Source organism: Wyeomyia smithii, chromosome 3 (assembly GCF_029784165.1).
Source record: "Wyeomyia smithii strain HCP4-BCI-WySm-NY-G18 chromosome 3, ASM2978416v1, whole genome shotgun sequence".
Taxonomy (NCBI): domain Eukaryota; kingdom Metazoa; phylum Arthropoda; class Insecta; order Diptera; family Culicidae; genus Wyeomyia; species Wyeomyia smithii.
Window position 1 is genome coordinate 113,628,836 of NC_073696.1, and position 404,558 is coordinate 114,033,393.

Below are 404,558 nucleotides of genomic sequence, written 5' to 3' on the forward strand. Positions count from 1 at the left end.
TATTCACAGTCGATTTCGGTAGTTTGAGAGCTTTGGAGATCATTCCTCCCGACCATGTTGGGTTTCCAAACTACACGGTTTGAATGTTATATTTTGGCAGTAAAATATGCCATACTTGCTAGCTTTGAACACTAAAAACCTCCTTTTCATCCCTATATTGATGCGTTTTTTATAAGCGTATAATATTGTCATCGAGAATCTATCAAAATATTTGTCGTTTTCCTCAATCAGCGTAAGTAGCACGCTCCTCATTCATAAGGTTTCTATGTAATATTATCACTAATTCTTGTGCAAAAAATAGCTCATACACAAAGACCAAGGTAAGTTCTTCACGATTCATCAAAATGTTGATTTTTGATACGATTCTTCTGTAAAAATTATTTCTTAAGTGCTCCATAATAGGGACCGAGACAAGATAGTTTTTCACAATTATAGATCACTCCGATTCAAGTGTGAATTTCACCAATTAAAATGCCCTCTCATCTTCTATTGAGCTCTAAACGGAAACTAATGTAAGTCGGCACAACGTTATGGTGTATCATATACAACGGTTCATCGCGACAGACCTGGACTCTCGATCTTACTGTAATCTCGAGAGCTACTAAAAAATGTGGCCAGGCTATGCGAGATCTTTAATACGATTTGCAACATGTCATTTCTTCATATTACATGATTTGAAAAAGGTTAATTGAATGAATTCATTGCCACAAACTGTTCTATTATATCAATCCATAATATGATGCAAATTGTTTCATAATTGGGACTGCTCTCAGAAGTGATCCGTAATTGTGTATTTGATGAGTTATAAAATAAATATACAACATCTAAGAAACATTCACAAAACATGAAAACAAATACTTGATCAATTGAAAGAGATCACATTTCTGTGACGGAAAACATTTATAGATTACTTATAAACAATAAATTGGCCAGAAATGATTTTTTGAATTCATACATCTTCTTAAGGGATTTAGAATTGTAGGGGAACTGTAGGTGTGCACAATTTTTTCTCGTCTCTCGTGTTAGGTCCCTCTGTTTCTGATGCCGGTGGGCCTTCAAGCAGCGCACCGAATTTACCGTACTGTCGTCCGGCATCCTCGCGGCACGCCCGGCCCAGCATACGCTCCCAACCTTCGTCAGTTGCACAATCGGAATCTCTCCAAGTAGTGTCTGCAGCTCGTATTTTTTATATGCCCGCGCCACTCGGTGCTTTCGGTTTATACTCCACCAAATATTGTACTCAACACTCTCTTCAAATACGGCCTAACCTGATAAAGGTTTTTATACATCGTCAGTTTCGTGGGGCGCCGTTTGCTCCTGGATCGAAGCGTCCTGCGAAGGCCAAAGTAGGTTCGATTTCCAGCTTGAATACGTCATTGGATCTATTTACTTGTGTTATTGTCATAGATCCCAAGTATACGAACTCATCTACCACTTCGATTTCATCGGTATCCCTTTCATATACTTGGTTTTCGAAGTAATAACCAAAGTAATAAGTCGATAGGATTGTAGCGCTAGCCCCGCAATTGTGCTGTACACTAAATAGTTGGCTGAGAAGGCTGTGTATATTGTGGCACCAGCACTAAATTGGAGTTCGGAAGTCGGACTTACAACTTCTTCTCTCTCTTGGTAGCCTGTCCTTACCTGCGGCGATTGTTATTTAGTTCAAGGATTTCGGAAACCGGGACGCTGTTATCGTTTGTAGGAAATTCAAGGTTAACCTTCATCGCACCCTTGTGTGGAAAACCACACAAATGAATTTTGTTTCGATTTTTCCTCGAAAGCTTCTCGATCGATTGTAACGAAATTTCTTGACAATTCCTAAACCACCAATCTAACACAAAAAAAGGGAAAAATATTTTTGGTTGATGAGATATTTAATAACTTATGTTGTCTACCCTGGTGTATGGTTTCCCACACATACAACATTTAAATTTATTTTGGACAAAAAACAACTTAATTTTGCCCCAAACAATTTTTTTTCATTGACGCACGCATAATATCATTCAATTAGTTACCTCTCAGATACTGCAATGTTCTAGGCGTTTCCACAAGTTTTTTTTTCAACATATCTTTTGAAAATATCATTTAATTTTACGTAAATTTTTGAATAAAAACATATCTAGCACCAAAAGGACTCAAATCAGTCAAACCACTGAAACAAAATCGGATAGTATGTCAGTTTCCGTATAAACTGATTAAATTGTGTTACGTAACTTTCGAACGAGCCTTCGGATCAAATTGATATTTCCTATCAACTAGCTAGACTCTAAGCTCTTTCAAACCTGACTAAGAACATTCGAGTCGGTTCAGCCGATGCTGAGAAAATCAAGATATATTGATCGTAAGAATGAAAATAAACACACATACACATACTTGCGCACGCATACATACCTTATTCGATTTTCGAAACAGGATTATTTGGTATCTATAGTTTCAGGTATGTATGCACTCAATGAAAAAAATATGTTTGACACAAAATTAAGTTGTTTCTTGTCCAAAATAAATTCAAATGTTGTATGTGTGGAAAATCACACACCAGGGTTGTAGACAACGTAAGTTTTTTTCAGGACGCGATGAAGGTTTCCCTTCCGCCTCCTCCCGTTTCTCCGCTATTGGGGTGCTTGTGATCAGGCTTTCCTTCTCATCCCTACACAGGTGTGTAGCATTGGTTCGCCTTTTCAAAAAAGAAATGTCGTATTTTGTCAATAGATGGCAACATTAAAGCGTATCTTGTGTTACACTTATCGCGTAGGGTCATACTTTACGGTTGTTTAGAGACGACAATCTGTGCTACAAGTGACGTTTTGACAGTGTTGTGATCGTACGTTTCAGTCTCAAGTTATAGCGCCAAAGATGGAGTCTAACAAACAAGAAATTCGTCATGTTTTACGTTTTTACTACCAGAGAGCAGGCATGTCCAAACCCACCACACCACTCGCGTGTGTGTTTTAGGCGATGCAACGGAGGGTATTTTCATTGCCCTTCAGTGCTTATACAAAACGGAAACCCATAGTGATCTAAATGAAACAGCCCTTCAGAAGCTTCGGCAAACACATGCCCGAGTGTTCCCGAATTCGTGAGCCCTCGGAAGCCCGCTTGTTAACACGTATTTTCTCAAACGCATCATGTTTACAAAAGTACATATGAAAAAAATATTGCCGGTGGTTGTATGCGATGACTACCGTTAAGTTTTCCAATATCATACCATTGTCGATCTCGTCGTGGCGACCAATGCTTGTGTGTTCCCCGAAACTGCGAGCCCTCGGTTGCCTCATGTGCCGAAGTTTAAAAACCCTTGGCTCGCGCGTTCACGAATGGCTCTCCAGTGTATTGTCTTTAGCTAGCGACGGAGGGTAATACGAATAGCCCTGCGTGGTGTGTTTGTTAGCAGATGGGCCCCACGCGCTTTGGTGTGCTGTGATTTCCCCATGCCTGCCTGATAGGTAAAAATGCAACGAAGGCGGCCAAAAAAATTTGTGAAGTTTATGGGCCCGACACTGTAACGATTCGCACAGCACAGCGTTGGTTTGTTCGATTTCATTCTGGTGTAGGGCTGTCGAAGATACATCCCGTACTGGTAGGCCAATCGTCATAAAAACCGATAAAAATGTGGAAATCATCCAAGTAAACCGGCATGTGAGCATTTGCTCGATTGGCCAGGAGCTGGGTATAGACCATAAAACTGTTTGGAACTATTTGCAGAAGATTGGATTCCAAAAAAAGCTGGATGATTGGGTGCCACACGAGTTGACGCAAAAAAAACTCTTAGACCGAATCAGCGCCTGCGATTCACTGCTGAAACGGAACGAAATCGACCCATTTTTGAAGCGGATGGTGACTGGTGATGAAAAGTGGATCACGTACGACAACCTCAAGCGAAAAAAATCGTGGTGAAGTGCGGTGAACCGGTTTCAACTATGGCCAGACCCTCAATTCGGTTCTCTATTGTGAGCAGCTCGACCGTTCGAAGCAGGCGATTGACCATAAGCGGCCAGAAATGGCCAAAATGAATGGTGTTGTTTTCCACCAGGACAACGCTCGGCCTCACACATCTTTGATGACCCGCCAGAAGCTGCGATAGTTCGGATGGGATGTCCTATCGCACCCACCGTATAGTCCGGACCTGGCACCGAGTGATTACCATCTCTTCCGGTCCATGCAAAACGCTCTTGGTAATATTAAGTTGGCCTCAAAAGAGGCTTGCGAAAACTGGCTGTCTGAGTTTTTTGCTAAAAAGGAGGGGGGGGGGGGTTATAAGGGATGAAAAATGAAGTTGCCTTCTAAATGGCATCAAGTTTGCGAACAAAATGGCGCTCAAATCAAATAATTCTAAGTATGTTAAATATAGCATCAAATTTCGATCAGAAATACGACATTTCTTTTTCTCTAACCCAATATATCCCTCACTGCGGAGCGTGGTTTGAACATGGCTGGCTTCAGCTCTTCATGACCTCTGTCGTCCTTTTGGCGTTTCTTTCTCCTGAAAATTGTGGTCAACTCGTTTCGAGCTCGTCGTTAGTAGCCGCGTTCTCTCTTGTGGCGATTCTTATATAGCTTTTCCAACCTATTTTTATGCTAACAATAAAAAATATCATGAACAGGTAATTTTCATTTTATTAAAAGTTTTGCAAATTGGCATGCATTAAAAAACAAGTTTAAAAACAAATAAAAAATATATGCATGAACGACCCACTCCGAATGAAAACATAAACACGCAATGTCAAACTGTACACAGTTGAAATGATCAATCTGTAATGAACCCGTGCCACAATGTCATTATGATTAAGTATTGAATGTTGGCACTCACACTTTGTCTGGCACCGACAATACCAGCGCTCACGTGCCGGAAATATTCCCCCTGTGGATTGTTGCGTAAATTACTTCCCCGCTAATGATCCAACATATAGCCGATAAACACCCATCAAATTGTGAGAAACTTTCAAACTTCCGCAAGTCGAGCACATAAATCAAAACATTCGCTTATAGAACATTAACGGATGTTTCCAGTGTTCTCGGATGGAGATGACACAAAGGAGAGGGTCCTGTTTGTGTTGAATATGATCTCTTGTTACACAAGGATAACCCTTTTCCGACCGGGTGAAAATAAATCTGCTCTTGTCAGTTTTGTTTGAAAACACACATATTTTTCCACTCTACCGGTTGTTTTGTTTAACGATAATTTAGGGAGTGAACGTGATGTGTCCGTATTTCAAGGTCTCCGGAGATGATAACATCCTGCATCTATCATGCATTTAAAAAGACAAAGTCCTTGTACGGCTGCAAAAAATCTGCATACATTATCGTAACCATCAACCATGTTGACATTACATCGTTTCGTGCCATGTCCTGATTGTAGCAGATACTCACAGTCAAGGTGTAAGTCAATGATTCACAGTAAAGTGAGAAAGTTTAATAAATTAATTGGTAACTTGAGCAATTTGTGAACAATCACGAACGTTTAATACTAAGGTACTACAAGATCATAAAATATATGTTGGTAAGTGTGTAATCATATGGAATCTTATAACTTATAAAAATGAAAAAAGGACTAAGCCAATATTTCAAGAAAAAGTGTTGTAGCAATCGATTCGCAATACTGTATTGTAATTCGAATCTGGTGGACGCAGCTTAAAACTCGCAGTTTATATCTATTTCACATATGTACTTTTTATTTTACCGTCTAATTACCAATAAAAAGGTAAGCACTTTCTCACGCCTTACCAAATTGGCTACAGCCACGCAAGCTTTCCTAAGCCGCATTATTCTCACCCATTGTTTTATGTAAAGCGTGAAGCCCCTAATCATCTTTAGTGGCGTGCGGACAATTTATCTTTTTTCTCTTGAAACCAGTAAACACAAGTAAATCCTCTAAATGAGGGAGGAAAATTAACTTTTCGCCGATGTTCTTCTCATCCTATACCGCACAAGCTTGGTCTGCAACCGCACATAGGACTCTCTCCCAGAGGCCTGCTTCAGTTTTGGCTCCTAATAGAATAATGATAGGATAGAATTTCGAGAAAAAAGTAGAGCAACAATAGACGAACACGGACAGTATAACACGAGATAGGAGAAGGATAGAATGCTCAAGATTCGCCTCTTTTTGCCTGTGCTCTCCCTTCATCAGACTTCATCCGAACGTAGACAGGTCTGGGTTGCCGATAATAAACATCAATGAGCATAAATCATTCTTCCCCTCCAAGCTGTGCAGCGCAATACGTAGATCGATGCCTGAGGACGACCGTGGTGATATGCGGCACAACGGCTGGAAGCTTCTCGTAACGGTGGCTTTTGACAGGAGAATATGCTTTTTTATTTATCATTTACAATTTAGTTATTGAGGCCGAATTAGGGAAGGTTCGGTACTGTTTGTGGTGAGAAAATATTTTGGTTGGTGTCTCTAATTACGAAAAATTGCTTTTCAATTTTCAACATTTTTAACTTTTGCGAACGAATTCTTTTTTTCTCGTGTTCGAATTGTATTTGTTGCTTGCCCGACGCAAAACGCTGCGCTGATTAATGTGATTAATGATTGCAAGATTAGATTCGTGGTTCGGAAAACAAACGCTTCTTCAGTGGTATTAATCCGACTTCGTAACTATGAATTTGATTGATGAATTTTCTCCTGGTGTATGTTTGCAATGAAGAAGTTTGCGATTGTGTAATTTCGCAATATATCTACGCAGGAGGAAATGATACAGAGTACGCCTTTCAAGCAAAATAAAAAAACCTAAATTAATCCACCTAGCGGTCAGACCCAGCCTTTCTCATTTAAACTTATTATTTGTAAAAATAGATTTACATGAACGCTGCAATCCAATAAAGGAATATTCACTCTTTGGGTACTAAAATATTGATGTTGTAACTAAAGTATAAAATTTGAAATTTGAATTAAATTCAATCATCAGCAATATCAGAAACGTTTTAATTGAACGATAACATATTTAAATTATGTTGAGGTCACATATATTGACCAAAGCAGGTATAGTTTTGAATAGTCTCTTAATTTCTTTACTTTTCATAACTTCTGAACCACATATCAAATTGTTATGAAGTTTATCATTTGTAAGTTTGAGAGATGACTCGTTCGTATGACACAAGTTATGTTACTTATTGGAACGTAATTGGAATGTAATCTTTGAGATAATAGACTTTCGTTGTTTTATTAACAATTTAATACATAACGGTTGCTTAAGTTCGATTATAATCAAATGAAAAGGGAACGTATAAAGCAGCCAAACTTTGAAACCACGTGTTCAATCATAATTCATCAGTTAACCCTTAACTAGCCCGTTCATCTGATATCAATATTGTTCAAATCGGTTGTGTAGTTTCTAAGATAATGAAGTTTCGTGATTTTCACATTTCGATACATTACAGACGAAGTTACAATCCGATTACAGCGAAATGCAATAGGGTGTTACGAGGCAGCTAGACCTTTCATTTGATACTAATTCTGTGGGAATCGGGTCAACCATCTCTGAGAAAAGTGAGTGAGTCCAGGTAGTCTTCGGAATATGTTTCTTCCAATAGCTAGATTTCACATTTTTAAACATAACAGGCAAAGTAATAATCCGTTTGCAAAAAAAAATCATTAGGGTCTTATGGGGCAACAAGACCTTCCATATGACACTGATTTTATGCAAGTCTGTCCAGTCATCTCTGAGAAACATGAGTGAGATTAAATAGTATCCAGAACACGTTTCTTTCCATAACTTCTGAACCACAAAATTCAAAAGTTAAGGGTTTTTAGGTAGCCCGTTCATTTGAAACCAATTTTGTTCAAATCGGTTGTGCAGTTTCTGAGATATTGATGTTTCGTGATTTTTACATTTTGATACATAACCTCTAAACTAGAAATCTGATTACAATAAAATTCAATAGGATCTTATAAGGCAACTAGACCTTTCATTTGCAATTAATTTCATTGAAATCGGTTCAGCCATCGCTGAGAAAAGTGAGTGAGAAAAAAAGTTTCCAGTGATCGTTAGGAGAAAGTCAATATGTTTACTTTCATTATGTGATTTAACATTTTTATGAACAACGGACAAAGTTACTATCCGATTGCAATAACATTCAATAGCAACCTATGGGGCAACTAGACCTTTCATTTGACACTAATTTTGTGAAAATCGGTTCAACTATCTCTGAGAAAAATGAGTGAGTTTAAACAACCTTAGGATAACTTTTCTTTACATAACTTTTGAACCATATGTTCAACCATAACGAAATTTGAAAATTAAGGATTCTGGAGACAGCCCGATCATTTGAAACCAGTTTCATTGAAATCGGTTGTGTGGTTTCTGAGATATTGATGTTTCGTGATTTTTACATTTTGATACATAACCTCTAAACTAAAAATCCGATTACAATGAAATTCAATAGCAACCTATGGCGCAACTAGACCTCTCATTTGCAATTAATTTCATGAAAATCGGTCCAGCCATCTCTGAGAAAAGTGAGTGAGAAAAAAAAGTTGCACATACATACACACACACACACATACACACATACATACATACATACAGAAAATGCTCAGTTCGTCGAAAGGGGTCGACTGGTATATGACATTCGGCCATTGGGACCACTTTTATACCTTTGGTTTTTCCAGTGATTGCTATACCTTTCTAGAAGAAAGGCAAAAACATTTAGCAGTGCTAATTACTGCCGAGGGATTTTCATCTGTTCACTTCAACAGAAATAGCTTTCTTCAAATCGTCAAAACATTGGATTTCGCACTCTATTATGCAGATTCCTGACGAATTTATTTTTGAGTAACAAATATTTGGACGTTCTTTTTCTTCAGAAAAATATTGTACTGCTAGTGATAGGGAAATAAATTGCATTCCTTACATGGGATTTATAAGACAACTGACAGCGTAGTAGAGCACAAGAAAAATATGGTTGTTGTGTGTATAAAAGATACTGGTATATTCTAATACTATTCTTTTTTGAACATTCAGCACTTAGATTATAGTAAAGAACTGAGAGATAATCATGAACCCGTCAAATTGTGAGCCAATATTTAAAGGTATTCCTATTGCTTCTTCTAAACTAACCTAGATTCCAAAAAAATAGAAGGTTCTTTCACTGTTCAAAATTGATTACCTCGTCATGAGAATATCACGAGGTGCAGTAATTTTGAAACCAATAATTTTCATATACAGTGTTGGAACAGCCAACTCACTGTAAAGGTTTTTTAATGGTCCTAAATTATTATATTTGAAAACTAAATAAATATAAAAAAATCTATTACTCAGTAGTCTAATGGCAGATGTTTAGTAAAACAGATTAACGTGAAAGACAGATGATTCAAAAAAAATAAAACTAAAAAATAAAACTAAAAAAACTATAGAGAAGAATAAATTCAGGAGCTGCGTTGAATAACAAGGGTGTCTAGTGCCTAGAACAATTAAAAAGGAATTAAAATATGAGAAAATTTATTTCATTTATTAAAATCATAGAGAGTTAAGAAATTTTTGTGGCCTCCAAAAATCTTACCATAAGAATCCAAATTTGCAATTGCTTGTGTTACTTTATCAGATATTTTCCCTCGTTATATTCGATACTCCAAGGCCTACATAGAAACGTAACCAAATGCGGCAAACAAATAAACACCAAAAAAGAGGACAAAAAAGGGCATAACGACATATAACGAAAATAGAAAATAAAGTGATAGTTTAATGGATTTAGTTTCAAATTATTAGTTAAAACCCGTACGGTATTATATCGTGCCAAGTGTGCAACCTGCATCCAGCGATGTTTTCGAGTAACAACAAAATAAAAGGACAACAATGAATTTTTGGTTTTATCTCTTAATTGTCTTCCCATTAAAGGATCAGTTTTCCTTAATAGCCAGCCAGTACCCCACAGGCGCACGACTGGCAGCTCACAAAAGGCTGAGTAATGTTCATCGCAGGGTAAACGACGTTTGCTCTGCTATAACAAGGATTAAGGAAAAGATTCTACAGCTGGACGAACACGCGATTCCTTGTGCTCGCATTCAGAACCTCTTTATGAAGTGGAATCATCGTAGAATGGGCAGTTTTATTTTTATTAAGACACGACCTACGTGATAGAGGCGATAAATTTACCGACGATTTGTTTAAACGATTATCACCAGCTAGCAGTGAGTTCTTTTGTACATGAGCATGCATCCTTTCGAGAGAGAAAAAAAGTTTAACAATACATTGCTCAATCGAGTGATTCGTGGAACACACAATGAGTCTAGTTTGGTTTCGATTTTCGAAATTGAATAGCGACGCTGTTTTGGCTAGCACGTGTTAATCCTTTCTTTTTATAGATGTGGAAAGCAATATGCGTTTTAAATCGTAAGTCATTCATTTTCTAAAACCGCTTTTTTTCCTAATATCTCCCTAACGATTTTTTGTAAGCTGAAATGTCAGCAACCATACTATAAATGCGGAAAATCACACTCATCGCTTTGTCGCAACAAACACTATCTACCCTACGATATTTTTCTGCACGGAAGCTACGAATAAATTAAGTTTTAAAGTGGCATCCAGCGGGTACGGCAGTACGACGAAAAAAACCCATAACAGTAGGAATTCAATATGTTTCACTGGGAACAATTGCGTAAGTACCCACTTGAGAATTGAGAGTCCTGTGTTGCAGTTTTTTGCTTTGTCAAACCTATGTATCAAGATTGAATTTATGATTATGAGAGGCTCTAGACGGAGTGATGTCGTGCAGTATTCCAGACAAATTTTCTCACGATTGAAATATATCAAGCAACGGGTTGATTTTAGAATAGTGTACTTATGCAATGTAACAAATATTGGAGTAAGTCATTTAATTTGCCGTTTTAGAGAAAATAAATCTAGAATTCAATCGTTTGTATTTATAAAACAACGTTTTCGTGATTATGCAGATATTTTCTTAACTTCATTAATAGTTTCATTCATCCCAACGATAAGGTACAATAGACAGATGACAGGATAACAACATCACACAAGAACCCTGCCCCTTTTCTACCATTCCGTTAATCTCACTGTTATTGGCACGCTTCTCCCAAATGCGGTGGATGATGATGCTGCTGCTGTCTGAAGTTGATGATGACGAGCGCCAATGTGATACCACACATTGAAACGATGAAAAGTTGATATCTTTCCCTTTTCCCAACAATTTTCGTGTTCGTATACGAACGCAAAACCGTTTGAATTTTTAAGGACTCTCCTCGACGTCGGTCGTTTCTACTTTCCGCACCAACAATCGTCTCTGGCATATTTCATTCCATTATCAAAAAGGTATATCTTTTTACAGAGCCTCTCGAAACAATGCCGAGCGTTTGGCCCTGCGGTGTGTGCTCCTGGCAGGGGGTCCTCATGTGTGTACGCGCAGCAGCGAATATCAAATGGTCCATATCTCTCTCGTCTGCCAGGATTGGACGTGAAGGCTACAAGCTGTAATGAAAACTGGTACTGAGTGCGAAACTTTGATCTTTTATGTCGCTTGTTTTACGTTGAACCGAACTCACTAACGACCAACCGGTTTGTGGATACTTGAATTAACGTTTGCACACGGTAAATTGCTCGAAATTTAAAATAATGTATACGGCAGAGTCTTTCAAAATGCAAAGTGTTTCTAATCATGAGAGGTAGTATAATATGTGGTGCGTTACCTTAATTAAGCAAAATTGTCAGCGGTAACTATTGGTTATAATGCATTTCATTTTTGGTCAGTTTTTGGACTGTTGGAGTACCTTTCAAGAATCCTGTTTCCTGACACTGCATCTTTGCCTGTCGTATGATGTTTCAGCCGGCAATATCTTCTCAGATAAACATTTCCAGCACGAATGTGCTTATAGAAATTCAATCTAGCTTTAGAAATAAGTTGAGTACATTAGGAATGACACTTTGAACATTATTTCGACAAAACATTTTATAGTTTAAAAAAAATTTGATCACGCTTTCGGTATAGCAGATATAGTATTTTCTCAGACGGAAACTCTTTTAGTTAGGGTACCGGCTCTATCATCGTCAGGTTTTACCTATTGTCGTCAGGAGGGGAAATGATATCCAAGATCGTTATTTTCTTGCATGATGGTTCTTCATATTGCAGAGTGCCTCTCTGCAAAATATTAGTTCTGTATGACTTTATTAACCCCTGGAAAATAGCAGGTAAAACCTGACGATAATAGCCCCGATACCCCAATTAATTATACTAATTAATGAGGAATCGCAATACATTTTCAACATAAACAAATTTTCATGGAGTTAGAAATAATTAGATATGTTATTGTACTTATATATACCGTTTTGCTTAATAAAAATGGGGAAAGTTTGGATTTTTAAAAGGTGTGTAACATTGCATTTGAGTTCAAGTATTCTAATAGTGCAGTTTTCCAACAACAAAAAATAAATATTTGGTTTTAAGAAAATTTATTTTTACCGAAGTTATGACCGTTTTGAAGTGAGGTTTGAAGTTATAACGTTGAAGGCTCAGCATGTCAACTGAAATCATGAAACCGATAAAATTTCATTAGTTTAGTGTTGTTCCGTGTCCTTGATCGATCAATTTAATACGTATTTCGTTTTTACTGTAAATGGGGAAGTTTTTTTGCAACAAAGCTATGTTTTGAGCGCTAAAAATTGAAAGAGTCGTTCAAACAATCTAGTATAAATTTTCAAGTTAAGCTTCTGGGTCTTGGCACTTCAAATCGTTTGAATAAATAGTGTCGAGGGTCGATTCCATGATTCCGAAAATATCTATTTACTTTTCTTTGCTGTTGTGGCGACAGATCATTTACGACCAACTGCCGAATCTAAAATACGTCTCCACATTACTCGATCTTGGATTAGTCTTCTCCAATCGCTTTCAGGCCCGGGTTTAGGGGGGCGAAGAGGGCAAATGCCCCGGACCTTTCTATACGAGGGGCCTCCTAGTCCCTGGGTCAGATGTGAAGACAAAGTGGAAGCCTTTTTTTGCTCGTCTCCTTCCAATCATTTGAAAATTAAAAATTTTCATACCTCTAATTTTTTCTTAAGAAGAGAGGGCCCGGGAAAAAATGAGCCCTGGGCCCCCCAGCACCTAAATCCGGCCATGATCGCCTTTAACACCCGTAGATCGGGCGTCCTCATCCACAACACACATTCAAGTAGTACCGAGTCTACGAAGCCGCAGAGTTCTATCGCGTTCTGTCGAATACTATCTTCGCTCCTCCAACATTTGTGTCACGTGCTTAGCCCTTTGTAGCTTGCCGCGTTATATCAGCTTGATGATATTCGCATGTGGGTTTGCTTGGTACACCTCGTGGTTCATGCGCCTGCCCACACTTTATTTTCCAGTTTACCGCCAAGAATCCTAGGCAGTTCTCGAAGACTTCGAGTGCTCGCCGGTCGGTCTCCTTCATCGACCAACACTCATGGCCGTAGAGTATTACCGGGAGAATCAGCGTCTTGTAGAGCGCAAACTTCTTGTGGACAAGCAGGCTGCGGTATCTCAGCTGGTTACGTAAACCGTAAACGGCCCCGTTTGCGGTTGCTATCCGTCTTTTCACTTCGTAGTTAACATCGTTGTCATGCGTCACGTAAGTACCAATGTACACAAATTCGTCGACTACTTTTTATGCTCTATACCGGCCATCATGTACTTTGTATTGATAAAGTTGATGAAAGTCCAATTCCTGGTGCTTCTCTCTTAAATAGCATGCCTCTTCCACTGCTTTGCGGGTAATACCGACGATACCAATATCATCCGCAACACCAAGGATCGTATGAAAATTCGAGATAACCGTACTGCTTCTTTGCGCACCAGCTCTCCGTATTGCACCCTCCAAGGCAATGTTGGGTAACAGATTCAAGAGCTCGTCACCTTGGTCCAAAAATACGCCCACTATCCTGACGCATGATGACAAACCTTCAAAGGTGACATGAATCCGTTCTAACTCGTTGCGCTTAACTGAATCGTATGCAGCCTTGAAGTTTATGAACTGATTATGAGTCTGCAAATGTACTTCTCTGAACTTGTCAAGCCACGCAAGGTGACGACAAAGGCTTCATGAAACGGCCTTAGTCTTTGAATCAGGATGCAGAAGAGAATCTTGTAAGCAGAATTGAACAGAGTTATGCCTCGCTAATTACTGCTATTGAATCGGTGGTTCTTTTTATAGACTTGTTAGTTCGTTTTCTTCAGACAAGATCGACAAGTCATTCAGAAAAGCCTGCGCCATTGCCGAATTTTTAACTGCTTTTTTCGGTTCGTCCTGCATCCTTCAAAGCGTGTACCCGGGTGCGATCCACACCCTCCGCCCTTCCCAGTTGATGCCACTGGCCACCAGTGTCTCATCGGTTTTTAGGTTCTCTTCCCTGTCGATACAGTCCGGTTTCTGAATCCGTTCGCCATTTTAGAGAAACTTCTCGTCCGCAGTGCTCGCGTTTATTGCGTTGATGGAGACTCTTTTCGGCTATTCTAGATTTTCGATGACAAGTCCGTTTTTCTTGTCCGTCACCTCTTGACACTCCGAATCGATGTTGACCGTATCGTGAATGTGCCTTTACAGTTCGTTCAGGTCTCCAACCGGTTCACCAATCCACTCATCCACTTTCCGAGTGTACTCAACAGCAGCTCTGTCAGCTGACAACTTCTGGATGTCCAACCGTTGACCAGCAGGGCGCTAATCATTCCTACCACGAGATGGTGGTCTGAGTCGACGTTTGGGCCTCGCGAGGACCGCACATGGATAAAATCTGAGAAATGCCGACCCTCAATCAGAATGTGGCGTCCCACCCGGCGCAGAATCCAATGTTCCGTCTCGTTGCATTAATCAGACGGTATTTAAGAGCTAGTTCGCGAGAACCGCAACCGGCTTTTTGAGGGACGTTGTTGATGCTCTCCGATTTGGCTTAAATTTTCAGCGTTTGTTTATCTATTCAAGGTAGAAAGTTTTGCAAAATTTTAAATTTTTTCATTAAGGTTAAGTGGGGTAAAACGGCCCTTGAAATTGATATGTCCAAAAACGTTGAAATTCTAAAAAGTGCAATAACTCCTGATAGACTTGATGGATTTTTATAAAAATTTGTAGCATTATTCTACACTAAGAGTACTTCAAAACGCATGGTCACAATATATGGCAGAGGCAACATGACAAAAAAATTCATTTTTTGTTCAAAAATTGTCAATTTTCAGGGTCACCCTACTCTTTTCAACATCGCTAGAAAAAATATCTGAATATAGCGTTTTATAGAGCAACTCAAGAACTTTAATTTCATGTATAAGCAAAGTGTGCCAAATGGGGTAAAACGGCTCTAGAAGGTTTTTTTTCAAAAAACCGTCAAAATCACTTAAATTACTAAATTTCCTGCTAGACTTAATAGATTTTGCTAAAAACTTGGTTAATCACTATACCTTACCAGAACTACCTACTTTACCAGAAGATACGCCATTTGGGGTAAAACGTGCCTTGAAGTTTTTTTTCATAATACTGTCAAAATCACTAAAACAGTAAGAGCTTTGGTTTGATTTGATAGATTTGATGAAAATTGAGATTATTACTCTACCTAAAAAAGAATTCTTAAAGGCATGGTGACAAAAGTTACATAAAAAATTTCAAGACAAATAAATATTTTTATGGATAAGAATTGGCGATTTTCGGTGCTGTGTTCTCTACTAAACTAAGTCCAAAATTTGAATGTAGCATGTTATAAACTAATACCGGAGTTTTTATTTAAAATGAAATCCAGATGCAACATTTGGAAACTGACTAGAACGAACTACAGCTTTTCTTGATTCATTCTCTAAGTTTCGAGTTTTTTTCTGAATTAAAAAAACATCAAACAAGGAAAAAGATATAATCGATATAACGGTTACTGAAAGACTACAATACTTTGAGTTTTATTAAAGCAAATTGGAGTAAGTTATCGTTTCAGTCTCATGTTAACCCTTCATTTCGAACTTATTTATAAATTGTTGTCATCGTAGGACCATTCATCGTATTCCTCGCTAATTTTTTCCAGATTGCTGGTCAAAAAGTCATGTTGCTCTTGATGCTCTTGTATCTATAAAAATTCACAATTAATAAAAAAAATCACGACTTTGAAAACTAATGCTTGCCAGTTTATACTCATCATGTTCTTCAACGTTCGTCAAAGCCCCATTTCCGTTTACGTTAAGGAGTTCCAGCTTATTTTGCCTATAAAGTGTGGAAAATCGTGCAAATAATGATTTTATTTGCTCCACAGATAAGTAGGAATCGGGTTGAAATTCTTTTTCTCCAGTTTTTGGGTTCTTCTTTGCCCTCATTGCTTTGTGAGCATCTTCTGGAGAAATTTTTTTTCCAGTTTTTTCTCCCAGGGAAAATAGCTCCATCAAGAATTTTTTCAAATTAGCATCGAAGCGAACGAATTCTCGCGTTTTAATCCCCCAACCTCTTTGAAAATATGAGACGAATTCCTTATTTGCAGTGATTTTCATAAGGTCATCCTCCATTGTTGTTTTGTCCGTTAGGTTTATCATTTTAGACGTAATGATGTTCGACGCGAAATCATATATTGCATCCGTTATCGAGCTTACGTCAATAAAGGACTTTTTTGCAGCATCGCTTCTTTTGGCTGTGGAAGATGTTCCGAGTCCAGTATGCGAATTGGCGGTTTTTTCATACGGGGAAATCACTTCGGTATCGAATTTTACCTGGATATTATGCATTGTATGGTTGATTCCAACTCCAACATCATAATATTTCCAAAATGACATTTTTGGAAAAGCAAATGAAATAGAATGGATTTCCTGAATACCTTCTCTGTTTTTAATTCCCGACATAACACTGTTGCGAAGGTTCAATACTCCGACATACGTATTCCGTGGACCTCCTTGAAACATGATTCCTTTTTTCAGATCTGATGCAGATGTCGCATTGTTAGAAGCATTGACGTACGCCCGGATGTAAGATTTACATACGGCTGCCTCTCTGTCGCACTGGTCTTTTCCCTTCTGAGGTTCGTTGTGATCCAAACGCATGAGCATGAATCCAGATTTTTCACACAGTTGATACGTTGACTCCGCAACTCCATTAGCTGTACCAAACCACGAAGATCATTAGCTAAATTATCACCACACACACATACACAAACACATACACATACACATACACATACACATACACATACACATACACATACACATACACATACACATACACATACACATACACATACACATACACATACACACACACGTACACACACATACATATATACACCTTGTTTGTCTTGCGGTTTACCAGTGTAACAACCAGCGTTGGCCATTCTAAGAAATAATGAACGCACTTGTGGGTGAGCGCTTCGAAATTTTTCCAGTACTCCGGGAATCAATGCTAGCGTTTCAACAGCATTCTGCTTACAGTTGTTAAAAAGGGTTACGAAGACTGCTTTACTTAGTTTTTTGTTTCTAAGTCGACGAAAATGAATACGTCAAAATATATACTCATTCCCTTTTTGCCAAAATATGATGATTGTTCTTCACGGTATTTCATGGGCAACACTTTTTGTCCCCAGTCTCTAATCCAAACGGCTTTACTGGGGTCAGTTTGAATATCAGCAAAAGCGTCCACTTTAGCTAGATTTTGTTGAGCGTGCCTCAAAATATGTAGCTGCCATTTCAGAACGACTTTTTTTCGAATGCTCGTAATCATACATCATTTCCGCTTTCGTGTTGGGGTCTTCTTCGATATTTATTCTATCCGATATGACTTGAAATACTTCAAACATCTTAGCGCAACAACCACAAACTTCAGTGTGCTCATGAACACATGACTGAAAAAATTTATTATTTTTCGGATCCAATAGTCCGAAGATTGTACAATGACTTGCGACTTTAGAGTTTTTACTGCAGTATGCTACAAATGGGCCTTTCAAGTAGCGTTGAATGGTTTTTAGATCCGACAGAATATTATTATCAATATCGAGCAACTTTTCGCACGAACGGTTCAGAACTTCTAAACCTTCTGTTCCAGCTACCATGTGGTTATCTAAACCGGCGAGACTGTGTCTTTGAGATGGCTTCAACAAATTTAGAACTTTGAAAGCTCATGCGACTCAATGTTTCAGTTTCAGATTGTAGGCAGTAATCAAGATAATTTGAAATTGCGTGAGTTTCTAGTCCGGTTAAAATTGGTTTCGGTATGTGTGTTTTGTCCCCAGGGCTGTAGCGTACCAAAGTGGTTCCATAAGCTAAATCTCCCAATGAACCACTTTTATACAGCCATGTCAAAAAATGTTGGCATTTTTCGAGGTCCAAACGCATTGTTGATCTTTGTGTGTTAGCAGTACTACATGAAGCACCCTCTGTTGCAATTTTTCGTGCCTTTGATATGCTAGAAAAGGAGCAATCAAGTTGCTCTCGAATCTTTTGGCGCGTGAATCTTTCCGCATCTATACAAGAAAGTATCTTTAGCTTTCCTTTGTAAGACTCTTCCAACTCGTACATTTGTTTGAAAGCTAAAAGCTGTCTCTGCTTGATGAAATTGTTATCCTCATCAGGAAACAGAAGGTTCTTCAGTCTTTCCTCCTGTCCTGACGCAATAGACCCAAAAAGATCCTTCAGTTTTGCTACAGCAAAAAAGAATTTTTGTCGTTTGGCTTCTAATAACTTTTTTGATAAATTTTCCACTGGGAAATTGATAGTAGATCGAATATTTGTTATGCCTAAGAAATTTAGCACACAATTCAACAGCTCGAAATTTGTGGTCTGTTCAACTGTGGAAAAAGTATCATCATGATGTTCGGTTTCGTAGGTCGCAAGTGTCGCAAAAAGGGGATAATGGGGGTGAAGCTTACTTATATGTTTATACTGATCGGTTGAAGCTTGACGTAGACTTGCTATTTTAATTTTTTTGCCATTTGGCCCATTTTGTAAATGCTCTGGGTGATAGCATCTTTTCAATGGCTTCCAATTTTCTGCGTATGTACACATATCTGTGTTTTGAGCAAATGAAATCATTGTCTCTCAACTGAATTTCACAACGCTGCTCAATCAACCATTTTTCCGAAAAATTCTCGAAAAAGGCATCATTAGCAAGTTTAGGAAATATATCGATGACTTTGTAGGACTCCAGCTTTTGAACTGCATAATAGCTTTTGTCACTTTTTGGCAGATATTTTCCACAATCAGAGGTAACTTCTAATGCGCATTTAGTAGCCATCTTTATTTTCTACGGGCACACTCTGCTGATGGAAAACAGAACTGTTGTATGAGGAGAAAAGTAGTTATAAAAAACAACCTTGCTCACCTGCTGAGGAGAGGACAATGTTTGAGACGGACTCGCTGACAAATTTATAGTCTAGACGCTATTGAAGCAGAAGCGGCGATAATCTTACAGGTGGTGAGAGAATACGATGGAACAGTTTAGTCATCCCTTGAGTTACATATGTTCGAAGTAGTAATAGACTGCGAATCGAAAGTTTACTCACCTGTTCACAAAATAGTGGAAAGCCTAGTTTGCTAGAAACAATGGATGGAAAAAAATATCGTTTTTCATCACCTTTAAAAAAAAAAACAATGGATGGAATTCGTTTACAACCCGAAAATGTTCACAACTGCTAAAAAAGCGGAAGAGGCACTAGTATAGTGGCTAAAACGTTTGACATATTTTTAACCATTACACTATGTCAAACAGCGAACAAAAAGTTCTTTCCGCTAACAATGAAAACTATCTCACTAACACTAATGCATCGCACTCGAAATGAAAGCAGATGGAGATGACTCTTGACTACGATTTTCGGGGCGTGTCAGCTACTTTCAACGCATTTTGTTTAAAAATCTGTAAGTAGTTCCTTGAGGTCACTGTGTTGTGTAATGTACCCTTATTGCTACAGTTCAAACAAGTGTTGGAGACCAAAAAGAGGGAAAGAAAAGGTCGGGTTGGTTTCGTCGACATACCACGACGTGTTATCCAATATTTTTGCATTCAAAGGAAGACTGTTTCTTTTTTTTTTGTTCCGAAAAAAATAATTATAACCTTTATGAAAAATAATCTTCAAGCACCATTTTAGGATAGATGGTGTAGGTATTTACCAAAAACAACAAACGAAAGCCCTAAATTTTCTTTGCGAACATTGTATTCAGGATTTGGAGATACATAGTTCTGTCGGAAAGCACATAAAAAGCCAACAAACTTGCATTTTTATAAACAAAAAAAATATTCGTAATGTAACTCCGCTTGCAAACATTTGTAACCGTGCTTTCTGAAGTTTTGGGAGAGTAGAGCGATTATGAAATTTTCAACAAAATCTATTAAGTCTAGCCGAAGTTATTGTCATTTTAGTGATTTCGACGGTTGTTGGGAAAAACCCTCTCAAGGGCCGTTTTAACCCATTTGGCACAGTTGACTTATACATGAAATTAAAGCTCTTGAGTTGCTCTATAAAACGCTATATTCAGATATTTTTTCTAGCGATGTTGAAAAGAGTAGGGTGACCCTGAAAATTGACAATTTTTAAACAAAAAATGCATTTTTTTCGTCATGTTGCCTCTTTGCCATATATTGTGACAATGCGTTTTGAAGTACTCTTAGTGTAGAATAATGCTACAATTTTTTATAAAAATCCATCAAGTGTAGCAGGAGTTATTGCACTTTTTAGAATTTCGACATTTTTGGACATATTATTTTCAAGGGCCGTTTTACCCCACTTAACCTCAATGAAAAAAATTTAAATTTTGCAAAACTTTCTGCCTTGAATAGAAAAACAAACCCTGAAAATTTCAGCCAAATCGGAGAGCATCAAATTAATGTGTAAATAAAAAACCTAAATCTTCTGCTAAAGTCTCGAGTAGTTAATATCGTGTGCGTAGCACACGTAGAGGATTTTTCGAAAGTCCAGGTAGGGAAGTCCCCACAAGAATATGGTCGATCCGAGAGCAGACTTCTCCATTGGAGTGTTGCCATGTGTGTTTCCGGGTATCTTTTCGTTCAAAGTATGCGCTACAGACTGCTATTCCTCTGGCTCAGGCCAATCTCATTACTGTTAGCCAAGAGTCTATCAATAATGGGACTGAAAAACTACTCTTGTCCAACCTGTGCGTTTGCGTCCCCAACGACGATCTTTGTATCATGTTTTGGACACTCTTCATATGTCTTACCGAGATCATGAACTCCTCCGTCACATCATCGGGTTTATCGTTTATCTGTGCGTTGATCGGCTGTAATTGAGAATATGTCCTTGATTCCCAACACGCATAAACGGTCATTGATAGGCCTTCACATAATGATCCGTCATATCTGTTTCTTTGTATGACGAAACCGACTCCTCATTCACCTCTGTCACCGCAACTGTAGTAGTTGCGGTTTTCAGACGTCGTTCCCACAATGAAATCTACCGCTCAGAGATCATGGTCACCTGTCCTTGGCCACCGCACTTCCTGGATGGCTGCGCTTTCCATTTTATTTTTCAGTAGTCCTAAGACACCCACTCGTATCAGTTCGAATGAAGTTCTGAGGTTCCAAGTATCGAGTTTCCAATCATGTTCTTTTTTAATTCGTATGGGTCGATACCAATAATTCCAATTCGATGTAATTTCTGAATTGTTCGTATTAGGGGTACTTTCAGCATACTGCCTCACTAGGACCACGATGCTAAGTCTCGCGACGGGGCTACCGTCTTGGGTGTAGCTGACGAGACACCGCATTTCATAGTTCAGCCGACCGCTCTGGATCAGTCGCTGTTCGAACAGCCCCTGACGTGGAGAACAGACGCTCAGACAAACTACTCTCTAAGGAGAACAACTCATCCTTCCCTGTCAGAATACGACCAAGTCGCAAAAATACTTAGATTTAGTGGAATTTAGACATTCTACACCTTAGATACGAAATAAACAATATTAATAAGTTGACACACCCTCAGAATTTAAAGACAAATCTCGATCATGTATTGCCAAACCACTGAATGCTCGGTTAAAAAAAACAAGTACCTAACTCCTCTAATACAACCCTCAGTTATAGATTTCAGTTGACATTACCTTTTCCATGACTTCTCTATCACCAGAAAAGCGCAAAAATTAAAGGCTACTATAACAAGTACTGGTGCTATATGAAGTATTATATTACTTCATGAAAGCAAACCAACTTGTTAGACTGAAGCTGCAAAATACTTCTTAAGTACCAATACGGTAAGAAAACGTTCAAAACAGGGTATTTTCAAGTTGTAATTGCTAACTAATTGAAACATCGTTGCATAAAACTTCAAAATAAAAATATTGTAGAATGGCGCTGATTTATATTAGGAACAATAAAAAAATAAAGATTAAGGCGTTTCGAATAATCACCGAAAAATAAGAAACAATATTAGATCAACGTTTCGATGCTTGTACCCTGCTGGATCGTAATCCGTACACCTAAGCACATGATAATCTTCGACGGTCAATATAAAATCAAGAAATCACATATTGCTTCAAACTGACATGTTTAGTTATAGGTCTACTTATATTTTATCACTATTTTCCAGCAAAATGATTAAAATCACTCCGAAACTCGAAAAAATCATGTTTAAATAGAACATGTTTGGAATCGAAATCCGTACACAGTTTTTTGTCTGAATCAAAACCCGTACACTTTTGAATCGAAATCCGCACACACGCGATATAAACTGGATCAAAGTCCATACAACAATAAATCAAACTCCGTACAGATGAAGAAGTACAAAAATGAACATCTTTTATTTATAATTTTTCTTTAAATTACCGAATAAGTATATTTTGAGGATCAACTGGCTCCTAAAGTTTCACACGGTTTTCTAATTTCTGATATCAGCTGAAATAGTGCAATTTTCGTAGCGTTTCGTAGTAACCGGAACGCCGGAACCTCTCGAAGCTTCCCGGTACGACTTTCCCTTGCGCACCTCAGTCACAGCTCGTTTAAAATTGTTTGCCGTATATTTATACTTGTTTTCTTCCATTATATGCTGAAAACAAGAAGAAAGTTCAACAATATATGCATAATACACACGTTGTACGGATTTCGATTCAAGCAAATAAAAAGAATCAAAATCCGTACGGCACAGTTTTTGTTGAATAAATACAACTTACACTATTTATTAGACAGTATACAGCTCGAAAATGACAAAGACTTACCTTTTCCATCAATTTTAAAAAGATTCACAAAGTAAAACACTTATATCCCACTTGAAAATCGTTTTTATCTGAAGAACGTTTCCTTAGTAAATTCTCTAACGATACAACGAAATGACAACTGAAACCGATACACGATTGATTTTTCATTTTTAATATTTTTATTTCATGGCCTACTGGCGCATAGTTTAATTTAACAGAAGGCCAACAACTCAACGGATATGTACATGTAACTATCATATGAATTTTCACTTATGTAATGCTTAAAATTGAAGAAAAACATCAAGGTGTACGGATTTCGATACTGTACGGGTTTCGATCCAGCACGGTAATACAAAGTTCTACGTGCGCTTTTTTTTTGTTCACACAACATTTATTTGACACGGCACAATACAAATTAATGTTTTACGGAGCCAATTAAATCTAATGCCTTATGGTCTAAAATATCTTATAAGCTAAAGGCAAATTCTTTACCATCGCTGCCGACTACGAGCTGAAACTAAATCTAATACTAAAACTAACATGTTTTTTTTTGTTTCGCTGTTAAATTGGCACCTTGATGCTCTTCAAGTAGCTATAAACATGTAGCATGTATGGCAAGTTTCGCTGAGCGAGAATATCACGAGCTGGCTCCTAAAGTTTCACACGGTTTTCTAATTTCTGATATCAGCTGAAATAGTGCAATTTTCGTAGCGTTTCGTAGTAACCGGAACGCCGGAACCTCTCGAAGCTTCCCGGTACGACTTTCCCTTGCGCACCTCAGTCACAGCTCGTTTAAAATTGTTTGCCGTATATTTATACTTGTTTTCTTCCATTATATGCTGAAAACAAGAAGAAAGTTCAACAATATATGCATAATACACACGTTGTACGGATTTCGATTCAAGCAAATAAAAAGAATCAAAATCCGTACGGCACAGTTTTTGTTGAATAAATACAACTTACACTATTTATTAGACAGTATACAGCTCGAAAATGACAAAGACTTACCTTTTCCATCAATTTTAAAAAGATTCACAAAGTAAAACACTTATATCCCACTTGAAAATCGTTTTTATCTGAAGAACGTTTCCTTAGTAAATTCTCTAACGATACAACGAAATGACAACTGAAACCGATACACGATTGATTTTTCATTTTTAATATTTTTATTTCATGGCCTACTGGCGCATAGTTTAATTTAACAGAAGGCCAACAACTCAACGGATATGTACATGTAACTATCATATGAATTTTCACTTATGTAATGCTTAAAATTGAAGAAAAACATCAAGGTGTACGGATTTCGATACTGTACGGGTTTCGATCCAGCACGGTAATACAAAGTTCTACGTGCGCTTTTTTTTTGTTCACACAACATTTATTTGACACGGCACAATACAAATTAATGTTTTACGGAGCCAATTAAATCTAATGCCTTATGGTCTAAAATATCTTATAAGCTAAAGGCAAATTCTTTACCATCGCTGCCGACTACGAGCTGAAACTAAATCTAATACTAAAACTAACATGTTTTTTTTTGTTTCGCTGTTAAATTGGCACCTTGATGCTCTTCAAGTAGCTATAAACATGTAGCATGTATGGCAAGTTTCGCTGAGCGAGAATATCACGAGCTGGCACATAGGGCTGTATTCCTCGGGCCCTGAGGGTATCCAAAAGTAGAGATCTGGCGTCGCGGTATTCAGCACACACCCAAACCACGTGTTCAATGTCTTGGTACCCCAATCCACAAACGCAATGATTACTGCTCGCCAGCCCAATACGCAGGAGATGTGCATCTAACCCGTAGTGGTTGGACATAATCCGAGACATCATGCGAATGAAATCTCGTCCTACATCCAACACACGAAACCAAGGTTTGGTGGAAACCTTGGGGATGATGCTGTGTAGCCACCTCCCCAGTTCTCCCTTATTCCACGAGGCCTGCCAGTTGATAAGTGTATTCTGACGTGAAAATTTTAAAAATTAATTGTAGGCAATTGGTCTGTTGTAAATATCACCGTTTGTTGCGCCCACCTTAGCCAAAGTGTCCGCTTTCTCATTGCCCGGAATGGAACAATGAGAAGGGACCCACACTAAGGTAGTCTTTTAAGGTCTCTTGGGTGGGCGCCCCACCATGATCCAGTAATTGTCCGGAGAAAATTCACTCTTTGTTGACATTTTTTCATCAAATACCGAACGTGACATCCCCAGGTGCCTTTCGAATCGAACCAGACACCAAGATATTTAGACACCAAAACCTGAGAAATCGTTTCACCCATTAACTGTAAGTGGAGCTGAGCAGGCTCACGCTTCCTAGAAAAAACTACTGTCTCAGTCTTCTCCGGAGAGAATTCGATACCTAGCTGTAAAGCCCAAGCAGACAAATTGTCCAAGGTATCTTGCAATGGTCCTTGCAAATCGGCAGCTTTGGCTCCTGTAACAGAGACCACGCTGTCGTCTGCAAGTTGCCTTACCGTGCATAAATTTACCAGACATGCGTCAATGTCATTCACATAAAAATTGTAAAAAAGGGGGCTTAAGCATGAGCCCTGGGAAAGACCCATGGAGCTAATACGAAAAGTTGCCAAATCGCCATGCGCAAAATGCATATGCTTTTCGGACAACAAATTATGCAAAAAATTGTTTAAAATTGGAGAAAATCCTTGTCGGTGAAGTTTGCCCGAAAGAATGTCAATAGAAACGGAATCAAAAGCCCCCTTAATGTCCAAGAACACAGATGCCATTTGTTCTTTGCGAGCATAGGCTAGCTGAATATCTGTAGAAAGCAACGCAAGACAGTCATTCGTTCCTTTGGCACGGCGGAAGCCAAATTGAGTATCTGATAGTAGACCATTTGATTCGACCCAATGGTCTAAACGACGGAGTATCATTTTCTCCATCAATTTCCGGATACAGGATAGCATTGCAATCGGCCTATAAGAGTTGTGATCAGAAGCTGATTTTCCCGGTTTTTGGATGGCGATCACCTTCACTTGCCTCCAATCCTGCGGTACAATGTTTTGCTCCAGGAACTTATTGAACAAGTTCAACAAGCGCCTCTTGGCATTGCCGGGTAAATTCTTCAACAAGTTGAATTTGATTCTATCTAACCCAGGCGCGTTATTGTTACAGGACAGGAGGGCAACTGAAAATTCTGCCATCGTAAAAGGTGATTCTATCGCGTCGTGACCCGGAGACGTATCGCGAACAAAGTTTTGCGCAGGAACAGAGTCCGGACATACTTTCCTGGCAAAATCAAATATCCACCGACTTGAAAACTCCTCGCTTTCGTTGACCGTTATGCGATTTCGCATTCTTCGGGCTGTGTTCCAAAGAGTGCTCATCGATGTCTCCCTTGACGTTTCGTTTACGAACCGGCGCCAATATCCACGTTTCTTTGCTCGGACCAAGCTTTTAAACTTGGTCTCAAGCTCCAAATACCGCTTAAAGTCGTCGGGTTGACCTTTCACCCAAAAGAAGGCCTTAAACGCGTCGGATTTTTCCGTGTAGACATCGGAGCACTCTTTGTCCCACCACGGAGTGGGAGGCCGTTCTTTGATCGTCACGCCGGGATATTTCTTTGTTTGGGCTTGCAACGCGGCGTCGAGAATCAAGCCCGCGAGGAGGTTGTATTCTTCAAGTGGTGGGTGATGTTGAATCGACTCGACAGCTTCTTATATCATTTCCTCGTATAATTTCCAATCGATCTTCCGTGTGAGGTCATACGGAATATCAACTGATCGCGTGCGAGTTGAACCATTATCAATTGAAATTTGAATAGGAAAATGATCGCTACCGTGGGGATCAAGGACTACCTTCCATATGAAATCCAACCGTAGCGATGTTGAACATAAAGATAAATCTAAAGCACTGGGGCGCGCTGGAGGTTTCGGAACGCGTGTCATATCCCCGTTGTTTAATATTGTCATGTCGAAGTCGTCGCAGAGGTTATAGATCAAAGAGGAACGGTTATCATTAGAAGGGGAACCCCAAGCCACGCCGTGAGAGTTAAAATCTCCCAAAATCAAACGTGGCGAGGGAAGAAGTTCTATTAAATCAAAGAGCAGCCGTTGCCCAACCTGTGCTCTGGGAGGAATATATATTGAGGCAATACAAAGCTCTTTACCTTGTATTGTCATTTGACACGCGACAGCTTCGACGCCTGGGACCGTGGGGAGGTTAATACGATAGAAGGAATAGAACTTCTTAATCCCTAGAAGTACTCCTCCGTAAGGGGTGTCTCGGTCGAGGCGAATTATATTAAAATCATGGAAGCTAAGATCTACATTTGAAGTGAGCCAAGTTTCACAGAGGGAAAATGCATCGCATTTATGCTTATTAATCAAAACTTTAAATGAATCAATTTTGGGGATGATACTTCTACAATTCCACTGTAAAATAGAGATAGAATCCTTCATCTCAGCCGATGAATTAGCCATCGAAGGATACGATCGCTGCAAGGAGGGGCCATTTAGCAGTCAACTGCTTCAAAAACGTTCTAACTGTTGGTAGAAATGCCAGCAGAAGACTTTTAAGAGGATCAGTTATGTTGAAATTTTCAAAAATCCAGTCCACAATATCTGAAAACTTCAGCAGTCCAGATTCTGGCTGAATCTTGGACGAAAAAGAAGGAACAGTTGGGTTTTTTGATGTTCCTGGAAGTGCCGGAAACTCCTTACTTGAATTCAATTTTGCCAATCCCGGAGGAGTTTGCTTCGGGTTTTCTACAGCACTTTTTTGTTTCTTAGTATCAGTCACTTCAGATGGAGACCTTTTCTGTCCTTTCCTAGGATGTCTAGGGGAAGAAAGGTTTTTCCTCTTCCTAGACTTCCCGGGTTCAACAAAAGAAGGTTCTCCAACTGAATAGTCAGAATCAGACTCATCGGATAACAAGACCTCAAAAAGATTCGGGGAAACCAGTTTGGTGGCAGCGGCCTCTTTGAGCATTTCTGCGAAAGTGCGCTTAGAGCGCTCTTTCAGAGACCGCTTGATCTTTTCTTGGCGCTGTTTGTACGCGGGACATGCAGACAGTTCATGCGGAGTCTGCCCACAATAAAGGCACTTTTCAGCACCCTTATTACAGGCGTCATCCGCATGTTGCTCTCCGCACTTGCCACAACGTGCTTTATTGCCACAGTGGGAGGCCGTATGGCCCAACTGTTTGCACTTGAGGCAATTCATTACCCGCGGTACAAACAAGCGCACGGGTAGACGCACCTTATCCTAGAAGCTAGAATCCTTGAAAAGGCCTTTTCCAGCCTTCAACAGGTCCTCGACAGTCAGACTCGATTCGCTGACCACACCGTCAATCTCAACTACGCGAGCTGGAATGTACACGTGGTACTCCCGCGTGAAGAGCTCACAAGCAGCAATCTCGTTTGCTTGCTTGAGGTCGGACACCAAAACACGCAGTTTATTCGGGCGTACTTTGGTTATTTCAGTCACGGCTGTAAACCGTGCCAGATCTCTACATATTTGTATTATATTCAATGCGTTCGTCGTCCATGTTGGACGCGTAAGCCACACACGCAAAATGCCAATCAACAAATAATATTGTAGAAAAAAAACCAAGAAAAAAAAACTACTTAGCTTCTGCAGCCGCTCTCCACCGCAATCAGCGCACAGGCGATGCCAATCTCCAGTCCTTCACACAAGAGTCCGGTAGTAAAAGCTGCAGCCGCTCCAGCCACACAGCAGCACCAGTACAGCCAAGCAGCCGTGCGCCGGGTACTGGATTTCTCCTAGTAGCGACACAACGCACGGGCTATTGTTGACTTTTTCTTCCTTGTTCTTGCTGTCTCCAATAGCGACGATGGCAACGAGCAGCAGTGCACACGCAATACAATGCACGGTGACCTTGAAGGCGATTAACTGGTCGGCACTATCCAGATCGAAATGAAATTGCGACCGAACACGACGAGAGCACAACTCGGAATGGTCTACGTGCGCTTGACGCGCACGTGTTTTACTTCTGAAAAAATCATGCACCATTCATTGGATACCGTTTTCTATTTGTCAATCAGTGGAAAAAATACATTACAGAATGTTCGCTGATTTGATAATCGCGAAAAGTCAATTTAGCCCACCACCGCATGGGCTTAGTTCGTAAACAACTATCTGGCATATCTTTCTTAAATGCGTAGTAAATCGCAATGTCGTTTCTTTTTTCTTGGGTAGATCTGCATTGACCCAGTGGAATAAATAAATTCGCGCATTCGTGGGTCAGAATCCGCCACAACAAAGCGCATGGGCAAATGCGTTGCTATGACAACATTTACCCAGCGCATGCGCAAATGTGTTGTTATGCGCAGTGCAACTAGATCGACAATCGTCTCATCAATGGCACTTCCAATTAATTTTAAATTGATTATGAAAAGTAATGTACAACCCTTCCAAATGGATTGTTTCTGCAGCTAAAATATTAAAATTGTTTTCGCATAGTTTCAATGTTATATAGACCTAGAATATAACAAACCTAGAAAACATTGTTAGATATTCGGTAACAAAAAATAGAGTGATATTGGTTGCACTGCAAGCGTTATGTTTATCTTTTCATGGCACATTTTCACCCACCACGAATAGTTTTATTTGAATCCGTTCCAATATTTTAATAACAATTTGATCAAGTAATTTTGCGTTGGCTGCCGAATCATAAGAAAAGCACTTTGTAGGTACGTAGTATTATTAGTGTAATATTGAACAGGCGCGGCTGCCCCGGCATTTTATACACAGTTTTTTCAATAGTGCAAACATCTGGAAGACAACTTGAAAACAAATGCCATTCATGTAATAGTTATTGTTCGTTTAACCCATGCTATTGAAAAACATCTGCAAAGCCAGGCAAAAACGAGCTTGTTTTCGAAATGAATTACTGGTGAAAAACAACTTCTCGGAAATGATGTATTTTTAGTTGTTTTCTGTGCAGTTTTAATAACATCATAAACACAAGTTACGGACAAGCAGCGGCAGTTTATGTTCAATATTCTAAGAGACACACACACAATTATGCTATAAAAGAACTTCTCGAGAACAAGATATAACAACACAAGTTTGCAATTGCGCTTATAGTACTCTTAGATGACAACTGTCATTTTGAGTTCTTTTCTAACATGTTTTGTGTGTTACTTGGGAAGAAAGCTGTCACTTTTTGTGTAAATCTCTGTTTAACCTAACTGGAAGGTTGGCACCAAATATGGAAAATCTCGGTAATAATGGAAACAATTGGCTTTCTGTATGCATTATTGCTGAATCATGATTTTCGATATTTTTTGTCTGAATTTTCAGCAAATTGAGGTTAAACCTTGATAGCTTTTGTTGTTATAAGCTTAGAACAAAAAGCTGATGGAAATGAGTAGAGGAGTTGTATCAGTCATGGCAAAACCTAAAAAATGTACTTCCTACCCTAGTAATAATTATAGCCTTTTGTTTATTAATAATTCAGTTTTTTCACTCTTTAACAATTTTTGAATTCAACGAAAAAACAGCTATTTCTCCCACTAACTATTGTATTGTTTTAGACTAACAACGTTCCTCCGAAACAAGTGGCTAATTATTTCAAAAAGACCAGAAGTTCATTATTCACAGAAAATTACATTCAAGTCCACTTATTACTTCGATAAACCTATTTCTTTGAATTTTTAGGAATATGATACGTATTCATGAACTGTCTATCGTTGGTTACGCCTGTATATATTCAATTGCTCTAATTTTAAATAACTTCACTAGTATTTCTGGAAAACTTTTGTAATTGTGAAATTGTTTTTCCCACTGCAATTGAACAATGTTCCGCACTGCATTTTTACTGGTGACAGCCATTGACCGATCGCCCTACACCGGGGGATGATATTTCGAGTGCAACTGCAAAAAATATGCGGGACACGTCACACATCAACGTCACGAATATTTCCTATCGTTGCAGAACCGAAAAGGATAAAGTTTTATCGATTCTCATATTTCATTTTGAATCACCAGTTTTGTCCTGTAACAGTTTCTAGCAACGGTCTATAGGAGTACGCAAATTTTGTCACTTTCGACTATGAGTGAGTGTGTGAAAACTTACGATTATTGCAGCTCTGCTGGTGGTCCCATGTAAGCAATCATAAATCTACCACCAGTGCGAAATTTGTTTCGCTTACCAATCGTTACAAACCACGTCAACCAACAAAAGGATTTAACCAAACATCATAAATATTCATTTGAATGAAGCATTATGGTTTCGGTTTTAATTGTTATAGTCAACTGGCACTCGGAGCCGAGTACGTAAGCTGTGATGACTTTCTGATTTGCTATGTCACTTGATTTGGTTTTATGCTTATGCAACAAACTTTAGTATAATATCCACTTTCAGCTTCTTTCTGGAGCTCCGACCGCAGGCTCGCAACAAAAATGGTAACAATGCCCTTCATAATCGTAAAATTTTTGCCTATAATCTTCATTCTGCTATTCTGAATAACTCTGTAGGATACTCCGTACGAAGGATCCGCAACACGTTCTGCTTGCAGCTTCACTATTAATGTATCACTTTTATCACCTCTTCCATATCGACGGAGACAGAATTTATTGCAACAAATTTATTGTGGAAAATACCTGCGCAAAGGGTTACCGCATATTGCAGTTGCTCGTTGCATATAATTCTCAGCTGCTGTTTTTCGACCATGAGAGGGTACCTCATGAATGCACGTTCTAGCTTTCAATGTAGAATTCTTAAAGTGATTCGATTATTAGAACTACCCTAAAGCTTATAATGCTTATGTTACTCAACAGTGGGTAAGGCTGTACACAAAGTTTTGTGGTTGAGATGCGTTGAATCTAGCCAAAGCTGTGTGAAGAAAACGAACAAGAAAAATGCGACCGAACGGCCTTTTGACCTACCAAGCGGTCGTTCGCGAGTGAAGTGGAATCGAACGTAATAATCAGGATATTCAGTTCGTCCGTGAACAAATCAATTATTCAAACTTTCACTGTCGTGACCTCGGTTGGAGTTGGGAAACTGTTTCGTTTAGGCTAATTGAAACATCATCGTTTGTTTTTTTTCTGTGTCTGCCTCGCCATTTGTGGCTGCTATTTTAGAAATAATTAATAGTAGGCGAAAATAGATGGAACTGTTTACCTTTGCATGCAGCAGCTCGCGTAGAGTTCATGCTGTTCCAATTTGAACATGAAGTATTATGGAAATGATTGATTAGTCTCCAGGTTTACTGACAGTTTCCCACGTGCTCTAGTGCGGTTTGTCGTGACTAAATAACTCATCGGACTCAAAATTTTGGTGGAATTTTACAATTGACTCAGTGCAGTGATAGTTCAAAAATCAGTATCAATACAAACACAGTTTGACGGATTAAAACTGATAAAATCATAAACACTCACACGAAACGTAACAATACCAAGTTTCGATCAATTGTGTTTAATCAACTCGTTTGATCGGAAATAGGATTTTATGATATGAAAAATGATGCTATTTTGTTGTTTCAGTGATAAGCACAATTATTTACAAATCTATCCAGAGCCCACATCAAATCCCTTCATGTGGTCATTGTACCATCACAAGAGAGAGAGAGCGGGCCAGTGATGCGCAATAATTTCAATCTCTGTAATTTCTGATATCGAAATTAGAAGAGCAATTAGTGTTGAGTTCACAATGCCATTCATTGTGGTGTGGAGTCTGTTTAGGCATTGAGTAGGGTAGTGAGACTAGTGGGAATGTCGACTGGGTTCCAAACAATGCTTAGGGATTTCCCCATATGCTAGCTTGCACGAACCAGTGAATCGATGATGATTCTTTTATGTTTCACCAGCACTCTAATTAGGTATTTTATCTGATGAAACAATTTGGATCAACACAAATTCTCGTCTGCTTGCGTGTTCGGCAGGACGACACTCCAAATAGCATATGTTCTATTCGATGATTGCGGCACCGAGTATGGGTGGGATTATTCGGATGCTGTGCCACTTGTTCCGTTCGTTGTTTGCAAACCAACAAAGAGCTACTGCTGTCGGGTTTTACATCTAGGATTATGGGTCTACTCGATGCGAAAGACCGTAACTGTGCGATAAGAAAGTTTTCCAGCAGGGGATGATGATGAACACTGCGATGAGTTTTGCTGTAAATAAAAACATGTAAATAGATTTTCGAAACAAGCAAACGGTCTAAGAATAATCACGAAGTCGTATGAATCGTTCTTTGTTCTTGAACTGAAAGATGCTTATCTAGGTTTAATAGAATAAGTTAGAGTCTGAAGATGACGTACCTGCGACGGATTCGATCTGCGTAGAAAAAAACACGTAGAAAATTGCACAAATTTCAAAATTCGCGGAAATTGTTTAATGCATCAGGAATTTTAGAAATAGCTTATAAAGTTTTATAACAAAAAAAAAACGGAAACAGCTTATATAGTTTTAAAACAAAATCTCAATGAAAAACGGTACCGAACCAGCTTCCTGGATACGTTCGATAATTACTAGGCTCGATTTCGTAATCGTTCAATTAGATTGAACTATTACTGGTTAGTAACAAGGAACTCCGGTGCGCATTACTTTCTAGCCGAATCTCCAATTAAGGTTGCCCGGTATGTTTTGGTTGGGTGAATGGCCTTGGAATAGATTCTATTCATGGTTGAACACTGCAAAGAGAGAATATGAAAATACTTGAACATATTTTTAAAATGAATAGAAAGTGAAAGTTTACTTGAAAAGTAATTTCTAATTTTTCATATGATGCATAGTGAATGATTGTGTTAGATTAGACTGTTACTTGTGACTGGATTGTTACTTTGCATATAAAATAAACCGAGAGTAAATATATAAATATATGAAAAGTTCAAATGAAAGTCGTAAATTCTATTAAATAAAAATAGTAAAATTTTCCATCCGTTTGCTAACAATGTAAATCCTTTAGCCCCTGCAAAACTGGTATTGTGATATTTACTGAACCCTACAGCACGTCGTCGAACAAAATAGGATATTTTAATGATCAATGGTAATTAATGAATTGATGCGGGTGCTGAAGAAGTTCCATCGTGGACCAAGCTGCGCACCAGTGCTGCATTTTATATGACACTCGCATGCGCTCTGTGCAGTGCGAAAACGGTCGAGCATAACTGCATAGCATAGGAATAACATTGCAACTGAACTTAGGTTATTTAAACCACGCATGCATATCCGCGCCCAAACTATGGAAATAATATGACTTCCTTCCTATTGCTTTGATAGGACTGTTAATTTTCTAGAAACAACGACACAATCCACTCTGTTGTCATTCAACGCCGGATGTTCTTTGTCCACGGCTGCTTTTTCCAGGTGTTCTGACCAGTTACCCGTTGGCTACTAGCTCAAGAGTACACTAACCGAATGTCTAAAGACGCATTTGTTTAACGGAAAAGCTGCCACCAGCATCTTATGCGGATACGCAGTTGATATTTTGCGATAAAGAACCTACACCGAAATCGTTCAATTGAGACGCGGTCTGTGACAGTAGGAATATTTAATGTTAAACATAAGGCTTTGTTTGTCCTTCCATGAGACAAGCTGTAAGTTTATCTTATAAACTTTTATAAATTTTGTAGTTCCTTATTTCCTCGATTATGTAGAAATTTGATAAAATAATTCCTCATTTTTTATTTTGTAAAATGTTGTATCACGATCCCTGAAACAGAATGCTTCGAATAGAAGTAATAACGCATGCATTACAGTTCTGCCAAAACTGTCTACTGTTAAAATGTTTGATTCATTGCTTAGAGCGAAAGAAGGGTCCGATAAAGTGCGGCATTCTTCTTCAATTAATTTTCATTAGGGAACCCCATTTTAATATACGTAAAATATTCAATATGAATACGAACAGTACTAGCGTGTTGTGATGATTGGTCCCTCTGCAGAAGTTATTTATGCTTCTCAATGGGTAGGATTCATTAAAGCATCACTACTGTCGGTCGGGCGCGGTGTTATCGCTGCCTGTCAATTAGAAGATTTTCCGAATGCTATTTAACATACGACAAACAGTGACGAGTCCAAGGGAGGACATAACGTTTAGACACCAATGAATAGATCCGAACAATTTTGGAAGGAATCTTTATTGTTGGATGTAAATTGGTGATATCTTTCAAAAAGTGAGCTAAAATGTTGAATCAGTTAAAAGATTTGTATGTTGCAGACATTTTCAACCGATTGGTTTATTCGAAAATATTTTAGTATATTTATAACCACGAGGTGAACAACATAACGGAAAAGATAAATATAGGCTAGTCCAATATTCAACAAACTCCAGTTTTGATCAAAATTTACGTTAAATATTACTGAATTGACGATAAAGAATGATATAATATATTTCAAAAGATGTTACAATAATATTTTATTATATAACATTAATTTATCAAAAGAATAAAAAAGAAATCAAGGTAAAAACGTGCCCGATGATTAAAAAATTTATTCTTGAACTGCTATAAAAGTTCTTGAAATTTTTGCAATTTTTATCCGATGTCGATACTTAGCCCCGGACCATTTTGGGAACATATCACCAAAATGTTATAGGGGAATTGTTAAATTGGGCTGTTAAGAGAGGTGTTTTTTTTTTCATTCAGTGTTCGGTTGGATACAACTAAAAACTGTTGAACTCTTATCAGTAACGCAGTTCTTTCGACAAACTTTCAAATGCATATAATTTGATTAGCAACTATTTCCAACCTTCCGTGAAATTTTGACTCAAAATATGGCCATTTTCAACGAAAAACTAGAAATATCTTGTCAACAATTGTTTCGACGATTACAGAAAAAGTTATGAACAAAAACTAATTTCGAGGGGTGTTCCTCGAAAAACTCTATTTCGTCATATCAAACGTACAGATAGAAGTTTGCAGTGTTCAGTTTTTTTTTCTTATAGGTTTTTCTATAACTTTACTGAAGAAAGTATTGTAGTATTTTGAAAATAAGAAAAAATAACTTTCATATCTAACTGCTAGGGGGATTGGTCATAAAACCGAAAACGTCAAAAGAAAGGTCTTGTTTCATGTAACAAACTTGTTGAAGACACGGGGTACATAAAATCAATATTCACAGTCAAATCTAAAACGATCACGATTTTATGAGTTTAGACCACTCTGCAGTGTACTTCTGAGACTTCTAGCGATTTTCCGCTTCGCGTGCTGGACTTTACTTGCATGGTGCTTGATTTGGGCTTGATAAACTAGATAGGGTAAGGAACGGCTTAAACAGTAGCGCCTATTTTAATCAGTCGCAGAAAACAAGCCTCATACTCTTGCTTTTTGATCAATATCGATAATTTCAATGATGGAAACGAAAACTTTGATTGTATAGCTGTCTTACGAATATACGAAATACCGTTAATCACAAAGAAATTTATGAACAAACACAATCGAAACAAATCGACCTATATTGCAGCCATTCAGGAGCCATTCGGGTGTTGCAAAAAAACGCCTGCAAAACGGATGGAAACTGCCTAAAATAGGTTCGGGGTGATTAGAATAGTGTCACGGTGTTTCTGGTAGAAGAAACTTATCCGAAAAAAATTAGTATCGCTCTTATACTCATCATTCGAAAGCTCAAGGTGTCCCCATTAATATGCTACGAAAATTGAAATGTTCTATCGGCGGGTCCGGAACAATTTTTTTTCAGACATTTTTTTTGTAATTGAAAAGCTGGTGGAATGGGAACTATGTATACTTATCAAGGGATTTAGGTGCTGGGGGACCGATCAGATAGTGTTGAAACCTTCAAGTTTTGTTTTTTTCATATAATGAAACAATATTTGGCATAATCTTAGATTTTTTGAAAGGGTTAAGTGGGTGTTGTGGCGAAATATAGCGACCCTCCCAGACTCCCAGGTCAGATCAGAAAAATAAGGGCGAATAGAAGTCAAACTTCTATTCTCTTCACTTTGATACAATATTATTTATTGTTCTTGCTTTTAGAAGATTTAGGCTATAAGAGAACACGAAATTTAAAAAGATCAGTTCAGTTAAAATAAATCATTCGAAATTTTTTATCGCATTTCGCCCGTTCACTGTCGCTCTGTTGGAACCCACAGTAACAGTGGGGTAAAAAAGACTCGAAAATTTTGAGTCCAAAAACTGCTGAAAAGACAAAAAAAGCTATAACTTTTTGTGCGCTTAATCGATTTCTCTGAAAATCGATATGGTAATTCTATCCTATAAAAATATACAATGTCGGTTATTGAAAGTTGGTGTCGAGGTAACATAATCAGATGTTTACATTTTTCATCAAAAACATGGTGATTTTTGGAGTTTTTTTGTCATCAGAATTATATCCTACAATCAAACAATACGTTTTATATATCAGCTCAAGAGCTTTTATTGGACGCATTGAAAAAGTGCACCGTTTAGAAATAAATCGTTTTTTCATAAGTGCCCCGGGCCTTTCGACACGAGGGCCCCCCCTGGTCCTAGGCGAGACGTGGATACAAGTTGGAGACCTTATTTTTCTTTTGCTCGTCACCTTTCAGCGAAGCGTTAAATCATTTCAATTATTTTTTTGAGAAAAGAGGCCCCACGACATTTCTGTCCCGGGCTCCCAACACCTGAATCCCGCTCTGCATTTCACCCCACTAACTCTTTTCCCACGAAACTTATATGTACAAATTATTTCATGGATAAACAAACCCTGGAAATTTAAGCTTGATTGGGGGACATCGATACAAAACAGAGTTGCGCTCCTGGCACAATAGGTTTAAATAATGATTTAAAACATGTATGAAAAATGAAATTATCTCGGTCGTAACTAAAACGGCGCATTTTTCAAAAACATCAAATTAAAGCTCTTGAGTTGCTCTATAAAACGTATAGCTTAGATACAGGGTCCAGTTTTGTTGACAAGCAAAAAAGAGCTGTAATAATCACCATTTTTTGAAGAAAAATGCAAATATCCAATAATGAAACCACGACAGCAACTCTTAACAACCGGCATTTTATATTTTTTTATAGGATAGAATGTCGATTTTTGAAGAAATCAATCAAATCAATCATCAATCAAAATCAATGTATTCAAAGCCCTAACATTTTATTTGTTTTCAGCTAACTTTCGACTCCAAATTTTCAAGGGTCTTTTTTACCCCACTTAACCCTTTTCAAAATATCTGATATTATGTAAAGCTTTGTTTTGTTATATAAATAAAAACAACCATGAATATTTCAATACGATCAGAGAACCCTGATAACTTTTTGTATTTCTGAACCATATTATTTATTTCCATTTCACTAGTTTTTCAATTACAAATATATGTCCGAAAACAAATTGTTCTAGACCCCCCGATAGAACATTTCAATTTTGGTAGGATATTAAAGGGGACAGCTCAAACTTTTGAATGATGAGTATTATAGCGATACTAATTTTTTTTGAATAAGTTCTTCAACCAGAGACACCGTGGTGTCCTTCGATTGGTAACTTTAATTTATTATTGCTAAAGTTTGCTAACTTAGTTTTACAATCTGAAAACAAGTTCTGACAGAGAAAACGATAAAGAACAGATTGATATACTACTGTTTGAGTTTCACCCAACACATTTCGAGTATTTTGTCTGAATACACAAGCGGTTCCTAAAGCTGTTTAGACTATGTTCCCTACCCTATTTCTGAATACTTTTTCGTTGTCCTGAAAATATTTTATTTACATACATTTACAGATTATTTCGAAAACTTTATGAATTATATTTGAGACTCAAATACCGCAAGTTTGCTTATTTAACTTCTGGGTGCTTTTTCGGCTGCCACTTCGTTTTGTCGATAACTCACTCCACAAGTACAGCTATGAGAAACAATGTATAACAAAATTGTAGTCCCTAAGTAGTACTACAAGTTTGCTGAGTAGTGCAATGCTCTAACTTTTATGCCTGAAGCGTGAGAGCCCGTCTTCAGAGCGATATGCAGCCAATATTCCTTCAATTTAAAACCAACCGTTCTCTTGAAAACGTTATACTTTCATAGCATTTTAACTACTTGTAGAAATATCTCGCGAAATCGCTACTATGCGATTTCAATTTGGCTATCTCTTTACGAAAGCACTATCTGTCATTTTTGAAAACTGATTTGTTTGTCGTTATCGCATCTGTTTGATAATGTTATTAAAAAGAATAAAAGCTATTATATCATTCTTTTCAAAACTTCTACCAAAGCTTAAGGTACATTGAAGCAAGTTATCGTAGAAACCTTAGTGTTATTCATCATTGAGATTGATATCTACGACCGTTTATTTTAAGCTAAGACTTGCTTGAGATGCACCGATGGAAGCTATGACAACCTGGAGTAGATTGGACGAAAATACGCGGGAAAATGTGTTTCTTAAATGAGGATGACACTGAGTTTTTCCTATTTGAAGCATAGTGAGCCGTTTGTAGTGAAGTTTTAAAGGGTTTTGCTTTACTTTGCGAAACTTCCGTCGTTTTCGAGAGGTTCCATTCTATAGAAAATAATCTTCATCATTTATATTCTGTTCCAATGAATTAAACGTGAAATCCTACATTGGGCATATCAAGCATAAGTAAAGTGGAGCGGTGATGTCTCAGAAGTAAGTGATCCGATCACGATACAAAACAGGCCTTCGAGTTTCACCAATAGTTCCAACTTTAAAGCAAATATTTCGTATAAAAAGTGTTCTTACATTGAATTTGAATGTTACATAAGGATATTACTGGAAAACATGCTGCAATCTTTAAATATTTGTTTCTGAAATCGCTGTCTCGAAAATAATTCTTTTTTCAAATTTTTTTTTCAATAATAGTATATAATACTTAAGCAATCTGAATGAAACCTTGTAAAAATCATCAAAAGAAGTTGTTTGGTTACGCTGCTACATTAGAGTGTACCGAAATAATGTTTTGTCAGATAGTCTGGGGTCTCAACCGGAAAATGATTGGTTGTGGTGTAACAAAAAAATCTTTATATGGCTACCAACTCTAGAAAATGTTTAGTCGACGTGCTAATTCGAGATTTAAGAAGAAAAAAAATCAAATTAGGGTTTTTTTTTGTTACAAAATATACAGAGTCTACTGACAGAATCAATGTGTTTGCTCAGCGACTGTACGTATTTTTATTTTCAGCCTCCCCTGGAAATCAATTTTTGTAATATATTCAACAACACTCGAAGTAATATCGTTCATACTTGGCGATATTCTGCCTGTAGTACGTTTTATTCAAACAACATGTATTTGACAAGAAATCACCTGTTCACCTATATAGGCATTTGTTTTTTTTTGTTTTAAAATTGCTTTCGTTTAAAATTCGACCTTTAGGCCCTCTGCGCCACCTCTAGACCTTAATGAAATTCAACCATTTTTTTATAAGTTGCTTATTGAGCCCCAAGGAGGTCTTTTCGCCTGGAAAAACTGGTCCCGCGAACATTTTTGAAAATAAGCCCCACCCTAATGTGGCAAACACGGGCAAAAAGCAATCATGATGTCAAATAAATTTGACCATTATGTCAGAAGTGAAATATTTGACCATTGGTCAAAGAGTGTACTAGAGGCTTTCTAATTTCATGAACTACTACCTATGCATTTGTTTACCGGTCAAAAAATGAAACTTTGACCTTTACGAGACTCTACTTCTCGAAGTTCAATCGAGCTCAAATTTTGTATAGCACTAAAAGAAATTATAGCCCCAATGTTAAAAATCGATGGAATTGCTCTCTCCCGCCTGCCCCTCTCTGTCAATGCTATTACACGAAATCAATATCAGAATCTCGTTGCCGTAGAACCAAAAAATATTAATGGTAGGTAATGTTTGCAAAACTAAGAAGCGAAACAATACAGCTAGCTCTGAGGTAACATTACTCATCCTATAATGCCGAAGAATTTCTTACTTGTATGTTGATAACACCGATAACTTATGGTGATTACACTTTGTCAACACAGGCTTTACCCTAGAGCTTAATCTGAAAATGAATCAAAGATTATAGATTTTTAACCAGTCCTGTGAATTTGGTGCCTTTAGCAAGCCTCAAAAGAAATATTTGACCATTATTGCTCCAAATATACTATGGTTTGAAGGAACCTTTCTATCTATGGTATTGATGCCCTCAAAGATGACTTTAAGAATACATAAAAAATATTATATATAATTCTTATTTATTTGTAAAGTAGAAATCCAGAAATGCCATAATATATGAGAAACATTGTTTCGGTTTTATTGACAATAGTACTAATTATTCTCACCGTAACATAATTCTGAATATACAGGAACCAGATGTGGTAGCAGGTTTCTGTCGGTCCCGGTTGCTTAAAATAAACAAATTTTTTAATCTCCGGACGGGTCGAGGTCCAAAATCGATCATTGAATGAAAAAGTTAGAACCATTTCATAAAAGTGGGTACCCGAGTACCCTGCCGAGCAGTTATGGGGTAAAAATCGGAGTCCCTTTCTTCGACACTCATGCTGCTATAAACAGTATGATAATGGAAAACGGTTTATTTCCACTGCACTTGTTACAATCATTCAATGATTTTTAGTTGGCTGAGTTGAGCTTAAGAGTGTTTTTAAAGCAATAGTCTGAAAATAATTGTAATTTATCTATTATTTTTCTTCTTATCATATCATTTATTTGACACGGCACAAATACAATTTAATGTTTAACGGTTTATATCTTATGACTTAAAAACTTAAAGCAAATTTTTTATCCTCGATAACTTTTATTTGTTTTACTCGGTATCCTATTTTGTAACGACACATAAAGCTCCAGTAGTGCTGTTTTTTTAACATTTATTTACTTAGCATCATCGGACAACAGGGTCTACATGTTGTCCGACCAAATGTAAATCAATGATAAAATATATATTTTATTGCTCCTAGGCATCAGTATTATGATCAATTTTCTAAAATTTTGCTTGATTTTATTTTGACAGTTCTCAGGCTACGTTAAAAGGAAATTATTCCCCTTTTTTTTCGAAAGCCAATTGCGAATTTTTGACTCCAAACATACACAACTTGATAACATTGCTAAGTATAAGAATGTGAATTTCAATTACAGTTTTGTAATGATTTTCTTGTGATTTATTCTCTATTATTTCTGTTTTAAGTTATTTGAAGTCATGTATGAAATTGATCATGATCTGGTTAGTACCAATTAGTACAATGGAAAAGCCTGCATTTTTTCGTGTTCCAACATACACCGAAGGGCCGGTTTAAAAATACTCCCACGGTTCTTAGTTGTATTCCTCCGCAAAAGAAGCACACCTGTGTCGAAAGCTGTCCATTTTAATCGATACTAGGTCAAAAGATCGTGCCCATTCGTATATCATTGCAACAATCTAACCCCCATTTAAAAAAAATTTGAATGCAGGTCCTCGAAGACGGTCATTCAGATTTACGACCTTTTCCTATACGCGTCATTTCCTTCCTTTCTCCGATCTGCAATCTACTTCGAACATGTTCATGTACCGGATGAAAAAAAAAAACATTTCTTAATTGTATTTTATGGAGTAGATTTCCTAATCGGATAAAAATTAGACTCATTCATCCCCGACGTATTTGAGATCTTTCTTCCGCTGTGCTGTCTAGTGAGGGAAAGGAATGTTTCATTTATTGAAACTAACGAGCAGTCGCAAATCATCACTTATTCCCACCGATTGCAAACCACTTCGAAATTCAGCGTAACAGCATGCATTGCATCGATATCCGTTCCCTCTGATTGATGAATTGCTAACTTCTCTATTGGTGGTGGTAAGACCTACGTGTCTTGTGGAGTGGAAAATCGTAGTTTTTCGATAAACCAGCAGAGATAAGGAAAAACAAACGGCCGAAAACACGCAGAGTTACAACCTTACTTTCCCCATTTCGTTCCGTCACATGATATGGAATAAGCTAGAATCGTTTATCTATGTATGCAACTACACCCTATGCATTGCAATTCTTTTGCTTCGTATGACAACAGTAAGCAGCCCGAGCCGCTCGTTATACTGATCGGAAGTGCTGATATCGTGGCAGCGTGAACTCACTTTGGAATACAGTGAGAGAACGATTATCAGATCGCGCCAGCCTCTCGGCAGTGACTTTTTGGCCGCAAACCACAGAGTGTACAATTTTTGGTGCGAATTTACTAGTAACGGGTAAGTTCGATTTTTGCTTTCAAAAATTTAATCTTATCACCATGCATGAAAGAACAATCAATAGGTTTTCGTTTGTTGAAGAAAAGGAACATAACCTATTGCATCCAATACCTATATGTAGCTTTGTCGTCCGTTGGCTTGATTTCCCAAAGTCAACAATCATGTCGTTGAAATATTCAAACCACAACATAAAAGTCGTTAGACGCAACTTGTTCACAAAAAGCCGCAACCATTACAGTCCCTCTGTCCTGTCACAGTCGGTAATTCAAACGTCATCATGTTATGCCTTCTTTACTGTTTTGAAGTTTATATCCGTGAAAAAGGTAAATGCACAAGGTGCTTGTGAAAAGTGTGCGCCCATAATGCGCAGATGTGTTTATTTGTGGTTCAGCTTGCATGGGATGATCCTATCGGAGAATTAACACTCGGAATCAAAAGGAATAAAGCAAAAACCATTCTCTTGTATTCATCCGACAGAACAATATTGTCTGCTAGAGTCGTTTAAACGTGCGGTTAAATACATATTAATTCACCAGGATTTACATCTGCCTTTTATGGATGTTTCTATTTCTTTTTTTCTATCTTGATCATTCATAGCTATCGGGTGGTTCTTCGAAGGATATGCAGTTCATGCCCTTGCTTTCGATTGTATTCGTTGGGAAATTCCATTTTCGGCAGTGGAATCTAATCATATTGAAGCGAGGTAGAGTATCCTCGCCCTGCGTCAGACCTTCAAAATATAATCCTTTGGGGTTCATTAGGACTTGTGGAACTGAATCGACCGCACAAAGGGTCGTTTATTGACTCCTTGTATACGCTGCTTTACAAATATTGAGTGCTGCTATCGGCGTGGAAGTGGTCGGGTGACATTCGCTGGTGGGGGAGGAATTTGTGTAGTTTGTTGGGGTGATTGACAATGGGCACCTACTTGAGTTAATTCGATTACAAATAATCGGAGCAAATGGGTGTTAAATATATAACGAATGATTCTTGACCGAGAGAAATAAATATACAAGCAAGGAACTGCTATTGAGAAAATAAGCTATTAGATGAAGAAGCATAGATAATTCCGGATTTGTTACAAATATGATTAAATACAGTCAAACATCGATTCTAAAAATGTTGAGAACAATTCGAATTTTGTCTTGTTATGTGTTGAATTTTGTCTTGTTGTGTCGAACTTCTCCACAAACAATATTGGAGTTGTAGTTACGCCTTTTGTCATTTGGTCAAATGTGAATTTCCAGCAGAAAGTACTCCTTTTAATAAATTTTTCAATGCATGAATTCTCACGTTATGGAAGCGACACTTTTCAATCTGTAACTGCTAACACACTTGCCGAATGTGAATTTTAAAACTTTAACTTCTTTTTTATTCGTCGCTCTGCCGATCGAACGAATCGAACAAGGTATAAAATTTTTATTCTGGAATTTGTCCGGAAAAAGCCTCCCAGGATTTCTTTCGTTTGTTGACTGCTAAATAGGGTGATACAAATATTAGGTTTTTTCAAATAAAGCATGTTAAACATTTACTTGTTGCCAAAACCTTTTTTTAGTTTTTCCATTTGTTACTATTCAAAAAGAATACGTCATAGATAAATAAAAATGAATGAGAACAATAAGAATAATAATAAGAATTTCAGAACTCAAAAATATTGCCTAATGAATAAGAAAGTAATGTTCGTACAGAAATATTTCTTTGTATCTTTTGTTTTAACCTAATAATCCTTGAAAAATCGACAACGCTTGTATCATAACAAGATTGGACCTACTTTCCATCGGTAAAAATAATGAGACTTAGCCACATAGAATAAAGAAAAACTCAAGCAATAATAGAAATACATATATAATAGCTGGTTCTGAGGTATGAGCCGGAATACAAACATATGACGACTGACTCGCTGGCCTAACAAGTCAGTCGTTGTAGAATCGAATTCCGGCTCGGGAGAGACTCTTAGTGTTAGTAGGATCTTAGCGTTAGTTCCGCAATAGGGTGTTTCATCACATCCGACGTTTCGGCCGTTGGTTGCGGCCTTTTTCAAAGGAATTCTAAAGTAGATGGGTAAAATTATTCTACAATATTCTTTAATAATTGTTGTCTATCGTTCACTTCCAAAGGTATTGTTTTTTGTTTGCCACACAAGCTTTGCAGATTTGTATACAGTCATACCTCGATATAAGGCAACCTCGATACAAGGCAACCTCGATTTAACGTAACTCGATATAACTTAACTTTTACCTAGATATAACGTAACTTTCTAAAATGTATTGAAATTGAAAATAAATGATACAGCAACTGTTTTTGGGCTATAAATTGCTTCAAAAAAATGTTTGTAGTAAGTTTTGAAACCAATGCGAAAATTGTCCAAAATGGGCATAAGAAAGGTTTAAAAATACTGATAGGTGTTGAAAACAGCTTTTCGCGCATCTGTGAGTAACCACCAACAGTCTTGCATCAATTAAAAAATATTTGCTCGTTGAAAATTGTAGTAAACGGGCATAAGAATGATTTAAAAATACTGATAGGTGATGGGAAATAGGTTCTCGCGCATCTTTGAGTATGTTAAGGTGAAACAGTGTTGAATCCAAAGATGGCCGCCTTTGAACCACCGCTTCGAATTTTCAAAAGCACAAGACTCGGAAACAGTAAATGTGTCACCTGTGAAAACGCTATTTTATGTTTGCTGCGGTGAAGCAAATATAAAATAGCGTTTTCACAGGGAACGCTATAACTGTTTCCGAGTCTTGTGTTTTTGAAAATTCAAAGTGGTGGCTAGAAGTCGGCCATCTTTGGATTCAACACTGTTTCACCTTAACATTCTTGCATAAATTGAAAAAAGTTAAAGAGTATGTGCTTGAGTGCACAAACGTAGGCTTGACGTGGGACTATTGTGGGTGTAAAGATTTAATTCTGCCATAGCCATAGTATATAACACACACCGAACGTGAAATACCATACACAACAATCCATGAACAAAAAAAAACACACACACGCTACTCTCTCTCACACACACTCACACACACACACACACATACACACGATACTCACATACACACACACGCAACTCACACACACACACACACGCAACTCTCTCACACACACACGCTACTCTCACACACACACGCTACTCACACACGCACACGCTACGCACACACACACACACGCCACTTACACACACACACGCTACTCACACACACACACACACACACGCTACTCACACACACACGCTACTTACACACACACACACACACACACACACACACACACACACACACGCTACTCACACACACGCTACACACACACACACACCCACACTACTCACACACACACACCCACGTTACTCACACACACACCCACGCTACTCACACACACACCCTCGCTACTCACACACACACCCACGCTACTCACACACACACCCACGCTACCCACACACACACCCACGCTACTCACACACACACACCCACGCTACTCACACACACACACACCCACGCTACTCACACACACACATGCTACTCACACACACACACATGCTACTCACACACACACACATGCTACTCACACACACACACATGCTACTCACACACACATACACGCTACTCACACACACCCACGCTACTCACACACCCACACACACACCCACACACACACACGCTACTCACACACACACACACACGCTAACGCTACTCAGCCACACACACTTGGTATACGACACACTATACCCACACTATACACAAATTACTATCGGCAGCATCCAAACGGCTTCCAAGTCTTCCAATGGTCTCTTCCAACGGCTTCCAATGGTCCCCAGTACCGATCACGTCCAGTTTCGGGCTGTATTCCAACAACGATTTCTGAATTAGATTACCACTGGTGGGGTCCAACTCAGATCGAAGGGATGCCGAACTGTTCGCTTAGACGGTCGACCAGGGAATGAGCTTCTCTCAACACGGAATGTCCTTTTATAGCGTCACTCAGTGTGGGGAACTTGGGTAATTGGGGGAAGGACCAATCACGTGGAAGCATCTCTGCTTTCTTTCTTCGTCGCTTACGTTGGGTGATGAATGCGATGCCAATTGGCTGGCATTGTTAGCCAATGACTGAATGCGTGAAATCATTTCGTCTATGTTTTTGAAGTCTGCGTTAGGGAAATATATCAATCGTATGAAAAATGTATGTGGATATTCGACCTTCAAACTTTCCCGCAATTTTCACGGAGTAATAAGAAAATGGTAACTAAAATTATCATGTTATACAAATCTTGTATGTTTTAGCTTTCCAACGGTATATTAACTATTGAAATCGGAACAGTTGTTTGAGCGCTAATAGCATCTAAAATCTTCCATTCCGCCAACCAAAAACGTTACATGTTCAATCCAGTTTTTCCAGAAGGTACCTTAGTATATCGAAGAAAGACGTAGTCACACGTCAAAAAAATTTGTTTGCTTCGATATAACGTAACTCGATATAACGTAACGAAAATAAAAATAAAGTTGCCTTATATCGAGGTATGACTGTAGTCAGAAATAATAAACTAGGGTATTTTAAGCTGAAGGGAAAGGGGGATTTTTGTTTTAATTGTTTGTAATTTGTTGTGTATTCACTCCTACCATTAGCAATTTTTCATCGATTTCCGGTATCCCTTCTTTATGTTTGATCTCGTTCACTGACTGTATTGTTTGGCCCTTGTGTGTGAGCTTTAACTTAAACCAGTAAAGCTTTGGTGAGAATAGCGGAGCAAAGATTTTTCTCGGAGAGTTTTTGGTGAGCCTATTGGTTGAGACTTTGGTTATTAATGGTGTTTGTGTGTGTGGTTGTGTTTGGCTGTAAGGTGTTGATGGATTGTCTCCGTTCACGTATTGCTTTCACTTGGTGTAAAAGTCCTGCATATGTGCAATTGATTCCATCCACGTCTGTTCGGTGGTTAACACATGGTCCACATCAACAACACCACACATTCCGTTAACCACCGAACAGACGTCGATGGAATCAATTGCCCATATGCAGGACTTGTGAAGTGAACGATAGACCACAATTATTTTAGAATATTGTGAAAAAAACCGATCTATTTTAGAATTCCTTTGAAAAAGGCCGCAATCAACGGCCGAAACATCGGATGTGAAGAAAATATTTGTTTAGATCCTTTACAGAGACTACAAAGCCGAAAATCCAAACCTTTTTAATTTGAACAGCAGAACTACTAAAAAAATTGAATTCAAATTTCATCAACTGTAAGTGATTTTAAGACCAACCCTGCCGTCAAGAAATCATGACACAAATGTCTTCACATTCCACGAAACAGTGTTTTGACACATAGGAAATCTGTAAACACGATCCCCATTGAAAGTTAACGAAAATCCCAGTAAACACATCGGGTGCGGTTAATCAATCGACTATTAGGCTTCAATGTTTTCGAAGTTAAGGAATGTCTTTACATCTGGCATCCCTGTCATGACACGTAAATCACGGTTATATTCCCCACAAGCCAGCAACATCAATGTCACTTTGTGCACTACTTTTTTTTTTTATTCTCGCTTATTTTCCGTCGGTCTAGTTCCGCCACTGTTGTGGCCAATCACCGACGCCCAGGGAGGCGACGCCTCACCCAGGACCCTAACTCACGACCCGTTTATTAACGAACCGGCGCCAACGGCTTTACTTCCTCATGCGATGGAAGGCGAGATCCCAGAGATTTTTCGCCTCAGAAAATCTCCTGGTGTCGGCTAGGATTGAATCTAGACCCGTTGGGTTGGTTGTGAGTGGATCACGCCACCTCACAACCATCGACACCTATGTCGGCGGTGGGATTCGAACCCAGGCGTCGAGTGTGGTTGGTGGAGACGTTACCGGTGGTGCAGGCACGCTTGAATCTCACCGAATTGCTTCGCAAATGGTGATAGTCAACGGAAGAGTGTTTTGGAGCGTACTTTGTAGGCGGCTTTCAGCAGAGTTACTGCCCGGTAATTGCAGCACTTCAGCTTGTCGCCCTGTTTGTAAATGGGACACACAATACCTTTTATCCACTCCTCCGGAAATCGTTCTGCTTCCCAAATCTAGCAGTGTTTCCTCATCATATTTAAATAGCTCACTGAGAAGCTGGTCCAGTCCAACAGCTTTATTGTTTTTCAGCCGCCCGATCTCCTCCTCCACCTCCAGCAGATCGGGGCCTTTCGATCACCGAACACTCGTCTGTAAGAAAATTGCCGTCAAAGCTCCTGCATATATCAGCTTGCGATACGTCTTTGCCGAAGCTGTTCAGCATCTCGTAGAACTTCCGAGTGTCGTTAGCTTGGAACAGTTCTTCCATCGCTACGCGATCTCGGTCTTCTTGATGGCGCTTCTGCCTTCAGAGAACTAGGTTTGGATGCTCTGTGAATGTTGGTATCATTCCACGTTCGCTCTCGTACGGTTTTGCAGCATTTTCGCCTGTGCTGCGTTCTTCTCGTCGACTAACTGTTTGCATTCGTCGGCAAACCAAGCGTTTCCATGATCCGGGGTCCCTGTACTTAATAGCGCTATAGCTACTTGGTTATCGAGAGTTTTTAAGCGCATGCATACAGCTACTAAGTAGTGGTTCGAATCTATTTTGCATCGCTGTGCTAACGTTGATGACTTCGGAGAAGAATCTGCCATCGATTAGAACGTGGTCGATTCTCTGTTTGTTGGTCGGATGATTCCCAGGAGGTTAAGTGGATATCTTTACGGCGGATGAAGGTACTTCGGACTTCCGCGTGCAGGCTATCTGGTCCGATTACCGGTCTGTACATTGCCTCTCGTTCTACCTGAGTCTTCATGTCCCTAATGACGATTTTCACGTCCCATCGCCGGCCGCTGTCGTAGACTTACTCCAGGTACGCGTAGAACGCTTCCTTCTGATCGAGGGTCTTTCTTCATGAGAACAATGCACGTTGACGATGCTGCAGTTGGAGAACCAGCCCTTTATCCTTAACTGGCACATCCTCGCGTTGATCGGTTGTCATTCCATCACGCGTTGGCGCATCTTGCCCAATACTATGGAGCTGGTCCCCAGCATACTGCTGGTGTCAAAACGCTAGTAGTAAACAGCTACCCGGCTCCAGCTTTTCCATACCTTCTGTCCTGTCCAAAAAAGTTCCTTCGAAGTTGTGTGGATTATCCTGTCGCGTCCGGGAAAACAGAGCGATTTGCAGTTCCATGTCCCAAGTTTCCATTTATAGTCCTTATTTTGTTGCCTAGTTCCATGCCAATTGTTCCGATTCGTATTATCTCATACGTTGTTTGTAACATATTGTTTTCCGGAACGGTTCGTTGGGTCTTCCCTAACCCCTTGTCTCGCCAGGGGACCCTCGTGTCAGCTCTCTTTGGGGTACCACGCTTAAGCAGAGATTAGACGAAGCAAATATTTGCTATTTTTAATACGGATATTATTTTGTGCAAATGAAAATCGTACTAGAAATAGCAAAAATTTGCTTCGTCTAATACCTGCTCTACACTAGAACGATGATTAGCGGCTCCTAACATGAAGATTAGAAGCTGTGTTGAGCCGCTCCATGTTGGTGAATAGTCGTTGGGATGACAACATAGCCTAAGCAACACCATCCAGTTGTGTACATGTTTCAGCTGGCAGTCTATTGTAATCATATGACTCGGGGAGGTATGAAATAGGAACTTGTGAGGGCCGGAGCGATGTTTGACGCTTCTTCCATTTCCTGTCTACTCACCATTTCAAGCCCTCAGATCATTTAAGTTCAAGTTTTTTAGATAGTTCAGTTGCCCAAAACATGTTTTAACAATTCAAATTGGTTACTATAGAGCAAGATCGCGCCAAATGACCTATGATCGAATATCAACCATTTTTGATTTGAATGAAACTTTGCACACATATTTGGCTTAGCAAACTACGCATTTTCACAGATGGAGAGATTTTTTACACCCATGAGTTACATTCTAAAAGGGCGTATGCCTTTTGGCATAGGTTTTATTCGAAGCATTGTAGCCCAGAAACCGTTGGTTGTATAGAAAAACTGTCTGAGAATGAGTTGTAGGGAATTAGAAATGCACCATAAAAAAATATACACTGCACTTGACCAAAAAAAATTAAAAATAAACATTAAATTTCAATTTAGAAAAAAAAGAGTTGATTTTTTTTTTTTTTTAATGAAACTTAACGTTAATACGCAACTTTTAAAAAAAAGTCCAGGATGGAGAAATGAGAAATATTTTTTTTATGGTAGATTAATTTTTTTATGAAAATTCTAATTTCAAAAAGTTTTCAAAATATTTGTATTCTGATGAATCAAATAGCTCTTGGTAGTAAACATTCTAAAGACATCGGTTTTCGAGTTATTTTTAATTTAAGCTCGAAAAATTATTAATATTTCGGAAAATACACGTTTTTCTTAATTTGTTCATGGTTCTCCAGCAAAAACAATACATTCATTGGGATGCTTGATCAAAAATATACAATTCATTCTTTGACAACAAAACGATTGGATAAATAACTCAAGCGCTAAACCTTAGCCTACCTACACGTTCCCCTTTGCTGAATGTTTTATAAAAAAATAAGTTTGTCGTGCAACACTACCTATAATATCTGTTTTCGAATGTAAATATAATATCTGTTTTCGTATACAAATACGATTGCACTACTCCAGCTGTGTTAGTAACAGTTCGCATTTTGTGAAGATGAATAAAGTGAAAATGGAATACACCAAGCCCAAATGCTGTAAACCCTTTCTTGATCATCGGTGCTCATCAAGCTTACGCAAATTTAACGAAAACGTTATTGCAAAATTAAAAATATTGAACAGTCAAGCTCATTTTAATACGTCTTTATCAGTTTGTGATTCGTGTAGTTATTGGAATGATAGTCAAGCCACCATTCATCCCTTTGTTGTTTACTATTCAGAATCTGGAACACACACTCAGCTTCATCATAATATCGGAAGTACTCCATCATGATACTGTTGCGGTTCAGGTGTTCATTGCCAAATTAATAAGTTTTTTGAAAACAACAATAGAGTTTAAAAAACCGATATTAATGTCTGATGGAGCTGCCTCACAATAGAAAAAACTTTGCAAGTCTTTGCAAGTTCGAAACAAAATATAACGTCGATGCAGAGTGTCATTTTTTGCGACTTCTCATGGTAAAGGCCCATGCGATGCAATTGGTGGCATATTAAAACGAATGGCAGGAAATGCAAGTTTAGCCAAAGAACATGAACATCCCATAATAAGCGCAAAAGAATTGTATGATTGGTCTAATCAGAAAAGTAATAAAAATTCATCAAAAATGTCAGTAAGTTGGGTATCATATGAAGAATATGAACAAGGAGTAACAGAATGGAGCAATATTTTCAAAAAATCTATAATAATAGCTGCCACACAAAAGTATTACTCTTTTGTTCCGATTTCAGAAAATAAGATACAAACGAAGCTGTTTTCAAAAGATGACGAATCATTTACTTATGATGTATATAAAATATAAGGTGAAACTACTTCTGTAAAGTATCTATGTCATGAAAAAGTATGTTCCTAAGATAATAAAACTCGAAAATAAATATTTGATTCTTATATATATTTATATCACTTAGAACATTTAACTCTTCTCTTGAGAACCGTTCGCCCAATCGTTTTGTTGTCAATGAATGTATTGTATATTTTTGATCAAGCTTTCCAATGAACGTATGGTTTTTGCTGGAGAACCATGGACAAATTAAGAAAAACGTGTATTTTCCTAAATAATTATAATATTTCGAGCTTAAATTAAAAATAACTCGAAAACCAATACCTTTGGAATGTTTATTACCAAGAGCTTTTTGATTCAAAATAACTCTCTGCATCTTTTAAAATCATCAGAATACAAATATTTTGAAAATTGTTTGAATTAGAATTTTCATAAAAAAATTAATCTACCATAAAAAATTATTTTTCATTTCTCTATCCTGGACTTTTTTTTAAAAGTTGCGTATTAACGTCAAGTTTCTTTAAAAAAAAGAAAAAGAAAATTCAACTCTTTTTTTTTAAATTGAAATTTTATGTTTATTTTTAATTTTTTTTTGGTCAAAAAAATTTTTTTTTGTACAGTGTATATTTTTTATGATGCATTTTCGATTCGCTACAACTCATTCTCAGACAGTTTTTCTATACAACCAACGGTTTCTGGGCTACAATGCTTCGAATAAAACCTATGCCAAAAGGCATACGCCCTTTTAGAATGTAACTCATGGGTGTAAAAAATCTCTCCACCTGTGAAAAATGCTCAGTTTGCTAAGCCAAATACGTGTGCAAAAGTTTCATTCAAATCAAGAATGGTCGATTAAATTTTCGCGTATTTCCAGGCGATTTGAAATGATTTTGTTCTATACTAAACTTAATTTTACACTGTTTCGTCTATTTTACTTCTAAACGACCATCCTTCTCCATGGTATGCAAAACTCTACAATTATTCGATAAAATGTACTTTGTCAAACCTGCATTAAAAATTTGCATTTTTTACTTACGGGACTTTGTACTATATGCTATATTTACTTTGTTCGTAGAGAACTCGAGGAATTTCAATAGCATTTCCATTATAAGTCGAGCAGAAGAAAATATATCAAACACACGACACATATTACGCATTGGTTCATGACGGTCATAATCAGTCCTTGCCCGAGAGATTCTCAGGAACGGGTGCGATCGGAAGTTGCGGCGGCGTATGTTGATGTTCAAAGAGCTAAGTTGTGAAGAGCAGTCAATATTGTCCTGGAGGAGGTCAGCTAGAAAGCACGCTCTAGCCAAGTTGCGTCTATCTTCCAACAGTTCTAACCTAAACAGCAAGCAACGACTTTCATGACGCCACCTACGTGGACTTGCCCATCTGAGATGACGTAAAGCGAAGCTGACGAATCTGCGTTGAACAGCCTTAGCACGGTTCTTCACATCCTGATTATAGGGTGCCCAAACTTCAGACGCATATTCCAACAACGGCCGAACAATTGCACAGTATAAAGCTCTCAGGCAGTAAACGTTTCTAAACTCCTTGGCAAGGCTTTCAAAACGATGCATGCAACATGATTTTTTAAGTTCAGTTTGGTATCGAGCAGGATTCCCAGGTCCTTCACCGTCGATTCGCGCTTCAACTGTATACCTGCCAAAGCGTAGTTGAAATTGATTTTGGAGCGTCTGCGACTAAACGAAATGACCGAGCATTTGGATACGTTCAACGACATCCGGTTGAGTTGACACTAGTCAGCGAAGGTTTCCAACTGCTGTTGCAGGGACAACGCGTCTTTTGGCTGTTTAATCGTGTAATATTACTTCGAGTCATAGGCGTAGGAAAGTTCAAAGCACTTGAGGGTAAGGTTGACATCGTTCTTGTACAGCAAGAATAGAAATGGTCCAAGATGACTTCCCTGAGAAACACCGGATCAAACGGGAAAAGGTGAGGAAATGTGGTCACCGATTTTGACGCACGTATTTCTGCCAGTTAGATACGATTCGAGCCAGACAAGCAAATTATCGTTCATGCCAAGTTTGTCAAATTTGGCTATGGCAATCTGATGATTTATTCTACCAAACGCTGCAGATAAATCGGTGTAAATAGCACCAACTTGCTGGCCATTTTCTACATGACGAGTTACAAACGATGTGAAGCAGGTTAAGTTAGTCGTTGTCGAACGTTTAGACATAAAACCGTGCTGATTCGGTAATATATACTGTACATATCTCTGAGCTAGCATGCGAAGCACTGTCAACTCAAACAGCTTAGAGGTACCACTCAACGTGGCTATAGCGCGATAATTCGAGACGATTCGCTTATAGCCTTTTTTCGGTTTAGCTTATAGATGTTCGTGTAAACAGATGGAGAAATGGGGTCTCTGAAGTACATTGAAGTTTGTCGTCTCGTGATTAGGTGTGCGATTCAACTCTCATAGGCAAATCAAGATTTTATAATCGAAAATAAAATATTTATGTTTTTTAAATTTAATTTTAAAATTGATATCGTCATAAGCTACTTACTTTAATTTGAGAGATGCTCCTAGAAACTAAAAATACTTTTGATTTTCAGGACAAACTGAAAATGATGCTCATAATTATTAAGGTTACTGTACCACTCGATACAGAATCGGAAGCTCAGTCAATTAAGCAGTTGCGTTCTATTGAATTTGTTTTATAATATTAAATTAATAAGTATGGTTTCTACTAACTCTGCAATTTTACTTTGGTACGCCGAGTTATAATGATAACTCTACATTGGTTCATATTGCTATTAATGATAATAATTCATTCTTGCGATTGCTTCAATTGCGTTAGAAAAAGATTTATTAAGGTAACAATTGGTGAAGAAACGTGTTGTATGAACAATCGAGAATTACATTTCATATTCTGGTCTTCGTCGAGGTGAAGAAAAATGTGTTGTACTAATTGCCTGTTAAGTATTTGAAATCTTGACAAATGGTTTCCATATTGTGTCGAAACTAATAGAAATTGTATTTTGATTTTTACTCATCGTATCAATTGATAGTAATTTTGACCTTAACAGAGGCATTCTTAACACGTAATACTGTTCCCTCTTACGGCATGTAAGTAAATTGTTTCTATTAAATCTGAAGAATAGTCTCCAATCAAGTTCAAAAGCCTAACTGCACTAAACCGCTTCCAAGATTTGTCAGAAATTCTGCTGGTCTCGGGCATCAATGTCGCGACATTAACCATCGGGGTCTAGTCGTTACGTTCGGGTGGACAAGGCTAATCATTGGGGAAGGTCCATTAGCGGCCATTGCGACTGATCCGTTCACACCGCACTTTGATCGCACTGACTATTGAGACATTGAAGATCAGTCGAATTGACGCGTCGAGATTCCTAATGGTCTGCGAGTGCTTCTGTTTGGTGAACCTTTGCACTCACAATGTGTGTCCGGAAATCTTTAGTGCTATCGTTCCGACACAAGCTTAATGCATTTATCCTCTGATCGATAATTTAATTGTAGCCCGGTTCACACTGACAGCGGTGAATAGAGAGACCGACGGATTCCTCCAATGGGTAGCAAGCATGGAACGATGAATGCGCGGTTACTATTGGCGGTTGGGTAATTGTGGGCGGAGCCTTTCAGGCAACTGTTATACATTGCACTGTAAGCGACTAGCGGCTGAAGTGACGATGATTGTGATGATGAAAATAATGATTCTATGCTCTTATGCTGCTGCTAGGGGGTGAGAGCGCGAGAGTCGTGTCTACGTTTAGGAGAGGATGTTGAACGAGGCTTTCGTTTTCATGTTTAGTTTAGTTTTCGTTGCGCAGCTCGTCAGATTGGACGTGTTTTTCTGAACGTTCCCACTAAAACGCGAATAAAAAGTGGTACAGAAGTTTTAAAGTGTTGTTGTTTTTCGAGCCAAGATTGCCTGTTGAAGAATGAATTTGCGACAGACTCTAATGTATGCGCGGCAATAGCAAGTGATGGTGTGATGATACGAAGGCCAAGAAGATCAATTAAAATAAAAAACAGCAGTTGAAAAGTGAGACCATCCGCAACGAAGCGAGGGAAATGGAATCAATTCGTGTAGTGTTCTGAGTAAACATTCAATCGAATAAAACGGAATAGCGAAAAAAAACAATACGTTTGATGGTGAAATTGAATTAAATATTAAAATTAAATTAAACTGTGCTGAACTTTGCTGGGTACGCGAGAGTACGGTTTGAGTGGAAAATATATCAATTAGCATTGTGACAATAAAGTGAAAAACATGGTGATTGTGTAAGTATATTCAAGAAATTTTGTGATTACTGTAGCGTGTTGTTTACCGATGGTCGCCAATAGGCTCAAATTGTTTTTTTTTTCGAAGCTCTATATTTTGCGAGCCTTGACTGATGACGTTTCATGTTGAATTGGATAAATTAGTGGCATGAAATTTATCTAAGTTAAATTTCGTATACACAAAACTGTTATTTGTGGCTATTTGGAAAATTCTTGACAATCAAAGTTCGGTTTAACATGTAATGGCCGTTTCGAACTAAATTCAGCACATATTGACAATGATTGAATTTTCGTAAACCTGATTTGGTTAGGACTCTAATGAAAATGTATATTAATAATGGATCAGGCCAACCGGTAGATACTCCTGGTGCAATAGTTTTTACACTTGTGTTACACATATGATTCAGTTGTTTTTAATGTTCGTTCTAATTGTTGCTACTAAATAATTCAAACAACGCATCTTATTTATGCATTTACTATTTATACTTCTATTATCAAACTATTTTTGATCTTCAGATCGATATTTTCATAAATGGTTTTGTATGATTTGTTCGCTCCCACGAATTTTAATTTGGGGACAAGAGTAAAAATCTTATACTTTCAGGATAGAAACAGTTAGTTTAAAATTTTGAAACAACATTTGGCGATAATTCCACTTCTAAACAGACCTTATCTCGTTCTTCAGGCAATCGAACATTATCACATCCAATAGTCGTATTGGACTCGAATGGGACATCAATGATCCAAACGTGCCGCTGGTCTGCGAGACGGATTTGGATGATTTCAACGAGTGGAGCGATGGTCATTGTCGCTACATATACCGTGCAATGGATGAGCAGGCCAAACGGCACTCATCCGGATGGGCTATGAGGAATACCAATAATCACAACGTTAGTATCTTGAAGAAAAGCTGTCTGGGTGTGTTGGTTTGCTCGGCACGATGCGTCCTTCCAAATGGGGACAAAATAACGCTCCGACCAGCAATTTGCGACAAAGCCCGTCGGAAGCAACAGGGTAAAGCTTGCCCGAATCGATTATGCGTCGGAGGTGTTTTGGAAATATTACCCTGCCGGGGACATTGTGGTTACCCGGTCACTCACTTCTGGCGCCACACAGCAAATGCCATCTTCTTTCAAGCCAAAGGAGTTCATGATCATCCTCGGCCGGAGTCGAAATCATCCGGAGAAACACGCAAAATTCTGGGAATCGGTCGACGCGAACGTGTTCTAAAAGCAATACAATCAAAAGTTACAAAGGTAAATTCTAAAAAAAACTGACAAAATTATTTAAATTTCAACCAAATATTTTTTCTTAAAACAGATTACAGGCGGTAAACAAACCAAAAAAGCAACAAGGCAGCTACTTGAATCATGCAAAGCTGTACCCGCTAGTCAACCCAGTGTCAATCAGTTGAACCGTCTTAGTGCGGAAAATAGTTACAACTTAACATTCCAAAGCAACTACAAATCAAACAACCACTACGGAGTTGGACTTGCGCCCACCAATCACTCGAGTCACGTTCACCCGACCAATCAAGAGTACAACTATTCGTACTACTACGACAATTCCAGCTTCATTCACCCGGAAGAAATATTCCAGCTGGATCAGCCGATTCGACCAATCAACAAACACCCAAGTTGTTCCAACACTAGTCTGCATACGTTGGGAGTTTCACCGCCCACGGTTCTAGACATGGAAAGTGGCAACATCTATAAGAACAACAGCTTGACCAGCCCCAATGATTACGGCAGTCGGTATCTCGACTGTATCAAGTACGAAACTAACAGCACCGATACGGACACCGCTAGTCTGACCAGCGGTTCCAGCATGTTCGACGACTTCTCCTATTACTCTAGCCCGCAAGCCGATTATCATGGCGCACACACAAATAACAACAACGCCACTTTGCCCGATATGAACAAGATGAACCTGCGTTTGAGCGATGACATTAATTCGTTCTTTATTGGCCAAACGAGTTGCGGGTCGCAAAGCAAGCTTACTGCTGATACTGCTTCGAACGCTTCTACCAATCACTTACTGGAGAACTTTTGCTACGAAAATTATAGTAATTCTGCATCGCCAAATGCATCGACAACAGCGGCGTCGATGATTCAGCCATTCAGCGCAGGATACAGTAGTGAAGGACCTAACGGAGACGCCCTCGTACCAAATAGTGGTACTGTAGAGCACTCCACGCTTCATGTTGCTGACAATTGGTGGACCGGAGTTGGAGGGGGCAGCAGTGGAAACAACACCAATTACTGGCATCAAACCGATACCGTCGCTTCTGGCAATCAACAGCAGTACTATCTGATGGAACAGTCGGAATATTTGAGTTAAATATGAAAGGTAGTAGTAATGAAGCATAATGATTGACAAATTGTTGCTGGCATGCGACAACAGCAAGAAGATCTCTAAAGAAGAAAAGAAGGTAGGAACAAAAAGCTGTTGAAATATTGAGTTTGTTGTTGAGAGTTAACTCACAAGTTAATAGAATCATTAAACTCGATAAGGTTCATTAAGTTTCGACGTGAATTATTCAACTGCACCAGTGTAGAAATCTTACGTTTATTTTTACAACACTTAGATATTATTTCTCTGCCTCAGTACTGATTACAACTTATATCATAGAAAAAAGTGAAGTGTTTCCAAATGTAATTAGGGTTACGAAGATAATGTTTTTGTTAAAACAGCTCTAGTCATATGTATTTTATTAGTGAATAAAGATGTCATTACCATTATTTCGAGTCCAGTGTTTGATAGTTCAAATCCCGAAATAGTAGTTTTCTGATTGTGTGTAATGTTGTGTTGTTATGCAAGAAATCGTGTGGCATCGTAATTAAGTTTGATCGAACAATTCTTCTACTTCCCATATGTAGGTATTTTAATTTGATCAGAATCCTTTATTCAGCATTCTGATCGAAAATGTACGTTAAATTTATATTTTGATTAGAACGTAAAAAGCTGTATTATAGATTCGATACAAAGATACGAACCGTTAAATGCTTATAATCACTAGGTATATGCTAACGAGGTTGCTTAAAACCTTGAATAAAATGAAGCGATATGTATATGAGATCGTGATGTGGCAAGGATATCTAGTAGCGATATCAGTGCCTTTCAGTTCAGGAATTCAACCTCTAGGGTTATACAGGGATTGAAATCTCCTAGAGATCACAAGAAAATTACTCTCGTTTTTTTTTTAAATTTCAGGTAGGTAGAGAAGAAAACAACATACACGGCGTGTAAAAAGAACAACTTTATTTTAAAAAAATGGGCATCGCCAAAATCTTCACCATTTGAAAATACAGCTTTTTACCTTTCATTTGAGACCCTCCGGAAAATCACCCATCGCGGGCTTTCGAACAACTTTTTTCTCTTGAAAAAGTATTCTGACAGCAAAGCGTCTTACTACCGGGAACTACAAACAAAAATAAAAAAGCAAGAACTTTTGAAATGACACAGTGAAGGTGGTAAGTTAGTCGAATGCAACTTTCGCTCATACTAGAAATTTTCCAAACACCCCGAAAATTTGAAGTTCTGATCAAAATGCCGGTATTTTGACCTCTGCGCATGAAAATTATTTTTAACTCATTTGTTTTCCAACCGATTTTGAATGTTTTAGCCGTTTTAGGAAGGGGAAAAATAGAGTTTTCAAAATATATACAGGTTTGTACAAACTTTATTAAAATATGTGAGTTATTCGAGCGTAATATGTTTCTTAAGAAAATCAGAATTTTTCACTCTCATCGAACAATAATAATCTTTGGACTGTTTATTTTACGGTGCTATAAATGGAAAAAATGCAAGCACTTCTGATGTGACCAAGTGTAGGTTGTAGCTCTAGTCGTGAGTAACTTACGCCCAAACTTGAAGTTTTCCAAATACTTTTAAAATTTAAAGTTATTGTCAAAACTCCGCCTTTGGACCGTCGGAACATCCATAAATGACGTAGCTTTCTTTGACCCCCCCCCTCATCGTAGCAGTTTTCTTAGTTTCATATTTGCTACGTAGCGTAGCTTGGCTTGACCCCCCCCCCCTCTCCCCCCGTCACATTTCGTCACAAAACTGCAAACCCCCCTCCCCGTTTGAAAACTCTATTTTTCCCCTTCCCAAAACGGCTAAAACATTCAAAATCGGTTGAAAAACAAATGAATTAAAAATAATTTTCATGCGCTGAGGTCAAAATACCGGCATTTCGACCATAACCTCAAATTTTAGGGGTGTTTGGAAAATTTCTAGTATGAGCGAAAGTTGCTCTCGACTAAATTACAACCTTCACTGTGTCACTTCAAAAGTTCTTGCAGTTTTATTTTTATTTGTAGCACCGTACTATCCTATCGGTATTTAGACGCTTTGCTGTCAGAATACTTTTTAATAAAAAAAGAAAAAGTTGTTCGAAAGCCCGGGATGAATGATTTTCCGGAGGGTCCCAAATGAAAGGTAAAAAGCTATATTTTCGAATTCTGAAGATTTTGGCAATGCCCATTTTTTTTTTAAATAAAGTTGTTCTACGATACACACCGTGACATTAGAAATACTCTTATTCTCACTGCACTGAGAGAACGGTGTATTTGTCTTTTTTGATCATGGGATTTAATGACCGTGTCCATTAATTGTTAGATAATTTATGAAAACAATAGAAGTCAAGTAACCAAATTTAGTTGTACTGTGATGCAGCATACTATAACTAATTTTGTAACACACTCGATTCTAGGATTCTTAAAGTTAAATACGTAAAATTTTACCGCTCTTCACGAATCTTCATGCTCACAGAAGAGGGTAAATTATTATTATCCCCTGAATTAAATGGAAATTTTCTTTTCAATATTTGAATCTAACAGTGTTTTTGGTTTGTTTCACACATCACATTTAGGGTATCTGACAGCTTCGTCAGGTCATATGTATTGAAGGCCGGGTACAGTTTGTCTAGCTCTGCTGCTTTTATTTCACTCAGACACTAAACATAAACTATAACTTTAACATTTAAGGTTTCCTGCCAGTATGGATGAGTCACTTCGTTTTTAAACTTAACATGTTCATTTTTTTAACCAAAAATCGATTTCAACTTCAGAAATTTCACACACCCGAAAGAGAAACATATCTTCACACAATAAATTTGTTCACCTTCGAATAACCCCAGTTCCGTCGCACTAAAAGAAGCATGCACTTTGAACACTTATGATCAATAAGGGTTACGGGATAAATAATAAATAAAAATTGAATAATTTTAAAAATTTTCGGTTTTCTTCGACATAGCATATTGGATATTAAAGGTGTTTTTGTTTTAGTTTTTTACCGAATACTTATTTTTCCGATACTTATTTAAAATAAGTACTGTTATGTACCCAAGAAACTGGTAAACCGGGAATTTTCTGAGGTATTATGAAGATGATTTTGGGTGAAATTGATGATTCATAAAATCCATGCATTCTGTGAGGAATGTGCTATTGCACCTAGTAAATGATAATTTGTTACTATAGACTATAAATTGAAGGCCTTTGAAAACGAAAATAACGACACCTCTAATCATTGTGGCTCACACGATTACTAAATTTGTTTTTATTTGATCATTGTTCGACCGATTTTTATTCGGTTTGTTGCACAAAATCAAAAATTAGCTTAGGAATTCAAGTATCTGTAATTTTCAGAAGAATGATCAGTATTACATTAATAGTGTGGTACTTTGAACAAACTTTACCGAGTTTTCTAAGTTCAAGCTAATTTACCTTGAATTGAATTTACTTTGAATAAATTCAATAAACGTTTGCATTTTGATCAATCAAATTTGATTGAGTTATGACAAAGTCACACATTCTCGTGAAATTACCCAGGGATTCAAGGGTTAATTTTGACATGTACGTGATTCTCGGAAACATTATATTCGAGGATACTCAAACATAATGTAGTGTTTAAAACAAGTGTATTTGATTGATATTTTTTGTTCCGAATTTTCGGGAAATCAATTTCACCCCACAGATCAATTCCACTCCATTCCACGGTCTGATTTCCAAAGCTTATATTTTACTATGTAGTGAATCATAGATCAATGTGCTGAAAACCGTCAAAACGATTTTTATTGATCGATAAGTGCTATATGAGTCGGAATGATTAATAGAAAAATATGGTGTAAATGATAAATAAAGTCGTGCACAGATTAAAAGGAAAAGAAGGTGCAATTTTGTTGCACAATTCTGCAAAAATGTTTTATTGAAAGTGATGAAAAGATGGTACTCATTTAGAGTGAAGTGTTATCAAATCAAATCGAATTTTAGAGTCATTTGTCAGCTGTATTTGTGATAAATTTGGCTTCTAAAATATATTTCTTTTTTAATCATTTTCTACCGTTAGCAGAGGTCTTCCGGGCACTTTCAACTAAGCTCAATTTGGAATTAGTTTTGTCGTAAGTCGCATCCATCTATAAATTCACTTTTCGCTTAATTTGGAATCATTTTCTGCTTTGCCCTTTTCTTACAGAACGCTTCTGTTCTCAACCATTTGACTGAATTTAAATCATTTTCTTTTTGACCTTTTACTTCCCATAGAATTATTTGAACCATTTCATTCTAGGACCGTTCTTAAGCATTTCAAGTTACTTTGGAATACATAATTGGTTTTATCCTATTTTAAATTCTTTTTTCACATTATTTTAAACGATTTTTTTTATTCTGTTTCTTCTTTACCCGCGAAACATTTTACAACCCTTTTTGGTTGATTTATGATCATAAAGCAAAGCAAAGCCTTGGTGCTACATTCGGATTCGGAACTTGACCTTCTGTTTTATTATACACAGACTTCGCAGCCAACTGTTAAATGTACAGGACAATTGCGGAGCTAGCGCTACGATCCTATTGACACTACTAACAGTCTCTCCCGAGTCACAGTCACTCGAACCTACGACGACTGGCTTGTTCGGCCAGCATCTTACCTCGAGACCAGCTGGGACTTTATGATTTCTGTCTAAATAGAGCGTCATTAATTATTATTTTCATTGTTGGCTTTTTCTAGATAGGGACCATTAATTAATGATGTCACACGTTTAGGGGGGAGAAGGGGTTTCAAATATTGTGACATTTTGTGACTTATGGGGGAGGGGGGGTTAACTTAAGTGTGACATCACATTTCAACTCAGAAAAAAAAATAAATAAAAAAGTCACATACCTAACCACAGAGATCAACTCAGAACTATTTATGATATTTGCATCATTCATTTATAGTTCTACGATCCCTTTTTTGCTTAAGATTTGCTTTAGATAAAATAAATGACAATTTTTTTCTCGCTAAAAAAGCATAATGTTCGTTAATTCTGTTTTACCGTGCATGTTCATTTATGGATGACAGCGCAATTTCATTAATTTTTAGTGTCTCTCAATCCAATCAATACAAAAATTGTGACAAAACGTAAAAAAAAAATGCTTGGCTATTGTAACATGTGGAGAAGATTTGGATTGCGAATTGATTGAAGAAGAGGAACTAAATATTGATGGTCTTTCAAAAATCAGCACTGATGCTGCAGTTACTGTCTCGGCTTTCCATGTCGTCGACTCCATCAACAGCATCCTTGGACTTAGAACTTAACGCTTTCTAGTTAGCTTCTATAATCTTCTTTTACTTTTAGTTTCAATTTTTCTTTCAGTAGAAACGTTCTTATTAAGAAAAATGCATTTCTAACAAATTTCTCGATTTTCATTAAATTATTACCAAAAAAAGGGGGAGGGTGGGGGATTTTTTAAAAACGTGACGTAATTAAGGGGGGGGGGTCAAGGAAGTTGTGACAGCTTGTGAGAAGGGGGAGGGGGGAGTTAATTTTTTCCAAATTTTGCGTGACATCATTAATGGATTGTCCCATAACAGTGATGTTTTTTGGTCATTTTGAACTTAACTCAGTAATCGTCTTTTCTATATGAAAGAAGCGTTCTCCGATATTTCGAGTTACATTTACTAGTTTCCATGCATTTAGAAATATATACTTGATCTAGGTTTTCCTTAAGTTTCTTATTTTCTGGTTAACAGCTGCTATTTTAAGTTATTAGATTTAAGTTATCGGGAAAAATACCGTTTTGATTCAAACTTCGAACAGTCTCAAACTTCAAACACTTCAGAATAAAAAGTGTAATCAAAAAAATTATTATAATACACTAAGGTCGCTTTTTACGCGTTTTTTTACGCGGATTCCGGAGTTTACGCGTTTTTTACGCGGCACGTATCCCCCGCGTAAAAAGCGACTTTAGTGTATACCATCCCGTTCCTTGGAATGTCCTTTACCCAGTGCTGTATAGCTCTTTACTGTAGGACCACTTCCAGGGAACCAGCAGGCGTTGAAAAAATTGACAGTCAGTGTTGAGACGGTTTGCCTATCTATCTCTTTGTGATTACATCGAAGTGTTCGGAATTTAATTTAAACCCGAGTTCTGAATTCTCGGTAATTCCACAATCAAAACATGTTTGAATCTATATAAATGGCACTTAATTGCAACAACAATAGAATAACCAAAATGTTAAACCGTTAAGATCGACGATGAAATTCATTTATCGTTGGTTTTTCAGTGCAAGAAATTACATCATAGCTTATGTGTTCGAAAGTTGATGCAGTACGGTTCATTTTGATGCAGTACGGTTCATTTCATTTCCAAGTCATTTGGCGCGATTTTGCTCAATACATATTCGTATTATTATTTGAAGTTACAGCAAGCAGCAGATTTGTAAGAAATAATATTAGTTTTAAAAGCTTTCTTTATCCGTGAAAGCAATAAATGGCCATCCATTAAATCACCTAGGCACATACCAAAATCTGTCATTCAATGCACATAAAAATCCTCTTCATCTGGATAATTATTTAAACTGACAACTTGGTCTTGGTCTTGGTTATTGGTCATCCACATCATCTTCGAATACACACTGCCTTGCGAGAGTCAACGATGTACTGGTACATCTATGGCCTTCGTGTGATCGAGATTTTCTGTCGGCGTTTTCCCACCGAACACTTTGTCGTAAAAATAACTCAAACTACCTAACAAAACATAAAATACGAAATTTTCAAAAATAATAGCTTGAAATTGTCAAAAAATTTAAAAACATGAAGAACGTAAACCTAACCAGAGGAATAAATTTAATAATTGTGGTAAACGCTTTGGTTAAACGGAATGAAATTTTGCCTTACAATAGATTGCCCTATGTTGGAAATTAAATAAATTTGCTCGATGGGACAATTGGTGTTTGGATAGAAATAACATAAGCACCTTTTCCGCAAGTTTTTGTTTTTCTGTACATTCGTTCATATCAATTGCCTCATAGAGGAAATCTATAATTACCCCGCATTTAACCATTGTTATTTATTTGTTCTCAGTCTGCCGCCTGAAATGAAATGCTGTTGCGTGAAACTCGAGAGCACATACTCCAACTTTGACCACATCTCTGCAACATGTCATGACACTTAGGGCCCTTCCGAATTGAACAAGCTCATAATCCCAAAACTGGCGTTCTGCTCTCCATGCTAACAATAGCTTTATAGCATACCGACTCTGTCACCATCCACTCCGGTTGGTAAAGGGAGTGATCCTGGCAGCGGAAATCAAGAAGTGAGAAGAATGCGAGGGAATCTTAATTTGCTACTTTCGAGAGGGTATACATCGTATTATATTGTCCTTAAAAACGGAAAGTTTGTCCAGCGACCCGGGATTGGTTGCGCATGGTCTTGTGATGTGGTGTGACGCTGCTGGCCGGGCGGATGTTGGTGCATTGTGAGGTGCGGTGTGTGTGTGTGTGTGTGTGTGTGTGTGTGTGTGTGGAAAACAAAGCAGGAGAAAACCCCGAAACCGAGCAGAAGTCAGCGAGGATTTGTTTCTTTGGTTACTGTCGAAGCGAACATGCCGCAAACAGAAGGAACCGGGCATAACGTCTTTTCTATACGCTTTGGGACTAGTCAAAACCTAGGAGATTTTTATTGGAGATAATAATTTGTTGATATTAATGCATTATTTAGCCCAAAAGAAAAAGACGTTGCATTGGAATGGTACAAAGATTTCAGTTCGGAATGATTTGAAGCAGATGTAACCTCAGTAGTGGATGTAGTTACTAGTAGCGGTCTTTATCTGTTTTTCATGCACAAAAGACAAACTATAAATTCAGTTGAAGAAGGTTTGAAAATAATGTTTTCTGTCACTGTGCACTTTTTCGGTTAGAATTGATTTGGTGAACCGGAATTTACGAATCAAAATTTGCTTCTACATTATAGAAATCAGAACACACAGAAAAAAATAAATTATTGACAAAGATTCACCACATTTTACTTTACTAGAGTAGGTGTTGCGTTCAGTATAACTTTTTGGAACGTCTTGTTTTCAATTAAAGTTTTACTCATTACATTGCATCCATGGTGTGACACAGCGAGAGCGTTGCAAATCAAAAATCTTTGGGTTTACCCGATTGTACTAACCATAACTAGAATTCTGTCAAATTTTCGTGACATGTTGTTAATTTGGATTCAAATTATTGCTTCCTATTTTGGTTACCATGGAAAAAAGTGAAATTCATGTTTGGTGTGTCAACCATATAGTTTTAATTTACTAAATTTTGACGGAGCCATATCTTTCTAACCAATGCTCCGCTTTTTTTAACAATTCATAACAATTGATATCGTAGACCAGTGAATGAATAAAAATGCCAACGCAGGATTTTTAGCGGCTATTCGTGACTACGGTTGAAGTCGGTAAAGTAATAATTATTGCCTAGTTAGAGTCGTCCTAAGTACCCTTAAACGCAATAACCAGCCTGTAAAGTGTTGGCCAATTTTTCAAGAATCGCTAGACATAATAATCATCCACTACCTTGAACATGGAAGAAAAAAAAAGAATAAACAATAAACAGATCTAATAGACGTTGTAATCTAGGCGAACAAACATAGAAAAGTTGTTCCTTCACCAAGGCGACGCTTCCGCTCATTCTGCTCGCTATACGACTAAAATTTAATTGAGGGCATTGCACTTCAAACAGGTTCACCACTCTCCGCATTCGCCATATTCAGCTTTAAGTGGCTGTTTTAGGTTTCTAGGGTTGAAAATATGGCTTCTTTGCTGTTGTACTAGCCTCTTACAAATCGTTCTTGCAAAGTTTTTCATCTCTTGATGTTAGTGTTAGAACCAAGAAACACTAAAAATTATTAAATTGTTAATACGTATTATTAAAATATAAAATTTAACGTTTGCGGTAAAAAAATGGACAAAAATTGCCGATTTTTCATGAGTTTACATTTAATCGCACTGACGAAACTACTCATGCATCATCAATCATAGTAACCCAAGAGTTAGCAAAAAAAAATTTGACAGCTCTATCAGTCAAACTCTAACTGTGATGGCGAAAAAAGTGAAGCTACTTCGTTCAGAAGTGTGCGCGTTCAAAGAACGGTACCCCGCCGCACAGTGCAACGTTCCATAGACAAAAATCAAAAAAAGTTGATTTCTTATTGAACCAATTCTATATGCTGATATGTTTTATACATGTTTGAGACGTACTGTAATGATATTATTACCCTCGTAAGTTCACCCATACGATTATGAAACGCATCTACTGTGGAGCGGTTTCGACTATTCAAAAGATACGTTATTTTTGAAAAATTCTCATAGTTTTCAAATTAATTTTTTAATATACTCTATATCTTTTCAAGTTAAAACCAATATGTTAATGAAAGAAGCATGAAACCACTACATTTTACATGTTACTATTGGGACACAACGTAGCGCATTTGGGAGTAAAAGGCTTCTTGGTCATGCTCCTTTATGCTTGAAGAAAACAGACACTTTTGATTTAAAATCGATCGTCAAAAAAGTACCCCAAAGTACCTCTCTGAATTTCACTTTTTCCCCTTATTTGGAATATCCTTCAAACTTTGGAAGTGATTCCCATTGCTCAAGTTTGCTCTTTCAACCGGAATTCGCGTTTTCGAATGATACCTCTGGAACCAAGAGTGAGTCGTACATATGTCCCTTATTTTTATGTATAACACGTAATTTATGTGCAAAACACATAAACGATTCCTGGAATTATGATGTCTAAATGTTTTGCAACAGTAATCCGAATATAAACATAATCAAAAGTGTATTAAATAAAAATATTGATAAAAACTAATTGTGATGGCGTTTAGGTCACTTTTTCATCGCCTGTAAATTGAATGAATATGCTTTTCAAGCCTTTTATCTCGTAATGGATAGTATTCATGGAAAATTATCATTTTATGCCTATGTACAAAAAATGGCGTTTGAGACATTTTTGCGATTACGTATTTGACATTCGCCAATTATGCAAATAGCAGCTCTCATCTGTACTAAACATTTTTCGTGTCACACCAATTGAAAAAAAACTAGAATGGCTGTTTTGATTTTTGTCCCGCGTTCCCATACATTCAACGCACTGTGCGCCGCGTCAAAAACGGACATCGTGCGGCACTTTGTGGACGCCGGGTATGCCCGTTCCGGCATCAACAACATCTTGACACTATTGGAAAATGATCAGAGCATCGAAAGAAAGCCCGGTTCCGGACGGCCAAAGACCCTGAGCGACAAGAAGCTTCAAAGGATGCTGAAGAGGAAGACCGAAGGAAAAGTGGCTTATCGCTGCGTGCACTTGGCTGGGAGGTTGGTGCATGCGGTAAAACAGTGAAAAAGTATCTGGAGAACATGGACATACATGTCAGAAGGGGCAGTCCCGTCCACTAGTCTCGAAGCTGCATGCAATGACGCAGTGACAGCGGTTGAATAAGCTGGTCAAGTCGATTCTCCCGGCGAATCGCGACGTGGCTGTGGTGATGGACGACGAGACCTATCTCACCCTGGATGGCAACGATTAGCAGGGCACTTCGTATTTACCTCTCCCACGAAGGAAGTGAGCACCGAGGTGAAGTTTATTTCACAGACCAAGTTCTCCGAGAAGGTGCGGCTGTGGCTGACAATCAGCGAAAAAGGGATGTCAAAGTTGCTCTTCTTTCGCTCCGGGCTGGCCGTGAACGGGGAAATTCATAGTACGAAGTGCCTGCCAGAAGTTGCGTCGTTCATCAAGAAATACCATAAGGGCGAAGACACGGTGATTCGGCCAGATTTGGCGTCGGCCCACTACTCGAAGCGATCATTGGAGGAGATGGAGCGGCTGAATATCGATGTGATACCGAAGTCGGTGAATCCGCCCAACGTCCCCCAGCTGCGTCCCATCGAAAATTTCTGGGCAAGCTTGAATCGCAAGATCTATTCCAACAATTTTGTTGCGAAAACGGAGGAGGAATTAATAAAAAAAGCGAAGAAAAAGCTTAAAGCATGCCTACACGCATGTTTTCGTCCGCCATGGCGAATGTTCCGGTTAACTGCAAATAAGATAATATAATTACCATTAATGGGAAATTAATCCAACTCAATTATCTGTCTTAGGTTTTTTTCAGCACCATCTGAAAAAAGTCCATTTTTTACCGCAAACGTTACTACTGTAACATTGTAGTTATTATTTCACACAAATAGGGTAACCGCTCCATTATTCATTTCAACTGCTAGGTGCACCTATATTCATTTTATTTCTCTCATTTGTTCAATTTACCGACAAATTTCTACCAATTTTTGAAAGTAAATTTATTTGCTTCTCGATTTTGTGAAGTGGTTGAAAGTTTTAAGTTGAAATTTGACGATAATTAATCAAAAAGGCGTGGCATCGGAATGAACAAGTTGTTAAAAAAGTGAAATAATCAAAAACGATTTGGCGCTTTAAGATACTATAATTTTAGAAACAATCTTTCCCAGTTCAATCTGCAACCCTCCATCTTTTCACGGAAAAATGCTATAATGTGTGCATTTAAGGCTAATGCACCCGTGGATAAACTAAGTGTTGAAAGTGAAAATGTCGATGAACCTCTCAAAATTATAAACGCATACGGTAAAGGTGCTCTTGTCCTCTTTGTGCAGGGTATTTTTTTTTTCAACCAGAAGAGGATTCAAAATTTTAGGTGTCCTCTCGGTGTTTGTATATACGATGGGTTCGTGTGCTACAAACTCGTGCCATTTGCTGAGTATCCAGAGACCCTTTGCGCTTATTACAAACTATCAAAGTGTCCAATTAGATATCATTGTGCTGTCAGTGATTTGATCGATAGCAACTCTACGGTGGGTACAAACCTCTGTTTGCGATTGTGGCCTTTTGGCTTTTGAAGTGGGCTTGGGAGGTGAGAGTCTTTATGGTTGATGTGTTAACGACAATTTTTGGAAAGTCTTTCACTATACATATAACTTCGCACAGTGATTTTTTGAAGTATGAAGAAATTATTGTAATCTTTGCCAAAAAATCCAATTTAGTAAGTTGCTTGAAGCGCATACAACAGGTAAGACCACAACTTTGAAACTTTTACGATCAATTAAGAAATGTATATGAAATTTTCAAAAACTATTCTATATCAATAATGATATTTTATTTATATTATATATCTTTTGTATAGTTATATATGTATTACTTATCATAAATTAATTTAAAATAACCAACTGGATATAAATGCAACCGCCAATATTTGTTTGAGTTCATTATTCGATTAGATTAAAGAACCAGAAGTTATTCCTTTTACTCATTGTTTCAAAAGAGTGTCTTAGCAGTAAGGGACGCTAGGATCAGATATCAGATTTCGTTCACTCTTTTTTTTTTCTTTGAAGCGCAAACACACTACCGGGAATCTAATGTTATTTGCACAGCTTTCCGTGTAGAACATCGATAGAGTTTGCTGGACCAATATTTGTATTTGCTCTTGTACTTTTGTCGCTTTATGTAATCAAACAGTTTGTTTGAGTGTGGGATTAGGGAGGAATTAGGCTGCCGAACTAATTACTACATCGACTGATATTGTTTCCCAGACAGTAAGAGTTGTGGTGTCATTGAAAATCGCTCATAGAAGCTGCGACATTCAGCACGAGGAAATACTAGCGAAGCGGAACAAAGTGTATTGAGATTTCGTCACGTATCATTTCTTATAATCTTAATGTTTTCTTGCGACCCTTTCAGTCTTTTAAGATATTTTTTCGAGGGGGCCTGTTCTCACCGCAGGAGGGTCCCTAAGATTTTAATAAACGTGAAAAAGACGCAACAATAACGTTGCAAATGAACCCATCATTAAACGTACTCGAGGATGTATATACCACAATAAGTCCAATGTCTCAGAACGTTTTTCACCCCAGCAGTGAGTAGGAAAATCGCATTTGTTGCAATATTAAAAGCAAAAGGGGTGAGCTTAAATATGCTACTCTAACCGAAGTGCTACTATTAAATATGCTTTCGTTGTTCATAAAATGTTCACAGTACTATGAGAGGATCAGAATAATCGAATCTATCGGCGTCTGACTGGTTGCTGTTGGTGACAGGAGATGAGTAGCGGTGGCGAACTGGAAGAACGATGCGACAAACGTGCCCAAAGTGTTAATTCGATAAGCAAACCAGGGTGTGTGCGTGAGAGACAGAGGGAGAGGAACGGTGGTGGATTATTATTATGAAGCTTTATCGATGGAAAATTGGTGCGACGAATCTGCAGTATGGTTATGCGGCGCAACGGAAAATCGACGGGTTATCCTGTGACGCGGCAATTTTCTGGTGCGAGGTTGACGCGAACAGTAATAATTAAGTTGATGGTAATCTGACGTTTTAAAACGATTTTGCAATTGCTTTGAAATGGTTGATTTTATTTATTCGGTGTGGACGGCGACATTTGGACATCAGAGTAGAATCATATATTTTTATTGTTGGTGAAAAGGCGCGATTTTCGTGTTTTTGCTCACCCAGCGTAGAATGGAAATAATCCACTCCGCTCTAACTTATCTTTGATTGCTCCTCAGTATTTTCTTGGGAGTCGCGATACTCATATGTCTTCTTCGACTTTGAGCAACGCACGTTGAGCCCACGTTGAGGCCGGATCCCGAAACATGTAGGCGCAAGGAGTCGGATGTTAGGCATGGTGTGGTAGGAATACAGACCTACGGTATTGAGCATAACAGATACAAAGCATGTTTCCACATGGCATAACGGATGTCAGGTCAAATGGACACGAGGCGGGACACAGCATTATATAATTGCAACAAGTCGTTTGAATACAGAGTTATAGAGTATTGTATTTGAAAGTTACTTAATCAACTTTTGTTAGTTCCATATTACAAAAAAAACCGTTGTGCAGGTTTTGCAAGAGATAATACATCACCAAAACATTTCCTTACAAAATAATAGCATGTTTTGTTTTTTTTTTTTTTTGAAAATTTAAAGAACGCATTGGGTGAAAAGAAGTAAGGTGAGGCACGATGGTAATACTTTTTCTTGTAGCTTACTCAAGTACAAACTGTTATGGATTTTATTTGTCTCATTTCACCTATATTAGGGTACGACGATCTTAAGTTGTAGTAGTGTATGTTTTGTATACCCCAAAAATTTCATAGAATAATATTTTCTTGTAGAAATCTTTGTGTCGTACTTACCTTACCAGTCAGCTCCAGGCCGAAGTGTCCCTTGCTGTTCGAAGAAGTCGTCTCCATTCAACTCGGTCCATGGCTGCAGCACGCCAGCCATGTCGTCTGCGGAGGCCCCGCAGGACGTCTTCCAATTGATCTAGCTACCTTGCTCGCTGCGCGCCCCGTCGCCTTGTTCTAGTCGGGTTGTTATCAAAGAACCATTTTCACCGGGTTGTCGTCCGACATCCTAACGACATTCCCAGCCCACCGTAGTCTCCCGATGTTCGCCGTTTGAACGATGAGTGGTTTTCCCAGCAGCTGATGCAACTCGTGGTTCATCCGCCTCCGCCATGATCCATCTTCCATCTGCACTCCACCACAGATGATACGCAACACCTTTCGTTTGAAAACCCCAAGGACGCGTTGGTCCTTCACGAGCATAGTCCAGGTTTCGTGGCCGTATAGGACTACCGGTCTGATCAGTGTTTTGTAGATGGGTAACTTCGTGCGGCGGCGGATTTTATTCGAGCGGAGCGTCTTCCGGAGTCCAAAGTAGGCACGAATTCCTGCCATAAAGTGTCTACGAATTTCTCTGCTGGTGTCGTTGTCAGCAGTCACCAGTGAGCCCAGGTACACGAACTCGTCTACCACCTCGATTTTATCACCGCTAATATGAATTCGTGGAGGTAAACACTGTCTTCTCTGGAACCTCTTCCTCTCATGTACTTGGTCTTCGAAGCGTTTATGGCCAGTCCAATTCTTCCGGCTTCAGCCTTCAGTCTCCGTCATCTTTTCAAGGGTTCGTGCTACAATGTCAATGTCATCGGCGAAGCCAAAGAGCTGAACAGACCTTCTAAAAATCGCGCCACTCGTGTCGATACCAGCCTTACGTATCACACCTTCCAAAGCGATGTTGAATAGCAAGCATAATAATCCATCACCTTGCCGTAACCCTCTTCGAGATTCGAAGGGACTCGAGAGTGTCCCCGAAACTCGAACTACGCACATCACCCGATCCATCGTCGACTTGACCAACCGTGTCAGTTTATCCGGAAAGCCGTAATCGTGCATAATCTGCCATAGTTGGTCTCGAACGATTGTGTCGTATGCCGATTTACAATCGATGAACAAGTGATGTGTGGGCACGTTATACTCATGGCACTTCTGTAGGACCTGCCGTACCGCGAATGTTTGGTCCGTGGTGGCGCGGGCACCCATAAATCCCGCTTGGTATTGCCCCACGAATTTCCTTGCAAACGGTGATAGTCGACGGCACAGAATTTGAGAGAGTACCATATAGGCGGCGTTCAGCAACGTGATTGCACGGTAGTTGCAGCAATCCAACTTGTCGCTTTTTTTGTAGATGGGGCACACTGTACCCGCCATCCCCTCCTCCGATACTACCTCCTCCTCCCAAATCTTGGCAATAACCCAGTGTAGCGCCTTAGCCAGTGATTCACCACCGTGTTTTAACAGCTCACTGGGAAGTTGGTCAGCTCCAGCGGCTTTATTGTTTTTCAGCCGGCCGATCTCCTCTCAATCTTTGCTTCGATTGTTGAATAATCGACATATGTCGTCAACTGAGGCGCTCCGCTTCAGAAAGTGCTGCAGGATCTAAAAGGCGATCGTAGCGACGTGGAGGAACTATTTGGTAAGTGGAATAATTATTTTTTCTTGTTATTTAGCTTCTTGTTCAGTGGAGTGAGATGGCATATATTTTTCAGTGCTCCTCGGTCATCAGATGGACTTCGATGGTACAATATATGAGTTAGGGTGGCAGCGGAAAGGTTATGTGAAATTTCGAAAACCGAGATTTTCGAGGGTGGAAAAATCACAAAGGGTTCTGAACCGGCCGGTAATTGACAATTTTGAAAGGCTAGTCACAAACCCGTTTTATGACATTCTATTTCAATCACATGTCCCAAAAATCCCGGATCATTTACGAGTGCTGCAGATCCCCAGAATTATTTATAATAAATATTGAAACATTAACTGCGATAATATGTCCTACACTGATGGATCACTTCTCGATGGGTCCACTGGCTTTGGTATCTTCAATAACAATTTAATCGTCTCCCATAAGCTCGATAATCCTGCTTCTGTTTACGTCGCAGAATTAGCTGCAATTCAGTATACCCTAAGGATTATCAAAAAAATGTCCACAGACCATTACTTCATCTTAACGGACAGCCTCAGTTCTAAGCACTTAAGCACTCTTTGTATTTCTTGGGGAAAGTACGGGAATATCTGAGTACTTTATCAAAAAAAAAAAAAAAATAGTTTCAGATTACTTTAGTATGGGTCCCTTCTCACTGTTTGATACTGGGCAATGAGGAAGCGGACTCCTTGGCTAAGGTGGGTGCAACAAACGGTGAACTTTTTGAAAGACCAATTGTTTTTAATGAATTTTTCGCATTTGTAAGTCTGAATACGCTCATCAGTTTGCAAAATTTATTGACCAAAGGGGAACTGGGAACTGGTTACATTCCATTATACCCAAAGTATCGAAGAATCCGTTGTTCATGGGATTGGATGTAGGTCGAGATTTTATTTGCATGATGTCTCGGCTTATGTCCAATTACTATAGATTTAACGCGCATCTACGTCATATTGCACTCAGCCAAAGCGGTATTTGTGCCTGTGGTGAAGGTTATCACGACATAGTTTATATCGTGACGCCAGGTCTAAATTGATAGATTCCCTTCGAGCTGGAGGTAGGCTACCAGCTGCTCCTGTTCGTGATGTCTTGGCGAGCCGTGACCTACCCTACAAGTCCCTCATATACATTTCCTTGAAATCCATTCATGCCTAAGTCTAGTCTCACTCCCTTCCGCTTACATTCAACAAAACGACAATAACACGTTTGGACCTCGATTTTGGAATCAGCATCAGAACCCCACACGAATCCGTCAGGACTGAGGACACGAGGCCTCTCGTGATATCCAGGCTCAGTGGCACTCACCATATGGTTACTTGAACCACAATGAACAATAACATAGAACCACTGATTAGAAACAACATGTTAGTTTTAATTAGATTTAATTTAAGCTCGTAGTCAGCAGTGAGAATAAAAAGTTTGCTCTTAGTTCATAAGATACTTTATAAAGTAAGACACTAGAAATAATTGGCTCCGTAAAACATAAACATGTATTGTTGGGTGTCAAATGAATGCTATTTGAGTAAAAAAATGCATCGAAAAGAGTCCCACCCCGAATTCAAGTTGGTGGTGATCTAATCGAGGTGGTCGACGAGTTTGTGTATCGGGCTATCAGCAGAGGAATTCATCGGCATATTATGGCGGGAAATCGTGCTTACTTTGGAGGACGCTCCGATCGAGTATGGCCGCCGCACGTGGAAAATGAGAATGAATCACGAACTACAAAAGCTGCTTGGGAAGCCAACTATCGTCCACACCGTTAAGATTGGCTGGTTGCGGTGGGCTGGACATATCGTAAGGATGTCGGATGGCAGCTCGGTAAAGATGGTTGGTTGTTGAAACCAATTCGTCAGGGATGAGACTGAGAGCTACAAGATGGATCGATCAAGTGGAAGATGACCCACGGATCCTACGCAGACTGCAGGGATGGCGAACTGCAGCCATGGACCAAGTGGAATGGAGACGACTTTTAGGTACAGCAAATGGGATTGTTTGGTAAGGTTAGGTACCGACGCACATGGTAACGCCTTGCTGACATTTGTTGTTTGTTTACGGCGCCTGATGAAAGATTATCACGACGTCGTAGTGAAGTTGTTTGCTGCACGCAGGTCAGGAGTTCGTGTTCTCAGATGAAAAATTCTTTATCTGGCAACAGCCGTACAATGTCCAAAATGATCAGCTGTACGAGCCGACATTGGTTAGCATCTCCCCGTCTCGCATAAACTTTCCGCGGTTCCAGAGCATCCAGGGCGTCGGTGATGGGTTGGAGGTAGTATCCAGTCGTGGTGGTGATCTGACTGGTGTTTATCGAGAAAAACGTGGAAATCAACGAAATCGACCAATTTAAAAAGCTTACTCCCAAGCCCCATCTCCCAGATGGTCTCGAGGTACGATGCTGGCCGAACAAGCCAGTCATCGTAGGTTCGAGTCTCGGCTCGGGAGAGACTGTTAGTGTCAGTAGGATCGTAGCGCTAGCCCCGCAATTGTCCTGTACACTTTAACAGTTGGCTGCGAAGTCTGCGTATAATAAACAGAATGTCGAGTTCCGAATCGGAACATAGCACCGAGGCCTTGCTTTGCTTTACTTCCAAGCCCTGGAACGAAATGCCGATGGACCAGGTGCGTGCAGCGTGCGATTTTTTTGTTTAAGAACGTCTCAAGCCCGTCATATAGCACGAAGGGGGTGTGTTCCCAGTTAATATGTCGTAAAGGTTCACAATAAAAACTGTTCCAAGAAAAAAAAAATCAGGATCTATATATATCTTGTATTTTCATAATTTAACACATTTTTTTAGTGTATTTGAACTTATTGAACACCCTGTAATTAAGATTATTAAAAACCTTTCTCATTAAAACGACTTAAATGCTGCACTGAACATAAACAATAGAGAGTTAGATTGATGAAAGAAAACTAAAATAAATAACTAACTCAAACGAATCAGAGTTACAAACTGAATTGAATTTTGAAATCCCACGGAATTAAACCGTACTTAGGGGTTAAACTTTGATTAATTCGACACTCACGCCTCTGCAATCAAACAAATAGAGTGAAAAACCCACACTGAACAGCAAACATACGCTAAACGAAGGACATTTTATGAAAGGCGAATCTAATTTGTGGAACGACCGAGAGGGGTTGATATATTCGGTTGATGTTCATTTTCCTCTCACCCCAGCTCTGTCCTACAGGAGTGCACGATCCGGAGGGATGCTAGTCTTTTGACTGGTGACTTCTCACTCCCGCTCTACTGCCCTACCTTTTTTGCCTGAAAACTGATGCAGAAAAATCCTCCTCGACTGGTATCCTATTGCATGTGTTGGTTTCATGGGACCAGATGAACGTTAAAATATGTCATTTATCAAAACAATATTTATATTTCTTTCATGAAGTAAACTTTTTACCACCCCTTCAAATTTTACATGCCAAAAGAAATAAACGCTTTTTGTAACATGACTCGGAAGCGTGCCACCCGTCTGCCATTCGGGACGGAAGAGAACAGCAAAAAATTATGAATACAAATCTATTTTTTGTCGGTGCACAATATTATTACAGATTAAGAACCTCTCGAGTTGAAATTAAATAAATATCCTATTAATCATTGTGATTTGCATATATTATCGGTTTCTACCTTATTGGCTTCATGTTGAAAAGTAGTCTAAAGAATGCCTCAAATATGAGATGGATCAGGGAAACGTACGTAGGTATACAAATAGTAAAAACCAGGATTCGGATATTGCATTTCATTGTTGAATGGGAAAGGGCATTCGTGATTGAAAATACAAATATATCATCTAGCTGTCAATGGGTGACTTACATGTGTTATGCAAATTAACATTTTTGTGTACATACACACCGGATGGCGCAATCTTTTTGCAACTGGCGATGTTCGGGCTGTAAATCATTTTATTGGCAGTTTTATATGCGATCATTCGTGATTACGAAATTTTGTTAGTCTTGATGAACGTATAATTTGCAGTCATGTGAAATTTTCCTGAGTTATACGATGATTTGAGGCTGCAGATTAATGCAAATATAGATACTAATACATTGAATGTACTTATTTTGTTGAATTTTTGCACATGTTGGCATGTTTTCATGATGCTGCATATTAAATAATAAGCATTTGGTTTCATTATTTTTACAGTGTTTTAATAACTGTACAATTTTGAGAAGCAAAATTAGTGATTGTATGAACAATTCTAGGAAGGGCTACAAAAATCCTAGAGAGGGCTATAGCCCCCTCTAGCCTCTCCGTAGTTACGTCAATGGTTATAGAAGAATTGGATTAGTTTTATCAAAGTTACAGTTATTTTAGAGTGTCACAAAATTTTCTGGATTGTTTATTTTATATTTAATCATGAGTCATGAGAAGTGAACTTTTGGGGGGCTCTGGATCCATGGCCTCTCTAAACCCTCCCTCCCCCCTTCTAGTCCGGCTCGGTAAGTAACACCAATATAGTAAAATTCTATACAATGTTCACTTTTCCCTATTTTTCTCTCTAAAACTATGTCGAGTAGACCAGTTGTTTCTTAGCTATATAGCAATTTCAGGATTTAAGGAAATATTTTTTTTTTAAATTACACTAAAGTCGCTTTTTACGCGGGGGATACGTGCCGCGTGAAAAAAACCGCGTAAATTTCGAAATCCGCGTAAATTCCGGAATTCGCGTAAAAAAACCATCGTTAATTTTGCATTCCGAGTGAAGGGGAACCGAAATCCAGGCAAAAAAAATACCGCGTAAATTCCGGGATCCGCGTAAAAAAAAACGCGTAAATTCCAGAATCCGCGTAAAAAACCGCGTAAATTCCGGAATCCGCGTAAAAAAAAACGCGTAAATTCCGGAATCCGCGTAAAAAGCGACCTTAGTGTAATCGGATTTCGCACCATGAAAACAGTAAAAATAATAAATACAGTGCTAATGCCTAATTGTATCAACGAAACCAAGATCGGAACACTCACACGGCTAACATAGCGCTTGGCACTTCTCAATGGAGCCGTTTAAAAATCCAATCAATCATAATTTCGTTAAATTAGCCAAAGTAAATACCAAGCTTAAAAATTGTGCGGCTACCAACAAATCGCGGCTTCTCCCGGCAAACGGTGAATCCATCAGTGGCTGCATGTTTTTGGCCGTCAACTAAATTGGTGATAATTGCACGGTTTGGCGGTGCTTGTTCCATGTGTATTATGTGCTGCAGCCAGTGCATATATAATTTGCCTCTCATTTTACTCTCGTTTTCCCTGTTTCCCAATAACGGTTTATTTGTGTTTCCACCTCAGGCTGGCGAGGCTTCAGGATACAAGCTCGTGTCTAAATTATAGTACGCCTCGGGTAAAACCTTCTTAAAGTGCATTGTTATCGAAGACGACCTTTCAGCTGATAAGTAAGTGCCTTTTGTGTTGAAAACGGTGCAAAAATAAACACATACAGAGTATATTCATCTTTAGCTACTCAATGCGTTAAGGTGCCATTTTGTTCCAATTTAATTTTAAAGTATTTTTGACAAAAAAGCAAACAGATGAAGCCTTGTTAAATAAGAAAATATTCTGAGAGTATAAACGAATGACAAGCTGTTAACTCGACACGGACCAGGTAAGATCTGTACCGACAATGTTCTCAAAAGAGGTATGTTTCAAGCGGTTTGACAACATGAGTAAAATTACTCGCGAGAAAAATGAAGTGATTATGTCGTCAATTATGAGACAAGCAATTTTACCCTGTTTGGGATTGACTCAATTTGATCGTTATAAAGTTGGATTTAGTAATGATAATATTGAAACCTTCATATTATAAGGCTCCTTCAGAGTGAGTGTGAAGAAAATCAGAATAAGTCTGTGTGACTAGCAGCGGCATCCTTGGCACCAATGACAGATCTTAGAAATTGGGTGACATTGTTGTGTATATCTTATATAAAATGACGCACATAAACAAAACTCGTTCTGCAAATGTTCATGTTTTCTTCGGAGTTTGGAACATTTTTGGTGATTTTTCGTCTTATATTGACTTAAATCAGTTTTTTCATTGGCTAGTGAATCTTCAGTTGAAGCACACTAGAAATTGACATTTTTTTAGATTTAGTGTGAAAAGATGCGAGAATATGTCTAATTACAAAACGTAAAAATGCTATATTTTCATTAGTCTGAGCACAAGACTTCTGGTAATACAAGTGGTTTAAACTAACAAACGAAATAAGCATAAAGTGCGAAAAGGCGTCGTACACAAATTGCGTAGCGCATGAAGGTGGGTAGGGGAAAATAGTTTGCATTACTTATTGTTACATAGGGAAAGGATGGGGAGGGGTAGGTTGAGAAAGTTACGTAACTGTGATGTTTGCTCAAAACTAAAAATTTGAATTAGGAGGGGACGCGGGTTGTTCAGCGTAAAGTAATTTTAGGGAGGAGGAGAGAGGGGTATATGGAACGTTACTTATTAAAAATTTGATGTAGGAGGGGACGTGGGTTGTTCAGCGTAAAGTGATTTTAGGGAGGAGGAGAGAGGGGTATATGGAACGTTACTTATTGTTACACAGAGGGGACCTGAAATCTGGATTTATCAGCTGAGAGTTATTAGCTAGCAATACTCAGAGGGAGAGATAGTGAAAGGGAACATTCATTTGAGGGGGGAGGGAGGGGTTTGCAGTTTTGTGACGAAATGTGACGAGGGGGAGGGTGAGAATTCAAGCCAAGCTACGTAGCAAACATGAAACTAAGAAAAAAAATTTGGATATTTTCTAGTTGTTCTTTTTTATCACTGTTTTGTCTGTTTAGGGTCATTTTTATTACTTTCGTGTCTTTTCTTGTTCATTTATGACTCAAGGTATGTTTCGGATAATAAAATTTGCCAAAAAAAAAATTATCATATGGGGAGGTGGTATGGATAAGGTCGTATGCTAAGGGTAAGACACTATTGATATATTGCGAAATATTTCCAATATTCAGTATCGAAAAGCATTTACCGTTCCATTTTCGAGCACCCCTATATCTATATCATAGCTCATTTCCGTTACATCAAGCGTTACATTATCGTTGGAGGATGTCAATTGACAGATAAACGATAAATATCAAAATATATCAACCAATATCGTGCAATATTATCGAAATATTTTTCATAAAAATAAAGGTGTCTAGCCCCTAGGTCGTATGTCTAAACGTAAACAAAACGAGTGAGAGATGATTTGTGCTTGTGTAGTACAAGGAATATAACTCTCATTCGTTTTGTTTACGTTTAGACATACGACTTTATCACAAAGTAGTCGAGAGAACAGACATTCATGTTCATAAAAAGGAATTTGAAAATCGTGTGTAAAAATTTGAATCCAAATAGGTACATTAATACACTAACGACATTTGTTTTGTGGTGCCCCAGTTGCACTGCATAAATATCGCTGTATCGATATTTTATCGATATCTGTGCTTAGTTTTTGCAGCTAGCTGGCATCCCGCCATGTTTCGTGTACTAACATTGTAACCCTTGGTTCCAAATCCAAAGTGTTGACTCTGCCAACAATAATAAAAGCTAACGCTGCTCAGATATACCTTTCACTCCCTTAGTACGACTCTGCAAAAAGCCCCCTAAGTGAGTGATATCACTCCAAGTCTGGCGCTTTGCGTCTTGGACGGAGGGGTCACTCACGGAGGCAAGCTTTTCTTCACAACCACGACTACTCCACTCTGTATGGGTGATATCCCTCCAAGTCTGACGCTTCGCGTCTGGGACGGAGGGGTCGCTCATACCGGTCTGCGAGCAGATGCACTTTGGCAGATTTTGCCACAAGGGTTTCGGGCTATCCTAAGTAACAACCGGGAAGTGTTGCCAAGAGAGAGAAAGACGTCAAAATGCGGGAAACCTGAGAGGGTTTATAAGGCTCAGCTAAAGCTGTGAACGCTCTTTTTACGTTGAACAAGTAGCGAAGTTAGAAGTGCGCGCGAAGTCAGTTTTAATCTAGAAGACGAAACGAAAAGCCAGGGTGTAAATCCGTGTAAATTAAGAAGAAAAGTACAAAAGGAAAAGTCAGGACATAAAAGCTAATTGTGTGAAAAAACAAAAAGACACGATTTAAAAGTTAATTGTGTGAAAACCTAAAGAAAAGGTCATTTCAGTAAAAAGTTATTGTATGTAAAAGTTGATTGTGTAAAACAAAGCGATGTCTAAATCTAATCTAAATTCTATTTGAAATGAATATAGTGTACTAGCAACGAATACAAAGAAGAGAGAAGCGCTGAAGAGGGTGTTTTAAAAGTTAAAGAAAAGTCATTTATGTACAAGAAAAAGGTAAATTTTCATATTTATATACTAGAACGCCTGTGTAACGTAGTTTTAAGAGAGCCTGAAATCATTGCTAATTGTCCCCGAACAGGTCCTTGGAGGGGCCTTTTTGTGTTTTGTTCTGGTTTTACCCCAGATATTTTTCCCGACAGTTGCTCGTCGCCAGGTCGCCATTCGATTTGGCCCAATATTCCCCACCCCGCAGGAGCGGTGCTATACAATACGCCACAGTCGTGCGGAGTACACCCGAACGTGATCCCGCCCAGGTTAATCGGCAGAGATACCCTGATACGAGTAGCTGCCAACGCCGGTGTACCCAACCGGTGGTCCGAAGCCGGTGAGCCAAAGCAGGGGAACAGCAAGCAGAAAAAACCGTACAGCGAGGTCGACCCGCGGAAAATTGAAAAGAGTACAATGAGAGTTACACAGGCAGAAAAGCGCAAGTAAACCTAGGTTAAGAGCAATATTGTATCGAATCGGGATGAATATATTATAAGTTAAATGTATGTACGCAAGTTTTATAATCCACACTAATTTACACCCGCCACTTACTCCGGTATTCGTAACTCGAAAGGAGTTTCCACCCCTCGTCGCTACTGATTTAACGGGAAGGTGCTCTGAACAGAAGCTTTTGAGCAAGTAATAGTTAGCAAGTACATGTTTGGCAAAGCTTTCCACCATGGTCGAGGTCCGCTAGGTGGTTCACTTTCCCTTAGTTCCTGCTCGCAAGAATAAGAGTTGCGTGGTTGGTATAGAAGCAGCTTGAGGCTTGCATTCACTCCCCCATCCGTCATATTTCCTCCCAACCCCTGAGCAGCAAGGCTAACAATTGGCGCCCAACTAAAAATTTAAAGTTTGAAAAGTTCCCCTAGAGGGAGGGAAAAAAACAGTACCCTGTTTAAAGGCATTCGTTCTCCTAACGAATATTTTTTTTGCAACTCGTTTTAGTGAGAGTAGCAACATGGATATAGAATTTGATATTCAGTACAAGCATTTATTAGTTCTTGTTGGTAATACTCGAACAGAAAGAAAAGACCGGTTTGTAAATGACAGATTTATTTAATCTGTATCTTGGAGCGGTTGAAAATGAACTAACTAGTCCTGGATGAAAATTTCAGTTTTTTATACCCTTCCAGGATGTTTATATGTTACCAAAGTAACGACGCTTATGTACTACAGTAGAAGCCGCCAGCCCGGTTGTTATCTATTAGATATCCTTGACAACTCCGATCCTGGCTTTGGTAAAACAACGGGTTGCTGTTTTCACATTAGTGCATCACCTGGTAAGGGAAGAATTAGAATACGAACTTGCCATTCGCGATATTGAATTCACGGAAGGAGAAGCACGTGCAGCTCTCGCTAGGCGGTTGAAAGGGAGAATTAAAGAGGAGAGAGAGCAAAACAATGTGGATATTAATATCGTACGATTAAATACGACAGCAGAAACAAAAATCGAACTTATTGATACTAAGCTGAAGGAGATTCAAGATTTTCTGGCGAAGCGCAAACAGTGGGAAGGCACGCGAGAGAGTCTCAAAACCAGACTGGTACATTATTTTACGCGGGTAAAACGAATGTATGAAGCTACAGATAATGAAGATGATTTGAGGGATATTGATGCATTAGAATCTAGCATTCGAGGCACCTTTAATTCATATTTTTCTTGTTTCTCAGCCACGGGTCAACAAGACATTTTTAATAAAATAAACCAATCTTTTTCAAATATGGCTTTAGGTAATTCGAAACCAGCTAGTCAAGAACCCTCAGTTTCAAGCGTGGAGGAAGAAGTATACGTCACGCCGGGAAAACACGTTAAACGAAAACTTAAGTCGGTCGAAGATACAGGGGATCAGCTAGAGACTCAGCAAAATGCGTTAATGGCATTCATGAGGTCGCAGGGAGCGTTTCCTTGGATGCTTTACCCACAATATCCACCACCGTGGTGGACACAACTATTAAATAAGCAGCTCGAAACCACAGCCGAACCTTCAGGGTGTACTAAAAACATGCACAGCGGAAATTGCAAGAATAGAAAAAAAATAGAATTCGAACCTAGAAAATCAAAATCAAAGGCAGAAACTACTAGTGGTTCGGAGACCGAATCGGGCTGGTCATCAGACCAGTCGAGGAAAAGTTCACGAAAACAGAATAGACGTAGAATGGAAAGGTGTAAACCAGTATCAGACTGGCGGTTGAAGTACGACGGAGCAGATAACGGTCAATTTTTGATGAAGTTCATTAGAGAAGTTGATTTCTATGCAAAATCAGAAAATATGTCACAGAAAGAATTATTCAGACAAGCTATCCACTTGTTCAGTGGAACTGCGAAGACTTGGTTCATGTCAGGAATAGAAAACGAAGACTTTAAAACATGGAAAGAGCTGAAAGAGGAATTAAAACGAGAATTCTTAAGCCCAGACCATGACCACAATAATAAAAGCCGAGCTATTGCCAGAAAACAAGGGGCAAGGGAAAAGTTTCAGGATTACTTGTTGGAAATGCAGAAAATATTTAACTCTTTAACAAAACCACTTACCGAACGAAAGAAATTTGAAATTGTGTTTAGGAACATGCGCGCCGATTACAAAGGGCATGCGGTGTCATCGTATATAGATAACTTGGCCGATTTAAAAATATTTGGTAGACGTTTAGACGCTGCGTATTGGTTTAAATACCAAACACCAGTGAATGAGCCGAGCCTGCGAGGCAAACAGGTGCAGGCCAATGAAATATTTACCGGTGCTAAGCCGAAGAGAAATTTTGAAAACGAATCTAACAATTATAAATCGCGCAGCTTTACTAATTCTCGCTTCCATGCAAATGCGTCGGAGGGAGAAGAACATCTTCAAAATTCGGACATTGATGATACCCATAACCAAAATCATCCTCAAGGATTACAAATCCTCGTGGACAATTATAAACCCCCAAAAGAAGGATGTTGTTTTAACTGTCGATTAATGGGACATCATGCTCGAGATTGTAGCCGACCCAAACACAAATATTGCTTGCGGTGCGGTTTTCATAATGTAGACACAGCAAACTGCCCCTCCTGTCGAAAAAACGCCAAAAAGACTGTCTACGAGGGCAGACAAGTCGAGCGTATGTGAAGCCCCTCGAAAGCAGGGACGACATTGCGGTCTCCCTGGCAAAATTGGGATTTGAGAAAGTGAAACCTAACGAATATCATCAGTTTCCCTTAGTAGAAACCAATGAAGCAATTATAAATTTATTGAACGACGAAAGGCCCTATGCCAAAGTCACCATACTAGGAAACTCGATAGTGGCTCTTCTAGATAGTGGGGCACATCTCAGCATTTTGGGGGTGGGAGCATTAGGGTTATTAAAGCAATACGGATTGAAGATATTTCCTTCCGAAGTGTGCCTGAAGACCGCGAACGGGGAAAAACTGGAGGTTTACGGTGTGGCGTACCTGCCCATTACATTTGAAAGTGAAACTAAAATCATTGAAACTTTAGTCGCACCCGCGTTGAAAAGAAGACTGCTTCTGGGAATGAATTTCTGGAACGCGTTTGAAATCCGACCCACAGTCAGTAACACTGAAATAGAGGAAGTGAATGCTTATGAAAACTACGAAGAATATTCAAAAAATATTATTGCTAATTCGAATAATAAAATAAATCTTACGCCAGAACAGCAGTCGGCACTTGAAAAAATTAAGGATCAATTCAAAGTGGCCGGGGAGGGAATCTTAGACACCACCGATTGGATAAGTCACCGCGTCGAGCTAACGGACGAAGCTAAAAAGCTACCAGCAGTGCGCCTAAACCCATTCCCAACGTCGCCTACTAGACAGGAACAGATTAACACTGAATTAAATAAAATGCTAGAAAGTAAAATTATCGAAAAGTCCTATAGTGACTGGGCCTTACGGCTAGTTCCAGTGGACAAACCAGATGGGACAGTACGTTTATGTCTCGACGCACGAAAATTGAACGAGCGCACGTTAAGGGACTGCTACCCGCTGCCCCATGCGGACCGAATATTAAGTAGGTTGGGAGCAGCTGAATTTATTACCACAATCGACCTGTCAAAGGCTTTTCTACAAGTTCCGTTGCATCCTAAGTCACGGAAGTATACCGCGTTTTCAGTTTTAGGCCGTGGGTTGTTTCAGTTCACGCGCATGCCGTTTGGCTTAATCAACAGTCCAGCCACTTTGTCGTGATTAATGGACCGGGTATTAGGTGGGGGTGAACTAGAGCCCAACGTCTTCGTGTATCTAGATGACATCATTGTCATTAGTGATACCTTCGACGAGCATATCTCCTTACTACAACGAGTCGCAGAAAGACTGAAGGCCGCTAATCTATCTATAAATATAGAGAAATCGCATTTTTGTGTGCCAGAAGTGGCCTATTTGGGATACATATTGGGTCGAGGGGGACTTAAGCCTAATCCAGACCGTATCTCAGCCATTGTAAATTACGAACGTCCTAGCTCTCTCAAAGCTTTGAGAAGATTTTTAGGGATGAGCAATTACTATCGTAGGTTCCTAACCAACTATAGTGCCGTGACTAAACCGCTTACGGATCTTCTCAGAAGCAAGCCAAAAACGCTGCTTTGGAATGCCAACGCAGAAAAAGCGTTTCTGGAGGTTAAGGAGCGACTGATTTCAGCCCCAATCCTGATAAACCCAGATTTTACCATTCCGTTTGCCATTCATTGCGACGCGAGTGACATAGCCATCGCGGGCGTGTTGACCCAAATTCGTGATGGAACCGAAAATCCAATCGCATACTTTTCTCAGAAGCTGAGTCCAACCCAACAACGTTATTGCGCAACAGAAAAGGAAGGGTTAGCCGTCCTTAAAGCCATTGATAAATTTAGATGCTACGTGGAAGGCACTAAATTTACGGTATTCACGGACGCTTCTGCGTTGGCGTACATAATTAGAAGTAGCTGGCGAACGTCATCTAGACTGTGTCGATGGAGCATTGAGTTACAAGGCCATGACATGCAAATTGTTCACCGGAGAGGGGTAGACAATGTCGTGGCTGACGCATTGTCCCGAGCCGTCGAGGAAGTGGGGGTAAGCCCACCGAATCAAGAGTGGTATGCCCAACAATTGATAAGGGTGCGGGACAACCCAGAAAAATATAAAGACTTTCGCATTGATAGGGGGATTTTGAAAAAACTTACGGCTGCTCACGACGAAAGGCTGGACTACCGATTCGCATGGAAAACATGCCTTCCAGAGTCCATGAGGGAAAAAATCTTAGTGGAGGAACATGATGACCGGATGCACCTAGGTAGAGAGAAAACATTAGCGAGAATAAAGAAAAAATATTTCTGGCCAAAGATGGCCGAGGACGTAGCAAGTCATATTAAAAAATGTTCCATTTGTCTGCAATCCAAACCTACAAATCGATCCCAAATGCCCGAGCCAGGGAACCAAAGAATAACTAGCAAACCATTCCAAATAATTGCTTTAGATTTTATACAGTCATTACCGCGTAGTAAAGAGGGTCATGCACACCTATTGGTTATTTCAGACCTGTTTTCGAAGTGGTGTTTACTTATACCAGTTAAACGAATAACAGTGTCGCTAGTTGTAAAGTTATTGGAACAATCGTGGTTTCGCCGGTACTCGGTTCCAGAATTCATAATTTCCGACAACGCGTCCACGTTTTTATCTCGTGAATTTAAAGATTTTCTCGCGAAATACCAGGTAGGGCACTGGACTAATCCGAGGCATCACAGCCAGTCCAACCCCGTCGAAAGATTGAATCGAACAATAAACGCGTGTATTAGAACCTACGTAAAGGGAAATCAACAACTTTGGGACACCCGGGTGTCAGAGATCGAGTTCTGTTTGAACAACACGCCTCACAGTGCCACGGGATTCTCACCATATCGTGTGCTTTTCGGACATGAGATAGTAGAAACGGGAGAGGAACATAGAATAGATAGGGAAAGCGAAGAGGTATCTCATCGCGAAAGGCTAGAAAGGAAGGGGAAAATAGATGAACATATTTATTCACTAGTGGTGAAAAATCTTAAGCGGACCTATGAGAAAGGCATACGATCTTACAATTTAAGGGCAAAAAATTATGCTCCAGTATATAAAGTAGGTCAACAGGTTTTCCGCAGAAACTTTCGGCAGTCCTCAGCCGGGGTTGGTTTCAACGCAAAACTAGACTCGCTCTACGTTCCGTGCGTGGTCCTGGCGAGGGTAGGTACGAGTGCGTACGAACTGGCGAACGACAAAGGAAAATCCATCGGGATCTTTTCCGTCACCGACTTGAAACCAGGCGCCCAGTAGATGATGGCCGTTCTCATAGAGACAACATGTAGAAAAACAGACCGAGGCGAACATAAGATAGTAGGGGGATAACCTCATTTCCACAGAGGCTCCAATTAGGTAGTTTCTTTCCACATCACTTTGATTGCCACCAACACCTGAAACCACAAAACGATTAAAACACCTTTTTTTTTCCTACGGTATTATCACCAGAGGAACAAAATTAATACGATTATATCCAAAAAACTCACATTTAGGCAGAAGGACACGAACATTTGAGCTAAAAAAAAACGTGAGTCTGCAAACGTAAAAGGTAAACAACTGAAATCGGAAACATTTGAAAGGTATCTCATTGCGACAGTTGCTATATGTTGGTATGGGTATGAGCTCCTCTGCTTCTTTACTAAAGTAAAGCAGAGAGGAAAAAGCGCAAACGAACTAATCAGGGCCCTACTGCCCAGGAATTATAATGTTTTATGAAATAATTAAAATATTTCACAATTCAGACGGGGAGTTAAAGTAGGTAGAAACAAACAAAAGTAGTTAAGATTCTAGGAGGGTGGACGATGGGGTATTGTAACCCTTGGTTCCAAATCCAAAGTGTTGACTCTGCTAACAATAATAAAAGCTAACGCTGCTCAGATATACCTTTCACTCCCTTAGTACGACTCTGCAAAAAGCCCCCTAAGTGAGTGATATCACTCCAAGTCTGGCGCTTTGCGTCTTGGACGGAGGGGTCACTCACGGAGGCAAGCTTTTCTTCACAACCACGACTACTCCACTCTGTATGGGTGATATCCCTCCAAGTCTGACGCTTCGCGTCTGGGACGGAGGGGTCGCTCATACCGGTCTGCGAGCAGATGCACTTTGGCAGATTTTGCCACAAGGGTTTCGGGCTATCCTAAGTAACAACCGGGAAGTGTTGCCAAGAGAGAGAAAGACGTCAAAATGCGGGAAACCTGAGAGGGTTGAACGCTCTTTTTACGTTGAACAAGTAGCGAAGTTAGAAGTGCGCGCGAAGTCAGTTTTAATCTAGAAGACGAAACGAAAAGCCAGGGTGTAAATCCGTGTAAATTAAGAAGAAAAGTACAAAAGGAAAAGTCAGGACATAAAAGCTAATTGTGTGAAAAAACAAAAAGACACGATTTAAAAGTTAATTGTGTGAAAACCTAAAGAAAAGGTCATTTCAGTAAAAAGTTATTGTATGTAAAAGTTGATTGTGTAAAACAAAGCGATGTCTAAATCTAATCTAAATTCTATTTGAAATGAATATAGTGTACTAGCAACGAATACAAAGAAGAGAGAAGCGCTGAAGAGGGTGTTTTAAAAGTTAAAGAAAAGTCATTTATGTACAAGAAAAAGGTAAAATTTCATATTTATATACTAGAACGCCTGTGTAACGTAGTTTTAAGAGAGCCTGAAATCATTGCTAATTGTCCCCGAACAGGTCCTTGGAGGGGCCTTTTTGTGTTTTGTTCTGGTTTTACCCCAGATATTTTTCCCGACAGTTGCTCGTCGCCAGGTCGCCATTCGATTTGGCCCAATATTCCCCACCCCGCAGGAGCGGTGCTATACAATACGCCACAGTCGTGCGGAGTACACCCGAACGTGATCCCGCCCAGGTTAATCGGCAGAGATACCCTGATACGAGTAGCTGCCAACGCCGGTGTACCCAACCGGTGGTCCGAAGCCGGTGAGCCAAAGCAGGGGAACAGCAAGCAGAAAAAAACCGTACAGCGAGGTCGACCCGCGGAAAATTGAAAAGAGTACAATGAGAGTTACACAGGCAGAAAAGCGCAAGTAAACCTAGGTTAAGAGCAATATTGTATCGAATCGGGATGAATATATTATAAGTTAAATGTATGTACGCAAGTTTTATAATCCACACTAATTTACACCCGCCACTTACTCCGGTATTCGTAACTCGAAAGGAGTTTCCACCCCTCGTCGCTACTGATTTAACGGGAAGGTGCTCTGAACAGAAGCTTTTGAGCAAGTAATAGTTAGCAAGTACATGTTTGGCAAAGCTTTCCACCATGGTCGAGGTCCGCTAGGTGGTTCACTTTCCCTTAGTTCCTGCTCGCAAGAATAAGAGTTGCGTGGTTGGTATAGAAGCAGCTTGAGGCTTGCATTCACTCCCCCATCCGTCATATTTCCTCCCAACCCCTGAGCAGCAAGGCTAACAACATCTCAGCGTGTGTGTAAACGAGACAGCATATCACCGCCACTTTTCATACGCATAACATAGCATCTGCCAATGGGGCCCGCAAATCGCGGATCCGCTGCGATGTTAGCTGCGATGAAACAAAGTAAATAAGATAGAGATGCCAGCTAGCTGAGTTCTTGAGTGATGCGAGCGTCACATAGCGGGAGCATTACCACTTAATGTTAAATAACAGCAAGTTATTACACATCTTTTGAAAATAAGATGAACGTCTGTTCTCTGTGGCTCAAACCGGAAGAAATGAAAAAATACAGTTATTCGACCATTCCTATGAATTTTGGTGCCTCTATAGATAGCCATTTATAACACCAAACGAGAATCATTCGAAAAAGCTCCTAGAGCTCAACAAAAGAGCTCTTTGTACATACGTTGGCGTAGTAACGGGGCACTGTCCGAGTAGATATCATTTATAGAACATTGGCCGGGTTCAGGATGATTTCTGTCGCTTTTGTAATATGGAAAGCGAGACATCGGAACATCTGCTGTGAAGTTGTGGTGCATTATTTAAACGCAGATCAAGGATTCTTGGCAGTGGCTGTTTACAGCCCAAAGATATTTGATCTTTCCACGATTGGTGATTCGCTTCATAAACCGTATTTTAACTGACTGGGAGCAAAGATAATTAGAACAAGACACCTAACTTCCATATTTTTCATACATTTCGAATACGACTGATTTCCGACGGTTAGTGCTGTCATCTGATGACTTAAATTCTCATAAAATTGTCACTATGAGCAAAACCGATTTATCGTGCATAGAGTGCCTGTAAATATATAGAGTGGCGACACTGTCAAAATTGGAATAAAAATTATCTGTCAGTGTCATTCCAATTGAGCAAACAACCTATATATAAAACACATGTGGGGAAAAAAGAAAGGATGTTCAGTGTTACCAGCGTTACTTCGGATGACACGGCGCCACTCTAGTTATATATAGGCACTCTAATCGTGCATAGTGCGTCATTGATCGTTGAGCTGTTCATGATTGTATATGAAAAAGGTGTAGCAGTTTGGTCAGCTCGACGCTTAAGATAACATGCAGATTGATGATATTGACATTTTTTGCACTTAATGCTATTGCCATATTTTTTGCACTTCAAAGAACAAAAGAAAAGTGTGAATTTGACTGTCAGAGTTTATATTAAGGGGTTATATTTATTTTCAGGTCCCATTCTACCAACATTAAAAGTTTGATATGTCGCAAGCCAGGTTTCAGCACCATTGTGCATATGGTCAGGTTCACCGGGGCACCCAATTTTTGCTTTATTAACCCCGGCAAGAGTGGAAAACTTGACTGTAGAGCGTGCTATAAGCACAGGTTATCAGGAAGTTCTGATGGTACGCTCAATTATAAACGATGCGCCGATTTTTCTTGATTCTTCCGGAGAGTTTGATGTTTGAGAACTAAACATTCGTACACATTATTAACAGTTTTCGGATGGCAGCACCGTACAGTCGTCCACATAGATACTGAAAAAATTGTTTCACCTTTCAGCAGTCATGTCTTGGCCTTGTCGCCAGTTGATTTTGACGTTAAGTATACATTATATTAACTATGTATAAATTAGTTCGACTTTTGCTCACGCGCAGCGACAATCATGTCCGATGAATTCTGCAAGAGTTAGGTATCTTGTTCTAGTCATCTTTGCTGGAAGCGTATCGGTGCAGATACCTGATCACTCAACAATAGTGGTCATTGTATTTTGCAAGGGGACATGTATAGCAATTGACGGGGATATATTACAAAAGTTCACATCAATGGACAACGTCTCAAAATATTTTTCACGTTATAATTACCGGAAAAGTTATGTGAATATTTTCCACTGTCATTTTCACGTAGATTTTACGTGATTGTCATTCGAGTTCATCATGAACTGGTGAGATGATTTATCCTGTGAATCTTATTCAGTAGACATATGCATTTCATGTGAGTTCCACGTAGAATTTAACTACCGGTAAATTGAAAAGCATTTGCTTGTCTGATAGCTTCTACGTTTTATACAATGTATAATTTTCAATTGTGGTTTCCCAAATTCTTGAGAGACTAGGAATAGTTTTCATAAATTATCCAAATATGTTGCTTAATAAGTCGCACGGGCATGCAAAATCGCTAACTCGTAAATGAATTAAGCGACACATAAAATGGCAAAATGATATTGCGACATCCGCTGGCGATAATCACTGTTAGCTGCAACTGTTTATGTCCAGGGAATTCCTCGCAATTTGAACTGAATCTGTGTGGAATCTCGATGCCGGATTCTTATGATTTTTCTAATGCTCACTTATTGGGGAGTCATCAAGGAATTCCTATCATGTTCAAAGACAACATCAGACAACACCTTCGCCATTTTGATTTTTGTGTATTTTCGCACGGAGAGTTCACGCAATACTTCATTCTGTTTGACGTTGCCAAGTTGACGTAGATGCTACGTGATAAAATATAGTATGCATGTGATTTTCACGTAGATGTTATGTTTGTCACATAAATCATGCAAAATGACAGAAAATGAATAAGTACAGGAAATTTCACGTAACAATAACGTGAAAAATATTTTGAAGTTTCTCAAGAATTTGGGAAACCACAATTGAAAATTATACGTTTCATAAAACGTAGAACCGCAGACAGACGTCCAAGCTGAGTTCCAAACGTGTGTAAAGTTTTTTGTAGTAGCAATTCGTAACCAGATAGCGCTACCCGATCAACCACTCTTTATGCACCTTTATGAAACGACAACAACTGAAATCAATCGATATAGGTTCAAAACTAATCGATAGCGATCGTTCTCGTTTCATGAAAAAACTTAAAGAGTGGTTGGTCGGGTACCAGTGACACCAGCCTCGTACAGCGAAAAAAAATGTATTGTATCGATAAGGTCAACAGGCGGCACTAGTGTACAAGTGATTTACAACGTAATTCTCTTTGAAAATTTACACATAATTTTCGATCAATGTTGTTCTTGCTTGGACGTCTGTCTGTGGTAGAATCTATCAGACAGTCAAATGCTTTTCAATTTACCGGTAGTTAAATTCTACGTGAAACTCATATGAAATACATATGTCTACTGAATAAGATTCACAAGATAAATCATCCCACCAGCTCATGATGAACTCAAATGACAATCACGTAAAATTTACATGAAAATGACAGTGGCAAATATTCAGATAACTTTTACGGTAATTATAACGTGAAAAATATTTTGAGTGTACCTCATCGATTGCCATCCCCATGCTGAGTAACAGCACTCAAGTTGACGTAGATGCTACGTGATAAAACATAGTATGCATGTGATTTTCACGTAGATGTCACATAAATCATACAAAATGACAGAAAATGAATAAGTACAGGAAATTTCTCGTAACAATAACGTGAAAAATATTTTGAGTGAGTGAATGACAATTAACTCATGTCCTGGACTAAAACAACTCAAACTCATTTGTGCCCGCTGTCAGTTGTCAGACAAAAGCTAATGAAAAGTGGCGATGATATGCTATCTCGTTTACACACACGCTGAGATTTTAGCCCTTGAAACATGGCGCGAGGCCATAAGGATCGATTTCTAGTATTGCCCCTGCATGACTATTTAGACTTCTGTGATAATCATTCATTGCCCAACTTCTTATTTCGCTCTATCAAATTAAAAAAAAAAAACCTAATATTGCTGTAATTGTACATAGCTATACCATAATTTAACTATGTTTTTCATTGTAGATACATCAATTTTACATTGAATATCATTGTCCAGAACAACAAAAAACATCGTTTTTGCCATTTTTACCATGAAAAAAGGGGGTCGTTATGTATCTTAACAGCATTTTTTCAGGAATTTTTCCCATACATTTAGAAGTCACTGACAATGTTTTTCATGGTAAAATTATTGTCGGTGGTAGATTCAACAACAAAAAACGTTGTTGAAACATGTTTATCGTTTACATTGTAACCATAAAAAACACGGTATTTTTACTGTAAGCTTGTTCTGTATTGTTCTGGACAACGATATTTAATGTAAAATTGATGTATTTACAATGAAAAACATAGTTAAGTTATGGTATAGCTATGTACAATTACAGCAATTTTTAAGGTTTTTTAAATGTTTTTTTAATGTTATTTTTTTCCGGGTGGGTGATACTGAGTATCGATACTTTCTCAATTGTCATTGTATCGATACTAGACCTCACGGTTTCAAGTATACTAGATCAATCTCGGCAAACTTCCCAACAGCTGATTGAGCTCGGCTATGTTTTTAACGAATGTCAGCAATATATTTCGACGAACATTCAGCAAATATTTCGATTTACCGTAAACCAGCAAGTATTGACGTTTCGTTTGCCGAAGTTCTTAAAAATTCTGCCGAGAACTTGTAGAACTTTTCGCTGAGTTTATCAGCTGTTGAGTTCTCGGCAATAAAATCTAAGTGTGTAGCAGTCATGATAGAGTATCTCTGTCTGTATTATGAAATATTTCTGTCCAGCGTTTCGATATCGCTAGTATCGATACCTATCACCCAAACTGCAAAATCATGTATTTCGGGGTAGTCCAATTTGGCGTAGAATTGAATACCACAATTTTAGTTACTTTGGTTATAAATGTCATAATATAAAGACATTTGACAGTGCTTTCGTCGATCTTTTTGGGAAATCGATCAATCGACGAATATCAGCTGTCAGCTGTTTGTGTTTCGCTTACCCGCTAGATGTTTTTCTTTGTCTTTCTTTGTTCGCTACTTGCTTCTCCGCTAGTCAGCAGCCTCATAACAATTTATTTTTCTTGTTATCCATTTTGTAAAGCAAAAGTCTCTCGAGTTGTGTTACTCGTAAAACAACGGAAAATTTTCTAGAAAAGGTGAGCGGGTTCGGTTCAATTTTCTTCTTAAACGATAGTTAAAGTTCTGAAGAGTATTTTACATCAATTGATTCATGAAAGGCAGTGTGTTTTTGAACGAAAATCATTCAGTGAAAAATATTTTATTTGTGGAACAATTCTGCTGTACTGTGATGGATGGTGGATGGTATTGCTTCCTGCTTCCTTCGCCGTTTTGCGTGTTACCTCCTCAGTGTAGCCGTCTCGCTTGCACTACCGTTAGTCGACTGACTTCATTCACTTCCAAATACTGCTCCACTGCATTGTCGGGTAGTGGCGAAACGCTATATGCGTCTTTGCTTGCAATTAGTTGAATTCTAGTATTGTAGAATGAATAGACATTTATTGGCTAAGAGTTATTAATACTTTTTTATCTTTCGTGATAAACAAACCACTCCATTTGAGCAAGTTCCAACAGTGTAAATTTGATTTTATTCTTGTTCCAACGAAACGGTGGCGACTAAACTTGCAAAATGTGAGGTAAAAGGCAAAAAACATTTCAGGTAAAATGGAGCACTAGCTTTTAACAGTAAACCAGTGCTAAAGTAATACAAAACATTAACTTTGTACTGGGTTTTGCAATGAAAAGGAAGATTACGGACGGGCTGTCGCCTTGAGTGCAATTAATTCTTAAAGCATAGATTAAACAATTCATTTTATTCAAGTTAATAGTTTAGTAATGGGCTGCAATTTAAATTGTCCAAGAAAAGGCAGAAGAAGTGATCAAATATTGCCTTTTCTATGTATGTTTTAAAATGTAGAAGAAAATGGTAGCTTCGATTTAGGAACTGCGCGGTTGTGTCTGTGTTTCTGTACTCGTTTACGTGCAGGGAATGGGAGCATCGCGTCATTAATGATATGATGTTTACAAATAAATATTTTCATCGTTCGTAGTCTCGGTTTTGCAGCATTTGTCATCATCTTCCCAAACGGTTGACCTGTCTCCTTCGTCATCAAGCGTTGAGGCAGTCAGCGCGGAATGGAACAAAGCGAGATATACGTTTTTTTTTTGAATATTCGAAACTGTGGCTTATTGAGTATTTTACGAACTTTTCAATGAATGAGATATGAATATCGTAACGCTGAAGTGTAGTGTATTACCATATTGGAAACGAATACTTTTTATTAAGACTAATACAGCTTTCAGACTGTTATTTGCTCTTTGTCGATTTTTGTTGTAGGAACAGTATGCCTATTAGATTACTGAGTAGAAAAAAGCGGTGATAGTTTTGATAACGTCCGATAGCAATGTTGTTTACAACCAACATGCAACACTGGAAGAAGGAAACTGTAGTTGAAGTTCGCATTAATCTTCTGTTTGTTATTGATAAGCGTTCCTTCTCACATTATCCATTATTGAGTATCATCATCTATGGAGTGTTTAGTCTAGCAAATTCTTTGTTTATTTCAGCAATACTTCAGCAACCGGACTGTTGCAAACGCGGCTAGATGCATTGTCAGTTATTGTTTGTTTGATGTTGATAAGAGTCCACGTCGCTTGTCGCACGTTGAATATTTTTTATGCCAGACTACGTTTTTTTTACTGCACTGAAAAACAATCTGTGGAAACACCAGATTTCGAATACCAAAAGTTTTTATACAACTGTACGGGAAAATATGCTAGTTTTCACTATAATTTTATTTTGTAAAAATTTATAAAAAAAAACTCAAGGTCGAATTTTTGCGTACAATCACAGAGTACAATGAACCAATTGGGTTGTTTAGCTATATCAGTTTTTTATATCATCTAAAAGAGCTGTATTTTCCAAGCAAAATGTGATACCCGAACATTTTCTAACGTTGTCCTTCAGTTTTTAAATCACGAATTAAAACTGCTCGAAATCGCTACAATGACAGTTGGCTGATTTAGAGCGATTTTTATTCTTCAGTTAAAAATCGAAGGACAATGATATAAAATTTTTAAAAGACACGTTTTGCTCAGAAAATTACACTCTTTCAGCTGATATATGGTCGGCGTGCGACCAGACCGAACCAAGCGCCAGAAACATTATTTCGAGTAATCGGCGATCAAAGTTTACTCACCCCGTATGCTTCCTGCAAGCTGCTGCAGAGAAACTTCGTTATACTATTATAAACTGTTCAAATGATTTCGTTTTTTATGAAAGATAGATTATCAATTTAAACATCCACTAGTGTTAAAAACTCAATTTTCAAAAAAATGGCGCTTGGTACGGTCTGGTCGCAAGCCGACCTTTTAAAAATTAGAAATCTGTGAATAGATAAACAACCCAATCATGTACGGTTAATGGGTCCTTACATAAGGCTAGATTCTGAAGGTAAAAAATACTTCGTGGCAATTTAATTTTTCAATGAATTAGTTGCAAGAATTTATAGCAGTATACATTTAAGATAAACGTGCTTTAGAAAATTGGAAATTTCTGTCTTCCTCATTTCACCTTTCTTTTGGGAAAAAATCTGTGGGTTAACACATGTCTTTGAGAAATAATAATAGGCCGAACGAATAAATATCTTATACAGTCAAACGAGCTCTGCGCGATTGGAGATCTTTGTTCAAACCAGCAATGTTATATGCAATTCCCATATAGACAATCTGCCGAAGATGCCTCAAAGTATTCAGCAAATAATTTCGAAGCATCTTCTCTGGTTTAAGACAACGAACGTCATATGTTTACCAATGTGGAAACACCAACAACTCGTTGCAACCCTCAATTTTAATAATTAGTTTTTGTATACGAAAGCGAAAGGTTTGAGAAGATTTTTGTTTTTCACTCGTCAAATGGATTTATGTTTTCCTACAAATTTTCATTGACACTGATGTAAAGGTTGACGAAACAGACGATTTGTGTCTACTCTTGGCGTCTGTGCAAGGCGTGCACGTGATTGGTTCATTCTATGTCAAAATTCGACCTTTTCATAACTTTCACCGTTGAGCAACAAAGTATATACAGGGTGTTAGGGAGCTCACTTAAAATCCTTTAAGGGGTGATAGAGGACCTTATTGAATGAAAAAAATCCTTCTAAAATTTACCTACTGCGGAGTTATTCACTTGTTGCAGTTTTCAATTATGTTTGCGTCGAAGCGCAGTATTCTGAAGGCCCAAAAACAATGGATACGTTTGCGTTGCGTTGACGTTAATGGGGTCCTAAAGTTTTAAACGGTTTTCTGATTCTTATATATCAGCTGGAAGAGTGCAATTTTCTGAGCAAAACGTAATTTTTAAAAAATGTTTATCGTTTTCCTTCGATTTTTAAATGAAGGATAAAAAACTGCTCGAAATGCCTTAAATGACAGTTCTCTCATATACCGTACATGGGCGAGACGTCATCTAAGACATTTCGAGCAGTTTTTTATTCTACATTTAAAAATCGAAAGAAAACGATAAACATTTTTCAAAAATCACGTTTTGCTCAGAAAACGCGGCTTTTTCAAATGGTATATAAAAACTGGTATAGCTTTAGGACCCAATTTGACAGAAAATGTATGGGCTAGCTGCCGAATTGCCGCAAATGCAGCCGCAACGTATCCATTGTGTTTAGACCTTAAGTTCGAGCAATATACAATGCAGTGCTTTCAGACAATAGATGTCGTTGAAATTTTTGCCGATACGCATAATAAATCCCAAGTTTCTGCTAGCCTTGTCGATGGTGAATGTCATGTGTTGTTTGAAAGTTAGTTTTGAGTCAAGCAGTCCTCCCAAGTCCATGAGACAGTTTGTGCGTCGCAGCGATGTATTTGACAAGCTGTAGTTTAAAGTCAGTGGACTACGCTTTCCGCAGAATGTTTTTATCTCCCATTTGTGAACGTGCAATTGCATTCGGTTGTACGCACACCGTTCTGCGAAAACCCCTAACTTGTCCTGAAGCGCTTTTAGGTCATCAGCGAATGACAGTCGACGTCGTTCAAGTAGATTAGAAATATCGAAAGGCCGAGATGGCTGCCTTGCGGAATGATGGAGTGAGCGAAGGAAGATGTCGAAAAGACTCCATCGATGTTCACTACTAAACGCCGATCAGACAAATGCGACTGAAACTAGTAAAGCAGTGAGCCCCCAATGCCAAGCTTCTCGAGCTCTACCACGGCGATTCGGTGGTTCAGTATATCAAAAGCAGTGGATAGGTCTGTGTAAATGACGTCCCTCTGAGGTTGGTCGTCAAAGCTGTCCATTACGTAGGACGTGAGCGCCAGGAGATTTGTGGCTGTTGATCGCTTAGGCATGAACCCGTGTTGTTCGTCTGCGATGTACTGCTTGAAGAACGAGGAAGGTTCAAAAACGACGAGCTCGAAGAGTTTCGGTATGGAGCAAAGAGCGGAGATTCCACGGTAGTTGTTGTTTCTTGTGTACTGGGAACATCTACGCCGATTTCCAGACCGAGGAAAAGACGCCAGAACAGATTGAGTGAAGCCCTTGAGGTTTTCTAACGGAAGGTGCTGCGTACCATCTGTGGTGGAGTGCAGATGGAAGATGGATCACAGCGGAGGCGGATGAACCACGAGTTGCATCAGGTGGAGAACCACTCATCGTTCAAACGGCGGAAATCGGGAGACTACGGTGGGCTGGGCTTGTCGTTAGGATGTCGGACGGCAATCTGGTGAAAATGGTTCTTGATGACGACCCACCTGGAACGAGGTGACGGGGCGCGCAGCGAGCAAGGTGGCTCGATGAAGTGGAAGACGACTTGCAGCCATGGACCGAATTGAATGGAGACGACTTTTTCGAACAGCAAGGGACACTTCGGCCTGGAGCTGACTGCCAGCCCTGGGGAAGCCAGGCTACCAATGCATTTTTTCAGGAAAACGGAGGGTATGCCATCTGGTCAGCGCACATGAAAGACCTGAGTTTCGAGGCGGCTAACGTTACCGCGCTATGACAATGTTCGTCCACAAAGACTACGGAAAATTTCCGCGAAAACAAATGGCAGATTTGTTCGACAGAGTTCGCAATTTCACCGTCTAAGTGCATTCTCGAAGGAAAGCCGTCAGCTCTATTCTGCTCGCGAACATGTTTCCAATACGATTCGAATTTACGTTTAATATATATTTTCTATCCAATCATATATTGCTTATTGTGATTCATCATATGGTTACACAGTTATTACTGCTTGAAATCTGATCTAACATTTTGCCGGTTTCACTTTCACTTTCAGAGAATGTACTCCAGTATAAAAAACAAAGACGTAGTTCTACGTTGAAACGTTTGCTTTACTCCTTCAGCGGGATACTGCCGTGAGAAGTAGAGTAAATCTTTTTTTCACGACCTAATATCCGGCGAACAGCAGTAATTAAGCTGTTTCATCGAAGCAAGGATGTATGCAGTGGTATTCCAAGCATTGAGATATCAAATCATCATTTCTGAATGATGAAGTTGGAACCAAACATTTCAACCAACCGTAGTCCTATGTCAAACATGTGGCCATTTCTTGAAAACTGCTTTCTAAGTTTGTTTAATTTCTTGATACGCGAGACTGTGGCTTGACTATAATAGGTGCTATGGCAGCAATGTGAATACACGATGGAAGTCAGCGGAAATGAGACATTTTCACTGTTCTCGCATTAACCAGACTTGTACTGAGATAACGCTTCGTAAGTTTATTATCAGAGGTTTTCGTCCTCAACTCGCCTAACGGGATCTAAGATTCTACATTATCACAGAACAAAAATTTGGCTGGTATTTCCTCATTTGTTGATTCGCAATGATATTGACAATTACTTTTTTGGTTTGAAATTTGAAAAAATGGTGCATTACTCTGTTTAATTAAAGCAACGTCTACCTATCATTGGGTAAAGGAACTGTGTAGTTCCAAGCAAACAAAAGTACACAGATTTTGGAAAAATATACATTCTCAAGAGTTGAGCAGAAGTCATTGTAAATTGATTAACAGTTATTAACCCGCACTGGTCTAATTGTATCGTTCAACAGGATTCTAACAAAGAAAATCATCGCATTGAGCGTGAACTTTGATGAAACTAAAACATCTTCCCACGCGCACACTCTGCATCTAACAACTAACAAGTGAAGAGAATAAGCAAAAACAAAAATGAAAAAATCCTGCGCGTGCAAAGCATATGATTTTTGTTGTCTATACGCGGCGCGGAATTGATTCATCATTAGCGCTACCACTACATCTGAACCGCATACATTACAGTCCGGGGAGGTGATTGACGTCTTCGCAGCGTTGGACTGCACGGTACGTGTTTAGCAGGAAGCAGCCTCGAACGAGGTCGAACGCGGATTGCCGCAGGTTTTGTTAGCAAAGTGTGCGAATGTGGATGAAACGTGTCTCAAGCGGCCGTATGCGAAATAGTCTGATGAACGGGTGTGTTTGACGTTCCGGGTGTGTTTGACGTTCTACACATATATAGGACCTAGTAGCAACGACCGATCGGGTTCCATTTTTAATTAGGTCACTCTGCTTGACAGTAATTGATGATAAACACATGTTTTTACTAATCGCGAATAATTTGTAGATACGCCGCTGATATCAGAATTTGTAGGTATTCCAGAGTATGAAACCATGGGCCTTCATATTATGACTGTCATAATGTAAACATATAAAATTGTTTGTTTATCAATTATTCGTATAATCTATTAAAAGTTAAATTCTAAATTCCATGTGTCCATGGCAGTAAAAGCCACGATGTTTCTAACGTTGATGGTAATTTTCATCATCTATCGTGTTCGTTGGGAAGGTGTTCTATCCGCAAATATAGATGCTATTTTGTCAAAACACCAATGACTCACATTTTATTTCATTTCTTTTAGGTAGCACCCGAGCACCAACATAAATAAAAAAGAGAGACTTGTATATACATACAAACACATTCGTTGTGTTTCTCGATGACTGCTTCTGTACATATGTATAGTGATAATGTACGACCTATAGCGAAAGGTAAGGAGTAAAGAGTTATCTACACATCAGTCAGAGAAAAAGTGAAAGAGGAAAAGATAACATTAAATCGTACAAGCAAACTTTTCGTCACCGAATGAAAACCACCGCGATTAGTTTCATTTTGCACTAAGGAGCCTTAAGGGCACCCGACCATCCTGCGTTATTGCGAACATAGTCTGTGCGACTCAATGTGCACGACCGTTGGAATTTTCTATCAGATTATACTGTAACTACAACATCTGTAGCAAACAAGCTTTTTAAATGCCTCACAACGCTTCCTGGTAGTTGTTACTAGTTGAAGGCCTATTGATCAATTGGGACAGGCAGAAGGAAAAAATCGAACTGCAATCATGCTATACGTTTTTCACGTTGATACCGGGCGAATGCTGAAGTTCGAGATGAGCAAGGCTCTTGAGAAGTAAGTAAAGCCTTTCTTATGATTATTCTGTAAAATAATCCTATTCGTTCAAATTTTACAGCGTTCGCTCGTTGAAAGAAACTATTGAACGGCATCACGGGATACCGGCTGGCAGTATTGTGCTGCTGGTCAGCGGAGGCGAAATGTTGCAGGACGCCAATCGAGTGTGCAATTATATAGCCGGTACTGACACCAACCCGATATATATGTTTAGCACGAGTTTGTTGGATGCCAAGAATCAACCGCCACCATGGCCTAGCATAGAATCCGGTGAGTTGACTTTTATTGTTATTCTACAGTTAATAACAGTAAATAACATGAATTTAATAATTGTTCTACTTTCGCCTGCTTTCAGATAATGATCTAAAACTTCAGGTGGATAAGTGCCTCGAGTTGCCGGCTACATATGGAACGGTTGTGACCCGGGCCCAATTAGCACAGCAGATCTGCGAGATGGCCAAGGAGGAAGCCAAATCATGTGAAACCTTGGTGCACGAGCAACACCTTCAACAGCAAGGATGGGCAGCCGTTGTTGCCAACATGGAAGACGTGGTGGCCGAGTTTCAGGAACGCGTTGGTGATTTCTTCAGGCGGTACGACGAGCACCGACTGCGTTACGTGGAAAACAAGGAAATTTTATCGGAGTAATTTCACTTATTTTATCTTTTATTCAATGAATTGTTACTAAGTTCGTTGTTTTACAGCTTCGACAGAGACTTGAAGCAGCTTTCGGATATTCCTATTTTACCAACACTGATGGAGAATGCCGATTCACGTCCGTATGGTGCTTTTGATGAAGTTTACGCAGACGCAAGTAATATTGCAGCAAGCACATCTACCGGAAGCAGTAAAACTGCTAGTAATCATGAGCACACAAACAACAGTGTCGGTAGTGCTACAGGGACATCGGCCCCGCTACAGGAAGTAACCGGACCTGCGGAGAGTGAAACTGCCTCAGAAAAATCGTCCAAACCTTTGGAAGATGTAACGACGACTGAGCTTGATGCGGTAATATCTGAAAAATACAGAGCGAACTGTATTTCGCTGCTCGATTGGATATCTGCTTCTGAGGGGCAGAAAACGTTAAAGCGTATGGCTGACGAGTGTCTCCGCGGGTTGGAGCAGTTTGAAAAGGCCACTATGGCGTCATTGAAAGAGAATATAGAGAAGGCAGTTGATTTATCTCAAAGGGTAAGTTAATATTATGAATGTGTTTACAATACGATTTATTGTCGTATTTTTCTCACAGGAAGATATGAAAGAAATCAAAGGCCTAGAGGAACGTCTCTGCGGGCTGGAGCGACTAATGTTTGACGCAAAGAAGGTCGTTCAGGATCAGAATGAGCTAGCGCAATCTTTTCAACAAAATCAAAATCGAGCGAATACGTTGGGTGACACATCGATCCTTCCTGATCTGTGCGCATCGCACCGAAGCCAATTGTTGGTGATGCTGAAAAATCACAATCACCTAAGGGACATTCGACGTCGATGCGCGAAAGCGAAAGATGAACTAGGAGGCAATCTGTTTCAGCGATTGCGGTAATGCTTTCATGTTCTGCCTTATATCATCAAATGTGAAACTAATACTGGTATTGTTTCAACAGGTACATCATTCACGTAGAGACACGAGTGTACGAACTTGACAATAGCCTGTTGTTCTATCACACTTGCTTGAAGCGTTTGCAAAAACATTTGGGAATCATCGAGCAGATTCACATGGCACCGTGTATGTACGTTACTGCCGTTACAGAAGTGGTTCGCCGGAGGATGTTTTCGAATTCCTTCCTAAAAGTAAGCTCTTTTATTGATCCTTAATATTGAAATTTCACTGAGTGCTATTTTTTTTGTCAGTGGGCTTCTGACTTAGCATGCCGGCTGATGACGATCCACAATGAGGAAGTAATGCGAAGACACGAATTTACCTCGCAGTTTGAGGGTCACTTTTTGAGTACTCTTTTCCCTGGCATGGACGACATGCCGCCATCATATGGTATCCAGACTCCGGCTATTTTCGATGCTAGTCTACCGGGTTTAAATAAGCAAGGTATGCGTTGTTCATAAAACTATGCTGTAGAAACGCAACCATTATTTTTAATTTTTCCGTAAATTTAAGATTTAGAAGAGCTTGCCCGGTTCCTGCCTGAACTAACCGAAAAGATCCAGCTACCGAACATTGATTCTGTGATAGATTTTTTCTCATCTAAATCGGTAGGGACTAATGAAAGCAAAAGTAATCTTACGCAGGAACCTAAAACTGATGACTCTGAGGAAAAGATTACCGAGATACTAGAAGCGTCCGCAGGGGAAATGAAAATTCCGGAGGCTGAGAACGTAATACAACTGCAAACGAAGGACGATGAAAAGTATGTATTTGTGTTGTTTGCTAGCTAATTTTTGAGCTCTAAACAAATAAATTTAAAATGCCGTTTCAGAGTGTGTGAGTCTGAAACCGACACGGAGGAGTTTGAGAAAGTAGGACAAAGCCCAATCGATCGGCGTCGCAGAATCCGACAGAAGGTGGACACATGCAGTATAGCCACCTCGACTGAACGAATACTGCAAGCAAGCGCAGAAACATTAACAGAGGTGCGATCAAACGAAAATACTACCACTACTAACACTAATTTTAATGTTGATGAGAATGTTCCAAATGTTGGAATTACTGCTTCTATTGAAAAATTTGATGGCGAGCAAATCTTGTCCAGCCAAGCTCAGGAAGAAGTATTGCATGGCAGTCAATCATTAAAGCATGAATTAGCTAATGATAGAGACTGCGTTAGAGAGTATTTCGGTAATGCAGATCAGCTTTGTTCAACTGATAAGCCAAAAGAATCTATGACACGAGATTTGTACAAAGGCAGTGGTAGTGTTTTGCCATCGCTGCCTCGTTCTACCAGTAGTCAAAGCGCTGTTCGAATCCGTTCCTCGACAATTATGACCTTTCAAGTGTCAGCGACTCATGGCACTACGACTAAACGACGATCACACTCGCAGGATCGGCTACTGGGGCTCGGTTCGGCTGAGGACGATGAGTTTGTCGATTCGGAGTTTTACATCGATGAATCGTTGCCGTCCAGCGCCACTAGCGCCGCCGCCGGATTGTACCAGCGGCATCTGTTGACACAACAGCTGGAGATCCGACAGACTATAGCTGATTGTTTGACAAAGAACAACCCGGGGGGAAAATATGATGAAGAAACGGTGATTTTGCTGCTGCAGGTACTTTCGAATTTTGTTTTCGCTCTGGTATAGTTCCTTTTTCTTTTCTGTTATTCTCGCCTGAATTTTGGTTCTTGCAAGTATGTACATACTGCATATTTTGCGAAGCCCGTACTTTATCCATTTATGTAATTCGGATGATATTGGATCACCACGTCTGAAAAATATTTCAAGCTGGATTTTGGTTTCAATTGAAAAGGATTTGGTCGTCACACAAATAAAAAACAAATGAATATAAGGTAGCGGTCATGTGGCAAGATATCAGATATTTTGAGATAGATCCCAGAACCAGAAAATTGGGAAATCTATCCGGATAAGGTTGAAATTGTCAACACAGTTTTGATAGCCGAATGACTTATTGCGAAGAGTTTCTGTTTAAAGTGTCAAAGGGTGCTTTCTGTCTATCTCGCTTATTGGCTTGGGCTTAAAACTTTCGATAAATTTTAAAAATGTGAGTACAACCCCCCGTTACTGCTGAAATTTATTCAAAATTTAAGAAAAAAAAGTTAAATGTTCAGAAACTGATTTTAACTACTCTTTGTCTCCTTGACTAACAAAACACTGGTAAACACAGGTTTTGCCCTAGAGCTCAAACATAAACATTATCTTCACTAGAGGCACCAAAACTCACAGGAATAAATCAAAAGCTATAATCTTTTTAGAACAACTATTTAGAGCTATAGGACAACTTATTTTTCGCTTTTGTCGGCCTGTTGATCAGGGATATTAGTCATTCCCACTCTATTTGTTGAGATAACCCATTTTTGTAATGCACAAATTAATTTTTATTCAGAAATGCCTGAAATTCCTGCAAAAACTGTTTTAGTTTTTTTCGCCGGTTCATTTGAATTTCAGCGGTTGTGCACAGTTTACAAATTGAACCTGGAAGGTTGTTCTGATGTTTTTCTGAGTATCATTCTTCCTTTCTTATCGATTAATAAAAAGATGATTCAAGACAGATTAAAATAAACGATTAAATAATTCAAACTCAAACGAATTAATTCCATTTGCGGCATAATTGATTGTTGTATAGCTCTAGAACATAGAATTACCGCTTACGGCAATTTTATAGGGATGCAAAATAAAAAACCGAAAACATTGAGAGCATCACGGCAATAATCCACTTTATCTTCAGCCAGTGTTCAACGGATTTCCTTCATTTTTACAGCAATCGATAAGGAAATGAGCTATGCATTCATCGATATGCGAAAAACTGTAATTTTGTGATTATGCTATTGATAAATGTAGAGCCTTGTTTCGAAGGCAAATTTCGACTAATCAGAGTTGAAAACAAGGCCAAATATCGACAATATGCGTATGTATTTTTAAACCCCGCATGATATCAAGTACCCGGAAATAGACCCTAGACACCATTTAGAATTTCAAGATGGTGACTAACGGCTTAGAGTAGACTGGCTTAAATGGTCGAATACCACCTAATATGGATATTTTCCTAACAACTTTAGACGCCATTTTGAAGTTCAAGATGATGACTTCCGCTGCCTCGAAAACAGCGGATGTTTCCGGAATCGAGATGAATTCCAGGGCCGTAATTAAACATCAGACGCTATTTAAAAATCCATAATTGCACTTATTTGTTTTTCGGAAATCTGTATAAAATAACGAATTATCACCCATTGTGGATATTCTCGGAATCAGAGTGATGTCCGGAGTCCCCAAATCGACTCCAGACGTTATTTCGGAAACAGCCCAATGTGGCCGAATACCACCAGTAACCAGTCATACAAAAACGGTTGAAAGAGAAAGAGGACTAAAACTCCCTCTTTATATTATCAAATTGAGTAATCATAATGGAATGTTTCCCTAACCTATCATCAGAAATACATTGACATGAGACAGGCTCTCGTAATTCTATACGTTAGTCTTGCGGTCGTACCTTATATACAACCTCTTCTACATTTTATCCAATAAAAATATGGGAAAGGTTGTGAAAGTAGGTTAGGCTTGCAAGATATTATACTGCGCAAATTCTCACAAGAACTAAGTTTTTATAATCATCCTATTCGACTATCAATTTAGTGCGCATTAATCATTACATTTTACATTCTTTTCGTGTTTTAGGAAAATCTCGGTGCAACACGCATTGAAGTGGAAAGACTGAAGGGTATTCTGCGCGAAGTCTGCCACCTATTACAATCGTCAATCTGTGTTCTTCGCATGCAGCTATCTGAGTTCAAAGCGAAACATCTGGAAAATGAAGCCGCATTCAAGGCGCAACTTGAAGCGATTAGCCGGTCCTGGATCGATATCCAGGAAGCAGCGCGTAACAGAGAGCGAGAAACGGTACAACAGTTGACGGTTGACCATGAGCTCGAAATGAACGATCTTCGAAAAAGCATCCATCAAAAGGATGACGAAATTCAATCGCTGCGGTCCGACAACTCCACAATGAAGGCAAGCCTCATCGAGACAGTGTCAAAATATGAAAGCGAAAAACAGGAGCTAAACAATAAAATCGAAGAAATGAAAGAGGTTGTGGGCAAGCTGGAAAGGCAGCTAGCGGACGTAAACGTCGACCGAAATAAGGCCATACAAGAAGCCATTGAACAGCTCGAACATAAGCACAAAACCGACATCGAATCGCTCCGATGCAGGTACAAATTGATGACAAGCATGGACCGTTCGCCATCAGACACGAGCTTGGAGAAGATCGAAAAGCCTGACATGATCGATATAGCAAGTCACGAACAACTACTGGCTCAAGCACGAGAGGATTTCAACCGAGAGAAAGAACGTGCAATTAAAACCGCCATCGAAGAAGAACGACAACGATGGGAGCTATCCCAGCAGCAAAAATCACTTGCTCAGCCGCAACGATCGATGGGAAGTTCCCCGGGAACTCCAACCGGTAGTCACGATGTGTACAAACGGATATTAGAAGAAAAGGAACGACAATTGGACGAGCTGCGGGATAAAGAAGTACATTTGTTGAGAGAAAATCAGCGGTACAAGGAAACAATCCAATCACTAACGGACCCGGAGCTCTGTTCCAACCAAATCATTTTCAAACAACAGGTTGAGCTCTTGGAGCGTGAAAAACTTCAACTGGCAAATGAACTGGAAGTCCAACTGAATCGATTTTCTGGAGCTGCCTCAATACAGTCCTGCTCGAAAGGAGACACTGTGCTAGTAATATACAATAGCACCTATAATCAGTACACTATCGTTCAGGTAATGTCGTGTATGTCACCTGTATGATTATCTTAATGTAAAAATGGTTTGTTTTTTTTTTTTTTTTTTTTTTTTTTTTAGAATGGCCCCGTGTTGTATTTTTTGCATGCGGAAAGCTATGCGGCCTTCAATTTAACACCGTTGGTAATGGGCGAAGTGCCGAAAATTGTTTACTGTGTTGGGACAGTTGTTGATAAGGATTACTGTCACGCACGTAAAGACGAAAACCGATACAAGGTGTCTCGAGGCACTAGGTTTTATCGGGTGAAAGTTAGACCGTTGCCCAGAAATAGTAGTGGCAGTGGTGGCGGTAGTAGCACTGCCGGTAGCAGCACATCGAAGACCGTAGATTCGGACAAGCACTCCAACAAGAAAGAAAAAAGTAAGTTTTCAATAGTTCCATGGTCTCTTGAAGCGTTTTCAACAGTATTCCACTAATTTGAGTAATTTCTCTTCGTTTTAGGTAAATCAAGTACGCTTAGCCGTTCGTCGTCCACAATCACGGATCAGAGCGTTACTGCAGGTACCCCTGGGTTACTCATCGATTCGTTTGCACAAACCGAACAAATGACTTCTCCGCTTATGGAAGACTCTTCCATCAAAACTAGCACTAGCCGGGATATGATTGACTCCGGCGTTGTGGAGCAGCTAAAAAGTACCTACAAGGAACGCAACATTAGCATAACGGACGAGGAGGATGTCACGTACAGTGGAAGCGCCAGTGGTAGTGTTGATTTTGCAGATCAGGACCGACTGCGTTATCAAAGCGTGTGCGAGGAAGATGAAGAAAGGCAACAACCTGACAGCATCAATAGTAATACGACGGTAAATTTCTATTTGTGATAAGTACCTATAGGCAGTCACATCCTTTGTTCATATATAATGCATTTTCACACCTGCATCGGGTTGGGCAGTGGCACTCCAGTGTTAGGTACGCTTTTATTCGAAATATTGTTCATACGGTCTCTATTGGCTTGCTTAACGGTGCTCTAAAACAATAATGGACTCGCTTAATTCTCATCATTCATCTACCTATCATTGTCATCTGCACGTGCTTTCCACTTGGGAATGTGTCCATTTTAAAGCTAACATTTTTGTAGATTGCACTAGAAACGCTTTTATTGATAAGCTTCAAGGGCTGCAGATTTTTTAACGATATTTACATACATTTTTATATAGACCCAAGATGTACAACTTTCCAAGTATAGCTTGAAAGTGAAACACAGAAATCAAAAATCGCTTTTTGGCTTCACGATTTTTCTTCTCTTTCTTTGTTCTTTTTTTGGCGCGCGCCTTGCTCGATGCCACCTACAAACCATCCCAAAAACACATGACATGCAAATACGAATAAAAACTAAAAAACCCCGGCAGCTGATGCTGCTGAGAGCTTTCCTTCTTCTCAACGATGACGAGTGATATTGCTGGTGGATATGCAGCTTATGTTGTGTTTCTTTTGCTAACGTATAGAACATTGAGATGTAGGGCTGATAGAGCAAAAGCTGATACAAAAATAATATAGTGAGACACAGACACGAATTATTAAGGGAAAGGACTTAATCATTTTATGTTACATTTAGACAAAATTAATGAGAAAACAACAAAACGCAAAAGAAAGTAACGAAAACTGGAGCAAAAATTGAGCAAATAAAGTTTTGACTGTTTAGAAAAACAACACTAATGGCTGTATTTTTTCATTGTAAAAGTCCTTTTGCTTAATGCCATCCATTCAACATTCGCTGCATGGCTTTCATGTAATATTTGTTCTGTTGTCGCGTGTATTGTTTCTTGCTGGGTTCTGTGTTTGTTCGTTCTATCGTTTGCAATTTTGCATGAGTCGGTTGCGCAGTTTGTACTACTGTTAAATTCGCCTAGGGTTGTTAGACAAAACTCAACGGAAACTAGCTTTGCGCTTACACTGGCAGTGAACTAGCAAAAATGGAAAGTTTGGCATGATTTTTTTATGAGTAACGGCATCGTTTGTTGTCAGGCTTTAGATTTGTTATTGAATTTTAACTCTTCAGAGATTTCTTGTTAAAATAAGTGAAAAATCAGCTGAGCGAGCGTTCAATGTCAGAGAGCATTATTTTAAGTAAACTTGTGTGGATTTGGAAAAGAAAGTGCAAAAACCTTTTAAAAATTACCTTCAACTTTTGATTTTCTATCTATTAAACATTCAATGCAAAATTTTCAACAAACTTGTAGATGCAAATTTTTTTCTAAGATTTATTACAGGTGTTGAAACTGGAAATTGAAGATTATTTTTTTTTAAATCAATACGCATTACTACTATTTTCACTGTTGTCGAGCTTCGTAGCCACAAGGTTACAGAGTCTGCTTTGACAAGCGAATGGTGATAGGTTTGAATCTTAGTAGAACCAAACCATTCGTTCGCAAAAAGGACTTTAAGTATGGGTTTATTCTCAGGCTCTTCCACACAAAATCTTCTCTCCAGATTTAATAACCTCTCGTCTAAAGCTTCGATAATATCATATAGACTATAGCACGTTATATGCTTTTAGAGTGATAGCCTGCAGGAGGATATAAATAAGGTCGATAAGGAAGGTAGTAGGTTACTGAGTCTGAAGGAGAAGACAGCACTATAACACGGAGCAGGTTACTTCTCAATAAGTAGCACTGCAAAATGGTAAAAAAAAACAGAAATGTGCAAACAGCAAACACGTCCGGACAAAGCCACAATAGATCAAACAACTACTGGTCGCAGTGGGGTCCACAAAAAAAAATTTTTTTTTCACTGTTTTCTATAATCTAGCAATTAGTGTTCAATTTGTGGAGTGAAGAGACTTTTCATTTGCTGATCGTCCGTTCTTTTCTGAGAAAGCCGAGTTAGAATGATCTTACATTTTAACTTATAACATTTAAATCGTTCTCTAGAATGAGACTTGGTCATTCTAACTTTTAGTCAACAGTATATAACGATTTTTAGTGAAATAATACCGATATTATATTCATACAATACTTTTGATAGCGTTGCACATTTAATCGGTTTTTTATGTAACCGTTTCCGAGTTCAGTAGATATCAAAACCTGAAGTGAATAATGATAATAATCATAGTAGGTACACTCTTCCAAAACCTTTCACTCGAGTTTTCTACTTTTTTTTTGTTACAAAACTGAAATAACTTGAAACAATTTATGAAAGTGGGTTATGCTCACCAGCGAAACTTAAAGAAAATAATATATAAAACTAACAATTCTATTTAACCTTACTAAAATTATAAATCAAAATAACCGATTATATACCGTTTTGATTCAAACTTCGAACATTCTCTAACTTCGAACACTTTACAATAAAAATCGAATTATTATAGCTAGTGTAACAAAAAGAATGATTATTAGGATACCATTTCGTTTCTTGGAATGCTCTTCACCCAATGATGTATATCTCTTTACTGTAGGGTCACTTCCGGGGAATCAGCAGGCGTTGAAAAAAGTGACAGTCAGTATTCAGACGGTTTACCTATCTATTTCTAAGTGATTACGCAGAAGTGCTCGAAATTTGAATCAAAGCCGATTTCTGGATTCTCTTTGTTTTCATGTACAACACGTGTTCAATCTATTCTAATAGCACTTAATTGCATCAACAATAAAATAACCAACATGCTGAACTTTGAGATCCATGCGAAAGTTCATTTTTCGTTGATTTTTCAGTGTAAGAAGTTACATCATAACTTCAGTGTTCGAAATTTGATGACATATGAAGATTTCCCGGATTTTTCTAACGAACCTGGCTGTGGTTATATTATTACAATTGTCGAATATTGTAATTTTATGAATGAACGTCGCATATTTTCATCTACTTGTTGGAATTTACAAAAAAGTTTAGCTGTTTTTGTATTTTTTTTTCTTTTTTTTTAACTAAGTAGATTCTGTTTTTGGCATAATGTTCTTTTTTTGAAACTAAGTAGATTTTGTTTTTCGCATAACACTTTAATGATTTGTGCACTTTGGCAATGTTATAAAATTGAATAAGTGATTCTTTCGAAAAGTTACCAGCATAAAAACCACGATTGAAAAATTATCCAATATATTAGAAAACAATTACAGCCATACCAGCCGATTATTTATTTGACATTGATTTGGTAGGAAAACAATATTAAAAAGTAAGATTGTATTAGGTATGAGGATATGGGACCTCTCAAATGAGACCATCAGCCAGCATATCGGTTATCATCTTTAGGATTAGGACCCTGTTTTTAGATAGTAGGTTATTGTACCATGTTGCTGCTTACACTGGTCGACAAAAGCGAAAAATGCCCTAGAAAGATTATAGCTTTTTATCCTTTTCCGTGAGTTTTGGTGCCCCTAGTGAATGCAGGAGTGCGTCAAAAAGCCGCAGAGTAATTGCTCGCCAGGTTCGTTGCTTAAGTCTCTAAAAAAGTTATCTTTGTTAGGGGCACCAGAATTCACAGGAATGAATAAAAAGTTATAATCTATTTAATTTTTTCCAGTTTGAGCTTCAGGGCAAAACCTGTGTTGATGTTGACTAGTGTTATTTTGCTCCTTTTGTAGGAATTCGAAGATTAACCCTGTGCTTGAGTTGGCGGAGTTCGTGTGCAGTATAAACATAATTTCTCATTCCCCGGAACATATCTATCGTATTTTAGAGCATATACAATAATTGACTAAAGAAATCGAGGTGTTATCAGTTATAGATTTTTTTATTACATAAACTCTTCGAACCTAATCTATTCATAATTGTTACACATGAGCTAATATCTCGTAATAAGGATCCAGACATGCTATGAATTAGACTCGGTTTATGTCACCATCAGTTATATCTATAACGAAACTGAAATATTATTCAGTACACATATAGTCTCAGATTGGGTTGGTGGCGCGGAGTTGAACACGTTGTTTAATAAAACATAATCTCTATCAATGAGATAAAACTAACACCTTTCATTGCTTGATCGTTAGGAAAGCTAATAAATCATTCACAAAACTAATGCTTCAATACACTGCCCTTCGACAGACACCACTGCCAGTAGTCTCCGCACCAACCATCGAACCACGATCCCAACTCTCATCTCTGAATGTGGCAAGCACATCTACTCTAGGACCTTGCACAAACACCAGCAGCAGTATAGTGGATTCCACCATTGTAATCGATACCGTTGACGCTGATACTCCCGTCGCTGATGTACATATGCAAACCCTGGCGGTGGAATTATCTGGTGATAATGACAAAATATCGGACGATGTGAGCGATTCCGCCGAATCGGATTACCGCTCGCTCGAGACCAAGGATGATGATAGTGACGCGCTAAACTGCTGCCTCGAATAAAAATTGATCTTTTTAATTGACGACTGATTTTTAGTTTCTAAACAGCTTTTTATCTGTCTGTGAAAGTGTTAGTTTTAGCTACTAACCACACTGTGAGATTCATAGAATCGTTCTTCACGTTCGCATAACAATTAGCAATTTCTCATGATACTGAAAAACTTAGGGGTGCCAATTAATATAAGAAACAATACACAAAGACTAGCGAATTTTGAAAATTTTGAAAGGACCTAAATTCAAAGTTTTTTATTCATTCAATATCTGTGTCCGAACATTCATTTTATTCGCACGAAACATTTCTCATTAGCATTAGTTTGCTTTGTAAATAAATTGAATTCGTTATTACCTTTAGGTTTCTCCGTTGTCCATTGGAGCTCTTGTACTGCACTATTTGATGCTTCCAAAGTGTAAGTTAGTCGCTCTAAGTTGTTGTTCGTCACTGACACATGCATGTTGCAATTCATTTGAATTTTTAAAGTGTTAATCCTCAACAATAAACGAAAGATGTTTTATCATTAACTTCGAAAATTAATTTCTTGTGATCGCAACATAAATTATGGTGTGCAGTCTTTAAAGCTGTTATTACTGATTTTAATATTTTTTCGAGTTTGCTGCTCAAGAATCTCTGTGGAATGTTTTGAATGTTTTAATGTACTTTCATTTCGTTTAATGAATATTAACATTTTTCTTAAAGGCCCTATTCTCACAGTCAGCTGACATAGTTTATCATTTTACTCACCAGAACGATTCTTATGGTCACTTGGGAGATTATCTATGTCTTATGATCCAGCACTGACAAGAGCCAATAGGTAACAGTGAGAATCGCTAATTTATTTCTCACTTAGAGAATAGAGCCCTGGACATTAATTTTATGTGTGCGAATGATGCCGCTGATTTTTTTTGCGCCAACCAAAAATTCTTACTTTTCAGTAAAGAATCATTATCGTACCTAAAAAATGTGAATAATCTCTGTTAGCCCCGTAACCAAACTTGGATATTACTCGGATGAAGCAGTTGAAATTTCAGGAGCTCTGTCATCTTGGGTCATAATGATTAGCGAATTTGTTGTCAGAAGCACATTCAGTTAAAAATAACGACAAAAAAATCGAACGGTTACGGGGCTGATTTCAATCTTCCAATATCACACCAATAATTCCAAAAACTTTTCTAACGCTAAATTGAAAACCGGCGTGTCTGAGTTTGATCCAAACTTTTTGAAACTCATCCCTAATTGAAACATTTTGTTTATTTCAGCTCACTGAAAATCACTTCTAATCAGTAACATGAGCACACGGATTAATTTTAATTTAGAGAGGCCTAATTATAGCTGAAATGGTAACAGCAAAAGATAAATCTAATTCCTTTAGTTACTGAACTGTTTACGCCAGATAATAGCAACTCCTTTGTAAAAAAGCCTATCTCTTCAGATATTTTATTCAATTGCAACCAGTTTAAAGCAGCTTGAGGTCGACAAAATCCAATAGCCGGCAAATCGCACTCGGTGATCATTTAAGAAGAGGTAGATACGAAAAGCTTTAACAAAAAAAAAACGAAACAAGCACTGACGAAACAAACCAGCTAAACTATTGCTTTTTTTCTTATTTGATTAAGAAATTGAGCGTAGGAATAAATTCGAATATTCATAAGACGCTAGTATTTATAAAGCAACAAATACCTAGATATAGTTAGTTCCACATTGAATAAACAAACACTTAAGTAGGTTTACGGCAGTAACGTTGTTGGTTGAAAGAAACCTCGAAAATCCTTGAAAGAGAGGAGGGAAAATTTAAGTAAAGGTGATAATTGTTGTTAAATCAAATTTTCGACCAATTTAAAGAGTATTCATGTCGCCTTGGTCGTTTTGGATATAATTAGAGAGTTCACTTCTACTAACTACCTATCGAAAACAACACAACTGAATATTTTTGTACATTGTAAACTAAATGATAGACTCAACATTCGGTAAGCGCTCTGTTTGTAAAGCGGAAGGGCAGCGAGTTTGGTTGGATTAAAGAAAAAAAAAGTCTAGTTTCTGCTTCTTGCATCTAGTTTCAATCGCCATCTTGTACATAGCCAGTATGTGACAGCGACAGCGGCAACAGTGAACAGTTTCATGACTAATTGAATGTAAATTGGCGTTTCCATGTATTACGCTGCATACGTAGATAATAAAGAATATCTATTTCAAAACTATTTTAATCACATCTATCTCGATTGAAAAGAAAATCATTGCTATTATGAAACTTGACAAAATGCGAATAGTTAGGATCTTATTACGATGTAAAGTAAGATGATTGACGACGAATGGGTGGCGCACATCCCATTTTGTAGCTTACCACCCAGCGCTGATCGATCGGCTTTCTTTCAAGTTCACGATTCATGTCTGTAGAGAACCACCGGAAGGATCAGTGTCCTACAGAGCGCAAATGTCGCTCGGGTCTGTAAAGACTCGCCCACTGTCCTGACGCTTGATGTGAAGCCGTCGAAGTTGGCACTTCATACTCTGCTACAGTTCGATGTGTTTCACTGAACAATTCGCCTTCTTGAAGTTTATAAACAGATGATGTGTCTGTGAGATTGACGGTGAAGTGAAATTGAGAAAATGGCAAGTGAAATGAGAATGTTTCCGAGCTCAAAAATTTCTGAGTCCCGGAAAGTCGTTTTTTCCGTTTTTTTAGATAACACCAGATCTTGACGTTTTCTGCATTTCTAAGACATTTGGCATAAAAAAATTTTTTTTTTTCCGGTATCGAAAATTTCATAAACTACTGTGCATGTTTTTCAACGGTCAAAAAGTTGAAACTTTGACCGCTTTGAGGCGCGGATCGAACTCTGATTCGTTTCGTTACTGAAAAATAAATCCTATATTTATCATTAGATTACAAATTAATCAATTTTCAAGACTTATCCCATCTTTGTGGATTCATTTCACCGTTCAAAATGGTTGTGAAATAATTTCACGCAAAACGTCGCTTATTCCGTTTCCACATCAGTAATATGACATTCTCATTAACCCAGATTTCACGGCAGATGTCACTTTGCGACGTTTTTCTCACTTAGGCGAGTCCCGTAATAGGACTGTATTCACTTCACTCTGATTTCACCGTAAAGTGACTCCCGTAATAAGCACCTATGTCTTACCTCTTACCTTACCTTATAGATAGGGCATATGAGTCCTTCAAATCAGTCCGTAGGTAGTTTATCCTCAGACCATACCCTTGAAATAATCTGATGAATTGCAATATACAGCCGCTCGCTTCCAGGTTGGTAAATGGTTGGACACGTGTCACCTGAGACCCTGTTGTGGTCATTCACCTCTGTCCAGCAACTCCTATCCCAACCTCCACGAGGTGCCGACCGGAATACGAGTAACCTTAGCGGAGATCGGGTAACCAACCCCCGGTGGAAACTTTGGTCGTATGCTGACTGGGAAGGGGGAACGTACGCGGCTGTTTCCCCATGTTAGGGGCGGTGTACAACAGCGTCTTACCCGGAGCGGGCGGCTAAATCATGAAACGCGGTGTCTCGCCAGTTAAATCTAAGACGGCAGCCCCGTCGCGAGACTAGCCATCGCCATCCTAGTAAGGAAGCATAGCAAAAACACTTTACTACGAATATCAATCGGCAACAACCTTGGCGACGAAAAAAGGACACTGATTGGAAACTCGGAACATGGAACTGTAGATCGCTGAACATCCCGGGTGGCGACAGGGTCCTACTGGATCAGTTGGAACCCCGTCACTTCGGCATCGTAGCGCTGCAGGAACTTTGTCGGAAAGGAGAAACTGTACGGAGGATGTGTGGCTGCAGGGCCCAGTACTACCAGAGCGGCGGCACAACAAATGAGCGGGGTAAGATGCAAAGTCGTGTGATCAAGTGGCAGGCGATCAGCGACAGGATGTGTGCATTGAGAATTAAAGGCCGGCTCTACAATTACTTCATCATCAATGTGCACTGCCCGCATGAAGGAAGACCCGATGTCGAAAAGGAAGTCTTCTACGCGCAGCTGGAGGACGTCTACGACGGCTGCTCGCAGCGGGACATCAAGATCGTCATCGGGTATATGAACGCTCAAATCGGAAGGGAAGACTTGTGTAAACCGGTTATCGGACACGAAAGTCTGCACACCGAAACGAACAACAACGGCCAAAGATGTGTCAACTTTGCAGCTTCCCGAGGAATGGTAGTCCGAAGTACAATCACCTGACCAACAAACAACGAACCAAATTGACCATGTGCTCATCGAAGGACGATTTTTCTTGGACATCACCAACATACGCACCTACCGAGGTGCGGACATTGACTCGGACCACTACTTAGTGGCGGTTTGTATGCGCTCAAAACTGTCAACTGTCTACCAGTCACGACAGAGCCGATCCCCGCGGCTCAACATCAAGCAGCTACGGGACCCGCAAGCTGCCGAAGTCTACGCACAACAGCTTGAAGCGGCACTACCCACGGCAGAGGAGCTCGGCGCAGCTTCTCTCGAGGATGGCTGAACCATGATCCGCACGGCCATTAGGGAATCCGCGACAACGACACTTGGAACAGAGGCGCCGAGTGGCAGAAACGACTGGTATGATGGGGAATGCCAGGCAGCGGTATCAGAGTAAAACCGGACCTGGGTAAACTACCTGAGGGTAAGGACGAGAGAGAACCTGGTCAAATACAGACGAGCAAGGAACGGCATGACCACGATCCTGAGACGTGAAAAGCGCCAGCAAGAGGATCGTGATTATGAAGAGCTAGAAAAGCTGTTCACTGCTAATGAGAAGCGAAAGTTCTACGAAAAGGTTAACCAATCCCGTAAAGGCTATGTGCCGCGAGCCGAAATTTGCAAGGATATGGAAGGTAACCTCATCACGAACGGCAGCGAGGTTGTCGACAGGTGGAAACAGCACTTCGATGAACATCTGAATGGCGATGCAACAAACAGAAGCGGAACTGGAACGGACCTGGGAGTGCCAGCAGTAGATGACCGAGTATTAGCCCCCGATCTCCATGAAATACAGCGGGAGATTGGGAGGCTGAAGAACAACACAGCCACCGGCAAAGACGGCCTGCCTGGTGAGCTCTACAAACATGGTAAAGTAACGCTTGCTAGAGCACTACACTGGGTCATTTCCAAGATCTGGGAAGAGGAAAAACTGCCGGAAGAGTGGATGGAGGGAGTCGTCTGCCCCATCTATAAGAAGGGTGACAAGCTGGAGTGCTGCAATTATCGTGGTATTACGCTTGTCAACGCTGCATATAAAATACTCTCCCAAGTTCTATTCCAACGTCTAACACCTTTAACAAGGAGGTTCGTGGGGCAGTACCAGGCGGGTTTCATGGAAGCCCGCGCAGTCACGGACCAATTTTTTTCAATCCGACAGATTTTGCAAAAATGTCGTGAGTACAACGTGTCCACGCATCACATTTTTATCGACTACAAGGCAGCCTATGATACAGTTGATCGAGAACAGCTATCATGCACGATAACGAGGATAAACTGACGCGGCTGATTACGTGCGTGTCTCGGGGATGCTCTCGAGTCATGCCGAGGATTGAGACAAGGTGATGGACTCTCTTGTTTGCTTTTTAACATCGCCCTCGAAAGTGTTATACGAAGAGCGGGCATCGACACGAGTGGTACGATTTTTACGAAACGGGTTCAGCTTAACGGCTTCGCTGATGACTTCGACATCATAGCACGAAACTTTGCGACGGTGGAGGAAACCTACACCAGACTAAATGCGGAAGCTAAGCGTATTGGACTGCTGATCAATGCGTCGAAAACTAAGTATATGAAGGGAAGAGGCAATGTTAGCCACCCACCCCGGATCACCGTAGACGGCGATGAGCTTGAGGTGGTAGACGAGTTCGTGTACTTAGCGATCTACGCCAGCGATTCTCAACCTGGGGTACGCGTACCCCTGGGGGTACTCGAAAGCCTTCAGGGGGTACGCGGAAGAAAAATCAGTAATGGCGGTCAAAGCAATTTTGCTCTAAAATACTTCATTTGTTTTTCAATCTTGCTCTTAAAACATGATTGTGGCAAACAGATAAACCATAGTTCAATTTGAAACCTAAACAAGACTACCACAACATGATCTACCACTACTCTCTCCCACTCTGCGTAAACATTCCAAGCCAGGGGGTACAATCGATTTGAAAAATATCGCCAAGGGGTACGCGAACAAAAAAAGGTTGAGAACCGTTGGTCTACGCCATTCTCCGTCTGTAGTCTGTACTCCACCGTAGATGGTTTGCAGCACCTTCCGTTCGAAAACTCCAAGGGCTTTGAGGTCCTCTGAGAGCAGTGTTGTCGCCTCTAGCCCATAGAGGACTACCGGTCTAACTAGTGTTTTGTACAGCTTCAACTTTGTACGGCGGCGCACTCGATTGGATCTCATTGTCTAACGAAGTGCAAAGTAGGCACGATTTCCCGCTTGAATGCGTCTCCGGATCTTCTTGCTGGTGTTGTTGTCAGCGGTCACCAGCATTGTCTAACGAAGTGCAAAGTAGGCACGATTTCCCGCTTGAATGCGTCTCCGGATCTTCTTGCTGGTGTTGTTGTCAGCGGTCACCAGCGAAATGTGGAAGGCCCCTAATTTGCCATAGCTGGTCTCGATCGATTGTGTAGTATGCCGATTTGAAAGCGATGAATAGATGATGTGTGGGTACGTACTGCCGAACTGCGACTATCTGACCCGTGATGGCGTGGGCACCCATAAATTTCGCATCGTAGTGCCCCACGAACTGCTTCGCATCGGTTCTTTTGCTAGTGCTTCTTTCTTCGAAGAACTGAGTTTCAGCTGTTCCGTACTTGTCGGTATCGTTCCACGTTCGCTTTCGGTGTTGCAGCGTTCTCACCCGTACTGCAATCTTTGTCCCTACTAACAGTTCACATGGTGACTTCCGGTGTCTGGCAAACAGCCGGAAATGACCAAATACCACCCAATATGAGTATCTCCGGAACCAGAATGTTGCAAGAAGCTAAATATTAACCTCAGACACCATTATGAATTGTAGGATGGCAACTTCTGGTTTCTGGAAAAGAGCCAAAAATGGCCGATTTCCGTCTAACATGAGTATCTTCGCATCTAGAATGATACACAGCAGCTGAAATTGACCACAGACCCCATTTTGGATTCTAGGTTGGCGAATCCCAGTTTCTGGGAAACAGCCGAAAATGATCGAATAACACCCAATATGACGCTCAGAGGCCAGAAATTATCTTAATTACCATTTTGAAATCCAAGAGGGCGACTTCCGGTTTGTGAAAAACAGCCTAAAATAATCAAATACCATCCAATATGAGTATCTCTGGAACCATAATGATGCAATGAGCTAACAATTGACCTCAGGCACCATTTTAAATTGCTAAATGACAACTTCTAGGAAACAGTCGAAAATGACCGAATAATACTCAATATGGATATTTCCTTAATCGAGATGATGCATAGAAACCAAACATTGACCCTGGACACCATTTCGAATTTAAAGACGACCACTTTTAGTTTCTGCAAAACAACCAAAATAACTAAATACCTCCCAAAATGGGTATTTTCGGTGTCAGATTGATGCCAGAAAATCTGCTGAAAATTATTGAATACCACCCAATATGAAAATATTCAGAATTAAGGCGATGTACAGAAGCCAAAAGCCGAGGATGTTGTCATTTCGAAAAAACCAATCATTTTAAACGATTTGTTACTTGACTTTGATCATATCCTATGGCCGATTCGTCGTGCATTTGCAGACTTTAAACACATCGCAAGGAATCAATGAATTTGAAACGTTCAAATAGTACGATACCACATTTAAATTATGTTGAGGCCACATATATCGATCAAAGCAGGTATAGTTTTAAATAGTCTTTGAATTTCTTTTCTTTCCATAACTTTTGAGCAACATTATCTAATTGTTATGAAGTTTGTTATTTGTAAGTTTGAGAGATGACTCGTTCGTATGACAATAGTTATGTTCGAATAAGTCATGTAATCTTTGATATAATAGACTTTCGTTGTTTTATTAACAATTTAATAGATAACGGTTGCTTAAGTTCGATTATAATCAAATGAAATGGGAACAAAACTTTGAAACCACGTGTTCAATCATAATTCATCAGTTGACCATTCACTAGCCCGCTCATCTGATAATATTGATCAAATCGGTTGTGTAGTTTCTGAGATAATGAAGTTTCGTGATTTTCACACTTCGGTACATTACAGACGAAGTTACAGTTCGATTACAGTAAAATTCAATAGGGTGTTATGAGGCAGCTAGGCTTGTTAATTGACACCCAAGTAGTCTTCGGAATATGTTCCTTTTCATAGCTGGATTTCACATTTTTTAACATAACAGGCAAAGAAATAGTCCGTTTGCAAAACAAATCAATAGGGTCTTATGGAGCAACTAGACCTTCCATTTGACACTAATTTTATGAAAATCGGTCCAGCCATCTCTGAGAAACATGAGTGAGATTAAACAGTCTTCAGAACACGTTTCTTTTCATAGCTTCTGAACTACAAGTTCAATCTTTATAAAATTTAAAAGTTAAGGGTATTTCAGGTAGCCCGTTCATTTGAAATTAATTTGTTCAAATCGGTTGTGTAGTTTTCGGAATAATGATGTTTCGTGATTTTTACATTTTGATACATAACCTCTAAACTATAAATCCGATTACAATAAAATTTAATAGGATCTTATGGGACAATAAGACCTTTCATTTGCAATTAATTTCATGAAAATCGGTCCAGCCATCTCTGAGAAAAGTGAGTGAGAATAAAAATCTGCACATACACACACATACACACACACATACAGAAAATGCTCAGCTCGTCGAGCTGAGTCGAGTGATATATGTCATTCGGCATTTTGGAGCACTTTTATACCTTCGGTTTTGCAAGTGATTGCTATACCTTTCTAGGAGAAAGGCAAAAAATTTAGGCTTGAAGTTCTGCAATCTATTTCTGGTGATTACACTTGGTAATCAAGGTTTAATCAACGACAAACCTGTGCCGAAAGTTTACTGATCACAACAGTCGTGTAATTAGTAAAATAAACTTACTGATTGTATCGCGGGTGGATAGATATGTAATACAGATTTTTTCAATGCTATTTAGGTGTCATATATTCTCGCAAATTTGCGAGATGAACCAACAATGGTCATAGCCGTCAAATGGACAAACAAACAAAAATATTCTTACTAATGTTCAATGAAATTCTCTTTCAAAGCATTCGCTCATGCTCAGTGATTACGTCTTCGGAGAGAATCAAAGAGACGATCGACATGAGATCACTCTCTCGGAAAAATCCATTTTGGTTTGCTAAGAGGATCAAGGCGGTTCTGCATGAAACAGCTTTTGTAAACACGGGTAAGTGAAGCACCTGTGCAACATTTGAGAGTGAGTTACTTGCCGAGCGCGTTGGCTGTTCCGTTTGAGTGACTGTACGCTTCAGACGATCGCTGGCCCTCGATCATGGCGGTAGGATAATTTGATTCGAGCGTAAGTATAGAACATTTAATTTGAACGCCTGTGTCGTTGTTTCTTTATAGTCGCTTCCACAGAACTTACGCTGTTTTTTGTTGTTGTTGATGGTTGAAGGGGTCAAGATAAGGTCCTTGCCTTGTTTTAGTACCATATACCATGTCTGGCTACAGTGCCAGTTACGTTCCAATTCGAAGGTACGATCCGGGGAGAGGGGAAAATCGAAAATGGCAAATCAAGATATATGGACAGAATGTGAGTGAAACAAGTGGAAAATTTAATATAAAGCGTGGATGAGAAATAAAAATGAAGTTCAACGAAAGCGTTTGTTGGGGGAAGAGGCGTTAATCGTGATAAGGGCTTAAGGTTTTGCGGGAAAGTTAAGTGTCGGAAAGGAATAAAAAAGTTATCAGGAGGAACAATTTATCGGTGCGTGGTATGCTGAAATTTTTGAGGTAATTCACGTTTGGTAGAATATATTCGTGGTTTGTATTCTAACTCGATGGTCTCATATGAGTTTTGTACAATTCGATAATATATTATAATCGATGTAAATACTATTTTAAAAGGGAAAGTTTTTTGTTTTAATTTTACTGTCATTATATCACAGGCTATCAATTATGTTCCAGTTTTCTACAGCTGCTTCGAACACTTTACTCGTGATATCCGTAAAGTAGTGCCAGTATTATTTCATTACCTAAGTACTAAGTTAGCAGCGCATATAAAGTGTCTATCCTATCCTTCACCGACGGTGTCTACCGGACTGGGGGACGGAGGCTGATTAATAGCTGCATCGTTTACTTTCGTCTTGCCAGGTACTCGAGAATCACGAATGCACGTTACATTTTGATGCTCAGGTAAGATGGGTAGAAAGAAAATATCACGCGGAGAATGTACCGGCTTTCGAGAAGCACACGCATGCTGGAAGCGATGTACCTTTGTCGGGTGTTAATGATAGGGTTATTTTCTGTTGCATTCTCGTTATTTCACGGCAAGCGATTCACTCCTTGTTGCTGATGGTAAGCATCCTATTAATCATAACGAAATTAATTTGCGACGCGTGTGCTCCCATGCGGATTTTCCTTTGCGAATAATAAAACGGTGTATTCAGCATAGGATGAAAAAAGTGCTGTTAAAACAATTTTGAATTTCTGAATTTTATAGAATTGTCGTTTAGGAATTATAAGGGGAATATTAAAAAAACTGTATCGGAAATTTGCTCTGAAAATTATAAGCACTTTTTACCATTCAGTTAAAATGATGATGTTTAATCCTTTGTTTTATTGAAAACGAAGATAATGCCGAGATCTATTCATATAACGTCATTTGTGTAGAAATAATTGGGATTTACGCAGCAGTAAAAAGGTTGATTAATTTAACAACAATCGAGTAATAGTTTTAAATATCTATTATCTATATCAGCTATGATATAAATAGCAATATCCAATTTTTTATTTCAAAAAATCCCGCGGTGATATAAAATAGGATTTGTCGGTTTGATGGATAAAATTTTTCAGAAGAAATATAATTTTGTATGAATATCAAGTTCGAAAGTTGAAAATTTCAATTATTTTAAGCGAAAAACCTATAAGTTTATTCTAAGCAATTTATGACGCCTTTAATGATAATTTACTAATAGTCGTTCATGGGCAAATTACTACACTTTCCAATTAACCTTTTTGCCGACACGATGGAAAACTCCCCGTTCACCGCGAATGCAGATTTAACATCTTGTTTTCCGGAGGGCTATGATTTATAGTCGGTAAACATGTAAACATATTTTTTCATGTAGTCGTTTTTTTGCTGCAAGAGCGCCGATTGAGCACGATAACTCAGGTAGCGTCATACCCCTCATTCATATAAAAACTATATAAAAAATTGCATTTTTGCATGAGAACTAGGCATACCATGTATGTCAAATTCTATTAAATGAAACTTTTATTATATAAATTCGTACTTGCTTATATTGAACCATGTGTTCATGTAATGTTGAGAACATTGATTTGTAAAGGATACAAAAACAGGAAACGTTGGTCACAATTTGAAAAAATAATAGAATTGGGATAATTCGATACTGATTTGATTTATTTGAAAGTATTCATTTGATTGAATACTTGAAAGTATTCATTTGATTTTGAAGTATTCAAAAACATGTATAGTCATTTTTGTTTTAAGAAGTAATAAATGTAGCGATGAAGCTAGAAAATTGAATTAACTGAAAAATATGATAGTAGAAATTTCGAAAACTATCGTTCAGCAAGTGGGATTTTATGTTTTTTCCAATGGTCAAAAAGTGAAACTTTTTGCTTTGAGGCACGACTTCCGGAAGTTCAACTGCAAAGGCTAAGGTAATCTTTTAGATTTTTAGATTCGGGCTTAACTCCCCCCTTTTCTAGCTTTTACATTCTTGGCTTTGTCCTGTAACCTATAGTTACCTAGAAAAAACTCGAGCACTACTCTTTTGTTACTACGTATTTCGCTATCATGCAGCCGTCGTAGTTTTTGCCGCGGGAAACAAGGTGTCTAGTGTCAGCACTTTATTCTGGCGACATTTCGTTTTCTTCTTCATTCATTTACTCTCCTCAACAGTTTCAAATACTGTTTCTCTAAGAATTTTAAAGTTATTCAGTAATGTAAAACTAAGTTTGGCGATGTGACAGAAAATTTAAATAAAAATCTGCATGTTGTTTTGGTTATAAATATGAGTGTCGAACTTAATCATATCACTGGATTCCTTCACTGAAGTTTTCCGAACACTGTTAAATTTATCCAGTGTTGTAACTAGATCATATAGCACAAAAGATCAAAACAATGGTCGCAGTGGTCCAAAACATACAAAAAAACCTGGATCGTGATGAAGCATAGGTACTCATAAATGCAAAACATAATTATGCAGCGACACGTCCATAGGTGCAACCTGAGACGTTGAGCAAAAAATAAATTCCAAATCCAAATTTATGTATACATTCAATTATTTTTCGGTTTTATTATTAAATACAGAGAGAATGACTTGTGTTTTTTCGCGGACAAGATTGCCATTACTTCCCCAAACTATGAATTTCAGAACTTCGTACCTAGTTGAACAAAAGTAGGCTCAAAACCACGAGTCGCCCCTAGTTTGTATTAATTCGAAAAAAAATAAAAATACCGTTTTTTATCGGTTTTACCGGTTTTCATTTTCATGAATACCGAAATACCGGTTTTTCGAAAAGTCCCTAATACCGACCACCCTATTCAGGACGGAATAATCGGAATGGACCTAGGCGATCGAAAAGAGGAGCAGCAAGGTCAGAGGCAAAGCAAAAACATCATATCAAGAAGACTGGGAGCTCTGCCTGAGATTGAGCGACAGTTTTGGCAGTGCAGTCTGTTGAGTAAAAGTGGAACTGACGCATGCTAGTGTGTGTGCTGGCGATGCGAGCGCAAGCCAAACCCGCGGACTGGACCACCACTTACGCACACTCTGTCTTCGCAGCGATATAATTACCAGCACTTTCATAGCAACCTTCCACCTTTAATAGATGAAGTGCGCTGTTTGATTTGACGCTTGTCATTTATATGGGATAGATCCAGAGATGCCAGTCTTCTTGATATGATGTTTTTGGGCAAAGGCAAAATCTTTAATTATAGCCCTATCAATGTGTACACGCAAAAGTTGGATAGTGTAAAACCAGTACAAAATTGTTCGTTTTTAGCGCAATTGTTGATGTGATTTGATACCAGTACAATGATTGCGTGTTGGGCATAACGCAATTAATGCTCAAGCGTTTTTTTAATGTATTTGGCAGCCCCAAACTACCACACTTAAACAATTTCAACTGATATGAAGCAGCATTGCAAAGCGAGCGAAAAGCAAAACCGTTCTCCTTCTTTCTGCTTGAGAACGAGACACACACAGAAAAATAAAAATACCCAAATATGCGTATTTTTTACGCAAATCAGCCCTTCTGTGCGGGAAGGTACTTTTAGGTAAAACCTGAGTACCTGCACGGAAGTCATCATTTAGGTAAAATCACATACCTCAAATCAACAATATTAATATCAAAAACTCCATACAAATTTTTACCCAAAATTGAGTATTCGAATTTTATAAAGCTGTTGCGTTGTTTTCACCAATTTTTATGCGTATTATTAACCTAAACCAATGAAAACATTCAGGTTTACGTAAATTTTTGTTGTTTTTACGTGTTAACTTGGTAATATTTTCTTTTTATGTATGCTACATTTTTCCAGTCTACTGCACACACGCTTTCAAGATACTCTTTCTTCCTCATGCATTACCCCGAGTAGCAGCAAGCACGCACCGACAGCATGAGTGAGACTAACAAAACTGGTATATCAAGTATGTACTGCACTAGTGTCTCGCTCATTTCGTAAAGCGACGTGACATCGCCTTGCGCGTCGCAATCCGAACCGAAAGAGAAGCGAAAGAGCAACCTGCAAATTGTATGTGATGTGTCTAGTCTCGTCGAACGTACATGGAAATCATACGAGCGAGAGAAAAATTTCTCCGTCGCTTGAAAAAAAAAGCGCGTGCACAGGATGACAAATAATAATTATTCACAATTTACAAGTGTTGCCATAATAAAATCGGCAACGCTTTTGTGCTTTTGTGGAATGGAGGGTTTTGCTAGTTTTGCGGTGAAGCTAGCGTTGATTACAAAATGTTTTGAACAGAACTTTGTTTCGTTTTTTTTGCAAATCATTCAATGGTACTTTTCAATGACCAAATCCATCGAGATAAATCGATCGAGTATTATAGCTATTTAAATCTCGTGAGTTCACAAGTTGTTATTTGCTGCTTGCACTGCTCCATGAGTAGCAGTCACTAATACACTCGACGTGAGAAATAAAGTGTCGGTATATGATACATATTCTGATTTCATTCTATATCAATGTATTCGCAGTACAACTATTGCGTTATGCGTTTCACACATTTATTGTGCGATTTCTGTGCAACATTTGTGCGAATCGGGAAGACACAATTATTGTACAAGACTTCATATTTTGCGTGTACGCTCCAACAAACGATAAATTAGAGAATGTAACTGCCCACACGAAGGAAGAGCCGACGATAAGAAAGAAGTGTTGTATACGCAGCTGGAGCAGGTGTATAATAGCTGTTCGCAACGGGACGTTAAGATCGTCATCGGTGATATGAACGCTCCGGTAGGACTGGAGGTAATGTACAGACCGGTGATCGAACCGAATAGCCTGCACGCCGCATCGAATGATAACGGCCAACGATGTGTGAACTTTGCAGCCTCCCGCGGTATGGTAGTCAGTAGTACCTTCTTCCCCCGCAAAGTCATCCACAAAGCCAACTGGAGATCACCTGACTTACAAGTGGAGAACCAAATCGACCACGTTCTAATCGATGGTAAATTCTAGAGAGCCTATATACCAGATAGACGCAGAGACATTCACCGTTAAGGCAACTGTCAACATCAAAACGGATAACATCAATGCAAAATTATACAGCTCGCCCGTTTTGATGTTCCAGTTACAGTTTCCGTAACGGTGAGTGTCTTGTCATTTCTCTAATATACAGGTTCACTAGTAAATTCTTCTCAGACGTCATCAACGTTCGTACCTACCGCTGTGCGAATATTAATTCGGAGCATTACCTTGTTGCAGTATGCATGCTCTCAAAACTTTCGATGGCATCAAAGTCGCCCACCGCGACCAAATATCGGACAACTACGGGACGCCGACGCACGGGAGTATACGCAGCAGCTGGAAGCAGCATTACCAACGGAAGAACTCTTAAAGATAGCTGGAGGGACATTCAATCAGCCATAGGTAGTACTGCTGAAGCGGCACTTGATACTCTGGCTCCGAACAAGAGAAACGACTGGTTTGACGACGAGTGCAAACAGTAAGTGGTGAATCACTGGCTAAGGCGCTACACTGGGTTATTACCAAGATTTGGGAAGAGGAGGTAGTATTGGAGGAGTGGATGGAGGCTAAAGTGCGCCCCATCTACAAAAAATGGGACAAGTTGGATTACTGCAACTACCGTGCAACCGTGTGCCGTGACTATCACCGTTCGCGAGGGAATTCATGGGGTAATACCAAGCGGGCGACACCACGGACCAAATAATCGTGGTACGGCAGGTCCTACAGGAGTGCCGTGAGTATAAAGTGCCTAAACATCATTTGTCCATCGATTTTAAATCGGCATACGACACAAACGATTGAGATCAGCTATGGCAGATTATGAACGATTACGGTTTTCCGGATAAACTGACACGGTTGGTCGAGTCGACGATGGATCGGGCGATGTGCGTAGTTCGAGTTTCAAGGACACTCTCGAGTCCCTTCAAATCTCGAAGAGGGATACTGCAAGGTGATGGATTGTCGTGCTTGCTGTTCAACATCGCTTTAAAAGGTATGGTACGTAGGGCTGGTATCGACGCGAGTGGCACGATTTTTAGAAGGTCTGTTCAGCTCTTTGGCTCCGTCGATGACATTGATATTGTAGCACGAACCCTTGAGAAGATGACGGAGACGTACATCAGACTGAAGGCTGAAGCCAGACGAATTGGACTGGCTATAAGCGCTTCGAAAACTAAGTACATTAGAGGGGGAAATTACAGAGAAGAGAGTATAAACCATTTGCCATGAATTCTTATTAGCGGTGATGAAATCGAGGTGGTAGACGAGTGCGTGTAGAGGAAATCGTGTCTACTTTGGACTCCGGAGGACGCACTGCTCGAATAAAACCTGCCGCCGCACGAAGTTAACCATCTACAAAACACTGATCAGACCGGTAGTCCTCTACGGCCGCGGAACCTGGACCATGCTCATGGAGGGCCAACGCGCCATCTGTGGTGGAGTGCAGATGGAAGATGGATCATGGCGGAGGCGGATGAACCACGAGTTGCATCAGCTGCTGGGAGCACCACTCATCGTTCAAACGGCGAAAATCGGGAAACTACGGTGAGCTGGGCATCGTTGGGATGTCGGACGACAACCCGGTGAAAATAGTTCTTGATAATGACCCGACTGGAACGAGGCGACGCACAGAGGAGTAACTCGAGTGAAAACCTGGCCAAAATTATTTTCGCTGCTATTTAGCAATATTTTGGGAAATATCTAAGTGAGAAGTGGAAGTGGCTGGTTCGAGTATTATATCAAAAAGTAACTCTAAATATCACACACACAACTTAATGATTACATTTACATAGCCTATGTGTCTTCATTAATGTTAGTGAGCAGATGAAGTAATACGCTCGAATGATTTGTTTTCGCAAAACGGGCAGCGAAACAAATTTAAGGATTTACCAGAAAAATGATGTAGTAAAATATCTTCATTTAGACCTATCAATTTGATGCTCACAAATTATATGATGCCTCGTGGAACCTACGTAGGTTGGAAAAAGCCTTTTGTACGGAGTGTTATTTACCTGGATTATTGATTCTGTGCATCAAATTATTTTTGAGTTAACTTAAATTAGTAGAAATTCCTTCACTAAATTAATCTCATTTCATCTTTGTTGAGCTGAAACACTGTTTTAAGCGTGAGGCAGGCACCCATCAGGCTTTTTTTTTAATTTCCCGTGTATGCGTGAACACTTAGCGTCAAATTCGTCAAAAACAACATTTTTCAAACGGGTCGCAAATGCCAATCCGGACGTTACCGGTTGAGATATTTGCGAGAATGTGTTCGTGATGTTATGAACTTCCATTCCTCCGATGATTATATGATCGGATTCTGCGAGATTTGATAACTTTTTTAATATTGAAAATGCTCGAAAATACGTAAAAATCACTAATGTCTAAAACTTCTTAAGAGTAACTATAATTTTGAAATTTCGGAATTTCTATCAACCGGTTTATTAGCATTGAACATACAGAACTCATTTGCTGCAAAATATTGATCAATAGTCATTTTTTTGATGCCTGGCACAACTTGTTACTATAAATGGTTCGATTCCCAAAAAAAAAATGCTTGAAAATTTGTCAATGTTTACAGCGCTCCCAGCATATGATGATACCGTTTAACGTTCATCGAGTGATGGCATTTTGTGGAGCATTTATTTAAGCTGCAGGAAAAAATATAGCGGCACCAAAAAGCGACAAAAAACTTTTTTCTTATTTTGGCCAGCTTTTTGTTCTAGGTACTCCTCTGTGCGACGGGGCGCGCAGCGACCAAGGTGGCTCGATCAAATGGAAGGCGACCTGCGGGGCCTCCACAGATGACATGGCTGCAGCTGCAGCCATGGACCGTATTGAATGGAGACGAATTCTTCGGACAGCAAGAGACACCTCGGCCTGGAACTGACTGGTAAGGTAAGTAACTGGTAGACTCACCGGCACCATAGACTTCAGGGCAAAGTATGATTTAGTTAAGAGAAATGAGTTATGGCGGATTATGCACGAACATGGTTTCTTAACAAAACTGATAAGACTGATAAATGTCACTCTTGATGGTTCCATATCACGCAGCAGGCTAACCGGGTGAGATATCGGACGCTTTCGTGTCGTTAAATGATACGGAACTTGGTGACGAGCATCAACAGGCCTTTGAGTCTGTCAAGAGGGAAGCTGCGTGTTTATCATGAACTCTGCCAAAACGAAGTACATGGCGGCTGGCAGAGAGTGTGGTGGTTGGATGTTGGTGCTGCGGTGGTGATAGATGAGGAATCATTTGAAGCAGTCGACGAAATTAATTACCTGAGTACATTAGTGACGTGCGACAAGGAGGGTAGCCGTGAGATAAGCTGGTGGATAATTGCCTTTTATGGATAGCGTAACTAGCTGAGGCTGAAATCCCGTGCAGTTTTGCAATTTATAAAACAGTGGTTTTCATTATGGCCCTTTTTGCGGCTGATCAGCAAGGTCGTCGACTTCAGAGTAGACCTGCTCTCGTTGGATGTGTGCTATCGACGTGGATGCCCGTGTAATAGGTGTTAGAGAAAACTAGAGAATTGCAGCCCTGGAGCATTCGGCACTGGATGTAAATTGAAGTAGAATAAGTAAGTAAAAATGAGAAAGTCAGAAAAATTAAGGCTATGCAGTTCGCTCTTTACCTCGTTTGTCCCATGCAATGTCCTTCGTGATATTTTAGCAAACAAATACTCCCAAATCGTATCTCTTAGAGATCTATATGAAAGACGTGAGAATCGAATCATTGGCGTTAGGTGCTAGTTTTGCAAACAAAACTATGTTAGTAAAAAAAATTGTATTGAAGCACGAGATGTACCAATTTTTAAATAAAGCGATATGAAAAGGCGAACCGGAAAAACAAAATAGTTTTTCTAGTAACTAAAGAAATTACCAGTATTCAACGAGGAGTTATACTTATCATCATTGAAGATTTAATAGTAACTGCTTCTTGACGAAGATAGGTGAAACACAATTTGGTTTTTGTCGCACATTTTCAGCAGCATCGTCAATCATTTGTAGTATATTTAAGTCATTGAAAAACATCTGGGCAATATTTGTTTTTTTTTTTTATAAATGTCATTAACAATTGATATAAAGAAGTCTAAATAAACCATTGGTCACGTACGTGTTCAAAATCCTTACTTTCTAGTCCGAGGGTAGTTTTTACATATAAGTCATTGTCGTTTTCGCAAATTGAGGTACTTGTAGTCATTCTTAGTTTTGCCGCTTTTTATTTTGGCAACTCAAGAGTAATTATTTGGTAAATAAGCATCTCTTAAATAATTACCGGGCGCTAATGACATTTACCCACCCATTGTTTTATGGCCCAATGATTGTTTCAGCCAAATCTATTACACCATGACAAAACATTTACTAATTGACTTGAAAACACCTAAAAGCAGTAATGATAGGTAAGTAAATGCGCTATTTTATAGGTAAACTTTTCTTTCTCACATATAATGAACAGCAATTCAAGCCGGCAACATCATTGTGTAGTAATTGCTTATTAGAATATTGTGCTTAATGTTGTTTATTAGGTTTTCACAACAACAAATCAGTGTAAAATGAATCGGAACCATTACCACATGTTCAAGCTGCTTATACTAGGCGACAGTGGCGTCGGAAAGTCCTCCTTGTTGGTACGTTTCGCTGACAACGAATTTTCACCATCGTTCCTGACAACCGTTGGAGTAGATCTGAAAATACGAAATATGACTATCGACGGAGAACGAGTGAAGGTGCAAATCTGGGATACGGCAGGCCAGGAACGCTTTCGAACTATCACCAACACGTACTATCGGGGAGCTCATGGAGTTATTATTGTGTATGACGTGACCAACGGAGAATCATTTGCAAACGTCAAGCGGTGGATCAGTGAGATTGATTCTAATTGTGACACGGTCACCAAAGTGCTGGTGGGTAACAAAAACGACGATCTAAGCCGGAAGGTAGTTCTCACTGAAGATGCTGAACGCTTCGCTAAGCAAATGAACATTACACTGTTCGAGACATCCGCTAAGCATGATGTAAATATAGGCACAATGTTTACTGCTATCACTCAAGAGGTACTGGAACACAAGAAGCGTATGCTGCAGAAGTTATCGTCGGAAGCAGATGTTGGGTCTCTTCAGCTGCAGGAACCTAAGATAAAACATAAAACAAAGTGTTGCTAGCATTTAATTATTTAGATATGGTATAATAAGTCTGATTGTCTTGCTAAATTGTGAATATAATCTTTTTTCAAATTAAGTAAAGATTGTTTTTGCTTTATGAGTTTCATCAGAAAATGTTTTCGATTTTTGTTAGTAGCTTGATTTCAAATCAAAAAGTTGAATGTATTTTTTCTAATAAAATCTATGAATTACCAACGGTTGTGTCGAAAACTACATTCACATCTATAAATGAAACGAAATGTGTTTATTGTATTCTCATGTAAATTATACGCGAAGGAAAGTGCTGCGTTTAATCCATTTGAACAGATATTACCGGAAGGGAATTGTGATCAGATCAAACCCAATATATATATAGCCAGGCGTTTACTGCAGCAGAGCTCTCGAAAGAAGTCGTTTTGCGGATGCATCGGACCAGAGAAATATCGCATGCAGCGGAACGGTTGGCGATTTTATCGGTGCCATCTACATGAGAAATACATACATTTTAAATATATTGTCATTATGCTGTATCGTCATCTGTTATGTCACAATGGTGTTTTTCAGTTTGCTTCAGTTCTGGGTAGCTTTTTTTCCCACTGTTCATTTCGGAACACCTCTGAAATTGACTGCGACTGAAGCGAAGTTTTTACCACTGGATGTAATTTTTTTTATGTTACTCCTCGGGGTAACGCAAGAAAGTAATCTTCCGTAATTTTATATTGAGAAATATAATTTTACCATAAAAGTGACAGAATGCAAACTCATAAAAATATAATATTTTAAGAACAAATAAATGAATAATGTCTCATCACACAATTTATTGTCAAATCTATTTTGTAACATTTCATTAAGACAATAATCTGCGATCAATCTTACGATGATCTGTTCAATGCGGGGAAGGTTTCCCCATTACTACTCATCGGGGACAAATCGCTTTGGCATGAGTTTCGTGTTGTTGACTTTGAAGTTGATAGATCCATCACACGCGTCCAGCAACTCAAAAGACGACGTTTGATTCAACAGATTGATTACATTCAATTCCGTGCGGTCTGTGTTCCCACCATGCATGCTCCCGTTCAGTTTATAGTTTGATTGACATATGTATGTGTACGTTTAAGCTCTTTAGATCTATTCAAAACACGGCGGCATGTGCGGGAGAGTTGTATTGCTTGGGAATGTTTTGTAAAGTTCACGCTGATATACAACTTCCGAACATGTCGCGATGCTTTACTGTTTTCAGGTCCATTGAACGAAAATCAAGAGCTTAAAAACACAATTGTGGTAATTCTTTTGTAATCGTTTCAACGGATCATGTATGTATCATTATTTGCTTTTTCACCAGTCTTCCGCAAAACATGCCAACATGTGCACGCCGTGTAAAAATCCTACGTTTTTGTTGAACGAGCGCGCGATTTCCATCGTAGTTCACCGTTTCCTACTAACATGCCCGAATATAAAATTTGTGCACATCCTAGATTTTAAAATTTGTAAAACAGAACGGTGCCTGTCGGTGCTATATTGGCAGGTGCTTTTTTTTCGTTGCATCGTACGTCTCGCCTGGTATGAAGCCATCGGACTGTAAGGAAATCACAGTGTACTATGTCTTCACTGTTTTGTCACACGTGATACGTTAGCATGTGGCTGAAGATTCTGTTCCAGTTGCATTGACAAAAACCGCCAAAAATATCCTTTGCGTTGAAGACAAAGAACGATGGAAGGTGATTTTGAGATGATCGGCGTGCAACCAGACCAAACCAAATGCCATTTTTTTCAACCCATTCCCGGCGGGTGATGCCAGTATGGTTAGAGAAGAGATTGATCTTTAAATTGCAATCAAGTTTGTGTCAACTGTGCATATAGACTAATAAGATTTTGGAGTTCATTTTTTGTGGTAAAAATTGATTTCTCTCCACCGGAAAATTATCAGAATTGATAATCTATTTTTCAAGAAGAAACGAAATCATTTGAAAAGTTAATAATGATATAATAACATAAATTCTCAGTAGCAGCTTCCAGAAAACATGGGTACGGAGTGGTTAAACTTTGAACGCTTTACTTGAAATATTTTTTTTATAGGGGGGGAATGTTTGTAATGATTTATTTATGTACTAATAACAATTCAGAGTTAATATTGTGTGTTTTGCCACAAATGGTGACATATCAACACTATAAATATATATATATATATATATATATATATATATATATATATATATATATATATATATATATATATATATATATATATATATATAAATATATATGTATATATATATATATATATATATATATATATATATATATATATATATATATATATATATATATATATATATACACATATATACATATATATATATATATATATATATATATATATATATATATATATATATATATATATATATATATATATATATATATATATATATATATATATATATATATATATATATATATATATATATATATATATATATATATATATATATATATATACATATATATATATATATATATATATATATATATATATCTATATATATTTGTACGTTTTTTTATATTATTGAATGTTATTAGCTTTCGCTGTTAAGTTAATGTAATTGTAGGAAAATTATTAAACCTACTTGTCAAGGAAAAAAAAGGAATAAAACAAAACATAAAATAAACTTAAAACTATCTTACTGACTATAAAGTGAGCTAATCGTTGCAATTGAGGATTGCAACGATTTTTGTCGGAACTTATTGATAATTTGGTTTGACATATTTTCTAATGTCTCTACATTAGTGAGCCTATTTTTTTTTTCTTCATCTATGTTAGTGAGCCTATGTAGCTCGTTCGTGCTAAACCAGGGAGGACGCTTCAAAATCATTTTCAAAAGTTTATTCTGAATCCTTTGAAGTGTCTTCTTCCTGGTTGCACAACAGCTTGTCCAGATGGGAACTGCATAGGTATAACTTTTCTGGCCTAAAAATTTGTTTGTAAAATAACAGTTTATTCTTGAGACAGAGTCTAGAATTCCTGCTGATAAGAGGATATAAACATTTGATATACTTCTTGCACTTCGACTGGATATTTTCAATGTGCTCCTTGAAAGTAAGATTCTTATCTAGCATATTTATTTCGTCAATCATATATGTAGACTGGTTACAATAATTTCTAAACTATACACGAACATAAAACAAATTAATTTTGTGTCCTCAGCCTCAAGGACTTGAAATACTGTTTTAGTTTATACCGGGACATCGTAAAGTCAATGGCTTCGCAGTGTTGATTATAAGAATTCATCATACTATTTATTGGTCCATTTTTTGCGTATTCCGTACGATGATGGTTAAGACCAAATAAACTACGGTGTCGAAGTTGTCGAATGGGTGCATAAAAATTCAATTTAGAAAGTAGTACTGCTGAGTCAACGTTCTGCGAAACGATATCGTTTACAAATGAAGCCATCGCGTACTCTCGCCGTTCTTTTAATGTTTGAATGTCAATCAACATGCAGCGTGCTTCATATGACGGAAGACGATGTGCGGTCCAACCTAGCTTACGAAGAGCATATGGTAGAAATTGCTTTTGTACTGATTCTATTCTTTCTTCATGTACGCCAGGACGAGGAGACCACACAATGCTACAGTATTCCAGTATTGACCTCACATAGGCAATATACAAAGTTTTGATAGTGTACGGGTCTTGAAAATTGTAGCAGAAGCGTTTGATGAACCCTAACATGTTGTTTGCCTTGTGTATGATAGTGTTATAGTGGTCGATGAAATTAAGTTTAGAATCTAAGATTATTCCTAAATCCCTAGCTTTATCACATTTCTTCACATTCTGATCCCCTAATGCAATTACAATTTTGGGCGTTGTTAGTTTTCTGCTAAAGGATATTACATTGCATTTTTTTACATTTAATTCAAGTAGGCTTTTCTTACACCAGATGTAAAATGTGTGGATTTCATTCTGAAATACATTGATTTCTTCTTGATTTTTTATTTCCAAAAACAGCTTCATGTCGTCGGCATATATTAGAACTTTAATATTTTTGGGGATGAAGGAAATGTCGTTTACGTACAAAATAAAAAGAAGTGGTCCTAAGTGGGAGCCTTGGGGAACACCTGAAGTAACTTGAATGGGATTTGACTTTTTTCCATTAAATTTTATTATTTGTTGCCTGTTTGTTAAATATGATTCAAGCCACTTCAGGAGACCAGACTCAATTCCAATTTATTGCAGTTTAAAAAGTAGCATTGGTATGTCAATACGATCAAATGCTTTGCTAAAGTCTGTATAAAGAGCTTCAACATGGTTCCCATTATCCATTGCATTCAATGAGTAATCTACGAATTCAAGTAAATTTGTGGATGTAGAGCGGCCTTTGAAGAAGCCGTGTTGTTTGTCAGTCATCCGATTTTTGACTTGAGCAAATATCTTTTCATTGACAATTGCCTCAAAGAGTTTAGGTATGCAAGAGATAATAGCGATTCCACGATAATTACGTATGTCAGATTTACGCCCAGATTTGAAAATAGGCACTAAAAATGAGCTTTTCCATATATTTGGGAAGACTCCAGTTTCCAACGACATATTGAACAGCAAAATAATCGCGGTCGCGATTTTCTTCGGAAAATGTGGTATAGATTTCCTGGAAAAATTTTGCAAAGAGATTGCAATTTTTCTCCGAGTTATCACCAACATGTTCATCGAGTTGCATTATTGATGGAAAATTGTTTGATTTTAGTTTTGTTTTGACGTAATTGAAGAAGTTCTTTGGACAAGACTTAATTTCTAGTTCAGTTTTTGCATTGAATTCTTCAAATGCATCACTGATTGCAAAGTTCAGTTGATCACATATTTCCAAGTAAATTGCTAGATTTTCACTGCTATTGTGTTTTTTGAAAACTTGTGGGCTTTTTGTTTGCGGTTTTTTAAATTTTTTATTTGTTTGTTAAACCAGACTGGATGTTTAGTGTTAGCGTGGCGTCGTTTTTTCTTCAATGGAATCTCTTGAGAGATGATGTTGTACAGAATTTTGTAAAAGACGCTAACAGATGATTCGACATTTCCTTCATCTCTAGAAATTTGTTGCCAATTGACACAGTTTAATTTGTTTTTAATATTTGCATAGTTCGCGAGTTTGAAATCAAGGACTTCCTCATACTCACAGTCGTTGGGTCTTTGATATTCATGTAGAAATAAAGAATATTCAATTGCTGTGTGAAAATTTTCGTTTTTCCACAGTGGGTTAACTGATTCGGTCACACAGAAATCTTCATGGATATTCGTTAAGAGTAGGTCCGAATAGCAATTTTCACGGTTTCTTACATGGTTAATCTGGTTCAAACCTAGTTTAGCAATTTCGTCAAATATGAAGTGCAAAGTGATGTTATCTCCAACGACTGGGAGTAGGATGCTTTCGTTTTCAGGGTCCAAGATGAAGTCAGCGGTGTCTTGATTGAAGTCCCCATAGATGTGAACTTTCACTTCTGGAGGTAGTTCAAATAAAATTTTTTCTGCGCAATTAAAAAACTTTTCATACGTAATTTTATTAGCGTTATGTGGAGGAAAGTACACAGAGGCGAATACGTGTGTTTCACCTGCTATGTGCGATTTTATCCAAATGTGCTCGAATTCTTTGAATTTAGGTGCAGCAACAGTTTCTGAATTAAAATTCACAGAGACCGCTATGAGGACTCCTCCGCCTGACTTCTTTTCGGATTCTTGAAGATTCCTGTCATTCCTGAATACATTAAACATATTTCCAGACATTTCTTCACTTTTGACACTTTCATCCCAGTTTGTTTCAGTCGCCAATATGACTGAAAAGGATGAGCCTAAAAGATTGTTGTAAATTTGTTTCATTTTGGCTGGGCGTTTCATGCGATTGAAATTTTGACAATAAACCAAAATTTCAGTCGCATTTTGTGTTGGTGAAGAAATTTTTGGGGATATGGTGGTTGACGATGTTTGAGGGTTGGTGAGTGTTACCTGTAAGTCTTCTTCTTTCTCATCGAAAGGGGTCGTTATTTCCGAAAACTCGGTTTGTAAAATTTGTCGGTGCTTTCTCTTAGTTGTTGTAGGCGGTGTGTTCGTTCACTGGATAACGATGTCCGATGAGACTGCAGGTCTGCTAAAGCGTCATCGCGTCATATTCCCAGTTCTTCATGTACGTCCAGGAAAATTTCACGTAGCAGGTTTAAGTCAGTTGGTAGTCCTTCAGCTGCCAGCATCACCGATGCACTAATTTTGGTGATTCCTCGAATGCATACCGCTATTGGCTGATCATGCAGGAAAGCAAGGAAAGTTCGTACCGTATCCATAATTTTGTGATCACGCTACCGTGCTTTCAGATAGCGTTTGTCACCAGCAGTGGATTGCTCCGTTAGTCTGACAATCGGTGGACGCATAGGATCTAGCAGCGGAGCAGTATTTTCCGGTCCTGACTGTGAAGTAGTGCTCTGTGTTGTACCTTTTTCAGATCGATACGGGTTGATAGTTTCTTCTTTCCTGAAGTTTATGAGTTTTGGAGCAGAAAGTGCATAAATATCATAAATATCTTATCATAAATAAGCCCTAAGTATTTAACTTGATCAGACCAATTTAAGACCACACCGTTCATCTTAATAACGTGGTTATTGGTTACTTGAAATAATGTTTTTGGTCTTAGTTCGGGTAGGCTCCACGCCGACCTGATGTAAAAGGGATGTTATATCAAAAATTAGGTAGTGAATTTCGGTATGAAGTCTTTTCAATTTCTAATTATTGAACACGGAGTTGCCTTTTGTCCTGCAAATTGGCTGAATGTATTGCTGTTACACAACTTGAATTAAAATTATAATTTGGAATCATTTAAACAGTTAATAACGACAGTAAAACAAAAATTCTCTTTAGCCGCTTGCAAAAGCATACGAGGTGGTCAAACTTTGAATGATATTTATTCGGAATAATGAGTTTAAGTGCTTGGTTCGGTTTAACCGCACGCCAAACAAATAGAAGAAAAACCCTAAATTAATCCACCTAGCGGTTAGACCCAGCCTTTCTAATTCAAACTTATTATTTTAGAAAATAGATTGACATGAACGCTTCAATCCAATAAATGTGTATCCACTTTTTGGGTTCTAAAATAATGATGTTGTAATTTAAGTATAAAATATGAAATTTGACGTAATGTAAATGCTCAAGAAATAGCGAAACAATAGAAATTACTCTTAATTTCGAACAATTCAATCACGAGCGATACCGGGAACATTCAAATGATACGAGACCACATTTAAATTATATTGAGGCCACATATATTGATCAAAGCAGGTATAGTTTTGAATAGCCTTTGAATTTCTTTTTTACCATAACTTTTGAACCACATATCAAATTGTTATGAAGTTTGTTATTTGTAAGTTTGAAAGATGACTCGGTTGTATGACACTAGTTATGTTCAAATAAGTCGTGTAATCTTTGAGATAATAGACTTTTTTTTATAAACAATTTAATACATAACGGTTGCTTAGTTCGATTGTAATCAAATGAAATGGGAACGTATAGGGCAGCTAAACTTTGAAACCACGTGTTAAATAATAATTCATCAGTTAACCCTTAACTAGCCCATTCATCTGATAATACTATTGATCAAATCGGTTGTGTACTCTCTGAGATAATGAAGTTTCGTGATTTTCATATTTTGATACATTACAGACAAAGTAACAGACCGATTACATTGAAATTCAATAGGGTGTTATGAGGCAGCTAGACCTTTCATGTGACACTAATTTCGTGAAAATTGGTTCAGCCATCTCTGAGAAAAGTGAGTGAGTTTAAGTAGCCTTCGGAATATGTTTCTTTTAATAGCTGGATTTCACATCTTTAAACATAACAGGCAAAGTAATAGTCCGATTGCAAAAAAAATCAATAGGGTCTTATGGGGCAACTAGACCTTCCAAATGACACTGATTTTGTGGAAATCGGTTCTGCCATCTCTGAGAAACATGAGTGAGATTAAACAATCTCCAGAACACGTTTCTTTAAATAACTTCTGAACCACACGTCCAATCTTCATGAAACTCAAAAGTTAAGGGTTTTTCAAGTAGTTAGTTCATTTAAAACCAATTTTGTCAAAATCGGTTGAGTATTTTCTGAGATATTGATGTTACGTGATTTTCACATTTTTGAACATAACATCTAAACTAAAAATTCGATGGCAATGAAATTCAATAGGGTCTTATGGGGCAACTAGACCTCTCATTTGCAATTAATTTTATGAAGATCGGTCCAGCCATCTCTGAGAAAATCGAGTGAGATTGGGAGAGCGTTCCATACACACACATACACACACACATACAGAAAATGCTCAGCTCGTCAAACTAAATCGATTGATATACGAGATTCGATCCTTTGGAGCACTTTTATACCTTTGGTTTTTCCAGTGATTGCTATACCTTTCTAGGAGAAAGGCAAAAACTTGTGCAATAATAAAATCATTGACTACCCAAAATACTGCGGCTCGCTTGAGAACGTCGTAATAAAACATAGTTAGTATTACAAATCATGATGTTCTACACATCATGGTACCTACAAATTCGACTTCGAGGCAGACCGCGCACGCGCTGGATGTGTGCTGTCGACGAGGATGCCAGAGCAGCGGGTGTAAGGGGAGACTGGAGAGCAGGCATGGGGAAACCACAGCACTCCAAAGCGCATGTGGCCCATCTGCTAACATACACACCACGCAGGACATTTCGTATTACCCATCGTTGCGAGCTCAAGACAAAACACTGGAGAGCCATTTGTAAACACGTCAAACGAGGATTTTTAACTTCGGCACATGAGGCAACCGAGGGCTTGCAGTTTCGGGGAACACACCAAACATTAGTCGCCACGAAGAGATTGACAATGGAATAATAATGGATAGTTGGATGTTAGCCATCGCATACAACCACCTGCAATATTTTTTTCATATGTACTTTTGAAAAAATGAAGCGTTTGAGAAAACACGTGTAGGCATGCGGGCTCCCGAAGGCTCACGAAGTTGAGAACACTCGGGTTTGTGTTTGCCGAATCTTTCGAAGGGCTGTTTTATCTAGAACACTGCGGGTTTTTCATTTTGTATACGCACTGATGGGTAATCTAAATACCCTCCGTGGAATCGCTTGAAACACACACGCGGTGGTGTGGTGGGTTTAGACATGCCTGCTGGAGAGTAGCAGCCCAAGACCGAGTTTTGTGGAGACGTATTCTGGATTCGGCATAGGATCTTAATGATCTGTCGCCATAAAAGTAAGTAAGGTACCTACAAATGATTCGAAATGCAACGCCGCTTGCACGGCCAAAACTTAGAACCAAGCACACTAGATTGTTACTTGCTCAGAAAAAAACATTAGCTAGAAAAATGTTCACAAATTTGTGCAAACATACAGCGCGGGAAATGTATGTTTGCATCCAAACATGAGAATCAGAGACACAGCGAAAACGTGTTTTTCTCGCACACTTTGTTCGACGTGCAACAACGAAGACTGTTTTTCACACACGCACGTTTAAACTAAGAAAAACGTCTCTATCCGCTAAATTGAGGTAAACGCCGTGAAAATGGAAATTATTATGTACCTAATTTTGATCAAGGAACATTGCAAATGAGAACTGCCTTCATAATACCGAGGGAAATGCAATAATTGAATGGCTCGTTGGATAGATATTTGCGCACAAACTGTAGAACATTTAGAACTTGGAAACAGTTCCTTCAATTTGGAGGTTATTTAAGCTCTTTGACCACACTATATACTAGTCACCACCAAAGTTCCTTCTGAAAATACTGTTCGTTTGGAGAACATTTTTACAGATAGTAAACAAGGTATAAACGTTTGTAAACAAAATATTACACTTTTCGGATTATGTAAGTTTTATCAAAACTTGATATCAGGAGCTTTAGTCATTTTAGCCCATTTCATATGATGACGAGTACTATCTGATGGAATAGTCCCAATCCCTTCCGCCTACATCTAATTTAACCGCAAGTACACGTTTGGACCCCCCAGCAATTGGACCCCGCACGATACCAGCAACCAGAGACTTGAGAAACCCCATTTCCCAGTTCGTGTCTTGGTTTAGCAGAACATAATACATAAGCTGCTCGTTGTTTTTGGCTGTTTGAAGAACGTGATGTCCCCCCCTCAACAATAAATCACCAATTTTAAAACGCATTTTAGTTTTAATCTTAGATTTAATTTCAACTCGTAGTTGGCAGCGAGGATAAAAAATTTATCTTTAGTTTTTAATATACTTTTTCAAGTAAGATTCTAGCTATTATTTGCTCCGTAAAACATTAACTTGTATTGTGCCGTGTCAAATAAACGTTGATTGAACAAAAAAAAAACCCGTCTCGCTCGCTGCCAGTCACTGACAAAGCGAGCGAAATGTAGTACCAGAGAACGCGAGTGAACCTTGGCTGGTGACAGCTGAGCCACGAATGAGTCGAGCAGTTTACTCAGAGGAGTCAATCTTTAAAAATTCATCCGACTCACCATCTTTTATATAATTTTTTTTTCACAAACACAAAATTATTATCTACAACTTTGCCGAAAACGTCACACTGATGAAACAAACCGTTTTGGCTCTGAAAATATTTGTAATCATCAGTACCTCCCCAACATAGCATTTTTCAATAGCTTCTCAAAAATAAATCGTGTTTATTAAAATACTGATGAAATTTTGTTCACTTTTTTATGTCCTAATGTTGTTTACTGTGCGTAATGGTAATGAGTTTTATTGGTGACAACATATATACGACCATGCTCCCTTCTACAACTATTTACCATGTGAAGGCATTCAAACAGGTCGGCCACACATTCACACAGTTTACTTCTTCACCAAAGCTCGTTGACAACCACGAGCGTTATCGGCAAAAAATGGCAAAAGGTTGGAACAACAAGATGCGACGATTCACAGCTTCAGGGAAACAAAAACTACTTCATACGGCTACACATGTTTGCCAGTATGTGTAGGGGAAATGCAACACTTGTTTATCGAGCAAACGCATGAGAAATGTATGACGATGACGATCAATGAAATCGACGATCACTACAAAAATCCAGATAATGCAATCCACACTGCAACATCTACTCCTACACTGTCAGTAGGTAAGATTTTTTTTTTTTATTATTTTCGCTTATTTTCCGTCGGTCTAGCTCCGCCACTGTTGTGGCCAATCACCGACGCCCAGGGAGGCGACTCCACACCCAGGACCCTAACTCACGACCCGTTTATTAACGGACCGGCGCCAACGGCTTTACTTCCTCATGCGATGGAAGGCGTGATCCCAGTGATTTTTCGCCTCAGAAAATCTCCCGGTGTCGGCTAGGATTGAATCTAGACCAGTTGGGTTGGTTGTGAGTGGATCACGCCACCTCACAACCATCGACACCTATGTCGGCGGTGGGATTCGAACCCAGGCGTCGAGCGTGGTTGGCGGAGACGTTACCAACCACACTAGGCCCCCGCTCTTCAGTAGGTAAGATAGAACGTCGAATATTACTAGGTATGTGCTCGAATGTCAGCACATTACATATTTGAAACAGTACTTACCGTACTGAATCTATTGCACTCGTTGCATATTCGTTCGTTTCGACAGGCAACAGCAAATATTAACACGAAACTCTGGTTTGAGTAAAAAAAAACTGGTGAAAACACTAAAATGCAAACTTTCAGTAAGCAGACAATTCACACGCACACAGCATTAGCTGTACTGCCTGAGCCTCTTCTTTCACAGCTATACAAAGCAACACTGTAGCTTCAGTTTTTGATCAAAATCTGGTTTAGAGGTCTTACAGAGAAATTACATTTTACTTAATGCAATTTAAAATGAAATGAATCAAAGTCTTGGGATCGATTACCTCCATGTTTCACTTTTAAATATAAAACGACAAGTAACTCGTCAACAGACGAGCGGGGGCCTAGTGTGGTTGGTAACGTCTCCGTCAACCACGCTCGACGCCTGGGTTCGAATCCCACCGCCGACATAGGTGTCGATGGTTGTGAGGTGGCGTGATCCACTCACAACCAACCCAACTGGTCTAGATTCAATCCTAGCCGACACCGGGAGATTTTCTGAGGCGAAAAATCTCTGGGATCACGCCTTCCATCGCATGAGGAAGTAAAGCCGTTGGCGCCGGTCCGTTAATAAACGGGTCGTGAGATAGGGTCCTGGGTGTGGAGTCGCCTCCCTGGGCGTCGGTGATTGGCCACAACAGTGGCGGAACTAGACCGACGGAAAATAAACGAGAATAAAAAAAAAAAAAAAAAAACTCGTCAACAGAGGTTTCCCCACTTGATACATGGGAATGATATCAGAATACCAAACTCAGTATCTATATGAAATGAGGGATCTGGAATACAATCACGAAGATTATTCTTACGAACGGAAGAATCTTTCAAAAGATCTCATGTTAATCAAATTATCTCGTAAGAAAAGAGGGAAGATAATTATGATAAAAAAATTAATGAATGGCAACCAACATTGGGTGATTCAGTGCTAGTGAAAGCAGGTTCAACAGGTAAAGGTCGAAAATTGCAATCACTATCCACATTGAGTAGCTTAACAATCGCTTTGGTATAATGATTGAGATTATTTCGGTGGATTTCATCGGTTCATTACCTCACAGTCGTCACGGTAATCAACGTGTATTAGTAGGGGAGGGGTGATGAACCACGCCATTAAAAACGTCAGCAGCGCATCGATGTGTACAGTCTTGAGAGATCAATGGTTCCTTCGGGATGGAGTCCAGGGGTCCGGTTAGTCCGGTTCAAAACCACGTAGTCAGGCCAGTCGCGTGGAACTAGTGAACCGTAAAATTCTCGACAAACATTTCAAAAGGTCCTATCTGCTTTCATCGTTTTTCCGAAGCGTAATTTCATTTTGGTAATGGCTCAGCTTTAGTAACTCTCCCAAGTGTGGTTTTAGTTCAGAAGGCTAGAGTGATCCCTCCGCTATCAACTTGTGCAAATAACGTGCCGGAAAAGGTGTTTATTAAGTTGTGGTAATTGAATGAAAGTGATCGATCAAAAAATCTGTAAAAGCAGATAGGACCTTTTGAAATGTTTCTCTAGAATTGATATCACTATTCGCACCTACTAAATATTGGGGAAACAATTGAGTGGTTTATAAACCAGAGGTTTCTCTACAAAAATTTTTATTCTAAAAATTCCCTGTTTAGAATAAATTAACTTCATCTTTGCAGTTTATTCTAGCACTTATGCACAAGAATCCTGATGGGGACGGGACACGAGGCATATAGGCGCTAAGCATATGGATGTTAAGCATGCAGACGCGAGGCATAATGGATACGAGGCATATTGCCACAAGGCATAACGGACGCGAGGCCGAATGGACTAGAGGCCGAATGGACGCGAGGCCGAATGGATGCGAGGCCGAATGGACGCGAGGCCAAATGGACGTGAGACTGAATAGAAGCAAGGCCGAATGGATGCGAGGCCGAATACGATGTTGTATGATCGCATAAGATCCAATTTTCGTGACTATGTGTCTCGGATTTGCATAATCCATTTTTCATCAGAATGTCTATTGAAAAATATGTTGTACGTTTGATGATTGACGAAAAGCGTCATTCGATGAATTGTATATTTAACTCAGCATTTGCTTGAACAGCGTGTCAGCGCGAAGGCAGAGAGTGTATTGTTTTTCAAATGACACTCTGAAGCGAAACACAAGTTATATAAAGAGGGCTGTGATGACGATGACTATGCCTCGCGTCTGTATGCTTAACGGGGTGTCGTCAATTCTGATAGTAGAAGTGATCAATTATATTCATAGCCTATGGACCATGAACATGGTCAAACATTCATATCTCCATCGAGATGGATAAATATTTTTTCTAATCCTTTTGTAATAGCCCTCCATCGCTCCGTTTGCAAAGCAGAGGTCCTTTTTTCGATTCTTTGGAACTCTGAACTGTCCAAAGACTTAGTTGAAATAAAAAACCATTGAGACATAGGTGCATAATATGGGAGTCACTTCACGGTGAAATTAGAGTGAAGTTAATGAAGCCCTATTACGGGAACCACCTAAGTGAGAATAACGTCGCAAAGTGACATCTGCCGTGAAATCTGGGTTATTATGAGTGTCATATCACTGAAGTGAAAGCAGAAAAAGCGACGTTTCGCATGAAATTATTTCACGACCATTTTGAACGGTGGAATGATTCCACGAAGATGGTATAAGTCTTGAAAATTAATTAATTTGTGATCTTATGACAAATAACGAATTTAGTTTTCGGTAACGAAACGAATCGGAATTCGATCCGTGCCAAAGCGGCCAAAGTTTCAACTTTTAGATCGATGAAAAAATGCACATTTAATGAAACTGTAGACACCGAAAAAAATTTTTTTTGGTACCAATGTCTTAAAAATGTAGAAAACGTCAAGATATGGTGTCATCTAAAAAAACGAAAAAAATCGACAGACTCAGATATTTTTGAGCTGAGAAACACTCTCATTTCACTTGTCCTATTCCCAATTTCACTTCACTGTCAACCTCACTTCACGGAGGTTTGTCACCTCACTTGTGGTGGAATCTGGAATAGGTCTCGAAAAGTGAAGTGAGCGTGAGAGTGGAATATATTTCCCCGGGAAGTGACTCCCGTTATAAGTACCCTAGTGAAAAAAAAATTGCTCCGAAAACAACAACAGAACACATTTGACAAAACCATTACGCATTAGAGCGCAAACAATAATAAAGTTTTATAATAAAGCAGTGAGGTATATCGAAACAGTATAAATGACTTATTATTCAAAGTTCGTTGTCGGGATTCTGGTCAAAAAGAAGTAATTCCATAAATCGCGGTTAGTGAAACCGACATCGTCATTATTCGATTCATTATTGGTTATTCCAGATATTCTTCTAACCTTCGGATTATTCCAGTCATACATTTTTCATAATTTGTTTAAGTTCTTCCTGGTCAGTCCCTTAATAGGTCACGTGGTTTATGGTCAGCTCCATACTTACTATTTCATTATGATATTCAGGCGTATTATTCGTTCGTTGATTCGTTAAGAAATTTTTCAAACGGTCTTATGTATTATGTATTTTCAGAACAACATAAAAATGTTGTGAAACATGAGACATCAAATTGAAGAAAATAAAATCTGGATCACTATAATTCCAAACCAAAATGACAATATGATTCATAACTTCAAAAGTGTTATTGCAAGCAGGTTGAAAAAATCCTACCTACTTGAACCAATACACCCGTTTGAAAAATAACGCTTGAGTCAGAATATTCTGAATACCTTTGAAAAAGTCATTCGCTTAGAATTACTGTAATTCAAGTTGACGGGTTACACTTTAATATAGTAATTTTGTAAGTAGTACACGTACATCGATTATTCTAACTGCGCTACCAACCAATTGGACATACTTTATTTTATTATACCTTTACCCTACCGGGTGCCGTAGAAATGTGTAACCACAAATTGTCTATGTTAATGTCCATCACTGATGACAAAGTAGTAATTCTCCAGATTTATAACCCACCGCATGAAACGTTGTTGTCATGTGAAGCATTTTTGGCTTACTAGTCTCATTAACCCAGGAAAACGGGATGTAGTCGAACCTTGGCAGCAAACCTTAAGGCACGTAATTGATGGAAGTGTTTAACTCCGGCGCACCGAAGTGGTCACCTGCGAAGATGACGGTAATTATAAATCCACAATCTTTGGGCGCGAACCGCGTCACGGGAATTGGGCTGTGTTCTGAGTTTATAAACAACTTAATCTACGCACATTGTGACGAGTGACAGGAGGCGTCTTAGTGCGCTCGCTGTGGAACATAGATTGTTATGCTCGACCTACCACAGGTTGGCAAGCAATGAATCGCCGTTCATCAGAGCGGAAGTGAATCACTTGATTTAGGCGAAATAACAGCATTCTGCTTCAACACCTTCCCAGGCGGCATGGCTTTGTGTTTTCTCTTTTTTAGAATTTCATATTTTTCCATAATAATTAGAACAGTTGGTCGACAACACTTTGAGTAAAGCTTTCAATACGTTGCATATCAAATGGTATTATAAAGAAAAACTGACCACTAATGCTTTTATAATCCTTCTAAAGCCAGTAACTGAGAAACGAGCAACGAGTAATTTCAAGCAATGTTAAGTAATTTACAGCATCTTCGACAGATGGGATTATACGCATTTATTCTGAGCGGCTTATGTGTCCAAATGTTGATCTCTATTACCAATGCTCCAGATTTGGTTCAAAATTGCGTTGAACGCTTTAGGTAGGAATTTCTTCTATAACGGCCTGTGCGGAACGCCTTTTTGACAGATATGAATTATGGCAATAATGAGGTGCGTAATTCGGTAATAAATTATTTTCAATGATATCGCATATTCTTTATAAATTTTTCGCTGTCTGCGCTTCATACGGCATAACATATTCCGCGTCTGTAGATGGTGGTTCTTTTCGTCGGCTGATATCTTAACGTGCTGCTGGGATTCCGCAGACTGACCCACCATTCAACTTTTTATCAAACTCAATTCATTTGGGTGTTCGAGCACCAGTTCAGTTCGCAGATACTTTTGTTGTATTTGTGTTTACGAAGATCTCATGAATAATCTCATCGTCTGTTGCCGCGGACTGAAAGGTAGATGAGAGAAATATGATCGTTATGTCTACACTTTTATTTTGTTTGTTGGGTCTATAGTAGCTGAGATTAAAATTAGATTAGCACGTACAGTTTCATCTTTTTCCAGTGATGATGTTCGTTCGAGCCGGCGTAAATCATGATAATATATTAAGCATGTCAAGAAACAATTTCGAGCTAATTTAAAGAATAATTGACACTCAAAATAAACAATAGTTTCAGTGTAAATTATACAGTCATGATACGAAAATATCAAAATGAGAAAACGAACCTTATGCCATTCTAAGAAACATGAAACATAATCATTGGAAAAATTTAAAAAATGAAAAAATATATAAAATGTTAGAAATGTTAAAAAAATCCAAAATACAAAACTACAAAAAAAATCCACAAGCGATAGGAAGTTTTAATAGTTCGGTTCAGTACCAAAGATAGTTTCGCAGTTCGAAATTAAAGCTTTCTCGAATAAGTATTGAAGATATCTATCATCTCTTATTTCACACGGTTTAAAATGACATTCTAATACCCAGTATATCGAAAACTGGACAATTCAGGCAGTGTCGTTATTTTTATTCGACGATTAGATATCTTATCTCTTTTACCGAGAACATTTTCTTAACTGTCAAGAATCACGTGCTACCGGTTACCGGCCGCAGTTGGTAATGTTTTGTTTTCGTTTACAGCAAGGCGAGAGAGGATCGTTTCAAGTTTAGTCTGAACGATTGAGCTGTTGTGTAGCCGAAGAGCGGCTATTTAGCTGAGAATGAGTTCCGTAGTTCAACAGCTCAACCGTGAGAGGAGCACGGCTGGTCAAAAAAGGAGCAGCTCAAAGAAAAGTCATCGAGTTTCTGTTCCTTAGATAGTCGCAAGACGTTAACCAATCTGGACGGTTGATTTAGTTTTGAAAGCCGTTTTGTTTATTTTCGTAACTTTGCGAACAATCCTGTCTGAACAATGCTAGAGTGTGGTCCGCTTGTAGTGTGCATTTGCTGTGTTTTTACGGATTTCGGGAATCTACACCGACTTTTTTGAGCGGCGGGAGCAATGCGCGGAAATCGCAAATTGGAGGAAACGTAAGCTGAGTTTTCTTCTAGATCAAGTGAGGGAGTGATAAGTGTGGAAGATCAAAGGTGAAGCATATGAACATGCTCAATAAAAGTGTATCAGGCGAAGCATCAGGTATTTACGTGGCTGGTAAATTCAAGAGTGTATTTTACATCTAGAAAACGAGGTGGTTCGATAAAAAAAAAAAGAATTCGCTCGAGGGAGGCCTCAAGAGTTGAAACGTGAAGTGATTTTACCAACGGATTCCATCCACTGCAGAGGCTGCGTGAGAGGTCATATCGCGGAACGAGATAAAGCACTGAAAGTGAACCGCGTGCAAGTGCAGCGTATTTTTTTCGTTATAGAATAACTGCAAACACGGCGTGGATGACGAAAAAGTATAAAAGACACGATTCGGATGAAATTAAAAGTTGATTTGATACGGTGGTATTGCATGACGTTTAGAGTAAGTACTTTTCTCTTCACTTGCCATACTGCCAAATGCAACCGAAAAATTTGTCGGTATTTTAGTGATAAGTTGTAATTGACAAAAGAAAACATCGATTATGTTAAAATGATACATAAACGTTTCGGCTTAATGTACATAGTTTATGAAAATCACTCAATTGTGAATCAATTGTGAAGGAAGGCCGAAAACCTTTGAAGACGCTCAAATGGAGGAATTACTCGATGAGAATCCATGCCAAATACAGGAATAGCTTATTTCGGTATTAGAAGTTACCCGTCAAGCTATATCTGAACGACTGTATGCTTTGAGAATGCTTAAAAAACAATAAACATTCTTATGACTTGAAGCCAAGGGACGTTGAGCTTCAAATGGTAAAAAAGAAAGGTTTCTTTATCGCGGTGAAACAGGTGATGAAAATAGATTGATTAACGTGAAGGGTCGATCACAATATATAGAGTTTGATAACGCTAAGTCTGACATGTCTGATGTAACAAGCGGCGTCCCGCAAGGATCAATTCTGGGACCGCTATTATTTTCGATATTTAAAACGGTCTTCCAGACAATCACAAAACGAGAAGTTTCCACTGCATGGCTCGGTCTCATACTGCCACAGTTATAACGGTCTCATATTGCCACAGTCAAACTAGAAAACAAATTCGAGAACATCCGTAAGGATCAATTTTTCTTACTCTTCACAATCGTTATATTGAAAATGTCAGCAAATAAGGTAATGTATCATGATCGGGACAATTTAGACTATTTTCATGGTATATAGAGATAATTGACTTTTCACCTAAGCACACTAGTAAACGTGTACAGTAGGCTGTCCCAAAAAAATCGATGTTGAAAAGTCAAGGTGCTCATCCCTAAATTGAAAGATTATGTTATTTAGAGCATTTTTGTAGAACATTTCGGCTTTCTAAAAAATCGTTTTCAGGTTGCCCAAACGTGATTTATGAAAAAAAGCCTTTTGCAAGCTACAAAACCACTCTTCTGCACTTTTTTCAAATCTGTTCGATTCCTAAACTTCTCCATATATTTTTTTATTTTTGTGGGGTTGTTTTTGAATATTTTGCATGATTTGATTCAGTATCGCATTCAATTATTTGACTCACAGAGCCCATTGAACATTACAAAATAGAGAATTTATCTCATAATTTTTAGATAAAATCCTTCAAAACACATATAAAAAAATTTTTTGATCAAGACTGCTAAGCGGGATTCAAGACTTAAATTTTCATGAAAAAAGATCCTTGATATCTTATTGGAGGGCTGAGATATTGGCGTTTTTACATGTGATGGAAAACTATGCATTTTGTCAAAAATGCCACAATGAAGATATTGCATTGCACGGTGTTTTATTTCGCCGTTTGTGCGTATAATTTCCCAAATAGTGATTCAAATGTTGATTATAGCCATTAAGTATGTTCGGAGAAGTTTCAAGATATTCAAAAATGCATATATTAATGTAGAAAGATGGGTGATCAATCCACCAATGAGTGAGATAAAAAATTTACTTTTTAGTCAGAATAAGATAGACGCAAGGCGTCTTCGACAAAGTTTTAGGTTATCTTAAAATAAGAAGTTTTACCGAAGACATCATGTTTCTATCTCTTACGTATTACGAGCAACATTGAGTTTTCTATTAGAAGGCACTAAAAACGACAATTTTCTTTCTAACTTTTTTCGCAGATTTTTCCGAATTTTCAAACCTTCTACTGAATTATCAGCCATCCAAAAATGCATTTGTTTTCTGAAAATTGTTATTTTTTATTTCCCAAAATAAAACAGTTATTTAACATACTTTGTAAAATGCATAGTTTTCCATCACATATAAAAATTCCAATATCTCAGCTCCCCGATAAGATATCAAGTATCTTTTTTCATGTTAATTTTCATCGTAAATACCACTTTGCAATGAAAACTTCAGTTCTTGATTAAATTTTTTTTTCAATGTGTGTTTTGAAGGGCTTTATCTAAAAAATATCAGAAAAATTAATTTTTTTGTGATGTTTAATGGGCTCTGGGAGTCAAAAAACTGAATGCAATGCCCAACTGAACCATGAAAAATATTCAAAAGCAACCCCACAAAAAAAAATATGGAAAAATTTAGGAATCGAACAGAATTGAAAAAAGTGCAATAGAATGGGTTTGTAGCTTAAAAAAGTCATTTTTTCATAAATCACGTTTGGGCAACCTGAAACACTTTTTTGGAAAGTCGAAATGCTCTACAAAAATGCTATAAATAACATTATATTTCAATTTAGGGCTGAGTCCCTTGACTTTTTCAACATCGATTTTTTTGGGACACCCTAGTGTACAGCCGTGTCAATGAGATATACAAAGGTGAGGAAGAAGAAGAGTATTAGTAACGAAAAAAGGTAAACAGAAGCACGTGTTGGAGTTGTGACGTAGATCTTCAAAAACATAAAAATGCCATTTGGAATTGTGTTCCGCATTGTTTAACGACGCAGGTAGGCATTTTCAGCCGTAAACTGTCATAACTTGTGAAAATTTCTTGAAAACCTAAATTAATCCACCTAGCGGTCAGACTCAGCCTTTCTCATTCAAACTAATTATTTGTAAAAATAGATTTACATGAATGCTTAAATCCAAAAAGGTATATTCACTCTTTGGGTTCTAAAATATTGATGTTGTAATTTAAGTATAAAATATGAATTTGACGTAATGTTAGTGCTTCAGACTCTTAATTTCGAACAATTTAATCACGAGCGATACCGGGAACGTTCAAATAGTACGATACCACATTTAAATCATTTTGAGGCCATATATATTGATCAAAGCAGCTATAGTGTTGAATAGCCTTTGAATTTCTTTTCTTTACAAAACTTTTGAATAGTATATCAAATTTTTATGAAGTTTGTTATTTGTAAGTTTGAGAGATGACTCGTTTGTATGACACTAGTTATGTTCAAATAAGTCGTGTAATACTTGAGATAATAAACTTTCGTTGTTTTACAAATTAAAACATAACTGTTGCTTAAGTTTGATTACAATCAAATGAAAAGGGAACGTATGGGGGAGCCAAACTTTGAAACCACGTGTTCAATCATAATTCATCAGTTAACCCTTAACTAGCCCATTCATCTGATAATACTATTGATCAAATCGGTTGTGTACTCTCTGAGATAATGAAGTTTCGTGATTTTCATATTTTGATACATTACAGACAAAGTAACAGACCGATTACATTGAAATTCAATAGGGTGTTATGAGGCAGCTAGACCTTTCATTTGATACTAATTCTGTGGGAATCGGGTCAACCATCTCTGAGAAAAGTGAGTGAGCCCAAGTAGTCATCAGAATATGTTTCTTTTCGTAGCTGGATTTCACATTTCTAAACATAACAGGAAAAGTAATAATCCGTTCGCGAAAAAAATCATTGAGGTCTTATGGGGCAATAAGACTTTTCATATGACACTGATTTTATGAAAATCGGTCCAGCCATCTCTGAGAAACATGAGTGAGATTAAACAGTCCCCAGAACTCGTTTCTTTCTGTAACTTCTGAACCATATGTTCAATCTTCATAAAATTCAAAAGTAGAGGGTTTTTAGGTAGCCCGTTCATTTGAAACCAATTTTATTCAAATCGGTTGTGTAGTTTCTGAGATATTGATGTTTCGTGATTTTCACATTTTGATACATAACCTCTGAACTAGAAATCAGATTACAATAAAATTCAATAGGGTCTTATGGGGCAACTAGACCTTTCATTTGCAATTGATTTCATTGAAATAGATTCAGCCATCTCTGAGAAAATCGAGTGAGATCGGGAGAGCGTTACACACACACATGCAGAAAATGCTCAGCTCGTCGAACTGAGTCGAGTGGTATACGACATTTTGAGCACTTTTATACCTTGAGCACTTTTATACCTTTAAGCACTTTTATACCTTTAGTTTTTGCAGTGATTGCTATACCTTCCTAGGAGAAAGGCATATAGTGAAATGATGGAAATGACTTTTAATTTCAACTTCAATCCCGAGCAAGGCCGCAAATATTGAAATAGTACAATATTAAATTTAAATGATGTTGAGGCCACATATTTTGATTGTAGCTATAGTTTTAAACAGTCTGCGGATTTCGTTTCTTTCTAAAACTTTCAAACCACATGTTTAAACATTATGAAATTCATTGTTTAAGGGTTTGAAAGCCCATTTATTTGAATTTAACTATGTTCATAGCTTCTGAGATATAAGAGCGTTTTTCACATTCTGACGCAGCGCCAAAACTAAAAGTTTGATTACAATGAAATTCAATAGCAACCTAAGCGGCAAATAGACCCTTCATTTGACACCAAGATAGAAAGAATCGGTCAGACCATCTCTGAGAAAAGTGAGTGCGAAAGAAAGGTGCACATACACACGTACACACCCACACACAAATATATACACCTATACATGCATATATGCAGAAAATGCTCGATTCGTCGAACTGAGTTGAGTAGTATATGACATTCGGCCATTTCAATCATTTTTCTACCTTTTATTTAGCCAGTGATTGTTAGGAGAAAGTCAATATGTTTACTTTCATTATGTCATTTCACATTTTAATGAACAACGGACACAGTTACAATCCGATTGCAATGAAATTCAATAGCAACCTATGGGGCAACTAGACCTTTCATTTGACACTAATTTTGTGAAAATCGGCTCAGCCATCACTGAGAAAAATGGGTGAGTTTAAACAACCTCAGGATAACTCTTCTTTACATAACTTTTGAACCATATGTTCAATCATAACGAAATTCAAAAGCTAAGGGTTCTGGGGACAGTCCAATTATTTGAAACCAGTTTTATTGAAATCGGTTGTGTGGTTTCTGAGATATTGATATTTCGTGATTTTTACATTTTGATACATAACCTCTAAACTAAAAGTCCGATGACAATGAAATTCAATAGCAACCTATGCACATTGTTTTATTTTGCCGTTTTCGTGCGATTAATTAAATAGCGTTTCAAATGTTGATTATAGCCATAATGTATGTTCGGAGAAGTTTCAAGATATTCAAAAATACATCTTTAGATGAAAGAAGACGAGTGATCAATCCACCTAAAAGTGAGATAGAAAATTTACTTTTTTATCAGATTGAGATAGACGCATGGTGTCTACAGCTAAATTTTAGGTGATCTCAAAACAATAAACTTTGCCGAAGACATCATGTTTCTATCTCTTATATATTACGAGCAACATGAAGTTTTCTATGAAGAGGTACAGAAAATCATAATTTTCGTTATAACTTTTTTCTCATATTTTTTCGAATTTACAAACCTTCTACAAAGTTATCAGTCTTCTAAATACGCATGTTTATGCTGAACATTGTTATTTTTTATCTCCTAAAGTAAAAAAATTATGAAATTTTTGGGGATATTTTCCCCTCAACTATCTCAAAATTACGCAATTTTACGCACGTGGCAGTTTCATATGATGAAACAACTATCTTCAGACTTTCAATTAAAGGTACACACTTTAGTATGTAAGAGTATGTAAGCAGCCTTTTCGATTGATTTATAGTAGTATGTAATTTTAAAAATACTCAGCGCAATAGTCTTTATAATATCTACGCAAACTAAATTTTAATTGCAGAATAGTAGACTGTTGCATGCTTTTTACTGCAAAAAAATATTCAATCGTGCTCTCTGTGCTGAGAGGTTACAGTTATCGTTAGCTGGACAGAAGTCAAGAAATATTCTCGGATACATTTGTAAGCATTGAAAAATGGCGGAATCATTAGCAACAGCTACAGGTAAACCTTTGTCAATAATTCAAGCACTTAGTACTTCGCTGAGAGTTACCAATAATTTATGTAGATCAATCATGGTTCGGCAGTAATGAAGCTCTTCTTGGTCCCCATAGGGCATTTTTTCTGAAGAGGCTCAGAAGGCTAAAACCAAAGAAGGGAAGCGGTGAATATTTCGGTTTGATTTCCATTTCTCTGTATATGTACATTTTTTTATCTTCAGATATCGAGAATATCATACTAGGAAGATATCCCGCAAAAGCGCTAACGAGGATCTTCTGCATTGGTTGCTCGTTTCATCAGATCCTGTTATCACAGAAGCACGTGGGTGGCCAGAAGCGGACATTAAAACTTTTTCGGAAGACGCGAAATCTCTGCTCGCCCCTTTTTAAATCGGGGAAAAAGAATAAATTGAATTTGAAAAAAGCTACTATTTGCATCCACGCTTACAATACTGAGTATATAACTTAATTAAGAAAAAACTCAATTTTAGTTAATCTATTTCTAACATTTTCTTCATTTCTTGTAACCTTATCAAAGCATGCATGCATGTTTAGCTCAATATCGTTTAGGGCCACCTTCGAAATTCAAAACTGTTTTATTTTTAAATATTTGTATACAAAAATCGGCACAAAATAGCTTTGAAACACAGGCAAAAAGGCTGCTTACATACTTTTACATACTTGAGTGTGTACCTTAAATTGAAAGTCTGAAGATAGTTATTTCATCGTATGAAACTGCCACGTGCGTAAAATTGCGTAATTTTGAGATGGTTGAGGTGAAAATATCCCCAAAAATATCGAAATATGTCATATAACTTTTTTACTTTAGGAGATAAAAAATAACTATGTTCAGCATAAACATGCGTATTTGGATGACTGATAACTTTGTAGAAGGTTTGAAAATTCGGAAAAATCTGAGAAAAAAGTTATAACGAAAATTGTGATTTTCAGTACCTCTTCATAGAAAACTTTATGTTGCTCGTAATATATAAGAGATAGAAACATTATGTTTTCGGCAAAGTTTATTGTTTTGAAATAACCTAAAATTTTGCCGAAGACACCATGCGTCTATCTCAATCTGATAAAAAAGTAAATTTTCTATCTCACTTATAGGTGGATTGATCACTCGTCTTCTTTCATCTAAAGATGTATTTTTGAATATCTTGAAACTTCTCCGAGCATACATTATGGCTATAATCAACATTTGAAACGCTATTTAATTAATCGCACGAAAACGGCAAAATAAAACACTGTGCTTTGGCGCGACTAGACCTTTCATTTGCAATTAATTTCATGAAAATCGGTCCAGCCATCTCTGAGAAAAGTGAGTGAGAAAAAAAAGTTACACATACACACACACACACATACACACATACACACATACATACATACATACAGAAAATGCTCAGTTCGTCGAAAGAAGTCGAGTGGTATATGACATTCGGCCATTGGGACCACTTTTATACCTTCGGTTTTTCCAGTGATTGCTATTCCTTTCTAGGAGAAAGGCAAAAAATGTACCGAACATTTATTTTTGGGTATTGTTTTTTGACTTCTACGTCATCACTGTTAACAAAAGAGAAGCCCTTTAAATCCGGGACTCAAACCATCTCCGTAATTTTCTATATTCCATTGCAGTCGTGTAAAGTAGCTTTTGTTTCCTCCAAATTGTAAATCATCGCATCTCGTTGTTTCAACTTTTTGTATTTTTTTGACATTTTTTGCCGATTACGTTACCAGGCTCTTCAGATTCCTGGTCACGGATAAAAAGTATGTTCAGAACCGAGTTTGAAACATACAATAAGTGATCAACTTAATATTTCCAACTGCTCGAAATGTAGCATTGCAAACAAAACAGCAGCTTGTTTATTTTTTTCTCAACGGGTGGCACTAACACACTCGTACGTAAATAGGTCTATAGATTTTCATGTCACACTTACACTATTTATATCGCATGAAAGCATAAACAAATTACGTTTATCGAAACAATATAACTGCCTAGTTTACAGAAACAATAATTTGTAGCAAATTCGACGTGAATTCATTCAAATATATCGTTTAATCTGACCATAGAACCTGTACCATGATCGGAACAGGGTAAAATGTATCATATTCGGAACAGTAACTTTATTTCAGATCCATTTGAATTCATGTTTTTTTTTATTTTAGGTAGCAAATTTGATTGCCTAAAACCTTTCTTAACACTTCAAAACGGATATCCTCAAAAAAAAAAAAAATCTAACAAAAACTTTTCCATGAATTGTACCTGCGTGGAATACATCACTAAATCAAGCAAGGGCGAAATGAAGCGGTGAAGCCTCAGAAATAAGCTGCTTCGAACATGATTCATTGTTGTTCCGATCATGATACAAAACAGGCCTTCGCATTCCACCAATAATTCCAACTTAAAAGTAAATACTTCGCACGAGAAGAGTTCCTGTATGAAATTAATACGTATAGAAGCATTCCACTGAAAAATATACTGTATTTTTCGAATATTTGATTCCATTATCACTGCCTGGAAATAGAGCATAGAGCTGTAATCGTAAGGGCAAATTGTGCTCTAAAATGCATCATTTTTAAAAACATTTTTACTAATAGTATTACTTAAAAAATCCTAATGAAACTTCCTAAACATCATCATTCTTTTGGTTCATTGCAGCAATACGATGGATGAAAATGCCATTTTTATTCTTTTGAAATGGAAACTCGATTCATAAAAAAATATACTCTATTAGTGAGCGTCGGAATTGCCAAATTGGTTACGCGAACAACGTTTTCCAAGTGTTAATGAGATCATAGTGAAAACTAACTCCACTAATTTTGATTGGTTAATTTTCAACTCTGCAATAAAATGACGCCGCAACTTGTTAGTAGCTGCGAAATTGTCGAAATAATTAGCTACTTAATAATTGCAAATTAAACAGCGCTGTCTGAGTAAATTCGAGGTGAGAGCAGGCAAAAAGGTGATATCACAGCTGCTATTACTTCGTCTATTTCATGACTGAAGTGAACAGCATTTTTTTTTCGCTCCCAATAGAAATAGAGGAGCAATCTTTGTTTTTCACTTGTTTTGCTAAAATGGCACCATTATCTCATCTAAATATAATTTGATTTTTTTAAATATCAAGACCAGAAGTATTTTTTTTTTTGAATTTTTGTTCAAGTCAAGTCTATGGAAAGCTTTACTATAGTTAGTTTGAAGATATTTTATATAGTGCCGTGTCGAATAAATGTTGTGTGAACAAAAAAAGGAGCTTGCTAATCATATTGTTCATTCCGATTATAAAGAAAATACAAATTCAAGAAAGTTCGTAGTTGCAAAGGCTTTGAAAATTTGTTTTTCTGGTAATTTTAAGTTTTGTGTTTTATTTGGCTTGAAATTTTTTTACTGATGGTTGATTAAAAAGGCATTGAAATGTACGAGATTACAGAAATTTCATTCAAATAAGCTACGTTTATTAATATTTTTTTGCCAAATTAATGAATTACGAAATTGGGGAGAAGTTTTTCCCTTTCACCAGATGCTTACTGGACTCAAAAAATATAGTGAATAGTTAAAAAAAAGCGTCTGTCTTCAATCGATAAATTTTTTTTATGACGGTTAGATTTCCGAAAGAGAATTAAGATTAAGATAAAAGATATTCCAAGTTGTTAGCTATTTTGCTTTTTTCTTCTCGTGAGTGAAACCTGATCTTGAATGATCTCTATCACATTTTCTTTAAACCCTTACCCTATTTCGAACCTTATATGTTGGCTTCTGAGTGGATTAACTTACTATTTTTAATTTATCTATTTATTCAAAAATTAATTACTATTTGTTCGAGGTCTGTGATACTTCGGAAATTGGTTGACTTTGATTTCACGATTAATTTTTCGCCGATTGATAAATTGTGCATCAATGAATCAACAGAATGAATCTATGAATTTAAATATATAAAAATGAAGTTCTGTCTGTCTGATCCTTGTAGACTTAAAAATTACTGAACTGGTTGGCTGTGAAAACTTATATGCAGAGATTTTTGGACCGGGAAAGGTTTTAATGGTGATTCGAGATCCCTGCTCTCTGGGAAAAAGAATAAAAATGAAACATAAATTTCTGCATAACTCGAGAGGAATGTTTCTATGGTAGTTCTGAATTCCTCACTTGTCTGTCAAACAAATGGAAATAATAATTTGCATAACTCGAGAAGCAAATGGAGCTATATTTTTCATATGAGAAATTTTGGGTACGATAAATGTTTTTATGATGGTTAGATATACCTCACTTCTCTGAAAGAAGGCGACCCCACACAAATCAAATAAAATTCTGCATAACTCGAGAATTTATAGAGCAAAATGGAACTCTGATTGGAGTGTGAGGATCTTAGCACACAATAAATATTTCTATGATGGTTCAACACCCTTCCCTTCTTTTGAAGGGGGAGGTGGAGTCCATCTACATGAAACACACATTTTCTACCAAGTTTTCCGAAAACAGCTTAAAATAATCGGGATGATGTGCAGAAGCTTAATATCGACTTCAGACGCTATTTTTGAATCCGAAATGGGTATTTTCGGAATAAGAATGATGCCAAGAGGTCGAAAATTGACTTCAGGATCCATTTTGAAATCCAAGATGGAGACTTCCTGTTTCTGGAAAACAACCTGAAATGACCGATTAGCACCCAATATGGGTATATCCGAAATCGGGATGATGCTTACTGGTCGAAAATTGACTCCAGAGACTATTTAAGAACAGCCTAAAAAGACCGAATACCCAATATAACAAATTCCCTAATAACAAAATTAGTTATATGAAAAATTCATAGTGCATAATACAACCGAAACAAGCACTATATAACTATGATATCACCAATTTTGTTAATTGGGTTTAGTGTTAATGAAACCCTGTTTGTTTATAGTGAAATTTACCTCTGTACTCACATAACTTTGTGATCGTAGTCTTTCTTTGAAAACATCTCTCACGAAGCGGCGTTCATTTATAACGCAAGGTTAAGGTTTGAGTTCACGTCTATCGAATGAATGGAATCTGTCGTCGTTCATCGGCGCCTTACAGGCAGAATCTTTCGTTAGTGGCGTTTGGGAGGGTTTCACTAAATACAGAAATTGCAACGTAGTGCGGGCTTCTCACTCTAACTCGAATGGCAGTTGAACACGGTCGCAAGATTTATGGCCCATTCCGTGGATTTGCCCCGTTCATAACCGGGCCTCTTTCCCGATCCGAATGCTGTTGCTGTTGTAGAGGGTGATGGCTGGGTGTTCAAGTAATTTCATTTATTATTTTCCCATCATAAATCTACCACCACTCGTTCGGCTGGTAGAGAGGAATCGCCCAATTGCAGAGCTGCACTGCTAGCGGTTAACAGCGTCATTTACAGCATGTTGGCTGACGATCATATTCGAACTCGATTATTTCGATATATACCTACACTAGGTCCAGCAGCAATATGTTTTCGAACACATCTCTCTACCTTCTCGTGTCGTATTTAAGGAATTCATAAATCACCAGACATACGGCATACGATCGTTTTGCACGCTTCTCTTTCGAAAAATTGCTGGTTTTCCTTCGGGGGGTTTCCGCCCACCTTGCCGTAAATGTTTGAATGTTTCGCCGTCTAGATCGGTGTTCTGATGCTGGAGATTTCTGTTTCGTCTCTCACATATCACGAATCGCCACAAAATATCACGGTCTGGTTTGATTTCTTCCTTGTGGCTATCACTAATGTAAGAAGAAACGGCTTTAAATTATGGGGTTGAGCAAACCGTATAGAAAATGATTGCGATGCCGGCAATGTTGCTGAACTAGGAACTTACCCTTTGAACTCCATCGTTACGGTGTTTTTCAACAAGTGACAAAAAATAAAGCAAAAAATGTTAAACTGAGCTCAGTCAAGTTGTGGATTAAAGCTATTCGAATAACGGCTTAACATGTTTAAAGCATTCGTGGGTGCTGTCCAAACGTTAGCAAATTTATCGAAAAACAAATACGGTACGTCATCGACCCTGACAGGATGCCAATTATGGTAAAATCTGACGGTTTAGTTCGTACCGCTTGATGCGATTAAGTTTCTCCACAAGAGGAGGGCGTAGAGACTCTCTAAGTCCGTGTAGCGGGCCACCGTTAATTTATCACTGATGTCTCAATACCCGACAGTCAAACATTTTCCAGCGACAGCTTGCCATACTTTTGCCATAAACCGGTAGTCGGTTCGATCGCCGGACCGCCTAGTGACAGATTTCGAACTGCAAACTGCCAACGATGCTCGATCTGTTGAATGATCGATCAGTTAAGTCCCCGGCAAAAATAGGACCGAACGGGAAACAGGTTGATCGAGCAATTGGTCGAAACTTGCACCAATGAATTGATTAAATCCGACCTCCACTCGAATCTGACTGGCTGCGTTCATGTTACTGCCCACCAACGGGTGCACTTTTTTAAAGCAGTTTCAAATTGATTATATTTCGCGCGCGACCTGAGCCCGGTAAAAGGGTTTTGTAGTAATGAGCTTTAGCCAGGTACTTTTATCGCTCAATTACTATTCGTATTTAATTATAATCATTTTTCAACACTTCGGTGGTCACCAGCAGTGATTGCTGGCCGGCAGTGAAGGTTAGCAACCGACTGCATGCATGGGATCGAATAATGCCAGAGTACTGTGATTTAGGGTAGGTTTTCTCGGCGTATGCTGCATGTATTTGCAGCTTGGTTCGGCGCGATAGCTAATGTTGCAAGTGATAGTAGACTGAAATGCCACACGCAATATTTGAGATCAACTGATAAACAGTGCCCCCACAAGGCATTTTACACGATTCTTGTGAATTAAAATGCTAATGAAGCCTGTTAAACGGCGTTTGAAAAATTGGCTTGTATCTTGTAATAACGGACACGTAATATAAATTCATTAAGCACTTCAGCTACGAGTTTAAGTGAGACGTTTTATTGGTTAGCAAACACTTTTTATGGTGGTTATGAAATTGTTTAGCAGGTGCCAATCGGTAATGAAACTACCCGCAGTTTTATGTGCTAGTCGTTTTCCGCCAATCTTTGCTTATAAGATGTTCGAGTTCAGCAACGCTTTCCTAACGTTAATAAGTTAGGTTGATGTTGAGCAGCATTCCACAAAAAGAGATAAACACGTGACAGGAATACCTTGAATTTTGATGAATCACTTCCCATCGTATCGATTTCAAAAGTTAAATTATGGTTTAAAATTTCACTAGCTTGTGTTGTTTGTTAAATGAATATCATCAATCATGCAAATGCAGACAGTTGTTTTCCTTTACGACAATTATTGAAATTAACTTGCAGCCACGTTAATTCAGTTTCCTAGCATTCAGCTTAGATTCAGCAATGCAGCAAGTTTCGTAGCAAAATTTTACAACGTAATCAGATCTGCTTCTAGAAAACTGATCGTTCAGTTTTTTGTCGCTTCATTCCATATAAATCTTCGATAATGTCCGATACTACTATGTATTACAACATTGATTGACACGCGAGGAAACAAGGGTAAAAATGTTTTGTATAAAAATCTATTCGCTGGTCTCCATGTGTATTTGGTACCAGTTTTTTTCTTCCTCTTGCTGTCGGCTTCAACAGCAAGCGATGCTACGAAGCAGACAAACAAGTCGTGAGATGAATCGGACACAATCGTCAAATCTGTCACATGATTTAATAAGACCTGACAGTAAACATATTCGCGCGTATCGAAATCCCCCAGCGACGTGGGATTACGGAACGGGCCTGTTGAAAGGAGGCAGACAGTTGAGTTTGTGTAGGAGAATCGTTCGCTTGGGTTCATGTTATACTGGTGAACTTTTTGAACAAATCCATACTTTGTAAGCTTTTGTAGCGATAATGCTTAAACTGCTCTTGCTTTGCTTTCTACTCTACATTCTATGGTTGGAATTCTTTTGACTTGCATAAGAACAACAAAGTTATGGTTACAGCCTATTCTCCCCTATCCAATTTGTGAAACAAGTTGCGTGGAAAGTGAAAAATACCAACTGGACAAAGTATGTATGGAACAAAAAGCTGTCAAAATTTTAACGCAGTGTTGATTTGTCTAGCTAACGTATGCAAATTAGGATCTTCGACGTTTCTGGATAGTATATTCAATTTAACTGAGCTGTCACGCTGCAAATCAATCGAATCGAACTTAGATATCGGTTTCGTTATTCGAAAACTTGTGATGACGAGAAATCAACTGATAGAAAAATATGTTAACGAAAAATACATGGGTAATTCAAGGGGTTCAAGGTGTTGTTCGTGACATGGATAATAGGAACCAGGTTGAAGCTCACTTAACGGCCCTCAGCAAGGCATTTGGCCGTATCTAAATATCAATGCTGAATTGAGTCTGGACTCTTGAAGTAGTTTGATCATATTATTAAATTTCATGGCAGGAAATTATAATTCCATTCAAATTTCGCCCTCAAGGCTGCCATTTAGGATCACTTTTTTATTGTGTGCGTAAATAAAAGGAAGCTCTTTTTGACAATCAGAATTGAAGAAGAGATTATTGCATTCCATAACGAAATTCCCTTCTCCCACATCTGGTGTAATGCAAGCTTACTGCAATTGAATCTAGGAAATGCAATGCAAGATCTTTCAGTAGCAAATAAACAATGCTTCACATTATAATTGCTTTAGGAAATAACAATGTAAAAGAACGTGAAAAGTGAGGAACTGACGAAAATCTTTTGGTGATTTTTCAGAGACATCAAACCAGTTGGAAAACTCATTGTGAGGTAAAAATACGTAGAAACCGCGGTGAAAAATATGCACTAAACTTCTACAGCCGTCAAAAAAAAAAGTGAAACCTTTGCCCTGTGTACTGCGCAAAAGTTAGCATTTGAGGTTTTTTTCTCATAATAGAAGCAAAAACAGAAGTAATAATTTTAACTAACAGTTCAACGCTTCCATCATTTAAAGCTTTTTGTTAGAATTAGTATTTTGTAGTGTATCCGTTATTTTTTATCACAGCTGCAAATCTTCACGGCATTGAATCTACAAGCTTCTGGCACCTTGTGATGGGTATTTCTGACCACGCACGCTGAGCTACAGTCCGAAATTGCTCCGTATTTGTTGGCATATCTTCATAAACTTTCCGTTTAACGTCGCCCCACAAGTTTTCAATAGAGTTTAGATCAAGTGACTAAGCTGGCCAAATTTTGTTATCCTGAAACCATATCACAAACAACACCTAGAGAGTACCGAAGTGGCACAAGGGTACGCGCAGTAGCTGGCACGGCACTCACAATGAAATAGCAGCTTGGCGCAGCTATTCTTGAAGAAGGCTGGAGGGACATTTGATCAGTCATAGGTAATACTATTGAAGCGGCACTGGGTACAAGGGCTCCAAACAGGAGAAACGACTGGTTTGACGATGAGTGTAAACCGTTAGTGGAAGAGAAGAATGTAGCACGAGTGAGAATGTTGCATCATCCAACGAGGGGGAATGTGGAGTGCTATCAACGCGCACGCAACAAGCAAAACTCGGTCTGTCGGAAGAAGAAGTGCCAGCAGAAAGATTGAGATCGCGAGGCGATGGAGGATCTGAACCGTGCAAATGACACATTAAAGTCCTACGAGAAGCTGAACAGTTCTCGAAAATATAGTCCAAATATAAAGTTGCGTGCCACAAGACATATACAAGGGACCTGGACGGCAACCTTCTCACGAACAAGTGTGAGGTGATTAAAATGTGAAAGCAGAAAGTACTAAGACGAACACATTAACGGCAGATGACGACGACGAAGTTGGCTTCAGTTTAACCTCCAGGAGGTTCAAGAGGAAATTGGCTGGCTGAAAAACATTAAAGCTGCGGAAGCTGAAAACTCACTAGCGAGCTATTGACACACTGGCTTATGCACTACGCTAGGTTATTGACAAGATCTGAAAAGAGGAGGTAGTACCGGAGGAATGAATAGAGGGTGCCTTGTGCCCCATCTACCACAAGGGTGACAAACTGAATTGCTGTAACTACTGTGCAATCTTGTTGCTGAACGCCGCCTACAAGGTACTCTTTCAAATTCTATGCTGTCAACTATCACTGTTTGCGAGGGAGTTCGTGGGGTAACATCAGGCGGGATTCTGAGGTACCCGTGCTACCATGGACCAAAGTTTGCTCAAGTCGACGATAGATCGGGTAATGTAATGATCGGGTAATGGGGTAACTCTCGCGTCTATTCGAAACTCGAAGGGAATCACGGCAATATGAGGGACTATCATGCTTGTTTCAATATCATTTTGGAAGTTGTAATTCGGCACGACTAGCACGATATTCAGAAGATCTGTTCAGCTCTTTTGGCTTACCCGATGACGAGATGACGGTGCCGTACATAAAACTGAAGACTGAAGCCGAACGATTGGGCGATAAACACTCCGCATAATAAGAATATGAAAGTAAGAGGTTCCAGAGAAGACAGTATCAGCTTCCCGCCCCGAATTCAGATTAGTGGTAATGAAATCGAGGTGGTAGACGAGTTCGTATGCCTAGACCACTGGTGATAACGACACCCTCAGAGAAATTCATCGACGCCTTATAGTACAAAATCGTGCCTAGTTCCGGCTCCAGAAACCGTATCGTTCGTATATAATTTACTGCCGTACAATGTCGGTCACCTACAATACATTGTTTTTTTTTAATATGGGGGGGGGGGGGGGGAATGTTTGTAATGATTTATTTATGTACTAATATCTATTCAGAATTAATATTGTGTGTTCTGCCACAAATGGTGACATTTCAATACTATGATATATATATGTATATATATATATATATATATATATATATATATATATATATATATATATATATATATATATATATATATATATATATATATATATATATATATATATATATATATATATATATATATATATATATATATATATATATATATATATATATATATTTATATATATATATATATATATATATATATATATATATATATATATATATATATATATATATATATATATATATATATATATATATATATATATATATATATATATATATATATTTGACCACTTTTTTACATTATTGAATGTTATAATGTTATTAGCTTTCGCAGTTAAGTTAATGTAATTGTAGGACAATTATTAAACCTACTTGTCAAGGAGAAAAAGGAATAAAACAAAACTTAAAGCAAACTTAAAACTATCTTACTGACTATAAAGTGAGCTAATCGTTGCAATTGAGGATTGCAACGATTTTTGTCGGAATTTGTGGATAATTTGGCTTGACATATTTTCTAATGTTTCTACATTAGTGAGCCTATGTAGCTCGTTCGTGCTAAACCAGGGAGGACGCTTCAAAATCATTTTCAAAAGTTTATTCTGAATCCTTTGAAGTGTCTTCTTCCTGGTTGCACAACAAGTTGTCCAGATGGGAGCTGCATATAACATTGCTGGCCTGAAAATTTGTTTGTAAATTAACAATTTATTCTTGAGACAAAGTCTAGAATTCCTGTTGATAAGAGGATATAAACATTTGATATACTTATTGCACTTTGACTGGATATTTTCGATGTGCTCCTTGAAAGTAAGATTCTTATCATAAATTCGCCCTAAGTATTTAACTTTATCAGACCAATTTAAGACCACACCGTTCATCTTAATAACGTGGTTATGGGTGGGTTTGAGAAATGAAACTCTTGGCTTATGAGGAAAAATAATTAACTGTGTTTTAGAAGCATTAGTGGAAATCTTCCATTTCTGCAAGTATAAAGAAACTATATCTAAACTTTTTTGTAGCCGACTGCATATAACACGAAGGCTTTTTCCTTTTGCGGAAATGCTTGTATCGTCACAAAACAGAGATTTCTCACAACCTGGTGGTAAATCAGGAAGATCAGAAGTAAAAATGTTATATAATATTGGGCCCAAGATACTCCCCTGAGGCCCACCAGCTCTAACAGGCAATCTATTAGATTTACCAGATAGTTAACCTGAAGAGTGCGGTCAGTTAAACAATACATTGATCAGATCGGTGAATCACGCTCGTGGAGGACCAACGCGAATGGAAGGTGCTGTGGAGTTCAAATGGAAGATGAATCATGGGGGAGGCGGATGAACCACGAGTAGCATCGGCTGCTCGGCACCTATCATTTAAACAGTGGAAATCAAGAGGCGACGCTGAGCAGTGCATAAGGTAAAAAGAACTGTCAATAACGACCCGACAGAAACGAAGCCACCGACATGCGCAGCGAGCAAGATGGCTCTATCGGAGCTTTCGCAGACGACATGGCTGATGAACAGCAGTCATTGACCGACTTGAATAAAGACTTTGAATTTTCTTTGAATAAAAATAAAAACCTTTGATGAATTTATATTCGCTACTCTCAAGCTTGAAATCTCATGATATCTTCAACGCTGGTACATGAATTGTACTTCAAACTATGAGCATATTGTATTTTTTATTGGCATTTGAAATTTCCTGAATGTGATTTTAATAATTTCATGTTAGTTATAACAAAAATATCGATGGGCGAATCTCTATACACTGTTTTAGGAATATGATGTGTGCCTAATTTTCGCCCTGTCTATGAATAACAATTAAGTGGAAAATAATAACAACGTTTCCGACACAAGCTTGATATGGTCTTTTTATATAAAAATCAAGATTTGTATCCATGTATATTTCAACATAACCTTTGAATGCTTGTATCGATTTCAATCAAACTTGGTATACGTGTGTTTTTCACAGAGCTGATGGTCATAGAATTGAAAGGAAAGAAAGGAATAACCATCTAGAAAAAAGATCATACTCAGAAACTTAGAATCGGTGTCTGATGCCATTTTGGAGCCCGACACGGCGATTTCCAGTTTACGAAAAGTAAATCGACGTTTTCCGGTACTCTGCATACATAATTAACCACCGTTATCGATTACTATTAGAATGTTTTAGGAATATCTGTGGCTAATGTTGCATTTCCAGCGATTTTTGGACTTTCATAAAAACATTTTTAGAGAAGCACTTCAAAAATTCGCTTTGATCGATTGTTTGTTTTCACCTCCCGCTTCTTGATGTAGCAATAAAAATAATGATTTGATAGCGGAGAGTTCAAAATACGTTTCTAAAAGTTGCTGGAGCTGGTGCATTTTTAAATTAAAGATTTATCAAGAACATTGATTGAAACAAATAAGAAAAATCTTTTAATATAAAAATAGCGGTGTATTTGAATGTATGATTCATGTTCATTGCGGAACAGCTAGACCAAACTTGACATAGGTATTTTTGATATAAGATTGATTGTTATAGAAGAATAAACCAAAGATTGACTCATTATTGACAACATGATCTTTTCACAATCGAGTTTGAAATGATAGGTTCACTAGTAACACAGAATATCAAAAAACCAGACCGTAATAACTTCTAAGCCACCATAACAACAAGAGCTAACATGGAATCCCGAGTAAGGCTGGGTAATCAGCTGGTAATTTATAAAACAAATGCATTTCACGGTTAACCAACCAATTGCATTTCATCAGTGGTGGGCACCATTCCGCTAATTCGCTAATCGCTTCGAAACGCTAATCGCTAATTCGCAAAATTTTGTAGAGAAGTGACGACATAACTTTTTAGAAAAACTGTGAATTGCTGATGGCGTGCGTCATTGCTTCGAAAGATGAACATACTTTACTGCGAATGTTACTTTTGGAACGAAAATTTCATTCAAACAACGTTCAATTGTCTCAATTGTCTAGAGTTCCTCTGTTTACGACACAAGTGCAAGTCAGTCTTTTTACCCTAGAATGGAGTTTTAGTTATCGTACAAGCCACAGGAGCATTTTTCAGAACAAGCGCATGGTCTAGATTGAATTTTCGGCAACCAAGAACTTTAGTATTTCGGCTTTAAATTATGACAACTTTGGTTTTACCTTTCCGATTCAGATGATATTGAATTTTTATGAACATATTCCAAGGTATTTATCTTTTATGCAAGCTGAATAACTTTGGTTACTCCTTGTTTTTCAAAATCAAGTATGAACACCATATTGGGAACCTCTTATTGTAAATAGCTTTCAAAAGTATTTGTTTTCGTTTGTTTTACCCCAAAAGATCAAAGTGGTCCAAATCTTACAAAACACGAGCAATAAATATAGCGATATGACTATTTACATATTAATAAGTTAGCGATTAGCGAAAATTCCGCTAATGTGGGTTTAGCGGTTAGCGTTTAGCGATTATCGAGCTAAACTTTCCGGTTAGCGACTTAGCGATTAGCGTCGCTAAATTTTCGGTTAGCGGTACCCACCACTGCATTTTATAATTAAGTTGATTTTCTTTTCATATGTTGATTTGTTTCATTTAACAGCTGTTTTCGTCATATTTCCGAGGAGGGCGAAAAATGGATCCTTAGGTGAACGAAATTAGGATTTTCGGGGTCGAATTTAGGGGTTCGGACACCCATCAGGAAATTTCCATTTAACTCGACTAGATAAGTTATTTTGGCTGTGAAGCAACCCGAAGGTGCATCACAATGTTTATTGTGCACTATACAGTAAATACTGCAAATCGTCGAAGTAACACATGAAAATGTATAACGTTTAACTGGTTATGATTGTTGTATGAGAGTTCGACTGTTGGGAATTGTACGATGTTTGGTTATAATTTCGGCTGAGCAGTCTTGAATAAGTAGAACGATCTGGTTTTTTACTGTCCGACGTTTCGTCACTGATCAGTGACATCTTCAGGGGAAACTGTTGGTGTTTATTAGCGATTAGTGTCTGTTTTAATTCTTAAATTTGTTAACAATTGATAAGAGTTTATCTAGTTGTCTGTGGTTGAGTTGTCTGTGACTTACATAATTCTTGTTCGTTCCTTGTCTGGATGCTTTTTAGAGCTTATCGTCAACATTAATTGGGGCGATTCGGGGTACATTCTACAATATTGGTGTTCATAAAAGTCTATGGTACAATTTTTCTCTTATAAATATTTTGAACAAACTTACAAATCTCTTTGCTGTGGACCTATTGCGATGGCGGATGGTAACGTTATGGGGAGTAGTTGTGACCCCCCCGAATCACAACTACTCCCCATAACGTTACCATCCGCCATCGCAATAGGTCCACAGCAAAGAGATTTGTAAGTTTGTTCAAAATATTTATAAGAGAAAAATTGTACCATAGACTTTTATGAACACCAATATTGTAGAATGTACCCCGAATCGCCCCAATTAATGTTGACGATAAGCTCTAAAAAGCATCCAGACAAGGAACGAACAAGAATTATGTAAGTCACAGACAACTCAACCACAGACAACTAGATAAACTCTTATCAATTGTTAACAAATTTAAGAATTAAAACAGACACTAATCGCTAATAAACACCAACAGTTTCCCCTGAAGATGTCACTGATCAGTGACGAAACGTCGGACAGTAAAAAACCAGATCGTTCTACTTATTCAAGACTGCTCAGCCGAAATTATAACCAAACATCGTTTAACTGGTTAGTCATGAATAAAGTGGGCGATTTATGGGTCCGTTACTCTACAGCAGAAGAGGAAGGATGTTCCATACGTCATACGTTTGACGACGCTAGCAATATGTGGTAAAGCGGTGTTAGGCAAAAGAATCACCTTTTTGTGTGTTTTCTTGTTTTCTTTAACGCTTGGCTCAAATGTACTTAGTCTTCGGCGCGTACCTGACCAGTCAAGTTCGTCTGGCTTCAGCTTTCGGTCTGATGTGCGTCTCCGTTATTCTCTCAAGGGTTCGTGCTACGATACCAATATCATCGACAAAGCCAAAGAGCTGAACAGACATCCAGCACGCTTCATGTCTTCCACGCAGCATCGCCAGGTCAATTACGTCAATATTTGGGAAAGTGAAAAAGCAGTAATTTTGGGGGACGTGAAAAAGCAGGGAAAGTGAAAAAGCAGTAATTTTGGGGTCCCCAGGACAAAAGATTTTTTTTTCGAATTAAATTCTTGGAGTACGCACCATTTGAACTGGAAAAATTGCAATTTTTGCGCCAAATTCAAAATGATGACCTCTTTTCGAGACAGAGAAAATAAAATTTGTATCATATATATTAAATCTGGAGAATTGGATATTAAATCTGCCTATCTGGATACGTGTTCAAAAATTTGAATAATACAGATATTGGTGGCGAACCAGCCTGTGGCTGAAAGCCACCTTAATAAAGTAATAATAAAAAAAAAGATAATATAGATAGATCTGGATACCTGGCAACGCAAACTCCACGTTAAAATAATTGCGTCGCTTTGATATTGACCGCGCGTTATGCGTTGAACTGTTCGAAGCACGATTTACAAAAGTAATCTGAATGGTAAACTCGATGTTCACCTAATTTTTTAAATGTATTTTAAAGCATTTTTTCTCATTTTTCGAATGGTGGTACCAAATTTAAAAACGAACGGTTGCGAACTTCAAGACTCAAACTCAAAAACACGTTTTCCTGATAAAATCCAAAATAGCGGCCAGTTTTTTTCTACTTCAAATGAAAGATCTATGATTTCTCTTTATAACGACGTGTTGGTTGTAGGGTGTTCAATGGCAAATGCAGGAGAAACAGATCAATAAAAATATCAAGAATTGCTCAAAATGCAACTTTTCTAAAAAATATTTGATCCCTTAATGCCCGAAAGGTTCATCAATATGAGCTAGTCAAAGTGGTTTTCTCATTATTTTACTACTTCCAATCATTTAGACACAAAATTATCCTTGTTAAAGACCTAGTATCACCAGTGGGATGGTTTCAGCAAGATTTTCTCATGTTTATCAACATCCTATTGGAAAAAAAAACATTTGTTGTATACGAAAAATATCACTATGTGAATTATACTTTTCAGATCGCTATTTCTCTCAAAGTTTAACAACCAATATTTCACATTCCTATATTTACAATTCTCATCATTCCCATCACGATTTTCATCCCTGCGTTCAAAAGTGATCTCACGCGGAATTGGCCAAAAGACGTTGCGCTGCTTAATTTTTGGCACGAAGTAAGCTTTGATTGCATCTTTATGTCGATGCAATCGTGGTTGCATTTTTCACCTGCGGCCGTTTCGTTTTGAAAACCGTTTTCCAGTTTCGCTTTGTCCGATGCAGTGAAGGTTGCCTCTCTGTGGAAGAGGCGAACGCATGTCGGGGAAAATTTTTTAAACCACGCTGTGCATTAAATGCGCCCGTTAGCGGGTTGGCGTGAGGTATCATCGTATCACTCAGTCACTGATCAGATAGGATACTTTATTAACTATACAAGTGCACTTAGTAAAAATAAAACATTCAATCTACACGAAAAGAAAACGTAGACCTACTTACAATCATTCGTAACGTTATGGATCGCTTTCATAGTGTATTTTGAAGAAAATTGTTACATTCAGACATTTGCGGTTGCTGAACTGAGTCGCATATGAAGGTCACCTTAGGAGCAAAGCCACGGTTTTTCTTCAATGAGAAGGTTTTTTTTTGCAGCCATAGTCAATGATTTGGGTAGTAGTAACTATTTTAGAAGCCCGTTGTCTGACACCAAAACAAAGCAAAAGAATCAACGTCATATCATGTTTGTTTATGGTATAAAGAATACTACAATGGCGCATGCAATCACGATCTATGATTATTTCAACGTTTGTAATTGTCAGTTTTTTTACGTTGATTGTAGTACAAATAAATGAAATTGTGGATATTGTAGATGATAAAGAAAAACATACCTGAAATATCAGATACATGCATTTTTGTCTTATAGCGTTCTTCATCAATTCCAGGTCCCCTGTATCACCAACAGTAACTCCAGTGTCCATTACTCCTGCGGCGTAAAACCAACGACGGCCGAAGCTCTTAAGTGGATTTAGCTAAAAGGGTTTGCGAAAGAGCTTTTCCGCCCTCCTCATATGTTTAGTGCAGTTTCCAATGAGCCGAATGCGGTTAAGAGTGAATTAATTATAGTGTCTGTTGTGAACGAAGTGTGTTTAGCGAAAGCCGAATTGAAGAGCGAAAAGGAGTTTTAAGTCTGCATTCATGGAACCCCACGCAGTGATGCTTTTATGAGGTTATTGCAAAAAATGATATATAATTTTCTTAAAAAGCTGATCAAATTGCATTCGTAAGAGTGTCGTGAATCGTTTCGACCTTGCAAGTGTGTTCGATAGAGTTTGGAGATTCATTGAATGGAATGTGCAAGGTCAGTAACATAACTGCTTTTCAGATAATTAAGTCCGACTCCTTTATTGTCCCCAGTAAACACGTTATTGTATAGAAAATATTGCTTTGCTTCAAAATTAAACGCTGTTAATTACAACTGTCGCAAAGTACTTTTTTAAGCGGATTTTTGAATTAACGCGGTTTTTTACAATTTAAACAAAAAATTTCGCAAATTTTCGAATTAACGTGGGTTTGGAACGAAAAACGTATAGTGTTTATATAGTAAAAGATTTAGTCAAAAAAAACCTCCGTACTCCGAAAGATCCGAAGTGACCGTCAGAGAGAACAATTTTAAATACTGGTCCTAGAGCGTTTCGGGTTTTTTTTTTCTAAAGCCCTTCTTGCTGGTTTACTTTACGCGGATTTTTAAATTAACGAGGGTTTTTTTACACGGATTTTTGAATTAACGCGGTTTTTATTACGCGGATTAACGCGAAGTTGAGTGAACTGCAATTGAACGAAACGAAACGGTTAACTGTTCTTTACTGAGCTCCAGTAAGGATGAACAAATAAAAAAAAATTTGAGCTCTTCTTGTACATACCACATAGAAGGGCATAGATCAAATTATGGAAGCTACTTGATCACTGGCAAGTAGCTGTGATCGGACTCCGTTCGTCATACCGCTAACTAAGTTGTTTTAGCATTGGTTTGCGCGGTTGATCGAGTTTTCCATTTCATTGGAAAGAAGTGACACTAGCTTACTATGAGCAACGTCGAAAGGGAATCCGGTCCGATGACTAATCACGGCGGGCTGACGAACGAAGACGACGTTACAGATGGACCGGACCGGAATCCGTGTTACCCGCACCGTGCCTGCGTGGGTATTAATGTCTAGTTGGTAGTTGGCTTCTCGTGTGATCTGAGCCGGTGTCGGCACTCACATGGTGGCAGTGGTTTTCCCGTAGCATGAGGCTGCCGATAGCAGAAGCCTCCGTTGAAGAGGTTGCAGATAATCGAAAGTAGTATCTTATTTGCAAACTGACACTTTGATATCTGATTGACAATAGCATCCTGTGAGCGAGACGCAGACCGACTTAGCTTAATCAATCGAAACGCACTCATTACTCTTATAAAAGTGTTTGGTTTACCTCGTGAACAGATTAGTTCTTTCATATTTTACGTGATTGTTTGAAGATTGGTTTGAAAGAGAATCTTTCAGCTAAAATACTTTGAATGATTTTTATTTTATAATTTCACATCATTACACATTACACTGTAGATTTTCTTTTCAAATTAGATTCTATATAAATATTCTATTAAATCCAAAATGATACACATTCATTATTTAATACAAAAAAAAAAAAAAGAATCTAAGCAGTGAGAGTATATATGAACAAGTTCCTATTGTGTTATTTTGAACAAAATATGCTCCTTCTAACTGCGTTGTTTTTCAATTGTACGATGGGTTGTTGGTTACTATCTCCAAAATGTTCTGATACTAAAGCTCACTGCCCCAACTTTTTTGTCATCAAAAAAACAGGACATTTTAGAAAATCAACAAAGCAACAAAGTACAGGGTAGTACAAGGTGCTTGATTTTTAGCCTCTTGTTAGAAAATTGAAAAATAAAGTATAAATAAAAATATTTAGTTCAATTATAATTTAAACATTCGAGTTACACATGATTTAGCATAAAATTTAATGCCAATTTATACACAGTATAAATTATACACTTAAAAACTAATCAGTTGTGTGTATTGGTTCATAAATTATTAAACAAAAAGTAATAAAAATATTTCCTATGCTTTGTTTCTAGAAACTATTTTTGTTTATTTGATGAAAAGTTGTTTGTTATGCAGCGCAATGATTCTGAATTTCAGTCCAGTGAAAAACGGAACAATTGTGGCTTCGAAACAATGTATAGCAAAATAAAAAAACACGAAGTACTAGTGAGGAGCGTTTCGACTGACTGAGCACTCCAGCGCACATAGGAGTATTTGACCCAAAAAGTTGGCCAAAAGTCCGATATACAAAATACACGATTCCCATTATTTTTAATTATTTTAGTTAAAACAACTACAAGATCTACAAGAATCTACAAGAAACTACAAGATAAGTAAAATGTTTTGCAATATTTGAAACGTTGAATGTATAAAATAATCATAAATTGTTTAAGAAATAAGTGATTATGAAAACCAACCGCGAAAAATCCATAATATTGTGAAATTAATTTTATGATTTAGTAACCTTCCGAGCAAGTCCCGTCGAAGCTTTATTCATTGACAGAAAGGTCAAAGCCTTCTGAAAATATACGAAAAAAAAATTTTCCTCCTGGTTTCTCTTTTTTGTTTTATTGACATTTTATTAAATGAAGATTTATATGGAAATTTCTAAATCTTTGTTTTATACCATGTGTAAAGAGACACTAGAAAAATGGAGCAAGCGAATTTAATGTAATATTTTATATATTGGGTGACGTTTTAAATGGATGTCACCTTTTTTGTGTTGATTATACGAAAATAACACGTTTTTGATGTAAATCTATCCTATTACTACCAAAATAGAGCGACTTGGACTTTTGACCAGCTTTTTGGCTCAAATACTCTTATGTGCAGCGGCGAGCAATTCGTGGAATGTTAATGTAACCAGTTTAGAAGGAACATTTTTCGATAACGACATATTTGTCCAACATTATCCCGCCAGTGCGGTGTGATCTAGCCTTGAGAAACGTTCGACTTGACCTCGTATCCCTGCGCAAAACATTTTATTACTATCGGAATACTTTTTAGCATTTGCTGGCATTCTTATAACGTGATTATCTGACCGCTCTTTCGTCAGTTACTGGTTCGACTTCTTCAGTCCTGACAAGATTGTTTGCCAACAGTGTGCCGATAATGTTGTGTTCTGTACATACATATGGTCCTGGTTCGTTTACCGCTTCATCCGTCTTTCCACTTCCCGAAGATTCGTGCGCCTCCGCGCCGTTCATCTGGCCACTCTCATCTCGGTGTGCTTCGCATTTCCTTTTGGCTCTCCGGAAAGGCCAACGCGCCGCGAAGCAACAACCCATTATGTAGGACTGTATGAGATAGCTGCAGCAGAGGAAAAAATACCTAAGCACTCTATACATACGCCGAGGTCGGCTCGACTCCGCGGAAAGCCTACGAGGGCGAAAATAATTATATTATTGAGATGCGATCTGGTGTGTTGCTTTTTCGTTGAAGTTGCTGTGTGTTCGTGAATAGAGACGATCGTCCGGTCAGCGCGCTTTCTTTCCGTTCGTCACGGTTTTTCGTGGACCGATTGCTTATGCGCCGGACGGTAAGCTGCACTGGAAACAATCGATGATCGAACTGTAACTTGATGGGATATTAACAATAGCCGCCGGATATTCGTGAGATCTTCAGCAGGGACTTGCTGGACGCGGCTGCCCCTGATCGTCCGCCGTCGTCGAAGGTTCTGCATTCCGGCTCACAATAAATCTCACCGGTGAGATTATGCATGGATATGCATTTCCTTAAGATAAGATTGATGGATTTAATAGTGGGGTTGTTTCTGAAGTATGGTTTATGGCCAGAGATAAGGTAAGAACTGTTTCTTTTACAACGAAGGCATATGCAACAATTTGTTCACCGTGTGTAGGAACTAACTGATGTAGCAATTTTGTTCCGATGCCAGTTAATAGGTTCACTTAGGTAATTTCGATCGATTTGTGAGAAAGAAAAAATACGAAACATAAATTCATACCTTGTAGAGTGCCGTCACGGTTGAATTTAGATTTGCTTTCGATTCCAATATATTGTTGCTAATTTTGAGATTGAGAAATTGTTTCGGAAAAACCCAGAGGTTGATTGCGTGTAAAACGATAATGATGAACACAAAAATTGTAAAGCTTGGGCTTATGTTGTCGTCATTTATATATTAACACTTGCATACCTGACCCCTCCAGAGCCGATGAAATGAAAATTCTTTTACCTGTCATTCCGCCAGATCTAAACCGAATTTGATCCAATCTTATTCAAAAGATCACAAATTTATCATAATTTTTGGGACAGTAGGGGACGTTTCGAAATTTTCCGTTGTTCCGGACTTATCGAGGGTAACCGTGGGGTAAGTGCCGGTCTAGGGACACAGGCCAGATTGAAAACGGTAGCGAAACTTGCTTGCGACATATAAACTTTTAAGTTTTTGCAAAACAACACTGTTGGCGATCGGCATTTGGCCACTTGAACGTTTATTGGCCACTACTGGTCGAGTTCTCCGAAACCTTGCTTGCGGCATGTCGATAATTTTTAGAGCCAAAACTGTTTGTTTGATCGATGTAACGTCTTCTAAAAAAAAAGAAATGAATAAAAAATACACTCTAAAAAAAAGTATTATTTTATGAAAAAAAAGGTAGAAGAAAACTTAAATATTAATTATCTGAAAAAGCTCATTTTTCGAACAACTCTATTTTTTTTATAAAAACTACAAAAGATTACTTAAACAATGAAACCATAATGGAGAAATCAGGAAAACAAGTTACAATATTTTGAGAAAAACATTTTTTTTCACGGTTATTTTTATGAAAGACAAATTTTATTCTGCAACTTTGCCAAAGACACTATGCCAATCAAACGAACGTTTTTAACTGTAAAATATTTTTAATTTCTCATAGGGTGCTCTATTAGAAATTTGAAATATTTCTACAGCCAAAACGATTTGTTTGATTGGCATATTGTCTTCGGCAAAGTTTCAGATGATTAGTTTATCCTTCAAAAAAAAGGTCCCTCGAAAAAAATATTGGAATTTTTTTTCAAAATATTATAGCTTTTTTTCTCGATCTCTTCATGATCGGACTGGTTTCATTGTTTAGGTTATATTTTGTTGTTTTTTTTTGTAAATAAAATCAGATTTTCAAAAGATGAGCTTTTTTAGATAGTTAGGTTTTAAGTTTTCTTATAATTTTTTTTTTCAAAAAATAAGTTTTTTTTAGAGTGTACAGTTTTGATTCAAGCTTCGAACAGTCTCAAACTTAGAACACTTAACAATACAAATCGAATTATTATAGCTAGTTTAATAAAAAGCATGATTATTATATACCATTTCGTTCCTTGCAATGTCATTCACCCAGTGATGTATAATTCTTTATTGTAGCGCCATTACCGTGGAATCAGCAGTCGTTGAAGAAAGTGACAGTCAGTACTCAGACGGTTTGCCCATCCTTCTCTTAGCGATTTCGTTGAAGTGTTCGGAGCAGTGCCTTAGAATATCGATGTTTATTCACGTCTAAATTAACTAAATTGTTCGCAGTGTCATCACATTTATTTTCTGATGCAACTCAGTAACCCATGCTCATTGCGTCGAAGCATGAATATCGTTTATCATATTCAATAAAAGAACAGTGAAATGAATATCGAAGGTCTCGTAATGATATTTTTGTCGTTTAATTTTTAAAGGATTTTAATTTTTGACGATCAAATTATCAACAAGAATGTTACGGTTTATCCTGTCGGTGTTCATCGGTTGTTTGGTTTCATGAATATCAACGTCGCATGGGTAGTATGATTATCAATATAAAAAAGGCTGAAAATCGCTGCTTTTGAATATCATGACAGTGAATATTCTCAATACTGGCTGGGAGTTTGAACCAAAGACGATTTCTAAATTCTCCTTGTTTTCGTGTACAAAATGTGTTTAAATCCGTATTAACGGCACTTAATTGCAACAACAATTAAATAGCCAACATGCTAAACCTTTTAAGTCGATGAGAAATTTCATTTTTCGTTGATTTTTTCGTGCAAGAAGTTACATCATAGCGTAAATGTTCGAAACTTGATGCAGTACGGTATATTTTTTCAGAAAGAAAAAATACTATCTAAACCTTTATCAAAGACGTTACACCAATCAAACAAACCTTTTTGGCTCCAAAAAAATTTTTAATCAGCAATACCTCTCCAAAATCGCATTTTTCAATAGCATTCAAAATGAGTCGTGTTCATAAAAATTAAACCAATGCTCAAAATGGCATCTTTTGCCTATAGAAACGTCTATGCCAAGTTTCAGCCAAATCAAAAATGGTCGAATTGGTTGCCCGTTTTTTTGTGGAATTGCTGTTCCGGTTGCATCAGCAACCAATTCTCAAAACATATTCCGAACGCGGGAAGAACTTCTCGAAAATTGAAACACTTTTCAATCTCACCGGTAGAATTTTATATTTAGCTGAACGAGTGTGCTTCACTGGCGCTAAATCTATTACTGAGATTTCCAATGCAGGAATTTTGCTTAAGTACTAAAACAGTTGTCTTGGTAGTAATGGTGCTTGTGACAAATGTGCAGGTATATGAGAGGCAATTCATAACTGTTCTACAAACATCGCAATTATTATTGAACTAGTATGCACCAACTTAAATCCGGGGTTTTTCGATACAATTTTGTGATTTTCGAGTAGTTGCTTCTTAGAAGTAGGTCCTCATTAAGATAGAAAAGAAAACTAGGGTGTCCCTAAAATCAGCGAACTAATTTTTTTTGCAGAGACATGTGATACTATTTTCGGCAAAGTTGTAGATTGCTTGGTTTCTCACAACCTTGCAGAAGATTACTTTTTTATAGCTCTCGAATTAACTGAATTAGAGCAATTTATCTTAGAGTAATTCTAGAAAAACAGTTTTTGCTCTTTTTTCAATTCAATTTTTTCAGTGAAATTTTGTTCAGATAACTTCTAAAGCTTTGAAAGACGCAAGTTTTTATCACTAAACAACAGTATCTTTTACGGGTAGAGAGTTATTAACGCCTCAATTTTGGAAGCATGCCTTTTTCAAATGTTGATATTTCTAAATGGGGTAAATAAAAAAATATATTCAGGTTTAATTTGGAAGAGCAACTCGTGTAATTCAGTATATAACAAAAATGGGGAAAAGTTATTTCTCGAAATTGAAAACTATTAGCTTGAATCTGCTAATTTTTCGTCAACAAAGTTTACAGTTTTAGTTTATATATTTAGTAAAAAAGCTACTTTACCTGACGGATTCATGATATGATGCATATGATACCGCTGCATCGTCCAGGAAAGTTCTGCGAACACCTTTCAAGAAAATTGAGCCGTAGCCATAGAAGACGATTTCAAGGGGGTTATGCTAACATAAGATTGCTTCGTTTCGCTAAACAACCGATGCACTTTCGAAAAATAAAATCTAAAAATTTTGCGTAATTTGTTTAAATGCGACTTTTAGCTGTCGAAAATGTTTTTTAAAAATTGTTTCGTATATTGATATTATTAATTGAAATACTTATTGACTGATACAGAAAAACGTTGAAAAAAAAGTAACAAGAAGTACCGTGTATTGGGGTGAAATTGACCAGTGGGGTGAAATTGATCACCTGAAAATTCGTGATAAAAAATACTAATCAAAAGATACTGCTCTTACAACACTAGGCAATGTTAACGTGTCCTTAAACGCAACTTTTGCATGATTCACATACCTGTCAAAGTTAACGTTAATTATTCTAACTCAGTCAAAACTCAATCAAATTGATCAAACAAGTTTCCAAATAACAAAAAAAAAGTATTGAATTTACTTAAAGTAATCTTAGTTGAGGGTTAATTACGTTAAATTTGGAGAAGTGAGTAAAGTTTTATAAAAGCTCAAAAATGTAATTTTCAACAATGATCATTCCATACCATTAAAGAAATACTGATGAATTCGCAGAAAAGCACAAAGATTTCAATTTCAGAGCTAGTTTTTGAGCTTTTGCAACAAACCGAATTGAAATCGGTCTAACGACGATCAAATAAGAGCAAATTTAGCAACAAGCAGCTCGTGAATCAAAATAAACAAATTTTTACCTGAAATATAGTTTTTTCGTTTCCAAACTAGCTGCAAATGATTCTTTTCAGTACAGAAATCATCCGTTATTTTTGGCATGTCGAAAAAAAGCACATTGCCAAAAGAATGTATGGATTTCAATAGTGATCAATTTCACCCCAATTTACCTCATAGTGCCTCATAAAATTATCGAATTTATTTCATGAAGTAGACGATAGAAATTTCACCAATAGCCATAGAGGTTTACTGGAGCACATACCAGTACTTGTTTTAAAATTATACTATTTCGAAAAAAATATACATGAAGCTAGTTAATTGGAAATCAACATTTGAAACAAAGGCGTATGTCCAAGATCAAAGCGTTAATAACTCTTCACTCGTAAAAGATATCTTTAAAATGTATCCACCAAAAGTTGCGTCTCTCGAAGCTCTAAAAGCCATCTGAACACAATTTTGCAATTTGAATTAAAAAAGAAATCGAGTAAAAAACTGTTTTTCAGAACCACTTAAGAATACACTAAGGTCGGTTTTTTGCGCGGTTTTTAATGCGGCTTTTTTACGCGGATTCCGGAATTTACGCGGTTTTGTTACGCGGACTCCGGAATTTACGCGTTTTCTTTTACGCGGATTCCGGAATTTACGCGGTATTTTTTTTTGCGCGGATTTCGGTTTCTCTTCACTCGGATTGCAGAATTTATGCGGTTTTTTTACGCGGATTCCGGAATTTACGCGGATTCCGGAGTTTACGCGGATTCCGGAATTTGCGCGGTTTTTTTTCACTCGGATTCTGAAATTTACACGTTTTTTTACGCGGTTTTTTTACGCTGCACGTATCCCCCGCCTAAAAAGCGACTTTAGTGTATTTGATCTCAGTCAGCTAGTTCAATCAAGTGTTCTGCGACTTTATCTAAAATTGTATAACGTGTTTTCCACAAACAGAAAATCTAGTTGTTTTATTTCACTGACTTTAGGACCGCCCTAATTTTCATTTCGATTCAAATGTTGACCAACCTGTAAGAAATTAATCTCTTCACAGTAAACCCTCCAATCTTTAACTTGAAATGACAATTGTCATTATTGCGTTGTATTGATTTATTATAACAGGTTTTAAAACTTCTGACCATTTCAAATGTCAGTCTAGATTTCGATTTCATCGTCAGTAGCTTGCATATTGTTTTCTTGCTGCTACACATTTTTACAGTCGCGTTTATAGGACTCTACTTAAGGGGGGACCCTACTCTGTAAGATCGGAAAATAATAAATTTTATTAATTCTTTTTCGGATATTTAGAGTAAAACGATGTGTTCGGGTATTTTAAAATACTCGAACACTTCACATTTCTTTAAACATCTGAAAAAATATCTCGAAAGTTCATTATTTTTCAACTTTCCAGAGTAGGGTCCTCCCTCAAAGGCTAAGCTTGCGTTTGTGCGTGCCTTTTGGCGCTATTGTGTTTTGGCGTAGCATATCAAATCTATTGTTTGTCGGTGTGCTGATACGTTTTGGCTGTGTCGATTGTGCGTCGAACTGAGGCGCACCAACCAGGAGCAAAACAGAAGTACACGTCGAATCTATCGATCGACTGAACGAAAATTTGTAGAAATATTTAACATATTTTATCGTTCCACTTTGATAGTACGACGAGTTGACAATAGTTGACGACGACGAGCAAGCTCCCTCTGACCTTTTGCCTTCTGATCTTCCAGTCCAAATACCCGCTACCCCTAGCTCTTCCTTTCCCCCACTCATTTTCCTCCGCCCTAGGCTCTACCGAGACAGATCGACGGCACTATCACTTGTTTAGTTTTGGCCCGAAGTTGGTCCTTAATCTGAATCGCTAAATATAATACCACCTCCACCACCACCTCAAACCACCTAACGTCACGCTTCTCGGCTGTTACTAAAATTTCTAATGTTAGGCCAAATAAAATGCGGGTTTTGGTTAGCGATCTCGGGTAGGCTAAGAGGATTGCTACCTCTGAGCTTTTCACGAGGGAGTACCATGGTTATGTACCCTAACGAGACGTAGAGATCGACGGTGCTGTGACCGATCCGAGTCTGTCCGAGAAGTGCCTCTTGAAGGAGGCTGTTGGCTGCTCTAAGAACAGTAGCCTTTCTGAGGTAAAAATACTAGTTTCACTCGAAGAATCGTTTCACGAATCACAATTACCGGATCTGCGTTGCTTATTCAACCATTTCTGTGAATATTGGTGTCCCTAGCCATTACCCTTTTTTCAGACACCTAAAATGAGTTTCCTCGTAAACACAATGTTAAAGCGACGAACCCGATGAGCAATTTCTATACGACACTTTCACGTAAGTTGACGCGTTTTGGTAATAGCTCACCGAAATTCATAGGAATGGTCGAATAGCTATAATCTTTCATTTTTTCCGGTTTGAGCTTTTGGAATGCACTTTTTTTTCATTTTGTCGATCAGTGGTATCAAAAAAAATGCCAAAAAAAGGACGGATTTCATTTATGCGGACATTCTCAGTTCTTTTAAGGCTCTCTGATCGATGAAAGAGGCTATGTACTCTCCGTATTTCTTAAAGAAAATACGGGATCAATTGAGTGCTTTATCCGAAATATCGTCTCAGTTTACCTTAGTGGACTCTTTCGCTAAAGTGAGCGCAATAAACGGTAAAATTTATGAAAGACCAATGGCCTTTAATGAATTTCTTCCATTTGTGCGTCGGAGTACGCTCGAAGGTTGGTAATATTCTTAGACTAATCGGAAACTGGAAAGGTGGTTACATATCATTATCTCCAAGGTATCGACGAACCCGTGGTTTAATGGTTCAATGCGCGATGTCTAGGCTTATCAGAGTGATGTCGTCTGGTCATACCCCACACACTATGACACTATATCCAAGTTGACAGATTCGCTTCGGCCCCAGAGTAGACAACTGGTGGTTCCCGTTCGTGATGTTCTAGCGAATTCCCTACATGTCACTTATTTACGTGTTCCCATAATCCATAAATGTCTAAACGGGTACGTGGATATCAACTCGGATAACGATACGGACACCGTGAGGAACCCATAAGTTACGAGGACGCTATACGGCAGGAGAACATCCCAGCAGGATTAACCACACAGTGTTGGCTCCGTAAAACTATATTTGTGATTAGTCTGGATAAATTTTCTAAAAAATGAATGCAAAGTTGCCAAATTTTAGTAAGGTCCACATTCACAAAGTTTCATTAAATTTAGAGGGGGGTAAGTTGGCGAAAAGTTGTGAATTCTGAAACATTTGTTAAAATGTTGTTTCTTTTAAATCTTCTTTTTGTGATCAAAATCAATGAACTTTCAAATTTTCTATTAAAAGAGAATAGACCATTATTTTCAGTAGTGATAAAAATCCATTGAAGAAAGTAACCGATTGTCCTATAAAAATTATACATGAAAAATGAAAAATTTCAGCTTTTAACCCATTCCTGGTTTTTTTTTTCGCTTTTGTCGATCAGTGTAGTTTTTAAAGAGTTCAAATGTTTATTGATGACTTAACTTGAACTAAGCTTGACTAAGACTGAATACAATTATAAGTGTTTAGGTCAAATCAGTCGTCAACCGTTGATGATGAGTCCATAAAAAAATTAAGCCATTGAAGGCCAATTGGACACCATGGTTGATTCTCTGTCGCAGAGTGATGCTTGCTGGTTGCCGGTTTAATAGCACAATTGGGTTTGGTTTTATTTCCCTTGGGTCGGAAAACAAAAGAACAATGAGACATTCGGCACTAGCTGTGTTTGCTGGCTGAGAAGTACCTGACTAGAAAGGAGAAAAATCAATTTAATTTTCGTTGGTGCTAATAGCTTCCGGTGAGTTGTTTTTATCTGTAGACCACACTGTACAGTTTTGGCTGTTTCGATGCTCTAGGTAGACTAAAACGCAGACCGCAAGGTCTTCTCTGTTCTAGCGGATCGACTGAGCTACAATTATCTGCTTAATGGAAAGAAACTTCCTCCGAATAAAGTGTTTCGGGAAGGGTAAGATGATAGAGCAGGTTTACTGAGAAGTTTTCGTTTGTTGTTGGCTACTATAGCGGGTCTTAAAATTCCCAACTGTTTCATCGTGTCGATTCATTATCGGACAGAGAATTGATGGTGATTTCAAATAACAATCTAGAGGTCCTTGTAAACCCTCTCTGCAATAGATAATTACGTTTGTTAGTTTGGGTTGAAATCTGCTTAAAGATAATTACTGTTTTTAGCAAATAAACAGCCGATCATTACAAGTATTTCTATTTCACTTTACGAATGACGGTAAAGGTGTAGCGTGTCTTACAACCGCTCGAAATATCTTGAATGTCAACTATTATCGTTTCGATCAACTTCGGTAGAATATATTAATCGGCAAGCGTGTCCAAGTTGCATTAGTCTTGAAAACCATTCCCGTCACTTTTTGCACCGCTGTGCAAGACATTAAATCGTCTGGATTGAAATCGGAGTAAAGTTATGATCAGTTCTTGCTGGTGCGCATTGGTACCCCCGTATGTGGGGCGTAAGAAAGACCATTAAATGTCAATCACGTCAATCTGCGCTGCATTTATCAGCATTGGCGGCCTTGCGCTGACAATCGGTCGCACCGAGTCATAGTGACCAGCAAGCAGGTCGTTTTTGACGACGTCAGGGAATCATGCAATCGTGCTTGTGCAGATTTTCCTGACTTGGTGCTTTTTTATCCGGTGGAGTCTTACGTACCAATGGGACGGAAGTGATGAACCCCTTTTTGAGAAGAGTTTATTTTAACAATTCAACAGATAAAAGGTAATAAATATACAGAACGGACACTTGCGAACCCGTAACTAAACGCGTTATAATGTAAACACATGTAAAAGTGAAATTCACAATAACGGTTTTGGCTTTTCTTGCAGTGTGGCATTTTTTTATCACAAGCCGTTTTCGCGGTGCCAGTTTCTTATTGCAAAAGGTAATGAATTTTGTCGGATGAGAACAGTTTCTTTCGTCACTTTTTACGATGTCAATGTTATTAAATTGAATTATATTTCGGTTTCCTGGACCAAGCGAGCCTCTGTCGGTTTCGGTCTTTCTCAGCAGCGATGTCGAAAAGTAGCTAACGAGACAATATTTTATCAATTAGTGTGAAGCACCTGTACACAAACTCATGTATATACTGGTATACTGGTGGTATGTGTTATATATTTGGTTCCGTCTTCTTATACTTGTTCTGCCGATAATGGCGATCATCAATGTCGAAACGACGAACTCAACACATTTTACGAGGAGCATCTAAAATTAAAATTATGTCTTTATACTAATTATTCCAATTTGAAACGGTAATAAAATTTGGAAAGGGAAATGGATTACTGGGGGTTTGGTGTTCGCGCACCGTCCAGTCACAGCGAGCTTCCCGTTTAGGGGGTTACGCACACGTAATGTGTTAATTTTTTATCAAGACTGATAGTTCGCTTCCGGTGCCGAAAACCTTTTTCGTGTTATTCGTTTTGTGCTTCTGGTTGTTGGCATCTTCAGATTCGGGAGGGGCTGTGCAAGATGCTTGAGCGCCACTGGAGCGAATTGAGGCTTTGTTAATGAGCCGAATTTTCGGTTACTATTGCAGGTTTGTTCTATATATCATGTTTCCCGTCGAGAGATGATTGCTTTGCTAGTTTAGTTTGACTACTTATCTTAAATCAAGAGTCAAATTTCGATGTGTAGCACACTTCGATAAATTGTCAGTATATCGTCAGTTCGAGATTCGAGAAAAAGATGAGCCCATCTCAGACGTCCTTACATAATAAAAACAATGCTATGGTATTAAATATATGTCATAAGAAACTTTGACTAACGCTAATTGCTAAGGTACCTAACATTCCGAATGCATTGACGGAATGATTTGTTTTCATGCACGTCTAAAATAACACGCTGTTAACTGCACATAAAGAGCATATCCTTCCTGCCGGTCAATCGCACTGTGGGTTGTTGCAATTAGTACAAGCAATAACTTGAAACTTGTTCTATTGACTGGTCATAATTTATCACGCATGTCGCGGGCAGGTTAACTCCTCTTCCTAATATAGATGCGCACTAGACAAATTACCGCTAAAACTAGTCGGCAGCGGTCTCGTAACCTATATTCAGACTCACCACCAGTTTAGTTTATTGCTGACCGCCTGGTACAATCCTGGGAGAATGTTGATCACGTAAGCGGATAGATTCCCTAGCACTACGGTACTAGCAGCTCCCGTGATATGCGCCATAATCAAACAAACTAGTTATCTAATTAGATTTTTATTAATTTGATTTGATTCGTTCGGCACGCCATTCGTTCTGTTAGATCTTTCTTTGAAGTTGAGCGCGTTAAATCAATAGACAGGCACCAGCAAGATTTTTTTGTTTGCATGCGAAATGATATGGTGTTGTTAGGACTTTCAAGAAAGGTATACATACAATAAAAGCCAGCTGAGGTAAAATAGTAAGTACGGCATCTCATCGTAATTCCCAGCCTGTACGTGCGTTAATGATCGGTAATGAATATTATTTAACAGCTTGTCTCCCGACAGGTTGCGTTCCACGCCAGGAAATTCCGCATCGTTCGGCAAGTGTTCTGAGCTTTCTCCCCACCGCGAAAATAGTTGAGATTTTCCTACACACTGGCACTGGCGAGGCGAGCGCGCTGCACATTATCCGTACAGTCTACGCTGGCTCGTGTCATCCCGGAATCTCAACGTTGAATTGAGAAGCCGTTTGCATGCCTGTAAACTTCCCGCGGTGATTACGATGATCGGCGAATGGCTGCTTGTGCCTACTCAGGGGGCAAGTAGTGTAATTAAGTAACAATTTTATTTACCGTCTTTGCACTTCAGTACGTGAAGAGTGCTTGAGCTCAGAAGAGCTGTGCTCTGCGAAGCAAATAGATTTGGTTTGCTTCTGAGTATTTATTTCCGAGGCACGTTTAAATTCTAGACGGCGGCACTTTTAGTAGACAATTTAGCTTTTACTTGACAATGAACGGATAAGATCAGTATTTTGATAGGGTTTTAGCTACGATTAAAAGAGAAACACGCGGTGACCTGCGAAATCGCAAACATTTTAAATAATTGAGGGTTTAAAGAGAGTGCACAAATCACAAAAACAATAGTTACCTGCTATTATTAAATAATCAGATACAGTTGATATACTTATTGAAAATAAATAAAACAGTGCTTTTTCAATCATCATTCGTTTTTATTCCTACTCGCTAAATTCGGGCTCGGTTGTCTCACGCTTTCTATTTCCATTTCATCACGCTTCTCCAAAAGATCTCAAAATCAAGAATAATGTAGTTTCAGTTATAGAAAGTGCATTGAATATATTATTCTCATACTTGCCTTTTTTTTACTTTATAAGGTGGCTTTCAGCCACAGGCTGGTTCGCCAAAAATATAGTTGCCTCGTGTTCTTATTGCATGTGTATAGTTTTATGAACTCAATTTATTTTCTCATCTTTCTAGATAGGGCAACCAAGTGTCATATCTGTTACAATTTATTTGTGTCATAATTGTTTTGAAAAATGAATCGTAAAAGTGTTGGAGCAAAAATTATGTATTTAACAAGCAGTTAAGGAAAGCTCAAATCGCCCGACTGTTATTGATTTATTTTATTCTTCTAAGTGATACATTGGTGTAAGACACAGACATTTCAGTTATACCTCTCTTGGTTAGGTACGTTATTTGTCAGGGATCGCACCTTGGAAATAACCACGACAAAAACACCATAATCTATATGTTTCCCCAGTGAGCCACTGGCTCTTTGCAGGGGTTGCTTTTGCCTCAATTGATAACACAGTACTTACTTACTTAATGGTCCGTGTCCGCCGATGTGGCGGATCATAGGGATGAAGTTAGCGATCACCACTGCTGACGGTTACCCGCCATGGCCTTCACCTTTCGCTAGGAGAGGTTTTCGTCAACAGTCTGGATTTCATTGGCCAAGCTGCGCTGGCAAGGACCTCTGGGTCTGCCTCTTCTGCGCTGTCCTTGCGGATTCCAGTCGAGCGCCTCGCTGCAGATCTCGTTCGCTTCTCTTCTTAAGGTGTGCTCGATCCACCTCCGCGTGCGCTCCCGGATTTCTGTTACTATCGACCGTTGGTGGCACCGCCAGTGGAGTTCCTCGTTGGAAATACAGTTGTGCGGCCACCATGCGCGAATAATGTATCGCAGGCACCGATTTACGAAAACCTGCAGTTTGTGCGTTGTCTCCGCCGAGACGCACCACGTTTCGCAGGTCTACAGCAATACGGATTTAACGTTTGAGTTGAAAATTCGGGTTTTTGTATGTAAGGCGTCGTACACAAATTACATAACGCATGAAGGGGGAGGGGGGAAGAAGGGTTAAGTCTGCGTTATTTATTGTTACATAGGGGTGAGGGGGGGGGGGTTAGTTGAGATCGTTACGTAACTGTGATGTTCGCTCCGAATTGCAAATTTGGAGGGGGACAGGTTGTCCAGCGTTACGTAATTTTAGGGGAGGGGGAGTCATATCAAACGTTACTTATCGTTACATAGGGGGGGGGGTCTGATATCTAGGATTTTGGCGTTACGTAATTTGTGTACGACGCCTAAAGTGATCTGACTTGAGCGCCAAATATTCCGAAGACCTGCAAAGGCTCCTCTGGCCTTTCTGATTCTTGCGGCTATATCACACTTGGTACCACCATCAGGCGTTGTCTGGCTACCAAGATATTGAAATGTTTTCACCTGCTCAACTTATTCTCCCGCTACTGTGAAGCTGGAGGGATCGTCAGTGTTTATTTCCATCGACTTAGTTTTCGCGATGTTGACTGTGAGACCTGTTGCCTTAGAGCTTTCGGAGAGGTCGTCAAGCTTGCTCTGCATCGGCGTTGGGCGAGCAAGACAATGTCGTCGGCCAGGTCAAGCTCATTTAGCTGCTCCATTGTTAAAGGATTCCAAGGTAATCCTCGATTCGGTCTCCTGTCAATAGCTTCAGCAAGGATCTCGTCCATTACGATGAGAAACAGCAGCGGTGATAGTTGCAACCCTGTCTCACTCCAGCTGCGACCCTCATATGGTCGGACAAGACGCCGTTGTTCAACATTTTGCACGAGAACGCTTCGTACTGAACCTCGATGAGATGGACAAGCTTCTCTGAGACTCCTCTACGCCTGGGTGCGTCCCAGATGTTTTCATGGTTCAGTCGGTCTAACGCTTTTTCAAAGTCAACGAACACGAGGAGAGGAGAGTCCTGGAATTCGTTGATTTGCTCCAGTATAATACGGAGCGTTGTGATATGGTCCACACAGGATCGACCGGCACGGAATCCAGCTTGTTGCTGCCGAAGAGTAGCGTCGATTTTCTCTTGTATCTGATTAAGGATTACCCTACAAAGGACTTTGAGCCAGCTCCCACATTCTGTCAAGTCTCCTTTTTAGAGACTTTCACTAAGATGCCCCACATCCAGTCCACCGGAAAGGTCGCGGTTTCCCAGATCTCGCCAAAAAACCGATGCAACATATTGGCGGTCAAGGTTGGGTCAGCTTTGAGAATCTCAGCTGAAATGCAGTCTATCCCTGGCGCTTTGTTAGATTTCATGCTCGTGATTGCCGCTTCGATCTCAGTTAGTGATTGTGCCTCGGAATTTATGCAGGTTATGCGACGGTTCTGGGGTACCACTCACTGCTGGCTTCCTTGGTCAATGACATTTGAGACTCGGAAGAGTCAAGTTGCTCAAAGTGTTCACTCCATCGTTTAAGCTGGTCAGTACGATCGGTCAGTAACTGACCATCTCTGTTTTTAAGCGGCATTCGGGATTCATCGAGACGAGAACTGTCATACAACCGGCGGAGGTCTCCATTAGCGGCAGTGGTCTCTCCCTCTTCAGCTAGAGAGTTGACCCAGGCTCGTTTGTCCTGCCTACAAAAACGTTTAACAATCCTCTCCAGTTCGGCGTATCGCTGGCGGGCAGTTGTCTTAGCCGCTCTGGTTCGCGCTCGCTCAATGCCGGCTTTCGCCTCTCTCTGCTCATCCTTCATCTTCCAGGTTTCATTCGAAATCCATTCACTTTCGCCTCAGGATTCTCCAGCCGGCGCACGTCGTAGCGAAATCTGACTTTTTTTTCTCGACGCTGAACACGTGCGACGCGCAGGCGTACCTCAGCGATGACAAGGTGGTGGTAGGATGCAATATCGGCGCTGCGTTTGTTGCGTACATCAAGAAGGCTCCTTTTCTACTTCCGGCTGATGCAGATGTGGTCAATTTGGTTTTCTGTTCGGCCATCGCGGGAAACCCACGTGACCTTACCTGATGCTTGATGTGGGAAGAGCGATCCACCTAACACCATGTTGTTGTTGCCACGAAATTCTGTAAACAGCTCCCCGTTCTCGCTCATCTCTCCTAGGCCATGACGTTCCATGATACGCTCAAGGTCCGCGTTGTCTGAGTCAATCTCCGCGTTGAAGTCGCCCAAATGAATTTGAATGTCTCCTATCCGGACTTTCTCAACTACACTGTCCAGCTGACTGTAAAAACTCTCTTTTTCTTGTCTTTTTCTGTAGGTGCGTAACACTACATTGCCGTAAAGTTCCTGACCCGTGTTCTAAATCTGGCAACGATTATTCTTTCACTTATGGGTTCTCATCTCATCAAGGCTGCGTGAGTCCAAGGCCTTAGTAGGAACCCAACTCCTCGTTCCTGAGTAGCGTTTTCGCCTTGTATACCAGAGTAGAACAAGACTTGCCCTGATACTGTCTTGTGTACCAGTGTTTGGCCTCTTAACAAAAATATTAGTTCCTCTTGTTCTTCCGGCATTCTGGCTACATGCCCAGCCCACTGCCAACTGCCGTGTTTTATCCGCTTGACTATATTCGCCGATTCGTACACCTGGTACACTTCATGGTTCATGCGTCTGCACCAAACAACATTTTCTAGTTTTCCACCAAGGATTGAACGCAAAACTCAACGCTCTAAAACACCAAGAGCTCGCGGATCGGCCTCTTTTAACGTCCACGCTTCATGGCCTTAGAGGTCTACGGAAAGGATTAGTATTTTGTAGAGTGCAAGTTTAGTACGGGTTTGCAGACTGAGGGATCTCAGCTGGTTACGTAATCCTCTTTGCTTTTAACTCTTTGTGAGCTCTTTGTGTTTAACAAATGAGGCCGTGGAGCCAAGAAGGTTGGGAGCTACTGATCTAGCAGCATGTGAGACTTCGTAATGATAGCGCCGCTCCTTTGTACGCCATCCCTCCGTATAGCACCCTCCAATGCGATGTTGAACAATAAGTTGACAGCCCGTTTCCCTGCTTCAAACCATCTAGCGTCACGAAGGAGTGCGATATCTCATCGGCTATCCTGACGCATGATGTAGAGCCTTCAAGGATGGCACGTATCTACCTAATTAGTTTTGTTGGTAAACCATGTTCGAGCATAATTCGCCATAACTCATTTCTCTTAACTGTGTTGTACGTTGCCCTAAACTCTATGAACAGATGGTGAGTCTGCAAGTTGAATTCTCGAAATTTATCGAGTTGAATTCTCGAAATTTATCGAGGATCTGTCGCAGGGTGAACATCCGGTCCGTAGTGGAGCGTTCCCCTCGAAAACCACATTGGTATTCTCCAACAAAGGACTCCTGCAACTGCCTCAGTCTATTGAACAGAATACAGGAGAGAATTTTGTAACCGGTGTTGAGAAGGGTTTTGCCACAATAATTACTACAGTCCAGGTTGTGCGTTTCTTGTAGATCGGATATATAATACCCTCCAGCCAGTCCGAGGTTTATTATTCATCGGACCACACTCTCAGCATGATCCGGTTAAAGCACAATACGGCTCCCGACTTTGAAAAATTGGGCTGGAATGCCATCCCTACCAGCCGCTTTGCAGTTCTTCAGTCCTTTCACTGCTTTCTTCACCTCGTATATGGATGGTGAGTTCACAGCTTTGCCATCATCCTCAATCACCCTCCTGCTCCTTTCTTTTCCTGTATGGACCTTCTCACTGCGAGCAGAATCGTAGATCTAATGTGAGATATGCTGTATCCCGCACTTCTGTTAATAGAAATACCGCTATTGAGAAGTGGCATGCTTATTATTATTGTTTATCAGTGCTTGTGTGTAATGTGATACTCGTCCTTACACTCTTACTGTTCTACTATACCGATACTCATTCCTCTTGCCAAATATCACCAATTATAATTCCCTGGAGAAGTTTCTGGACAGTTTTATTACTAAGAGGGACTTATTTTTGTTAAGAGGAAGTCACGCAAAGGTATTGTAGGTTTCAGCGTAAAGGGAGGGTAACTGGTGGGGAGCCTGAGAATGAACCCATGCTTAAGTCCTTTGGTTCTTATACTAGCTCTACTAACGAAACATTGGAGCTAATGATGAGAACACACTTTCCCGGGTCCATTATTGACTCACGTGTAGACCAAAGTACATCTGCATCGAGAACTGGAATTCCTGAAACTAGGACGGAAATTCACGAAATAGTGAATATGACGACTGGGCTGGATAGAACCAGGGATGATACAATTACGTTGGCCAACAAAATTCTAACTGAAAGTAGAGTTAATGGGCAATAGACTCCTTTGAGCCCTTCAAGTCACCTGGTAGGGACGGGATTTATCCAGTACTACTACAGAGGGGTAGAGCAGTTTTAATACCTATTCTAACACAACTCTTCAAGTCAAGCCTAGTTCTAGGTTATATTTCGAAAGCCTGGCGACAAGAACGGGTTATTTTCATCCCCAAGGTCAATTAAAGGAAAAAAAAAACATCACCAAAATCCTTTAGGCCTATAAGCTTATCGTCAGTCCTTCTCAAAACAATGGAAAAAATAATCGGTGAACACATCAAGTCATCAAATTTTTCTAAATCTCCTCTCAGCAAATATCAATTTGCATATCAGGAGGGAAAATCGTCTGTAACAGCATACTATTGTTACAAAACTAGAGAAATCTTTTGCAGCGAAAGAAATTTCACTTGCGGCGTTCCTTGATATAGAAGGAGCATTTGATAATTCATCCCATGACTCAATGACGGCTGCAATGAAGAAACGTGGTTCCGACAATTGCATTATTCATTGGATGACCGAGATGTTATCAAAAAGAGAAATATCAGCAAACCTTGGAAGCTCGTACATAAGTGTAAAAGCAATAAAAGGATGCCCGCAAGGAGGAGTGATATCTCCTCTATTGTGGTCGTTAACAGTTGATGATCTTCTTAAAAAAATGATAGATGAAGGGTTTGAAATAGTTGGGTTCGCTGATGATATAGTCATAATTGTTCGTGGCAAGTATGACGATATCATCGCTAACCGAATGCAAACTGCCCTAAACATTGTTTCCTCGTGGTGCAATAGGGAAGGTCTAAATGTAAATCCTTCAAAAACTACTATCGTTCCATTTACACGAAGGAGAAAAGTCATGCTAAATAATATAAGCTTGAAAGGTGAGCTCTTGAAACTCTCAGACAACGTCAAATATCTCGAGGTACTCCTTGACAAAAAACTTAACTGGAATACACATCTAGAGCAAGTTATAGGCAAAGCCACAAATATTCTATGGATATGTAATAAAACTTTTGGTAAACAATGGGGACTAAAATCGAAAATGATCTATTGGATTTATTCGGCTATTGTGAGACCCAGAATTACCTACGCTTCACTGGTCTGGTGGCCAAAAACAAAAGAAAGAGGTGCTCAAGATAAGTTGGAAAAACTTCAACGGCTAACTACTCTCTCAATAACGGGTGCAATGAGAAGTACACCAACCAAGGCATTGGAAGCTTTACTCTTTATGCTTCCACTGCATCAGTTTATACAATTAGAAGCAGAGAAGAGTGCTTCAAGGATTAAAAGACTTTTATAACTCTTTGAAGGTGACCTAACAGGTCATCTAAATATTCTAAAAACTATTCGTATCAATCCCCTAGTAACCAACAATGAAGACTGGATGGAGAAAAGATACAACTTTGAAAGAAGATATCAAATAGTCAAACCTGAGCGCGATGTTTGGGAACGCGGGGGTCGCGATCTCCGTCCGGGATCAATTGTTTTTTACACAGATGGTTCAAAAATGAACGATCGAGTGGGAGCAGGAGTAACAGGCTCAGGAGTAGATCTATCAATTCCGATGGGTCGATGGCTAACCGTTTTCCAAGCCAAAGTCCAAGCTATACTAGAATGTTCTGTTATATGCCTACGCAGGAAATACAGAAACTCAAACATTTGCATCATGTCCGACAGTCAAGCAGCTTTAAATGCTGTGAAGTTTGCAACATGCACATCAAAACTTGTTTGGGAGTGTTTTCAATCACTTCAAACACTGGGTTGCAATAATCAAGTAAATTTATATTGGGTTCCTGGTCACTGTGGAATCGATGGAAACGAAAAAGCCGATGAACTTGCAAGACTTGGATCGTCTCATCAGTTCATAGGACCAGAACCTTTCTGTGGCTTATCCGCTTCTGCACTTAAAATGGAGCTGAAAGCATGGAAAATTTCGAAGGTGGAGTCCAACTGGACAAATACTTTTATTGGTAGGCAGTCAAAGAGGTTTATAACACGAACGGTCCATGACTCGCAAAATACTGGAGCTTTCAAAGAAAGATCTAAGCACATATACTGGTCTAATAACAGGGCATTGTCCGAGCCGTTATCACTTGAAGCTTATGAAGAAACTCCAAGATGATACGAGTCGCTTATGTGGCATGGAACACCTGTTATGCCGATGTCCGGCAAATATTAATAAAAGACATAAGTTCTTCAATAGGGGGCTGTTAGAACCCTCTGAAATCTGGAGAACAACTCCCAGTACGGTTATTCGCTTCATGCGAAGTGTAATACCAGACTGGACTAATGCTATTGGTCATGTCATGACGGCCACTTCCAATAGTGGTACGTTATCCTGACTTAGCAAAATTAAAAAGGGCATATGTCACAAAAGATCAAAAAATTGGTCGCAGTGATAAAATACCCAGCACGGAAAAAAGTCCTTTTTGACATCGGATGGCCTGGTTCTACTAAGATTCGAACCCACGACCATCCGCTTGACTAAGTGGACTCTGTAACCTTGCGGCTACGCAGCTCCCCCCTCCTGCTCCTTTCGACTACGCTGTTTTTTTCAACAACACACTCTAGTGTGTTTTTCAACGCCTGACCACTGGAGATGGTCGGGTTTGTCTTTTTTCGAACCCGAACCCGACAATTTTATTTGTGTGGAACTCGAACCCGAAACTCTAAAACCCGAGCCAAACCCGAACCCGAGATTTTTTGGGGGGTTGATTTTTTGTTCCAATTTGAGGCTGCCCTGAAGTTTTAAGCTTCGAATGGTATTGCAATGTTAGTGATTTTTACTGTTGCATGAAATAGACAACATTATATTATAAAAATATTTATTTTATATAGTCGGGTTTCGGCATTTCAGACCTAAACCCGACATTTTCAAACCCAAACCCTACCCGAACCCGAAAATTTTTTTCCCACCAAACCCGAACCCGACACCTTCAATAATTTTCAAACCCGAACCCGACCCGAACCCGACACGTTCAAAAATTTTCAAACCCGAACCCGACGGGTACGGGTCGGGTTCGGGTTTCGGGTTTGAAAACCCGAAACCCGACCATCTCTACTGACCACCTCTGTTCTATCAGTAATCAGGCTCCCTTCCCTATCATTGCACAAGACAGAGGTTGACACGTTTCGGTTCCTGATTCTATAAGTCTTCTTGTAGAAGTTTCTCGCATCGTGTCAGGAGAAGCAACCTTTCGCCTCCGCAAGAATACGCTTCCAACGCTGTCGTTTCTTCCGGCGATGAAATCTTTTTTCAGCAGCTCTAGCTTCCCGGTATCTTCCTACGCTCTGAAGAGTCACAGCCGTGGCCAACATGTGAACTCTGGCACGGTTCTTTTCATCCATCGCCCGCTGGCACTCAACGTCAAACCACTCATTAGACGTTGCTGGTGTACCCAACACTTCTCCCGCTGTGGCACTGATTGTACTGTGGATATGCCTCCAGTGTTCATTCAGGTTACCTCTAACTTGATCCTTGATCCAATCATCAACCCTCTGCAGGTACTCTGTAGCCACTTCTCCAGTTGATAGCCGCTGGATGTTTAACTGTATACTCCTTGTCGTCCCGGAACGTTGGACAACCGGGCGCAAATCTTGGATACCACGAGATAATGATCAACGTCAACGTTTGGTTCTCTAAACGTTCCGCACGTATGTAACGTCTAAAAAGTGCCGACCATCAATCAGAACATGGTCAATCTAAGAGCAGGCCTCTCCTTCGGGTGCATCCAGATGTGCTTACGCATATTCCGGCGTGCAAAATAAGTGCTTTTTTCACATATTGAGGAGAATAACAAGCCTGAAGGACGCACAACGAACTTCTCCAGGAAATTATTAGTGGCAATATTTGACAGGAGGAACAATGCTCGATATAGTAGAGCAATAACTGTGTAAAAGGAAGAGAACTAAACACGCAAGCACGAATAAATAATAATCATACCACTCCCAATACCGGTATTTCTCATAGAGGAATTGCGCAATAGATGAACGATTTTAGTCGCAGTGAAGAATTCCAAACAGGAAAAAAATGTCAATGTTATATTTTTTATTTTTCATTTTGCATAGGCAATTAATCGATTGTTGCAAAGCTTTGTCATTACGCTAAAGTTGAGTATAATTCAAATACAACGATAAAACATGCGGCAACATGGTTAGTTTCTGCTAACCAAGTAGCTAAAGACTGCTCAGCATCTGAATTTTGGTAAACTTAGATTACGCTTCAAAAGTGTGCCCGCACCAAGATATTATACTATTAGTGATAAAACCATATTCTGATAATGACTTCTGATAGTCAAATTGAAGTTTAGTGCACTACTGAGCATAACTTTTGAATATATTTATTTATCGGCATTTTGATTAGTGAAGAAACTGGTACTAACGTTCGTTCATTCTGCATTTTCATGATCTTGCATTAAAGTCAATATTAACCCTGCGAAACAGTGATTTCTGAACTTTGGTTACCGTACCCAGTTTGAAAATTTAGGCTTCTTATTGGTTTTATAAGCACTCTCGTTCAGCCCGCATTTTCACAGTTATTATTTACGCTTATGCTCTAAGGCAGCCGACCTAATTTCAGGTGACAGGTGACTGTATCGGTAATCGAACTCCTGCCTTCGAGCTTAGATTGCTATGCTCTTTCCGACGGAGTTATAAAATTGATTCAATGTCTTTCTGATAGTCTACCCTGCCTCTCGATGTTAACCTCACTGTTGGAATTGCTCTTTAAAATAATGTCTTTGTCTTCAAAACAAAAAAAACATTCGTTTGGCCCATAATACTGGGAGAGTCAAACAATGGCCCATAATAGTGGGAATCGGAAGAGCATAACATTTTGTGAATTTTTGATTAAATAAGTTGTGTAAGAACGAAAATATATTTTCAACATCAAACTTCAATGTATTTAGCACAAGTTAGTAAAAAAGCGATGGTTTAATCTTATTTTTTTAATTTTTTATCGTTAATTTAAAAACTCAATTATGCTCAGTTGGCCCATAATACTGGTATGACTGTATATGAGAAACAAATATTCAAAAAATAGTTAATTTTGAGACATGTTTTTTAAATTTTTTTCTCGAGGAATTCTATCATTCTTGCTCTGTTTTCATTCTGTAAGTTGTTCAAGTGTGAACTTAAGTTTGTATGTGTCGATTGAGCTTGTTTATGTTATGAAAAAGTGTTATGTTTTTGTATATAGGTAATTTGTATATTGGTAATAAAATTTGTATATAGGTAATAAAAGTGCCAACCCGTGCGAATATATTTTTAACTCATCTATGAATCAAATATCCAGCTGAAGAAAGACAGCAAATGACAATTAAATTGCGCCTTCAATTATACATTTAAGCTAGTACTTGTTGGTACTCACTACTATGTCAATTGAGTTTAGAATAATATAATTATATTAACAAGACTGATATGATTTAGACTGTCGTTTAACATCGAAACTGCAGATGGTATTAGCATTTAAAAGATGTTACTCTCTGCATAAGAACGTAAATATTTGCAATTGACAGTTTTTATTTGCCTCGTAAAGCAGGCCTCGTTTTCCAAGCAGTTGATTGTGATCCTCCCAACGAGACAAAAGGGGATTCGTTTGATATAAAGGTTCACAGTAGGACATAGTTTAATCATTACCAGTATAATTTTCTAATTAGCAAGCTATAAAACATCCGTGTAATGTGGGTTTCTTTTTATGGCATTTCTTTTCCCTTAACTCGGTAATTGCCTATTTCTTCCGTTTAATTTTACGCCGTACTTATCAGGTCAACTCAGGAAGTCGAAAATTTTTCATTATATCTATCCTAACGATGGGCTCTCTCCGAAGAGCAAGGTTCACAATTATCTACTTGCGAAGTTACTTAATCGTGATGTTTCGGTAAACTTCGCGAACCGTTCGCTCATTTGCTCTTTTCTATGAACTGGTTCATATGAACAGCTCGTAACCGTACCACAGTATACCTCTGTGAGCGCCGATATTACCGTGATTTCCTAAAATTTAATTCATTAATTTCTTTTTTTTTGTCTTAAAAAATAGAAGAAAAAAAAAACAATTATTTACTTAGTAGGGAATTACACTCAATTGAATAAACAATATTTCCAATATTACTTCGAACGGATACGATCAGCCAGTCAAACATTGCATGGACATTGAGCAGCACACTCTGTATCGACACTTTATTACTCCCCACCGGCTTTATTGCAAATTAAAAGTTTTATTTTTATAATTTTACATGCGAGAGTCCGAGCCAGCTAGTCGGTGTGTAGACAGTCCGAAGTGCTGCATACGCCGCTCAGCGATCATTTTTTGAAATATGTGATGGAAAAACAAATTGACTTCGTCTGACCGAGTTGAAATCAATTCCCATAGACCACCCAAGACGGACGATAAATTTGGATTGTAATTTTTATGGTTTTAATCAATTGGTGGGATTAAAACAGTTGCCACGATTACCGCCAGTGCATTGGGTGCGAGACTTTTAAACTTGCTGTGATTTGCAAGCTAGCCCCTTGGTTGGATCCTGTTTTAAGCCACTTTTCGCAACTGCTAGTTGTTGATTCTCGAGTGTCTTCAAGAAGCTGCACGGACTACAGAGATTCGTTTTTATGGCCGCCTATTGAAGTAGCATCTGCTTCGTATTAATTAACGTCCAGATGTTATCTCTTTTGCATCACCTACGAGAACATCAGGCTCGGCGTTTCGGTCGTAGCAATAAGAATTAAGATTCTGATCGGCAAGTGCAGCAGGCGTTCTCTAGAACGTAGAATAAGTTTCGAGTTAATATCAGCTTTGTTCAACAAAAATATTCATACGAGGATGGTTAAGGGAAATATTTTCTGTATTCAATTTCAGTACAGAATAATGAATTTAAATATTCTTTGGTTGTTGTTTTGATGTTTTTGAAAAAACATTTTTCGAAAGTTTTTCACAGATATTACTTGGAACTTTTTGTGAAGTTATTTACTAAGATACCAGGATTCATGCAAATTTTACAATGATTTTTCTCCACTCAGACAGCCTTTTTTTTGTAAATGTAACGAAAAAGAGCTTTCCTAGCTCTAAGCAGATTCCAAACACTAATAACTTGGTCGATAGTTAAAATGAATATTGTAATGACAAAAACTGTTTCCTCTCGAATAACATTAGTGTACTTAGTATAAGTGCTAAGTTTAAGTTTTGCTAAACTTAAATCTCACAGAAATTTCCGATTGGGCGACACTGAGGCCGTTTCGTTGGGTGAGTGGTATAAACCATTCGACTCGGTTCGACAAATTGAGAATGCTAAGTTCAGTATGTTCGTACATTGAAGTTGAATGAAATAATTATTCCAGTAGCTTAATGGGTTATATCAATTTGATGTGGGACACTCTTTAATTGTATCAATTCTAAAAACGAAACATAAGAGGCAGTTTATGTTTTCTGGTACAATGATCAATGGTTTAAGTTCGAATCACAGTAGATTTACTACCTACCACAGCAAATCGTGATCATATATAACTACGATATGGTGTTGTTCCCATATTCAGACAAAAGGTGAATTTTTTTTTCAATTGAGACGACATGATGCCACTAGCGGTATTTATGATCCATTGAAAAAAATTGTTAACGGGTAAAGTTACGGTAAACTACAGTAAAACCAACAGTAACTGTAAATAATTAGGAAGCCTGCTATTTACACGGGTCAGTTAACAACGGGTAGCTACTTCACTTTGACGTACAAATAGTACCGTCCCTCTGTCGGTCCTCGCATTACAGAAAGCGGTTCAAGAGGTCCCGAACCAACAACGATTTACCGACCGTCAGCTCATCCACCAATCGAGCGTGTCTGATTCGAAAAGTACACACACAACTTTCTATTGTAATGGTCACATAACTAACGGCGCGAACGCAACAACACCGGCCGGCCGCTGAATCATCCTTCATCAAGAATTTGTTATTGGCGAGCTCCACTAGTAGGGTGGCCGATGTTCTAAACCAGTGCAGTTATTATATCTGAATAAATATTACTTTTTCAAATTGTTTGGAGTGAGCAAATTTCAATAGAGTCATGGTACTCTAATTGATCCTAAACCGTAATTCTAAGTCGCAAGGTCAAAATCATTACTGATGCCCTCTGGCACCAAGCGTTAAAATAACACACTCAATGTTGAGATCCAATCCGTGCAATTTCGAAAACTCGGTCCACCCTAACGACCACCTTCCGTGGAAAATTGATGATGGCTTACAAATGCTTGATTACACAGCAGGCCCCCTTAGCTTCGGCGATAATGTGCCGATTGCTACAGCGGCGATGATCTCAATGAATGTGCATAGTAATTGTGAAAATTTTACTCGATCGAATTCTGATGAGACAGTTACAATGAGTGTTGTGTGTGTTTAAGGTGAAGGGCAGTAAATTGTTCGAAGCGTAAGAGGATTCCTGTGAAGAAGGTTCCACTCGGTAGGGAAGCCGTAGTGAACACAAGATTATAAGCTTTACCGCTAGGGCGCTAGGTACAGTAGTTATTTGATTGCTGTCATTTTGCTATGTGTGAAATAATTACTGTCTAGTGAACCTTGACGTACGATCTTGATCTAGCAAGATTTTTACTGCCTCCTTACCAAGATTTTTTTTATCAATGGATCTATAGCCAGGTATGTTAAAAAAATGTGCGCTTTTCCGACGAAAGACTCTGTTTTCGGCAGCTGTAGGAGAACTGTGGATATAATAGTTAGTCGGTTCTATATTACATAAATCTCACGAGAGCTAAAAATACTCGTTCCGTAAGACATTATGCCATCAAATAACAATTCTACGTACCTGTAAAGTGCTCATCCTATGAAAAAACTTGGTATTCATCAGGTAACGTTACTGTTACTGAATATACTGTTGACTCAACAGTGTTGAGTGTTGCAAACTTCTATGTAAACAGCTCTCATGAGTCATAAAACTATTAAAAACACCTTATTTATTATGATCTTACGTTTGGGTTTAGTGATAGACCGATCAAATACAAAAAAAAATTAAAAAAAAAATAGTAGAATGCATGTGACATATATCGAGAAATCCAACCAAAACCGCAAAGTTCAAATTGGATTTATTTGAGATAGAAAAATATCCACCCTCCAGATTTTGGATATTATATACAGAAAAGTACGACCTTTCAAACGCAATCAATAGTTTTAGTTTGTGTTTGCTATTCAATGAAAAGGGCGTATTTTGAAAGCGAAAAACCTAATAACTTTTCTTATGAATCAGATAGCGCTTTCCAGTATTCATAAAAAATATGCACTTTAAAAAGACCTAAAAACTTTTAGAAGATCAAGTTTTAATAGAATCAAAAATAAAAAAGTTACATCGAAAAAACTAGATTTTTTCAGCGACACCCTAACTTGCTATATTAAACTCATCATACCGTGAAAACTATGCAAGATAGAGACTAGTTTTTTTCGGCAAAGTTGTTTAGAATAAATGGATCTACAACTCCTCTGAACTAAAATGAACCGTATCTTTATCAGCAAAAAAGTTAGTTTTGCTATTTTTGACAAAAATGGAGCCACCCTAATTTCTATTTTCTATAAAGAAGCGTCTTTTTAAACACAAAATATCTTTCAGATATACTATTAACCTAACAACAGCTGTTTTTGCACAAAAAATTAAATACCGCTAAATCGACAATCTGGACCACTGTGCATTGTAAAACGCAGTGTTATTTTAATTCAGCAGAGCTTCGCAAGAACCTGCTAAAATATTATATTGGGAGTTGGACAAAAAATGTTCGATTTAAAGACTATCTAGGTCATTTTGGGTAATGTTGGTCGTGTGCTTGTATACAAAGGCAGCGTTTTTGCCCCTGTGTTGTATGCGCATAGCATCTTACCCCAAAAGGAACTGTAAGCAAAGTTTTGATGAGCTTTTTTAATTCCACTATCTCGACGTATTCCAATGATCTGCTTTAGGATGAGAATGTTCGGCTAAAAACTTTTAACTTCACTCTAGTGTGTTTTCTTAATTACACTTTGCATTGACAAGTTCCCAATGCCCGATTCTTTTTAACTTCGTGTGGTGCTTTCTGACACTTGGGCTGCCACTATAGTAGATGTAGTTCTAGCCTACGGAGTTTCAACTTCCAGTCGCAGCAGCACTTTATCAAATGCACCAGACATATCAAGTGCAGAGTTTCTTATCTTTTTTCTTTTTTTTTTCATGCGATGTGAATGTCTCGTTACGTTACCTTAGTAAGTACTAAAAAAATGCACCAGATAAAAGTGATCGCTAAAACTTTGATTAGAGTCAGATTTTGTTGAAACTTTCGGGGAATGAACTAATATATATATATATATATATATATATATATATATATATATATATATATATATATATATATATATATATATATATATATATATATATATATATATATTTATATATATATATATATATATATATATATATATATATATATATATATATATATATATATATATATATATATATATATATATATATATATATATATATATATATATATATATATATATATATATATATATATATATATATATATGGATTATGTTTCGCCATAATTACATCATGCAATTTCCTTTCAATCGCTAGAAGCCTTTCCCTAAAGACCCCTCAGGGGCCATCCACATACCATGTGGACAGCTTGGGGGGGGTGTAATCATAGGCGTAGCCAGAGGGGGGCAGGGGGAGGCCGTTGCCCCCCCCCCTAAATGTTGACATTGGTGCAGAATTTTGTTTTAATAATTCTAATAGCACAAAACGGCATTTTTAGCCCATAGAAACATCTGTGTAAAGTAACAGCCAGATCAAAAATAATTGAAATGCTTGCGCTTTGTTGCGTGGAATTGCACAGGTTTTTCAGTTGATCCACCAAAGATATTGCAGCGGCAAAAGTACCGGGCAAATCCGACAATTTCTTACCTTGATTCTCCTGTAACCTCACTAAAAACACGTTTCGGTGAAGATAGTGCACATGCTTACGCGTTGTCCTTGCTGCATCCCGCTAACGTAATACGCATGTCGTTGGAAGAGTTCAAGCGCAAAACCAAAAATTTCGTAATTTTTTATGAAGTTGACCATTTTGTTGGAGAGGTGGAAGTTTTGTATTAACATTGCAGCAGTATGAGAGCAGATCGTAAGAACTTGGAAGAGTTGGATCTTATAGACCTGCTAGCTAAAGCCCGTTCTTTCTTCCCTGCGACTGAGAAGGCAGTTAAAATTGCACTTGCTCTACCATGGAAACATGCACGATTGAACGCTCGTTCAGCACATTTCGTCGGGTGAAAACCTGGCTGAGGTCAACAATATTTGAACAGCGGTTGAGTGCTCTCTGCTTGCTGAGTGTTCATCGGCAGATGGTCAACAACAATCGTGAAAAGACACATGAACCGCTTCCGGAACGTTTGATGTTTGATGCCCGAAAATTTTATTGAGAATCTTGACTGTGTCTTCAATCTTCACGTCCTTGAGAAGCTTTGACAGGATGTAGTTGAGATAGCGGCTGTGCGAATGGGTGTCCAGCTTTCGGAGAAGTAAACGTACCTTCGCCGTATCATTCAGCTGGCCTGCATCGTTCTCGAAGAGGTCCTGGTAGCGGTTAAACAACAACGTCCGAACGTAACTCCGTGTTCTTCGTCGAAGACAAACTCGATGATGTTCGAAGAGAGGGACTCCAAAATCTGCTCCGGGGTTTGATACTGACGCTGCTGCTGCTGGACCGCTATTCGCTGTACAATTTGGGCCATCTTGTGAATCATATCTTGAATTCCCGGTTGCGGCTGCTGATCAACTCTATCTTCTGCCATGTTCGTGGATTCTTAAGATCCTCGTCGCCAAAATAATATGACCAAAGGTTTAAATGAACTAAAGACTTTTTAGTAAAGAACATCTATTTATATTCGAGGTTGGACAAAGAATAATAAAATTTTCCACTCTGATGTCAAGGACAACTTTTGACTGGGTGACTTGATGTAACAATCACTAAAGACTAGTATTTATTTCTATTTTTCAAAACACACTAAAGTCGCTCTTTACGCGGAGGATACGTGCCGCGTAAAAAACGCGTAAATTCCGGAATCCGCGTAATAAAACGCGTAAATTTCGAAATCCTTGTAAAAAACCGCGTAAATTCCGGTATCCACGTAAAAAAAGCCGCGTAAAAAGCGACCTTAGTGTACCATTTTTCACTTCAAAAATTTTGGAGAGCTTGCCCCCCCCTCTTTGAAATTCTGGCTACGCCCATGGGTGTAATGTTCACGGTTCTTACAAAGTTTTTAGAAGTTATATGGGCATTCGTTCAGGGGGAGTGGGTTGAAATCGTTTAAATTCTGTCCATGTGGTATGTGGATGGCCCCTCATTACATTTTGTGCAATGGTGGAGCCGACCTTTTAGGTCACTTTCATCCATTCTTTCTTCAACTCCAGCTCGTTCTGAAACACCTTGGACATTTTTTGAGCTTTGGCCTTCATTATGACCCAAAATCTTTCCACCGGACGAATCTCTGGTGAATTTGACTGGTTGACGGTTTTTAGTACAAAAACAACGTTATTGTCTCTGGACCAATCCAAGGCCCAAGCTTCACCAAGCAGTCACTGAGTCGTTGTCGGACCCCTACCTCTACGCATCCCCCTGGAAACGGTAATTGGGTTGCGTATAGGTCCAGTATGGTGGCCATAAAAATGACAAGCAAGTTTCCGGTTTAGGACGTGGTTGCCAAGGTGGCTCCGGCCGGCTGCTGACCAACTGCCATGCATTCGCGGGCGTGCGACGCCACTATACCTAGGACTCACCACTGACGCGATAGCCGCCCTTCGCAGTACGTGCCTCCGTGCAAGACGAAGGATGCATCATGGGCGAAACGAAGAACAGAGGACAGAGCGCCACATTCGGTTCTTCAAGATCGGTGCTAAAGAGTGCGATAAAGGCAAGTAAGAGGGCCTGCCCTAGTAACAATATTTATCTTATCTAAGTTTTATAGCGCTTAATACAGCCAAAAAGCGCTTAGAACATTGAAAAAACCAGTTTTGTTACTTGAGTGGCTTCGATAGGCTATGTGCGAGTGCCAATACGAATCCGTGGGGTGACGCCTACAGGATCGTAATGGACAAGACCAAAGGCGTGCTGGCGCCTGCAGAGCGATCACCAGCGATGCTGGAGCGGATCACCGTGGGATTCTTTCCACGCCACGAGCCAAGTCTTTGAGCTCCGGCGGTCGAGTCTCACGTCCGACGTTCCAGTATCTCAGACATAAACCAGGGATGGTCGGCCAGCATGCCGAACATCTAATCCGTGAGCGACGACAGCCGTGTCGAGGTTAAGGAGAAGGCAAAGGTTACGAATAAGCAATTCATTGAGATCGCCAACTCCCTAAAGGTGAGCAAAGCACCGGGACTGGGTGGTATCCCTAACCTGGCAATCAGGCTGGCGATGAAAACGGCTCCCGTGCTATTCCGGGTAGTCAGGTGCTTGGATGACTGTCTCTTCCCGGACAGGTGGAAGCGGCAGGGACTGGCCGAAGGCTGGTAAACTGCCAGGGGACTCATCGGCATTTAAGCCGATGAGTGTCTGCTGGATACTGGAGGCTAGGTGCTTGAGAGATTTTTCCTCAACAGATTGGTGAGGTACACGGGGGGTGTAAACGGTCTGGCAAGTAACAAGTTCGACTTCCGGAAGGGCAGGGCCACGCTGGATGGTATCTTTTCCGTCACCAAGACGGCGGAGGTAGCACTCCAGCGCAAGAGAAAGGGCAATCACTATTGCACAATCGTTACGCTCAACGTGAAGAATGCGTTCAATAGCGCCAGCTGGAACTGGCACTTGCACCCAGAAGCATCCATATACCGGTGTCACTGTACCAGATTCTGAAAAATTACTTCCGGAATCTAGTACTATTGTACAACACGGAGGGGGGTCAATAGTGCGTCCCAATGGCCGCAGAAATTTATAAGGTTCTATCCTGGTCCCGGTGTTGTGGAATTTCATGTATGACAGTATGTTGAAACTCAAGTTCCCTATAGGACTAAAACTAGAGGTCTACCGCGGTAAGTCGATCGAGGAGGTTGCGTTGACGGCCACGCACTGTATACGCAAGGTCGAAGACTGGATGCACTCCAGGAAGCTGGAACTATCACATCATAAGACGGAGGGCACGGTTGTGAATAGACATAAATCGAAGCAACAGGCGGTGGTTAGAGTCGGAGACTGCATCATCAACGCAAAGCGATCTCTAAAGCTCTTGTCACTTGTGGATTATGGTCGCCGACAAGCTCACGTTTGGGAGCCACGTCGACTAAATATGCATGTAGGAGGGCCACATGGGCTATTGCAACACTATCTCGTATGATGTCCAATAGCTCAGCAGTTTATGGCAGTAAGCGAAGACATCTTCCCAGCGTGGTTTCGTCCATACTTAGGTATGGTGGGCCAGTGTGGTCTATAGCACTAAGTACTAATAGAAATCGTGGTAAACTAAAATGTACATACAGGCTCATGTACCTGAGAGTTGCGATCGCGTTTCGTACTATGTCATACGATGCAATCTGTGTCTTGTCCGGCATGATACCTATCATTGCTATACCCGCATGTGTCTAAAAAGCGTGGATGCGGGAGAGACTGCTGAACACGTTTTTTTTTCGTATGCCCCCGTTCTGTACGTGCACAGCCGCCTCTTAGATTGTCCTAGAGTTTCAACGGCTGTGGTGGGCCAACAACCAACACGCCAGTGGAAGCTAGCTGATATTCTCTAGGAAGCTACCTAGGAGGTTATATAAGTATAGAGAGTGCATCAAGGACAAAAGCCACTTTCTGACGTAATACTCAACCGTCGTCCCGGGAAGAGAAGAGCCGGAGACTGCAGGAATTTTAGTGAGTCCGGAACAGGCTGAGTAGGTGTTTAGGGAAGGAAACTCTACAGCTACAGCCCTCTCTTCTTAACTGTCTGTGAGCAAATTTTTCGTATCTTGGATAAAAAGACTTTATTTACTGTGTAAAAAAGAGAATTATTGTTCACAGATTATCTGTACTCGTCTTTACTCGGTTATAGAATTCTCCCTTTTCTCTGTAATCTTATCGGACATATATTTACCAGTTTAAGACAGTTGAAGTGCGTTTAATCTGCTGGAACTTCTAGTTGAACTTCTGACTTCTAATGGATCGTTCAATTTGTCACTGAGTATCTCAAGTTCCTACCTAGCGCATAAAACTTTGTAATAACAAAAATTTTAGAGTCAAACCGGTTTGTTTGATCGGTAGAAACTCTTCGGAAAAGTTGTAGAAAATAATATTAATTATTTTTGTTTTTTCATATATCTCCCAGCTCCCAGCAGTGTGCACAGTGGTTCGCCCATAGACCAAAAATAGATTTTTTTTTTTGTTTTCTGGCTATTATCGGTTAAATGGATCTGTCATAAACTTGAGAATGCAGAAAAGCTGTTTTTGCGGGCCTATTTTATAAACAGTTTACTTTCAAGCACGAGATTAGGGAAGGTATTTGACACTTGCAAAATCAACTTAAACAGACGTGTTTTTTTGAATTGTGTACATATCCGCTGTAGAACAAACTCAATTGCTTCAGCTGTTTATTTCCATCATGAGCCTTCAGAAAACAGGTTTGTTTTGCTATTACGGTGTTGTTTGGATAGGTATGTGCTAAACTGTAATCATAATTAGTCGTAAGAGGAAACATAGTAATAAAGTCAGAGAGCACCACTCATACTTAAATTCCTGAAAACTTTCAAATGTGTTCCGTGCGAGATACTATTACCAAATTACCACCAAATGAATGATTTAGGACATAAAAAAGATTTGTTGGAGGTTCCAGCTGCAAATATTTGCATCTTAGTCGATGACAGGCGGCTAAAGATGGTTACGTTTGAATTTCATACTTTTTACATAGTTTCTTAGAATGGTTGTGGTACATTCAGCTCAAATTTACAAATCTGTTCTTAAACTTTAGTCTATATTCGAATTTTGATATTTGGTGTTGAAATACGGGAGATTCTTGAGAAAATATCATTTTTTTCGAAGTTATTCCAGAAAAATAACGTAAAAGAAGAAAAATCAAACTTTGATCGCTTTGGGGATCACTTAGCGAAACCAGATTGTGGTCAAATTTTGCATAGGGACTTTTTTCGAGAAGGCAAAACTTTTGAAAGCTGCCGTATTTTAAAATAAATGGTCAAATTTTTCCCTGTATTCGATTGGCATCCTATTATGTATGCATAATAATGGCAATGCCAGAAAATTTAAACAAGTTGGATGATGGTAGTCGAAAAACACCTAATTCTGTCGATTTCAGTAATTTTCTAGAGCAATACTGTAAAAAAATGATTTATGACCGCCCTTGCCATACAATTCGAACCACTGTGCACTGTTTCCAAAGCAGCAAAAACGTGACCGAAATTATTTCGACCCAAAAACATTGATTTTAGAGCCGATACGTTTTCAGCAAGTTGTTCCACCAATTATTCTTTATGTTGGTGCAATTCCATTATTAATCCACTTAACAGTGAAAAACTAATTTTACTTTTCTCATTTGGAATACAAAAATCCACTTTGTTCAGCAAAGTTGTAGCAAATTTTAAAAGAAACAACTTTGTTGAAGACTTCTATCCATCCATCCATCTTTTTAAACAGCATTTTTTTCATCATTAAAAATCATATTTTTCTATTTAAATTTTTATAGTAATATTATACAATTTTTCAATGTTTCATAATATTATTTACTATAACGAAACAAACAATTTCTTCGAAGAAAGTTTGTTTTTAACGTGTGAGGAAAAAAATCCGAACAACTTTTAAATTGGTCTACGATTCTGAAGTGCTGCACAAATCGAAAAATACTTTTCCACAAAATGAAGATCCACTTTTATATCACTGGCAACACGACTAGTCGATTCTGTCACGTGACGCTTAGTTGGGAAGAAGGCGTGGTCTCTCTCCACTCTCCACTATTCTAAAGATCTTGGATATAGAAAAAAAAACATTTATATACTTTATTGACAAACTCTTCGAGAATGGAAATACCTTCAAAAGAAAATTTGGTTGCGGACGAAAATGCACTTTGCAAGAGAGCAAAGTTTGAGCGAAGTTGAGAGCGGAAACGCCTGGTTGGTCGGCGTAATCATATCGTGAGCTGGGCAATAAATATTCGATTGATTCAAAGATGGTGAACAAGTATCTGCATGAAATGGGTTTAAAACTTTAAATATAAGTACCATAAAAATGACAAAGTAGTGTTTTGGCCAGACCTTGTATTGTCAAACTATGGTAATGCAACTTTAGCGGATTTGCGGCAAGGCAATATCGGGTTTATTCCGAAAGGATACAATTCTCAAAATGTGCCACAGCTGCAGTCTATTGAAACTTTCTGAGCAAATTTGAAGTGAATGGTCTACCATGAAGGTTACAGAGCAAAAAACGTCGATTGTTTGGTAGAAAAATCAAGAAGGAGCTCAAAACAATTGAAACATCCGGAATACAGGAAGCTATAAAGCAAGTACCCCAGAGGATCAGGAAATCAGCGCGATGTGAAGCTGAGTTTTTCCTATAAGCTTTGTTAATGAGTTACATTACTTGAATAAACAAACAAGTATAGAAAAATAAGTTGCGCAAAATTTTAATTTGGAATTGAAAGTTTGTTCGGATTTTTTTCCTCATACGTTATCTCACCCATTCTCTTGGTTGTTGACGATTTTTACTAAAATAATGCGCTAATTTACCCTAATTACTTTCTTATCAAAAAATAATGACTTTGGAGTCGTAATGTCCTTAGCAAAGTTGTTCTATTAATTATTCTCTATTTTGTAGATGTTGTGTTTTTGTGAATAATCGATTTTTATTTTTCTGATATTTGCATAAAAAAATCCACTTTGATAAGTAAAGTTTTAGCACATTTTTTAAGAAACAACTTTGATTTTCAGTGCAATATGTAGAAAACTTAAGAAAAATTTAAATGTAAAAAACTTCAGAAAAATTTTAATATTTAAATAGGCAAATAGAAGTATGGCGTCTTTGACAACGTTGTTTCCTATAAAATGTGCTACAACTTTGCTGAAGAAAGTGAAACTTTATGTGCAAAAATGAAAAGAGTAAAATTCGTTTCTCACTGTTTAGTGGATTAATCATGGAATTGCAACCTTTATAAAATGGTGAATAATTTCTGAAGGCACTATGGCTGAAATCAATGTTTTTGGATCAAAATCAATTTCGATCACGTTTTTGCAGCTTTGGAAACAGTGTTAGCACTTGTTGTAAAAAAAAAATAACAGTGTGAGCTGGTCTCGAAATACGATGCCGGCCTAACAAGCCACTCGTCGTATGTTCGAGTTCCGGTTCGGGGAAGACTGTTAGTGTAAGTAGGATCGTGGTGCCTAGCCCCGAAATTGTCCTGTAAATTTACCAGTTGGCTGCGAAATCTGTGTAAAATAAAACAGAAGGTCGAGTTCCGATAGGGAATATAGCACCAAGGCTTTGCTTTTATATCTCCATGTTTCACACAAGCCCTTTTCGAAAATTGGTCGTGAATACCACAATGACAAAAAAAAAACAACATCTTTATTTCACTAGGAAGCAAAAATTCATTGTTGTGTTGAGATTCGGCTAATTGCAACATTTCTACTGCACATCTCGCTTCACCAATGGACAGCAGAAGGTTCACTGTCCAGACAATCCCTTGCATTCCCAAAACGGGTAATGCGATACTCAGATGTGCCTGCGGCATTCGCTCGCTAACGTAGGAGGAAATCATGAAACATCAGATTAGATCATGTCTAACAACCGCACGCTTTGCGTTCAATAGATGCTCCCGGCGCTGTCTTCAAGCAATTCGAGCTTGCAGTCTTCATTCATCCGGCAGCTACAGGTATTTCCAACCACAACCTCAGCGGTGAAACTTGTTTGTTCCTTAGAACCACCCGTGAGATGAAATATCGAAAAATATCTGCCTAGCCGCTTAGCGTGTCTCAATGAATACGCAAGCGGCTCGGATAAGCCACCAAAATAACTTCCAATTTCCATGAAATTTCAATTCGGATGATAATTTATTGTCAACCGTTAAAGCAGCAGTAAACAGTTTTGATCCGAAATTGGATACTAGCTCGTATAGCTTAGGTTTGCCGTGAATTGTGAGAGTTTGAGGAGAAGGAGTTCAACTTTTATCTTATTTGGTGAACTTTAGCATCAACAATAAAATATGATATAGCTTAGAATACTGAAGGTTATTTAGGACAGATACGAGATGACGAGAAAAATAATCGTTTGAATTTTCAGAAAAAAAGCAACTGGCTTTTTTTAAACCATTGAAACCATGTTTATGTAAACTACATGTTATCTATCAGAATAGAAAATTGTTTGAACCGTTTTCAGCCTACGTCATGTTTACATTTTATCATAGCATAGATCATGACCATCGTCGCTGATATAAATTTTGTTTTGTTATCGCCAAAAAACTGTCACTCAAATCAATAATAAACTGCCGGGGCAGAGAACAGTCAATCCATTAATAGCATCATTAGCCGCATCGTAAAACGGTAAGCTCGGTGATAATTCAGCATTGATTTATGGCCAACCGATCACTTTTCCCGCGTCCATAATAGTTCTGTTGAAACCACTTTGAAGCGGACCGCATATCCGCACCGCGTGTGCTGAAACACCGGTGACCCCACTAGAGGATTCGCTGGGAATATCAGCCTTTCTTTGAAGCGGATTTGCCTTACTTTTGACGGACTGGATTTATATCTGTATATTTATAATGCTGCGTTTCGTGAATAGTATTTTGTGAATGAGATTGTATAATATCTTTTTCAAGATTTGTTATTTATTCATAGATTAGCTATTCCAGCTTTCGGTATTATCTGAAATTTTAATTTCTTAACAGAATCATTCTACGCTACTTCGCGAGTCCGAATCGATCCCAGTGCAAATTAGTTGCATATTTACATAGTCGGTTGGTTTTTAAAAAAGTGTCATTTCATGGTTTAAGTCAGCAAACAATAAATTCAACACCTTAGACATCTGAAACATATATAATGATATTATTTCAATAAAATGGGTACCGTTAGGTGAAGTAACAGAGAAATTTAGCACAACGTTTCATGTTTCATTACTTTCAAATGTTTATTACACTTTGCTTGCGTAGAAACGATCATGAAAGTGATTTTATTCAATGCAACCAGATTTCCTTGAGGAAGATTTCAATCGTAAAGCCACAATTGCTGTTTCACCGTCGTTATCTAGACTACGATTCATATCGGATGAATTAATTTGCGGTGATATATTATGAGGGTTTTTTTGATAGCACAAAACCTGTTTTCTTATCGCACTTGTCCAATCGTAAAATTTATATATGTGATGAAAAGAAGAACAACTTGCTCGATGCGAAAAAATGCATCAACCTGGTAGAATATGTTCAGTTGAGAAGTTGGCTTTACTTTCATCGTCGGTTGTTGTGGCACGTAGTACACGTTGTATTCGCTGTAAGAGTGATAATTTCTTGGGCAGCTTGTTTTATCGTGGAGCAGAAAAGTCCCCGTCAGCATCCAAATCAAGCAACCACTATTTGGTGGACATTCCACTGGAAAAAATAGAGATAATTGTAATTGTAATAAACTGAACGCATTTTTATGACATATTATTACTGTGATACTGCTTTTACCCTCGGGATTAGGCAAGGTTTAAATAGAGAAAAATTAAGATTATTTCTATGGGTAAAAGTACCTAACATTTTATTACACTACAAGAGCAGTTTTCTTTAAAAAACCTTTGTGATGACAAAACAAGTTTTGACGTGGAACTTTGAATTATTGCTTCTTATATGCTTTATCATACGACAAAACCAGCGCCGTAGGGGCGAATATTGAAGTATGTAGGAAATTAAGTCCGCTAACCAGCCAATCTAAATTCCATTCCACATTTCGAATGCCGCGAAGTTTTGTGACGGCTAGTTCGCAGGTTTTCCAACTGTGGCAGCAACTCGAAGCAGTTTCGCATGGCATGCAGGCCTTTGTGCAAGGGATAGGATAAGTGAAAGAAGCCTCTGAACCAACTTGTTTGAATAATTGTAACAAACTCGAAGAAACAATTTTCCTGTCACGATTTCCATGTCGGTCGAGATTTAATGTTATAAGTGTTATTTTCTCCTTTTATTTCCGTGGTTCATCAGCATCTGACTTTACCGAATGGTAGAAGCTTTATCCGCTCTCCCCGTTCGTTCGGTTGAATATCGCGAAATACTTCTCATCTGGTCAATACGAACTGAAGGAAGGTGAACAAGAAATGCATCAAATATGTTCGGATTGGTCTCTGTGCATTTGCCTTTGTTGTTTCGTTCTTTCCATTATTCTACCATGAAAAATCTACCTTGGTTGCTCGGGTGTTTTCAGATGGGTATGCAACCCACAGACAGTTTTCATATGGGTATGTATCGCGTAATTGCTCTACAATGTTCATTCTGAACTTGAGCCACCTTTCGACCGATTGAACGAATTGAGCTCTGATGCTGAATCATTTTAAATGCTTGATTTCTCCACTATATTAGCGAGCTCATGATAAATAATTGGAAACTCAATACTGTTTTTAACTCAAGTGAAGACCTCAGTTGCTCTTGTGTCATCTGGATATCTAAAACTAATGGAGTTGTTTCTTAGATTGATGTTGGTTATTTTTTTTTTAATTTCAATGCAATAGTTATTTCATCTGCATATTTGAATTATCGCGCTTAAACGAAACCTTCGTAATAGATAAGTGTTAAAATTTTACTTTGCATATCACTATGTTCAATTACTGGAGGGTTTATAGTTTTCAGAATTAACAAAAAGTTATTAATGTCTGTGAGTGTATACCTCGAAAATATGACAAACCAATCTCAAGCAAATTTAATCATGTGCTTGATACTAAATGTATCCTAGCATAATTAATGACCAAAAATCGGAACCATTTTCAATTTTCAGTAACTTGGTTGAACTTAACCAAATAATGATCGATTACACTGGTCGACAATGTTGCCCTTAAGCTCAAAATAGTTGCCTTAGCAATATTATAGTTTTTTAAACATTTCTGTGAATTTTGTAGCCTCTAGTGTATGCAGACACACAACATGCCGCACAGTAAGTGACTGCCGTTCATCACTTCTACGTTGGTTTACGAAAAAACTCATTTTAGTCTTTGAAAAAGTTATCTTTGGTGAAGGGCACCAAACCTTTAATTTTTTTTTTAATAGGGGGGGGGGAATGTTTGTATTGATTTCTTTATGTACTAATATCTATTCAGAATAAATATTGTGTGTTCTGCCACAAATGGTAACATTTCAACACTATTATATATATATATATATATATATATATATATATATATATATATATATATATATATATATATATATATATATATATATATATATATATATATATATATATATATATATATATATATATATATATATATATATATATATATATATATATATATATATATATATATATATATATATATATATATATATATATATATATATATATATATATATATATATATATATATATATTTGTACGCTTTTTTTTATTAGTAAATGTTATTAGCTATCGCAGTTAAGTTAATGTAATTGTAGGAAAATTATTTAACCTACTTGTCAAGGAAAAAAAAATGAATAAAACAAAACTTCAAATAAACTTAAAACTATCTTACTGACTATAAAGTGAGCTAATCGTTGCAATTGAGGATTGCAACGATTTTTGTCGGAATTTGTTGGTAATTTGGCTTGACATATTTTCTAATGTTTCTACATTAGTGAGCATATGTAGCTCGTTCGTGCTAAATCAGGGAGGACGCTTCAAAATCATTTTCAAAAGTTTATTCTGAATCCTTTGAAGTGTCTTCTTCCTGGTTGTACAACAACTTGTCCAGATGGGTACTGCATATAACATTGCTGGTCTAAAAATTTGTTTGTAAATTAACAGTTTATTCTTGAGACAAAGTCTAGAATTCCTGTTGATAAGAGGATATAAACATTTGATATACTTATTGCACTTTGACTGGATATTTTCAATGTGCTCCTTGAAAGTAAGATTCTTATCATAAATTAGCCCTAAGTATTTAACTTGATCAGACCAATTTAAGACCACACCGTTCATCTTAATAACGTGGTTATGGGTGGGTTTGAGAAATGAAGATCTTGGCTTATGAGAAAAAATAATTAACTGTGTTTAAGAAGCATTAGGGGAAATCTTCCATTTCTGCAAGTATGAAGAAAATATATCTAAACTTTTTTGTAGCCGACTGTTTCAGTCCGATGGTATTCGACGTCCAAAACCATATAAAGGTTTCGACTTCTCTTAACCCCCTTTTAGTCGACACGATTTGCTCTCTTCTTTTTACACGTGACGTACTGCATGGATGCTCTCTGTTCCCGTCAGCGCTCATTTTCAATTAGAAGGAAACAGCTATCATGAATTCGTGTTACCCTGACAGGGCTGACAGAGCCATTTTCAATTGAAAATCCGGGCCCTCCACCGTTTAAATCCGGCTCTGGCTTCGGTCCTCACAAGTTCATATCTTACACCTCCACGAGTCATACGAGAAATGGGACGAATATGACGCAATCGTCGTTTTTTCTCGGTCTGCACAACTAGGGTTTGCAATATTCTCGGGAATTAATTTCCCGGGAAACGGGAATGAAAAATCTCATTTCCCGGGAATTCTCGGGAACCGGAAATGAGAAAAATTTCTTGGCAAAAATGAGTTTTCAATTGAAGTTTATTAATAAAAAGTATCAAAAAATCGTTTACAATTTCATTATCAATTCGCATGAAAAACGAATTACAAAACAAAACTTATTCAAGTTCACTTCAGAGCCTCTTCACTAATTTTTCATCAAATATATTTGCTATGCCATTATACGATGCGGATTATTTTCAAAAAATAAAATGCATAATAAATCTAGTTTTCATTGGCATAACAAACCCTTTTGAAATTGGGATCACCATTGATTAGAGAAAAGAATTCCATGAAAGAATTTTGATTGTTCAACTAGAACGTTATTTGGCCTCTCGGTAGTTTTCTTTGATACACCGAAATAACCTGGAAGGAAATGATAGAACAATTAATAATCAGTTTAATACGACTTCAAATAAGTTAGTTTAAGAGGATTAGAATGTCTACGTAATTAATCTCAAAGATGATTTTTCGTGGGAAATCGTGGCCACGACCCAAATTACGCTGACTGAGCTTTATTAAATTATTTATTTCTGGTCGCATTCACGGGTTTCAAATTTTCTTTATCAATTTAATTCAATTTTCGCTCAGTGGTGAACTAACTGTCAAAGAACGACATAAGACGAAGCAAATATTTGCCTAATTTTTCGTTTACTGAATAATACAGCAAATATATTCGACAAATAACCGAAGCAACTGAATTGATAGTACACGGCAAGTAAATATTAACCGTCATATAATACGAAGGCTTTTTCCTTTTGCGGAAATGCTTGTATCGTCACAAAACAGAGATTTTTCACAACCTGGTGGTAAATCAGGAAGATCAGAAGTAAAAATGTTATATAAGATTGGGCCCAAAATACTCCCCTGAGGCACACCAGCTCTAACAGGCTATCTATTAGATTTACCATTTAGTAAACCTGAAGAGTGCGGTCAGTTAAATAACTTTGTATCATTTTTGTGAGGTAAAGCGGAAAACTGAAATTTGACATTTTAGCTATTAAACCTTTATGCCAAACACTGTCGAATGCCTTTTCTATATCTAATAGAGCTGCTCCGGTCGAATAGCCTTCAAATTTATTAGTTCGAATCATATTTGTTACTCTAAGTAACTTATGAGTAGTGGAATGCCCATGGCGAAAACCAAACTGCTCATTTGCAAAAATTGAGTTCTCATTAATATGTGTTATCATTCTATTGAGAATTATTCTTTCAAAAAGTTCATTCGTTAGGAAAATGCAATCCCCATCTTTAAGGACTGGAATGGGCTTCGAAGGTTTCTTAAGAACCTTCGAAAGCTTCCAGAAAGGTTTTGAATAAGGTTTTAGTTGTTCAACTTCTCTCATGAAATTTTCATTTCGCAAGAGAGTGAATCTATGTTTAATTTCCTTTTGTAATTCTTGAAAAATAATTTTCAAAGCAGGATCACGAGATCTTTGGTATTGACGTCTCCGTATGTTCTTCAAACGTATAAGGAGTTGAAGTTCACTGTCAATAATTGGTGCATTAAATTTCACTCGAGCCTTAGGAACTGATAAATTCCGGGCATTGAGTATTAAGCTGCTAGAATTATCTAATGCTCTGTCAATGTCAGCACTATTTTGTAAAATAATATCATCATTCAAATTTTCTTCGATCGTAGAACGATATCTATCCCAATTAGTCTTGTGATAATTTAACACAGATCTAGCGGGATTTAAAATAGTTTTATGGGAAATAGAAAATGTTATGGGAAGATGATCAGAATCAAAGTCAGCATGAGTTAATAAATCACTGCATGAATGACTTTGATTTGTTAGTACCAAATCAATTGTAGATGGATTCCTAATAGAAGAATAACATGTAGGACCATTTGGAAATAAAACTGAATAAAATCCAGCCGAGCAATCATTAAACAATATTTTTCCATTGGAATTGTTTTGAGCGTTATTCCAAGATCGATGTTTCGCATTAAAATCACCGATGATTAAAAATTTAGATTTATTTCTTGTGAGTTTTTGCAAATCTCCCTTGAAATAATTTTTTCGCTCACCAGTGCATTGAAAAGGCAAATACACTGCGGCTACAAATAAAATGCCAATATATGTTTCAATTTCAATTCCCAAACTCTCGATAACTTTGGTTTCAAGATGGGGTAAAACACGATGTTTTATTCGACGGTGGATAACTATTGCAACTCCGCCACCGGCAACATCAATTTTATCAAACCTATGAACCATGTAATTTGGGTTCTTTTTTAGTTTAATATTTGGCTTTAGAAGCGTTTCAGTCACAACTGCAATATGCACATCGTGGACTGTTAAAATTAAAAATTCATCCTCTTTCGCTTTTAAAGAGCGAGCATTCCAATTTAGAAGTTTACAGTATTATTTAAAATCATTGTTGAATTTCAATTTCATAACAATATTAGTTGTAAATTTTATACCTTCTTGAACAGCCTCGTACATCGAGTTACAGTTCAACAAAACGGACATTAGCTGCAGCATGGATTGTTGTAGGTATTCAATCTTTTCTGGAGTTGGACTACCTAAATCAATACTGGCTGACTTTTCAGCACAAAACACGAATGGTTTTTTTTTTTTAATTCTCGCTTATTTTCCGTCGGTCTAGTTCCGCCACTGTTGTGGCCAATCACCGACGCCCAGGGAGGCGACTCCACACCCAGGACCCTAACCCACGACCCGTTTATTAACGGACCGGCGCCAACGGCTTTACTTCCTCATGCGATGGAAGGCGTGATCCTAGAGATTTTTCGCCTCAGAAAATCTCCCGGTGTCGGCTAGGATTGAATCTAGACCAGTTGGGTTGGTTGTGAGTGGATCACGCCACCGTATTCAATCTTTTCTGGAGTTGGACTACCTAAATCAATACTGGCTGACTTTTCAGCACAAAACACGAATGGTTTTTTTTTTTTTAATTCTCGCTTATTTTCCGTCGGTCTAGTTCCGCCACTGTTGTGGCCAATCACCGACGCCCAGGGAGGCGACTCCACACCCAGGACCCTAACTCACGACCCGTTTATTAACGGACCGGCGCCAACGGCTTTACTTCCTCATGCGATGGAAGGCGTGATCCTAGAGATTTTTCGCCTCAGAAAATCTCCCGGTGTCGGCTAGGATTGAATCTAGACCAGTTGGGTTGGTTGTGAGTGGATCACGCCACCTCACAACCATCGACACCTATGTCGGCGGTGGGATTCGAACCCAGGCGTCGAGCGTGGTTGGCGGAGACGTTACCAACCACACTAGGCCCCCGCTACACGAATGGTTTGTTACTGTTTGAATTTGAAATATTACCTGTAAGGACACTGGCATATGAACAGCCTGGTGTTGCCTGAACAGGATTTTTTGTCTGAAATTTGTTAGCTGAGTTTAATTTATTACCTACAGGCACACCTGCTAATGAAAGTGCTGGTGATACCTGAACAGTATTGAAAGTCTTTTGTATACCCACATTGACAACAGGTTGCTTAGAATTCCTACGTTGTCTGGAAGCAATAATTTTTGACCTTACAAGACAATTAAAGAAATTAGATTTGTGATTTCCCCCACAATTTACACATTTGAAACTACTAGTGGTCTCTTTCACGGGGCAGATATCTTTCGTGTGACTAGTGTCACCACAAATCATACATTTTGCTGCCATATGGCAGTTTCGAGTTCCTTGACCATAGGCTTGACAATTCCGACATTGAGTAAGATTATGGATTTCTCCATGTCTCTCGAAATTTTCCCACTTTAATCGCACGTTAAATAAAACACGTGCTTGTTCCAAACATTTCAAATTATTTACTTTGGTACAATCAAAATGTACTAAGTAATTTTCCTGGTGTATTCCAGTTTGATTAATTTTGGCATTTGCTTTTCGTTTCATCAAAATAACTTTGTTGTGGACAAAACCAAGTGATTCTGACAAACAATCTTTAATTTCCTTAATAGTTTGGTCATTTGAAAGACCTTTCAAAACAGCCCTAAACGGTCTCTCGTTTTTGGCATCAAAAGAATAAAATTTATACATCTTTTTAGTCAAATACTGTAAAAGATGTTTATGGCCATCAAGAGACTCGGCCAAAATACGAATTTCGCCTTGGCGGCCAATTTGAAAAATAACTTTCACATCCGACAGAAATGATGAAAGTTCTGATCGAAATGCTTTTAAATTTGCTACAAATACCACAATAGGTGGAACTTTAACCTTCTTCATAACGGCTTTATGCTCAGTATGAGAAGTTTGGATTTCTTGATCCCCAACGGAAGAAAGAATATCATACCTGTTAGTCGAAATTTCAGTGTCACTTGGAGGCGATGCCTCACGTTTCCTTGAAGCCGCATCAATGCAAGCTTTTTAATGTTTTTCCAGGCATAACTGGAAATCTTCACTACACTTTCACTTCACTATAGAATTTAAGTAGAAATATCTCAAACCAAATTTACTCACTAAACACTCGTTAACGTTAAAAACAAATTTATTACTTTTTTAAAAAGATTGCCTGTTGAAAGCGAAAAGCAAAATTTCAATATCTCTCGGTAGTCTAAGACTTAGCCTCGAGCTGTTGGTAAAATGCGACCGTACTGTAGGACAGTTCAAGTCGATCTCGACCAAACCTTTCATTTCTTTTAGTTTTAGCTCTAGGACAAAACTCTTATTTAGCAGTGTTACTTATGTTTAGTGAGTGCTAGAAATCTTCTGGATGTTCATATCTGGGTAATTTTTTCTGAAACCTGGCCACTACTGACACGAGGTCTTTTAAAATTTAATTTCATTTCAAAGGAGATTTTCAACAAGTTCATGTAGAATACCTACTCGTTTTTGTTTTAGTGTTTCAGTCCGATGGTATTCGACGTCCAAAACCATATAAAGGTTTCGACTTCTCTTAACCCCCTTTTAGTCGACACGATTTGCTCTCTTCTTTTTACGCGTGACGTGATGCTCTCTGTTCCCGTCAGCGCTCATTTTCAATTAGAAGGAAACAGCTATCATGAATTCGTGTTACCCTGACAGGGCTGACAGAGCCATTTTCAATTGAAAATCCGGGCCCTCCACCGTTTAAATCCGGCCCTGGCTTCGGTCCTCACAAGTTCATATCTTACACCTCCACGAGTCATACGATCACAATAGACCGCCAGCTGAAACATAAACACAACCTGAGCTAGAAATGGGACGAATATGACGCAATCGTCGTTTTTTCTCGGTCTGCACAACTAGGGTTTGCAATATTCTCCGGAATTAATTTCCCGGGAAACGGGAATGAAAAATCCCATTTCCCGGGAATTCCCGGGAACCGGAAATGAGAAAAATTTCTTGGCAAAAATGAGTTTTCAATTAAAATTTATTATTGAAAAGTATCAAAAAATCGTTTACAATTTCATTATCAATTCGCATGAAAAACGAATTACAAAACAAAATTTATTCAAGTTTACATCAGAGCCTCTTCACTAATTTTTCATCAAATATATTTGCTATGCCATTACACGATGAGGATTATTTAAAAAAAATAAAATGCATAATAAATCTAGTTTTCATTGGCATAACAAACCCTTTTGAAATTGGGATCACCATTGATTAGAGAAAAGAATTCCATGAAAGAATTTTGATTGTTCAACTAGAACGTTATTTGGCCTCTCGGTAGTTTTCTTTGATACACCGAAATAACCTGGAAGGAAATGATAGAACAATTAATAATCAGTTTAATACGACTTCAAATAAGTTAGTTTAAGAGGATTAGAATGTCTACGTAATTAATCTCAAAGATGATTTTTCGTGGGAAATCGTGGCCACGACCCAAATTACGCTGACTGAGCTTTATCAAATTATTTATTTCTGGTCGCATTCACGGGTTTCAAATTTTCTTTATCAATTTAATTTAATTTTCGCTCAGTAGTGAACTAACTGTCAAAGAACGACATAAGACGAAGCAAATATTTGCCTAATTTTTCGTTTACTGAATAATACAGCAAATATATTCGACAAATAACCGAAGCAACTGAATTGATAGTACACGGCAAGTAAATATTAACCGTCATTTCAAGGAAATATTTACTTCGTATAATGCTCACTTTAAAGTTGTTATACATTTTAACGACACTAGTTTCGTGTTTCGATAGTATATTAGGTTTTATTGCAAAATTGTATGGGAAACTATATTAAATTTTGCGAAATTTTTTGAAAAACTCCCGAAAACTCTGATTTTTTTTTGAAGAATCCCGGGATCCCGGGAATCAATATTTTTGTTCCCGGGATCCGATAATCCCGGGAAAAGGTAATTCCCGGGAAATCGTTCCCGGGATTGCAAACCCTATGCACAACTCATGATGTGTTCAGATAGCAAGTAAACCTAAATCCTCTCGACCTGTAATGAAATGATGATTTGGTGCATTGATTTATAGGAAAAAACAGACAAATGATAAGACTTTATCAGTTCATAGAAGCGATTCGCACGTTGTGTTTGCTTTCCATACACCCGTCGTTAGAAGAAGAAAGGATTTCAACAGGAGAATATCATGTCGACTGAGTAGTAGCAGATGTATGGTGCGGTGAGAGGGAGCTACTTCGGCTGCGGTTAAATTGAGTGAGAGTAGGAGATATACACTGTCATTTACTTTCTTTTTAATACAAGAATCATGAACAACAATATCGCACGCTTATCCTTGGGGCTAATAGCGGTCTCGATCAACTAGATCAGTTGAGAGAATACATAATCGATATTGTTTTCGGTACATTTTGTATGTGTAGGATAATTATAATTGAGCCGAGAAAATTTTCAGCTCGAAAAATCCTTGACTCGATTAGGAATCGAACCCGATATCACAACCATGTGGAAGAGCTAGCCGACCGACATCGCTAACCACAGAGCCACGGGGACCACTAAAAAAAAATCATGATCATTTGCCAAATGAATAAGAATAAATTTAGATACCAAGTGGTGCACATCAAGAACCATGTGTTGTGGCGTACATTCACAACAAGAAATATATCGTAAGAAGGCGGACAGAGTAAGTGTCAGCGCATCTTAGGCTTGATTATATATCCAAAATCGCTAGAAGTGTTTTTTTTAATCGCTGGACACAACTGGTTGGTGTATCCTAGGCAACGTTGTCAGCCGACAATAGCAAAGTGAGATGGTTCGACGTGATCATTGGCGCGTTAACTCCGGCGGTAGAGAAAATGTTTCGTCAATCCGAGCGCCTGTTCACCAAGATGGTGCGGTTCAATACAACGTCGATTCTCTATGTTAGAGGCGGCTAATCAACGTCCTGGTACCAGTGTGGGCACCAAACAATGATGTCACGATGGTCCTTTGGCGAGACTTGGGGTTGGTGCAGGCCTTACAAGCCAACCGTAAAAACAATTAAATAATGGTAATACTGACTGGAACAATCCGCATAGGCCTACGTAACGGAAACGGATTCACGATTGGAGACTCGGGAACTGAGGGTCTCTCATTTTTTGAGGAAGGGCCCGCATTATTCCGACTTATTGACAGTCCGCAAGTGCGACACTGTAGCGCCGCAGGATGCATGCTGGAAGGGAGTATCAGTATATACGTACGGAGATGGTTACACCGTCTAGCAGAATTGCGGCAATACACACGAGCTTTCAATGTGGTGGGCGAAATGCATAATCGCGTGATTGGATGGTGGTCAATCAACGTGATGTGCAAGTTGAGGATAATCGGTTATTTCTTCAATGTTAACATCATTAACGCTCACAGCCTAGGAAGTAACGATGACGATAAGGACGCCATTCACGCGCAGTTGGAGTGTGCGTAGGATAGCTGCCTAAAACATGTCGTCAAAATCGTTATTTGGAGCTTAGGTTAGCTAGGAGGAGTAATTTAGACCGGCTGGAAAGATCAGCGCACACCGGCTACGAGCGAAAATGGCTTTCGACTCGCCATCTCCAAAAATATGGCCATACGTAGTACCTGCTTTCAGCATTGCCTTCTATATCGGTTTACCTGGAGATCGCCACAACAGACTGGAACACAAATTGATTACGTTTTATTTGGCGTAGACACAACGTCAAACGTCGATTCTGACCACTATCTCCTGATGGTCAAAATGCGCTAAAGACTTTCGGTTGTCAACAACAAACGCAATCGTCACCAGCCACGGTAGGATCTGGAGCGATTTAAACTCGCCAAAGTCGCCACTGAATAAGCGCCAAGCCTTGCGGCAACCTTGCCGGATGAGAGAGTGATTGTCGAAACCCGTCTGGAAGACTGCTGGAGTACTGTGAAAGCAGCCATTAACAACACAGCGAAAAGAGGAATTGACATACCGGCTGGTTCGCCGAGGAGTGTTGAATGATTTTAGACGAGAAGAATGCTACAGTAAAGGTCATCTTTTCCGAGACAAAAAGCGTCGCCCGGAAACTAGTAGATTCTACAAGAAACGGGGATAAAGATGGAGCAATCTTAACAGATGAACGTAAGGTGATTAACACTAAGATGAACCCCCGAATGAATAGGCTGAGGTCCAAGACGGTAGGAGGAACGACTTCATCAGCACAGGGGATAAAGGAGACATACCACTCTCCACGATAAGCGAAGTTAACGGTGCTATCAAGTAGCTGAAGAACAACAAAACAGTTGGAAAGGATGGCATCGCAGTAGAGCTTATAAAGCTGGGCTAGGATAGGTTGGCTTCGTATCTGCACAAGCTGAAAGTCAGAATCTGAGATACAGAACAGCTACGGAAAAAAGGAGTCCCAATATACAAAAAAGGAACAAGTTTCAATCGTGCAATCACGATTCTCAACGCGGCCCCCGAGGCGCTCTCCAAGACCATCTTTCGCCGTTTCGCGCCGCTAGCAAAAATGTTTATAAGAAGTTAACAAGCCAGTTTTGAGGTTGGCCGATCAACAACGGACCATATCTTTACTCTGCGGCAGATCCTCTAAAAGTGGCACCACCTATTAATCGATTTTAAGGCCGCTCACAACCAGGGCCGGCGTCGCATTATTTTCCCAAGTGGGTTCATCGGTGACAAAAACGTAGCCGACGGGAGGGGGGCGACCTGCTGATACCTGAACATAATTTTGCGAAAAATCTACACTGCAATAACAATAGGGTGCAATATAATGTTTAAGAGAAATTAGATTTTCGAATTTCGTTCAATAGTAATGTTTGCATTAAAAATGGACTTTTTTAGGTGATAGAAATGGACTTATTTTGGTGATAGTTTGCATTAAAAAATGGACTTATTTCGGTGATAGAAAAAAAAAAAACAAGACAGATAATTGATTTTAATGAATTTCCCATGGAAGGAAATTATATAGTCTCACTTGCAAAAGCAATTCCACGCCCTTGCGAGCGTCTTTCTGGGAGTTTACCAAAACATTCGCCATGGTGGACGAAAACATGCGTGTAGGCATGTTTTTGAGTTCTTTCTTCGTGTTATTTGTCAGTCCCTCCTCCATTTTCGCGTCAAATTTTTGGAGTAAGTCTTACGCTTCTGGTTTGACTCTGGATGGGACGCAGCTGGGGAACGTTGGGTGGGTTGGCCGACCTGGGTGCCGCATCAATTTTCAGCCGCTTCATCTCCACCAACGATTGCATCGAGTAGTCGACTCCAGATCCGGCCAGAGCACCTCGTCGCCACCCCTATGGTATTTCTTAATAAACGACGCAACTTCCGGCATGCACTTCGTACTATAAACTTCCTCGTTCACGGCCAGTACAGAGCTTCTCGCTGATTGTCAGCCACAGCAGCACCTTCTTTGGGAGCTTGGTGTGAAAAAAGAATGTACCCCAGAGCTCACTTCCTTCGGGAAAAAGTAAAATACGAAGTGCCCTGCCAGTCTTTGCCATTCATGGTGAGAAAGGTCTCGGCGTCGACCACCACCGCCACGTCGCGATTCGCCGGAAAAATCGACTCGACCATCTTATTCAGCTGCTGACACTGCGTCATTGCCTGCAGCTCCGAGACCAATGGACGGGACTGCCACTTTCTGATGTCCATGTTCGCCAGGTACCTTTCCACTGTTTGGCCGGTTGCACCGACCTCCCGATCAAGCGTACGCAGCGATTTGGCCACTTTTCCCTCGGTCTTCCTCTTCAGCATTCTTTGGAGTTTCTTGTCGCTCAGGGTCGTCGGCCGTACGGAACCGGTCTTTCTTTCGATGCTCTGATTGTGGTCCAACAGTGCCAAGATGTTGTAGACACCGGAACAAGCATAACCGGTGTCCCTTCTCCATACGACGTCCGTTTTCGACGCGACGGGTTCTTTGATCGCGCACATTTCTGAACGGAGTAACTTCACTGTTTTCTCCATTACGGTTAGAATTCGAGTCAATTTTTCTCTGCTGACTCATGGGTTAATATGATTGATGCTGCATGGGTAGTTTCGTCAGTGCGTGTACGCACTGGCATTTTTTCGGCACTTTTGAGCATTTTTTTAATGCAAACGTTAGGGCTCAACAATTTTGTCTTCTCGGAAAAGTCTCCATCCAAAATTTGAGCTTAATCGGACTTCTGATGAGGTTTCACTTACAGTCGTGAAAGTCTTACATTTTTGACCAACCTAAAAATGCACAAGAGTAGTTGTAGAGCAACATGTCAAAAGGATCTATCGGCTTTGATCGATTTTTTGATCGATCGGTTTCTTTCAACCGCCACGGCTTATTAAACACGTTACTTTAGCTGAACTATTACACAAATGAAAAGTCAATCAAGAAAATCGATGAAAGTAGATAGACCCTTTTGACATGTTGCTCTACAGTTCTTGAAGTTCCGAAATCGATTTTTTTATAGCAAATCTCTTAGAAACGCATGAAATATCGAGATCTGATGTTTTTTCATAAGAATTTGTTAAAAAATAAAAGGGACATGGAAACTTTTGCGTTGGGAGACTTGAGCTACACCAGAACACACCAGAGACACTCCCAGCTCAAACATTTTCTTCATCGACCAAAAACTGTAATTTTGACCGCTTTGAGGCTCTACTTCCCGAAGTGAGCTCAAATTTGGCATGGGAAATATTTACGAGAAAACAAAACTTGAGAACTCTATCGTGAATGAAATTTACAACTCTATCGTAAATGAAATTTTCTATTGAAATGAAACAATTGAAAACATAATCCTTTTCCCTTAGAAACTTTACAACTGTAAATAAATTTGTAGATTTATAATCGAAAGATCTGTCGCTCGCAACATTAAATTTTTTTTGGTTTTGTCCGATAGATCCGATAGTCCGAGTACCCACATGGATATTCTTCGAGTGGGTACTACTACCCATACTACTCACATGAAACGCCGGCCCTGCTCACAACACTATCGACCGTGTAGAGCTAATGAATGTTATGGACGAAAAAGGTTTCCCTGCGAAACTAGCAAGACGGATCAAGGCTTCGATGGATGGTGTACAGTGTCAAGATTCCGGGTGCGTTATCAAGCCTGTTTGAAACACGCAAGAGATTTCGCTGAGGTCTTTCCTGCCGCATGTTCAACATTGCGCTTGGAGGTGTCGTGAAACGTGCGGCCTTTAATATGTAGGGCACGATCTTTAATAAATCCAGCCAGTTCATCTGCTTCGTTGACAACTTGGACCATGTTGAGAGAACATTCCAGGCGGTCCCTGAACAGTACACCAAGCTAAAACGTGAAGCAGAAGAGGTTGGGTTGAAGGCGAATTGTACTCTGCACGTCGAAGACCAGGTATCTGCTAGCAGGGAGAATCGAGCGCGATAGAGCTCGCATAGGCAGTAGCGAAGTGATCGACGGAGATGAGATTGAGGTGGTTGACGAATTTGTGTGCCTTGGATCATTGGTAACGTCAAACAACAACTGCAGTAGATAAATCCGCAGACGTATTGTAGCCGGAAGTACTGCCTAGATCCACAAAATGTTGAGATCTGATCAACTTCGCCCTCATATCAAATGCACCATGTATAAGACGCTCGTAAGACCGGTATTTCTCTATGGATACGAGACATGGACAATACTCACGGAGGACTTGCAAGCACTAGCCGTTTTCAAACGACGTGTACTCAGGACCATCTTCGGCGGAGTATGTAAGGAAGGCGTATGGAGGCGAAGGATGAACCACGAACTGGTGCAACTCTACGGCGAATATAGAGTACTATGGTCGCAAAAGCTGTAAGGGTGCAATGGGCGGGACATGTTGCCCGTAAAATGGATGTTTGCCTCGAGTCCGTCCGATACAAAACGTAGAGGCGCGCAACGGGTCAGGCCATTGGACCAAGTTTAGCAAGATCTCGGAAATGTAGGACGCTCAAGAAACTGGAGACAAGGTGCCATGAATTGAGTGCGTTGGTGTAACTTTATGACGCAAGGATGTTTCACCAGGAAAGACAAGAGACATCACCCCTATGTGTACTTCAAGGCAGCGTTTGCCATAGGCATTAGGGTTTTCCGGATAAACTAACGCGACTGATTAAAGCTATTTTCCTGTAGGCATCACTCGCAGGGGTCCTCATTGTGCCCCTTTGTAGAATCGACTTATTTATTTGATTCTTAACTCGAATAGGGGATACTATCTTACTCGGGAACTTTCGCTTGTTCTATTATGATTGTGCCCAGTATGACTATTTAGATACAGCAGCTTTAACATTCACCGAATGTTAGTGTGTGATGCTTAAGGTTGTGATATATGGTTTTGTCTGCGTTTTATAAAATCAAACTATTCAATAATTATTTGAGATGACTAACATTAACAAACCTTTCCGATTTTAGGGTGCATTTTTATGATGAACATCACACCACCAATGTAGATGGATTCAGATACCTTCCAAATAACACTAGTTAGTTTTTCTAGAATACTTGTGTATGATGCAGAGGATTTCTTGTTCTCTAAGTCGCTGTGATGATACCAATTTGTACGCGTTATAAAGTTGTGCCACGGTATAAACAACCCATGATGTTTCCTACGGTTGACCAGAAAATTATTTTTCGCGCAATCATAATAGCAGCAGCTGCGTATAATACAGCCGGTTCATGATCTGAATTGACTTTCCGGCATCCCGATAAACCTGTTCGCACCGTTCTCGCCTGAATAAAATGTATATTTATTCCTAACTGATCTCACACGTCGGATTGTTTCCAGTAATTCATCATCACCAATGGACAGCGGCAGCTATGTACGTCTTATCTGTGCAGCTTGCCGTCACAACAGTCGTACACCGTTTTGTTTATGCCTACTGGGAAAGCAATTGAAATACATTCAATTCCAGATAAAGACAAGCAACGGTAGGCAGTTCAACATACCACACATGCGGTTGTCATTCTTTATTACACTCCACTTTCCGGTAATTGTTTCGTGTCTTGTTTACTAAATCGTGTAAAAGTAGAGTTGATAAAATTTTTAACTAAGATAGGGGTACAAAGGAATTAATTATGTTATCCAATGTTTCGATTTTATGAACCGCTGCCGGTATGATTGACGCATATTTTTAATTGAATGCATATTTTTAATTGAATGTATATTTTTATTACGTGATTTCATTGCTAATCCGGCCGAGTACTGTGCGAAACAAAATGCTTCATATTCCTGCTCTAGCTACTGTGTGTACTCTTTCTGTAATTATTCAATAGAAGACAATCCTAAATAACCCATTGACTAGTTTGTCTATTTTTTCTCAAGGGGTTTCGGACTACAGTTCCCAATGGAATAGAATCATCACCTTAATAGCTGTGATCTTCTTTATAACTACGGTAGCATAGAGCGAGAAACGCCGATTTCGTATGTATTATTCGCGTTTGTCAATAGAGCGGTTCGGCTGGTGCGGCGCTCTGTGTCCTCTTCTTGTTGTTGTTGTTGTTGTAACATTTTATGCTTGCTCCCACATTGGAACTGTCTTCAATTAGTTCACGTTGAAAGGTACATGGCAGAGATTATTTCCACCGTGAAAAAACTGTAGACTCGGTTGGCATAGATCATCAGCTACTTTACGACGCGACTGCGGCCTTCGTCACTTAAGCACTTCTACTTCTGGCTCTGTTTTCTCGTGTTTAATACAGTTTTATTTGTATTTAGTTCGGCAAATCGTGCTTCATGGAAATGGAACTTGACCGTCGTAGTGACGTTGAACTTTCATTTCATTTTTTTCTCTATTTTCCCTGTTCTATTGTAATCGAACCCGTTTCTTTTAGTTTGAGCGTAGTCAAAACATAAACGCACGGTACTTCAGTACGCAACAAGCACAGCGTTCTCATCGTATATCGCTAACATCGCAGTGCCAGCAAATGTGTGGAGTTGAAAAGGGATAAAATTGTTAGGTGGATTTTATGGAGTGCCCCGAGTTGCGAATGTTTACCATATTTATTAACCTCTTACTCCGCATGGATGGTTGTTACGGCCCGATGGGTTAATGGAGATTCCCTTTGTTTCCGCTCGGTATGAAGCGCTCGCGAGTATTTGGACAGATGCAAAGCGCAAGAGGCACCGGCTAGCATATTATTGTTACTCTACTTTCATACAATATTATTCGGGTTCTGGGGTGTGTCCGATAGTTCGTCAATAACCTCGAAATTTAGCAACAATTTTTGGTTTTCTTATTTCAATTGAAATATGTTCAATGTGGCTTTCAGTATAAGTCTGCTTCAAAAACGATAAGCAACCAATCGAAACATTCGGTCGAACAACAATCTTTTGCAGCTTTCTAATGATCTCACAATTCTAGCCACCCCACTTTTCTGACGGTAGGAACTGCACTCCACGTTAATGTAAAATAAATTAATGCTGACGTGACGATACAAAGTCTCCCCAATAGGATGCCTTATACATGTACTAAGTATATGCTCTGACATCGGGAGCAATCGAGAAACGATGACTAGTAGCTCGGATGCAGCCATTCAACCAAACGTAGCCCCGGCATGTCAAGCTTCGTCAAACCATTAGACAGACCGGCTGACGGTGGAACGTTGACCACCGTTCAATCTTAAGTACAGCTTTTGACCATGCTTATCTCTATTGTGGTGGAGAGAGCCGAGATCGATTAATGACAGGACGGATTCTCCGCACGCTCTCGCTGTACGACACGAGCATCGTCGTGTAACAAGCAAGAAGGAGCACATAAACATAAATATCGGAGTGGTAGACGATGACTCTCGACGCCAAGTCCCACTTGAATCTGTAACCATTGTTCGACTCGGGATGGAGTGTTTAATTTGCGGGAAATTTTCCCGCCGATGATGGTCTGCGAAGTGCGGTTGATTGAAAAGTTATTTTATTTTACTTCGTCGAATCTACTGACTGGTGGTAGGTACTGGGGTAGTTACTGTTCAATTTGTATTGTACTGATGTACTTACAGACGTGCCATTTGATTAACTTGCGTACAGATATATTCTTTCAGTTGTTCAAATCGGATTGAGATACTTCAAAAGAGCAATTCCATAAAACTTTTCCAGTTAGGATATTTTCGAAATTGTCATTTTCGATTTGTCAGAAACTTTGCATAGGTGTGCTAATAGTTATTTTCTTTTTGAATAACGACAAATTCTTGAAACGGGTTTTCTTTTTGAATCACGACTAATTTGTGGAAAGGGTTTATGTAAAAACGGGTATTGGCGATTACAAATATTTTCAGAACCAGAATGGTTTGTTGTATCGGTGTGACGTATTCGTGAATTGAACGTGAATTTGAAAATTATAATTTTGTCTTTCCAAAAATCCAACACCACGAAAAAAATAATAATAATTAAAATTTTAAGAAAAATTGAGGAGGTTGGGTATATAACACGACCGCAAGCTTAACGCAAAACTACGTCAGCCTGTCTTATGTCAATGTATTTCCTGCAATAGGTTTGAGAATACACTCTATCGGAATAAATAAATTTGAAGATCGAAGTATTAATTCTGTTCCAGCTCTCTCTAACGCTTAGATTACGATAAAATATCTTGTATTAATATGTTCATGTCTGTAACTATTATCCAACACGAATAAAATAGCTCTCTGAAAAGGTTCAAAATAGCAACTGGGGTCGATTTACAGCCTCTGGGTTCTGTTTCGGCTCAGGAAATACTAACACAAGGTGATATTCAGCCTCTTGAGCTGTTTTCCACAACCTGGAAATCACCATTTTGGATTTAAAAATACCATCTGATGTCAATTTCTGATCTCTTTACATCTTTTCGGCTACGGAAATATCCATATTGGGAATGTTTGGTCAATTTATGCTGTTTTCCAGGTTTGATGTTAAAAGCTCTGATTGGTAGAAATCTGCGTTCAACACAAAGCTTTGCATTTTTCAATTGTACAATAGTTAGAATCAAAAAAATACAATTTTACGCATTTTGGACGCTTAGATTATTTTTCAATCGATTGCTGCAAGAACAAAGGAAATCTGTTACGAATTTGACTTAGTTATTAATATTTGAAATTGGACGTGGTGCTCTCAATGTTTTGTAGCCCTATCTCAAATCTTTGCGTGAATCTTACGGTTTCTACAACTTCTACGTCCAAAAAAAAATACATTGATCATCTCGAAAAGCTTATTCATGAAAAATGTTAGTTTTTTGAAAAAAAAACTACAAAAGTTTATCTAACTATTGATGGAGAATGAGGAACGAAAAATTTAAAATTTCAAAAAAAAAACCTAAATTAATCCACCTAGCGGTCAGACCCAGCCTTTCTCATTCAAACTTATTATTTGTAAAAATAGATTTACATGAACGCTTCAATCCAATAATTGTGAGTTCACTTTTTGGGTTCTAAAATAATGATGTTGTAATAGAAGTATAAAATATGAAATTTGACGTAAATTTGACGTGTAAATGCTCAAGAAATAGCGAAATAAAAAAATGACTCTTAATTTCGAACAATTCAATCACTAGCGATACCGGGAACATTCAAACGGTATGATACCACATTTAAATCGTGTTGAGGCCATATATATTGATCAAAGCAGGTATAGTTTTAAATAGCCTTTGAATTTCTTTTCTTTCCATATCCAATTGTTATGAAGTTTGTTATTTGTAAGTTTGAGAGATGACTCGTTCGTATGACAAGCAGGTATTAGACGAAGCAAATATTTGCTATTTTTGGTACGGATTTATTTTGTGCAAATAAAATTCGTAAGAAAAATAGCAAATATTTGCTTCGTGTAATGTCCGCTTAAGATTATTGAGTTGAGTCTAGCTATTTTTGGGAAAACGAGTGAATTTGAAAAGTCACCGAAACATGTTTCTTTTCACAATTTTTGAACCACGTGTTTAATCACTATAAAATTACCACCAATTAACCTTTAACTAACCCGTTCATTCGATACCAATATTGTTTAAATCGGTTGTGTAGTTTCTGAGATAATGAAGTTTCGTGATTTTCATATTTTGATACATTACAGACAAAGTAAGAGACCGATCACATTGAAATTCTATAGGTTGTTATGAGGCAGCTAGACCTTTTATTTGACACTAATTTCGTGGAAATCGGTTCAGCCATCCTTGAGAAAAGTGAGTGAGTTTAAGTAGTCTTCGGAATATGTTTCTTTTCAAAGCTGGATTTCACATTTTTAAACATAACAGGCAAAGTAATAGTCCGATTGCAAAAAAATCAATAGGGTATTATGGGGTAACTAGACTTACCAAATGACACTGATTTCGTGGAAATCGGTTCAGCCAGCTCTGAGAAACATGAGTGAGATTAAACACTCTCCAGAACACGTTTCTTTAAATAACTTCTGAACCACACGTTCAATCTCCATGAAACTCAAAAGTTAAGGGTTTTTTAAGTAGCTCTTTCATTCAAATCAATTTTGTTAAAATCGGTTGAGTAGTTTCTGAGATAATGATGTTTCGTGATTTTCACATTTTTAAACATAACCTCTAAACTAAAAATCCGATTGCAATGAAATTCAATAGGGTCCTATGGGGCAACTAGACCTTTCATTTGCAATTAATTTCATGAAGATCGATCCAGCCGTCTCTGAGAAAATCGAATGAGATTGGGAGAGCGTTACATACACACACACACATACACACACACATACACAGACACATACACACACTTACACACACACACACACACACATACAGAAAATGTTCAGCTCGTCAAACTCAGTCGGTTGATATACGAGATTCGACCCTTTGGAGCACTTTTATACCTTTGGTTTTTCCAGTGATTGTTATACCTTTCTAGGAGAAAGGCAAAAATGTCAGAATGATTTGTTTGATTGGTATGGTAACATTGGCAAGGTTGTAGACAGTAATTGTGTCCTTTAGAAAAAATATACACCGTAAGACAAAAAAAAAGAAAGAAGAAACACAAAAATATAATGCAAAAACAAATATTTCGAAAACCCACTTTTTAAATATTTTAATTTTTATCTAAGAAAACTACACATTGTGAGCTATACAAAAAGAGTTGACTGAACTTAAAGAAATAAAAAACAAAAATAAAAGTTGTCACGAAGAACTATTTGTTTTCGCAATTTTTACAGTGTATAGTTTTTTAGAAGGATTAAACGAAGACACTATACCGATGAGAAACAACAGTTCTGGCTTTAATAATATTTCCAACATTAGCAGGCAGGCTCATAGAAATCCCCTAAAGTTCAAATTCTCGTTAGCGAGAAAAACTGTGATTCATTAATTGACCATATTTTTTTTCGGAAAATTTTAACTTTTTTTTCGGAAAATTTTACCTTTTTTGTTTTTTATTTCTCCATGATCGGACAGCCATCGATTTTTCGTCATTTTTTTGCAGTTTTGATGACAATAAAATTAATTATAAAATTTTAAAAACATAAGCATTTTGAAATAATTGAATTTGTTTTTTTTTGTAGAAAAAAAAAATCACTGTGTTTATGTTTTGATAAGGTGAAATTATTTTCTACAACTTTGTTGCAAACGTCACACCGATCAAACAATTCATCCTGGTTCTAAAAGTATATGTAATCATGGGTACCCTTTTTATATATACCCTTTTCACAAATTCAAAAACCAATTATCAATGGCACAATATGACATCTTCAGCCTATAGGAACATCCGTGCACAGTTTGAGACAGATAAAAAATGGTCGATTCGAAATTTAAAAAAAAAATATAATGCCTGTGGTGCATCGGAGAACTAACATGCCAATTTAGCGGCCTCGATTAATTGGATTTAGCTGTAGTAGCAGTATATGTAGAATAAAGACTCACGTTGACCCGTACGGCATTCGTAGCAAAGTTTATGTGATACCCTGTATATTGAAGGATTATGTTAAAATTAACAGTTTAATATAAATCATAATGATCAGACTATCTTACGTAGTTACTACATCCCGCTTGCGCTTGTGTTCTTAAGTATTACCTTTTCTTTTTTTATCATTTGAAATTTTCTTTTCAAGAAAATATATACTTTGAACAAAATTTGAAAACAAAATATTTGTGTACAGGGTGTCACCATCGAAAGTGATACACTTTATTTATGCCATGAAATTGAAACAGATGAAAGTTTCTTCTCTGTTTTTTATTATCATGGTAGAGTAGCGAAGTTAATGTCCACGGAAAGGGGAGGAGGTATTGATAATGTTTACGTACTTGTTCAAAAAAATGAAAATTCACCAAAAAATACTTTGGCTTATAATAAAAATTCGACAGAATTTTTGGTTTTTGAGTCATTGTAAGCTGTATTTAACATTGATTTTGAAACATTTTATTCATTCTTCATTAATTCTGAAATCCTAGATTACTTCACCCGCATTTTTTTCGAAGGAATTTTTTGACGAATTTTCATTTTTTTGTTTCTTTTTTACTTTAGAAGCATTTTACAGCTTTTTTGACCGTATATTGTGTTGACTGTTTCCATCTAATTAAAACGTTTAAACCATTATTTCTATTTTTAAGCCTTACTAGCCTTAAGAGACGTTTCACAACTATTCTGAGCTGGATTCGGAACTCATTCTCTTTCAAGCCTTTTGAAGTATTTTCAGATATTTCAAGCGATAGTTTCTTTTTTCTACGGTAGTTTTTATGCATCATGCTTCTTGGTGTTGCGGACGACATCGATAGCATCGGTATCAACCGTAAGGCCGTGGAGGAGGCCTTCGTACCTTTTAAGAGGGAAGCAGCGAGATTGGGGCTTGTCATCAACTCTGCTAAAACGAAGTACATGGTAGCTGACAGAGAGCGTGGAAATCCCCGTGGTGTTGGTGCTGAGGTGGAAATAGATGGGGAACGATTTGAAGTGTTTGACTAAAAAGTGGTTTATCTTGGTACACTTGTGACATGTGACAACCATATAAGCCGTGGAGTGAAACTACGAGTTGCAGCTGCGAACAGGGCCTTCTACAGACTACGTAACCAGCTAAGATCCCGTAGTTTGCAAACTCGCACAAAACTAGCGCTGTATAGGACGCTGATACTCCCGGTGGCCCTTTACGGACATGAAGCATGGACGCTGAAGGAAGCTGATCGACGAGTGCTCGGAGTTTTTGAGCGTAAAGTTCTGCGATCGATGCTGATGCAGATGCATGCTGATATAGTGAAGGTAATACAGCGGGGCAGGCTTCAGTGGGCTGGACATGTAGCCAGAATGCCTGACGAGAGAGCCGCCAAAACTGTCTTCAGTAGAGAACCAGGAAGAGGCCGTCGACTCCGTGGTAGGCCTCGCACGCGGTGGATGTGCGCGATCTGCTGGTGTACGAGAAGACTGGAGAACGGCTCTTGGGCAGAAGAAGCTGAACATCTCTAATTCGTTCGGCCCTAGACCGGTGAACCGTCCGTTAGCCAACAAAGAAAAGAAAGAAAAGAAGATGTTTTTATGCATTTAAAATTAAATTTGATGCATTTTTTCTTGAGTTTGGTATTATTTCTGGTTTATAGTTGCTAGTTATTAGATACTAACTACTCTTTAGATGTTCTTGTTTTTTTTTTTTTTGTTTAAGAGTTTCTCTGCTGCTTCGAATGGTTTAGCTTTCAATTTGGAACCAATTTCTTTTGCGGGCTTTTTTCTTGTTTTTGTAAGCTTTAAAGGGCTTTCGGTTATTCCAGGGTGTATTTTTAATTATTTGATTCCTGGGTTTTTTAGTTTGAGTTAATTTAAAATTATGCTATTTTATGAACGCTTTTGGCAATTTTCAGCAAAACTTGTAATCATGTAGGCATATATTTTTTTGTAAATGCTTCAGACTGGTTTCAGCTGGTTACTCTGGTTTCTCAAGTTTAAGTTTGAAAAGCGTTTGATAATACATATGTATGAAAATTTTGAAAATGACAATCGGCTTCCATTTGTGAAAGATAGGGGAACTGCTCCATTATTGATCTCAGCCCATATATTCATCTCATACAATATGAAAACACAATTGAAAACAGGAAAAAACGCATATTTTCTAACTAAACCAATTTGCTAATCCATGGAGTGGATTCTTCTTAGTTCACTTTGGATTTCTCACAAAGTAGAATCCACAAAAACTTACTTAAAAGCTCTAAATTTGATATTATAGTCGAGCATCTGCGCTCGAAAACTCGTTTATTTCAATCACCTTTTTCAGAAAACAAAATCCGCGCAACGTTCTATACGGCTACAAGCAACAAACCAAAGTTTTTTTTTCATCACTAGCGGACCACTTTTTATTTTTATCACTCACTACACTAAGAATACTTTAATCTTTGGAATGTTCACCTCAAATTTCCAAAATAATACTGAAAATGTTGAATTATTCCAACATAATTGATATAAATCGACGGCACTGCAGTGGTTACCAAGGTTACCAATTATGCAGGTAAACAACTACAGTGGATATCTAGGTAACCTACTTCGACGGGCTGTGGCTACGTTCATTCATGGTAATGTGATTCATTCATGATTAATAGTGTGATAAATATGGGGGCGTCGTGAGATGAATAATTCAGCAGTGATTCAAGTTTTGAGATGGATATGGAAGCGTTGTGAAAAATGGTTTGTTTTACAAAATTAAGCATAAATCCACATAAGTTTACTAAACATACGATACTGGGCGATTGTATAAGAGCACGTGAGCGTATTTTGTTAATTTGTTCAATGATTTCGTGAAAATTTGGTGTTTGATCCGTGCATTTCTCGTGAATATCGGCTTAATTAGATGAATAAGGGAGCAGTTCTCCTATGTAATTTTTTTTTTGCTCTGTTATTATTTTCGTTTTACTGTCTTTTAAAAGTAATTCCATTTTTTGGAATATAATAATATTTTATTTTTTTAGAATAGCTTTGAACCGTTCCGAGGAAATTTTTTTTTAATTTCAATTTTTCTCCTTTTTAATTTCAATTTTTTTAAACTTTTGAAACTTTTATTTTTTTTCTTTAACATGTCACTTGAAGTTATATTCAACTTGATAATAATTCAAGACTGATTTCTTTCCCAATTTTCTATATTTCATGCATATTTTTCAGCATAAACTTTTGTATGCTTTCTTTCTACCTTCATTTTTTTTGTCAATGTCCACATGGGGACAGCCTTATGCGCTGGTGCTGAATTTTGTTAGAACCGGAAATTTTCTTTTCCAAATATTTTTTGGCACAAGGCAGCAAATGTTCTTCAATGACGTGCTGTAGATAGCATTTATTATTAATTTTCACACCGCTGTCACACCACAGTGGTAACTTTCCTCTGTAGGATGTTGCTCCCCATCAGAGATGCCAGATGTTTTTGAAAAATGTTTGCAACTGCTCGGAAACCGGAAAAATGTACTCGAAATCTGAAAAAAATCTATCCGTGATCCGAAAAAATTTCGCTCGCGCAGGCAAAAGTCTGTAAAAATCTGCACACATTTTAAGAAAATCTGCGCAAATATAAGGAGACTCTGACAAAAATCTGCAGAAACCGTGGAAAAACTGCAAATCAATAAATATCTGCACACGGACTCCAAAAATCTGCGTTTTGCAGACAAATCTGCACATTTGGTATCCCTGCTCCCCATACCATCGCATCATATTTTACTGGCTGGAATGTAACGAAGACATGCTGGATACATATGATTATTCTGCTTGTTCAAAACAGTTCCAAACGTACGTTCGTTCGTGGACACCGGGTACGCCCGTTCCGGCATCTACAACATCTTGGCACTATTGGACACCAATCAGAGCATTGAAAGCCCGGTTTCGGACGGCCGACGACCCTGAGTGACAAGAAACTCCAAAGGATACTGAAGAGAAGGACCGAGGTAATAGTGGCTACATCGCTGCGTGCGCTTGGCCTGGAGGTCTGTGCAACCGATCAAATAGTGCTTGGCGAACATGGACGGTCAATACCCGTTCACTAGTCTCGGAGCTGCAGGCAATGACGCAGCGGCAGCGCCTGAATAAGATGATCAAATCGATTTTCCCGGCAATTCACGACGTGGCGGTGGTGATGGACGACGAGACCTGTCTCACCCTGGATGGCAACGACTAGTAGGGCATTATAGTACGAAGTACCTGCCGGATGTTGCGTTGTTCACCAAAAAATACCATAAGGCCGAAGACGCGGTGTTTTGGCCGGATCTAGAGTCGGCTCACTATTCGAGGCGATCGTTTGAGGAGATGGAACGGCTAATAGTCGATGTGATACCCAAGTTGGCGAACCCGTCCAACGTTCCCAAGATGCGTCTCATCGAGGATTTCTGGCAAGCCCGAAGCGTAAAATCTACTTCATCAATTTTGTCGCGAAATTACAGGAGAAATTGATAAATAAAACAAAAAAAGAATTAAAAAACAAATTCAATTCAAATCATCAATTCATCAATTCATCAAATTCAATTATCTGTCCTAGTTATTTTTTACCACTATCCGAAAAAAGTCCTTTTTTTTTGACGCATACGTTAGAAACGTTAATGAAACAATACGGAAGCACAAGTGAGGACGAGAAGGACGACGAGACAATTGTTTCGTGCAACCGATTAGACTGTTGCGGAAACGTGAGGCTCGAGCTATTGAATCAAGGAAAAAAAGCAGCTTCACCACGCTGTAATTTTCAAAAGCTGCGAGTCCAATCTTCTTCTCTTTTATATTACTTGTAATCAAAGAGCTAAATAGCATTTCTGAAAATGTAAATATTTATGACAGAAGGAAGCAGTCACGTTTTTTAATAATTGAGTTTTGCAAATAAATTCTTGTTGCATCGAATAGTCTTCGTAAAAAAGCAAAATTTGATGCAAGGATCGGTTATCTGACGCCAGTAACCACCAGGCTACCACACACTTTCGAAAGTTAGACGAAACAAAGCACATTAATAACACACTGGTTCCTGTACAAGCCACAGGTTGAAATATTTTGGATATTAGCCAATTTCTCAATTATTTTGGATGTTAGCCAAAATTGTTTCACATTTGCCTTCTTAAATGCATTTTTCGACAATCGGCTTCCATAGGGACCTTGTTTAAGGTGTTTACCATCACGAAAAACTGTTTTCTCGTTTTTGGTAAAAATGGCATATTAGCCAATTTTTGAATTACGGACAGTGTAAAGTATCAGCCAGGTCAAAAACAATTGATTGAAATACTTGCCCTATGTTGCGTGGAATTGCACAGGTTTTTCAGTTGATCCACTAAGGACATTCAGCAGCAAAAGTACCGAGCAAATCCGTGTTGATCACTATTTTTTTGTAAGATTTGGACCACTGTGACCATTATTTTGATCTTCTGTGGTATGTGTTGATCACTAACTACTATTATTAATTTTCATTTTTCAAAATACCATTTTTTCTACTTCTAAAATTTTAAAGAACTTGCCCCCCCCCCCCCTAATCGAGATTCTGGCTACGCCCATGATCAACATGTGTCGCAATAAACAGGGTAGGCCTCCCGATGCAAAAAAAAGGATTCAAATGTATCCCAACATCCGCCTTAGTTGAGTAACAGTTTACTAAACTTCAGTTCAACTGAAGTAAAGTTGTTTGATGGCAACTTGTATATTGAAATCTACATAGTTTACTATTAAATTCAGAATATTTGTCTTCTAACATCACATACAAAAAAGTCATTCTGTGCAACAACGCAGCTCCCGATTCTGTTCATTTTCTGTTAATTATTTTGTCTCGGATTTTATAGCATCATTGCGTTAGTTTAGAAATCGTCTACCGCTAGCATCAACAATTAGTTTAGAAACGACCGTTACGATTTCGATAGAGGGTTTCAGAAGAGACTTGAAAGTTATCATCCAAAAGAAAACATGCTCATAGCTGTCAATTCTAATAATGAATGGCGATATTTGTTTTCAATGGCGTTCCGTGAAGATTAGGGTTAATCTTCAGAAAATGATTCGGTTATATCGAACCGCTGGATATCATCTAGGAATGAATATATTTAGAACGTTATACAAATTAGTATTACTCACGTCAATTCGGATGATACAAATATCAACCGTCCGAAAACGGAACTATGGGCTCTTCGTTGTATAATTAATTGTAATCATTCCTATTGCTTTCGGAAAACAACAAGCTGTGCTCTAATGGCCACGCTATCTACGAGACTAAAACTCCAGTCGGGAATCTTGTGAATTTTTCGAATGAGCTCAGCATGTGGTTCTCTTTTCCTAGCCAAGACCAGTCGAAATACAAAAAAAGGTTCGAATGATAATTTATCTGCGATGACGATGGGATAACGTCTTAATTCATGGATCTATAACGATCAAATTGATGCCAAAACAAAACGATCGTTAAAATACGTGTTAATGAGAGGTTTATTAAGTAACCGAAACGATATTTCAAGTCATTCCCATTGATATACGTGTGAAGTAGTTGCTTTTATGACTGGCTATAAAGTGGTCGACATTGGACACAGGGCATCAGTTAATTTTTATATTACAATTTGCTATCGTCAGTTTTTTTCTGCGAACTTTGTTATAACTCCTATTTTATCACAAATAAAAACAAATTAAACAGATCTCTTTAATTATACTGAGATTTAAAAAAGTATTCCGAAGAAGTAAGCAAACTTTATTCCCACGGATTATGAACATGTGAGGAGAAGAACAATAAAATAATTGCAACATCACGAAATATCGTGGATCGGTTTATGGTAGAACACCACATTATTGGGAGCAGTTATTTATTTTACAAGCCTTTTTTCTGGTAAATTGGTACTAATTATAATATGCATATATAGAGAAGCTAGGTACAATTAGTATGGTAAAATAAAATTGTGGGGCCATGGCACATAAATCCACATATTCTCACACCACCCTGAAAAACATAAGGCGTCCATTCTCACGTAAATATCATGCTTCATTCGGCGGTAATGTACCGATAGCCCTGCGGGTAGCCAACGTGCCGCCCGGCAGTGTGTCGGCAGGGAAGCAAAGATAGCAGTAGGCAGGTACTACGCATAGGATACAGCATAACTACATACTTGCATGCTGCGTCGGAAAATACAAATCTTCAATTGGGTATTCCATCATTGAAGCATGTTGCTGGAAAAGGGGGCGGCCTCTTGCATCGTGCAATACAATCGTAGCTATGTGGTGAACGTTCGTATGTTCCGGGGGATTTCGCACATCAATTTTTACACATTGTTATTTGTTACATGCATATGCAAAAGTTTCTTACAGCATATTAAAATAAACCCTATGGGTAAGAAAACTGTGAGAAAATTCCAATGTAATATTTTCAAATTCGATGCTGATAGCCAATGAAATGTGTATTACTTTAATATTTATTTTTAAATTTATTACGTATCATTCATAAACAATTATGATAACCTTTTCTTTTCATTTCTTACTCAGATTCTACTCAGAAATAGCTCCACTCCACTCAAAACACCTGCTATAGACACTGCAAGGATGGTGTGAGTAAAAAAAAAATTAAAATTGTCAAACACCAGATAAAGAAACTAGCTCACAGTACATTTGAGGTCCGGTCGGGCAGCCGGATTGGTCGATGAAAATAAAATGAAACAAAAGCCAACGGATTCCAAACGACATTTTTCCTCGAAAATTGTATAAAACTGCTTCCCCTGTCTGCGGCCGGTAACCCTGTCGTCCATCACAGGAAGAGTGCACGGCTCTCGAAACCAGTTCCAGCCCGATGCGAAGTTGACATGGTGACATGTTGCTGCCAGACCAAACGTACGAACAGGCCAACCACCATCAGGACTACTTACGACCATATGATGAATTTAACCGAATCATCGATCTGAAAGAAATCGATGTCAAACGGCTGCAGCGCAACATTTTCGACAGTGACAACGGCGACGAGTTTATGGTGCTGACGAATAATGAGATGAAATTTTGTCAAACTAGTCGACAGAGCGGTTGCAGTTCGGTGCCAAGCGGCACTGGAGTGAGCGCCGGTGGGCCTGAGTCCAATGGGTGCTGCGGTGCTGGGGGGAAAAGTCCTGGACAGGATGACACTGACAGTGCTATTTGGAGCACCAGAGAACAATGGAAAAGTAAGAATAACAATGGTAAAATTGTATCGAACGCCTCTGTTCGCGAGGGAGTAAGCGGTATGATGAGCGGCGGTAGTCCTGGGGAATGGAGGAGCAGGAGAGGACGACGACATCAGCGATCGCGTCGAGCGACGAATGACAGCAACTGCAGTAGTCTCACTAGTGATATCCAAACGGATCTTGGCAGTGAAGAAGAAGCAGAAGGACGTCGAGAAAATCCATCGCGGGGCCAGAGGACGAATGTGGACGAACAGGAAACCGATTACGACAAGACGTCGGATTTTTTCAACAACATTCCAGAGTTTCAAGGTGAATCTCTGGGTCCGTTCAGCTTGAACAATAAGAACGATTTGAACATCCGAACCAACATCGATATCCTGCGTGCTTGCGAACTGTTTCTGATGCGCAACCGTATCCGGCCGGATTTTTTCTGCAAGTACAAAAAAGTCATCAAGTAAGTTTATGGCAGAGCGAATGTGATGTGTAGGATCTAATTAATCGCTTGTCTGTTTGTTTTTAGTGCCTCCGTATCGGCACCTTCGTCGTTTCCACTTTCGCGAACGAGAACCCCCGTTGACAGTACCTCTCGCAAGCCAAAAAGTCTTTCGCCACCGATGCACCGACCACCTTCGTCACGATCGAATCTCGGACAAACCCTGACCAAACCTGTCATCGCGGCTACGGTCGCCCCCACCGTTTCCGCGGTGAATGCGATCTACAGCGTACCGAATCGTGCCGCTAAGCGGAGACGATTTATTGTGAATTCAACTATGGGTAAGTAGCTTGATTTCATTTGTCGAGAAACTTACTTTAATGGATATTAATGGTCAGTGGGTACCGTGGGTACCGAATTGCTTACACCGTGCTGGCGTGGTGGGAGACGGTAGTTGAAAGCGTTTTAGTCTTACATATTTTTGGTGCCATGATATTCTTATGGAAACGCTAATTAATAGGTTATTCACACAAACAACTTATTCACATTCATATATATTGATAATCTATTTGGTTAACCATTACACAATAATATGCCGAATAAATGAGCTTATAACCTGAATAACGAATGTGTCTCAACAATGACGTATGTTTTGTTTAAACATTTAATCCTGCTTAGGTAATGAATCAAATAAAAGCATTCAACAGGCTGAGTCTTGACATTGACGTCCATGGAGGTTTCAAACAACAATTATAGATTGATTGTATTGTATCGTTTTCCCGGGCTTGAACTTTTGCACGGTTTTCATGCGAATTTGCAGTTTTTTCGTACGGATTTCCCAGGAAAGCTGGTTTTCAATTTTTTTTTCAGGGTGTCGGTTAAATTTCTAAAATCATACTTTTAAATATTCAATGATTTCATCTGATTTTTTTTCTAGCGAAAAATCGATTCGCTGGGGCTGAAATAAAAGAGCAAAAAGAGTTATAGGGGACTGGTATTTGTGAAAAAATTGTTTAAATGAATAAAAAATTGTTAGTTTATTATAGTTAGCTAACTGGATAAATCTATTTGCATTCTATGGTATAAATTATACTAAAATAACACGGCTCAAACTGGATAACAATGAAAAATAAAAGATTATAGCTTTTTAACCATTTCTGTGAATTTTGGTGCTCCCGGTGAGCAATAACTTTACGACACATGTCTGGTGACCATAAAAAGGAACATTATAAAATTATCTCAAGTTAACACTACTTAACATCATTGGGGGCTTTGAGGTTGATAATGTTCAACGCCTGCTGGACAATGAGAAAACCCCAATTTTTTTCAAGAGCACAGCTGGGTTTTAGCTTCAACAAATAAGCAAATATAAAATGATCTAAAAACACGCAAAAACTGTAAGTAGAGAAAAACTGTCCTAGAATGGATTGCAGGGAACTGAAAATGTCTTTTAAAAATAGACACCACAAAAAATATTTTTTGACTGGAAAAAATCAAATTAACTCTAAGTTTTAATGTGAAAAAGTGTGTATTTAGGATTAGGATTAGCATTCTTAAAATAAAACTAAACTTTTGAAAAAGAAATTGTCTTGCACAAAGGCTTGATATTCTCCTCAAATTCAGCAGAGCGAATATTTACCGTTCATTTCATGTCCAGCATGGGCGCTGCGTGTAATATTTTTTCGCGATGCACTTTTTTCTTTTGTGCTGTCTTTCTGCTGCTCGCAGAAAAACTAACACACTTGCTCCTTATACCACAGATGAGTGAAACGAGAATGGCGAACCACTCTAGGGAGAATACACAGAAGTACACCGCGGTGTGCATTGCTGAGATAAATTCGATAGCATTCGAAGAGCATACATGCGTGACGAGCGGCTGGAATTTTTTTTCAGCTTGAGATGCAAAGCAAACAACGCAATACACTTTCTTACCTAGATTATCCCTAGACACACAGTGAAAGCACTGCAGTGAACTCTGTTGTGTAGTTATTGAACATATTGTTCTTTCATGTGAGAAAGATCAGACAAGTTTATTTTATCTCTGAATATTTCAGATTCCACCGCGGTGTTTTTTGCGTGCTTCTCAGATGCACAAATTCATTGCTCTATTAAAGCAAGTGCGTCGCTTTGCTTACCAGTGTGACAGCAGTTGTTCTCGCAGTGAAAGATAAATTCCTACACGGTAGTGTTTCTCTGAGAAGAATAGACAAACCTACTTGCACCGTTCTTTACTGGACTTTTCACTAAAAGTTTTGGAACAACGTCAAGTTATTTAAAATGAAAAAAAAAACGTTTTCGTGTCTATGAAACATCTTTAACGTGAAATAGTGTTGGACACGAAAAAGTTTAAGTCAGAATTTATATCTTAGGAGTATATCTAAAAAACCTAATTTGAAAAAAAAAACCAGGATGAGCGTTGTTCTTAAACCACTTTTTGTCTTTTAAACAAATTCTTTTCAGTTTACAACCCAAATTCAGTTTTTTGACGTAGGACTACGTCTTTGTTTTCTATACTAGATTACATTTTGTGAAATTGAAAATGAAGCTGGCAAATGTTGCGTCAGATTTCAAACCATTATAGCAAGTGAACGACTTAATGCATCTTAGTCATTTATATGTCGGTGGATAAATAAAATGTGTAACAATTATTTGATGTAATGTTTAACATTGTTGTTTTACTGCTTAATGGTGAAAAAATGTGAAAAGTTCCAAGGTCAAGCTTTCCCATACATTTTCCTTGCTATTCCCATGTTTCCCGAGCACGGATAACAATAACATGGACGGAATGAATTCCACTGCCTACATATTTTGACTCAACACAGTGTTTTGTTCCGTTTGTCTTTCTCTAAACTGCGTGGCCACGCCTTCATTGCAACAATCTACGCTGAACGCGATATTAGGAAACGAGAGCTGCATACGAGTCAACTTCCAGGCACTGCGGAACATGTTACCTTTATTTTGCATACGGCAGCAACAGTTACCATCGTACGCTGCAGGATATTTTGCTGGTGTAGCTACTGGAGGGCACAGCGGAGACCATATTTTATTATGCGCGGCCAAGCAAAATATTCAATGCTACCGGTGGTGGTGCGATCATCCACGTTCCGTAGCACACATTTCGAGCTGAAGATTATGGAATCAGTTCTTTTCAGAACTATAAATGCTTGAAAATAAGAGTTATGAGAATTTTCACAACTGCTACTAGTGTGAAATTTTCATGTATTCATGCATCGTTATTTTTACAATAACGACCATCAAATATAAACTGTAATGTTGCCTATAAACAGTTTATCGTGTCAAATAAATGTTGTGTGAACAAAAAAAAAAACAGTTTATCGCAGCATATAATATATCGTCGGTTTCGTGCAACACTGGCACAACTCAAGAAATTAAGTTTGAGAAAAGCGCGTTTGAAAATTAGCGTCGAAAAATTACTTTTTTATTTTCAAGAAAACTTCATGTTCATGATTTCTAATCTTCATTTAACAATTTCGATTCTATTTACACACGTTATGAGCATGTTGTACATATCGAAAATTATTTTTACTAATTTTATTAAGAAATTTCAATTTGTGCAGCAAAGGCACATCTACTCATAACTCTGTAATTTTTGTGAAATTTTGAAACGGGGTTTCGTGGGAAGCAAATTTACAGTGGCCTCGTTTGCCACCAAAAGCTCAAAAAGGCAAAATTTTGAGTTGTGGCAGTGTTGCACGAAGCCGACGATATATATTTAGTCCTACGTCACCATTTCATACAACCCCTAGGGCTGTATACCTTGTAGTATTTTCATTATTTTTAAAAGAAATTTCATAAAATTCTACGAAAACCACCTCTTGAAAACTTTTCACTAACTCTTGTCATTATCGTACGTGGATAAGACGTATAAGCGTTCAGCAGCAAAAATACGAAATAACCCAACTAGTAGTGTTATCCTTACCTTTCTTTTTCGCCTTATATTATTTGTTACAACACATTAGCACTTCAATGGGATCCTAAAGTTTTAAACGGTTTTCTGATTTTTATATATCAGCTGGAAGAATGCAATTTTCTGAGCAAAACGTGATTTCTAAAAAATGTTTATCATTTTCCTTTGATTTTTAAATGGAGGATAAAAATCTGCTCGATTTGCCTTAAATGACAATTCTCTCATATACCGTACATGGGCGAAACCGTTTCGCCGAAACGTCATCTAAGACCTTTCGAGCAGTTTTTTTAATCTTCATTTAAAAATCGAAGGAAAACGATAAACATTTTTAAAAAATCACGTTTTGCTCAGAAAACGCGGCTTTCCAAATGATATATAAAAACTGGTATAGCTTTAGGACCCAATTCTTAAAACAAAGAACCTAACAGACTAACAGTCTCTACGTCTTTTATATGCTGGAAATAATAATTTTTTTGACTACGAACAGCGCAACTACAGCAAATATTTAAACATATAAAAAAGGAGTTCCGTCTGTATGTCTGTCTGTCTGTCTGATCCTAATTCTAAGTACTTAAGTACTGAACCGATCGACGTGACAATTTATGTGTAGAAGTTTTTGGGGCCGTGATTAGGATAGTTTGAAACTCCTTCATTTTCTGAAAGGGAGAGCTTCCATACAAGTAAAAAACAAATTTCAGCATGACTCGATAGTTGATAAAGCAAATGGAATCGAGCTCGGCATGTTAAGATTTTTGGGAGCAAGGAATTTTTCTACGGTGGTTCGACACCCCTTTCTCCCCCTACACGCAAAATTTCAAGCTTATATCATCATGTTCTCTCAAAACGCACATTAAATGCTGTGGCTTTGTACAACAAATGTGCCAAAAGGATAACGCAACAGTTGCGTAATGAATACATTGACAGAGATCGAAATCAGAATATGTATAATTTACACAAAATTGTGATGTTAAGGTAGACTTTGGCTTGCAACTCGGCACAGGAGTCCGAAGTAGATACCAACTGACACCCTTGCAGTATTCTACGAGTGAACTGAATCACTATGGTCCGTAGATTTCCTTGACTGCTTTTTATTCTCAGGAACGAACTGAATCGACGGAATATGAATATTCATGCAAAAGCCCTGTATTTAAATACATTCATTCTTTCGAAGCTCTTGTATATAGCGCAAGTAATACCACCGAGTGATCTGAAATTAGGAAAAATGAAAGCTGCAATTGGCAAGTTTCTTTGGGGTAGCAGTATTTCCAAAGTTGATCGAAATCAGTTGCATTTGAGATGTGAAGATGGTGGCATCGGACTGGTTGATGTAGCAAGCAAAAGCAAAGCTCTGTTCATGAAAAATATCCTTTATGACCAGTCAGGAAACAACAATGCAAACGAAGGATACCTGTTAAAGTTAAATCATTTGAGCTAACTATCCCGAAATGGTAAAGAATGGATCATCGAAGCTAAATTTTTGAAGCAGAATTTCGATTTGAAGTCTGTTATGTTGATTATGTTGATATTGCTATTTTATTGACAGCAAGTGTGTGGTTCTTAAGGTTGAAATTAATTTTCCCCTTGTGCAGTTGGAAAACATTTGGGAAAATATCATATCCTGCTTTTTGTCGATGGAGGACAGTCACGATTGTATTTTTTCGTTAACGGTTTGATACCAAATAAAGAAAAGTTATTAAACTACGGCATTGGTCGTCTTCAAAGTTCCAATTGTGACATATGTTTATTACTAGATGACAACAAGCATCAAGTCTGGACATGGGTCAATGAAGTGCTACGTAAGCATTTAAAACTAAAGTTTTAAGAATGCAGAGAGTATTCTTGCGTGGAGAGTGAACCCAAAAAACCAACGACAGAAAGCTGCCTTATGGATAGTGTGTAGGATCATTAGTTTCAATTTGTACAGAGAAGGTAATCTATTTAATTAAAAGGTGAGAGAAATGCGATGGAACAACAGACATGTATTTCGAAGACATTTTGGTAAATATTGTAATTTTAACTAGATTTGTAATGTTATGTAACCAAGAAATGCAGAAATAAATTCCAATTATATTTAAAAAAAATCGCTATGATTTCCTGAAGAACGGACTTTTCTTTGTGAACGAACTGAATCGTTATGTTTCCACAAAAGAATTTACAAACAGAAAGATTTTATTAATGAAATTTACAGGATTTTTATACCTGCACTATCTTAAATGTAAAGTACATACTAACAATAAGAAAGAAAGAGAAGGGATTCCTTCCTTCGTTAAGAATGGCTAGATATAAGTCAATGCGCGAAACAAGAATAGAAATTCATTCATACAACTCGATATACTTACTAATACATGCATTTTGAGATGCATCTCGCTTATCCTGATAAGGCGTCGTACACAAATTACGTAACGGATGAAGGGGAGGGGGGTCTGTGTAATGTCCACGGTCCATACAAATTTTTTTGAATTTATATAGGCTGTTGTCCATGGTTTAAAATTCGTAAAAATCTTTCAACGTGGTATGTGGATGGCCCCTAATAAGCACCGTTGAGACAAGATGCACCGATTTACAATGGAGAAACATTTTAATAACAAAACAATAATTTTATTATTATATACATTATTGCATGCAATATATTATATACAATACAATGTCAGAAATTGTAAATAAATACAAAAAAAAATTTTTGTTGCATATACATAAGTATTTTTAGCTCTTCAGTTGCTGTTTTCCATCAGCTAAAAGTATTATTGCATCGAATATATGTCGAGTAACAAATTGCTGATGAAATATCGGTAAGTTTCAAAAAGAATTACCGTTATATAACCAGAAACATTCTTTCATTACGATCGGGGCATAACGCTTCCCGTGGCAAAAGGACTCTTTGTAAACAAATCTTTTGCTTCATTTCGTTTCCAGCATTGTCCGGAAGTCCTATCAGCGGTCATGGACCGTTGAACAGCTACGATCGGTGCAAGAGGCAATCAAAAGCGGTTTTTTTCAAAAATCATGCCGCTAGAGTGTGTGGAATTCCAAAGAAAACCATTTTGCCCTTATTTATTAGATAACAAGCATTCTGCCCCGTGGACGTGGTGCATTTCACCTCATTTGCATGGTGCCTCTTGCCCCTTTGTTGCGGTGCATTTTGCCCCAGCAAGGGTGCATTTTGTCTCGATTGACGACTTTTATAAATTGTTGCACTCACTTAAAAAATGTGTGTTATGCATTTTCCATAATGTTTCAGCATCAGAGTTTGAATAAAGGTTTATATGACTTGATCAGTATACACTATTGGTTTCATCTCTCAGCTTTAACAATAATATACTCTGCTTTCGTTAACTGCTGCGTTTTACTCCAGGAACCCCTACGTTTGCCTTTGCTCTACATTGCTTAACAAAAATTCTCTGTTTTGTAGGAAAATTATAGCCTCTCCGGAGAGGAATCCCAAATGTGTTGCTTTTGTTACGTAATACTGATCTGAGCCCCCCTCACTCCCCTGTTTATCAAGTCGAGGGTACCCTTCCACCCTCTTCCCTGAGAACGTTACGTGATTGATGAACGCCGCCTAGGAATTTATGAGGCAACTAGACCTGTGCAATGTGGGCCAGCCGAGAAAAATACTCACACATATACAGTAAATGCTCAGTTGAGGGATGTCCAGGTAGGATTTATTATCAGATTTCTTTAAGATGAACCCAAAAAAAAAAATTTACATGCTGCCACTTGTTTATAAAATTAAAGTAATAGTCATTGCTGAAAAAAACCTTCATTAAACTTGATGAAAACTAGTGTCACTTGAGTTGATTATTTCCCGAATAAAAAAATAACGAAACGAAATTACAACTTTCAGTGGAAAAAAGAGAAGTCAAACATGAATTAGACTATTTTTTTCCATTACTAGAATGTTAAAATGGTCGTTCAAATCTGAGTTTTAATTCATTTAGCTTCGGTCATTTCCGTATGCAAGAGGTGACTTTTTGTTAAACTGAGAAATGAGAAATCTGCTGTGATACCGTGGAGTGTACTATTATTTCCATTCTATTTCTCTTAACGTCTATATCTTTTTTCTATATATTTATTAAAACTTTCAATACAATTGATTAAAAAGATCAAGCTCTTTCTATTAGATATAGCATAACTAATTAATTATTAGAGTCAAGATAACCAACTTGTACCTATGCCCAACGTCATGCAACGTTTTTCATTTTACTTTGTTTGCCCTCGTAATTGAATCCCGTATTGAATAAAGTAAATCCTCCCAATAAGGGTATAAGGGTATACTTCTTGCAATAAAATTGTAATAAAACCTGTGACCGCACAGGCCATCTAATTCACTCCGATTGTGCATGAGGAACGGTGAAGGTTTTACGATCATCTCGCCGACACCAATAAATCCAGTGAATTTTACGGCTCATTAACGAACGCTGGGTTCCGTTGGAAGCTCCCGGCTTTTCACGCAGGTTGCTTGTCATTGCTGCAGGAACCCCACGTTGCTGCTACTGGCGGTTGGCTGTTGATGGTTTTGAAGTGCGTGATTTCTGACAGATCAATCAGCGGTCTGTAGGGTATAAATTATCGTCTGCTGAAAGTAATTGGCGCAACCATATCATGTCAAACAGTTTATTATGGCTGTAACCTCTAATGAAGGCATTCTTAGCACCCGATTGGCGTTGATGTAAGGAACAGGTCGTCGATGTGTGGTCGGTCTTATCGCGATCTTGAGCAAAGATTTGCGATAAAGTGATCTTGGCAGATTGGGAGGCGGTGACGCCCTACAGCTACCGATCGGAGATAGAATAGCGCCTGTATAATGTATCAAGAAAACTCGATGAAGAAACAAGCCTGATGTCCGAAGCGGCCGTGGAACTTTCCAAAGGCGTGATCATATCTTATTATCATTATTACATTTTATGAGACATCTCCGACGCTATAGACAGGTGAGCCAGGCAGAATGCTGAAATCAATAAATATGTTGAATTGCAAGATTTCATGCAGAGTAATACTGATTAATTGACTACACCTCTTATGCACATAGATTTTGCTTTTATATTGACAGCATTAGAAGGCAAGTTTCCGGTTTTCTCCAAAGGCGGGAGCTATTTATAAATGCACGCAAAACATGCAGCGCAATTTTACCTAGCTTCACTGAGCGATTAATTCTGCAGTTTGCATTTTGTACGAAAGGGAAATACACGGCTTCTGCGTGTCTAATTTAGTATTCTTCAAGGTACAAACTAGTCCACTGCAACGTAATCCTTTCCCGAAGCTTTCAATTATTGCAAGGTTGGCGGCAAAACTGACTGGGGAGTCCCGGTGTGGATCTCTGACAAATCATTTTTCATTTTTATATTTATATTTCTAAATGTTGATGATTTGCTTCGTTTTTTGCTGGAGGCACATTAACAAATTATGCGCCGAAAGCGACGAACCGCAAGACCGGCTTGTCGGAATTTTCAACAGCTCATACAGCGGCTGCTAGTCTTGCCGCTTTAAAGCCAAGCAGCGCTCACGAAAGTAGGGGGCATCACGCCAAAATATGATAATTCAAGAATAAAAAGTATTAACAGTTTTTCGACAGATCACTCTTTCTTCTGTTGCGGGCTTGTCTTCCTATCTTAGGTAGCTTTTGTGTACAATTCGCTCATAATTCTTCATGGTTTGCTCGATCCCGGTTTCGCTTTTTCACTCGCGGCCAAGTTTTTGAACTGAACGCTCATTAGTGTTTTGCCGGGTTACAGCACAGGTATGGCCAAGCGGGTTGACTTACAGTGAGTAGAGTGTGAAAACTTAAACTTGCTCGCAAAGCTTCCGGATGACGGTTATGAATTTAATTTTGATTTACATAAATATGCTGGCGAGTACAAAAATTCATGAACTTGACCCAGGGAAAATATAAACGTAAAATATTTATTAGGTTAAGACTGGTACTGCCTCGAAAGTTGTTACTTTGTATTTAAACTGAAAACTATGCTAAATTTATGGAATGTTAGTCGTGTTAGTCGCTTGTGAAATCCATGGATTATTCATGAATGAAGTTGAATAGAGTAGATGTTCGAATGTTCATCCGAACTCCTTTTATTCTCATTACTCTTTTTTCTCGAATTCAGCAATAAATTTTTCCCTATTCCTGAAAAAAATTCCTATAATTTGACTAAATTGAGCGGGAGAAACATTCACTTTAAAAAATTTGACATTAAACTACGCAAATGAGAGTGTGAGTGATAAGATGTATATACATGTTGAGAAGAATATCGGAAAATATACTCTATATTTAACCTAATCCTTCTCCTTCTTTTCAAAAAAAATGCTCAAATTATGCCTGGTTTAGATTTATTCAATTTTTTAAATTTGACACACACTTCGTTTACATAAGGTTTGTTCCACTTAGTATTTGGCCGTTTCCTTTTATTTACTGCAGCGCCTATAGTTGTCGCACCGAGATACTAATGACAGCGTTTTAATCTGAAAGGTTTCTGACAGAGTACAGCGGTTGTATTTTGATGACATACGTCAAAATTAACTTTGTACAAATCCTGGGTCCTGAGATTAAATTTAAGGGGAATGCTAGGTAGGTAGGTTCAAATTTTTTCCGCGCATAATTTGGCCCGCAAGCTGATGATTTTGCAAGCCATTTGTAGCTGTGGAAAGAAGACAAAAATTTTCATCACTGGAGCAACCATGAATGGATAAGTTTACAAGGAGAAGTGTCTTCAGGAGATAGTTTTGCAACTCATCCAGTAACACGAAGGTTCCGCGAAGTTCTGATCCGATCTAGCTAGCTGCTACTACGCCCGGGATTTATTGGAATGGTACAAGCAGAATAACATGATGCTATCGAAAAAGGATCAATCCACCAAAATGCCCTGAGGTTCGTCCCATCAAAAGATATTGGGCAATATTCAAGCGTAAATTGAAGAAGTGTGGCAAATCAATCAAAACATCATCTGATATGACGAAGTGGTGGAAAAAATGACTGTTACGGTTGATGTTGCCACTGAGCAAAAATTTGTTGAGGGTATTCGACGGAAAGTTCGAGAATTCATCAGAACAGCAGACAAATAATTTTTCTTGTATTTCTTCCTTGAAGTTCAATGAAAACCCTGCAAAAACATATTTTTACCATTTTTGTACGTTATTTTTCCTTGGAGATATCGAAACTAGTATGCGGCCAAATTCTAAATGAAACAAACCTAAACCAAGTAAAATTCTATCAAAGTCAGATCCCATGCGTCTTTCAAACAATTTTCGAAGTTCCATCATTTTGATAGTTCCAACCGTTTTTTAGTTTTGACAAATTTTAACTGAAATAAAGTACCTATACCTATACCTATATGAACTGATCACTGGTCACTATTCCAGCAAATATCATTTCAAGCTAATAGGAAGGCTCGAAAATGACAACTGTAGATTTTGTTGTATACAGAGTGAAAGTGCTTATCATTTTTTGTGCAAATGCCCAGCAATGTTCACAAAACGGCGCAAATACTGTTAAGGGCCTGGAGAAGTGTGAGCTAGTTCGTTGAACAACGTTTTGAATTTTATTCATGGCATATGTTGCTGTAGTAGTCTATATGAGAAACAGCTTAAAGCAAAAGCAAAAGAGAACAGGCCACAAAAGATCTAAGTACTGGTCGCGGTAGTACCAATGTCCCCAACAAGGGAAAAAACTGAAGTAAATATTTTCCATTAAATTATTGGCTCTTTTCGAATGACAACAAGGGCAAACCTGTGTTGGCCACCTAGCTAACAATATCAGTTTTACGATGCACTTGAAAAAGTTTTGATTGGTTGTCTCTTAAAACCAGGCTCTCTCTCTGTCCTTTTTTAACTTTTCATGTTTTGGCTTTATAAACTTCATTGCTATTCTTTTTTGTTGCCTACTCATTTGGTTGACATGCGGTCGTCGTTGTTTCTCCCGTGGAAAACAAGGTGTCTAGTATCAGCACTTCATTCTGACGAAGGAATGTCGGAAAATATACAATTTCAGACTATGCAACAGAAGGTTGCATCAAATATCTGAATGTGAGAATGACATTTTGTGACTATAAGCCTGGGAAAGAAGCTGCTGTATGATTAAACTGGAATTTTGCATAGGGACTTTTTTCGAGAAGACAAAATTTTTGAGTTGATTCGAATGTTGTTTGCAGATTGATCGTTAATTGAACTACGCAACGTTTAATATAAACAGCACGTACGGTTAACAGTAAGCGGTATCGCTAATGATACGAGTAAAACATTTCATCTCCTAAGTTGTTCTCTTCCATTCTCTCTTTTCAATATTCTCTTGAACTCATTTCTCTACTGCAACGCAACTCGGATTGAGGATTAATGATGTGAGTGCGCCACTCCCTATCTCTCAACCTGCCTCTTTCTTCAATACTCTCAAAATTCACATTTTTTTTCATCAAATATTTTTTATCTTTTTCATAATTTCTATATTTTTTATTAATCTCATACAAGCGTAGAACTGTTTCGAAATTCGGCTCGATTTCATTTAGCAAACCATTTTAGATGATTCGATACAACAAATTAAATCCACCAGACATTATAGGCCTATTTTTCACGTAAGGTGAAATCGATAAATTACGTTACGCAAAAAAACACAATTTTTGGACCCCCATCACTCATATGTAACGAAACGTAACGCCAACACCTACCCCCATAAAAATTACGTAACGCTGTAGAAGGATTTTCTCAATTAAAATTTTCGTTTTTAAAGAGTCTCTCCACAGATTTTTTGTTACGTTACGCTGGACCTACTCCCTAAGGTGGGGTAAGTTGAAACACTAAATTTTGAAGCGTTAAATGCTCACCTTTGTAATTACAAAATTTCGATTGCGTTGAGCTGACTTACTTAGCTGTGCATCATAAATAAAAGCCACAGACAAACAGACGATTCGATGAAAAATCCTGAAAAGTCCTTCATGCGCCACCATGCAAGCTCAATACCGACTAACTAATATTCGTAAAAACGGGTTTTGTCTTTTTTTATAATGAAACCAGTGCATTATTGACAGTTTTTGGGTTTGCTTATGAGTGTGAACGCTTGCTTATAGCAACCAGCGCTGTAATTTCGAAATCTGTGTTTTGACAATAAAAATCTGTGAAAATCTGTGACCAGAGAAAAAAATCTGTGATCATATTTGAGATTGATTAAAATGCTGAATGTAGTTTGATGGCTTGGCAATGAGTCATTCTATAAATATTTTAACTTAGACTTTATATTAACATAAAATTTTCCTCCACTCGATTGAATTACTATTGAGCTTTAAAAGCTGCATTGTAACAGTCTACTTCTTCCTTAACGTAGTTTTTGTTCAGGTTGGTGTTGAGTCAAAATTTTCACTCGAACTGCTGATGAAAGAGGCATTATAATTAGGGATGTTACAGATATCCGCATCCGCATTAGAAAATGAGGAACATCCGCATGAAAATTGACATCCGCATTCGCATCTGTATCTGTAATCACATATCTGCATCCGCATTCTCATCTGCAGATGTTTAAAAAATCATATCCGTAAAATCCCTGATTATAATTTAAGTTAGAGACGAATAATCTGCAAAGATAGTTTAAACACAGACAAACAGACGTACCACTCCGTACAAAATTCTAAGGAAATTATGGTCTCTACTAACTTGTGTGACTATTAGTGTCAGTAGGATCGTAGCGCCAGCCCCGTAATTGTCCTGTACACTTAATGCTTGGCTGCGAAGTCTGTGTATAGTAAACAGAAGGTCAAGTTCCGAATCGGAATGTAGCACCAAGGCATTGCTTTACTAATTTGTGCGACACCTACTGGACATATTCTGCAAAAGATAAATTTTCTGCTTTTCTGCTGTTTTGGCAGCACGGCGCACGACAAATATCAACTGAGTTCAAAAGAAAAAAGCACATCAGCGCCACCACCGCTGCGACGGGAATATTCCGCAAAACTGAAACTCATTTGAATTAACCGTTATTTTATAATAATTTTAATTCATACAAATATATTAAATACCAATATAGTTCACTTACGTGAAATTATGAAGACAAATTGAAAATGACAGAAGCGTTAGTCACCTTTTCGACCGCTAGGTGCGCCACTTCTGATTTTGTTCTACACGACATGCGAAATAGAGTAACTTTTGACAATAATATTACCCTAATGGGTACACTGAAAAAAATTCACATTTTATTGTGAAGTGGACTCGGCCGAATATTTTATAATAATAAAGTTCGCCTATGCATAAGGCAATCCATGGGTGGTGTTCCACGGTTTGTACGTTTGTCGACCTCCGACAATATTTTGAGTTGTAGAATGGCGACTTCCGGTGACTGGGAAACTGCCGAAAATGACCAAATACCACCTAATATGGGTGTTTTTTTAACCAGAATGACGCTCAGAGGCCAGAAATTGTCTCGAAATGCCAGTTTGAAATCCAAGATGGCGACTTCCGGTTTTTGAAAAATCAGACAAAATTTTGAATTGTAAGATGGCGACTTCCAGTGATTTGAAAAAAGGGGAAAAAGACCAAATACCACCAATATGGATGTTTCTTTAACTAGAATGACGCTCAGAGGCCAGAAATTGTCTCTGAATACCATTTTTAAATCCAAGATGGCGACTTCCGGTTTCTGAGAAACAGCGAGATATGACCAAATACCATCCAATATGGGTATTTCCGAAATCGTGATGATGCACTGAAACCACAAATCGACCTCAGACAACATTTTGAGTAGTAAAATGGCGACTTTTGGTGACTGGAAAACTGCCGAAAATGACCTAAAAACAACCAAATATGGGTGTTTTTTTTAACCAGAATGATGCTCAGAGGCCAGAAATTGTCTCCAAATGCCATTTTGAAATCCAACATGGCGACTTCCGGTTCCTAAACAACAGTGGCAAAGACCAAATAACACTCATTATGGGTATTTCCGGGATTGTTATGATGCACTGAAGCTACAAATCGACCTCAGATAACATTATGAATTGTAAAATGACGACTTCCGGTGAATGGGAAACTGCCGAAAATAACCAAATAACACCCAATATGGGTATTTCTTCAACCGGCCGATTTCCATCCAATATGAGATGTTTCGATACCAGAATGATACACAGGAGCTAGAATCGACCACAGACAACATTTTGAGCTCTAAGATGGTGACTTCCGGTTCCTGTAGAACAGCCGAAAATGACTAAATAACACCTATTATTGGTGTTTCTTAAACCAGAATGACGCTCAAGGGCCAGAAATTGTCTCCAAAAAAAATAACCTAAAGGGACCAAATACCACCCAATATGAGTGTTTCTTTAACCAGAATGATGCATGGAGCTAAAAATTGACCTCAGACACCATTTTGAATTGTAAGATGGCAACTTCTGGGAAACAGCCGAATACTACTGCATATGAATATTTCCGTAATCGAAATAATGTATAGAAGCCAAGCATTGACCCTGGACACCATTGAATTCGAAGATGACCACTTTCAGTTTCTGGAAAACAACGTAAATAACTGAATACCACCCAATATGAGTGTTTTCGGAATAGAGGTGATGTACTAAAGGCAAAAGTCGAGGCTATTGTCATTCCGATAAAACCAATAATTTCAAACGATATAAACAAATCGCAAGAAATCAATGAATTTGGAATGTTGAAAATTATTGAATTAAACACAAAAATAGGCGGGACGAAGTTTGCCGGGTCAGCTAGTAAATACATAAATATGCTGGTTAAAGCAAAGCTGCAAGTGATGAATACGAAGATTAGAACTCGAGAGCAAAAAATTCGGAAGGATAAAAAAAACAAAAAATACTTTCAAAACGAAGAAAACTAAACATTAAATAATAGTTTTTGCATAACAGTTGTTATCACTAATTATGTTTGTTTTGTTGAATATCTTTTATATATAATATAATAAAGCTTTTAAACCAATTACAACATGATATGTATCCATACTTAAATTGTTAAATTGATAGAACATTCAAGTGTTATCTAAGCTAAAAGTTGCACAACAACCTTATACGACTATTGACAACCATTGCGCGGTTTCTCCTTTTATCTTTTTCACGAGGTAATTGAAATATTCATTTAATTGTATACTTCGTGGCCTGATTATTGAGCTTGAGCTTGACGGCCGCACATTTCGTAGTTGCTTCCCGTGATGGATCTGAGCTAGTGAAGTTACACAGGGAACCACGTATATAGCAACTTGGGATTAGTTTATCATTTACACGTCGTGGCCTGATTATTTGAATATTTCTTCTTCGTGCCTCGATAAGCTACATCTATTATATTATCAATATTTGACTCCCGGAATAGCGTTAGTTTTACATACAAACAATATACGCACGAAATCTGCAACATATTTTTTTCTGTGAAAGTATGAAATTGAGTCAACTAAATCTAAAATTGAGTAAATTCAGTTTCGTGTGTGAGAATGTCACACGCTCACAGAAATTCAACAACAATGCACAGTGGTACAGTAAAGCAATGTAGGCGGACACGAGTTTTTCGATGCGATTTTGTGGTTTTAGAGTAAAATTTTTTTCTAAGAACTTGTTTCTTATATTTAGTCTATTTTTTATGTGCAAATGAAAATTGGGGTGGTCCTGAAATCGACTAAATGAAAAAACTAACTTTTTATTTGCATAAATAAATGTATACATTCATCGGCACAGTTGTAGATCAACTAATTTTAAGCAACTTTCGGTATTTCTTCACAATATTTATACAATATTTGTTCTATCAAATGATCCCAATAAATATTATTTATGTTTGCCCTAAACGGAGACATCAATATATCAAAAGGGCCTATTTTTAAAATAGAAATAGTGAACTCTTCATCTGTATAATATATCGACAATGTTTTTTCGTCAAAATTGGCGTATTTTTGATTAAAGTTACCGAAGAAAACTTTGTTTTTAAATTTGAATTAGAAAAATAGAGCGAAAAGACTGTTTTTGGAAACCAAATTTCATGTCTACAAAAAAGTTTTTTTACAAAGTTACTTAGAATTAGTTGGTCTACAAGTTTGCCAAAGAATGTTTTATTTCGTTGATTTTAGGACCACCCTAATTTTCATTCGCACATGAATAGAGGACTATGTATAAGAAACAACTTTTTACAAAAACTATGGCTTTAAACCGCAAACCAAAATCGCAACGAAAAGCCTATGTCCGCCTAAATTGCCTTACTGTACCACTGTGCAATGAGTTTAGTTACCTTTTTCACCACAAGAGGGGGTGTTCCCTGTCTGTCTTCACGGGAATATATGGGAAATTCGAGAGTGAACTATAATGTTATTTTAAGATATTTGATTCATAATAATGTTATTAACCGTAATCATAATCATTCGTTTCGTTAAGTTGCATCGTAAACAGCACTCGCTCTGCGTCGCGCAATTTTTTACGAATTTCTATTAGTAAAACTAACAGTTAAAGTTTTTCGACTAGTGTTTTTTATCCGGTAATTGGTTTACAATCTGGACATCACGAATTCCAATTAGATTGTGCACTATCAATCGTTATCTAAGTGATTATTTGTTGACCTCAAGTGTGTTCGGAATACAAAATTTACGCAACTGCTTTCAGCAGCATTCTTCGTCAAGTTTCTTGACAACCTGCCACAGGCCTCTACTTTTCGTGTGTAGCAGAACACCAAGCAAAGCGCAATGGAAAAAAAAAACAATGCGGGGAATGCAAACACGAAATAAACGATCTCGAGCCCTTGCGTTGTGGCTTTTGTGAAGCCTTTCTCCATATCAGCCAGAACTGCTGTGGTATAAATTCCCGCGGTCTAAAAGAAGTTTTCACTCAGGGGAAACTGCTTCTTTTATGTACGTCGTGCAGAGAAGTAATAAACGGCCGCAGTATTCGATCGTACATCGCTGATACTCAGGCGGTCTCACCTATGCCATCCGTGTCGTCAAGTTTAATTGACCTGCTGGCGCAAGTACATCAGCTATCTAACGTTGTGGAAGCACTGAGTAATAAAATCGATAATATAACATGTACACCATCCCAGCCCGTATGGCCAACATCTAATACTCCGGTATGGCCAAAACGAAACATGAAACGCAGGCGGATTGATGATAAACCAGATTCACAAGCAACGTCTGAATGCGGCACAAACAATGTCGATCTGAGTGATTTATCTGTTCCAATAGTCGTTCAAAACGTAAGAAAATTCTGGCTGCATCTGTCCGGTTCAAACCCTCTAATAACCGACACTGATGTTCAAAAAATTGTTTCTCGCTGTTTGAGTATACCAGAATCAATGGATGTGATACGTTTAGTACCGAAAGGGAAAGATATTACTGGTTTGTCATTTGTATCGTACAAGATCGGATTGAGCTCGGAAATGAAAAACAAAGCGTTGGATGCATCAACTTGGCCGACTGGACTGCTTTTTCGGCAATTTGTTGATCAACCAAAAAACTGGAATCGACCAGCTGCTTATCGCAGCCCGCTAAAGCAAACACAACAATAAATTCTTCGTTCGTTGCTGACATGGATCCGGGACACCCTAAATCAAGCATTATGGAAGCCCCTGACCCCTCCGACACAGTCGCGCTCGCTGCAAACATCCGCCATCGTCATCGTCCCGGTCCTGTGCTCGGGTCTTCCAGCTTGCATCGTCAGGCCAGTATTATTGTCATCTTGAACGTCCGATACCTGATTACTCCTCACGTTTCAGTATTTCAACTCAGCCTAATCACACGGAAATGGACATTAGAATCTATTACCAAAACGTCCGCGGTCTGAGAACGAAAACTACCGATCTGCTTTAAGCGGTGACAGAGAGCGACTTCGATGTCATAATAACGACTGAGACTGGATTAGATGACTGCATCACTACGCAACAGTTATTCGGCTCGAGCTTCCATGTTTTTCGTTGCGATCGTAGCCCGCTCAACAGCTGTAAATCCCGATTTGGCGGTGTATTGATCGCTGTTGCACAGCAACACGTTTGTCGTGTCATAGAAACCGTACATGGACGCAATTTAGAACAAGTGAGTGTTTGTTCCACAGTCAAAGGTAGGAAGTTATTCATAAACGTGATTTACATTCCTCCGGATAAAAGTCAAGACGTTAGTCTGATCAATTAACATGTTGCTTCTATGAATGAGCTGTGTGAGAAATGTTTGCCCAGTGGTATCATTCTCCTTTGTGGCGATTATAATCAGCCACGCATGCGGTGGTTGTGTTCGAGCGACAACGTCATCAAATGTGATTGTTCTCAACTACCTCCGTTCAGTAGCACTTTGTTGGATGGAATGGATTATTTGTGCTTGAGCCAAAGAAATCTGGTGCAAAACTCGCTTGATCGTATTCTCGATTTAGTGTTTTGTTTGCCTAGCTGTGAGATCGAAGTAATTAATTGCCCGGTTCCGTTGCTACCCGTCGACTCCCATCACCCTCCTCTCGAATTTTTTTTTTTGCCAGCGTATGCGGGATATGCCGATCCAGTCGAAAAAACAAAGGAGCGTCACTTGAACTTTCGAAGAATGGACTTTATGGCACTCTCGCTGTACTTGAATACCGTTAACTGGGACACGGTTTTTGACAATAATAATGATGTTGACTTTATGGCAGAAAAATTCTGTTACATTTTGAACGACTGGATTGTTTGTCACGTTCCAAGAACACGACCGCCAGTGTCACCTGCATGGAGTAATTCTCGTTTACGATCATTGAAACGTGTGCGAAATGCACTCCAGCGTAAACTTCGCCGCCAACGAACGCCTGACAACAAAAGAGATTTTCAGTCAGCCAGTAACGCGTTCATTGAATGCCACTTTATATAAATCTTACGTATTGCGTGTGCAGATAAAATTAAGAGCAAATCCTAGTGGTTTTTGACGGTTTATCAATTCGATGCGGAAAAGTGCTGCTATCCCAAAAATGTATATTTTGAGAATCAGGTCTCAGCGTCTGCTTTAGAATCAAGTCAGTTATTCGCAAAACATTTTGCATCTGTTTTCGAAGCAAATTGCGCTTCTGAACTGGAGATCGTTGAAGCTATTCGTAACGTTCTTAGCGACCTCATTGATCTGGGAGTGTTTGCTGTGACTTCAGATATGATTTTGTCAGCAACAAAAAAGTTGAAGCGATCGTATGTACCTGGTCCCGATGGTCTACCTGCAATTTTAATATGCCGCTGTATCGGTAATCTAGTGAAACCATTAAGTTCTATTTTCAACCGCTCATTGGAACAAGCAAAATTCCCTCGTATTTGGAAGAAATCATTTATGACACCCGTGTTCAAAAAAGGAGATCGATATGACGCGACTAATTATCGTGGAATCACAAGTCTTTCGGCAGTCTCTAAATTATTTGAGATAATAATGAGCAGGGTAATTCTTAATGCGACAAAATGCTACATATCTGTCGACCAACATGGCTTCATGCCAGGTCGATCAGTAGCAACAAATTTGCTGAATTTCACGTCAGGCTGCATCATATCTCTGGAAAAAAAAGCGCAAGTTGACGTAATCTATACGGATTTAAAAGCGGCGTTTGATAAAATCGACCATAAAATACTTCTGCACAAGCTGACTCGCCTTGGTGTTTCTTCGCAACTAACGTCTTGGTTGGAATCCTATTTAACGGAGCGAGAGCTCCGTGTCAACATTGACGGTTTTGTTTCAAGACCATTTTCAAACAAATCGGGAGTGCCTCAAGGTAGCAACCTCGGCCCGCTACTGTATATTTTATTTTTTAACGACGCATCCTTTGTTCTGAAAAAAGGTTTTAAGATGCTATATGCTGACGACTTAAAAATCTATATTGAAGTGCGGACTGGAGAGGATTGTCGGCTTCTACAAGACTCGCTAACCATGTTTGCTGATTGGTGCCGCAGGAATAAACTAACAATTAGCATCGATAAATGTCAGGTGATATCGTTTCACCGCACATCACAGTCGATATTGTTTGATTATAGCATTGAAGGGAAAATCATTCCCAGAGTCACCGAAGTGTCCGATTTGGGAGTTAAACTGGACTCTAAAATGAGTTTTGACTCACACCGAACAGCGAGCATTTCCAAAGCAACGCGGCAGTTAGGTTTCCTGTCTAAGATTGCCAAGGACTTCTCGGACCCACACTGCTGGAAGTCATTGTATTGTGCTCTCGTCCGCCCAATTTTAGAGAATGCGTCAATCGTGTGGCAACCGCATCAACTTTCGTGGAGCCTTAGAATCGAACGTTTCCAGAAGTGGTTCATTCGTCTTGCACTGCGAAATCTGCCTTGGAGGAATCCCGATAGTTTGTCACCCTATCCTGACAGATGCCGACTACTGGCTCTCGATACACTGGAACAACGAAGGAAACTACAACAAATTTTGTTCGTGGTGAAAGTTTTGTACGGTGCAATTGATGCCCCCAAACTACTTGAAAAGATGAACTTTCGCGTACCTTATAGGACTCTTCGGAATACATCGTTATTACAGCCAACCTTTCACCGGACTTTGTTTGGTCAAAACGAGCCGATTTTGGCATGCATTCGAGTGTTTACGGCTGTGGAAGAGCAGTTTGATTTTAATGAGACAATTGTACGATTCGTAAATAGGATTAGATCTGCGATACATTATACTAATTTTATTCATTAGGACTTTATTTGTCAGATGAATTATACAAAATACAAATACAAATACAAATACAAATACAAATAATGAGGTGATTCAATCAGGTCAGCTCTCAGCATGTTGCATTGAGTTAACTAAGCAGGATTTAGCACGAAAAACTGGCATTTCTAGATGGAATCAATAAAAAAGCAAATGCCGGAGTCCGAAAATTAAGAAAAAATGACTCCGGACAGTCAAATCATTTTCTCCGAATGATTAATCGAGCCTCCGGAAAATCGTACGTTCGGATAATATAGTCTGACCTGTAGAAAGATTAGGTTTTTTGTTATTTCCGGCAAAAATTTGTGAAAATCTGTGATTTTTCAAAAATATCTGTCATCTGTAATCACAGATTCTGTGATATGAAAAAAGAAAAAAATCTGTGATTTTACAGAAAAATCTGTGAAAACGGCGACTCTGATAGCAACATCAGCGCCATTACTAGGCCCGGCTGTTTGTCTGAGTGAAAGAAATTTACGAGCTCGGACTTTGTTTTCTTTAAATCAATAACGAAACAATTATGCTAAATACGGGCCCATTAATCAAATTATGTTAGTGTATAACCAATACTGTGAAGTAATTGACTTCTCTATGTAGAAAACTAAATTAAAACAATATTTCAATTCAACGCGCAATTTAAATCGATAGAAAATAATTATTGTAATAATCCGAATTAAGTGAAGAAATAATTATTCAATTATGTATAAATTCTTTTTCTTTCTTTAATTAGTATAAATAACATATAGCATGTAAGTTAGTTATAAACATATGTAGTCTACTTTTGTTTGACGAAATAAATAAATAGAAATAGAAATAGAAAACTGTAGCTGTAGCCTGTAACTATCAGTTCATGAAGAGATGCCCTTGCAAAAACAACATATGTGAGTAAGCTGTCTGAAATGCTGAAAAATCATGCCAAAAGAAGGACTTACCGTGTATTTCTGTATTTCTTTAAAATAATTACACTTAATCAATACAAAATGTTCATTTGACAAGCAGTTTTGCGTAAAAAATTTATGAAAGAATACTCTCTCTACAACAAATTAAATCTTTTTGTAAAAATGTTTGCATTAAATTGACGAAGAGCGGAAAGTTAAAAAAGCCCAGTTTACGCATAGTCATGTCATGGTTTTATCGAAAGATGCGCTTAGTGATACTTACTATTGAAAAAATAATTATAGCAATACCTCACCAAGAGCCGAAATGAGGGTTTTTGTTTTATCTTATCCCGCATTTCAGCTTGCCCCGGTGTACACTGAATTTGCATTTTTTTTTTCTTCATCTATAGTTTATTTGACACGGCACAAATACAATTCAATGTTTAACGGCGCCAATTATATCTGGTAGCTTACTTTCTAAAGTATCTTAATAACTAAAAGCAAATTTTTTATCCTCGCTGCCGACTACGAGCTGAAACTAAATCTAACTTAAAGCTAGAATATTTTGCAATAAAAGCACAGGTTTGCTGTTTGATGGTTTTCATTGCCATAGGTAAGCAGCATATTAAATTTGTTCCGCTGCTGGGCCAAGATATTACGGACTGGCATATTGGGTTGTTTCCATCGGGCCTTGAGAGTATCGTGCGGGTCTGATTGCTGTTTCCGGATCCGGGGTCTTAACGTGTTCTTGTCGTTTGGTTGGATGTAGGCGGAAGGGGATAGGACTAAACTGGGGCGTGGATGGATTTCAGGAAAACGTATATAAGGGACATGTAGGATAGGTCACGGCTCGCCAAGACATCACGAACAGGAACAGCCGGCTGCCTACCTTCGGCCTGCAGGGAAGATATTAATCTAGACCTGGCGTCACGGTGTACAGGGCATGACCAAACAACGTGCTCTATGTCGTGATAACCTTCACCACAGGCACAGATACCACTCTCCCCGAGCCCAACACGACGGAGATGCGCGTCAAATCTATAGTGATTGGACATAAGCCGGGACATCACGCAAATGAAATCCCGACCTACATCCAACCCCTTGAACCACGGGTTCGTCGATACCTTGGGGATTATGGAATGTAACCACCTTCCCAGTTCCCCCTTGGTCCAAGAATTTTGCCAACTGATGATCGTATTCTGACGTACAAATGCGAAAAATTCATTAAAGGCAATTGGTCTTACATAAATATCACCGTTTGTTGCGCCCACCTTAGCCAAAGAGTCCGCTTTCTCATTACCCGGTATCGAGCAGTGAGAAGGGACCCACGCTAAGGTAATCTGAGTAGATTTTTCGGATAAAGCACACAGATGTTCCCGTATTTTCCCCAGGAAATACGGAGAGTGCTTAACATCTTTCATCGATCGGAGAGCCTCAATGGAACTGAGACTGTCCGTAAAGATGAAATAATGGTCCGTGGGCATTTTTTCGATAATCCCTAGGGTGTACTGAATTGCAGCTAATTCTGCGACGTAAACAGAAGCAGGATTATCGAGCTTATGGGAGACGGTTAAATTGTTATTGAAGATACCGAAGCCAGTGGACCCATCAAGAAGTGATCCGTCAGTGTAGTACATATTGTCGCAGTTGATGTTTCGATATTTATTGGAAAATTTTTTAGGGATCTGCTGCACGCGTAAATGATCTGGGATTCCACGAGTTTCTTCTATCATGGATGTATCGAAAAACACAGTAGAATCAGAAGTATTTGATAAGTCGACACGATTTGGAATATTCGAAGAAGGGTTAATATTTTGGGACATGTGATTGAAATACAATGTCATAAAACGGGTTTGAGAATTAAGTTTGATTAACCTTTCAAAATTTTCAATCACGGGACGGTTCAAGACCTCACATTTGATTAGAATACGAGAAGACAGGCTCCAGAAGCGGTTTTTCAATGGTAGTACTCCAGCTAAGATCTCCAAACTCATCGTATGGGTCGATTGCATGCAACCCAAGGCGATACGCAAACAACGATATTGTATTCGCTCCAGTTTGATCAAATGTGTGTTTGCTGCGGAGCGGAAGCAGAAACACCCGTACTCAATAACAGACAGTATCGTTGTTTGGTAAAGCCTTATAAGGTCTCCTGGGTGGGCTCCCCACCATTGTCCGGTTATTGTACGAAGAAAATTCACTCTTTGTTGAAATTTTTTCATCCGATACCTCACGTGACAACCCCAGGTGCCTTTAGAGTCGAACCAGACACCAAGATATTTGTGTACCAAAACCTGAGAAATCGTTTTACCCATTAATTGTGTTTGAAGCTGAGCAGGTTCATGCTTCCTAGAAAAAACTACTATCTCAGTCTTCTCCGGAGAGAATTCGATACCTAGCTGTAAAGCCCAAGCAGACAAATTGTCCAAGGTATCTTGCAATGGTCCTTGCAAATCGGCAGGTTTGGCTCCTGTAACAGAGATTACACTGTCGTCTGCAAGTTGTCTTATCGTGCATGAATTTGCCAGACATTTGTCGATGTCATTTACATAAAAGTTGTAAAGAAGGGGGCTTAAACATGAGCCCTGGGGAAGACCCATGTAGCTAATGCGAAAAGTTGCCAAATCGCCGTGCGTAAAATGCATGTGCTTTTCGGACAACAAATTGTGCAAAAAATTGTTCAAAATTGGAGAAAATCCTTGTCGGTGAAGTTTACCCGAAAGAATGTCAATAGAAACGGAATCAAAAACCCCCTTAATGTCCAAGAACGCAGACGCCATTTGTTCTTTGCGAGCATACGCCAGCTGAATATCTGTTGAAAGCAACGCAAGACAATCATTCGTCCCTTTGGCACAGCATTGCAATCGGCCTATAAGGGTTGTGATCAGAAGCTGGTTTCCCTGGTTTTTGGATGGCGATCACCTTCACTTGCCTCCAATCCTGCGGTACAATGTTTTGCTCCAGGAACTTATTGAACAAGTTCAACAAGCGCCTCTTGGCATTGCCGGGTTGATTCTTCAACAAGTTGAATTTGATTCTATCTAACCCAGGCGCGTTATTGTTACAGGACAGGAGGGCAACTGAAAATTCTGCCATCGTAAAAGGTGATTCTATCGCGTCGTGGCCCGGAGACGCATCGCAAACAATGTTTTGCTCAGGAACAGAGTCCGGACATACTTTTCTGGCAAAATCAAATATCCACCGACTTGAAGACTCCTCGCTTTCGTTGACCGTTACGCGATTCCGCATTCTTCAGGCTGTGTTCCAAAGAGTGCTCATCGATGTTTCCCTCGACGTCTCGTTCACGAACCGACGCCAATATCCGCGTTTCTTTGCTTTAGCCAAACTTTTAAGCTTGGTATCAAGCTCCGAATACCGTAAATAGTCGCCAGGTATACCTCCCTTCTGGTAGGCCAAAAACGCGTCGGATCTTTGCGTGTAGACATCGGAGCACTCTTGGTCCCACCACGGAGTGGGAGGCCGTTCTTTAATCGTTACGCCAGGATATTTCTTCGTTTGGGCTTGCAACGTGGCGTTGAGAATCAATCCCGCGAGGAGGTTGTATTCTTCAAGTGGTGGATGATGTTGAATCGAATCGACCGCTTTTGAAATCATTCCCTCGTATAACTTCCAATCGACATTCCGTGTGAGGTCATACGGAATGTCAACTGGTCGCATGCGAGTTGACCCGTTTTTATTGAAATAAGAATAGGCAAATGGTCGCTACCGTGAGGATCGAGGACTACCTTCCATGTGCAATCCAACCGTAGCGACGTCGAACATAAGGATAGATCCAAAGCGCTTGAGCGCGCTGGAGGTTTCGGGATACGTGTCATTTCACCGTTGTTTAAAATAGTCATGTCGAAGTCATCGCAAAGGTTATAGATTAAAGAGGAGCGGTTATCATTGTAAGGGAAACCCCAAGCCACACCATGAGAGTTGAAGTCTCCCGAAATCAAACGTGGCGAGGGAAGAAGTTCTATTAAATCAAAGAGCTGCCGTTGCCCAACCTGTGCTCTGGGAGGAATATATATTGAGGCAATACAAAGCTCTTTACCTTGTATTGTCATTTGACATGCGACAACTTCGATGCCTGGAATCGAGGGGAAGTTAATACGATAAAAAGAATAGCACTTTTTAATCCCTAAAAGTACTCCTCCATATGGGGTGTCTCGATCAAGGCGAATAATATTAAAATCATGGAAGTTGATATCAATATTTGAAGTAAGCCAAGTTTCACAAAGGGATATGCATCGCATTTGTTTTTATTTATCAAAACTTTAAACGAATCAATTTTTGGTAAAATACTTCTACAATTCCACTGTAAGACAGAGATAGAATCCTTCATATACGCAGTTGAATTAGGCATCGAAGGATACAATCGCTGCAAGGAGGGGTCATTGGGCAGTCAACTGCTTCAAAAATGATCTAACTCTTGGGAGGAATGCTGTAAGAAAAATTTTAATTGGATCGGGTACATTGAAATTTTCAAAAATCCAGTACACAATGTCAGAAAATTTCACTAATCCAGAGTTTGTTTCATCAAGTGGATGTGCAAAAGGAACAACTGGGGTTTTAGATGTTCCTGGCAGTGCTGGGAACTCCTTCTGGGACTTTAAATTTGTAAGCCCAGGAGGAGTTTGCTTCGGTTTTTCCGCTGCACTGTTTGGTTTGTTCGTACTTTACATTACACTTTGGGAAATCTAGGGACCTTTACGGGGAAGTTTAGGAGAAGAAACATTTTTCCTCTTCCTAGACTCCCCAGGATTGGCATAAGATGTTCCCGCTGATGAATCGTCAGAATCGGTTTCATCAGAGGACAACAGATCAAAGGGGTTCGATGTTATAGTAGAAGTGGTCACGGTCTTCTTCAGCATCTCAGCATAAGAACGCTTTGAACGCTCCTTAAGTGACCGCTTGATTTTATCTCTGCGCTGCATGTACACCGGACATGTGGAGAGCTCATGCTGGTTTTCCCCACAGTGAATACATTTTTCAGCATTAACACTGCAAGAATCTTCCGCAAGAGTCTCCCCACACTTGCTACATCGTGCCTTATTGCAGCAATAGGCGGCTGTGTGGCCTAACTGCTTGCAATTGGTGCAGTTCATAACACGGGGTACATACAATCGCACAGGCAGACGAACCCGGTCGATCGAGACGTGGCTAGGGAGTGCAGATCCGGCAAACGTAACGCGAAACGAGTCTGACGGAGTGTAAACTTTTTTACCGCCGACGAGAGACATGGACCGCAATTGCTTACAATCCAAAATCTTCGCCTGAGTTTCGGTATTTTTGAAGCAACCGGTTGCGCTTTTTAGGATACACTCGACAGACAGACTCGAATCGGTTATGACACCGTCGATCTCCACGTCACGTGCGGGTATGTAAACGCGATACTCGCGTGTGAAGAGCTCAGAGCAAGCGATAGCATTGGCCTGTGCCAGATCACTGACCACGACACGGAGCTTGTTAGGTCGGACCTTGGAAATTTCGGTCACGGCCTTGTACCCCTTCGTCAGGTCTTTAGAAATTTGCAGTATGTTTAATCGCTTTGAATTCACTCCTGCCTTTGGACGGAAATAAACAGTATAGCTGCCCTGTTGAGATCCGTCCGGGTAAAGCCTGGGGCGAGGGGGGACTGGAGAATGAACAGGGGAGGGGGTAACAGAAGGGTCAGGGTCAGGGGGGTTCGGGGATGGTGGCACGGGAGGCGAGGGATCTATATCCTTCGCGCTAAATGTAGCGCACTAGCGCACTAGCGCCGACAAGAACACGTACCTATTTACTTCTTCCTTCCAGCAGTGGTGGTCCGATCGTTCGAAGCTGCACCCAAAGTAGCCAGCAGCACCAGTACAGCAGCACCAATACATCCACCAGCAGTGAGCCGGGTGTGAGGTCACTCAGCACAGCGACACGACTCGACTGTAAACTGATGGCCTTGAATTAGAAAGATCTATTCACTGTGCACAGATCAAAACTGCAGCTGGTATTTTGCACCAATACAGCCAAAGTTGCGAGCCGGGTACAGAACGTAGCGACACAACTCACAATCTAGTTGGCCTTTAGCGCGAATAATACACTCTTTTGTTTGGCTATTCGTACACACGGACCGGATTGTAATAGAACGACCACTTTGCACGTCCGTTTCTGTCGAGTGTTCGACGCGGAATGGTACACTGAATTTGCATTTGGATTGGTACTTAGATAGACTTATCTGCAGCATGCATTTTTCGTAACTAACAAACAGTTCATTCTGATGCTGACATGCTTGGAAAAGATATGTTAAGCATTGAAGTGTATTTGCGAATCCAATTTAACATGTAATGAACGTTTGTACATAAACGGCCAAGAAAAATCGATACTGCTATATACCATGTTCATAATAAAAAGCCACAAAAGCTCAAAATAGTCATCAACTACAGATTTCACTTCTCAATTGTTGTCAAATCTCTTAGTACCGAATCTTGTTTTTTTTTCTTGTGGACAAGGTGCGAAAGGAAGCAGTTCAAACTTGAGGTCATTGATTTTTGTCGGTGTAATAACGCACGTGTGAGCAGGATATGTGCTGTGCTGAGGAAGAACATTCAAGATTTTGAGGAAACAACATTTTGTTTTATTCAAATCCTTCAGTTAGTTTTCGCCATTGATAGTTTTCCAAAGCAGCTGCTACGATGAAGTCGGTGAATGAAACAGTGTTTTTTATTCAGAAGTGGTTATCACTGTAACACTGTTTTTTTCTTTGCTTCAATATAACAAAGGTAAAAAGTTACTTTAATATAACACAAGCAAAAAGTCGTAAAACCCTGACACCCGGATGGTCGGAGCTACAACTTTGTACCATCTTTATGAAAGAGCTCGAATACCGTTGCGATAAAATTGTTCTTCTTGATATGATCAGAGCCTTGTATCATCGAACGGAACAAATAATAATTGGACGGCGCAATATCTAAGGAATATACCAAATGAGGTAGAACTTTGAGCATTTCTATATAAGTTTTGATGACTTGTCATGCAATAGAATCACTTTTTCGAGTCTCTGTGGCCATTTTGTCGCGCAGTGCTTAGCTTAATCGTATCAGTAGAAAAGTAACACTTCCCGCGAATGACGATTATTTGGCAAAAAATCAAACATTTGTACACAACTGTACTATTGAAAAATGTGGAGCCTTGTTGAACGCATGTTTCGACCAATCAGAGCTGAAACGGAAACTTCTTCCCCAGCCCAGCCAACACTAAAGTGTATCGAAGCGATTTGTAGTTATTGTTGTTTTATTCGCCTTAGTCCACAATGGCCGGAAGTTTAACTCTCAGTAGTAAGTAATATAAAACAAGCATGCAGAAATTTAGACTCCATTGAATAACCGATTAGTGCAGCAAGAGGACAGTTGATTCTCCCTGGAGACTTGCAGAGCATAACAGCAGACTGAGTAGTATAAGATTAGCTGCTGTAATTCTACGTTACACTTGCGGTCTTGTCTTGCGAACAACTTCTTCAGCATTTTTTTTTTTTTTTGATTGGGAATCAGCCATATTGTTGACACCTGGAGATTTCGGCCAAGTGATCTTGCAATTTTGGAACAAATTATTTGATTTTGTCCTACGTTTCGCACCTGTTGGTAACTTCCTTAGGGAAACTATATTATTTTTAATATTGGTTATACAGTTAAATATGTTATACAGTTTTCCGTTTTCAGACATTGTCAACTCACAAATAGTTTTGTTCTTCGTTCTGTGGCTCTTCTAGGCATATAACTGTGTGTTTGGTTTGGTTTGGTAGTATTGATATCGATAACTTTTGGCTAAATGCGAAAATTATGGGGTTTTAGTCTGTTATTTGGTCGGCACGTGACCAGACCCATCCAAGTGGAGTAGTGAGGGGCAAAAGTACGCACTTAATAGTTGTTACAACAGAACTATTGCAAACAATTAGCATAAAATTTGTTTTTATTTTCAAGCGATTCATGAACCTTTCGCCTTCGAAATGTATTACCAGAGTTTTACGAATTTTGTTTATAGCATGAGAATTTCACTTTTTAGAAAAAATACTCAGATGCGAACTTTTACCAAGCATGCGGGGCAAAAGTACGCATTTCACGGGGCAAAAGTTTGCACTGTATAAACAGTATATTTATTACACTATCCTTAAAAAAGTATACTGTTTTTCGCTGGTTTTGCACTGATTCTTTTTAGCTGTGTTAAAGCGGTGCCCCGAAAAATTTTTCTTACTCCCGGAAATTCGGTTTCCTGGGGATATGTTTGGGTGTTTTGGTGATATATCTTAAAAATGGACCTTCCAGAAGAGATTCCACTGGGGCTTCTAGAGGCCATAGAAACAAATTAATAATATTTATTTTCGGAACCGGGGAGATACACAGAGACCCGAAAACGACTTCAGATGCCATATTAGATTAAAAAAAAGCGACTTCCGGTTTCCGGAACACAACCCAAAATGGCCGAATACCAATATGAGTATTTCAGGGATCGGGATGATGCGCAGACACCAGAAATAAACTCCAAACGCGATTTTTAAATTCAAGTTGGTGACTTCCGGTTTCTGGGAAACATCCAAAATTGACCAAATATCATCGCATATGAGTATGATGCCAAGAGACCTGAATACGACACCAGATGAACCAGAAGTCACCATCTAGAATTTGAAAATGGCGTCTGAAGTCGATTTTCGGTCTCAGGGCGTCATTTGATTTTAAGATATACACAAATTGGGGGATACTCGACTATTCTGGGTTGTTTCCTAGAAAACGGAAGTCGACATCTTGGGATCCAAAATAGCGTCTGGGGTCATTCAATGGTTTCAGAGCATCATCCCGATTCCGAAAATACTCATATTACCTAGTATTTGATCACATTTTGTTGTTTTCAAAAAACTGGGAGTCCCCTTCTGGAATCAAAAATAGTGTCTGGGGTCGTTATCCAGTCTCTGGACATCATCTCGATTATGGAAATACACATATTGGAGGGTATTCGACCATATTAGGTTGCTTTCTAGAAACCGGAAGTCGCCATCTTGAAATTTAAAATGGCGTCTGGGCCATTGTCCGATCTGTGGACATCATCACAGTTGCGAAAATAATCATTGAATGGTATTTGGGCTTGTATTTTCCATTGTTTCTTTGGCTTCTAGAAGCCCCTATCTATTCCGAAAGGATCATTTTGAAAGCATATCAACAAAACTATAAAAAACTATTACAAACCTTGCCATTTTATCAATCGAACGTAAAATCACTGATTCCATTAATTTTGAATCTGTAATTTCCGATTTTGCCAACCAAACGGCTCGGAAAGTGAGTATCTAAATGCCTAATTATTGGTTTTGCGGACAGCGGAATAAATAAGTAGAAAAATCTAAGTTTTTTGTTTGTCTCAATTCCTTTTATGAAAGAAAAAACTGCCCAGTCATTTTAATTGGGGGCCCACGTTTTTGTTACCGCACCAGGCCCACCAAACCGTAGCTACGCCACTGGATTGTGCCAAGCTATAATGAACGGTACAGTGTGCGGAATTCACATTCACGACAAAATTGTATCAGTATACACAAAAATACTTGCATCGTTTACATAAAGTATGTTTTCTAGCTATGGTATTACTTGAAATAATGACTAAAAGCCTGATAACAGTGAGCTAACAACTGTGAGATGGAAATTTACAATGACTGATATTGCTTATGGAATGTAACAAAATTTTGTACACCTATTCTATATATTGAATATTTTTGATCAAGCATTCCAATGAACGTATGGTTTTTGCTGGAGAACCATGGACAAATTAAGAAAAACGTGTATTTTCCTAAATAATTATAATTTTTCGAGCTTAAATTAGAAATAACTCGAAAACCAATGCCTTTAGAATGTTTATTACCAAGAGCTTTTTGATTCAAAATGACTCTGCATCTTTTAAAATCATCAGAATACAAATATTTTGAAAAATTTTTGAATTAGGATTTTCATGAAAAAATTAATCTACCATAAAAAAATTATTTTTCATTTCTCCATCCTGGACTTTTTTTAAAAAGTTGCGTATTAACGTCAAGTTTTTTTTTTTAAAAATAAAAAAAATTTCAACTCTTTTTTTTTAAATTGAAATTTAATGTTTATTTTTAATTTTTTTGTCAAAAAAAAATTTTTTTTGTACAGTGTATATTTTTTATGGTGCATTTTCAATTCCCTACAACTCATTCTCAGACAGTTTTTCTATACAACCAACGGTTTCTGGCCCACAATGCTTCGAATAAAACCTATGCCAAAAGGCATACGCCCTTTTAGAATGTAACTCATGGGTGTAAAAAATCTATCCACCTGTCAAAAATGCTCAGTTTGCTAAGCCAAATACGTGTGCAAACTTTCATTCAAATCAAAAATGGTCGATTAAATTTTCGCGTATTTCCAGGTGATTTGAAATGATTTTGCTCTATGCAGATGGGTTTTTCCATAAAAGCACTGCCGATCAGTGGGAGATGAATTGTAAACACACACACATATCAACAAAACTATTAAAATAGTTGTAGGATTCCATTAAAAAATCATGAAACCATGATGTTAATATATAATATAATATTACTCAGTTTCGGAGCACATCCGCATATCACTAGTTATTTTTGAGTATTTTCTGTACAAAAACATCGTTATTAAATACATTTTTTCAATACAGTTAATGACACTTAGTGCGTACTTTTGCCCCGCGGTTTATGCGTACTTTTGCCCCACAATGCGTTTTCCAACTGGTTTGAGTTTTATGACAAACATCAAAATATTTTCGGCAAAACAAATTCACCCTACAAACCACAAATATACAAAAGTTTTTTGGGCTGTTTTCGTTGTTGTTTTCGAGTTTCTGTAAATTCCAAATAGGTCAATCATAGTTCCCAAAACTAAGAAAATTAGATCAAAATAGCTCACAACACAACGTTCCTCATAGCTTCGCCCCATTTAAACGGAATCTTATGTGTTTACATGTGTGATTAACTGACGTTATAATACTGCAAATTCATACAATGTTGCCAGTTTATTTTGCTCGTATGCTTCGAAAAGGCCAATGTGTACTTTTACCCCGTGCGTACTTTTGCCCCTCACTACTCTACCATTTCTGAAAATTAATAATCTATCTTTTATAAAAAAAACGAAATCATTTCAACAGTTCATAATGATATGATAACGAAAATTGTCTGCAAGAGCTTGCAGAAACTGAGGGTAATTTCAATTTTACTTCTCGGTTGAGTCGACTGGTCGAAAATTTTACTTTGTAATTTCCCTATACACCTTAAGTTTGGAAATGCAAAATATAAATAAAAAATAAAATGAATATTAGTGTCAGCAGGATTGCTGCGCTAGTCCCGTAATTGTCCTGTACACTAAAATTTGGTTGCAAAGTGCGTTTATAATAAATAGAAACAGAAAGACTTTTCTTTTCAAGGACATTTTAGCTTTTTAGTATCTTCGGCGAAGTTTTGTTTTTCTTCATCTAATCTTCGGCGAAGTTGTCAAGCATCTAAAATACTATACTTTTACTTAAAATAGTGCATTTATAATGCATTACTGAGCCATCTAGGAAGAAATATACAAAAAAGTAGCGTTTTACATACAAATTTAAATACAATGTGTCAAACGGAGACAAAAGCAATAAACATTCTCGGTAAGTTTTGATTTGTTTGAGGCCCCAAATATAACCAATAGAACTTGGTTCTGGAAAGACGATTACGAAAGAGATTACGTTGAACCACCCTGATATGTATGCTTTCAGAAAAGTATAGCTTCAAGTGCAAGGGTATTAGGCATTCGCTCACTCTCGAGGATTATGTATTGCGAATCACGTTTTAATTAATGAGTGTAGAATAAATTTATCTCCTTCCCTTCTATTGTATTTATTTTTCGACAAAACATCAATAGGCATCTAACCTGAAGACCTATAATTTACAATGAACTGCATTATTATTTCTTAAGCTGGATTTAGTACTTCAAAATGTATAAGTAATACCAAAATAACAACAAAGACCCGTTTGCAGATTTCGGGTGCCTCAAGAGATATTTTTCGAGTAGTTGATGAAGACGGGAAATGAATTTGAAATAATTCATCGGCTGGGCAAGATTGAAGCTTTTAGTTGAAAAAAGTTTTGTAGAAAACTTGTTGGCTCAAAAGCACAATAGAGCTTTTGGCTTTGAAGCTTCCGACCTGCTCATTCGTATAAGAAAGAACTACAGTTTCAAAATATTTGAAAAACAGACAGGTATAGATGCAATAAAATAAAATAAAATAAAATAGAAGAAAATAAAATAAACAAAATAAGTTACTTGTGTTTTAGTGGAGTGCAAAACATAAAGATACATTTTATACTTTTTAGTTAGTTTGGCGCATAAAAACCGTTAAAATTCTTAGTCGAGTCGAGAAAGCTTAAAAACACATTTACAATTATGGCATACATAAAAAATAGTATTTAACTTTCTGATTATAAGAACTGTCAAAAATCTCGTAGGCAATCCATTAGTATATATAGAAGCTAATGAATTTTTTTATCTTTTATATAAAGACCATGATAACCGATTATTTTTCAAGCAGGAAAAATAAATTTTTTGTTGAACGTACTAAGTTACAAGTCAACGACGTTGTTATAAATATTTGACATTTATCTACTCTGCATGCTCACTGCCATGATCGAGTTCCTTGCTGCAACATTATTGAAGTCTTTTTCCATCTCCACTGTGTATGTTCAGGAAATGGCGCAATTCGTTGGTAAAGCTCTTTTGCTGTGCTTTCATGCAACATAAGATAAGCCTAAGCAAATAATCTGCAGTGTGAGTGTGTTAGGGACTCGATGGAGCCGGTTTATGGTAAAGTTTCAATGTTTGCCCGCTTACTTCGGTAGTTTTTCAATAAACTTACATAATGCTCGCAAAATAAGGACTTTGGTTTATACACGAATTGTTATGATACGCATAAAAGAATAGCTCTAATCACTGTGTCTCATTATCTAGGGTTGTGCCACTTGGTGTAACCTGGATGTTTATTGCTCACAGTACATTTAAAACGTGCTCACTAATCCCTATCGAAGCACGGCAATCTATCCGCCCAACCAAGCTGACTGCTATTATTGTTGTTGCTGAAATTATGCTACAGCTATAACGTTTGAATCATTATTACGCAAACTTGGCGAGGCAAGAAAAATTTTATCCACGACGCACGGACCACAAGTGCAGTGGAAAGCTCCAAAAGTATAGTATAAAGCGGCCAGTGCCTTCGGATTTTGTTCTCGCCTGTACGCTTGTGTTTGTGTGGTGCTTTGCAAGTTGATACTGTACGGAATTAAGCAGGAAAAGAGAGGTCCGAATTAAAGAACTGTATGTGATTGTGAAGATGCAGGGATAAAAAGCATGAATAAATCATTACTTTTCGTTTTTCTCGCTCAGATACAGTAGGTATTAGTTTACCATCGAAATGTTTATTTCTTTTACTCTCCATGTCATCACTTTAACACTATCAAACTTTGCATGGATTAGTATAAATTTTACACCACTGCATTTTTACTTTGATCTAATTTGACACGAGCACGACATTACTAGTTCTGCATGTTCTTTGCAACCCACGCAATGTCGTATCCTTCGCACTGCTGAGTGATAGCGCAATCACGTTACTGGAAGCTTTGGTAGGGCCATGTTTATTTACATTCCTACTTTCATTCTATCCTCCGCGGGCTGACCTCCGTCCGACGGCAAAGCTTTTACTTGTGCACCGATCGCTCACTTCTTTTGGCACCTGAGCCCTGGCTGATTGGTGTTCGTGCAATCATCCATGTTTCTCACGAGGTAGTGGTTGTGGCTAAGTTCTTTGCCTTTTGTGGTTGCTTTCGTGTGCAAGATCTCCGCCGCCAGGACTGGTTCCGAGGCATGATCTGCGCTTTCTTGGCTTCAGTTTTGAGAAAGTTTTCGGCCGAACAAGAAGTGTATATAGTGCTCTTTGTTACAATATTATTATTTCATGAATGGACCAACCGTCGGGTTCATAATTGTGAGTGCACAGCGAGGGGGTTGGAAGATTGGTGCAATTAGGTAGAATGGTTGTGATTGGCAACGCTAATTGAACGTTGTTTCATGAGGAAAATAAAGATTTCGCCCATACTTTCGATGGCATAGGTCGAAGAATGAGCATGTTTCGCGGTGATCGATTGGCAAAGATTGGATTACCTAGTTTCGCGATCGTCTTGCTCCTCGAGATAAGGCTTGACAGTGTACTGTAGGAAACTATCAACGCGAAAGGCGAATAAGGGAACAGCTCAGGAAGAAAAATATCGTTTGAGGGTTTCTAGCAGAAGTATAAATCATAGGCTCCAGCAGAAAAAAAAGAAAATAAATAAGGAACCGTGGTGGATCTCGCGCAAGGTCTGAAGAAGAATGAGCAACGGCAAGAAGTAGTTTCAACAGGCTATAACAAAACAACACACCTATACAAGTGAATTTACCAAGGGAGAGAGAGTTGAAGAAACCCGAAGTATTCGTGACGAAGAAAAACAGCCAACAGAAGAATAATCTAAAGATGAGAAGGTGTGGAAGTGGTATGAATTCACATACTTTAAAGCAGAGCCCAAAAGCAACATAAGAGCCATAACCGAACGAGGAATCGACTAACCGATAATTACAACCAGTGTAAAGTGTCTCGAAAAAAGAAAAAGAAACCCAACGCTATGAAACAAAACAAAATAAGTAAAACAGGCGATAAAAAAGTTGATTAAAATTTATACTCTCCTTTTTGTAAACTGTTTAATTGGTCATTTGTGGAGAGCGCCAAGTTTAAAATTTGCTACTACCTTAGCCTCCTCCCCACCCGCAATATTTCGTTGTTGTTGTTGTTGTGGTCCTGTGTATTTAGGCGTATGCAAGGCATTTCGGCAACTCCTTCGGTTTTGTGTGCACGCAACAGTGTATGACAATTGAGCGTTCATAAATTAGATCACTCCAAAAATGGCCACCCTGGGCCTCTCGAAGGTGTTCATACTGGACAAGTATTTTACCGAGCTGCAAAAGTTTTGGGAAACCGAGAAGAAGTTGCAAGGTGAGTATTCATGGGCTTTTCACGGCCATAAACAACGACAGGTTTCCGTTTCATCAGCACACAGCCTGAGTGCCCCCCTTGGCTTGGAGATGTGCGTCCGAAACAGTCACGGCACATCTGGAGCCGGATTCATCTGAACGCCGAGAGGCGTCAAGACCAAATTCGAATTATGACACGGAACCGTTATGATCCAGAGGCTACGCATAGGCTAAACAACCCTTTCGGAATGTTTATGGCCGAGAGATGTAGCATTCAGTCGTGAGATTGGAGAGTCATTTGAGTTATCCGTTCGATTGAGCCACTGATCGTTACTTTCGATAATCTTTTGAGATTACTGTTTCGTTTGCGATGTTTGAAACCAGATTGAAATCTACCGCGCATTCACGAATGTGGTAGCGTCAGAAATCTGTAAGTTTTGCTTTTCGCATGTTTTTCGGCCATTCTTTTCTTATTTTTTTACCCGTATGTTTTAGTAATATTGTTTATCTGGGTGAGATAGCCTTTTTTCCTAGTAACACGTTCACCATTTAGTATATGTTGTATACAGAGTAAATTAACACAGAATAATAAAAACGTTTTGCTCCCAGATTATTTTTTTATAAACTAGTAAACTTTGAGTGCTTTTTTTCAATTTTAAAAACTGTTACACAACCCCTCGCTGTTGATTTTGTATTATGAATGTTGATCGAAAGATCGAGTTTCAATGAATAAATTTAGGAACTGTGTGTAAACTATTGCACTGGAATTGGTTGGAATAACGGGTGACAAATGAAAATTTGGAATTTTTAGAGGCTATTTTACTACACAACAAACACGCTCAGAGAGAGGAGAGAGCATGTATATGTAATTTCTCTGTCTCTCTCTCTCCTCTTTATGCCAGTACTTTTTGTTTTGTTTTATGCCTGTTCAGTTCTGTTCAAAATGGCATCGTAACAAGGAGCATTCCGCAAGTGCATTGTACAGTTCGCTTCGAACAGCACAACAGTTTTGACAAAAAGTTCACGGTAAACCATTTTGAAAGCGATAATTTTCCGGTTTCAACTGTGTATAATTTCCTGCAAACCTCAACAATAACACGCCAGGAAGGTAATGAAAGACCGGCCAGAGTTGTGAACACAAGAAGATTTTTTCATTTTTGTTTAAATCATGGTTTAACCCTCTAGTGCCCAAGTTATTTTCTAGACGGGCTTCGGTAAAATCACTATGAAGCATTATAAACACTTTCAAAGTATTTATTGAAGCTTTTTAGGGGTTTGACTGAAGCCCGCCAAATGGCACTAGAGAGTTAAGCCTAGTGGCTCAACTATCAATCAGAGTGTATACCAGGACGAATGTTTGAATAAAATTATGATTCCATCTCTTCCAAAACACCATACCGATTAAAATTATGTGTTTTACATTACGTCAAAAAACACAAACGTTATTGAACAACCAATCGACTCCATTTGTACCCCAAATCTGCAACCCAATGAATCTACCTTAGTGTCGTCCAATCAAATATATCTTTGAGATTTTTAGTTCTTTCGGTGCAAAAATAACTGGAGATCAACGAACTATGCAGTTGATCGGTGGAGTCGAAAGATGCATTCGAAAAGTCGTACAACACTCTTGTTCTGGCAACATAAGAAAGCTTCGCCGGAAGGCCGGTAACGGACCTTTCTCAAATGTTCCAAGTTCGGCACCAAGTTTTTAATAATTAATTATTATACAGGGCATAATCATTATAATATACACAAAACCTTTTAGCAGTTACAAAACGGTAAGCACACAAATACAATTTTCGTTGTTTGACAAAAAATATGTTGGGAAAGTTTTAGAACTTTTCCAGACTTCATTCTGCAGATTTGCATGAGAAATTTAGAATTACGTTAAGTTGGCCCTTCATTTACCGTCACCAACTAATGACTTTGTCCGCAGTTTCACAATAACAATTATATTAACATTTCTCTTAAATGTTATCAAGAATAAAGCATTAGCCACGACAGGTCTCGGTAAACAATATGATGCTGCAAAAAAGAAATGAAGTCCAATATAGATTATGGACATTAAAAATGCGTATATCATATACAGATTAAGGATTGCGGGGGCCGAGCGGCGAGTAATATGTCGAGGCCCCTTTTCAGTTGTCAAAATTTCAATTAAGGAACATGTAATGCAAAAATGAAAGTTAAAGCAAGGGTTTAGAAGGATTTTGTTAGTTTTGACTAAATTCCGGTTTTTTTTAAAGTGTCACGGAATTTATGGAAGTGAACTTTTGTGGGGGCCCCCAATATCTGAGGGCAATGGGGGTCACCCCCCCTGAATCCGGCTTTGGTTATATATATATATATATATATATATATATATATATATATATATATATATATATATATATATATATATATATATATATATATATATATATATATATATATATATATATATATATATATAAATATATATATATATGATTTGATTGAAAAGCCTTTTTTAAGAATAAAGTTAAACATTTAAAAATGCATTATGTATTTGGAATCTCTATTGGAATTGATAAATTGGTTCCAAAGGAAATATTTGAAAATTACTTAAATAGTGTATTCAAATAGTTGTCCAATTTTACACCGCTTTTCCAGCATTTCGGTTTAATTTACCCAATAACACGTGTTATGTTTTCTTGCAAGGCCTTAGTAGTGTTTGGTTGGCCACACATATCAACGATACAAGGTAGTTTTTGAAGTAAAACGGAGCAATGATTCCACCCGCACATAAACCACATCACACTGTAGTTTTTTCAATGCTTTATTGTCCAGGTAAATTTGGTGCGAAATTCGGTAATAACACCTCGAATTGTGGTTTCACATGGTCGACCATAAAATGGTCATTATAGGTGATACACATTTTGCACAGAGCAGGAATGTTTTTGATAAATTTATGCGATTTTCAATTGTTGTTCGTTTGTAAGTCCTTTCCAGGTGGCTGGCATCGTGCCATGTTTCAAGAGCTGACATCTCAACGTGTGTGTAAACGAGATAGCATAACATCGCCACTTTTATTTATTTATTTGTCAGCGTCTCGAATGTGTTATAACAAAGGTTCCACAGACTGTAAATCATTCTAAGGCTCTAATTCTATTCTTAAAAATACATTTAAAAATATTAAAATCGAATATACTAGTGACACTGTTAAACGAACGCAAACATCTGTCCAGAGGATTATTGAAACCATAGGAAGTTCCATGACGTCTAATAAACAATAAGTCACGCTCACGCAATCGTCGAGTAGGAACATAAAAGGATACATTACATAACAATGAAGGACTATCAAGATTCCTCTGAATCAGATCAAACGCAAAAATCCTCTGCAAATTAGTACGTCTGGAATTAAGCGTCTCCAAAGCGATAACTTTACAGCGGCTTTCATAACGGGGCAGGTTAGCTGGGTCTAACCAAGACAAGTGGCGAAGGGCGAATCGAATAAAGCAACGCTGGACTCTCGAATAATTTGCGTTGTATGAACTGGCGACTACACGCATACCGCATATTCCAAAATGCTCCGAACCAGCGAGCAAAACAGCGCCTTGAGAGCATAGATGTCGTTGTAGTCTTTGGTGCTACGTCGAATAAATCCTAGTGTTGCGAACGCTTTAGCGGTTGTGATAGAGATGTGCTCGTCGAGCTTGAGTTTACTATCAACGACGACTCCAAGATCTCGGATAGAAGCAACGCGTTGCAAGGTCTTTACTCCAATAGAGTAATCGAGTTCGATTCTAGTTTACCGACGGGAAAATGTTATGGATTACCATTTTTCGATGTTTCATTACATCCCGTTTTCGAGGCACCAACGTTGTAGCTCATTTACATTCGTCTATAGTCGAGTAATCGAGGTGAGTCTTCACAATGCGATAAATTTTGAAATCGTCAGCGTACAGCAATTTATAACATTTCAAACGAGAGCACAGATCGTTGATGAACAATATAAATACAAGCGGACCTAGGACACTACCTTGTGGAACGCCAGATGCGATGAAGAGGATGCGAGAATGCAAGCCGTTGACGTCAACGGAAGCATTTCGCTCTGTCAAATAGGAGCGCAGCCAATCCGTAATCCAGCATGGAAAACCCAAGTGATTGAGTTTAGCTATAGCAATATTATGTGGCACTTTGTCAAACGCCTTTGCGAAGTCGAAATATATGGTGTCGATCTGTTGTCTGTTCTCGATTTCATTTGAAAGGAAACTGGTAAACAACATGAGATTCGTAGTTGTTGACCGTTTCTTCACAAATCCGTGTTAAGACTGATATCAATGGTAGAGAAGCAGCGTAGAGTACGTAGTGGACTAATCCTTCAAAGACTTTCGCCAGGCAGCACAAAATTGAAATACCACGATAATTCTCTACTGCGTGGCTAGAATCAGCTTTGTAAATCGGGCAAATTGAAGCGGTTTTCCATAAACTGGGAAATGTACTTTGACGTAGTGAGTTGTTGAAAATAATTTCTACCGGAATTTCCAGAGAATCAGCGCACTCTTCCAGGAACAATGGCGGTAGATTATCAATTCCCGGTCCCTTAGAAACGTCTAGCTTTTTAAAGGCAGACCACACATCATACTGGGATATTTCAACGAGCGGAAGATTGAGGTTGAAAGTTGGGCAGTTTCTGAGACTATCAGGTGAAAATGTTGGTGAGTTTGTGCTATGCACGGATTCAAAAAAGTTGGCGAACAGATTTGCTGAACCAACAGGTGATTTTGCAGTTGTCCGTCCAGGGTCATCTCAGTAGGAAGGCGATTGGTGCGATTGCTGTTGCGTATGAATGCCCAAAACGTAGAGGGATTTTGTTTAGCAGTCGTTTCCATACGAGCAATGTATTTACGAAACGTCACAGTTTGACATTCGCTGTAATGGGGCTCAATTGCACGAGGGCTTTCAAGGTTTTCGGCTGTTCGTGCACAAAAATAACGCTTTCGGTATTTTCGAACAACATTACGGAGGTGTTTCAGTTCCGCTGTCCACCATGGATTCCGATAAGGAAGTCGTCTACACCGTTCACGCGGAACGTGTGCGTTTAGGATACCGTAGAATAGCATTCTCCAGTCAACGGCAGACATAGCAGTGTTTAACCCGCTTTTCATACACATAACATAGCATCTGTCAGTGGGACACGCCAATCGTGGATCTCTTTTCCTCCTATCTTCTTTATTCGTAGAAAAAGAAAGTCAGGCATCTGTCAGATGCGGTGAGCACGTGTTTGTTTAATTTTCAGCGTTTCAAGTTTTCTGAAAAGCTATTAGTCTGAATTTTTGTTGTAAGAACTGTAATTCTGTAAATTCGTAAACTGCACAATGGCATTACGAGACTAGTGATGAAAAAAAAATAGTAGTTTTGTTTTGTGTTTGTCTTGTGGATCTCGCAAGCATCTATCCAGTGAAGGTTAGGTTTTCAAATGCCGATTACACGCTTCAACAACAAAACCAACATCGCGCATCATTTTGATCAAGATACACTTTGATAAGTGATATGATCATGTAAATATAATGTGTGACTAATAAAAATGAATTATCAAATGCAATAAAAAGTATTGGGGCATATAAAGAAGATCTCGGTTTAAGGTTTGCAATCCCGGGAACGATTTCCCGGGAATTGCCTTTTCCCGGGATTCCCGGATCCTCGGAAAATTTTCCAAACAATATTCCAATAAAACTAAATATCGTATCAAAACACGAAACTTACGTCGTAGAAGTGTAGAGCAGCTTTATAGTGTGCATTATACGACGATCAATATTTGCTTGCCGTGTAATATCAAATTATTTGCTTAATTTATTTGTCAAAAGTATATGCTGCCTTATTCAGTAAACGATAAATTAAGAAATATTTTCTTCGTCTCATGTCTTTTTTTGCTAATGAGTTTACTACTTAGCGGATAGTTGCTTGATTTTTTCTTTGTTCATTGACAAAAAATTTTGAAACCTGTAAATTGATAAAAAAATTGAAACCCGTAAATCAATGCGACCAGAAATAAATAAATTAATAAAACTCAGTCAGTGTAACTGGGTCGTGGCCGCGATTTAACATTAATTACGAAGGCATTCAAATGCTCTAAAATCTGGCTGCCAAACACTTAGCTTTATCTTCAACAAACTAAAAGTATTGGACTCTTCAGTTTCTAATGAAATGTTGCAAGAGCTGGAATCGGTGATTTAGAAGTATTTTAGAAATCAGACACCAGCGGTGATTCAGCGATCTTAAGCAAAGTTTTACAGAAGGAAACTACATTATTTGGGCCTAACGAAAAATTGTCACGACTGAGGCGATTGATAGACGATTGTTCGTGAATTTCTGGAGTGAACTTGAATATATTTTGTTCTTCAATTGATAATTAAATTGTAAACGATTGTTTGAAACTTTTTACTATTGAACTCTATTTGAAATCTCATTTTTGCTGAGGATTTTTTCCTTTCTCGGTTCCCGGGAATTCCCGGGAAATGAGATTTTTCATTCCCGTTTCCCGGGAAATCTATTCTCGGGAATATTGCAAACCCTATCTCGGTTGGATGCCTTCCATAGCCTAAATATTCAAATTTTCAACACAGAAAAAAAAAATTGAGAAACATATGAAAAGTCCGTTATATTTGTGTTCTCAAAAAATAAGTGATGAACTTGTTTGAGACTAATTTATGACATATCAATAATTGTTGATGTGCTCCTTCCTGCGGCTAATAGCTATCGCAACAACATTGCAGCACTTGCACCGACGTGTCGCACTTTTCTACAACCATTCACCGCATAACGTCATCCAAACAGATCATCTACACGCTCACGTAACGATTTACAGGGGATGAAGATCGAAAAATAAATACAGCAGGAAGAAAACCAGATTTTGCAATTCACACACGCGTTATTTTCCTGCACCTCACATTACAAAATCGAAACAATAATTTATACTTATATTACTGACTCCATTGAAATTGTTGCATATTCGAGCGCATCTACAGCATGCAGCAAACATCAAACACACTAGTTTCAGAAAAAAAACACTTGAATGTAAGCTTTTACTAAGCACAGAAATGGAACCAGAGCGCCCCTTCTTGTTTTCAAATTTACAGTTTGTTCTTGAGTCAAAAACTAAAATTTTTTTGATATGAGGTTATAGAGGTTTTTTGTTCTTATTGCACTTTGATTGAATTTACTCAATGTTCTCCTTGAAAGTGGAATTGTTATCATAAATTTACCTTAAATATTCAACTCGATCAAACCAATTTAAGACCACCTCGTAATCTTAATAAGGTAATTATTGAACTAAAATTTTTGCAACCGACTCCATATGACACGACTGCTTTTTCCTTCTTCCTTTTAAAATGCTTGTATTATCACAAAACAGCGATTTTTCACATCTTAGTGATAAATTAGGAAGCTTGCCCGTTTTATTGGCTCTTATCGGTGAATTTCACAAGTAAACGTTTACGGTGATTAATCCAACCAGTATAAATTAGTAAGATCAGAAGCAAAAGTATTATATGAAATTGGACAAAAGATACTTTCTTGAGGTACACAAGCCTATAACAAGCAAACTATAAGATTTACCATTTAAATAGGCTAACCTTCAACAAATTTCGTTTCAAGATAGGACAAAACACGAAGCTTTATTCAAAAATGAGTGAACCATATAATTTGGGCTCCGATTGAGTTTAATATTTAGTCTTTGAAACGTTTCAGGCACAACTGCAATATACACCTCATGGACTTGCATATAAGTGAGCATTGCAGTTTTGAAGATTGACAGCATCATCATTTCAAATTCGTAATAATTTTCAGTTGTGCATTTTATACCTACTTGAACAGTCTCGTATATCGTGTTATGGTTCAACAAAACGGATATTAAGGGCGGCCTGGATTATTGCAGGTAGTACAACTTCTCAGGAGTAGCACTACCTAAATCACATCTGGCTGATTTTTCTGCACCAAACACAAAAGGCTTATTGCTTGTTGACACTATGGTGATACCTGAGCTATAGTGATGCTTTAACAGGATTAGTTGTCTTCAATTTGTAACTTTTTAAATTTGAAATAATACTTAAAGACAACTGAAATTTTCCCACTTTATTCACACGTTGAAAAAAACACACACTTTTTCTACACCTATTTTGGTTATTGACTTTGGTAAGATAAGAATGTAGCAAGTAATTTACTGACGTACCTATTCTAGTTTCATTAATTTCCCCATTTGCCATGCGTTTCATCTAAATCATCTGATTGAGAGCAAAACCAAGTATTTCCGTTTAACAATCTTTAATTTCGTCGAGAGTCTGATCGTTTGATAGACCTTTCAAAATAGCCTTAAACCGTCACTAGCTTTTGGCATCATAAGGATAAAATTTGTACATCTTTTCAGTTAAATACTGTAGAAGATGTTTATGATTATAAAAAGGTTCGGCCAAAATACGAGTTAGGCGATACGAAGAAATGATGAAAGTTCTGAATGAAAAGCTTTGAAATTTTCAAGATTACCACAACAGGTGGGACTTAGTAGGCTACTTCATAACGGCATTGTGCTCAGAATGAGAATCTTCAAATTCTTGGCCACCTATGAAAAACAGAATTAATATTATTACTAGGTATTATTGGAAATTTCTGTATCATTTCTGTAGGAGAAACCTCACGTTTCCTTGTAGCCACAACCGTACTGGCGAAATAAATTTCTTACTTTACAGTTCAACAGATTGAAAAAAAAAATACAATACCTTTTGGTAGTCTAAGACTAAACCTTGAGCTGTTGGTAGAATGCGACCGTACTGTTCGACCGTTCGAGTCATTCGTAAGCCAATTTTCTTGAGAATATTATCTTCAGATTCATTTTTGGTTTCTTATTATTGTTTTCTATTCTAGTCTAGTGATATTAGAACAGTACAAATAATCAGCGCAGGTACCTTAAAATTATAATTTATTTTTCATACCTTCGTTACCAGCACAATCATTATTTTATTTCTTATTGGTACATCCATTATCGTTGGAGATATAGCGCCCTAGATGTAAACTTGATGAGTTGTTCTAATTCTCAGCATTTACAGGTCTGCAATAGTCATGTGCCTACAATAATGGTGATAAAATGATAATGAATAAAACCTCCTTGCCAATTTTAAAGGGTAAACTCATTTCGACTAGCTGAAATTGCGACATTTTCAATAGGAATCTTGTTTGATGGCCAAGATAAGCAGATTAAATGATGGCTAAGGTTAAGCACCTTTCTGAGGTTACGATCCATTATTATAGTTCTATTCGTGGTGTGTTCAATTACAAGTCGTAACGCAGTTTCAGCCATATCAGAGAAAAAGAAGTCATTAAGGTTGATTATAGAACGAACCAAAACCAGTTAGTAACCGCGATCATGTAGTAATAAAATAAATGTTGAATTAGGCTCTATTATTTCAATGATATTATTTCAAGATACTTTTGTGCGAAACTGGAGAACTTTCAATTACTGTTCCTAATTTGGTCGTTACAATAGTTTAAATTAGAATTCGTTTCTTAACCCACTCCCCGCGGCTGATGCCATATGACATCACCTGACATATAAACTTTGATAACATTTTACACTATACTTGAAATTTCTAACGATGAAAATATTCTGAGCAGTTAGAGAAAAAATTGATCTTCAACATGCACTAAGAGTTTAAACGTCATTTTTCGATGTAAAAACTGATTTCTCTCCGCGGGGATAGGATTAAATCGAAAACAATAGTGGCTATGACAACCTATTTTGACTCAAAAGTTAGATTAGAGGTTAGATTAGTTAGAAGAAGTTTTAGATTAAAAGCTAAGAGGGGTTTGACTGTGTACAAAAATAAACAAAATTTATCATTTTGTGGCGCAACTCTTCTGTTTCGGCTGTACAGTATAAACTTTCAACCAACACGCTCTTATCATCTGCCCTACCTATACTCCATTATCATTGGTAATAAACAGGCATTATAATTTGCTTCACCTGCTCGATCGAACCGAATTTGTTGCTTCTAACATTATCATTCTAATAAATTAACCGAGCATGTGTTCCGTTGAACGATCCGTGCATATAATAACCGGTCCTCGATTACCAATTCGGTTTTCGTTCGATAACGATCTGATCGCTTGGTGCAGTAACTGATCGCAAAAGAAAGCAGACGTTTGTAAAACCTTAAGCGTTCGGGAAGGATGTCGCCCTGCTGGACCGAAACAAGTTTCTATTCGATGACTAAAGGCATATCATGTCTGGTTAAATATATGCAACCAACTAACCAAATAAGCAAACTTTCCAAGACAAGCAAAAAAAAAATTTAAAAAAAACCGTCCAATTGATTGATGCGGACAGCCAGACCCGAAGCCGACAAATGATGTGTGGCTTGATAGAAGGGAAAAACGGAATGGCAAACCACACCGCGATGCAACGAATGGTCGTGTTCCTGTAATTTCTGACTTGGTTCTGTGGTCATTCGGCGCTGCACAGTTGCGCTAGACAGCTGCATGGCGCAATGGTTTTATTATTATATCTGATCACACCGACACTGTGAAAGGTTTCACTACTCGGGATATGCTTCGTATGGCCTTCTGACAACTGAGTCAACTGACATAGAGGCTCAGTGTAATTTTTGTTTTAAATAACTTTACTAGCACGATTAATTCCTTGGACGGAATAGTGTTTCTCTAGCTCAATGAGACTGACACTAAGATTATGTTTTAATTACGCATAACCTTTTTTTCACATTTGTTAACTATGTCGCTTATGCATATATCATGCTCAAAAATCATAGAATTGTAAATTTCAAATGTCAGTTTTAGCTATATGGTTTTCTGTTCAGTATTTCCATTTTAATTTATGCTTCATATTTTCCCAGGATTTTTTGTGTACGTGAAGTAAAGAGATTGTCTTAGTGTAATCATCATTCCTATTGGTGGTGTGCCTATTGAAAAATCAATCTTGTCGTTATTTTTTCTTCATTCTCCACCTGTTATATTCTATTACATAACGGTTATCTAACTTTCAGAATATTATTTAATTTTATCTCGTTCTTTCCAGCATGTTTTGCCTTTGTTTAGTTTTATTACCCACCTGCAATACGGTAGCGTAATAAAGTAGGAGCATTTGAGCAGTTGGAATCAAGCCTCACGGAAATACAGACTGTATTTCCTATTTCTGTTTGCAGGTCAGCCTGCTAAACGTAGCATTGAATTTTTACACCATCATCGTTCTGCCACTCACTTTGCAAAGGTCGAATAAAACTACATTCATCGGTTTCGTTATGTACGGCCAGCTTTCATGAACCTAATGTCGAACAAAAAATCATGGCCGAAAAACAATCGCCTTCCAATCATAACTAAAAGCCAGCGGCTCTGCTAAGGCTTAAAGTTTTGTTGAAACTTTTGCTTCATGTTCTATTCAGTCTTTCTTTCCTCTTTGCGTATTTTTATTCCCGCTTTCACAGTTGCCGACAGTATTCGTAAAACGTCGTCTTGGCCAGTCCGGTTTTAAGATCGTTCAAGGTTTGTTTTGCTTCTCCGTGGTTCTCGGGCGCAAAACGGTACCGAAGCCAGAGAATCTGACAGAGCCTCGGTTCGCTGAAAACTGCATCTTACTCAATTATGGGTATGCACGGATTGTGGCATACAATTCCATGGAAAGAGGCACGAGATTCACGCTGGAAATTTATTTCTGCCCTTTCGTTCGATTAGTTCTACACTCCTAACACTGAGCTACAACGGAAAGGTTGCATTGGTTTCAAATATGTTGTGCATTTCTCTGTCTAATCCTAACTGTAAGTTAGATTAGCCGGTAAAAAAATAAATGAATTTAAACTCATCAGTTGGCACCGAAACGCAAAATTTATCAATTTCGAATTATGTATTCATTTAGACTCTGGTAAAGCAGGGATATTGTTTCGCCAAACAATCAGATTGCACATTCGGCCACATCCAAACATCGGAAACCGAGTCGAGACAAACATCGCAACACCGCTGATATTGTTGTTGTTGTTTGCCCTTGCACTGAATCGATAGCAGCAGCAGCAGCAAAATACCGCAGAGCAACTCCCTGCGAAACTTGATTTTTATGTTTTCGTATGCCCATTTTCCTCGCTGCTTGTTTTTATTATATTCCCTCCTGCGCGCTTGTGCCTTGTCGCGTTTCTACCAGCGAATGTGTTACCTCTAACTATGCTCGTCTCAAGTTTTATTGAGTTTTTGTGCATTTTGCCCAAGAACTGAAGAAGGTATTTTGTGCATAAATACAAAATATGTACGAGAAGAAATGGAAAAACGAGTCTTCTTAATCTTGCTGATAGTCGGCCTCAACCACCAATAGCGAGGATGGTACCGCGCGCCGAGATTCCACAGAATGCGCAACCAAAGACTTCAACGTGTGTTGTCCGCTGAAATCGTAAGCAGCGAACCCGAACGGAAATGCTTTAGCGTAATGTTGTTGTGTTCGAGTTTTTCAGTTTAGTGATGTTGGCACTTTGAAATTCTGCTGGCAAATTCCATTATACGTAATATGGAAAGATGAAAACAAGGATGCTGCTTTTCTATTAACCTGTTGAATAATTATAACATTTTGTAAATTTAAAAATCCAAGTCGATTTATCCAAATGGCAATGTTCTAGAAAATAACATTTTGTATAAATCCTACATTTAAGTCGCGCAAAAAGTTATGTTCGCTGTCCTGCTAGCTAGTCCCTCTAATTTAACGAGAGGCGCGCGTCAAATGCCACAATCAATTTCGCCGATAGGATACTTGTTGAGCCAGAGAGGAACACAGCGAGTCCACCCGTAGAAGGGAACAATAATGAAAAATCGTGACAGACAGTTTTATTTAATGTGCGCCCGGTGAAAGACACCATAAAACAGCCTTTCTGGTATTTTCATCCTCGCTCCGCCATCACGGAATTCAAATGGCACACAGTCCGGCCTGGTTGGCTGAGCACCGACGAGCGATAGATGAATTGTTTTGTGCAAAAGCTCGCCAAGATCTGCCGATCTTCACCGGGGACCCCAATATCCTGGAGGCTGTGACTGCTGGAGAGCTCTTTTGTTGTTTTACTGTTGATTGCATAGAGAGCCGCAGCCGTTCAGATAGAGACTGGCAAGCGAGCAGACCTGTAAGTAGATGTAGGCTTGGCAGAAGAATGGCAAACGGTGATGGTCGTCGAATGGCACGGAACGGGATGCTTTAACGGAGTGTTTATTGAAAAGTATAGCTAGCTCAACGGCCCAATAAGTGATCATTAACGAGCGGCAATGTGGGTTCTCTTGTTCCTTCTCCTAAAAATCACCTGATGGCGAGAAGTGCTTTGTGCGCCACGCGGTTTTGGAGAGCGAAAAAGAGATCACCAGCACGAGCCATTGATTGGCTGAATTGGGAATTCCAAAAAATACTTACATAGGTATAACGTATTTAGTTTTATTTTATGAAAAGTCAAAGCACACTTTTTCTGCCTGTACCCTGAAATATTGTTCTAATTTCTTGAGGATTCTTGCAAATAACTTGATTGCGTACTTATTGGCTAAAGAGAGTTAAATGAAAAAAGCTCATAGTAGCAAATTTGTAATAATTTTGACATAGTTTTTAATGTTTCAACACCAGTGAGCCATAAGGAAGACACTTCAAAATATATTTCAGAACTCTTTGAAGCGTTTTCTTCCTTGTTAAACAACAGCTTAATTAGATCGGTACAGCAAAAAGCTTTGCTGGTCTAAACATTTGTTTGTAAATCAATAGTTTATTCTTAAAACAATGTTTGGAATTACTATTAACGAGAGAATACAAACCTCTCACACATGAAGGATTCCGCGAATTTTTATCGAAGAAAGCAAACTAACTGATTGGATGATAACTTAAAACCTTAGCTGGATTATTATCCGGTTTTACAATAGTAGTAATGTTTGCATTTTTCTCTAATTTGGGAAAATATGGAATTTTAAAATAATTATCGAAAATTTTCACTAAAAACTTCATTGTGCTCTCAATTTAATTGAAATGCAAAAAAATTTATCATCACCAGGTACTTTCATATTTTTGAAGTTTTTAATAATGGATTTGATTTTATTTAAATTAGTTTCAATTACTTTTACAGGGGGAGTTCCTCGGTAAAAAAATTACATTGACGAGTGACTTCATTTTCAATTAAACTCACAAATTTTAAACTTGAAAATGCAAACTCTAAAACTGCCGAGCAAGTCTTTGAGCTTTTAGAGCAAGCCCACCAGTGGCTAAATTGAAGTTTCTAAAGCTAGTTTGGCAACCCCCACCATAACGCGGCAACCGCACCGGGCGTTGCTATGTTGGTTTGGGAAATAGCAATCCCCATCTCGGGTAGTAGCGAGTTATTAAATTTGGCAACGCGATAGCAACGAGCCGAATCGTTGCTATTTGATGAAATGTCAAACTGTTGTTTTTTTTTGTGCTCGATAGTGAATGTTCGTAATAATATTACGAAGATGATGAGTGTTTCGAATGCGGACTCAATTGGTCGGCCTCGGAAGACGAAGTGTTTTGCCTCGCTTGTTAAACACGTCGTAGAACGCAAGTGTCGGCGTGAACCACTACTCAATTTTATTTTCGATTGAGCTGAAATTTTGCACAGGGTGTTTTTTCGGGCAGGTAAACATTTTGTATAGGCTTTTTATTGAGATGACCATTTTGGTTGGCATTTTGGTCTGCAACCTACACGATGCGGAAAGCTCAAATCCTCACAAGATTGGCCAATATTATTCAATAAACCGGGAAGGTTTAAGCAAATCTGCTCGGGAGTATTACAACTATTTTCCCGTTTCGTTCGGTCGTTGTACAAAAAACCATTTTTCTCCTTTACCGCTGTTTCGATCTTCAAAAACAACCTAAAATGCGTTCGAAAGCGGCGTTGGAAATGGTCATCGGTATAGACCGTTGTTAAAACGCTGGATGGCACCTTCCTCCGTATGGCGGTCAATATTTGGCTATTTATTAGGCTGAGAGTCGCCCCAAATCTTTCCAAAAACCATTTTCTTAATCGCGTATAAGGAAGTTTGTTTTGCGAAATCACTTTTTTCATTACTAGAATCAATCAAATAATCAAAAACAATTTACGCGTTCTATATTAAAGTTCTTTTTGGCGACAAATTTTCAAATATTAATAGCAAACTGTGGGAACCGAGACAGTATGAAATACAGAATACAACTAATGACAGTTCACCAGCTTTCAGTAGAATAGTCATTTAAGCCAACGTTGCGAGACGTGCCCAGTTTTACGGAATTACTTTAAATAAACATATAAGGATGAAAAAATTTATGTACGCACAAGTAAAAAAATCTGCAAAAGAATTATGTTATAGATAACTTGGGAGAACGGAAACAAAGTTACGTAAAATGGAGGGAACATTTTATGAAGTAGAAAGAACGTAGATCATTCCGGAAACGATTGACTGACGGATAAGTTGGTTATTACTAGATCCGCAAAAAATATGCGAAATACATCACAAACAAACATTTTGCCAACGCTGGCTAGTGACGGTCTTCAGGAATTGGCAACTGCCGGTGTAAAAAAGAAATAGTGGAATTGGCAATCCCCATTAGCAACGACCGGTGCGAAAATCGGTTGCTATCCAAAATAGCAACGGCCAGCGTTGTGAAAATAGCAACTCAAATGGCAACTTACCGGTGCGCTTGCTCTTAGTTCGTTGGTCACAATGTAATGATCACTATCTTCAATTATTGGAATCTGGCTCTGAAGGTTCCCTAGGAATCTTCGATAGCTCCCAAAAGGGCTTTGAACATGGTTATAATTTTTCAACTTTAGTTCCTAAATTTTGATTTCTCAGAAGAGTAAATTAATGTTAATTTTTTTCTGTTAATCTTTGGAAATAGTTTTAAAAACAGGGTCACGGAAACGTTGATATTGACGTCTGTGAACAAGAAACTGACATATTTATTTCAATAGTTTCTGGCATCAATGATTGCACATTTCAATGCTTCCAAAGTGGTGGGGAACTGCTCCATTATTCATCTCAGCCCATATATTCATCTCATACAACATGAAAACACAATTGAAAACAAGAAAAAACGCATATTTTCTTCTTAAACCAATCTGCTAATCCATGGAATGGATTCTTCTTAGTTCACTTTAGATTCCTCATAAAGCATAATCCTCAAAAACTCACTTAAACGCACTAAATTTGATATTTTAGTCGGGCATCCGCACTCGAAAACACATTTAATTCAATCACCTACATCAGAAAACAAAATCCGCGCATCGTTCTATACGGCTACAACTCGTTCAGCAGCCAACCGAAGTTTTTTTCATCACTAGCGGACCACTTTTTATTTTAATCACTATACAAAATTACTCACTACACTAAGAATACTTTAATCTTTGAAATATTCATCTTAAATTTCCTAAAACAAGCTTGAATTAGCAAAAATATATGAGATGAATTTCTACAATTCCTAAATTTCAACTGTATGTATTTTCATCTGTTTTACTGCGTTGAAGAAAAAGAAAAGTTGCCAAATCAGTTTCTGTTAATACGAAAAAATCACAGTGAAAATGATGAATTATTCCGACATAATTGACAAAAATCTACAGCATTGTAGTGGTTACCTGAGTTACCAATTTTGCACGTAAACAAGTGCAGCGGATATCTAGGTAACCTACTACGACGGTTTGCGGCTACGTTCATTCATGAAAGTGTGATTCATTCATGACTTGGGAGTAATACTCGATTCTGGACTCTCATTTCACCTTCACTACGACAAAATAATTACCTACTAAAGTCAACAGGCCACTCGGATTTGTGTTTAAAATATGTAACGAATTTTGCGATCCTCACTGTATGCGGTCGCTGTACTGTGCTTTAGTGCGCTCGATTCTAGAGCCCAATGCAGTTGTATGCTGCCCATATCAGCACACTTGGAAAAACAGATTCGAATCAGTGCAGAAGAAATTTGTGAAATACGCTCTTCAACGTTTGCCATGGCGAGATACAATGAACAGCGGTGTAACCTGTTGGGTCAAAACACACTAGAACACAGAAGATTCGTTGCTCAGGCTGTTTTTGTCGGAAAAATACTAAAAGGAGACGCTGATTCTGAGCAAATTCTGACACAACTTAATTTTTACGCACCTGAAAGGACTCTACGGCAGCGGGATTTTCTCTCTCTCGATGCCCGGCGTACGGAATACGGTCGCCATGAGCCGATCCGTTTCATGGCTACCAGCTTTAATGAGGTCTACCACCTCTACGATTTCAACTTCTCTAATGTGGCATTTCAACGAAAACTTTTGAATAGAGGGCGAGAACTTCAATGACGAATTTTTTTACGAAATTAACTATTGATAGATTTATACTGACTGACCAACCAACATGTACCTTGCTCGTTGTTTTTTGTATTAGTTCTTGATTATAGGGTAACCGCATCTATATTCATCTCAGTACCTATATTCATCTCATCACGCCTTTTTGATCAATTTATCGTCAAATTTTACCATATTTCCAACGTAAAACTTTCAGCCACTCGAGAAAATCGAGAAGCAAATAGATTTACATTCAAAAATTTGTAGAATTTTGACGTTAAATTGGACAAATGAGAGAAATAAGATGAATATAGGTGCACCAAGCTGTTGAGATGAATAATGGAGCGATTACCCTACTTTGTAAATGTTTTTGTAGAATAAGAAAAGATATGAGGTATTTATACCTTTTTGAGTAACAAACTGTTTTGAGCTTTTCCTTATCACGAAAAATTCATTAAGGCATATTTAGCCAGATGAAAACATCAGATAAATAAATAAATCAATGATTAACAGTGTGATGAATACGGGGGCGTCGTGAGATGAATAATTGAGCAGTGATTCAAATTTTGAGATGGATATGGAAGCGTTGTGAAAATGGTTTGTTTTACAAAATTCGGGATAAATCTTGCTAATTTTACTAAATAAACAATGCTAAACGATTCCTTAAGAGCACGTAAGCTATTTAGTTTATTTGTTCAATGATTTCGTGAAAATTTGGTGTTTAATCCTTGCTTCTTCGTGAATATTGGCTTAATGAGATGAATAATAGAGCAGTTCCCTATCAATATTTATTTAATTTTGTGAATCTAACTCATCATTGAAATTATTCTCAATTTGAGTTTTATATCTTTCTTAATTAAACTTGTTTTAATTTAAACTAAGCTGATAGGGTTTAAAACTGATTCATGTGATATGGAAAAGGTTACTGGAGATGGTCAGAATTAATGTGTGATTAATTCACTACATATATGACTTTGAACTATTAGGACCATATGGATTTCTTGCAGAAGATATGAGTGGTATGATTGGAGAATTACTTACATACCAACCACACGAGAGCCGTGATGGATCGTGTTGTATCAAGAAGTTGTCCCCATGCTGCTCGGTTTTGGGCTGTGTTGCGCCAGTTCCTATTGACTTTCGCCAGGTGTGCAATGGGGTTCTCTCCAAGCAGCGTGTGCAGCTTATGGTTCATGCGCCGTCGCCATTCTCCGTCGTCCGTCACCTTCCGTTCGAAAACACCAAGAGCGTTAAGACTCTCCGCGAGAAGCGTTGTTGTCTCGATTTCGTAGAGGACTATTAGTCTTATCGGGGTTTTGTATAGCGTCAACTTCGTGCGTTGCGATCGGTAGTGTCTTCCGAAGTAAAAAGTAGGCACGATTTCCAGTCTGGATGCGTTTCTGGTTCTCTTTGCTGGTGTTATTGTAGGCGGTAGCCAGTAACCCCAAATACACGAACTAGTCGACCACCTCAAGCTTAACGCCGTATACAGAGACTTTAGTTAGGAGGCTGATGTTGTTCTCCTTGGAGTCTTTCGCTCGCATGTATTTCGTTTTCGACGCATTTATTCACAGTCCGATTCGTTCGGCATCGGCTTTCAGTCGGGCGTAAGTTTCTTCCACCGTCGCAAAATTACGTGTTATGATGTTAAAGTCATCCGCGAAGCCTAAAGGCTTAACAGACCTTGTGATCGTGCCCCTCATGATGATGCCCGCGTTCCGGATCACGTAGCACATCACTTGCGCCATGATGGCCTTGATCAGTCGAGTTGGTGTATCCGGAAATCCGTTGTCGTGCATGATCTGCCATAGCTCTTCTCGATCGACTGTATCATAGGCCGCCGTGAAGTCGATAAAGATGTGATGTTTGGACATGTTGTACTCGCGACATTTCTGTAAGATCTGTCGGATTGGGAAGATCTGTGCCGTGGTGGCACGGGCTCCCATTAAGCCCGCTTGGTACTGGCTCACGAGCCTCCTGGTTAAAAGTGATAGACAACGGAACAGGATCCGTGAGAGTATTTCGTAGGCGGCATTCAGAAGCGAGATAGCGCGGTAGTTGCGGCACTCCACCTTGTCGCTCTTCTTGCAGATGGGGCAGACGACTCCCTCCATCCACTCGTCTGGCAGTTTTTCCTCCTTCTAAATTCTGGAAATGATCCATTGCAGCGCGCAAGCCAGCACCTTTCTCATGTTTGATGAGTTCGCTCGGCAGCCCGTCTTTGCCTGTGGCTTTGTTGTTCTGTAGCTTCCCGATCTCACAAAGTACTTCATGAATATCGGAGGCTGGTACTCGGTTATCTGCTGCTGGTGCTGCTAGGTCAGTTCCTACTCCGCTCCTGTTGACTGTATCGCCGTTCAGGTGTCCATCGAAGTACTCCTTCCACCTGTCGACCACCTCGGTGGCATTCGTGAGAAGGTTCCCTTCCGCGTCGTTGCACATGTCGGCTTGCGGAACAATCGTAGTTATGTCGTTCCGTGTCCGTTTTTAATTAGCCTTGTTCTTTCTCGTTGACCTGCCCTGGAACTTCATATAGTCGGAAATAGTCAATTTTTCAACTTAATTCATCGAGTCCTCTTCGGGAATGATTTCTGCAGGCTTTAAGCAGAAAATTCACCAGAATGCTCGAACTATTAATGTTGTCATACATTTAACTTAGTTGAGTGAGTAGGCTTCTTGTGGACTCACAACTTCTCTATTTTCACGTTGTTTACCCAGAATGCAGAAGTAGTAATGAATGTTACAATAGTGTCTAATTGATTATACGACCTTACTCTAACATTCTAACAACTTCAGAAACCGTTTTAGAGTTGATTCATGGAAATAAGTTCTCTACAAAATAAGTATAATAAAATACTTGGCACTCCAACTTTCTGTAGAAACCCGCGCTCATCCAAAAACTAAAATGTTCCCTCGTGATCATAAAGACACGAACAAAAAAGTTTTCTGGGCAATTTTCGCCTAAAGGTTCACAATATCAAAAATAAAAACAAGCGTGCGACGCGCTAGCAGCCGTTTGTTAGCAAGCAATGTTAACTTAGAGTGCCACTCATATAATTAAAATTCGACCTACCTAATTATCAAAAGCCGTTACGCATACCTCAGCTTTGTTTGATATATCTGGATCGAGATTTTTCGGGGTTTTCCTCATCAACAGGCTATAAGTAGCTGTAAATCATGCTTTTGAGGATTATTTGCTAAACTTCTCAAAAAAATACATCACGTACTAACTTCATATCCAAGGGTTTCTCAAAATACTATTCTCTACAAAATTCCCTTAGACATAATCTATTTTGCTTACCACAATATATCTAACTAATGGTAGCAGTGGTCATAGGCTCCTACAGGAAAAAAAATCTATTTTGCTTCTTTGAGAAGTTAGCGACAGCGCCGCACTAGCGGTGAAATTTGGAACTACATAGACATTGCCAAAAGTTAGCCAATAGTTTCAGGATCAACATTCGAGAAGATATCGTTCATTTAGGAGGTAACCCTTAGTAGTTATTAATTTTGCCCTAATTTCAGTCCTTTCCGACCACTGTGCGTCATACCAGTCGTTTCGGTCGTTGGTCACGGTGTGCAGGCTGTGCGGTCACCGGCTCGTATATGTCTTCCCTACCGATCTGAGCATTCATGTCCCCGATGACGATTATGATGTTTCTATGCGGGCAGCTATTGTAGAGTTTCTCCAGCTGTGCGTAGAACGCTTTTTTTCTCTACATTGGGTCTTCCTTTTCGTGAGGGTAGTGTACATTGAGGATAGCACTGGTCAATACAGGTGCACTCCAAAAGCTCAAATCAAGTGAACAATTACTATGAGAACTCTTACGTAAGTTGACGCGTTTTGGTAATGACTAGGGGCCAAAATTCCTAAAAATGATTAAATAGCTATAACATTTCACATTTTTCCGGTTTGAGTTTCTGGAGTGCACTTTTTTTATTTTGTCGAGCAGTGTAGTGTAGTTGTAGAACCGGTCTCATATTCTCAACAAACACGACTCTGCATCCTGCGGCACAAATCCTTTGTACCTTCTCCTTTCCGGCAAAGCTCCTGGAGCGCAACGATGTCAAAGTGGCAGGGTTCTAGCTGATCTACCAGAATCCTGTTGCCATCCGGGGGGGTTCAGCGATCTACAGTTTCATGTCCTTATTTCGTCGCCTAGGTTGTTGCCAATCGTTCCGGTTCGTATTCAATTCTTGTTTGTTATTTGTTAGTAGTATTTTTATTTTTCGACATGCTGCCTTTCTAGGGCTGCTGATGCCTAGTCTTGCGACGGAGCTGCAGTCTTGGGTCTAGCTCGCGAGACGCCGCATTTATAATTCAGCCGTCCGTTCCTGATCAGACACTGTTTGAGCCGCCCCTTTGAAGAACAGACGCTAAGGAAAGCTGCCCTCCTAGTAGAACAGCTCCGCTTTTCCTGTCAGCATACGACCAAGTTTCCACCGGTTCATCGATCTTCCGTTGGTTGCTCGTTAGGGTGAGACAAAAAATAAATGTAAGCTCCCATGCACTTTTTGCGTTCCTTATGGGTCTTATAACAGCAGTAGAAATTTTATTATTATTATTATTATTATTATTATTATTATTATTATTATTATTATTATTATTATTATTATTATTATTATTATTATTTATTATTTGCATTTATCTGACATCAGGGTCTACATGAATATGACTTAAACTAAACAAACACGTTTGTGCGCAATAAGCGTTGTCTAAAACTATTTGTACTCAGAGAAAAGTCAAATAAGGTGTACACATTGTTAAATAAAGAGCACATTACACGTAAAGGTTCATTCTGACCATATTCGGTGCGTCTAAGATCTAACCTGATAAAATCAAAACTTCTTAGATTACGCGGTGGAACATTCACATTAACATGCGCTAGAATACGAGCTGAATCTATACTTCCAGTTAGCAGTTTTTGTATGAACAATACTCTTTCCAGTTTACGCCTCCTTTCCAACGTGTCCATTCCCAGAAGACGGCAACGATTTTTATAGGGAGGCAGTTCATTGGGATTACTCCATGGAAGAAACCTAAGTGCATAACGTACAAAACGTGACTGAACTGCTTCAATCCTTGATGTCCAGACATCAACATACGGACTCCATACCACAGTTGGAGTATGCTCCAACACAGATCTGACCAGCGAGTAGTAAAGCGCACGAAGACAATAAGGGTCTGTAAATTTTTCAGATCGATCGGTTAAACCATATTTTTACGCCAGATTTTTGAAGTTTCCATACAATTTTATATGGGAAAATCCACATTTTCAAAACTTTTTCTCTAGAAATGTCCAGTTGGCTTCTACAAAATACATAATATTTGTAGGTAATTTTCCTCTTCTGAATACCCTGAATACCCTATCTGAATTCTGAATACCCTAACGCGCTACGATGCTTGTACAGTGGTAGACATTCGTTTAGCCGAGGCTCTTTTTACTCTGTGGCTCAAAACTAAAACACAATTTTCAGCAGTCTTTGCTGTTGTAGGATAGATCTCTTCCATTAACAGCCAATTTCATATTGAAACAAACCATTAGTTCGGCTTTTCATAGCAGAATGGGAAAAAATAAGAAAAATGGGTAGACATTCGTTAAGCCGAATAATGAAAATTTAATCTAAATAAAAGTTTTAACAACTAATGTCGAAGAGAATTTATAATTAATATTTAGTATGACCACCATCGTTCCGAATTACTTCAAAAATACGATTTGGCATCGAATCGGACAGCTTTTGCAGTGTTGCCAAATCTATTTTAGCCCAACACTCTTTAATTGCTGACTTAAGGCTGGAAACGGATTCAAATTGACGTCCGTTCGCATAAACCAACCTAGCCAAGATTCCCCAGAGGTTTTCGATGGGGTTGCAATCAGGACTACACGCTGGCCAGTCCAGTAATGAGATGCTTTTCTCAGCGAACCAAGCCTTCGTCTGCTTGGAGACGTGAATTGACGCATTATCCTGCTGAAAAATAACGTCCTCATTCGCGTTGTTCTCAAAATGGCTGATCAAAACGTCATCCAGAAGCTCCAGATACATTTCGGAATTCATTCGGGTTGAAATAAAACAAATCGGAAGCTTCGCATGGTAAGAAAAGGCTGATCTGACAACACTGGTTTGATCCAAACCATGCCAATAGCAACTGTAGCAGTCCGGTCCATCCAAATTGAATTTCTTTTCGTCAGAAAACACGACATTACGCCATTCCGCCTTCCACTCCATGTATTTCCTTGCGAACTTGAGGCGATGCTGCTTATGTATGAGGGTGAGCTTCGGTTTCCCTTGAAGATTCCTCCATTTTGTGTTCGGTGATTCATTTAAAATTTGGGCAATGTGTCTGAGAGTCACAGGAACATCCAGTTTTTCCTTTATCTGGGAGCAGGACAATCGATTCCGTGTAGCTTCGTGTCTTATTTGACCTTTCAGCCTCAACGAAACTTTGGTGTTCCCTTTGGTAGGACGTTTAATGCCATATTTCGAGCCTTTTTTGAGGACATTTCGTACCGCTTTTCAGACCGACCAATTTTTCGCGCGATTGAGACATTAGAATGACCGTCCTCCTTAAAATGCATTTTAATACGCCGTTCTTCCACCGTCAACCGATTACCTTCCGCCATTGCTGATATTCCAAAGTTTATCATCAAAAAAACAAAATTGAACTGTTAATTTTTACTCACCTAGTAGATTGAACGTTGTTTAGTTGAAATATACTGTAAACCACTTTAAAAAAACCACGATCGTTGTACAAAAGCAAATATTTCACGGGCGTCGGCTAAACGAATGTCTAGGACGAAAACGTTGCTTAAATGTTTATAAACACCGCAACGCGCTCAGTGTGTGTGTAAGCGCGACTTGAATCGTTTTCGTGAACGCGGTTCAAGTGTTTTACCACTACGACTAAAGTAACATCGAATAAAAAATGCAGTTGATATTTTTTCTCTAGCATTTTTAAAATTATCGATGCTCGGCTAAACGAATGTCTATGTAGAGAAAGTTATTCACCCCAAACGGATTGAATGTCTGACGAACGGCTCACTATTGAATTTTTCCAGCAACACTGCTACAGCATGCTGCTATTGCAGACTTGCTTAAGGATGAGAAATAATTTCGCGTAGAATTTAGTATTTTATGCCATACGGGTTTACTGCTGGTACGCTCTGCCCAGCTGTTTACCAGTCATTGGAGAATTAGAAATATATTTTGAAGTTTGGTTTGTTGAGAAATTGAATCTTAACAATAAACAAACGTACAGGCCATTGCCATATTATTGCCTTTTTTTTACTGTAAAGCAAGAACACAACTGCGTCCATAATTGTTGTATGACCCATATTTCATTTGGTATTAGTCAAATATCCTGTCACATTCAGATGTAATTCACATTGGTTGTCATAGTACCCGATCCCAGATAAAATTTCGAGAGGCCTTAGTAGCACTTTTCCAAATATGGACCCTCTTTGATTGATCTAAATATTGATTTCCTCCGTAATTGCAGAGTATGCGTTTCAAATAGGCAAAACAACATTCTGTTGAGTGAGTTCTTCCTATTTTATTAACGTGATTATTCCCTCGGGTAGTGGAAGAGTGCCATTACAATTGGCACAACAAAAAATTTTATTCTCCTCACTGGACATGCGTCTTATTTGCGACACATTATCCACACATTTAAACATTTTGGGTCCATTTGATGAAATTTGGACCAATGGCCATATCGTTGACAAATACGGCATTGAGGGGCATGCTTTTCACCACTGCAAAATTTCTTATTTTTTATTAAATATTTATTATTTTTTTATATATACATATTTGTGAAAATGAATCAAATTACTAACGAGGAAATTTCCAGTTCTATGATTGTTCTCTCCTTGTGATTTTTGTTTTATTAGAATTGGATTGGGTCAAGTAAATTAGTCAAAGTCGTCAACGTTGATCGTTGGTCGTTGGATCGTTGGTGAGACTTTTCAATACGACTTTAAACAGCAGGCCATTCTTCGTGTCGCGTGTTATCAATGATTTCAATTTAACTGGCTTCTTGCTCAGGCAGAAAATTTAATAAATTTTAATTGCAAACACTGAAGTCAGAAAGCGATGCATCCCTTTTTTCCCCGTAGCGACGCGTGGTTTCTGTTTTCGTCCTGTCATTTCAGGCAGTACGAAAAAAATTGAAGAATAATATCAAATTTTAAATATGTTGTATCGAGAAAGACCGATGTAAACTAACCAGGATTTATCATACGCACTATCACTAACCACAAACTTTGCAGCTATAGGTAATCAAAGACCAATCCACAAGCAACCGAAAACACGACCGAACTGTCGGACAGCTCAAGCCGCACTAATGAAATAAAAAGAAATAAAACCTTCCAGAAAGTATGAGTAAAGCGTGAAGTAAAAGGACAACAAGAGGTTTCTATATAACTTATAAGACGACTCACAAGACTGCATTTTAGCATTTTCTTATATTCAAATGAGTTCCCTGCCATATTTTCAAAACTTTCTTGGAACATAAACCCAATTTACATTTGCGTCTCAATTACAATAAATAACAGATGTTATTTCAAAGCTTATTGTCTCTCAGAGCTAGCGCTGCTATGTGAGTAAATAGCCACGTCATTTCGATGTTTAAGTAACATATATGAATAGATTACATGCTCTTGAACAACCTAGCTAAAACATTGAAATTGTAAAATTGTTTGCTCTTTCTCAACTATAGAATGCAGCTAAATTTATTATCTAGAAAACTGATATAGTAGTATATAGTTTTGTAAACCTGGACTATGTGGAAAAAGTAAAATTGCTAAGAAAAGCACCATTTTCTAATGTCTTTACCTATTGTCACACTAAAAACGAATGCACGATCAACTCCAAACAAGTACATAAAAACTGTTCCTTTCGGCAAAACATAAATAACACTTAAGCTGCTACTTGATGCGCCGTCCCCGGAAAGTAATGACACACTTGAAGCTTACTCCCATTTGATTTTCCTTTTCGACGAATTTTTATCCACTCCGCCAACCTCTTCCAGATGCCGAAGGTAAACTTACATTTTTGTGTAATCTTCGTCCAGCATCAATTCGCTACAGATATGCAAACAAACTTTCTTTTCTTGTATCGAGTGAAACTTTTATCCATCGATATCATCGTTAGCCGAGCGGTCCCTTTCGCACCTGTTTCCCTCTCAAGTCAACATTCGCCGCAGGCACACGTGATAGACGATTCTGAATTTGATTGATTGTAAATAAAGGGGCCCTTGTCTATCCCCGCCCCGGCAACGCCAGCCGCACAAGCGAACGCACCGGCGAAAGAGAAAATGCTTTATAATTTTATGCTTTACGATTTTCATCAGCTTCACCTTCGCCCGCTGGATATTAATAACATAGGAATTTCGACCCAGCGCAGTACCATCGAACAGGTTAAAATTCGAACTGCGTATATAAAACTTTTTCGGTAACCCAAGCTAGGCCCTTGCCGGGATGGGGCACATTCTCAGCTTTTTTGGCCTAATAATAGCTTTTTGGCCTAATAATTAGCGTTCACCCGATGAACTAATTTATCCTTCGAAGCGGTTATTTTGCTAACGCCGTCAATAGAAAATCATATACCAGCAAACGAATGGTGATATTCGATTTTTTTTACATTTCGTTGATAGACTGGGGCGGTGGAACGTATTCGAAAAATCTTCACCAAGAGATCGTAACGGGGTTTCTTAAGGAGTAACGCGGCTCAATAGCCACAGGCGATCCTCGATTTTTTTCTACGGTTAGTGGGTATAGCGCCAAAATGGGCCAGGGCACGAACGGCCAAAAGTTTTGTATGATTCTGTAGGCGCAATGTCAGCGGGCAAGGCGGCAAGAAATGGTGCCTCCGCTGCTCTATAACAGAAAGAGCAAATCAGGTTCGTATCTACTACTGCTTTAATCTTTCCTTTTCCTCCGAGTGACACAGCAACTTGAAGGTAGGCAATTTGAATTATATTGCAGCTATTAGCCACGCTCACAGTCGGAATGGAAATTTTCTGCGCTGTACGATTTGTAGGTCATGTGCGATTGAATCCCGGGAAAAGGAGAGTTATTTTTGGCGAAAGCTGTAATGTCGACGAAATTAAAAATGTATATAATAGGTTTTTTTATTTTGAAAATTTCAAAATTATGTCAAAAAATTATTATTTTGCTCTAAACTGTATCAAGAAAAACAATAACAAAAAGAATCAAATTAGCCAAATTTCTATGTGGTATTGAGATAATTCATCAATGTTTTTGGAACAAACTTTAAAATTTAACTGTCCTCAAATTTACGTCGTCCAATTTGCAATGAAATTTATTTTTATTGTCACTTTGTACTACCAGCGGCTGCGAAGTGAACCAGGCCGGCTCGAAGCAGTTGCAATTTCTACCGATTTCAGGCAAAAGTTTCATTGGAAAACGGCTGCTTGGCGGGCTTGCGCTGCCCATGACGCATCGGGCAAGGATTGGACTCGAACAGGTTTTCGGATTCGGTTCTGCCTTGCCAGCCAAAAATGTGCACGCGAAGGGACTCATGGTGGTAAAACGTCTCAATCGCATTCACCTAATAGATAGCAGGGAACTGCGTTTGTTCAAATTTGGTATATAACATTACAAAAAGTTTACTTTACTGTGATTCCAAGAGGCAGAAACTTATTCTGTTTCTCTGTGGCAAAATTATTGAAAACTTTTAGAGTAACTTAAAATTTAGCAGCTTTGAAGAAATATTTTATTTTCCAAATTCAATGCTCATCTTTACACCGCCAGGCCAAAAAAATGGTCAAGTTGTTTTCATTCTTCGAACGCTAATTTATGAGGAGAAGAATTGTCTGCCTCAAAAAAGGTGGCTTGTTTTTGGAAGGGGGTCCAACAGATGCTGACCTGAGTGAGAGACGAGAGTAGCAAGCTGCAAGCGCGGGGAATCTTATGCCATCATCATCGGGATAGTGACCCGAAGAGACACAGTAGTGTGCTGCATAACAAAAACATGCAATCATGCAGGAATGACGATGCTGGGCGAATGAGCGGTCTGAATGAAATGAGCATTTGGGTAGAATTGGGAGGAGTCCTTAACGTAAAACACTGCGAGCTCAAAATCAAAAAGCAATTCTTCTACCACATATGGAGACTTCTGAGGAGGAATTAAATTTGTTTTACACGTTCGTTGAATGACCGACCGTCGGCAACCAGCTTGAACTTATAAAGGCGATGGCGACCACAATCATGTTTACTGAAGATGGGAAACAAATGAAGAAACTGGAAGGGAAGTCATTTCGGAAAAAATCAAGTTCAAGGCAACGTGGCATGACTGGGTTTCATTAAAAAATATCACTTTTTATGAAACTTTCTCAGTTCGTGAACATTTTTGAATCATTTTTTGCCATAAAATCAAAACAACGCATTAGAATTGACGCACCAGTCTAATAACTTAACGATACCGATAACGGTTAAGCTTAAACCAACAACATTAAATCGCTAACAAGAAATTTTATCGTCTGCGCTGACAGTCTTCGGGGCCCCCAATTGGATTGGTGATTATTTTCAAACTCGTGCGTACAAATTATTCTTTATAAACTCGCAGCCAGACGCTCTCATGCCCACATATTATCGTTTTCCCTGATCAAAAGAAACAGTACAACCTGTTTTCAGTTTGGCGCGTATATTGATACGAAAACCTGTTGTAAGCTGCCTTAAGTTTGTCAACTAAAGCAGATTTCGGAAAGACGTGCGCGATCACCGAATGTGTCAATGGGATCACAGATCGGAGCTCGCCCAGTGAGTGACCTGTGCGATGCTTGTGCTATGTGAGTGTGCATCACAATCAAAGCCGCTCTGTGTCCCTAATATAAACCTCTCGAAGGAGCAGCAGCTTTCTTTCTTTTCGCCTCTAGTTTCAAACTATTTCTTTCGATCGGAACTAGCAGGATTTGCTCGGTTTACCATTTTTGCTGGCGTGCTGTTTAATTTCACTATTTGCATATTCACGTTTATCGATTGATTTAATTAGCTTATTAGCATTTTGCTTGTCTTCTGATTTGGGTTGTTCCGATCATTTCTGTTACAATCTATTAGTGTGAATGCTTTCGTAATACTTTTTTAACAGTTCAATGTCCGAATTATGTCAACGAGATGACCAGCGCTGACTGTACAAAACGACTGTAGAAGTGATAATGTTCTGTGAGCTTAAAACTTTTTATTTTTGAAAAGGACTAATAACCTGTTTTCAAGTACTTTTTGATACATACCTGTACACCTAAAATTATTAGATTTTTGATTATGAAATAACATATAGAACCAATCCGTTAGTTGTTTTGTATAAAATTTTTAATTTTGTTTTTCCCTTTGCAGGTAAGGATAACAAACTATTGACAGTTGTATATGGTAAGCCTTATAAAACTAGATGTATGTCATATAACCGGAAATGAAAAGTTCATGATTTGTTTCTTGAGGTGTTGGAATCACAACTGAAGTCACTGAAAAGTCAGTTTCTATCTATATCTGTATATATCTATATCTGTATATTAAGTTCCAACACCGCCCAAGCTTCGCTTTACTTAATGAATGTACTACACACAATGTAGTATGATCATGCCCCATTATACCAGTGTCACATCAAAAAGCGAAATCATCGCATAATGCCCCCATAGAAAACCGTCAAAACTATTCAATACTTGTTATGTGGTGAAGTATAAACATATATCACAGTCTTTTGCTCTGTCAGCACTTGTTTTAATATTACAAAATTGTTTTACCAAGTTTCCACAATAATCAATTAAGATTCCCAATCGAGGGAGACTACTTCAATCACCCCAAAAGTATATTTGCATTTTTCATCTGTTTTACAGATGGTTTTCTTCAGCGCCCTAAAAATGGCTACAATTTTGTTTTTTTTTTCGGTTGATGTTTATCAAAAGATTCTTCTGAATTGATAACACTGGTCAACACAGGTGCACTTCAGAAGCTCAAACCGGAAAAAATAAAACAAAAAGTTCTGTGCAAATTTTGTAAATAGCCACAAAATAAAAACCGTTTATAACAATCTATTTTTTATATATTGAAGAAGACAACCTGACAAAATGTTGTACTGGTAGAATAAAAAACTAAATAGTTAAAATTTTTCCACAAAATATTTTTTTTATTCGAGCCAAAATGATTTTTATTTATTTATGTTATATCTTTAACAAAGTTGTTAATAGCATTTTTGTCGTTCCAAAAAAATATACATCGTAAGAAAAATAAAGAGAAAGTTTAAAGAATAACTATAAATTAAATACTTCAAAAATCAACTCTTTAAATATCTGATTTTTTTACAAAACATATTGTTCTTATAAACGAAAGTTTCTTTTCGTGGTGTTATTATTTTTTAACCTATGATTAATTTTTAAAAAATGTTTATGTAAAATGGTGTTGATGATTACAAATATTTTAAGAACCAGAAAACTGTTCGCTTGATGGGAATTGCAGATAATAGTTTTATCTTTTCGAAAAATAACACACAGGGGAAAAATTTGAAATAACAAGTAAAAAAAATATTATCTGAAACAGCTCATTGTTTAAATATCTATTTTTTTATGAACGCTACAAAAGGTTAGCAGTGTTTAGTTGGTTGTCCTATCATGGAGAAATGAAAATAAAAGTTACGATTTATAGTAGCGGAGATCGACCGGAATAATTGTTACAGAGGTGGGATGGCTTTCTCGGTCTTGAAGAATTTAAACGACTAGATTTTGGTCAACCTGACGTTTCGACCTTTGGTTTAGGCCTTTATCAAAGGATACTATGGATAAAAATGACATAATTACATGTAGGTACTAACTAACAACACAAAGCTTTAAACTTACACACTAGTCTGCCGTTTTTCGTTTCTTAAACATTTAACACTGATTCTTGAAGGTTTCGCGTAAATTATTTGTCAATGCATAATTTGTCTTAACTTGTCTAATGTCTAATTAATATCGGGAAAAAATATAGTTTGACTTGGCGGAAAACTAGAACTGTATCGGGTTTTTCAAAATGGGGAGTGAGATGCTTTATGGTTGATGTGACCAACAAATAGCCCAGATTATAGCACCACAGATACTCAATCACATCAACCATAAAGCATCTCACTCCCCATTTTGAAAAACCCGATACAGTTTTAGTTTTCTGCCAAGTCAAACTATATTTTTTCCCGATTTTTTTCCCGATATTAATTAGACATTAGACAAGTTAAGACAAATTATGCATCGACAAATAATTAACGCGAAACCTTCAAGAATCAGTGTTAAATGTTTAAGAAACGAAAAACGGCAGACTAGTGTGTAAGTTTAAAGCTTTGTGTTGTTAGTTAGTACCTACATGTAATTATGTCATTTTTATCCATAGTATCCTTTGATTAAGGCCTAAACCAAAGGTCGAAACGTCAGGTTGACCAAAATCTAGTCGTTTTAATTCTTCAAGACCGAGAAAGCCATCCCACCTCTGTTACGATTTATGTTAAAACTATTTTGGTTTGTTGAATATCCTATGTATGATGTCTTCAAGAGAGCTGTGTAGCCGCAAGGATGGTCGTGGTTTCGAATCTTAGTAGAATCAGGCCATTTGGTATCAGAAAGGATTTGAGCATGTGGTTATTCTCAAACTCCCCCCACCATTTACCCTTCCATTACGCTGAAATCTATAATACCTTTGCGTGACTTCCTCTTAACAAATATAAGTCCCTCTTATCAATAAAACTGGCCAGAAGGACGCATGACGAAACGTCTCCAGGGAATTATCACTGGTGATATTTGGCAGGAGGAACGAAGGTCGGTAAAATCACTCTACACACAAGCACTAATAAAATAATAACAAGCATGCCACTTCTCATTAGCACTATCGCTAATAATATAGAAGTGCGGGATACAGCTGATACCAGGGCATATCTCACAATAGATCAATGATTCTGGTCGCAGTGAGGAAAGTCCATACAGGAGAAAAATAATGTCTTCAGCGAAGTTGTAGATAGTATTTTTGTCGTTTAAGAAAAAATGTGCGCCGCAAGAAACAAAAATTCCTCTTTAAAAGAAAAATTGCAAAATATGAATTAAGTATCTCAAAAACTCACTTTTCAAGAGTCTGACATTCTTACGAAAACTACAAATTATCTACTATATAAAAATGGAATTCCGTAACGCTTGATCTTATTGATGTTATTGCCTCCGTCTCAGTGGTGTACAGTCACCACCATCATTTTAAATCGTTCTAAATCAAAAAAATAAGCGGTGACATGTGAGTTTTTCACATGAAAATGTTTGTTAACGTTCAGGAAAGATATTTGGGGAAAAATCAAAAGTATTTGATTACTAAAACTTGAGATTTTTTTCACAAAACTACGTAAAACAAGCCAAAATATGACTTTTTATGCTGAATTTGCCTCTGAATCGAAATTTAAAGCGATGCCATGTGATTTTTCTTACATTAAAATGTTTTTTAACGTTCAGGTAAGACATTTGAAGAAAAATAACAAGTATCTTATTACTAAAACTTGAGATTTTATTCACAAAACTATGTGAAACATGCAAAAATATGACTTTTTATGCTGAATTTGCCTCTAAATCAAAATTTAAAGTGATGACATGCGATTTTTTTACATTAAAATGTTTGTTAATGTTCTGGAAAGACATTTGAAGAAAAGGAACAAGTATCTGAACACTAAAACTTGAGATATTGTTCACAAAACTACGTGAAACATGCAAATTTATGACTTTTTATGCTAAATTTGCCTCTAAATCGAAATTCAAAGCGATGACATGTGATTCTTTTTTGATTAAAATGTTTGTTAATTTTTAGGAAAGACATTTGAGGAAATATTAAAAGTATATGATTACTAAAACTTAAGATATTATTTACAAAACTATGTGAAACATGCAAATTTATTACTTTTTATGCTGAATTTGTCTCTAAATCTAAATTTATAGCGATGACATGTGATTCTTTTTTCATTAAAATGTTTGTTTATGTTAAAATATAAAATGAATGTTTGAAGAAGATTTTCTGTATACAGCACAACAATATCGCACGCTAGCCTGCTAATAGCGCTCTCGATCAACCAGATTAGTTGAGAAAATTCGTTATCGATATTGTTTTTAGCACATTTTGCATGTTGTAGCATAAGTACAACGATACACCGTGCCCCAAAACTGAGCCGAAAAAAATTCCAGTTCGAAAAAATTCTCGACCTGATCGAGGATCAAACCCGATATCACAACCATGTGGGAGCCAATCGACATCGCTCACCACAGAGCCACGAGGACCACATACAGCATACAGAATACAGAAAATCACCTGAAAATATTTTTTTTTTAATTTATACGTATTATACGTATACATGTGAAACTTTGACTTTTTATGCACAATTCGCCTCTGAATCAAAATTCAATGATTTGTGTTTTTTTTTTCAATAAAATGTTCGTTGTTCTTTCAACATCTACAATTTTTTTTTCGTAGTTTTGTGAATAGTTACATATCACGGCATCCGATTTACTTTTGTACTTTTGAATTTGAATTTGATTTTTATTAGAGAGCTTTTAACCAGACGGTCATTCAGCTCTTAACCTTACTGTTTTCCTTTTTTTACGTTAATCCAAACTAGAGCTCTTAGGACATTTAGCTGGAAGAAAGGTTACGATTCATTGGTTTGAATATCGATTAAGAGGCAGCTTAAGCCTTAAAAACATTTTATTTTCTTATTTTCTACGAAGTTTTGTGGATTAAAAAATGACGACTTCCGGTTTCAGGAAAATAACCTAAAGTGATATTTGGTGAACAATTTCAATACTTCCGAAAGTGGAGCTCCATACGTCATTTTATAGCGATGACACGTGTTTTTTTTATTTAAATGTTTGTTAACGTTGAGAAAAGACATTTGAAGAAAAACAACAAATATCTGATTACTAAATTTGAGATATTATACACAAAACTACGTGAAACATGCTAAGTTATGACTTCTTAAGTAATATTTGGCCAACAATTTCAATACCTTCGAAAGTGGAAATCCATACGTCATTTTGAAATCCAAAATGGTGACTTCCAGTTTCTGTAAATCAGCCCAAAGTCACAAAAAAACAATCCAATATGGGCATTTCCGTTCTGTGCGTTCTCAGAATATTGAAGTACTTAAAGTGAGGATGGAAGTATAAGGTGTGAATTATATTTTTGAAGTGAGTTGAGCTAATGCAGTAATGAAATATAAAAAAATCTATCTTCGAAACCTTTGATCCCGAGCATCGCCGGGAACGTTCAACTAGTTATACATACAATCGAACTTGAAAAAAAAAATTGAATAGAAAAAGTTTTCAATTTCCAAAAAAGTCAGATTTTTTTGCAGTGTGTATTTTTTTTGAAAAGACGAAATTTAGGCTTGTTTCAAATTATTCTTCAAGCTTGTCACCAAATAAAAAACACTTGAGGGCATCTATCCCTTTTTCCTAGAATGCAAGCATTGAAAAAACGTTAAAGCATGCCGTTGATTTTGTTTTAAAAACCTTGGCTTTTTTCACACTAGTGGCACAGTAATTATTTTCGCCAAAAATCTACACTCAAAATATTTTTCACATTATTGTTACGTGAAATTTCCTGTACTTATTCATTCATTGTCATTTTGCATGATTTACATGCATACCATGTTGCATACTATGTTTTATCACGTAACCTTCAGTCTCTGAACATGAATTGGAATTTCACGATGGCTTGCCAATAAGTGAGATTTCGAAAAAAAATATAAGCATTCGACATCGAGTCTCAAGCTTACAGGATTAACACAGATCCAGTTCAAAGGTTTAGGAACTAATTTTTTTTTTTTACTTTATTAGGGTGGCTTTCAGCCACAGGCTTGTTCGCCACCAAAGCTTCAGGAACTACCTGAACATAAACAGTTGCAGCTAACAGTAGTTATCGCCGGTGAATGTCTTAATATTTGTCAGTTTTTATGTCATTTAATCCATTTTCGAATTGACGATTTTGCTACCCGTACGATTTATCAAGCAAAATATTTCGATAGTTTTTGAAAACTTTTTCCTGTCTCTTAAATATTTGGAAAACCACAATTGAAAATTATACGTTGTATAAATCGTAGTACCTATTAGTCAATCAAATGCTTTCCACTTTACTGGTTATTGAATTCTACGTGAAACTCACATGAAATGCATATGTCTACTGAATAAGATTCGCAGGATAATTCATCTCACCAGATCAGGATAAACTCAAATTATAATGACGTAAAGTGTACGTAAAAATGACAAGGGAAAATATTCACAAAACTTTTCCGGTGATTATAACGTGAAAAATATATTAAGTGTACTTTTTCTACTGAAAATGCAGCATGATCGGAATAATTATTTTTATACGAAATTTCTACACTACACACATCTACATCTCTACACATTCAGCGAACACATCAAACAACTTTTTTTGATACTGTTCAGAAAGTTTCAAAGTATAGCTATTAGTAAAAAAAAAAGTTTTAAGTATTGGTTCATTTTCGAACACAATTTGCCCTTACAATTGCATTCATCACTTCTTTGCAAGCAGTGATAATGGAATCAAATATTCAAGGATTGCAGTATATTTTTCCGTAAAATGCTTCTATAGCATTTAAATTTTATGTAGTTACATTTTTTGTGCCAGATATTGGCCATAAAGTTAAAATTATTGGTGAAATGCGAGGCCTGTTTTGTATCATGATCGAAACAGTTTACTTTTGAGACTTCACCGCGTTACTTTGCAAGCGCTTGATATAATAATGGATTTCATAGAGGGACAATTCATGGAAAAGTTTTTGTTAGAAAAACTTTTTTTTTGGGAGTTCCCTTTTTGGAATGTCAAAAATAGTTTAAGATAATTGAATTATCTATCTAAAATAAAATCGTATTCAAACGGATCTGAAATAAAACGATTGGTCCGATTATAATACAATGAAGTTATGAGGTTCTTTTCTTAAATACGCGTATTATTTTTTCGCGGTTTGTTTAGTGTTTAGTTTAAGTAAATCTAATAAGAAGTGAATAAGATTAAAAAATTAATCGTGTGGTTCATGAAAATTAATTTTTTTTTAATCTAAGCAGTCACCCACAATTTATGTAAAGGTTTAAAGGAAGACGAGGATATTCAATTTCTTATGAAAGCTTATCAAGGGGAAAAGGGCGATTCGAGAAAATTTCACTTGCAATTAAAAATTTTAAAATTAAACAAAAACTTACAAAACTAAAGATATAAAATTAGTTGAATTATTTCTCACTGAGATCTTAACAGTTGAACCTTGGAGAAACTTGATGATCACCTTAGCTGAATGATTATGTACTTTACTTCGTATACTTAATTTCCAGTTTTATTAACTTTAATATGATACTAACTGAATTGGTCAACTTGTTTTGTTTTTGATCTTTACAAATACGCCATATGTAAATAGGTTTTTTTTTCGAAAAAAAAGTTTCTTATCCCTAAAAAAGAAAATTTCAATAAGAATTGTGGGGAGAATGCAAAATTTTATTGAGCCTAATTATGGGGTCGAAAACTTTGGAAAAACTTCTTACGTTATTTGTGGATGACGCTCTTATTGTATTTGTTCCAAAATGTTCCGTTATCATTGCATAATAGATCATTTTTGATTCGCGAAAAAAAATCAATAAACATTCATAATTTTACACCGATGTGAATCAAGGTCATTACGATTAACTATTAACTTTCAGTTAAGGAATGCTAAAGCTTAAAAATATAGAAAAATAATTATGAGAAAGTTACTACCCGGAATGCACTCTAAATGTATTTTGTGTGTTTTGTTCCGATTTTTTTATATAATTTGTCAAGCATAAATTTACTTACAAGTTATTATGTTTAATCGGATCTATTTATTGAATGGAGTAAAAAATGCAACTTTATTGAAAAAAGTTACCTGCCCATAAACATTTCTACTTAGAGAATCACTAGCGTGTAGAAGAATAACTTTCACTACGCAAGCATCTGCTCCCACACTGGTGGTCAAAGCGACGCACTTGCTTGAAGAGGGTAGTGAATCGTGTTATTTGATTGGCTTGCAGAGAAAACACAGCGGCGGAATTTGAGATAGGGTAACCGCTCCTATATTCATCTCAGTACCTATATTCATCTCATCACGCCTTTTTGACCAATTTATCGTCAAATTTTACCATATTTTCAACGTAAAACTTTCAGCCACTTGAGAAAATCGAAAAGCAAATAGATTTACTTTTAAAAATTTGTAGAAATTTGACGGTAAATTGAACAAATGAGTGAAATAAGATGAATATAGGTGCACCAAGCTGTTGAGATGAATAATGGAGCGATTACCCTATCTCCCCAGAGAGATAATAAAATGATGTGATCTTTCTCACACGAATATATCAGATAAGGGGAGTACCTAGATAGGAAAGTAGATTGCGTTGTTTGCTTTGTGTTTCGAAACAAAAGATAAAACGAATCCAGCCACCTATCACGAATGTTTGCTCTTCGAATGATATCGAATTTATCTCAGCAGTAATAACTGGTGTACATTTGCGTTGTCTCACTAGAGTGATTCACCACTCTTGTTTCGCTCAGCTGCGGTGCGTAGCAGCAAGTGTATTATTTACCTGCGAGCGGCAGAAACACAGCACAAAGCAGAATGAAAAGGTGTGGCTCAAAAAAATATATAGCAGCGCTCATGCTGGGCTAGAAGTGAGTGGTGAATATTCGCAAGAGAATAACAAGCCTGCCTATAAATCATTCAAAGTATTGTCAATCGCTTGCTACAACATTGTCCCATCTTCTTACCAGAACTTGATTTTTTTTTTCCTGGTGGTGCTACGTTCTGCTCCTTCTGTTTGTTATACACACACAGACTTCACGGCCAACAGTTAGTTGTATGGGACAATTGTGGGGCTTGCTCTACGATTTACTCTGACACTAACAGTCTCTCCAGACCTGTGATTCAAACATACGGCGACTGGCTTGTTAGGCCAGCATCGTACCTCGACCAGCCTGCTTGGAGGTTGGCAGAGCTCGAATACCATTATGATAAAATTGTTTTTTTTTTTTTTTTGAGGCTATTCACGAATCAAGCCACTTACGATGTCTTCATATGAGGTGAACTGCTGATCAGGCAGACCATGTGCCATCGAACAGAAAAAGTAATAATCGGACGGCGCAATACCTGGGGAATACGGCGGGTGATGTAAAGTTTCTTATTTGAGCCTTTTTATGTAATTTTCAACGTTTTAGGCAGTATGAGACCGAGTGTTGTCACGCTGTGAAAGCACTTTTTCGTTCCTCTGCTCATATGTTGGCCATTTTTCCAACGGTTTTCGGCTTAATCACATCAATCGGAGTCGATACTGTTCCCTAGTGATAATTTCGCTCGGTTTCAACAGCTCTTAGAAAAATAATACCGACCTGGTCTCACCAAATACACAGCATAACTCTCAGAACATAACCTTCGCACCGTGTATATTCGTCCGAGCTTATGACGCAGAAATATGACCGGGCACTCCCCATAACTTTCTTTCCTTTGGGTTGCTGTAATGAATCCATTTTTTATCTCCTGTCACGATGCGATAAAGAAAACTTTTCTTTTCGCCGTTGCAGCGGTTGTTCATTGGCCAAAAAACGACGCAGAACATTCCTTGGTTCTGAATCAGGAAGGAACCCAAGTTCCTTTTTTTTTGTATTATTTCTAAAGCATGCAATCGCTTGGAAATGGCTTGACAGGTAAATTCTTATACCGAAGCAAGCTGTTCCTGCGTTTGGCACACTGCCTCATCGAGAAATTCCTCAAAAGTAGCTTTTTCGAAGGTTTTTAACGATTTCTATCATGCAAACATTCGTTAGTTTTTTTTAATTTTTTTGGAGGAGCATTTCCGTAACCTTTTTTCTACCAAACCAAGCAAAATCAGACTTTTTCACACAACTAAAAGTAAGTGACGTCACAACAAAACTAACGTATCAAAGCGGTTTGTTCACCATACGTCTCAGCTCATATGTCAAAATCGCTCAGTACTCACTGCTGGCGCCATCTATTATCAAAAAGCGAAAACTAAGTTGCGCACCTAATGTTAAAATGTGCAAATCACAAGACTCTCAAATATTTAAGATTTTGAAACCAGTTCAATCAAAACCAATGTTAAATGCACAGGCTATCTTTTTAATCCTTTGCCATTTAAATTCATAAAGATTCAACGTGTAGTTCAAAAGTGGAGTAATGGAAAATAAATGCTGCAGAGATTGTTATTTTTTCAGTTATAATTTTCAGAAAACGCGCACTTGGAAAAACATTTTGTAAGTCTAGTTTTGTAGGCCTTCTTAAGTGATGATATATCGTTATCGTTATCGTTTTAAGCATCGAAAGTGCCTCGGATATATATTTTTGTTTTAACCCTCGAGTGCCCAAACCTGCCTTTAGTTGGCTTTCGGTAAAATAACTTCAAGTCTTTAGGGGCCATCCACATACCACGTGGACAGATTTTAAACGATTTTGACCCCCCCCCCCTCCCCCTCCGTGGACAACTGCCCTTATAAATTCTAAAAAAAATGTGTGGACCGTGGACATTAACCAACCCCCCCCCCCCTAAAGCTGTCCACGTGGTATGTGGGTGGCCCCTTATAAATATTTTATAAGTATTTATTAAAGATTTATTGTGATCTAAAGGCGGGCTTGGCACTAGAGGGTTTACAATCATGATTGAAAACGTGCGAAACTGTGCTCTAATTTTGAAACTAGATGTTGAGATGGAACAAATGCGAAATGTGGAATTTTAATTGAATACTAGCACTAATACATCTATGGTTTAAGCTACGTAAAATGAAATGAAGCTAAAATACCTACAACTTTCTTCTTGAACGATTGCGTACGTTCCAGTCCTAATGAAAGCAAACGACCCTTCGAGTGGTGTGTCTTTGCCCACAGTACTCTAATGCCAGTGGAGAGAACACACATACCAATGTTCAGCCAGTGAAGTCGAAGAAAAAGAAACCGCCAAAAATATGATCCGCAGGCTTACACGACAGACCTCTTCCAATCGAAGCGACGACACAACCGCCGTTTGGAGCCTTCGTGCTATAACGACACCAAGACAGCGTGTGCTGCCTTGTATTAGCTTGCCATCGCCCATCCACTCACTACACGGGTGGGGTTTTTGCTTCGGAACCCAACGATTCAATGGACGGTTACTCTCAGCAGGATCGAGCCGACAGAGACCGAGCGCATCGAATGGAAATGAGGTGCTGTAATGGCCCAGGCTCTACCTATTTCGGCATCAATGCTCCAGCTGCGCAGAGCTCTCTACCGTCTGGGATGGGGATTGGTGTATTTTTTCATTCCCGTGCACTGTATCAATAGATTTTCGATTCGATTGGAATGGATGGAAGAAATTGAGTATGGAAGCTTACAAGAAAAAGTTTGGGGAAGAAATATTCTTCTCTTTCGCTCGGAGTGTTATAGTTTATAATAAAGAGCATTGATAGGAGCTGAAAAAACTTAAATTTTCATTTGCCCCTCTTCCGTGTTAAAAATTCTGCACGATTTCATTCGGTCGGATAAACGTAATGATGTAAATTAGAAGACACATTTTTATCGAACTTCTACCGTGGACGCTTGACTAGCAATTTCTTGTTCCACTAGTAATTCAAACTCTCAAGTAGTAACTCTTCCCCACAAATTACTGCCGATCGCAGCGGTCATCTTTTGTTTAACGATGGAAAACAGTTTGGCGTCTTCTGCTTAAGACATGAGTTGCATAAATATATGTCTGGCCGTTTATTTTTCAACCTCTGCCGCGCATAGGAAACTATGCTGTGGCTTAGGAGAGCTTTCAAACCTGTTACTGGAGAAATCTTATCAACCTAGGCCGGGGTGAATATCGTAAATTTTCGCTTTGATACATACTTCTGAGAGGAGTCTGCAAATTGTATATTCGTATTCACAATCATTTCGGACTGTTCGCTTGAGGCCAAATCAGGAGAATTATAAACCTCAATTTTACAATCGTTTTCATCGATTGGAAGAACCGGTGCATTGTCATGATTAAACAGTTTTTTTTTTCGTTATATTAGGCCGCTTTTATTAAATTTTATCCTCTAATCACTCCGACATTTCGGTAGGTGACTGATTGTTACTGTAACTTAGGAGTAGGTTTGACTTTTGAATCAATGGTGCGATTTCTGTCACAAAGCGTTTTAAAAGTTGAGGTTTAGTTTGGTACTCTTTTTAAGGTCCTAAATACGAGAAGGATCAATTTACTTTCATAGAATGGACCTGAGCAACCCATTTATTGCATGAGCTATAAACCGAAAATTCTCAAAAGTGATTTCCAGAAGTATTTTTACTTAGGTTCTACACTTACAGCTCCTATCAATAAGAGGATCGTCTCGAATAGAGAGGAAAATTCCCATCATCGCTTTTAACACATGCTTGGCTATCACTACTGAACCATCCTTGCTGTCAACTGACAATCATCATCAAGATGAGCATCGGAATGCGATGAAACACACATCCGTGATAAGCGGAGATGTTGACGTTACTACCAAGTGCAATCGTTTCAGCCTGATCTGCGAATCTTGGGACAAAGTAGGAGACAGGTAATGCAATGCTTAGCAGTGGCGTATAAACTAGATCATCACATACGATCAAGCGAGACAACCGGCTAGCGGAGGTGACTGTCAACTATAGCCATACTGTCTGCCTCGTGATTGTTGGCAAAGTTTAACACCAACATGCGAAGGAATCTGAAAAATGTTACCGCACGTGCAGACACGGCAGCATCCTCGACGTAAGTTCGTTGAGTTTTTTTTATCATACGATTGATAGCCCTTCATCTCGAGAGGAATCCTTTAATCAAACCGCACATGGCGAGATTAATTATAAGTCGTCAGGAGGAGCATTTATCTCTTTGACACGTACAAGCACAAGCGGATTTTGACATTTAAACCACTACTTTTTTGACTACCAATTGGCTGCGGCGACCACACAGTTGTTTATAATAAATCGTGCATGCCAGGCAATTAGGCGAAAGTTGACGGAGAAAACAAAGCGAAAAGGTAGAAGTGAAACGTATAATTAGAGCCTGACAAATCGCTCATGACGAATCGAGACGAGTTAAGCTCTGCGGTGGCACGCGAAAGCGTACAAAACTCGGTTTGAAATATCGCTCGTATCCTGGCAGCATCATTGTTTTGCCGATCTACTTGTTTTCCGCATTATTCTTAATTGGTTCCACTCGCATGACCAGGTTAATATGCTTGGTTTAAAAATAGGAGAAGTGAGAGGACAGGAGATTGTTCGGCAATAATCGAATTGAAACTCTTCATATTGCATTGCATTGTATTGTTGCTCCAGGCGCAACTTAAGTATGTATTCAATCGAGAATAAATAAAAGGAGCAATTATTATAAAATATTTTTACGATGCGCAAAGTACTTCGTGGTTCTTGCTCGAAGATACGATATACAACGGTGCACCATCAATATAAATACTCCTTGGCACGCTATCGTTTAGGTGCAGCAGAATTGAAAAAAAAAAACTAAAACAATTGCACGACACACGCGAATCGCAATAAAGACACCAGCGCTGGCCTGTTCTCTGTTATGAGGCCTGAGGCACTTTAATAATAATTGAGAGAAAAAATCTAAATTAGTTGGTTACAAAGCGAAAAAAATTAAAAAAAAACAAAATGAAACTTTTAAACCTCATACTGTCACATACTGAATCAAATTTTTGATTCGTAAAAAGGCAGGTACTCTCGATGTTAATTTTAGTCTTCTTGACTCTTCCAGCTGGTCTCGCGGCACGATGCTGGCCTAACAAACCAGTCGTCGTAGGTTCGAGTCTCGGATCGGGAGAGACTGTTAGTGTCAGTAGGATCGTAGCGCTAGCCCCGCAATTGTCCTGTACATTTAACAGGTGGCTGCGAAGTCTGTGTATAATAAACAGAAGGTCGAGTTCCGATACGGAATGTAGTACCAAGGCTTTGCTTTGCTTTTAGTCTTCTACGAATTACTTCTGGTTATAAATTAGGTTTTGTATTTGTTGAGAAATATGATTTGCAATTTCCATATTTAAGTTTTGTTCTAAGTATGTCACTGTAGAGAAAGTGTAAGAATACTGTTGTCCTCACCTTTGGTTAGGGGTAGAAAGTCAAATCAGTCAAATCTCTAAAAAGTTTCAATAAATATCTACCTAAAAAAAGTTTATAAAGATTCATGGTGCGCCTATAAATTAACTTGGGCACTAGAGGGTTAAGTTGACAATAGTTTATGAAAGGGGAAAAGAAAAAGAGAAAGGAAGACACAGAAATAGAAAAAGAGAGGAAGAGAAAGAAAGAAGGAGTAAGAGAGAGAAACAAAAAGAGAGAGAAAGAGAAAGAGAGAGTAAGAGAAAGAGAAAGAGAGAGAAAAGTAAAGCAAAAGAGAGAAAGATAAAGAAAGAGAGAGAAAGAAAAAGAAAGAAAGAGAAAGAGAGAGAAAGAGAGAAAAAAAGAAAAAGAGAAAGAGAAAGAAAGAGAGAAAAAAGAGAAAGAGAAAGGAAGAGAAAGAGACAGAGAGAGAAAGAGAAAAAGACAGAGAGAGAAAGAGACAGAGAGAGAAAGAGACAGAGAGAGAGAGAGAAAGAGACAGAGAGAGAGAGAGAGGAGAAAGAGACAGAGAAAGAGACAGAGAGAAAGGTAGAAAAGAGACAGTGAGAAAGAAAAAGAGATTGTGTTAGAGAGAAAAAGAAAGAGATGGAGAGAGAGAAAGAAAGAAAGAAAGAGAAAAAAAGAAAGAGAGAAAAAGAGAAAGACAGAGACAAAAAGAGAGAGAAATAAAGAGAATAAGAGAGAAATGAGAAAAAGAGACAGAGAGAAAGAAGAAGGAAGAGAGGGATAGAGAGAAAAAGAGAGAGAAGGAGAAAAAAAGAGACAGAGAGGGATAGAAAAGTTAGAGAGATAGAGAAAGAAAGAGAGATAAAGAAAGAAAGAAAGAGAGATATAGAGTGTGTGAGAGAGAAAGTGTGAGAGAGAAAGTGTGAGAGAGAAAGGAGAGAGAGAGAGGAGTAAGAGAGAGAGGAAAAAGAGAGTGAGAAAGAGAAAGGAGAGAGAGTGAGAAAGAGAGAGGAGAGAGAGCGAGAAAGGGAAAGGAGTGAGAAAGAGAAAGGAGAGGCAGAGAAAGGAGAGAGAAAGGAGAGAGATAGAGAAAGGAGAGAGAGAGAGAGAGAGAGAGAGAAAGAGAAGAGAGAGAGAAAGAAGAGAGAGAGAAGAGAGAGAAGAGAGAGAAGAGAGAGAAGAGAAAATGGGGGAAGAGAGAGAGAGAAAAAGAGAGAGAGAAAGAGAAAGAGAGAGAATTGTGCTAATCTATGTGACACAATATAAAAGAACATAATGCTAAAAGAGTCAGATTTCACTATAGATGAAGTTGTGTCATCACTATGTAATGGGTGGTGTACAACAGCGTCTGAACTGGAGCGGAGGGCTGAATCAATGAAATACTCTATTCTGACTGCTCCACCTATGATTGCAGCCCCATCAGTAGAAACCTTATAAGGTAGCATACCGAGACCTCTCCTAAATACGAACAACGAAAATAGAAATACGAAATGGAACAATCGACATTGGCCACATACACGGAAACAGGGATCCGTTAACAAATGGAAGTTGGGTACTTCGAGCGTCCGATCGAATGAACCGGCGCTGGCTGGCTTGCTTGCTCGAAAACTATAGCGTTGCGTTCAGAGTGCTGAGAAGTCGGAAAACAAGAGTCATCCAGAGGCCCGTAGATGACCGTATAAGCGTGTTGAGAAATGAGGGCAAATTCTTCAACTACAGTTTAATCAACATTTACGCACTGACAAACGACGAATCCGATGACTTCAAGGATGACTTCTACGAAAAACTTGAACCTATGACGAGTACCCGGAGTCATCGGAGATGTAAACGCACAGGTTGCGAGGGAGAAATTTCTCTGTCCGGTCATTGGAAAGTATAGCCTTCACTCGTCAACCAATAAACATTGCGTGGTCAGAGAAATGGTCATATGTAGCTCCTATTTTCCAGGTGTACCGGCTGGTTTAATGCTGAGTGCTATGGACGAGAAGAACCGTGCCAGGAGATGCATGCTGATTGCGGCTACGCATACAGGGAGAAAAGAGCTGCTGAAAATAGAGTCCACCGTCGGAAGAAGCGCGAGCACGAGAAGCGGAGGCTCGCCAGCGCAGAAGACAACTTTGCTAGACGTACGAAGCTTCTTTGGAACATGCATTCTGTTCTCAGGATTGAGACCGTTGACGGAGTCCTTCGTCGGCGAATACCAGGCTGGTTTTCAACATGGGCGTTTCATGACTGATCCAATTTCCTCCCCCCGACATTTCTTTGATAAGTTTTAGGAGTATATCGGAACATACCGTTTCCCGTCTAAACTAATCAAGCTGAGTCGTATGACGCTGGAGAAATCGAAATCATGCGTGCGGATGGCTGCTGAGACAACAGTCGCGTTCAACATCATCCTTGAAGGCGCAGTACGAAAAGCAAGCGTGCAAAGAAACAGTACGATCATCATGAAATCTCACATGTTCCTCGGTTGCCAACGTCAACGATATGAGCCGCGAAGTGAAACGACGAGTTGCAGCAGGGCCTTTTACGAACTACGCAACTTGCTAACGTCTCATAGTTTCTTGAAGCAAAACAAAGCCTCGGTGTTACATTCTGATTCCAAACTTAACCTTATGTTTATTATACAAAGACTTCGCAGCCAACTGTTAGTGTACAGGACAGGTGCTGGGCTAGCGCCACGATCCTACTGACGCTAACAGTGTCTCCCGAGCCGAGACTCGAACCTACGAAGACTGGATTGTTAGGCCAGCATCGTACCTCGAGACCGACTGGAAGGTGTAGAGCTGTATGGGACGCTGATCCTCCCACTGGTCCTTCATGCATTTTTTTTAGTCTGCGTTTGAATAATGTACTACAGCTACAAAGCAGATGTTCCGAAGTCTCACTTTCCATATTGCAAAAGAAACGGATATCATTCTAATCCCGGCCAATGTTTTTTTAAATATTATCTGCTCGTACAGTGCCTTTTGTTGAGCTCCATGAGCTTTTTGGAATGACTTACATTTGGTGTTGTGAACCTTTTAAATTGTGCAAACATTTTGACCTTTTGATTTTCCCAAAGTTTAAGTTCCATTTCTACTGCCCAGCTTGATATTTCACAGGAAGGTTCTGAGCAAATAAACTGTGTATAAAATCCTTGTTATGCAGGTTTTTCTGCCTTTTCATCCCCACCAATACCACAATGTCATGTAACCCAGTATAAATTAACTGAGTTTGCTTGACATAAGTGTCGCAATGTGAGAATACATTCCTAGACAATCTGGGATGTACATTTATAAGCACAAAGTGCCGAAACGTTGAGAGAGCTAGCAAAGAGTTGTATTGATGCCTTAACCACTCTGTCGATATGATTGTTGAAGATGAGAGACTGATCTGTTGTCACTCAAACATTAGGTAAACTCTAGTCTAGTCGCACCGAAATCCTTCTCCTCATTAGATACCTATTATTTTCGAATAGATTAGGTTTTAAAAATAATCCATCTTATTTACTTTTATCAGTTGCAACGTAGCCAAAATACGAAGTAGAAAATACTGCAGAAATCTTCCACCGCGTATTAAAATCTGAAGAAAACTCTCCATAATATTTTACATGCAAAACTGGATTTGCTAAGTCTCAATGTGTTCCGGCTACGGATTTGTACAGTAAATGTAAGATGAGTTCATGTTAATCCTTTATGCAATCAACCGAACAAGTTTGAGTGAAGAATTTGAAACGAAATTATTATCCTTTACAAAGAACTGCCCTGCATCAGTTGCATTTCCCTCGTTACTAATGGCGGCTTAATAAAACATACAAGCAGATAATTGCCAGGTGCCACGCCATCCAGACCAGCAATTACCTCTTGGTAAACGATGTTCGCAACTGACGCTGATCTTAATCTTATTATATCATTAAAATTCTCGAATAACACCACTGACGATGACCGGAATATCAACTGCTGTTAGCACAAAACGCATCATCCCGCGACCAATCTGTTCCAGTTTGAAGCCAAGGCGGAACTCGATGGATTGCTTGCAGTTGGTGCTGTCACTACTGATAACATTGGAAAGGATTTCATACTTCAAGCTGTCAAAATGTCTCTTTTCGCGTATTCGTCACATCGGTGTATCGTTGACATGTAACAGAACAGGTCCCCTGGGCTAGGTATCAATGGCACATTTTCTTTTGCCGGTAAAAACAAAAAACCTGAAAAGCCAAACAACTAGCAACCCATTTTTGGGGGCATTTTGCAGTGTCGATCCGAAGGCCGTCGAGGCCAACCTTTTCCCGTTATAATAATCACTTCGTCAGCTTTCGGACCTTTTTTTATTTGGGTGAACCCCGTCATCATTCTGAAGCGTTTCAGTGTGGTAAAATTACAAAATAATTGTGTGCGTCAGAAATGAGTGGTTTATTTTAGTTTCAGTGGCTAGCATCTACCGAGTTGAGATTGTTTTTTTGTGCCTGCGCAAGGCCTTTTCAACGTCCGCGTACTAAGCAGATATCACCGATGCGACAGAGAGGCGCATTCAGCGGCACCGAGAATTTAATGAAGCGGACTACAGTAAACTGAAATTGGTACCTTCCACTGAAAAAACCATTTCAACTCGCTGGAATACCGCAGGGTATAGTGCCCGCTGTGAGAAAAAATGAAAGTCGTAAAGGTACCTATAATTCAGTGCATTGAAATTAAAATGATAGTTGTTACGGTCAAGAATTTATATTTAAATTACAAAAATAAATATTTTGCACATGATAAAATCAAATGTGTGTAATTACAGGGAGACACGCAGTGAATATGGTTTCATTTAGATTATACACCAAAATGAAATCGGGAAGCTTCATTAATGTTGTATAAAAATCTGAAATCGATGATTACTATAATTTTCTCTATAAAGACTGTATATAGAATGAATATGCAGAGAGAAAGTTGCAAACATTAAGAAAGATGTTTCGCTCACCAACGTAGCCAGGCTACAGATGAACATCCTTGTTCATTATCGGTGATTATTCAATCGTTTTAATTACCTGTTGATAATGCTTTACTAATAGACTCGTCGGGAACAACGAAAAAAATTGCTGCCCAGCAGTTTTTGTTGATTCTCTAGTTCCTATCTGATGTCAGTTGTCTAGTTATATAGTTTAACTCAAAAACTATTTATTTTCCCACTTCCAGATGCATCCTCGTCGAATGAAGCCGTTCACTTACAGCAGAAACTAAAAAGTCTTAGCACAGAGCTGGTAACGCTGCGAAGTCGGCTTCACACCGGTGGTCAGACGACGCCAGCGACAGCAACGGGAGGTCCGAATAGTACCGTGCCCGTTACCAGTCCCGTAGTCACTTCAACCACAACGCCAAATACAAACCCCCAAACGCTTGGTGGTCACGGAACGGCGGCCACCGCTAATCTTACCAGTGCCGGTACAGGAGCCGGAGGCCTTACAGCGACGACAGTCAGCGCGAACGGAATCAACATTCTGTCACACCTGAACGCTGCCAACAGTGTCAGCTGCAATAACAACATCACCAACAGCAAGGTATGTTATGTGAGAGAGCCCAAAATCAATCACCACTCTAATTTGTAATAAAAAAAACCTTATGCTCAGTGTATGCATTACAATCACTATTATCAGGCCCGTTTCGAACAGTTTGATTTATTTTAAAATTGCTAGCCTTAATGTGACCTATTTTCTATTCTTCGCGAAGTAGACCGCCGCAGAGTATGTGAGCCGTAAGTAAACGACGTTCTCTCCATCTTCTCCCCCTGCAGAGTCACATGATAGTGGCGGCAGCACAGTGCATACCTCCAGCAAGCAACACGTTGAGCCACCCAGTCAATGCATTACCAATAGTTTCGCCGAGAAATACCTCGATACCATACCCCCTGCCGCACCACAACAGCACCGGAACGATACTGGTTTCAGGTGAGTTAATCCCGGCGACGAGCGGCCGTTTGTCTTTTTCCTGTTTGCGGGTATCCGCTTCCCTCGATGGGCGAGAGAATTCCTTGAATGGAAAGTTGGTCATGTTAAAAATATTTTATGCGTTGTTTTGAGAAAATTTCTATTAACTGTACATGTTTTGAAATAGTACTTTATTATCTGAATGCTCAGTGCATAAATTTATAGTGATAGCCATGTTTTTATTGTAAAAGAAATGTCACAAAAACACACCCAGAAACATCCAGTGGCTTGCTGAAAGATTTGTACTTCAAATGGTCATAAACGTTTAATTTATGCCAGTCATAGGTTACAGTCAACAAAAGGCTTTCATAACAAAAGTTATAAAAACCTGGAATAAGGACATCGTACTATTTATGCTACTTATGGTATTGTGCACACCGTTTTTGCTATTGAGAGAAATTTTGATTGTATGGAAAATGGCTCAATGCATTAGTTTGTTTTCAAGATATAAAAAGTTCGTTTCAAGAGTTCGTTTTCAATATATAAACAGAGAGCCATTAACTGCACAGAAATCAGAGATGGTTAGAAAAGCAAAAGAAAAACGATTTTTTTCTGGATTTATGTTTTTTTTTTGCTGATTTTATGGATCAAATCTAGTCCATGTACATTAAAACGTTCACCGTTTAAATTAACGTAAACAAATGGTGTTGGAAACTTTGTCTCACACATTTACCAAGCTTTGAACAAACCAAACATTAACTGGTATTCATGCCATTAATTGATTGTTCAAAATATTTATGGCTATATTTCACTCATTGAAGTAATAAGCGTTTAAATATTGTTTTTATTGATTGAGCGTTGTTAAATATTTTTTATTGATTATTACAAATATTTTTTGTTAAAATAGAAAAAAGGCATAATTTCCATCGCAGTGAATCATGAATAACTTTACTGGGATATTCATATTCTGTCTATGGCAAAGTTTAACTGCATTAAGCTTAATGTGGCTCAATCCATAGTATTAAATGCCGAAATGTTCCAAAAAATCAATTATCTAAAATTAATTAAAAAGAATTGTAATTGATTTAAATGCTTGAGATAGCTCTAAAAAATCGGGTTTAAAGTTCAAACCATAAAGAATCGGTTGAAGTAAAAGGTTATAGCTTTTTAATTTAAAGCCCCTAGCAAGCTCGGAATCTTGTCGAAAAGCCGCAGAGTAATTGCTTGTCAGGCTCGTCGCTCCTACGTTTACTTACGGCAGAAAATCATAAAAATTTCTGAAAATTTTACGCATTTCTGAATTGCGTTCTCATTTCTGAAAATTCACAAAATGAAAAAAAAGAAGTGCCTTTATTTTTTATCCTAGCCTAATTTTCCGTTCAAATCATAGTAGTCCCAAGTTCTACACAAATCTCATGCACGCTGGGACAACTGTGCTTTGAACGGCAGTAATGGTGTCTTCGAAACAACTGTTTGTATGAATGACCCGCATAATCTCAAATTGTCAAAAGCTATGAAAAGTGTACTGTATCTAAACATATAAAAATGCAGCTCTGTCTGTCTGTCTGATCCATATAGGCTTGGAAACAACTGAACCGATCGACGTGAAATTTTGTATATAGGGTTGTTATGGGGCCGAGAGAGGTAGCTAATATAGTTCAAGACCCCTCCCTCTTCTGGAAGGGAGGGGTCCAATACAAATGAATCACAAATTTCCGCACATCTCGTAAACTAACCAAGTAAATGGAACCAAATTTGGCATGTGGATGTTTTTGGGGGTAATAAATATGTCCATATAAGTTCGACACCCCTTCTTCTATTGGAAGGTAGGGGTCCCATACAAATGAATCACAAATTATCGCACATCTCGGGAACTAATCAAATTAATGAAACCACATTTGGCAGGTGAATGTTTTTAGTGGTAACAAATATGTCCATATAAGTTCGACACCCCTTCTTCTATTGGAAGGTAGGGGTCCCATACAAATGAATCACAAATTATCGCACATCTCGGGAACTAATCAAATTAATGAAACCACATTTGGCAGGTGAATGTTTTTAGTGGTAACAAATATGTCCATAATAATTCGACACCTCTCCCTCTGTGGAATGGTTGGATTTCCATACAAATGAAACTCAAATTTTTGCACATCTCGCGAAATAATCAAGTGATTGGAATCAAATTTGATATGTTGAGGTTTTTGAGAGCAAGAAAAATTTTCATGGTGGTTCGACACCCCTGCCTCTTCTAGATGGGAGAGCTCTTATACAAATCAAACACAAATTTCTAAGGTGATTTGATACTCCACCGTACTCTGGAAGCGGAAGGAAGTCGCCCATACAAATTAAACAGATATTTCATCCAGTTTTTTCCGAAAAACAGCCTAAAATGCTCGGGTCGAAGCACAGGAGTTAAAACTCGACTCCAGGCGCCATTTTTAAATTAAAGGTGGAAACTTCGGGTTTCTAATATTGGTATTTCCGGAACCGGGATGACGCTCAGAAGTCGGAATTCAACTAAATCCAAGATGGCGACTTCCGGTTTCTGAAAACAGCGGAAAGTGAGCAAATATCACCCTATATGGGTATTTCTGACATCGTAATGATGCACTGAAGTCACAAATCGACCATAGAAAACATTCTCAATTGTAAGATGGCAACTCCAGCCAAATATGGCCTATTTCCACCTAATGTGATAATATCCGGATTTACAATGAGAGGACAGGAGTTACAATCGACCACAGACACCATTTTAAACTCCAAGATGGCGAATTCCGGTTTCTGGAAAATAGCCGAAAATGACCAAATACCACCCAATATGAGTATCTCCGGAACAATGAACAAAAAAAAACTCCTTTTTTGTGTTAAGAGATAGAGGCATGTTTCATTCAGCAAAGTCGTCGAAAATTGAAAAATAAGAAACTTTGCTAAACAAACAAAATTCCTATCTTTTTTGCAACATTGATCGAGAAACCAAATTTAAGGGGAAATTTGGGTCTGAAGCTCTATAGCCATATTGTAGAGAAATACTACAAAGTATACAGCCATAGGGTTGTATGAAATAGTGACGTGGGACTAAACACTGTAAATAGGGGATTTTTTTTTCTAAAATATACAGTGTCCGCAGACAGAATCAACGTGTTTGCTCGGTGACTTACGTACTTTTATTTTCAGCCTTAGAAATATATTCAACAACACTCGAAAAATATCGTTTATATTTGGCGATATTATTTCTGTTGAATTTTTTGTGCAAACAACATGTAGGGGTACTGGGGGTAAGCCCGGCACTGAGGGTAAGACCGTCACCCCTAGGATTTTGCTAGAAAACGCTAACTAACTGTGTTTTGGAATAAGTGAAGTGTTGGTATTTAATATTTTAGACATTTTAAGACACATCGAAGCCACCGTGAAACGTCAAATGTCTAAATAATAGACAAAACATACGCTACTGCAGCTGATGCGTAAACGGATGTAATTTTTCGTGAGTAGAACTTAAGCTTTTATTCTTTTGAAAAAACTAAAATAATTTTTTGTTGCTCTACAATTTATTGCCTGTATTGTTAGCAATCACAGGAATTCGATCTGAGGTAAATTGAAGCGATAAATCTTTAGAAATACTCTTTTTAAAAAAATGTGTACTGTCGGGGTAACACCGTCACCCAGTGAGTGGGGTAAGCCCGACATGGTCTGAGGCTAGTTGGATGTTACTGACACATATTTCTCATCTATAACCGATTTTTCGCTGATAAATAAATTAATTAATCGACTTAGAATCATGCACTCAAGCTCTTCTGTTATTTATGAATGATTTCAAGAGTTATAAGAGGTGCCAAATGTACTGAATAAAGTCACAAAACTGACGGCCTTCTCGGTGGTATTTGAAATATGCTCCGGTGTGGTCAATGTGATCCTGGTTTCAATGAAACTAGTTAATAATATGATTTAAAGTGCCACATGATAGGCTAGCCGAGTATCAAATTCTTCCAATGTTTTTACATAATGTTCACCGGAACTTGTTCCGGAAATCTGCCCAGAACCAGCAAACCGACAACAACCAAATTCAACAGTAACATACAGAAATGTAAGATCTCTCATTCGGCGGTTTCCGACTTCAAATTAGTTCAGTTAATTCGAGTTAATTCATGAACACACTTAGGTGCCGGTGTTACCCGCAAGGGGTGCCGGTTTCACCCGCACTGATTGCTAAACGTCGTTTTTATCTTAGTTTCAAAACTTCACTATTCTTTGTAGAATAACAGTTTGAAACTACTAAAAACCTTCATATCTTGTAGAAAACAATCTGGGCAATGATTCGGTGAAAGAAATATAACAATATCCGCCATCAAGTGCTACTAAAGAATCATTTTCCCTAGGGGGCCGGGATTACCCCCAGTACCCCTACAAATAATTTTTGTTAATATAAAATAATTTCGATCGCAGTACATCATGAATAACTTCACTGGGATATTCATATTCTGTCTATGGCAAAGTTTAACTGCATTAAGCTTAATGTGGCTCAATCCATAGTATTAAATGCCGAAATGTTCCAATTATCTAAAAATAATTAAAAAGATTTGTGATTGATGTAAATGCTTGAGATAGCTCTAAAAAATCGGGTTCAAAATTCAAACCATAAAGAATCAGTTGGAATTTTGCAGCGCTAAAATTTTTTTATCAATAACACTAGTCGACAAAAGCGGAAAAATGCCTTTGAGCTTAAACTGGGAAAAATGGAAGGTTATTGCTTTTTAATTTAAAGCCCCTACCAAGTTTGGAATCTCGTCGAAAAGCCGCAGAGTAATTGCTTGTCAGGCTCGTCGCTCCTACGTTTACTTACGGCAGAAGTTCATAAAAATTTCTGAAAATTTTACGCATTTCTGAATTGCGTTCTCATTTCTGAAAATTCACAAAATGAAAAAAAAAGAAGTGCCTTTAACTTTTATCCTAGCCTAATTTTCCGTTCAAATCATAGTAGTCCCATGTTCTACACTCTTGTGTCGAATTCGTTTTTACGGCAGGACTATCCCGTCCCGGACTACGCTTTGCAGCTGAAAAAAAACACTTTCCGAGCAGTTGCAATGGTGTGCGTAATACCAGAGGTAGCTGTCACTTTTGTTTTGGTCATTATCACCATTGTCTTTTATCGCGTTTGTGCTACTATACAAAAAATTTGCCAATTTACTGAAAAATGACAAAATAACAAAATAAAATAAATAAAATTCAACCTGATGTTTGACACGCGAAGAACGATGATCAAAGCAAACCGATTTTGACACATTTTTTTGATTTTGACACATACGTGTGAATGTATTGTTTTATGTCTTCAAAACTGCACTTTGTTTCTTGCGCGGACTGTCCGGGACAGAAAAAGGCTAGTCCGAGATAGTCCGGAAAATGTAAAAAAAAACAGTGATAGGACAAAGTGTAGTCCGCGGGGTAGCTACACCGCAAAAACGAAAACGACATTATGCACGCTGTGACAACTATGCTTTGAACGGCAGTAATGGTGTCTTCGAAACAACTGTTTGTATGAATGACCCGCATAATCTGAATAAATTGTCAAAAGCTATGAAAAGTGTACTGTATCTAAACATATCAAAATGCAGCTCTGTCTGTCTGTCTGATCCATATAGGCTTGGAAACAACTGAACCGATCGACGTGAAATTTCCCTCTTCTGGAAGGGAGGGGTCCTATACAAATGAATCACAAATTTTCTCACATCTCGAAAACTAACCAAGTAAATGGAACCAAATTTGGCATGTGGATGTTTTTAGGGGTAATAAATATGTCCATATTAGTTCGACACCTCTTCTTCTATTGGAAGGGAGGGGCTTCCATACAAATGAAACACAAATTTCTGCACATCTCGAGAACTAATCAAATAAATGAAACCAAATTTGGCAGGTGAATGTTTTTAGTGGTAACAAATATGTCCATAATGATTCGACACCTCTCCCTCTTCTGGATTGGTTGGATTTCCATACAAATGAAACACAAATTTTTGCACATCTCGCGAAATAGTCAAGTGATTGGAATCAAATTTGATATGTTGAGGTTTTTGAAAGCAAGAAAAAAATTCATAGTGGTTCGACACCCCTCCCTCTTCTAGATGGGAAAGCTCTTATACAAATCAAACACAAATTTCTAAGGTGGTTTGATACTCCACCGTACTCTGGAAGGGGAAGGAAGTCTCCCATACAAATTGAACTGATATTTCAACCAGGTTTTCCGAAAAACAGCCTAAAATGATCGGGTCGAAGCACAGGAGTTGAAGCTCGACTCCAGACGCCATTTTTAAATTTAAGATGGAAACTTCGGGTTTCTAATATTGGTATTTTCGGACCGGGATGACGCTCAGAAGCCGGAAATTATTGGCAGTGGTTTAATCAGTCGAAATAAACCGGCCTCAGACTCCTAAATTTTTTCAATAGTAATCCTCGATGGAAAAGTTTATTTGATTATTGTCAACTTTTACTAAATCGGTGTTAGAATTTCAAAACAAGTGTTGATAGGGAAAAAGCTAGAGAACAAATTGATATAGTTATATTTGACTTTAACCATACGGATCTCGACTACAACGATATCGCACGCTAGCCTGGGGGTCTAATGCGGTCCCGATCAACTAGATTAGTTGAGAAAATTCGTTTTCGATATTGTTTTCGGCACAAATTTTCATCTCGAAAAGATCCTCGACCTGATCGGGAATCAAACTCGATATCACAACCGTGTGAGAGAGCTAGATGACCGATATCGCTAACCACAGAACCACTACGTTACTTAGAATGTTGTTTGACTTAGCAACAACTAAACCCGCTTCCGAGCGCTTCCTCCATTGAAAAACAGTACTTTTGATGCTTATTTTCTATAGCTAGAAAATTTAACTTGATAGAGACTTCAGCCAAAACATGTTATGAGAAGCTAAGCCTTTGGTGTCCTTTGGATTACTCGATTGTGCCAACCTTAAATACCTAGAATGCTATCAAAACTAATGTTTTTAATTCGTTCACATGTTTCTGCTCTCGAAATGACACCCTATTTCTGTTATTTTTATTACCATGGCAAAAAGTAAATTTCGTACTTTGATCAAGAAATGGCTCCTGACGAGAAAAATACTATTGAAGCGAAGCACTGGCTGATAAATTTCACGGGACATTAAGGCATCATATCATTGGTCCAATCATGTTACGTCACCTGTAATAATTTGTGAATTGCAAAATTTCGCTTGATTTTATTGATAACCAATTATGGGCAAACAATTTGCGCTCCATCGGCATAAATGTCTACAGCCACAAACCTTGGTCGTCTGCACCTGCAGAGGCAGTAGCCGGCAGCAAGATGTGCGCTTCCCAACATTCCAATGGGCGGTGACTGTGATGGAAGAAAAATCGAAAACTAAGAGTTGCGCTGGAGAATTGCTCAGTTAAAAACAAATTAGTAGCTGCCACGATGATCATTTTGTACCTCACTATACTTACGCTCTACCGGATGAATTTTTTTTCTATCCGCTCATCGAACAATCATGCAATTTGCTCTATCAGTAAAGGCTTTCAAGCCAACGGGTGTTTCTTTCACTTCAGCCTCGCGGATCACTAAATTACCGACACTGACATGTGGTAACGATAAAAGATGAAAAGATTTTATCGGTCTAAATCGAAGAGTTTCTACTTTACTCTGTTTATTCTCAGCTAGCCAAACCCACGTGCATGAGAAGAGGTGGTTGGGACACGCTTTTTTCATATTAGAAATAGGTACAGATACGACCAACTGCGATAAAAGTGGGGTGCATCGGTCGTTTTAACGATTCCATGAAACTTTATATTTAATTACTACAGCAGCGCATCGTCGTTCATCTGACTTCCAGTCAGACTACTCTGGCGGGATTGGTTCATTACGGTGCATAACCTGTAGGAACCAACGAATCTATAATGAAAGCAAAAAACTGTCATTAAGTTTTACATTATTTGTTTAATTACAGTTGTATGTTTGTCATGCAATGAGGTCATCAGCATGTTCCACATATAAGTGTTTCTAAAATTAGATTCACCTAGAAATAATTTGTTTTAGAATAGAATATCAAAAGTAACAGTTCAACCGAAAATGGAATTAAGAAAATGCTATCTTCAGCTCAATTCACTATAAAAATCACTATAAAAAATCATACAATGGCCTTCATATCATGTTGTTACCTTGATGAATGGAAACATCTAGTATCGAATTCATCATACATACATATGTTAACCATTGACGAGCCGTGTCCGAGCCAGATTGCCACCATCATGGTTTGCACGTGCTTAAAGTCTGCCACCGGGCAGCGCTTGAGGAATATTAATTTGTTCGCAAATCTCTCGATACACCTCTTTTTGCTCGTACTTTTTTGTACGGATTTCGTTCAACTCACCGTCACGGCCAGCAGCGCCACCGTTTCATCATTCTTACAGATAGCGCGAGTAAAACCTATTAACACGCGCGTTGCATAATGGGGAGTACGGGTGTTACTTTCCTTTTCAGTCGGACAGAGGAAAAACAATCGCAGCGATTGTTTGGAAGATGTCGAGTAAAATTATAGCCGGAAGGGTGGATTGTGATTGGATAAAATGAAATCATAGTATTGTTGTTTTGCTAAGTCGCACAAAATCACAAATTTTGCCAGACCGCGGTGAGAGGAAATACCGCACTGTTGAAAACATCCCCGACAAAAAAATAATTTATTTAATTTGATTTTAACTTTGTGTCAATCAAGATATTATCATAACTTTTTGCAGTTTTTTACAGCGAAATTTAACATTTATAGAAGTTTTCCGTTGAAAACTTTTTTTACCCAAACAATGTCTTTAATTCTTAAAACTTATCTTCATATTCTTTTTTATCAGGGGATGATAACTAAAAAAAATGTACAAGTTCATTACAGGCCATCGCGTAAACACGAATTTAGTGTGTTTTACTTTATTCCTCTCAAATCTTCAGAAGTTTTCCAGTGATAAATTTCTTTTAGTGAAGCAAATATAAGTGGAAAATAGCGTAGAAAGTATCTTACCGTAAAATTTGTTGCCGTTGTTGAGGATTTGAACTGCTTACTGCGGACTTTTCCTTTTTCCACCTTCATGATTCACAATATGAGCAGAACCACGCCAAATGACCTTTAGTCGAATATCAACCTTTTTTTATTTAATTAAACTTTGCATACGTATCTAACTCAGCAAATTGATTATTTTCCGAGGGTGGAAGAATTGTTTAGACTCAAGAAAAATTCTAAAAGGAAGTATACACTTATGCATTGATTTTATTGAAAGCATTGCAGCTCAGAAATTTTTGTTCTACAGAAACTTGATTTTTGGAGTTATTTGTGGTTCTTCAGCAACAACAATACATTTATTTAAATATACCTTTAATATAACGCAATTTATTATTTGACAGCGAAGATATTGTATGAATTCCCTACAATTCATTCTCAGACAGTTTTTCTGTACAACCAAAAATTGTACAATTACTCTTGTCTTAAAAAAATTTCACCCGCGTAAAAAACACAGTTTGCCGAGTCGGGTGCAATACGGGTGCAAAATTTCTTTTAAATCAAAAATGGACGACTAAATTTTTGCGTACTTCCAGGATCATTTAGCGTGGTACACTCATAGGGTTTCGAACTCATCACGTTTCTCCACTTTTACAGTATATATGTGAAAAAAACAATGTTGCCGAAAACATGAAATAAATAACATCGCTCAGTGCTGCTTGAACACACAACATTCATGGAACGTCAAAACAATTTGCAACATTCTTGCAACTTACAATTTTTCAAAAAATAAAACATAGTAATTTTATCACTCATGAAATATTCGGTTTTGAATATAAATTGCTTTGTAGAAAGAAGAGATAAACAGGGGATTATGGTGCGACAAAAACCTGTATTGCAACTAGGGAGCAAATCATATCTGTCTGTCTGTCCGATCCTTTGAGACTGAACCCATCGCACAGTGGTCTAAACTAGTTTTTTGCTCAAAATAGCCGTATTTTGAGTCCATATTTCTCCGAAGGTTGCAGATAGTATCAAATCAGACTATATGCATTTGAAAGTTTGTCAAAAGAACTGCATCACTCAAAAGAGTTCAACTGTTTTTAGTTGTATCCAACCGAGTACTGAATGAAAGGAAAACACCCCCCAAAAAAGTTTTTCACCCATAACTTTTCTGCAATCGTCGAAACAATTCAAGATGTTCTAAGATTTTGTTTATTCTGCAAAACCTCGCAATTTTGTAGAATATATTGGTTTGATATTTTCATTTGTTGTAAAGATATTCCTATTTTATTGCTGAAAATATCCATATGCTGACTCCATATTTCTCTTCATTCACAAAATACTAATTCACGGTGCACAGATTGCTGACCACTTATTGGTTCCAATAGGAAAGCTCTCGGAAGAAGCACAGGAAGCATTGAACAAAATTATACGGGAAACATGTGAACATATAAAAGGGGTACTGAAGCAGGTAGACAGTACCATGGATATAACTCCACTAATTCTCGTGCCGTGTTGATGCAATATCAATAGAATTTTTCTGAGTTAAACTTTCTACCAGAAGCAACAGCTTGAAAGATGGCTCCACAACGCTTCAGTACATTTATATCAAGTCCTGTGGAAAAAATACCGGATTATAAATGCAAGCAAATAATTTGCAATCTTTGAAGAAATACGGACTAAAAAATGGTTATTTTCAGCAAAAAACTAAAAATATCATCACAACGAATGAAAATATCAAACCAATATATTCTATAAAAATGCAAAGTTTAGCAGAATGAACAAAATCTCAGAACATCTCAAATTGTTTCGACGATTACAGAAAGAGTTATGGACATAAATCTAATTTTGAGGGGTGTTTTTCTTTCATTCAGTACTCGGTTGGATACAACTAGAAACAGATGAACTCTTTTGAGTAATGCAGTTCTTTTACCAAACTTTCAAAAGCATACAGTCTGGTTTGCTACTATCTGCAATCTTCGGAGAAATATGGACTCTAAATATGGCCAGTTTGAGCAAAAAACTAGAAATATCATTACAACAAATAAAAATATCAAACCAATATTTTCTATAAAAATGCGAGATTTAGCAGAATGAGCAAAATCTGAGAACATCTTGAATTGTTTCGACAATTACAGAAAAAGTTATGGACGAAAAACTAATTTTGAGAAGTGTTCCTCGTAAAACTCTATTTCGTCATATCAGACGTACAGATAGAAGATTACAGTGTTCAGCAATTCTTTTTCTTATAGATTTTTCTACAACTTTGCTGAAGAAAGTAATCTGGTATTTTGAAAGTTAGAAAAAATAGTTTTTTATATCTAACTACTAGGGGCAGAGCCGGATTTAAGGGGGGGCCCAGGGGGCCCGGGCCCCGGGCCCCCCCATTTTTGGGGCCCCCACAAAACGAGAAAAAGTTCTTTTCTCTATCAAAAATGAGATTCAATCAAAAGTTCAATTTACAGTAAGAAAATTTGAACAGACCATTTCAATCTGAAACTTTCCTTCAGTGTTATTTTTTCGCGAGCGCCAATATCACAACCACATCCATAAGATTTCACCTTCGATTCTCTTGGAATGACACACATTAACACACCATTTGAATCGAACCAGCGCGCATGGGAAATCAAGCAGGAAAGAAGATAATCCACAAGTTTTTTTAATACATTGCTGTTGATTCCGAAAATAAGTTTACCTGTCCGAATCAGGGATACTAGATTTGCGTTGCAAAATGCAGATTTTCAGAGTCCGTGTGCAGATTTTATTGACCTGCAGAAGTGTGTAGGGGTAAACAGGGTAAGACCGCCCTGCGGGGTAAGACCGCCCACTGTAGTTTTACTACCAAGTTATAAAATAATTGAAAAATTTCTTTAACGTGTCTGTCACAGTATAATTACATAACATTTTGCACGTTTTTCTGTTTTGATAGTGCGCGAACGGTCGCAGAAATAATCAAAAACAACCTTTCAGCTGGCAACCAGTCAATGCGCTATTGTTTTGCGGCAACGGGACTTAAGGTTTTTCAGTCTAAAAATCTATTGTTTTGTTCGTGAATATACGTTTAATCGCTTGCCTGAATCTATCTTCTTTCGGGAATATCGAAGGCCATGAGTAATCTTGTAATTTTGACTACTTTTTCGGTCAAATATGAAAATGTTCCACTGGGGGTAAAGTCGCCCACTATACAAGGGGTAAAACCGCCACGTATCCAACTGCTTGTTGTTTTACTTCAAGACCCAAATGCCTCGACACTACAAAGGAATATTTACAGGATCAGTAAAGCAACTTCAAGCCACATAAGACATCGATGTTAATCGACCATTTTCGATTTGGTTGAAGCTTTTCTAGTAATATATTTTAACAAGACTTATTTTTGAAAAAAGTAAACCTGTGTGAAAATGGTGTTAATGAACCAAAATGATTTTAGAGCCATGACGGTTTGTTTGATTGGTATGACGTCTCCGGCAGAATTTAAAATAGTAGTTTTTTACTTCCGAAAAAAATACACACTCTAAAAAAATTTAAAGAAAAGATATAAGAATAGAATTAAAAATATATTTTTTTTTAAATTTATTTGAAAAAATATGTTTTTGCCTGTAAAATCTACAAAAGGTAAGCTAAAATTTTATGGTTGTTGGATCATGGAGTAATAGAAATATTAATAGCTAAATTTTTGTGAAGAATTTTTTTTTGGACGGTTTGTTTGGTGTATAGAGTCGTTGATAATTTTGTTCTTCAAAAAAAAACATAGAAAATTGAAAATATAAATAAACGAAAGAATAATTATTAGTATTTTTCTATACATAATAAGTCTTCAAAAGAATCATACAGACAGGTTTAATGAGTTTTAATTTTTAGCTTAAAGATAGGTATATTATGAATTCAATATCTTGAAAACCCCCAATTCTGAAAAATCTATTTATTTTGAAAACCAAAAAAGTTACCTAAACATTGATCTGAACTTGAATAATCAGAAAACAAAGTAAGTTGAACTTAGAAATTTTTTTTTCAGATTTTTCACAGTGTATATTTTATTTAAAAAGAAAAAAAAATACCATCCACAACTTTGTCAGAGACACTATACCGATAAAATCAACCGTTTCGGCCCTAAAAATATTGTTTATCCTCAAAAAATGGTGGGCGATCTTACCCCGCTGGTGGGCGGGCTTACCCCGCATGAAAAAGATCTGCACATTTTCAATGAATTTTTAAAAATTGAAAAAAAAAACTGGAAAATAAACAAAAATATTTCAGTTCTTATTTTTTAAATGCGGGTATTGAATAGAAGAACCTCTTAGCGAAGAAAAAATGAAATTGCAGCCGCAACTTTTTTTTTCTATAAACAGAATTGCTTAAGGGGGCGGTCTTACCCCGCTTACCCCTAGTTTTTTCCTAGGTTCTGTAGATTATTGCCAGCGTAGCCTTATATTTGCGCAGTCTTTCTCAAATTTCGTGCAAATTTTTGCTCGCGGATCGCATTTTTTTCGAATTGCGGTAGGTTTTTATTTTTCAGATATCAAGAAAAAAATCCCGGATTTCGAGCAGTTGCATACATTTATTTATTTGAGCCTAATGATCTCGAACGCAACTGAAGAAAGGTCTTTATCGAAGATGAAACTGATTGAAAATAGGTTGCGTACGACTATGAAGAGTGAAAGGCTGTCAAACTTAGCATTGTCAAGTTGAGAGTACAATATTCTGAAGGAGCTGAATGTTGATTATTCAATCAATAAGTTCTCTGCAAAAAAAAAACTCGTAAGAAAAAATTCTAGCAAATTTTTGGTAACTTTCCAATGAGAAATAAGTGTTTTTAACTCGTGCGATAAAAAACGGGTTTGTTTTATTCTGGGGCCCCCACTGTAAACTGGGCCCCGGGCCCCCACAATCGTAAATCCGGCTCTGACTAGGGGGATTGATGAAAAAACCGAAAACGCCAAACGGAAGGCCTTGTTATATGGAATAAACTTGCTGAAGACACTGGGTACATAAATCAATATTTCACAGTCAAATCTAAAACGATCACGATTTTTCGTGTTTAGACCACTGTGTACATCGGCGTGAAAATTTATATGTAAGGGCTTTTTGGGGCCGGGAAAGGTGATTGGGATAGTTCGTGACCCCTTCCCTTTTTGAAAAAGAGGGCTCTTATACAAATAAAATGCAATTCTGTATATCTCGAGTACTAATCAAGTAAGTGAAACCAAACTGGGCATTTATAGGTTTTTGGGGGCAAGAAATATTTTTCGGTCGACACCTCCCCACTTTTCTGAAGGGAGCTAATCAAATTAAATTTGGTAAGTGATTTGATGTTACAGTACCTACAAGAAATGTTTTTAAGGTGGCTCTTTACTCTTGAGACGTCTTTCCCATACAAATGAAACACATATTCCAACCTATTTTGTTCGGAAAACAGCCTAAAATGATCGGATCGGAATGATGCAGAGAAGTTAAAATCGACCCAGACGTCGTTTTGAAGTCCAAGATGGCGACTTTGAGTTTCTGAAAAGCAACGTCGAAAGAACAAATACTACCCAATATGACTATTGCTGTAATCGGGATGATGTTTAGAGTCCGCAAATCTAGACGCCATTTTGAAAGCAGTCCAGAATGGCCAAATACCATCCAATATTTATAGTTCCATAATCAGGATGATGCACAGAAGCCAAAAGTTGACCCTAAATTCCATTTTGATTATTTTAGGGCCATCATATTATTTTCAGAGAGTTATTTTGGTGTTAGATAAAAGTTATTGACATATTGATACTTTGCCCCTAGTGAAAAGAAGTTCAGGAGTTTTCTCAACGTAGCACAGCAGGACCAAACTGAAAAAAGGACAAAAATCTTTTTGGCGTTTTAGTATATAGGTGTCTTCGTAGAAGTTTCCTAGTATGCGATTTGGAATAGTTTTTATTGAAGGGGTTAATGGAAGCAACAACAACTAGTTGTAAAATATCTAGTTTAAATTTTCGACAAAGTTGTAAAATTTTGAAATCTATGAATTTTTCTCGAAGGCACTAAGTGTCTATATTGTAAGACCATTGAGATTTAGTTAAATTTCTGTCAACACCCCATAACCTCATAATCATTTCATTGAGTTTCTTGACTTTGAATCGCATTGATCGTGTAGGAATATTCTACAAAGTTGTTGATATTATAAAGATACACAATAATATTTTCAACGCATATCCTAAAATATTTCAATCGCATATTAAGGAACATTTCCGAAGACAGGTGTCAGGTGTATACTAACTCCAAACAAGACTTTTGTCCGTTTTTTTTTTCAGTTTGGTCCCACTGTCCGTAGCAGCGATGAACCCGGCGAGTAATTACTCTGTCGCACTTCTGCATACACTAGGTTCACCAAAATTTACAGGGATGGTTTAAAGTTATAATCTTTTTTGGAGCAGCTATTTTGAGTATTATGGCAAATTTTTTTTTTGCTCTTGTTAACTAGTGTAACTCAAAGAATTATTGAAAAGAAGTTTATTTCGAAGTTTCAGAAGTTTTATTTGCGATCACTCTCGAATGCAACAAGGGGCCATCCACATACCACGTGGATAGCTTTGATGGGGTTGGGGGGGGGGGGGGTTGGCTAATTCCCACGGTCCATACATTTTTTTTAGAATTTATATGGGCAGTTGTCCACGGAGGGGGATGGGTGGTTCAAAATCGTTGAAAATCTGTCCACGTGTCGCCCCCAACGTATTTAAAATAACAAAAAGCCTTACCCTGTGGTTGTGGTTTAGCACACAATGCTTCCGATTTTTTTGCAAGACAAATCCTTAAACTTTTATTTACATATAAATAACAAGAATCGATTTTACGTATTGTTTGTTTCGATATAGAGAATTATCCAAAAAAAATCTCTTTTTCAAGGTGGCATTCTCCCTTGGAGAAAATAATTCAATTGCCAAGGATATGTGATTATGATGCATTTGATGTCGCTGTTTCAGCAGTCGACTACAGGAATGTCCTTAAACAATCGTTAAAGATTGGCGATGGAGAAATGCCAGTTGAGGTTTTCGTTTCATTGATTTTGTTTCTGCCGCTTAATATCGACGAAAAATAAACTCATCACGGATGTGTTTTCAAATATCGTTCAGAATCATGTGAGCCATGATTGAGTGCACTTGCAATCCTGGCGGCGAAAAACAAAAATGTCTATGTTGTTATGTTATTTGTTATCAATAATAGAATCAATTAGCTAAGTAATGACTCTAACCAATTTGATTTCACTGTTTACTCAAATGCTTTTATAATTTAGGGTGGTGTAAGCCGCATAATTTATTAATTTAAAAAATGGTTGTTCACTTACAATGATTGACATTGTGTATGACATTTCTGATCATCTGGCGGTCAGCCTCAACAGGAATCGTGGATGGTTACGACCCAAATGAAACCACGGCGATTTCAAGCAAACCCACATTTACATGGGAATCGGAAATTGGCGACGTTTACCACTCAAGTGCTAAATGTATGCTTATTGGGATTATATATGAGCGAACATTAATTCGCGCCGTTATAATCTCTGCCTTGCTGACATCAACTGCAGCCCCGTGGCGTAAATAAACTCACGAAAGCCAGACCTTTGCCAATCGCACAGAGTTTCTTCTCGGTCACTGGTATAGGAATGTGGGAAGTTTGTGCGTGAGATCCGTGTATATGTTCATTGAGGAATTTCTAGATTAGTTATTCTCGTTTCTACTTTACACATCGACCAACTGTCATGACAGGTTCGGGTTCAAGCAATAACAATAATCGAAAATGGCGTTTACGTGCCTTACGCCATTCAACGCAACAAGCAGGAGGGGAATGGGCTTTAAATATCATCTGTCTATGATCGGTAAAAAGTATCATTAAAATTCATTTAGTAAAATTACAATTAGTCGGATATGTTCTAAAGATATGATTTTCCATTCTATTCAGATACAGCCCAGTGCGGAGGCGGTGGTGGCGGCATAACGGGCGGAGGAACACTTCCACGCCGGACAACAGTGGGCTTCAATGCCAAAGGCCAGAATCTTCATGGGACGACAGGAGCGGCTGGTATTGCCGGACATCACCTGAACTCCACAAACAGCGGAGGGCTTGTTGGTGGTTCGGGAGCTGGTGGCGTCCTGACAGGCGGAAGCATTAACCATCATCATTCAGTGCCAGGTTGTCGAACTGGTAGCGGTGGAGTTTGTTCAACCGGGATTAAGAATCCGGCCGACAATAAAACCATAAAACTGGAAGACCTGATACATTTGCCGGGTCCGCTAACCGAGGACGCAGTTATGCGGACGCTGCAAACCCGATTCACCGACGGGAAATTCTTCGTAAGTAGTGAACAATTTTTTTCCTGTTTATGGGTCTACCGTTTAAGTTTTATGTTGCATGCAATTGTAATACATTCACTGCAATCTTGCGATTGACTTTCAAATTTTGTGTCATCATCACTGAGTGCCTTAACGGCTAGCTGTAAAAAATCGAACACGGTAAGGATGTTTATAAATTTAACTATTTGAACATGTTTTACAAAATATACTCTGATATGCGCCAATATTCAAAAATCTATTCACATCGCACCGATTCAAACCAATTACCTGAACGCTTTTAATTGACGCTAATTCCCATTCCGGCCAGCTGTAGCAATCGTTACAATTAAATCTCTCTTCCATCTGGTGGCAATTATTCGGTTGTTGTTTACACACCGTCGGATGGTTTATCCTGAACAATACATCCAACTTCCATCACTTTGCCGAAAATAGTTACTACATTGGTAGTAAAAGTTTTACGAAATCACTTACAGTACTAAGAACAACACGAAGCAAATATTTGCTATTTTTGGTACGGATTTCATTTTGTGCAAATAAAAATCGTACCAAAAATAGCAAATATTTGCTTCGTCTAATACCTGCTTAATAGTCACACTGCACAGTGAAATATTTTAGTGTTGAAATAATTTACCTGTTGCTGCAGAGTTTCTGCTCGGAATTTCATTGTTTTAACTGAAATCTACTCGCAAATGGTTGGAATTCAAAAAAATGTTGAAACTAAATCTACCTTGTTATGATGGCATTCAGCAACACTCGCTACTAGCAACTCAATACATGCATATTACACATTTTAACCAATTTACGCTTCGATTTGATACATTGTGCACTAATTAGGTATTTTGTAGATCCAAGCTTTGAAGTCGAAAACACCGATAGTTTCCATGGTGGTCTGTAAAATTACTAGCCATGAAATTAAGCCAATTATCGAAAAGTAAAAGTGAACACCAGTTAATGCGGAAAGTGTAGTGGATTTTTCCACACGGTCACTCCACAATGTGCCTGAAGCTGTGGCGCGCACCGGGCAGCATACTGACGTATATTTGCGCAATGTTAGAGAGAAATTCGGCTCGAAAAGAGAGTCAACGAATTAGCTCTGAAAGGAAGGTATTCTTTAAAAAAGAAAATAAAATTGAAACATATTTCACAATCCATTTGCTTTGTTTGCTATGATGAAAACTAAAAGGTTTATGAGCGAAATGAGAAACTCAATAGTGTTATAAATGAGTCGCAATATGTTGTTTTGAAAATAACCAAATGGAAACTTTCATAAGAAGGAAGATTTTTTTTTTGTTTTATGTTACGTTTTATGTTTGATATCCTTGTTCATGCCGTGTTTTTTATAAAAATTCAGCAGGAATTGTAAATATGGGTATCAATTACGCATAAACAGAATTTTATTAAAATCTCTACTAAAACTCTAAAAGCAGATGTGGGCAGTTTTTCGCTGTATCTTTAAACTTTTGTGTACTAAATTACCTAAAATCTTGAAACCAGGTTGAACTGTTGATACTCCAGTTATAATTCAGAACAAATGCGTTATTTACATGTAAAAATAACAACAGCTTTGATATACACTAAGGTCGCTTTTTACGCGGTTTTTTTACGCGGATTCCGGAATTTACGCGGTTTTTTTACGCGGATTCCGGAATTTACGCGTTTTTTTTTACGCGGCACGTATCCCCCGCGTAAAAAGCGACTTTAGTGTATAGTTGCGAAGTTAAGGTTATTTATCATTATATATTATGCTACAATGAGTGCATGGTAAATCGATAGACTAATTTCGACACCGTTAGTTCAAGCTAAACATTTGACACAGTAGTTGATTATAAAAACAAATCATATTTTCCTTTGGGTTTGTTCAATGAACCAAACTTCGGTTATCGTGCTGCTGTCATGTATGAGCAAGAAGGGGATTCGCTCGTTCGCACATGTATCTTAATTATTTTCCAGCTGTACTCGTAAGTATACGAAACTATCAGTTTAGATTTAACAAGCCTTTTTCCTTCTTCAGATATATGTTAGAAAGATTCCGTTCCGAATGACTTGCTGCTAGAAAGCTGACAAACATCCATTTGAAAACCATCAATAGCTTGAAGGATTCAACTGAGTTAATACACAAACTTACACCACAGCACGGTAGATTTCAGTTTAAAACTGTGGTTATTTTAAATTAAATTCTTGCTCATTGAAGTGATTTTAATTCCATTCAAAGCTGATGGCCACTCTCATAAGGCTGCTACCTCTACATAGTTTGGTTAGCTATTCAACAACAGTTACGGATTATCCCGGTGTCACCAATACGCCATCCAAGCAAAGCTTACCATGTTGTTTGTTTTTCTTTCCTTTGGGGTCGAAAATTACGACCCTATTTAACATATTAACCTATTCAATCGGTTTTCCTCCCCACCTAGGGGGTTTTAGCGATCATGCACGTGCACCGAGTGAAACAGCGAACCGGACCCATGATACCTAGGTACTACACACATGGCCTTTATGTGTGTCGTTCGGTTCAATCTCGTATATGTTAGCATTACCACCAGGAGGCAGTAGTATGCAGAGGCTGTCGCATTGCAACAGTTATGCAACAAGTCGTCTGCAGCAAAATCAGCACTAATGGCAGTCAGCATTGTGCAGAAAAAAACTATATCATTGCTCATGACATGTACAGTGTCGGTTGAAGGGAATGTCCGTTTTTTTCTGCTTTCAACTTACTACACCAGTGACAAGTCACGCCAGGTGAGACGGTTTTACTGTCGTGCTAAGCACGAGCTATTTTTACGTGAGACGTTTCAAACGTTTTCGCAAGATGAAACAAATCATTGTTAGCCAATGGATCGTAGTTACTTGCGTACACTTATATAATTTCAAATCTATAATCAATGATTCCTCAAATATAAGAACCTGATAATAACAATATCCAATTACCTAGCATCAAAATCTTGAATCTTGAACCGTCAATTGAAAAGCGATACATATTCAATTCATTCACTGTGTTACTCGAGCCACGGCCAAATAAACCAGAGCCATTGTTATTTTCATTTTCGATTCAATTGTTCGTTTCATGCACAAAACCTCCAATATGTTCCGATCGGTGGGTGTGTGTGTAAAGATAAACATCAGCTGAATAACCAAAGCTGTAAAGTTAATTCGATAATTAACCTCAAGTTATAATTATCCAAAAGCTCCGACCGGAACGGAGCTTAATGAAATATCGAGCAAAAGTTACTAATCGGTAGGAAAACTGATACACTGATACGCGCAATTGTAGTTGAGGCACAAGCGTCAGTGTGTCAATTTTCAAGAAACAAAACAAAAATTGATTTTTAAATTCAACATTTGACAATTGAATGGAGTGAATAGTTCCCGAAAAGTGAAATGGAAAAATTGGGATCAACGAAAGTGATTGAAGATAGCGTTGCTGTTGTGTTGTATGCCTTTTTTATTTTTCGCTGAATTCCTATTGCTATTGACACCTATTCATAGTTGAAGTTATTCTATCAATTGCCGTTATCCCCATCTATCCACTATCTCTAGCTTAGCTTCACGCGAATAGCGTTATTTGGTTTGAACATTATACATTTTTATTGTGTTAGCAAAATAAAAACAAAGTGCTCGGCATTTGATGTTAAGGCTTTGTCCATAAATGGAAAACGTATCTTTTACTGCCAAAAAGGTGAAATGCATGATCCTACATAGGAAAAGCGGGTTATTCCGGCTATGCTCAACATGTTCAAATGTGTCAGGCTACTGCAATTAGATTGTGAAAATAATTATTCTCGTTTTACTTTCCAAATTCGTATGTATTCAGTATAATAAAGGGTAAAGCAAAGCAAAGCCTTGTGCTACATTCCGATTCTTGACTTGACCTTCTGTTTACTATACACAGACTTCGCAGCCAACCGTTAAGTGTACAGGACAATTGCGGGGCTAGCGCTGCGATCCTACTGACACTAACAGTCTCTCCCGAGTCAGGACTCGAACCTACGACGACTGGCTTGTTAGGCCAACATCGTACCTCGAGACCAGCTGCGGAGGCATAATAGAGGGTATCAGCTCTATAATGGTCAGGTTTTACCTATAACCGTCCGAGGAGTAAAGAATGTCCAAGATCGGTAATTTCTTGTATAATGGTTCTTCATAATTCAAAGCACCTTCCTGCATAAGATTAGTTCTCTAACATATACCAGTTACAGGATGTTCAATGAGTTCGAATACGCTCTAAAATATGTTTAAAGTATTACAAAATGTTCCTTTATCTTGTTTTGGACATTGTGCGGCTGTTGCAAGACAAAGAGAGCCTCTTCGTTTTAGCTTCCGTTACCCCATGAACCTTGAGTGTGTTGTACGGGTTGTATCCCAGTGGGCAGTCCGGACACATCCAGGTCTGTGTTGGCCTTCCGGTTCGAGCAGTTCATTGTTCAACAAACTTGCTCCCTCGCCGAACGCGGCTGGATCTCGCACGCTCTTTGGACGGATGGTTGTATAGATAAAATTCCACTTTACCAGGGGGGGTTTTCAACTGCCGGGATATGTTGCCGGGTTGCTCACCTTTCGCAAACAACCTTACTACGACGTCGCGGTACTCCTTCACCGTGCGCAGTCAACAAACAATAAATGACAGCAAATCGATACCGTGTGCGTCGGCTGGCCTAAATGTGAGGCTGAAATTGACACCAACCGATATACAAAATTCACATGGTGTGTACCTACACAGCGATGAAAAATTGTATTCGAACTTATGGAACGTCCTGTACATCGATGTCATCCGCAAACTCAAGAAGTATGTAATATTTTGTAATGCCGTTTCTTTCCACATTTGCTCTCCGTACTTCGTACCTTCCAAGGCAATATTGAATTGTTGTCCGTTTGCTTTAGTAAGGCCATATAATACTACAAGAGCGACATGTCTCACTCGATATTCGCACGCATTATGTTCATTCCTTCTAACGTCATTCGAATTAGCTGAATCAGTTTCGTAGTAGAAACTTTTTTTACTCTCAAAAATTCAAGTATTACTCAACCAATGTATCACCTCATTTAACACAGTTTTCGCTTTGAATTCATATGAATGTGTATAATGAAATGTACAACGCGATTCCATTTGTGGCGATTGAATACATTGACGAAGATTGAAATAGGAATACTATATATATATATATATATATATAGTATATATATATATATATATATATATATATATATATATATATATATATATATATAAATATATATATATATATATATATATATATATATATATATATATATATATATATATATATATATATATATATATATATATATATATATATAAATATATATATATATATATATATATATATATATATATATATATATATATATATATATATATATATATATATATATATATATATATATATATATATATATATATATATATATATACTAGCTGACCCGGCAAACTTCGTCCCGCCTATTTTTGTGTTTAGTTTAATAATTTTCAATATTCCAAATTCATTGATTTCTTGCGATTTGTTTATATCGTTTGAAATTATTGGTTTTATCGGAATGACAACATCCTCGTCTTTTGCCTTTGGTACATCACTCCTATTCCGGAAATACTCATATTGGGTGGTATTCAGTTATTTTCGTTGTTTTTCAGAAACTGAAAGTGGTCATCTTCGAATTCAAGATGGTGTCCAGGGTCAATGCTTGGCTTCTATACATTATTTCGATTACGGAAATATTCATATGTAGTAGTATTCGGCTGTTTCCCGGAAGTTGCCATCTTACAATTCAAAATGGTGTTTGAGGTCAAATTTGAGCTTCATGCATCATTCTGGTTAAGGAGCATGCATAAATGACGTAGCTTTTTTTTTGAGTTTTCTTGACTCCTCCCTCCCCCATCGTAGCATTTCGTCACAAAGTGGCAGACCCTCTCTAGATAATGACGCAGCTTTATAACAACCCCCCCCCCCCTCTCATCTATTTTTTTTTTTTGAAAATTTCATTATCAAGAACATACATTGCATCAATTATGATCAAGAAAAGGTAATAAAGTATTGAAAATGACCCTTAACAGACAAAACAGTACTAAAAAAGAACAATTAGAACAAATCCATTTTTTTTCTTGATTTCATATTTGCTACGTAGCTTGACCCTCTACCCACCCCATCATCACATTTCGTCACAAATCGTCACGTCATTTCATTTATGAATGTTCCCTTAAAGAAACACTCATAATGGATGGTATTTGGTCACTTTTGGCTATTTTTCGGAAACCGGAAGTCACCATGCTGGATTTTAAAATGGCATTTGGAGACAATTTCTGGAACCTGAGCGTAGTCCTGTGCGCCGCCGACACTTTTACGCACGCCGCCGCCGCCGATGATTTGGACTCGGCGCGCCGCCGAAGAAATTTTTGGTGCGCCGCCGAGAAAATCTTTACCGCGCCGATAGTGATTGTGTATGCTGGATTTTTTCCTGGTTATAGAAATACCGCAAATCACAGCCGATAAGGGAACACTCGTATAGGTATTAGGTAATGCGGAATTTGGAAATTCTCAATACCCCTTCACCCCTACGAAATGCAATTTTGCATGGTGGCCTCACGCAGTGTAACACTTCGTTAAGTATTTTCCCTCTCCTGAGCGTGTATTTACGAATGTACCTAAGTGTAAATTATTTTAATTTGTGGAAAGTTGATACGATATTTGACAATAAATATTCAGACTTTTTTATCAAATGAAATCAGAAATATCAATGTCATTATGCAAACGTATGAGCAGTCTTAAAATGTTCAAAAAATTTATGAAAAACGGGGACGGGACACGAGGCATATGGACGCTAGGCATATGGATGTTAGGCATAGTATGCTAGGCATACAGACGCGAGGCATAATGGATGTGAGGCATAATTGATACGAGGCATACTGCCAAAAGGCATAACAGACGCGACGCCGAATAGACACAAGGCCGTATGGACGCGAGGCCGAATGGACGTGAGGCCGAATGTACGCGAGGCCGAATGGACGCAAGGCTGAATGGACGCAAGGCCGAATGAACGCGAGGCCGAATGCGATGTTGTACGATCGCATGAGATCCAATTATGTAGTTCAGGTGTTAATATATTCCTAAAGAGTTTAAGTTGGGTATAATACTTTTCTTGAAATCATGCGGCGAAGACGCATAATCGAGGGCAAGGAAACGAGGCGGCACTAAGCCGCCGTGGTTTCCGCAGTCCGAGCCGGCCGCCGACCCGCCGTCGGAAGAGGCGGCCTCTCGCACCCAAACGACTAATCTACTGATTTGCTAGGTCTACTCAAACAGTGTTTTCTTCCCTTAGTCAAGTCCGAACGAGCGGTAGCGAGTAAGGACAGCATTCGCTCGAACAGCGAGTCCGCCGAAGGCCGCGAGTTTATTACTTTCCAAATGACACTTTGAAGCGAAATACATGTCATTGAAAGAGGGCTGTGATGATGATGACGATAATAACATATTCCGCATCACTTCCCCTTGGCCTTGTGTCCTTTCGGCCTCGCGTCCATTCGGCCTCGCGTCCATTTGGCCTCGCGTCATTCTTTTTGGAGTTCAAAATGCGGGAATTCACTGAAAATTTTGCGCAAATTAAATAGTTGATCATATTGCGCTGAAACAGACATTTTTGTAGATAGTTTTTTCGTCAACATTTTCAAGCACGACTATATTTTTTGCTGATTTCTCGTTAATTTTTATTTTTTTTTTCCTCTGTGCGGACTCATCACTCCGACCAGAGACATTTGATCTATTGTGACATTGGCCAGGTGTTTTCTGTACTCCGCACTTCATATTATTGGCAGTAAATGTACGCTTTTCATTTATATCCGTGCTTGTGTGAGAGAGTTTACCCTTCCTTTCAAGCTTACTGCTCTACTATAACGAGCCTCTTACTAATCTACCAATATTGCCAAATTACAATTCCCAGGAGTGAGACTACACCTAACGTTCCCCTCTGGCCATTATGTCAAGATGAAGGAACCTTATGGAAACCTCGTTCCTCGTGCCCATACCGCCAATTACAATTCCCTGGAGAGGATTAATATTCCTCAGAACAGTTTTATTATAAGAAAGACTTATTTTGTCAAGAGGGAGGACTCTTAACGAAACCTCGTTGCTCCTACCAACACCGCGTCACAATCACAATTACCCGAGGAGGACTTAATGCTTCACCTCTGGTCAGTTGGGATAAAAGTCGCAATAGAAGATGAAGAAACTGTGGTGTTTACCGAAGAACTCTTTCGAATGAAAAGAGTTTCCCATTTTTTCAGTTATTCCATGGGTAACCTAACAAAATATATGAAAGTTAAAAACGACTCTCTAACGTAAGATTTATCGAATTTTCCCAAAGGTCTACGGTTAATCGAAATCATCATATCAAAAAACTCTATCTTTTTTCCTAAATTGAACGTCTCTGGGAACAGTATTCCATGTAATTTTTTGTTGTGGGCTCGTTGATGATTTTTTTTTGGGATTTACACTTGTTTGTACTTTTGGTTTATTGTTTTCTGGTTATTCAGTTGTTTGTTTACTTGATATTTTACCAATTTTATTTTTATTTTTGACATTCTTACAACTCTGACGCATACATTTTTATTTATGAACGTTCAATTAAAAAAAATCGAACATGAGAGTACAAAAGCACACATTATGCGCAATATTTTATAAGTGGTAATTAGTGTCACGCCGATACACGCCGCCGCCACCGCCGCTGATAAAAGCTAACGGCGTCACGCCGGCGCGCCGATCGCCGCCGAGGTAAAATGTTTTCTACGCCGCCGCCGCCGGTGATATGGTCGGCGCACAGGTCTACCTGAGCGTCATTCTGGTTTCAGAAACACCGCTGTTTTTCAGAAACCGGAAGTCGCCATCTTGGATTTCAAAATGGCATTTGGAGACAATTTCTGGCCTTTGAGCGTCATTCTGGTTAAAAAAAAACACCCATATTAGGTGGTATTTGGTCATTTTCGGCAGTTTTCCAGTCACCGGAAGTCGCCATTTTACAACTCAAAATGTTGTCGGAGGTCGATTTGAGGTTTCAGTGCATCATCACGATTTCGGAAATACCCATATTGGGTGGTATTTGGTCATATCCCGCTGTTTTTTAGAAACCGGAAGTCGCCATCTTGGATTTTAAAACAATATTGGGAGACATTTCCCGGATAGAAATCGGAAGTTTCCATCTTAAATTTAATAATGGCGGCTGGAGTCTTGCTATCAAAAACCACAACATATCAAATTTGGTTCCATTTGTTTGATCATTTCTCGAGATGTGCAGAAATTCGTGTGAAACCCCTCCTTTCAGAAAAAGGAGAGGTGTCGAAACATTATAGACATCTTTGTTACCCCTAAAAATATTCACCTGCCGAATTTGGTTCCATTTATTTGGTTAGTTCTCGAGATGTGCAGAAATTTGTGTTTCATTTGTTTGGAACCCCTCCCTCACATAAGAGGGAGGGGTGTCGAACCATTTTGGACATATTTGTTACCTCTAAAAATATTTACATGCCAAATTTGGTTCTATTTGGTGGATTAGTTCTCGAGCTGTGCGAAATTTGTGTTTCTTTTGTATGGGACAGAAGAGGGAGGGGTGTCAAACCATTATAGATGCGTTGGTTACCCCTAAAAACATCCACCTGCCCAATTTGGTTCCATTTGCTTGGTTAGTTTTCGAGATGTGCATGAATTTGTGTTTCATTTGTATGGGACCCCTCCCTTCCAGAAGAGGGAGGGGTGTCAAACCATTATGGATGATTTTGTTACCTCTAAAAACATCCACCTGTCAAATTTGGTTCCATTTGCTTGGTTAGTTTTTGAGATGTGAATGAATTTGTGTTTCATTTGTATGGTACCCCTCCCTTCCAGAAGAGGGAGGGGTCTCAAACTATCTTAGTCACCTTTCTCGGCCCCTAAAGCCCCTATATACAAAATTTCACGCCGATCGGTTCAGTATTTTCCAAGCCTATATGGAACAGACAGACAGACAGACATAGCTGCATTTTAATATGTCTAGATATATATATATATATATATATATATATATATATATATATATATATATATATATATATATATATATATATATATATATATATATATATATATATATATATATATATATATATATTTATGGGAGGCCCACGGTGCCCAGCCGGTAAGGCGGCCACGAAACCACGGGCGTGAGGGTGACACAATTGAACCTGAACCATTGCTATGCGGCACAGCAGCTGCTATACCAAGCAGCGTCTGAGTCGCGGTCGGACATCGCAATCGTATCGGACCCTTACTGCATTCCTCCCGGAAACGGTAATTGGGTTGCAGATAAGTCCAGTACGGCGGCCATATGCACGACCAGCAAGTTCCCGGTTCAGGAGGTTGTGTCAACCTCAAATGAAGGATACGCGGTTACCAAGGTGGACGGAGTGTTCTACTGCAGTTGTTATGCTCCGCCGCGTTGGTCTATCGAAAGGTTCACCCAGATGGTCGATTTGTTTTCTATGGAGCTGACGGGACTAACACCCTTAGTAGTGGCGGGCGACTTCAACGCTTGGGCTGTTGAGTGGGGAAGCCGCCGCACGAACCGGAGGGGTCAGATCTTGTTGGAAGCTTTGGCAAAGCTCAACCTAGATCTGGCCAACGTTGGAACCAAGTGTACATTCAGCAGAAATGGTGCGGAGTCGATCATCGACGTGACGTTCTCCAGCCCAGGACTGATCGTGAACTGGAGGGTAGACGATGGCTACACCTATAGTGACCACCAGTCGGTCTGCTATAGCGTAGTCCAGAACGTGAGGCGGCAGGCGACGGGTAGAGCCAATACTCCGACCGTCCGCGGGTGGAAGACATCGCATTTCGATGCCGAGGTATTTGCAGAAGCAATGAGAAGAGAGCGCGAGGGGGGCAGTTGGCTCCGCCCGAGTGCTGACCAATTAGTTGCCACATTATCGCGGGCGTGCGACGCCACCATGCCTAGGACCCGCCAACCTAGGAATGGTAAGTCACCGGTATACTGGTGGACCGACGCGATAGTGGACCTCCGTAGCGCGTGCCTCCGTGCAAGACGGATGTTGCAACGTGCACGTACCGATGCACAGAGGGTAGAGCGCCGTGTAGTATTCGGATCTGCAAGATCGGCGCTTAAAAGTGCGATAAAGGCGAGCAAAAGGGCCTGCTTCGATAGGCTATGCGCGAGTGCCAATACGAATCCGTGGGGCAACGCCTACAGAGTCGTAATGGCGAAGACCAAAGGCGTGTTGGCGCCTGCAGAGCGATCACCAGCGATGCTGGAGCGTATCATCGAGGGACTCTTTCCACGACACGAGCCAAATCCTTGGCCTCCGGTTGCTGAGTCTCACGTCCGACGTTCCAGTATCTCAGACACAGACCAGGGATGGTCGGCCAACCTGCCGGGCATCCAATCCGTGAGAGACGGCAGCCGTGCCGAGGTTGTGGAGGAGGTAAGGGTTACGAATGAGGAACTCATCGTGATCGCCAACTCCCTAAAGGTGAGCAAGGCACCGGGACCGGATGGAATCCCGAACTTGGCCATCAGGACGGCCATGAAAGTGGCCCCCGATCTATTTCGAACAGTCATGCAGAAGTGCCTGGATGACTGCCTCTTTCCGGACAGGTGGAGCGACAGAGATTGGTGCTGTTGCCGAAGGCTGGGAAACCGCCAGGGGACCCATCGGCATACAGACCTATCTGTCTGCTGGACACTACGGGCAAGGTGCTTGAGAGGATTATCCTCAACAGACTGGTGAAGTACACAGAGGGTGTAAACGGTCTGGCAAGTAACCAGTTCGGCTTCCGGAAAGGTAGATCCACGCTGGATGCTATTCTCTCTGTCACCAAGACGGCGGAGGTAGCACTCCAGCGTAAGAGTTGGGGCATTCGCTATTGCGCAATCGTCACGCTTGACGTGAAGAATGCATTCAATAGCGCCAGTTGGGACTCCATAGCGCTCGCGCTTAGGAGCATCCACGTACCGGTGTCGTTGTACAAGATTTTGGAAAATTATTTCCAGAATCGGGTACTAGTTTACAACACGGAGGAGGGTCAGAAGTGCGTCCCAATCACCGCAGGGGTACCGCAAGGTTCCATCCTGGGCCCGGTGTTGTGGAATGTCATGTATGACGGGGTGTTGAAACTAAAGTTCCCTGTAGGGGTTGTGATCGTCGGTTTCGCAGATGACATCACGCTAGAGGTCTACGGCGAGTCGATCGAAGAGGTCGAGTTGACGGCCGCGCACTGCATACGCAAGATCGAAGACTGGATGCACTCTAGGAAACTGGAGTTAGCGCACCATAAAACGGAGGTTACGGTTGTGAACAACCGCAAATTAGAGCAACAGGCGGTGGTCAGAGTCGGTGACTGCACCATTACCTCAAGGCGTTCCTTGAAGCTCTTGGGGGTTATGGTTGACGATAAGCTCACATTTAAGAGTCACGTCGACTATGCCTGTAAGAGTGCTTCAACGGCCGCTGCAGGACTATCTCGAATGATGTCCAATAGCTCAGCGGTATATGGCAGCAAGCGTAAACTTCTTGCCAGCGTGGTTTCGTCCATACTTAGGTATGGTGGGCCAGCGTGGTCCAAAGCGTTAGGTACCAACAGTCATCGTCGTAAACTGGAAAGTACCTACAGGCTCATGTGCCTGAGGGTTGTGAGCGCGTACCGTACAGTGTCATACGACGCAATCTGCGTCCTGTCCGGCATGATGCCTATCAGCATAGCCATTAAGGAGGACGTAGAATGCTTCGATCAACGTGACACAAGGGGTATACGAGGCACCAGAAGGTCATTCTCGATGATCAGATGGCAGCAGGAATGGTCCAATTCCGCAAAGGGTAGATGGACGCATCGACTTATTCCGGACGTATCCGGATGGGTCGGGAGGCGCCATGGAGAAGTTAACTTCCACTTGACACAGATTCTGTCAGGTCATGGTTGCTTCAGGCAGTATCTACACAGATTCGGGCATGCGGGGTCCCCCATGTGTCCCGAGTGCGCGGATGCGGAAGAAACTGCTGAGCATGTCTTCTTCGTGTGCCCTCGTTTTGTGCATGCGCGGAGCGACATGATGGTAGTGAGCGGGCCAGACACCACTCCGGACAACCTAGTTCGGAGGATGTGTAAAGACCCAAACATTTGGAGGGCGGTTTGTACAGCCGCCTCTCAAATAGTTTTAGAATTGCAAAACAGGCGACAGGTTGACCACCGACACGCCAGTGTTAGCTAACGGCCAGTCTCCAGGTTAGTTAGCTAAGTTAGCAAAGAGATCTATAGAACCAAGAGGGTGCACAGAGCACAAAAGCCGCTCCCCGAAGCAATACCTAGCGGTGGTCCCGGGGAGTATTATGGGCTGGAGACTGGAGGGGTTTTAGTGGGTCCGGTCACTGATTCAAACCAACCCCACACTCCCTGAGGTTGGTCACCTCAGGGGTTTGGATGCAAATTTCCCCTCCACCTGAAACAAAAAAAAAAAAAAAAAAAATTAAAAAAAAAAAAAAAAATAAAAAAATAAAAAAAAAATATATATATATATATATATATATATATATATATATATATATATATATATATATATATATATATATTTATATTTATATATATATATATATATATATATATAAATATATATATATATATATATATATATTTATATTTATATATATATATATATATATATATATATATATATATATATATATATATATATATATATATATATAAATATATATATATATATATATTTATATTTATATATATATATATATATATATATATATATATATATATATATATATATATATATATATATATATATATATATATATATATATATCTAGACATATAAAAATGCAGCTCTGTCTGTCTGTCTGTCTGTTCCATATAGGCTTGGAAACTACTGAACCGATCGACGTGAAATTTTGTATATAGGGGTTTTAGGGGCCGAGAAAGGTGACTAAGATAGTTTGAGACCCCTCCCTCTTCTGGAAGGGAGGGGTACCATACAAATGAAACACAAATTCATGCACATCTATATATATATATATATATATATATATATATATATATATATATATATATATATATATATATATATATATATATATATATATATATATATATATATATATATATATATATATATATATATATATATATATATATATTTATATATATATATATATATATATATAAATATATATATATATATATATATATATATATATATATATATATATATATATATATATATATCTTATTCACAAAAATCGTGATGTGTTGGTAAACTTCGGCTTTTGAAGCGCTCAAAAATTCGTGGTTTATCGTGGTGAGCCGGTTCATATGAGGGCTCGTACATACATCTACAACACCATAACGGCTCTTCACGCTGGTAATTCAGTAATTTCAGACAAGAAACAAATATGTGAATATTTAGCGAAGCATTTTACAAATATCTATTCCTCGAAAATTTCTCTGATTCATTCAAAGCTATCAAATCAAGAAAAGAAAAACATCCTATTACAGTCACTAAAACTAGTAAAAATGCAAGGCGTACAACTGTAAATTTAGCATTTACGAGTTAGAACATGCCCTGAATAGTACTAAAGGTTCTTCTCCTGGTATTGATGAAATACACTATGAAATGTTAAATAGTAGGAGGGTGGTATTCAAGACACGACCGCATGACGTTGACTACCGTATTCTTATATTCCATTAAAACAAATAGTAGAGGGAATCGCAACTCCAGTATTTGTTGCAATGTTATCTAACAGTGCATTTCTGAATGCTGAGACGTTAAAACGTTATAAATATTTATATATACTAGAAGAATGGATCTCTCTTATTTAATCGCTGTCATTTCATACATATTCGAATCAAACCTTTGTTCGTAACTGCACTACCAAGACAATCATTCAATTTAGCGAATTGGGTAAAATTTTTCCTATCTGAGCAAAAAGCAAACTCAACGAAACTATCTGAAATTGGAGACCAGAACGATTCAAGCAAAAATTTTAAATTTAAAAATTGTTTGACATTAAATAGATAAAGCTCATGTTAGGTTAGCTCCAGCCCAGCATAACTTCATGTATTTCAAATAGTAGGAGGGTGGTATTAAGGACCCGACCGCATGACGTAGGACTCTATATTTTTCATCTAACAGTGCTTTCTTATTTGCTGACATTAGAGCGCTTTGAACAATAATTAATTAATAATATAAATGACATATATGGATGAAACCTTATTTATATTGGCATCCCCGCTTCCCAGGTATTCGAATTAGAAAAGCATTTGTTCGTAGTTTGAAATGGGGACCCGCCAACAGCCATAAATACGATAGCCATACGGACGTTTGCCATACAGACGACTGCCATAAAGATGATTGCCATACAGTACGTTGGCCATAATAGACGAAAGCCATAATGTATGTTAGCCATAATAGGCGATAGCCATAATTTTGCCTAATGTTTCGGCTTATTGCGAAGAGCTACGAAAGTAGACTACAGCGATACTTTTTAGGTTGGAATATCTCTTTATCCTTTTTGACCCTTTTTATAAAATTCAGTTCAACAATCATCTTGCATTCGACTCTGCTGTAATGTAATCTACGCATGAAACTGAGAGGTGGGAGCAGTTTCCATGTATAGTAAGAAAAGGTGAAATGCGCTGTGAAAAATCTGTTATCAATTATTGAAGTGGTAGCGAGTTATGTGAAGCCAACGATTAAATGAAAATTATATGTTACACGCTTTTCTTTGTTTAACAGATATAATAGTTCAAATCTATATTTTAGTAATTGAAGAATCAAATGAGAGGGTCTTTTCAACGCAACTTAGCGATACATGATGAAAGTTCAGACTTCATGAACTCTGTCAGCTGGAAGACGCTCTCAGCTCGAAAATTTTGTATGTTTCAGAAAGTCAATTTTCTCTTCTTCATTTTTTTGGGGTAATACCAGTTCTCGGCATTTCATGCATTTTTAAGACATTCAGTATAGAAGAATTTTAGATTTCGAACATTTCATGAACTGTGCGTTTTTGACCATGAGGCTCTACTTCCTGAATTCCGACTGAACTGAAGTTTTGCTTAGGGTCATTTTTCGAGAAAACAATATTTGAAAAGACGGTGTTCATTGGCACCCTAGTATTTGTTTTGAAAATAGTTCAACAGGATATCCATGCGGCGAAGACGCATCGTCGAGGGCAAGGAACCAAGGCGGCCCCAAGCCGCCGAGGCTTCCGCAGTCCGAGCCGGCCGCCGACCCGCCGTCGGAAGCGGCGGCCTCTCGCATACAAACAACTGATCTACTGGTTTCCTAGGCTTACTCACCACTAGGGGCTATCCTCTAGTTTACGTCCGAACGAGCGATAGCGAGTAAGGACAGCATTCACCTCGGACAATCAAGTCGGCCGAAGGCCGCGAGTGTTTCACAGATAATTTTTCAATTTGAATACTAGCTATTGTCAATTATGTACTTCAATGTTATCGCAGCGCGGTGACAACATTTGAATAACTTTTGAAAATATAGGATGAAGAACCGCAATAATAGTTAAAATAATTGATAATTGTGCATTGTGTATTTGTTTCAATAGTTATTGTGTGCTGCAAGCAATTAAGTAAGGTTACTTTCACACTACACAGCAAGGGAATTCAGCGTAAATTTGTACTAAGCACATAAGTAAAGTAAATTTGAATGCATAGTTATATTTGCAGCTTTAAGTTTATATCAACTCAATGAACAAATTTACATGGTTCGAAACGATTCTGTATTGTGCATTATTAATGGTGTGAAATTGTGTATGTTTATCTCTTTATGTGCTAGAAACCGCTATATGTTTTCGTTTGTCTTAGTAGAAAATTTCATTCGTTGGTACTGTGTAATAAATATTGTCTATATATTTTTTTTAAAATAAGAGGCTGGTCAAATGAAAGTCTCAAAAAAGAGTTCAATTGAGCGTTAATGTTCTGCTGTTTTTGCCGGCAAGTGACCCTATAACTGTTGATGTTATTTACTGAAATTATTTTGGTTGTATTATCTAGAATGTCCTACTATAGGTTTCAAAAGTAATAAACACGGTAATGCAAATGATTTATTTAATTTGATGTTTACTGCCTTTTCAGGAATTTAGCAAGCTGTTTCTAACAATTTTTTTCGTATAAAAAAATCACAACTTGAAGGCTATGCAAGGCGAATCGGGATGCAGAGTTAGTAAAAAATAAATCAAATCATCGATGCATATTGTACGAATTATAACTTTACAAATGTTAAAAAAATACCCTGTCTCTTTTTTATCTGAGTAAAAATCTAAACAAATTCATTCAGCAGCAGTACTAGACATACAAAAAAATCAAGCTCTGGCTGTTGTTCATGCTACCAATATCCCAAATGCTTACAATATCATTGAAGCTGAAGCATCTGGCACATTGATGCAATTTATTTTCAAAAAACTTATTTATTTGTGCATCGTGGAAGATCAGCGAAATCAAAATAGGTACAGGTCGGACTCTATTATCCAGAGTTTTGAAAAATATTTTACTTCGGATAAACAAAGTCTCCGGATTTTTCAATTATATTTTTTCATTTTTTTTCGTCGAGAATCGTCATTATGTTGATAAAACGAATATTGTACTTAGTAAATATGCCGACATAAAATCTAAAAATTATCTAGCGACTGTATGTCGATGTTTGTCAAATATAAAAAAATGAAATAAGATGAGTCAATCATTTCATCTTTCTTTATGCCTTGAGTTTACTACGCAGCATATGCCACAAAATATTGTATGAACTTTTGGCATTTCTAGACAAAATCGACAAAAAGGCAAACGTCACAGATATGAACAAAATCCAAAATTGGAAGAAAAAACATGACTCCGGATAATCAAACTAATTTCTCTGTATAATCGATGAATAAAAATATAAAAAAGGATTCATCTCGTTCTTTATATCAAAAATCGATTACTAATAGCGGAAATCATATCAGCAGCTAAAAGATGAGCGAATTAAATAAAAATTCCGAAAATTACGATTTAGCAAGTTATGTCATGGATTTGCTTCAGCCCTAGGCTCCGAAAACAATAAATTATGAAATAATACTGATTAAACACATCATATATTTAGGAAACTATTATTAAATACTAGAAGAAAAAGAGTTTAGAACATATTATGGCGATTTATAAGATTCGAATAATTTAGAATAGAATATTAGTACAAATAAAATAATGAATCATTTTTGTACGAAGGAAAAATATTTTCAACTGCTAAATGAAATTTCCAATGTAAAAAATACTTTGTGCTGGTGAAATTAATTATCCCAGAATGTTATGTAGTATATCTCCTGTTATCATTTCAATTGTATAACATTACATAATCGTAGTTACTGTGTTGGCAATTTTATTTCCACTTTTTACATCGTGAAAATCGTAAAAAATACTGCGTTAGGAATATCGAAGAGATATACAACGTGCTTGAAATAAATAATCATCTTTTATCCATGTTATGCAGAACAACATTCAATCAATCATGACTTAGCACCTATAAATACCTAATGGCAAACGTTTTTTGAGCAGGAAAAAAATATAAAATTTTTCAATAATAAAAGAATTATGGCATACATACGTTATGGCTATCGTACGTTATGGCTATCGTATATTATGGCTAACATCCATATGCGAAAATAATATTATGGCTAACGTCGCTTATGGCTATCGTACGTATGGCAACCGTCCATATGGCTAACGTATTTAGGGCTGTTGGGGTGTCACCGTTTGAAATGACAAGACAAACATTAGAATTAACAAATTCGATGTATTCCGAGAATTGCGCTTATAGATCATGTTCATGTGTCGAGACATTGCGAAGATTCTCAATATATTCGTTTTAGCACTAGACGAAACTGCTAGCAAATTACTATAGCTGTAAACCTTTATTAAAAAAATCCGTATCGTCCGTATGTCACTGGTGCGGTTTTGGAATTAAAATGATGGGGTGAAATGTTCGAACGGTACGTTTTATACCAAGGCTTCGTCAGATAATTAGAAAGAAGGAGGAGCTAAGTAGATGATGGAATGGTAAGGAAAAATTTTTCTTGAAAGCTGCGCCGGCCGCTGACGTAATATTAACACCAGCACAAACATGCATTTATGCGAGGTTTTTTCCGCTAGCAACAGCATTTTGTAAAACAAAAAATTCAATTAACCGCTTCTATTATAAAACTTCGAGGCACCAAAAGGTGCCAGTTGCCGATTATTCTCGTTTACTGGTTATTCCGTCCATAATTCCAGTCATTTTAGTATATTGCAGTAGCCATGTATTACTTACAGCCACCAGCATTACGGGTGAAACCGGCACGAGATGACCGGTACCCTTTTGTCTTTCCTCCTTTCAGCTGCTAACACCTAGCGTCCACATGTCACTGGTGCGGTTTTGGAATCAAAATTATGGGACGCCGGCCGCTGTCGTAAAATTAACACCAACAAAAAGATGCATATTTGCAAGGTTTTATCCGCCAGCAGTAGCATTTTGTAAAATAGAAAATTCAATTAGCCGCTTCTATTACACAATTTCGAGGCACCAAAAGGTGCCAGTTGCCGAATATATCCTTGTTTTTGGTTAGTCCGTCCAGAATTCTTTCAAGATAGCGTCCGTATGTAACCGGTATGGTTTAGTAATGCAACTGATGGGGTGAAATGTTCGAACGACACGTTTTATACCAAGGCTTCGTTAGATAATTAGAAAGAAGGAGGGGCTACATAGATGATGAAATGGTAGAGACAAATGTTTCTTGAAAGCTGCACCGGCCGCTGTCGTAATTTTAACACCAACACAAACATTCATTTTTGCAAGGTTTTTTCGCTAGTAGCAGCATTTGGTGAAACAGAAAATTCAATTAGCCGCTTCTGTAACAAAATTTCGAGGCACCAAAAGGTACCAGTTGCCGATTTTTCTCATTTACTGGTAGTCCGTCCAGAATTTCAGCCATTTTAGTATTTTGCAGTGCCATTTATTACTTACAGCCACCAGCATAACGGGTGAAACCGGCACGAGATGACCGGTACTCTTTTGTCTTTCCTCTTTTCAGCTGCTATCACCTAGCGTCCGCATGTCACTGGTGCAGTTTTGGAATTAAAATGATGGGGCGCCGGCCGCTGTCGTAAAATTAACACCAACAAAAAGATGCATATTTGCAAAGTTTTTTCCGCTAGCAGCAGCATAAACATCGGAAACAGAAAGTGACAACAACAATAACAACAAAGTCAGATCGATTGTATCCGTTAGTGTCGACTGTGCTTGGGAAGAGAGGTAGTGATTGGCTGCGCGGTATGATTTAGACAATCGATATTGATTACCAATTTTTCAATAGTGTATCTCAAAAAATAGTTTGTTTTTGTTACATAAATTTAACCGTAAAAGAAATTCTGATCGATTGATGCTAAAACCTCGAAAACCTGATTATAGATGACTGCAAAATAAGCGCTCAAAACCTGACCACTTTTCCCTGGTTTTCCCTGATTGAATTACTAGATTTTCAAATTCAGGGGCCTAACTTCGATATAGACGTTAGTCAACGTCAAAAAATTAACCTTTCATTCAAAACGATACTTACTAAAATTTTACAATCGTATATGGTGTGACAATGTTTTTCTAGATGCACGTGTTCAATCATAATTCATCAGTTAACTCTTAACTAGCCCGTTCATCTGATATCAATATTGTTCAAATCAGTTGTGTAGTTTCTAAGATAATGAAGTTTCGTGATTTTCACATTTCGATACATTACAGACGAAGTTACAGCTCGATTACAGCAAAATTGAATAGGGTGTTATGAGGCAGCTACACCTTTCATTTGACACTAATTTTGTGGAAATCGGTTCAACCATCTCTGAGAAAAGTGAATGAGTCCAAGTAGTCTTCGGAATATGTTTCTCTTCATAGCTGGATTTCACATTTTTAAACATAACAGGCAAAGTAATAATCCGTTTGCAAAAAAAATCGATAAAGTCTAACGGGGCAACAAGACCTCCCATATGACACTGATTTTATGAAAATCGGTCCTGCCATCTCTGAGAAACATGAGTGAGATTAAATAGTCTCCAGAACACGTTTCTTCTAACTTATAACTTCTGAAACACATGTTCAATCTTCATAAAATTCAAAAGTTAAAGGTTTTTAGGTAGCCCGTTCATTTGAAACCAATTTTGTTCAAATCGTTTCTGTAGTTTCTGAGATATTGATGTTTCGAGATTTTCACATATTAATACATAACCTCTAAACTAGAAATCAGATTACAATAAAATTCAATAGGGTCTTATAGGGCAACTAGACCTTTCATTTGCAATTAATTTCATTTAAATCGGTTCAGCCATCTCTGAGAACATGAAGTGAGATTGGGAGAGCGTTACACACAAACACACATACAGAAAATGCTCAACTCGTCGAACTGAGTCGAGTGATATACGATATTCGGCCCTTTTGAGCACTTTCATACCTTTAGTTTTTGCAGTGATTGCTATATCTTTCTAGGAGAAAGGCAAAAAGTGAAATGATAGAAATGACTTTTTATTTCAACTTCAATCCTGAGCAAGGCCGCAAACATTGAAATAGTACAATATCAAATTGAAATGATGTTGAGGCTACATATTTTGATCGTAGCTATATTTTTAAACAGTCTGCGGGTTACGTTTCTTTTTATAACTTTCAAACCACATGTTTAAGCATTATGAAATTCATTGTTTAAGGGTTTGAAAGCCCATCAATTTGAATTCAACTATGTTCATAGCTCCTGAGATATAAGAGCGATTTTTACATTCTGACGCAGCGCCAAAACTCAAAGTTTGATTACAATGAAATTCAATAGCAACCTAAGCGGCAAATAGACCCTTCATTTGACACCAAGATAGAAAGAATCGGTCAGACCATCTCTGAGAGAAGTGAGTGCGAAAAAAAAGGTGCACATACACACGTATACACTCACACACACATATACACCTATACATGCATACATGCAGAAAATGCTCGATTCGTCGAACTGAGTCGAGTAGTATATGACATTCGGCCTTTTGGATCACTTTTCTACCTTTTAATTAACCAGTGATCGTTAGGAGAAAGTCAATATGTTTACTATTATTATGTGATTTCACATTTTTATAAACAACGGACAAAGTTACAATCCGATTACAATGAAATCCAATAGCAACCTATGGGGCAACTAGACCTTTGATTTGACACTAATTTTGTGAAAATCGGTTCAGTCATCTCTGAGAAAAATGAGTGAGTTTAAACAACCTCAGGATAAGTTTTCTTCACATTACTTTTGAACCATATTTCCAATCATAACGAAATTTAAAAGTTAAGGGTTCTGGAGACAGCCCGATCATTTGAAACCAGTTTTATCGAAATCGGTTGTGTGGTTTCTGAGATATTGATGTTTCGTGATTTTTATATTTTGATACATAACCTCTTAACTAAAAATCCGATTACAATGAATTTCAATAGCAACCTATGGCGCAACTAGACCTTTCATTTGCAATTAATTTTATGGAAATCGGTCCAGCCATCTCTGAGAAAAGTGAGTGAGAAAAAAAAGTTGCACATACACACACACATACACACATACATACATACATACAGGAAATGCTCAGTTCGTCGAAAGGGGTCGAGTGGTATATGACATTCGGCCATTGGGACCACTTTTATACCCTTGGTTTTTCCAGTGATTGCTATACCTTTCTAGGAGAAAGGCAAAACCATATCTTATCAAATATTCAATTCGGTTTCCGATCTGACCGATCCACAATAGACAGTTTAACAAATTTAGAAAATGATATTAGGAAAGCTTTCTCTGCAAAGGAACATACGTATGCGGTCTTCTTTGACCTAGAAAAAGCATATGATTTAACATGGCAAAAGCATATTCTTGAAAAGCTGAAAACAGTTGGAATTGACGGAAATATGTTGGCTTTTGTTCACAATTTCCTAATTGAGCGTAAGTTCTGCGTCTCTCAAGGTAACAATTTATCATCTTTTTATGAGCAAGATAATGGTTTACCTCAGGATGCGGTTTTGAGCGTGACCCTATTTTTAATAGCAATTAACGATGTGTGCAAAACTATATCACAAAAATGTAAGCTACTTCTATACGCAGATGATATTGTTCTATACATGTCATCAAGATATCTTAAGTCTATCAAAAAACAAATACAAACATCAATTAATGAAATTCATGCATGGCTTCCAAATCATGGTTTCAAAATTTCTGTTAGTAAAACAGCATTTGTACATTTCTGCAAGAGACGAAAGCATTCTAGTTGCTTAGAATTCAACTTAGATCAACAGAAAATTAAGGAATCAGAAGAAGTTCGATTTCTCGGCATGATATTTGACAAATCTCTGACATGGAAAGCCCATATTAAATAAGCAAAGGTAAAATCGACGAAAGCCTTAAATATAATTAAATCATTAGCAAGTACGAAATGGGGTTCAGACCGCAAAATATTGCTGAAATTGCGCAATTCGTTGGTACTGTCACGATTAGAATATGGTGATTGCGTTTATGGTTCTGCAACAGCTGGACTGTTGAAATCATTAGACTCAGTCCACCATCAAGGTGTTCGTTTATCTAGTGGAGCATTCAGGTCAAGTCCAGTAATCAGTATATTAGTGGATTCGAACATGCAATCGCTCAGTTTCCGAAGAGAAAAACATACACTCAATCAGATGACACGAGTATTGTGCAACTCGCATCATCCCTTGTACCAAAATTTAAAACAGTTACAAGATCACAATGGTCTATGGGATAATTCGTTTCCAGCACGATATGGAAAAATTTTAGAAAAACACCATATTAAATTCCTGGAAATAGAAGATGAAATGAGCCCTATTTCAAAACCATGGACAGTTCCACGATTCGAGATTAATACAGAATTATGCGAAATGAGAAAAAATAATGTTAACCCAATCGTGTTCAAAAAGAAATTTCTCGCATTTAAACAATACCATAATGATAGTATGTTTTACTATACAGACGGCTCAAAACGTGGCGATACCACTGCTTGTGCTTTTTACATGGAAAATCATAATAAGACATGAAAATTTCGGCAACCGGATCATTGTTCATCCTACAATGCAGAGCTAACTGCTATAAATAAAGTTATGATCGAAATTTTGTGGAACAACTTTGACAAAAACATAATTGTTACTGATTCACTAAGCGCTCTACAGGCGCTTGCAAACAAATTTTGTAGTCATTTTATTATTAAAACTATACTCATAAACATTAAAACTATATATCTCTCTGGTAGGAAAGTATCGTTCTATTTTGTCCCTAGCCATATTGGAATTTGTGGTAATGAAATAGCTAACAATACAGCCAAAACAGCATTGGACGAATCTCCGAATAATTCACCACTAGAAGCCAAATATTATAAAAATTATATTAAATTCGAATTGTCTTTCTCATGGGAACAAGGTTGGAATAATATAATAGACAACAAGTATAGACAAATAAGAGAGTCCACCAAATATTGGAGTAGCATAAATGTTTTAAACCGTCGAGGTAGTGTAATAATAACGCGATTGTGACACATTCATATCTCATGTCTCATGATATCTCTCCAAATTGCGACATATGTAAAGCACCGTTAACAGTAAATCATATTTTTAATGAATGTCAACAACTTTCTTCTGCTAGAAATAAACACTCAATAAGCAGTATTAAAGAGCTTAAAGATGATGCAAATGCAATCAAAAGATGTGTGAGGTTTATAAAAGAAAGTAATTTATGTGATCTTATTTAGATGTTATTTCCTAAAAATCTTAGTTTATAAGAATATAATTATAATTGTTTATAAAGTGTATAAAAATAAATTATAATTGTAACCAAAATGTATACATACCAACGGCCCGATAGCCTTGGAATGTGCTAGTGGCCGATCAAATAAACAAATAAAATAAATCTACAACACCGGTGGCGGTAGCTGCCTTCTGAAAACCAATACCAGTACAAATCATCATGAAGATGACGGTAATAACACCGGTTGATGTTTTATAAGTGTAATAATTTATCAACACACATTCGTTATCTAGGTTTCAAACTTAATTAAAAAAATGCGCTAATTTCGCATAATATTGATGTGGTTTCGCACCATCCAACTTTAGCGTGTAACATCATCTACCACAGCTCATTCAGCTCGACTGAATCGTACGCCGCCTAAAAATCCACAAACGGATGATGAGTCTGCGAGTTGTATTTCAGGAACATATCTAGGAACTGTAACAGGGTTCCATCGGGGAGCGCTTCTCTTGAAAACCAGTCTCCGGCCATTGACAAAAGGTTTTACCAACGGTCTCAATCTCTAGTATAAGGAAGAACACTTTGTAAAACAGTTTAGCAACGTGATGCCTGTATAAATTCTACAGTCGAATCGACGTCTCTTCTTGTAAATATGCCAAATCCAACCAGTCGTTTGGCGTTTGGTGATTTTTTATTAAAAAAGAACAAATGAGCCTCGATGTGTTGAGAAAATTGTTGTTATTAGACACTACCTACACGTTTTTGCCGACATACCGTTTTATAACCTTTTCTCCGTAGTTCAAATCCGGTCAAAATTGTTCGGAACACCGCTAGTTTATCCGGTCTATTCAATGGATACCAATGAAAAAGCTGCTTCTCAATTGTCGAAACAGAGGTCATGCAGATGTTTTAGCGAGCATCAACAATGCTGAACTTTCTTCTTCTAAATGCCGTATAAAACTTCTGCCCAGAAAACTGTTTTAAGTTAGTCTTGGCGTGGTCGATACCATTCCCTGAACTTTTTTAAAGCGTGGTTGACAATTGATTTACGTTTGCGGTAAAAAAATGAACTTTTTTCGGATGGTAGTAAAATATAATTAAGATATAATCGAGATTGATAAATTTCCAATGAAATGTTAGTTATTTAGGTTAGCTTACTTGCAAAAAATTCTGGGCGCTTGTGCTGTTAACCGGAACATCCGTCATGGCGGATCAGAACATGCGTGTAGGTATGTTTTTTAGTTCTTTCTTCGTTATGTTTATCAATTTCTACTCAGTTTTCGCGACAAAATTGTTGCAGTAGATCTTACGCTTCAGGTTTGCCCAGAAATCCTCGATGGCATGCACCTTAGGGAAGTTGGGTGGATTCACCAACTGGGTATCCCATCGCTATTCAGCCGCTCCATCTCCTGCAAATATCGCTTCGAGTAATGGGCCGACGCCAGATCCTTCCAAAACACGACGTCTCCGGCCTAATGGTATTGCTCGATTAACGACGGAACTTCCGGCAGGCACTTTGTACTATATATTCCCCGTTCACAGCCAGTCCGAAGCAAAAGAAGAGGGACTTTGATATCCCCTTCTCGCTGATTGTCAACCACAGCAGCATCTTCTTGCGGAACTTGGTGAGTGAAATGAACTTCACCTCGGTGCTCACTGCCTTCCTGGGGGAAGTAAAATACGAAGTGCCCTGCCAGTCGTTGCCATCCAGGGTGAGACAGGTTTCGTCATCCATCACCATCACCAAGTCGCGATTTGCCACAAACGTCGGTTTGACCATCTCATTCAGGTGCTTTCGCTACGTCATTACCTGCAGCTCCGAGACCAGTGGACGGGACTGCCTCTTCCTGACATGTATGTCAATGCTCGCCAGGTACTTTTACACTGTTTGGCTGGTTGCACCGACCTCCCGGCCAATCGCACGCAACGATGTAGCCACTTTTCTATCGGTATTACTCTTCAGCATCCTTAAAAGCTTCTTATCGCTCAGGTTCGTCGTCTGTTTGGAACCGGGCTTTCTTTGGATGCTCTGTAGATGCCGGAACGGGCGTATCCGGTGTCCATGAACTGTTAAACGATGTCCATTTTCGACGCGATTTTTGGGGTACCGTTTTTTGAACACGCACACTTCTGAACGGAGTAGCTTCACTGTTTTCGCCATCACGGCTAGAGTTCAACTGATAGAGCTGTCAAATATTTTCTGCTGACTCATAGGTTCCTATGATTGATGCGCATGGGTAGTTTTGTCAGTGCGTGTGAAAGTAAACCCATGAAAAATTCACAATTTTTGTCCATTTTTTTAACCGCCAACGTTATTAAATTTTCAGCAAGTCGTTGATTTTAGATCATTACACGAAGCGATTTAACCTAATTTTTTTGACAGTTCAAGAAGGTTTGTTTACAACGTGTTTGAATTTGAGTATGGGTCGTTTTTTGTTGTTTTTACTATTTGTGACCTATACCATTAAGAGGCGCAATAAAAACCAGTAACACATTTTCATTGCAGTAAGTAAATCCCACAAAGTATTAGATAACAAAACCTGCTTAAAAAAACAAATCCAAGTATGAAAATTTACCTTCCTGAACTGTCAAAATCCAGTTGGAGACGCTATCGTTCCATTAGTAAATGGCAAACTTTACTAAAAATAAGTTTTATATTTGCAATTAGTTTCCTACAATTCGTCTTTTGCTTATTTAAAAATGCGAATGAAGATTTTCAAGCTAGTTTTTTATTGACACTTTTCGAAAATAGTTTCAACGCTATTACTTTCAAATGTTTTTTTTTATCCAAACCGTGTATAGATAAATAACATTTCGAATGTCTCGCTTATTTCGCTCCTAATTAAAAGGTGCTTACTAAAAAGATGGAAACCTTAATCTTAGATTGTAATTGTGCTTGTGTATATAACCTGTAAACGATAAAATCCGATAGGCAGCTGAATACTTATTTATTATTGTACTTCTACAGACTAACGTTGGCCCCATCCTGCTCTCTGTAAACCCGTACCATGACGTGGGAAACCCACTAACGCTGTCATCAACCCGCTCCGTTCCGCTAGCACCACAGCTTCGCAAAATAGTGCAAGAAGCCGTCCGGCAGCAAGCTGAGACTGGATACCCCCAGGCGATAATTCTCTCAGGTATGTATGAGCGTCAATTTAGCGCTCGCATAATAAATTCAAACCCTACTTTCAATTCGAAGGTACATCTGGATCGGGCAAAACCCACTGCTCTATGCTGCTGTTGCGGCAACTGTTTGCCGTGGCAGGCGGAGGTCCTGAAACCGATGCATTCAAACACCTAGCGGCAGCCTTCACCGTGTTACGGTCGCTTGGTTCAGCCAAAACGTCCACCAACTCTGAGTCCAGCCGAATAGTATGTCCCCTCTCCTTGTTGCAAGATATTTGTAATCACAATTTTATACGCGTTTAGGGTCAATTCATCGAAGTGCAAGTAACAGACGGAGCTCTCTATCGAACGAAAATACATTGCTATTTTCTAGACCAGACGCGTGTCATACGGCCATTGCCGAACGAGAAAAACTATCACATCTTCTACCAGATGCTGGCCGGTCTCAATGCAGAAGAATGCACTCGCCTAAATCTGGAAGGATATTCTCCGGCTAACTTGAGGTATCTGCAGAACGGTGACATCCGACAGGACGAGCAGGAGGACGCAGCGCGATTTCAAGCATGGAAAGCGTGTTTGGGCATTTTGGGTATTCCTTTTCTGGATGTGGTACGAGTGCTGGCTGCAGTTTTGTTGCTTGGCAATGTGCAGTTTGTTGATGGACAAGTAAGTGTTAAGTGTACAAATGATTAACGGAACTATGTTTAAACTATTGTGCTGATGGTAACTTGCGTTAGCCTTGTTACCGATAACCCAATGATAACGAGTTCAAATCTTCCATACAAAATTTGCTGTGATGACTAATTCATTTATTTGGGTAATTTACGTCTGAATTTCATTGATGTTAATCTCTAACGTCTGAGCAAATTTTGTTTATTTTTAATTATCCGATGTAGGGGGGCATCGTTATATTCCAAAAATAATAGGTTAACTTTATTCACAGGGGTTGGAAGTTGAAGTGAATGGTGAAACGGAACTGAACGCGGTAGCAAACCTGTTAGGTGTTCCACCAGCTCAGTTGTTCCGAGGGCTAACCATTCGTACGCACAATGCTCGTGGCCAATTGATAAAATCAGTTTGCGATGCCAATATGTCAAATATGACGCGAGATTCACTAGCAAAGGCGCTCTACTGTAGAACGGTGGCAACGATCGTAAGGAGGGCGAACAGTCTTAAACGGTAAGTAAGAGCCGATGCATTTACCTTAAAGTGTGTCACGAACGTGGAATGGTTAGCTTAACAAAGTCATTTTCCTCTTACCAGGCTGGGTTCGACATTGGGAACGCTAAGCTCTGACAGCAACGAATCAGTGCACAATCAGGCAGAGGTCGCAAGCCAACATGCGTCCACTATTGGTGGTGGCAACGCTGGTTCGAAGTCGATGGCAGCCCTCAACAACGCCGTACGACATGCTACGGATGGATTTATAGGTATGTCTATTACAACTTTAATTTATTTTTTTAAAGACACCTTACGTTTGACGAATGTTCCTCACATGTTATGTGTATCAATACTAACTATAAATGCTCAGTATCTAAAAATAAATCGGCCAACAAATCTTCTTTATCCGCATCATGAATGCAAGTTACTTGCTTGCGATGCTCTGTTCAACTTGCATGAAAGAAAGCTATGGTTTTGAATGCTTCAATTTTTCAAGTTTTGTCTTAGTGTTAAACGGGTGTGTCACTATTTGTGCCAATATTATTTCTTACTAATTTAATGATAGAATACAATATGGTAGGTATAGTAGAGGATACAAATTTATCTAAGGACTGAAATTTTGTTTGGTTTAATTTTGTTATCAAAAGTATATGGAAAAATACAAAATTATTAATAAAGTATTTGTTTCTCCTGTTGATAGTATATTGTAATATTTTAGAAGTGCATTCCAAAATCACAAGTCAAACTTGGAAAATTTAAGAACTGGCAATATATTGAAATTATACTTAAAAATATAAATTTGAACACCTCGTGAAATATTTCCGAATTTTTGCAGAATTCATTGCAAGATTGTACAGTACGTACGATCCAACTTGCTTGCAATATGCTGAAATATTTCAAATTTTACGCAATCCATTTGATTTAATTTGACTTGATTTTGATCTTATTTTATATATATATAGATATAGATTTACTGAATGTAATATTCAACCATGTTCATACATCATTATTTCTCGATTGCAGGCATACTGGACATGTTCGGTTTCGAGGAACCGCGGCCAGCTCAGCTGGAGCACCTGTGCATTAATTTGTGCGCGGAAACAATGCAGCATTTTTACAACACGCACATTTTCAAAAGTTCGGTCGAATCCTGCCGAGAGGAAGGCATCATATGCGATGCCGAAGTGGATTACGTGGATAATGTGCCGTGTATAGATCTGATTTCATCGCTTCGGACGGGTCTTTTGAGTATGCTGGACGCGGAATGTTCCGTTCGAGGTACCGCCGAAAGTTATGTTGCAAAAATTAAAGTCCAACACAGGAATTCGGCGCGTCTGGAACAGAGAGCCTCCGAACCGTATGATCCGAGAATGTTTGCCATCAGACATTTTGCTGGACGGGTTGAATACGATACCACGGATTTCTTGGATACGAACAGAGATGTTGTTCCGGATGACCTAGTGTCAGTTTTCTATAAACACACGTGCAATTTCGGATTTGCGACGCATCTATTCGGCACGGAACTGAAAGCCTTGTACGCACAGGAAAATGTCCCGCGTGGTTTGAGTTTCAGAATTGCACCAACGTCACATACGGATCTGCTGAATGGTGATGAACCGGTTTCCACTCTGACGCAAGATTTTCACACCAGGTTGGATAATTTATTACGAACACTCGTTCATGCCAGACCACATTTCGTTCGCTGCATCCGTAGTAACACCATAGAAAAGACTGGCGTTTTTGACCGAGGTACTGTGGTACGGCAGATTCGTGCTTTGCAGGTACTGGAAACGGTAAACTTGATGGCAAGTGGTTTTCCACATCGGATGCGCTTCAAGCAGTTTACTGCCCGCTACCGAATGCTTGCTCCGTTCCGGTTGCTGAGGCGCTGCGAAGAAAAAGCCCTAGAAGACTGCAAACTGATTTTAGATTTCGCACTGGAAAACCCACCGGAACTGGACGGGTCGGTGACACTATCTTGGGCACCAGGCAAGCGACATATATTCCTCAGTGAAGGTATTCGACAACATTTGGAGCATTTGCGCACCGAGGTACGAATGAAGAGCGCCACATTGATTCAAGCTACCTGGCGTGGGTGGAATCTGCGGAAACGACTGGGAACTATCCGTAGGTCGCACGATATCAAACTTGTGGGTAGCAATCTACTGGCAATGAACAAAAGCAACGGTGAGTTTTAAAAAGCTATTATGAATAAAAAAAAACAAGTAGATAATTACTGTCAATTATTCCGTATATTCCAGCAACAAGACAACCAACATCGGGACCCAATGCAAACAATACCGGAACCGCGACCAGACCAAGGCCACAACCGATTGCCGGCACGCCTCCACCCGATCCCAATGAAAAATGCGATTCGAAAATAATCGCACAAACATGCACGCTTTTCGGACTGGATTTGGTATGTATTGCGGCAACGAAAAATTGATTCGATATATATTTCAAACTAATAGGCTTCTGTATCTATTACGCAGGAACGCCCACCTCCAGTGCCCCCGTCACGCTCGTACACCGTCACCGGAAATTCAAAACTCGGTTACCCGCAAACTCGCATAATGAAGATGAACTTTCCGGAGGACTCAGCTGCTTCGAATGTGGGTGAACAGCTCCGCAAAGGGGAAGCAGTTACGGTTACCGGAGCCTCCCATCGTCGAGGCCACCTAATTGTTGAGCACAACGGAATCAGTTTGCATGTGCCTTTCCAGTACATGGAGCTGGTTAAAACTACCACTTCGCCAGCCCCACCGACAGCGTCCGCTGTCAACATTTAACGACCACTGTTAAATGGTTCGCCATCATGTTTCTTTATTATTTTATTACGCGACTCTACCACAGTGGAAATATTTCCAATGGCATTACGACAAATAACATCACTATATTGGATATGAAGTATAACGCAAAAACCCAGTACAACTATATGATAGGTTCCCACACAATAATATATCGACTGATTAAACTATTATGTACATCATCATAATTGATCATGAACACAACCGCATCAATTAAAACAAGATAGAAGGATTTTCGATATAATCTCTACGTAACCTCATCATTTGCATCAAAAACCACAGCCAACATTCCAAAACCATAGTCGAACGCCTTTCAGCTTGAATAACCACTGTTAGTATAGCGCAAACATACCCATATGCTACTTGTTTTGTCCCAAGGTCTTCCAATCGCAAAATGCAACATCAACCACAGGTTTATTTAATGAAATCGTTATCAATTAAGTTTACATCGATAGCATTTACTCTATCATAGTCTATAAGGCGTATCGTTTACACAAAACATTATACTTACCATTTTATCATGTATTTAATGCAGAAGATAAAAGTACTACTCATCTTTAGGACTGATAAGAACCCATTAGGGGGTCAATTACAGTTAGCTGTTAGGAAGAGACTCTTCACAAACTGATTACATGAATAAGTGAGATACACTTTATAGAAGCGTTGATTCTATGAGGATTCTAAAGTGCCAACCTTTGTACGTAGGATATTGACGGATCGTAAAACTGGAAATCATTCGCATCATCAATCTGTCATCGCTTGAAAGCAGATTCATTCCAGATCCATTAATCATTCACGCAGAAGTACCAGCAGAGATGAAACGGATTTAATTTTAAAGCACAAACTCCTAGATAATAAGTTACAGTGAAGTATTATTCTTTTCTTGATCTGGATTAACAGAGAAAGGAGGAAAATTGCAATTATCCTTGCCATGTACATACAAATATTCAGTTATTTTGCACGTGCATCTCACACAGTGTCCGTTTTTAGATCGACTCTATTATCCCGATTCCGGAAAACATGCTTACTGTTTATTATTTCTGCCAGCAGATTATTTCGAGCAAATAAAATTAATTGGAAAGTTCTTCAGGTGAATCATGAATATGTACCAGTGAAATTAAAAAAAAAACTATTGTTGAGATGAAATAAATCATATTTTCTAATATTACTCACATGATAATGCAGTTTATATTTACCTTCGAAAAAAATTCCGTCTTTTTGCATTCCAATAATACGTACCATGTCAGTCCGGTTTCGTCCTTTGATTGCCAATGAGTGCTACATTTCTACAGCTATCACTCAAGCTGTGTCGTTTCTTCCAATGAATGGGTAGTGTTTCCAGTCAAACTAAAGGAGCAGAAGCAGTATCATCGTATTATTGACAGTTTAAAATTAAGCGTGGTGGGACAGTTTATGAATTGAATTTCCGCTATTTCCTTTAGTATCGCTCGCAAGGAGTTCGAGTCTGTTCTGATGAATAAGCAACATCAAACGGCACGACTGCTGACGGACAGTGATTGTACACTCTATCAAAGAGCTATTGTACAGGTTACTGATGGACTTTAGAAAGAAAAGTTAAGTCGGCGTTCCGGTTTAGTCTTTTTCGGTCGTGATTCGGAACGTCCCCTAAATTTCGATCGGATCTATTCCGTTTCAAAAACCGGTCCAGGATCTGGGAACAAAAAATATCAGTTATTGGGAAAGGGGTCATCCACATACCACTGGACAGATTTTTAACGATTTTGACCCCCCCCCCTCCCCCTCCGTGGACAACTGCCCATATAAATTCTAAAAAAAATTGTATGGACCGTGGATATTAGCCAACCCCCCCCCCCCCCAAAGCTGTCCACGTGGTATGTGGATGGCCCCAAAGCTATTTTGGTGAATGCACTAAGGGAACATCCATAAATGACGTAGCTTTTTTAAGGTTTTTTTTTGGCTTCACCGAAGACATTATGCCGATCAAACATACCGTTTTTCCCAGAAATATTTTTAACAAAAATAGGCACTCGGCTTACCCTCACCCTTCTAGTTGGTCTCGAGACACAATGCTGGTTCAACAAACCAGTCATCGTAGGTTCGATTCTCGGCTCGGGAGAGACTATTAGTGTAAAGGTACGTTCAGACTATTAGACATGTCGGTTTGATTTTGACCACTGCAGAAATCGAAAGTCTGCTCGATTTACCGTTCGACATACTTTGTCGAACCTGTTTGTATGGCGGTGTTCACACTGCTTGCACAAGTCGGAAGGAAGAACTGCCAAATGAATGTCAAATGAATTCCTTTCTCAATTTCAATATTTGCCAGCACACAAAAAACGAAAATGATGTTTGTTATGGAGAGCCAAAACAAACAACTGAAAAAAAAATTAAAGGTTGCTATGTCCTTGAAGTCGAAGGAAAAATAGGAACGTTCCTATTCCATTCGACATATCGAACGGCATGTTGAATCACAATATCGAAAAGGTGTAAACGTAAACCAACATTGAATTCGATATATTTTCGAGCAATCAGCTCGAATCAGATGAAAAAATCAGATAGTCTAAACATACCTTAAGTAGGATCGTAGCGCAATTATCATGCACATTAAACAGTTGGCTGCAAAGTAGGTATATTTAATAAACAGAAGCTCAAGTTCTGTTTTGGAATGTGTGCTACACGTCTTTGCTTTTTGCTTTGCTTTAGGCATTCGGCTTAATAAATTTGACTTCATTGTTCCAAAAAGTTTAAGTACTCTGGAGTCTTGAAGAAAACGAGACACGGAACTCAGCTCAAGAATTTGATTCTTGAGCTCTGAAGGGATACGAAGAACAAGGGCGCTCTCTACAAGGCGGGGCCGAGCTGAACCTTGGCAAAGAGATGCAGGTTCGGGAACTCACCTCGGAGGTGACTCCCTAGCTTTAAAACCTGGATGAAATCACCGAGGGGTGCGATGTTGCACAAGCTTTGAAAGAGAAGTGCGGGGTGGAGGTGGCTTCTGAGTCGATCCACCTCCGGAAAAGTCCAGCGAGGACCCAGATGGCCACCTTCCGATTAGCCGATGCGAGCCGGGCACTAAAGGAAAGGGTTGCGAGGAGTCTCCCAAGACGCCGAAGAGACGCCAAACACTTCATATGATGGCTCAGGTACCCAACCGGCATGCCGGCTGCAAAACCACGGGCATAAGGGTAACACAATTGAACCTGAACCACGGCTTCGCGGCTCAGCAGCTGCCATACCAAGCAGTCACTGAATAGCTGTCGGACATTGCCATCGTATCGGACCCCTACTGCATTCCTCCCGGAAACGGTAACTGGGTTGCGGATAAGTCCAAAATGGCGGCCGTATGGACGACGAGCAGGTTCTCGATTCAGGAGGTTTCAACCTCAAACGAAGGGTACGCGGTTGCCAAAGTGAACGGAGTGTTCTACTGCAGTGGCTATGCTCCGCCACATTGGTCTACCTAATGATTCTCCCAGATAATCGATATGTTATCCATGGAACTAACGGGCCTAACGCCGTTGGTGGTGACGGTTGACTTCAACGCTTGGGCTGTTGAGTGGGGAAGTCACATTACGAACCAGTGGTTGGCCAGACCTCTGGGACCAAATGTACATATAGCAGAAATGGTGCGGAGTCGCTCCTCGACGTGACGTTTTCCAGCCCAGTACTGATCACGAACTGGAGGGTAGACGATGGTTACACCAATAGCGATCACCAGTCGGTTTGCTATAGTGTAGACAACAACGCAAGGCGGCGAGATACGGGTAGAGCCAACACTCAGACCGCCCATGGGTAGAAGACATCGCTTTTCGATGGCGATGTATTCGAAGAGACAATGCGAAGAAAGCGCGATGGAGGCAGTTGGCCCCGCCCGATCGCTGACCAACTAGTTGCCATACTATCGCGGACGTGCGACGCCCTCATGCCTAGGACTCGCCAAACAAGGAATGGGAAGCCACCGGCTTACTGGTGGACTGACGCGATAGTCGTCCTTTGCATTGCGTGCCTCCGTGCAAGACGAAGGATGCAGCGTGCGCGAACAGACAGACAGAGGAGTAAGCGCTGTGCAGCATTCGGTTCTGCAAGATTGGCGCTGAAGAGTGCGATTAAGGCAAGCAAGAGGACCTGCTTCAATAGGCTATGCACGAGTGCAAATACGAACCTGTGGGATAATGGCCACAGGATCGTAATGGCCAATCCTAAAGGCGCGCTGGCGCCTGCAGTGCGATCACAAGCGATGCTAGAGAGTATCATAGGGGGACTCTTTCCACGTCACGGGCCTTGGTCCTTGGTCTCCGGCAGTCGAGTCACACGTCTGATGTTCCAATATCTCAGACATAGATCAAGGATGGTCGGTCAACTTGTATTCCGCAAGGTTCTATTCTGGGACCGGTGTTCTGGAATGTCATGTATGACGGGGTGTTGAAACTCAAGTTCCCTGAAGGAGTTGTGATCGTCGGCTTTGCCAACGACATAACGCTAGAGGTCTACGGCGAGTCGATCGAGGAGGTCGAGTTGACGGTCGCGCACTGTATACGCAAGGTCGAAAACTGGATGCACACCAGGAAACTGGAGTTAGCTCACCATAAAACGGAGGCCACGGTTTTGAATAACCGCAAATCAGAGCAACAGGCGGTGGTCAAAGTCGGAGACACTCAAAGCGACCTTTGAAGATCTTGGGGTTATGGTTGACGAAAAGCTTACATTTGAGATTCACGTCAACTATGTTTGCAAGAGGGCTTCAACGGCTGTTGCAGCACTATGTCGAATAGCTCAGCGGTGAATGGCAGCAAGCGTAAACTTTTTGCCAGCGTGGTTTCGTCCATACTTAGGTATGGAAGCCCAGTGTAGTCCAAAGCGCTAGGTACTAACAGTTATCGTGGTAAACTGGAAAGTACCTACAGGTTCATGTGCCTGAGTTGCGAGTGCGTTTCGTACAGTGTCATACGACGCAATCTGCGCCCTGTCCGGCATAATGCCTATCAGCATAGCCATTTGGGAGGACGTAGTATGCTTTGACCAATCTCACACAAGGGGCATACCATTCCGATTTGGAACCAGCAACCAGACCCCGCACGAATCCGACAGGGCTCGAGGAATACAAGCCTTCCATGATATCCTGGCTCAGTGGAACATCAAGAAACCTAGTAAACAAAGAACCAACAATTAAAAAAACATGTTAGTTTTAAGTCTAGAAATAAATTCAGCTCGTAGTCGGCTACGAGGATGAAAACTTTGCTTTTAGTTTTTAAGATATGTACATTTAAAATTAAGACTCTAGAATTAACTGGCGCCGTCAAACTTTTTTTTTTGTATTGTGCCGTGTCAAATAAATGTTGTGAAAAAAGGGGCATACGAGGTACCAGAAGATCATTCTCGATGATCAGATGGTAGTAGGAATGATCCAATTCCGCGAAGAGTAAATGGGGGCACCGACCGATTTCAGTAGTATTCGGATGGGTCGGGAGGTGCCAGGGAGAAGTTAACTTCCACCTGACATAGGTCATGGTTGCTTCAGGCAGTACACAGGAGAGCCAGGAGGTTGCACAGAGCATAAAATCCACTCCCTGAGCCAATACCTGGCGGTCGTCCTGCTGTAAAAAAAATTGAAAATTGAATTATTTTTCTTGAAAATTTCTATCTCTTTTATTTTCTATTTCTCCAAGTTTAAACAACGATCAATATTCAGCAAACAATGTGTAGTTTTGGTAGAGAAAACTTAGATTCCTAAAAGGTAGACTATTTGAGATACCTAATTAATTCATAATAATATATTTTGTAATATTTTTTATTTTTCTATCTCAGAGTGTATATAATTTCTGAAGGGACAAAATTACTGTCTATAACATTTCCGAAAATTAATTTTCAATGTTAGATAATTATTTTTAATTTTTTTTATATATCTTTGTTGAAATTAAATATTTTTTCTTTCGCGATGTATTTTTTTTTTCGGAAAGACCAAATTATTATCTACAACTGTGCTGAAGATGTCACACCGATCAAACAAACCGTTCTGGTTCTAAAAATATTTATAATCATCAATATATTTTTATAAGAGTGATTTTCAGCTACAGGCTGGTTCATTCCGCAGCTTAGTGTCTTTCACGAACAAGTAGAAATTTAAACTCGTGGGTGAAAGTAAAAAAAATGCCCTAGAGCTCGAACTGGAAAAAAGTATAGATTATAAGTTTTAACCATTCCCGAGAATTTCGGTGATAGAAGTGCGTCAAAAGGCGGCAGAGCAATTGCTCGACGGGCTTCTCGCTTTCGCGTTTTCCTACGGGAAAACTTCATTTAAGTCTCTGAAGACTCTACACACTGCCGACTCGACTAGGAGCAGAGCAAAATCATTTCAAATCGCATGGAAATACGCGAAAATTTAATCGACCATTTTTGATTTGAATGAAACTTTGCACACGTATTTGGCTTAGCAAACTGAGCATTTTTCACAGGTGGAGAGATTTTTTACACCCATGAGTTACATTCTAAAAGGGCGTATGTCTTTTGGCATAGGTTTTATTCGAAGCATTGTAGCCCAGAAGCCGTTGGTTGTATAGAAAAACTGTCTGAGAATGAGTTGTAGGGAATTAAAAATGCACCATAAAAAAACACACACTGTACAAAAAAAAATTTTTGACCAAAAAAAGTTAAAAAAAAACATTAAATTTCAATTAAAAAAAAAAGAGTTGAATTTTGTTTTAATTTTTTTTTAAAGAAACTTGACGTTAATACGCAACTTTTAAAAGAAGGTCCAGGATGGAGAAATGAAAAATAATTTTTCTATGGTAGATTCATTTTTTTATGAAAATTCTTATTCAAACATTTTTAAAATATTTGTATCCTGATGATTTTATAAGATGCAGAAAGTTATTTTGAATCAAAAAGCTCTTGGTAGTAAACATTCTGAAGGCATTGGTTTTCGAGTTATTTCTAATTTAAGCTCTAAAAATTATAATTATTTAAGAAAATATACGTTTTTCTTAATTTGTCCATGGTTCTACAGCAAAAACCATACGTTCATTGGAATGCTTGATCAAAAATATACAATTCATTCTTTGACAACATAACGATTGAGCGAACGGTTCTCAAGAAAAGAGTTAAATATTCTAAGTGATATAAATATATATAATATATTCATGAAGAATCAAATATTTATTTTATTTAGTTTTATTATCTTAGGAACATATTTTTTTATGACTTAGATACTTTACAGAACTAGTTTCACCTTATATTTTATATACATCATAAGTAAATGATTCGTCATCTTTTGAAAACAGCTTCATTTGTATCTTATTTTCTGGAATCGGAACAAAAGAGTAATACTTTTGTGTGGCAGCTATTATTATAGATTTTTTGAAAATATTGCTCCATTCTGTTACTCCTTGTTCATATTCTTCATATGATACCCAACTAAATGACATTTTTGATGAATTTTCATTACTTTTCTGATTAGACCAATAATACAATTCTTTTGCGCTTGTAATGGGATGTTCATGTTCTTTAGCTTGCCATTCGTTAATATGCCACCAATTGCATCGCATGGGCCTTTACCATGAGAAGTCGCAAAAAATGCCACTCTGCATCGACGTTATATTTTGTTTTGAACTTGCAAAGACATGCAAAGTTTTTTCTATTTTTATATTGTGAGGCAGCTCCATCAGACATTAATATCGCTTTTTTCAACTCTATTGTTGTTTTCAAAAAACTCATTATTTTGGCAATGAACACCTGAACCGCAACAGTATCATGATGGAGTACATCCGATATTATGTTGAAGCTGATATTCGTAAGTGTTCCAGATCCTGAATAGTAAACAACGAAGGGATGAATGGTGGCTTGACTATCATTTCAATAACTACACGAATCACCAATTGATAGAGACGTATTAAAATGAGCTTGACTGTTCAGTATTTTTAAGTTTGCAATAACGTTTTCGTTTAATTTGCGTAAGCTTGATGAGCACCGATGATCAGGAAGGGTTTACAGTATTTGGGCTTGGTGTATTCCATTTTCACTTTATTCATCTTCACAAAATGCAAACTTTACTAACACATCTGGAGTAGTGCAATCGTATTCATATACGAAAACAGATATTATAGGTAACCCAGTAGTTATTGGTTGCGTACTTTACAAACAGTTATTATTAGTAAACAAGTAGGTAGGGTTGCACGACAAACATATTTTTTATAATACATTCGGCAAGGGGGAATGTGTAGGTAGGCTAAGATTTAGCGCTTGAGTTATTTATCCAACCGTTTTGTTGTCAAAAAATGAATTGTATATTTTTGATCAAGCATTCCAATGAACGTATGGTTTTTGCTGGAGAACCATGGACAAATTAAGAAAAACGTGTATTTACCGAAATATTAATAAGTTTTCGAGCTTAAATTTAAAATAACTCGAAAACCGATGCCTTTAGAATGTTTACTACCAAGAGCTTTTTGATTAAAATTTGCTTAACCCTCTAGTGCCCAATGCCGCCATTTGGCGGGCTTCAGTCGAAGTTCCGAAAAGCTTAAATAAATACTTAAAAAGTGTTTATAATGGTTTATAATGATTTTTATCGAAGTCCGTTTAGAAATTAATTTGGGCACTAGAGGGTTAAAATCATCAGAACACAAATATTTTGAAAAATGTTTAAATTTGCATTTTTATAAAAAAAATAATCTACCATAAAAAAATTATTTTTCATTTCTCCATCCTGGACTTTTTTTTTAAAGTTGCGTGTTAACGTCAAGTTTCTTTAAAAAAAAATAAAAACAAATTCAACTCTTTTTTTAAATTGAAATTTAATGTTTTTTTTTTAACTTTTTTTGGTCAGTAAAATTTTTTTTGTACAGTGTGTTTTTTTTTATGGTGCATTTTTAATACCCTACAACTCATTCTCAGACAGTTTTTCTATACAACCAACGGTTTCTGGGCTACAATGCTTCGAATAAAACCTATGCCAAAAGGCATACGCCCTTTTAGAATGTAGCTCATGGGTGTATCTCTCCATCTGTGAAAAATGCTCAGTCTGCTAAGCCAAATACGTGTGCAAAGTTTCATTCAAATCAAAAATGGTCGATATTCGACCATAGGTCATTTGGCGCGATCTTGCTCAGCACCAAAATATAAATTGTGGAAAATGAATTCAGAGATATATAAGATTTTCAATACTCGAAACAGCCTATTGCAACCAAGTACGACTCAGCTTGGTTGTTGTTTTTTACCGTACACACTTCAAAGTAACTGTTCTGTAATTGCCTACCTTCGGAATTTCCTGAAATAATTCGCGGTTCAGCGAACAGTTTTACGGTCGGTAATTCAATCGCAGCCTGTTTTAAATTTTTTTTCACTTTGTTGAAGCTTTGAGATTTTTTATAATAGTAGTCAGGCCTTTATGCAACAAAAAATAGTGTTCCGGATGAGCGAAATTACTTCGACTTTGTGAGACGAACCAGTCCGAAGACTAAAGTCTCTGTAATACAAAAGAAAAAAACTTCTACTTTGTAGTTATACTGTTTATATATGTCAAAATATAACCGATGTGTCTGACCGAAATAATTACTGCAGTGCTTCAACTGTTTTGATTAGTATATTCTAGCTAATCGTTTTCATTGAAGAATGGCGCAACACTACTGAAAAATATAAGTACCCACTTACTGGATGAAAAAAAGGATTTTTCAGTGCAAATTGCTGTTGTTGCGAAACATTACCAGTACAGTTTCGGATAGCAGCATTTTATTTTACCATTGTAAGTGATAATTGGTTTCAACGGCCTAATTAAACAGCATTTTCTTATTTATTTAGATGAAATTTTACTTTATATTTCAATAAACTTGCATATCTGATACCATGGAACGGGGTGAAATTGATCAATTTTCATAACTTTTTCCAATTAACTAGCTTCATGTACATTTTTCCCGAAATAGTAAATATTTAAAACAAGTACTGGTATGTGCTCTAGAAAACCTCTATGGCTGTTGGTGAAATTTCTATCGTCTACTTCATGAAATCAATTCAAGAATTCTATAAGGGCAACTTCAGCGGTGGTCCAAATCGTTGTTTTGTTCTAATTTTTTGGAACAAACTCAAATTCACTGCTGCACCGGTGGTGTAAATTTTGTTTTATACCAGATCTAAATTGAAAAAATTTGAAACTGGTATACGTTTTGGTCTATTTTTGTCACTTTTTGGAACAAGGAATAGATCGTTCTAAAACCCTTTATACGCTGCCAATAGGTGGGTAAAATGTCATATTTAGCTATTTTTTATTTTTAGCTATTTCCATATAAGCGTTTTGTTAGTGTTGGGGAATAAACAAAACAAAGATTTTTTATGACAATTCACAATTCATTTTTGTGGTTTTTCTGAAGAAGAATATGAACAGGTTTGTCGTTTTGGGCTTCAAGGAAACCGACCAGCAAAAGGGGGAATTCTGAAAGACCATAACCGTAGGTTCAAATACTTGGTTTGCAACCATCAGCCACCAGGATGACAAATATGTTGGCTATTTGTTAATCGCCTTAATTATAGTGGGAGTAGAGGAGACCTTGAGAGGCCAGAAAAATGTTCCTCGAAGACACTGAACTGAAAACGTTCAAAATGCTGGGATGACATTGCGCATTTCGTTTCGAGCAACTCGAACAAACTAAATGATCGCTGGGGGGCGTTATGTTTCGTTTTTCGTATTTTTTCGACTTTGCGGGTTAGATGAGCTGCAGGACAAATGACAATAACAGCTCCTTTTAAGCTTGAAGCATATCTGGCAGTATGTGACCTACTCGAAAATAACGAAAATCGCTCGAATCGAGCTGCGCAATGCTAACCAATATCCTCAAAACCCAACCCAAGTTTGAAGAACTGCAAGATTTTGAAGGATTGATGAGACGAAAACAGAAGATGAACATCTACGCGATCAAATATTTTTCGCTATCCTCCGGAGCCCTACTTATAGCAGAAATTTTTCGATCATACCAATCCATCCTGAGAAATGTCTCTGACGCTCGGGTCAAACCGTCAAATCCATAAAGTCTTGTGGATATAAAGTGTCTTGCCAAAGTAATCGTTTAATGTGCGAAAAAATTAGCGAATTTCCGTTTGTCAAATATAAAGTGCTTTTTATTATAACAAGTCTCATTAACTGATAGCATGAGGTATTGAATTGTTGACAGTGTGACAGATGTCAGCGGTTTAAACCAACAACATATACAACACCGGTGCGGAGAACGAAAAGTTGGTCTATATTAGCTGGTTTTATTCAGGATTCGCTGGTGAAAATCTAGTATAAAGTTGTTTCAAAAATAGACCACCGCTGAAGATGCCCTAAGGTACTATGAGATACATGGGGTGAAATTGATCACCCTCGAAATCCATACATTCTATTAAAAATGTGCTTTTACTCGATATGTTCATGATAAACGATGATTTCTGAACTGAAAAATATTATTCACAGCTAGTTTGGAAACGAAATTACCGTTATTTTAGGTTAAAATTTATTCACTTTGGTTCACGAGCTGCAGTTTTGCTAAATTTGCTCTCATTTGATCATCGTTAGATCGATTTTAATTCGGTCTGTTGCAAAACCTCAAAAAAAAGCACTGAGATTAAAATCTTTGTGGTTTCATGCATTCGTTGTTTTGCTTTCGTCTTGATTAGACGCAAATTGTTTATCTCCGTTTGATTCGCAAAATAACAATACACGAGTTATCGTACGGGTGTTTTTTTTTCGATTAGTTCTTGTGTGCGATAACAATAGCCTGCAATATATCGGCAGAAACATCTTCTGCACACTGGTAGGGGCAGGCTACCCCGCCAGTGATCTGATACGCAGCTGATATATCAGCAAGAATAATTCTCCCGCACCGCTGTTACCCCGCTAGCAGCACGGACCATCATACGATCGAGCGAGTGGAAGTCAACTACAAGTGGCATCTACAAGGTCGAGTGTAAGATACGGCCACTGTGTCACAACACGAAGCTGGATCGTCATTGTTTGTTCTGCGGAGACACTCGATTAATCCAACTATCAGCCGTGAGGTCGTGACTTAGACGTTCGGTGAAGTATTCACTTTAGAATTTTTATCATTATTATTAATATTATTATTATTATTGTTATTATTATAATTATTATTATTATTATTGTTATTATTATTATTATTGTTATAATTATTATTATTATTATTACTATTATTACTATTGTTATTAGTATTAGTATTACTGTCTTTTTTTTATTTTGATCCATTGTAGTTTGAAAAATTGTTTTTAAAATTTAATATCAACTACTTGATCCCCCCACCCCCCACATTCGAATATTTATCGTTTGTGTGCGGTAGAGCGTAACGCTCCCGCAAAATGGACGACATGCAGGTGCAACTATTCCTGGATGTGGAAACAAATGGGAAAGAGATTGAGATCTCCCCCATCAATTCCCCTCTACCTTCCCCGCTACCTAGCCCCGTACCAAGGGTACCGGCAACACGGGTGAAAGCTTAGCCAGATGCTTCGAAAGGTCCGTTCGTAGTTTACTTTAGGCCCATAAAGAAACCTCTTAACATTATACAAATAGGCAAGGACCTGGCAAAACAGTTTTCGGCCGTAACCGAGATTACGAAGGTGAGGCCGAACAAACTGCGAGTTGTCGTGAGTAGCTTGAAGCAAGCAAATGAAATTGCTAGCTACGAGCTCTTTACAAGGGAGTACCGCGTGTACATCCCTGCCAAGGACGTGGAGATCGACGGTGTGGTTACCGAAGGAAGCCTCACGGTCGATGACATTTTGCGTCACGGGGTTGGCTGCTTCAAGAACCCCCTGATTCAAGATGTAAAGATACTGGATGTCAAGCAATTACATTCAGTATCCATCGAAGAAGGGAAGAAGAAATTCCTCCCTTCGGATTCCTTCCGTGTAACATTCGCCGGATCCGCACTGCCGAACTACATCTCTTTGGACAGGGTTCGTCTGCCTGTACGCCTGTTTGTACCGCGGGTCATGCATTGCCAAAACTGCAAGCAGTTAGGTCATACAGCCACCTACTGCTGCAACAAGGCACGCTGCAGCAAGTGCGGAGGCAATCATGCTGAGACCGCTTGCAGTGAGGATACTGAAAAGTGTCTTTACTGCGAGGGAACTCGGCATGACCTTTCGGCGTGTCCCGCGTACAAACAGCGCGAGGAAAAAATTAAGCGTTCCCTTAAGGAACGATCAAAGCGCTCTTTTGCAGAAATGCTTAAGAGGGCTGAGCCACCCTCGACAGGAAACATCTTTTCCTTTTTGCCAACCGATGAGCGTACATCTGACGATCCCGTCGAAGGGTGTTCTTATGCCTTGCCAGAGGGATCTAGGAAGAGGAGAATGCTCAACTCTCCTAATCTTTCTCGCAAAGGTCGTAAGATAACCCCTAGCGGAATGACCAATAAGACAACACAGAAAGGAAGCGGTGAAGAAAACCCGAAGCAAGTACCCCCCGGTTTTAATTTCAAATCAAACCAGGAGTACCCACCGCTTCCTGGGGCACCAAAAACCCCTCGTGCACCCATTTCTCGATCAGAAGACATAAAAGAAACAGGGTTCATAAAATTCTCTGATATTGTGGACTGGATATTTAAAACATTCAACATACCAGATCCCCTTCAAAACATTCTTCTTGCCCTTCTCCCTACAGTGAAAACCTATTTGAAGCAATTCACAGCAACTTGGCCCCTCATTTCAGCTATCGTATCTTTCGATGACTAATACGTCGAAAGAGGTTAGGAATTTTGTCACTGTGTTACAATGGAACTGCAGAAGTATCATCCCCAAATTCGATTTATTTTCACATTTGATAAACACATACAATTGTGATGCGTTCGCGCTCTGTGAAACTTTTCTCAATTCAAATGACAAACTTAATTTCCACGATTTCAACATCATTCGTCGAGATCGAGACTCACACGGTGGAGGGGTACTTTTAGGGATCAAAAAGTGCTATTCTTTTTTCAGAATCGACCTCCCCTCGATCTCGAATATTGAAGTTGTTGCCATTCAAACGAATATGAAAGGAAAAGACCTTTGCCTTGTTTCGTTATATATTCCCCCATCCGCGCGGATTGAACAGAAGCAACTCCTTGATATAGCAGAATTGCTTCCCGCACCTTTTTTGATTTTGGGAGATTTTAACTCTCACTGTTCGCTATGGGGGTCGCTGTACGACGACAACCGATCTTCTTTAATCTGTAACTTGATCGACGACTTCAATATGACAGTTTTGAATACTGGGGAAGCGACACGCGTACCTAATCCTCCAGCACGTGAAAGCGTGCTTGACCTATCCCTCTGCTCGACATCACTAGCGTTAGATTGCCAGTGGAAAGTAATCAACGATCCCCACGGTAGTGATCATCTTCCAATCGTTATATCAATTGCTAATGGTTCAACTCCCCCGAACCCAATCAATATTCCCTACGACCTTACACGTAATATTGATTGGAAGTGTTATGAGTCTATTATAGCGCAATCTATCGAGACTCACGAGGTTCTTAGCTGGCTTGATAATCGACGCCGCGACTCAAGCTCAGACGAAACCGATACACGGGGTAACGATTAGACAGCGCGCTCCCAACAAATGGTGGGACAAAGAGTGCTCTGAGCTGTACGTGCGAAGATCCGCGGCGTATAAGGACTACCGGGAGTACGGCACTGTCAACCTGCTTCGAAAGTACGAGGCACTGGGCAGGCAGATGCAGAGCTTAGTAAAGGCGAAAAAACGCGGGTACTGGCGGCGGTTCGTAAACGCGTTGTCGAGGGAAACAGCGATGAGCACTCTTTGGGATACCGCCAGGCGCATGCGGAACCGTGACGTTTCGAATGAAAGCGAGGAGTATTCAGATCGCTGGATACTCGATTTTGCCAAAAAGGTCTGTCCGGACTCTGTACCGGAACAGAAAACCTTTCGCGACGCGTTTTTAGTAACTACGGAAGAGCCTCCATTTTCGATGTTGGAATTTTCAATGGCTCTCCTGTCGTGCAACAATAAGGCTCCAGGGTTAGATAGAATAAAATTCAACCTGTTGAAGAATCTACCCGACTCTGCAAAAAGACGCTTGTTGAATTTGTTCATCAAGTTTCTTGAGCTAAATATTGTTCCGCATGACTGGAGGGAGGTAAAAGTCATTGCTATTCGGAAACCCGGGAAACCTGCCTCTGATCACAATTCATATAGGCCGATTGCGATGCTCTCTTGCCTCCGGAAATTAATGGAGAAAATGATTCTCTTACGGTTAGACAAATGGGTCGAAACAAACGGGTTACTTTCAGATACTCAATTTGGCTTTCGCCGGAGCAAAGGGACGAACGATTGCCTAGCGTTGCTTTCTACTGAAATTCAACTCGCATTTGCTCGAAAAGAGCAAATGGCTTCTGCGTTCTTGGATATTAAGGGGGCTTTCGACTCTGTCTCTGTAGAAGTTTTAACCGAGAAACTTCATTTGCAGGGACTTTCACCAAATTTGAATAATTTTTTGCTCAATTTGCTGTCAGAAAAGCATATGTATTTCTCACATGGCGATTCGACAACTTCCCGAATTAGTTACATGGGCCTTCCCCAGGGCTCATGTTTAAGTCCTCTCTTATATATTTTTTACGTCAATGACATCGATGAATGTCTTGCAAATTCATGCACGCTAAGGCAACTTGCAGACGATAGCGTTGTATCCATTACTGGTAGCGAGGCTAGCGATCTGCAAGGACCATTGCAAGATACTTTAGACAATTTGTCTGAATGGGCTCTTAAGCTGGGTATCGAATTCTCTCCGGAGAAAACTGCGTTGGTCGTTTTTTCTAGGAAGCATAACCTAGCTCAGCTGCAGCTCCTACTAACGGGTAAAACGATCACTCAGGTTTTAGTCGCTAAATATCTCGGGGTCTGGTTCGACTCTAAATGCACCTGGGCTTGTCATATTAGGTATCTGACACAAAAATGCCAACAGAGGATTAATTTTCTTCGTACGATTACCGGAACCTGGTGGGGTGCCCACCCAGGAGACCTTCTAAGGTTATACCAAACAACGATATTGTCAGTTCTTGAGTACGGGTGTTTCTGCTTCCGCTCCGCAGCAAACACACATTTGATCAAACTGGAACGAATACAGTATCGTTGTTTGCGTATTGCCTTAGGTTGCATGCAGTCGACCCATACGACGAGTCTTGAAGTGCTAGCGGGTATTCTTCCGTTGAAACATCGTTTTTGGAATCTCTCTTACCGGTTGCTAATTCGATGCACAGTTATGAACCCATTAGTAATTGAAAATTTCGAGAGGTTGGTCGACCTTCAATCTCAATCCAGATTTATGACTTTATATTTTGACTATATGGCTCAAGATATTAATCCTTCTTCATACGATTCCTCCAATGTCGCACTTTTAAATACTTCTAATAATGCTATATTCTTCGACACCACCATGAAACAAGACATTTCTGGTATCCCGGATCAATTGCGACCCCAAGAAATCCCTAAAAAATTTTCCAATAAGTTTAAACATGTTAGTTATGATAAAAGGTTTTACACTGACGGATCTAATCTAGATGAGTCCACTGGCTTCGGTGTTTTCCACGAAAATTTTACCGCCTCCTACAAACTCGATGCTCCTGCTTCCGTGTACGTCGCAGAGCTTGCTGCCATTCAGTACTCTCTTGGGATCATCGAAACCCTGCCCATAGACCACTACTTCATCTTCACAGACAGTTTCAGTGCCATTGAAGACTGTGAAGCACACCCCGTATTTCCTGGGGAAAATACGGCGGTTTTTAAGTGCTTTAACAGATAAAAATTACCGGGTTACCTTAGCGTGGGTCCCTTCTCATTGTTCCATTCCGGGCAATGAAAAGGCTGACGCTTTAGCTAAGGTGGGTGCTATTGATGGCGATATTTATGAAAGACCAATTGCTTATGATGAATTTTATAGCATTTTGCGTCAGAGAACACTCAACAGTTGGCAATCATCATGGAACTCAGATGAACTGGGGCGGTGGCTACATTCCATTTTTCCTAAGGTATCGACGAAAGCATGGTTCAAGGGGTTGGATGTCGGTCGGGACTTCATTTGCGTGATGTCCAGACTTATGTCCAATCACTACACGTTAAACACGCATCTCTTTCGTATAGGGCTTGTAGACAGTAATCACTGCGTTTGTGGCGATGGCTACCATGACATCGAGCATGTTGTTTGGTCGTGTACCGAATACTGTGGTGTTAGGTCTGAGCTTATAGATTCCCTTCGGGCCCGAGGAAAACAACCGAACGTACCCGTTAGAGACATTCTGGGAAGCGGTGATCTCCAGTACATGACACAGCTATACGGGTTTATAAAAAATGCTGGCATTAAAATTTGATTTCTTTTATCTTTTTGCTAGAATACAATTTCTGTCACAAACTGAAAGAGAATGACACACCCGGCTGGAGACACTAAAACGAAGACTCGGCATCTCTATGTTTACGCAGACACCTCAGACCAAAACTGCTCAAATAGAACATCACTGGTTAGCCACGTACAAATGAATACATTCTGTAATATAAAATAGTTGAAAACAAAATTGTAACACCCCTCCTCTCACCTTAAATCCCCACTAGCTCGTAGTCGGCCGCGAGAATAAAAAAAGGCCTCCCTCTTTTCCCTGCTAATTCAGAATTTAAAAAAATATGTACTTGGCTCAGTTAAACATAAATTGTATCGTGCCGTGTCAAATAAACTATTTAAAAACTTGTGGTTTCATGCGAATTTATCAGTATTATTTTGATGGTATGGAATAATCATTGTTGAAAATTATTTTTTGAGCTTTTATCAAACTTTACTCACGTCTCCAAATTTAACGTAATTAACCCTCAATTAAGATTACTTTAGGCAAATTCAACACTTTTTTTTGTTACTTAGAAACTTGTTTGATCAAATTTGATTGCGTTTTGACTGAGTTATAAGAATTTTTCGAAAATATGTAAAATTGCACCGGGCATGCAAGGGTTACCTTTTACAGGTATGTGAATCTTTCAAAAGTTGTATCTTAGGACTCGTAAGAATTGCCTAATGTTGGCAGATCCGTATCTTTTTATTAGTATTATTTATCACGAATTTTCAGATGATCAATTTCACCCCATTCCACGGTACTTTTAGTCTGGTTGCAAGGATTTGGAACGGAAGGATGTTTCATAAATTCGGTTATTTTTGTGCAATATCCAATAAGCACCTGTTTTTTTTTTAATTCAATATAGGTGATACTGCTTTTGACATCATTTTATACTAATATTGAAAAATATATATCTATAATTTGAACAATCATTTGTAATATCAAGATATATGTTTTAATGTTCGAAATCTATAAATACAAACAATAAGAACTAACTAACTTGAAACTGGTTGATTGGAATGTTTCAAGTTATGATGATGCAATGCAAAGTGACTACTGTAAAACCCCTTAGCAGCAGCTTATTTCGAAAAACACATTCCTAGAATTGTCGGACCGTACTATTGACAATGCCGTGTAAATCAAAGTGCAACTTAAAGTGTCAACCTCATTTCCACGTTATATTATTTGATAGCTCTGAACTTCTAAATGTGACTTACCAACGACAGAAATCCCGCTCATAAATGCTGCTACTGACGCTACGCTAATAGCGAATGAAACTAAATTACAAATTAACTCGGATTTACGACAGTGACCGATCATTCCGATTGCATTCGCAGCTTCTTTCAAACATTCCCGAGATTAACACGGGAACAGTTCCTACGCTTGTAAACTGCCTCATCTGAATCGTTGGCGATGCAGAAAAACAATTTAAGTGCAGGAAAACATTCTCATAAATACTTTCACTAGGTACTGGTGACATACAAGACACACATCAAGGTTCGGAAGTTCCCTCCAAAATTCGCAGTCACCCTGGACAGTATGCCAACATTTATTTATAAATTCCGAATTTGCTCGCACTTGGACATTTGACTTTCCGATTGCTGGTTTGGCTCTCTAGGTGAATTGCGCAGTATCAGTATGACAGCGGCGACGAACGCAGCGATTTTCGATGATCGGATTTGTTAAATCCAATCCAATTAAATTAATTACTGTTGAAGACGTATCAAGCCCACCGCATCGTTTGCTCCGGCCGACCCCGCAATCTATGGCATACGGAGCGTTATTGGCAACCAAACCATCACCAATCCGTAAATATTTAAATGGGATGGATGTTGAAAAAAATATTAAAAAACACGATTGGAAACGAAAACTGCAGATTGGAAAGCGGTCACATTTTCTTGTTTTCGCTGCTTT

General features: G+C 38.4%; 4 protein-coding genes and 2 long non-coding RNA genes across 14 annotated transcripts; all 6 read left to right on the forward strand.

Annotated features, from left to right (window-relative positions):
- Positions 1-56,383: 56,383 nt before the first annotated feature.
- On the forward strand, positions 56,384-59,548 carry LOC129729717 (transcription factor glial cells missing-like). The gene is made up of 3 exons (XM_055688478.1): positions 56,384-56,834; positions 57,520-58,090; positions 58,155-59,548. The coding sequence occupies exons 1-3, from the start codon at positions 56,824-56,826 to the stop codon at positions 59,172-59,174; spliced, it is 1,602 nt and encodes a 533-aa protein (XP_055544453.1). The 5' UTR covers positions 56,384-56,823; the 3' UTR covers positions 59,175-59,548.
- A 22,879-nt stretch (positions 59,549-82,427) lies between these two features.
- Positions 82,428-84,027, forward strand: LOC129731311 (uncharacterized). Its single transcript, XR_008728996.1, has 3 exons — positions 82,428-83,050; positions 83,124-83,210; positions 83,296-84,027. It is a non-coding gene; the product is annotated as an uncharacterized LOC129731311 (long non-coding RNA).
- Positions 84,028-90,493: 6,466 nt separating this feature from the next.
- On the forward strand, positions 90,494-91,610 carry LOC129731457 (uncharacterized). Its single transcript, XR_008729023.1, has 3 exons — positions 90,494-90,665; positions 90,739-90,825; positions 90,911-91,610. It is a non-coding gene; the product is annotated as an uncharacterized LOC129731457 (long non-coding RNA).
- A 4,773-nt stretch (positions 91,611-96,383) lies between these two features.
- LOC129727467 (RB1-inducible coiled-coil protein 1) lies at positions 96,384-117,744 on the forward strand. 6 transcript variants are annotated; one of them, XM_055685330.1, is made up of 15 exons: positions 96,384-96,526; positions 103,288-103,832; positions 103,894-104,102; positions 104,188-104,476; positions 104,537-105,023; positions 105,082-105,371; positions 105,437-105,623; positions 105,684-105,876; positions 105,946-106,195; positions 106,265-106,418; positions 109,134-110,243; positions 110,325-110,625; positions 110,707-111,068; positions 115,898-115,952; positions 116,800-117,744. In XM_055685330.1, exons 2-15 carry the CDS (start codon positions 103,765-103,767, stop codon positions 116,805-116,807), a joined length of 3,963 nt encoding a protein of 1,320 aa, XP_055541305.1. In that variant the 5' UTR covers positions 96,384-96,526; positions 103,288-103,764; the 3' UTR covers positions 116,808-117,744. The 6 variants fall into 6 exon arrangements, with proteins under 6 accessions (XP_055541305.1, XP_055541307.1, XP_055541302.1 ...); XM_055685332.1 differs by lacking the exon at positions 115,898-115,952; XM_055685327.1 differs by lacking the exons at positions 115,898-115,952; positions 116,800-117,744 and adding an exon at positions 115,237-115,859.
- A 17,233-nt stretch (positions 117,745-134,977) lies between these two features.
- Positions 134,978-135,595, forward strand: LOC129732286 (ras-related protein Rab-35-like). The gene has a single exon (XM_055693029.1). The coding sequence runs from the start codon at positions 134,978-134,980 to the stop codon at positions 135,584-135,586; it is 609 nt and encodes a 202-aa protein (XP_055549004.1). The 3' UTR covers positions 135,587-135,595.
- A 17,482-nt stretch (positions 135,596-153,077) lies between these two features.
- LOC129730168 (myosin-I heavy chain) lies at positions 153,078-386,478 on the forward strand. Of its 4 annotated transcripts, none has more exons than XM_055689272.1 (15): positions 153,078-153,715; positions 177,229-177,644; positions 248,261-249,379; positions 249,446-249,699; positions 335,334-335,695; positions 335,929-336,082; positions 353,002-353,393; positions 381,176-381,347; positions 381,410-381,582; positions 381,640-382,002; positions 382,280-382,515; positions 382,600-382,766; positions 383,521-384,684; positions 384,759-384,916; positions 384,969-386,478. In XM_055689272.1, exons 3-15 carry the CDS (start codon positions 248,583-248,585, stop codon positions 385,284-385,286), a joined length of 4,710 nt encoding a protein of 1,569 aa, XP_055545247.1. In that variant the 5' UTR covers positions 153,078-153,715; positions 177,229-177,644; positions 248,261-248,582; the 3' UTR covers positions 385,287-386,478. The 4 variants fall into 4 exon arrangements, with proteins under 4 accessions (XP_055545247.1, XP_055545248.1, XP_055545249.1 ...); XM_055689273.1 differs by having other exon boundaries at positions 384,990-386,478; XM_055689274.1 differs by lacking the exons at positions 153,078-153,715; positions 177,229-177,644; positions 248,261-249,379; positions 249,446-249,699 and adding an exon at positions 285,698-286,820.
- Positions 386,479-404,558: the final 18,080 nt, after the last annotated feature.

Bases quoted from the DNA above. Each gene is read 5' to 3' on its own strand.
- LOC129729717 (XM_055688478.1), top strand. The intron at 58,091-58,154 runs GTAAATTCTAAA...TTCTTAAAACAG, and splicing joins TACAATCAAAAGTTACAAAG to ATTACAGGCGGTAAACAAAC.
- LOC129727467 (XM_055685327.1), top strand. From the start codon at position 103,765: ATGCTATACGTTTTTCACGTTGATACCGGGCGAATGCTGAAGTTCGAG. The intron at 103,833-103,893 runs GTAAGTAAAGCC...CAAATTTTACAG, and splicing joins ATGAGCAAGGCTCTTGAGAA to CGTTCGCTCGTTGAAAGAAA. The intron at 105,877-105,945 runs GTATGCGTTGTT...CGTAAATTTAAG, and splicing joins ACCGGGTTTAAATAAGCAAG to ATTTAGAAGAGCTTGCCCGG.
- LOC129732286 (XM_055693029.1), top strand. From the start codon at position 134,978: ATGAATCGGAACCATTACCACATGTTCAAGCTGCTTATACTAGGCGAC.
- LOC129730168 (XM_055689272.1), top strand. From the start codon at position 248,583: ATGTTGCTGCCAGACCAAACGTACGAACAGGCCAACCACCATCAGGAC. The intron at 353,394-381,175 runs GTAAGTAGTGAA...GTACTTCTACAG, and splicing joins TCACCGACGGGAAATTCTTC to ACTAACGTTGGCCCCATCCT. The intron at 381,583-381,639 runs GTATGTCCCCTC...ATACGCGTTTAG, and splicing joins ACTCTGAGTCCAGCCGAATA to GGTCAATTCATCGAAGTGCA.